At 47.4% G+C, this 487,587-nt stretch overlaps 6 protein-coding genes and 1 pseudogene across 16 annotated transcripts; 4 read left to right on the top strand and 3 right to left on the bottom strand.

The window, feature by feature from the left end:
* The first annotated feature begins 1,213 nt into the window (after positions 1-1,213).
* Yy1 (YY1 transcription factor) lies at positions 1,214-33,476 on the top strand. The gene is made up of 5 exons (XM_063241416.1): positions 1,214-3,496; positions 19,672-19,834; positions 26,647-26,707; positions 28,259-28,417; positions 29,112-33,476. Exons 1-5 carry the CDS (start codon positions 2,821-2,823, stop codon positions 29,292-29,294), a joined length of 1,242 nt encoding a protein of 413 aa, XP_063097486.1. The 5' UTR covers positions 1,214-2,820; the 3' UTR covers positions 29,295-33,476.
* A 4,447-nt stretch (positions 33,477-37,923) lies between these two features.
* On the bottom strand, positions 37,924-48,235 carry Slc25a29 (solute carrier family 25 member 29). 2 transcript variants are annotated; one of them, XM_063241420.1, is made up of 5 exons: positions 47,971-48,235; positions 47,620-47,768; positions 44,292-44,335; positions 39,952-40,035; positions 37,924-39,550 (listed from the first exon to the last, which is right to left on the bottom strand). In XM_063241420.1, the coding sequence occupies exon 5, from the start codon at positions 39,512-39,514 to the stop codon at positions 38,828-38,830; it is 687 nt and encodes a 228-aa protein (XP_063097490.1). In that variant the 5' UTR covers positions 39,515-39,550; positions 39,952-40,035; positions 44,292-44,335; positions 47,620-47,768; positions 47,971-48,235; the 3' UTR covers positions 37,924-38,827. The 2 variants fall into 2 exon arrangements, with proteins under 2 accessions (XP_063097490.1, XP_063097489.1); XM_063241419.1 differs by lacking the exon at positions 47,620-47,768.
* An 8,795-nt stretch (positions 48,236-57,030) lies between these two features.
* Positions 57,031-61,354, top strand: Slc25a47 (solute carrier family 25 member 47). Of its 2 annotated transcripts, none has more exons than XM_063241418.1 (6): positions 57,031-57,101; positions 58,617-58,660; positions 58,799-58,870; positions 59,544-59,684; positions 60,201-60,549; positions 60,693-61,354. In XM_063241418.1, exons 1-6 carry the CDS (start codon positions 57,074-57,076, stop codon positions 60,962-60,964), a joined length of 906 nt encoding a protein of 301 aa, XP_063097488.1. In that variant the 5' UTR covers positions 57,031-57,073; the 3' UTR covers positions 60,965-61,354. The 2 variants fall into 2 exon arrangements, with proteins under 2 accessions (XP_063097488.1, XP_063097487.1); XM_063241417.1 differs by having other exon boundaries at positions 59,544-59,726.
* A 2,064-nt stretch (positions 61,355-63,418) lies between these two features.
* Positions 63,419-91,330, bottom strand: Wars1 (tryptophanyl-tRNA synthetase 1). Of its 2 annotated transcripts, none has more exons than XM_003463090.5 (11): positions 91,192-91,330; positions 86,515-86,699; positions 81,009-81,213; positions 80,275-80,383; positions 73,897-74,016; positions 73,542-73,724; positions 71,309-71,409; positions 70,435-70,547; positions 70,177-70,350; positions 68,179-68,319; positions 63,419-64,552 (listed from the first exon to the last, which is right to left on the bottom strand). In XM_003463090.5, the coding sequence occupies exons 2-11, from the start codon at positions 86,623-86,625 to the stop codon at positions 64,391-64,393; spliced, it is 1,419 nt and encodes a 472-aa protein (XP_003463138.1). In that variant the 5' UTR covers positions 86,626-86,699; positions 91,192-91,330; the 3' UTR covers positions 63,419-64,390. The 2 variants fall into 2 exon arrangements, with proteins under 2 accessions (XP_003463138.1, XP_013000383.1); XM_013144929.3 differs by lacking the exon at positions 91,192-91,330 and adding an exon at positions 90,255-90,437.
* On the top strand, positions 91,306-219,810 carry Wdr25 (WD repeat domain 25). Of its 4 annotated transcripts, none has more exons than XM_063241411.1 (9): positions 91,306-91,437; positions 94,960-95,922; positions 120,614-120,719; positions 165,001-165,023; positions 166,933-167,080; positions 178,006-178,136; positions 216,631-216,801; positions 218,870-219,010; positions 219,436-219,810. In XM_063241411.1, the coding sequence occupies exons 2-9, from the start codon at positions 95,203-95,205 to the stop codon at positions 219,655-219,657; spliced, it is 1,662 nt and encodes a 553-aa protein (XP_063097481.1). In that variant the 5' UTR covers positions 91,306-91,437; positions 94,960-95,202; the 3' UTR covers positions 219,658-219,810. The 4 variants fall into 4 exon arrangements, with proteins under 4 accessions (XP_063097481.1, XP_063097484.1, XP_063097482.1 ...); XM_063241412.1 differs by lacking the exon at positions 91,306-91,437 and adding an exon at positions 91,495-94,856; XM_063241414.1 differs by lacking the exons at positions 120,614-120,719; positions 165,001-165,023.
* Positions 219,811-222,666: 2,856 nt separating this feature from the next.
* Begain (brain enriched guanylate kinase associated) lies at positions 222,667-260,916 on the bottom strand. 5 transcript variants are annotated; one of them, XM_063241407.1, is made up of 8 exons: positions 260,802-260,898; positions 247,297-247,325; positions 232,340-232,429; positions 229,798-229,959; positions 228,567-228,633; positions 228,307-228,414; positions 225,624-225,707; positions 222,667-224,714 (listed from the first exon to the last, which is right to left on the bottom strand). In XM_063241407.1, exons 1-8 carry the CDS (start codon positions 260,841-260,843, stop codon positions 223,371-223,373), a joined length of 1,926 nt encoding a protein of 641 aa, XP_063097477.1. In that variant the 5' UTR covers positions 260,844-260,898; the 3' UTR covers positions 222,667-223,370. The 5 variants fall into 5 exon arrangements, with proteins under 5 accessions (XP_063097477.1, XP_063097478.1, XP_063097479.1 ...); XM_063241408.1 differs by lacking the exon at positions 232,340-232,429 and having other exon boundaries at positions 260,802-260,916; XM_063241409.1 differs by lacking the exons at positions 232,340-232,429; positions 260,802-260,898 and adding an exon at positions 248,211-248,231.
* Positions 260,917-392,692: 131,776 nt separating this feature from the next.
* On the top strand, positions 392,693-393,858 carry LOC100718636 (26S proteasome regulatory subunit 8-like; annotated as a pseudogene).
* The last annotated feature ends 93,729 nt before the right edge of the window (positions 393,859-487,587 follow it).

Below are 487,587 nucleotides of genomic sequence, written 5' to 3'. Positions count from 1 at the left end.
GGAGCAGATGCCAAGGCCAGGATCAGAAGCAGCTCAATGCTCTCACCTCCTGCTGTCCTGACCACTGAAACACCTCCATCCTGCCCCTCCAGCTCAGCTTTCCCTCTCTGCAGGGGACATCACAGGTCAGCCACAGAAGAGGGGCCTATTACTTCATTTTATCAATGCCTGGCGTGGCGATGTGAAATTAAAAAGCAATAAGCTACAAGAAAAATTAGCTTTCATCAATGAAATATTTATGCAGTTTGCAAGCTATGAAGCTAGAGATGACTCCACTCAATGATTTGTCGAACTGTGTGGGTGCAGCACTCCCAGGGGAATTCCTAGCCTCTAAAGCTTGCATTCAAAGAGAAACTAATCTTATTTTTCACTTCTTATGTGATGATGTGATGATGTATTCACAGCACTCAGGCTGAGGCAGGAGGGTTTCTGGAGCTGGATGCCAGCCTGGGCTACAAAGCAAGTCGAACGCCACTTTAAACTGCACAGTGAGACCCTATCTTGAAAGAAACAAAGAAAGGATGGACGAAAGGAAGAGAAAGAGAAATCAGTCTGGATAGAGCTGAACTTGGTTCAGGGCTGTAATCCACTCTGGGTGGCTGTGGCAGGCGTGGTGTTGTGAGTTTGAACCCAGCCTAGAACCTTGTCTCTTTAAATAAAAAATTAAAAAAGGGTGTGAGTGGGTGGGGATTGGGATTGTAGCTGGATGCCAAAACGAGTTCAATCCCAATGACCCAAAAGGGAGCGGAAATCAAATTCAAAGCCTTTGAGAAATAAGTACAACTAGGCCTGCTGGCACATGCCTGTAATCTCAACATTTTGGTGGCTAAAGCAGAAAGATCACCTTGAGCTCAAGGTTGGACCAAACTAAACTGTCTCAAAAAACAAACCAAAGGGGCTGGGGATCTAGCTCAGCGGCATAAGCACCTGCCTTGCAAGCAGGCGGTCGTTGAGTTTGATCCCCGGTACTGATAAAAAAGAAAAAGACACACACACACACACACACCACCAAACCAAAAACAACCAGAAAAAAAGTAGAGACGTAATTAGATTTACAAGTCACATTTTTAATTAGAATATGTAAACACTTTGCTAATATGTTCCCAGTAAGACACCCTTCTGTCTCAACAAGCTGACTCTAAAGCTAGTGGTTTACAGTTCACAATAACGAGGGACCTCAACTACAGTAATGCTGTTCCGTTGGACAAGAGTAAACATCGAGAATACTAAGGTTCAACTGTACAGGAGCGCTAAATCCGCCAAAACATCACACGAAGACACACCTCCAAATTTTTAATTTTCACGATTTTTCTTAAAAGCCACTTCAGTCTTGATTTGTATTGCTTTAATCCAACTGTCAGATCGACCACAGGGATAGACAAGGGCAAGAACATTTCGCTGCAATACATCTCAGTAAAATTTAACTTGCTAGGAATTCGTGTCCCCCCACCCCCCAAATCTCAGACCTAATTCTGCAGGAGTTGTCAAGTAGAACACATAGGAAAAAAATACAGAATTTTCAATAAGGCGATGCAAATTTGAAGGGTGTGGAGAGCGCAAGTAAAGAGAGACACAGACAGGAACGCGGGGCAGGAAAGGAGGGCGCGGAAGGAAATTTAGTGAGCGATCAATCGCCGATCCGCGCCGCGAGCCGCCGAAACCCGCAGGTCCACGATCCCCGGGAAACAGGTACCCAAACGGCTCATCTCAGGTTTCCGCGGGTCACAAAAGAATAACGGACAAGGTCCGGGACCGCTTCCGCCGCCGCCCCGCCCCGCCCCGCCCCCGAGACCGGGGCCCGGAGGGGACAGCGCCCAAGGAGGGTGCGGCACGCGCTCCACACTGTTCTTTGCTGCCTCCCAGGCTCCGCCACTCCGGAGCCACGCGCGAAGAGCACGCGCCGCCCGACGTGAAAAACCAAACACAGGCGTTTCTCGTCAAACCACTTTATTGGGGCGACCGGGCCACCGGCCGCCCCGCGCAAGGTCTCCAGACCGTTCCCACCTCACCCCTGCGCCGGCCACCCACTTACCCCCAACTACCCAGTCTCCGGCCCTGTACTCCGGAGACGCGCGGACCGCTCACCAGCTCCTGAGGTGGCGGCTGCCGCGGCGACGCCCAACTCCCGAGTGTAACCCGGGAACAAGCGGCGGTTTTGTCGCTGTTGCACCGCGAAGGGCGGAGGCCGCGCGACGCAGAACAGCGCCGGCGCCGCGCTGACGTCACGCGCCGCAGGGCCAGCCTGCCCGCGTGGGGCTGCCCCGCCCCCTGTCCCAGCGGCCCCAATCCGGGAGGAACCCGAGTTAGAGGGCGGGGCCTCGGCGATGAGCAGGGCCACGGGATTGGCAGCGAGGGAGGAGCAAGAGCGCGGCTGAGCGAGTGGGAGCGAGGCGGGGCGGGGCGGGCCTAGAGCGGAAGTCTCGCGAGGCCGAGCCCGAGCAGAGTGTGGCGGCGGCAGCGGCGGCGAGATCTGGGCTCGGGTTGAGGAGTTGGTATTTGTGTGGAAGGAGGCGGAGGCGCAGGAGGAAGGGGGAAGCCAGGCGCCGGCCCGGAGGGCGGGAGGAGGCGCGGCCAGGGCGGGCGGCCAGGCGAGGTGCGGCCAGGCGGGCAGTGGGACGAGCAGCGGCCGACAAGCGCGGGGCACACCGAGCGCGGGAGGCGGGGAAGCCCCGCCGCGGCCGCCGCGCCCGCCCCTTCCCCCGCCGCCCGCCCCCTCTCCCCCCCGCCCGCCCGCCGCCTTCCTCCCTCTCCTTCCTTCCCCACGGCCGGCCGCCTCCTCGCCCGCCCGCCCGCAGCCCCCGCGCCGAGGCCGCCGCGGCAATGGCCTCGGGCGACACCCTCTACATCGCCACGGACGGCTCGGAGATGCCGGCCGAGATCGTGGAGCTGCACGAGATCGAGGTGGAGACCATCCCGGTGGAGACCATCGAGACCACGGTGGTGGGCGAGGAGGAAGAGGACGACGACGACGACGAGGACGGCGGCGGCGGCGACCACGGCGGCGGGGGCGGCCACGGGCACGCCGGCCACCACCATCACCACCACCACCACCACCACCCGCCCATGATCGCTCTGCAGCCGCTGGTCACCGACGACCCGAGCCAGGTGCACCACCACCAAGAGGTGATCCTGGTGCAGACGCGCGAGGAGGTGGTGGGCGGCGACGACTCGGACGGGCTGCGCGCCGAGGACGGCTTCGAGGACCAGATCCTCATCCCGGTGCCCGCGCCCGCCGGCGGCGACGATGACTACATCGAACAGACGCTGGTCACCGTGGCGGCGGCCGGCAAGAGCGGTGGCGGCGGCGGCTCGTCGTCGGGCGGCGGCCGCGGCAAGAAGGGCGGCGGCAAGAAGGGCGGCAAGAAGGGCTACCTGGGCGGCGGGGCCGGCGCGGCGGGCGGCGGCGGCGCCGACCCGGGCGGCAAGAAGTGGGAGCAGAAGCAGGTGCAGATCAAGACCCTGGAGGGCGAGTTCTCGGTCACCATGTGGTCGTCAGGTGAGCGCGGGCTGCGCGCCGTGGCTCGGGATGTTTTTGTTTTGAAGGGAAGCCATGTTTTATGTGTGTGCTGGGCGCCGCCATCTTCTCCGCCCGGGCCAGTATGGCGGCCCCAAGATGGCGGCGGCGGGGGCGGCGGGCCCAAGATGGCGGCCGCGGCGGGCGGGGGAGGGGCGCGCCAGGCCGCAATGGCGTAGTTGGCGCGGGTGCCGCGCGGCAGGGCGGGTCGGCAGCGTAAGAAGGCAGCGGCGGCGCGCGACCCCGCGAGCCCTTAACGGACGGGGCGGCCCTGAGCCCCAGACCCCGGGCCCCGCTTCCCGGACGGGCGGGACGCGGCGGGCGTTGGCGGGCCTCGCGCGGGGACGCGGCCTGGTCTCGCGTCTTTCCCCCGCTGGCCTCTGGGGGCGCCGTGCCGCGACGCGGGACGCACGGGAGCCCCGGGGCCTCCGGAGGGCGGCGGGCCGGGCGGGCCCTGCCGTGTCAGTGCGGCGGCCCCGCCCGTGCTCACGCTGCCTGCGGCCTCCAAGCGCTCCTGCCGCGCTTCCCCCGTGGCGGGGTGCGGTGCGGCCCCTGCCGGACGCCGGGCTGTGCCTGCGGCGGCATCTTTGTTGCCGCCCGGTGCGCGGGCCTCCCCGCTGGTTAGTCGGCGCCTGGGGCGGCTACTTTTGCTGCCGACGCTGGGATCCTTGCCCCTAGTTTCATTCTGTTGCCTAAACTTAGAGTTGGGTAGAGCCGCTCCGCCCCCGCCTCTCACCGCCCCAATAGCACACCATCTCGGAGCGGCGGGGCGTCGTTCCGCGGGGAGGCCGGGGCAGGTGAATTGCCAGGCCAGTCTGGACGCCTTATCTGCTCATGTTACCGTGTGCATTTAGATACTCAAGCAAAAGTGTGTTCACCTCTTGACGCCAAGTTTTATCTCATGGTTTGGTCGCGATGGCTTTCCAGTAAATTTCACGTGTTTTGCATGCCAAATTGATGGCCCACTTTTCTAGACCTAGCAACTAGGTGGTGTTTGACATTGCTGGACGAAGTGCGAGGTGGCCGGCCGGTCGGCCAGTAGAGGAGGGAAGGACGTCTGAGCTGGAGGGGCCTATAGCGGTGAAGTCGACATTCAGTCTGATTGCCTCTGCAGATGGCTGCTTACCGGAGGCACAGCTCACAGTTACTTATTTTCAGGGACTGGGTTTCCTTATTTATGTAGTTCAGGCTGGCCTTAAAACCATTTTGTCGCCTAGATTGATGTAGAATTCAGGCTGATTCTCCCGCCTCAGCCTCTCTATGCTGGGGATTACACTTAGCTGTCTGGAGTTACCTTTTTTTTTTTTTTTTGATCTTTTTCGTTTTTATCGGTACCAGGGATCGAACTCACGACTACCTGCTTGCAAGACAGGCACTTATGCCGCTGAGCTAAATCCCCAGGCCCTGTCTGGAGTTACTTTAATGTACATTTTTTGAAAGTGGTAAGCCTGGCTTGGTGGCACAAACCTGCAATCCTAGCACTCAGGAAGCGAGGCAGGAGGATCATTACAAGTTCTACAAGTTCGAGGTCACCCTGGACTACAAAGGGAGTTCAAGGCCAGCCTGAATTGCATAGTGAGACCTTGTCTCAAAAAAACAAAAAAAAAGTGTTAAAAATAGTTTAGTGTGTTAAGAGTACTCACATAGATGGGGTTTTAAATATTCGGTGGCAGTAACATAGGATGACCTATTTTCTTGGATGCGTTTTGTAAAGAATTAATCCCCTTCCGCATCTTTGTGTAGAATTACTGCAAAAGAAGCTAAGTGGGGTTTAGCTGTGAAAAGTCTCAATCTTCAGAGCTGAAATAGGATGATACAGTGTTCGGTTACGATTCGCTAGTGTGTGTGCGATTCGCTAGTGTGTGTGCGTTGATGTGTGGACACTGTTACCTACCTTCCTGTCCACCATCTAGGTAAAAGAAACGTTAATTGCACTATTTTTTCACTACGTCCCTTAGATACTGGAGAGAGCTATCACACCACTGGTTTGGTTTCGTTTTGTTTTGTTTTTTGTTTTTGAAATGGTCTCCCATGTATGTAGTTAAGTCTGGCTTCCAGCTCACAGTGATCCTCCTGCTTCAGCCTCCTCAGTGCTATAACTACAGGCAGGTGCCACAATTTTGCTTAAACTCCGTTAGTTACCTGACGTCCAGGATCGCTGAGAGTTTAAGGCCATCCTAGGCTCCCTATTTTAAGGCCAGCCTGAACTAAATAGTGAGACCCTTATTTTAAAAACCATTCCATTTTCTTTTTCTTTTCTTTTTTTTTTTTTTTCCGTTTTCTCTTTTAATTGTACAGACAGGGTTTTTCCTCTTTCTTTTTTTTGGGGGGGGGGGGAGAAGCCATGATTTTTTGGTTTGTTTTGTTTTTTTGAGACAGTCTTGCTATGTAGCCCAGGCTGACCTCAAACTAGACAATCTTGCCTCAACTTCCCAAGTGCTAGGATTACAGGCCTGTGCCACCACACCCAGATCATGGGACGTTTTCAAAATCCTAGTTAGGTGTTAACACATTTTGGTTTAAAAGATCACCAGCAGTTTTAGTGGCAGTCAGCATGTTGGTGGAAACCAAATATTTGGACTTTGGTGATTCTCTTTGCTCGTGTGTGCCCTCCTGACCTTAGCCGGGTGACAGTTCTCCATGGTGGGCCTCTAGGATGAGGCAGCAGGAAGGGAGCTTGGCAGCGCTGTGCAGAAGAGTTGCAGACCAGAAAGGATCCTGAGAAGACTGCTTTTTTTCTTTCTTGAAAAAAGTCAGGACTTTTTTTTTCCCACAGTGAAGTACTTTTTCTGTGTCACCAGATTGTGCAACAGTCTCTTATCAGCCTCCCAAAGCTTTTTCATCTCCCGGGAAAGAGGTTTGTTAGCAGTCACTTCCCAGCCCCTCCCCAGCCCTTTCCCAGTCTTATCTATCTCTTCATTTGGGGGTAGGGGTGGTACCAGGAATCAAACTCACAACTTCTGCTTGCCAGGCAGGCACTATTCCACTGATCTACATCCCTGCCCTCCCCCCCCCATGTCTCTTCATTTTGGGGCTGGGTCTTGCTACATTGCTCAGGTTGGCTTTGAACTTGTGAGCTTCCTGTTGCAACCTCCAGAATAGCTGAGATTGCTGGCTTGTGTCACAAGGCTGAGCTATTCCAGCCAATTTGTGTGCCTTTTGTGCCTGAGTTAATATGGTTTTAAAGTTCATTCAGATTGTAGCATGTACTTCATTTGTATGACTGAATAATATTTCGTTATGTAGATATTCTGGCAGGAAGTCTAGCAGGTGAGAAAGTTAGGGCTCCCTTAACCTAAACACATTTCTGCATTTGATCACAGTTGAAATGTGTTTCTGAATATTCTTAGCAAGTATTGTTTAGGTAGTAACCCCCAGTGCTTCCTTGGCTGTCTCTCCCGTATGTAATTAATAAACAGCTGTTGACAGAGTCAGGGCCCAGCATTCTGTGTGTTTTCCCCAGGTGTTCCTTACTATTCATCAGAGTAGCTGTCTTGTGCCAATTGTAAACCAAGCCACTTAACTAAATCTTGAGTTCCAGTGGGGAGTAATGACAAAAGCTGAGCTTTAAACAGTTAGCTTGAGGGAAACATCCAAAATCTTCACTTCACACTGGCAGAAATGGTCGATTTCTGCAAGGCTGTTGGTAATGGGCTCTGGTGACTCTCAACGTAGAAGTATGTGTTGTGTTAGCTTGAGCAAATCATCCAGGACCAGGAAACCACTGATTGTCAGTCAGTAAATTGGAAAGAAATCAAAATATATTTAAAATTTCTCTGTTGTTTACATTCAGAAAATTCAGGTTTGTCAAAAATTACAAGTTGTGACCATTTGTCACTTCTCTGGGGATAGTCTTCTCTCTTCCCTTGCTGCTTATCACTGGAGATAACCGTAATTGTGAATTTCCATGGAGCCATGCCCAAAAAGCCTCCCAAGGAATCCCAGCCACCAAGTGACCTGTGCTCCTGTGCCTTTAGACCTCAGGGCGTTGTCCTTCCCTTCCCCCTCTCCTGCTCTGTGTCACCGGCTCCTAAAGGGGCAAATCCCAGTCAGAGAAAGGTCAGGGCTTCTCGATTACTTAAACTAGCTAGCTGAGAAGGTGTTCAGAAGAGAGTAAATGTAAAAACAAAAAGACCTATGCCAGACTCCTGGTTATTTACCAGCGGGATTTCTGTTTATTTTTGAAGTCTGTTTTGCAGGTTTGGTGTTTTCTAAAGTTGGGAATTTAGAACTCATAACAGGTTATTTGCAAAACACCTTGTACAGTGAACCTTGCTTTTTTCTCTTTTCACGAGTGAGAATTGAGCCCACGGCTGTCACACTAAGCTTTTTTTTAAAGATTTTGAGACAGGGTCTCACTATCTTGCCCAGGCTGGGTGAGAACCTGGGCTCCTTCCTACCTCACTCAGCCTCCCAGAGTCCATAGTGGGATTGCAGGTGTGTACTACCACCTGGCTGCAGTAAACATTTCTGTTCGTTGTACTTTCTTTCCTTTTTTTTAATTTTTGAGATGGTTTTGCTGTCGCTCAGGCTGGCCTTGAACACACTGTGTGGCCCAGGCTTGTCTCTGAACTTGCAGTGGTCCTCATGCCGCAGCCTCTCCCCCAAATGCTAGGATTATGGGATTGCAGGCATGCAGCACCATGGCCTGGCCATTACACCTTGTATTTTTAAAAGTTTTTGGTGTCCAAAGTGTGATTTGAATGTTAAAAAAATAACAGCTGTTTGGTGTTTTCTGTTAGGAGAGTATTAGAACATTAGGGAGATGTAGGGAGATCTTGGATGTTAGTTGACTGTTTAGTTTATCTGTTCATGCCGCCTTTCATTACAGTGCTCAAGGAAAGCTTCCTAGCTGTAAGTATGTCAGATTTGGATTTGAATTTGGGTTCATGGGGCCTGTTAGGTTGAGCTTTTTCATTTACACCCTGTGTACCCCAGCCCTGATGTCGATGACAGAGCCCGGTGCTCTCAGGGACTCATGCTTCCTGCGGCATTATCTGTCCTCCCTAGAGGACACTGACCCGTGTGTGACCTTGGCCTGTCCTAGCTTCTGATCTTAGGATTTTCATGAAACAAGTTACTGAAGAGGGTCCCTGAAGTCCGTCAGTCCTTTCACAGTGGGGTTAAATGCGTGACCAGCATCACTGAGCTACGCACCCAGCTCCCAGGCCGTTACTACAGCAGAGGTTATACTTTACTAGTGACCCTGTGACAGGGCAGTCGAGTATCCCTTCCTCCTGCCTTCCTTCCTTGTCCCCTGCCCAAGCTCAGGATTGCACCCAGGGCAGGGTGCACAAGTACCCGCCCGAGCAAGGTCCCAGCCCTAATGGGGCTTCACACGATAGTTTCCAATACAGTTAGCGCTAACAGAACGGGTGCTTCTCCTGTGAGTGAATTCCCTCAGATGGAAGCAGGGCTGTGTCAGGGGCTGGCTGCCTCCCTCCAGCCTGTAGGACTTGGCATGGAGTGCTTGCTGGGTGATCCATTGCATGCGTGGAGGTCGTGCTGCAGGACAGAATCAAGACACACCAAGTGCCATCCTGTAGAGCCAGACACACGCGCTTAACTGTCGCATGGTTTCTGTCAGGGGAAACCCAAAGTAGAAATAAAGAGCAAAATAAAAGATAGTAGAGGGATCAAGAGATTGAGGGGTGGGGGTGCAAGCAGAAGACGTGTCCTGTCCCTATGCCAACTCCACACAAGGGATGCTGCACACGTGTGCTAAGAAAATTGTGAAGCACACTATCGTGTTCTGTTAACTAGAAGTAGAACAGGAGCATTAAGTGTGGGGGCAGGTGTAGAACGGAGCTGGATTGGAATGTCAGGTCCTGTGCCGCTTTAGACAGTGACTTGAAACACTGAGACTCCAGTTCTTCAGAGCCTTCAGGGTTGGTGCCTTGTAAGGGGTGGTACCCTTTCCTTAAAGTCATGTCTGATTTTATTTTTATTTTATGTATTTACTTTGTTTTTTTTGAGTCAGGGTCTCATTTTGTGGGCCTTAAACTCATGGTGATTCCCCTGCTTCAGTCTCCTGAGCGCTGGGAATCCTGGGTGTGTGTTACCATGCCTGAGTGGTGGTGTCTGGTGTTTGTCTCCTGCCTGCGAGCCTCAAGTGCTGAGCCCCACCTTGCCATTGTAGTGAAAGGTGGTAGCGGGGCGCACACAGTGTTGGTTTGCTAGGTCCTAGGATCGGGCCTGGAGCAGCTTAGAATCACTACTGCACAGTTCACTCCTGCCCGGTTTGAAAGTTGTGTCGTGAGGGAAGCACGTGCACAGGTCAGCGGACAAGAAAGGCAAAGTCATGTTGGTCCCGGGATTCAGAAAACACCTAAATTAGGAAGGGGACAGCCTCGAGCTGGAACAGGTGTGGCTTGGTGACCATCCTTTCTCAGTGACAAGAAGACAGCAGAAAGCTGCTGAGCAGGAGGTGAAGACCCCTGGGAGACAGAACTGCACAACATTGGTGTCAAAAAACTAGATTTTGTTTTTTTGCCAGTGTGGTGTCAGATTTCAGTGTTGTCTGAGAGCTGCCTGAGATGCTTGAAATGTGACATAACTGAAAATTTATTTTATTTAATTTTTTCGAACCAGAGATTGAACTCATGACCTTGCGCCTGCCAGGCAGGCGCTTGTGCTGCTGAGCTAAATTCCTGGCCAAACTGAAAACTTAAAATTTTCTAAGTTCTTTACATGCTTACCTTGGTTTTATTTTTTTAGAGCTTGATGCTGTTTAGAACATTAAAGCCTGGTAGAGAATAGTACAGTACTTACCCAATTGCTGAAGTCCTAGCTTCCGAGGTCTAAAGTACGCAGTGAGAGATTGCCAGGTTTAGAGAAGCACAGTCATAGGGTTAGCAAGGCTGTTACATGTGAGCTAAGGTTTGGCTTAGAAGTCTCACTCAGGGTTTTGGTTGTTGCTGTTCCTGGGGACTGGACCCCATGGACAGTCTCCCCCACCCGGTCCCATCACAGCCCCACGGGAGAGGCACAGGGCTCTGTGGGTGTGAGGAGCCTGTGGAAGTCTGGATGATGCTGTAGCTCGTGTGATCCTGGTTCTGGTTCCCGAGCTGGGAGTGTGACCTTATTTGCAGATGTGGTTAGACTTGCAGCTCTCGCTCTGATGAGGAGAGGACAGGGATATCAAGGCCACTTGTCAAGGAAGGGGGGTGCTGAGTGCAGTGTCTTGGGGGTTAGAGGGCGACTGACGAAATGGACCTCAGCAGTGGGTGGAGAGGGGAGACTGTGGTTGTGGGTGGCAGTCTGTAGTTTCTTGGGAAAGGGGCTACAAAGGATTGAGCCCAAGGGCTGTGCACTGAGCTACATACATTCCAGCGCCCCACCTTTTACATTTTTGGGGGTACATTTTAGTTACACATAATGATCACATTCATCATAGGATGCTTTTTCTGTTTTCCCACACCCCCCCCACCTTATTTTGAGATAGGGTCTTGCTAAGTGTGAGTTGCTTAGGCTGTTTGAGTTGCTTAGGCTGTTTAAATTGACCATCCTTCTGCCTCAGCCTCCCAGCATGCCTGACTGGTTGTTTGGAGCACCAAATTGGTTGTAGTTTGTTACAGTAGCCACAGGAAACTGCATGTAGAGGCAGAGAGAGGGCTCTGGAAACGGGTGGAGAGTAGGATTTATGGATTGCTTTTGGTTGAATAGCTACCCATACTGGGGAAACTGCCACGCTGGAGCTGGAGGGCGCTGCGGTCTCCTGGGGACTGGGTCTTCCGTCCTCAGTCCCATTCTCCTCCATATAGAGCTCGCCTCCTATCACACGCAGCATGGAAGAAAACTGACTTGGGGAGCTGGAGACAGGCTGAGTCGGTTCACATCCTGATCGTACCTTTTGGATACACGGCTGGCCAGCAGAGAAGAATAGCTGGGGCCCCATGCGTTTGTAGGTGGGGCCGGGCTGATAGATCTTGTTGCTTCACACTGCCAGTCTTGGGTCTCTGTCTGGGTCCAGGTCATTTGCCACCAGTGTAGCGCTAAGTGACAGCTCAGGCTTGAAGTTCCCAACAAGATGGTGCCTACCTTGTACACCCCAGGGTCCTGGTTCCCCTCTCAGGCTTTTGCGAGTAGGAGTCTTGAGGTCCTGAGCCGGCAAACACACAGTCAAGCAGGGTCCCTGGGGGCCTCATCCACACTGTTCCTGTGCTCCAGTCACTTGCTCCCCTTACTCGTCCCACTGTCCCACTGGCTACCGGGACTGTGGGAAGAGTTTGTTGTTGTTTGAGACAGGTCTCACCTGATTCACTCTGGCTTTGAACTCCTCCGGTGTAGCTGGGCTGGTGACCTTACTGTGTCACCGTGCACAGCTTTTTTTTTTTTTTTTTTTTTGTATTTTTACCAGTACCAGGGATCGAACTCATGACCACCCACTTGCAAGGCAGGTGCTTACGCCACTGAGCTAAATCCCCAGCCCCACTGTGTACAGCTTTTAAAGGACCCCCCCCCAAAAAAAGTTAGATGATAGCAAACATGAACATTATTTGATCTGCTTTAATATGTGTTGTTTTTGGTACAAGTGGAGCACACACTCATGTCTTTTATTGTGGTAGTAGAAACTTGTATCTTTTGTCATAAATTTTTTTTTGTCTTTTTTCCTTTTTATCGGTACCAGGGAAATGTTTTTTTCTTACATTTTATTTTCTGTTGAATAGCTAATGATTCTACTCAGAATTCGTATGTCTTTAAGGAATTTTCCAAATTAATTCCCATGTGTAATGCACTGTTTCTTAAGGAAAAAGACGTAACTGTGATAGTATGACGCTTAAGTGCAGAATCCGACAAAAAATGCGTGGGGGGGGGGGGCTTGTGTAAATATTTTGATATTGAATTTACCGAGAGGTGGTGAGATTGATACAGGTTACCTGTGGCCCCTGCAGAGAGGAGCTCAGGGTGGTGGCTATTGGCTAGTGACCTAAACGCCTGTAGGGTTCTTTTTGACAGCCTGTGTATAAGGAAAGTGTAACCACCAGAATGGTTTCAGACTTGGGTCAGTGAGCTGTTTGAAGGCAGGAGCAGCCTATCATCTAGAGTCCCAGGATGTAGGTGTGGGGTGGTGATCCACAGTGGTCCCTCTGTCCTGGCCAGCTTGGGAAACCTCACTCTGGGCGGAGCTAACCAGCTCCCTCCCTTGGGCAGGAGTCTGCTCTCCTTCAGTATTGGAATGGCCTGACTTTTCAGTTCCGAGGCTGCTCTGTGCTCCTGGGATTTTTTTGTTTGTTCGTTTTGTTTTGAGACCGTGGTTCCCTGCAGTTGAGGCTATGTAGCTCACTATGTAGCTCTGGTACCCACCCGCTGGTGTTTCCGCAATACTCCGCTGTGTTTTTCTTTGCTAACCGGTGCAGTCTCTGAGTTGGTGCATGTTTCCACCGCACACCTGTGTGTCCAATGCCTTCTAGAGGGGTGTCTGGAAACAGGGCCTCTAGATGTTCTGCACACCATCTCTGCAGATAATGCCTACCCTCCAAGAAACACCTGCCAGAAATGTTCCTCCCCACCTCCTCTTCCTTACCTAGCAGTGTGGATGCCTGTTCCCAGATAAATGTGACTTGTTTTAAAGACCTGCCAAAAATGAGTTACCAGGTAATAAGTCTTCTTAAGTAAACTCACCTTCAGAAGTTGTTTCCTATAGAAAAAATTAGCACTAGCGCTGAATCCCATCTTCCCTGAGTAAAACTCGGTGCTGTACATCAGGTGTCATCAGAGTTTCTGTAAAGGGCCAGATAGTGTTGTAGGTTGTTGGTTTTTCTCATAACTAATCAACTCTGTGTCCCTCGTGTAGAAAAGGAGCCATAGATCATGCATAAATGAGCAAGGTTGTATTCCAATAAAACTCCATCTACACAGGTAGATGGCATACTTTTGCATATCAAAGCTCTCAGTGGCGGCAGCAACAATGCCTAAAGGGTGAAAACAGCTCAAGTTTAGCGTGGCACATGCCTGTAATCCCAGCAGCCTAGATGGCTTTAGTGGGGTTGCAGGTTTGAGGCCAGCCAGTGTGAGTTAGCAAGACCTTATCTCAAAATAAAAATAAAACGTTGTGGTAATATAGATCAGTGGTAGAGTACTTGCCTAACGTGTGAGGTCCTGGGTTCAAGCCATAGTGCTGGGGGGAGAAAAAGCGAGAACCCGGGTGTCTGTTGGTGGATGAGTAGGTAAACAAAGTATGTTATGTACATACTATATATTTGGTTTTGTCTTGTTGTTTTGAAACAAGGTCTTGGTATGTAATCCTTGCTCACCTTTAATTTGTAATCCTCCTGCCTCAGCCTCCCAAGTGCTGGGATTAGTTTTGTGCTACCATGAGTAGCAACTGAGAAAACGATCTTAAAAGAGAAAAATGTGCTCAGCATCTCACCCTCAGATAAAAATGTCATTTTTCTTCTTTTCTTTTTTGGTACTGGGAATCGAACTCACAGCCTTATGCTTGTTAGGCAGGCATTTGTGCCACTGAGCTAAATTCCTAGTCCCAAAACCATTATGTTTCACACAGTAAGAAAAACATGTAGTACTTTGTTTATTTTTCTTTTCCTTTCTTCCTTCCTTCCTTCTTGGTAGTGGGGATGGAAGTCAAAACCTACCCCTTGCCAGCCAGGTCCTGTGCCCCCGAGCCTGGCTTATTTTGTGCAGTATCCCATTGTGTGTGTACACAGTATTAGCCCGTCAGTGGATACCTCTGCTGGTCCCATTATCTTGGCAGGAAACACAGGTGTGTAGGGAACCCTGTGCTGTACTCACTTCATTCCCTTGGAGTATGCAGAGTCCTGTCCCTGGGTCCTGTGGTGGTGGCCTTTTTAGTTTTTGAGAGTCTTCCATACTGGTTTCCCTAGGCCGTGCTAATTGACGTTTCCACCAGCAGCACAGAGGGTCTCCCCTTCACTCTTCAGCCTCCGCAGCATTGATGGTTCTGTTCTCACTGGGTGAGATGAAGTCTCAGTGCTGTTTTGCTGTGAGGGCGGTGGGCGGCCGGGCCGAGGCGGGAGGAGTTGAAGGCCACCCTGAACTACGCAGAGACTCTGTGGAGAAAAACAGAACCACAAAAGAGAATGGCTGTCACACATTTTCCCCCATTCTGCAGGCCGCCTCGTCGTCGTGTTGGTGGCTTCCCTGGCCCTGCGGAACCTTCTAGTTTGAGGTAGTCCCTCTTACAGACTCTTGCTGTGGCTTCAGGTGTGGCCCCTGTTCTCTTTTGTCAGGTTCAAAGTCTCTGGTCTTACTCTGCACTTGTGATCCGTTTTCAGTTGATTTTTACCCAGGATGAGAGGGGGGCCTAGTTTCAGCCTTCTCTGCATGGATGCCCGGTTTTCCCAGCACAGTTTGTACAGAGGCTGTCTCTGTCCTTCCTTCCGGGGCTCTGTGTGTCTCTTCTGTGCTGTTCCGCTCAGGCTTTGCTTGGTGGCTTTGCAGGGTCCTTGGAAACCTGGTATTCTAATGCCTCCCATCTTTCTTTCTCTTTAAGATTGCTTTGGCTCTCTGAGTCCTTTGTGTTTCCCTATGAACTTCATGGCAGGAGGTTGTCCTAGTTCTGTGGAGGATGTCATTGGGTTTTTGATGAGGATTGCGCTAGATTCCGGGTGGTAGTATGTCCATTTTAACAGTGCTAATTCTGCTGATCTGTGGTGATGGTAGAGCTTTTCTGTCTTGTAGTGTCTTGTTTCTTTCATTGTAGAGATCTTTCATCTCTTGGGTTGATTTTTGTATCCTATGGACAGCATAGTATTAGTCATGAAAATAAGTGAAATTTGATGTTTACTACAATGAAAGGAAAAGTGTGCTTAGTGAAGTAAAGGAGATGTGGTAGATGAATGCTGTACGAGTGTGTGTATAGGAGAAGGCTGGGATGGGCAGGGTCCTGCAGGTAGCGGGAAGTAGAGGTTAGAAGAGGCTGGAAAGCAGGCAAGGTTACAGTTTAATGAGCATAGGCTTTTGTTGGAGATGATGAAAACCTTTGTGTATAGGTAGTTGTTTTATTTATTTATTTATTTTGGTCTTTTTCCTTTTTATTGGTACTGGGGATCGAACTCACGACTGCCTGCTTGCAAGGCAGACGCTTATGCCGCTGAGCTAAATCCCCAGCCCCGTGTATAGTTAGTTGTAAAATTACACAACACTGTAAATGTGTATAATGCCACCGAATGGTATTCTTTAAAATACACAGTGATTAAAATTATGTCTGGGTATATTTTACCCTACTTTAAAAAAATAGAAAGGGAACCATGGAAAATGAGGAGAAGGTAGTAGGCTAGATTGGGGTATGTTCCTGGGTCCTTGATAACTGTTGCAGTCAGGGGTTGTGAGGAGAATGATTACAATCAGGGCACAGAATTTATGATATTATAATGGTCGCCCAGAGCTAAACACAAGGAAGTACAGAAAATCTGTCCACTACACTAAATACCCAGAATATTCAGCCTGGATCCCACAGCAATGTCCTGCATAAGTCCAGATGAAAACCTAGAGCCCATGACAAAGCCTCCCACCAATCCAACTGGATGGAGGTCTAGAGCTCATGAGAAGGACTCAGGCCAGTCTGTTTTATTTATCCATGCTGGGAAGGGCCAAAGGTCAGCGGTGGAAGCCAGAAAGTCCACACCAGCAGGGTGAAGGAGCTGTGCTGGTCGGTTGAGGGTTCTACGCTGGAGCCGAGAAGTCACGCTCACAACAAAGACCAGGGCTGTCCTGAAAGGTACCACAGCCATCTTCAGTGACATGCTCCTCTGATGATAAGAACGGTCAAGTACATGCCAGGAAGCCAGCATAGCAAGCTTCTCCTGGAGATTAAACAGCGCACATCTTCCCCTCCGGAGCCAGGAAGCGATGCTCGATGTATAGACCAGAGCTCCCCCAAAGTGAACCACAGCCACTCTTACCAACAAGGTCCTGAGCTCCTCCGATGACAGTTGTCAAATTCACACTGGGGAAGCTAGTCATGACAGGCTCCTCGAGGGGAACCAATGGCTCAAACAGCAACACTCAGAGAAACCCACAATGCCTCACTCATCTTCTCCACGTCTCTGTTTATGCTGGCAACTTTCCTCAGGTGGAACATCTACGCTCAGCACCATGCTGATTTAATTCAGCGGTGTCAAGTTGACTACCAGTTTTTAGTCCATAACAATAATGGTCAGAAAACTTCTACTTTAGACTCATTAATTTTGTGCTGTCTGTGTGTGGTGCTGGGACTTGAACCCTGGACCTTCACTCTTGCTGGGTGAGTCCTGGCCAGTGAGCTGTATCTCTAGCCCTGTGTCCTAGGTCCTGTGGGATCACCATGCTCCTGAGTGTTGTGAGCAGACCTGAGGTTTAGGAAGTGTTTCTCACTTCTCTCACTCTCCAGGACCTGAGCTCCTGGAGGTCAGAGGCTGTGTTGTCTCTGCTGTTGTTCATTCCATGATACACAGGCTCTTGATGTGTGACCTAACCCAGAATTAATCTCACCAGGGACCCTTCTGCTGTGTTTTGTGAGCACTCAGTAAGTGGGTCTTCAGCAAGACGGCACCCATGCTGGCACTGAGGTTGAAGTCACCTGTCTGTAGTGGGTTTTTGTAGTAGTTGATAGAACACTAAAACACCTTTATCAGCAACTTGTCCTAGGTAGTTCGCAGTCAACTTCATTGTCATCGACTGGGAGTGGTGGCACATTCCCATAACCCTGGGAGGCTGAGGCAAGAGGACTGCAGCTTAAATCTTGTCCTGGGACCAGGATGGTGGTGTCCATATGTGACTCTTAACATCTGGGAGTCTCAGCAGGAGGAGCACTTACAGTTTGAAGCCAGCCTGGCTTACTAAGTGAAATCCTGTCCCAAAAGAACAAAAAAATATGTAAAAATAAAAAGGCCTGGGGATGTAGCTTAAAGCAGTCGACCTGGTACCACCCAGGTTCAATCCCTGGTACCACCAATTAAGAAAAAAAAATCACTAGAAATACAAATCGTCAGTGAAGAAAAGTAGCTTACACAGCAGCGTGGCTCAGCATCTCCTGGAAGTGGCGGTGGCTGTGTCCAGGTCCAAGGGGCTGACGGCAGGAGGGCAGCTCGGCTGTAGGAGGGAGTGAAAGCTCTGGTGACAGTGGCGTGTGAGCCCAAGTGTTTGCCTGTCGCTCAGTCAGTACGAACTTCTGTGGATAGACAGGCTGCATCCTTGGACAGCGTTGGCCGTGTCTGTGACGCCCCGTGGTCTTCCTGGCCCCCGATAGGAGGCCCCTGCAGTCTCTGGGTTAGACCTCCTGAGCTCGTGTCCGCATTGCCGGCTTCCCCTTCCTTGCCTCTGCTTCCTCTGTAAGATAGAGCTGGACACTCACCTGCTTTGTACGGCGACAGGGGCAGAGATTAGGATGGTACTTCCTCTTAAACCTTCGGTAAAATGTCCTCTGCTCGCCGAGATTGCTTGTAATAACTGGTTTTCCATAAAGAATGGTGTGAGTAGAGAGGCCTTTAAATTTAAAGTAGTTATATTCTGTGCTTTTTGCTGCTGAGTGTCATGGACCTTGATAATGATCACTTACATCAAATGGACCTATCTTTCCATATCCTCACTTCCCAGTAGCAGAGAACTGTATATAGGCTCTGGTAGGGACGGTTTTTGGAGGATTTTTTTTTTCTTTCATTTTGGTTTTGGTTTAAAGTCTTAGTTGTTTTTGTTTTGGTTTGGTTCTTTTTTTCTTTTTTTTTAAACACTTGGTGGAACAGTAATAGGTAAAAACTGAACAAGCTAGTTAACAATTTTGGACGGTCTTACGTTCCTGCTCTTTGGAAAATACAACTTTGGGGCTGGGGATTTAGCTCAGTGGCATAAGTGCCTGCCTTGCAAGCAGGCAGTCATGAGTTCGATCCCTGGTACCAATAAAAAAGGAAAAAGAAAACACAACTTTGGTCCAGAGGCAGAAATTTCCAGCATTAAATTATGAAGCCCTGTATGGCCCTTGGACATTTCTACTTGAGCTTAAGAGGCAAAGCTAACAGTTTCAGAGCAGAGTAACTTGGAATCTGTTACTCTTCATTGGGAGACAGTCTCTGGGTTCACACACACACACACAAACCTATTAGGATCTGAGGCTTCAGTGGCAGATTGAACTGTGCTTTGGAGCGGAGGCTGGATTAAGAGGGGAAGCAGAGCAGCTGGGGAATGTCCTGCGTAGGGAATTCGTGCCACCAGGCACTGCAAAAAAGGCAGGCAGGTAGACAGTAGAGGACGTGTGTGAGAGAGTAGTGCAGAGCTGGGTTGGACAGGGTAAGACGGTAGGCCACTCTGGGCAACTCAAGGGTTTGCCTGCAGGTGAAGGAAAGTCACCAAAAAGCCTGGAAGCCCTGGGCATACTTCGGACCAAAGTGAACCAGGCTGCGTGTCCTGGAGCTTTTGCAATCTACCAGGAAAGGCAGAGACAGATAGCGCAGCCTGGGTCACAAAGGGATTGCACATGGTAGAGGTGGTAAGTTGGGCAGGCAGACTGCTGAGCATCAAAGGGAGGAGTGGGGAACAAGGTAGCTGGAGAGGCGCGAAGTTTGGGAACCAGATTTCACTTGGCATCACCACACTGGTAGTTAACAGGAAGTGTGTGTGCTGTAAAAAAGGCAGAACTCAGAAGTGGGGAAAATATGGAAGCTGAAAATACGCCAGTGAGATCGAGCAGCAGGGCAGACTCAGAAAGCACAGCAGGGAAGATGCTTGCAGGTGTCCAGATGGGGAACGGGGAACAGGACACCCACGGGATTTCACAGCGAGGACCCACGGGTGTGAACGGGAGGTCACAAGATTGAGAACAGAGAATTGATGGTTAAGAAATTGAGTGGTCGCTGGGCATGGTGGTGCACACCTGTGGTCCCAGCATTTGAGAGGCTGAGATAGAAGGATCACCTTAGGAATTGAAGCCAACCTGGGTACATAGTAAGTTGGGGGCCACCCTGAACACATGCAGAGACCCTGTGTCAAAACGAAAAAAAAAAAAAAAAAACCAAGTGATGGCTGTACATGAGCTTTTCAAAAGTGCTAATTAGGGGGTGCATACTTGAGGCAGGAGACCGGTTGAATTTGAGACCAGCCTAGACACATAGCGAGACCCTGTCTCAGAAAAATGGGGGAGAGCCGTTTTTATACTTGTAAAATCATGTTCACTCAGCTAAGACAATCTTGTGATAATCTTGCAGATGAAAAAAAAGATATTGACCATGAGACAGTGGTCGAAGAACAGATCATTGGAGAGAACTCACCTCCTGACTATTCAGAGTACATGACCGGAAAGAAACTCCCTCCCGGAGGAATCCCGGGCATCGACCTCTCAGATCCTAAACAGCTGGCGGAATTTGCTAGGTAAGTTTAAGGACTTTTCCTTTCGTTCCACTGTAGAAAGTGCTTGAGTCTTGACAGCTGTGTTTCCTGGTGCCCAAGTCACAGTGGTGTTTGGTGTTCTCTAGGGAAACTTGAAAACACAAGCTTTGTTTTTAGTAGGAACTGTGCCATTTGAGTGGCTGTGCTTTAGACCCTTGCAGACTGTCCAGTGAGGCAAACTCTCTTTAATTCCGTAACTAGCGGTGCTGGGGGGTTAAGAAATCACATCACTTGTTTCGAGGTGGTATCTGTGCCCTGCCTCTGGCCTCTCTTGGGCTGCCTTTTAAATGGGATGTGTTGCGTGGCATGGGATGGGCTGTAGGGGACAGGGCCCACCCTAGAGCTGTGTCTCAGTTGGGCTCCTGCTGCTCCGTTGATTAAAGCTGGCAAGACAGGAAGAGAGGGACTATGGCCAGGGCCCTCCAGCTGCTGTGTCAGGGAGATGGAAACCCTCCCGGTGTGTGTTTCACCTGGAGTAGGCTGGGTTCCTTACAAGAAGCCTTTGTTAGTTTTGGTCCTCTTTTACTTTACAGTACTGTTTGACGTTTATTACAAGAACAAAAAAAACCCACAAAGATTTTTTTTTTTTTGGTACCAGTGGTCAAACGCATGCCTGCCAGGCAGGCGCTTATGCCAGTGAGTCAAATCTCCAGCCCAAAGTTAAAGAATTTAAGTAAGATTTATAAGATAAATTCTGGAGCAGAACATCTAGTTCTTTTCCCTACCTGAGACCAACAGGCTGGAGGAGCCCTGGGAATGAGTGCTGGGCAGGAGGAAGAAACCTGGGGTCCTGTGCTTACATGAGGGGTACACCTTTCTCATTGCTGTAGAGAGAGAACTGTTAGTAGAAACTGGTCTACCCCATGCAAATACAGTGGGGAGCTGCAGCCTCGGGTTCCCAGTTGGTGGGGTTTGTTTGTTTTGGGAGGGTACTTGGGATTGAATTTACAATCACTCACATGCCGCTGAGCTGAATGTCTGGTCCCAGTTTGTGTTTCATAAAGAAGGGTGTCAACCCTTTCTCCCCCTTTCCAGTGAAACTGCAACTGTGGGGAAGAGATTTTTTTTATGTTTTGAGATAGGGTCTCACTATGTATGTCATGCTGGCCTTCAGCTGGCAGCAGCACTCCTGCCTCAGCCTCCAGGGTGCTGGGATTATAGGCCTGTGCCTCCATGCCCAGCTGCATTAATTAATGTATTTCTGATTTCTCATGGCCTAGTGATGACTGTAGGGTGCTGTGCTCTGGTTAACAATATTACCCATATATGCAGGTTTTTATTGGCACTTAGATTTCAAATATAGTTCCATGAATCAAATAGTAAGTGTTCTTCCCCCACAACACTCCAGATAGATGTGGATATCTGTAGGGTACAGAGTTAGCAGGGAGCTGTAGTTCCAAGGTACATGGAGCCAGCTATGGTGTAGGTGTGCAACAGTGTGTTCTTTGAGTTAGCTTGTACACACATGGAATTCAGTAAGCATATTGGGACAGGGAGTCAGGAAGATTTGGAGCTCTAACTTTTGGTGGGTAGAGGTGGGGACGGGTCCCGCAGCCGGGTGACACTTAGAACAGCCTGCCCTGTGGAGAAGCTGTACTTATTGCTTCGTCTTGCCTTGGAACCATTGTGCTTCAGGGAAATGATGGAGTTGAGAGAAAATGGAAGCCGGTCGGAGCTGTTCATCAACAGCAGCCCAAAGTCCATGGCCCTTTTTAGTAGGTCGTTGGCTCAGGCGAGGTGGTGCATGACTGGAAACCCAGCTACTTGGCAGGCTGAGGCAGGAGGATCACAGCCAGAGCAAGTTGGTGAGACCCTGTCTGTCTTAAAAGAGGGAAAGGGTCTGGTGCTGTAACTCAGTCCTGGAAGCATCTGCCTAGCATTGGTGAGGAGGAGGCCGCGGTGGCTGTGTGGTGAGATTTCCTGCCAGAGACTCACCTTGTAGCTGTGTCAGGCTGGATTGGTGTGGGCACAGCCAGGGCACGAGGTGGGTCAGCTGGGATTGTGTGTGGCAGTCAGACAGGGACAGTCAGGGCGTGAAAGTAGAAGCTACAGAAGACAGCCGTCAGGGAACATGTTGACGATGGTGTGTTGGAAGGGTGGGGGACGAAGAAAAAATGGGAAGAATTTAAATTGACACTGAATTTTCACTCCTTGAATGACCAGAAGAGTTAGAGGGTTCTAGTTGGAGTTCCAAGGCAGGCAGCATTTGGTTTTAGATCCTAATATGAAAGGGCAGAGAAATAGTGGGGAGGGGGTCAGCATAAAATCTTGGGGAAGCTTCTACCCAGAGTCTAAGGAAGCATCAAGAAAGGAGAGCCCTGAGGGGGGGACTCGGGTGCAAAGGCAGCTACGGGGGAGGAAGCTTTCTGCTGAGCTGTGCAGTGCTGGCATTGGCAGGGAGGGGGTGCTGAGGAGGGCCCTGAAGACAGGAGGCTCCCCTGCTCGCAGGCTCTTGGGTGCTGGTCACACTGGCTTTTCTTCCTCTCCAGGGATGGGACCTGGGGTGCTGTCTCCCCGCCAGTCCTCTGGACAGTCAGGCCAGGCACTTGGGACTGGGAAAGTGGCAGAAGAGTAACTCGGGTTTAGTCCGGGGCTTTGGGGATCCTAGGGTTCTGCCGTGGGCTGTGTCCCCCCCTCATAAACAGATGTCCATTCGTCCATTCATGCACGCATACACACGCGTGCGCACACACACACACATTTTTTCTTCTTTGGAGATAGAAGCTTCCTGTTCTGCCCAGGCTGGCCTCATCTGTTTTATCCTCCTGCCTCAGCCTCCCAGATAGCTGAGATTACAGGTGTGCACCCGTGCTCCCAGCTAGGTTGGCTTCCAGAGGAGAATGGGCGCTGGGAGGAAGACTTCCTTCTGTACAGCGGCCTGGGACAGCAGGGCAGTCAGTGGGCAGCAGGCCGCAGCTGGGAATGTGCGCTGGCCGTGGGAAGTTCCTTGGATGGGGGTGTGTGGCTCAGGGAGGGACTTCTCTCAGTAGGTAGTGGTAGGCCCGTGAGAAGCTTGGTTGTGCGGGAAGGAAGCTTCCAAAAGAGACAGAAGCCCTGCAAAGGGCGGTCGTGGCCTTTGCCTCTGGAGGCCTTTGTGGAGCCAGCATGCTGAGCATTGGCGTGATGGTGATGGGATGGAGATTGTATCACTTTCCTTTATAGTCACCCAGTTAGAGGCTTCTTGGGCCTGGGACACAGCCAGGTGATTGAGCACTTGATCCTCGGCACTGCCAGATTAAGAGGTTGAAAGGTTCCATGGCATATCTCAGCCAGGCTGCCATCTCGTCCCATCAGTCTGATGATGAGGGTAAGGGTTGGGGCCCCGGGTGTAGGGGAGGTCAGACCCCTCTGACTCCATCTGCATGGCATCTTTTGAAGGTTGTGTTATCCTGCTGGCGTCTGCAGTGGGACAGTGGTGGCCAGCGGAGCAGTGGAGCCTGGGTGCCTGTTGTGCTCAGTCTTCACACTTTGAGACTGCTGGCCGCTGAGTGGGGTTTTCTGAGTTCAGATGCCAGGCACCAGGCTGCATCTCAGTCCCCGGGACCCGCAGCTCCTGTTCTGCTGGCCCTGTCTCAGTGTCCTCTGCTCCAGCTCAGCTGCCTTCCTGCCTCATGTCAGGAGTTAGCCCATTGTGAAAGTGAAAGCTGCTCCTAGAGAGGTGAGCAGGGGCCCGGCTAACCCAGGCCCAGGTCACTGTCACTGTGTGCATTAGCACCCAGCCTGAGATTCCTGCAGTGATAACGTAAAGAGGAAATGTGAGCGTGGAAAGGAAAAGAGCTCAGAGATCTGCAGTGTCGCTTGAAGGTGTGCTGCTTTTAGTGCATAGGTTATTGAACAGACTTGATCGGCTGTCTTGAGGTGACGTTGTCTTTGCACAGGGAAGGGTGGCCGATGGTTTGTGCAGAGCGGCTGTGTGACCAGGAAGGTCCTGTCCGCAGGGTCCGTGGTGTGGTGCTGCCCAGGCTTCCTGAGCTGGCTTGGGGAGCAGGCCTGGTCCGCCTTTCCGCCCACACACTCGGCCGCGGCTGAGCAGGGGATTTCACTACAGCCAACTTGTCGATCTGACTGGGCTGGTGGAGCACACGGTCGGCAGTGGCTGTTGTTTCCCGAGTGCCCTCACATGCCATCCTGGCTGTCCTCACAGCCCTGTGGGTAGGGAGCACCACACCTGTTTACAGAGTAAGAAACCGAGGCTGAGGCGTTGCGTGGCTTGCTCAAGGTCGTGCAGCTAGCAGGAGTCAGCTCCATGTCACACATCCCATCCCGTCTCGCTCACTCGTGCTGCCTGTGCTGTTGTCCTCGTCGTTCTGGGTGCCCAGGGTGCCATGCCCTGCAGAGGCCGAGTCCCAAATCCTTTCCGAGTAGGCGCACAGAGAAGCCGATCCGAGCAGCAGTGTGGACTGGGCCAGTCTCTGCTGCTGAGCGACCCTCTTTTTAGGAAGGTGATCGCTCCGTAGGTGAAAGACCCAGGGGTCTACAGAGTGGCTGCACTGAGGTCCTCGCGACACCTGTGCTGCAGGGTGTTTGTTCAGAGACACACACTTTAAATTCTCCTTTTACAGTGATTTGGACCTCTAAATACTGAGTACATTTTTAAAAATACTTCAAGAAAAAATACCACTTAACAAATCCTCCAGAATTGGCTAAAGGGTGCATGAAACTATTCTTCTGTGCATATTTGAAAATGTTTTTAAGTCTCTAGGAATAAATGTAAGAAAACATGAAGAAGACCTCTCTTTTGCTTTATCTTTTGGTACCGGGGATTGAACTCGGGACCTCACACTTGCCAAGCAGGCACTTGTGCCACTGAGCTAAACTCCCAGACCGAGGAGGATCTTTCCTAAGTTACATTTATTGAGATAATTCACATACAGTAAAATTCTCCTCTTCCTAGATGTGTACCATTCTACAAATTGGGTTAAACAAAATTATTTGGGTCAGGGTGGCATTATCTAAGAATAAGCATTCTTAACCAGGGAGATTGGGACCTAATTAATGTTCAAACATTACTGCTAGTTATGGGGAAGCTTTCCTGAGCCACGGTTGTTTTGACGCCAGTCTTACTGCAGGTGGCGTGCTGACACTGTCAGTCTGCAGGCTAGGCCCTCAAGGACTCACCAAGGAGTTGAGACAAACAGGGCTGCCTCTGCCCTGCAAACCACAGGACCTTAGCAAGTACTTGCTCAGCATAAGAATGACTGTCTAAGGGGCTGGGGATTTAGCTCAGTGGCATAAGCACCTGCCTTGCAAGTGTGTGGTCATGAGTTCAATCCCCGGTACTGATAAAAAAGAAGATGACCAAAAAAAAAAAAGAATGAGTGTCTAGAGCTTGGGGTGGGAGAAGGTGCCACACTGAAACGTGCCCAGAAAATCTAAAGTAGAAATATGTGTGGTTGGGTTTTTTCCTGTTACTGAGGATTGAACCCAAAGCATTTACAGTGAGCTACATCTGCAGTCCTTTGAGTTTACAACTTGACACAGTAAAGTGCCACCGTTGGACTTGGCATGTGCTCCCAGCTTCCCAGATTGCTGGGGTTGCAGGCATGTGCTGTGCCTGGACTGTGTGCAATCTTGGACACACTTACGGTTGTATAGTGTAATAAGGATCCAGAGTGAGAAAGAACAATACCATTCAGGGTCTTTGTTAACAGAAAAGTAACAGATAATTGTTTAATTAGTGAAAGGGGAGTGGTAAATTAGCCCTAATGTTAAAAGACCAGTGGCTTAGAGTTTATTAAACATGAGCCCTGTGGATGGGAATGGGTGGGGGGAGCTAGGAACCAAAAGAGAGTCCATTGCAGAAATGTAAATGTTCTTTTTTAGCTTACCTAGGGACTTGTAATTTCTTACCTCTACTAAACACACACTGAAAGGGAGTATGTGCAGAGGAAGTGTTGGTGGAGGACCAGGCTTGGCCCTGCGGACCTGGTAGCCGGAGTGGGAGCAGGTCCTGGGCGTGCATAATTGTGACATCCCGGTCCCAGCAGCAGAGACAGGGGACAGAAATGAAAAGTGAGTCTGCCAAGCACCACCCGCTTGCCAGCCCTCTGCAGTAACCATGCTGACAGTTTGCTTGGCTTTCTTAGAGAGCTCTTTTTTGTTTCTGTTTTTGTTTTTATTTATAAATAGGATCTTGCTAAGTTGCCTGGACTGGCCTGAAACTTTGATCCTCCTTCAGCCTTCCAGCTATCCGGGATCCCAGGCCTGCCTGGCATGTTTGAGAGCTGTGTGGTACTTTCACGTGTGTAAGGGATTGTTTGGAAAGGACTGTGTGAAGCCCTTCTGGAAAACATGCATCTTAAAGGTCACTGCTATCAATGTGAAGCGGACCACGGTGTGCGTGTGCCTGTGTGTGTGCGCGTGTGCCTGTGTGTGCTGTACGGAGACGATGTTTTCAATACACTCCATGATCTTTGCCCCTTTTCTAAATTACCTTCGTCACTGCAGCAGCTCTTTTTTGGGTAACTTGCCCTGCCTCCCACTGGGAGCCTGGGCAGTTGCTCTGGTATTTTTGAAGAGGGATTAGAGGAAAGAACAGGTCTCGGAGCCCCACAGACCATTGTGCCGGTCTGAGCCGTGCCATGGTGTCCCACCTGCGAAGCCGGAAGAGCACCCCACAGCCCCGGGCCCTCTCCTTCCACAGCGGAGCGGAGCGCCCCAAGGAGCGCCCCGAGCCCGGTGCGGTGCCGGTGCTGAGCTCAGGAGGAGAGCGCTGCAGGGGCTGCATGACTTACGCCAGCTGAGTGTACCCACTCCTACAAACCTCTCTCTCTCCTCTCTTTTGTTTTGATAAGAATGAAGCCAAGAAAAATTAAAGAAGATGATGCTCCAAGAACAATAGCTTGCCCTCATAAAGTAAGTAATGCTAGGGGAGTGCTCATTAAGCTGCGTGAGGTTGTAGAGAGCCTGAGAAACTGCTTTTATTTCCGCTATTGAGATGAAGCGAGGAAGAGATCTTTGGTTTCTAATGCAAGGGACTTTTTAAGTTTTGTTGTTCAGTAAAAGACACTTTAAAATATTCTATAAAGTGGGATTATGGTAGGGAGCCAGTGTTTCTATTATATTTTAATTAATCTGTTTAGGACTGACTTTCCTTCCTTAGTGTTTTAAGACGTTAGGTGTGGGTCACCTGTGGACCTTTATAAGAATGTGTACCTAATAAATTGGAAAGTTTGGCTGAAACAAGCCTATAGTTACTTTACCCTGTTAATTACGTGTTACAAGAAGGGCACTTAATTGTTTTCAAATGTAGTTGGTTTTAAAGTAGGTACTTTAAGGTATTACTTGGGATCTGTTTCCCAACTCAATTGGATCTAAAACTACCAGAAAAAGTCTCAAAATGGTGCAAAGAAACAAAGGCAAAGAAATTTAGAATGAAATAAAGGATTTCTAGAACTCAGCAGTTGGAGGAGGCTGAATTCCCTTTCGAGGGCTTGGCCCGCCCTGTAAAGCCACCACCCTCAGGCTGGGGCTTCTTCCCTCCGCGTGCTCTCGTGTGGAGGTTTTGAAGAGTAACCCGATCTCCACCGGGGCGGAAGTGAGTAAGCATTTGAAAACAGTTATGCTGTAAGTGCCCGTCATCCGAGCTTCTCCGTGCACCTTTCCTGATTAAAGTTTAAAACCGGTCAGTGGGGACGAAGCTGGGGTGAAGGCAGAGCTGGCTCCCCTCCCTTGCCTGTGACGCTGTCTGGTGGTGCCCTGTGCTGTCCTTCTGTCGCTGTCTCACCATTTCCCATTCACTCCATCTGGGCAACAACTGCAGAAGAAATGGTTGAGGACATGCTTCTCTCGGGCGCCACATCATCTGCCTCCCCGCCTGGTATCGCTTTGCCTGCCTCTGCCTCTTCCCGGTGTCTCACAAAATAAATTTCTTCTGTAGTTGCCATTCCTTGGAGACCCTCTTGCTTCTTTCTCTGTCAAGAGGGGGAAAGAGGCAAAGAGAGAAGAGGGAACAGTAGGCGATGGAGAATGACAGCCCATTGTCGCAGCACAGAATATGGGGCCCACCGAAGGTAGTGGTGGACTGCCGTCATTTTAACTCGGTGTATTCTCACTGCTTCTGTTACGCATCTGGGGGTTGCAGCTGGGCGAGGCGGCTGTGGTGTAGCTGGAAGCCGGGGCGCTGGGTTCTACTCCCGGCTTGGCTACTGCTAGTAGTATGACCTTGGGCAAGTCTACCTCAGGACTTCTCTAAGCCTCAGTTTCCTCATCTGTAAGACATGGGTTTACATTAAATAAGGCCTTTCTCAGCTACCTTGGTTTTTGTCCTCGTAGTCTCATGTTCTGGAGTGCCAGGTCAGGGGGCGCGGGGCGGTATGTTGGCTCGAGTGTGGTGCTAGGCTGTGACGCGGGTGAGTCCTTCTCCTTTTGCAGTGTGCACCACTAAGCTGCTTTCTTTGTTTCAAGGGCTGCACAAAGATGTTCAGGGATAACTCTGCCATGAGAAAACATCTGCACACCCACGGCCCCCGAGTTCACGTCTGTGCAGAGTGTGGCAAAGCTTTCGTTGAGAGCTCAAAACTAAAGCGACACCAGCTGGTTCATACTGGAGAGAAGCCCTTTCAGGTAGGGCTGCTGCCCCACCCCGCTCTGTGCTGCTCCTGGGAGCCAGCCTTTTGCAGGGCACCTGCCCAGGGGGACCTCACTGTCACACGGAGCACAGCCCAGTGGCGGTGGACATGGATGTGGGGCACGGATGGTAGAGATTGGGGCAGGGTGGGTGGGGGTGGTTCTAGAGCAGGCCTGCGGCTCAGTTTCTGCTGCCTTCCTGGGGGAACAGAAGGACTTGATTTCGGTGGTTAACAGTCTACTGAATTACTAACTGACCAAGAACTACTGCTAGTTCATTGTACGAGAATATGTCAAGTAATACTTTGTCTTGTTTTTAGACTCTTACAAAGCAGTGAACACGCTAGCAGAGCACCTAGTAAAGTTAATGTCCTTTTCTACAATGGACCTCAGAGAACTTATGCATGGTTTCTTTTGGACAGTGGGGACTCTTTCCCACGGGCCTTAGCTGCCAGGATGATTCTGTTCTGCCAGGGGATACTCTCGGGGTGTCTGTGTGGATCGTGTGGGGTCCCTGGGTCTTCAGGGCTTTTCCAGCATTAGTTAGAGCTCCACCTGAGAAGGGACCCGGAAAGTCCCGGGCAGAGAGGGAGGTGTTTACTAAGATGAGCAGGCTGTACCACCAGCACATGAGCCTGCTGTGGGCGTGGGCAGCTGCGGGACGGGTTGACATCTGGTCTTTCCTCGACAGTGCACGTTCGAAGGCTGTGGGAAACGCTTTTCACTGGACTTCAATTTGCGCACGCACGTGCGAATCCATACCGGAGACAGGCCCTATGTGTGCCCCTTCGATGGCTGTAATAAGAAGTTTGCTCAGTCAACTAACCTGAAATCTCACATCTTAACACACGCTAAGGCCAAAAACAACCAGTGAAAAGGGAAGAGAGAAGACCCTGCTCAGCCACGGGAAGCATCTTCCAGGAGCGGGATTGGGAATAAATATGCCTCTCCTTTGTATATTATTTCTAGGAAGAATTTTAAAAATGAATCCTACACACCTAAGGGACTTGTTTTGATAAAGTAGTAAAAATTTAAAAAGAAACTTTAATAAGATGACATTGCTAAGATGCTCTATCTTGCTCTGTAATCTCGTTTCAAAAACACGGTGTTTTGTAAAGTGTGGTCCCAGCAGGAGGACAATTCATGAACTTCGCATCAAAAGACGATTCTTTATACAACAGTGCTAAAAATGGGACTTCTTTTCACATTCTTATAAATATGAAGCTCACCTGTTGCTTACAATTTTTTTAATTTTGTATTTTCCAAGTGTGCATATTGTACACTTTTTGGGGATATGCTTAGTAATGCAATGTGTGATTTTTCTGGAGGTTGATAACTTTGCTTGCAGTAGATTTTCTTTAAAAGAATGGGCAGTTACATGCATACTTCAAAAGTATTTTCCTGTACAAAAAAAAAGTTATATAGGTTTTGTTTGCTATCTTAATTTTGGTTGTATTCTTTGATGTTAACACATTTTGTATAATTGTATCGTATAGCTGTATTGAATCATGTAGTATCAAATATTAGATGTGATTTAATAGTGTTAATCAATTTAAACCCATTTTAGTCACTTTTTTTTTTCCAAAAAATACTGCCAGATGCTGATGTTCAGTGTAATTTCTTTGCCTGTTCAGTTACGGAGAGTGGTGCTCAGTTGTAGAATGTACTGTACCTTTTAACACCTGATGTGTACATCCGTGTAATAGAAAGGGCGGCAATAAAACAGCAATCCTAAAGAGAGAGTACGGCAGAAAAAGATCTGTAAGCACAGTCTTATTCCTTTTGTTGTCCAGAATACTTAAATTCTTGAGCCTCCCAGAAATTGGAAGCTAAATAAAGCAACTCAAGTTTCCTTTACTTTGCACTCAGTGACAGTGACTTGTGGTTACAGTGATGCATGAATATTCTAGTACTTGTGCACCTCCTGAGTTCTGAGAGTAGCAGCAGGCACCCCACGGTAAGGACCTACCTCAGTGCCCAAGCCGGGCCAAGCCCTTCCGAGGTCAGGGGCCAGCTGGCCTGGGCGTGAGAGGAAGGTGGCGCGGTGGGCCTTTGCTGCCCAGCCGGGAGGCCCGGCCGGCTCTTGGGATCTGGCTTGCGGGCCCTTGTTCCTCCACCTGTGGAGTTCGTGCTGGATGTGGCGCGTATGGCAGTGGAGTGCCCACTGTAAAGTTAACGCTTCTAAGCGCACACCGCGTGCCGATGGGCAAGGTGGTCAGGTTCCTGGGGAGCTGTACTCGGTGAGTACTTGTCCTCCTCTTGTGGCCTCTTCTATGTACAACTACCATTTGTGAGCTTCACTTAGGGTGAATACCAGGCTTGCTGAGGTATTTTATAAGCAGAATCCCGTTTCTCAGAACACCAACATGCCGTGCGGGCGTCTTCTGTGCCGAGCGAGTGTGGCTCTGCTCTGCGAGGCAGATGACACCTACCTAAGAACAGGTCGCTTTCCAAGAGGCCCAGGACCCCATTGGTCCAGCCTGATCCCTTCCAGCTGCTTCACCAGGATGAGTGACCTGGTGACACTGGTCCTGTGGTTCTCTGGAATTTTGAAGTGCCTTCCAAATCATGAAAACACCACCTTCAGATCTGTGTTCCATGTGTCCAGAATCTGGTATCCATTGGGTCGTTTGGAGCTGAGGTGATAGGAAGACCCCAGATGTCCCTGGCTGTCAGGAGAGAGGTAAGCCCGCCGCGTAGGGTCGGCCCCCACAGCTGGTGGCCCTTGGCCAGCCTGGCCAGGGTTCTGTCATTCTGTCACTTGTGGACCTGCCCGCACCTCTCTCCCCGCTGTCCGGGGCAGGAGTCCTGGTGGCTGCACAGGCCCATGTTCCCCACACCCAGTGTTTTCTGCACTGGAGCCTGGCCCTGGCTGTAGCCCTGGGAGACGCGCCCTGACCTGTGACCTGCGGGGTCCGGGCTCCTGCACAGAACCTGGTCCCTCTTGTGCCTTCGTCCTGTGGGGGGTGCGCGTGGCCGTCCCTTCCCCCCTTTGTCTCTGTGGAGCAGTCCTCGCCCTCCCCCTTACCTGTTCCTGTCTTCTCAGCCTGCAGAGCTCACTTGTACCAAGAGCTTAACTTGGGGTTCAATGATTGCTTCATGACGCGGCGCTCTGAATTGACAGCAGTGTGTAGAGACTAGTGAAGGAGCAAGTGGAAGAGTCGAGGCAGTTCTCCCTGGGTTTCCCCAAACCCACTTGGCTTGTTAGAATTTATAATTTTGTAAAGATATTTACTAAAATTTGAAATGTGTTCAGTGGTTCCATTGTCTTGAGAAGTAATGTAATTTATACATAATACTGATAGACATATTTTCTTACATCTGAGCAGAAATAAATGCATGTTTGTAGCATATGTAATATAAAAACTCCAGAGGATAAGTTTACACCTAACAAGACGTTTTCTATTTTTAAATTTCTTATTGCCCCCTTTGGTAGTGGGGCTTCTGGGGGACATAATATTTGTATAAAGAACTGTCACTCCCGAGTGACACTTACTTTACAAGGTGACCCTGAGCTCATGCTGCTGGTCTCACAGCATCTGCTTTGCCTGGCTCGAGGCCTGCGGAGTTGAGGGAACAGGGTGTTTTTCCTAGTTGGTGTTCTTGCGGAGACTTGCTACCGGCACTCAGTTGGCTAAGTCTGAGGCAGTAGGCCCTTTGGGGCACATGTGTGTTCCCTGGCTGCCTGAGCACCCAGCTCCAGGCCATCTTCACAGTGAAGAGGCTTGTGGTGGGCAGTGCAGGCCTGAGAGTCCTGACCTGGCTTCCGGTTGCCGCCCCTACCCTCAACTCCCCCCATCCGGGATCCTTTCCTAGCAGAGCTCGTGTCAGAACTCAGTGGAGATGTCCCCAGCTAGGGTTTGTGTCTGTGGCACAGGAGAGCCCGACCCCTAAAATAAGACTTTGGGTTGGAAATGTGCTAATCCCACTCCTAGGTGGAGCTGAGTTCATCCTGTCTGACCCCTCGGTGATCCAGAATCACCATGGCCCTGGGGACCCATGTTAATCTCATCCCATGCGGTCTTTGATATTTGACCAGTGGAAAGAGCAGAGATCACAAAGGTCAAAAACGCCAGGAGAGCTGCTGTGGTTCCTGGCAGCCCTTGGTGTCACACCTGTGCCGGGGTGGCTGCCTCCTCACCACCCTGTGGACCTGATGCAGCCAGCTCTACCCTGCCGAAGAGTCCTCTGGTTCAATCTGACTGTAGCTCTGTCCCGGCTCACTTGGCGCTCCGTGACTGCAGCATCTTTCCAGAGTGGAGGCCCGAGAGGTGGGGAGGAAGCCGGCCGCCCCAGCCGCACGCCTGGTCCCCTGTTGTTGCTTTGCACTGCACACCTGCATCAGTCTTGCCTCCCGGCACCAAGCAGGGACAAAAGAGCACTGGAGGCCCCTTAGCATCCTTCCCCGATGAATGGCTGCAGGTTTTAGCTGGCGTGGTAGGCAGACTTGCTGGGTGGGACAGGTGGCATGGGTGTGGACCACCAGCCCACCCTTTACAGATACCGGAAGGGGACATTGAAAAGGGCAGCATCAGTCAGCAAATGGGACCTCCCACAGGCTGGTACAGAAGGTGAGAGCTGCCTTGGCCCCTGCGTTCCGCGAGCATCCTGGGAGAGATGCAGATGCCTGGAAATGATGCTGAGCTTGTGGCGGGAGTTCCTGCTGGGCTGCCCAAAGTCCCGGCCGCTGGCTGGGCACTAGGCAGAGAGAAGGGCGATAGTCCCATCCAAGGTGACCTCGTTCTCCGCACCGTTGGCGTCTGGCTGGCTCTGCTGGTCATCGATGTTCACTTCTGGTAACTTGTGGGCCCTGGCTCAAGGACACAGCACTGTGTCTGGTGTTCATCTTTTTCTTAAGTGTTCTTTGCCATTTCTGAAATTGTCCTTGGTTTTTCCTTAGCTCATACATAGGTCATAGACACAAATATTATAGTATTTAAGGCATCCGCATCAAGCATCAGATGGCTTTGCATCCAGAAAAGCATTGATAACTCAGTTTGAAGCACCAAGCATGTATAACATGGCTCTATATAATAAATGCATAATGTTAAGCTTTTGATTGTCTGTGGACCTTGTTTGTTCTCCCTTCACTGCATCTCACTACCAGAGAACCTGGAATGAGCCCTGTGGAGGTCCCAGGCTGCCAGGAAAACTTTGTGAGCTGTATGGTGACCGCTACTGTCAGCCCTGGAAGCCCCGGAGGTTCCCCCAAAAGCTTGCGAAGTAGGATGGACTCACAGAAGCAAGCTGAGCTGCTCAGGTTTTGGCCAGAGACGGAGTGCGGGACAGCAGCAGCGCCTCCCAGGCAGTGCCTGTGGCCTGTAGGGCAGCAGAGCGAACTCATCACCCCCCTAATCCCTGGCACTTTCCCTTGTGCAGTGTTGCTGAGCTGGCAGGCCCCGCCCAGAACTGCTGAGCAAGCCTGCAAGAGGGTTAGGCGAGGACCAGCCTTCGAGGTCGGATGGGAAGGAGCCTCGGGCTCCCTGGCTAGAAAATGAACCAGCACCTCCCGGACACTTGCTCGCAGCCCCAAAAGGCATGCCCAGGGACATGCCGGCCTCCGGAGCATGTCACTTGGTCCGCTCCACGAGCAGGGGTCGGCCCGAGGTGGGTTTGCAAGGTCTAGGGAGCCCGTTTTCCCCACCCTGCGTGCACTCCGCCTAGCCCAGCCCGGTTCCCCAGCCTCTGGGGCAGATGCTGTGCCGCTTAACCTGCGCTTCCCGGTCGCTCAGTGCCCCTGATCCCTTCCGTGCACTCTGCCCCAAGCCCGCGTAGCAGCAGGCACTGCCAGAGGCCCAGAGCTTCCCACCGCTCGCTCCGAGGCATGGGTGCTAACCCTGCCCCCCTCCCACTTCCTGGCGGCCCGGCCTGCAGCCTCCACCTTTGGCCGCGCGAGGCGCTGTGTGCCATGTGGGGCGGTGCGCATGCGCCCCCCCCCCAAGCTGCCCTCAGCGGGCCTCGGTCGCCCCAGGGCCGCGGATCGCAGGGTCCCGAGTGGCAGGGTGGTGGGGTATCTGTGCCGGTGGCGACAGAGCACTCCAGGAGACCCCTAGAAAGGCCTGGCTTTAGGGGACCGCACCCTAGGCCAGCAGGTGCGACGACCCCCCGAGACGGAGCTGGGGGCCATGACCGCCACGTGGGGCGGCGCGTGGGGCCCGGGCAGCGGCTCTGGGCGACGTCGCCCTGGGAGGGGGCTGGCGCTTGGGAATGGAGGAGACCACGAGGCGCGTGCGGCTGCCTCCTTGCAGCGACGACCCCATCTCAAAAAACAAATCAAAAAATGTAAAATATAGGATTTGGGTAAAAATTCCAGCCACTGAGTTCTCTCACACAGGGGCCTGACCTCACGGAAACGGCTGTACTTCTTCCGACTTTTACATGCCCTGGACTCACTCTGCAGAGCCTGTTTCTTTTCCTCGCTTTAATAAAACTTTGCTACCCTTAAATAATAATAAATAATGAAAAAATGTTTTTCTTACAGTAAAGACACATTGCCATTGATCGCCCTGGCTTCTCTGGTGCATTGTTTCCCTCACTTTCCCAAGCAGCTCCGGAGGTCCTGTTTCCTGCGTCTTTCAGGGTGTGGTCAGAATCGCAGTGCGGGGGGGGGGGGGGGGGGGTTGGGGACTTAGCTCAGAGGCATAAGCACCTGCCTTGCAAGTGTGCTAGAGTAGTGAGTTCGATCCCCGTACCGATAAAAAAGAAAACGACCAAAAAAAAAAAAAAAAATCGAGTGCGCCCCAGTGCCAGCCAGTGGAAAGGCAGCTGGTAAAACCCTGCCCTCACCCGCTCTGTTGGCTGCACTGGCATCGCTGTGACCTCAGGCTCCTCCCTAAAGTCAAATGACACTGAAAGGATTCTGTACCTGGAGGTGACCACGACAGCACAGAATACTCCCCAAAGAGGACTCCAGAGCTTCTGCGGAAAGTAGCAGAGCGCGTTCCCGGCTAGGAGGATTCTGAGCAAGGTGAATGGAGTGTGCCTCCGCTAAATTTTTAAAATTTATCTATTTTATTTATTTGTCTTTCTGAGACAGGGTCTTGCTGTGCCACTCAGCCTCATCTTGGGCTCATTTTGTGGCTCAGGCTGGTCTTGAACTTGCAACCATCCTCCTGCTTCAGCCGTCCAAATGCCAGGATTACAAGGCATGCACCACACCTGGCTAATCTTGAAAATCTAAGCCTTCACCGTGTGTTTGATCACTTTGCATAGCTCTCACAGCACCCAAGAGCGAGCTGTGAGCACAGCTGCCCAGTGTGTGGGACTCTTGCAGGTGGCCCTGTTCCCCGCTTCTTACCCTGAGCTCATGAAGCCAGAAGGAGCCCCCTGGTCAACCTCCAAACCTCTGGGTTAAATAAATCCTTCTTCCCAATGTTCTCACGCTCAGGTGTTTGAACCCACAGAAAGCAGACTCAAACCTCTCCTGCCGTGCCCGGCCCCAACGGGCAGGCCCCACCCTGCTCTCCCTGTGCTTGGTCTGTCTGATCCCAGGCCCAGGTGCGGGCCACACTCCAGCTTCACCAGCCAAGGCTGTCGTCTCTAATGTCTGCCCCAGCAGCATCCTGATGGCACTGTTGCCCCCTCTGGATCTCCCTGGCCTCTACTGCTCCCAGTGGAGCAGTACGGCCTGGTCCTTATCCCCCCGAGGTCTACCTGCTCAGTCAGTGACACAGGGCACTCTGCAGCCCCACAGAGACCTAGCAGGCCAAAGAAACACAGCTGACCACAGGCCAGTGGGGTGCTTCCTGTCCTGTGTCCCCACTGCAGTGTCTTGTCCACTGTGGACATCCACTCACGCTGGGCTCCCCAGGGTGTTTGTTCATTCAGACTTGGGGCGTTGTGGCGCTGCTGGGGACAGCTGACAGGCAGCAACTTCATGGATCTGCTGGCCGCCAGGGCTCAGTGAGATGAGCAAGGGGCACCCTGGGCATCGGCCTGGTCCTCTCTGCTGTGCCTGGGTCTAGCAGGCTGTGCCGGCCAGGCCCTGACTTGTTGTGGGCACATGGGCACTGGCCCTCTCCCAGGTACTTGAAGAGCCACCCTCAGGAAGGCTGTCAGCTGCAGCCACAGACCTTGGTCACTTGGCCACTTTGGAAGCTGGGGCCTTTGCCAGCTCCTCCTCCTTAGTGTGGAGGGGTGAGAGACCCTCCATGGAGCTAGCCTTGAACTCAAGGTATGATCCTCCTGCCTCAGCCTCGGAGTGCTGGGATTACAGGAGTGCACCACCAGCCTTGGCTTGGGACTCTGTGTCTTGACACTTGGAGCTTTGCCTGTCCTCGGAGCACTCTGTACTGGGACTCTGTGTGTCCTGGGGTGCAGATCTCCCTAGGTGGCCTCTGCCCTACCCATTCTGCCCTCACCCCCACGTCACACCTGTCTCACTGCTTCCTGTGGGGTCTCAGCAGCATAACTCAGCAGGGTGATTCCAGCCATTCTGGAGGCCAGGGTAGGAGGATCCCAAGTACAAGCACAGGCAGCCTGGACAATTAGGGGGACCCTGACTCAAATTTGAAAAGGCTGAGAGGCTGACCATGGTGGTGCATACCTATAATCCCAGCACTTACAAGGCTGAGACAGGAGGATCTTGAGTTCAAAGCCAGCCTGGATTTCAGTGAAACGTGTCTCAAAAAAATAATTTTTTTTTCCATATAGTACTTGTTCCTAACAGAATTCCAAAACTGGGGAAAAAATGAAAAGTAAAAAAAAAAAAAAAAAAATAAGATAACACTGCTGTCCATACCATTTATATGCTTGGTGGTCAGTACTTGGTGATGGCAAGGGGCCCTGCTTTGTAGCATCTGCCCATTCCTGCTGCCCTCCCTGGGGGCCAGTTTTGAGCTGCCACACGAAGTCACTGAGTTGGGAAGCAGCAAAGGGCACCCCAAGTCATTCCTTGTCCCCTCCCCCACTTCCACGGGGCTGCCTGTGCACTGCTCCTAGGACGTGAGCCACAGGATGGCCAGGGGCAGGGTGGGGGCCAGCTCCTGGGAAGGAGTGATGGGGACCCCATGACCACAGGCTCTGCCCAGACCACCCTGCTGAGACAGCCAAGGAAGGGGTTTCCTCTATCCCCTTCCTTGCAGCCACCCCTTCTGGCCTCCTGGGCCTAGATACTGTGACCAGACCAATGTCACTGGCTGGCACTGGGGTGGTGCGGGCGGGGGCCTCAATGGCCCAGGATTGCTGGGGCCAGGGGTCTTGGTTCCCTGTGGGGCACGGCCTGCAGGACCTGCAGGGATTGGGGAGGCAGAGTCGCCCTCTCCCATGAAGCCCACTGGACTCCAGGATCCAGGGTTAGAACCTGCCCCTTCCCCACGGTCCTCGACATACCCTTCCTTTATGGCCGGTGACATCCCAGGGACACTCCTAGTCCCATGTCTGTGCCTCACTCTGGGGTGCCTTTGCCTCAGACCGAGGCAGCAACAGATTCAGAGTCAGGCAGGCAGCCCCGAGCCACCCCCGTACCCCTTGCAGTGCTTGAGGGACCAGGGACTGCCACGCACTTACAGAACATCAATGCTTTATTCTTGGGTGGCTTCCCTACGGCAGAGACACCCAGGAGTGTAGACTTGTCCTTGCCCAGCAGAAGTCACCTCCTGGGCCTGCCTGTCCCATGTCCCCAGGGGCCTGAACCGGCCACACCCGAGCTCCAGGTCTGGAGAGACTCCTGGGGGGACCCATGCTGCTGTGTAGGCCCCGGCAACCCAGACGTCAGCTAGCCACACTCCTGCTTTAGAGGTGAGCAGCTGAGGCCACCACAGTGTCACAGCTTAACTGCCAGGGCCTCAATCTCAGCCATTGCAGTCTAGCCCAGGCCCTGGCCACCAGCCCCAGAGCCAAGATAGCTGGGTTCCGCCAGGCAGCGCCACATGAAAAGCTTCTGGTTCTGCAGTGCCAGGCGTGGCCAAGAAGCCTTCCTGGTGCCACACGTGGCAGAGGCCGGGAGCTGGCGAGGCATGGGCAGCCTGCCAGGCAAGAGCAAAGGGGATGACCAGGGCCTGCAGGGGCGGGACAGGAGTGTCTGGCCTTGTCAGGAGGGGGGCTGCAGTGTCCAGATGCATGGTGGGGGCTGGAGTGTCCAGCAGGATGGGGGTGAGAGCTGTGGTATCCACCAGCTGGTTGGTGTGGGGGACTGCAGTATCTGGGTGGGACGGGTCCTTGAGGGGCTGGGCCTGGGCTGGAGGCACAGCTGATTTCGGAAGATCCTGAGGGAAACAGCTGCAAGCCCAGTGCTGGGCGCACACAGGGCGGCTCCGACCGTCAGGGCGAGCGGTCACCACTCACAGCTGAGCACTCAGAGGCCTCAGTCACCCGAGTGGTCACAGCGGCTCCCCACATCCAGGAGGGAGAAAGGGCTGTGGGGCCACGCCACGTCAGTGTCCAGCTGCTGCCAAGGGGATGGGGCCGTCACAAGCTGGACGGCTGGGCCAGCGCGGGGCCCTCGGGTCGGGCCTCTGGGCCACGTGCATAAGTGAGCACCACGGTGACGGTGGCGAAGGTGGCGGCGTTGACCGGGAAGGCGCGCAGCAGCGTGGACGCCAGGCCGCGGGTGAACACGCGCCAGCCCTCAGCCTCGAAGCTCTGCCGCGCACAGTCCACGATGCCGCGGTAGCGCTGGATGCCGCGCACACCGTCCGCTTGCAGCCGCGACTTGACCACGTCCATGGGGTAGATGGACAGCCAGGACAGCATGCCCGCCGCGCCGCCTGCCAGCAATAGCTTGGGCACCAGCAGGCGCGCACCCGGCTCACAGCCCAGGCCCCGCGTGAGCACGTCGTAGGCCAGGAAGTAGACGCCGAAGCTGGGCGTCTCGCGCAGCAGCGTGGACACCATGCCCCGGTTCACGCCGCGCAGGCCCTCAAGCCGGTAGATCTGCGCCAGGCAGTGCAGCGCGCCCCGGTACTCGCGCGCCGCTCCCGCGCCCTGCAGCTGCAGCCGTGTCTTGGCCAGCTCCATGGGGCAGCAGATCACGCACTGGATGGCGCCCGCTGCCGCGCCTGCCACAAACTGGTTCCACGGGGAGTCGCGGCCGAGCGCCCGCAGCGCATTGCCCTGCACCCCGAACACCAGCGCGTTGATGAAGGTGAGCCCCATGAGCGGCGGGCCCAGGCCCTTGTACAGGCCCAGCACCTGCGGAGACAGAGATGCAGTCAGCGCCCTGTCCCCACCACGCCCTGGCGCCCGCGATGACTGAATGTGCGTGCGTGCACATGCACACACACACACACACACACACACACACACACACACACACGCCTGTTCCTGGGGACTGAACTTGGGGCACGCTGCCTCTGAGCTACAGGCTCTGGCCTTGAGCCTGAACTTGTGATCCTCCTGCCTTGGCCTCCAGGAGTGCTGGGGTTATGAGCGTGGCCCTCTGTGGCCCTGCTCAAGCATAGTTTCGTTGGAGTCACGGTCCTGGATGTGACAGTCCCAGGTGCTCACTAGCACGCACGCCTAAGTCCCCAGCCCCTCTGGTCAGCCCCAGCCTGGTCTACCCCCCCCTGCCCCCCACCCCCGAAGCCACTCACGCTCTCCTGTCTGATGATAGACTGGAAGCAGTGCAGTGTCCCCCGGTACTGCGGCTTCTCCTCGCTCTGCACCTGCAGCCGCACCTGCAAGCACAGGTGGGTGAGGGTGGGGGCTGCCCGGGAACAGCTGCCAGGGCCCTGCGGACCCCAAAGTCTTAACCGGAGCTAGGTGTGATGGCACACGCCTGGGATCCCAGCACTCTGGAGAGGCTGAGGCAGGACAACTGCCATGAGTCTGAAGCCAGCCTGGCCTACACAGTGAGACTGTGTCAAAACAAAACAGAACTCTCTCAGATGGGTCGAGTCATCACTAACCCACAGCGTGCTGCAGTGGGCCACAGAAGATCCTGTCAGGGCCACCTGTCCCCCATTCGGTGGCTCATGTCCCAACCAATGGCCACAGGGCTCCCTCTGTGTCCCTCATTGATGGGAGTCCTGGGGGGGGGGCACCAGGGCAAAGGACTCCTGCCAGTCCTGCTGGAGTCCTGACGGCAGCCCCTGCTCATGAAGGTCTGGGTCATGAGCGGAGTGGTGACAGAGTGCCATGGTGGCCTCATGAGCCTGGGTCACAGGTTCTTTGTTGGTGCTGAGCTTATCTGCATTGGATGTCGGGCCCTGCATCTTGGGCAGACGGTTTCTGAACCTGGGTGTGGGCAGGGAAACTGGGTCACCTTGCCCCCTGGGAGCTGGTCCCCTGGTTCTGGCTCAGAAGTGACTGAGACTGCAGCCAGGCCTGGGGCTGAACTCCCTTGGGACCTGGGACCCAACAGCTTCATGGTGATCACGGCTTAGGGCCCTCTGCCCAGATGGGAAGACAGCGGGTCAGAGGGACTACGTTGTCCCCAGGGGCAGCTGAAGCCACACCCTGTTCCTTCCACCAGAACAGGCGGGCCTTCCATCAGCAAATGCACCCCTAAAAAAGCAAAATTTGGTTTTTGAGACAAGATCTCAGTATATAGTATATATTGACGCGGGGCCCACCCTGCGGAAAGCCAGGAATAGAGAGGGTCCAGCTTGTAGCCACTTCTCTCTGAGGCTTGGGAAAAAGAGGGACCAAGATGCTTTTCTCTTCTTAGTCTGTTATTGTTAAAAATTTTGATTTTGTGTTTTGGGACAGTGCCTCACCGTGCACTTCAAACTGGCCTTGGACTCACCACGGGGCCAGGCTGGGTTTTTTTTTTTTTTTTTGTCTTTTTGAGACAGGCCCTCCCTATGTGGTTCAGGCTGGCCTTGGGTCACTTTGTAGCCCAGGCTGGTCTCAAACTTTCCAACAATTCTCCTGCCTCAGCCTCCCACGTGCTAGGACTACAGGAATGCGCCACCATGCCCGGCTTTCCAGGCTGGTCTTGGACTCATGGTGATCCTTCTGCCTCAGTTATCTGAGTTCTGGGATTATAGGAATGCACCACTGTGCCTTCCTGCTAAAGGCCTTTTTTTTTTTTAAGTTTTTAAAAAATAATTTATACGGGGCTGGGGATTTAGCTCAGCGGCATAAGCACCTGACTTGCAAGCAGGCAGTCGTGAGTTCGATCCCCGGTACTGATAAAAAGGGAAAAGACAAAAAAATAATAATAATAATTTATACTACTTTTTTTAAATTTTGAGACAGGCTTTCACTAAATCACTAAGCTGCCTAGGCTGGGCTCAACCTTGGAATCCTCCTGCCTCCACCTCCCAGAGTGCTGGGATTAGAGGTGTGGGTATCCACACCTGGCTTCCAAGTTTTTTTCAAATGAGAATGATTAACTTTGCTATTGGACATGAGTAACAGCTGTACGGTCACAGGTGACAGCTGCATTAAACCAAGTGAAGAGACACCAAGACGGGCCCCTGTGACAGTGGGGGCAATTCCTGGGCAAGGGCTGCTCCCCTTAATAAAAATCTCAGCTTTGGGCTGGGGATGTGGCTCAGCTGCAAAGCACCTGGCTGGCAAGTTCGAGGTCCTGAGTTCCATTCTCAGTACAAAAAAATAAAGCTCAGCTTTAAGTCGGTGCTGCCTATGCGTAATGCCCATGACCCAGTGGCAAAACCAACCAGCAGGAAGAGGTATAGACTTCTCATGGTCCCCTCAGGGTGGGGCTCTCGGGCACAGGGCAGCGGCTCAGAATTGCTTGGGGCCAGGACAAGTGTCCCCAGTCTGTCAGGAGTGCAGGAGGGGGCCAGGTCCAGTAATGTCACAACTTGGCAAGGCCTGCCCTCTGCCAGCTGAGGGGGAGGGGGATGGGAAAGGAGGGGAGGAGGACAAATGGGGAAATGAGGAGAGAGCAGGAGGAGGGAAGGGGAGGGGAGGGGAGGGGGACAGGAGGAGAGGGGAAGGGGAGGGGAGGAGAGGGGAAGGGGAGGGGAGGAGAGGGGAAGGGGAGGGCAGGGGAGGAGAGGGAAGGGGGAGAGGAATGGAGGAGAGGAGAGGGAGGAGGGAGGGGAGGGGAGGGGAGGAGGAGGGGGACAGGAGGAGAGGGGAAGGGGAGGGGAGGAGAGGGGAAGGGGAGGGGTGGAGAGGGAAAGGGGAGGGCAGGGGAGGAGAGGGAAGGGGGAGAGGAATGGAGGAGAGGAGAGGGAGGAGGGAGGGGAGGGGAGGGGAGGAGGAGGGGGGGAAGGGGAGGGGAGGAGAGGGGAAGGGGAGGGCAGGGGAGGAGAGGGAAGGGGGAGAGGAATGGAGGAGAGGAGAGGGAGGAGGGAGGGGAGGGGAGGGGAGGAGGAGGGGGACAGGAGGAGAGGGGAAGGGGAGGGGAGGAGAGGGGAAGGGGAGGGTAGGAGAGGGGAAGGGGAGGGGAGGGGAAGGGGAGGGGAGGAGAGGGGAAGGGGAGGGGAGGGGAGGAGAGGGAAGGGGGAGAGGAATGGAGGAGAGGAGAGGGAGGAGGGAGGGGAGGGGAGGAGGAGGGGGGGGAAGGGGAGGGGAGGAGAGGGAAGGGGGAGAGGAATGGAGGAGAGGAGAGGGAGGAGGGAGGGGAGGGGAGGGGAGGAGGAGGGGGGGAAGGGGAAGGAAGTTCTGTCTGGAAGCAGCTGCTCAGCACTAGAAACTCAAGACCTCAACCTGCCATTCACTGCCGCTGCGCTGCCGCAGTCCAGGGCTGTTCCCAGGCGGCCGCCTAGGCACCATGTGGGCCTGGCCTGGCAGGCTCTTCTGGATCCACAAGGAAGCTGTGCTCTTGGAACTTGCGGCACAAATGCCCCTGGGTGTGCAGGACAGCACCAGGCCTGCACCGCCCACCTGATCCCTCCTGTCACGCATGAGGACCTCTTAGCCCAGAGGAAAGTGAGTGACCCACGGTCTGACACAGCCTGGACCAGGGACAGCACTTTTTAAGGTCAAAGCCAGCACATAAGGCCGGGCCCTCAGCCCGCACTGGAAGGGCTCCCAGGCCACACTCACAAGTTCAGTTCTGTGCCAGCACACACCAGTTTGCTGGAGAAAGGAGGCGACAGGAGGTTCTGCTCAGCCAGCTCCAAAGAGCACTGCGTGCCTCCCCCAGCTCTGGCCAGGCAGCAGGAAGAGGGGCCCAGTGCCATGGGCAGCGAGTCCAGAAGGTGTGGCCCGATTCCCAGGACTATGGCGCTGCCAGGTCCAGCTCGGCTGCCTGGAGCATGGAAGCCCAGATGCCTTGGGAACTGGTGTGGCACTTTCTGGCTGTTCTTCTGGGTGTGTGACAACCTGGAACTCTGGTTTATCAAGACTGGGCCACATGGGGAAGAAGTGGCTGCCTGAACACCTGCCCTCAGGCCGTCATTCCCCACGTCAGGCCTCATGTGGGAGGTGTCCCACATGTCATTAGCTGTGGGCACCTCGGAGGTGCCACAAGCCTTAGAAACACTGTTTCTCACTCAAGAAAATCAAGCCAGGTGTGGTGGTGCAACCTGTAATCCCAGGAACTCTGGGAAGCGAAGAATTCAAAGTTTGAGCTCAGCAAATTTAGCAACTAAGATCCTGCCTCAAAATTAAAAAAAAAAAAAAATTTTTTTTTTAAAGAGCTGGGCATGTGGCTCAGGGTTCAATCACTAGAACAAGAAGAAACAATAAACAAAGAAAATAATTGTGCTATGAAGATCACGTTAACAGAAAGCACCAAGGATTTTGGTTTCTCCGTGTCCATGGGTTGGGTTTCCTCTCCAAGCTTTCCCGTCTTTCAGGACAGGGGCCACGGCCGCTATGGACCAGGGCAGTGTGGGTGTCCGAGCTGGCCAGGAAGGAACCTGCCCTGCAGTGCCTCGAGTGCAGCAGGGAGGCCTCAGGATGAGCTGGGGGAAGTCCTACTCCATTCCGGTATGACCCCTCGGGGTGACCTCTCGCCTTGAGCCCCACAGGCCTCTCCAGCGTCTTTGTGTCCGTGGCAGTGACTCACCTTGACCGTGTCGAATGGGTGTCCCACGAGCACGCCCGCCACGCCTGCAGGAAGGAAGGGGCACTTGTGACCAAACACCCCAGAACCCGGCTAGACTACACGTGGAGTTCCGGCAAGGACTGCTGGGGGAGGGGACACTGACCACGGCCCTGCTGTGCTCCGGGCACCCCAAGTCCTTGCAGTCCTCATTCCAATGGGGTAGGTGTCCCAAGGACAAGCTGGCACCCACCCACCTCCCGCCTGCTGTCCACCCCTTCCAGCTCCACAGCTCACTGGGCTTGGGGTGGCTGACCCCAGAGGTCACCCTGGACAGGATGCCCACAGTGTTTCAGGGTGCCCACTGCTCTAACGCAGGATGGCCCGGAGATCTCCAGCCACTGGGCCCCAGGCGGCGCTCGGCCAGTGCCGAGGCTTAGCGTGCTAAGTGGTGGCCGGCACCTCCCCTGGATCAGGAGGGGGAGCTGCCTTGCGCCCAGGGAGGCATCTGGTGACTCCCCAGTCATGCCTGGTTACTTATCAGTCCGGAGCCTGCCAATACCCAGCCTCCTTGGAAGGACAGAGCTTCGACTGGGCTTCTGAGCAGCTCACGAATACTTCTTGGGGTCCTGCGTGTGGCAGAGGACGTGAACGTGGCTGTAAATACTTGTGCCACCACAGGCTTGCTATCCCACGTCACAGAAAGAGAAACTGAGGCTCAGAGAGGTCCATGACTGGTGGGGGCCCTGGGCTCCCCTCCCTACAACTTCCTGTGTGCATCTCCCCAAATTCTTCTCTGGGCTGGGCGTGCTGCTCCATGGTACAGCGCTTACCCAGAGTGCGAGAAGCCCCGTGGGGTGTGGGGGCTGCATCTCGGGCCTTTTGTTTTTTGAGACAGGCTCCTGCTCTGTGGTCCAGGATGGCCTTGGACACTGCCCCCCTCCCCTTGTCCATCTTCCTGCTTCAGCCTCCCCAGGGCTGCGATCACAGTCCTGTGCTACCACGCCCGTTGAGTTCTGTCCAACTCTCAGTTCTGAATCTTTCCTAGTTTTAGAGGTTTCCTGGAAACATCTACAGCTGGCTTTTGTCCCCAGCCTTTAGTCTGAAGCAGTTTCGGATTTCACGGAAACCAATGAGAGAGCTGGCTGACGCTGTCTCGTTTCTCGTGATTTATTTTACCCCTTTTGCTTCCCGCATGTGCGCAGGTTCAGGCAAATGACTGCTTATCCTCTTTCTGCTTTTCAAATTTGTGAGCTCACAAAGGGCTTTTCTTCTTGACCCTCTAATCCCGACTGGCCACCACCCAGACTACTCTCTGTCCCTTGGCCTGGCCTTCTTGGGACCACGTGAAGCTCCAAGGTCACGCTGTCCCTCTCCTCCCCTCTCGGTCTCTGCTCCGATCACCCACCGCTGGCTGGACCTTCCCTTCCTGCAGGACAGATTTCTTAATGGGACAGAGTGGCCTTTTGCTCCTCCAGGATTCCGGGTACTGTGTGCCAGGCAGCTCGTGTTTCTTTGGCAAGAACTCAGCCTTCGATCCCATCTGTGGGTTTCGGGAACGTCACCAGGGATGCTGCAGGTGTCTTTTCCTCTAACCCTGCCCTGACTCCACCTCCACCTGGCCCTGCAGTCTGGATCTCTCTGAGCTGGGAAATTTCCATTCACCAGATTCCCCAGCTCCAGTCCTGCTCTCTCCGGGCCCCTTTTCTTCTGCTTTCCGTCTGCTTCCTGTCTTCTGGGATGCACTTTGCTTCGCCCTTTGCAGCCCACCCTCCTCATCACTTCCTGTGTGGAGTTTTCTGTTTAGCCATTTCCAGTGTGTGTGTGGGGGGGATAGAATACAGGGCCTTGAGCTTGCTAAGCTAATTCTCTACTATTTAGCTGCGCCGTTGACTGTTTAGAATCTGCAAGTCCTGGTTCTAGAATGCCTTTTTTGTTTTGTTTTTGTTCTTTGAGACAAGCTGGCCTTGTACTCCCTGCGATCCTCCTGCCTCAGCCTCCTCGGTGCTGGTATACAGGCTCTTGTATATTCACTTTCTGCCCTCTGTTGGTATCCTCAGTGGGAGCTGAGCCCCCCATGCAGCACATCCCCTTCGCCAGCCAGTTAGAGGGCTCCCAAGGGAACAAGGCCACCTGGGAACATCTGCTCTGAACCAGAAGCCAGCAGGAGAGGCTCCCCCAACATCCGACCCTGATCCTTCAGGGAGCAGCCTGGACAAGAGGGTCCAGCTGCCCTGGTGGGTGACTGCCAGCCCTGTTCCAAGCAGCAGGTGTAGGCTAGGCCAGCAGGCAGGCCAGGTCACTGTGGGCTTTGCCATCCCCCAAGGTCCTGTCCTTCCCCCACCCAGGAGCATAGTATGACCTTGCACCAGTCCCCTGAGACCTAGCCACAGGGACTTTCACCCTCATCCCTGCAAAGCTCTGACCAGCACCCACCCAGCTGTGATGCAGGCAGGCACCACTCACCCAGGCCTGACACAGGATCAGGGCCTGCGGGGCTGGGTGGAGGACCTGGGTCACAGCCACAGTGTGTACCTTCCTCACCCCTAATGCTGGGGCAGGACCTGGTGGTGCTGGGGTACAGGGGGTGTGGACATTCCAGGCAGGACTTCCAGAGCATAGCTCCAGCCCTGGGAGGGGCAGAATAGCCTGGAGATGGGGGCCTCTAATCCAAAGGAGCCCTGCCTGGGGGTGGTGGGGAAACCATACTTCCCAAGGGGATGCAGAAGGGCCCACTGAGGCCTCACCATGGGGGTGATGGTGATGGACCCACAGAAAGCAGGCCCCTTCCTGGCTCTCCACACACCCAGCCCTGGGGAGAAATCCACCAAAGCTTGGCCTTAGCTCTGGGCTTTCACTCTCCCCGTCCCTTGGGTTCAGAAGCCGGAGCGGGTAGCAGCTTGGGAAATTCTTAAACCCCTCAGCACACATGGCTGCGCTGGCTGGCCAGCTGCCCAGCCTTCATCCCCTGCCTGGGAGGTGACAAGCCCAAAGGAGTGCTCTTGCTCTTCTCCCAAGGGCCCTGCCACCTGCAGCTGAGGGCCGGGTCACAGTCAAACACAGCCGATGAAAGGTGGAGAACAAACAGGGTGGGCAGAAGGAGAGAAGCCAACGGCCTCGGAGATGGACAGGCCTGGTCACGGTGACAGGTCACCATTCCTGCCACCTCTGCGGCCACTAGTCCTGCACACCCGACGGTCACATTCAGCTCTCTATTAATGCGTATTGAATAAGGTGGCTCTCCAGGGGAAAACAGAGAAAGTACGGTCCCACAGGTAAGTGCCACGCCCCACCCATGCCACTGTCCACGCCACTGCTGGGCCACATGCAGATTTGGCCGCCCTGCACTCACGTCCCTGGAGGCACAGCTGGGGGAGGCCCGGGAACAGAAGATGCTCACACCGCTAGCCCACGTGGCGTGTCCGCCCACTCGGGCAGCCGCCCTTGTCTTCTCCCAAGCTCAGGATGGGGACGCCTGAGGATCGCCAGGTGCCCAGACAGCTGCGGGACAGGACACGTCAGGTCAGCCCCCAGCTGTAAGGCATAGGAGGGACTTGGGGCATCGGGCCAGGTGTCCCAGTGTCATCCCAAGCTTCCCGTCCGGCCTGGACTGATGTCAGTGCGGACACCGGAGGCGGGGGCGTGCACCGTGCCCAGCCGGCAGTGATCGGACCCCGCGCCCGGCCCACACCGCGCTCCTTACCCCCGGCACAGCCCGCCAGGAAGTCGAGGGCCATGGCTCGGCCCAGCGAGCCGCCTCCTCAGCTCCGGCCCCGCGCCCGCTGCTCGCCGTCAGGGCCCCGCTGGCGGTGGTGAAGTTCGGCCTGACCGACGCCTTGTGGCGCGGCGCGGGACAGCTGGATCGGGGACTGTGCTCGGTGGTGACTCCACGTCCGCGGTGCCCGCTCCCAGGCCGGCCCGCGGGTCCTGCACCTCGGGCCGCGCGCCCCGCCCCGGCTCCGCCCTTAAGCGGGGCGCAGAGCACAGCCAATCGGACCCCGAGATTCAGACAACGCCCAGCGCTCCGCGTTCTGGAGCCGCGTCTCATTGGCTGGAAGCCTCTTGTGGGCGGGGCCGGGAACGTGGCGGGCGGGGACTCCGCGGCGCTGTAGACAAAGAGTGAGCTTGGTGCGCCCGCCCGTCCGCCGCTCGGAGCCAGAAGTGCGGCCGCAGAGCCCGGGCGGCCGGAGGCGCCATGCGGAGCGCAAGGCGCGGGGCGCGGGGTGCGGGCAGGGCGGGGACAGGAGCGAACTTGGACGCAGATGCTGCGAGGGGGCCGCCGGGACCTCGGGCCCGCGGGAGCCGCGGAAGATGGTGGAGAGAGGGAGCTCCCAGTCCGGCGCCAGCTGCGGCGTGGCCGGCCCGATGCGGGGCGCCCGAGGGGACAGACTTGGGGTCCTAAACCGGCGGGCTTCCGGGCAGGCGAGCGTGGGTCGCCGTGGGCATGTGGCTCCCACGCCGGTGGGTGGGCGAGGGCTGGTTCTGAGTCACAGTGGCCCCTGGGCCTCGCGACAGCTCTAGTTGATGACTGCCCCCTGCCCAGCCGTCTGGAGGTGGCCGTCGGCCTGGCCCAGGGCCCTTATTTTTTGGCACTGGGAATCGAACTCAGAACCTCGCACTTGCGGGGCAGGCGCCATGCTGCTGAGCTACATCCCTGCCTGGGCGAGTTTTATTGATGCGAGTTGGATGGTGGCCTTAGGCTGGAGTCCTCCTCCCCCTTCAGGGCCTGCCAGGTAGCCCGGGTCACAGAATTTGTATCTAGTTTCAAAAGTTGTGTGCGTTGGCGACCAGGTGACATAGGTCGCTGCTTGTCCATTTCGTCGCGGTGGTTGACTGCCCTAGAGTCTGAATGCAAGGCCAGAGACCCAACCCCAGGGCTGCTGACTCCCAGTCCAGTGCTCGTGATCCCAGCCGGGCCCTGAACTAGGGGTCTGGAGGCCTGGGTTTGAATGTCGCCGGCCAGGCCCAGCTGGGCACCTCTGCCTTGGCGAGGTTCCTCAGGCTGGACACTCTGGGGCCGTGGTGTGAAACTGGGCAGCCCGTGGCCTGTGGCTGTCATAGCAGTCCCTGCATCTGTGCCTGACCTTGGAGACTTATGAGGAGAAACAAGTGCATGATGAGGCTGCTGTTTTAACAACTGAGAAGACCCAGGGGATGGAGGACAGCCTGTTGGCACATCCCGCCCCTGGGGGTGGCTCCAGGGCTCTGATGTCCAGTCCTCCTGTCATCCTTCAGAATGCTGGAATTACAAGCCTCCCGAGCCCACTGCTGGGGACAAGTTAGCCACCAGTCCTTGCGTCTGGGGCAGTGGTTGGGAAGAGACCAGCAGGAAATGGAGTTGACACCACCTGCGTGTCCCCAGCCTCTGTTGTGACATCACTGGTCCACTGCATTTCCTGGGGATACCGTTACAGCACATGATATCCTCTCCTGGGCTCCCAGCCTTAGGGACGCTGCCTGCGGGATTTGGCCAGCGCTGAGGACCCGGCCTTTCAGGACCTGAGCCCCAGGACCAGAGCAGCAGGTGGGGAGGGTCTGTTGCCAAGGCCCGCCAGTCATGAGGAAGGAAGAATATGTTTATTCTGGAGTGTTTTTCATGATTTCTTAAGACAACAAACAGGAAAAGCAAGGTGCTGCTCTGTCTCCTGGAACCTGTGACGTGAGCAGGATTGGCTGTCAGCCCAGCCCCTGGCTGCTCCAGTCCCATGCTGCAGCCCTGCACCTACCCCCGGACCTTTGCACTGCTGCTTCCCCTCCCTGGGAACTTTCCCCAACATGCTTGGACAGCTCCACCTCCTGGGGTGTCCCTGACTGTTCCCTGTGCCAGTTCTTGGTGCCCTATCCACATCCTGATGGTGATGGCTTTAGGGTATGTCTCCCCGCCATATGGTTCCAGTTTTTCTGAAATGTATTTTTAGAAATAAAAACAGCAGAGGCTGGGGATTTAGCTCAGCGGCATAAGCGCCTGCCTTGCAAGCAGGCAGTCGTGAGTTCGATCCCCGGTACCGATAAAAAGGAAAAAGACAAAAAAAAAAAAAAAAGAAATAAAAACAGCAGAAATGGATCCTCTTGTTGGGCTGCATGAACCCTGAACTATACAGGGATGAGGCATGGCTGGGAGTGTGGGGCCCAGGGCTGGAGGGAGGGGAGGCCTGTTATTCCTGCCACCTTGGCCACAGATGTCACCTGCAGACATTGAGGATGGAGCCGGACAAGGGTCCCCGGGCAGCTGCATCATCTGAGGGGGAAACAGCCCAGATCAGAGGTGTTAGGGGCTGGGGACCGAAGTTCTCACCTCCAATTCGCAGTGGTCTTCCTGCCTCGGCCTCGGCCTCCCGAGTGCTGGGATTATAAGTGTGTGTCACTCAGCCTGCTTGCATTTTGTTTGTTTTAGTACTTTAAGATTTATTTTTTGCAAAATCATGTTGATAAATGTTTTATCGCTTCTTGAAAATTCAAACAAATATCAAACACAAAAATCCAACATTAATACTGACCTTTCATACCTAATTTAGGTTTAGAGATTATTTTATAGGAAGAAACTTTCAAAGTTTCTTTATTCTTAGTTCAGACTGGCCTTGAACTCACTGTGTAGCCCACACTGGCCTCAAAATTGACGGTGATCCTCATGCCTCAGCCTCCCCAGTGCTGGGGTCCCACGTGTGCAACACCACGCCCTGACAATTCCATCGATGTTTCCATTATGTGTACTCTTATTCCTTACCAAAGCCTTCAGTGACGTGTAAGAAGCTGGTGCTGAGTCGTTAAGGCGGGACATGGTGGTGCACATCTGTAATCCCAGGAGTCAGGAGGCTGAAGCAGGACGATCACTTAGATTTCAAAGTCAGCCTGTACTGCACAGTATAACCCTGTCTCTAAAGGACAGAAAGAAAGACCAAAGTTATTTCTTTTCTAAAATATTCTATAGCATGACATTTAAATAAGCCTTCAGAACTTCAGAGCAAGAAAGATACATGAACAGAGTACCCAAAAATATGTTTTAACACAGTTTAATTTGTTTAGAATTATGGCCAAAACACCTTTAAGATAGTTAAAAAAAAAAAAAAAAAAAAAAAACCTTGGCAAGTATAAAAGGTGTTTTGGGTCCAGTTACTTCTTAGTACAAATAGTATGTCCATCAGTTGCTTGATCAAATTCACAAACGCAGTAAAAACTTGCATATTAGGGCAGGGATATAGCTCAGGGCAAAGCACCTGCCTGGCAAGCAGGAGGTTGGGCGTTTGATCCCTGGTCAAAAAAAAAAAAAAAAAACGCAAGGCATCTATGTGGTGCAAGAAGGCAACTCTCAGCAACAAAGTGAAACTATTTAAACTCCTAAAATAAGAGATTTGCAAGTTAAGAAATTACTAATGTTGCTTGAAAAATATGTCCTACTGGTATTCTCAAATTCACTTTAATTGCTTGACATATACTTTAGCACTTCAGCTAAATTATTAGACAATATTTTTAGAATGTTGTCTCTCTTCCTTTTCAGTTAAGAAATCACTGCACCTGTGTGGTGGTGCACGCCCATCATCCCAGCACTTAGGCTGAGGCAGGAGGATCACTGCACCTTTGATGAGAGTCTGGGCTACAAAGTGAGTTCCAGGCCAGCCTGAACTGCATGGTTAAGCCCTGCCTCAAGAAGACAAAAAAATCTGGGTAGTTTTAGTCACTGATTAACTGATGAGTGGATTAACAAGTTATTCAACAATTTAGTTTGCAGGAAGCCAACAAAAGTAAAATATAAATTTTTTTTTTTTTTTTTTTTTTTTTTTTTGTCTTTTTGAGACAGGGTCTGTATGCAGTTCAGTCTGGCCTTGAGCTCACTTTGCACCTCTGGCTGGTCTTGAACCCACAACGATCTTCCTGCCTCAGCCTCCAAAGTGCTGGGATTACAGATGTGCACCACCATGTCTGGCGGAAATGTGATTCTTCACTGTTTGGTTCCGTCGCTAATAACGCCAAGCCAAGAATCTGTTAGTGCACTCCCAGCTTTCGTCCTTAACCCGGCCTCTCTCATGGACCTCGGGGCTGGGCGACCCGGGGGACACTGTGTCCAAGGTCCCCCAGGATCTCCATCTCACTCAGCTTGAAGACTTCCAGCCAAAAAAAAAAAAAAAAAAAAAAAAAAAAGACTTCCAGCCAGTGATACTTGGGCCTCTGCCTCCGCTGGGGATGCTTCCAGAGGCCTCTGTCCGGCTGTCAGCCTCAGGTCACAGTGCTCTGGCCCAGGAAAGCCAATCCGGACAGGGACAGGTTCCCTGGGATGAAGAAGCAGTGGGAGCCCAGGGCGTTGCTGTGAGTGGCTGGCTCTCCCCACATCTGCCCCATCTGGTCCCCAGGTGAGCTACGGTGTCAGAAGTCAGGTGCAGGGGCTGGGGATTTAGCTCAGCGGCATAAGTACCTGCCTTGCAAGCAGGCAGTCGTGAGTTCAATCTCTGGTACTGGTACAAAAATTAAAAAAAAAAAAAAAAGTATAGATTTAGTAAAACCTCAAATACTAGGGAAGAGCTGGGGGTGTTGCCAGTGCGGAAGTCCACTAAGGGGCTCTGGCCAGGTTAGGAGGTGATGCGACACCCAGGTGGGAGCCGGGTAGGTAGATGCCGCATTGCTTCTCCGCTAAGTGGCATACAGGTCAGCCCACTGGAACCGGCAGGCTGCAAAAACAGGAGGGTTCAGACCCCTGGCCTCAGTGCTTCGGCTGTCCCGGCCTCTGGTCAGTGCCTGCGGGCCCTGCGGGAGCCCTGGGCAGGGCGGGCTGGCCCAGGCTGCGCAGCACCCGTGAGCTAGAGTTGGCACGGGGCTGGGAGGAGGCTGCCTGGCACCGAGTTGAATCCGGGACAGCGGAGGACACGGTTGGGCAGCATCCGGGCCCCGGGCCCTGGACGGGGCGGCTGCTGCAGAGCTGCTGGGTCGGGCAGGTGCTGCTCCGCCTGCCTTGTGAATCGTCCTGGGGCAGTAGATGGGGCTGTGCCCCCTTCCTGTCCCTTTCCTAACTGTCCCCAGACTGTTGGACCTTGTGGGGCCAGTTCGTGACTCTTGGGGTTTTCTCTGGTGCCTGCCCCAAGGGCAGAATCTGACTTCCTGTCCCTTCCTGTCGGGGGACCTAGTGCCACCTCTAGGTAGCAGTGACCCTGGGCTGCTCTGGGACAAGCCTGGTGCCCTGTGAGGACCCCAGGAGTCCTGTGGAGGGGACTGTGGTGTGGCCTCCAGCCCCGGGCCATGTGAGGCTCCCAGGGCGATGTCACAGGAAGCTCCGGGCGCCAACTCACGGCACAGCGAAGCCAGTGATAGCCCTGTCGCCCTAGGTTGCCGCCCCTTTCGTCCTGTGCTGGAGCCATTAATGTCCCATGTGCCATGATCCCACTGGAGCGAGGTTTGGTTGGTCAGTTGGGTAGCTTTGGGGACGCCTCTTAGGCAAGCTGGCTACCCCTGACTGCAGCCCAGCCCTGGCTACCGTGAAACAGGGCCTCGCCAAGTGGCCCAGGCTGGCCTCAAACTTGCTGCTCTCCTGCCTCAGCCTCCTGAGTAGCCAGGATTACAGGGTCGTGCCACGGGACCCCTCTCTTTAGAGAGCACTTTTGTGCCCCATGGTCCTCGCAGTGGACTTGGGTCCCTAGGCCAGCTGAGGATGCCTGGCTCCGGGCTCTGGAGCAGGAATGCTGGGCCAGCAGGGGATGCTGTGAGAAGCAGCGGAAAGGGATAAGGAGCCAGCCGCAGGGCTCTGAGTCAAGGGTCTGAGGTCTGCTTCTGCGACCCAGTGCCAGGGACCTTCCCTTATCTCGCCGATGCTGCTGCAGGTAGCTGTTGCCAGACAGAGAAACTGAGGCACAAAGCATCATCCAGAGCAGAGCTGGGTCTTTGGTTCCAAGGCTCTGCTGAGTTCTTCCCTGGTGGCCAGGTTCTGGGCCTGGGAGGCCGGTTCCGGGCAATAGCCGGCCAGGCGACAGCCCTGGGGTCCCTGCTGCCGCTGGGAGGCTGAGCCCAAAGAGTCTCTGGTGGGAACCCTGGGCCTGGGGGCGGGGCTTGGGCTGGTGAGGGCCAGGCAGCCTGGGGGCCCAGAGGGGCTCCCCCTGCTCTGTCACTGAGCACATAACCCCTTCTGGATGATAGTGTGAACTTTGATGCGCCTGGGAATAATAGATTCACAGTGCCAGCTCCCTTCTCTTCCTGAGTTGGGCCCGCCCCAGTGGAGAAACTGCTTTTTTTTGTTTATTAGTAGCCCAGGCGGGGTTTGACCTGGTTGAGGTCCTCCTGCCTCAGCCGCCTGAGTACTGGGGTTACAAACAGGTGCCAACATGCCTGGTTTAGAGGAGAACTTCCTATTTTTCTTTTTAAATTCTTCATTTAAAAATTAAGCTTACTGGGCTGGAGATTTAGCTCAGTGGCATAAGTGCTTGCCTGGCAAGCATGAGGTCATGAGTTCAATCCCCAGTACCTCAAAAAAAAAAAAAAAAAAAATTGAAAAATTAAGCTTACTGGTACATTTTAGGTGTACATAGTGATAACATTCATTGTGAGGAATTTATACCTGTGCATGATAGAACTTGATTTTTTTTGTCTTTTTGAGACAAGGTCTCGCTGTGCAGTTAGGGCTGACCTTGAGAATCAGAGAGGTCAGGCCACTGGCCCAAGGACACACAGCCGAGAGCCAGAGCCCAGGCCAGGCCTAGGTGGAGAGTGTACCTGCACCACCTGCGGGGGCCGAAGTCTCTGCCTCTCTGCCCCCTCCTGGGTCATCGACCCCACGGGGTGGGAGGGGACCCATGGCTGATGGGCCTTTTGTGTCCACAGTGAATCCTGAAAGTGTACTTTTGCTTTCCTTCCCCACAGTACTGGAGACAGAACCCCCAGGCGAGGCAAGCGCTTCGCCCTCATGCACCCCAGCTCTTGTATTATTGTGAGGCTCGGTCTGGCTGGGCTGCCCGGGCTGGCCTTCTTGGTGATTGTCCTGCTTCAGCCTCCCCAGTAGCTGAGAGTGTGGCGTGTGCCATTATATTCGGCGCTGTGGTCCCTCATCCTGCCATCTGTCCCTCCCTCTGTCCGGCTCCTCGCCTTCTCCCCCACCGCAGCCTCCCTGCACTGCCTGCCCACGGGCCTGGCACTCAGCCCTTTGCCCTGCCAGCCGGAAGCTGCAGGAAGTGACCTGGGGCCGCTGACCCCTGGCGATGGGCGGCATGACTGCCCCATGCTGCTGGCCGCTGCCCGCCCTGCATGTGTCCCTGGCTGCTCTGGGCATCTTGGGTGAAGGGGGGTGCTGGTGGCAGGTGTGGGGTGCACGGGCAGGCGGGCCTGGTGCTGGGGGCAATGCTACTGTGGCTCTGATGTGGGTCCGGGGCCTGGGAGAGGCCGGGCCCTGCTGTCCCCAGGGAACAGCACTGGTGCGCAGCGTGGCAGGGATGAGAATGAGGACCGGCCGGAAGGGCAGCCCCGAGGCACCTGTGCCCGTCCAGCCCGGCTTCACTGCTCCGCAGGGCGTCTGGAGCGCACCTGGCCCCAGGCCTCGACCAGGGTGGTACAGGCAGGAGGATATTCTCCTTCCCTCTCTTCCCAGGGGCGCCGGGATTGAAGCCGGGTCTGGGGCTCTTGAAGTGGTGCTTACCGCTGAGTTATGACCTCAGCGTCTTATTGTGTTTTGGCATTTTTTTATTTTGGGACAGGGTCTCGCTAAGTCACTTAGTTGCTTGAGTTGGGCCTGAGCTTTCCATCTCCTGCCTCAGCCTCCCAGAGTGCTGGGAGCACAGGCGTGCACCAGGTGCTGGCACTCAAGGCCACCAGATGGGTAAACAGATGGCGCCTGACCTCCTGCCTGGCTGGGAGCCAGCCTGGAGCAGTGTTTGGGTCCAGCAGCCCCGTCCCTAACCTGATCCCCAGGAGCTCTTCACGCCCAGCCAGTCACGGTGCTGGCTGGCTTGGTGCCCCCTGCCCCTGCCCTCTGCCCTCTGACGTGGCAGCCATGCTGCCCACGGGGACCCAGGGCCCCTTCCCTGCCAGGCGCTCAGCTGCTCAAGGCCACTGCAGTCCCAGACTCGTAAACAGGAGGGTGCCTGGCCTGCTGCCTTGCCCCAAGGGCCAGTGGGTGGGCCTCTGTAGCCAGCAGCACCTGCAGGGCCCCTCCACCCAGCCACAAAGTGGCCTCTGTGTTCCCCAGGCCCCTGCCCATGGCCCATGACCCCCATTCTCCTCCCTTCCTGCGGCCCCTCAACCATAGGGCCAGATCTTCTGTGCCTGCATGTGGTGGCACATGCCTGTAATCCCTGCACTTGGAGGCTGAGGCAGGAGAATGTCTGTGAGCTCGAGGTCAGTCAGGGCTACACATGAGTTCCAGGCCAGCCTACCTGGCCTTATCTCAAAAAACAAAAACAAAACCAAATATCAAAACAAACCAATAGAAGAGAATGAATTCAAGGCCAGCCTGAACTCCAGTGAGACCCTGTCTCCAAAGCAAGTGTCTGCTGAATGAGGAAGCCAGGGAGCTCCCGGGGTTCCCCAGCAGGGAGTCAGGGAGGGCTTGGAGCTGTCATGCTCCCACCCCCAGGCCTCCCAGAGGCGTCTGGATGCGCTGGGGCTCACGCCTGAGGTGTGGGGACAGAGGTCCTGCCCCTCCAGTAACCTCTCGGACACTGTCCCAGCACCTGGGCCCCGAGGACAGTGGGACAAGGGTGGGGGTGGTGGCAAGAGCGAGGGTTCCGGCATTGATCGCTTGTCCCCCCCTGCCCTCCCCCCCTCCCCCCTACACAGGTATTTAAGGTCTGAGAGGCAGCCAGCCAGGGCAGTAAGCAGGCGCCGGCTCTGCCCTGTCCATGGATTTTGTGGCTGGAGCCATCGGAGGTAGCAGGGTGGGGGGTGGGGAGCACTCGGCCTGGGCAGCAGCTGGGATTGGGGCCCCCAGGAGGGGCTGGGACTGGGCATGGGCCCTGGGGGACAGAGGAGAGGGCAGGCTCTGGGCCCCTGGCAGGGGATCCGAGGGTTTGAGAAAAGCTGTGGGGCTGCCCTGTGTGGAACCCAGACAGAACACTGAGGGCCAGCTGGGGACAGAGGCAGGGCTCAGGGAGGCCGGGAGTCTCTGGTGGAGGCGGATGAGCCCTGGGGAGGGGTTGGAGACCCCAGGAGGCTTGGCCTGACCCTACCGGGGACCACGGGCTGAGCTACTCAGCCCCTGGGATGCAGGCTGACCCAAGTTGACTGTCTCAGGCCAAAGTCAGCCTCGCTCCTCCCTGCCATCGACCGGCCTCAGCTATTCTGAGCCTGTCCGGTCTTGTGAAACCGCTGTGGGCGGTCTTGCCCTGGCTTCTGAAAGTGCCCACCATATCCCGGTCCGGGAAGGAACCAGGAAGGACTCTGGCTGGACAGGAAGGCCAGGTCACCGAGCCCTGCTCTGTGCTTCACCGTGGGTAACGGGACGCAGACTTGGGCTTTGACTGTGAGGAAATCCAGTAGCTCTGGAGGGGGAGGTGACTGAGGTCACAGCAGCAAGGCCATGTGACAGGGCCAGCATGTCTCCCGGCATAGGGGCAGCCCGGAGTATGGAGTCAGGGAGGGCTTTAGAAGAGGCGATGTGTGGTGTTTGCAGGGCTTTGATGGATGAGTAGGAGCTTGGCGAGGTGCTTTTCAGGTTCAAGGAAAGTCATTCTACTCACAATGCTGAGTAGCCCTCTGCTTGACTTCACCTCCAGTTCTTTCATTCTGTCACGATCTATTTATTTATTTACTTTTTAATTTAGTTTTTTGTCCTGGGGATGGAACTCATGACCTGGTGCTTGCCAAGCTGGTGCCTGTGCCGTTTTACTAAATCCCTGGCCCTTCCATCACTGTGTACTAGGCCACGCCCTAGACACAGCACAGCCATCACGTGGCTTTGCCTCTGTGGAGCTGCTTCAGCCTGTGAGCAGAGGGACTGAGGTTTCCGCGCTCGCAGTGGGGAGTGGGGATCCCGTGGAATGTTGGTTTGGTGCTCTGGCCGGAAGTGGAAGGGAACAGGGCCACACAGCCCCCTTTGAGGGCCCTCTGGGGCTCCCCCTCAGCCTCAAGTGCCTGGCTGGGACCACAGCCTCGGGACACCCAGCAGCACCTGCTATTCCCTGTGCTCGTGAGGTCCCTGGCAGCCAGTGCCGGCCAGGTCCCCAATGGCACTTGGCATTGGCCCAGCTGGGGCCCTGGCCTAAGTAGGGGTCAGGTGGGTAGGGCTTGGGGGCTCTCAGTGTGGGTCAGGCCAGCTGTCCACAGTGGATGCTGATGCCACCCGGCGTGTCCAGGCATCAATGTGCAGGGCTCAGGACAGGGCTCACCTGTGAACTGGGCCGGGGTGTGCTCCCCATGAGGCTCACTAGGGCGCCCTCCTTGCAGGAATCTGCGGCGTGGCTGTGGGCTACCCCCTGGACACGGTAAAGGTGAGGCCCGGCACCTGCCCACTGCCCTTCCAGCTCCCGAAGACCCTCACCCTATGCCCTGGTCTGGCCTCTCCCCGGGCTCCCTGCCCCTGCCCGGGCCGCCTGGTGCCAGCACCCCCTGACGCTCTGTCTCCCCAGGTCAGGATCCAGACGGAGCCCAAGTACACAGGCCTCTGGCACTGCATCCGGGACACGTACCGCCACGAGCGGGTAGGCTGCGGGGCCGGGGTCTCCCGGCAAGGGCACCGCCTCAGCATTGGGTGGGTCAGGGACGGCACTGTGGCTCTGTCCCTCCCAGGCCTTCTCCGGAGGATGGGCTGGCGGCACCCTGAGGTCCCTGTGGGGCTCAGGTCTGATGTGGGGACCTGGGGCATTTACAGAGGGGCTCCATGCAGGCTGGGCTTCATTAACTCAAAAATGGCAATGATAGAGTCGAGTCGGGTGTGGTGGCGCACACCTGTCATCCCAGCACTGGGAGGCTGAGGCAGGATCACTGCAAGTTCAAGACCAGAGCTACACAGCCACACGGTGTCTCAAAAAAGTCCAAATGGGGGGGCTGGGGATTTAGCTCAGCGGCATAAGCACCTGCCTTGCAAGCAGGCAGTGGTGAGTTCAATCCCCAGGAAAGTCCAAATAGCACCAGAAATCTCCCCCACCAAAAACCCCAAACACCTCAGCAATCATGGGGCCTCGGGGTCACGGCCATCATCAGGTGCTGTCTTGGGTTAAGCCTGACCCCCGTCTCTCCAGCACCTCACCAGGCCCTGGCAGGCTGGGGACCATGACCTCAGTTTTCCAGTGGGGCAAACTGAGGCAGCAGCAGCAGGTGACCAGTGAAGGCCGCATGGCCGGGCCCCACTGACCCGGCCCGTTTGTCCCCCAGGTGTGGGGCTTCTACCGCGGCCTCTCGCTGCCCGTGTGCACCACATCGCTGGTGTCCTCCGTGTCCTTCGGCACCTATCGCCACTGCCTGGCACAGATCTGCCGCTTCCGGTATGGCAGCGCTGACGCCAAGCCCGCCAAGGTGGACATCACGCTGTCAGGATGTGCCTCGGGCCTTGTCCGGGTGAGGGGGTGTGGGGGAGGGAAGGCGGGTGCAAGGGGGCGCCCCGGGTCCTGCCAGGCCAGCCCGGCCCGGCCCCTCTGCAGCACGCGGCTAACCAAGGAGTCGCTGGTCAGCAAGCCAGGAAGTCGCCAGGAAGCCTGGTTACCATGGAGATGGAGCCTCCCTCAATCTCTAAGGGCCCAGGATGGGCAGGGAGGCCCAGGCTGTCCCCAGCCCAGCCCGTGGCCCCTCAGTGGCGGTTGGGAGCTGTGAGCTGCACAGAGGGTGATGGTGCCAGGCTCGGACAGGAGCATCTTGGGGGTCCTGTCCCAAGGCCCTGAGCCCCTGCACTTCCATCTCCTCATCTGCAGTGGCGGGGAGCTCCAGGGGGCTCGGGTGGACACCCCAGCACCCACGTCCCTGGAGGCCCGGGTTCCCCAACACCAGAGTCCAGGAGCCTCGTGCTCAGGAGCCGCTGACCCCCTCCCTACGCAGGTGTTCCTGACTTCGCCCACAGAGGTGGCCAAGGTGCGCCTGCAGACGCAGACGCACGCGCAGACCGGGACGCAGGCGCAGACGCCGAGCCGCACGCAGCGCCGCCCCTCCGCCTCGTGGCCTGCCGCCGCGCCGCCTCTGTGTCCTGCGCCCACGCGTCCCGATCCTGGGCCTAAGTACCGCGGGCCGCTGCACTGCCTGGCCACGGTGGCCCGAGAGGAGGGGCTTCGGGGCCTCTATAAGGGCAGCTCCGCCCTGCTCCTGCGGGACGGCCACTCCTTCGCCACCTACTTCCTCTCCTATGCCATCCTCTGCGAGTGGCTCACTCCCGCCGGCCACAGCCAGCCAGGTGAGGGGGACACAGGCGGACGTGGTCCCGTGGGCGGCGAGCTTGGCCGCGCGGATACCCCAGGGAGCCAGGACTGGTAACGCTCCCCTGGAGGCAGCCTCAGTTTCCCCGCCTGCAGAGCGAGCCCGCTGTCTCTCCTGCAGACGTGGCGGGCGTGCTGGTGGCTGGCGGCTGTGCGGGGGTCCTGGCCTGGGCGGTGGCCACCCCCATGGATGTGATCAAGTCGCGGCTGCAGGCGGACGGGCAGGGCCCGCAGCGCTACCGGGGCCTCCTGCACTGCCTGCTGAGCAGCGTGCGCCACGAGGGCCCCCGGGTGATGTTCAAGGGGCTGGCGCTGAACTGCTGCCGCGCCTTCCCGGTCAACATGGTGGTCTTCGTGGCCTACGAGGCCGTGCTGCGGCTCATGCGACCCTAGGGCGACCCTCGGCGGCCTCTGCGGGTCGCTGCAGGCACCGAGGAGACCAGGGGGTGCGGACCCCAGAGAGCCTGGCCCAGGACAGCTGGGTGCCTGGGAGTGGGCAGGCCAACTGGCTCCGACCTCCGTCCACAGGAGGACAAGGGTCAGCAGGATCGGAGTGGCTCGCGGATGAGGTGTTTTTGCCGGCTCCCCACAGACCCTACCCCTCCACCCATGCTCAGCCTCTGTACCCTCCAAGGCTGTGCCAGTCTGGGGACACCGTTGCATTTCAGCCCCAGGCCAGCTTGTCCTGTCTGCCTGCAGGGTCAGCAGAGCCCCTGGTCGGGGGTGACACCTTCCCACACATGCAGGGTCTCCCTGGACGGGTCAATAAAGAGTCTCCCGGGATGCTTGGCCGTGTCGTCTGGTCTGTGGGATAGGTGCCCCGTTCCCTCCCTGTGTGCTGGGCAACTGCTTTCACCTTGCTGTGGGCCAGTCCCCTACCCGTGCCACTGTGCCCACCTTGAAGATGGGCACACACAGGCCTGCTCACGGCCTGCCCCTCAAAGAGGCCCTGGCTGTGGGGCTGCAGGTGGAGGCCCGAGGGTGCCTCACACGGTATTCTGACCCACACAGCCACAGTACAGAGGGCAGGGCTCCGGGGGACCCTCTGCTGAGGCCTGCTGGTGACCGTGCCTGTGGACTGGGTGTCCTCCAGCGTTCTAGGGGAGACCCAGCATGGCCGCTCTTGGGTGTGCTGTTCCCACTGACCAGTATGCCCCTGTGCTAGGCCAGTTCATATGAGTAGCCAGTGTGAGCTGAGTAAGGTGATTAATGTCCCTAGAATAAGGAAAATAATACAGATTACAGTAATTTTAACAAGGTTAATTCGCACGGGAAGGGCAGGAACCAACATTGTGGGGGATGTGCCCACAGCTCATTCAGCTGACCTCACTGTAGAGTGCAAAGGTAGCACACAGAATTGGGAGTTCTTTGGAGCAGGGTAGAGGCCTAAGATTCTAGAACAAGGGGATTTAAACCGCTATAATTTACGCTAGGACGTGCAGCGAGACGAGGCACGTGCATGGGGCCAAAGAGAGGAGGGGTTATTTCCGTAAAAGGTGCATGTATCAGAGTCTGGGAGATGAGGCTGGGACCCAGAATAGAGGTGATTGTGGCGTGGCATTAAAGAGGGTAGTAGCTGTGGGAGCGTTTATCATGATGCTGTTTATCTGTGGGCCAGGGTCCACCCTGCAGTGACCCCAGCTCTCATTCACCTTCTGTTAGGTCAGTTGGTTCCTGCTCAAGTAGCGATGAGTCGTGTTATTGCCAGGGGTCACGTAGAGGAATGGCTGGTGTTCTTTTGAGTGTCTGGTAGGGTTCCTGATGAGGAGGACCGTTTAGGAGGGCTGAGGAAGAAAGCGAGGGTGACTTCGCAGGGCGTGGTTTGGGCTGCTGCTCCAGGTGCCCCATTGGATGCCCGTCCTGACCCTGGGCAGCAGCACGGAGAGGCCTGGTGTTGGCCAGGGTGAATCATGTTCCCGGTTTGTGCTGATGAAGAACGGGTATGGCATGGGGCTGGAATTCACATGGACAGTGAGCGAGGGCCAGTGCTGGGGCTGTGGGAAGAGGGACACTGAGCCGCCAGGGGTGGTGACTTCAGGGTGGGGATGCTAGGTGAAGGGGTAGCAGATGGGGGACATGGAAACACAGTGAGACCCTCGTGCTGGGACGGGGCTGTTAGTGAGGTGGGCAGGTCCCCTCTGAGGCCTGGAACCTCAGGTGGCCACTCTGGCTCCATGCTGAGCAGTGCACATCACAGTACCACAGCCTGTGGCAGCTTCAGCTGGGCTTCTCTGCAGACCAGCAAACTCGCCCCGAGATTCGGGGTTCCCAGCCCCGAGCGCCCGGCTCCCTTCCCTCCCAGAGCACTGGCTCCCAGCTGGCCACGCCTGGCTCTCAGGTGCCCAGTCCCATGGTACCAGGACAGTGCTGTTCCTGAGTTTGAGCTGCTGGACAAGACCGGCCCAGCCTGAAGCTGGGATGCTGGGCGAAGGGTGCCAGCTGACCAGAGGTGCCAGTGACTCAGCACCCTCCATGACTTCTGTCCTGGCTGCGGGGCATCGAGTTACTGGCGGCACCTGGCTCCTGCACTGTCCCGGGCAGTGGTGTTGCAGGAAAGGCTCCATGCCCTTCCTTTCTCAGAGCCTCAGTTTCCCCACTCCCAAAGCGAGTCTGGGCAGTGGAGTGAGGCCCCCGAGCGGCCGCTTCCTCAGGCCTGCAGGAAACAGCAGAGTGGGTGAACGGGGCCAGGGAGACCTCCCCACCCCAGCATGAGTGGACAGGGGCGTGGTTCCTGGGGCTGCCGCTCAGCACCACGGGTCCCCTAATATGCTGCTTCTTCCCCCCACACTGAACCTGCTGAACCCAGAGCCTCCAGGCCTGCAGTGCTCCAGGCAGAACACAGACATGGACAGGAGTAAAGTTCGTTTATTAGGCTGAGAGTGCGGGAGGGCAGAGCACCCAGTGTGGACCTGCAAGTCCAAGGACCGTCAGGTTTGGCACCCAGGACTTTCCCCCAAGGGGCGGCTCTGCCCCATGGAGCCTACACATGGAATCAGAGGTCACTGCGCACAGGAGGCTGAGCCCTGGGCACCCACGCGCGTTCGGTTAGGTCCACCAGCTGCACGCCCTGCCAAGGCTCTGTGCTGACTTCCGCTGAGGTTAAGAGTCAAAAGCATCTGCAAGGTAACAGTGTTTCAGCGTCTCCTGGGTAAAGGGCTCCCCGGATTGGGCAGAGGGAGTGCTGGCTTGTTTGCTGTAAAGCCTGCGCATTAGGGGTGAGGAGTATGATCCACAGAGTGGAGGACGCGCCTGGTCTGGAGCTGGCTAGCTCGGGAAACCCCGTTCCACCAGGGCCAGCGTGCAGGCAGCTGAGATGCTGGACAACTACTTTCTCGGGGCACCAGGTTGTCACCTGGGCCACGTAAGCTGGCAGCTGCTCTGCAGGGAGCCATACCCCAGCCCAATCTTGGTCAAGTGCTCCGCAGAGCTCTGAGTGGTCAATTTCTTTTTTGAGGGGCACGGGCTCCAATGTCCTGTGCCCATGACACTGTCACATCCATTTTCCATGGTACTTTTAGAAGGATGATGTTTGGATCATCCACACACACACAATGAAGTGGTTTCTCGTGGAGCATCTTGGGGGTGCACCTGAAATCCTGGTGGCTCTGGGCGGCACAGGCCATGGCTGGGATCCATGTGGGGAGCCTCCTGTGGGCTTCCTATCTGGCCACACGACGTGAGCCAGTACCCGATTACCCAGGTGACAGGAAGGACAGACGTCAGAGGAAGAACCGGAATCCGTAACACATGCAGGGCTGGCAGGCGCCGGGAATGACCTAGGATTACCGCGGACGGCAGCCTCGGGGGCGCTGAGGGGCGCTACTGGAAGTGGAAGGACAGGGGCCGGGGGGTCATGAACTCCTTCACCATCTCGTCGGTGACCTCCTTGCGCCGGGCCTGGTGCTCGGCGATCAGGGGCTGCAGGACGTCAATGAGGGTCTTCTTGAGCTCTCCGGTGAGCATGGCCCCGCTGGTGTAGTCCTGTGGAGGGAAGGGGAGCTGAGCGGGCGGCCCCGTCCCTGGCTCCGTCCCGCCTGGCTGCCCCTGCGGACCAGCATGACGGCCCCTGTAGCAGTCGGCTGTGCCTTTCTGGACACTTCTCTCCCTGGGCCAGTGACCTGCCCAGTGGTCAGAGGGACAGCAGGCTCCTGTGTCTGCCCCTGCTCTGTGGGGACATCACCCGGGGGGCGCTGACCCACGATCGCCCCGGCCCTCAGCCCCACTGGCCCTGCAAAACCCCTGCTGACGTCTTCCCCACCGCCAGACGGCCGCCGCCAGCTCGCCACCTACAGCACGGGTGCCTCTTTCTTTCCTCTCCTGCTGCGGAGGGAGTGGACGTCGGTGTCCCACATGCTGGGAAGGGCTCTACCCGGGAGCAATGTCCTCAGCCCATTCTACTTTGTATTTGCAACAAACTACAATGTCTGTGGCCTCAAACTCTCGATTCTCCTGCCTCAGCCTCCTGAGGAGCTGGGGTTTCAAGTGCGCGCCATCACATCTGGCTAAAAAACTCTATTATGTAGCTCCCACATGTGAGACAATCCCTAAATAACCCGCCATCAATCAGTGAAATCAACGATGTAACTGACAACCTATCAACAGAGAAAAGCCAGGCTCTGATGGAGTCACTGCTGAATTCTACAAGAAATTTAGAGAAGACCTAACACCACTACTTCTCAAACTCTTTAATGAAATGGAAAGGGAAGCAACACTCCAGAAGACACTGCTGGAAGCAAGCATCACCCTGATACCAAAACCAGAGAGGATGCAGCCAAGGAGGAGAATTACAGGCCAGTCTCCCTAATGAACACTGATGCAAAGATCTCCAAACGTGATACTGGCAAACAGACTGCAACAAACTGTCAAGAAGATTGTACACTGTGACCAAGTGGGATTCATGATTCAACATACATAAATCCATAAATGTAATGCACCATATTAGCAGAGCCAAGGGCAAAAATCATATGATCATCTCAACAGATGCAGAAAAAGCTTTTCTTTTTGTCTTTTTTGAGACGGGGTCTCGCTATGCAGTTCAGGCTGGCCTTGAGCTCACTTTGTAGCCCAAGCTGGTCTCGAACTTGCAATGATCCTCCCACCTCAGCCTCCCAAGTGCTGGGATTACAGGTGTGAGCCACTGCGCCTGGCTAGGAAAAGCTTTTTGACAAAGTCCAGAACCCATTCATGATTTAAAAAAAAAAAAAAACAAAAACAAAAACAGAAAAATAGATGTTTTTTACCTCAATCTGATAAAAAAGCCATCTATAACATACCAACAGCCAACATACTACTAAATGGACAAAAACTGAAAGCTTTTATTCTAAAATCAGGAACAAGACAAGATGTCACTGTCTCTACTCTTTATTCAACAGAGTCCTGGAAACTTTAGTTGGAGCAATTAGACAAGAGAGAGAAATAAAAGCAATAAAATAGGAAAGGAAGAAGTTAAACTCTATGTGCAGATGGCATAATATTCTACTTAGAAGACCCCAAAAACCCCACCAGACTCCTAGATTTAATAAGCTGTGTAGCTGGATACAATGTCAGCGTTCAAAATTCAATAGCCTGCCAGTACACAAATAACAAACTCACTCAGAGAAATCAGGGAAACAATACCTTTTACTATAGTGTCCAAAAAAATGAAACATCTAGGAATTAATCTAATGAAAGATGGAAAAGACCTCTACATTGAAAACTACAGTGCTCTGAAAAAGGAGATTGAAGAGGACATTAGAAGATGGAGAGAGATCCTGTGCCCCTGGGTGGGAAGAGCCACTGTAGTGAAAATGGCCATACTTCCCAAACTGTTCCACAGATTCAGTGCAATCCCAGTCAAAATTCCAATAGCATATCTCACAGAATTAGAGGAAACAATCCTAAAATTCATCAGGAACCAGAAGAGACCTAGAATAGCAAAGGCAGTCCTGGGCAACAAAGACAAGAGGGGGGGTGGAGAATCAGGATCCCTGACTGGAAATTATACTACAGAGCTACGGTGATAAAAACAAAACAGTACTGAGGAAAAAAACAAACAGATCAGAAGATGCACAAAACTGGACCCATATCTTCTACCACATACTAACTGAAATCGGAATGGATCAAAGATCTTTTTTTTTTGGCATCACGGATCAAACTCATGACCTCATGCTTGCCAGGAAAGTGCTTATGCTGCTGAGCTAAATCCCCATCCCCTCAAAGATCTTGATATTGTAACAGAAACATTAAGTCTGCTGGAAGATAGAATAGGTAAAACTCTTGAAGACATTGTGTAGGCAAAGACTCTATGAACAAAACCCAGATTGCATAGCTTTTGCACAGCAAGAGAAACCACCAACAGAGTGAAGAGACAACCCACCACGTGGGAGAAAATGTTTGTCAACTGCTCTTGAGACAAAGGATTACCGTTGAGAACATATAAAGAGCTCAAAAAAAAAAAAAAAAAAAAAAAAAAAATCAGTTCTCTGGGTTTAAAGTCTCAATTCAATATGGGCATCTGAGATGAATACACACTTCTCAGATGAAGAAATACAGAAAATAAATATGTGAAAAAATGTTCAACATCATGGGTCATTTGAGAGATGCAAATTAAAACAACACTAAGATTCCACTCACTCCAGAAAGGATTGATTTTATCAAGAAATCAAGCAATAACAAATTTTGGCGGGGCTGTGGGGAAAAGGGACCCTTCTCCACTGTGGGTGGGAGTGTAGGCTGCTGCAGCCACTGTGGAAATCAGGGTGGCGGATCCTCAAAAAACTGGACTAGAGGTCCTACTCCACCTAGCTATTCTCCTTTAGGTGTCTTCCTAAAACAATTAAGGACATCATACCACAGTGATGTTGTGCACCCATGTCTACAGCAGTACAGTTTGTAATAGCCAGATCTTGGAAACAATCAATCCAAATGCCCACTGACTGAGGAATGCATAAAGAAGATGCCCTATTTTTATACGATGGAGTACTACTCAGCCATCAAGGATAAGCGGGAGACTTTTATACTGAAATGGATGCCCCTGAGACCATACTCATTAGTGAAACAGATCAGACACACACGTGTGGACATCGTATTGTCTCACTAGTGTGAGAAGCTGAAAGAAACAACATGTGTATGTGTATGTAGATGGATACAGAAAATCCTTAAGCTAGTTGTACTACTGATTTCTCTGAGTTCACCCAGGAGGAAGATCTGTTTGGACAGCCGAATGCAGATGCCCTGGGTGATGATCTGGGGATGACCGTGCACAGTGTATGCACCACAGTTGCCCCGATTGACATGTTTTGAACCTTTTCCTTTAGTTTTTTTTTCTCTTTCTCCTTGAAATAACATGCACTTGGAAAAAAGAAAAAAAATGGATTTGGAAAACAAACCAAACACCGCCGTTGCGCTGTTTGCCGTCGCCAATGCTTCAGTCCCACGGTTCCCTTGGAGGACTCCACCACTTGGAGAATCCAAGGCCAAGGTTCTGAGCCCTTCCCAGCTGTGTCCACAGCCGAGCTGCTCAGCCAGCGGCCCCAGGGCTCTGCCCGCGTGGACGCCCGGGCCACGTGCAGGTGCTGGAGTCACAGCCCTGCCCCCTCCGCGCTCCGATGGCAGCCCGCCCAGCTCACCTTGCGGATCTGCTCCAGCCGGTCATCGTCCTCCAGGAAGAAGGTCAGGTACATGAAGGACACGTCCACGTCACAGTTGCCCCCGAACTGCCGGTGCTCCTCCACGGTGTCCCGGCCTCCGGAGAACGCGTGCTTATTGACCTGTGTGTGGGGAACAGGACTGTGTCACCACAGTTGGCATTCGGGGCAGCCGGGCTAGGCAGCAGATGGGTTATGGCCCTAGGAAAATCCACTGCTGGGAAATCCTGGGTGCAGCCGAATCAGGGCAGTGGCTCGCGCCCTGGGCAGAGCTGCTGAGGAGTAAGTGGCTGTCACCTTCGGGGGGTGCTCCCTGGCTGGTGCAGGGCTGACAGGTAGAGATGAGACGGGGAACACGACAGGGCTGCCAGGCCCACCAAATGGAGGAGGCCAAGGCCTGCGGGCGTGTCCACTCAAAAACAGGTGGCGTAACCCTAAAACTAACAACACAGACAGGGGCATGGTGGCTGCCCATCGCAGCAGGGAGGCCGAGGCAGGAGAACTGCTTGAATCTAGAACATCAGGAAAGATCAGTTTGGGCAAAATAGTGAGAGCCCCACCTTGAAACCAATGAAGCAAAATAAAACCAACAAATAATAAATGAAGACCAGCTGGGCCCAGGAGGCTAAGGAGCAGGGTCATCTGGAGTTTGAGGCCAGGCTGGGCTACACAGTAAGAACCTGCCTCAGACGCCAAAACACAAATGAAAACCCAAAGCCACCGGATGGGAGCCTGCCCGAGCCTGCATGGCTCTGTGCTCTGCCATTGCTGGCTGTTGGTCAGGAGACCGCAATGTGATGCTACCGGCCAGGGAAAGGCCAGCGAGGGCTGCGAGCCCTGAACGAAGACTTGGGTTGTGGCGCCACTGATGCGGCAGGAAGTGACAGGAGCCACAGGACCCACACGTGCTCGCCCTGGGGGGCAGGAGGGGTCCTGGGAGATGGGCACCAGGGCCGGCTCCCGAGCCTCGGGCTGGGCGCTCCTGTCTCAGCCTCCTCCACCTTGGGGCGGGAGTGTGCCGTGCACAGAGCCAGTGCCCTTAGACCTCACTTGCCTGCTCTTTGGGCCCTTTGGTGGTGACAGTTCATGCAGCAGTCGTGCTTGGGCAAAGGTGGGTGCCAGCTGTGATGGAGGAGACAGGATGCCCGCTTGGGGTCGCTATTGCCCTCACAGGACAGTGAGGCACTCAGAGTCATGAGTGGCCTATGTAGTTCAGGCTGTCCTTGAGCTTGCAATCCTCCTGCCTCAGCTTCCCTACTGCCAGGACTACAGTGCCACGATGCCCTGTGGCACGAGGACCTGAGGCCTGGCCCGGCCACCGCCAGCTGGCTGCTGGGGAGTCTGGCTCTGTCCAAGGGCCTGCGTGCGTCCTGGTTCCAGCTCACGCAGCCCTCCCAGCGCCGGAGGCTGCTCCTTGAGAAAGGTCCTTTGTGGTCACTGGGCTGCTTGGGACTTCCCAGTAGGGTCAGGGTCTCGGCCAGTACCAGTGACTGTATTCAGCTGTTCTGTGCCCCAGCAGCTCAGCATCCGGTGACAGATCAGGCTGAGAGGCGAGGGGGTCTCTATCTAGTGTCCCGGCACCTGAGGAGCCCTGCCTGAGTACCGTGGGCTCCATCAGATGGGCTGCTGCTGTCTTAGGAGAGCTCTCCAGGCTGCCCTGGGTGCTGTGCCTCGAGCCGCCTGCCACAGAGCACAGAGGGCAGAGCACATGAAAGGCAGGCCAGGTACCATCCCTGCACTTAACCGGGAAACTCGGAGATTTCCATGGATCATGATGCTGTTTTCAGACCATAGTGTGGGCAGGAAAACCAGAAAGAAAGAAAGGAAAAAGCCAGATTTACCTCAGCGAGAGGAAACACAGCGAGCTCCCCGCGGCCTGGGAACTGGCCCAGCTGCCTCTAGCTGTGCAGGAGCAGAGCAGGGGAGCGAGTGTGCGCTGGGTGTGAGCACACACGCCTGTGCCCCTGCCCCGCCGCTCACCTTGGTCTTGATCTGCTTGGCCGAGTCGGTGAGGAAGATGGAGGAGTTGGGGTCGCTGGCGCTCATCTTGGTCTGGGCGCCCTGCAGGGCGGGGAAGAAGGTGGAGTGCAGCAGGGCTGGCTTCGGGTAGCCGATCCTGGGGGCCACGTCCCGCGTCATCCTGAAGTAGGGATCCTGGGGACAGAAGAGGGCTGAGGTCGCTGCGGCCTGCGCAGAGCACTGGCCCCGACCCCGGCCCCGGCCCGTGCCGCCGCTGACCTGGTCAATGGCACACGGGATGAGGCACTGGATGTCCGTCCGGTCCCGGAAGATCTGCGGGAACGAGTTGCTGAAGGAGGGCGCGGCCTGCACGGCGGGGAAACTGATCTTCCCTGCAAGTGAGGGACACACGGTTCACACAGCCCAGACGGCCCGTGCTTCCCCGCCTGGGAACACGCTCGGAGAGGCACGGACCAGGAGTGTCCTGCCCGACACCCAGCCGTGGGGAGCCTGAGACACTAATGGCAACCGGAAACCCAAGGACGGAGGAGGAGAGACTCCAGGGCTCCAGGGCCCGGCACACCCAGACACTGATTCTGTTTAGGAACAGTGATGTGGTTTAACTGAACTGTTAGGATTTTTCTCTTTGACACCAGTTTTGCAGCCACTTGAGAACAGAGACGCCTGTGCCTGGGGCTGTCCCGGTGGGCTGCTGCAGTGGTCAGCAGCTCCTCCCCTCCCTAGGTGTGGGGAGAACCTGCAAGTGGCTGCGGTGTCACCAGAGGCTGCTTGTGGGGCTCCCATGCTGCCCAGGCTGGCCTTCCTATTGGGCTCTTCCTACCTTGGGCTCCGCCTCCTGCTCCGTTCTGCAGTGACTCTGAGGGTCACAGCCCTGCTCCAGGCTAGGCTCAGGTTTTCCTTCTGACCTAAGCCCCGCAGTGCCCGGCCCCAGAGAGGGGTACTTTGGTCAAATGTTGCTTTATGCCGCCAGCAGGGACAGAACCCATGTCTTGCACATTTACCCAAGAAGCCTGGCACCTCTGCCCCCCAGGCCCCAGAATGGAGGCTTTGGCACTGTCGTCCTCCCCTTCAGAGCTCTGCTCCTCCCCGGAAGGCAGCCACGGGCACCTTCCAAATCCCCAAATCCCCGTACCGATGCAGTCGCTGTCGGTGAAGCCGAAGATGCCCTTCACCTGGTTGAAGGTGACGTGCTTCTGAATCTTCACCACATTCTTGTAGAAGCCTGGGCTCATCCTGCAGAGATGAGGGGAGTCAGCCCCAGCCCGAGAGTCCTCCCTCTGGGGTAGGGGGGTAGCCTGCAAACTGATGTCCTGCTGGGTGGGTGTGGGGGCCCACACCTGGAACCCCAGATGCTGTACCTGGGAGGCTGAGGCAGAAAGGTCCCGAGTTATAGGCCAACCTGGGCCACAGGGCGCCTGGTCCGCCACAGTGAGTCAGCGGCTACTGTGCTGAGGTGCCAGCCTGGCTCTGGAGGGGACCAGAGGCCGCGGCAGGGGGATGTGGGGGAGCAAGCAGGTGGTTCAGGTCACATTAAGGCATGAGAAACAGAGCCACGACCATGACGACCCCCACAAGGCCACTAAATGGCAGGACCCTGATCCCCTTTCCTCCCTCCAAGGACGCCCCAGGGCCTCATGACTGAAAGAAAGTCTAATGGGTGAGAACGAAGGTTAATTACCTTCCTAAGGGTTGTCTCGGTTATGCATGTATTTTTCTGGTCTGTGATGGGCCAGCTCCCAGGCAGGGTGGCATGGCACAGGGGCACCACTGAGGAGCCTCCTCCTCAGTGTTCCTTATCTTCTGTCAGGTACAGGTTCAGGGCAGGCAGCACCCACACCCATAACTACGCCAAGCCAACCCTGGGCTAGTGCAGTCACCACACAGCCTGGGTCCCAGCGTCATGAGCGCAGAGCCAGCCACTTCTGATGGCATGAGGTGCTGGGGGACGCCAGACACAGCTGGCTTCTGTCTCGGACCCAGAGCCTTGGCAGGTGTAAAGGGAGCGCTTGGCCTCGAGCAGTCACGGGAGGGAGCCCTGGGGACTGGCACTGGTACGAGATGGCCTGGCCCACACAGGACGGTGCCCCCCGGGGGCAGGCAGGTGCTCTGCCGCTGCCCTGCGCTCCAACCCTTAGTTCTGAGCCTCAGGTTCGGCCTCTCTTGATGACGACTGATGAGCCTTTCTTTTTTGACTTTTTGAGACAGAGTGTCGCTATACAGTTCAGGCTGGCCTTGGGCTCACTTTGTAGTCCCGGCTGTTCTCAAACAGGTGTGCGTTTGAGAACACCATGCCTGGCTGATGACCTTTTTTTTTTTCTAGACTACTGCTTGGTAATCACTTGGGATGAAGCTGGTGCCTCAGAAATTTACCTTCCAGAATTTTTAGCCAGGCCTGTTGGTGCTGGCTAGATTATTATAGTGAGACCCTGTGTTACGGTTTGTCTGGATGTCCCCCCAGCCCTCCCAAGGCTCACGTGCTCATGGGGGCGGGAGTCTGGGAGGCGACTGAATCTAGCCTTTGTGACTGGTTCCTTGTCTAGTGCTGGGGGCGGCCTGCTTTCGGTATCAGGGAGCAAGAGAGGCTTGTTCCCCGCCTTGGGCTCTTGCTGCTTTTGCCATCTTCTGCCACCATGAACTGTTGCCCTCCGCCAAGCTGCCCTGCTTTGGAGCCAGCTGATTATGGACTGAAAACCTCCACAAACTGTACGCTAAATAAACCTTTCCTCCCTCAACTTTGGGCACCGGGTATTTTGTCTCAGCAATGAGAAAAGGAACTGAGACGCCCTATCTTGAACAGAATAAACAGAAACCTCCACACAATAAAAAATTTTCAGAATGAAGTATGTTGACCTGTTAAAACACTGAATTATGCTGGCATGGCAGTGCATGCCTGTAACCCCTGCCCTCAGGAGGCTGAGGCAGGAGGGTCCCCATGAGTTTGAGGCCACCTGGGACACACAAGTGAATTCTGGGGCAGCCTGAATTTCAGTGAGACCCTATCTCAAAAATACCAAAAACAAACAAACAAACAAACAAATAAAAAAAATCCCAATCAACCAGCCAACAAAAAATTCCACACAAAACAGTAAAAAACCTCTACAAAACTCCAAAAAAGGCTGATATAAAAACTGTACTATCCACTAGGTGTGGGGATACAGGCCTATTATCCCAGCATTTGGGAGGCTGAAACAGGAGGTTTGCTGCAAGTTTGGAATCAGCCTGAATTACACAGCAAGATGTCTCAAAAAACAAAGCAAAAGGAACAGAACTATTTTCCAAGGAAAACGTTCACCAGGCCGCAGGTCCCCATGGCCGTCCCGGCCCTGCGGTGGCCACGGTGCCCTGCGGTCCGCACTGCCCCTCACCCCATGTACTCCAGGTCGGAGAAGATGAAGGTCTTGTTGATGTCGAAGCCGCAGGCGATGATGTCCTTGGCGTTCTCCAGGGTGTAGCCGTAGGCCTGCTCCAGGGTCAGGTCCTTCCACAGGTACTTCTCGTCGTCGGACATCTGGACCACCAGGGGCACGTTGAACACGTCCTGCAGCCACCTGGGGTGGGGAGCTGGCTATGAAACCGCGATTTTACCCTGCTACACACCATCCTGCAAGATGGGCCTGGCCGGCTCTCAGCGAGAGCTGGACACGGGCACCTGAATGGTCTCAGGCACCTGGGCTGAGAACTGCCCGCGCCCCGCAGGAGAGTCCGTGCTGAGGTACTCACTTGGTAAAGATGAACGGGATGAGGTGGCCGACGTGCATGGCTTCGGAGGAGGGGCCCCGGCCCGTGTACAGGTAAAACGGCTTCCCGCTCTCATAGGCGTCCAGCACTTGGTTCATATCTCTAACGCGGAAGGAGACAGGAGAAGCGTGATTCCCGGGCGGGCGCGTTTGGAAGTGAAAAGGAAAGTCGCACAGAACCACAGCGATCACCGCTGAGCCCGTGGCTCTGGTGCACCCGCAGGGGTGACGGGTGACGGGGCCCTTCCCGGGCGCACCGCTGTTTGAGAGATGGCGGATGCGGGCCTTCACGTGGGGTGAAGGCAGCCGCAGGGACTCTTGTTATCAGTGTGGACAGCGGTGGTGCTTTCACACTTCCCTGGTGTTTTACACTAGTCATTTGTTTGTGACTACGGTTTGCTCAGCACCTGTCTGCAGCACCTGACGGCACTGTGCAGGTGCACACTTCCACACCTCGATTCTCTGCACTGCCCCTTCCCTGACTGGCTCCTCCTCCACCGCCTGGTGTTTCCGGACAGCTCCCAGAGGAATCCCGGCTCAGCAGGATGAAACCAACCCCCACTGCCGCAGATGAATGTCCTCTGTGGGGGCAGTGTCCCACAGCGGGACAGGAGCAGCCACCTTTCCCAGAGGTCTGGTAGGACACTGCAGACCACAGCCATCTGCAGTGGACGTCCTCGAGCCCCAAGCCACGGGCAGTGCTGGTTTGGTGCTCACGGGGTCATGGCCCTCGGGGCTTTCAGGTCGTTTTGGACGCTGCTTTTGCAGTAAGAAAAGAATCCAGGAACTGAAGTATGAGGTCTCGGACCTCAGGGGAATCAAATGGTCCTACGGGAATGCCGGGGACAAGGGTGTGACCCAGGTACTGATATGGGGACAGGCTGGACGTCTGCTACAGGAGTTCCTGCTCCTTGAAGCTGAAGAATGAATTCTAAACAACAACAGAGGTTAAGACTAGGAAAATGTGTTGGGAAAAGAAATGGGACACAGGACTGGGGAACAGGTAGCTCCTGAGGGACAGGAGGGTAACCTGATGGGCTGCCGGCGAATCCCGAGGCGGGTACAACGTGGGTCAAAATTACGATTACCAGTAAGACTTAAGTAGAGTGGCCTAGGTAATACTGACCCTGTGGTGCAAAGGTGTATGGGCAGTGACACTGTTAACCTCAGCCATCACTTATGTGTTTGGTCTTGTCTTCCCATCTTAGTCTTGGGGGTGGGAGCAGATGGCCTCTGCCTGTGAGACACCGGGCAGTCTCAAAAGGGTGACCCTAACAGTCTCCAGCTCTGTTTACCCCACGGGGAAGTATCTAATCTAGCCCCTCTGACTAGCTTGGATTCCTCCTCATCTTGGGTACTGACTCTTCTGAGAGGGCCCAGATTGGTCTGACCGCCCACAATAATTCTACCGAAATCAGCCGTCTGTAATAGTATTAGATCATCTTCTGACACAGAGAAATACAGTACTGGAACCCATTCAAGAAGAAATGAAACCCAAATGGATGTTTAATAGGCAAAAAGACTGAGCAATCAGAAAACTTCCCCGCTGAGAAGTCCAGGATGAAATGGCTTCATTGGGAACAGCATTTCCTTCTCTTTCCTCTGTGTGTGTGTGTGTGTGCTGCAGGCTGGACTCAGGGCACCCTGCCCGCGAGGCAAGTGGGGCAATACTCCTGCGCCACACCCCGGCCCCGCATCTCCGGATGTTTTCCTTCCAAGTCAAAAAGGAATTAGCACTTTGTGTGGTGATGTCATTAAAATATTTTAACTCAAAGGAAAAAAAAAAAGAGGAGTCACCACCACCCCTTCACAAACTCTTCCAAGAAGAATGAAGGGAAAGTATTATAGACAGCCAAGTGATTTAGGACTATGCCAGCCAGCCAGCCAGGGCTGCGCCCTCCACAGCACAGCGCAGAAACCACGGCGGCTGCAGGCACAGGCACAGTCCTCAGGACCCTTCCTCTGGGGTGAACGCCAGCGACTGATGCTGGGTTCTCCGAGGCGCTGGCTGGCCTGAGCTCACTGTGTAGCCCGGGCTGGCCTCCAACTCGCGTGATCTTCTTGCCTCAGCCTCCCACTGCTGCGACCACAGGCGTGAGCCACACACCCAGCCTCAGAAACTTTCTTCTTCTCAATAGCTATTTCCCACTCTTAACTCTTAATAATTAATTCTTTGATTTTAGAGAACACAAACCTGGTGTGCATCAGACACCTAGCAGGTCGGGATTTGTACTTCCCTCCCGTTACTTGGATTTTCATAGGTCCTACATCCAATCTACTTCCCAACTTAATCTTGGTGGTATGTACTATGCGCACATCAAAACCAGACAGACACCCAGTTACACACTACAGACAGAGTCCTCAACAGCTCACAAAGCAAACCCAGGAACATACAAAAAAGTGCACACAAGTTGGGATTTGTCCCAGGAATGCACGGCTGACTCTGCCTAATGAAGATCTGTCAAGGTATGGACAGACAGGGCTCCAGGTCTACATGATCATCTTAACAGGACGCAGAGAAGGATTTAAATCTAAATAAAATAAAAACACTGTCAACACAAAAACACTCAACAAATTAGCAATGGGAAAAACGAGATTAAGGCCCTGAAGGGCATTCACAGTAACACAATGACACAAATACCATCCCCCCGCCATCAGTGGGGACCAGGACCATGACAGTCACCCTGGCCATTACCGCTGTCACTGCCCGGAAGCTGTAGTCCGAGCAATTCAGCGAGAGAGAGAAAACCCAGCTGAAGGGTGCAGTTCACTGCTGGGGGAATTCTGCGTATAGAAAGTTTTATAGGAAACTCACCCACAGAGAAGGGGAGGAAAAAACACCCACTGGAGCTAATCCAGCGAAGCTTCAAGACATAAGAATCAACACACCAAGGCACAGCAGCGGTGAATACTCTCAAAATGAAATTAAGACAACGATATTTGTGATAGAATAAAATCAAATCCTCAGGAAATGTTGGGAGCCGCCGACACCGGTCGCCTTACTTGGCGGACGTAGGGCCTGTGGGTGGGAGCGGAGCCTGAGCTAGATTGCCCCTCCCATCGAGTGAGCCAAGTTGGCGCCTGCTTCCTGCCCCCTGATTGCCCTGGCGACGTAAGCAGCCCGCGCAATAGAATAGTCTGCCTAGCAACAACTGATGTTAGCCAATCAGCCCGCATCGCGCGCTTTGAACTGATTGGCCACTGTTACCCTATAAAAGTAAATGCCTCTCCCGCCACGAGGGAGAAGCACAGAGAGGAAGCACGAGAGAGATAGAGAAAGTCCACCAGCGAGAAAGGACTGGTGACAGAGAGGAGGCCTCGCGGGGCCCACGCGGAGACAAATAAAGGCAAGGTTGCACACCGCCAGACTTTGTCGTGCGTCTTTCCTGCCGGCCGGGAGCGACCCCGACAAGGAAAGATCTAACCCCAGAAGTGGGGAGCGCGCACACGGCGAGTGGAGAGGCGTCTGTGGACAGACGGTCTGTGGCCACAGCCTGCGGATGCAGCATCTCCAGACCGCCCTGGTCTCCAGACGGACGGTTCTACAGACCCGTGCCATCTCCACTGAAATCCCGGCTGCCTTATTTTCAGAAATAAAACAGGTGACCCCAAGTCATACGGAGATGCAGAGGACCTGGAGTGGGGAGGCGGAAGGACGGCGCACACTGTACGGGCTCCAACTCCCCACGGCAGAGGTCAGCCTCGTGGACTGCAAGTGTGGACACAGAAGAACATAGTTAAAATGTAAAAAATTTAAAAAATGCAAAGGACCCGGGACACGAAAACAACCTTGATAAAAAAGAAGGTTGGAAGCTTCTGGTTTTCTAGCTTTGGAATTTACCTCCTAGCTACGGTGGCGTGATCAGACCATAAAGACACAGATCAGTGGAACAGAGCTGAGAGTCTAGATTAAATGTCTAAGTACACGTTTGGTTTACTTTCAGATGTCAAGAAAACCCAACAGGGAAAGAATAATCTCAAACGTGCTGCTGGGACAGCCGGGCAGCCTCGGGCAGCCTCGGCCTGACCCCTTCCTAGACCCCGTTCCCCTGCACCGAGCCAGGATGCAGCTGCCCCTTTCCTGGGGTGCCGTCTCCTCTTGACTCCCTAAACAACTGAAGAGGGAGGAGTGCTCCCAGTGGCTATTGCTGTGGGCCCCCGCCGGACGCCTCCGGCAGCCCAGCAACTTCCTGCCTGTGGCACCTGCCCCTGCGTGTCCTATTTTGTGCCTAGGCCCAGGCCCAGCTGCTCTCCATCCTCCCCGTGAACCCCTCCCTCCAGTCACCTTTTCCTCCCTGTCTCAGCACTGCTCCCCAAATAACCACTGTCCTAAGGCCCCAGGACGCCACCCTGAGCTCTGAACCATCTGCTGCTTCCTCTGCCCCCATTTCTACCCATGTAGCTGGCACGCCGCCTGTCCAGGGAATTCCCCTCTCCCAGCCTTCTGTGCCCACCGGTGGCCCACGGGGTGAGCTCAGCTCATGGGTGCCTCGGGACCCCACTGAACTGAGGCAGTGGTGCTGGGTGCCGGGCCCACCTGAGGAGCGCAGGCGGCAGCGTAGGAGGGGCAGTGGAGGGGAAGGGGCGTGCTGTGGACGCTCCTGGGGAGGCGGGTCACACTGGCTGTCCTGAGCATCAGAAGAGCTCGGGTCCGCACTGTCACTGAAGATGGAGCTCTGGTCTTTACCCTGACCTTCCTCCCTCCAGCACAATCCCTCAGCCTGCTCGAGCAGACTTTCCAGCTTCCACCACTGACCTCTGCTTTTGGCCTTCCAGGGCAGATCTCGATACAGACTTGAATGAGACACTGCCACGGGCTCTCAGCCTCCAGCTGGACTCCCAGAGGACCCACCGGGGGCTCCAGGCCCTCAGCTGGACTCTCTGGACCTTAGTGTGTGGACAGACTTCCACACTCTTTTGCATTTGACTCTGGTTGAATATTATAAAATAGTCCTATAAATTACGTGTCCTCTACTTAATCTTTTTTCTAGTAAAATCCCGATTCCAGCATCAATCGTGGACAAGTGCGGTTCACGGCTCTGGTACACAGACGAAGCGACTGTTCCTGCCCAGAACTCTGCCCACCGACTGCCCTGCCATCCGCCTGGCCTGCCTCTACTTCCCTTCCCGTCACCATCTCTCTATGAACTCACTCACTGGCACTGAGTCACCCTGAGTTGTATCCCACATTTTCCTGTGCCCTATCATTAAAAAGCCCCTAGAATCTGTCCCCTGCACAGTACGTTCCTGATCAAGGGCTGCTCAGCCTCCAGAACAGGAAATCTTGAGCAAACCGCAGATGGACTGGTTGCAGAGATCTGACCTGAGAACGGCAGTCCGAGCTGCCTCGCTCTGTCCCACCTGCTGACCCCTCCTCTGGGAAAGGGGCTGCTCTGTCTTAGGGAAAGCCCGGCCTGGGTGCTCTGTGTTTATAATGGTGGCCATCTGTGGGCCATGGTATGTTCTGAGTGCACTCATGCATCTTCAGAAACTGGAAACTGCCGAGAGAAATAAAGTGGGCTCGTCGGGCAAACCCCCACAGCCTGAGAGGGCACCTGTGCCACTGTACGCTGTGGCATGGAGGAACAGGGCACAGGAGCAGGTGACACGGCGTCCCTCCTGGGACATCCCGGACAGGCAGGTCCCCAGCAGAGCGGCTGAGGCCGGGCAGGGGGAGGGAGAAATGGGGGCGACTGCTAATGGGGGAGGTGGTTCTTTTACTTAGAGGAAAGCGCTGTGTCAAGGTCGCCTGATCCTGTGAACGCACTGAAGGTCAGTGAGCTGGACACATTTAAAAAGTCGAGCTTTCCATGGATGAAATCTCCAGAAGAAAGCTGATTACGTGGGCTCACGGGGCCTGATCTCTCCTGGTTCAGGGCAGAACTCGGCTCCCACCTCAGCCCACGATCCCCCCAGGCAGCCGGGCGTGGGCCGCCCCAGCGGTCTCCTGGGGGTGGGAGGAGGAGGAGCCTGGTTCTCCCTGAGCTTTGCTGGCGGAGATTTATGGTCTGAGGAGGAACACTCTGTTCCATGAACCCAGCGCTGGTTTCTCTCAGCCACCCGCACAATGGGAGGAAGGCAGGAGGCAGGCTCAGGAAGCCTGCTGTTCACTGCAGGGAAACGTTCAGCCTGGGCGGCTCCGTCTCCTTTGTTCCGTGACCCTTTATAATTCATAAGGGGTGATATGGCACGAAGCTCGTGTGCTAGGACCTGACCTCTATCGCGTGAGGCGGGCAGCTCACAGATGGACACACAGGCCGAGGGCCTGCGGGAGCAGGGCTGAGTGTGACCGCAGCGGTGCACGGAGGGCAGTGTCCCCAGGTGAGCCCCACCACAAGGCTGAGAGGCGGGAGGTGCTGACCTGTGTGAGAAGAAGACGCCTCTGCGCAGGAAGCGGTGTGGCCGCTGCTTGGTGGCCCTCTCTATCCGGTTGATCAGCTCTTTGTCAATCTTACTGCTCCCGAACTGAACTGGAGAGAGAAGGTGGGAAGCATTGAGATGACCTTTTCAGAAGGCAGCAGCATCTGAGACCGACACCACTGCACAGAGGGCAAAGCTGGGGTCCCTGGACAACCTTTACTATTGTTGTTCTTTCTGAGATAAGGTCTCACTGTGTGGTCCAGGTTAGCTTTGAACTCACGGGGTAGCCCAGGCTGGCCTCTCACTGCCTCAGCCTCTGGGATCAGAGGTGTGAGCCACTAGCCCAGCTCTCCCTGGACAATCTTACTGACCCAGACCTCTTCAGGCATGGCAGGCAGGTGGACAGAAAGCCATGGCACGGGAGTGGGGACTACAGCAGCTCGAGCAGAAGCCGACAAGGGGGAGGGAGCGTGGGAAGCTTGGGTACAGCAGACAGGAGGACGCAGTGCTGGTGGCTCAGAGCACGGCAGACATGGTCATCAGCAGTCAGCACAGTACCGAGTACTTGCAACGGCTAGAAGACAGAACTCCAGTGTTGCTGTCACATAGAAATGACACTGTCGGAGGTGGCGAGCAGCTAATTACCCTGACTGGGTCATTCCCAAGGTGCAGCCGATGCAGGAAAGGCCACACTGTGCCCTTCCTAGGCTGCCCTGGAGCACGGGCAGTGCCTACCTATAAGCTTGTCATAGTCGATGCCTTTGGCGCTGCTCGTCCGCACTGTCCACGGGTCCACGAAGTCCTCGCAGTCCTCCTGGCCACCCTTGGTCCCAGGCGCCAGGGTTCCCGGGGGGCAGTCAGGGTTGTAATCCTCCCCCACGGTGGCTTTGTAGTTCATTTTTAATGACAAGAGCAACTTGACTGCAGAGTCGATGTCATCCTGAAGAAGGAAGGGCAGGGGAAGGTCAGGAGAGGAGCAGCGCCTCACGCCCTCCACTATGGCCCACCCTGCACGCCGCCAGCCTTGGGACAGCTCTGGGAGACGGGCACTGCCGGGACTGCGCTGCCAGCCTGGCTCGAAGCCCCACTGCCCTGTCAGACGCGTTCTAGCCATGGCTTCCTGCATGCGCAAGGGCGGCGGGGCTTGGACCCAGGCTGGAACGCATCTTACTTCGCTCCCTCCCTCCCTTCCTCCCGCACTATGAGTTCCCCCCACAGGACAGCGGGAGTGACGCGTGCCTGGTCACTGATGCCAAGGTCAGTATGTTGAAGGTTCCCCATACTTCGAGGACGTGGGGAACACGGTGACTGAGGGCTCCTTCCCCGGGGTCGCCGACCTCTATCTGGGATCTGTTTGCAGGCCCTTTGCAGGCTGGGATGAATATTTGTGAAAACTTCAATAGCGGAGTCACCCAGAACCTCACCAGTGACCCAGAATAAAGGTCAGGAAAACAGGTAACTGCAGGGAAGATGTGCAGGCTCTCCGAGGTCATGCCACGACATTTCTGGAGTCTTATCAAACAATGTCACATGTGTGTGCACAAATGTTATTGTACAATAAAAAGGTCTCCTGGGATCGTGCAAAGCTCTGAGATACTTTGCTTCCAGAAGGCCCCTGCCCCGCCCTGGCGTGCAGGCAGCAGGCCTGGTCCAGCCCACTGGCAGGTCACAAGCGAGGCATCTGCACTGCTCAGTCTGCTCGCCAAGGGAAACGCCAAGGTTTCTACTCGGGTTCACAAAGAGTGTGCCTTCCTGGTGGAAGATGCCACCCAGCGACCCCATCCCGAGGGAGCCAGGCCACGGGGGATTCTGATTTTGGGGGGTCAGTGCTTCGAACTACAGAAATGTCTGCAGTCTGTTACCACTGAGTTTGACTTGAGGAGGTCAATAGTTGATTTGTGGATAGGACACCTAGCAGAGACGAGACACCTGCCAGGTGAGACAGGTCTGACGTTCTCACCTGGGCTCCACTGCGCCAGGCCCCGAGTGTGCAGGAAAAGTGTTTGTGAGTGTACTTGAGTTATTTGGGGGAGGTACTCGAGGCTTTGAAGTGCACCTGGGTCAGTTCCTCTCCATTGGTGGCTGTGTGGACATTCTGTGCCCTGCCTGGCCTCCTCCTGCTTGCAGCTAGGAGGCTCTGGGAGGGCCAAGCGCTCAGCCACTATCCCTGTGTGGGGACGTGTGTGGTCTGCAGTGTGGCTGAAGTGGATGGTCACACTCACCCTGTCTGTTTTCTTGTTTTTAACCTAACGTGTCCAGGACACCGAGATGGAGTTTAAAGCCTAGTGGTATGAGAAAGACCCCAAGCTCATGTCCTGTGCTGTCACACAGGGACCGAACCACGCACAGCCTCAGGGGTGCCAGAGCCAGGGCAGGGGCTGAGGGTGACTCCGGAGCTGCTGTGCTGACTTGCAATGGGGTGCAGCTCACACAGCGCAGTGACCTGGTCAGGAGCTGCCTGCCCATGGTTGCTGCACTCCTCCATGTGAACAGGGTCCTGCCCAATACAGGCCAGTCCTTTTTTGTGTGTGTTCTGGGACTGGGAATTGAACCCAGAGCCTTTGTGCTGAACTACCCCAACCCCCTCCACTTTTTCGCAGTTCCAAATAGGGTCTTGCTAAAATGCCTGCACAGGGCTTGACTTACTGATCCTTCTGCCTCAGCCTCCCAGGGTGCTGAGATTACAGGCATGCACCTCCATGCCTGGCTAAGCCTGAGTCCTCTCTTTGGGCTCACTCAAACTGTACAGCCCCCCACCATGGTCTCCCTCAACACCCCCAGATTCTAGCCAACATGGCCTGTCAGCTGGGAAGGCACGGTGGTGCCTCATGTGTGGTCCGGCCCAGTGCACTTGCTGACCGCCAGGGTCTCCTGGGCAGAGGCGTCTGGAGGATCAGCAGCTTCCATGTACTACAAATGCACTTTGAGGTTGGACACAAACCTGTCTCTGCAGCTGTCACCCTCTCGCTCTGGTCTGACAGAAGCCTGTTATGAACCTGAAACTCACAGCAGTGACAGCAGGAGGCACTGTCCCCGTGTGGGTGCTCTCCTGGGACATCTGTGTAGGTCCCCTGTCCACCCCGGCCTGCAGGCACAAACCGGGCGGCTTGTAGGGAGCCCCCCCCCGCCCCGTTACATGCAGCACAGATCTGCTGATGACCACAAAGCCTTCCAATATCCCCTCAAAGAAAAAAAAGTACCTGCCAAGAAACTAACGATCCTGGAGTGGCCTTGGCTCACTTTGTAGCCCAGACACCTTGAACTCACAGCGATCCTCCTGCCTCCTGCCTCCGGCCTCTCGTAAAAATATTTGCTGTTATTCAAATTTAATGTTAAATGGACGGAAGGGAAAAAAGCCACCAGTGACGCCCCGAAATGGGCTTACAGATAGAGGGTCACAAGCTGGGCACAGTGGCACACCCCTGTACTTCTAGCTCTCTGGGAAGCCGAGGCAGGAGCTGCCACAGCGCGGGTCACACTGTGAGCTCTAGGGCCTTCTCATTAAGTTACACTTCTGGCCCTGTCATCGTTATTAGTGTCATTATTATTTTTGGGGGGCACCAAACATGGAACTCAGGACCTCACAGTTGGCTGGCAGGTGCTTGCAGCTGAGCTATGCCCCTGACCTGTCATCACTATTTCTGAGATGGGGTCTCACCAGCTGCCCTGTCTGCAGCCTTGAGTCTGCAACCTTCTTGCCTCAGCCTCTTGAGGAGGTTGCAGCACTGAGTTAACTCAAAATGTTTTAGCCAGGCATGGTGGCATTTACTTGCAATCAGCATTCAGGAGGCTGAGATAGGAGGATCATCGTGAGGTTGAGGCCAAACTAGGCTGCACAGGGAGCTCAAGGGCAGGCTGAACTACATAGTGAGACCCTGTCTCCAACAAAACAAAGCAAAACTTCCATTTTAAAACAGTTAGTCCAACACTGTCCAAGAAGACAGACTTTTTCTTTCTTGGTCTCCTTTTTTTCTTCTTTCTTTTTGGTACCGGGGATCAAACTCACAACCTTGCACCTGCCAGGTCAGTGCTTATGCTCTGAGCTAAGCCCCCAGCCTTCTTGGTCTTTTCAAGATGGAGTCTCACCATGCAGTTCAGGCTGACCTTGAACTCACAGTGGGGGTCCTGCCTCAGCCTCCCGAGTGCTGGGAGTATAGGTGTGTGCCACCACACCACTCAACACTGCTGAGACAGAGTGTTCTGTGGGGCGTTAATGGCACTGAGTCTGCTGCTGTAACACAGTTTTGATTGAAGCATTCACTGTATCTTTTGACCAACACTGACTGCTTAACCGTTCAAGGCAGTTCCTGTCAAATGGAAACGTTACTACCGTCTTCATCCTGCTTCCTCACCAGGTCCGGGCTGAGAGACTCCTGGCTCTTCCCCAAAGTCAAAGTCACCACGAAAGCTAAATAAAGGTTTGATGGACATCCAGGCCCCTGTGACAGCGCAGATAAGGACACTCACAAAAGCAGATTTCCCGAACTGCACCAGAAAGTGGCAAGAACCATGCTCCAACCAAAGGGGAGTAATGGCAGTGTGTCCATGATGATAATACATTTTTAAAAATTAAAAACTAAATACAAAAAACAAAAATCAACTTAGTCTAGGCCGGGCTTGGTGGTGCTCGTCTGTAATCTTGGCTCTCAGGAGGCCGAGGCAGGAGGATCGCTGGAGTTTGAGGCCAGCCTGGCCTACGTAGTGAGTTCAAGGTCAGCCTGAACTATGTAGTGAGATCCTGTCTCGAAAAACCTCCCACAAAACAAAGATCAGACTGACCACATTCATGCCACCTACTACAGCAATGCTAGAGAGATCCTTCAAAAGGATGCAAGCCACGAGGTCACAGGAAGCTGGAAGAGGATGATGGCAAGTGACTCAGACCCCGGTAGCCTGATGGGGGACTGAAATCCTCAGAGAGCAGGAAAAGGACCCCCTGGGCACTGCCGCAGGCACCCCGAGGTCGGGCAGCTGCGCCTAGGGGCTGAGGGACCGGGAGCAAGGGGCCTAAAATCCAGGTTCAAGGTCGGCTCCAAAAGGGCTGCCCTGACTCCTCCCTCCCTGGGGCTTCTGTGCTCCGAGGGGGCCACAGCACAGGAGGTCAGGGGCAGCAGAGGCTCAGGTAGCCCTCCCATCCCGCAGATGGGCGATGTGGACGCTGCACAGCGTGGACTCAGGGGAAGCCCCACTCTCCGGACGGTGGAGATTCCCCACCTGGAGCCAGCTGGCCACTGGCTCCCCAGAGATGGAGCACCCTGGCGGCTACCATGTAGGTGATGTGGTACCCCAAGAGGTGACCTACGAGGTGACCAAGGCTATGATGCCATCGGGTGACCGTCCTATGGGAGGGACCATAGCCGTCAGACTGGACCCTGTTACGTGACTGTGCACTACCACCAGGCAAGCAGGAATTAAGATGAATGTGAGCTCCGAGAAGACAGAGGTAGGCAGGGAGGAGAAGTGACCACTGTGCCAGGGGCTCGGCCACTCAGTACTGGTGACGAGGTGGCCGATATGGCCCTGCATTTCACAAGTGCCTGTATTTGACCCAGAAAAATGGAAAATCCCTCAGGGTACAAGTCTCATGAGAAAGGCAGAATGAGCTGTACCCACAGGAGAAAAATTAACCTGCTCAACAAAGAAGCAGGATACAGGCTCAGCCAAAAATTAATGTAAGAGTCTAGCTACATTGTTTCCCACAGGATGTCTTTTGTGATTCTCTCTTTTAATAACCCTGTAATTTTCTAGTTCAGGGACACTTGTTTGGACTCTGAAATGGTGGTGGCGGGGGTCTGTATACAAGCGGTCCTGAGCTCGGCTAATTAAATCCCAAAGCTGCTTGGATTCCTCTATTGTTCGTGAACCCACCTCAGTGACCTGCACTGTAATGGGAAGGTGGTCTGGGGGTGGGGAGTACTGGTGAACCACAAGCTCTTGATTTCTACACAGAAAGCCCCAACCTGAAAACCTCCCCAAGAGATCAGCTACAAGAATGGAACAGCTTGCACCCCCAGGAACAGGGGTGGGGTGGGGCGTGTGCAGACAGCGCTCCCCTCCCTCCCTGTGGTCACTCCTGCCTGGCCGGGGGCAGCCCTGAATGGGGCTCCTGGGCCTCCTGGGAACATGGGAGATCACATATCTCACACATCTTTAGACCAAAGGCCCCAGGCGGGTGGAAATGCTCCCATCACGGGACATCGCAGTTCCACAAGGGTGTCTCGGGGCAAGAGACAGAACCCACCTTTGGCGCCTTTGCGTCCTTGAGGGCCCGCACGCGCTCCCCCTGGGCCGCTATGCCGTTGAATAGCTGCAGCGGGGAGGCAAGCAGCTGGCTGTCGGGCTCGTCCGCCATCCTGAGGGCCGAGCTTCCGAGGTGGGGTCCGAGCACTGGCTGTGAGGTCAGGTCAGGACCAAGTCAGGACGACGCTGTGGGCGACAGTGAGGGGGACAGAGGTGAGTGGACCGGGGCAGTGAGGTACGGTACAGGAAATGCAGAAGGGGACACTGACACGAGACAAGCAGAAACTGGAGGCTGAGAGGAAGCCGGAACAGCTGCCCCAGAGCCCAGGCGGAGCAGGACGCTGGGGCAACTCGCGCTCTCCAGCAGCCGAGCTTCCCAGAGCCCGGGGCGCTTAGCAAAGGCCCCTGCTTGCCATCTTGTGGGGGGCCTCTCGGGCACAGCAAGCAAACCTGCCAGCAAGAAGCCAACGGCTCCTGGGGGCCTGCGGCTCTGCTCTGTGGCCCGGGGACCCCCCATAAACCTTGGAGGCTGGGAACTGAACCCAGGGCCTGCAAGGGGAGCTGCATCCCTTGCCTTTATTCTTTATTTTGAAGGTCTCACTAAATCGGTAAGTTGCCAGACTCGTGACTCCTGCCTCAGCTGCAGAGCGCCTCTCTCAGAAGGGGCTGCTGGGAGGAGGATGTGGGAACAGAAGCTGCGGAGCCCCACCAGCAGTCAGGCAAGGTGCAAGCCACTGTGGGTGCTGTCACCCTTGGTTCTGACTGCCAGGGTTCCAGAGGATGACGGACCTAGCTCTGCCTGACCCGCTGCACCCCTGGAACTAGGGCAAGGAGGGACAGCGGCAGAGGGGACGGCAGCTGACACCTGTTAACGCTGGGCAGCCCCGCTGTTCCTAGCATCACCTGAGCCATACCTGAGGAATCTGTGTGACAGGTCTGCCACCCCCGTGTTACAAATGAGCATGCAAGGGATAAAAGACTGGCTGGACATGGCAAGTACTAGGCGTCCCAGCTGGGAGATGAATCTATGTAGACCACCATCCTGCAAATGGCCAGACTCTGGGAACCAGGCGCACAGATCTGTGACTTGTTCCTGCTCATCCGTCGGGTACGTATTTGTTTAAAGGGTGTGTGAATTTTCTTTTTGAGATAGAGTCTTGCTATGCAGGTGGGGCAGGCCTTGGGCTCACTTTGTAGCCCAGGCTGGTCTCAAACTTGCAATGATCCACCTGCCTCAATCTCCTGAATGCTGGGATTGCAGGTGTGTGCCACCACGCCCAGCCGGATGCATGGGTTTAATGAGGCCAATCTTCACGTATATCAGGTCTCATATTGAAACCAGGTGGCCGGCAGCCAGTTTCTGAGTACTGCAATTCCCAGAAAGGAGAAGCTGGCCAGACGGGAGTGCCCACCGTCGGGGGTGCTGTGGGGTATGGAATGCAGAAGTAACTTCTGCTGGGGCCAGGGGGCAGACCTGACTCCACTCCTGGGGGAGGCGCTGAGCCATGAGTCACCCCAGAGAAAACAGAGCCCGAAGGTCACCTCTGCATGCGGCACTATCCCGAATCCCACCTCCCCCACGCTGGGTGTGATAATGTTGCCTCCACCAGCGCCTGGGTCACCCACCGTTCAGGGGAGTCACAGCCACATTTCTCAGGTTGGGGCCACCTCCTTCCTGGTCTCTGAGATCCGCAGCTGTCCTTCCTGCCTGGAAGCCTCACCGTGCTCCTCCACCATCCTCCCTGAGCTCTGCACCCTTGGGGTGACCATGCCCCATCCGTGTCTCTCTGGTACCCAACACACTGTTAGCCGATCAACACCCATGGAAAGATGAATCTCAGAAATCACTCAGTTCAACTCCTTTCACAAGGATTTTTACCAGTGCTGGCTCCAGTTCCCTGCCTGGACTTCTCGGGTAACATCGTGACACTGCACTGGGCCTTCCAGAATTCCCGGACAGCCGGGCAGGTCTCGATGTGTGCTCTCTAGGTCCGACTTCCCCAGCCCAGCTGCTCCAGCCCTGGCTAGGTCCCTGCCCATATACCGGTCAGGCCTTCTGGCCTTGCCTTTGGTTGACCCCACCTTCCAAAAAAGGAAGCAACAGATACTGGCCTTTGAGCAGAACCCAGAGAATGATCTTTAAAGATGTGTGTATGTGTGATGCAACTCCTTTAGCAAATGTTTGGGAGTGGTCAGAGCCAAGAACAGAACATTGTCCTCGCTTCCTGAACTCGGCTATTTACCAGGTGTCTTGACTCCCTCAGGCCACCGACGTCTAGATAACACCCTCCTCTCCTTGTTAGCTAACTTCTGACCTGTTATTATTTTGTGGTACTGGGCTACGTCCCTAGACAGGGTCTTGCAATGCTGCTGAGACTGGCATCTAAGTTAGGTTCCGCTTGCTTCAGCCTCCCAGAGTGCTCCAAGCACAGGTGTGCAGCCCGGGGCCCGGCTTGTTGGGCAGCGTTTAGAACTAGGCTTATTTTCAGCCCGGACTTCACAAACTGCAGCACTTAGGTCATAGTTTGCATGTATGTATATGGGCTGTGCATGGTTTTAGGTGCAGGACGATGTCCTTCATGGTTCAAAGGGGCCCGAGATGCCAGAAAGGTGAGGAGCATCACAGCAAGTGCTCACTGCCTGAACTCCAAACAGGGAGCCGACACCCCACGAAGGAAAGCGAAAGCGTGCTTTGTCTGTCTTCACTAACACTATGCTCTGGAAGAAGGAAGTGAAAGTCCTATCATGAAGTCATCTATGCTTCCCTGTAACTGAAAGGATGGGACTAAAAGGCAAAAAGCACCTCTGCACAGCACAGCACACAAAACTTTGAAGAAAAAGCTACGAGAGCTCTGGAATTCCCAATTTCCCTTCTCAGCAGCTCAAACCTTAAGCTGCCCATTGCTCTGGGCACGCACAGAAACTGGCTACAGTTCAGGGTTATGGAAGGGAAAGAAAGGCGACTCGGGCAGCAGTGACATCATCCCAAGTAAGACACTGCAGAGAGGGGCAGCTTTGAGAGTGCCTCCTCGGGAGCAGCTGCCCAGGAAAGTTCTGGGTGCCTGGAGAACCACCAGGAGGTTATGGTGTGGCCTCAGAGCTGTGGACTGGTCCCAGAGGACAAGAAAATGTCCTCTCCAGCACAGTCAGTTCTATTTTTTTTTTCCTTGAGTCAGGGTCTCCCTGTGTAGTTCAGGTTGACTTTGAACTCATTCCATAGCCCAAACTGGCCTCAAACTCTTAGCGATCCTCCTGCCTCGGCCTCCCAGATGCTGGGACTATGGGTGGTGCACTGCCTCAACCAGCTGCAGCCAGCTTTTCAATGCTCAGATTTTGGAACAGATTATGTTCTACCTTCCTTGTAACACCGAGAGGAAAGGTTACTGTCCCCTCCAAATGACAAATGAACATAATTTTGAAGGCAGAGGACAAATTTACATGAAGGCAGCCAGTTAGCGCACATCACAGTAACCACGCTAACAAGTTCAGACACTGACTATTCCAGGAGGCTGAATCAGTGAAAAATACAGTTGACCAGGGGCTGAAAGGGAAGCTGTGAATTCAAGCAGCCAATTGCCCCTCGCTTCCTCTGTTCCCTACAAAAGCTGAGCATGGAGGTGAAATAAGATGCACAATGTTCTAACCCCGAGAGACAATCTCCTGCACTTTGGGGTAAAGCCCACAAACACACTCAAACAGCTAAGAACACGCTGGCTGCCTGGCAGAGATGGCCGTACATACCCAGTAGGTGGGAGACGCTGCAGAGGCGCAGGGGTGGCGCTGGGCGCTCTTGGCAGTCGGGCAGCTCAGAAGCCCCTGTCCAGCCAACAGTAGGTCTTTTATACTCTTCCCTTTTTCTTTCGGTTTCCTTTTCAGGACAAGTTTTGTTTTTTCCGCTTACTCCACCCTTCCAGCTACGTGCTCTGGGGGGTTGGGGGGGGGGCTTCTCTGAAATCACCCAGATTCTCCTAAAAGGTCCGGCCTCCCGCCCCACCTCCCCTGCAGCCACGTGCACTGAGGCTTTCTGAGAAATCACGCAGATTCTGCTCAGCACCTCAGCCTCAGGACCAACCTTCTTTATGCTCCCGGCCAATCAGGGGCCAGTGGAGGCTGAGAACCCCTCAGGAGAACCGAGTGACCGCTCATTGCATCAGCCACGCTGGCCTCCAGCGCCGTCCCCACCCTCTTCCTCCCGTCCCCCACCCTTAGCATCGGTGACATTGTGTTAGGGTGCATTCCTGGGCGGGGCAGCAGAGGCACAAGGGAAACTCCCCGTGGCCGCTGTACCCCGATGTGCACAGAGGCGCCGCAGTGCAGCGACCAGGGCGCGAGGTCAGAGGTCACGGAGCCCTGGTTTCGACCCGACTCGGGCATCTTGCAGCCCCTCGCATCCGCATCAGTGCAGCGGGCGCCGAGAAATCTGCTAACAAGACCGTGGGGAGAAGCAAGCACCACACGACGGCAAAGCCCGGCCGGGGCCGAGGAGGGGCAGGCGGGAACCGGCCAAGCGGCCGGGGAGCTGGGCGAGATGGCCGGGCAGTCCCGCGCGGCGCAGGGACCCAGGGACACGAAAGGTGCTGGCGACGTGCGGGGTTCGAGGCCGGCACTGCGGGCCGCAGCGTGCCCAGGCCCCGGGTCCCCGGGCGCCGCCCCTGTGTCCCGCCCCGGCCTCACTTACCCGGCCCGGCCGGCCAGTCGGCACCGCCGGATTCACCACGGGGTCAGCCGCAGGGCGTCCGTGGAAACGCCGTCCGGCCGGAACAACTTCCGGCCGGGACGCCCCGTCATTGGCTGTTCGCTCAGGGGCGGGGCCAAGCCTGCCGCTGATTGGCTGGCAGTCCTGGCGTCGCGGCGGAACGCGACTAGGCGGTGAGAGCGGGACAGGCCGGCTCCGGGAGTTTACGGAGCGCTTCCGGCGCGTGTGGTGAGCGGCGGGCCCTGGGCGGGAGGGACCGGACCAGGCAGCGCTCGAGCCCTCCCCGCCCCTCAGCGGCGATCGCCGCCGATCGCCTCCTTCCCTTTTCCTCCTGTTCCTCCCAGAGCGCCTCGCTATGTATCACCCTTCTCTTCTGATCGCGCGCTAACTCCTATTCATCCTTCAAAACCCATCGCTGATGTATCTTGCTTGAACCTTTCATCAGCATGTAGCCTTTGGAGCAGGATGCGTGCTCTGTTTAATTTTCGATCAGACCCAGCATAGGACTTGACACAGCGTAGGTGATCAGGAAATGTTTGTCAAATGACATCCTTTTCCTTCCCCTGCACCTCCGTCCATCAGCTTTAAATTCCCAAATACTTATAGACTTTTTTCTTTTGGTTCCCCCCTGGGATTCTCCCTTTTGGTTTATTTTTTTTGTCTTGTTTTTCTGAGACACAGTCTCTTTGTAGCCCAGGCTGGCCATGAATGCCTGGCAATCCTCCTGCCTCAGCCTCCCAATCCCTGGGATCACGGGTGTGAGCCACCACACCTGGCTTTCTCGCTTGGTTCAGTCTTGTATTTTAGGAGTCAGAAGGCAGAAAGGCCGTCACCCTAAGTTGCTGTTGTCCTGGGCTTTTCCAGTTTGGTGCTTTCCTGATATCGCGGGACTCCCCTCCTCTCATCTTCGGGGTGGTTCACCCAGATGTCTTCTCTCAAATCTGACCGCCTCAGCCTCCCTATTGAAACTGCAAGCCCTGGCCCAGCTGCCCCAAACTCTCCCATATTTTTCTCCTTTCATTCTCCTATTGCCTGACATCCCCCAGCTCCCTGGATTTGGGGTCCAGGCTTCCCTAGAATTGTGGGCGCGGGGTACCGCTACTGTCTTGGTCTCTGTACGTTTCTGGTGCCGAGTGTGGGGCGTGGTGTGTAGTCAGTGCATCCCTAATGTTTGTTGATGAGTAACAAAATGTACACGGAGTGCAATGTATCAGGAACTGTGCTGTCCACTCTTTAAGGCCTGGACCTGGCCTTGTCAGGGAGCAGAGTTGAAAACGGTCCACATCACTCTCTGCTTGTGGTTTAGGCTGCCATGGGTGGCAGGGTGGTGGGAATCTACCTTCCTGCCTGTGAGTGGACGCCCGCCATGGTTCCTTTTGGCAGGAAGGGGCAGGACTCAGCAGAGTGGAGGTCAGGTGTGGCTCTGTCAGTCTGTAAGGAGCTCCCATGCTGCGGGGTTCCTTGTGAGGCAGGCTGGCTGGCTTTAGAAGTTTTTACTTTTTAATAATAATAATAATAATGTTTTCTTAAGAAAGGATCTTGCTAGGTAGCCCAGGCTGGCTTCGAACTTGCTGTGATCCTCCTGCCTCAACCTCCTGAGTGCTGGGATGACAGGTGTGAGCCACCGTGCTCCACCCTGACTTCAGCTGTGCACACTTTTCCTTGCATGGATTAGGCTGCGGGTGAGCGCAGCGCTCTTGCGGGAGGCCAAGCACTCAGTGCCCACCTGCGCACTCTGGGCCCCCTGGGGCTCAGGACCTGGTCCTGCCTGGGCTGGCTGTCAGCTCCACCATGCCCCCTGCTGGCCCTGCACCCTGAAGTCTTGCACTGTCCATTAAAACCCGGTTCACCTCCAGACCCAGCTCCTCCCCGGGAACGGGGAACGGGGACAGGGAACTGGCGGGTGATGACCCTGACCCATTGCAGTTTCCGGTGGCACCTGCTTCCTGTCGGGAGCCCAGTCCGGCTCCTTTGTGGCTAAGGAACAGCACTGCGGGCCCCGTGGACAGGGACTGCTGTGGGCAAGTGCACCTGGCTGGCCTCGAGGTCTGCAGTGGGGCTGTCTAGGGGGGATCTGAGCAGGGTTAAAGTGGTGGCCACATGGTCTGTGCTGGCCTTCCTGGGCATCACGCCTGCCCTGCCTTCCTCTCCCCCATCCTGCTCTCCTGCTTTGGTGCCAGAGGTTGAACCCAGGCCTCGGCCAGGCAGGCAGGTGCTTTAACGCTAGGCTACATCCTTGGCCCTTTACAATTTACTTGGATAAAACCGGTGAGCCAGGCCTGGTGGTGTACAGCTGTGATTCCAGCACTTGGGAGGCTGAGGCAGGAGGACTGCTGCAAGTTCAAGCCAGCCTGCGTAGTGAATTTATCCTGTCAAAAAAGAAAAAGAAAAAAAGAAAAAGTTTTATTTTGAGGCAGGGTTTGGCTGCCTTGTTTTGCGAATTTGAAGTCCTTTTGGATAGCTGGGATCACGTGGGATTACTGCTATGTTCAGCTAGCTAGGTCGTTTGTTAGATCCTTCGTTAAAAAACGTTTTATAAAAATTTTTATTTTTGGGCTGGGGATTTAGCTCAGCGTCATAAGCACACGTCTGGCAATGCTAGGTCATGAGTTCGATCCTCAGTACACACACACACACACAAAAATCAGAAAGTTTCTTCCTGTAGGCCTTGACAGCTTTTTCAAGGCTTGTTTTCAGGTGTTTTGTAGTCTTCATTTTTAAGAAGACATCACTATTAGCCTCGGCAGGGCAAGGGTGATCAGTAGACTCACGGCGGTCCCAAGGATAAGGGAGATGATCCTTTGTGTCTAAAATTCCCAGACTGACTTTTCCCTAGTCCCTTCCCAAATAAGGCACTAGGACAATGGACCTATCAAAAACTCAGTGACCTGGAGCCAGATTTAAACTGCCCTATCAAAAGACTTACTGCCAGTGAACTGAAAATAGAATTTTTCTGATTGGATCCATATGTCGAGCTCAGGAGCTGTGAAGTCTTTTTTGGGGAGGAGGTTTTGAAAAAAAATCATTTTAACTGATTTCTCTCTCTCTTTTTTTTTTTTTTTTTACTGGTACCAGGGATTGAACTCAGGACCATGCGCTTGCAAGGCAGGCTCTTATGCTGCTGAGCTAAATCCCCAGCCCCAACTGACTTCTTTTTTGAGATAGGGTCTCACTATGTATGTGGTCCCAGCAATACTCCTGGAAGCCCCATCTCTGAACATGACTGCCTTAGAGTCCAAGCCAACAACACATAAGCTCTGGGGGCCAGCTTTTTTTTTATGTTAAAATTGTTTAAAATTCTTTCTTTTAGCTCTTTGAAAAAAAGCCCCTCTCCCTGGCGGTACTGGGATTGATCCCCGGGCCTTTGCATTGAGCCCATTATATTTATTTTTTATTTATTTGTTTTTGAGCTGTGTAGTTCAGTCTGGCCTTGAACTCATGGGGATCCTCTTGCCTCAGCCTCTTGAGTGCTGGGATTATAGGCATGTGCTATTGTGTCTGGCTCTCAGCCTATTTTACTTTATTTTTTTGTTTTCTGAGGCAGGGACTTGCTGTGCCGTTCAGGCTGGCCTTGAGCTATGTAGTCCACCTAGCTTTAAATTTGCACTGATCCTCCTGCCTCAGCCTCCTGAATGCTGGGATTATAGGTATGTGTCCCCACGCCCAGCATCAGTCCATTAAACCTTTTTATTTAGCAGCTGGCTAAAGGCTGGATTTCTGATCTTTCTCTTTTTCTTTTCTTTCCCGCAGTACTGGTGATTGACTGAACACTCTACCGCTGGCCTAGTGTATCTAGAGGTGTCACGAAGTTGCCCAGGGAGGCCTTGAACTGTAATCCTCCTGCCTCGGCCTCCTGCACACTGCGTGCTGGGCTCACACCTGTGCAGGGCTGCTCGGCTCACACCTGCGCAGGCCGCTCCGCACTTTCCTGACTTGGACGTTCTTCGGTGCCAGGTGGTCTGCCCTGGAGGGCAGCGGGGCGCGGCCTGCCCCATGGCCTCGCTGGTGGCTTACGAAGACTCGGACTCGGAGGCCGAGGCCGAGCCCGGAGCAGGTGGGCAGGCAGCCGGCCTGGTGGAGGACCGAGCGGCGGCGGCGGGGACGCGGTGCGCGGAGCCCGGGCAGCCCCGGCTGCCGCCCCCGGCCGGGCTGCCGCTGTCGGGCAGCGACCCGGGCCGCGGCCCCAGCGCGCGGCTGCGGTGGCCCGGCACGGAGCGCGCGGCCGCCTGGGCGCCCCCCCGGGCCTCGGCGCTGTGGGCCGGCTGCGCCCCGGCCCGGCCCGCGCCCCCGCCCCCGCCCGCGGCCCCCCGGAAGCGGCCCCCCGCCCCCCGGGACGCCCCCTGCTGGACGCGGGCCCAGGCCGGCGCCCCCGGCGGCAGCGGCGGCGCGGGGTTCCCGCGCGGGGGCCGCCGGAGCGAGGACTGCGTGGTCCCCTACACCCCCAAGAGGCTGAGGCCGCAGCAGGGCGCCCCGCCCGGCCAGGAGGCGCCCGGGCCCCCCGAGGGCAGCGCCCCGGCCCCGCTCCGCCTGCCCCCCGGCGTGTCCGAGGCCATCCAGCCGCACCTGAACGGTCCGCGCAGGGAGACGCGGGTGCCCCGGACCGTGCTGCGCCACCTGCGGGGACACGAGGGCCCCGTCAACGGCATCCAGTGGTGTCCGGTGCCGGCCCGCAGCCAGCTGCTGCTCTCCACCTCCATGGACCGGACCTTCAAGGTAGGCACGGCCGCGGGGCTTGTGTGGGGGATTTGGGTGACTCGGTGACGGTCCGGCAGGGTGCCCTGGGCCTGGCCGGGACTCTGGGTCCCGAACGCCCCCTGCTTTCTGGCTGCTGGGGTGTCCAGGTTACCAGAGCATTCAAGTGATGGCAGCACCAAACGTCAAAAACCTGACCTTGTAATCACTGCATACTCATCGGGATTATTTTTGGTTTTTGAGACAGGGTCTTGCTGTGCAGCTCAGACTGGCCTTGAACTCATAGTGTAGCCCAGGCTGGCCTCCAGCTTGTAGGGACCCTCCTGCCTCAGCCTCCTGAGAGCAGGGTCACAGGTGTGTGCCGTGACATCCGGCAGTGACACCATGTTCTTTTATCACCTGATTGTTCATGATGGATTTAGCTGCTTCCCTCCTGCAGCGGCCGCCGTGGGCTCTGATTCCCTCCTCTGTACAGGGCCGCAGTGGACACGCCCCTGCGGAGGCCTACTCCCCTGTCTGCTCCTGGCGTTTCCTTAGGGTGGATCCCTGGGGAGGAATGCCTCCCCAGGGATCCACCCTAAGGATTAGTTTAGCACTGTGGGGGACCCTGTGGAATTGCTCTGCACGCCTGTGAGTCCCAGCTCCTTGGGAGGAGGATTGCAGGCTCAAGGCCAGCCTGGGCGACACCCCCAGACCTTGTTTCAAGGCCAGAAACAAAGGGCAGGGTTTGGAGCTTGTGCCCTGGTCTAGCAGGACGCTTCATTCCTCAGTACAAGCAAAAAAAAAAAAAAAAAAAAGTTAGGAAGGGGGAGGAAACAAATCTGGTCATGCCACTGGCTCACCAGCCTGAGGGTTCTCTCTCTGGTCAGGGCTTTTTTGAGTTGTCCCCACGGCGGGGACAGGGACCGAGCATGCAGGTTTTGAGAATCTGCCTTTGGCAACAGAGTAGCAGAACCGTTCTGTGGGGTTCTTCAGCAAGTTTTGAAGCAATGTAGGGTTAAGGCGGGAGGCAGGGTGTGGCGCACACCTGTGCTCCCAGCGAGCAGGAGGCTGAGGCAGGAGGATCAAAAGTTTGAGCCCAGCCTGGGTAACTTTGCAAGACCTTGTCTCAGCATAAAAACTTAATAAGAGAGGCAGCGTTGGTGTTGCGTCTACCTGTGCTGTGTATCGCTGGCTGGCCAAGGAGAGAACAGGGAGGTTCGAACAGCTCGGCTCTGTGGACAGGTGAGCCAGCTGGGAAGCGACTGCCAGTGGTGACGGAGGGGCTCTGGGCTTCGCCTGAGCCGTAGGGCAGCTGGCTGGTCTTCCCGGGTGGCTTCTCATCTGTCCACGCTTGTGGCCTGGGGCCTGTGCACACGGGATGGTCGGCAGCCGTGCTCCGGGCCCTGGAGCCGCCCAGGCCTTTGGTCTGCGGGCAGAGAGGAGCTATCGGCTTGCCAGGCGGGAGGCCAACGTACAGCGTGGCTTTGGAAATGACCTGAGGTGGCCGCAGTCCTCTCACCCCGGAGGTCCTCGTCTTGGCCGTCTCTGATGCTGGGGCTGTGGTGGCTGCCCGGGGGCACCTGGCGACCCTCAGGTGCGTCTGTGGGGTTTTTTTTTGTCGTTAGTCTTTTGTCTTTTGGTCTCGCTGTGCAGCTCAGGCCTTGAGCTCACTTTGTATAACTAGGCTGCTCTTAAACTTACAACAGTCCCCGGCCTCAGCCTCCCAAGTGCTGGAATTGCAGGTATGTGGCACCCCGGCTCGGGTAGTGCGTACCCACCCCACTCCTGTGGGGGAGCTGGTGCCCATGCGTGACGAGTCTTCAGTCTTTTACGTCCCTTTGTTTGCCCTGCTTTTCTCCTCCTTCCATCTCTTGATCCTCTTCCTTTTTGCAAAAATCTATCTCTGTTCCCTATTAGCTACGGTTTATTGATTTAGGGTACCGGGGGTGGAACTCATGACCTCACACTTGCCGGCAGGCACTTGTGCCTCTGGGTTAAATCCCCAGCCCCTGATTTATTTTTAGAGTGGGGAAATGTACTGGGGAATAGGAATAGCTCCTGTGAGAGAAGAGGGGTCCCGAAGGGGTTACCCCATCTTTCAGTACCTTTATGTTTTGGGTTTCTCACATAAGGAAAGGTGATAATTGGCTTGCCTGCCTGGTTAGGTCACTTAGCGTTAGGGTCTCAGGATGCACCCCTTTCCCTCCCCGTGACTCAAGATCACTTTCTTTATGGCAGAGTAGTACTCCAGGGCATGTAAATACGGAATTTGCTTTGTCCGTTCATCTGTTGATGGAGATACTGGCCACTTCCCAGACTTTGCTATTACGAACTGTGCTGCTATAAACATGCTGTGCGTGGTCACTGTAATACAGCATCTTTAACTCTCTTGGGGAGGCACCTAGAAGGGTGCTGGCCGGCAAGTGGAATGTCCAGTGCTCGTTTTGAGGTGTCTCCATGCTGCTGTTCACAGTGGCTGTAGGCCTCACACTCCTCACAGCCTCGCCAGTGTTTGTTACTTGGTTTTGTGAGGGCTGCCGTTCTTTCTGGAGTGAGATGGAGTCGCAGAGTTGTTCATTTATTCCGCCGTTGTTTAATCTGCGTCTCTAATGGCTGGTGATTTGGCCGTTTCTCCATGTGTTTGTTGGCCATTTGTACTTCTGAGGAGTGTCTCTTCATCTCGGGTACCTGCTTTTTCTTCTTTTTTTGTCTTTTTGAGACGGGGTCTCCCTGTGCAGTTCAGGCTGGCCTTGAGCTCACTTTGTAACCCAGGCTGGTCTCAAACTCACAACAGTCCTCCCGCTTCAGCCTCCCAAATGCTGAGATTACAGGCGGCGCCATCACGCCCGGCAGATGCTTGCTTTTGGGCTGGGTCTTTTAGTTTGGGGGCCTACTTGTGAGCTCTTTACTATTCTAGTATTCTAGTCTTCTGTTCAAGTGCAGTGCACACAGCTTTCCCGGGCCGCCTGCGGTCACCTCTCCACTCTGTGAGTGGTCTTTACTGTGCAGCCTTTTTCTGTGCTGTGACCCTCGTTGGGGATTCAGGCTGTGATTTCCTGCGCCCTTGGGGTTGTGCTGAGAAGGTCCTCACCTGTGCTCAAGGCTCCGGGGCCTTCACCTATGGCTTCTCCTGGCCGGGATCCTGAGTCCTGGCCTCTCAGTTCTTCCCGAGGGTCTGTGCTGGGGCAAAGCCATGGGGGGAGGGGGGCAGCTGGCAGCCCTCTCCCCAGCTCGCGTCATTGTGGGCGGTGTCTCCTCCCGGGGCTGCGGCTCTGACCCTGAGCAAGGGCGCGAGGGGCGTGGGGCAAGGCCGTTTCTCTGTCCTGTCTGCCTGGAAGTCGGGGTCCCAGATGGAAGGGCGCCAGCCCCTCAGTGTAGAGTGCGTCCAAGTGGGAACCTGTGACCAGCAGAGGGTGCCTCTGGGCCGGCCAGGGCGCTGGCGGCCCCTGGGAAGTTCGGAGACCCAGGCTTGTGGCCTGAGGTGGCCCCGCCTGCCCCTGCGGGCGCTCGAGGGCAGCCCTGGGAGTGACCCATCGGCAGAGCACATCTTCTCTGGATGTGGTGCAGATTGGAGCTCTCCTGAGCCACGGGGCAGAGTCCTGTGGGCTTCGAGGTCATCGAGTTCCCAGTTCCCAGGTCCTCTGGCAAACAGGTTTTGGGTAATGTGGACCCCAGGGTTCTATTTTGGAGCCTCCCGGTTCATGGATTTTTTTTTTGAGACCTGGTCATAACTCAAGGTGATCCATTTGCTTCAGGCAGGCCCGACGGTACTTGTGAAGCGGAGATAACCACACACGCCTTGCGGGATTTGGTGAACAAACAGACGTGGGTTCCCTGTGCGGTGCCAGGGGCGTGGTGGGCACCCCGCGTGCACCCCCCGGGCTACGCACTGGAGCATCCTCTCCGCGGGAGTAGCTGCTAGGCCCAGTGTCTCTCGAGTAGGGGAACCTTGCCAGGCCCACTTTGGTGATCACTTGGCACCAAAGTTGCTACAGGTTCAGGGATCAGCAAAGAACCTGAACGCGTTCTTTGGGCTTTGATGCCCGACCTGGGGAGGGGATTGCGCGCTGCCTGCGATGCTCCCGTGCACCGCTAGGGGGCACTGCAGGCCTTCGTATCCCTGGCGCCCCAAGCTTCTAGAACCTGGAAGAAGCCCTGCTGGAAGGTAACATTTACTGAGAGATGATTAGGAGAGAAACAACACAAACCTCCTGATTAATCCACAGAACCGAGAGTGCCAGTTCCCTCCTCTCCCGAAGGGTAGCCTTAGAATTCATAAATTTCAATTTGGACACATTAAGGCGGAAAGATATTTAGTTTCATATGTTCTAAATGTTCTGTGAGCTGTAAAATATGCTTAGATTAGTTTTGAAAATTTACAGCCAGAGCAATTAAATAAAATAAAACAATGAGTCATCATGCCGCCCCCTGGCTCTGCTTTCTCTCGGGGGAGCCCTGACTGCCCGGGCCTGGGGCCAGTGTGTCCCAGGTTGGCAGCCCCAGCCCAGACCCTTTGCACACTTTGCATCCCCCGTGCATGCGCCTGGCGTGTGTGTTTGCACACCCACCACTTGTGGAGGCTGAACTGAGACTCCGATGGCCCTCTGCAGGGCAAAAGCAGACCTGCTCTGCCCAAACACAGCCAGCCCCCCTTGCTTGCCCTGTGTGGTGCCTGCCCAGTACCAGGCCCTGGAGGAGACCACGGAGAGGACGCCCAGCAACCGAGGTGGGGCGCTTTCACCCCCGGGACCTGCACTCCTGCACCTCTAACCTGAGCAGAGTCCTTCTATCCAAAAGTGGTTTGCTTTGTGGAATGATTTCCTCTAGGTGCTGTTTTCGAGAACAGGTTTACTTTTCAGCGTTTTTTTTTTTTTTTGGTGTGTTTGAGACAGGGTCTCGCTATGCAGTTCAGGTGGCCGTGAGCTCACTCTGTAGCCCAGGCTGGTTTTGAACTTGCAAGGTTCCTCCTGTCTCAGCCTCCTGAGTGCTGGGATTACAGGGGGCATCATCATGTCTGCCTGCTATTTATTTTTTTGAGACAGGGTCTCACTATGTAGCCCAACCTGGCTTCGAATTCATGGTGGTCATCCTGCCTCAGCCTCCTGAGCCTCTGCAGTTTTGATCAGAAATGTAATAGAGGCTTATTGTAAGAAACACTGAGGGTGAGAAGTAATGGGTGAGAGAGGTGTGGTGCTGAGTCCCACCCAGTCCTCCCAAGGCCCCTCTGGGTCTGGGGGAATTTTTCTTACTGAGACGTTTCAGGGCTGGCGTGCAGCCCTGTGGCTAAACATTTGCCCGGCTTGTGCAGGGTCCTGAGCTCCATTCCCACCCTGGGAAAGCAAAACGAACACCAAAACAGCAAAACAAGTTCCCCAAACATATTTCTGTGACTCTCAGATTCCGAACTCTGTCCTTTCCGTGTTGATGCCGTAGTTTACTGTCTTCGTTTCTGAAGGAATCAGTGCTGCAGGGAACGTGGCAAGCACTCCCTCAGTGTGGTCACAGTGGGCTTCGCTCTCCTCCCTGTCGCTGGGGTGGGTGTCGAGTGGAGCCTGCAGGGATCTGCAGACTTTCCACTCTGCCTCTGGGTCGTGCTGTGTGCCTGTGAGGAGACCGCTTGGCCTGTCTGATCCGCTGGTCCCCCATGGGCAGAGTGGGACAGTGGCCACTATTAAAGGCTCTTGAGCCGGGCGTGGTGGCTCATGCCTGTAATACCAGCACTCGAGAGGCTGAGGCAGGAGGATCGTTGTGAGTTCGAGACCAGTTTAGCCTACAAAGTGAGCTGAAGGCCAGCCTGAACTGCACAGCGAGACCTTGTCTCAAAAAGACCAAAACAAAAAAAAAACAAAAAAAAAAAAAAAGAGGAGAGCCTCAGTGCAGGGAGAGACACAGAGATTTCCCCTTGAGATGGGTGGGCAGAGTCGATCTGAGCTGAAGAAACCTGTCCTGGCTTCCCTTGTGCCTGGGGAGGTGCTGCAGCTGGAGAGGCCAGGGCCATCCTCACGCCCATTTCACAGATGAGGCTGTTGAGGCGCACAGGGGAAGGGATGGCAGATGACAGGAAGCGGCCGACTGTGAGACCCCAGGGTCTGGGCAGGAGGAGGAGCCCAGCCCGCCCTGTGCCCCCCTGCCCCCCAATCAGGGAGGCAAAGCCTGTCCCCTGCGGCAGGTGGGGACCCAGGAAAGGCCATGGGTTCCGGTTTCCATGGTGGCTTGGATTTGTACTTTTATTTACACAGGCAGGATCCCGTGGATTTCTTATTGTTGGGGCCTCTAATCCTGTTAGGCATCGGGATGCGTTTGGGAGACGGTGATATGTTTCCCACGCACGTAGAGACAAGGGACTGATGGACCCGAGTGCCAGAGCGAGGGTTAGTTCAGCTTCGAGAGAGAGAATAATTCCTGATGGGTTTTACAGCGTGAGATGGGGCGATGCCTTGGTGTGTGGAGTCAGGCATGGCAGGCCTTATGCAAATGCCGAGTGATGTATTCTGAGCACGAGGCAAATTTGCTGGAAACGAGAGGCTGGGGAGGCTTGGGTCGAGGTTGGCGTTTGGTGTTTGGGAGCAGATGATGGGCCATGCTTTGAGGGTAGTTAGGTGAAGGGCAGGGGATGGGGATGGGGACTGGGTGGGCGTGTGAGCCTCAGTGCAGGGAGAGACACAGAGATTTCCCCTTCTCATCTTCCATTGACAAGCCCAGAGAGGGGAAGACACTTGTCCTGAGGCGCTCAGCTCTGGACACCTTACGTGACCCACCTGCCTTCCAGCCAAAGCAGAATCGGTCAGAATCGTCCCAGGAAGCCGCTGCAAGACGGCTGACCGCAGGGTTGGCAAAGCCTCCCTGGGGCCAGGAGTTCCGACCTGGCGCCTCCCTTCCAGGCGGGGAAGCCTTTTTGATGCTGCTCTTCCTTCGAGGGAAAGCTGAGCCTAGTCCCTGTCACCTTCCCGGGCCTTGGGGCTGGAGGGCAGGGAGGAGCTCTGCCCCCTCGGTGCCCCTGGCACTTCTCAGCCTCGAAAGCAGTGGGGAGCCCAGGGTGCGGCGCTGGGGCTCAGACTCTGTCCCGGGAGGAGCGGCTCCTCCAGTCTCATCCCGTGTCATTAAGGGAAGAATAGAGCAATTTGGAAAAATGCTTTTAATGTAATTGAAAAATGCAGATTGCGAAATTTGCACACTTAGAAGTTGAGACAGTCTAGTAAATTATTTCTTGCTGCTTTTTAAAACTTGGACATAGAAGACTCTTAAAGGGGCCTGCCGAGTGCTCAGCACCCGCAGCCTCCTTTAAAACCTGCTGGAAAAATGAGTTGTTTTAGATTTAATTTGCCATATCGGAAAAGTGAGAAAATGTTAGGGAAAAATGCAAGAAAATGGTCAAAAAGAAACAATTAAATGTAAGTCTTCCAAGCAAGCAGAACGTTCACACCCACTTCCTGCAAGCCCCTCCAGGTGAGGCACCGAGCTCTGGCCCACGCCCGCACTTGGCTTTTGTAACCACTCGGTTGCTGGTACTTTTTCCCTGAATAGGAGAGCGGTGAGGCAGCCCTTTGCCCTCCTGTGGGCTCTGATGTCCTTTGTCCCATGTCCCATGTCCCATGCAGACTCGTGACCAGGCAGCTCCCCGTAACCCCATCTCACCTCACCCAGAGCGCCACCTGCAGCTGGACCTGCGGGGAGGACCTGGCGGACTATCAGCCCACCTCTGCGGTGTGTGCAGTATCCCACTTCATGGGGAGCTGGTGGGTGTACTGCATCTTAATTCTTCACATATCCCCCCCCCGTTGGTCCCTTCCCATTTGCAAAATATTTACCTCCCTGTTTCCTATTATCTATCTTGAATTTGGTTTTTATTTATATATTGGGTTTCTCATATAAGGGAAACCATGCCGCATTTAAGCCTGTGTGTCTGGTTTATTTAAATTAACAGGGTCCATCTGTTTGCCTACAAATGAGTCTAGCTTATCCTGCTTTCTGGCAAAGCAATATTCCCCCCCCCCTTTTTTTTTGGTATGGGGGGTTGAAAGCACCAACCTCATGCTTGCCGGGCAGGTGCTGTGCCACCGAGCTGTGTCCTCGGTCCTCCACTGTGTTAATCCATTCATGCGCTGATGGACATAGCTTTAGAACCCAGAACCAAAGGGGCCCTCCAGCCTGGCTTCCTCTGGCCATGCCTCCCCAGGGAAAGGTCCACACCCGACATCTGGATCCTGGAAGCTCTGAAAAGCTCTGCATTGAGTTGTACGTTTCTTACCTTTTCTCTTATTTTCTGTCTCTCTCTGCCTCTCTGTTTTATTTTTCTGGGTGATTTTTCACCCACCGTGTATCTCAGTCCTTTTTCTGTTATTCTGATTTTGCACTTTTGATGCCATGCTTAGGTTTTTTCGTAGAAGCACAGCTCCGCTTCGTGAGGTCACCCTGGTGCATTCCGATGCACCTCCTGGTGGCAGGCTTCCTGGACGCTCCTTCTGGAAGTGTGGCCGGCAGCCTTCAGTTGTTCCCGGAGAGGCCCTGGTCCCCTGCTCACCATCCTGTGTTCACTGAGTGTGTCTGTCCCCTCTGGCATCTGTGCCATTGGAGAGCTCTACGCTGTGCCCATGCTGACTCAGGAGGGAGGCCCTGGAGAGCTGACTCGTGCACGTGCGTGTGTGTGTGTGTGTGTGTGTGTGTGTGTGCGATCGCGTGCACACTCGGGGCCTCCTCTGCAGTGTCGTGCTTTGGGGTCTGCAGCTGGCAGGCTGTGCTCACTGCAGTCCCCCAGAAGTGACCGTCTCAGCCCGGTCACCTTCCGGAGGGGACCCTCCTGGGTCCCCAGTGGCTCATGGCCATAGCTGCCCTCCCGGTGTGGGCTGGGGAGGAGGCCAAGGAGGGCTTGGGTGCCCGGCTCCCCTCCCTCCTCCCGTCCCGCAGTGCAGGTTTCTCTGATGCCTCAGCCTTGTGCTTCCCTCCCCACCATGTCGTGGTGGCCACGCAGCACTACGTCTGTGGCACATCCCTGCGCTGTGTTGTTTAAAACACCCCCGGTTGAGTGGCACCTTGCTGGGGGCCGATGTGTTCACTGGTAGCAGACTCTGTGCCCCGAGTGGCAGCTCCGGAATGCTCCGGGAGCGGTTGTCATGTTGGTTCCTGTCCAGTGATCGCCCTGGTCTTGGCCTTGCTGTGCTCGGGCGCTTTGCATGCTAACAGTAGCGTCCTGTGTCATTCTCTGCCTTGTCCCTCGTGTGCTGACTTTGCATATTTCGTTACTAATTTTTTTAGCAGTGAAACCTAACCGCTTTTGCAGTCAAGTGTGCTGTGCCCCTCGTGGTGGTGCTGGGGCTTTGAGCGTGGTGTGTCCGTCTCCACGCCGGGATCTGATAAATGGTCGTCTATATTTGACCTTCATCTAGCGGCGATTAGCTTGAGCCAGTTTCAGTGCTCGTCGCTGGGTCCCAGGCAGGCCGGTGCCGCCGTGATGAATGTGTGTGGGTGCCCGGGATCGATGGGCGTATTAAGGAGGGCGCCGAGTCCCTCACCCCCGCCTCCCAGCGCTGCCCCGCCAGTGCTGGCTACAGAGGATTAGAATGACCTTCTTCCCACCCGGTGTTCTGCAGGGCAGGGCAGCCGAACCCTTCCTGGAGAAAGAAATGTTGCTTTGGACCATAAAAGAAATGCACGTAATTCTGTGGGGAACACAGAAAGGTATAAAGAAGAAAAATGCCTGGCGTCTTTCCACCCAGAGCGATGGCTGCCGGTGTGGGGTGTATTTTCCTCCAGTCTTAAAAACAAAACCAATTCAGCACAGCTCGCGGCCACCATCTGTCTGACTTCCCATCCCCCGCCCCGAGGCCGCGATCTTAATGCTGTAATTTATTTCAGTGGTTTCCACGTGGTCTGCCAACCCCCAGGGGGCCTCCAGACCCTTTCAGAGGGTCAAAACTATTTTCATAATGGCACCTAGAAGTTATTTGCCTTTTTCTCGCCCATTCTCTCCCGAGCTGGATGGAGTTTTCCAGAGGCCGTGGAGCGCGCTTCTCAGTGATGAAGCACAGGAGCAGAGTGGAGGGTGAGCCCAAGGCAGGGGGCTGCAGACCGTCGGCAGTGTCTTCTGTTGTTTTTTATCTTTGAAAATCCAGTCGTTTTGATAAGAAGTACGTTGTTGTTCACCTTAAAGCGTATGGCCCGGTCATGTGCAGGAGTGAAATATTTTTAGATGTGCTCAACGTCCACAGCTGAAACGCACGGCCAGCAGCGCCCGGGGCCCTCAGACTGCGCTGAGGGGACCAGGAGGTTTGAGCACCCCTGGTTTATGTCTGGAACCCCATTTTGGGGAACATGACTAGCAGATCGGTGGAACCGGCATTGGGTCCCGGCTCTGGGGCGCGGGGGAATATTCCCTCCCAGGTGGGTCTGCACCTCCTCCTGCCTGGTCAGCTTTCCAAACTACCTGACAGCAACACCTCGCAGAGGGCTTGTGTCTTTCCCTGCCTTTCCTGCAGGTGACAGCAGAGTTGCAGACGGCGGAGCACCCCCCATCCGAGTCAGCCCGCACCCCCTCCCAGCCCTTTCAGGGCACCCGGGCTGGTGCCTTTGTCTAAGCCCCCTTCCCACTTAACATTCACCCCCAGCCCTGCCCGCCCGCGCCCCCGGCCGCCTCTGCCTGGTGGAGGGCTGGCAATTTTCGCTGGTTCCACGACGCTCTAGCGAGTTGATTAACTGTAATTTCCTTAGCCGCCCTTGGACACTTAGGTGGTTTCTAATTTTTGCTATTATAGATAATGCTGAAGTGGTTATCTTCATACATGAAACCCTTTTCTGTTGGATTATGTCTTTCAGATTGATTCCCAGAAGTGGGGCCCAGGGTCACGGGGTTGTACATTTTCACGGGTCCCGATATGTCTCCCGTCAGATTGCTTTCCAAAAAGATTATACCAATCTGCGCTGCCACGGTAAAGCCCCCGTAATAACCAACTATTTTGCTTAACTATCATGCCTAGAATTTTCTCTTGGAGCCCCGAGGGGGCAAAGGCCCTTATCTAAGTGAGCTCGAGCTATAATTATTTAGACTAACACCAAAATTGCTTTCAGAACATTTTTAACCTGCTGGGTTTAGAATTCTAATTCGCATACATGCTAGTATTAAAAGTTTCCCGAGCAGCAATCTCTCCCTCCCGCCTGGCAGTGTGTTTACAGAGCCCCGAGGACTGTGGGGAGACAGGAGAGCTTTTATGAACAGAAGTGGTCTCTCTCCCAACTGGTTGAAGTGTTATTTTGAAAGGTACAAAAACACAAATTAAAACACATTTTCATTGTAACCCTCGGTTAGGAAGTTGTTTGTTTTCCTTGCCGCTCTTTCTCTGCCTTCCGAGTGTGTTCCCCGTCGTGCAGCTTCCTTGGAGCCCTGCCTTGGGCGGGGAGCCCGACGCTTGGCTCCGGGGGCAGAAGCAGCACTTGGGGTGGCAGGCTGGTGAGGAGGGACCCTGGGCTGGGTCCGGAGAGGAGCTGGCAGCATCCAGCCCTGAGCTCGGGCTCTGTGTGCCTGGCCAAGGCCACTGTGGTGGCCAGGTGCTGCCCTGGGGAACACCTCCACTGGCGTCCCCGCGTGGCGCCAGGCCCCCTGCGCACCTGCGCCCCAGGCTTCCTGGGGCTGCGGATCAGGTGGGTCAGACGTGTGAAGCCACTCTGTGAACTGTAAAGCTCTAACAAACGGGAGGAATTATCAGGGGCTCTGAGCCCAGGCACGCTCTGTAATTGCCTCCTAAGCCCGGCTCCAGAGCGCTCACGGCCCACATCCAATTTGCCCCAGTTGCCTGGGCCCGAGGAAGGCGTAATCCGTGCGCCCTCAGGCTACAGCTGCCGCCTGGCCGGGCCCAGCTTCTGATTTTCCAGCTCAGTAGCTCGGTGGTGGCAGCTGGTGCCGCAGAGCTGCTGCCCTCGGGGGATGGCTCAGCGGGTGAGCTTCCGGAAGTGCCTGCCAGCCCTGCTTCGAATGCCCTGCGTGGGGCCCAGGAGCTCCTCAGGCCTTGCTTTATTTTCCCACCAGTAAAGCGGCAGCAGTGCAAGCCTCCATCTCGGTCTCCCGAGTATTAGGCAGAGGAGTCTGGGGGAGACACCGAGGTGAGTCTGGGCCTGTTGTAGACACCTCTGAGTGCTAGCTGGTTGGCTGACCCACAGGAACACCCTTATGCCCATTTCACAGATGTGGAAACTGAGGATCAAAGAAGGGCAGAGACAGCTGGCATTTGAGCTGAGCCCTTCCTGCCTTTGCCGGCTGGGGCTGTTTGAGATACTTCGAGGCTTGTGGCACCAAAGGGCCAGAGGGTGACAGTGGCAGGATCTTTATCTTCTGGAGTCTTGAGCTTAGCTGTCTGATGGGTGCCTTGGTAGCAAGGATTGGCTCATTTTGCCCCTAATCAGGACTCCAGGTTCCCAGAGGAGAAGTGGCACAGAGTAGGAGCTTAAACAACACTTGGGGGTGAACGAATGAACATGTTCTCCCTGTCCTCCTGCTGTCCTCCTGCTGTGGGCCCCGTGGAGCCTCAGGACAGTTGGCTGATCTTGGGGTAGCTCAGCCTCACTTCCAGTCCCCCGGGGGAGCAGCCCCGGGGAAGAGTCACTCTGCCCAGTGTGGCCTCAGATAGATGACGCGCCTTGGTGGCCTACCTGTGGAAATATTTTGCTTTCGTTCCCAGGTAATGATCCTGGGCTGGTGTTGCAGTTCCTGCGTGTTTATTTATTACTTATTTATAAATCATAAATCCAGAAAGGATTTGAGGAAGCTTACTGTAAAAGATTCGAACACAGCAACATGGTTGGAACAAAACGGGCTGCGAGGAGCGGCCCCAACAGAAATCAAGCCCAGAGCCGACAGGCGGAGCAGCCAGGCTGCCCCCTTCCCTCTGCGAGCTCTGCGGGCCTCCCCGGGGCTGGGGGCTGGTGGAGCAGTGGCCGTCCATCCTGGGCGCCTTGTGCCGTGTGAGGCTGGGCCCCTGAGGGGAGGGCAGTGCTTTCTGGGACTCGGCTCTGGAGGGGACTCCGGCTGTCTGGAGGGTGGAGTGCAGCCAGCGTGCAGCCCCTGGCCCGCCTGTTTGGGCTGCCCTTCTCGATTCTGTGCCTCAGTTTCTTTCCTGCCAAATGGCGATAATCATACTCCTCTCCAGGAGCTGCCCTGGGGGTCCGTGCGGTGTTATACCAGGGACCCAGCCCTTGGATAGGGCCTTTGCTGTTAATCTGGCCTGGTGGGCTGTGATCCCTAGCGTGAGTGTTGTATTGGCCAAGGGCTCAAACCCTTCAACCCAGGACCAGCTTCAGGGTGCTACAGACAGGGGAGGCCACAGGAAGCAGGGGCTCCCTGCACCCCTCAGCTCCGTCTGCACCCATGGCACTGGATGTGGCCTGTTCATTATTGCTTAAAAACACTTGCGGAGTTCCAAGCAAAGGGAACATACTTTTTAATTATTTCCCTGCTTGTCTCCTGCAATGCAGTTGTCAAGGAAACGAAACCTTTGAAAAGCTTTTCAGCTTCCCGGTCGGAGAGGAAGAGGATACTTGTAGAGCGTTTATATTGTCTGTGGGAATGGACCTGTCGTCCTGTGACAGGACCTGTTTCTTTAGAAGGGCTTACTTTCTTCATGTCTCACAAATAGACTTTTTCTGACCTTTTCCCAGAAGCTGGGTGATTGTAGTTATATGTATGTATTTTTACTTACTTATTTATTTTTCACTGGTGTTTTCTCTTCTCAAAGAACAGCCTGCCTGCCTGACTCATAGTAGTCCATTCATTCGGTGCCTGTTATGGAACTTGCGCCCAGGGCCGGAGCGGGATATCGAGCTGATAGCAGAGTGCGGCCTTGATAGGAGGTGGCAGCGGCAGGTGACTGGGTCACACGTGGCTGCAGGGCTGCCTGGGGACTGTTCCGAGGGGTGGGCCATAAAGGGCAGCCCTGGGACAAGAGAGGGCAGGGAGAGCCACTGAGGCACGGACGACCTCTGTGCCAACCGTGGGCCCCTGGGGCAGGCGCCTGGCCAGCTGGGTGCACAGGCACAGGAGTGAGGGGCACAGGGGGAATCCCTGATCTTCAGGAGGTCCGGCCTGTTACCAGGAACGTAGCGCTCGCGCCCTGAGGCCCGCGGGCCGGCCACCCCCTGTTCCAGTAGTGGGTCGGCTCGCCTCAGCTTACAGCGTAATAATTCACGTTGGCTGCAGGAGTGTGGCTCCAGCGTGACATCCCAGGCAGCGAGCGGGGCTGCAAAACTTGATGGTAGTTAAGGCCTGTCCAGGGCATTGGTTTTTATATAAGAAAGATAAAATCATGGTGAGAAAAACGAGAGAGTTATGTTTTGCTCTAAAACTTAAGAAGACAAAGTTTCAGGTTTATAGAAATGCTGTGAAAATGATAGAGTCCTTCACAGCCCCCCTTCTCCCTGTTGACATCTTACATAGTCCTGGTGCATCTGCAAACCTGAGAGAGAAGTCCAGCTCAGTGCGGCTCTGCTGACTGGACCGCGTGTTTGACTTGGGGGTCACCAGTTCCTCCACTAACGTTCTTCTTCCGTTTCCTGGGTCCCACGCAGCATACCTGGGTACCGGCGGGTGCTGCCAGGGCTCTCGGGTTACTGCAGTGGCTGGTGCGTTTGTGGGGTGCTCTGGCCCCTTACCCTAAGTTCTCTGTGCACACCAACCCCCTCCACGTGGCCCCTAGCTGAGTCCCATTGAAGGGACAGGAGCCCCATGTGACAGCGGCCCTCGGGCTGGACGTCTTTTGAGAGCCCTTTCCCGTTAAGTCCTGGCCGGGGCCTGAGAGGGAGCGGGCTCCCTGCCCGTCAGGTGGCCGATGGCGGCGTGTACCGAGACCCCCTTCTCCCTCCTTGTCCTCCACGTGGTCCTCCAGGGTTGAGCCCGGCCAGCCTTTGGGCTGCCTTGGACTCAGGTGCTCGCCACAGGGAGGTTTTCACGCAGCTTTGCCGCGGTTCCTCAGTAATCAAGTCAAGTGTGTCCGAGGCGGTCACGGAGGTGAAACGCTGTGCCGGAGGAGTGGCACTGGGGTGTTCTCGTGCGCAGAGTGCTGCACACTCGGTGTCCTCCGCCCGTCCCCTGCCGCCCTCCCGCCCCAGCTTCCCTCCAGCGTCGCCTTCCTCTTGCCTCCTTGGCCCCTGCCCGCACCTCCACCTCCCCGTGCCCCTTCTTCCTGGCTGGCTGTCCCCTCTCCATTTCCAATTCCCTTTTCCCACTCCTTCCCCTGCCACAGGCCAGTGAAGCTGTTGCCAGGGAAACAGAAGCTAGCAGGCTCTGCGTTCCTTCGTTCCTTCGCGATGCTTCTGAGGACGATGACTCAGATCACGCTGACTTCTGGGACCAGCGGAGCCCTGGCCTGGGGCCTCCAGGAGGCCCCTCGTCTTCCAAAGGCCAAGCCCACGCTGCGCCCCAAAACTCTGTCCAGTGGGTGGTTGTTTTTCATTTGGAAACTTTGGAATTTAAGAAAGTCACTTTCCTGTCTGTCTTTCTAGAAGACCGTTTACCACCGGTGGGGGGAGGGAGAGAAAAAGAAAAAGACAAAAACAAAACCTCACCCAAGTTTACCTCTAGCAAGCTAGAGGGGAAGCACTGGGCCAGGGGCGGTGGGCTGCGGCCCCGCGGAGGGTTGGTGCAGTTGCCGGGGAGAAGAAAGGGGATGCTGGGCAAAGAGAAGTCTAGTTGGCGCCTTAAAAATTCAGATTCTCCTCTAACATGTTGGAGGATGGCTGCAGGGAAGGCGAGGCCAGGGGGCCCAGTCCCTCCAGTGACAGGCCGGCGTGTGGGCACTGGGCCGCCGTGACATTTCTTGGTTGCTTGTCACCGTGGTCCAGAGAGTCCAGCTGTTGCCAGTCAGCTGAAGACCAAGGGCCTGCACACTAACGAGGCCCTGCGGTCTCCTCGGAGGGCCATTGGCTCAGGTCCTCCGCCGGGCTGGCTCAGGACCGATGGCAGCTGTCCCATGCCAGGTCTGACTGAGACCCAGCTTGTTGGCATTAGCTGGGATTTGGAGTTTTGCCATTCGGGCAGCACCGGCTAATAGCCCTGCAGGGAAGAGTTAGCTCGCGGATTACATTTAAGTGGGTCCTTATTCCCAAAGGTAACTGTTTAATGAAAACCTTAAGCTTTATTCTATGTGTCGTGGCTCCGGGGTGTGAAAATAAGACTTATAAAATTCAAACATTATTTGTGGAAATGCAAAAACATTTTCATTAATAGAGGATGTGATGAAAAGCCAGCACTTCCCATCTGTGCCTAAATGCTCTTTCTGCACGTGGGTCTTTTCATTTTCATAATCACTCGGAGCGTATTTAAACATGGGCCTTGCAGGAGGAAGCTGCGGTGCGTGAATAACTTCACAGCTACCCACCGTCTCCCGCCACGTGGCTGGGACTTCAGTTGATAATGGACCCCACATACACCGACCGATGGGTGCTAATCGGGGAGTGTTTGCTTATTGTTTTTATTTCAGAGGAAAGGTAAATTAGCATAGTAAATCTCTGTGGGATCTTTACGAATAAAAGAATATTCACGTTAAAAACAACTTTCAGGAAAGATGTATGGTAATGAATAAAACATCAGTGAGTGAAAATAAGCGTGTTTAATTATTCAAGTAGAAGTAGTAATTTAAACTAATTATTGCTTGCGGATTTCATAATTCAGTTTTTGTCTTGCAATAATATCTCCTCCAAGCCTCCGGGGCACGTCTGTGGCTGCTTGCCCATTCCCGGGGTGCTGGGGGCTCCCTCCTGTCTCGGGGAGAGGGGAGCCAGCCTGCGTGGGGCGTGCGCTCTGCACCTGCCCGCTGCCCTGGGTCTAGGGCCCACCCCGCCCGCCTCACCCACCGCCTGATGATTTTGGTGGCCTCTCTCCTCCCTGCCTGGTGACTCGGGTGACCTGGCAGTCCTGCCCACTGTGCCACCCCCTCGTCCCCTGAGCCCAGGGCCCCCTGCTCAGGTGACCCCGAGTACCCTGCCCTCCGGGCTGCTGCCAGGTGGGTCTCCTGCTGGATCCATCCCTCGCCCCGCTGCAGCCTGTCCCGCAGGGCTGTGTACCCACATGTCCTGTGGTCTTTTAAAAAAATTTTGTTTAAATCTGGGGGGATGTGCGTCTTACTGTGTTTCTGCTGCTAGAGGAACGGGAATGTGCTAGCGGGCAGGGGCAGCAGGGGCGGCTGTCACTGGGGGATGTACCCCCCGAAGCCTGCTCTGTGCCCCTGGAACACGATCTGTGCCCTGCTGCGCTTCTCGGCTTGGTGTCTTTCCTCCTGCCGCTCTCATCATCGGCTCCCTGGAGCTCGAGGGCTTGGTGTCACTCATGGAGGGGACGCCTGGGAGGGGGCGGTCTCGTCCGGCTCTCACCGGTGGCCCTCCTGGGGTACTGCTGGCTTTGGTAGGTGCTGATGAAAGAGGGGTAAGTGCCGAAAGTACTTTGGCTCAATCATTGGAGGCTTTTAAAACCCGGTTATTACTGCTCCTCCGTCAGTGCCCGTAATGGCACGGGAGGGTTTCTGAACCTCGCTTTATTGCACGAATGCCGCCCGGAACAGATCTTGACAATTTAGGTGAGTTATTATTCTGCTCCTCACAAGGCAGAGGGAAAGCTTTCTATTTGTAACTTCTTCCCGAGTGCCCTCTGTCACAAGGTGGTGACGTGTGACAGCTGTTATTACCTTGGTGTAATCGCGCCCTGTTGCATCTCCTCCCCAAAGCTTTCCATCCATCACGTCGGAAGGACAGCCTGAGCTCAGACACTTCGCCTCTTCCCTTTGTTATTGCTCTCCTAAAAAAGCGGCCTCCTGACTTTCCAGGCTGAGCTGGGGAGAGAGACTCATTTCTTTCCTGTGGCTTTTGCCATGGACAGGTGGGACATGGGGCAGGACAGAGCGACCAGCTGGCCGCCGGTGGCCAGGGGCCTGCACCTGCTTCAGCGGAGGCTCTGGCAGGTCAGGCAGTGAGTCTCTGGGCCTGGGGCCCCTCCTTTGCTGACTGCAGAGGTTTGCCTGTGGTCTCCGAGGCCCTTTAAAGCTGAGCAGTTTGGCAATCTCTGCACCAGCTGTGGTGCCACCAGGTAATGAGAGGGTTACAGGTGGCCGGGACCCTTCCCGTGGAGAGAGGCAATGAGCCTTCACCATTCTGCATCGATTTTCTCCCCATGTGACCGCCAGAGGAAGTCGTTAAGCAAGCAGAGAAAAAGTTCCTAACAGTGTGCAGCCGCTGTGAAACAGCCAAGGCCCGACAGCAAGTGCCCGTGATAGACACGGCACTGGGGACCTGGCGTGAGGGCTGGAGAGGTGGTCGGGATGTCTCGGCCCTTGCGGGTTTCGGGGTGTGTGTTAATCCACATTAATCCACCCGCACCAGCTCAGGTCTTCCTTCATGAGTATTTTTACCTTAGATCCCATTCTGTTCTTTATTTTGTCTGTTTGTGACAGGATCTCGCTGTGCAATTCAGGCTGGCCTTGAGCTCTTTTTGTAGCTCAGGCTGGTCTCAAGCTTGCAACGATCCTCCTGCCTCAGCCTCCTGAGTGCAGGATGACAGGAGTGCACCACTATGCCCAGCCCCATTCTGTTCATTAAACATCAGCCCTACCATTGATGCTATGACTAATTTTCAAACTAAAGTTTTATATGAATCTGAGCGCTTTGTTTTGCTGGATGGTTAGTTTGTGATAAAGCCTGGTCTGCTTCTTCTCTTAATGTAGTCATGCCATTGAAAAAAAAATGCCACAAGGCTGACACCTCTCCTGCCGAGCAGCAGACCTAAACAGGGACACCTTCAGGTCAGGAGGGTCTCTCTCTCTCTCTCTCTCTCTCTCTCTCTCTCTCTCTCTGAGAAACTGACAGGGGAGCTTCCTTATGCGTGGTGACCTGTCTCTCCTCTCTGGGCTTCCATAGCTGAAGTGTCCCAAAAATGGTTGCCAGGGAGAATTACAATTTTTTAAGTACAATATTCAAAAGAGACAAAAGGATGCACAAAGAAAAATCACTTCTGGTCTGGGATTTAGCTCGGCAGCACAAGCACCTGCCTGGCAAGTTTGAGGTTGCAAGTTTGATCTCCGGCACCCCCCCCCCAAAAAAAAAAAAAAAGGAAAAATCCCTTCCTTGCCCTGGTTCTGGGGAGGCCCCTGTGGCATCTGCCTCCTCCCTCAGGGCATCCAGGGGGTGCCCTGCTGTGCTGGAGGGGGCAGAGCTGGCCTGGGCCACCTTGAATAGGAGAGCTTACTGCTAAAACATGTGGCCAAGAGCAGGACAATGCCTGGGGAATTATGGGATCTCTGGGGCTCTCGGGGAGGAGCTGGTAGGCCAGTTCGAGCTGTGGCTCTCTCTGGCCTCTGCCCTGCTGACTCCTGTGGCGCTCGGCCAGTAGGGCCCTGTGTGCTGCCCGAGCCAGGCACGGGCTCAGCCCCCGCTGGCTCCTTCCCTCAGCTTAGCACTGAAGACAGGAAGTGGATAGGTATCATTTGAAACCACAGTGTAAATCAGTGTGGAGGCGTGAGTCCATTAATAGGTTGCTGATTAATTGCACTTTTAGGAGCCCACTCCCTCGTTGCCCAGGGTGGAGCTGGCTGGGATGAGGTGGAATTAGCATGGTGAGCCTCTCTTCTAATTGAAACGCACAGAAGGTGCTTGGCCCAGGTGATTGCAGCCATCAGTATTCCAGTTTGCTCGTCTGGCAGCCTCCAGGGAGTGCGTGTGAACGGCCCATTGGCCCAGGGAAGTACTGCCAAGCAGAGCATTACGTTAATTCCCGTTTGCAGGTTTCTGGCTGCCCGGCGGTGTGGCGTGCGTGGAGCGAGGTCACATTGGTGCAGACTCTGTGGGTAGGACGAGAACTGCTGCCTGGAGGCAATGGCAGACTTTGGCTCCGGATGCTTGCTTTGCTGGAGGGTCAGAGGGAGGGGCGGGGCTGGCCCTGAGAGCTGAGTTTGCCTCCCACGGGTCGTTTCTCTGTTTCCCCCTTGACCCAGTCCCAGGAGGCGAAGCACGCCCCTCTCTGCGGTTCCTGGCTCCTCCTGGCAGCACTGAACTGGGTGCCCTGTGCTTGGGTGTGCCTCTCGCCCTCCCAACTTGTGTCCTCTTGCTCTCCTGGCTTTCCCCGGCCGGCAGAATCTGGGTGGCTTCCTGGCCCCACTCATCCTGTTAAGCTGTTGAGCCAGGGACTTAAGTTGGTCTTGGGTGGAGCTGACTGCTCCCGGGGCTGTCTTTGAGGGCCTGGGCCAGGCTGTCTGCTTCACGGGTGGGTGTGGCAGCCCCTCCTGGGGCAGGGGCTCCTCTGCTTTTGGTACCTTGCAGTGCAGGGACAATGGGAAGGCTTCAGGGACGCTGCTGCCACAGAAATCCACCTGGATGTCACTGTGCACAGGCTGCTCAGGGGACAGGGGACAGCCTAGTGGGAGGCAGTGGGTGGGTACGGTGGTGGCCAGGGCTCAGGCTCCAGGACATGCAAGTTCAAAGCCGTGGTACTCCCTGCCTGCTGAGGACAGGGCAAGGGAGATGTGTGGGAAGGACAAGCCGAGAGGACGTGGGGAGGGCAGGGGCACTCGAGCCCCCCCCCCCGTGGGAAATCCCGGACGGACTCCCCTTCCTTCTGCGATGGTGCGTGCTGGGGGGAGGAGAGGGTGTCGGGAGGAGCTGTGCAGGGCCAGTGTTACCTGAGGACACAGTTTGCTGATGCCGTCGGGAGGAAGCTCAGTGAACAGCCGGGCCTGCAGCGAGCATCTTAGTGACGGAGAGCTTCTGAGGGATTAGGCAATTACAAGTTCTCATCCTGAAGTTGCTCTCAGATTCTTCCTGATGTGCCGGCCTTTGGGGGATAAATAACTGTCCTCCTTTGACATTAGTAACCCTGTTTCCTCTCAGGCATGCACCTCTGGGTGTCCAGGTGTGGAGAGGCTTTTACCTCAAAGTCCCATCCATCCTCTCAGCTTTGGGGAGGCGGGCACAGGGAGGTCGCCTGGTCCAGACCAGCCGTGTGGGCCTTTTTCACAGTGGTGACCAGGTTCTTGGCAGGGTTGGCACCAGGACGGGGCAAGTGGAGGGTGCTGGGCCTTCCACTGCCTTCCTGGGGGGTGTCTTTGATGCACCTGCCTTGGGGAGTGGCACCCTGGGCGGGAGGATGGGTGTGAGCTGGCATTTTCTACTTCAGGACCTGGGAGCCCTGGGAAGTTCATGGACCTCTCAGACCTGGCTAGAGCCCCAAGACAGGCAGGGAGCAACAGGAGGGCGGGGTCACATTGTCCCCAGCCTGGGAGAGCAGTGCCACCACTCCGAGCCCTCCCATCTTGTCTCCAGATTTGAGCATAGAGGTAGGGAAGGAGACCCTCTTAGGGCTTAGACCTTTGTCTGCAATGGAAAACTCTCTCGCTTTGCATACTGATTGTTGGATTTCAGTGCCACTCACGCCTGGTGGGTGTCACTGTGGGGGTCCCGCAGAGGGGCCCTGGGGATCAGATCCGAGCCCCCAGCCCCCAGGCGCCCCTTTCCCTTGGCCCTGAGCGCCCCCCCTCTGTCTCCACGGCCGGAGTTGAGTGGGGAGATTATGAATATTTACGCAGGCAGCGCGGAGCCCGGTGACGCATCGGAGATGCACAGCGCTGGCTGACTCATCAGACCTTTTCCAAACACTTGTGATATTTTGCTCCTCTGAAGGGACAAAAGTAATTACCAGCGAACATCAGCCGATGACGCCAGGAGGCGACGCAGGCCTTTCCGGCTCGTCTTTTCTGTGCCTGAGGTGTTTGTTATTTTTTAAAAAGAAATCTATGTGAACGATTTTCCCTTTTAATAATTTTGTTTTCTTCTGATTATTAAAACAACCTATGCTATAGGCTCATCCTAGAGAAACACCTCGTGTGTTACAGGAGATAAAATGTGTGTATCATTTTTCTATTATGGTATTATTAAAAGTATGTTTTGCAAAAGGAAGTTTGGAGCCCTGATTCATTCTATGCATGGAATACTGAGATGAACGCACTGCAGCATGTGCTTAGGGATGGGGGGGGGGCCATGAAGGTCTCAGGGGTGGCTTCTGGGGAAGGGGAGCTGGGAAATTGAAGCCACCCCAGGGAGTCCCCCAGAAGAGCAGTCCTGTCACCTATCTCATGGCCGCTTCAGGCAGCAGCTCTGCAGGTCAAGTTGGGGGCCCGGAGCTGCATTGGGGGCTCTAGGCCACCATGGAGGCTTAACTGGCCCAAAGTGTTGGGGTGTCTGGGGGGCTGGCCCCCGTGCTTGTAGACTCCTTTAGAGTATGAAGCGATCAGAGATACTGACAGCTCGAGTGTCACATTCCAGCTGTGTCATGGTGTGTGGAGACCACCGAATCTCCCCAGGCTGGTCCAGGGTCTCCTTAAAGGGCCTGCATTCGAGGGCAGGGGAGACCTCGGAGCAACTGACGCTTGAAAAGATGAAAAGTAAAAGCCCCATCATTGTGGTTAGGCCCAGAAAAGAGGAGAAATTGCCCTGGGTGATCCCTGGTTGTATGAATAATGAGAAGAAATTAAGTAAAGGCTGTGTTTCCTGACACTGATGTATTAGAACACAGAGTAACTTTCTGCAGGAAATTGGAACAGGGATCCCTCGAAATTGAATCTGAGGCCGTGAGTAGCAAACCTACGCTGGCCCTGGTGTCCTAATGCAAGTTAAATAAGCGGTTTGCCGGCTAGGAGTTAAGTGCGTCGGGGAGACAGGTTAATGCTGGGGCCAACGTGGCGCGGGTTAATAAGTTTCCTCTCCTGCGTATTGTCTGTGAAGATGCCGAGGAGTAATTTGCTTCCCGCGGAGCTGCTCCAGAATCCGCACACTTATTTTATTAGGTTTTGGGCCCAATACATTTGTTCCCTCTCATTGGTTTTGTTGATAATAATTACCTTCCCCCTTCCATCGCTCCGTGAGTCTCTCTTGATATTAATTGTTTGCAGTGGCCGCACGAAGCTTTACCACTGGAGAAAACAAGTGTTTAAAAATAAGAACATTCCGGGCCGGAGCCCTCCCGAGTTTCCAGCGGGGACCGGACGGCAGAGGGGCCTTGGGGCTGCAGGCACCGAGCTCAGGAGCGGCAGGACGAGCCCCTTCCCACACCTGTGCGGGCAGGTGCCTGGCCTCGGGTGGGCTGGGGTGGGGTGGAGGGTCCCCAGGAGCCTCCTTCGGCCTCTGGAGTGAGGCGGAGAAGGCCCAGGAAGGGAGCGTCATTGGTCACTGCAGCCACCAGCCAGGCCTTGATATCCGGCCTCTCTTCGCTTTGCAGGACTGGGCATCTTACCCGGGCTGTGGGCAGCTACGTAAGCCCTCTGCCACGGCCGGCACCTCAGCCCAGTGTTCTTGCGCACTCTTGATTTTGTTCCGCGGCCTGTGGCGGATCTGCCCCGACCCTGGTTGGTTTCCGGAGTTTACCCGTGTCTCTCGGGAACCACGCAGCGCTAAATGAGTTTCCGAGTGGCCTGTGCCGTTCCTTGTGATGCTGGTACCTCCCTGCCTTGTTCTGTGGTGCTGGGTGAAGAATCCTTTGGTGCCTCGGTTTCCCCATCTGTAAGCTACTGAAGACAATGACAGTCTCAAGTGCTCCTGGTGCCCAGGCCTTTGGGCCACAGTCACTTTAGCATCCTGTGGTCCTGAGAAACTTACTCTCAGGCACCTCTGGGAGTCCAGGAGATGGCGAGGAAAAGCTCTTTAACTCAGAGCCGCAGCCACATGCCTGGCTTATTGTCAGGGTAACCAAACAACTTAGCAAACACTGATGTGCTGACCCCGCCCCACTGGTTGGTTCTCAAATTCAGGAAGCAGGTTGAGCACAGCCTCTTCTTCTTCCTCTTCCTCCTCCTTTTTCTCTTCCTCCTCTTCTTTCTTATTATGGGTTAAAACTGGTGGTCAACTTGACACCAGCTGAATTAAATCAGCATGGTGCTGAGCGTAGATGTTCCACCTGAGGAAAGTTGCCAGCATAAACAGAGACGTGGAGAAGATGAGTGAGGCGTTGTGGGTTTCTCTGAGTGTTGCTGTTTGAGCCATTGGTTCCCCTCGAGGAGCCTGTCATGACTAGCTTCCCCAGTGTGAATTTGACAATTGTCATCGGAGGAGCTCAGGACCTTGTTGGTGAGAGTGGCTGTGGTTCACTTTGGGGGAGCTCTGGTCTATACATCGAGCATCGCTTCCTGGCTCCGGAGGGGAAGATGTGCGCTGTTTAATCTCCAGGAGAAGCTTGCTATGCTGGCTTCCTGGCATGTACTCGACCGTTCTTATCATCGGAGGAGCATGTCACTGAAGATGGCTGTGGTACCTTTCAGGACAGCCCTGGTCTTTGTTGTGAGCGTGACTTCTCGGCTCCAGCGTAGAACCCTCAACCGACCAGCACAGCTCCTTCACCCTGCTGGTGTGGACTTTCTGGCTTCCACCGCTGACCTTTGGCCCTTCCCAGCATGGATCAATAAGACAGACTGGCCTGAGACCTTCTCGTGGGCTCTAGACCTCTGGTTGGACTGGTGGGAGGCTTTGTCATGGGCTCTAGGTTTCCATCTGGACTCATGCAGGACATTGCTGTGGGATCCAGGCTGAATACTCTGGGTCTTTGGTGTTATGGACAGATTTCCTGCACTTCCTTGTGTTAACTCTGGGTGACCATCATAAAACAATAATATAAATTCTACATCCTGATTCTAATTGTTCTCACAACTCCTGACTGTAATGTTTCTCTCCTTCCCCTCCTCCTCCCTCCCTTCTCTTCCTCCTCCTCCTTGTCTTTTTGAGACAGGGCCTTGCTCTGCAGTTGAGGCTGATCTCAAGCTCCTTTGTAGCCCAGGATGGTCTCAAGCGTGCTACAGTCCTCCTGCCTCAGCCTCCTAGTGCTGGGATCACAGGTGAGCACCCCCGCCCCTGGCTGACACTGCCCCTTCTTTTTCCTGTTCCACGCTGATTTTCCCTTGATACTTTACGTCACAGCAGCCACTGGAAACAGCTTTGCAAGGCTGTGACATCACTGAAAGAAACTCGGAGGCAGCTGGTGGGCCACCTCTGCCGGAGGTCCAGCAGCCTGCGCCTCCCTGTGAAGCTAAATATCCTCGGTGCCCCATGCATTTCCTGTAGAGCTTTAGGGAGATGAAAGGAAATAGCCCTTAGGAAGTGCTTGGGCTCAGGGGTCCCTAGTTTGGGGTGTGCCGAAGATGTTGTTCTTAGGACGTCTAGGGTGGGTGCATACAGTTGCTTGCAATGTGCAAGAAAAATACAGAATTTCTGCATTTGTTATATTGAGGGGTTTTTGGTGGGGGCGGTGCTGGGAATTGAAGCCAGGACCTCAGGTAAGCTAGGCCAGGGCTGTATCATGCGCTGCATCCTCAGTCTACAAGATGAATCGAAACAGGCTCGCAGGCCAAGCTTACTAAATTAAACGTAAACACAGGCTTTCAACTGCGTCTTCAGCATCGCGGCAGGCAGCTGTGAGATCACCAGAGGCTCCAAAGCCTTACAGGCCACCAAAGCCTTAGAGGTTGTTCGGAACGAAGTGGAGAGCCACGGGCCTCGTAACTTCAGCAAACTAAATGAGCCTCATAGTGGTCTGATCTACCAGTCAGGCGACTGAGATGGTTGTTTTGTTTTGTTTTGGTGCTGAGGATCAAACTCATGACCTTGTGCTTTGCTGCTGAGCTATATCCCCGGCCCCTGTTTTTTTTTTTTAATGTCTTTTTTTGGTGCTGGGAATGGAACACTAGATCTCCCGCTTACCAGGCAAGTGCTTGAACTGCTGAGCTAAACCCCTGACCCCTTGATGTCTTTTTGAGACAGAGTGTCACTATGTGGTTCAGGCTGGCCTTGAACTCACTATGGAGGCCAGATTGGTCCTGAACTCACAATCCTCCTGCCTCGGCCTCCCAAGTGCTGGGATTACAGGTATGTGTCCCCACGCCCACCTCTGAGAAGGGTTTTGAGGAATCTTCACACTCATGTGACCATCGGCCCAGTCAGGAGGTGACCCATTCCTGGAACGGTCCTGGTGCTGTTTACCAGTCAATCACTCCACCTCCCACCTGTCCCAGGCAGCACAGATCTGCTTCCTGTCACCGCGGACCGTTTTCCCGTTTTAGCATTTCATGTGAACAGAATTACACCACATAGGGTCTCGCACGCCTGGCTTCTTCCCGGTGGCAAATGTTTTTGTGATCTGTCCACTGTGCCCATTTTGAGTGCTGAGTGGTGGTCTGCCGTTTGGGAACATGGTGTTCATTCATTTTCCTGGTGTGATGCTTGGTCTGTTTCTAGTTTGGGGCTATCAGAGATTGTGCTGCGGTGAAGATTGCTGTTTACAGATGACATTTCTCTTAGGTAAACATCCAGGAGCGGATGCTGGGCAGTTGTAGGGTAGTTGTGCCTTCACTTCTATAAGAAACTACCTGTCTTTGGTTTTTTGAGACAAAGTCTCCCAAGCTGCTCAGGCTGCCCCTGACCTCACAATGTAGTGCTGGCTGACAGTAATGCACAGTATCCTCCTGCCTCAGCCTCCTGAGAGCTGGGATTATACTGAATTTTCCTGGAAATAAGACTGGGTCTTACATTAATCCAAAAGACACAAGAGAGCTTGTTTTCTGGGGATGTCTTGTTTTTATTCATGTACCGAAATCCACGTTTACTCAAATACAGTCACGTCATCTCTGTTTAGACCACCCCCAACTCTCTGAGCCTGAGTTCCAGCCTGAGGTTCCCGGGCCCCCTTTCCCGCAGAGCCCCGCCACAGCCTGTCCTTCCGTGGACCCTGGTTCTCCGCGCTGTGCGTGATTCCATCCCACGGTTCTTCCCTCCACGGCCTCTCGCTGCCTGGGCTTCACACAGTCTCCACTAAATCCAGGGTTCACTGAAGGCTTCTGGCCAAGTGTGGTGGTGCACACCTGTAATCCTGGCACTTGGGAGGCTGAGGCAGGAGGATCACTGAGTTCAAGGCCAGCCTGGACAGTGCTGTCCAGTGCACGCGTCGTCTGTGTGTTGGGTCTGCCCTGATTGGCCATTTGCTGTGAGTCTCTAGTCCACCTGCTTACGTTGGGCTGCAGGCACCCACTGGGGTATTTACACAGACTTGGTTGTATGCTGCCATTTACTCTAAGTATTAGTATTTATATTGAATTGTGTTTTTTTAAAATTTCAAAGCATATCAGTCAGGGGGCAGCAATGGTATGCACACTGTGAATTGTCATCCCAAATCATTCACCTGGGGCTCAAGACACCTGCAGTTGTCTGAGCAGTACCAGCACAAATCTTCCTCTTCAGTGAACTCAGGGAAATCAGTAGTGTAACTATCTTAACAATATATGTGTGTGTGTGTGTGTGTGTGTGTGTGTATATACATATAAAATGTTCAGCTTCTCATACTAGCGAGACAAAACGATGTTTACTCATGTGAGTCTGATTTAGTTCACTTATGAGTATGGTCTCAAGTTGCATCCAATTACCTACAAAAGTCTCCAGTTTATCCTTCTTGATGGCTGAGTAGTATTCCATCATATAAAAATACCACAACTTTTTTATCCACTCCTCAGTTGATGGACACTTAGGTGGTTTCCCAGATCTGGCTATTACCAACGGTGCTGCTATTAACATGGGTGCACATTACTGTGGTATGATGTTTTTAATTCTTTTGGGAAGATACCCAGAAGGGGAACTGGGTCACATGAGACCTGCAGTCCTAGTTTTTTGAGGAATCTGCACACTGATTTCCGCATGGCTGCACCAGTCTGCACCCCCACCCACAGTGGAGCAGGGCTCCTTTTCCCCACAGACCCTCCAGCATGTGTTGCAGTGGACATGCTACATGCATCCATCTGGCTGACATTCTTTTTGTCTTTATGAGACAGGGTCTCACTGCGCAGTTCAGGCTGGCCTTAAATTCACATTGTAGCCCAGGCTGGTCTTGAACTCACAACAATCCTTTTGCCTCGGCCTCCTGAGTGCTGGGATCACAGGCCCACCACACCCAGCTTGGCTGACATTCTTAACTGGGGCTTAGTTTTGGAGGGTAGCGCTTATATTTCTTTTCTTTTCTTTCTTTTTTTGGGGGGGATCAAACTCATGACCTTGCATTTGCAAAGCAGGCACTTACACCACTGCGCTAAAACCCGGCCCCTGTAGGGCTTATGTTTCAAGCATCCTGAGAAATCGTGCTAGGACTTATTTTCCAGTTAGGTCTGATTTTCAGGGAAACACAGAAGGAATGTGCCACTACACCCGCCAGACACTGTCTGTTCTGAGTAGGAAGTGGCACTGCCTACTCACAGCCACTGCTGTACGACACCAGTGTTTCCTGGTGGCAGAGCGGGCCTGGGCAGGGAGACCACCTGCAGGTGTCCAGCTGACAGCGACAGAGGGGCGGTTGGGGAACAGGACGACTGACACTTGGTGATGGGTGGCACCAGTGGATGACACTGGCAGTCAGGGCGGTGCCAGGTTTGGGTGAAGTTCCCGGGATAGCACGGCACTCGCTGCGGTGCGATGGGATTCATTCCTGAGGGTTCTTGGGCTGGAAGCGGCTGCTGGTTGGTGATGTCGAGGTGGCATGGCTTGGTGGGGCAGTGGAAGGGGGCTAGGTCGCCGAGCGCAGCCCTGGTCTGTCAGTGGGGAGCGTGTTCCGGTAAAGAGGGTGAGGCGGCCCCTCCCGGCCCCTGGCTGCCTTCGGTCTCACTGCCCCGTGATCTCTCCGCCGTGCACCTGCACGATGGTGGGGTCCAGCAGAGCCTGGTGAACGCTGGCACCATCCTGTTTTACTAGAGCGACAGAAAGCAGATTGAGACAGTGCCACGTATGGAGCAGCTCGGATAGTGCAGATCCTCTCTCTCCACAATGGGTTTGTTTACACTGCAGGGCCATAAAGACAGCGTCTCCCTTGGTACAGGGGTGGAGCCGCCTCTTGGAGAAGATTGGGGCTCCTCTCTGCGTGCCCACAGTATCCAGGGCACACAGCTGACCCTCATTGCCCGGCTTGTTGTGCAGCATTGACTGTCACCCTGCTCCATAAACCCTCTCTGTGTCTGGCCCCGGGGTCTGTGTCTTCTGGGGGGGGGGGTGTGTGACACTCCAGCAGCTGGGCTTGCGTGCTGGCTCTTGGGCTGACCGCCGGCTTCACTCCTTTCCCTGCCCTGCCGCTGTCTGCTTCCTTCTGCCTCTGGCTGCAGAGGCACAGGAGGCAGCCGTGGTTCCAGCCCTTGCATGGGGAGCCCTTTTGATCTACGGGTTCACCAGGGTGTGACCACCTGTCACTGTTTTTTCCCTGTGCAGGAAGTGCCTTGTTTGGTTGTTGCTGGAGCCCATGATGGCTGTGGTTGTGACTCCTGTTGTTGGTTCCTGTGAACTGATTTTACTCCTTGGTTCCTAGATGACAGTATAGGACGCAGCCCTGTAAACAGTGTAGGTGGGAGCTGGCCCCACACCACCTGGCCCGGTCCTCCGCCCGCCTGGCTCCCCACTGTGTGCCTTGAGTTTTTCCAGTTGTTCCCAAGCACGACACGCCCTTTCCTGCCTTTGCCTTCTCAGCGCGGTCCTCTTTGCTGCCTAGGGCTGGGCTCCAGGGTCCCCTGGCTGTCTTCCCTCCAGGGAGCTCAGCTCCGGTGCATTTCCTTCTCTGGCGGATGGGGGCGCTGGAGACCGCGAGTTTTCCTGCCGTCACTGCGGCCTGGCGGGGGAGCTGCTGACTGCGGGAGCAGCCTGCAGAGGTGCCACCTGGATGCTGCAGGGTCGACTGCTACCGGCAGAGAGTGCGTTTGCTTCCCGCCCCTGCACCCCAGCAGTGACCCCAACTGTTCCTGCCCACTGCCCACCTGCGGTCACCTTCGCATGTGGGCTTCTTGGTGACCTGGCCCGACGCTGGCTGCGGGTGTGACTTGCATGTCCTGGTCTTCCTTTCACACGGCTGTGGTCTGGTACAGCGCTCAGGGAGTGATGTCCCCACCATGTCCCAGCTCTGGCCTTTCTTTAAAAAAATGATCTTGCTAGTCCATGTTGGCTATGCCTAATGATCACATCCACCACAGGGAATTTGTGCCTGTCCCTGATGCATCTTACCTCTGGCCCTTTTTCCCACTGCCCCTACCTTAAGCCTGCTTCCCCTCCCCATTTACAGAAGCGTCCTTCCCACCGTTTCCTTCCCTCCCCTCCTCTCTTTGCCCCCCCATCCCATTTGAACACGTTCTTCCTGCTTCCCACTGTCTGCCCTCCATGCTCCGCCTTATTTACCTTTGGGCTTCTCACAAGAGAAACAGAGCAGTATTTAAACCCGTGGGTCTGATTTATTTTACTTACAAATATAGTTCCTAGATGCAGCCTTTACCTTAGAATGTCTCGAGTTTATCCTTTATGGCAGGGTAGTCCTCCATTGAGTGTAAACACTCATTTTCTCGAGCCATTCATCTCTTGGTAGGCACGTGGGTTTCCAAGATCTAGCTATTAAAACTGTGCGGCTGGGGCTGGGGATTTAGCTCAGCGGCATAAGCGCCTGCCTTGCAAGCAGGCAGTCGTGAGTTTGATCCCTGGTACCGATAAAAAGGAAAAAGACAAAAAAAAAAAAAAAGAATGGGAAGTCTGACTGGTGGCAGAGTAGCGTGGTCTGCCTGCCTTAGCCACAGGCAGGGACACTGGGCAGGGCAGCCTGGGTGCCGTGGTTTGGCTTTTCCGTGTCCCCAAAGGCTTGTGGATCAATCCATTGAGAAGCCACACGGTGATGGTGATATTGGAAGACAGAAACTGAGGCACTGGGCCTGGAGAAGGAGGGCCCGTGGGCGTCTCTGGGGACACGTCTCACCTCTGCCCAGCGTGTGGGCAGCCAGCCATGCCCTCTGCCTTCAGCACATGGATCCACTGTGAAGGTCTGGTCGCCTGCAGCACTGTCCCACGGGGGACCTGGAGCCACCGACCGTGGAAGGAGACCCCTGGACCCATGAGCCAGGGCAGCCCCTTCCGTTAAGCTGGGTGTGGTGCACATGCTTGTGATCCCAGACACTGAAGAGGCTTAGATAGAAGGATTACAAGTTTGATTCTCGCTTGGGCAAGTTAGCAAGACCCTCCCTCACCAAAAAAAAAAAAAAAAAAGAAAGCAAAGGAGCGGAGGGCTGTGGGTGTAACCGAGTGGTGGAGTTTTCTTCCCAGCACTTGTGGGGCTCTGAGGTCAGTTCCCAGCACTGAAAATCAAAACACCCTTTCCTTTGAGTTCTTTTTCTCTAGGCGTTTGTTATAACCACAGAAAACTGACTGACACACCTAGGAGGGAAGGGCGGAGTTGCGGTTGGAGGAACCTGGCGTGGGTCCCGGGGTCACAGGGCGGGGCCCCCCAGTTCCCAGGAGCCCCACCGCCCCTCTGGGTCCTCCCTGGGACCCAGGCCCCCGGAAGGTTCTGTCGCTCTCTGCTCAGGGCCCCTCTGCCTCTGCCACCGTCCCGGTCCTTGCTCGCTGCGCCTGCTGCCTGCCCTCATCAATCGCCTTCTTGGGGAGCCGAAAATGAAGTTTGGAGAATTGTCGAGAGCTCTGTTGGAAAACAGAAAGGCTATTTCGTGGGAAGATGATGACCTTATTAACTATAATTAGGCAATTTACAGAGGTTTCCAATATAGTCCGGTGTCTCTCCTTGCTGTGGTGGGGGAATTTCTCCGTAATGTCTTTGCAGATGTAATAGCGTTCAGCACATTAACAGTTTAATTTCTTCTGCAAGGTTTGGCAGCCTAGTGTTTTCATTTAGAAGCCGAGAGATAGTTTTACAGTCATCTCCATTAATATAATAATTATAATTTTGAGCAAGTAATTTCAAGCACCGGTATCAGAGGTTGTTTCTGGAGCTGGAGGATCACAGGTAAGGAGACGGAACCTCAAGCTTGATCCCCCGGCCCTTAGCACCTCCGGCCTGGACCCGGTATCGAAGGCCGGGGATAGAAAAGCTCAGAACCTTCTCCTTACGAAGGTCTCTCAGAACATACACCCCTTTTGATTTTATTTTTGGTCTTTTTCCTTTTTATCGGTACTGGGAATTGAACTCACGACTGCCTGCTTGCAAGGCAGGCACTTATGCCGCTGAGCTAAATCCCCAGCCCCACCTCTTTTGATTAATGGGATGTGTTCGTTTTGGAAGAACTCTGCGTTTGCAAGGCCGGGCTGTGACACTTCTTCTGTGTTCTGGGTATGGATGCCCCGGGGTGGGGGTTGGAGAGTAGATGGGAGTGACCCTGGCTCGCCTGGTGGTCAGTCTGTGACCGAGGCTGCAGCGCCCCAGGAGCAGCCCTCCCCTCAGCCCCCTCGGTGGCCCGACCTTTCGAGGGCATCTGGAGGCCTGGAGCCCCCAGGCACACAGCCTTGGCCCGGGTGCCCCATTCCTCACCTCTGATGGGTGCAGGCGACCACGTCCAGGGTGAGTAGCGTTTGCCCTGTGCGTCTCCTTGTTTCGTGGCCATCACCGTGGTCCTCTCCTTTCGTGTGGCTGTACTGGGGCTCACCAAGTTGCGTTCTTGTTGCCTGACTGAGGGGGTTTCTGGGTGAGCAGGTTTTTGAGGGGTCCTAGGCAGAGCCGCTGTCCGTGGTCATCCTGTTTGTCTCTGGTGTGGTTATCTTTCCCAGGCTGGGTTCCTAGAGCTGGAGAAAACTAGCCAAGAGTAAGAACACTTTTTTTAGATTTTCTTAAATGAAAAATGTTAACATAATAGTATTTGGAAGACAGCAAGAGGCAGGAAAAGGTGAATAAAGATGCCCTCCCAGGCCCTGCTCACCGCCGTGTCGCCAAGGGCACCTCCTGGCCGGGAACCTCAGGAACCCAATCCGAGGGGCTTCACTCCGCCAGTGGAGGCTTACTTGTTGTAGAGAACAGGAGATCTGGGGGAGCCCGCGTCTGGTCCTCGGTGAAGCTGAGCAGCTGGAGCCTGGCTATGCACACTCCTGTCCTTACCGCTGCTGCCTCTGTCCCCCCACGCCTCCTTTGGTCTCAGTCCTGGTCTGTTGGTGGCAGCTTTCCCTTCTCTCTCACCTTGAGCAGGGCAGGTCTTGTCTTCCGCCTGTGTCTGTTCCTCAAACAGAGCGACCCCTGCATTTGGGCCTCATCATGAGATGATAAGTGTGTTTGCTGCCAGCCCTGGGGACGGGATGTCCTGTGTGGGCAGAGGAGGGCTTGCCTCAGGGCTGGGAAGAGTGTCTCCCTCTCTGGTGCCGCTGTGCTTCACCCTTGGGCTTTAAGTCTGCGCTGTCCCTCGGTCTAGAAGAAGTCCTTTGCTCTCTGCCCGATTCCTAAGAGCCAGTGAAGGGGGAGGAATCTTGCTGTGCCCGTTGGTCCCTTTGGCCACTTTGGCTCATTGAGTTTATTGAGCACCTACTGTGTGAGCTGCAGGAGTGGCCTCCATGAGCTCACCGCACGGGGAGCAGGCCCCCTCCAGGCTGTCGCACTGCTCTCCTTATGCAAACCAGCTGGGCTTGGCTGAGGAGAAGAGTGCGACTTGTGACCTGCTTTAATCCTGGGAAACCGGTGAAAGACAAAATAATCCTGCCAGGCGTTTTACCATAGTTATAGCGGGGCCTCCTTTTGCTTTTTAAAGGCATGAAATAGAGGGGACACAGCGACAGCCACACCCTCCTGCAGCAGTGGCCATGGTCCTGCTATTGGAGGATGTGGCTTTTAGGGTTTCCTGCAGTTATTTATCCATAAGCAGTATGTACTATTTTTTTTTTTTTGAGACAGGTGGTGCAGCTGGGCTCCCGCTCACTGTGTAGCCCAGACTGGCCTCCAACTTGCAATGATCCTCCTGCCTCAGTCTCCTGAGTGCTGGGATTACAGGCGTGCACCACCACACCTGGCTATTCTTGTACTTCAAAGATTTATATAAATGTCACCACACTGGATGGCCTTTTCCAGTTTGTATAGCGTCCCACATCATGTTTCCTGCTATCTGTCCATCTGGTTCTGTTTTGTTTGTTTGTTTGGGGGCTCAGGGGATGGACCCCAGGCCCTTGTGCTACCGCGGAGCTACCACTGTTAATCGCTGTGTAGCGTTCCGATGGATGAATAGACCGAGCAGCTTCCATTGTTACTTCTTGTCTTTGCAGAGTGTTGTAGTGACTGTGTTTCCAGTTATCTGTCCTCTAAACTTAGTAGCATAAAACGGTGCATTTCTTTATGCTTGGAAGTCTGTGGTTGGGAGGGGCCCCCAGCTGGTGGCGTGGGGTGGGGGGACAGCCCTGCAGCCGTGGCTTTGCTCACCTGGGGCCCGGTGACGGATGCTGGGTGTCAGCAGGGACCTTGGCCACACTCTCCTTGGCCGGAACACCACAGTGGCCTCTCCCCATGACCTGGTCTTCCTCACCAATGGCTCTGGGATCCCCTGTCCAGAGACAGGGAGCCAGACTGACACATAGGACCTGGCTCGGAGACAGACAGTGTCTTGTCTTTTTTCTTGGTACTGTGGATTGAACTCACGACCTCGTACTTGCCAGACAGGCATTTGTGCCGCTGAGCTGTACGCCAAGCTCTATTTTCTGGTCTTCAGAAGCAGGCCTTGAAGGGACCCTCCCACCCCATAAGGGGAGCTGGGCGTCATGGATTGGGCAGACCTGCTTTGACACGCTGCCTGGTGTCCCCCGAGACCTGAGCTGCATGGCCAGGGCGCTCTTGGCTCCCAGCAGTGTGCTGAGACTTCCCATCCCTTCGAGCCCTCTCCTGCTCTCCTAGTCTAGTCGGGATCTTGATTTTTGACCGCCTGGTGGGCGTGAAATAAATCTCGATGTTTTAATTTGCCCGCCCACGGGTGAGGCCGAGTCTCCTGGGAAGGCATTGTGCTCGCCTTCCCGGCTGCTGGCTGTGAAGGAGACGGAGACATCGGCTATTTTTTTTGGTTTACGAGGTCGATTTTTCAAGGGAGAAGTGGTGAGTATCCCACAGAGTTTATTGCAAACTATTATGAAGACCTCGGAGTTACTATTGTGTGACTCCTTTATGAAAAAAAAATAGGATTCCAGTAATTGCAGGCTGTATTTGTAATGTGATAGATTTTCATTTAATCTCTCACCTCCCTGTAATTTGCCCACTTTAAAACTGTCCCGAAGCTGGCTTTGCCCGTGCCTGGGAGCCCTGGTCTTAGTATGCGCTGTTGCAGTAGTGGGAAGGAGAAATGGTGCTGCCACTGTGTCTTTTCCAGTTCCTGCTCTCTCTGCGGCCTCTTAATCACTTCTGCCACAGGTTTCCTGCACTCTGGCTCCTCGGCTGTCGGGTGTGTGTGTGTGTGAGGCCCTGCGGGGAACAACGCCCCATCCCTCTGCTGGTGCCGCTGGGGGTCAGCAGGCCCTGTGTGGCTGCGCCTGGACCGGGGCTGGGTTGGGGGTGCACAAACACCTCGTTCAGGTTAATCCAGAGGGGTCATGGGAGAGTCTGTAGCTTTAGATCCTGGCACAGAACCTGGTACCGTGGGGTGCTTTATTCAGGACATACACCTGACCCAGATAATTCAGAATGCCAGATTACGGAACCGATCGGTATGACCTGGCTTTTCTCAAAAAATATCTCAAGCCCAGAAGAGTGACGTACGACTGTTACCCCGGCACGATTGGAGTCTCAGGCAGGAAGATCGGAAATCTGAGCCCACCATGGGCAACTTAGTGAGGTAGAGTGACCCTGTCTCAAAAAAAAAAAAAAAAATATATATATATATATATATATAAAATGAACTGAGGCTGTAGCTCAGTATGAAGGCCTTGAGTTCAGTCCCCAGTACTACTACCAGAAAGAAAAAGAAAAAAAACCCCTCTGGATAATAGCCAAGTCTGATCAAGAGTTCTTTGATGAATTCCTAAGCTTTCCTTAGAAAGTGAACTTCTGGCTACTTTTTAATTTAACCCGGTTCCGGCTGAACACTCCGAACACTGCCGGCGGCTTGCTGGGGAACATTATCTGTTCCGCCTCCCTTCCAAGGAGCATCACTGTTCATCTTTGTAGGACTTGGAGCCGGGGCTGCACACCGAGTCACCCTGCACCCTGGCTCTGAACCAGCCCCCGCCCTCGTCCTCAGCGCTGGGCAGCAGAGTGGCGAGGGGCCGCTGTTGGCGCAGCTGGCGTCCTGGGACGGTGTCTGGCACCACTCGCTGGTCAGGGCTTGGGCTGGGCGCACAACCCCTCCAGAAGCCCAGGTGGGTCAGGTGCCTGGCTGGGTGCTGGACCTGGGGAGGCTAAGGACCCGTGTGGCCTTGCAGAGGACAAGCTGGTCAGGTGTACCCCGTGGGATGGGTATAAACAAGGGGCCCGTTCCCTGCCGTGTGAAGGTTGGAGGGGCTTGGGGGGCTGTTTATTGTCTGTGGGACGTCAGGTTGGCCAGGATATGTGTGTGTCAGGTATGGCCCCTGAGGGGGAAGGATGAGGGCTCCTGGTGCTTCCAGGTGGCAGTCTGGTAGCCAGAGAGGTGAGCGTGCAGGGTGTGTGGCTGCGCGTCTGAGCCGTCTCTTCCAGGCCTAACCTGCTGACCTGGTTGGGTCCTAGGTCCTGTTTGCATATTGAGAGATAGCAGGGCGCTTCCTCAGAAAAGCCAGCACTCTCCCTGTCCTCCTGCCTGCCTCCCCAGCCTGGGGCTCCCTACCCTATGAAGGAGCAGCAGGCCTCAGCTGGCTTTGTGCAGGCCCTGTGTTGATCATGACCTGCAGGTGCTCAGTCAAGGGGCCCCAGGTTCTCGAGTGCCCTGAGGGCTGGGACCTGCCACCTGCTTGTATTTGACTGGCGGGGCTGAGGTCCAGAACCTTCCTGGCCCTATGTCTTGGTTTCCTCCTTGGTGGAGCCGAGGGCCAAGTCACTGCCAGGGATCTTACAGCCGCAGCAGCTGTAACCTCCTAGTGAGACCCAGGCTGGCTGACCCAGAGGGGAGCTAGGGCATCCCACTACAGCCCTCGCAGCGTGGCCTGGGGGTGAACATATGCAGCGGAAACCGGGAGGCCAAGATTTGCTCTAGTCTTTTAGTTTCCAAAGCCTCTGTCCTCCCCACCTTTTCCCATTGATTACTAAAGAAGATTGATACTCAGGCCAAGCCTGCTCGTGCGTCACCGCAGACGTCTCCGGCGGCCCTGCTCTCCTACGCACAGACCCATTAGGTGGCGCTGGGGACCGGAGGCAGGCCCCGCGGTGACGCAGAAGGCAGGCTGTTTTTGAAGGCCCTGTCACGATTTTGTGTTGAAGGAGTCTTGCAAATGACAGGCTTCATTTCAAGGGGCTTTGTTCATCTAAGAGTATTCCCAAGATGAAATTTGTGGACTTATCATCAGAGCTTTTGCGTGTGATGAGATAAAGACAGAATTAAAATTATTCCATCTTAGTGTCAGCCACAGAGACATAGCCAGAGAAAACGCTCTGGGCAAAGCTGACCTTGGGCAGAACTGCGGGGTCTGGTGGACCCCCAGCCTGCCCAGGGCTCCTTCGTGATGTTCCCACCCCAGATCAGATTTGCACGAGCACAGGATGAGTGGCGGGTTATTCTCAGCATGGCAGCATGGTACATATGCTCTGATGGCTTCACGTGGGGCAGCTGCAAAAATTAATAGATATGTCCTTTATTTCTCACTCTATGATTCAGATCTTGGAATTAATTTTTTTCTGGCCCACTAACTCTTGTGGTTAAAAGTACCAAGGAAGCTTTCTGGGAGAATCCATCATGCAATTATTGAAAAGTCAGTGTGGGGAAGATCATGGGCTGTGTGTTGGCGGAGGCCCACAGGGTTGCTATGTTTCTGCAATTACAATTTTCTCTGCTTTTCTTTTTTTGTGCTTTGGGAAATAAAACGGAGACCAGGCTTCTAACTCAGAAGACTTATTGGTTATTTTTCCCAAATGGGATTGGCCTCCCGGGGAGCAGTGGGGCATCTACAGGACAACAGGTTACAAATGTGTGCTCCAGGTCCTCTGAAGACGGCGTTAGCCGCAGACCATGGCGCTGTATTCCAGGCAGGCGCGTGGGGAGCTGTCAGGAGCCAGTGAAGACCTCAGACACCCGCTTGTGCCTGGCCAGTGCTGGCCAGGTATTCTCCGTGTACCCTGTGTAGCTTACCCGAGCCCCATGGTTGTCCCGGAGGGTAGGCTGCTGAGTCCTCCAGGTGCCCAGGCCCGCCTGTCCCACTGGCGAGTGGTCAGTGGGCAGCATCCAGAGGGTGCTTTGCGAACACTGCAAGGGACGTGCTTTCCTGTGGTTGCCCTTCCTGTGCCCAGCAGGGGACTGTTTACATCAGCAGTGGTGGGAACTGGGGGTGTCATGTGGGGTCCCCAGCATCACTTTCCCGATGAAGATGTTGCAGCCGGGTGACACCCTTTATTGCTAACCCTGTGGGAGTGGGGGGTGGGGAGACAGCTTCAAGGGTGCTGGGCTGGGGGCTTCCACGCTGGTGGGGACACTGAGGCCGGGAGGAGTGGGGCTGGGCCCTGGCTGCTGACTCCTGTGTGGGCTTCCTCTGCGCTCTTCTTTCTCTGGTTTGGGAGAAGGGCAGGCGCAGGGCGCTGGGCTGGGCTCTCTGCAGCTGGCAGTGACTTTGCTCTTCTGTCTCTGCCTCCCGTGCTCCTTAGCTGGGCTGGAGGCCGCTTTCTCAGAAAGCCCAGCACTCTCCCTGTCCTGTTTACTCTTCTTCCCGCAGGTTTGCTGTCCATGGTGATTCCCCGCGTCTCGGGCAGTTGGAGCAGGTGTAGAACACATCTTCCTTCTCTTTACTCTCCCCCCAGGTTGGTTTCCTTGCCAGGAAACAGCTACCCTGCACTCTGACCAGGTTAGGGCCCTTGCTGTGTGGCTTTGCAGAGGTCCTCTCACTGAGGCCACCTTGCCTCTGGAGTGTGCCTCCGGTGCCCTGCCAAGCGCCACCCTGGTGAGGAGCCCTTGGGCTTCTGTCCCCAGTGCGTGCCTTTTTCAAACTCCGATACTGTCTTTCCGAAGTCCTGTAGCTTTGCTTTTATTCTTCGCATATAACTTTAATTGAACCGCGCTGCGCATTTGTATTTAGACTCCCTTAAGAATTAATTGCGTGATCCGGTTTGCTGCCTCGTCATCTCTCACGAAGCAGTGTCCCCTGGGCCTTCTGCGTCTGCACGTGGGTGTCACCACCGTCCCCATCTGATTCATCTGAGACGCTTTTCTTGAGTGTGTCAGTCAGCTCTGCTTTGTGTCAGCCGCTTCGGATCCTGCACTTAGGAAATCGGTGCACGCCGCTGTCACGGGAGCTTTCCACTCTGCCTTAGGTGGGGCTTTGGGAAACTTCGGGGCCATCTGTTGCTCAGATCTTGGCCTGGGGCTGCTGAACAGGCCCTGGTTGGACTCCGCTTAGTGGGAGGCTTAGTGGGCACGTCCCTGTCCATGCGGGGGACCCGTCTGCCTGTCGCGGGTCCCTCTGAAGCTTGTCACCGGCCCCTCCTTTTCTAGGATGCCTGAGTGGTGCTGCAGCTGCTGGCTTAGTACAGCCTGTCTGGCTGATTACCACCGTGGGGCTGCCAGGAGACTTGCCCATGGGCAAGCGTGAGGACCAGAGTAAAGGACCGAGAGCCACCTCTTCTGTCTCAGGAGTTCGAGAGGCTTAGCTGTATGTCTGTGCCTTTGCACATGGGTCTGCTGTTTGTCCAAAGCCTTTTCTAAGCAGGTCCTTAGCATCCTGTCCATGCAACTCCCGAGTGTCGCAGAAAACCAAGCACTTAGCCCACTCCTGTGTCCAAACCCCTTGGATGGTGCACAGAGCGGAGTCCAGGATCAAGGGGCTAGAGGGGCTGGTGTCTGCTGAGTGTTCTCCGTGGGGCTGTGGACACCCTCTTGCTCTCCGTCAGCAGGGCGCTTCCCCCGAGTGTGTGTGCAGGACAGGGAGAGGCACTCATGTTCTCCGTGTGATGCTTTTCTGCTGAGGACACTAATCTTAGTGGATCAGGGGCCCACCCTTATGCCCTCATTAAACCTTGTCTATTGCCTTAGAAGCCCATCTTCTAAATGCAGGACTTCGCAGCTCACGCCAGGCTGCACCTGCCTCGTTGGCAGATCAGGGCGAAGGGTCACAGGGGGGCCTGGGCGCTGGACCCTGGGGACTGAGGAAGGGGACTGCATCCCTCTGGGCTCAGGACACCAGAAAGGAACCATCCAGACAGGCATGTTCCTTGTGCCCCAACCTGGCTACTGTCAACTCCTGCCTCTCGAGGGGCCTTGCAGCCTCACCAGCAGGGCTGGGCCAGCTCTTCTCTACAGGGGTCCTGGCATTTCCCGAGGGCATCAGGGAAAGGGCGAGTTAACCATGCTTACAACTGCCCTCGGTGCCGGGCGCCCAGCTTGTGACCCTGTCTGTCACTCCGGGCTTCATTATTCAGGACATTCAGATTTCATTAGCGCGGCTGATCGATGCATGGCTTTACAGTATCGACGTGGATTGATTTGGGTATCCATGTCCTCAGAGCTTCAGTTAATAAAATAACTTTTGATAAGACTAGTGGTTTTAGAACGTTTAGACTTAATTATATTTCCTAAAGGATTTTTCTAGAATTGTATAACTGTCTGGCAAGATACTTCAATTCCCTAGTTATCTGAAAGAAATTGGTTTTTCGTTTGGTTTTGCTTAATATGAATTAAAAGTAATATACATTGGATAAAGGCAGTTAAAGGATTATTTATTAAAGTCTCCCTCTTTATACATTGGGAAAAATCCATACAGCTGAGTTAATTTAGAAGTCGAGCGAGGGGAGTACGCCAGTCGGAGAGCCATTTGGCTGAGGAACGGGGAGTCTGCCTCTGCGGCTGACGTCCTCGCTGCCCCCTGGAAGATGAGGGCCCCCCCTTCGCGTGCCTTCCCCGCGTGGATGTGCTGTGCCCATGCATCGCAGTTTCAGTATCAGCAAGTGAATTACAGCAGTGGCTGGAGCGGGAGCACCCCGGGTTCAGGTGCTTTATTCTCATCGTGCTCAGGTTAGGAAGGCTGCCAAAGCTGGGCGTTTGAAGGGCAGTCAGTCAGCGGGTTTTACCCCACTGGGCCGGGTCCACCCCATCCGTATTTTTAGAAAGGTTACTGTGTCAGGGCCCAAATCATTCAAAAGCGTAGCCTTCTGCCAAGGGAGATGTTTTACAAATAGCCACCAAATAAACAAGTCTACAGAAGCCAATCTCTTCTCCTTCCTTCATTTTTTAAAAAATAGTGACCTATTTCAGGTGTATCAAAAAGTTGGAACAGCAGTACAGAGAATTCCCAGACTTCATCTCCTGGCCACGTGTGGTCAACGGTGAAGTCGTGTTAGACCCCATATATTTTTTCCAAGACCCCTTAAGACTGATAGTGCTTTACGGTACTTCCTTGTGCATCTTCTAAAGAAATTCTCTCCCTCAATGGCAGTGCGACTATAAAAATGGAAAACTTATGTGATCTCTGCACATCTCATGAGATCTTTCAGCCACCCCAAGAATGCCTTACGGCAGAGAACTGAAGACCATGTTACCGTCATGGTCGAACTTCTTTAGTTTGGACAGTTCTTAGAGCTTTTGCCGTGCACACACTTAAAAGCACAAGCCAGTTGTTTTCTGAACTTGTCTTCACTTTGGGTCTGCATGGCGTTGCCTTGAGATTCGATTCTGAGTCTGTGTTTCTTGGGGGGACGTCACGGGTGACGCTGGGTCCCCTCCACATGCCCTGTTGGGAGGGCCGTGCTGTGGGCTCGGCTCATTCTGGCAGTGTCCGCTTTGATGGCTTGGTTGAGGTGGCATCTGTGAGGTTTCTGCAGTGTGGTTGTTGTTTTCCCTTCTGCAATGAAAAGTGTCGTGTGAGGAGGTTCTGGGAGACGCTGGCACATCCTGTCACTTCTGCCAGCTTCGCCCACTGGTTCTGGCATCTGTTGATGTTCTTCCCTGCATTAACCCTTTGGATGGTGGTGTGAACTGATGGTAATCCTGTAATTTCTTCCTAACTCTGATGAGTTATTTGTTTTCCTCCATGAATCTCTTTATTTATTGTGTACACTCAGCGAAATAATCCATTTTGTCCATCTGCATTGCTTGGCTAACAGGAGCCCCTTGGCTTGTGCATCTGCCCGAGATGCCTGCGTCACCTCCTGTCTGCTTCTTTCCCTTGTGCTGTGGTGACAAGATGGCCCGAGCACCCTTGTTCTGTCCCCGGTCCACTTCTGCCAGGAGCGTTGGACCCTTTCCATGGAGACCGAAGTTTGAGTGTTAGCTGTGCATGTGCCGCTAGGGCATCAGCAGAGAGACCCAGGCAGTGTTACACAGCTGCTGTCACGCACAGTGCACACGTGTGTGCACGGCCCCACACACCTGTGTCTGAGAAAGCCCGAGTGTTGACGTAGCTGTCTGCAATTCCAGTGCAGTCCTGCAGGGTCTACCCCTTTCCATTCTGTAACTTCCTTCTCCAACAGGTTGAGCGCTGGCTCCTGTTTTCACAGTATATTTACATATGTGCCCAACGCCTCAGTATCAAAGCGCTGCGTTTGGGTTGCACCCTCTGCATGAGAGGCGTCTGCTAATTAGAACCCGGCACTGGCTGGCATCCTTTGGGCTTTAGCCCGAATGAGGGCAGGGAGTCCAAATTTTAGGTGTTTGTTGAGTGAGTTCTGTTTTCTTTTTCTTTGCCTTTACCCCTTCATTGTGGTCGTGTTATTTCCTGAGATGTTTTTCTGTGTGTTCTGTTTTCGGATTTCCCCTGGCATTGCGTGGGCTCGGTCCTGGAGTTTGGTGTCAGGCTGTTTGGTGCTCAGCCCTGTGCCCTCCTGTTGGGGTTCGTTACATGCTCCAGAGGCCCAGAGCAGGGTCACACTAGCCTGGGTCTGGGCAGAGGGACATCAGGGATAAATGCTGTGTTCTTCATGTTTCTTCGGGGTGCGTGCTTGTTGCTAAGGTATCAGCAGCATGGTACGTATGCACTTGAATTGTGCGCTCACAACACACGTTTCAGACAGCAGTGGTTTGTGATCGTGATATTTGGAGACCAGGAAAGAACGCGTATCCAGCTGTCGTGGGATGGAAGAGCCCTGGCTTGGCCATAGGTTCACAGATGAGGGCTGCCGATGCCAGCTGGCCCTGTGCTGTGGGTGACAGGCATTCATCGATTCATCGATTGATTGATTGGCTCATTTGATTGACTGGTTGACCGTCCTTCAGGAGGGTGCTGGCTGCACAGTGAGCCTTGTGGCATAGGTGCAGGAGGCCCCTCGGGGGAGAATGGGTGCTGTGGGCCCCCTGGCAATGCGTGGGGACGTGACGTGGGGTTTGGACAGACATCCCGGGAGAGATGAGGGGCACCTGTGTGGGCTTGGAGGAGCTGCAGACCATGGGGGAGCAGGCTGGGGGAGCAATCAGAATCTTACCAGTTCTCAGCTATTCCCCTGCTAGGAGAGAGCTGCCTGCAGGAGTGCGTGGCATCGACTAGCGGCCAGAAGGAGGCGCCAAACCCTCCATTCTGCGTGGGCTGCTCATCCTGTCCTTCCTCCCTCTGACCTCTCTCTGTCTCTTGTTGTCCACTGTAGATGGAAACCAGGTCTCGTGCACATAGGAAATGTGTTCTACCCCGAGTTGCACCCCCAGCCCGTGCCTTAACCCTGCCGCATCCCCGAGGCACTCACCTCTAGCGGACGTCCGGGTGTTGGTGGAGTCCGAGGTGCTGCTGGCACACCAGACCACCACCGAGTCCGGGCTCAGCTCTCCTCTGTGTGCCCCTGAAGAGTCCCGGACACCTGAGAAAGGGGCTTGGATTGCTTTCATGTTACGTTAACACTTTTTGGAATTCATTTCCTTTGTTTGCTTTACAGCTGTATAATTTGCAATGAAACAGTTTTATATCAAGCTCCCATGTTTTAATGGCACCTTAATGGTGTCTCTGCAGATTTGCAGCCAGGGACTTTGTCACCTAACCCTTCTGCGTGGTGCTACTACGTGGGGGTGGGGCTGTGGCTGTGGCGAGAGGCCTGGGCTTCTCTTGCGCTGGCCCGGTCACTTCTGAGTCAGGTGTTTGGCGTCTCCTGGGTGCTGGAGCACTGAGTGTGAGCAAAAGTTAGTCCCTCATGTGGCTTGGCATCATGGCGCCGTGTCACGGGGTTGTCTGCCACCTACCGACATCTGGCTAGGCATCGGGGTGCAGAAGAGGAAGCCCGAGCCTCTTCCTCCAAGCCTCTGCAGTGAGGAGCAACCCCGCCCCCAGGAAGCAGGAGGAGCGCTGCTCCCCAGGGTCTGGGTGTGCCAGGACAGCCCTGCCTTCAGCTGCAGTCCCCGTGCCACGCCATATGCCGAGCCATCTGTCCCGCCTTTTTGTGTTGGGAGATGTGGCACAACACTTAGAGTCTCGCCTGGTGGAGCACTGAAGGCCTTTTAGCTCCGGGCTGTGTCCTGGCCCTCGAGAGTCCCTGCAGGGCTTGGCAGTGGGCTGAGGCCATGGCAGGGGCAGGGAACAGGTGTCTGCCGTGTGCGGTGGGGACGAGAGACGGTGGGGCAGGAGAGGAGGGGAGGCCCTGAGCAGCGGCTCATTTGGGGTCACTCCTGTCCCTTGCTCCTGCAAGAACAGGTCCTGGCTGCTTCCTGAGAGACCTGCCAAAGGCCAGGCCTCGTGGCTGCTGTGTTCAGTACCAGAAAAGGATGCCAGCGCAGGGCTGGGACCTGGTGTGGCCCTTGCCGGCCGTGTGGCCTGGGAAAGGTGGCCCCCCAACTTGTCAGTTTCCTCACTGTCCAATCCCCCAAAGTGCTTTAGGGGTTTGGGGTGACTCGCATCCAGCACCTTCCGAAGACTCAGCGTGGCTGTGGTGCTGCCGCTGCCCTCCCACACTGTCCCTGGCTGTGGCCCCGCCCCGGGATGCCTTGCCCCCCCGCCACTGTCTCATCCTGGCCCCTCCTGCCACCTCCCTGGTTTCTCAAAAAAAAGAGTTCGAGTCGAGGAAAGAAATCCTCTGGGGTCTGTTTCCCATGATTGTCCTATTTCTAAACTTGAGTTAATAAGAATAAACAAAGTAGTAGGTCAATTTGCACAGGAGACGAATATTATCCTGACGATTATGTAAATATTTGTGTGTCCTGGCGTTCTCATTTTGTTACTGGTGTCTAATTTCCGAGTCTCGTAATGAAGTGTAATTTGGAGGAGCTTTGCAAAGACAGGCACAGCAGTGAAATAATGTGATTTGTTCGGTAAACTTGGTTTCAGTTACTCCTTTTCATCAGTTGTTTTTAGAGCCCCTTCAAGTTCTTTGTGATTTGACAACAGCTTTCAGCCTGATGAAGATATGACTCTTAAACACTGCCAGGAACTCTGAAGAGGTTTATAATATTGTCGCTTAATAAGAAAATGCATTCATAGGCAGGATATAGAATTTATAGGCTTCAAATGGATTTCAGCTTGGAGTTTTAGACCTCTGTGCTCCTGCTGCTCTTGAGGCTATGAGTAAGGTTTTTTAATTAAGTCAAATTGAATTGAATGAGCTTTTATTGAACGCCCACTCCATGCCAGATACTGGCTCCTTAACCCTTGCGCTGCCCTGTGCGTTGACTGTGGTGCCAGCCAGGGAGGCCCTGCCAGGTTCTGCCCGGCCTGGGTCATCCAGCTGGAGAAGCCGGGAGGCGGGGTGTGGAGCGAGGCCTGCTTCCTAGCGCTTTCCTCGGAGCTGATTGTCAGCAGCGTTGATGAAGAGGGGCAGGGTCGAGTGGCTTTGCCTGTGCTTTTGTTTAATCTTGTTTAATCTTTTCAAGCAGCCTGGGATGGTTCACTGCATTTCATGTCTAGCCGAGCGGGCTTCCTAGAGGGGCGGTGGTGTGCTCAGGGTCGCACAGTGGTAAGCGGCAGAGCTGGGGTTTGAACTCAGAACAGTCAGGCACTAAAGCTGGGGTCCTGGGGTACCTGCTCAGGAGCCCCTCTGGGCCTGCACCTCCTCCAGCACTGGCTGACCAAGTGCCTGTGTGAACACTACCCGTCTTGTAGGCAGAGGGTAGTGGCAGTGGGAGCTGGGCCTGGCCTTGCCCGTCTTGGGTACTTCCTGAATCTTCCCAGGCCTGGAGCCTCTCTCCTCCCTCGCCCTCAGGTTACCCTTGGTGGTAAACAGCAGGGCATGGTGCCGCCAGGGGGTGTGTGTCCTGTTAGGATGGCAGATGATACATGGTGGGCACCTGTGGGGCGCTGGCTTGTAGAGTACACTTGGGGTGGGGTGGTACACGGCTCTGCCTTTGCTCTCCCTGGCTGGTTGCGGTGCGGCTGCAGCGCCCACTTGGACCCCCTGAACCCCCATGCATCACAGAGCTGATTGTCAGTGGGGTGGTGACTCACCCGCTGGCATTTCGTGTGAGGTTCAGCCCGGCACTGAGCCCCCTCCAACAGCAGGTGTTCAGGAGCCACACGTGTTTACAAAGGGGGCGAGCTTGGCGAGATGGAGGGGAGCTGTCACCTAAGAGCCTGTGCTGTCTCATGAAGATGAACTTGCAAACCTAATGACTGTTGGGCTGTCGGAAAATGTCATCCGGATTTCTTACCAGAGACAGAACTCTCTGGAAGGACAGTCGGCAGCTTGAGAGGGAGGGAGAGAGAGAGAGAGAGAGAGAGAGAGCTGACAGGAGTGAGTGAGCGAGCTGTGCGGGGGCGGACACTTTCACTGTGACAATGAGCTGGAGGAATTAACAGTGGTCCGAGCTGCGCGCCTTAACCCTTTGAATTGCCGGGGCTCCAAACCCCATCGTGCAAATGATTGCACATTAAAAACGCTTGTTTTCTTAGAAAATAAAAGTGGCTCTGGATCCTCTCAGGTGCTCGTAGCGTAGAAATCTCCCCATTTGTGAAGTGTGTTGGGATAACGGGGATGCAGGGGTATGGGCAAAGGGAGAGATTTGTTGGGTGTCCAAATCCCGAGCCAGAGAAGGGGCTTGCCGTGGGAAAGTTCCAGACAGGAGCGCAGTTACTTTGCTGTCTTTCTCTGATGAAGAAGGGAAAGCGTGACGATGCTTTTGGAGCATTGAGAGGAGCTCTGGGGTGCAGGGTGTGGAACCCGGCTGCACTGCCCTTTGTATGTTGTGAGTTTTGTGGGGCTATTTTCCTCTGGGCTGCCTGTACACCTGTTGATTTGAATGCACAGGAATTCCTTGATTGCAAAATTCCTCCTCCCCAAATGCAACCAGCCGGCAGTGCAGGGAGCCCTTTGGCCACGGGCAGCAGGGTGGCGCCAGACACCGGGCTTTGAGTCCCGGGAGGCTCTCAAGTCTTGTGTTTTGCTCTTGCTCACTTGCAGGACAACGCTGTAGGAGGGGACCCTGGGGCCTGGGGGGCCCTGGGGGACAGGGAGGGGCTGCCAGCATGGTACAGTGTCCCTGTGGGGGTGTGCAGAGCCCCAGAGAGGCTAGGCTCTTGTCCTGTGTGGTGAAGGAGCCCGCCCAGCCTGGGCCCTCCACACCCACCCTTCAGGGCTGTCCTCACCTTCCAGTGGGTTAGGGTTAGGGTTAGGGTTAGGGCCATCATCACCTTCTGGTGGGTTTTGTAGTCTATTTCTGCCTCTTCCTGTTTTGTATCTAGGGAACGCCAGGACGGCCGTTCTCTGGTCAGAATCATTTGAGAGATCCATATTACTTCTGATTATTTACGAAGGGACAGGCCAGGAGGAGGCAACCAACTCGATTAATTCCTCAGCGAGGCAGCTGGAGGGATGCGTGGCAAACAGACCAGGCTGTCATTTGGCCAGAGATTGTCTGTGCTGGGATTGCTCCCCCAGGATAGTCATGATGACAAATGTAATTGACATTTTTTATTAACCCTGAAATGATTAGAGATGCTGCAGCTGAATTTGTGGCAGAGAACCGGGTCCCTGGCATTTTGAGCAAGCATTGGGTTTGGCGCCAATAAACAGCCCTGTGTTTACTTCCTGTTCATCACTTTAATCAAGCGAGGCAGACAGAGCCCTGCCTGATTGGGTCTTGAAACCAAGCCAGGGAGATAAGACTGCTTCCTGGTGGAGGTTTCCAGAACACTGTGGCACTCATTGCAGTGGACGCGGGAGAGATGCCCAGTCCTTTACCCCTTAGGCATGGGGTCAGGGACTCGGTCCTGCAGAGGGGGAAGATCAGGCAGCACTTTGGAGGCAGGGCTGGGGCCGCCCTTCCTGCCAGGGGAGGGGTGGGCAGCATGGGAGGGGACTTAGGTCTCACCAAGGTAGATCCCGAGGCCAGGAGTGGTATTCAGCAGGGAACTGGCCCAGCCCTGTGAGTGGGCCATGATTTGGCAGAGGGGGGTGCCCATCACTGCTCCTGGGCTGTGGCCTGAGGTCCTGAGGCAGTGAGTCCCCACCTCTGGGGTATGGGGCAATCTAAGGCCACCTGTGCTCCCCAGCTGTTGTGGGATGACCTGGTAATAGCAGGAGGGCTCCAGATGTTTGGCGCATGTGTCTGCCCGTTGTGACAGTGTGTGTGTGGGGTGTGCCTGGGCATCTTTTCTGTGGCCAGTGTCCTGCCCGGGGTACAAACATTCGTTGGTTGCTAAGCCAGTGTTTAGTAAGCACCTGCTGTAGGCCAGGCTGCCCACCAGTGCTAGGTGAATGGGTGTGAGCCAGAGGCAGGGGACTTTACCCCAGGGGGGCGCCCTAGCCGCAGAGAAAGGAAAGGATTGTCACCCATTCAGCTTGGGAATAAACAAGCTTTCAGCACCGGGACAGTGGATCTGTGTTAGGAAAACTTGCTGTGCTGGACCCTTGAGCCAAACCTCTCTGCCACTGTTGTCCCGGACTTCGTGGGTTTGTGGTTAGCAGAACGCCTGGTCTTAGACCTGTTGCTCTGAGTCTTTCCCATCAGTTTAATTTCTCTTCCTTTTCAATCCCAAGGCTGGCAGGATGTTGCAGGGGCCGTAATTTAATAAAAGGATGCAGTTTGTAAAGCAGCTGCTCTTCTGTGTACAAAGCACACTGCCAACCTTTTCAGGGAAATCTCCAAGCTGTTCTTGGAACTTAGTGATATTGCAAGGGGGAAGAAAAGCTATATTTAATAATATTTCATCTTTGGGTTCCATGGCTAATAGAGGCATAAACGCAGGCTATGTCTGAAAGCCATTTCTTCATGTGATTCAGAGAATTAGGACACAGCAATTACACCACGTATGAGATTCATGAAAACATAAATGCCTGACGAGAAGAAAACATCTCTCTCACAGTTATTTAATTTGGAGTAGGAGCTGAATGCCGGCTTCTAGTTCAGGCTGCTCTGTCACTGCATGCTCGTGGCTGCCTGTCCCCCGGAGCCCTGGCGCGGCCCAGCTCTGGCCCGGATGGCCGCGTGGGCCTCTTTCCCCCCAGGGAGGGATGTCGGAGCTGGATTTGAGTCCGGCCAGCCAGCAGCACCATCCTCTGTGCACTGCACGTGACCACCTCGCTGTGTGGCGGCCCTGTGGTCTGCCGTAGAGGGGATACACATTTAACCACAACCAATGTGTCGCGTGCTTTTTCCTCTCTGTGCTGCTCGCCTCTCCCCTCTCCCCACGCCGACATGAAAAGGAGAGTTACACCAAGCAGATGTCACAGGCACTGCCGTGCTTGCCTCCTCAACTGGAAAAGGCACATCGAATCGCTCCAGACTGGCTTCTGTTATGGCAGATGCGGGAGGGGGCGGGGCCGTGTCTCCTGATAGCTGAAGCCTTAATTCAAATCCAAATTGAGTCCTTCAGCTGTCACTTGGTTGTTCCCTCCGATCTTTGGGGATAAATATCATTGACCCCAGCTCTTTTTTTTCTCTCCGTTTCTTTTCCAAAGCTCTTACCTCTCTCCCCTCCCTCCCCGCTTTATTTTTCTCCCCCTCTGCCTGGAATTCAACATTTCTCTGACAAAAGCATGCATTATTTAGAGCCTGTCGCCTCTTGAAGTTCTTTAATTACAGAATTAAACCGAAGTAATGACAGTTTAATTTGTTCTCTCATTAATCGGAATGCTCCCGGCTGATGCGGAACCAGTGCGTTTGGGAGGCGCAAGGAATATCTGCTGGCTGTGCGGAGCATGCGTGGCGGTGCCTCGCGTGCGTGGCGGTGCCTCCGCTGGCGTTTGGCTCAGGCGCTGGGTTGGGTGGTGTCCTCGGTTTACCCCCAGCAGCCTGGATACCCAGAGTGTTTTTTGTTCCTTGCCAGTTAGGGTCTCAGGGCTCTGCCAGCTGAACCCACAGAGCAAGGGCTGCCCAGTCAGCCCGAGGGCAAGCTGGCTTGGCACCGAGGGTCACCTGCAGTGGCCTCAGAACTCTCCAGAGCAGCTGCAGGAAGGTGGATGCGCCTGGCAGGAGTATGCCCGGCAGTGTGTAGCTGGGATTGGCTGTATTTCCAGTCCATTACAGCAAGAGGAAAGTGGGCCTGGGAGGGCCCAGTGCTTCCCAGTGCCCAGTGGCAGATTTTTGCTCCTCTAAAGTGGTGGCTTGGAGAAGCTGAGGGTGCCCTGGAGCATGTGGTGCCAGGCAGAACCACCCCTGCCCTGAAGACCTGTGTGGGGCAACTGTCTTCCCAGGGCATCTGTGTCCAGGTGCCATCCTTGTACGGCCCCACCATGCTTGGCAGGTGCAGTGCTGTGGTGTCTCGGGCATGGGCTGTGTTGGCCAGGGCTGTAGCTTTGGTGCCAGGACTGAACCCTGGGACTGGAAAGTGTGATAATAGCTCTGTTTTCTAGCTTGGTGTGCGTGCAGACCATCTCTCCTGGCCACCTGGGGCCTCCACCTCCTCCTGGCTGTCACTGTATTCCCCCCAGGGACCCTTGGTTCATGCTATTATTGGCCCCCAGCAATCTCAGGCTTCTGCCCTCTGAGTTCTGAAGAACCCCAGGAGGCACTGTGAATGCATTTCTCACTGGCAAAGTCTGATGCATTTAACATTAGAGGATTCTGTTACACCTTATTATTGTCTGTCATTAAAAGTCATGCAAATAAGCCACAGAATAGAGCAACTTGTATTGCTTTCGATGCTAGATTTACATATTTGCTGGAAGAGAAATGATGTGGAACCCCTTCGAGGTGCTGATGAAATCTTGTCTCAGAGGCCGGGCTCTGTGGGTCTCTACGGCGTGTCACTGTGACACCCTTAAGAGATTGGAAGCTGGTTGACCACAGGAGCTCACGCACAATGGGCTGCTTGAAAACTCATGTGCCTGAAGCCAAGAGGAGGACCCGAGGGGAGTGGACTTCTCATTTTTGGATACATAAGAAGCTGCAGGGCACTGCTGCTGGCCTCAGGGGGTGACACTGCCCAGAGCCCTGCTGAGCGTTTTCCTGCTGTGGGTTGGGGCGCCTAGCAGCTATCAGAAGCCTGGGATTTTGATTCTCTTGTTGTCTGCGCTGCTGACACAGGTGGCCCACAGGAGACCATAGGGACTTCAGGTGGGCTGGCCAGGCTTGCTGTTTGACCCAGATGTCGTGAGGTCACGGACAGTGGAGCACTGTGCTTGCCTGCACCCATGGAGTGGGAAGGGACAGCTTCGAGGCCACCAGAGTACAGGACAGGCCGTGCGCTTGGTGCGCACCGTATCCCGAGGTCCCGCCAGCTGCTTCTAAATGACAGCGCCGTGGCAAGTGCATGGTGAGCGCTGATGATCAGAGCCAGTCCCGGTGAATAAATGACAGCTGATAAAAACAGCACAGGTCCAGGGACAGGCAATTCATTTCAAAAGCCAGCAGCTTAGAAATTAACCAGCCCTCACACAGTTTGTTCTTTTCTTTTTTTAATGGAAGCTGCAGGTCATCTCTGAAAGCTGTGAGCGGGAGAGGCGCTGGGAACACGCAGCGCTCGGGCCCTGCTGGGCAGGGAGTAGTGGTGAGAGCAGCTGGCTCTCGGCCGGGAGCTGGTGGCCGTGATGTGATGGTGGCCTGCCACCCGCAGCCTGGACATGGGTGGAGGGGCTCCTGCCTGCGAGGCTCCCGGCCAAGTCGCCACTGTCAGCCGCAGAAGTCAGTGACGTGGGTGGCAGGTGGTTATTATCCCATTACATAATCCTCCTTCATCCTTTGGAATCACTCGTTAAACTTTTATAAGAAGAATAACTTCATGCCCGTTGGGGGTCAGTAATTATACTAATTCAACACACTTAGAAATTTGGGGGTCTCCATTTCTAACACTCTCTAATGTATTCAAAGTACAGTTTGTTAGGGAACAAGTTCACATTTCACCTCAAGGAATCAAAGTTGAGCTTGGGCCTCGGGGAATGTCAGACTCGGGTTGTGGCTCGAAATGAATGAGAGACCCGTAGACGTATTCTGATTTTAGTTTCAGGCAGCAGGCAAGAGCCAAGAAAGGTGATTTTTGGCACGTTGGCAGCAGCCCTGGGCACCAAAGGAGATGTCGTCTTGGTGGTGGCATGGTGTGCTGCCCCAGAGGGACAGGCTTGCTCTTTGCTGTCTGTAGCTCGTTTGGAGCCAAGCAGGTGAGGAGGGTGGGGAATACTTCCTGTCTGTCTTTCAGGAGAGGTTTTGGGGTGTACAGTCAGATCCAACGGGCCCAGCCCGCTCCCACCCCAGGCTTGAGCATTCTGAGTTTGGTGCCACCCTGGTGCAGCAACGCAGGTGGCATGGAGCCAGGCGGGGAAGCGGCAGAAGCTGGGCCTGCAGAATGGCATTTCGTGGCCTAATGATTTTCAGAAACCATTTGCGAGATTGAGGTAATGTGTTTCCTAGACTCAGGCAATTTCCTCTTCCTACCGTGCCGAATCAGGCTGTTAAATCCCCTTGCTGTGTGTGCGTCGCTGTTGGCACCGGGGAAAATGGCCAAGTTCAAGTCCCCTGCCACCTCTGTGCTCTCTTCTTCCAGAATTGAAGTGTGACTGTACTTTCGAAAAATGAAGTTTTTAAGGACAGGAGGAAATGTTAAGTGAAGAAAATAGGGTGCCAAATTGTATGTTCAGTAGACTCTGTGGAGAATACTGTGTGGGAACTGCCAGCCCGTGCACGTACTGTCCCCTGTGCACGAGTGTGGAGGTCGGACCCAGTGTCCCACTCTGTCCCGTTTCGTTACCTTCCTGGCTGCCCAGGGTGGTGACTGCTGGCCCCAGGTGAGAAGTGCATGGGTTCTGACCCTGAGTCCCGGGCTGCCCTGCTCGCTGAGTAGCCTTGGTGCCTGTGCCTCTTTATCTGTGAAGTCCCCCACCCTGCCATGACACATGCCTCTGAGTGGGCACAAGGGCTCCATCACCAGCATGAAGGTCTTGCAGTGGCAGGCAGCTGGAGTCTAAGTAAGGAGAGCCCTTGAGGGGACAGCGGGGGTTATTCTGAAAACACAGGTTTCTTCCTAGTGAGAGCCCGTCATAGATGGCGTAACAGGGTGCGAGTAATGGCAGGGGCTGGGAAACAGTGCTCCTGCCCAGTAAGGGTCCACTGAGTACCTGTGCTGACCGTGCAGGCTCAGGAAGGGGTCTGCAGGCCTTGGGACACCAGGCCCTTGCCAGAGGGTGCCTTGGCCCTCTTGGAGGGCACGTGAGGGACATTGTGGGGATGTTCATTAGGCCTTAACCCATCCTGGGCAAGTCAAGGGGGCTTCTAGGAGGCGGGGGCATTTCATCTGAGACTGGAGAGGGAGGCTTTGAGCAGGGAGAAGGCCTTGTGTAAGGCTGGGGCCTCAAACAGCAGCAGAGTGGTGGGCAGGAAGATGGAGACCAAAGCAGAGGTCGAACTGGGTGGGTGCCCCTTTCAGGAAAGGCTCCCCCTACCTGGGCTCCTTTCACAGCCCCATGGAGCCCAGATGTGCCCGGCAGAAGCCCACAGCTGGAGGAGGCTGCGTGGTTGCATCACCCCTGTGCTGGGCTCCGGGGTGAGCTCCGGGCTGGAGCTCCGGGCTGATGATGGAGTGGTGCCCACTTTTATGCACAGGAGTCTTGGTGACAGTGGTTGCTGTCAGGACCAGCCAGTGGGGAGTGATCAGTGTCTGTGGGAGCTGCCCAGGGGTTCCATGGGAGGCCTCCTTGGGGAACCCGGAAGACCGCCAAACCCGGCCCATGGCGGTTGCCATAGCAATGGGGCCTGAGCCACCCAACTTTCTGGGCGTGTTCTCCTCTGCCTGGAGCCTGGTCTGGCTGGGTGTCACATGGCCCAGGTTGGGGTCTCCACAGGTTCTCTGCAAAAGCCAAAACCAGGAGTCCTGTCCCCTAGGGCGGGGCGGTTTGTGATACCAGGACCCAGCCTGGGCCTTCTGTGGGAGTTGGCTGGAGACCCTCATGGCTGAGGCAGACCCCATGGCCAGGGGGTCTTGCAGTGGTGAGAAGGTGTTTCAACGCGTGAGTACTCTCCACATCAGATTGTGCTCCATAATCCCTTACCCTAGAGCATCCTGGTCCCTGCGTGTGGAGGACACCTTTGTGGGCATCTGCCATCTCTGGCTAAGTGGAGCTCTGATGTCATAGACTGAGACCCTTTTCGCTAGTCTGCCTGCATTTTCCTGGCCTCTCTATGGCAGCCTGAGAGCCCTGTAAAAGTGACAATGATGGTTGCTTTGCCCTCTCCTCAGAAGCCTCCGGTGGGTGCCCATCGTATGTGGAGGGACAGAGTTCCACCTTCATGCCAGCTGCTGCCAGCCTGCATGGCCTGTCTCACCCACTCCTGTTCCTCTGCAGCTTCATCCAGGGCTTTGGGCACCAGCTCCCCTGACCTGGCCTGCCATCCTCCTGCAGCCCGAGGTTCCCCATCTGCCCTCAGAAGGACCCTGCCCACCTCCAGCCAGGAGCAAGGTGAATCTGCTTCACCTGCTGTGTCACCGCCACCCTGTTGTGTTCTTCGTGGTGCATGTCGGCACCTTTGTCTCCTGGTGGCACCCAGGTGAGCGGCTGAAGTGTTTTCACGGACCAGGCTGAAAGTCCCCTTTGTTCATGGGCTATGGGCCTTCGCTCTGCTACAAATACAGATGAGGAAAAGGTTCAGGACTGCCCAGCCTCCTCTACCCGCAGCTCGTGGCGGTCAAGTAAACCTCTGTGAGATGAACCCCGGGGGCGAAGGCGAGTCGCCCGTCCTCCCGAATCTGTGTGTGAGACGGAGACGGTAACTTCGCTGGCCTCGGTCACACCTCCTTCTCTAAGTTTACGCAGCAGAGCGCCTCGCCCTAGTTAACAAGCAGTTATTTCAGTGACTAGAACTAATTAGGAGATTTCCCGTGTTTCTCTACAAAGCAATGATAAATATTAGAAATCATCACATAATGTTTACAGGTTTTGAAATAACACATTGTACCCTATAAATTTGTACAGTGATGAGTCAGTTTAAACATAAAATGAAAAATGGAAAGAGAGTGAATAACTTTGCTGGCCACCGCACGATGCCATGTGAGGACTGCATTATATGAGGACTTTGCAAAGATGTGGTGGCGCGTACTGCTCAGAAATAAAGGCGGAATGTTTTTATGACTCCTCTGACCAGGCGGCACCCTTTCTCCCCCCTACAGTTGGGGGGGGAGGACTTAGGATAAGGAGGACGGGCAGTCCAGAACCCGTGTCCTTAGGCCTGTGGTCAACTGTGACTTTCAGGAGGGTGTGGCCCATGAAAATACTTCAGCCATTCACTTATTTATCCTCCTCCCACCCACTTATCGTGCATTTCTTTTTGTTTTGTTTTTGAGACAGCGTCTCACTATGTGGTTCAGGCTGGTGGGGCAGTACAGCCCAGGCTGGCCTCGGGCTTGCAGCCATCCTCCTGCCTCAGCCTCCTGAGTGCTGGAATTGAAAGCGTGCACCACCGTGCCTGGCTCTTTGCCCCTTCTCGTTCTCCCTTGCATCCGCCATCCTCCCTTCCGTCTCTGTACCCCCCACCCGTGCATCTTCCATTTATGCCATCTGTGCCTTCATCTACACTCAGACACGCACTAGGCTTCCTGGATGCCACCCACCGTCCACCTGGGGATGTGAAGAGACCCAGCCCCAGCAATAGTATCCTGGCCTCTTGGAGGTCACATTTTAGTGGGAGAAATAGACACTGGGACCCGGTGGCTGCTCCAGAGGGGATTATTGCTGCTTGGAGTGGGTTTTGAACGGTGCAGTCTGCACCTCCGGGCAGGCTGCCCTCCAGTGGGGAGCTCCGGGCTCCCAGCCTTCCTCCCGCCCTCCGTTCTCCGGAGGGCTCACCTGATGACCCGTCCCTCCTCCGGCTCCCTGCCCACTCCTACTTCTCTGTGATGTCTTGCTCTTAATCCTTTGTAAAAACCTCTTCTCTGCCCTTTTACATCTTCTGTTGACATTTAAGACTCCTTCTCTTTGTTCTGACCTTATTGAATAGAGAGAATAATTTCTTGGAATTCTCCATGTAATGAATGTTCATGTACTTACAGATTCTAATCGAGTTTCTCCTCAACCTTTACTCAGAGAGGCTTTGCATCTCCTGGCCTAGAAAACACTTTAGGGAGGGCTTAGGAGGGCGGCGGAAAATGCAGGCACTGCTTTTGTTCTTGCTCTTTCTGCCAGCGTGAGCCCCCCACTCCATTCCAGATCTCATCTGGGGTACCTTGCCCTTTGCAATTAAATGAGTTAAAACCCTTGCACCGTGGATGTTAGAAACCCACAGTTTTTGCAAGGTCCTCTTCGGGTTTTGGGAAGCTGGTGGGATTTGGGGAGTAGTGTGGGGTGGGGGGTCGTCTCCTCCATGCATTCCAAGTTCCGAATTCACACCTGCAGCGAATTGGATCACCTATAGCTCATACTGGCCCTGTGTGTTATCTGTGACCCAGCAACCCCCGTGCAGAACAAACCCGTCTCCTCCTTCTTAACTGCTCCTGCTGGGAGGCGGGATGCGGGGAAGATATTTACTGAAGTAATGAGGTCACGGATTGTGCGTATGGCAGGTGTGAGGGAGGAGGTGAGGAAGTGGGGTGCCGTGTTACTCCATTACTGCAAAACAGGCGCTGAATGCTGGCAACTGGGGCCGGCTTCCCGGATGTGTCACGCTAATCCTCCTACAGCCAGTACCTGCGCGCTGCACACTGCACAGCCACAGCAGCCGGGGGTGTGGGAGAGCTGCAGCTCGATAGAAGTTTGTTCTTGCAGGACGGAAACTGCGCTCAGCAAGCTTCCTGCTTTCCTGTGTCTTCTGTCCGGGGAGGTGTGCTCCGTCCTGCCAAGCCGGGCTATAAAAGAAATAGAGAAATAGCAGTAGAACTGGCTTGGACTAGCGGCAGAGTATAGGGTAACCAGAGCTGCTGGAAAAGTAAGGAGGGACATCTTAGAAAAGGGGGAAGAAAGAGAAGTGGAGCCCCAGATTCTGTAAATAACTTTGACCCAGATAGAAACTCTGGGTGTCGTGAACACACCTGCGGGGAGGACTCGTTGGAGCCCAGCGAAAGCTGAGATCTAAATAGATATGCACGCCCTGCTGCGCCCAGCACGGGCACAGAGCTTGAAAGCTGAGGAGAGCCTGGTTAGCTAGCTGCATGGTTTGTGTTCTTTAAAGGAACATAACAGAATCCAGAGTTAACCCAGCACACACTTTGTGTGTCCAGAATTCTACCCCACATTAGTAGATAAAGCAAGAAACAGGAAAGGGGGGCCCGTATCCAAGAGAAAGACTGCCCTGTCCCTGTGATGATCTAGATGTTGAAATTAGCAGGCAGGTGTCTTAAAAACAGCCATCACGGGATGTGCTCAAGGGCACAAAGGAAGATATCAACACAATGAATAAAAGCATGGAAAATCTCAGCAGCAAAGGAAAAACGAAGAACAACGTGGAAATTCTAGAATTGAAAACACAGTATATGAAATTAAGAACTCACCACTTACACTGCAAACAGAATGGAGATGACAGACAAGAGAGTCAGCAGCCGGGCATGGTGGCTCACGCCTGTAATCCCAGCACTCAGGAGGCTGAGGCAGGAGGATCGTTGGAAGTTCAAGGCCAGCCTGAACTGCATAGTGAGGCCCTGTCTCAAAAAGACCAAAAAACAACAACAAAAAAGTCAGAAAACTTAGAAACAGACTACTAGAAACCATTCAACCTGAAGGCAGAGAAAGAGGAAAAATCCTCACATCCTGTGAGTGGTAAGGGAAGATCTGCTATCTAAGCAACTGGAATTCCAGGGAAGAGGACAAGAGACAAAAAATATGCTGAGTACATAACACCAGGAAATTCCTCGATACAGTGGTACCTGGGTTCATGAATTTAATTTGTCTCATGATTCTGGACAAGATGGCTGCATCTGTGTTCCTGCTGGAAGGGTGGCTGTGGTCGTGTTTGTTGCCAAGTGCTTCTGTGTGTGAACCAGATTGTTGCACACAAAAGTGTTCATGAACCAAGGCATTTGCAGATTCAAAAGCAAAACAGACTAAACTCTCTCAGGACAAACACAGAGAAAGTCACACCTAGGCATGTCGTGGTTAAACTTTTGGAAATCAAAGCTAAAGAGAAAATCTTGAATTCCGTCAGAGAAAAATGAGCATTACATGGAAGAGACCAGTGCTGCTCAAACAACTAACTTCTCACCCAAAATAATGCGTCCAGAGACGGTGGAACAGTATCTTTAGAGTAGTGATGGAGAGCTGAAACTGATTGTGTGCCTGTTGTAGTTGGGGTTTGCAAAGAGGACAAGACAGTGCAGGACACATTTTATAGTATTGTTTATAATGGCCACTCAAGGAGTCAAATACAAACCAAGTGCAAGAAATCTAAATGCCCAGAGAGTCCAGCCGAGGCCTGGATCCCATGGCAATAACCTTCATGAGTTTAGCTGAAAAGCTAGAGCCCGTGACAGTGCCTCTCATGAGTCCAACTGGAGCCCGAGCCAATGCCTCAGGCAAGTCTGCTTCACGGATCTGCGCTGGGAAAGCCTGGAGGTCAGTGGCGGAAGCCAGAAAGTCTGTGGCAATGGGGTGAAGGAGCCGTGCCGGTAGGTTGAAGGCCTGTACTGGAGCCAGGAAGCAATGCTCAGAGTAAGGACCACGGGCTCCCTGAAAACTGTAACAGCCATCCTCAGTGACAGCGAGGTCTCGAGCTCCTCCCACATGGAACAGCTGAGGTCATATCAGGAAGCGAGCGTGACAATCCTCCCCTCCGGAGCCAGGAAGCGATGCTCAAAGTAAGGACCAGAGCTCCCCAAAGTGAATGAACCACAGCCATTGTCAGCCTCAACAGAGGTCCTGAGCTCCTCTGACTATGAAAACAGCCGAGTTCATGTCAGGAAAGCAGCTCCATAGCTCCTCCAGGAGAACCACAGCAACAGGAGAACCAACAGCACCAAACAGCAACGCTAAGGAGAACCCACACCGCTGACCTTTTTATGCTGGCACAGCCCTCAGGTGGGCTGTCCACGCTCAACACCATGCTGATTCAGTTTGGTGCACCACCAGTTACCAGTCCACCGCAGCACCCAAGAAGGGGGGTGAAGTCAGGACATTCTGGATAAATGAAAACTGAGTGTTACTTTGTTGGCAGCGCGGCGCACTGTGGAGACTTTAAAGCAGACTCATCGGGCTGGAGGAAAAGATCTGCAGAGAAGCCCGATCTTCCACAGCACGCGCAGAAAGACTCCAGACTCCTTTCATCTTAAATTGCAAAGTATAGATGGTATTACAAAAAAAAAGCTGCATGGTAGGTGTTAGGAGGGTGTATACAAATGTGACGTGTGTGTCAAGTACGAGTAATGGGTGGGTCAGTGAAACGGTGCAGACAGCTGCAGACTTTTTAATCCAAATTGGCATAGTGTTACCTGCAATAAGACCATAAAACAGTAAAGATGTGCATTGAAGTCTTGGGAACATCCACCAAAGAATAAGGTCAGGAGATAGAGTTAAGACATACTCAGTTATCCAAAAGAAGGCAGTGAAGGAGGAAGAGAAGAATAAAGAGGCAAAATCAGGAAAAAAAAGGCAAATAAATATAAATCTGATCATGTCAGCAACTACATTTAAAGTAAATAGACCAAATAGTGCAATGAAAAGAGACTGTCAGAGCGGATTCAAAAGCAAGACTAAATTATGTGCTGCTGAAAAGTAGTGCCATTAAGAAAAAAGGAAACAGGCAGAAAGTAAATAGAATAAAGAGGTAGCAGCATCTAAATAGTAATTATAAGAAGCTCTGCAATAGGGAGCAGTAAATACACTGCAGGATGAAGGGCGGTAACTGATTATAGACGTTTTGTAATGATGAAAGGATCAATTGATTAGGAAAACAAGCCCCCTCCCTCCCTCCCTGCCCCTCCCCTCCTCCTCTCCCTCTCCTCCTGCCTCTGCCTCTGTCTCTGATGACGAAGTATCCAAATACTTGAAAATGTCTTCATAGAATTAAGGGAGAAAAAAATCCATACTCAGGGTTGAAGACTTTAATAACTTTTTCTAAGTAGTTGATAGAATAAGTGAGTCACGGAAGATAGAGGATCAGACTGATACTGTTCATCACTATCTTAGTGACTTTCTCATTGCTGAGACTAAATGCCCGACACCCAAAGTTAAGAGAGGAAAGGTTTGCTTAGCTCACAGTTTGTGGAGGTTTCCGTCTGTAATCGACTGACTCCAAGGCAGGGTAGCATGGCAGGGGGGGATCACAGAGGTGAAACAGCTTGTGGTGGCACAAGGTGGCAGCGTGACAAGGTACAGCCACAGCTCTTTCTGTGCCTTATATTTTACCCAGGATATCTGGGGTGGGCAGCACTCACACCCTTATCTTCACATTGCACCAGGAATCAATTCCAGGTCACACCCGAGATCCAGCCCACGTTTGAAAAAGCGCCACCTATGACCACATGAGGCCTGGCGGACTTCTAGACACAGCCATAACAACCTCCATAATTGGCATTTGTAGATCCCCATGTAGAAAAAGTACAGGACACATCTACTTTTCAATTTCAAGTAGTACTTCACTAAGACAGGCCATAAAGTAAACCTCAATATACTTAAAAGGAGTTAGACAGTAGTCTAGTTTCTGATGATAACACAGTTAAAGTTGTAATAAACAGTGATATTAAACAAAAAGAAAAACTCTTAAATCTTTGGTAATTCAACCAGTGCTCCTAAATAACTTACTGGGACTTATGCCCCTGGGTAAGATGGGTGCGTGTGCCCAGGTTTATGCTTCAGTGTTAGACCAAACATAAGGAAGAGCGCTTTTCAGATACCCAGCACCAGGCGGGCCGGTACAGATCCCTGAGCCAAAGGAAACAAAATGAAGTGAGCCTTGCACTTGCCCTGCCACGAGCTCAGGGAGGAGAAATCCAGATCTCACAGATGGAGGAGGAGATACAGCTGGGAGGAGAGAGGGAGAGAGGAGAGAAAGAGGAGGAGGCGGAAGAGAGAGGTAGGGGAGGAGAGAGAGGCAGAGTATGTTCCAGGTAGAAATAAAGAACAGAAAAACCACTCAAAATAAAGTAATAAAAGTTCCAAAAGCTAGTAGCGTCACGGAGAGTTCATGTTTCCAAACCCCATAATTCCATAATTTGTGAGGACTTTGTCTCTGTAGTGGGGTAGAATTAGCCCTAACCCGAATGCAGCTCTGGTCCCCTGAAATTGAGCTCAGGAGCACCCTGTTTCCAGGTAATTGGAAAACTGTCCCAGAACAAATGGCATGAGTAGCTACGGGATTCAAAAATATAAAACATCCAGTGAAATTCACCGCATCTGGCATCCAGATAGGGACTACACGGCATTCAAAGGGGTCGGAAACCGTGAGCCACGAGGAGGAGGAGGATCAGTCAAGTGCAGATGCAGAGATGGCACAGCGCTGTAATAACCAGCAAGGGCATTAAAGCCGCAGTTGGGAAAACACTCCCTGGATGAGAAAAGGAGCGGACAGCGGGGCCGTTAGGGAGGAGAGACGCTCGCTCATGGTGTAAAGAGATCCGACTGCTGGCACTGAAGGAGTGCTCTGCGTGGGATGAATGGCAGATTGGAAAGGAGAGCAGAACACGCTCTTGAGCTCCAAGGCTAGAAACTGCACAAAATAAACGGAGCAGGAGCTCGATCAGAGCTCGGAGCACGGGGGCAGCCTCAGGGTTCTCTCAGTACACCCGAATGGAGCCCTTGGAGCTCGAAAACCTCGGTTCTCAAGCTGAGAATGTTTTCTTCTTTTCTTTTTTTCAATTTTGTTTTTTTGTCTTTTTGAGACAAGGTCTCACCGTGCAATTCAGGCCCGCCTTGAGCTCACTTTGTAGCCAGGCTGGTCTCGAACTTGCAACGATCCTCCTGCCTCAGTGCTGGGGTTACAGGTGTGAGCCACCACAGTGCACTCTTTGAATTTTAAAAGTGCTGGGATTGCACAGGTGTGCGCCACCAACACCCACCTTGGCCAAAATCTTAAACCTGCCAATTCTGGAATCTCCGTGAACTCTGGACACAAGAAACACACGATCCAGGAAGTTCACAAAAGTGGATCGCAATGGTGATACAGGGGAAGCTTAAAAGTAGCCGGAGGAGGAGAAGAGGTGCATCACACCCGGAGGAGTGAAGCGGGGCTTGGCCCCCATCTGCTCATGGGATGTGACGGCAGAAGGCGGAGAAGTTACTTTTAAAATACCGAAAGGAGAAACTAAAACCAAATCACTGCCAGTGTGACATTTAGTACCTAACAGTGTATCCTCCAAGATGGAAAGGCAGAATATTTTTCAGGCATTTAAAAGCTGGAGTGATTCATCAGCAGCGAATTTACATTATAAGAGATGTTAATAAAAGGCGTCCTTGAAGCAGGAGGAAGATGAGAGCAGGTAGGAACCTGGGGCACACCGAGGAGGAAGCGCCTGAGTGGTAATGTGTGGGGAAGTGGAAAGTACTTCTTGTTCTCATTTAAAAATCACTTTCAATGATGATTGACTGTGTAAAGTAAAAACAAAAATATATTGTGCGGCTTATAACATGCAGAGACGTAAAAATATGAGAAAAGCACAAGGGCGGCGAAGAGGGAAATGACATTTATTGTTTTATGGTTCTTGCATTGGAAGGGAAGAGGCAGGATTACCTGCTCGTAGACTGGCATAAGATAAAGATGTGTATGCTGTAAACCTTGAAGCAGCTAGTAATAAGACAAACAGAAAAGATTTATGGTTATAGATCTAACCGTGGGAAGTAAAGTAAAATAACAAAAGATCCAGGAGAAGCCCCCTCAAAAGAAAACAGAAAGAACAAAGAGATGGGACAGAGGGAAGACAAACAATAACATTTAAAGCCCAGTTGAACAATGGATGGCACAGTGTAAATCCCGTAGAAGGCAGGGATTGTGTTGGCTAAAAGGTACACAGTTACACAAAGCCTGGGAGAAGCGCACTTCAGTATAAAGATGCAAAAAGGTTAAATGTACCAGGATGGAAGCGAGAAACGGAACTGTACTAACAGTGAGCAAAGAAAGCGGGGGACTGTGTGATCAGACAGCCGATTTCTGAGCGGGGATAAAGGAATTATCGCAGCAAAGGGGTCCACTCATCGAGCGCCCCCTGGTAGGTGGGTCCCATCAGGTGTGTGAACGTTAGGGATATAAATATTTATATGCGCGTGCGATGAAACAGCTTTCAAGTTTGTACTTGAAGCAAAACCAACAGAGCAGACTGAAGTGTGGCTGGAGGTTTTACCTCCACTTTCCAGGAATCGACAGATCAGGCAGACAGAAAATCAGCTAAGATGGAGAGGACCCTCATGACATTGTCACCCGCTGGCCTCGGTGGCATCTGTGGTCCCCTCCACGTGACGGCAGCAGGATGCACCTTCTTTTCCAGGGCCCATGAGGCTGTGTTCAGGCTGCCACGAAATGTCTGTGAGTGAATTCACAAGGGTGGAAGTCGTTCAAGCTGCAGTGGGACTGAGTTGAAAATAAACAGTAAAATTCCCCAGAAAAGTCCCAGATATTTGAACACTGAACGGTACTCCCCTCAATAGTCCCTGGGTCAGAGATGCTCTGGGTAGGGGTCTCCGAAGGTGTTCTGAGTAGAGGGCGCTACGCAGAATTACTTTAGGAAGCGCACAGTTAGAATGGTCCCAGGGACCGGTTATCCTCACCCAGTGCTTGTATTAGTAGGGAGGACATTTTCTAGACCGTGAAATCCCAGGTTCTATCTTTTTTTTTTTTTTTTTTTTTTTTTGCTTTTTCGGTTTTTTATCGGTACCAGGGATCGAACTCACGACCGCCTGCTTGCAAGGCAGGAGCTTATGCCGCTGAGCTAAATCCCCAGCCCCCCCAGGTTCTATCTTGACGCACCAGAAAAAGGAGAGCAAATTAACTCAAGCAAAAGAAAGGAAATAGAAAGTAAAAATAATTGAAATAGAAAAACAGTACAGAAATATATCAAAAAACTTTTTTCTTTTTTTTTTTTTTTTTGTCTTTTTGAGACAGGGTCTCGCTATGCAGTTCAGGCTGGCCTTGAGCTCACTTTGTAGCCCAGGCTGGTCTCGAACTCTCAAGGATCCTCCCGCTTCAGCCTCCCGAGCGCTGGGCTTACAGGCATGAGCCACCACGCCCAGCAAAAAACTGGTTTTATGAGGCCAGTGACAGTGAAAAACCTTTAGCCTGCCTCTGGAATGAAAGAGAAAAGATTCAAATTATCAGCATCGGGAATGATGGAAGTGAATTACGCATCCTACTTGTGTTAAAGGGATGCTCAACTTTGTCAGTGAACTCTGTAATTTAGGTGATATGAGGAACTCTGAAAGACCTACTTAGTAAAGGTGATGTGAGCTGGGGGAGGTGCTGTGTTGCTGTAACCGCAGCCCTTGGGAAGCAGAGGCAGGAGGACTGCAAGTCTGAGTTCCATCTGAGCCCCTTGTTGAGACCCTCTGAAAGTTAGAAAAGCCGGGGGGGGGGGTAGTTCAGTGCAAAGGCCCTGGGTTCTGTCCCGTATGGGGTGTGTGTGTGTGTGTATCCTCACATCTATTAAAGAAACTGAATTTGTAGTTTGAAGTCTAAACAAAGGAAACTCCTGGTCCAAAGGGCTTCACTGGTAAATTATACCACACATGTAAGAAGAAGCAATGCCACTTGGTTAGGGCCGGGAATTTAGCTCAATGGCATAAGCACCTGCCTGGCAAGTGCGAGGTCATGAGTTCGATCACTGCTACCAGTGAAGCTGTGAAAAACTTCTAAAACTAAGCCTAGAGGTCAGTAAGGTTGCGGGATTCAAGGTCAATATATGAAAAAATTACTCATATTTCAATGTGTGATCCAATTCCAAAACCCATTTACAGCAGCATCCTCCACACCTGAATTGTGAAGGATGCCTTTGCTGACAGGGGCGCGAGGTCTTTTCGTTTAAAAGCAGTGAGCTGTGGTTTGGAGGGGTTGAAGACGTAAGCAGAGACCTGTACCCTGTCCGCGGATCAGAAGGGGTCACAGGAAGATGACGTGGTGTTGTCAAAGCATCTCCCCGAATTGGTCCGCAGCTGGGAGGCCAAAGTCCGGCCCTTGGACACACACACCACGGGGGGTTCCTGAGCTTTTGAGGGCAAATGGGTGAACTGTCCCCGCGGAGGAGGGCAGGCCCCTATGGGCGGTGCAGCCTTTGCTGATCAGGGAGTTGGGGAGTAGTCCCTAGAATCGTTTTCGGGAAGTGGGATGGAGCTGGGAGCCAGGGCTGAGGAGGACAGGGGTCCCTGAGGCGGGCGGGCTGGGTGGGCCCATGTGGGAGGCAGAGGGCCCCCCAGAAGTTTGCTAGCTGTTATCTCCAAGGCAGCGGGGTGAGGGATGACTCTTACTGCCTTCTTTCTGTTTTCCTGTTTTTGGCAAATATGTTTTTTTGCAGAGCACTTATTTCCAGTGTGCTCAGAGAAACGACAGTTCCCTGGTGGATCCCCATGGGAGTTTTGGTTTTGCATTTCTGTAGAGTTCGAATATTTTGCAGAAAGCTTGTGCTTCTTTTATACTCAAAAACAAAAAGCAGGCGGGCGGGAAGATGTCACCTGTGGCTAACGCAGGGGCCCTGCTCCCCATCTCAGGAGAACGCCTGGTGGGACCATTTGTCAACAACCCAGACCCTGGTGCTGGGGACAGGCGAGCAAACCCACACACCTGACGTGTCACGCTCTCCTCAGACCTGCGCCTTCGGTGGACACGGACATGTGTACCGCCTCCAGTCGTCTTGGGACATCTGGCAGGAGACTTAACTCCTTAATTCTGTGAAGACGGTTTGGGACCTCTAATTACTTCATTGAAAAAAGGCAGACACTTCAGGCCGCCGTGGTGTTTGGGAATTAATCTCTAAAGCCTGACAGTGAACATTAAATTCAATTAGGGAGAACAACTGGCAGAGATTCATTGCTCCTTTGCCCCGGGTAGCTTGGCGCAAGGCCGCGTGGCCGCATTGATTCCCACGCTGCTGTCACCATCAGGCCAGAGCTGTGTGTGCGCCTCTCTTCTGAGGGGACTTAGCCTGCGGTTCAGGTTCCCTTGCTCTGAGTCTGGGGCTCCTGTCCTGGAGCCCAGCAGGCCCCCGTGCTGCGCTTGGCCTTGAGATCATGGTCCTTTCGGGACCGCCATGCACCCCTGGACTTCTGTCCCCTTGCTGTCTTCTCCCCCTGCTCCTCCTCTTCTCCTCCTCCTCCTCCTCCTCCTCCTCCTCCTCCTCCTCCTCCTCCTCGCTGCCTCCTTTTTCCTCCTCTGGAGATTCATCTCTCACCTCCTCCTCTCTCCCTGCTCCTCCCCTCCTGGTCCTTCCATTCCCTCCTTCTGCCTACCCTGGACCCAGGCACTTTGGACCACGGTGGCGCCTTCCCCAGCTCGGCCTCCGTGGGCCTTTCACCGCTGAACATCGTCCAGCGACCCTTTGTGTCCTTGGAGGGGAGCCGCTGGGCTCCTGCCTGCCTGTCCAGTTGGCTGCCACAAGGCCGGGTCCTCCCAGAGGCTGAGGGCTCTGTGTCGTCTGCCCTCTCCTCCTGCCCTTGCTTCTGGAAGCTGCTTTGGCAGCTGCCTGTGTGTCCCCCAGCCCCGGCCTCCCCCTGCTCCCCATTACTCGGGAGCCGGCCCTTCCCCGCCGGCCGGTGGGGTGCTCTGCACCCATGGCTCACGGCTGCGCACCCGCTCGAGCCACGCTGGCCTGTAGTCACCTCTCCCTGCCTACAGCCTCCACCCCGGCCCAGTTCCCTCTCGTCCCCCTCCAGTCTTTCTCCTCCCTTCCATCTTCCTGGCTTCCTTTCCAGCCCCTTCCGCTGGCCTTGGGAACCCCTCTGTGTTACCTTTTAACACGAGGCCTCTTCCCTGCCTGGCCTCTGGGCCTGTCTCCCCAGGGAGGCGGCAGTGTGCAGGCTCTTTGAAGCCATGGCTTCGGGCTTCTCCTTTGCTGCCCAGTGGCACTGGGCTGTTAGCAGGCTCTGGGAAGTGCTTGCTGGGTGAGCGGGGAGGTGAGAGAACATCACAAAGCATTCGGGCATCTTTTCTCCCTTTCTCCTCTCCTCTCCTCTCCTCTCCTCTCCTCTCCTCTCCTCTCCTCTCCTCTCCTCTCCTCTCCTCTCCTCTCCTCTCCTCTCCCCTCCCCTCCCCTCCCCTCCCCTCGCCTCCTTTCTTTCTCCTTGTACAAGAAATACCACTCAGTGTCACAGTTCCGGCTCTTCCGGTCCCAGAAATGACAACTGTCCCATGCATGTTTTTATAGTCTCACTAAAAATGCCTGGATACACAACACAGGACTTTTGTTTTGTATGAGTATTTTTAAAAATTGTGGTGAAGCCGCATGGCTGGGTATGCCTGTGATCTCAGCTCTCGGGGAGGCTGAAGCAGGAGGATTGCAGGTTCTAGCCCAGCATGGATAACTTAGCCAGCCCTTATGTCAAAATGAAAAAATAAAACAGGGCTAGAGATGTAGTTCAGTGAGAAGGTCTGAGTTCAGTTTCCAGTACCCCTCCCAAAGTAATGAAACGCAAGGTAACTTTTACTGTCCCAACCGCTGCTAAGCATGTAGCTTGGTGGCAGTAAGTACGTTCCTGTTGGGGCGCCACCATCACCGCCACCTTCCTGCACAATACTTTTTATCTTGCAGAGCTGAGACTCTGTCCCATACGCAGTTCCCACCCTCATCCCTCTGGCAACAATCGTCCTGCTTCCTGTCTGTGCGATTTGGCCATTCAAGGGCTTCTGTGAGTGGTGCCCTAGAGTGTGTGGTAGGCCACAGGGTTGGATGAGGAAGTCTGCAGAGGTGTCTGCATGCCCGAGAGTGAAGGATTCAGCCCAAGGTCTGGAGCTCACTGCAGTGTGCCATGTAAGTCTGCACCAGCAGGCCGATGGGTCTGCGACAGGAGGCTGAAGAATCTGTGCTGAAAGTCTGAGGATCAGGCAGAAGCCGAGGAGTCTGGCCTGGAAGCCGGGGATGATGTCCAGCCAACGGTGAAGGCCGGAGCTCCTCCAGAGAGCAGAACCTCCTCTGTCCTCCTTCCCTGATACACTGTCCAGCTGCTGAGCCTCCCTGGGGCCTCAGATAGACACAGTCCATCAACCACAACAATGTGTAACATCTTTTTGAGATCCTGCTTTCCATTTTGGGGCTCCATAGCTACAGCTGGAACTGCTGGATCTTGCACACTTGTACGTCTAGTTGTCTGAGGACCCGCCTTGCTGTTTTTCTACGATGCTGCTCTGTTTCCCACCCCCTCCAGCGCCCCCCGAGGGCTCCAGACTCCATCCTTGCCCGCTCTTTTTTTTTTAATTTGAAATTTTTTTTTTTATTTAAGAGAGTAAAACACAGAAAAGGAACACAGCAAAAGAGACAAACGACAATCCCAAAACAATAACAATGTAGGCTTTCAAAGCAAGATGATAGGAATTTAACCATGGTTGCTACATCGCACATTGTTACCTTCAAAAGAGTTGCTTAGATTACCATATTTAGGCATGTAAAATTGATCTAATCATATGAGTATCAACTGTTCTTTTCTCCTTTTTTTTTTGGTACTGGGGATCGAACTCATGACCTCGCACTTGCCAGGCAGGTGCTTATGCCACTGAGCTGAACCCCCAGCCCTAACTGTTCCTTTCTAAGAACTAATAGACTTAGTAGTAGAGTCATCTTAGCTGCCTCATGCATATATATATATATATATATATATGCATAAGTATATATAGTATATAAATATATATGTATATACTTATAAGTACTTATATATACTATATGCTTATAAGCAAGTACTTATACTTACTGCTATATATACTATATACTTATAAGTATATAATACATAAGCATCTATATTATATATATACTAATGTATTGTTTTTCCTTTTCCCTTCCTTCTTTCCTTCTTTCCCCTATCCCAGTTACTTTCCCCCTTTGAGCAGTTTCTTATCCTTATGCAATATTTGTTGTAAATTTTGGATCATATTTGCTCTTTCACTTTCTTACCCTGAGGAGACAATATGGTATTTACACACGTGAGTTTGATTTATTTCGCTTATGAGTGTGGTCTCAAGTCGCATCCATTTATTTATAAATACCTCAGTGTGATCGTTCCTCGTGGCTGAGCAGCACTCCGCTGTATAAAATGCCACTTCTTTTTCATCCATCCCGCATCGGCCTTGTCCGCCCTCGCTGTTTTGTGCTCTTTTGATAGTGGCTGTACTAGCACAGTGGCACCGTGGTTTACAAACTTAACTCTTCCCACGGTTCTGGTCGCATGCTGAACCAAATCAAACTCAGTGGTTAGGTTCCGTGTTGACTTTGATTGGAGGGAATTTGATTCGGTTCTCTTCCCATTGGGTTTGTGACCAGAACTGTGGAAAGAATTACGTTTGTGAACTGAGGCCCATGGAGGTGTGAAGTGGTGTTTTGTGTGTGTTTTAAATAAAATGGCATCACAGTTTATATGCAGCTTGGTCTGTGTACTCAAAATTTTGTTACTGCTTAAGCATGCTAACCTTAGAGATGCAGTTAATTCATTTGACTTTATTTCTTCTGTTTACGTCATATGTATGCATAGTTTTGCAGAAAAAACCCCCCAGCAACCCAAGCTCAGCTTGACTTCTGTGAATTTGCCCTCCACTTAGAAGTCTCCTGGTCGTTTCTTCTGTTATCTTTGTCCATGTTTTTAAGTGTGATTACTGCTCCTTCTTGGCTTTCCGGCATGAGCCCTTGCAGCTGAGCCTGCGGTGTGAGAGAAACGAACAGAGCTCTCTTAGCACGCCTCCCCGCTCCTCCCGACCTTAGGAGACATTTGCATATTCCCAGGAAACCTGCGCCCAGATCTCTGATCTTTTGCATTTTGAGAACCTCAGGACTTGGCAGCTTGGGTTTTTTCTCATCTTTAGTGGGAAGCTTTCCCCTAGGACTTGGTTTGTTGAAGTGTGAGCCTGGGTTTCATCTGAGTTGCTCCCTGATTAAATGAGATGGAGCTTAGACTTCCTGACATCCCGGGAAGCGGCTCCGGGAAGCTCCCTGGCTGGACCCTGTCTCCAGGAAGCCCTGGCTACAGGCTGTGCACCTCTTACCTCCTCTGTCCCCACCCCTGCCCTGGGTGGGGCTTTTATTAATCAGCTGCACTTTATGGAGGGGGACACTGAGGCCCAGATCGTAGCGCTGCCATGCCAGGTCCCTGGACGGGCAGGTAGCATTGTCAAGGGGCGGTGTTTGGCCCCTTGTCTCAAAGTGACAGTGAGGAAGGGGACCGGCACAGACAGCTCCCCTGCCTGCCAGGCCTGGCCAGCTGTTCGATTCCTACCAGCTCTGTGTAGGGGTGGGGTGGGGTGGGGCTGCTGCAGGCGGGGGACACTGAGCCAGGGTATGCTGTGCCAGTCTGCACACACCCATGGCCCTGCCCCTCGGAGTGCCAGGTTCTGTACTTGGGCTCCTAAGTCACTTTCAGAACCTGTTCTGTGTACACAGCCTCTCCCCGCCAGCCTCGTTCCCCCACGGGAAGCTGGAGTGGGAGCCAGGGCAGGAACTCAGCTGCCTAAGGCAGGGGTTTGCTCTTTGCCAGCTGCTCAGCAGGTGTGGCAGGCTTCTCTGTGAATATCACCTGGCTGAGTGCCATGTCCCCTACTGGACAGATGACAGGGATGCAGGCCAGAATGGGACTGGACTGCGCATGCCGAGGGAGCAAGACTGCCACGGCCAGCAGGTAGGAAGCAGGTGCAGGCAGCTGGGTCCTCAGCCAGAGACAGGAAACGCCTTTTGTGACTCCAGGAAAGTCAGCCTTTCCATTTCTGCAGGGTGAAGTTTCCCATGGAGATAGGGTAAAATAACGGGGATCCACCTGCACTGTGAGCCCCCTTCCCCTGCAGAGGGGTGGCACTGGGCCAGCAGGTCAGCGCGAGCCCTTGCTGCCTGTCTGCCTTTGCCTTGCAGGTGTGGGACGCCGTGGACTCAGGGCGCTGCCTGCAGACCTACTCCGTGCACAGTGAGGCGGTGCGGGCGGCCCAGTGGTCTCCCTGTGGCCAGCGAATCCTCAGCGGAGGCTTTGACTTCGGCCTACACCTGACGGACCTTGAAACAGGTGCGTTGCTCTGCCGTCCCCAAGGGCAGCTGGACCAGTCCCTGGGGAGTCCTAGGCCACAAGGGGTCCTGCTGTTGGCAGGAGCTGTGGGACTGCCTGCCGTGTGAGGGGTTTCTAGGTGTCTGCTTTTGGAAGCGTGGCTCCTGGAGGACCGCAGTGGCCCTCTGCCAGCCGGCACTGAGGACAGAGCCCAAGGTTGTCTCAGTCCAAGCTGTGAGGCTGGATAAAGAGGTGGCTGTTTAATCAACTTCTGACATGCAATTTGTATGGGAATAGATTTAACTTGATCGTGGTGTCTTTGGTTGGCATCAGTTAGGAATTCCTGTCAATTCATTACCTATGAAAGCTGGAAGAATGATTCCAGCCCATCAGGAAAGTCCTCAGACGAGTTCTGCTTTAATGGCCCTGCTGAAAAGGTGTCTGGGCAAGATGGATTTGCCCTGGGTGACTCCTAAGCAACCCCTTGGCAAGCAGGCGGGAAGGGAGAAGTCCATAGAAGGAGCTCTCCTGTGCACGGGCGCAGCTCGTGAGCCTGCAGCCTTGGCCCTGAGCGGACCAAACAGGACAGGTGTGGGACTGGGAAGGGGTGCTGTCTGCCTCCCAGTCCTGCCTGCTCTCTGTGCCCGCATGGCTTTCTGCTCCTGGGCTTTCCTTGGTGGCTTTGCTGCCGGGTACATCCAAGGGGAGGAGGAAGGACTGGGGTTCACACCAGTGTCCTCAGGCTGCCTCCTGCCTGCTGGCGGTGCGGTGGCAGCCCTGGGGTTCCCCAGGATCTGGGGAGACAGAAGTGCTCACTGCCAGATCCAAGTAGGCACAGACAGGAAATGCAGAGGGCAGACTGGTCACTTCCGGCTGTGAGACCACCTCCTGTGCTGTCTTCCCCTCCTGGACCCTCCTGGACCACCGGGGTGGCCTTGCAGCTCCTTTGTGCCCATGTACACTCAGGAGCAGGCTGACCAGGCGGATGGTCGTGGGGACCCTGGGGTGCCAGCGACTGTGCTTAGGCTCTGCCCGTGGTGCGGCCAGTTCTCATCAGTGCTGGCAGCGACTGTTTCCATTTTATGGAGAGGAGGAGAAGGGACCTGCTCAAGGCTGCCCCGTGGTGCGCTGCTGGCTGGCAAAGCCGGAGCTGTGTGTGCAGCTGTGGGTGCCCTCCCTGCAGTAGACAGGGCTTCCTTCCCCTGGGTACATCGCTGGCCGAGTGGCCTCGTGGGCCTCCTCCACCCTGTGAGGTCTCCAGGGCCCAGGATTTGGTGTCATGTGTGATGGTAAAGATTAGGCTGCTGATGGCAGGAGTGGCCTCTGACTTCAGAGTGCGTGTCTGCAGCCATCCCTCCGGTCTCCTCAGAGACAACCTCAGGCTGCAGTGGTAGGGCTGGAGGCAGAGCACTGAGCTTAGAAAATCAAGGAAGACTTCCGGAGGTCTGAGCCAGGAAGTAAGTGGCCAGAGAACCAGGGAAGGAGAGGTTCATTTGAGGGGAAGTCAGGCGGGTTCTCAGCAGTCAAAAGCAGGGCCACAGTTGCATCCACATGGTATGTATGGAGACCCAGGCATCCTGTCCTGTTGGGGTGCAGGAGGCTGGGGGACCCAAGAGGGCATCTCTACCCCGTGCTCACATGACCACATGTGGGTGCCACTGTGCAGGGGGAGTGGCAGGTGAGGCCCTGGCACCTGCACCATAGCTTCTCAGACGTGGGTGACATCAGTCATCTGATGGCATGAATAGGCTCCTCATGGCTCTTTGCCATTGTCTGTTTTCTCCGTGAGCAGATGTTACACACAGGCCTCTGTGTGTGTGTGTGTGTGTGTGTGTGTGTGTTGGGAAGGGTGTGTTCTGAAACCCCTGGGTGTTCCCACAGTGCGGTCACAGCAGGTGGTAGGGACTCGCTGATCTGTGGATGGGGGGAGCTGTGGCTTGTTTGTTTGTTTTTGAGACAGGAAACAATGCTGTGTATCCCCAGCTGGCCTCAAACTTGGGGCGATCCTCCTGTCCCAGCCCCCGAGTGCTGGGATCACAGGTGTGCACACCAGCCCATGGCTTGGTTTGTGCTTGGGGCAGGTGTCCCATGTGACTGGCCTCCCCTGTCCAGCTGTGTGGGGCTGCGCTGGAAGACAGTGCTGACCTGAGCTGTGTGATCCTCCAGCGCTGGCCTGCGGGATGGGGACAGGCAGAAGACATGCCTCTGCCCTGGGGTATTGCTGTCCAGGTAGGGGTGACTGAGGATACCCCACTCCACACCTCAGCTGGGAATGGCCACTGCACTGGGTTCAGCTGTTGAAGGAGGATTTTGTTCATGATGTGGCCACCGGCTGTGTACCTGCTCTGCGCAAGGCCTGGTGCTGGCACCGTGTGAGTGTCAGGTGTCCTCGGTCCCCAGGGAAGCCTGGCTGGGCACCTGGCTGGGCCTCTCCTGCTGAGTGGTACTTGGCTCCCTCCCGCCTCCTGGTGCTGCAGGAGTTAGGTGAGGACAGCCTTGCCTTGGTGGCCCTTGAACCTTCTTCAGTCGTCCAGAGCCGGGCCATCAGGGTCCCTGGGCGAGAGGATCGCCGCCTTGCCTGCCCTGCTCGCACACTGTGCTGCACCCCCTTTTGTGCACGGAGGCCGGGGTGGGACTTCTGCAGCCTCCGGCCAGCCTGGTCCCCATGTGCGAGGTGGGCTTCTCGGCCCTCGGGGCTGCAGCTTTGTCACTTCATTCTAATTAGGGCTCCCTGCCTGGATCAGGCCGCACAAGCACCCTTGCTGCGGGTGCTGGGAATCCGTCACTTGGCCCCCATTGTCCTTAATGGGCATCTGCCTCCAAGGCCATTCATCCTGGTGTCCTCAGTCAATACGCTTGGAAATCTGTGGATTCGGAAACGTCAGTGCCTGGCCTGGAAGATGAGGGCCGGCCATGGTTTTTCTCGTTAATTTATAGCTCAGCAGCCGTTGGCTTGTGGGGGAGCCGTGAATCAACACTTAATAAAGCCGATCTCCGATTAATTACCTTTGGGGCTATGTTTCCACCCCAGTCTTCCTAACAGCGTTTCCGGGGCCTTAGGTTGAGGTGGCCTTGGGGAACGTGCGCCATGGCTGTCAGGGTCCCCGGGGCCCCCAGCCCCGTGAGTCCCCTGATCCTGAATCAGCCTGTCTCCTCAGCACTGGCTGGGGGCTTCTAAGGTTTCACAGCCGTCGGTCTGTCCCATCCTATGTGGCCATCCTGTCTTCCTGTCTGTTGCATAGGTGTGGTGGGCACCCCCAGCAGGCGAGTGACATGTGCCTTCCCCTGCCCGTGCTCTGTGCCTGGCGCTGGACCACCTAGGGCATGACTGATGCCAACCGCCGAGCCAGGGTGCTGCCAGGAGCCCGGCTGCCGGTTGTTTCCCCGTGGAGGACCCTAAGTGTCCCCCGGAGTGTGTGACTGGCCAAAGGATGCTTCTCCAGGTTCCGGCAGCTGTGCCCAGCAGGGAGGAGGAGCCTCAATAGCCTCAGGACGTTTGGCACAAGAAGGTGAGAAGCGGCAACATGCAGACCACAGTGAAGAGTGCCCAGGCTGTGGGAGGAACCCGCACCTGCTGGTGCTCACTGCGTGCTGAGCCAATGCTGTGCCTCCCGCTCCTCGTGCAGCTCAGTGGGCCTCGCTGGCCTCCATCCGTCTGTCAGGAGCCCACGCTGTCTGAGGCCTGGGTGCTGGGGACTGCTGCAAAGCATCCCGAGTTTTTCTGTTTGCTCCTTAAGCCCTGTGGGGCCTTTGCTCCCGGAGGGAGGCTCAGCGGGCTCCGTGACCCAGGAAGCCTGAGCTGGCCATGTCCTCAGCTGGTGCCCTACAGGGGCCCCTCCGTCTCCTGCCTCCTGTGCAAGGGGCCTTCCCTCTTCTGCATGCCCAGGCCTCCTTCTTGGGGTCTGTAGTCAGGCTCCCCTGTGGGTAGGGTCTGCGTTCCTCCCTCCACAGTGCCCCATACCCACCTGGCCTCACTCGGCTCTTCCACCCAGCAGTAGAGGGAAGAGCCGGCCTGCCTGGTGGGTGGCAGAGGTTTTCCTGCCTCTTTACCGACTGGATCATGGCGTCCTCCCCTGGACGGCAGGAGTGGCTCCCAGCACGATTGTATTGTCGCCTTTGGGCAGCCTAGTGGAGTGGCCTCTGGCCGTGTGCGCGCTGGTGTTGTGGTTCAGTAATGCTCGGCACTCTTTGGAGGCCAGGCCACTCTGTGGGCTGGTTCTGGAGCCCAAGCCCAGTCACAGAAACAAGCCGCCAGCACCATATCAGCCCTGGGGCACCTCAGGCTTGCAAGTCAAGAGCTCCTTTTTTTAATTTTAAATTTATGTTTGCAGTTTAATAATGTTTATGTTCATTTTTAGGGGGTAGGTACATGTACTTAACATATCTTCTTTTCATTTTTAGTTTTTAAAATTTTTATTTAAACAAAATAAAACAGCATAAAGCCAACCAAAACAAAACAGTGAAAGTGATACAGGACTTCAAAACAGGATACTAGGAAATCCACGGTGGCTACCGTAATGCCTCTTGTTATCTTCAAAATTGCTGCTTATACCATCAGATGTAGTAAAATCAAAACAGAACAGAATAAAACCAGTCAAAACATTAGAGAAAACAAAACAAAACAAAACAGTGAGAATCATATTGGATTTCAAAAACAAGACGTAAGGAAACCCCCCATAGTTGCTATATTGCATATTTTTATCCTCTAAATGGATGCTCAGACTGCTGACTTTAGGCCTGCAAAGCCAATAAGACAATTCAAGCATTAAGCTGTTTTGTACCTCAGTTGCTGTCAACTCAGCCTGTGATCCTCCGAAGCAGCTGGTTGCTTACAGGGTGGAGGAGGCGCTTCTTGTCTCCCAGCCCGTGCCCTGGCAGGCTCAGGGGAAGGGTGAATTGGCATCTTATTTCTCTTCCCAGTCCTACGTGGCTACTAATAGCTCACAGATACTTAACATACGTTAAGTGTTTTCTGTCTTTTTTTTCCCTTTATTTGGAGACAGGGTCTTCTATGTTGTTCCTACACTCAATGTGTAGCCCAGGCTTGCCTCTAGCTCACAGGATTCCTCTTGCCTCAGCCTCCTGAGTGTTGGGATTACAGGTGTGTGCCAGTTCCCCTGGTCATACCTTAAATCCTTTTATTCTCTTTTCTCTCTTATCCCTCACTCCCTCCTCTGTCTCTGGTGACCCTTTCCATTTGCAAAAGAGCTATCCCTGTTTGCCTATTTTATTTTTTTATTAACTATTTATACTTTGGGCTTCTCCTATAAGAGAAGTTGTACGATATTTAAGCTCGTTTGTCTGATTTATTTTACTTAACATTACAGTCTCAAAGTGCATCCATTTCCCCACAAATGACTCAGTCTATCCTTCTTCGTGGCTGAGTAGTACTCCAGTGTATAAATACCAGATTTTCTTTATCCATTCATCTGTTGATGGACAGACAGGCCATGTCCAAGATTTAGCTGTTATGAGTTGTACTGCTGTAAACCTGGGGATGTGTGTATAACTGTGTGTGACGTCTTTTACTGTGTTGGGAAGATACCTAGGAGGGGAATAGCTGGGTCAAAGGAATTTCTAATTTTAGTGTTTTGAGGACTCTCCATAGTGGTTGTACCTGTTGACTTTCCCACCAACAGTGCTCTTTCCCCTGCAGCCTCGCCAGCACTTGTTAGTATTAGATTTCTTGATGATGCCCGTTCTTGTTGGAGGGAGGTGGCATCCCAGCGTGGTTTTCACTTGCATTCCTCTGGTGGCCAGAGAGGCTGAGCTTTTCTTCCTGAATGTATTGGATATTGGTGCTGCTTCTGAGTCCTTTTTTCCTTCTTTCTTCTCCTTCACTTTTGGAGAATTCAGTCTTGTCCAGATAATTAAAGGCAGTGGCTGAACTTGTTATGAAAGACATTATCAATGGGAAATGGGAGACAGGGCACGACCAGGAGACGGGGGGAGAGAGAAGGGACGGGAGGGGAAGCAGGTGATGTCTGCCTGCACTGACCCTCCGGATGGATGTCGTGGTGCACACAGCTGCTCTCCCCATCGTGGGCCCTGACTGTTGCCACAGCCTCTGGTCACCGCGCCCTGCCGGCTGATGGATTTCCATGTTCCTGCACTGCCCGTCCTCCTCCCAGCCACTCTGAGGGTGGCATCCTGACCCGGACTGTCCGCTGTGGACCCTGGGCTCTGGAAGGGCCAGCCCCCCACCCTCCCTGGCCCTGGCACACCTGCGCAGATGGCCTTGGTTTCTGATACGCTGAGTTTGATTTGAAAGTTAGGAAGCTTTTTTTTTCCTCGTTAACTTTGAGTCAGGGTGGTTAAATTTACAGCTGGCTGAATACTTCCCAGAGGATGAGTGTACGATATTGATTTTAGCGGAATGAGTCATACGCCTGCTGCCTGGGAACACGGGCTCGATTACCTCGAGCCGGCCCCAGAAGCTTTCCCTTGTCAACATTTCCCTGCATGTTTGTGAGGCTCTGGACGCGCTCGGGAGTTGAGAGGGAAAGATCACGCCTGCCCGGCGGGGGGGGGGGTGCAGAGGGGGTCTCAATGGGGGCAGGAGGGTCCGTCCCAGCACTGCCCTACCTCGCAGGCTTCCGGTTCCCCAGCTGTGAGAGTCGGGCTCATGTCCCCCACCCTGGGGCTGTGAGGTGACACATGCAAGCGGCAGCCAGGAACTGTGAGTCATTAGCCAGGGGGAGTGCGACAGGAGCAGGACATGTGCACCCCCTGTTTCCTGGGACCTGCGCCTGGGTTTTGATTGACCTGAGACGGCAGTTCTGGATCAGGGACCGGGCTGGGGCCAGATGTCCTGAGCGGAAGAAGAGGGTGTCAGGGTCCTGGAGTCCTCGGGACCATGAGGTCCCCCGAGGCAGATGTTAGGATGCACAGTGGTGCTGACCTGGGGGCCCTACCTGAGAGAGGGACCTGGAGACGGGCAGTATTGGCAGGGATGGGGGTGTCAAGGGAATACTCTGAATTTCTGCAGTGTATTTTAAGCACATTTTTTGTGGTACTTTATTTACTGTGGGGCTGGGGATTGAACTCAGGGCCTCACGCATGCAATGCAAGTGCTCCACGGAGGAGTTCCACCTCTCGGTCTGATAGTTTATTTTTTACTTGTATCATTATTGATTCAAGGAGGAAAAGATGTAATCTTTCTTAAGTCCAAGAAGATCCAAATGGTTTTTATATTGGCTGAGCTCATTATAATCCGATCAATAAAGCCAGTTCCCGAGGATGAAATGTTTTAAAGCTCCATTTCCTATAATAAGCATACAGTGAATAAGCAGAACGTTCTGCAGCTCGCAGACAAACACGAGAGACTGTAGCAAGGTGAAAGGTTCCGTGCCAGCTCCCCACTGCTCAGAGAAGCCTCGCTAGGATGGGGAGAGGATACGGAGGAGGGTGGGCTGCCAGGACGGTTCTCAGCCGTTCTCCGGGTTCCTGCCACCACTGCTGAGGCCAGCCCGGGCAGGCTGTCCCCAGAGCCTCCCCGGCAGCCCAGCTGCCATTCATGTCTGAAGGTTCCTGCTGTTCAAGCCTGCTACCCCTGGGGTTTAGCTTTTAATTTAACCAAGGATGCACTCAGTAAAGTTGGGTTTAATTTTCCAAGCTCTGCCCGCTCCTCTTTGTTGCTCTCTGCAGAGAGGTTTGGTGCCAGTAGGCTGCCAGTTTTGTGGATTGTGAGATGCAGCCCAGAAGGGCTTGGCCCAGGGCCCTCCAGGGAAGTGACCGGCTGGGCGGGCACCCGGGTCTGCGTGGCCGTCACTGCTCAGCTGTCCCTCCCTGCCTTAAACACGATGCCCAGTGACCTCTACTCTTGCCAGTGACCCCTGAACTGAGTCTTGTTCGAGACCTCTTTACTTACCCCAAATTTGCCCTGATGGTTCTTGGGAGCTACCCAGCAGCTTATTAAAACCTATTAAAAATCTTTTGCTTTTGTGCCCTGTTAGCACAGAAAAATAGTAAAGGCCTAATTATTAAAATAGGAAGAAAAAAAAAATACTACAGCTTGTCTTCTAAATGGAAAATTTTCACACTTAAAAGACAGACTCTCAGTCTCTTTGGGAGTTGAGGAAACATAACATTCAGGAATGCAATTTTCTTTTAAACAGAAGAATCTCAATCATGCTCTTTTAGTAACTCAACTTTTCCTCTTGTCTTCTTCCCCTTGCTGGCAAGGTGATATCATTGCACTTTTTGAAAAAAAATGTATATGTATGTAAGACTCCACGGCTGTGTGTGATGTTGAACATATGGTTATATGCTCCAGGCCAAGGAGCCAAGGGAAACATGTTTTCCAGGCACCAAGTTTGTATTTCCTTTTGGGTCTGAGGATTGGCAGTGAATTCCGAATGAGCAGAGAGCTGGTGGCTGGGGGTCAGCGACTTCTGGCTCTCCAGAGTCCCCTGAATTCTATGGGGTGCAGCGTTATGGTGCTCTCTTTCCCCATGTGGAGATGTCCCGGTCACCACCCACAGCGTCCCAATGGCCCACAGCCACCTGGCTCTGGTGTGCATCCCAAAATCTGCTGGGTCCGATGGGCGTGTGGGCTCAGTGTCTGCCTGGCTAGAGTCCTGAGTAATACCTCTCAACTCAAGCCCGGTGTCGCTGCAGACCCTGCCTGTGACTCCAGTTTGAAACGCCTTTGCCCAGCAGGCAGAGAGCACAACTGCTGTGCCTGCCCCTCGGAGTGGACAGCTGGCCCACTGGGCAGTCCCTTTGTTACGTGGACCGTGTGACTCTGCAGCCGCCCTTTGTGCCACCTACATCTTGAAGCAAAGTAGTTGAGAGCCTCATGCAATTTAAAGAGATAGAGATTTTTCATTTACAAAAAGTCAACTATTTCCAAAGTTTTCTCTGATGACAAGTGATTGCCAATTGTAAGTCCCTAGATGATATTACAGGAAAAAAAACCCAACACACTTAATCACCCATCAAGGTAAAAGTGACGCCTTAACAAAGGGTGAGAGTCACTGCTTTCCAAAAAGCATGTGCTTGGAAGGAGAGAACATCTTGAAAGCAGATTTATTTGGTGCTAATGATGAGACCCAGGACCTCAGGCCTGCTGAGGCATTCTTCTCCCCCAGCGCCACACCCAGCCCACAGAAAGCAGATCATTTTAATCACTTCTATTGTTTGTGATTTTTTTTTCTCTTGCCAAAAAAGTGATGTTAAGAGCGTCACTTGTTAAAAACCTATCCAAATACCTACACCCTTAATTCAAGATTGGTGTTTTTCAAAGCTTTTAAAAATGCTTTTATGAAAATTGCTGCAGATTTGGAGGTGGGCTGTTAAAAACAGGAGATGTAACAATGATCCCTTCTGATTGATGTCAGAAGCCAAAATGTCACATTACGAGGAAAGGAGCTTTACTAGTAAAATGTTCTCGAAACTCTTCACCCTGGGTGGGTGGAAGTGGAAATGAACTCTTGGGGTCTAGGGGGAGCATCCTGCTTTCTGGTCCACGTGTCCCCGGGAGGAATGCTTGTCAGTGTGGACATAGCTCGGTTGTGGAAACTGAGGTAGCGCTAGGCTGCTTTCAGATCCCTGAGTTACAGAACGTTTCCATCAATGGAAGTGTATTCAGTTCTGTCGTTCTAAGAACGCCGTAACTCTTCATCTTAATGATTTCAAAGAGGGTGGTCGATACTCTTTTTTTTTTTTTTCAGGTTGATATTCTTACTACCATGCTTGTAAACAGCACATTAAAATATAATTTGAAATATTCATTATTTCATTCTTGCCTTAAGTTGTTCTATTGTGGCACTTTAGAAATGGTCACACTCTGTGATCTTTGCACAGGTGGCCCTGTGTTGGTGATCTGTGTGGAAGGGCTTGGCAGGGAGGGTGTGCAGAATGTGAGAGTCCGGCTGCAGGAAGCCTGGATCTGTGTTGTGCCCTGCTGTGACTCTGGTGGGCACTGATGGATGACTTTCAGTTCCTCTCCCGGGAAGCTGGCCCGGGCCCATCCTCGGTGCGCGGAGGTCATACACACAGAGTGGGGTATGCTTCAGGATATCCATGGTGCGGACACTGCTTCCTGGGGTCCATGGGGAGGGGAGAGGAGGGGGTGTGATCTGGAGATCTTAGCATCTCACCCAAGCTGTCCCTCCCCGGCCCATGGAGGAGTCCCGGGGGCCAGAGGCAGTCCAGGCTTTCCCTGCTGGGCTGTGGCAGCCCTGGTGCCATCTCGGAGGGAAGCCTCCCCTGTGTTGCTGGGCTGGCACGGTGGGGACAGCCCTTGGGGACACGTAGGACACGTACAGAGGTGGCACAATGACTCTGTCTGAGAATCCCCTGGGCACTTAGGTGCGAGAGGTGAGAAGCGACATCAGCACTCTTGGGGTCCAGGGAGAGCCCTGCTGGTGGACGTTTCTGAAGCCGATCCCGCTCACCTCTGGGAGATGGCAGTGAGAGAGCTGTGTGCCACTCGGTTTGTGTGTGTCCATGTGCACACATACCTCAGTGCCTCAGTGCTGCAGGCGCTTGACAGCAGCCGAGGTGGACACGCAGAGGACTGGGGCTGTCTTGTCTCTAGGGAGCCCAGTGAGACCCTGCACCCGATGTCCTTCTGTGGCTGTAAGATTAGTGACCCTGACCTTACAGCAAATCTGCCTTTACAGTAGACGCCAAAGTCTGCAACCTCCGTGTGGACCGCAGCCTGCGAGATGTTACCAAGCTCACCGGGACACCTTGCTGTGGCTGGAAAGTGGGCTCAGAGCCACTGCGTGGCTCATTACCCCCAATTCTCCTGGAAATGTGATCTGGGCTGTCAGCATGGCCCTGGGGCAGCAGGGAGTGAGGAGCGTCTTGTCACCTTCTCCAAAGTCTTGTCCATCTGGGGAGTGTCCTTGGCTCGGGGCTTCGAGTTAGGTGGCATCCGTGTTGCACCATGCAGGACCTGCGTGTTTTCTAATGTCTCCTCTCTGTTTGCGTTGCAGGAACCCAGCTATTTAGTGGTCGTAGTGACTTTAGAATCACTACCTTGAAATTTTACCCGAAAGACCACAACATCTTTTTGTGTGGAGGCTTCAGCTCTGAAATCAAGGCCTGGGACGTGAGGACTGGCAAGGTAATCAGTTGCCTTCTCCTTGGGCTGGCTTCCCCGTGGGAGAGCAGGGGCCTGAGCTGCCCTGGTCTCTGGATGCAAGGGTTGCAGCAGTTTCCTCTCTGGTATTGCGCCTCCCAGCAGCCAGAGTGTTTCCCTGTCGTCCAAGGGAGATTTTTAGGAGTCCGGTTCCCATCTCAATCACAGTAAGAGCCAGTGGCATGCAAGGCCTAAATGATCTTCTGTACTCGCCTCACCCCTTCTCCAGTCCTGCCTGCCTTTCCTAGATCACCTCTGCACTCCTGCCACAGGACCTTTGCACTTCCCACTCCTGTGCTGCAGTGCCCTTCCCCCAATTTCCTCTACAGTTAGCTTCCTCCCTCCTGTAGGACGCTACTCAGAGTCCACTTCTTGGTGAGGCCTCCCTTGCCCCCACTCCTTGCTGTTCATTATGCTGTATTACACCTCTCTGTGCCTGTTATTAACAGCTGGTGTGCTGTGATTTTTTTTCTATATAAGGTGGATATCTCACGTTTTTTATTTCCATATGGGGTCTCACTGAGGCTCTGAATTGCCCAGTCTGGGCTTGCACTTGTGATCCTCCTGCTTCAGCCTCCCAGAGTTCTAGGATTACAGAGCCACTGTGTCTGTTTCCTGTGGGCTTTTTGCGCTGACTGATTTGCCGGGATCCCTCCACTCGAGTGTAAGCTCTCAGGGCGGAAAGCTTTGCGTCTGCTGCAGACACCTCATTGTTAGAACTCTGAGAACAGCCCATTGCCCCAGTCAGCAGACCTAGAGGATGGCAGCCATGAAGCGTGCACCTTGGGAAGGGGAGACGGATGCCAGATGTGTGCAGGGCTGGTGACCAGCTTGACCCAGCACAGCGCACAGAGCCCTGCTGCAGGTTCACAGTGAGGTGCCCGGGAGTCTTCAAGCAGAGCCTCAGGGGCTCCGTGACTTCCTGAGGCAGCACTGCGTGGGCCAGCGCAGGTGCAGCCCAGTGCCCCAGAGAGCTCGAGACTCCCTGTGCTGCCGGCACCCAGGCTGACCACGGGAGGAGCGGGCAGAAGCCAGCGTGTCCTCCATTTGGGGTCCCGGGGCCCAGGGCCTCACCCTGCTATGTCTGCAGTGCAAGAGCGGCCAGCGGCCTCCTGAGCCATCCTAGCCAGGCTGTGCGATTGGGGAAGGGGGACAGGTGTCCTGGTGGCCCTTCCTGGAAGGCTGCCGACGGGTTGCCTGCTCGCCTTGTAAGACAGCTAGAACGCAGGCCCTTGTCTTTAGAGAGAATGGGACGTTCTGTCCGCAGAGGAGATCCGACTCCAGGTGCTTCAGCAGGGAGATGGGTGCTTGTCAGGAGCGAGGTGGGTGCTTCAAAAGCAGCAGCAGAGCTGCATTTACCCATTAAAAGCTCACCCACAAGGGCCCTCCTTGGCAAAGGTATTTGGAGAAGAGAGGAAAATTACCCAGGAAGAAGTGGACACAGTGGAATTAAAAAAAAAAAAAAAACACCAAAAAACCCCCCAAATCACCACACAACAGAACGCTTTATATTTAGGGCGTAAATGCACCATAAACACAAGGAAACGTTTGAGTGCATCGTGCAAGTTGGAGAACAGTCATGGCATTTGAAGTGGGACCGCCTGGTCATCGGGCCCCTCTTGATGGCCACATCTCCTGGTGCACCCTGATTTTAGCCACAAACCCCTAAGAAATTACTCACCACGGATGCCATCTGACTTACAGAGTTTGTTAAAAATATCGGGTTTCCTCCCAGGGCAGACGCCAGCTGACAGGCTCCGAAAATGCCAGGGCAGAGGCAATTAGAAGCAGATGTTGCTGTGACTGGTATTGGCATGTTTGCGAGTCTCTCACAAGCTAATAATGTGGGTAAAGGGATCTGTGCTGCTATTTGTTTCTATTCCCTTTTAACCAACACTCCTCCCCCGCCGGGTCACACGCGGAGGGGGTGCTGGTTCCATTTGCATCCGCGGGGCCCTGGGGTGGGGGCAACACTCACTTCTGCTCTGACAAGTGCTACCTGTGCCTTAGAAGGGACTTAGCAAGCTGCCTGCTCTCGGGGCTCCCATCTGGGGCTCCCGCCCAGCCTGGCTCCTGCCTCTGTCCCTGGTGCTGATTGCTGTGCCAGCCGCAAACAGCCTGGCCTTTCCTGAGTGCCAGCCTGGGCGACAGAGGGCCCCGCAGGGGGAGCAGGAGGCGCGTGGGCCTTCGCTGACTTACAAAGGAAGCCAGCTTCTCCCTCCGGCTCCGCTGGGAGGAGCGTGTGTTATACAAGTGACACGGAATCAAACAGTGAAGTTGGGAAATTCAGGGAGAGACAGAGGAGTAATCCAGCCAGCCAAAGGGAAACAACTTGTGACATTTTGATGTGTTTCTTTTATTGTGACTTCCCCCTGTGGTTTCTCTTGTAGTACAAAAATGGTTTGGTCTCGCTTTTATGCACACTTCTGGATTTTGCATTGCAGGCGGATTATAAGGGGTTTTCGTGTTACTACAGAGTTGTACAGTGTTAGTGGTATCTCTTTAACTCAGTGTGTTTTCTCGATCACTCTTCCCTTGGGTTCAGTTCCCAGAACAGTGTGTGACACGTGCTGCTGTGGATGGAGTGAATCAGATTTCCTTAACTTCTTAAATTATTTTCCTACATGCTGTGATCAAAATATACAGTGAATGTTCAAACTTTAAAAAAAATGCATTGCCTTGACGCCTCTCAAAATCTTCCACTCACTTTGAACACACTCAGCCCATCATCCTTGCCTCTTTCTTTCTCTCTTTCTTTCTGTACTGGGAATCGAACTCACGACCTCACACTTACCAGGCAGTGCCATGCAGCTGAGCTCTGCCCCGGCCCCGTTCTTGATTCTCTGTGAAGCAGCCCTGGAATCCTCTTTCCTGAGTGTCTTTAGTTGTACTATTGTGGCTTCAGTGTCCTGCACTGACCCTTCCGTGGTTATTCTGGCCTGGGAAGAGCCAGAAGCCTCACGGTGCTGTGCTTCGGAGATAAAGCGGGTGAGGGCCCCCGACTGTGTCTGCAGCCCGGCTTCCCACGGGCGGCCCTTGGCCACAGCGTTCACAGCGTGTCCGCTCTCACTTTGAAAAGACACTCGTGAAAGAGGACTTCGGAGCTGCTCACAGCAACAGTGACCACAGTGACGGGATCAGTGTGTGTTTGTGGGGGCTCGGGGAGGGTAGTTTAAGGAGGACTGATGGGATTGTGCCCCCTACAGTAATAAACTTAAAGAAATGTAGACAGTCACGGTGTTTTTCTATTATAGCTCAAGCGTTGGACATGCAGGAGATTCCAAAAGCTTTTTTTTTTGCATTTAAAACTAATAGATGTGAATGAAGGTATCAGGGGTCAGCAAACTGCAGCCTAAAGCAAAACTCAGCTTACCACCTGTTTTTTTTTTTTTTTTTTTTCCCCATAAAGTCTTACTGGAACTTATTTATGTACTGTGTGTAGCTGCAGGCTTGACAGCACCTGGCCTGGTGGCTATGATGTGGAGCCCCTCCGTTGCCGTGGCTGACATGGGCGCCTGGACCGTATTCTGTTCTCTATTTAGGTGCCCTCGCAGAAACTGTGCTCCTGGACTGTCTTTTCTAGGTGGCTCGGTGCCTAGGGGCTGCATGCTCCTGGGGATGTGTAAGTCTTTACTCTCTTACCGTAATCTCTTAGCAAACCACCGAGTTTACTGTGCTCTTTCACACTATAAGAAACACTGTGCAGCTTGCTCTTTCGGTTTTGGGGATTTACTTCCTTACCCTTGAGTCCGAGGACTCAATTAAGATTGGTAAGTGAAATCGAGCTTCCACTTTGACGGCAAGGAGTGGGTTTCTGCCCACAGGATGGAGGCTGCCGAGCCCTGCCCCCCTGGTGGATGACTGCAGCCCCTTACCCATCTTGGGGTCTGGGGTCTGACTAATTGGTGAGGCAAGTGACTTCTAGGCCACATCCCAGGCATGGGGTTTTATGATTCCTCCGACTTAGCCTGGCAACTGATGTCAGCGTCTGGCCTTCTCCAGCCTCACTGCCTGGCTCCCCTGCCTTCTTCCTGTGGCCGATCCCTGCCCGGGCCTGATGACCAGGCACATCTCCTCACTGCAGAGTGCCTGAGTCCCCTTCCAGCGGGTCGGCAGGACTTGTCCATGGGGGCCTGGTGCTCCTGTCCTGCGCTTTCCGCCCAGCCACAGGATGTCCGTGTCTGTGGTGCAGCTGTTCCGGTACTGTGGGGTCCCTCTCTCCAGACTCCCCCAGCCTCCACCCAGCTCAGTGTTGGGAGCTGCAGGAGAGCAGGCTCATGACCTTCTTCTCCTACTGGTGCTGCTGGGAGTTCTGTGGCAAAAGTCACAGCGAACCTGTGTGACTTCCTCACTGCATTGCAAAGTGCATGACAAGGTCATCTCTGAAGCCAGGTCCTCTCACTCACACAAGTGCAGGAGAGCACCTGGGCTCCCGTTAGCATGCAGATTCTGCCTCAGCAGTTCTGGGTGGTGAGCAGACCCTGCCTTTCTAGCAGGCTTTAAGAGTCAGAGAAGTCTGTTCATGGGCTGCACTTGGAGACGCCACTGTCCAGGGGGCCTCTGCACGGAGGAGCCCTTCGCTTCCCTGCTGTGGGCTCCCTCAGCCTTCATCCTTGGGGGGCTGCCCTGGCTGTGACCCCCCCAGTGATGCGATAGCTGCTGACCATCTTCCCCACCTGCTTGGCCCTCCATTCACAACTAGTCCTCACCTTTGTGCCCTACAACTCCCACGGGGCCTGGACCAGAGCAGGTGCTCAGGAGCTTGAGTGCCCATATGGGCAATGGTGGTGGAGTCCACAGAGCACCCCCCGCCCCATGTCTGGGCCAGAGGCCACCCCCCCGACCCCAGCATCTCCAGTGGCTGGGACAAGAGGCCAGCTGCCCTTCACAAGTGCAGCAGAGGCAGGAGGGCCTGGGCGGTCCTGCCTAAGTGAGGTGAGCTGTGGTGAGCTGGGCTCGAGGTCCTCCAGCAGCAGTGCTGGGCTCTCAGTTCCCAGGTGTGTGACAGTTTCCATCTGGTGGTACCCTGGCTGTGTGCCTGGTTTGACCTGGGGCTGCAGAGTTAATGGGAAGGTTGGGTCATAGAGCCACCCCTCGGGCCAGCCAGCACCCTGGAGCATGTCCCACAGAAGCCATCTTCAACTTCTCTTTCTGTATTTTGGGCTAAAAGTTAGGGTAGCTAATAAAAGCAGCCCTCCCCTCCTTAGGTGGTGAATCAGGTTTGTTAAGCTCAGACAGAGGCTTGGAAATCGCATCCAACGTTCAGAGACTCACGCTGTCTGCAAGAGTAAGAGCCCCAGCCTCAGCAAGTTGCTTCTGGCCTTGCAAACTGGAGCAGCCCTGGGAATCTAGGACGCTGGCTCCCGGAGCTGGGGAGCCTGGACTGTGCCCCAGTTCCTCTCCTGGGTCTCGGCTGCAGGGCTGACACCCGGTGGCAGGGCGCCCAGTGGTCTTTTGATGTCCGCCTCCTACTCTACCCTGCCGCGCACTCAAGCTCCACCTGTGCTCTCCGCACCGCTGCACCCGCCTGGGATCCTCCGGATGAGGCTGCTCTGACAGGCAGCCGGCTCGCTCCCACACACCCCGGTGTAGCTCGACAGGAATCATCAATATTACATGCTTGTTCTACATCTTTCTTTCTATAAGTGTTGAAAGGGACGTCTTGACGTCCGGCTCTCCAGTGGGGTTCTTGGCCTCTTTGTGGAGCTTCACCCAGACCCTCCGAGGGACACTCATCCTCCCTCCCCGGAGGTGATACACGCGATAGACCCGCAGCTGACCTGTCCAGGTGGACTGTGCAGAGATTCTGCCTGCTTCCCTGCTGTCCTTCCACTACCTAATGCAGGGGACCTGGGGGAGAAACCTTTGTAAGAATGACCGATAGCTCTCATCAAGGCAGACCCCAAATAATTAACCTACCCAGCTGAAGTAGAGGGAGCCACAATTCATTAACCTGCTAGTCTGGGCCCCTGACCTTGGGTGTCCCCTCCTGCATAGGGAGCTGGCTGGCCTGGGGCTGGGGTCAGATCCTCCTGGGCAGGGCCTTGCGATCCAGGGTGAATGGGGGCTGGGCATGGAGAGCTTTCAAAACTCTGGTGAAGCTGGCATTTTGCATGTTGGGTGGCACAGCCTGGGGGGTGAGGGTGAGGGAAGGGGAGGGTGAAGGTGAGGGGAAGCCAGGTGAGGCTTCTAGTGTTTTTCCACGTCTCTCCCCCAGGGACAGGCGCTCTCTTGCGGTCTGCATCCCCGACAGCTGTCTGGAAGGCTCGGCTTCGCCGGCTCTGCTTCGCCCCCTCGGCTCCTCTGAGCGCCATCCGTTTCCGTGGCGTTGTAGGCAGGTTGCTTGTTTGCCCTAATGAGGTTTTGATTACTCTCCATTTGTCTCTTTCATCCATTTTATATTAAAATGCCTTTTTATTTGGACTTCGTGTACTTTGTACGGTTCCGATTAAGCTCTGCTGCAGAGTGATCTTGTAGGTAGCGGAGCCCCGGAGACCAGGGGAGCCAGGAGTGCGGGAGGGGAGGCGGAGGAGGCGCGCCCCGCGGCCCGGCTGGGCCTTGGCTTCCAGGGACCCCAGCCTGCTGGTGCTCCGGGGCTCTGCGCACGTCCTGCGCTGATGCGTGCTGCCCTGTGGGGGCGCTGCGAGCTGCTGCGGAGAGCTCTCTGCAGCAGGCTTAGGCGCCGCAGCCCCCACTCCGAGTCCCTTGGCAGAGAGGGCGCCCGGGCTCAGAGGGGCTGAGTCGCACACAGCAGGCCCACAGCTGGTTGGCAGTGGCGCAGGACCTTAGGCCGGTGGTTTGATATCCAGACCCTTGCAGGTCCTCTTGGAAGGTGGACTCGGCGTGGTGGACAGCTGGCCCGGGGGCACAGATTCTGGGAGGCAGCGACTCTGCTCTGCACCGGGTCTAGGTCACTGGAGAGGACGTTGATGTGTATCAGCCCCGCTGGACTGCAGGCTTTGCCGCAGGGCCTGGGAAGGGAGACAGGCCGGTCCTCCACTGCGGGGTCCCCGGGGAGTGCTCTTTCCGGGGTGATCAGAGGATCCCTCGGCCGGCTTGGCCGCCTGTGGCCGGGGGCCCCTGGGTGCCTTCTGGGTTGTCCCAAGTCTTGGAAGAGGTGGACACCTGGCTCCCAGGATCCTGATGGCCTCCTCTCAGCCTCTCTGCGGCCCCTCCCGGGGCCGGGTCAGAAGGTTCTGCCTGCAAGCAGTGGGCGAGCTGTCTGGAGCGGGTGCGCGGGCACTGGGGCCCATGATGGAGCCCGTGACACGCGCAGGGCACACAGGGCCACTGACAGGGCCACCGCCTCCCCTTGGGGTGCCGTTTCCCTTCCCTATGCTTGGAAACGTGGAATGAGTTCTCTGGACGTGCACTGACGCTGCAGAGAGCACTTACATGACTCTAACAGGCGACTCCTTCATACTAGATTTGCCACTGACGGTAAGATCGGTGCTACACTTCTTTCCTTGAGGTTTTTTTTTTTTTTTTTTTTTTAATTTAAGTTAAAAAATGGATTTCGAGACAGGGTGTTGATGTGTTGTTCTGGCTTTGAACTCGCTTATGGAACCCAGACTGGCCTGAAACTGACAGTGACCCTCCTGCCTCAGCCTTCTGAGTGCTGGGGTTATGGGGGTAAACCATCACACCCAGCTAATTTTTTAAAAAACTATTGATTCACAGTTCTTTTTACTTGAAAACTGATTTGAGCGCTGCTGTAACTAATAGTCTCCCCCCCCCATGGACTCAGTTCTCAAGTCATTTTTGTCTTAATATAAATTAAATACTTATATTTTATCTTAACGTAGGTTGAATACCGAGTGTGTATTTTTTGATAGCAGGTTTATGCACATACATTTGGAATATATGGTTCATTGGTTTTTAGTTTGTTCTCAGAGCACCACAGTTAATTTAGAACATTTTTTTCACTTCAAAAAGAAACATGTGTCTTTAGCAGACCCTTGCTGGATTAGCAACTTCTAATCTCTAATCCACTTTCCATCTTTATAGATTTGTTTATTATGGTCACTTTATTTAGATGAAATCATTTCTTTTCCTTTTGTGTGTGTGGGGGTCAGGTCTTGCTGTGTAGATCAGGCTGGCCTTAAACTCACAGCAATCCTCCTGCCTCAGCTTCCTGAGTGCTGTGATAACAGGCCTGTATCATCGCACCTTGACTTTGGACTTGTGTTATCTAAGCTTTCAAATCTGTAGGCAGAATGTCTATTTTATCGCAGTATTCTTCTCATGACATACTGTCCATGTCATGTCCATGAGAGAGGTGCCCTGTCTCATGTTAGTGATTGGTGTCCTACCTTTGTTTCTTAGTTAGCATGGCTATGGACTTCTTAATTTTCTTAAAGAATGAGCTTTTATTTTTTCATTGATTTTTTTTCTCTATTAGTTTCCTATTTTCAATTACATTGATTTTTGCTCTAATGTTGTATTATTTCTTTTCCTCCTTCCTCTCCTTTCTTCTTCCTTCTCCTCTGCATTTAATTTGCTTTTCTATTTTAAGTTTCGTAAGGTGAGAAGCTTAGATTAGTTACCTCAGGTCTTTCATCTTTCCTTACAAAAGCGCTCTATAGTTTAAATGTCCCTCTAAGCCCTGTTTTTACTGCATCCCACGAATATTGGTAAGTTGTATTTCCATTTTTATTTAACTCAACCTATTTAAAGTTTTCTCCTGAGATTTCCTCCCCGGCTCAGGTGTTATTTGGGAGTGTGTTATTTAGTCTCTTGTGTATTTTGGGATTTTCCAGCTGTCATTCTGTTACTGATTTATAGTTGGGTTTTACTGTGATCGGAGAGCAGCCTTGTAAGATGTCTGCTCTTTTGCCCTTGCTGGGGTGTGTGACAGGGGCTGCATGTGTCTGTCTTCAACTTGGCGTGTAAAATTGGCAAGAAAGCGTGTTGCTGGCGGTGGCCGGGTGAAGAGGCCTGTGGGTGGCAGCCCCATGCAGTTACGTCCAGGTGATGGACGCCCTCATTGGGTTTAGCTGTGTCCTTACAGATTTTCTGCCTGCTGACTCCCTTCATTTCTGATAGAAAAGTATTAAAGTCTCCAAACACCGTAACAGATTACCCATTTCTCTTGCGGTTCTATCGCTGTTTTGGCCTGCTGTGTTTTGCTGTTTGCTTGTTAGGCGCACGCTCTCCCAAGCTTAATGTGATGAGTTCCTGCGGAATTGACCCCTTCATCATCAGGTAATGTCTCTCTCAAAATTGTTAACGTGGTTTGCGCCTGCTGGCGGCTCCTGTAGCGGGCGCACAGTGCCCTGCGGTGGGGGTTCCCTGTTCCCCACCCCGCGGCTCCTTTCCCTGCCTCCCTCTCCTCCAGCTCGTCTTAGCTGGAGTTTCGGCCCACAGTGTTTACATCCACCAGAGCTATTAGGTCCCTGCACACGGCCCATCTTTATTTTTCCTGTCTCCCCTTCCCCTCCTCCTCCCACCTCGCCCTCGTTCCCTTGGACCACCCGAGAGATCCGCTCCCCTGTCCCTTTCTGTTCATCTTTTATCATTTCCTTTGTTTCTGCTTTGCCTCACTCAAATGAGCAGCCACGTACGGCACTTCAGCTTGTGTGTCTGGTGTATTTCATGCCACAGTACATTTTCCAGGTGTACCCATTTTTCCTACCAATGTCTCAAGTCTGCCGTTCTTTACAGCCGAGTAGTATGCCGTGGTACAGATGCCACATCCTCTCTATCCAGACGTCTGGCCACGGGTATGCAGGCTGCTGAGGATTTAGCTGGGTAACAGCCTTCTTAGTTCCTGGTGCCTTCGCTTGCCCTGAAGCTGGTTTTGTCTTACATTAAGGTAGCTACTTCCGCTTTCTTTCAGGTGATGGAACACCTGTCTCCGTCCATTTACTTTTCTGCTGTTCATAAGTTTTTATTTATTTATCACTCTGTGTGTCATACCTCATGTTCCATTCCCTGTGGGGACCTGGTGCCCGCACATGCTTTTCATCCCTCTTCCCATCTTGCATTTGTCATAGTTCTCAGAGATGCAGTACATAGTTAAATGTTAGTTTCCATTTATTCTGACAATCTCTATGTTTTAATTGGTGCATTTAAGCCATTGATACTTGAAAGTAATTATCAATATAGTTGGATTAATAGTTACCGTATTTGCTACTGCTTTGTGACACTTGTTCTTTGTTTCTGCTTTGTTTTCTTTTTTGTTGTTGTTGTTCTTTTTTATCTGTTCCTGTTTTTTCTTTTCTTTTCTTTTCTTTTTTTGTCTTTTTGAGACAGAGTGTTGCTATGCAGTTCAGGCTGGCCTTGAGCTCACTTTGTAGCCCAGGCTGGTCTTGAACTTGCAACGATCCTCCTGCCTCAGCCTCCCGAGTGCTGGGATTATATGCCTATGCCAGCATATCTGGCTTGGTTCCAGGTTATTCAGTGCAAAGTCCCAGAAGTAAGTGATTCCTGAGCTTTCAGTTGTCCCCGTTCTGACACTGTCCCCTCCATCCCAGTGGGCTGTGCACTATCCCTTTGCTCAGTGTATCCACAGTGTATGCACAACCCTCCTGTTAGTCACTTGGTAGCTGACGTGGATGTTAGATTAACCATGTTTTGTAATTTTATTTTATTTTATTTTATTTTATTCATTGTTGTTGTTTTGAGTCAGTATCTTGCCATGTAGCTCAGGCTGGCCTCAAACTCACTACATAGTCCAAGCTGGCCTTGAACTTGTGACAGTCCTCCTGCCTCAGCCCCCTGAGTGCCAGAATTACAGGTGTGCACCACCACACCTGGCCTCCTTTTGTAATTTTCACCGCACATTTATATGACTCAATTTTCTCTCCCCTTGTAGCCCATGGATTATATTACTTTAAGAAACTTTCTGCTGGTTGCCCTGTTCTTCTTGTCTTTCTTCTGCCTTCTGAAAGGATTTTCCTAGTCTTCACTGTGCTGAACGGACTCTGGAGGTGAATGTCACTGATATTTTGAGGTCCCCAAAGCTGAGTCCCAGGCTTTCTCTCAGACTTTCTCCCACTGAGTTTGGCGTCCTCTAACTCCTTGGCACCCCTTCCAGTGGGGTTCCCCTCCTGCAGATGACGACCTTATCCTCTGAACCCCCAATTCTGGGGCAGAGGTTTGCCCATGGCCTTCTTTCTCTCCTGGGCCTAGGATTGTTTGTCCAGCATCAGGGCAAGAGCAGAGCTGATGGATCGGTGCCCCACACACCTTGAAGGCACTGGCTCAGCTAGGACACTGCGTCCTACTGGTCCGTCCACCTCCAATGGACAGTTCGCGTTGACTCTGTTTTTTAGCTGCTTTGAACAATACTGTTACGAATTTTCAATTATAAAGTGTTTGTTTGGATGTGGTTTTATTTTTCTTAGGCTGTGCCTAGCAGTGTTTTCTAATTTCTGAAGAAGCCAAGTTCAGATATTGACTTGCGATCTTTTTTAATATAAACCTTTCACATTCTGTGTTTTCCTCCAAGGACTGCTTCGTCTGTATCCTGCAAATATTGATAGGCTGTTTTAATTTTAATTTCGTTTTCCCCCGTAGTTTTATTTCGACTTCCTCTTTGACTCCTGGGTTTGTCTCACACGTTGTGTCAATTTCTTTTTGACCGACATAAGGGTTGAGAAGTGTGCTGTTTAATTTCCAATATGCAGAGATTTTTCCAGGTGCCTTTTGGTTATTAATATTTCATTCGGTTGCCATCCTGAACGTACATTGTCTGGTTGTAGTTTTAGGGTTTGAGGTTGGTTTTATTGTCCAGAGCATGGTGTGTGTGGCAGGGCAGTGCATGCTCTCTTGGGAAGAAGGGGGACAGTGCTGCTGGGCCGCTGTCCCCTGGGTGACCGTGTGTCCAGGCTGGTGGCCGGCGGTGTCTGCTGCTCTGTCTCGCGGGTTTGCCCGTGCGTGCTCTTTGCGGTTGTTGAAGGCTGCGTGTAGATGGCTCCAACGTGTAGTTCTGGGTGTGCGTTGGTCTTTGTTGCTTGGCACACTTAGCGGCTGCCCCTGCAGGTGCAGGTCTGTCCGGGTCTATCCGGGTCCTGGTCTGAGAGTAAAGCTGTCAGAGAAAATAAGCAAAAAGAAAAGGATGGCAGAGGAAACAAGCGCTCACCACCGCGTGGGCCTCTAGTCCAGGCTGTCGGCCGTCTCCCAGCTGGAGCTCTGTTGGCTCTGAGTCCTCGGAGGCTGCTTTGTATGTTTCGTGCAGTTTCCATGGGGTTCATGGGGAGCTGGCCTGTGGCACAGCCAGTCTTGAATGAGTGATGGCACCAACCCCAGGAGTCCACACTGGAACTCTGTGGAGACCCCAGAGCCGGCGCAGGGCAGGTCTGTGCTCCGCCCAGCAGCGCGGCGTGGCCCAAGCATGTGGTGCTCCGTAGACCTTGTCACTATGCACCCTTTCTGGCAGCCACAGCCTTTGTCACACTGCAGAGACACTGCATGGGGCTCCTTGGCGTATCCACACGTGGCCGGAGGAGTCAGGTGGCCTCTGCTGTCCTTAGCCGTGCCAGGCGGTTCCAGCACGACGCTACATTCAGAGTGGAGATAGGGCGGATGCCTTTGCTTACCCTCCTTCCCCGCGCCCTGACACCAAGCAGATTTCTCCACTTTCAATTATAGCTTTGGCTTAATACTTTTATAAAAAGTCCTGGTCGTCTGCTTCGCCCCATTTATGCCTTAAACATTTGCCAAGCACCTGCGTGTGGGGACCTTACTGGGGGGTCACAGGGCTTAAAGAGGCCACAGGAGATGCCTCCTGCTGGGGAGTGGCAGCGGGCTGGTCACTGTGCACAGACAGCTGGCTGAGGGGGTCACCGGGGCTGGAATTCCCCCTCTGCCCTGATGCACGGTGGCCACCGCCTTGTGGGGTGCCAGCTGGGCTGACAGCAGCCAGGTGTCTTCTTCTCTTGCCTCTGCATGGCGTGAAGGGCCAAAAACTGATGAGAAGCCTGAGGTGGGGTCCCCTTGGGACTTCGGGTACAAAGAAGGTACAGGGTAGAAGCACGAGAGAGCATGGGAAACCTCAGTGTCCCCCATGACTTCGGAACGCATGTGGGGTCAGTCTGACTATGGAAGCTGTGAACACTTGTTCAGCTGCAGACTGCAGCAGACGCTCAGGAGGAAATGACCTGCTGAATTCCAGACCCGCCATCACCAGCTCACAGTCGGTCCCCTTCCTTCCAGCCTTTTAATGCACACATATTTACATTTTTATATAATTTCCCCCAGCTTAATATAATATCATTAGCATTTCCTATATTGTTAGAAAGGTTTTGGATGCTATAATTTTTAATAATTACCCAATATGCCACAATGTATTTAACCTGTCCTTTATTGTTGGCTATTTATAATGTTTCTAGTGCTTACTTTATTACAGCATCAAGGCAAACAGCTGATTTCTGAGACATGGAATTGATCAAAGGGCTCGTGTGAGCTTGAGGCTCTCCATACTACTCCCCGCTGGCTCCCGGGAGGGACGCGGTTCCTGGGGGGCCTTTGTGTGCAGGCCGGGAGGCACGGCACGTGGAGGGGGCTGGGCCGGGGCAGCCGAGCTCCAGGGGGCAGGGAAGCGGGTCCTGTGGGCTGCTGGCCCTGTCCTTCTTGGGGCATACCAGGACCCTGCTTCTGGGCTCTGGGTGGGCCCCACACATGTGTGTGTGCATGCGCACGTGCACGTGCACGTGCACTTCAGCCTCTGTTCCCCAACACCCATGTGAGTGCTTGTGGCTCTGCAGCCGCAGGTGGCCATGGCGAGTGGGGTGGTAGCTCATAGCCAGGCTGGGCACTGGGCGTCCCTTGTGGGTCAGCCCAGGAGCACCCTCAAGGGACTTTTTTTGGTTCATCACAGAAACAGACCCCCTGGCCCCCTTAGAGCCAAAGAGCCTCTGAGGCCTGGCAGGGCCTCGTGTTTTGGGGTGATGGCTACTGAGCCTGCCTCTTTCATCTCCCTCTGTCGAGCGTCTCCCCATTTTGCCTCTTTGGGGTGTTGGGGAGAGGCTGGCATGCACTCAGGGGCTCCTCAGAGCTGGGCTGCGGGGTTGGGGGTGGGGTGGAGATAGGGACGGCCTGCATTGTTAGAACCCGGTTTTAATGCACAGCTCCGGTGTAAAGTGAGGAAAACCAATTTTTCACTTGAGCGGATCAGCAACATAGATACATGTGTAATTGTCTATTTCTGCCTTTCTTGCTTCCCTCGAGTTCTGTATCTGTCATTTAGAATTTCACAGTCTCCAACCTGACGATTTCCGTGGGCTCAGCAAGCCTAACCGAGCAGCTACACTGCGCCTAGCACTGGGTGACCTGACCTAGGGTCAGAGGGGCTCATGTTGGGGCTCATGTCGCGCTGCAGACCTGTGTGAGGGTGCCGCTGCCTCCAGCTGGCCGCAGGGCCCTGGCAGGACACTGCACTGTCTGAACTCTGATGGCCTCCTCTGCAGTGGCCCTGGCACCTTGACTTCCCGGGGCAGCCATCAGGACTCAGGGACGTCACATGTGGCACACAGTGGGTGCCCCTGAGTGCCCTCGCCCTAGGGGTTTCTTCCGATGGCCCTGGCAGCAGAGGCTGCCCTCCACAAGCTTGTGATGGTTGGCAGCTGGGAGCCGGCTCTGGGCAGGGGTGCACTTTCTCCCTCCTAGGGCTGCACCCCTGACCACGAGGTCCAGTCCCCAGGCTCTTGGCAGAAGATGTTCTGACCCAGTGCAGTGATACAGGCGTGGCGGACTGATCAGAAGCCCGGAGAGACATGCTCCCGTGTCTTTGATTAATTTTTAAAAGGGAAAAATGAATTAATTATTGCCAGATAAGTGTGGGTGCGTGGAATGGAGGGAAGGAACCAGACTCGGAGCTTAGTGTCACAGTGGAAAGCACAGCCCAGATGCCCCAGGAGCAGCGGGAGGGCCCGTGCACCTTGCATAGGACACCAGCCGGTACCTGCTTTCCCGGCAACAGGCCAGGGAGTGACTCGGGCCACCCCCACCCTCAAGGCTGGATATGATGTTGATGGCTTATCTCTGTCTTCTCCAGCTCTGTAGCCCCCAGACCTTGCCTGCAGAAAACACTTGGGCTGTGTGTGGGTCACTCCCAGCAGGCTGTCATGAGGACCCTCTGCCTCTGCTGGGAGGTGCTAGATGAGGCACTGCCCCCTCTAGGGAAAGCTGAGTCCAGTTCTCACCGGGAAGCGCCACCCATGAGCCGGTTGGAGTGCCACAGAGCCCTGGACTCCATGCTAGGGGCTCTCTGTGCCCCCCCTGAGGTCGTGGTGCTGGGGGGATCACATGGCTTCTCTCTGTGGCTAACTCCAGTCCCTCCCATGTCCTGAGTTGTCCCTTGGGCTTCCCTCTGCAGGGACCCTGAGTATGCCTTCTCCCACCACGGTGGAGGTGGAGGAGGCCTGTGCTCTGGGGCCTGCCTAACCTCACCATCAAGGGGCCGGCAGTGTGGACAGCGGGAGTGCGGTGCTGGGTGCAACGGTGGAGAGGAGCCTGGCGATCCTGGGTGGCACAGTTGGGAGGCCTGGTTTGTAGAAGGCTTTAAGGGCTGCAGAAGCGTCTTCTGGATAGTGAGTCAAGCCGGGGTATGTTAGGCATGAGCAAAATAAGAGATGTGCTGATTGGCACAGCAGGGCATGACACAGAGGGAGTGGTGGATGGGCCGCGGAGGGCCCATTCGGGGAGGGAGGGCCAGAAACAAGGTCAACCTGGCCAGGCCTCACCCCGGTCACTTTAGGTTGTGACCCAGGCTGAGCACCCCAAGGGAGGCTCTGGGGACAGGGAGACTGCCCAGGAGACCCCAGGCCCCTGGTGCCATTGCCTTCCAGCTGGTCCTCCGGGAGCCGGGAGGGCTCATCCGTCACTCCACACTGTCAGAGGGGAAGGTGTCCTGCCCCAGCATATGGTTATTAAGCCGCGCCATCTTTAAGCCTCATTAAGGAGTGTTAAATGCTAATGAATTTAGAGAGGGGTGTCTTGGGGCCTCTGTTTCCTTGGAAACGTTTGAGAGCAGGTGCCTTCTAATGAGCTGTACCTATTTTAAAAGTGAGCCGCCAGGGCCACTTTGATAGGCTGGATCCCAGATGCTGACGGGCAAGTGTGAACAAAGCTGGTGGAGGCCGGAGAGACGCTTTGTGCGCTCTGAAATATCATTTCTCTAGTGGTTTCTATAGAAACCGCTGGCACCTAGGTAGGAGAATTGCTGAGCACCGGGGTTTCACTTACACAACAGGACGCCGGCCTGGCCCGGCCCGGCCGCCTCAGCCCAGCCTCCGAAGAGGGTTCTGGGCGAGCGGCAGAGATGAATGTGCCACAGCCGCGCGCTGCTTTCATCAGGTCCACTCTGTTCCTCCTGCTTGATTTCAGCGGGTCCCCGCTAGGCCCATCGGATAAGAGGAAGAATGTACATTTGTGGTGCTAATTTCTCCCCATGGAGCACTTTACAGAAACTTTTTGTTATTGAAAAATTTAAATATACACCAAAGGGGGGGGGAGGGAGAGAGGGAGAGAGAGAGAGTTAGTTTAATGAACTTCCGTGCAACCAGCATCTGTTTCAGCTGTTGGAAGCCGATGGCCAACTTCATTTTACGTAAAATCCACCCTTCTGACAACTGCCAACCCTGCCACTGGGTTATTTTGAAGCAAATCCTGGCCGTCCTATCATTTCATGGGTTAATTTGTTTCTTTACGAGGCACAGGTTTGGGAAGGATTATAATACCATTATTCCTCCTAACACTGTAGTAGCAGTTCCTTAATGCTATCAACATCCGATCTGTGTTCACGTTTCCCTGGTTGCCTCGTAATTTGCTTTAAACAGTTGCAGTGTTCACAGTCCAAACATTTGACTGATAAACCTCTGAGGTCTTGTTTGATTTAGGTAGGTTTCTCGCCTGTGTCGTTTTCTTTGGAATTTATTTATTGGACAGTAAACCAGTTGCTCGTCCTTAACGTTCCTGGTTGCATCGCCTTGGTGTCATTTAACCTGTGTGTCTCCTCAGTGGCTTCGTCCCAAGCAGCTCCCAACACTGCAGCTGCTGCTGAGCTGCCTGAGCCTTGTGTTGCATTCCTGTGTCTGTTTTTGATGCTCACTGGAGTTATTACACGTACCCTGGGTCCCCTGAGCCATCCGTTCACTTTCCAAGGTCCCAGTAACCCACTGTCAGTTGTGATTCCAGAGTTTTTTTTTTTTTTTTTTTTTTTTTTTGAGATAGGGTCTCACTATGCAGTTCAGGATGGCCCTGAACTCACATTGTAGCCCAACCTAGCCTCAAACTGGCAAGGATCCTCCTGCCTCAGTCTCCTGAATGCTGAGACTAAAGGCATACGGCTTGGTTCCAGAGTATTAAGTGCAGAATCCCAGAAGTAAATGATTCCTGAGCTTTCAGCTGCTCCCTTTCTGACACTGACCCTCCATCTCAGTGGGCTGTGCACTGTGCTTCGCTCAGTGTATCCACAGTGTATACACAACCCTCTTGTTCGTCACTTGGTCATTCCCTTCCCTGTTAGATTAACGTTTTTGTTACCACACTGCTTGCTTACAGGGAATGATTACTTTACTTTATGACCTTGGGTGTAAGAATAGTTCAAGTATGCCAAAGAGAAGCTGTCAAGTTCTTCCACTATGGGAAAAGGTAAAGTTCTTCATAACCAAAGGGGGAAAATCACGTGCTGAGGTTATGACACTCATAGTGCAGTAAGATGTTTTAAGAGAGCAACATAGCCACCATGTGTGACGACCTGTTGTTAAATGTCCTATTTTACCGTTGGTTATTGCCGTTGGTTATTGATTTCATGCGGTGCCTGGCTTGTGAGTGGCCCTGCATCATAGGTGTGTGCTGAGATGTGGTTGGGTGTGTTTTGTCCCACAAGGGTTCATGCACACTGTAAATGTGGTTCGTGGTGTGTGAGAAGTGGGGCCTTGGAGGAGCCGGTTAGGTATTCGGGGCACGGCCCTTGGAAGGGATTTATGCTGGGCCTGAGAGTGAACTGTTGCAAGGGAGCCAGGGTGGCCCCAAAGGACTCACTGGCTTCCTGCCTGACCGTGTGATTGCCCTCGTACCGTTCCTGCCATGATGCCACCACCATGGTATAATTTAGCCAAAGGGGCTTCTGCCAGAGCTGAACCTGTGATGGTGTCACACTCTTGAACTTGCAAGCCGTGAGCCAAATAAATCTCTTTTCTCTATCCATCTTTTAACCTCAGACATTCTGTTATAGCAACAGAAAATGGACCAGGACAGAGTATGCGAATAGGAGCAGCCAGTACATAGAGGGCTCAGTCCTGTTCTCTGCGCCAGACCACGTGAGGAATGCATTCTGTGGCTCATGGAGGCCACGTAGCAACATTCCTTGTTGCCACCGAGGCGGTCTGCTGTGTCATCAGTTCCATTTCTGTACCCGTTTACCTCTGATGGACATTTGGGGTGGCGACCCCAGTTTAGGGCTGCTATGAATAACAGGGCTCCTGTGACCAAGTCTCTGTTCATTTTATTTCTTTGGATAAGTGGGAGAATTGCTAAGTAGTGTGTTGGGTACGTGTTTAAATTTGTGACAAGTTGCTGAGTGATTTCCCAAGTGGGTGAATCATTTCGCCTTCCCAGTAGGAGGGTGGCAGAGTTTCAGTTGCCTCGAGTTCTGGTGCGTGCTGGGCACTGCCAATCTGTTTTTCATTTCAGCTCTTTTAGTGGGCATAGGGTAGTGTCAGTTTGTGGCTTATTATCTTTCCATGCTGACCAGTGATGGTGAGCTTCTGTTTGCGAGTTTGAACACTGAACCATTGTAGAGCATCGAACCATTCGAACATTGACCTTTGTGGAACATCTGTGTAAGCCCATCGGCTATTCAAATGTGCTATAATTATTGCTGAATCCTGAGGGTCTTTATGAAGTCTAGAATCGTTTTCTCCTAATCTTGCAGCCTTTTGTGTCCTAAGAAATGTTAATCCAAAAGCTGAAATGATTTTCTCCTGTTTTCTTCTAGATGTGTCACAGCTTTTGCGTATGCAGTTAGGTTTATGGTTTGGCTTAATTTTTCTACACAGTGTAAGGTGAGACTGGTTTCTTTGTAAGTGGACTTTCCAGTCATTTTAAGTGTCATTTGTGGAAGAGTCTTTCTCTAGTGGTTGTTTTAGGAGCTTTTGTGAAAAAGAAAACTTGCCGTGGAAGTGTGTCTGTCCTCCTGTCTGTCCTCTCTGTTCTGTCCTGGTGAGTGACCTGTCATGCTCTCTTGGTCACTGGAGCTTTATAATGACTTTAAAAATCTTTTTATTAGTACACTACGTGTTTTCATGTTTGCTTTTCTCAACTTTATAATTCTTAAATTCTTTATAATTCTTCAAGCTGAGAAAAGCAAGCCCTCCCTTTGAGATTATTTTGGCTGCTTTCAGTTGGTTACTTCCCCACCCAGCTTCAGCAGTCCGCTGTCTTCTGCTGAAAAAGCCAGCCAGCAGTTTAATTAGGGTAATTTCCAATCTGCAGTCCACGTGGGAGAACAGCGTTCACGATCTGTCTCCCGTGACCCGTGGCTGCAGTGGGTCTGTCGCGAAGATCGTCTTTGGCTCTGCTCACCAGCACTTTGCAGGTCCCCTGCTTCAGCTGTTGTGTAGACTGTCACATTTATTATTTAGAATTTAATGTTTCTGGACACTAATGTGAATGGAATTTTATTTTTGTTTCATTTTCCAATTTTTTGTTGTTAGTGTATGGAAATAATATTAACTTGCTTGTACTCTGTATCATATGACTTTTATTAAATTTACTTCTGTGCTTTCATAACTTTTTCATAACTGCCTAGGAATTTCGCTTTATGTAATCATATTGTCTGTGGCTAATAACGGTTTTATAACTTCTTTTTGTTTATTTATTTTTGTCTTTTTGAGGCAGGGTCTCACTATGCAGTTCAGGCTGGCCTTGAGCTCACTTTGTAGCCCAGGCTCGTCTTGCATTTGCAGTGATCCTCCAGCCTCAGCCTCCTGACTGCTGGGATTATAGGTGTGTACCGACATGTCTGGCTCTTCTTTTAATATTTTTGGTGCTGAGGACTGAGCCAAGGGCATCCTGCTTGCTAGACAAGTGTTCTACCTTTGACCCAACTCCTCTGCCCCTAATTCCTCTCTGATGTGTGCGTGGCTATTTTTTTTTTCTTGTTGTATCACAATGGCTAGAGCGCCCAGCTCACAGAGGTGGTGAGAGTGGATATTCTTGTCTTGTTTTTCTCTTATCGATAAAACAGCCAGACTTCTGCCGTTAAGTATGACATTTTTATATTCCTAGCACTCAGAAGGCTGAGGCAGGAGGATTGTTGCAAGTTTGAGATCAGCCTGGGCTACAAAGTGAGCTCAAGGCCAGGCTGAAGTGCACAGCGAGACCCTGTCTCAAAAAGAAAAACAAACAGAAAGAAAGAAAGAATGTTTTTTTCCAGTTGTGCTAAGCAGGTTAGGAGTCTTATCTCATACCTTAGTTCTCTGAACATATTTATAGTGCTTTCCTGTATTCTTTTAGTATGTTGAATTACACCATTAAAATGCGTTCAGTCATGCAAACCTGACTCAGTCATGGTGTTTATCGATTTTACGTATGATTTAGTTCAAATGGCTAATAATGTGTTAAGGGTTTTCCATCTCTAAGGATTATTAGTCTTTATTCCTTGCATTGTGTGGTTTTGATGAGAAATGAAGATTGTCCTCAAAAATGTGAATTCCGAGTGTCCTCTGCTCACATTTTCTAACTGTCTAGGATTGGTACTATTTCTTCCTTAAACGCCTGATAAAATACACCAGTGGTGATATCTAGCTGCAAGCTTTCTTTAGAGGAGGTATTTAATCACCAAACATTTACAGGTATATTTAGGGCGAGTCCGGTGCTCTGTCTCTTTGTCGTGGTTTTGTACCCTTTAAGGGATTTTTCTGGATGACCTGGGTTATCGGACGTTGCTCTGTGGTGGTTCTGGCTGTTTTTATCTGGGGTGGCTGTGGGACCCTTCCCCGAGGCAGTCAGGCTGGATGTCCCCACGGCGTGTGCTCCCCAGGTTCCTGCCCCGGCGTCTCAGGTAGCACAGGGCTGAGGAGGGTGAATCCTCTCTCTGGCCTCCATCGCCGCCATGTCCTCCCTCTCCCCTCCCTGTGTTCAGGTGTAACTGGGACACAGCACACCGCACGTTTGCGGGTGGTGTTTGCTGAGACGGGTTGCATCCCGAGCCCAGCCCTGCCGTCAGGTGAGCCGGGCACCCATCACCTGCAGCTTTTGTGCCCCTCTCCGTGCTTCTGGAATTTGCGTAGTTTGGGCTACACATTGCAGTCTGTCACCCAGGTAGTAGTCTTCGCTCTGTGGTGTGAGCTGGGGTACAGCTCAGGACTTCTGACTGGCTCTGGGGTACTGTCTTCCACCTCTGTGGGAGAGTCAGTTGGATAAACATGTGCGGGTCTATTTTTGTATTTTCTCCTCTCTTCTGTTGGTTTTTTTTTGTCTATATCCCATTGTGTTTGTTACTGCAATCTTATAATGAGCCTTGAAATCACCGAGTGTCTTTCAATTCTGTTCTTGTTTTAAAGTTGTTTCGGGTAATCTAGTCTGTTTTTTGTATTCACATTTCAATTTTGCAATCACTTTATCAATTTCTAAAACAAAACAAAACAAAAGCCCACTTGAACTTTGGATGATACTGTATCTAGTCTGTAATTTGAGAGAGAATTGCTCTCTTAACAATTTTGAGTCTTCCAATCTACAAGCATAATAAACTTCTCCACTGGTTTAAATCTTTAATTTCTTTCAGTAAAGTGATGTAGTCTTCACAGTACACGTTCCCCAGACTGAGTGATGCCAGTGTATTCATGCTGTTGATACTGTGGTAAGTAGCAGTTAAAATGTCAACTGCTTAGTGTCATTGTTTGTGTGTAGAAATCTGAAGAGTGGGAAAAGAAAAAAGAAATCTGAAGAGCGAATGTTTGAATATTCATCTTGAGTGCTGTAACTCCACTAAACTCATTATTTCTGGTTGCTTCTTTGTGAATTCGGTTGGATTTTCTACAGGCACGATCATGTTATCTGTGGATAAAAGTGGTTGTAATTTTTTTCCAGTGTGGATACCATTTCTGCCTGCCTGTCTGTCTGTCTGTCTGTCTGTCTGTCTCTCTTTTTGACAAGGTCTTGCTGTGTATTTCAGGCTGGCCGTGAATTCACAGTGATCCTCCTGCCTCAGCCTCCCACTGTTGGGATGACAGGGCTGTACCACCATGCCTGGCTGTGTCTTGTTTTTCTCACTGCACTGGCTGAAACGACTTCCTTTCTGACCGTAGAGGAGAGGCATTCATTCTCCCTCACAGTGCTGTGACCTGAGCTGTAGTTGTTTTGTGGATGTCCATATTAGCATGAGGATACTCTTTTATTCTGAGTTTGCTAAGAGAATTGATTGATGATCGACGGATTGGATCTGAGGATTCACTCAGGGAGTGGTCAGCTACATCCTGAGCATTCTTAATTTGCTAGGCTGGCCTCAAATTCAAGATCTTCCTGCCTCAGCCTCTCAGGGAGCTTGGGTTAGGGGAAGGGGCCACAGAGCGACTTGGGTTGCTGAGAACTTTATTTATTTATTATATCTTGAATGAATGTTGGATTTTGTCATATGCCTTTCCTGCTTCTACTGAACTGGTCACATGGTTTCTGCTGAAGTAGTCATAATGGTTATTCTGTTGATATGGTAAAATTTGTCAATTATTTCAAATATTAGATTTTCAAATATTGGAACTATCTTGAATTCCTGTGATAAATTCCTCTTGATGATACCACATTTTTATAATTTGTGAATTGTGTCAGCTAAAATTGTCTTAGCAGTTTTTGCATCTGTGTCCATGAGGATTGTTGATCACAACTTTCCTGTAAAGTTCTTGTCTGGGTTTGGGAGCAAGGACATTCTGGCTTCCTGGAGTGCACGGGACGAGCTTCTCGCTCCTCGGTTCTCTGCAAGAGTTTGCCGGACAGTGATGCTGCTTCTCCCTTCTGTATTTGCTAGAACTGACTAGGGAGTGTCCTCAGCCCAAATTTTTTGTGTGCGGGGGAAGGTTTTAGGTTGTAAATAAGGTTTATTTAGTAAATATAGCCCATTTCAGTTTTGTGCTCATCTCCGTGTGACGTTGGGTAGCTTTCGTCTTTCCAGAAGTTCTTGCAGGGCTTGTGGTGAAATGCTTGCCTAGCTTGGGAGGCCCTGGGTTCCACCCACGTTCCTGGGGAGAGGTGGGGGGAAGCAAGAGGAAGACAAGAAAGCAGAAGGGAGGAAAGGAAAGGAATGCGACGGGATTTCTCCATCTCGCTGAAGCTGGCTGTTGGGTGTCAAGTGTTTTATAGTGTCATTTTGTCATCTTGTGGGTATGCACAATTATACCTCATTCTGTGCATTTCTGATACTGGTGGATGTTTCTTCTCTTCTCTCTCTCTCTTTTTTTTTTTTTTCCCCAAATCCATTTTATTTCAAGGAGAAAGGAAGGAAGAAACGCAAACGAAAACAATGTTTCAAAACACATCAATCAGGGGACAACAGTGGTCCACACATTGTGCATTGTCACCCCAAATCACCACAGCACAAGGCATCTGCATTCAGTTGTCTCAACAGTACCAGCACAAATCTTCCTCAGTGAACTCGAGAAATCAATAGAATAACTATCTTAACTATTTTTATATACATACACACATATGTTGTTTCTTTCAGCTTCTCACACTAATGAGACAATACGATGTTTACACGTGTGTCTGATTTATTTCACTAATGAATATGGTCTCAAGTTGCATCCATTTACCCATAAAAATCTCCAGTTTATCCTTCTTTATGGCTGAGTAATACTCCATTGTATAAATATATCACATCTTTTTTATCCATTCCTCAGTTGATGGGCATTTAGGTTGTTTCCAAGATCTGGCTATTACAAACATGCTGCTGTAGACATGGGTGCACATATATCACTGTCATATGATGTTTTTAATCCTATTGGGAAGATACCCAGAAGGCGAATGGCTGGGTTGAATGGGACTTCTGGACCTAGTTTTCTGAGGAATCTCCACACTGATTTCCACAGTGGTTGCGCCAGTCTGCATACACCCCCACCACAGTGGAGAAGGATTCTTTTCCCCCACAGTCCCTCCAGCATTTGTTAGTGCTTGATTTCTTGATAATAGCTATTCTTTCTGGGGTGAGGTGGAACTCAGTGTTGTTTTAATTTGCATGTCTTGAATGACCAGTGATGTTAAACATTTTTCCACATATTTATTTCCTATTCATATTTCTTCATCTGAGAATTATATATTCATCTCACATGCCCATTTTTGGATTGGGTCTTTAAATCTGGGAGGACTGATTTTTTTTTTTTTTGAGTTCTTTATATGTTCTTGATAGTAATCCTTTGTCTGGGGAACAGCTGGCAAACATTTTCTCCCATGTGGTGGGTTGTCTCTTCACTCAGTTAGTGGTTTCTCTTGCTGTGCAAAAGATTTTCATTTGGGTGAGATCCCAGTTGTTGATTCTTTGTGATGTGCAGTTGGGGTTTTGTTAACAAAGTCTTTTCCTCCACCAATGTCTTCAAGAGTTTTACCTACTCTATCTACCAGCAGATTTAATGTTTCAGTTTTACTATTATGATCTTTGATCTGTTCTGATTTTAGCTTAGTAAAAGATAAGGATTCAGTTTTATTCTTTGGCATGTGTAGACCCCGTTTTTCCAGCACCATTTATTAAAGAGGCGATCTTCTAGTAGATGTATTTGGCACCTTTGTCAAAGATAAGGTGGCTTAATGTCTTCAGTTGTTTCTACATCTTTTAATCTGTTCCATTGATTTTGGGTCTGTTTTTTTTCCCAGTGCCACACTGTTTTTTATCACAGTAGCTTTATAGTACAGTTTCAAGTCAGGGATTGTGATGCTCTGTCTTGTCTTTGTTGCCCAGGACTGCCTTTGCTATTCTAGGTCTCTTCTGGTTCCAGATGAATTTTAGGACTCTTTTCTTTATTCTGTGAGACATGCTATTGGAATTTTGATTGGGAACCCACTGAATCTATATAAAAGTTTTGGGAATAAAGCCATTTTCATTATATTGGATTTCTCTACCCAAGAGCGTGGGATATTTTTCCATTTTCTGGTATTCTTTTTTTTATTTAAAAAAAGATTAAAATAAAAGAGGACATAACAAAACAGGTCAAAACAGAACGATTTAAGCAACATAGTGTTTTACCACAAGACAACCTGACATAACAGTAGCTACCACAGTGGCTGATTTTCTGATATTCTGTTAATCTCCTTTTCCAGAGTTCTGTAGTAGTTTTCAATGTAGAAGTCTTTTACCTCCTTTGTTAGATTGAGTCCTACGTATTTCATTTTTTGAATGCTATTACAAAAGATATTTTTTCCTTGATTTCTCTCTGTGAGTTTGTTATTCAAGTACAGGAAGCCTATTGATTTGAGTGTTGACTTTTAACCAACTATGTTACTGAATTTGTTTATTAAATCTAGAGGTCCGTTGGTGGAGTTTTTGAGGTCTTCTAAGTAGAGTATCATGTCTTCTGCAAATAATGATAGTGAACTTCTTCCTTCCCTATCTTTATTCCTTTTATTTCTTTACATTTTCTAATTGCTCCAGTTAAAGTTTCTAGGAGTACGTTGAGTAAGAGTGGAGGGGGGGGGGCATTGTTGTCTTGTTCCTGATTTTAGAGGGAAAGCTTTCAGTTTTTGTCTATTAAATGTAATGTTGACTGTTTTTTGTTGTGGATGGCTTTTATCAGATTGAGATAAAGACCATCTATTCCAATTTTCTGTGGGGTTTTTATCATGAATGGGTTCTGGACTTTGTCAAAAGCTTTTTCTGCATCTATTGAGATGATCGTATGATTTTTGTCCTTGGCTCTGCTAATATGATGTGTTACATTTATGGATTTACATATGTTGAACCGTCCCTGCATCCCTGGGATGAATCCCACTTGATCATGGTGTACAATCTGCTTGATGATTTGCTGCAGTCTGTTTGCCAGTATCTTATTAAGGATTCTTGCATCAGTGTTCGTTAGGGAGATTAGCCTGTAATTCTCTTTCTTGGTTGGTTCCTTCTCTGGCTTTGGCATCAGGGTGATGCTTGCTTCCAGGAATTAAATTGGAAGCAATGCTTCCCTTTCCATTTCATTAAAGAGTTTGAGAAGTAGTGGTGTTAGGTCTTCACTGAATTTCTTGTAGAATTCAGCAGTGAATCCATCAGGGCCTGGGCTTTTCTTTGTTGATAGGTTATAAATTACATCTTTGATTTCATTGATTGATAGGAGGTTGTTTAGGATTTTTATATCTTCTGGATTCGGCTTTGATAATTCATATGTATCTAGGAATCTGTGCATTTCTTCTGTGTTTTCCATCTCAGTAGAATACAAGTTTTCCAAGTAAGTATAGTTGATTTTCTGCATTTCTGCAGGGTGTGTTGTGATTTCACCCTTTTCATTCCTAATTGCCTGGATTTGAGTTCTTTCTTTCCTTTTTTTTTTTTTTTTTTTTTTTTTTGATAAGATTGGCTTAAGGTTTGTCAGTTTGATTTAATCTTTCAATAAACCAACTCTTTGATTCATTGCTTCTTTGTATTGTTTTTTAATCCTCCGATGTGTTAATTTCTGGTCTGATAATTATAACTTCGTCCCTTGTACAAGCTTTTGGTTTAGCCTGCTCTTCTTTTTCTAGAAGCTTGAGGTTTAACATTAAATTGTTTATATGTGTTTGCTCTGTCTTCCTGATATGGTATTTACTGCTATAGATTTCCCTCGTAGGACTGCTTTCATTGGGTCTCACAAATTCCAGTGTGTTGTATTGTCATAATCATTCAACTGCAAAGTCTGTCTAATTTCTTGTTTACTTTCCTGTGTTACCCATTGGTTGTTCAGAGGGTGCTATTTAATGTCCATGTGTTTATGAGGTTCTTGTGGTTTCCTTTGGTGTGGATTTCCAATTTCATTGCCCTGTGGTCTGAGAGCATGCATGGGATAATTTGTATTCTTTTGCATTTACTTAAGCCTGTTCTAGAGCCAGTATATGGTCTGTTTTGGAGAATGTCCCATGTGTAGCTAAGAAGAATGTGTATTCTGATGTTGTGGAGTGGAATACTCTATACACATCTACTAAGTTCATTTGTTTAAAAGTTTGATTTAGTTCTAATATTTCATTATTGATTTTTCTTGGTCTACTTGTTCTGTTTTTTGTGACAGTGGGACATTGAGGTCTCACAATAAAATTGTATTAGGTCTTATTTGACTTTTTATGTCCAGGAGTAATTGTTTTATATAGTTGGGTGCACTGGTATTTGTTGCATGTATTTATGATTGTTATCTCTTCCTCTTGGGCTAGTCTCTTTATGAGGATATAATGACCTTCTTTATTTGTCTTAATTAGTCATGGCTTGAAATTCACTTTGTCTGAAGACAGAATAGCTACCCCTGCTTTTCTCTCAGTTCCTGTCACATGGAGTATTGTTTTGCATTCTTTGGTTTTCAGTCTATGAATTTCCTTTCAAATTAAATGTGTTTCTTGTATGCAGCATATTGTTGGATCTTGCTTCTTGATCCATTCTGCTGGTCTGTGTCTTTTGCTTGGTGAACTGAGACCACTGACATTGATGGTTATAGCTGATTTGTGTTGACTTATCCTTGTGTTATTTTCCTGTTGTTGGCTTCCCACTTTTTTCGTCCCCCTCTATTGTTTGCCTTCCCTGGTGGATTCCTTCTACTGGGGTTCATGGAACTGTAATACTTATTATCTCTTCCTAGAATGTGCTTCAGAATATTTTGCAGTGTTGGTTTGGTGGTCGTAAGTTTCTTCAGATGTTCTTTTTCATGCAAATATCTTATTTCTCCTTCAGTTTTGTGGGGTACATTGATTTAGGTTGAAAGTTGTTTTCTTTTAGAACTTGGAGTACTTCACTCCGAGCTCTCCTTGACTTGAGAGTTTGTGCTGAGAAGTCAGCTGTGATTCTGATGGGCTTTCCTTTATAGATGGTTTGTTTCTTTTCTCTAACAGCTTTTAGGATTCTATTGTTGTGTTGAATTTCTAGAATCTTGATTATGAATGGCTGTATGTAGATTTTTTGATCATTGTTAATTGGAGTTCTGTGTGCCTTGTTTATGTGTATGTCAAATTCTCTTTCTCTACCAGTAAACTTTTCTGTCATGATGTCTGTGAACAGTTTTTTAATGTCATTTGTGGTATCTCCTGCTTGTTCATGGACTCCAATAAATCTTAGGTTGCTCTTCTTTGTCTCATCTGGCAGCTGCTGGTTTGATTTCTCATGGTCCCTTGCGGGTTTTGAGAAATCTCTCTTTTCCTGTTGTTAACTGCAAGCCTGTCTTCAGTATCGGAGATTCTGTCCTCCCACTGGCCTGCTCTGCTGTGCATACTTTCAGTGGAGTTTTTATTCTTCTGGTATCTGCTGGAATCTGCTTTATTCATTGCATTTGTTTCCTATGATAATATTCCATTTTTTTCAAGTTCATCTGTTTTTTTTGTCTGTGTCTAACATTACCAAGCATGGTGTTTATTTTTGTAATCTCTGTTGCAATCTGAGAGATTATTTCTGATTTGATTTTTTCCAGCACTTCATTAATTGGTTTGTTTTTACCACTTCATATAGGCTTGAGAGGGGGACTTTTGAATTGTCCCACCTCACTGACTCCCGGATTTGTCTTTGGTGAACTGGACGCCTGGGGTTGCATTTTGCTTAAATATTTTCTCTCGTTCTCTCTCTCTCTTTTTTTTTTAGTTTAATTCCTGGGATAATGCTTGTAAGTGGGTTACTTTATTGGTAGTATTAAGGGCCCTTAGTGATTATTACTGCTCTGAGGTATCTTTCAGGTGTAGCTGGTTTTTTGGTTTGAGTCTGTTGGAAGATCCTACCTCTTCAGTTTGTTGGAGATGAGATGCTGTTGCTTGTTTGGCCTGGTCCCTGGTTCTTTGGCACTGAGTCAACATATTTTCTGTTAATCTGAGTCCTAGAATACCAGGACCAATAGCTGCTTATAACAGTTACATCATTTTGGTTGTAGTGGTACCAATATCATCAAGCATAGTCTAGAATAGCAAATAGAAAATAGCAAACTGAGGTAACTCTTAATTTGCAACTTTTAACAGTATGAACTAGATTTTTGATTGTGTAACAAAACTTAAAGCAAATTAAATAATTATATACAATATATGAAGTCTGTAATATATCAATTTTGCCCTTGGGGTTAAAAGTTAAAATGGATAAAGGAGAAAATAGAGAAGTGGAAGAAGAGAAAGAGATTAGCAGTAAGGTTGGAGATCAAAGGCGAGTCATGCCAGCTTGGGGAAACTGGTGCAGAAGACTGAAGGAAAAGAGAGATGGAAGATGAAAGGAAGAACAGACAGAAGCACACCCACAAAGAGGCTAGGGACCACTGTTATACTCATATATAAACCATAAAGGAGGAGGCAAAGAAAAGAGAAACAAATGGTCCGCCTCCAGGCTTCTCTCTGGGTTCCCTAGCAGACAGCCTGTGGAGACAGAGCCCTGACTCGAGCTGCTCTGTCCCAGCAAGGCAGCCGCTGCCGTGTGGTGGAGCGGTGGAGAATCCCAGCAGCGCTGCCCCGAGAGCAGGCTCATTGGGCTGCCCTAATCCAAGCAATTTCCAGGGTCTGTGCCCCGCTGGGAGCTGCTGGAGGAGGCTGGAAGCAGTCCTGGGTTCTGGGCTCGTCTGATACACCTCCAAGAGAGCTCATCGCTCTCTTTCTGCAGGAGGACTGAGTGCTCTGCACTCACCACCAGCCAGTGCCATCCTCCATGTCCACTGCTCCCCTCCACTGCTGCGTCTCTCTACAGAGGCCCCTGGGCCGCCACTGTGGCCATAACTGTGGCCGCGCATCCCCACGTTTGAACAGCTCCTCTCACACAGTGAGTCCCAGCTCAGGATGAAGGTGCTGCTGGCTGCCGCCTTCTTCCTTGAAGTTTTCTTTCTTTCTTTCTTTTTTTTTTTGTCTTTTTGGGGATCGAACTCACGACTGCCTGCAAGCGCTTATGCCGCTGAGCTGAATCCCCAGCCTTGAAGTTTTCTTTTCACTCCGGGGCTTCAGTTCACACTTCAGATTCTTCCTGGGCCGGGGGACCCCCTTCCCTGCTGCTTGTCTTCTCCATGGTGCTGTGTTCAGTGTCCAGCCGCAGTCTCAGAGAGCTCTTTTGTCTGCTGCCCACCGCTCCCCTGTCTTCTTGGAAGTGGAGGTGCCTTTTAATCTTTTCCAAGTATCAGTGTTGGTTTCATTAGTATTATTATTATTCTGTTTCTTTGCTGGCATTCCCCTTCCCCTGCCGCCCCGTTGTAATTATTTCCTTTCTTCCCCTTAAATGTGAAGCTTACTTTCACCTTGTCTTTCTGTCTTGTTTCAGTCAAGGTTGAGGTTATTGTCTGGAGACTTTCCTTTCTTTGCTGGGTGTTTATGCTGTTCGTTTTCCTTTTGATATCGCAGCTGTAGCCACGATGGTTGGTGTTTTGTGTTTTTGTTTTCATTGAGGTCTAATTTTCTTTTTGATTTATTCTTTGATCCAGGAATTATTTATTTTTCTATTTTAAAGAGAATAAAACCAAGGAAAACAAACGGAACAAAGCCAATCAAAACAAAACAGCGTAAGTGACTCAAGACTTCAAAACAATAGGAAATCAACAGTGGTTACCATCACGCTTCCTGCTGTCTTAAAATAGCCCGATAACTTCAGATGGAGTAAAAGTCAAAGAAAACAGAAGAGATCCAATAAAAAGAAAAAAATGAATGCAGTAAAAGACTTCACACAAGATAATAGTAAATCCAAAATGCCTACCGTAATATGTCTTGTTATTTTTGAAATAGCTGCCCATGCCATCGGGTATAATAAAATCAAACAAAACAAAATGGAACAAAGCCAACCCAACAAAACAGTGAAAATGACACAGGACTTCAAAACAAGACAATATAGGGAGTCAACAATGGCCACCACCCTCGAAAGCAGACCCCCATAGACGCTACACTGCGAACTGCTGTCCTCTGAATAGGGTGTCAGACCGCTGGCCCTAAACCTGCAGTCAGTGAAACACCAAACACTGCAGCATTAAACCGTGTTCCACCTCTTGCTCAGCCTGTTTCGCTGAGTCAGCTGGTCACTCATGGCTGTAGGGGATGGACTGGCTATTATTGTTTCTCAGCCCTCGTGCTGGAGGGGCCTGGCATCTGGCTGTACCCCCTGGTGGCCTGTGCATGGTGCCAATTTGCAGGGAGGGCCTGCTTCTTACTGACTTCTTGTTCTCTTCCCCAGCAGTCCATGAACGGCGCTGACTCACAGGCAAAGACTGGCATCTGGCTCTCCCTGCAGTGGCCGGCCGATTTGCAGAGTGGGCTTGCTAAGCCCTGAATTATTTAAAAGTGTGCTATATAGATTCCAAGCACTTGACATCTTCCAAATATTGTTACTTTTCTTTTAATCCATTGTGGCCACTAGAATACACACACACACACCACACATTTTTTTTTTTCTTTTTGAGCCAAGGTCTCACTGTGCAGTTCAGGCTGGCCTTGAACTGACTGTGAGGCCCAAGCTGGCCTCAAACTCATGGTGATCTTCATCCTCAGCCTCCTGAGTGCTGGGATTACAGGCATGCACCACCATGCCTGGCTCCTTGTATAGCTGAACCTTTCCAAACTCCCTGGGATGTATGCTCTAAGGAATGGCCTGTTACATACATGCGTTATGTTCATTGTGTTGCTGGGGCGGTGGTTTGTGAACATTGCTTTTCTCATGTCTGTCAGGCTGGTTGCTAGTGTGGCTGAAGTTGCCTGGGCCCTTTCTGAATTTTTGGTTTGCCATAGAAGAGCAGCTGCCCTATGGCCTGAGTGTCTGTGCCCTTCCGAAATCCAGACATTGGAGTTTGAACCGCAGGCTTAGCCGTGGGAGGTGACTGGGTCCCAAGGTTGGGCCCTTTGCGTGGACTGGCGTCTTTACTGAGGCTGGAGGGAATTGAGAGAGCCTTGTCTTTCCGTCTCTTCTGCCACTTGAGGACAGCAAGCAGGTGCAAGCCTTTTCCGGGTGCTGCCGCCTCGATTTTAGCTTTCCCAGCCTCCAGATCCGCGAGAGCCGCATTTCTGTTATTTATCGTTCATCCTGCCTGCAGCGCGGTGCTGTGGCTGGGGCTCCTAAAACAAGGCTGGCTGAAGCTTGCGGGTGTGAGCTTGTTTGTGTCCTCTTTCGGTTTTATTCATCTTCCTGCACTTAGTTGTGAAGTCATCGTTGGCTGCGTGAATGCTTTGGGTTGGGACGTGCTGGTGATGAGCCCGCTGGACGCTTCCATCATGGACGAGGGCCCCTGTCCTGTAATGGTAGTTCTCTGAGACCTCCTTGGTCCGTTCCTCACAAGGGCATCCTCTGTTGTTAGAACCGAGTGCTGCCTTTGCAGCATCTTTCTGTTTCAAGTAGCGGCCTCCCAGGCGGCCTGGGCTCGCTCGGCTTCCGCATCCTCATCCCCATCCTGCTGAGTGGTGTCTCCTTAGGACTCGAGGGCCTTGATCCTGTGTTAACTTAGTGTGGTTATTGATGGGCTTCCTTTTAGATCTGTCATCTTGCTGCTGTTTATTATTTGTTCCATCGATTCTCCTCCGTTTCTCTCCTAGATTAATTTAGTATTTTAATGATTTCCTCTTATCTTTTTTGTGATTTCATGATCTGTGGCTTTGCATTGCAGGTTTTTAACGGTTTTTAGCTTCTTGTCATATTCTGTCTCTTCTCCTATAAGAAGCTTACAGCAATCTACAGATCTCCACTTGTGTCCCTGGGGCCCCTGTGCCATGGGTGCTACAGTTCCATTAGTCTATTATTATTATTGCTGGAAATAGCTATTGGAAACTGTTTTGATAATAAAAAGCATTGCATGTTTTCTGGCGTATGTACTATTTGATCGCTTCTCATTTTGGGTGTGTGCAGACTCAGGTCTGCCATAATTTGCTTTGTGCTATAAGGACTTTCTTTAAATATGCCATATATATTTGGTCTGCTGACTATAAATTATCTTAGCTTTTATCTGTTTGGAAGAAAATCTTGTGTTTATCTAAAAGATCTTTACAGTGAATGCGTGGAGAATTTAGGGCAGGAATTGCTGTTGCCTTCAGTACCTTAAATGTGCTGTTCACTTGCCCTGTGTGGGGGAGAATTTGACTCTGTCTCGTCTCGGTTCCTGTGTCTGATTTTCTTATCTTGTAGGGGTTTTGTCACGGGTCCCAAGCAGCCTAAATAATGTACCTTGGTGTGGTTTTCTCTGTGGTTTAGGTTTAAAACATCGGTGGGCTTATTGCTTTAATCAACTTGGAAATTTAAAAAGCAGTCAGTATTCCTTCGGTTCTGTTTCTCACTCTCCACCTGTCGCCCGCTTTTCCTAATACTTCGTTCCTGTTGGGTTTTAGATTTGTTCCCTCGCTCGGCGTTCCTGTCTTCCTCCTCGTGTCTGCTAGCCACTTCCGCAGTGCTCCTTCTCTGTGATTAGCAGGTGCTCTTTTCTCTTCCCGCGGCATGTTGGCCTGGGTCTCTCCGAAATGCCTCCCCGTGTGTCTTCCCCGTGCCCCCGCTCTGCTCTGGCTTCCGGGTCACGCTGTGCACTGTCGAGACTGCTCTGTGGAACTGATGTATCATCCCATGGCCTGGTTCATTCGGGGTCTGTGTCTTCGTCTTGGGGGGGATTTTCCTATTTCTTGCCACACTTCGTAATTCTGTTTTTTAATTGTGGTGCTGGGAATACACCTGAGGGCCTTGGACACATGCAGGTTGAATGTGGCTGCTGCCGAGCTGCATTCCCAGCTCGTACATTTTATTTTGAGACAGTCTTGGTGAGGTGTCCAGGCTGGCCTTGACTTGCCGTCCTCCTGCCTCAGTCTCCTAAATAGCAGGGATTTACAGATGGGAGTCACCACATCCGGGTCAGTTCTGATAATTTTTGATCAGATGATGAACATTGTGAGTTTTACCTGTAGGGTGCTCCATAAAGTGTGTTTGTGATTGCTTTACATATTCTTGAGTTTTGTGTTCTTTGTATTGCTTGGAGGCTTGCTCTTTGAGGTTTGATTTCAGGCTTTGTTGGTGGAACAAAAACAGCCTGATTGTAGAGCTAAGTTCACATTGTCAGTCTCAGTGGACTCCCTAGTGGCTCCCGCTCTGATTAACGGAACATGAGTGGCTCCGGGCCCCATGGGGAAGCTGGGCATTGTTTCCGGATTCTTTTCCAGACTCTGCGGTTTCCCCACAAGAGGAACACTCAGCTCTCAAGTTGTGCGGTGGACGGCGTCGAGAGGCACCTGCAGGTCTCAGAGGCGGTGGGGCCGGGCCTCTGTCTCCTTTCGGTTCTTTCCGTTTTTACATGGTGTATTTGCGTGGTGTTTGGGACTGTTATATCTTCTAGATAAGCTGACACTTCTGCGTTTCCCTAAAGTCCTTCTTGCTCTTGGCAGTGTGCCCCGTTCTGAAGCCTCCTCGGCCTGATGTCAACGCGATCAGTCTTTATGTGGGTGTTTTGCATGCTTTCACTTAGGCCCATCTATTTCATTATACTTAAAGTGATGCTCTTGTAGATGAGACTGCAGGATCTTCTTACTTTCATATATTTATTTGTGAGGCTGGCCAGCCTGCCTCAGACTCCTGTCCTCAAGCAATCCTGCCTCAGCTTCCCAGTCATTGGGGGTGCGGGTGCAGGCTGGCTGTGCTGGATCTCTTTCTCCGAAGATCTTCAATCCCATGTACCTTAGTGCAGTGTGGGGCCGTAGTGGCATTAGCAGTGAATGACTGAAGACAATTTAAGCTTGCTTGTCATTATCTTGCCCACAATGTACATCTAATTAGCTTCTGTTATCAAGTTACTTGTTTTCTATTAATAATGTGTGTCCAACTACAGACCCTCCATTAAATTAGGGCTGTAAATTCTCTTTAAAAGAAATCCTATTTGTGTGTCAACCTACCAGATCCATACTAGGCTAATTTCATTTGCTCAATTTTGCTTCACGTTTTAGAGATTTCTTTTTAAGTTAGTTGTGTTGTATAACTAAACTTAATGAAAGATGTACATGAATCTAGAAAAGGATTGGCAGAGTACAGTGTCTTTGTATGGCCTGCGAGCTCAGAGGAGTTTTTACCTTTTTTTGTTGCTGTTGTTGTATTTTTGAGACAGTCTCACTATGTGGTGTAGGCTGACCTTGAACTCAGTCAGCCTGAACCCCACATTGCACTCGGCCCTGGCTGGCTTCCAATCTGCAGCAATCCTCCTGCCTCAGCCTCCCGAGTGCTGGGATTGCAGGCACGTGCTATCATGCCTGGCCAAGTTTTACATTTTAACCAGCTCCGGTCCCCGCTCCTTTCCTCAACAGAGACTGTGTGTGGCTCACAGAACTTAGACGATGGCACTTACACTCCGGTTGTTTTCAGGAGACAAATCTGCACTCCCTGTTTTTTTTTTCACTCAAATCCGGGCACCCCAGAAGGCTAGAAGAATCACGGGAGTCCCGCCCTGTACTGCCGCCCCGACTGCAGCCTGGTCCTTTTCCCAGCCTCTCTCTGGAGTCAGGCTTCCATTCAACTTACTTTTGTTTCAGATGAAACTTTCTGCTGTCTTTGATGTGTCCTTCAGCCTTCTTCGCCCCCTCCCCCCTCCCATGCGCTGTCCCCTGCTCCACGTCCTGGAGAGAGCTCCCCAGGGACAGGACAGGGGCCGCCTCCTCCCTGGGCTCCTGAGCATGGGTGTCTGACCCCAGCCTCGAGGCTCTGGTCTCCACGACTCGGATTCAGCTCTGCCTTTTATTACAGGGGTGTGGTGCTTGGTGGGGCTGTGCCCCTGAGATTTGGGACTCTTGCTGGTGGAACTTGGGACCCAGTTCTTAGAAGTGAGGTGCTGGGTCGCGTGAGTCACAGCATATGTATGGCTCTGCTTGGAGTCTCCCTTGGGAACTGAGCTTTTGTCTTTCTGGCAAAGGGGTGCAGATGCCCAGCTTCCCTGCAGCTGCCTCATGGAGCGCGTGGCCTGACATGGGGTTTTGCTGGTTTGCTAGGGGAGAAGTGGTGTCTCTGGGCTAAGGTTTATGATTAGATTTCCGCCGGGAGCCTCATGGACTCATGAGTGGGCTTTTAGAAGGTGGTTGGATTATGGGGTGCTGCGGCTGATTTGCTATCAGGAAGTGGGGTCTGATCAGAAGAGGCAGGGCTGGGGGAGGATTGCGAGGCTGCCTCTGTCCTCTAAGCTCCTCCTTCACGCTCTGCTTTGTGATCTCCATGAGGTGAGCAGCTGCCCTTCCGCCAGACCCTCCTGCCTCGCGGCTGCTGCCTGGAGCTGCCCGGCCATCCGAGGACTGACGCTCCTGAAATGTGAGCCAAAGTGATCCTCACTTCCTTTAAGTTGTGATGATTGGGTATTTCGTCCCAGTGATGATAAAAGTGACTGAGACACTCGGTGTAATTTCAGATTGAATTGTCCTCATTCTGAGCTGGGCAGGGGCCATTTCCTGTCTTACAAGTTCTGTGTCTCCTTGTAATGTTTCTATACAGCTGTTCCTTCCCCTTCCATCTCTTTCTAGAAACTGAGTTACAGGGAGTAAGTAGCCTTGGCCTCTACTACTGGTTGCAAATATTTCTAACGTTTGTCTTTTTTACTTTACCTATTTGTTATTTATTTACTTATTTTCTTTCAAGCAAGCACTCTTCTGAATTACTGTTTTCATGTATTTTTCTTTTCTTTTATCGCGTCTGCCCCTGGAGTCCTAGTTGGGGAAATTTCTGCGAGTCTCAGGATGTAGAGAAGTTGAATCATGGCTTCTTTGCATGTGTCACGGTTTCCTGTCCTTTTCAGTGTTTATTGTTGGCCTTCGTTGTCACTTCTCAGGGTGCTCGGCTCCTTCCTGTGTGCGTGGACGCAGCGTGGACACAGCCACGGCCGCGACCTCCCTCTGCCGGCTCCTGCTGTCTGTGCTGCTCACGTTCCCCCATTGGAAGCCCCCAGTGCGCTTCTCCGGGAGGAGGAATTGAAACTGGCAGGGACCTGCTGAGATGGTGCAGCTCTGACCTGCGGGCAGGACCGAGGAGGGGGCTGTGTGTGTCGTGGTCCCTGACGGAGCACGGTGCCTCCTTATACCCTCGGCTGGGGTCTCTTGCACTCTCTGACTCGGGTGCGGCCCAAAGGGCAGGGAAGTGTGCCTTCTCCCAGGGACTGTCAGGCTGTAGCACCATGCCCTTGTGCATCCAGGACCTGCCCTGGCGATGCGGTGTTAAGCACCATGAGGAGCAGAGGGAGGGGCAGGGCAGACCTAAGAAGTGGAGGTGCTGGGTGGCAGTGAGTAGCACAGTGAAGGAGACGAGACTGGACTCTCTCAGGGGACGGGTGGGCGGAGCCAGAGCCGGGGATGGATTGTTCAGAACCATGCTCCTTTGCCTCCTACTAAAGCACCTCCTTGGGGAAGCGAGATTCCCAGAGTGCAGTGTTGTGCTCTGCAGGCTTCAGGCCCGGAAAGCCCTTTCCTCAGCCTGCCCTATGCGGCTTGGCGATGTGCTGCTCAGGGGCCCTGGCAGTGGCCACTGGCTTCTGTCCTGGGTCTGGGCACCTGCAGGCTGGCTCACTTCTCTCTCCTGGCTGTTTGTAGGCGCAGGCACAGGGAGCCGCTGTGAAGAGGCTCAGAGAGGCGTCTCGTTAGTTGTCTGCCCTTGCACAGGGGTTTGCCCCGAGCATTGGCAGAGGCAGGAAGTGGCCAGCAGCAGGGTGACTCTGGGCCGAGGGAGGGAGTGGGTGGCAGGGGTTTTGCGGAGTCCAGGCTGCGTCTACAGGCTTAGGAATGGGTCCGGAAGGGATCTGGAGAGCTGTGCTTCCTGCAAACCTGGCGCCACATTGGAAACCAGATAGTAGGAAATATTAGTCTGGGAATTTGAGGATATAAATTCCTTTTCTTTCTTTTTTTTAATTGGTCAGAGACCTTATGTCTTAGCTGGTAGGCCATGGGACCTGCTGCAGCCACCCCGGGAGCTAGGTTCCTCGCCGGAAGGGTCCCAGCAGGCACTTGAGCCCTGGCCACACCTGTGTCATTGTGGCAGTGGACACAGCAATGCCACAGGATCCTGGGTCATCCATGTGTTTCTTAAACGAAGCCGCTAGTTTGTCACCACTCTCTGCCCAAACCATGTGTTTCAGAGCAGAAGTTGTTGGTGACCAGTGGCTCTGAAGAAGACGAGCCGTGATTTGCCACTCCTGCTAGTGGCTTAGTGGACAGGAAGCTATGAAACACTGGTCCTGAAGCTTAGAAATAAAAAGTGTCTGTGACATCAAGATATGTGCTGTGATTCCGGCTGAGTGGCTTATGCCCAAGCCTTGATCCCTCCCACTCCTCCAGGGATGACAGTCTGGGACTCTGAGCTGTGAATTGCTGTTGGCACCGGGTCCCTTTCACACCCCTGTGATGCCTGTGACAATAGATCTCTGCCCCTTAGGCTCCCGCTTAGCACCTCTCCCTGTGTCCCCTCCTGCAGGTGGTGAGAGGCTACAAGGCCACCATCCAGCAGACCCTGGACATCCTCTTCCTGCAGGAGGGCTCCGAGTTCCTGAGCAGCACGGACGCTTCCACCCGGGACTCTGCAGACCGCACTATCATCGCCTGGGACTTTCGGACCTCAGCCAAGATCTCCAACCAGATTTTCCACGTGAGAAGCCCGATTTGTTACTGACCTCAGCTTCAGCCTCAGGCCGTATCCCTGTTACCTGTTCTGTCTGGGGCCCTGGCCCCTTCTTGTGCATGGAGGTTCAGGTGCCTGAGGTCCCTAGGGTAGTGGTAGGTGCTACACACATGGGGGGGCCTTCTACAGCTCCTGGTGTACCCCGCCTCCTGATTCCCACCCCACAGCAGGTGGAGCTGACAGAGCATGTCAGGTGGATGGGGAAGAGGGCTGTGGAGTCTGATTTGTGGCCATGCCCAGCATCCAGGCCTTCTTGCGCAGTGTCTTTGATGGGCAATATGTCATAGGGGCCATGAAGTTAGAGGGCCTGTGTTCGAGTCCTGGCTTCACCACTTGCAAGGTGGGGACCCTTGCTGGGACCCGGGGACCACTAGACTCTTTGATTCCTGTTAGAAAATTGAAAATGAAAGCCAGGTGTGGTGGTACATACCTGTAGTCCCGGCTTCTTGGAAGGCTGAGACAAGATGAATGCTTGAGTCCAGGAGCTCAAGACCAGCTTGGATAACCTGAAAAAGCCCCCATCTTAAAACAGCAACCATAGCCAAAACAAAATAAAACAAAACAAAGCAAAACACCAAGAAAGGAGAAAGAAAGTTGAGGACGATATTACCTCCTAGAATGATTTTGAGAAGCAGGAGAAAGAAGATGGTCATAAAGGTTATAGCACAGTACCAGGCACAGAGTTCCTTTGAGCCTCGCCTATCATTGCTACCACCACCACCATCACCACCATCGCCATCGTCGCTGTCATCACCAACACCACGGTCATAACTACCACCACCATCACCACCATCGCCATCGCCATCATTACCATCACCATCACCATGTTTATCAGCTGGATGATCACCCTCGTCACCACCCTGATCATCTTCTGAGATTTCAGATCTGCCACCACTCGCGGCTGGTGCCCCACCCTGAGCTGAAAGCCGCAGGTGTACACACAGTTCCCCCTCTTGGGCTCTGCTGTCCTCTGAGCCCGGCAGACCCGCTTCCAGACTTCAGGCTGGGTGTCTGCTGCTTCCCAGTGGGAAGGATGGTTCCAGGGGTTGTGGGCATGTCTGGTCACCATGGGTATCCTGGCTGTGAGGTCGGCAGAGCTGGGCACTAGGCAGATGGGTGCACGTTGCCCGAATCTCCGTGGATCGAGTGGTGCTGTGCCTCACGCCATGGTCCCATCACATGGCCTGTGACGTGTATGTGGTCCAGCTGCTCCCCACTGCCCTGAGACGGGGCGGGGCCGACAGTGGTTGAAGCAGTGTTACCACGTCGCTTGCTGGACCTTCCTTCCACCCTGTGGGCTGGGCCCCGTGGAGGTGGTGTGCATGTGCATCAGCCTTTTGTCCCTGGGTGGCAAATGACCACACGACTTCTCCTGTGGCCCGGAGGCCAGCACTGCATGACACATCCTGAGCGACCCCGGGAGAGGTCCAGGTGTGGGCAGCTTGAGCTCCGGGGAAGAGCCTTCCTTGCCTCCTACAGTGTCCGATGGCCACTGCTCCAGCTGTTAGGGCCAGCGTCTTCCATCATACTTCCTGTGCACGTGGCCGTGGCTGTGTGTGCCGGACTCTGCTCTCCTCTCAAGGGGAGCCTGTGACTGCACTGGGGCCATAACCTAGGATTACCCCACCCCATCCTTAAGTTAATTATATTCAGGGCGACCCTTTTGTTGGCTTTGTTAGGTCACATTCATGGGCCTCAGGGTTAGGACAAAGGTTATTTTGGGGACCATTTTTCAGCCTCTGATAAGGGTTGCAGGTAGAGGCTGAAAAAGAGTGTGGAATCCAGACCCCCGCCCTGACCCCTGAGCCCTGCTGGCACCCAGTTTTGGCACAGGGAGACCCATGTCAGCATCTGACCTCCAGCGCCTCGTGGCAATGAGTGCGTGGCTTTGAGCTTCAGAGAGTGGTGATTCCTTACAGCGGCTGTGGGAACCCGAGAAACCCCTAAGGCGAGGGCAGAGTGTGGGTGGGTGCCTGTGGAGGGAGCTGTCCCCGGCAGAGCCTTCTCTGAACCCCTGCGCCCTGCCGTCCCCCAGGAGAGGTACACCTGCCCCAGCCTCGCCCTGCACCCACGGGAGCCTGTGTTCCTGGCGCAGACCAATGGCAACTACCTGGCCCTCTTCTCCGCGGTGTGGCCCTACCGGATGAGCAGACGGCGGCGCTACGAGGGCCACAAGGTACCCATCCAGTGCCCCAGGGTGGACACTGAGCCCTGGCTTCGGAGCCGCCCTAGGCAGGGTCGGGAGTGGGTGTGGGGCCCTCTGTCTGAGTGGCTTCCAGTTTCTCTCCTGGGGACTGCAGGCCATGTCAGCTGCTGTGTGCTCAGGGCCACCTGTGTGCAGCTGCTGGGCAGGAGAACATTAGGCTGCTCACACCGTAGGGCCATGGGTGGGGCAGGAGCAGGCCAGAGTGCGCAGGGACATTTCCACCCTTTCCTGCCCAAGGCCAGCTCAGCTGGAACAGGGACGGGGGACTGGGGATGCTGCCGGCTCCTGCTGGACCTGCGTCAGGGCCTGTGCCTCTGCAGAGCACCCCGTGGCCTGTGTCCCGGAGCCTTGAGGACCAGGTGAACCCCACTTACCCCCTCCGTGTCTCCTGGCAGGTGGAAGGCTACGCCGTGGGCTGTGAGTGCTCCCCCTGTGGTGACCTGCTGGTGACAGGCAGCTCGGACGGCCGGGTCCTGATGTTCAGTTTCCGTACTGCCAGCCGGGCGTGTACGCTGCAGGGACACACGCAGGCCTGCGTGGGCGTCACCTACCACCCCATCCTGCCCTCTGTGCTTGGCACCTGCTCCTGGGCGGGCGACATCAAGATCTGGCACTGACCCCAGCCCAGCCTGGCCCGGGAGGGCGCGTGTGGGAGCTGCCTGGAGAGAACTTTGGCTCGGCCCTCGGCCCTGGCTGCATCAGCTTCTGCTTGGTCTCAGGGTGCTGAGGGTCACGTGAATGAAAGCACCGGCCCGGTGCAGCCCTGTGAAGGTGTGTCGTGCTGTTTCTTCCGCTGTCTCAGCCCTGGATGTGAGGTGGCAGCTTCCTCTGCCTCTCTGGTCAGAAACCCAGCAGGCAGGGGCTCAAGCTGGGGCAGGCGCCTTGTCCATCCAAGGGCCCTAATCCCCTTCTTCCCAATGCAGTGTAACTGGTGGAGAGCCAGGGTGCCTGGACCGCAGTGGGGAGGGGTGGGCTCCCTCTGGGTGGCTTCTGCCCACTGCCAGGCGCCGTCCCTGCTACCCATGCACCGTGTCTGAGCCCATGGAGGGACAAGATGGGTGGGAGCCGGCGCAGCACCCAAAACCCAGGACTGAAGTCCGGGGTCTTCCCGAAGCCCGGGCAGACTTTGGAGGAGGGGCTTCCTGCCTGTTCCCAGCAGGCCCAGGACTTACGTCTGTTGAGTGGATACACCCAGGCTCCCTGTCGGCCAACCTGGGGTCCGGGGTCCGGGGGCCCTGCTTCCCCGGTGCCAGCTTAATACCCACCCCACTCACCAGCAAGCGCTGTGCTGACCCTGCCCTGCCTGGTGTGCAGCAGCTTGTGCTGTCAGGGGAGGACAAGGGGGGTGACTGCCCATCCCCCAGGCCGTGCAGCGGGATTTGGGCCAGCAGCCAGCTCAAGTCCCAAGCCCAGCACCCAGTTGCCTAGGGCATTGCTTCTCCCAGTCTCAGTTTTCTCATCCATAAAATGGACCTGTGGGGCCAAGCATGGAGATAATGCAAAGGTCATTGTAGGTTGTTACCCTGTCACTTTTATTTAGGATACCTGTCACCCAGATCCATGTCTCTGAGGTCTATTTTTTTCTAGCTGACCTGTAGCCCTGACCACCCCCCAACCCCGGACTCCCCAGGGCTCCTTGTGGTTGCTCTCTAGTGCTGCATGTGGTTTCTCAGCCTAGGATGCTGGCTGCCACCGCCCTTTGTGGGGTGCTGGCCTCCCTGGGTCTTGTCTGCCTCTCTTGTAGAGACCGACTTTGATCCTTGGCGAGGTGTGGGGGAGTTTGCCATTTGCAATGTTAAAAGAAGGCTAAACTTGAAAACATGGGGCAGGAGGTAAGAAGCAGGGCTCCCCCTCCACCCACCTTCCCGGGCCTCTGTCCTACCTTTAAAATCTGAAATGCCACGGCCTAGGCTGTCGTGGGGAGAGACAGCTGCAGCTCGACCTGCTAGGCGTGGCTTGACTTGTATTGTGAGTGGCACTTGTGTTCCCCGTGCATGTTCCCGTAGTGCCCACCCAGAAGGGAAAACTGACCCATGGGCGTCCTAGCACTTCCCAGAGAGCACACGGCCACTGCAGGCCAAGGTGAGATGGCTGTGGGTGACGGGGGTGGGCAGTGCCCAGGTGGGGTTCACCCAGGCAGATGGGGACTGTGGGTAACAGGTCCATTGCATCTGAGGGCAGATTCAGGGGGAAGCTGAGAGCTGAACCCCCGAGGTACCTGGGAGCCCTGAGCAGTGTCCAGAACTCCTCTGTGTTTCCTTTGTCTGGATTACTTGATACACTCCTACTAACCCTTAAACACCCAGCACAAGCCTCTGCCTCCGACCCCTTTCTCTCCCAGTGGGACAGTGAGGACCCCCTCTTTGTAGGTGCCACAGGCTGCACTAAGATGTGAGGCTAATGTGATGGGGTCTGCCTCCCTCTTCTACCCTGAAGCTCTTTGGGACACCGCCAGGTCTCTTGGCCAGCCTGGCTGGACAACTGGCTGTAGGAGGGGAGTGCCGAGCCCAGCCCAGGGGGTTCTAGAGAGAAGTGCTGCCGCCCAGAGCTGCAAGCTCTTCAGCCCCTGGGTCCCTGGAGCCAGCTTTGAGCCAGGGCCACTTGGGAGCAAATGAAGTGCTCTGCCTCTAGTGCAGGGGCCCGGCAGGCTCAAGTGCTTGGGGACGTGGCACCTGCAGCTGGGGTAAGCTTCAGGGCATGACCTGCGTCAAGGTAGTCCCCAGGGAGCCTGGTGGGGCAGGTGCAAAACCCCCTGGAGAAGGCGGCTCCATCCTTGGCCTTGCAGGACCCACGAATGCATTTCTGGGGCACTTGTGGCAAGGAGGCCCTCGCATGCGGAGAAGGTGGAGACACTGGCAGGAGCTGAAGGAGCAGGACTCCACGTGAGGGCAGGACAGGACAGGACTGGCCCCAGGCTGTGCCTCTGTCTTCCCAGAAGTCAGACAGGACTGGGAAAGCACTCCAGCACGTGGAAGCTACAGAAATGTTAAGAGCGGGAGTCACGAGACCTCTGTGGCTGTTTCGCTGTGGCATGAACACAGCAGAGGGAAATCTGTGAGCCGGACCCAATGACAGGCCATGGCATTGTACTGGGGGAAGGGAGGGTTAAGGAGGTACAGGAGGGGAAGCAGGAGGTGGATGGACACAGCTCGAGGGGCCACCAGGGGTCCAACGGGCAGAGGTGTTTTTAAAAAGTAATAGTTACATGTTCCAGATGATGGAATCCACCAACCCCAGATAGAGATCCCTGTGACCTCTAAAAAGGGACCCTACACCCGGACAGTTGGGGGACACTGCAGAAAACAAAGTCCAAGCTAAGCTTGGAGCAGCCAGAGGAAAGGAGAGAGATGACTACGGAGGAAGAGACAGCACCCAGAGAACTGTGTCCCCAAAACAAGAACAGCAGGGTAGACATTTTCAGCAGGGTAGAAACAGCTTGCAAGCAGCAGGCTCACACTAAGGAAGTGTGAAGAAGGCATTTGGGGTAGAAAGGAAGACGGGGTACAGGAATCGCGTGTGGGACACATCCTGGGCAGTGGGCTGGGGGGACTCCAGTGCCAATCAGGGGTGGCCCTAAGTGCCCTGGGACCCTGGAAGTTGGGGAGAAGAAACAACCCAAAGGCAGATTCTCTCCACGGGTGTCTTTTATTAATGAGTGCAAAACACAACACTGACCAGACAGGCATGCTTCACAGAGAGGAGGGCGGGGACGGGGCCTCATACGTCTGAGGTAGAGCACAGTGGGGTCGGGGGGGTGGGGGGGTGAGCACCGGCCGTGTGGGGCATCGTCCCGGCCCACTCGGGATTCGGGCCTCGGTGGAGCTCGGGGTGTGCTGGCCGCACGGGGAGAAATGGGTTTTAAAACATCTCCTATCCCCTCTTGTGGACAGAGCTTCGGGGTCCCCTTGCCGCTGGCTTGCCGGGTGTCTCCCCGCCACTGTGGAGTCTGGTTGGTCCCCTGCTGGGGACGGGCCCCACGCACCCTCACCGGAAAAAGAAAGGAGCTTTGTGTTGAAAACGCCAAGGCTGCCGTCCAGGGAGCTGGAGGCCAAGTGCGTTAAGAAAGACCCTTTGTCTCTATAAAAATAGTTTCACCTTAGAAAAGGGGGGCTGCTCACCGCGGGCGGGGACGCTGGGCGTGGAAAGGGTCTACGTGGGCCCGCCATGGCGGGGCTGGGACGGACGATCACAAGGGCAAGGGGCCTCCTCTCGGGCTACACGGGTGGGGCGCAGAGGGGACCTGGCGGGACGGGCCCCTGTTGGCAGGGGCGGGGCGTGGGCAGGGCGGCGCCCCTCGGGCGCACTGGGCCTGTGCGGCTGGCACAGGCGCTCAGTTGAGCAGCGTTCCGTAGAGCTGGGCCTTGGTCAGGCTGTCCTTGCGGCTCAGCCCCGAGCTGCCAGTCCGCGGGAAGGCCTGCGGGGGCCCCGGGCGGGCGGCGGGGTGCATCTCCGGCGAGGCCTCCATGGAGCTGGGCTCCAAGGAGTCCCTGGAGCCAGGCTCCGGCTCAGGGCTGCTGCCAGCCCCGCAGAGCTGCGCCCCGAGCCGGTCCCCGTCCCCGTCCCCGTCACTGGCTGCGTAGCCGGGGAGCGGGTCAGCGGAGCGGCTGGGGCTGAGGCTCAGGCCCCTGCCCGCCCGGAGGAAGCAGGGCTCTGCCAGGTGGCCCTGGGACAGGTCGTCGCCCTCCGAGAAGCTGTCGGCCTTGTAGGTGGCGTAGAGGGGGCTGGCGCGGCCCTCGGCCTTCCGGCCCGGGCTGCCCACGCTGCCACCGTAGTAGCGTTCGGAGAAGCTGCGGGGCGAGGCGCGGCCCGCCGTGGCGGCTGGGTAGGAGTAGGCACCGATGTCCTCGACGCTCAGGGGCCGCCAGTGGCCTCGCATGTCGTCCCTGGCCATCCGGGCGGACCCTGGCTTGGCCCGCAGGCTCCACAGGTTTGGGGGCATCAGGGCCTGCTGGGGGCCCGGGGAGGCCGGGAAGCGGAAGGACTCGGCCGGGTACGGGGACATGGTCCGCGCGAACCCCGGGGCCACCTCGGCCTCCAGCGGGGAGGCCACCGCGGCCGCGGCCTTGGCGAAGCGAGGGCTGCCCTCGTAGGCGGGCGGCTTGCGGCTGAAGAGCTCGTCGCGGCTGCTCAGGTAGATCGCCCGCTGCGAGGCGGTCAGCGTGCTGGCCTGCGCGTGCTCCTTCTCCTCCGACGTGGCGCTGAAGCTGGAGTAGGAGCTGGACGTGGGCAGCGAGCCCGCGTAGCCTGGGAAGGCATCGTGGCGGAAGCTGGCGGGGAAGGCCGCCGCCTCGGCCTCCTCCTCCTCCTCGGCCGCACTGTCGGTGGAGTTCTGGGCCTGCAGGAAGCCCACGTCGTCCACGGGCGCGTCCACGCTGGGCCGCCGGTCGAGCTGCGGCTCCTCGGGGTGGTAGAGGGCCGAGTCACTGCAGCAGATGTCCTCCTTATACGGGGACCGCGGGCCGGACTTGTCCACGCCGTCGCGGAAGGCCAGGTCTCGGGCCGAGGCGTCGGACAGGTGGGAGGACAGGCTGGCGGGGTCGGGCTTCTCCAGCACCTTGGCGATGACGCAGGTGGGGACGCTGTCGGCGTAGGCCGGACGGCAGATCGGGGAGGGCAGGCTGCGGCCGTGCTTCTCCAGGTGCAGGCTCACGCGCTCCTGGAAGTCCGAGGGCAGCTGGAAGGGGCGCAGGGAAGTGGGGTGGTTACAGGTGGCAGGTGGCTCAGCTCTGGCCCTCCGGCTGAGGACGGTCGCCAGTGTGATGGACAGGCAGACAGACAGACAGACTGACAAAGGGGCCTCCCAGGTTGGTCTTGACACATCTAGGGGTGCTGTTGGCTCCTGGGGACCTCCAAACCTTGACCCACACCACCCCATACTGACGGGGGCCTGCTGAGCCACCTGTCCCAGCTGCTGCCCTGCAGAGGGCTGACCTGTTCTCCCAGCCCTGGGTTCCCCACCTCGGTGTCCCGCTGCTGAACAAGACAGACTTAGAAACAGATGCAACAAAGATTGAGGGTGAGGGCCAGATGCCTCGTGGCCCCCATGAGGGCATCTGGTGCCACAGGGGATATTGAGCTACTGTTTGATCTATTTTGTGAGTGTGTCAGCATGGCCCACGCCCAAGGAAAGGGACCAGGGACAGGGCTGGAGTCTGTGACTAGGTGGGGTGGGCAGGGAGGCGGGGCCTGGCTGGAAGGCCTTTCTGGGCCAGCTCCCGAGGTGACAGCAGTTGGGCCATGGCTTCTGCCTGCCCCTCCTCCTGAGACCCACTTCTCATCTTAGAGACAAGGACCTCTGCAATTGGGTCCAGACCTCAGGGCTGCTGTGAGGTAGGGGACAGGGGTATGGGCAGCATGGGTGGGGGTCGGGGGCTCCAGGGACACCAGCAGCTGTCCAGCCTGATGGAGGCCGTCGACGTCACAAAGGCCAGGACCCGTGGGCGAGGAGGGACAAGGGGCTCAGGCTCACCCGGCGTCTTCCTCCTCAAGGGTGGGGGGTGGCCTCGGGATGGGGCCGGCCCGAAAGGAGCCCAGAGTGGTCCTGGGGCGGGGTGGGCCTGGCTGCGGGGTGGGGTCACATTACCTCGGACACCTTATGGACCCTGCCGTAGGTCTGGCTGCACTGCAGCAGCTGGGCCGCTAGATTGCAGTCCTTCCTATAGAGCTCCTAGAAAAAAGAGAAGGTGTTGGCACCGCTCACCGGCCAAGTCCCGAGCCTGGCCAGAGCCCAGGGCCTGGCGGGCAACGGGAGGGGGCGGAGCCGGCTGCGTGGCTGGCACCAGGGTGACAAGTGGCCTGTTCCTTTCTGGCTTCACGATGCCTGATCCAACTGGAGCTGCTGGTGGGGGAGGGCCCTGCCGGCCACTGGTCCTGTGGCTGCTCAGATGGCTCCCGGGCTGGCCGCTGGGTGGGGGCTGCGGCAGAAGAAAGGCCCCAGCTGGCCTGCCTGGTCTAGGTTCCCGCTCCCTGGGCTTGCAGGGGTCCTTCCAAAGATGGGGGGTACACAGCACTAAAGAGGGACCAAGATGAGTCCCAGCCCTGCCACCCAGGTCCCATTCCTACTTGCACTGGGTGGCCTGGTGCTAGGGCTGGGCAGGGGCGGACAGGTGTGTGACCTGAGTGCAGGCGAGAACGGCTCAGCCTCTGAGCCAAAAACAGATGCAAACAGTAGAGGCTATCAAGGGGTCTGGTTTGGTCTTTGAAAATCTCTGTTGCATGTGCCTGTGGGCGTACGGGAGTTTGCACCCCTCCAGGGAGCCCCCACTGCATCACCCTGCAGGGGCCCCTGGGCTGGGGCTACTGCTGCGGTCCTGCTCAGCGGGATTGTCCTGCACTGCCCTGGTCGCCACCCCTTGCATGAGGCCTCCCAGGAAAAGCACAGCTGGCTGACAGCGAGCTGGCCATGGGCACCAGGCAGCTATGGGAACTGCCCAATCAGCCTCATTGCCATAGCTGGCCAGGGAGGCCACTAGGAGGAGTGGGTGGCCCTGGACAGATTGCCATGCTGCTCATCACTCCAGGGGAAGATGCAGCAGTGACCAAGGCCCTGGGCTGGTGCCAGAGCCCCTGGGCTGTCCATGTCTAAGGCCGTCAGGTTTGGGATTTGCAGGGACCTTCCTGAGGGGCCCGAGGAGGAGGTGTTTGTGGGGCTGTTGCAGGTAGGGGACAGGCAGAGTCTTATCAGGCAGTCTTGAATTCAAATTCTGCCTCAGCCTGTGAGTGACCACAGGGTGACCTGGGAGACCGTCGAACTGGCTGTGCCCAGTTTCCTCATGTGCACCAGCCCAGCAAAGTCAGCCAAGAGTGGTGGCAGTGGTCTTGCATCTCGGGAGGGCCATGAGTCTCCTGCCACAGCCACACTCCTTGCAGGAGTCCTTGGTGCCGGAACCTCATCACCTTGGTCAGTGGGGCCCGTTCCAGTCAGCCACCAACCTCCATGTCCCCAAGCCCCAAGGCCACCTCTCGGCCCTCCCCTTACCTGGTGCCTGAGTGCCGGCTGGCTGCAGGCCACTGCACTGCCTGGTATCCCCCACCCCACGCCCTGCCCCAGCCGCTCCCTCTCAATCTTACAGGCTGGCTGTAAGACCCCTTCGCTGAGTCTGAGGGCCCTGCATGCTGGCCTCCTCTCTCCTTGTGGCAATCTCAGCACCCCTGGGCAGCCCTGTGTCCCCGATGGATCCCCACTGCACCTTTGCCTGCCCCTCCCAGCAGCCCCGGCTGGGGAAGGGTACCCTGTGCTTCCCCTTCGGCTGACTCTACACCCCTGGACTCGTCGCTTGCCCTTCCTCCATATCCCAGATCGTGGTCAGTCCCCTTGGCTCCGCTTTGGAACACAGCCAGAACCCTCGGGCTTGTCCTGGCCTTCACAGCCACCAGCCTGCCGTCACCTTGCTGTGGCCCTGCAGCCAGTCTGCACACCACATGACAGTCAGTAAAACAACGCATGCGGGCGCTCTCATCCTCTACTCAGGACCCTGCCGGGGCCCTGATCCCCTCCGAATCCAGCTTCCTGGTAGGACCTGCACCAAGGCATGGCTGGGGGCTACCTGTGGCGTCTTTGCCACTCTCGGAGGTCCCCAGGCAGTCCTTGGCCCCTGGGGTTCTCCAGTCTGGAAGAAATGCTCCATCCCAGACGCCTGTGTGACCTGGTCCCCTTGGCCCCCGGCCTCTTCTGGAAACAGCCTGATAGCACGGTCCGCCTCTTGTCCTACTGCTGCCCACCACACCCGGCCCTTCCAAAGCCCTGCACTCTGTGTGGTCACCTCCTTACTGTCTTCCCCGCTCCGATGTAAACTCCTCTTGTTTGGGCCGGTGTTGTTCACCGTCCTCTTTGGAGCCATGTAGGTCTGGCCAGACTAGATGCTTCTTTGCAAAGCATCTTCAGCTGCCAGGGTCCCTACAGCATGGCTAGGCCTCCTCAGGGGTCCCTGAAATCAGGCCCACGGGTGGCACAGTTCCCATGCGACCCTGAGGGTGGCCCAGGGCAGCAGGCCTGAGTGGCCATGTCCCACCTTGGGCTCAGACAGCTTCACCTGACACTGGACAACACAGCCTGGAATTCTAGGCTTAAGTCCTTGCAGCAGGAGGTCTGCCGGGAGCCTGAGGTCCCTGTCTGCCTTGAAGTCCCAAGTGCCCTGTCCATTCTCGTCCCCTGTGCCACATGGGGCCCGAAGCACCCAGGTCACAGTCACCTTGCCTGTCCCTGATTCCTGGGGAGCCCTGGCATCTGTCTGGTGCCCTCTGTGGGTAAATGCCCCAGCACTCACGTTGTCCTCCGACAGCTTGTCAATGGTCACCTTGGCCTCCAGCAGGTGGCTGTTGAGGGCGACAATCTCATGGCTCAATGCACGCTTTTCTTCCTCATAGTGCTGCCCCTGGAGGGCAGGGGCGGGCGAAGGAGGTGGTCAGAGGTCAGTGCACAGCAGCTGGCCGAGGCCCCTGGGTTCCCCTGGCACCTAGCAGTAATGAGGTGCTTGGAGGACTAAGGGTGGGGTGCAGGGTGGACTGTGGCTGCAGGTGGCCTCACCATGCGGTACAGCTTGTCCTCCAGCTCCTGGTTGATCCTCTGCAGTGCCATGTAGTTGGTCTGGATCCTGCAGCGAGATGCAGCAGAGGTCACTGCCGAGCAAGGCCCCACCTTCCCACAGCCCTGGGGGTCACACAACCCCTGAGTGGGTTGGGTGAGACCCCAGCACCAAGTGCCCCAAGCAGCCATAGCCTGGGCCCGAAGGTGCTCCGGATGCAAGATAAATCTCCTCCAGGCTTCCCCAGGTGAGGTACAGGGCTGCACTGCTCTCTGCCCCCCACAGGACTTCTATGGGCAAGAGACTGTGGGCCTTCCCACGGCTCCCTTGCACCCCACCCGCGCCTCTTACAAGCAAAGCTTATGCGATACAGTTTGGTGGCACATTAGCAGGAGGTGCCAGAGACCTAACAGATACCAAGATGTAACTCTCCTGGCTGGAGGAGGCCCTGTAGGGTGGGAATCATTGCTTCTACAGCTGGTGGCAGGGACCGGGGCCCACGTCCGTCCATCCATCCCTCCATCCGCTAGACAATCTGGGTGTAGTGTTACTGCCCTATCTTGCTAGCCCGGACATAGACACAAAAAGGTGCTTAAAGCAGCAGGTGGCGGAGCGGACCTGACCACTTGGCTTCCACCCAACTGGGTGGTGACACGCAGAAAGCCCAGCAGGCTTGGGCTGCTTGGGGACGGACAGACAGCCCTCCTGCGAGTCATTGGAACAGCACCAGCTGGTACTCTATAAATATTTGAAATGAACTAAAGCAACAGCAGAATTTGCATCCTCTTTGCATATTCTGTTTAAGAAGACAGGAAAGCATGTAATATCTTTTTTAACCCATCTTAAATGTGAAGAAAAAAATTTTTTAAAGAAAAATTTGTTTTTTAAGGGAGTCTGGTACTTCAATGTTTCATTAGCTTCCTGCCCTGCAGGGGACGGCTGCTAAACTCTAGCTAGTCTCACCAGCATCGCTCTCCAACCCAGCCCCCGAATGCAGTCTGGGACACCAGTGGTCACCTGGGTGACCGGCTGCTGCCACACTGAAAGTGGGAGCAGGGCGCAGAGCCGGGTGTGGAGAGTGCCCGGTAAGAGCCCGTTCCAAGCAGCAGCCAATCCTAGGTTCACATCTGAGAGGCACTAAATCTGACTGGGGTCCGTCTGAAAATGGGGTCACCGGCCCCGCCCACCACCCGGTCCCGCCCACCTCCCTGCCCATCGCGCCCCGCCCCTCACCGGCGCAGCTTCTCGGTGACCTTCTCCAGCTCCTCCTGCGCGCGCCGCAGCTCGATCTCCAGGTAGTGGCGCGTGGAGTCGAACTCGGTCTCCAGCTTCTCCAGCTTGTGCGTGGTGTAGGACAGCCGCTTGCGCAGCTCGCCCTTCTGCTCCTGCAGCGCGCTGCAACGACACGCGGGGATGGCCCGGACCCGGGCGCTGAGCGCGGGGAACCCGAGGCCCACATGGGCCACCTGGGACGCGCTGTGGGTGCGCACCCTGCAAACCACCGGGTGGATTCGCGCGCGTGCGCACTCGCGCGCACACACATACACTCCCCTTAAGGCGGCGGCACTCAGGACAGATGCCCCCCTCAGGAGTCAGGAGTCAGGGCCTCTGACGCTAAGCCAGGTTGCCCAGGTCTACCTTTCATCAGTGTCCTTCCTGCGAGGCCCCTTTAGGGGGCACTGGCCTCAGAACCTTGCTACCACGTGGTATAAGGCGCGCCTGGAGTCCAGGGGTCCCTGACTTTGTCCCTTTTCAGCACCAGTCCCTGTCCAAGCCTGGCGCCCTGCCCCTGACCACAACCACAGCATTCTGGCACCTCTGGTGAAGCCAGGGTCCCCACCTCGGAGGGTCAGGAGGTCCACAATGCCACCTGCTCCTCTTTCTTCTGGAATCCCCCTCCCCGCAGGAGGAGGACTCCCTCAGCCCGAGTGTCTTGGGCTGGAACTGGGCACTGGGCCACCCGTCCCGAGCCTGGGTCAGCGTGGGAACCTGCTGGGTGTCTCTGGTGGGTTTGCTATGGAGGAGGGACGTGGGGGTGTACAGTGCCCATTCGGACTGGGCTGGCAGGAGGCCTGCGGAGGGCCACACGGGAAACCCCTGCCATGTGCTGTGGAACACTGGACCTGCATCTGGGGTCCCCGGCACCACACCGAGTGAGAGGGCCCTTCCCCCGTCACAGGTGTCCCCAGGTTGGGTCCCTGTGAGCACATGACACGTGCTACTGCAGGTACCATCCCAGCAAACCTCAATTAAGGTTCTTGGATTCTTGCCCAGGTCTATATTTTAAAAATAAATAAAAATAAGGAGTTGCTTATGTTTTTTGAGAATCTCGGCGAAGGGCGGGGTGGGTTAGTCCCCGAAAGAGATGCAGAATACCTGGGGAAGCCCCAGACAGGCGCAGCAGCTGCCCACGCGAACTCACTGGAAGGTGCTCTGCCGACCCCTCAAGGTGACCTCCCACCGCAGCCCGACCCCATGCCTTCCACCTGACGCGCCTCGGTTTCCCTGAGACCTCTGCCTGCAGCCCCTCCACACCCCTGTCTCTTCTGGGCCCCCTTTCCACACCCCGTGCCCTCCCAGCCCCGACCCCGCCTTCACTGGCATAACCCCCACACACCCCGTCCTCTATATTGCGCCCATCGTGGCCCCTCCGCTTCCCCACCTGCTCACTCTGTTCCTGGGTCCTCACAGCAGAGATTGGGACCCCAGCCCCTGGGGAGCCAACAGTCCGGAAGGAGGTGCTTGCTCGCTAAGGCCGGCCAGCAAGGACTCATTCAAGGAACACCAGCTCCAGCCCTGTGTACCCTTTCAGACACACCAGCTTCCAATACAGCTCCCAGCCTGCTCCGGCTCTCACTGCTGATGGCCCTGGCTTGCCCACAAGGTGTCTAGGCTTTGTCCTCCCCATATTCTGGTTCTGTCACTGCCACAGATCACATCTGGTTCGCCCCAGCAACTTTCCTGTCACCTTGAAGGTCAACCCTCCCCCACATCTGGCCACACTGGGACCCCTTGCCCAGGCTTCCCACCAGCTGCGGCTTTGCTTAGGCCAACTGCCACTTGATAGACCTTTCTGACACTCATCTTCCCCTGGCCACGCCCTCAGACCTCAGTGCCACGCCCACCCCGCATCCATGGCCACACCCATCAGGTCCCCATGGCCACGCCCACTCTAGTCCCGCCCATCAGATCCCACGGCCACGCTCCACAGACCTCAAGGCCACGCCCCCAGTCCTAGGGCTACGCCTTAGCAGACTGTCTGCCCCCTCCAAATTAGTCACAAAGTCCTGCTGGCTCAGCTTGTCAGAAGCTCTGGCCAGGGAGGGCTTTGGGAGGTTACTTGGGTCCGGCGTGCTTCCCTCCCGGTGCACTGATTGGGCCCCACCTGCCTGTGGCCTGTTTCCACCCGGCACACCTAGACACCGGGAGGGAGGCCATCGCTGGTCCCTGCTCCATTTGGCACTAGACCTGCCCCGCATGAAGGTGTGATGTTGGGGTGGCGCTGTGTGGAGATGGGTGGGGCCTGGTCCCACTCAGGCGGTGTGTGTCCTGGTCCCTTCCCCACCATCAGGGAGCCCCTGATGCAGTAGGGACTGAAGGGTCTCCTCCTCCCCCAAGGTCAGAGCTGGACGGGGAGACAATGCCCTGCCAGCTGGCCAGAGACCCCTCCCCTCTTGGAGCCCCCTGCCTGTCTCAAGGAGGTGCACACACACATGGGATGGATGTCTGGGGACACACAGACACTGAAGAATGGAGGGAGATGCAGGTGTGTTACCTGTCCCAGAGCGAGGGTGAGGACCTGGCCAGGCGGCCCTGCAGGACTCGGGGCTGCCCGAGGCACGAGGGCACCCAGGGGCTGCGTAGCCTGTGGGCGAAGAGGACAGAGCTGCTCAGAGCAGGTCGGGGACAGGGTGGGGAGGGCAGGGCCCACCGCTGGGTGACCAGCCGCTGCCCTCGGTGTAGACCAAGAGATTTGGGGAACCTGTGTCCCCTGCAGGACAAGAGCTGTCTGTGTTGTGGCAGAGACAGGGCCGCCAAAAGCAGGAGGGGTCCCACCTGGGCACCTGCCAGTCCACGCGGGGCACTGAGTGGCAGAGTGCCCGGTCACCTGCTGGGGCTTATTTTTGGTGTCCTGTCCCTACCCACAGGCCTACACCCACTGCCTTAGCCTGGAGTGTCACCTTACTTGGCCCAACTGGGGTCTGCAAGAGCCAGGCATGTCCTGGGCACTGTGGATCCTGGGAACATCTGGACTGGCCAGCAGACGGGTGAGAGAAAGGATGGTGGCCTGGAGAACTACAGGACCTTCTCAAGCCCCCGGTGTGTGTGCTGTGTAGCTGTCCCTTCCTGAGTCTGAACTCTTGGGGACCCCTGAGTGGTGGGGATGCCCCTGCAGCCTTGCTGGCCATGGGGCTGGGCGTGGGATTCGGGCTGTAGCTGAGAAGAGTTGGTTCTGTTTACAAAGCCTCCGGCGCAGGCCCCAAAGCCAGGCTTCCAAAGGCCTCAAAGATGGGCAGATGTACGATCACACGGGGAGCGCAAGCAATGTAATCCCATTTAGAAGAACTGCGAGGACCGTCATGGGAGGAGGAAAAAAATGTTAATTTGTTATGCCTGGGTGGTAGGACGCTGGGTAATTGAAAAATTTTTATAGGTTTCGGGATTTGTCATATTTGCTACGGATGAAAAAGCAGGGGGGAAAATTACTGCACCAAGACAAAAAGGAAGTCAGTACACGCATTGGTCTGAGGGCCCAAGGGGCGAGGTCAAGGGAAGCCCCCACCCTCCAGGGAGAGGTCTCAGTTTCCTCATCTATAGGACGGAGTCTTTGCCCCAGGTTCCACGGCTGACTGGCAGAACTGTGGCTTGGGGTCCGGCACACTGGGGGTCGGGGACAGGGTTGGGCATGCCTTGGACTCTGCCGGATGGGCTTCCGCATCATCCGGTCCCAGGGTCCCCTTGACAAATGGCCCAGTGCTGTTGAAGACCCAGGGGGTGCACAGGGGTGCCCCCTCCAGAGCCTCCAGAAACACCTGGTGGCTTCAGATCCCCGAAAGAGGCTAACCGAGGCCATGGGTGGTACCCCCCTTGTCCCCAGCCCTACCTGCAAGTCCCTCTGTAGTGGGGTCTCTCAAAGTCAAGCTCCCAGGAGGGTGGCAGAGCTCAGAGCTGATAGACGCTGGGTGGGAAACTGAGGCCTGGGGAAGGGGTGAGCCACGAGAGAAACCGGGACCTGAGTGTGGTCACTTGCAGGGTACTTGTCACGCACCTCGGACCACTCTTTGGGCTGTGGTCTCCTCAGCCCATCAAATCACCCTAAGAGAGTGACAGGTGATACCCAGCTGGGCTGGGCCACAGTCCCTTGGGGGCAAAGCAAGTGTCAGGGTAATGGGCTGACACTCAGGCCTGCCCCCCAGTGTCCTGGAGAGGAGGGGACCTTGGGTAACCATGCGGGCAGAAGAGAGACCTCCTGCCTCTTGCCCTGTCAGTATCCTCAGCATGGCAGCAGCTGGAGACAACCAGCCGGGCGTCATCCCAGCTGGGTGCACGGGCTCCAGGCAGAAGGAAGCAGAAGGTTCCATGTGTGGCCACCCAGGGGGACACAGTGTCCTCAGGTAGGCTCTGGGAACGCTCAGGGCCTTGCGGTCAGGGCGTGCCAGGCCTGGACCAGGGGCTGTTGCTGCTAGTGGTCCTTCCATTTCATGGTACTGCTGGGGGGGGGGGGCGCTGAGCCCATGCTCCATCCTGCTCCAAAGGGGCAAGGCGACCAAGGTCCCAGCAGGGTCCTGCACCTGGCCTCTCACCTCTGTCTATGCTGTCCCTCCCTTGGGAATATCTTGGCATCCCTGTCCTGCATCCTTAGATGTCCTGCTGCCTTTTGGGGGACTCTGACTGATGCTGTCTCCTTTGGGACACCCCTTTGGTCCCCACGCCCTGTCCGTCTCTCCCATGGGCTGTCCTACTGGGGGGCCATACCCATCTTGGCTCCACGGCTCCCCACTGGATGGCATGGCGACAGGGCTGAGCTGAGCTTCAGTGCCACTGTCTCGCGGTCGGGTGGGAGCCCGAGAACCGCTCCTACTCCTGCCCGCATCCAGGCGCTCGTTCCCCCGGGCCCCACCTCGAGCCCTGCATGCACTGACTGCTGCTGCCTCTCATCTCTGGCTCAGCCTGGCCCGGCAGTCATGCTCCAGCAACACCAAATTGCTTGTCATTCTGCACAGGCGACAGCCGGTCTCTCATCTTGGTGACTTTGTCCCTGTGTCCCCTCAGCCAGGATCTCGCTCGTTCCCTCCTGCCCAGGCTGACTCCTTCCCACCTGGCACTTGGGGGCTGCGAACCCACCCCACTTCCCCAGGGTCTATGGCTGTACCCCCTCCTCGCACTGACAGGTGTTACTGGGGTTCAGTCACCATCCTGTTTATGGTGGAGTGCCGGGGTTCCCACACTCAGAACCCACATCCTGCCCTGGTCATGGTCCCCAAGGCCCTTCTGTTTCCAGACAAAGTCCATTGCCCCGACCCCGATCACCACCCTAGGCTTGGCTCTGGACTCCAGGCACACGGGCTTTTGGGGCTCCCTGGACTTCCTCAGAGCCACAGCTCTTGGAGTCCCCTGGTCTTGGGACATTCTGTCCTGGCTACTCCATGCCTGCCCTACCTGTCCTCCTGAAAACCCCTGACTGGGTCACCTCCCTGGGCAGCCCACCGTGACTCTTGGAGGGACACTTACAGTGACCAGGCCACCTGCCTGCCAACCTGGGTCGGTTGCACTTGCTGGGCCCGGGTGCCAGCACGGTGTCTGGTGCACAGCCAGGGCCTGGGCAGCTGTGCTGGAGATGGGGAGGGACTTCCTGGCTGCCAGGTCAGTTGCACTTTCCCTCCTGGGGACCTCCTTGGAGGGTCTGGCACAGATCAGCAGGACTGCCCTCCTCCACTGCAGGGTTGGCAAGCAACAGCCACCCACCCTGGCCCGGGACGTGCCACTAGGCCCACGTGCTCATTCACACTTCCAGCTGGCTACCACTGCCCAGCACCTCGAGCAGGCGACAGAGCTGGGGAGTGAGCACTGTCCCCTCAAGCACCCCCAGGACCCTTCCTGCACACCCAGGAAGAGCTCGCTCTGCTTCCCCTTGACCTTGCTGATGCATCTGCCTGCTGAGGGCTTTTCCCAAGGGCAGATGGGGCACAAGCAGCCAGCCAACACCCTCGCTCCCACCCAGGTGTCCGTACAATCATCTTGTCCTCAGTCCCTCTGCAAGATGAGGAGACGGACGCACAGAAGTCTCAGGCCACAGGACCCGGCTGGGGTGCAGCTCCAGACAAGCATCCCCCAGGTAATGCCAGCTTCTAATCCTGGTGCTGTATACTCCCAAGGTGGGGTCACTGCTCCGTGAGGGTGTGGCTGACCATGCCAGCTTGACATGTGACAGACTAGTGCCCAAGAGGTGCAGGGCCAGCCAAGCAGAGCCGATGGGGCCCAGTGGACAGCAGGACAGCCTGTCATGGCCAGTGCTACTCTGGAGCTGTGACATGTCACCCAGTCCCTGGACACCCTGGAGCTGACCAGTGCCACTCTGCACTAGAAGGGGACTTCCAGTGTCACTACTGTGGCTGCCTCTGGGGAAGTACATTTGCTGTGTGTGTGCATGTGGGCCTCTGGCGCACAGGCAGGTGTGTGTGTATTGCTCTGCACAGTGGACGGTGGTCACAGCAATGCCCCAGCATCCACAACTGGGAGGGCTCTGAGCTATCCTCACTGGGATGGCAGGAAGCCTCGATCTTGATGCCTGCTGTGGCTCCTGCCCCTCCAAACTAGCGGGCGCACAGCCCCAGGGTGACTGTCAGGTCTGCTGTGCCACTCCCCCTGCCACAGACAGGAGCCAGGAGATACCGCAGGAAGTGTGTCATCCACCCCGTCTTATCAGGAAGCTGCAGCTCTGCCCAGCTTCCCACTGTGCCGAGAGAGAACCACGTGCTAGTAGCTGGCATCCTGTGTCCTGATGAGCCCTTGGGGAGGGGGCAGACCTGTGTGTCTGGATTCGGGCAAAGCTGATCAACAATGGCAGATGGACATTGGCACAGGTCCCCCTCCTGCTTAAGATGACCTTGCTATGTTCTGTGGGGGGCTCCATCCACCTCCTCCAGGAAGGCCTCCTGACTTCCATAGGTTAGGGTGGAGGGGCTGTCTGTTGCTCCTCCTCAGGGTCCCAGTGCAGGGCCAGGTACAAGGCAGTGACAGCTACATATGGGGTTCTTGGGAGAGCATTACCAGCCCCAAGAACCCAGCAGCACTGGTGGGGGGATGGCGGCAGTTAATGGTTGGGACTCCAGCCCGTAGGCAAGAAGTCAGACAGTGGTGGCAGACCAGCACCACAGTGCCCACTCCATGCCCTCTCTGTGTAGGTCATGCAGTCTGCTATCCTCACCCTGTCTTCACTAGAACTGGGTTGTAGACAAAAACCCAGGCCCCATGGAGCCATGAGACTCAAAAACATTTATTTGTGTGTGTCTTTTTGAGACAGGGTCTTACTATGCAGTTCAGGCTGGCCTTGACCTCACTTTGTAGCCCAGGTTGGTCTCGAACTCACAATGATCCTCCCACCTCAGCCTCCTGAGTTCTGGGATTATAGGCATGAGCCACCCTGCCTGGCCCGAGACTCAAAATTTTAAACATGAGTCAAGGACATAGCCAAGGACTCCCCAAGTTCAACACAGGGCTCAGCAGACATCTGCTGGCCCAGGGCCTGCAGAGAGAAGAGGTCAGGCGTGCATGGGGCTCTGGAGCTAGGGTGCTGGGAGATAGGGCTCAGGGCCAGGGGCAGAGTTGCTGCAGTGAACCTGTTCCACAGAGGTCCACTCTGGCCTTCACTGGAACAACGGTGAAGGGGTGACAACCATGACGGGTACCATAGGAGGGAAGGTGGCCCACTGCGATGCCTGGTGCCTTCACTGGTGTGGAAGTCTGCAAAATTCCACTCTCAACATTCCCTCCCCTTAGACCAGTGTGGATCCCACCAGTGATCCCATTTCTGGCACCCATTTGCCACAAAACTGATGTGGAATCCAGAGTATTCCCACTTCTGAAACAGAGACAAACCCTGCAGTAGTCCCATTCTAATCTTCCTCAAACCAACTAGACCCCTGTAGGTACCCCAGTTCCAATACCTGATCACCTCCAGGCCAATATGTACCCTTACAGTCATCTCAGTTCTGACACCCATTTTCCCCCAAACCAACATGGACCCCTACAGTAATCCAGCTTGACACCTGATCTCCCCCAAAGCAATGAAGAATCTGCAGTGACCCTAATTTTAACTCCCAATCTCCCCATAACCAATGTGGACCCCTGTGGTAATCCTACTTCGGACATCTGATCTCCCCCAAACCAACACAGACACTATAGTAATCCCACTTTGGACCCTCAACTCTCTCTCAAACCAATATTGACCCTGTGGTAATCTCACTTTGGCCCCCCACTCTCTCCCTAAATCAGTATAGATGCTGCAGTAATGTATTTTGGACACCCATTTTCTACCAAACGAATATGGACCCCTATGGTAATCCCACTTCGGACACCTGGTCTCCCCCAAACCAACACAGACACTGCAGTGATCCCACTTCGGACACCCACTCTCCCCCAAAACTAATATGTACCCTGAGATAATGCTGCTTTGGACACCCATTTACCCCCAAACCAATATGGACCCTCATGGTAATCCCACTTCAGATACCCTGTCTCCCCCAAACCAATATGGACCCTGCAGCAATTCCACTGTGGACACATGGTATCCTCCAACCATTGTGGACTCTGAGGTAGTCCCACTTCAGACCCCTACTCTCCCCCTAACCAATAGGATCCCAGCAGTAATCCCACTTTGGACACCTAATATCCCCAATCAATATGGACCCTCTAGTTAACGCCACTTTGGACACCTGATTTTCACTAAATCAATACGGACCCTGTGCTAATCCCACTTTGGGCACTTGCTATCCCCCAACCAATATGGACCACTGTGGTAATTTAACTTCTAAAACATTCTACCCAAACCTATATGGGCCTCTACAGTAATACTACTTCCAACACCCACTCTCCCCAGCACCAACATGGACCCCTGAAATAATCTCACTTCTGACAACCACCGCCACCAAAACCAATATAAATCCTTAGAGTAATCCTATTTGCAACACCCAATCTTCCCCAACCAATATGAGCTCCTTCAATAATCCCAAATGAGTGCAGAAACCTGACCTTACAGTAACCCCACTTCTGACACCCACTCCCCCCCAAACAATGTGGGCCCCTGAAGTAACCCCACTTCTGACACCCACTCTCCCTCAAATGTGGACCCCTGAAGTAACCCCACTTCTGACACCCACTCTCCCTCAAATGTGGACCCCTGAAGTAACCCCACTTCTGATACCCACTCTCCTTCAAACAAATGTGGACCCCTACAGTTACTCAACTTCTGACATCCAGTCTCCTCTGTCACCAGCGAAGAGCTCTTAAATGACCAAATTCCAGAATCCTCTATCTCTCAAACCTATGTGGACTCCTTAAATAACCCCAATTAAGACAAACCAGTTAATGGCTGGGACTCCAGCCCCTCTCCCCCAAAGTAATATGGACCCCCAACAATGACTACTTTTTACACCTACTATCTCAGAATCAATGCAGACCCCGCAGTAATTCTGCTGCTGACACCTATCTATCCCAACCAATGTGGATCTCTACAGCAACCCCACTTTTGACCCTATTCTCCCATTGCCAATGCAAAACCCTGCACTAATCCAATTTTAGACACTCACTCTCCCCAAACCAGTATGGACCATGGCAGGAATTCCACTTTTGATATCCACTCTACCACACAGAAACATATACCCCTAGAGTAACCCCACTTGGCACATATGGTAACCCCCCAAAAACACAGATCCCTGCAGTTATCCCGTTTTGAACAGCTGGTACCCATAACACAACACAGAGCTCTGAAGTAATCTTGTTTGGAAAACTGGTAACTCAGAAGCAATTCAGGCCCCTGCAGTAATCCCACCTTGGACTGGTAAATCAGAAGCAACATAGATCATTGTAGTAATCCAATCTCGGATACCTGGTGACCCAAAACCAACACAGACCACTGCAGTAATCCCACCCCGAACATCTGGCAACCCAAAACCAATACAGATCCCTGCAGTAACCCCACTTCGGACACAGGATAACCCAAAACCAATTTAGACCCCTGAAGTAATCCTACTTCGGACACCTGGTAACCCAAAAACAATATAGACACCTGTAGTGATCCTGGTTCAGACACTTGGTGACCCAAAACCAACCTAGACCCCTGCAGTAATTCCGATTAGGACACCTGATAACCCCAAACCAACAGAGACCCCCTGCAGTAATCCAAATTAGGACACCTGGTAACCCAAAACCAATAAAGACCCCTGCAGTAATCCTGATTAGGACACCTGGTAACCCAAAGCCAACACAGATCCCTGCAGTGATCCTGCCTCAGATACTTGGTAACCCCACATCAACACAGGTCCCGGCAGTAATTGTATTTATGACATTTACACTAAACTAAAGGGGACCCTGTGGTATCCCCACTCCTATACCCACTCTCCCCATCACCAGCATGAACCCTGCAGTAACCTCACAGGTAGTGATCTCAACCTCCATCCCTCCTCCCCCGACTCCCCTTGGTGTTTCAACAAGTGGCTCATACAGCCCCTCAGCTGTCCTGTCCTCAGGCAGCCCCGCCCACACACCCCCTCAGTGCCACCCTCTCTTCAGTGCCACAGCACAAGCTCTCTGATGGGGGCATCGGGCACCTTCTCACCCCTTGGTCTTGCTGTCGAGATGATGACCTCCATGTTACAGTTTGTGTTTGGATGGACCCCCAAGCCTGATGCCATCACGGAGGCGGCCAAGTCTAGCATTTGTGATTGGTTTGTTGTCTGGTGCTGGGATTGGTGGGGTGAGTGCTGCACCCGCCCAGGGGCAGAGCCGGCGTAATACATAAGGGAGAGAAGGAGGCGGGTTTTCCCTTTTGCCCTTTTGCTCTTGCTGCTTGCATCTGCCATGAACGACCGTCCCTTAGCCACACCACGCTGCCCTGGAGCCAGCTGAGTACAGACTGAAATCTCCACAAACTGTCAGCTAAATAAACCTTTCCTTCCCTAACTTTGAGCATCAGGCGTTTTGTCTCAGCGATGTGAGAGAACAAACCAAGCCTCTCACTTTCCAGCCATCTGATTGACTGACCGAGAACCCTGCCACTGTGCCCTGTGGGGCTTGAGGGGGGCGTCATACCTTTTCCCCTCTGCTCCCAGCACCTCCTTCCTCTTTACCCAACAGGGTCTTCCACAGATGCCCCCGCCATGTGTCTACCGACAGTGACAGATAACCTGTGAGGCTGCCTTCTGCAAAAGCAGGGTGGCCACGGTTGGTCTGTCCTGGTTCCAGAACACCCTCTCCCCACCTTGAGGAGCGGCTTCCCCTCACCTCTGCCTCATCAGGCGCTGTCTGTCCCTGCTTTTTCCACCTGCTTGTTCCGTGCTGCCAGGCTACAGCTCCTTGGTCTGTCTCCACCCTGTCACCAAATGGCTCTTGCTGCTCCCTCCTCCGTCCCCATTTGGCTTCTCGCTGGCCACCCCTTCTCGGCTTCCTCTGTGGCTCCTGCATCTCAACTCCTGACCCCAGGACGGCCCAGGGCTAGGACGCCCCAGGGCTAGGACGCCCCAGGGCTAGGCCCTTTCCTCGTGGGTGGCCACCTGTGGCAACCCAGCTGGGGCAAGATGGGAGATGGGTGGCTACAGGGGCCTCACAGCCAGTGACAGCTCCCCAATTAATGTCCTTGTGCCCCTTCTCCCACAGCCCAGGGCAGGAGACGCTGCCATTGAACACCTTGATGATCAGGTTCATTACTGCCCACCAAGGTGCCCGTGCTGGCTTCGCTAATTTGACCATGACACCCGCCTGCTCACCACCACATGCAGACACGGCAAACTTATTAACTGGATCGGCAGGAGGCCTGTTGTCACTGGTCCTGGGGATCAGAGAGCTTGTCAGGGCTGTGGGACATTCACCGTGACCTGGTACACCCCAGATCCATCCCTCCCACACCCAGGGACTCCCTGGAGTGCCAGGTGCTGAGTGGTCGGCTCTCCTCCCCCACACCTAAGCGCACGTGTGCACACACCAAATGCTCAGGGGGTCCAAACCCCTCCAGGTTTTTAATTTCTTCAGTAATGGAGACTGAATCCAGGACCTTAACCCTGAGTTTATCTGTGGCCCTTTTTTAATTTTTTATTTTGTGACAGGGTCTCACTAAGTGGTCCAGGTTGCGATGTAACTTGTGATCCTACTGCCTCAGCCTCCCAGAGTGCTGGGATGACAGGCATGTGCCACCATACCTGGTTGAAAACTGGTCACAAAGACTGCAGCTATGGTGGCCGACTTCAACATCAGTTAGCTGAAAGGATCAGAGGTCCTTCGCTCAGGAAGGAGGCTGCCTCTCTGGATCACAGTTTCCCCAGATGTCACCAAAGCCCAAGGGACACTTGTGACCACTATGGGCTCCTCCTGCCTGGAAGTTAGGTTGGGGGCTTTGGGAATGCCAGGAGGGTGAGGTGCGTCCTGGCCAGCCAGTCCCAGGCTCCCGAGCCACAGTTTCCCAGTGTATAAATGGGATAGTAGCATTGTCCTGAGTCCAACCCTCAACCTTACCCACCATGAAGGCCCCTGCAGGCTCCACGTCAGGAGTGACCCCAGACTCTGGCCTGGCTCTCCAGGGCTGGGGTTCTCATTCCTGCAGCCCATGGTCCCCTCCTTCACCACAGAACGATGTCCCCAGGCAATGCTGACTCTAAGGGCACACTCCGTCAGGGAGGTTTCCTGGAGGAGTGGGACCTGGCTGGGCACAGGTGGTGGAAGGGAGGAGGGCACAGTTCCTGCAGCAGGCCCCTCCACAGTCCTGGCTCCCACACGGGAGGGGATGGGGAAGTAGTCAATGATAGTTTAGTGAGAATTAGCTGCTAGGCCGCCCCTAGTAGGCTTAGGGAGCCCAGAGGGACTTCACTTAGGGAGGGGCTTGGCCTGCTGCACGGAGGGCAGGGTGTGAGGGGGAGAGGTGGAGGAGGGGAGCTGGCAGGGAGAAAGGTGGGGTCACCTCCCACCTCCTGTGGAGTCGGCTGGCTCAGACTGCACCCCATGTGCCAGAGCAGTGTGCAGCAGGGGCCTGCCAGACAAAGGGCGTGCCCCAAGCCTGTGCACCCCAAACCCTTGCTTTCTGCAGTGGTGCCCATCTCGGGATAGAGCCCCATTCCTCCTTCACCGAGTGTGGCCACACCTGGAGCCCCCCCTTGAGCCCCATACCTCACTCCCTGTCTCCCTTGTCTCTGAGACCGTGCTGCCTCTGCCCCTGCACAGAACTCCCCTGGAGCTGTGCATGCCACCCCCCAATGCCCACTGGCCTCATCAATTTCTGTCCCTTCAGCACTAGTCACCATGACACCCATCTACGTGATGTTTCCATCCTCCAGCCCTCAGAGTTCTGCCCGTTTTTATCCTGAGCCTACAACACCCTGGGGTAAACCGCGGCCCTAATACATGTGTTAAATATGCACTCGATGAGCAAATTAAAGCAGCAGTGCCGACTGGGAGACGGAGGGGGAAGGGGCAGGCCCAGCGGGGACTTGGGGGCCCCGGTGGCAGGAGGCTTGGGAGCTGCTTCTCAGCTCTGGGCTTCAGCAATGGCACTGGGCGGGGCCCTGGGGAGGGGGTGCCGGGACACTTCTGAGGCTGCCTGTGTCCCTCGGTGTCCCCGGGAGGACAGCACTAAACCTGGGCAGGACCACGATGATGGCGGTCACACGAGACAATCAGAGCATGGCCCAAATGCGTGGGCGTCCATGTGCCAGAGCCTAAAAATAAACAGCCTCGATCCTCACACAACCAAGTTCAAGCGGCTCAGGGCCACCAGCTGCACATCAGAGTCCTTAAACAGGACACCGGAGGCCTGAACCAGAAAGAACTTAAAAGCCTGGGCCAGGTGCCAGATGAAATCAAGGAGGCTGAGGCAGGAGGACTGAAAGTTCAAACCCAGCTTGGCAACGCAGCTTGGCGAGTCCTCGTCTCTAAGTAAGAAAATAAAAAGGGCAGGGGATTGTAGCTCAGTGGTAAGGCCCCGCGCTCACCCTCAGTCCCCACTAGCTAAAACCAAGAACAACCATCAAAACGCTTGTGCTCTGAAGGCGCACTGCAGACAGTCAGCAATGGCCTGAGGGAGGGGTGGGCAGGACAGGAGGGGCGGGGCGCCGGCCTATCCTTCCACAGCTGGTCACACACCAGCACGGTCCCCAAAGGGGCAGCACGCACCCTGCACACCTGCATGGAGTCTACAGCTGCCTACCACCCACCGGTGGATAAACGGGATGTGACAGTCTGCTGCTTGATGGACCAGACAGACCGGCCGCTCCCAGGGAGCCGGTGCTTTGGTTAAGAAAGGCCACACAGCCCAAAGCTCAGGAGGGAGGGGGGAGGGGCGGGGGGGGGAGGACCCACACAGCTCCTGCTAGGCAAAGTGAACTATTGCCTGGGCCGCTCTCAGGTGACAAGAGCCCAGGGAAGGTGATGCTTGGTCGGGGAGGCAGGGTCCCCCGGCTGGAAAAACTCCTGGGGGGTCTTGGGGGGGGTCTCTGGCAGTGCTGAGGCACCTTCCTCTGTGTGGTGGCCACCAGGTGGCCCTAACTTAATGGTTGAACTGCAAGATGCCAGCTTCACTGCGACTGGCACAGCCTGTAACTGGAGGAACTGCACTTGGGGAGGTGCTGACCCTGCAGGGACAGCTCTGGGCCTCTGCACACCCTCCTGCTCATGGGTGCAGGAGGAGGCTGGGTCCTGCAGGGGGAGGGGCAGAGCCCGGGAAAAGACTGATTCAAGAGACGCTGGCACTGTCCCCAAATGCTTGACTGTGACAAGGGGTTTTCAAAGCAGTTGGAGGGAGGCAGGAGGGCTGGGGGGGGGGAAGTGGGGGACAGTCAGCAGATGTGGTGGCCAGACTATCACTGGAAAGTGGTACTACTGCCACCTGGGCCCAGGGAGCCCCACTGTGCAGCTGTCCTGGGCTGGCAGAAGCTGAGGCTTTGGCTCTGTTCTTGGGGTGCCTATGTGGGGTGCTGAGGAGGGTGGACAAGGCTAGGAAGTCACATGAACACCCCCACCCCATGTCTCTCGGATACTCTTGTTTCCTAGTGTCCTAGGGCCTCTGCACCTTTTAGGAGGCACTGGGTCTGCTCCTTCTCCTCCAGCAAACTCCTATTCATCCTCGATGCCTCAGGTCCTGTGTCCCTGCTAACTGTGCCCTAGGCAAAAGTCTCAGTCCACCCTGGGACTGCAAAGCATTCTGGGCAGACTCTGCTGGACCATCCCGCTGGGCTGGGAGAGTCTGCTGCAGACCTGTGTCCTCTGCTCTGCAGAGCCAGCCCTGCCTCAGGGCCCCACCCAGGGCCCGGGGATGGAGGGAGTTTGAGTCCACCTGGGAGGAGGGCAGGAGGGTCACAATGGCCTCAGAGAACTTGTCACGTGGACAGGAAGGTGGGGAAGGGTGTCCTGGGCAGAGGGGACATCACAGCAAAGGCAAGGAGATAGAAAGGGGACAGCTGCCCTGGGCTCCAGCTCCCAGGGGCCAATGGGAGGGGGCAGGGGTGAGGCAGAGAGCACAGCATGGGGAGACCCCCAGCTGTGAACTGGCCCACTAAAGGAAGCCCCGGAGGACCACAGGCCATCAGGTGGCACAGTCCTGCAGCTCACTGGCCCTAGCACACTGCACTCTCCTGAGGGCCAGCCCCCACCCCCACCCCCCATGGGACAAAGGGCAGATGCAGACACTTGCTCTTGGGGTAGCAGGCAACACAGGCACAGGTTGACCCCCAAGACACTCAGACCCCCCTTGCCCCTTTGGGTGCCTCCTCTCTTGGCTGGGAGCTGGGGGGCTGGGCCCCCAGGGATGCTCTGCCTGGACCCCTGCTCATTGCCAGGCTTGGGGCGGGAAGCCTCCTGTCACTTCCAGACTCATCCTTGGGGTGGGGAGGGGGCCCATTTTACAGCTGGGGAAACTGAGGCCACTGAGGGCCAGGACTCTGCCAGACTCTGGGTCCAAGGGACTGCAAACCTTGCGACCCTTCTGGTGGGAGACTGTGCGGCTGATGTCCCTCAAGCCTGCTAGGGTCCTGGTCTCCTAAATGCAGGGCAGAGATGGTGCTGGGGTAGCCCTGTGGCGGCCAGGAAGGAAAGGCAGGGCAGGCACAGCTGGAAGCAGAAGTCAGAGCACAGAGGAAGGCAGGACCCCTCCCCAAGCCTGGGGGCCCTCTCAGTCCTGGCTCCCGGGACCCCAATATGCCCCGCCCATGCTCACCAGCCTGCCATTCAGCCAGCGAGCCTCGGAGGCTGCCCATTGCCATACAGGCTCAGGTCTCCGTCCTCAGAGTCTGGCACCCAGGGGTGGGCGCATAGAACCCCAGGTGGGCATGAGGAGGGGAAGGAGGAAGGGCGGAGGGATGGCCTCGGCGTCTGGTGAGCGCCACCATCTTCCTCAAGACCTCTCTGAGAAGCGGGAAGCCCTGCCCACATGGGGTCCTGGGTGCCCCGCCTGAACCCCCAGGTTTGTGACAGCCTACCTGAAGCTCCCAGGCCCCTCCCCAGGCCCCTGGATCTCGCCCATAACAGGGTGGGGCTGGCGGACTGCCAGCAGGTTTGGGGTCTGAGATCCTATTACCCAGGAGCCCGATCCCTCCTCCCAACCCCGACATACATACTGTTCCTGAGCCTTAGGACCACGGGCTTAAGGGCGCAGGAGACCGCCAACCTGGGCCCCGGGAGCTCCCCGCTGGGCATTCCCAAGCCACTCCCCCAGGGCACTAGATCGGCGCCAAAGGCCCCAGCCAGGACCTTCCTTGGGCTCAGTTTGGGCTTCCGAGGGGGCAAGGGCCACCTGCCGCCCGCAGCCTCACTATTCTGGCATCTTGAGAGAGTGGGGCATCGGGACCGTCGGGCAGGGCAGATGGGGCCGAGGCCCAGCGGGAAGGGTGACCGCGCTGTCCGAAGACCCCTAAGCCCAGGCTTCAGCAGGAAAACGCGGAGGGTGTGCCCTAAGTGGGGGTCCTGCGGCCCGGGGAAGTCGCGGTGGAAGTCGCTGGAATCGCGATCTGCGATCCCCGGCCTGCCGCGGAGACAGCCCGGCGGATCCACCGAATCTGAAAGTTTAGCGCCCGCGGGAGGCCTCGGGGTGCGCTCCCCAGGCGTGGCCGCGGGATTCCCCAAAATGGCTCCAAACGCCACGGCCTCGGCGGGCCGCGAGGGCGCCGTCCCCGCCCCCACCGGGCGGAAACTTGAAAGCTCGGAAGCAGGAACTGTGCGCAGGGGGTGGGGGCCGGTGCGCAGCGCCGCGGGGTCCCCGGGGACGCACCGGCGGGAGTCCGGCGCGGGGCACCGGGGGCCGCGGCCAGGCAGGGGCAGCGGCGCTCGGTGGCGCACTCCACCCCACCGCAGCGGCCAGCGGGCCGAGGGGCCCCGCGTTGGCCCCTCATTGTCTGGCCGCGGGCACACACGCACCACCCCCTGCGGACGGCGGATGGCCCCGCCGAGGCGGCCGGGGCCCAGGCTGCGCCCCGGGGAGCCCCGCGCCCTCCCAGGACCCCGGCCCGGGAGCCGTGGCGCGGCGGGCGCTGCACTCACCTGAGTTTCTCCATGTCTGCGGCAGAGGCCTGCGAGAAACCAAAGGAGAGGGTCAGAGCGGGTGGCGGCGCCGGACACCCCCGCGAGCCTCGGCCCGCGGGCAGCTGGCCGCGCGCACCCCCGACTCCCGCCCGCCGCGGCTCCCCTGCCTCAGTGGGTGCGCCGGGCCGCGGCCGAGTAACAGGTGAGCCCGCCGGGCCGCCGCGCTCTGGGCACCGAGTTACGCCCCCCGGGGCGAGAGGGGGCCGGGCCGGGGACTGTGGTGTGGTGCGGCCCGGAGCGCCCCAGGGGGAGGGGACAGCTTGTCCCCGTGAACTCCGGGTGTCCGGGGCCCCGCCGCCCCCCTACGGCCGCCCCACCCGTTAACCCTCACGGCCCCGCTCTCCCTCCCGGAGGAAGCCAAGCTGGGCATCGCAGCCTCTCTGAGTCCAAAATGTTTGAATCGGGGACCTGGGGCCGTGCGGGGTTGCAGAAGCGGACGCTTGCACTGCGCGAGGTGCTGCGCCTGGAGCCCTCCACTCCGCAATCAGGACCCGCTGCCCTCGGATTGGGGGTTGCGGGCCTGCGCGCCCCTCCCGGGCCCAAGGGATTAACCCCTGCGCGCCCTGCTTGCCGGCGGGGCGCCCTGCCGGGCTTGCGCAGACCCGCCCGCGCCCGGCTCGCAGACCCTCCCCGCCCGGCCCGCGTTTCCCGCCCGAGCCCCTCCGCGCAGGGCGGGGGACCCACCCGCGCCTTAACCCCGCGGGCGCCGGCGAGCACCGGGACGGCGAGCGGCCCGCGCAGGATCGCACTTCCTGCGCGGAGCGGGGGGCGCGGGGCGGGCGCTCCGCACCCGGGAGAGGCCGCTCCCGGGGGCTCTCCCAGCTCCTGGCGGCAGGGGGACAGGGACTCAGCCCGAGGAAGCGGCGACAGACCTGGGAAGACTGGTGACTGCCCATCCCGGCCCCTCGCGCCGGGCGCCGGGCGCCGGGCGCCGCCGCCGCGTCCGCCGGGAGCGCGCTCCGCTCGGTCCGGGCCCCACGCAGCCTCCCCCACCACCCTGCCGGGCGAGGGCGCAGCCCGGCCGGGAGCCTCGGCCAGGCTCGGCCACCAACTTCTCGGCCCCTGGAGCAGGCCTCCCCGACCTCAGTTTCCTCACCTGAAGGCTGGGGGGAGGGGAGACGGGAGGAAGCTGGACCCGTTTCGGCCGCCCTGCAGCACCTCGCGCTGCGGAGGGGTTGGGTGGGGCGGGAATTTCGGGGGCCACAAAGGCTCCCGAGGCTCTTGGGTGGCTGTTTTTGCTGCCGACGCTCTAAAAGTTGTGCGAGACCACAAGCCGAAACCCCTCCTATCAATCTTGCTCCTAATAAAGAGCGCGCCAGATGGAGTTTACCGCCAAGCAGCGCAATCCCCAAGCCCCTCTGCCCCGAGCCACCTTTCTGGGTCCCCATCGCAGCGCACCTCATGTCACGCCGAGTCCTAGCATACAGCGGGTGCTCAATAAACACAGGCAGCACATGTCTGGAGCCACGACCCGCGGGCTGGGAGCCTCCAACCTTTTTCCCATGGCGGGCTCCGGTTGCTGGGTAGGAGCCCCACGCTCTCAGCAGGACACCCCAGTGCCCAGCAGGCTTGGCCCCCACCTACAGGCGCAGGGTGGGAGGAGCTGGCCTCTTAAGGGTCAGACTTGGCCTGGGATCAACCAGGGCCCAAGTCCAAGTGCTCCTTCGCGTAGCGTGCCCCCCTCCAGCCCACAGCTCCAGGAGGATGCTCAGAGGCGGCGAGGGATGCAGGAACCCTGCTCTCCAGGGGCGCAGGGTGGAAAATCGTCTGACCCAGCCAGGGAGTCCACCCCGGGGAGGAGACAACACCCCCACCCTGCACGGACCGTGAGCTCAGCTCCGGACAGAAGGACCGGCTGCAGGCTGCACAGCTGCAGAGCCACTGGGCCTGGGCCCCATCCGGAGGCCTTTTCTACGGGGTGGCTGGGGGACACCTCTCATGACTCTGGTGGCCTCAATCACTCACAGCCAACGACCTGCCCCGGAGTTTGTCTAAAATTAATAAGAATGTATTAAAATTTAATTTTTTAAAATCTAGCATTAATTATTTACATGGAATGCTTCAGCTCTTCTGGAAGGCGGTCCGGGATCCCGCCACCCCCCAGGAAGGGACTTGGGGGAGGCTCGGGTGGGGGCTGGGCAGGGCAGGAGACAGCCTGTCTTCCATGCTGGCTCCTGAATTCTCCTCTGCACTAGGGGGCTGCCGGGCTGTGGAGGTGCATCGCCTCCTACCCTCCCCCTCACTCTCAAGGCTGCTCCCCAGGCCCCACCCCTGAGACAGGCCTAGGACTTTCCCAGCCTGGGGTCTGAGGACCTCGGCCCCTGGTGATAGGCAAGCAGAGAGTTGCACAAGGCGCCCCTGGCCCTGGGAAGCACTGGGCTTCAGCAGCCCTCTTGGCATTGCTGCCAGGGTCTTGGGTTCAAGCTTTGGCTCTGCCACTCACCTCCTGTAGATCTTGGGGTACCCCCTTAACACAGAGCAAAATGAGATTGCCTAGTCCTAGGGCCCAGGGTGGCTGAGACTTAGGGAAGGGCCTGTGGGGACCTGGGGTGAGAGGAGAGGATCCTGGCCATGGGCAGAACCTCCGTGCAAGCAAAGGATGAGGTGGGCACACAGGTGGGCAGGCCAGGTGCACTCAGAGGCTCCACCCAGCCCTGCATCTGGCAGCCTCCCTGCAGCCCATCCCCCATCCCCACCGCTGCCTCTGCCTGCAAGGCCTCTCTGCTCTCCTCACTGCCCGACCCCCACTGCCACTCTCCACACTGGGTGACCCAGCCTGCGGCTACTTCTCTCCTAACATCAGCACAGGAGCCCACCGGTCAGTCACACTGCCCCTCAGGCCCCCGCTACCCAAATCCTTCCCTTACCCTCTGCAGTTCCAGTTCCAGCAGAGACGCATCTTTTTTTTTTTTTTTTTTTTTTTTGTCTTTTTCCTTTTTACCGGTACCGGGGATAGAACTCACGACTGCCTGCTTCCAAGGCAGGTGCTTATGCCGCTGAGCTAAATCCCCAGCCCCCAAAGACGCATCTTCTAATAACCCCTTTCACAGATGCAAAGACAGAGACCCTAACAGCAAAGCCTGGCTGCCCACACGCAGGAGCAGGAAGTTTGGGGCTGGGGTTATGGTCTGTGTCCCCCAGCCACCATCCTCCCAGGGCACCTGGGCGCTCAGACTTCCTCACAGGTGACGGAGAAGGGTGTGTGTGCCACCCTCCCTTGCTTAGTGACAGGCCCCACTCCACTGCACCCCCCAGCACATGCCAGTGAGGCCACCCTACTGGTCCCACAGCCACCCCGCTCCTTGCTGCCCCAGGGCCTTCGCACATCTTCCTTCCATCTGGACTGCTGTGCTGTGCAGCCTGGCAGAGCTGTCCCTCCCTCCTCTGAGTATGGGGCACCCTGACAGACAGTGGGCAGCTGTGCCTCCACGCACCTGGGGCAGGTAGGGACCCCATGAATGAGTTGCTCCCAGGTGACACTGTACTGTCTTGCTCTTGGGGCCCTGATTGTTCCCTGTCTTCTTGGGATCCTGGCTCAGGCCCTCAGGGGCCCAGTGCAGCCTCTAAGCAGATCTCTGCCTGGTCACTGTGGCCCCTGCTGATGTGGGTCAGCCTCGCCAATTGTGCCATCACCTAACCGGAGGGTCTGCTTGGCTCTGGTCCCCGCATGCTGCAGGACCCTAGGCCAGTCCTTGCATTCCTTAGGGTGTAGGGGTGGCCTCTCGGCCCCCAGGACCCTCATGCTTGGTGCCCTTGCTACCTCAAGCACAGGAGACAGTCTCAGACTCAACTTGACTGAAATTCCACACCAGGAGTGGGATGCAGAGGGGCAAACCCCACCTCTCACTGACGGCTGCTTGGTCTTCCTGGGCAGCTGTGTGACCAGAGAGACAAGGTGCTCAGCCTCTTTGAGTCTCTATCTGGCCCCCAAGAGAGCAGGACAGAAAACCCTCAAGGAACGTTGGAAGCAACAGGTGGCCACGTAAGGGATTTCCCGGGGGGGGGGGGGCAGGCTGGCAAAGGCTGCAGCTCTGGAGAGCCAGGCCGGAGGGCTTCTTTCTTAAATGTTTCCCACTGCTCCTCCTTGCCTTTTCTTTTTTTTGTACCAGGAATCAAACTCACGACCTGACTCTTGCCAGGCAGGTGCCGTGTCACTGAGCTACGGCCCCAGCTCTCTTCCCCTCCTTACGGTTCATTCAACAAACATGTGTTGTGGGGCAATGGACCATGAAGAGACTCCATGCCCCCTCCCCCAGGCTGAGGCTCAGGCGTGGTGCTGTCATGCAGGGAGACAGAGCTACCAGAGGAATCTGCAAACTGCTCCTCCCATGAGGCGGTCCCCTGGGAGAGTGTCCTGGCAGGGCTGGGGAGGGGGAGGCTGGGGTGAGGGCGGAGCTGGGACAGGTGCCTTTGATGGCACTTGGGCTTCTATCCTGGGGGGCTGGGCGGAGGAGCACCCCTGGGTGCTGTGGGTGGCAGCCTGTGGGCTCAGCCAGTGGGGGAGGGGTGTGGGAGAAAGCAGGCTCATGACCGGAGGGAAGGGAGGCTGGGGAGAAGATGGGCCATTGGGGTGCGGGCGAGGGTCCGGATGTCAGAGGGAACCTGGGAGGGGCTGGCCTGAGGCAGTGTTTCAGCCACACACTGAGGGACCACCAGTGTCATGCCTGGCGGCCCACAGGTCTGCTGGCCTCGTGTCCTCCAGGCGTCCTGACTGGGCCCCTCTTGTACTCCTACCGTGACTGTGGTTGGGACTCTAAGTGACTCATGGGGAAGGCACGGCACCTGCCCAAGGTCACCCTACAGTAAGATGGGGATCTGAGTCCAGGCCCTGGCCTACGGCTGTCTCCAGGAGGAGACTCCCCCAGTTCCAGCCAAGCCTTGGGGACCCCAGAGGGACCTCCCTCTGCCTGTGGTGCAGATCACAGGCCCTGCAGTGACTGCAAACTGGCCTCCCTGGGCTAAATCTGGCTGCCGGCGTGTTGTATTTGGCCCGTTTGAGGTTTCTTTCTTTCTTTTTCAACACTTGAGCCAACAGTTAAAAATTGGGAGAATTTACATTTTAAAATCCATATTTTTGGCTTCCACTGAAAATTGTGGAAGATATGGCAACTCCATCCCACATTCCTCCACGGCAAGAGACAGGGGGGCTGGGAAGCGGTGGCACCTCCCTAGGGACCTTGGGGTCCCCACTCTGGGGCTACACCCAAGTGCCCAAGCTCGCCTTGCCTGCAGGGAGGCTGAGGCCAGAGGGCAGCCAGTGCGCTGAGGCTGCTCTCGGGCTGGATGGTGACAGGGACCCACCCATGGCCGCCCAGCCCGACAGAAGAGGCAGGACTGGAATCCAGGGCCCTCCCCAACTCGGTGGCCAGTGGAAGTGGCCAGGGCTGGCTCCTGGCCAGGACTGCAGGTAGGTCCTGGAGCCAGGGGTCTGCCCTTCTTCTGGGAGCCCTCCATCCTGCCAGGGGACACACCTGGTCAGGCCCAGAGGCATCCAGGTGGTGCTTATGTCCGAGTGCGAGCTGTCATTGTCCATGTCACCTCCATCAGTGCCACTGCCCCGCTGGCTGAGCTCCTTTTTCCTGCTCCTGCCTGCCCCACGAGGGTCCCAGCCAGGGCCCTGTGCCAGCAACCCTCAGAGCCTCAGATGGCGGCAGTCTGGAGGCTCAGAGTGGGTGTTCCCGGGGGTGGGGTGGGAGGGGTTGGGGGTTACAGCCTGGGAACCCCCAAGGCCAGCCCTGCTCCTAGGCCAATGCCAGCCCCTTAGCCAGGTGCATGACACAGTCCCCAGCCAGCACTCACGCAGCCCAACAAGACAGGTCGTCCCCAAGGTCAGAAGCCACCAGGGGGTCACCCTAGGGAGACTAGCCACTCCAGTCTCCCTAGGGACTTGCTGGTCCACCAAAAGAAATCTGCATGGTACCCAGAACCCACACACACACAGGCAGGGTCCCAGACTACTGGCGCATTATGGAGGGGGCTGGGGACCCAACCATGCATCGTCACTGCTGCCTGTCTCCAGCTGGGGAAACTGAGGCCCACCAGGGAGCGAGGGGTGCCTATGTGGTCACTTGGCAGGCAGCTGGCCTCGAGCTGAGGGGCTCCCTGGGGCTGCAATAGACCCGGGAATGGGCTGTGGGGCTGCAAAGAACCAGAACTTGATGGGACCGGTTATCCACCAAGAGAGCAGGTCACAGGATGTGGGGGGCACAAGGTGGCCAGGGAAGGGGTGAGGTCCGGGGCGGGCTCCTCTATACTCTGGGGGTGCCATTACTAATGGCCACATCCCGATCATAGCCTCCCCTAGCTCCTCTCCCAAGAGAAGCTGGGACCCAGGCATGGCGCCAGGGCAATGCCTTCAGCTGCACCCCCTGTCCCTGGAACCAAAGCACCGAGGGAGGGGGCACACAGCGTCCTGGGTGGCATCCTGCCCCTACAGAGCTCTGACTGAGGGCACCTGACCCGCCACCTGCCTGCCCGAGGTTGGGGGATTCACAGGGGTGCAGAGAAGAGAGACCCACAACCCGCGCCTGGCTCCCCATCCCCCAAGCAAGCAGCAGCCCCTCAAAACCTCTGTCAAACAGGCCCACTGGCCCTCGGCCCTGCTGCAAGGCCTGTGTCAGATCCTTCCCCTCATGGAGCTGTCTGAGCCTCAAAAATGAAGGCAGAACCCCATAAAAGCCCACAGCACACCCCAAAGGCCTCCACCAGGGCACAAGGGGTGGGCGAGGTCTGGAGTTGGCCTCCCAAAGCCAAGTACGCCCCCTTAGGGACCTTTCCCTGTGCGGCTGAGATCTCACCTGCTGAGGGGGGATGGGGGCCAGGGGCCTTGTGGAGGACAGGCCGAGGCCGTGACTCACCTGGCCTGAAGGCCTCCAGGGAGAGGTGGCCTGGCCTCTGTGCTTCCCGCTGCCCACACAAGGGCTCCCAGTGTCCGGCTGGCCCAGGACCCTGGGGTCTGCAGCCCCCGCGGCCACCTCTGGGGAAAGCTGGGGGCTGCTGGCTGGGTCCTTCTGCTTCGGGGACACAGCCACTGCCAGGGGCTGCCCAGCATGGGCTGGACCCTGCTCCTCCGGGGACAGACCCGGGCTTCGGGCTCTGAGCCCCCTGAAGGCCTCCAGGGTTCTGGGGTCCAGCACTCGCACGGTGACCTCATCCAGGAACCTGGAGAAGGGCAGCCTGGCCTCCCGCTGGCGGCCCAGGCATGCGAGGGGGCCTGCAGCAGCTCCACTGCCTGTGTCCTGGGGCTCCGGGGCGGCCAGTGGTGAGCTGGCCTGCTGGCCGGGGTTCAGCCCTGCACTGGGGCCAGGTGGCTGGTGGCTCCGGCTGTGCAGGTCCTTGCGATGCACCTCCTTGATGGGGGCTGTGGGCCTGGGCTCCCGTGGGGTGCTGGGGGTGTCAGGGCCCTGTGCCCTGGAGCCAGCCCCTGTCAGCATCCCGCTCAGCTGGCCCAAGGTCACACGGACCCCCACGCCTCGCCTTGCACGGGGCTGGGACCACGCCTGCTCAGGGCCAGCCTGCCTGCCCTCCCTGGCCAGAACAGCCAGCGCAAGGCCTGCCCATCACCGTCACTGGAGTGCGGGGGAGGTCCTGGTACCTCCCACCCTGAATCGATTCTCACTAAATGGAAGCACAGCTTCGGGGCTCAGAAAGTGCCGGGGCGGAGAAGGTCACATCCTGGGTCCCGGGAGGCTGTACCTCCCTGCTCATGCGCTCTGTCTCCTTGGCAAGGGACAGGACTGGGCACAGGGGCACAGAGAGGCGGGGGGTGGGGGGGATGGACAGCTTGATACATGCTTGGGCTGTGGGAGCAGAGAACTGGAAGGAGGGGAAGCCAGAAACAGGGGCCACCCATCCTCCTCCCTTTGATTGCAAGATACTGAACCACAAGGCCCATTTCCCAGGCGCCTCTGCATCCAGGGGTGGTCAAGGAGATGGAGAGGGAAGTTGTTGGCGCTCCTGCTGGGGAGCTGGGGTGTGTGGTGCTCTTGTACCAACTCCCCATGGGGAATGTAAGCCTTAGGCACTGCAAACAAACACTAGTACGTAAAGGGATCTACTGTTCACCCGTGTCTTCTGCCCCCACTCCCCATCTTGCTGTGGGGCGGTGGTGGCCATATTGTGCCATCTGCTAGCTTGTGGCAGAAGCCGTGTACAAGGGCTGGAGGAGCGGGGAGACAGGGAGAGCGGGTCCTCAGTGACCGCCTGCCTGTGCCACTTCTCTAACCGAGACAGAAACGGCCCATCTTATTCAAGCATTCGTTACTCCAGCCTCTGCCGCTAGCAGCCACGCATTCAATGACCCACAGGGGAAAGGGAGGAACACCAGCTGCTCATGCTGCAGAGCCAGAGCCCTGGGCACTTGGGGGCCCAGGGCATAGATAGATGGGGAGCTGGTGATGGAGACTGTGCCCACTCCCAGAAAGCTGCAGGACGTGGGGGCTGTAGGTAGAGGGTGCTTGCTAGGGGGTGGCAGCTCCGGGCCCTCAGCCAGCGGGTGGCCACCAGTTGGCACCAGCCTCTGGTGTGGCTTATGGAGTGGCCTGGGCCCCCACAGCACTGCCTGTGCTTACAGCCCTGCCCACCTGCCTCCCACTCCGTGCCTGGGCCCAGGTGACCCGTGTGCAGGACCCCATGGGCCCCTGAGCACCGGCTCCAGAGCCTTCTCCTCCCCGGCCCACTGCTGACTACTGGGCCCTGGTGACTGAGTCTGTCTGAGACCTGACCACCACCCTCCACCCTCAAACTCCGCTTGCTGGACCCCGATGCCATCATGCACCTGTGATGCACTTGGACACCTGTGATCTCTCTAGGGTCCCAGGCTGCATCCACTCCAGATGTGGCCAGCATAACCTTTGACAATCACACACCGGATGACTGGGCAATAGCACACTGTCCTGCAGCCTGAGGGGCTTGCTGAGGGCCAGCTTTGGGCCTCTGCTGCCTGCCATTCTCTTCTCCTCTTACCCCAAAGGAAGTGCCATTCACTGCCTGAGTGTGATGAGCTCTATGTGGCCTCGGGGCCTTTGTACTTGCTGTTCTCTCTCTTCCCCTCCTCACCCAACCCTCACAGCCAGGCTGGCAGCCTCTCCCTCTCTGTCCCGGAGATTAGATCAGGAACTCCTGTGAAAGTCTTAGGACCCCTGCCTTTCATATAACCTGGCCCCTGGTGGCTGTGCACTGCAAGGAAGTTCCTCTGCTTCCTGCTTCTCCTGAGAGCCAGCAGCAGCTGAATGAACAGGTACAGGGATGAAAGGAGAGACACATAGACTGGGCTGTCAGCTCCCGAGTGTCCAGCTCAACGTAGGCTGGGAGGGCACGGGGAGGGGCTGCAGGCTCCTGGGAGGTCATGTGGTCCCTCCTGTTGCTGCAGTCCCAGGCAGCCGCTCCTGTGCACCTGGACAACTCCTCCCCGGCTGCAGGCCCACCCAGTCCCTGGACCAGGAGGAAGGCAGACCCGAGTTCAAGGGCCCTCTCCAACTCTTCAACGGGATGGGGCAAGCCAGGCGCCTGCATCTGCTGAGTGGGGACAGACACTGAGCCTCGGACCCACCAGGACCTTAGGGCCCATTGCCACGGGGTTCTGACTTGTTGACCGCATGAGTCTGTGGTTATGGGAGTATTTGGGGGGCGCTGGCCAGTTAGTCCTCCCAGCCTCCCCCAGAGGACTGGGCAGCATCTGACAAGTTTGCATTGTCCTAGCAACCTGATGGCAGGCCAGGTTCCCTCTCCCTAAAGGGCTTCCGGACCTGGCACAGCAGCCTGCGGACCTGCGCATCTGCTCAGCCTCATTTCTGGTGCCCTCCTGGTGCCTTGAGAGCTGAGCGGGGCAGCTGCAGGCTCGGGTTAAGGCTGCGAAGAGCAGCATCCCAGAGAGATGAAGTGACTTGTCAGCGGCCACTGCTGCCAGGCCTGGGGTGGGCACCCAAAGCACTGGGAAAGAGAGGTGAGGGGAAGGTTCAGGGAGGAGCCAGAGGCACTCCAGGGCCTGGGGCGGTGGTGAGACCCTGAGGGTGGGCCCCTGGTATCACATTAGGGCACTGCCCTGTCTGCTGGTCCAGGGCAGAGGTTACCGAGAAACCCTGGGCCCACGTGGCAAGCCCTGCCGTGATCCTCCGCACAGGAGCTTCTGCCACGCTCCCCTTTCACCTGCTGCTGCCTGACAACGCCATGCTGGCCTGAGGACCCTGGATGGTGGCTACGGCACACACTTGGTGCCTTTGGTATGGGAGCCCCAAATTTGCCTCAGTGCTCCTAATCCTGAGGAGATGCCCGCTCCAGCTGCCAGACACTTCCCGGAGCGGGGCCCTCAGCAAGGAAGGTCCTGAGACCTCCTAGCTGGCTGTGGCTCTGCAGAGAGCCCTGTCGCTGCCTCACGTCCCTAAGCTCAGCTTGCCAAGCACAACAGGACTGGAGAGGCCTAATGACCACCGGAGTGGGTTGGTTTTCCTCTCCGATACCCTGCACGTAGGATTAGCGTTTCAGTCTGAGTCAGCAAGGCTGGTCCCAGTCCTGCAACCTCTCCAGGGACCTTGGGACACGTGAGCAAAACATGATGGTGCCCCTGGGCAATCAAGGGATGCAGGGCCTGGAAGCACCACCCAGCATTCAACGAGCACCTGTGCCACCCGGCGTCCTATAACACATGTGTAGGCCAGGACACGCCCCGGGCTGCACCTGCCGTGTGCCAGCCCACACTCACCCATCCACCCAGCTGCCTGCTCGCCTGAGTGGCCCTTTCCTGCCTGGTACCTATCTGTTGCCATGTGTTACCCATGCACACATCTGTGCCCCGTGTGGCTGTGTCTATGCATCTACCAAGGCACTCACCAGCCATCCACCCGTTTTTCCTGCATCAGCTCTCCTGTGCCCAGTCCTATACCCAGCGTGTCACTGACACACATTCAAGCCCACTGCAACACTCGATCCTTGAGGGCACCCCTGGACACGGTCATTCACTTTCCCGCCCTTACCCACCCCCTTCCTCCATCCGTCCACATATTTTTAGCTTTTTCCCCCTGTTCATCTTCCCATCTTGCCACACGCATCCCCCAGATGTCTACCACAGATGTTTCCTTCTGTCCACGCAGTCCTGCACCTACACCAGCTCTTCCGTCCATCTACCCATCCACCTGTTTTGGCACCAAAATCCACGATCGTCTCCTGCCACCTGTGCTCCTCTGTGTTCCTCCCAACCCCTGCAGGCACCACCAGCGGCAGGATTGGAGGCCACCAAGTCTGTCCTCCCCAGGCAGGTCTGACCCCTCTGTATTGCCACATGAGTCCAGGGCCCACTGACCAAACAAGCAACTGCAGAGCACTGGCCTCACTCAAGCGCTGGGCACTGGCTAATGGCAGAGCCTGTGGTGCTGCCCTCCAGGCTCACAGCCCATCGGGGCTGAGCCACTTCTGTATCTCCCAGCTACTGCCCTGGCCAGGGTCCTTGTTGCCCATCAGACTGTGACCTCCATGTCAGAGTCCCCAAGTGACTCCAGTGGGCAGCACAGAGCGCAGGGGGAACCTGTGGGGCAAAGGCAGACGCTGCATACGGAGTCACACTCAACCCTCCACTCAACCCTTCACGCCTGTAACGATGGCATCCACAGAAGCTTCTGGCCGATCTCCCACACCGGCCACCCTCGGTGGCCTTCCAGTCACTCTCCTGACTGTGACAATCCCAGGAGCGCTCAGGGCCTTGTGAACGGGTGCCTCCATGGCATGCCCTGATCCTCATATGTCAGCAAGACGAACTCTTCTGGTTACAGGGCCCACGCAGGCCTCGGCTGCCATCTACCATACCCCTACCTGCGTGACTGCTCCTCTACCCCAACGGCCTCACCTCCAACAAGCCGTGGGCTCGTGGACTGCTGTCACTCCTGGTCCCTCATTCATTCATTGGCCCACTCAACCTTCCGCGAGCGTAAGTGCCTGCAGGAGTAGGGATGCTGCCTCAAAGTGTTGCCATGGAGACGGTGCAGGTGCATGAGGATGCTGTCCTGTGCACAGTAGGTGTTGGATAAGGCCACCACTGTGGGCCAGACTGCTGGGTAAATGGGAGTACTGGGAAGGTCACCCTGCAGGCTGCCTGGGCCTTGTTTCTGCTCCAGGGCCAGGCACGGTGCCCCACTCTGGTCTCCTGGCCTATACAAAGTTCCAGCCTTCCCGCACAGCGTCCCAGGGGTCAACACCTCCAGGTCTTGATGCCACAGCAACCCACAAGCATGAGACACTAACTTGGGACTGTCCTCCGAGATAGCACAGCTCCCTTTGCCTGCTGCCTGCCCAGTGCCCGGCGCTGGCCCCTGCATCTGCCACTGCGCTTGCTCTTCTGCGCCACCCTGATTATAGTGAGTGTTGTGCAAATGAAGGGTTTGCAGGAGACTGCCAGGGCCTCTGCTGTCACCTTCCCACCCCGTGCATCACAGATGCCAGGCACAGCCGCCCTCGGCAGCCACTTGGCCCAGCAGGGCAGGGTCACACTTGGCCCGCTGGCCAGCACACCAGGGGCTGAGTGCCTTTCCACAAGTCCTCTGTGGAGTCCAGCCTGGGCAGGGGGTGGCAGGGGCTTCTTGGAAACTGAGGCCCAAAGAGGGTAAGGGGGTTTCCTCAGAGGCCCAGGGGTTGGGACTGCAGTACCAGCCAGGCCATGGAGACCTGCCTGACCTGTGCGCCCAGGTCTCACCTTCAGGCGGCATAGGGGCTTCCCAGCCAGCCTGCTGCTCTGCTTCCACCCTGAAACTCTGGGGACTGCAGAATGTCGCCCGCCCGTGCCACTCTTGCCCCTCAGGCACTTCACTGGAATAGGATGGGGTAGGAGGGCAGCAAGCAAACGGCTCTGCATCAGGCAGGAAGCGGAAATGCTGGAGCAGAAATTCCCTCTGTCCGGGCTGGCAGGTGACAGTGCCAGCTGAGTGGCCCGGGGAGAGCCCCTCGCCTCCCAGGCCTCAGTTTCCTCCCCTGTAAGCGGCCAGAACCACAGTATCGGCCTTGCAGGCGCAGGAGAAGATGCAGGCACTGCGCGCCCACGCGCGGCGAACCCTCGCGGAACCGGCTCCGGGCCAGCCTCCTTCCGGCTCCCAGGCCTGGCTCCGGCGCCTCCCGCCCGCTCGGCCCGGCCCCCTGACGCAGGGCGGGGAGAGGGGGACACCCAACACCGGCCCCGGACAGCGCGCGGCGGCTCCCGGGCCGCAGGCCTCGCCGCGTCCCCGCGCCACCCCTCCTCCGCCGCAAGCGCGCGCGCACTGGGGACGGGGACCCCGCGGGGGATCCGGGCGCCCCGGCCGGCGCGCGGGGGGCGGGGAGCGGAGGAGGCCGGCGTCCCCGCCCCGCACCGGAGTGCCGGGTCCCCGGGCGCCGGGAGGGGGAAGGGACGGGGGCGCGCGCGGGGACACCCCGGCGCGAGCGCCCGCCCCGCCCCGCCTCGCCCCGCCCGCCCGGCTCGGCTCGGCTCGGCTCGCAGTACTCACCGCCCGGCGGAGCCGGCCCGGCCGGCGGCCTCCCGTCCACATGGCCCCGGGGCGGCCGCGCTGCTCGCCGCCGCCGCAGCGCCCGGGCCCGCCGCCCCCTCCCTCCCCTCCCCTCCGCTCCGAGCGCCGGGAGGCGGCGCGGCCGGGGCTCCCACCCGCCCGACTTCCCGCAGGGAGCGCCCGCCCCCCGCCCCCGGCCCGGCTCCCCGCCAGCCCGGCCCGCGCAGCCGCGGCTGCTCCGGCGGGGCCCGCGCAGCGGCCGGCGGGCGCACGTGGTGGGCGCGGGGCGGACCGGGCCCGGAGTCGGCGGCGCGGCGCGGGGACAGAGCGGCGGCGCGCAAGGAATGAATGAAGCCCGCGTGTGAATGACGGAGGGCATGAATGAAGGGGTGCGGGGCGCGAACGGGGAGCCGGGGGGATGGAGTGGATGCGTCCCCTAAGCCCGGAAGCGCCTGGTGCTGACCCGGCGGCCACCTCTGCCTCTGGCCATTCAGTGCATCCCTTGACGTTTATTGAGCACCTACTGTATACCACCCTGTCCAGCTGTCTTTTGGGAACACAGCAGAGCATGAATCAGGTTCCTCCCCTCAGGGAGCTCACGCTTTCCAGGTGTGCTGCACCCCAGCAGAGCACACGGCTGGCCAGTCCGCACCTAGGCAAGGGTGCAGTGTGAACCCTACTTTCCCCAGGCCTTGGGGCAGGCTGTTCTATGGCAAGTGCGAATGCCCAGGGACCTGGGGACAAGGTCTTCCATCCTGACCAGCCCAGCAAGTCGGCGATGAGCCCTGGGAAAAACACATGGAGCGAGAAGGACCCTGGGCCATGCGGGGGGTGGGGGTGTCACAGAGCACACACGCTGACTCTGGTCCTTCCTCACGACCTGGGACTCTGGTTCGCTAGTGCTCGCATCAGGCCAAGCATGCGGCGGGTTAGGAGGAGGAGTCGCCTGCACGTGGAACGTGGTAAAATATGCACAACACAACATGGAGCTGTGGCAGCCACTGTTAGGGGTGCAGCCTCGTGGCACCGCGGACGTCCGCGCCGCACACCCAGCTCCTGTTCTGAGTGTAGAGTGTTGCTCGCCTTCTCTCTCTTCCTTAATGAGGGGAGTAGGCCGAGGCAGCCAGGCACAGTACAGTGCTGGGAAAAGCGCTGATAGCCAGGGAGGGAGGGAAGCGACGGAGGAGGCACAGGAAGAGGAGCCAGCAGCCAAGTGGAGCCCATTAGTACCGGGCAAGGTCCTCTCCCTGTCCTGGCAGGGCCCGAGGGAGGGTGGTACTGGGTAGCCAGAGGAGGGGGAGGGGAAGAGAGACAGGGGGAGGAGGCTGCGGAGCGGAGCTGCAGGGAGCCGAGTCTCAGCCCTGCCTGGGGTCCCTGCTCTCCCCAGAGATAGACAGGAAAGGGGGCTGCCTGCCCTGTCCTGGTGGGGTCTGATGGGCGATCATCCTTCCCCAGAGGCTCGTCCTGCTTAGTCGTGCTGAGTGTGTTTCGTGTTCATGCTGCGCGGGCTCCTCGGGCTCCTCGGCTGCCCACACGCAGATGGCTGGGGGGGCGGGGGTGGGGTGGAGGTGGGGGCGGCGCTGCCTCAGCTCAGCAGTCTGCAGCCTTCTGGGCCTGCCTGCAGAGTCCTTTAGTTCTTCTGGGGCCCAGCCCCCTGCCCCAGCCCCCTGCCCCAGCCCCCAGCCCCAGCCCACCCGAGGTGAGAAGGAGAGAGGAAAGAGCAGAGGTCCAGGCATGAGTTTTGGGGGTAGGTGGCACAGGTCCTCTTTTGCAGATGGTGAAATTGAAACTCAGAGAGGCCGAGTCCCTTCCTGAAGGCCACTGGGCAAGAAGGGAGTCAGCCTCCCCCCGCCCCCAGTCTCACCTACAGGACCAAGAAAGGGAACAGTGGGTTGGGGGGTGTCACTGGAAGGGCTTGGCTTTCTCTGTGTATTATTGGCCTCCTGGTGCAGCCTCCCAGATCCACAGGGCTCTGACCTGCAGCTCTGGCCACCAGGCTGGTCAGGAGTGAGTGGCCAAGGGCCATGCCAGGTGAGTGACTGAGCCCCCAAGTGCCAAAGGGCTGGGCAGGCAGTATGGGTGGTGCCCACTGGCAGCAGGGCCAGGCCTCTGTGGTTGGTACTTGGGCCCGTTCTGAGTTTCCTCCCAGCACCTCTGGGCAGAGCTCCAGGCCCAGAGTGCTGAGCCAAGTTGGTCACAGATGAGGATCTTGGGTACTGGAGTAGGCAGCTGGAGCCCAGTCCCCTAGAGGTCCAGGCATTGGGGAGCACCGTAGGAGGTCTCCCGTGCCTGCCTGGCCCTGCCTTGCATGGCCAGGGGCGATGGAGGAGGCCAAGCTGAGTGGTGTGGGGCTGAGGGAGCTTGGAGCTCCTCGGGCCTCATACCTACCATTCTCAGTCTAGAAGCTTCCATTTAGGTATCCCCCACCCCATAGCCTCCTGCCCACACCGAGCTCTGAAATCTATTTCATGTCTGTCACTTGCAGCATCCTGGTCCTTTTCTCACCCTGTGTCTCCAGCTCAGGAACCTGCGCTGGCTCCTTACTGCCCGAAGCCTCCTGTCCAGGATGCGAAGCTTTCCGTAGGTTTGTCGGGGTCTCTGGTGTGACACTCCTCACAGACCCTGAGGCTCTTCTGCCCTCACGCCCTTCCATGGGTGTCCACCTGTAGCTGTGTACACTCTCCCTGCTCTGAACAGGGCAATAGTCAGATAGAAAAGCTTGTGTGATCCTGGGCCCCTGGTGCAGCCACGCCTCCATCCAGTCCCTGTTTTCTGGCCCTGCAGAGATGCCTGATCTCAGGTACCATCTTTTCAGGGGTCCAGGGCTCTTCTGGTGTGGCTGTGTCCTGCCTCTCTTCTGGTTCCCACCCAGGACAGCAGTGTAGGAACAGGAGAGCTGTGAACTCCTCTGCATGTCCTTGGGGCCACTGGCCAGCCTTGCCTGTGTCCCAGGAGACCTCAGCCCTAATTCTGTGTGTCCTCAGTGGCCCTGGACATGGCTGTGTCCTCCCGTGGAGGGGACACTCCCTCCTGCTCACAGGACTGTCCAGGAATCATCTACTGGGACCCGCATGAGCAAGGTAGTCTGTAGTCTTGTAGCAAGGTAGTCTGGATTCATGGCAGGGAGCCCCCAGTGCTGGCTGCACCCCAGTGCAGGGGGACAGAGCTCCTCCTGGTGGGAAGGCACCAGGGGGCAGCAGGGCCGCAGCCTCTGGAACGTGAGCAGCTGCCCTTGTTGAAAACTGGGCCGCAGAGGCAGCCACCAATTTTCCTCACTCCACTGGGCAGGAAAATTGTTTCTACCGATCTCTCCATGTGCCTGCCAGTCCTCCTGCCTGCTGGCCAGCTCATGGAATGGTGGCCACAGCCAGCCTCGAAGTCACACTGGTGGCAGGGACATTCTGCTCTGGCCCAGGCTGTGGACCGAGTGATCATGCCCCAATCTCCTCCCGTGCCCAGCGGTGACTGCTCTGCCTGCCTTCACCTCTCTGTCTCCAGGCTCTGTACTGTGGTCGCTCCAAACCAGGGCTGTGGATTCATTCTGGGCTCCATACATCAAAAGCAAGGTGCTGTGCCAGGCGTGGTGGCGCACGTCTCTGATTCAAGCTACTTGGGAGGCTGAGGAAGGAGGATTGAAGTTTAAGCCCAGCCTGGGCAATGTAGTGAGTGCCTGTCTCCAGGGGAGGGAGAAAAAAAAAAAAAACAAAAGAAGAAAAATAAAAAGATCACAATGCAGCTGAAAGGGCCCAGCATGTGTGAGGTCCTGGGTTTCTTCCCCCAAAACCCTCTTGGCTGATGCAGCAGCCCTGGGGACTCAGCCTGAACTTAGAGGCAGATGTGCTCCAGGGAAATAATTGGAATTGGCATCTGTCTGCCACCCACCCAGGTTCCTTCCCCACAGCCAGGGGCCTCCCATGTCCGTAATCAGGACAGGGAAGAGAGGCAGGGAGGGCCTCAGAAGGGTCCAGGATGACGTATCTCTTAGGAGACACACCCAGGGCTGAGGAGTGTGGGAGGGACCACAATAGAGGCCCAGGAACCTAGCAAGCTGCTCTAGGGCCCTTGGGCCAGAGGCTTGGGTGGGGGGTGGTGACCACTGCCTCAATTTGCCCAGCCTCCTGGAAACTGACACTTGTGGGGGTAAATTTGGCTCAGGCTCAGAATTTGGATAGTTCTAGGCAAAAAATTAGACCAAAGGGAGTGAGGGATCCGGCCTTAGAGGAAATCAAGTGTGGGGCTGTGGCTGGGAGGGAGATCAGGATGGGATTTCCTAAGACCATTCTGCCAGGACCTGGAAATGCTCCCAAGAAGCTGCCTGGCTTGAAAGTCCCTGTCTTTCCCAGGCCACATCCTGGACTCGGCTTCCGCTGAGGCCTCTGGGCCATCTGATGCCGACCCCACCGTGGCTATGGCCTCTCGGCCTCTCGCTGGCTCCAGGTGTTTGTTCTGAGCTCGGCTGGCTGCATCTTGCCCAAGCACAGTGTCTGCTATGGCTCAGAGCTGCAGGTTTCCTGTCTGTAAGACCACATTGTGAAAGTTGTCACAATTGAAATGGCCTTGCTCGTGTCAACCTTAATTAAAACTGTGAAGGAAGCTGGGCGGTTGTGAAGAAAGCATTCACACGCACGATTGCCCGAGGGTAGCTCTCATCAAAGGTCCTGCGAACCCTCAGCTTGCACAAGGGCCCCTGAACTCTCGCACAAAACACCTCCATGAGGTTGTCTGCCCAGCAGCTGCCGGGCAGCCTTGGTTGGATGCCACTGTTATCCAGGCCTGGGGGGAAGGATTATTGTTTCAAACTCCCCCTGCCTAGGGTAAATGCCCAGGTCGATGCCATTATTCTCTGGAGAATCCCTCTGAGCGTTCGTCATTGGATTGCATCTTCACCTCCTCTCTGCGGGGTGTGGTGAAAATGCACCAATGTCAGAGGGGGACCTCTGTCCACAGCATCAGGACAAGGACTCCCCTAAGGAGTCAGCAGCTGGGGAGTGCGCTGAGCCCAGCTGAGTGCCAGCCCTGGAGCAGGAGGGCAGGGGCTGGGCAGGCTCCCCAGACACCAGCCAGCTCACCCTGCTCCTTGGAACTCAGGAAGCGTCTGCTAGGAGGCTGCCCTGGTAGGGGAGTTCAAGGTCTCCTTCTTTACACTGACTCCTCCCTTGCCCCCAGCCCTTTGTGCTGTGGGCAGGGCCCCCGTGCAGAGCCCGGGCAGCAGCGTCTCCCAGGCGTGCTTGCAGCCAGGCGTGACCAGGTGATGGAGTTCTGGCCACCGATATGGAGGAAGGTGCTAAAAGGGACTCTTTCTGCTGTGTATGTGTGTGTGTGTGTGTGTGTGTGTGTGTGTTTCTTACAGCTTTATTGAGGCATCACTGATTCGAAGTAAACCGCTCATGTTGATAGTGCGTAATTTGATGAGTTTTGACATAGGCAGACACCGTGAAACCATCACCGGAATCACATAGCGAACATTCCCATCAACTGGGAACGTGCTTGGTACTCTCGGTAAACATCCCTCCCTCCACCCCCAGCGCTAGGTAGTCTCGGATCTGCTGCTACCACTGCAGCTCAGTGGGTCCCTTTGGGGTTTGTGGGAGTGGAGTTATAGGCCAGCCGTCTGGCTTCTGCGTGGAGTGTAATGATCTTGCGACTCACCCATGTGGTCGTGTGTCTGAATAACTCATCATTTACTGCATGAGAATGCTGTAATTGGTTCATCCATTCACCTGCCAGTGGGCATTTGGATTTTTCCAGCTTAGCGCCACTGTAAGCAGAGCTGCTAGCAACCTTTGTGTGTGGACCTGGTGCATTACTTTCCTGTGGGTAAAGCCTTAGAGTGGATTCACCACCCCACAGTGGGTGATGGTCTCACCAGACTTTGTGATTGCACTGCTTTAGATTCCCACCTGAAAAGTGGGGAGACCTACACCCTTCCCCACACTTAGGAGAGTCAAATTTGAATTCCAGCCAAATGGTTTTAATTCTTATTTTCCTCATGACTAACAACGTAAAGAATCTACTCTAGTGTTCAAATTCTTTTTTGCCCATTTTGTTGTTTGTGTTATTTTTTGTTCAGTTGTAAGATTTTTTATGTACTCTGGACACAATTTCTTTGTCAGGTAACTATTTTACAAGTTTTGATTATTTACAAATAAGTTTTTGCTTGCTTTTTGGTTTTCTTAAGAGTGCTTTGAAGGAGAAAAATATTTTAATTTTGATAAAGCCCATTTGGTCAAGCTTCCTTTTGTAGTTTGTGTTCGTTGTGTAAAGACTTCTTTCCTAACCATTCCTGGTGGCAAGCAGTTCAGAAGCCAGTTTACTTTGTGTATCTTAATCTTGCGTGGGTACTTTGTAAATTCTTCAAAAAAATTTTTTTATGGAGATAACTGAATTCATCTGTTCTCTGTTGCTATCACAAAATACTTGCACAAGGAAAAAAAAACACCACGATTTGAACTCGTGGTTCTGGAGTTTGGGAAACCCCAGAGGATGGCGCTAGTGAGCACCTGTGTAGCTTTGACTTGCGCTAGCAGGTGCTAGGGTGGTCTGGCTTTGTGACAACCCCCTTTTTTATTTTAAAGGTGATAAAACCCAACAAAATGAAACAGAACAAAGCCAATCAAAACAGCAGGGGAAGTGGTACAGAACTTCGAAGCAGTAAACTAGGAAATCAACAATGGCTACCATAGTATATCTTCACAATAGTTGTCCATTCCATCAGGTATAGCAAGCTCAAACCAAAACAAAACAGAATAAAGCCAATAACAATGGAACATTGCATAAACAAAACCATAAATCGGAACAAAACAAAACAGTGAGAACAATATTGGATTTCAAAAACAAGACAAGGAAATCCTCCATATTTGCTATATTGCATATTGGTATCCTCCCTATACATGATCAGACCTCCAGCCCCAGGCTTGCAAAGTCAATCAAATAATATAAGCATTCCATTGCTTTTTGTATCTCAGTTGCTATTAACTCAGCCTGTGATCCTCCGAGCCAGCAGGTTGCTTACGGGGCGTGGGGCAGGGAATTCTCAGCCCTAGCACCGTAGCCTTACAGGACATGCTATCTGGCTTCTGTCTTCCTGGGCCCTGCATGGCTTGCCTGTGACAACCCACTTAGGTAACTAATTCATTCTTTGAGCACAAGCTCCCACACCTGTGAAAGTTAACCCGGTCCCTTCCACAAGGACCTAATCACTTCTTGAAGGTCCAGCTTCCCAGTGTGGCCACGGTGGTAGGTGACAGCCATCACTTCTCTGGGGACAAACCCTGTATTCAAGCCATTATGATGAGCAGCCATCTGCTGTGTGAGGGTGATTTTGCTCCTTGGTTTACCATCAGGTCGACTTCTGAGTTCCCATGACTTTCGTGTCCCCACTTTGTGCGCTGTCACAGTGTCATGGTTTATGTCTGTGGCCCCAGGCCTCACGCGTTTGCTCTGTGCATTTGTGTTGGTTCATTGTCTAGTGCTTGGATTGATGGTGTCAGTGCTCCACCCACAAAGGGGTGGAGCCAGGGTGTGATGTAATGGCAGGAAGAAGGTGTGTCTTGCTCTTTGTTGGTTCCTGCTTGCTGTTTGCAGCCACCATAAACTGCGGCCCCACCTGCCACCCTGCCTTGGACCCAACTGAGTATGGACTGAAACCTCCAAAAACTACTGTAAGAAATAAACCTTTCCTTTCCCAACTTGGTGCATCAGGTATTTTGTCTCAGCAGCTAGTAAAAAGTAACTAAGACACACAGTGACGAAAAGTGACATGGCTGGACATTCTTATCTTGTTCTTCCTCCAGGGCACAAGCACTTAACTAGTAAGCCTTTACGTTTTTCTAGAACACCCTTTGTCTGGTCTAAGAGATTCTTTTCTGTTCCCGATTTACTAACTCTTTATAAAGAGTGGAAGGAAGTATAGGCTGATAGAAAGAATTCACTTGCACTGGGTGTGCTGGTGCACACCTGCAATCCCAGCTATTTGGGAGGCTGAGGGAAGAGGATTGTAAGTTCAAGGCCAGCCTGGGCAACTCAGCGAGACCCTGTAACAAAATAAAAATTTAAAAAGGCTAGGGATGTAGCTCAGTGGTAGGGTGCTTGCCTAGCATGTGGGAGGTACTGAGTTTCATCCCTGGTTCCGAAAAAAAGTTGTTTGTATCCTTGAAGATGAAGGCGATCATAAGTGCCTGTTTTCAGTTTGTTAACGTATTCAATTACATGGGCTGATTTTCAAATGTTCACTCAACCTTGTATTGCTGGGAGAAACCCTACTTTGACGTGATAACATTCTTTTTACGCTTTGCTGATTTCAATTTGTAATTTTATTTGCTAAAATTTCATGTGTATCTTGTGTTTCCCTTCTCAGTCTTTTGGCTAAAAGCAAGTGTAAAATTGTGTGAGCATTCATGAAAAATGTCGTCTGTAGCCTTCTTCTGTCACGTTGCTATCCGACTCTGGCATTAGAGTACTGCTAGCCTCAAAAATGAGTTATGACATTCCTTTCTCTCATAATTTTTTGTAAGAGTGCTTGTAGAATGGCTTCAATTTCACCAGTAAGCCTGTGGTGGAATTTACCAGAAAAGCCATCTACGTCTGCAGTTTTCTTTGTGGAAGTTTTTAAGCTATAGATGTCATTTCTTCAGTAAACATGGGGCTGGTTCTGCGGAGATCTGTTTGTGTTTAGGACGGATTTGGTGATTTGTGTCCGTCAAAGAATTTTGCCAGTTCACCTAAGGTGTCAAATTCGTTGGCATAAGGTTGTTATAAATACTCATTTCTTCCTTTAATTCATTTGTTAGCCATGATGGACCCTGTGACCACGAGTCATGATGGTCAGCTTGGCTAGAGTGAGAAAGCCCAGCAGGGTAGGGAAGCGTGATCTGGGTGGATCTGTGGGTGACTGACACATAGGCCAGCACACCGAGGGAGGGTCCACCCCACAGGTGGCTGGCACCAACCAGTAGGTCTGTAGACTGGAGGGAATGAAAAGAAGAAGAAGAAGGGAGCTCACACCCTGTGCTTTTGCAGAGCCGCAGACTTCTTGAGCAAGGGCGTTGTGCGCTGTTACTGACTTTGGACATCAGGGCATTCTTCAGCCTGTGTCTTAGTTCCCTCTCTTGGCACCGAGACTTAGTACCCAACATCCACAGCTGTACGGAGGAAGGATGCATCGCGGTTCACAGTCTGTACAGGCTTCAGTCCACAGTCAGCTGGCTCCAAGGCGGGGAGGCATGGCAGAGGGGAAACAGTTCCTGACCTGGTGCTGGGAAGCAGGGAGAGAAGGGTCCAGGGAGGAGGAGGAGGAGGAGACAGACCTGCCCCAGCCATGCCCAGGTGACCCACGGCCTTTCACCAGGCTATTCCTCCCGATGTCACAGTTAGCTGTGAGCTCATCAGTGGACTAACCACTAGTATCACACCCCGGGATCCAGCCACCGCCCAGAAATCCCCATGAAAGCATGAGGCTTTGGGGGACACTGAACAGAATCCCTAACAGCTTCCCAAGGCAGCCTCATGCCGCCGCCTCTCCAGTGGGCGTCAGGCCCTCGACCTTGGCAGGTGCTGCACCTTGTTCTGTTGCTTTCATCTTTTTGGGGTCAAGAGCTTCTGGGCTCTCTCTCCCCAGCGTGCGGGAGGCCTCTGGATGCTCCGCCTCTGATCTGTAAGCCTAATACATCCCCTTGCACAGTTGCACGTATGTTGTATTGGTTCTGTTTCTCTAGAGAACCCTAACTGATAATTCATGTCTTCTCCTCCTCAATATTGGTAATACATATTTTCTTTTACATTTTTATTTCCTGATAAGTCTGGCTAGAGGCTTACTGATGGTACTGGTTCCTTCAAGAAAAAGCTTTTGCTTTCATTGATTTTTGGTTGTTTTAAGTTTTCCATTTAATCCGCTTCTGCTTTTAACTTTATAATTCCCTTTTTTTCCTGTTTGCCTTGGTTTTTTTTTAGTTTTTTAAAAGGTCGAGACAGAGGTTCTTGATTTGAAAACTTTTTTTATAGTAAAAGCATTTACTGCTATAAATTTCCTTCAAATCATTGCTTTAGTTGCCTTTTATATTGCTGTATTTCCATTGTATTCATTCAAAAACATTTTATAATTCCCTTTGTGAGTTTTCGGACCTATGGATTAGCAAGGAGTGTATTGTTTACTGTCCAAATGTTTTGTGATTTTTCTAAGCACCTTTGTGTTATTGAGTTCTAATTTAATTCCATTGTATCAGTGATTATATTTTTGTAGGATTTCAATACTTTAAAATTTACTGCCATTGCTGATTTCCTAATATCTTGATCTGAAGCCCTGTAACGCTTTCATTGTTTTGTTTTGATTGATTTTATTCTTTTTTTGTTTGATGTTATCATGTCTCATGGTACAGGTGGCTACTTTGAAGATAACAAGAGGCATTGTGGCAGCCATTGTTGATTTCCTAGTAATTGTTTCGAAGTCTTGCATCTTGTCCTCCGTTTTGTTTTGATCGGCTCTATTCTATTTTGTTTTATTATTTTAAAAATAAAAATAAAAAATTACTGTCTTGATTACCCAAATATATTTCGTCTTGGCAAATGTTTTCGTGTTCACTTATGAAAAATGTGTATTCTGCTGTTGTTGGGTGGAGAGTTGTATAAATGTTAATTGACCGATAGACTTGTTGAGGTCCCTGTGTTTCACTGATTTTCAGTTTGTTTTTATGAGTTATTGAGAGCATAGTGTTGACACTGCCAATTAAAACTTTTTAAGTTTCTCTTTGAAGTTCTTTTAGTTTTTGTATCATGTATTTTGAAATTCTCCTATTAGGTGCCTAACCATTCAGGATCGTTATGAACTCTTGAAAAATTGATCTCTTTATCACAACGGAATTTCCCTGTTTCTTCCTAGTGATCTTCGTTTCTTTTAAATCCACTTTGTTTGATACTAGGGTAGCCTCTTCAGCTTTCTTTTGATTGCTGTTAATATAGACTTCCCCTGTATCCTTCACTGTTCATCTATCTGTACTTTTAAAATCTGCCCCACCAATCTTTGCTTTATAATTGATAAATTTAGACAGTTTATATTTGTTATGATTATTGAAATGATTGAGTTAAAATTTGTTATCTTTTTTTAACATTTCTTTTTTAAAATTTTATTTAAAGAAAGATTAAACGAAACAGAAAATAGAAATAATACATAAATTCAGAGAAAAAAATGAGCAGTAAGAAATCACTAGCTGATGTTTACATATTGTCATTTTACAAATAGTTGTTCAAGATACAAAAATAGAACATGTAAAGTGGGAATTCAAACAGCGAGACTGCAAACAGTTCTGTTCAACTATCCAACAAAACTTAGCAACATGGTTGTCAATCCTATACACATAAACATACATGCAGTTACCCATATCTTCAAAATTGTTATCTTAATTTTTAGTTTCTATTTGGCCCATTTCTTGTTTGCTTCTTTGCCTTTCTTATTTTTGAGTTGAGTAATCTGATAATTCCTTTTTACCCTCCTCTTGTTGGCTTCCCAGTGGAATGTGAGTGTGTGTTGTATGTGTTTTATGTGTGCTGTGACTGTTGCTTAGTGGCCGCCAAGGTTTTCAGCATCTTTAACTTACCTGCCTTCAGATCATATCATATTACTTCATGAATAATGTAAAAACCTTTCAACCATGACTGTCATTTCCCCCACTCCATGCATATTATTACCACGTATGTTACGAGTCCTACAATACATTTTTATTATTTTTTTGCTCAGAGCGTTCAGTATCCTGTAAAGAGATTTTTAGCAGCAAGGGGGAGGAAAAGCTGGTTATACTTCCCAGGGCAATAGCCACTTCTGAGGTCTGAATTTCTGCGCGCAGATTCCGATCCCGTCTGTGATCATTCTTGTGCGGCTCCAAGAATTCCCTTTCACATTTCAAGCAGGTCTGTTAGTAATGACTTCCTTTCAGATTTGAAGATCTGAAAAAGGTCTTATTCACCTCTGTGTCTGAAAGGTGTTTTCTCTGTGTATTAAATTTCAGGTAGACAATCTTTTCTCTTTTAATAGAGATGTCACTCTATTTTCTTTCAGCTTGGATTGTTTCTGTTGTAGCCTATTTTCTGCTGCTGGTAGCACAATCCCACGGACAAAGCGTATTTCAAAGAAAAGAGATTTATTTAGGCTCATGGTTCTGCAGGGCTACATTGACGGGCCATTGGTGGCCTTGCTGACGGAGTCTGGAGGTGGTGCAGGGCATCCCATGGCGAGAGACAGTAAGCATGCATCTGTTCTGGTCTGTTCCCCTCTGCTCATGAAGTCACCAGAATTTAATCATGGGAGCTTCACAATGAAAGCTGACCCTGAACCTCGTGATCCAGGTAAGTTTCCACCCTCTGACCTCACAGTGGGGACCAGATTCAACACAGGAACCCTGGGCATACCCTTCTCTCAGGCACCAGTAAGAAGTTACCATTCTTACCTTTGTTTCCCTGCACATAACCTGTCTCCAGACTCTGGTTTTCTGGTTTCAGCAGTTTGATTACAATGTATCGTGGTATGATTGTCTTCATATTATTTCTTTTTACTTTTCTCTGCTTAAAGTCATTGGGATCTCTAGTCTGTAGATATATCATTTGTGTTAAATGTGGAAAAAACTTATTGTTTTTTAAATACATTTTCTGTTGTATCCCTTTCATCTCTCACTCTGTTGGAATCAGTTACACATGTACCAGGCCACTTTTGTGGTCTCACAGTGTTCTTTATTTTTCATTTTGGATAGTTTCAGTTGCCACCCCTTCACAATGTGTAACTGGCCATTGTTCCCATCTACTGTATTTTTCATCTCGTACAGTTTATTTTTTAACTCTGATAAGCAGTTAAGTGAGTTGGAGACAGAGAGTTTGACCCTTGGAAGGCTTTCTTGTGAGCTCTGTAAGCAGCCCAGTCAGCTGTTGGCAGAGTACCTTCTGTCCTCATGAGGTCTCTGCATGGAGGCTGTTAGGAAGATGAAGGGTCTCCCTGCTCTGTGAGCAGACTTTGTCCTGCCTCTTCCCTTCCTGGCTCTTTCTTTGGGAGTGGCACCTATTCACACTTGGCACTGATGGTCACATGGCTGAAGCCTGGAGTCAAGCCCTCCGTAGACCTCTATTGCGTTCTTGTCATATGGCTGTCTCCTGCTTGATCTCCTTGAAGGCATGCTAACTCAAGCTCCAGGAAGCTCCCTGTACCAGGAGGTGGTGTGCATGGTGAGGATACAGAGAAAGGCAGAGAGATGGAAGGAGCCCATCCTTGCTGATGCTGGAGCAGCTCTGCAGCTCTCTGTGGCTGGCCTCCCAAACTCTTTTCTTGAAAAAAAAATTAAAAAAAAAACAAAACTCTTGTGCATTTAATCCTTGGTTATTTTAGGTTTCTTGCCTTGCAGCCAAAACTAATTTTAATGGGTGCAGCCTCCCCTCCCAGCAAGCCTACCTGTCCCCAGAGGATTTGGGTCGTGGTGGGAGAGATGCCCGGGCTTGGTTCCCACATGGCTCCTCCCCTGCATTCTCCAGCTGGGTGCAGTGAAGGCAGTGGGCCTTGTCCCTGGGGACGCTGCATCTGCTCTGCCTTTGCCTTCTGCCCGCCTCTTTTCTAGCTCCCCTCTGCAAACATGGCTCCCTACCTCTCGGTCCTTCTGAGTCTTGTCTGGGCTTGCCAGTGTCATGACACTGGCCCATGGTGGGCTCTGTTCCCAGCTCTGCTCCTGACTTTGTTTCACTTCTCCGATGCCACTCATCTGGCCCAGGAGATGCAGTGGTGGGGACGGCGTGGTTGTGCTGTCTGTGGAGTTGCTGTGGAGGGGACAGGGAAGCGTGGGAGTTCCGGATGTGGCCGTGGGGCAGTGGGCAGATTGTGCTGCAGTTGTGCAGGGCCGTGCTGGGGTTCTGGTGGTGGTAGGGGCCGTGCAGGGGGTGCCTCTGTGCACCTGACCCAATCTCACCCCACTTAGGCTCCCACTGCTCGTGTTCACTGGTGAGGGAGCCAGCACTTCTGGGTTTGCCAGTCTGGCACCTTCCCAGATCCGTCCACTTGCCCTGCCTTCCCACTATGGGGGACAGTGTGATCCTTAGCTTTGTCCACGTGGCCATGTGGCCACCAAGCCATCACAGCAGTGCCACTGCTACTGCAGTGGTGAGCAGCTCAGGATAGGGTATTGGGCGGTGTCCCAGGAGACTGACAGGGAGAGGTGTCCTCACACCTATGAGTGAGCCCATATCTTTACCCCGGGTGGGGCTGACATATGTGAGTTACATCTGGAACCATGGGCCACCACAGGCCATGTGGGAGGGAGGCTGCTACAGTCATGAAGGGAGGACCTTGAGAAGCCACTGGTGTCCCCTTCCAAGGGTTGCACGCCTCCCCCATGTCTACAGACAGGGACACCTGTGTGACAGCAGGTCAGTACCCCGTGCTTGCTGCAGGGTCAAGTGTCACCCTTGCTGTGCCGTCCTGACGTGTGCAGGGCTGAGGGAGGTGAGTCCCTCACTCTGGGCACACTGCGAACTCCAGAAGGCCTGTTTTCCTTCTCCGGTGTTGGGTGGTGATGGCCACGTGCATCCCGGATGGTCTCCATCCCACTCCAGGGCACACAGAGAACTTCAATATTATTTGTCATGTTTCTATATTTTGCATTAAAAAGGGAGAGAGTCGGCACAATTGGGACAGAATGCCGGTGATTGGCCTTTCTGTGCGGCGGTGCACAGCTGTGCCTGCTTTGTGCTGCGGACTCTGAAAGGAGATGAATCGGCTGTCGAGCTGCCCTCCCCCTCTGGGCCTGGTCTGTGGGTCACTGGCGGGGCGCACAGTGGCCCTTGCTCTGATTTCAGGACGTGTCCCTGGCAGGCTGGGGACACTGCCAGCCCAGCAGCCCTCTTGTCTGCGTCCTTGTGGCGCTGCCAGCTCTCAGTCCTGCTCGTGCCGCTGGGCTCAGGCAGGGGAGCAGATGGCCGCTGTGCGGGCGCCAGCTCCCTCCAGGATGCGGGTCCCACTGCTGCCATGCCCAAGCCCTGTTGCCTTCCAGGGGCTCCATGGGGCTGAGAGCTCAGGTCAGGCGAGAGCTGGCTGGCTGGCTGGACTAAGGGGCAGAGAGGCTGTTCTCTCTCCCTTGAGCCTTTTGCAGCCCACTGGGCTCTGTGTGTGGAAGGAGGACGTGGGCGGGAAGCCCAAGGCCACCTTGGGGTTGAGCTTCAAGGGATGTTCCAGCAGGGCCCCCTGGGTACCCGGGGCAGGAGCCATGGTGTCCTCTGTCCAGTGGCCCTAATCTGCAGTCAGTGTCCTTGTTGTGATCTCTTTCCTGGGGCTCCCCCGCTTCACGTGGAGATTCCGCAGTGGGTACTGACGGCGGTGGAGGATGGGTAAGGCAGGCCGGCATGGGCAATAAACATTCAAGGAGAAGCCTGGGGCTGGGTTTGTGCCCCTCTGAGGCCACAGGAAGCTGAGTGACCAGGACAAGCTTAGCTTTGGGCTTGGCCTTTTGTCAACTAGGTCTAATACCAAGGATGGCTCAGGGGTCGTTTAGCAGGGGTGCGGGGCAGAGCCTGTGCACCCGGGTGGCTAATACCTTGGGAGCTGCTATCTTTGTCCCGAGCCACGTGTTCCAACCTGCCGGGTGTGTGGCTGTATGTGGGCACAGTACTAAGCACGGGACGGTGGTGGCATTATCACTGTGACAAACAGGGAGCGCTACAAGTCCTCCACCTGCCCTTCTGGCCATCGGGTCAACAAAGGCCCAAACACATCTGTAGAGTTAAATATAATTAGATATTTCTGAGCTCAGGAGCTGGTGGTGCTCACAGGCTGCCCCGGCCCATGTTCACCCAGGCTCTGCCTCTGGGATTTATTTGCCTCTGTGAGCATCCAGAGGGAAGGCAGGGGCCCTGGAGTCCTCGGTGGGCCATGTCTGCAGAAGTCACTCTTCCCACCTCCAGGTGCATGACTTGTCTCTGGCACTGGTCACAACTGGCAGCTGCTGTGGGCCCCTCAGTGTGCCCTGTGATGTCCTCAGGCTTGACAGCAGCTAAGCTGGGTGACTTGTATGTACAAAGACCAGGAATGCAGCTGGGCTTCCAGCTTCCTGTCTGCCCACCAGCCCTGGCCTGCTCAGGCCTTGCTGCCTGTGTCTTCCTCCCACTGAGTCCTGTATTTTGTGACTCTGTCCTCGGTCCTCAAACAACCATGAGAGATGCTCTATTTCTCAGAACTCTTTTTTTTTTTTTTTTGGACCAGGGATTGAACTCATGACCTCGCACTTGCCAGGCAGGTGTTAATGCGGCTGAGCTAAATCCCCAGCTTCTCAGAATTCTTTAGGTTTCAAAGAACAAAAGCTCAACTCTCTGCTTCAATGTCAAGGAACTCTGTTGGCTCAAGTAACCAAAATATTTAGAAGCTTCAAGCAAAGCTTGATCCAGCAACTCAAAAGTCCATGAACACAGCCTGGTTTTCCTCTGTCTCCTTCACCCTCGGGCTGTATGTAGGGAGACTCTTGGGTCCCTACAGCCCGAGCTGCTGTCTTCTCGATAGTGAACACGCACACCCTTCATTCTGCTCTGAACGAAGGGCCTCCTTCAGCCCTGTCCTCCAGGGCTGAGTGGCCCGAGCCAGTTGTCCTGTGGGGGTTTCTGTGTTGCCTCTGAGCAGTGCAGAGGCTCACTGATGTGAGTTTTGCACAACAGAGGAATTGAGGTTCCTTCCCCAAGCAGCTGGTGACGCTTTGGAAAGCAGGTCAGGCCCCGGGAGGGGCTGTGCAGTTTTAGCTTTTTATTAGGGCCTCATCCATTAATTCCTTCATTTAATATTTATTGAGCAACTATTCTCCACCAGCTCCTCCAGAGGCTGTGAATGCAGGGCTGGGAAAGATGGGGCAGGGGACAGTGCCCATGGTCCAGAGGCAGGTGTGCAGTGGAGCTGTGATCTAAGGGAGGGGCCACCCACAGGTGCTGATGTTCAGGGGTGGGGGTGTGGTGCTCTCTCTGGGCATCCACGCCGGGCATGGGAGGAAGGGTTGGCAAGGTGGAGAGGGAGGCTTGCCAGGAAGAGGGAATGGCATGTACAGCAATGCAGAGGGGGCACCTGGTGCTACAGGGGGTGGGGCTTGGCCACTATGGCCATGGAGGCAGGTTTGGGGCCATGCTTAATGGTGAGACTGAGGGGTGAGTGGGGACAGGAAGGGATGAAGGAATGGAAGGCAAACGTGGTCTGTGTGCTCCTAGGGAGGGTCCCAGGGGCAGCTTTGGGATGGGGCTTAGGGTTCAGTTGATCTGCAGTTTGGAAAGTTCCCTCAGAGCTGCAGTGTGGAGAGGGTATGGCAGCTGAGAATCATGGGAGGCCAGGACCAGGCAGCAGGGGCAAAGGGATGGAAAAGGTGAGGCCAAGAGGCTCCTAGAGGAGACAGAGTCACAGCCACCTGGAGCTTGATGGTGGCTGTGAGGTCCTGAGGAGGGGAGAGGGTCTTTTAGCCACTTTCTGATACCCACAACGTAAGGGCTTATGTTTCAGACCACATTCAGCTGGTTCCAAGGCAGGAGGAGCACGGCACAAAGGCACAGTGGAGGCAAAGGTGCTCAACTCATGGCAGTCAGGAAGTAGAGGGTGAAGGGAGGAGCCAGGAACAAGAGCACACCCTTCCGGGCCACATCCCAGTGACCGCCTCCCACCAGGCCCCATCTCCTTCCATGCCGCTTCTGAACTCGTCAGTGCATTCATGAATTACTATCACATCTTCATGATCCAACCACCTTCCAAACACATGAGACTCTTGGGCCGTTTTGGATCTAAGCCATAATATTCCACCCTGGCTTTCAAAAGACTCATGCCTGCCTCATTATGTTAAATGCCTGAAGTCCATCACTAAAAGGTACCAAAATCTTAGCAGACCCAGAATTGCTGAAAAGTCCAAAACCAAAGTCTCATCTGAGACTGAGACAAACCCTTAGGTGTGAGGCCTTATAAAAATAAAAAAGTAAACAATAAATAAAAAAGAAAGTTAAATGCTTCCAGCAAATAATGGCATAAGGTTAATATTCCTATTCCAAAAAGGAAGCACAGAGGGAGAGAGAGCAAAGGGAAAAAAGAAGGCCAACAGCAACAGGGCAAATGCTAAATCCTGCAGCTCCACATTAGTACTTGGGGAAAGTTATGGGGATAAAAACTCCAAAGAGTGTGGGTGGCTCCACCCTAAGGCACTGCCAGTTGCAGCCTACATGGCCTCTCTCTTGGGGTGGTTCTGCTCACTGCTTGTAGTTTTCCTTAGCAGAAAACCACATGCTCCTGGCATCTCCAACTTCCTAGAGGATCCACTGTCCTGTTTCCCTCACTCTAACAGTTTCATACACTGTCCTTTCAAGGGCAGACTGCTTGGCTTTCCAGGCCTTTTAAAATGTGATAGAAGCCTCCCTGACCCCACAACTTTTGCATTCTGTATTCCCATAAAATTAGTACCATGTGGCTGCTGCCACCTCAAGCAGTAGCCAGGACCTTTTGGATCATGGCTGCAGAGGCCTCTGAGTGATGGGTTGGCTGAGCGTTGTGAAATGAACCTTGGGAAATCAGTTTTGTAGGCAGCACTTCTTTTCTTTGTTTGTTTCTTTTCTTTCTCTTTTTTTGGTGCTGGGGATCTAACTTAGTACTTTGTACTTACCAGGCAGATGCTATACTGCTGAGCTATATTCCTGGCCCCAAGGTAGCTTTTCTTATGTGAGGGGGCTGCTTAGGGGCTCTTGTCTCAAATGGAAGCTTTAGTTTTGCACCCTTGAGCCTGTGAAAGGCAAATGCTGATTCTTGAGATGCCATTAAGCTATTGTTCTGATGCAAAGTACTTGGCTTATTTTTAATGCTAGTCTTTTCAGGATCTATGCATTCATTTGGCTTAACTTTACAAGTGCTTCCTCTCATATGAAATTGCAAACTTTTCACCTGGGCATTTTGATACTGATTTTCACTATAGATCTGGCTAAAAATGTCCTCTAGTATCTATATCACACCCTGAACATTGGGCTGCTTTGAAATTTCCTCCGCTAGACTAATTAATGTATCACCCTTAATCTTAGGCTCCTGCAAATTCTTATGATGTAGTAAAAAATGGAGACAAGTTTGCTGCTAGAAGATAACAAACAAGGCCTATAGTGCTATTGCTAATGGCGTTCTGGTTGCCAGCTAAAACCTGAGGTTGGTTTTTACTATCTGCGTTCCTGTTTTGGTCTTCTGAGTTCTGACCAGAATCTCCCATCAAACTCACTTTCAGCATTTCTCGACTTCTCTAGCTGGCATCTGCAGACCTTTGAAAACTCCTCCCACAAGTGAGTTCCCAAGGGTTTTCAACCGCACAGTTACAGTCACAGTCATAGTGACGACCCCACTCTTGGTACCAATGTCTATGTTGTTATTTTTTTGTTGCTGGGACAAAATATGCAACACGCACAAGTTTAAGGAGATTTTGGTTCACAGTTGCAGCACTTGGTCATTTGGCTTCTAGGTAGTAACAAGATGACAGCGGGGCTTGGCAGGGGGAAGAATGCTGAACCCACGAGTGTCAGGAATCAGAGAGAGAAAGGGGGAACCAAGGACAAGAATACACCTTCCGGGTCAATCCCTTCAGTGACCCACATCTGACTGGCCTCCACCTTCTAACTGTTCATTTGGCAGTGAACTCACCAGTGAATGAGTTTACTAATGAGTACAGTTTGGGAAAAACAAAGTGTTCAGGAGATCGAGAGAGACAGGGATTGCATGTTTTGAATGCAACTAATGCTGCTGAAGGATACATTTGAAATGGTCAAAATGCATCCTTTTGTTAAGTATGTTAATCAGAATTTTAAAAAAATACAACAGAACAAAAATACAACAGAACAAAAAGTACTTGCTGTCTCTGTATTGAAAGAGCTGGTGTGGCTTCAGGCCTAAAGGTCCTCGAGCCCATGAGCGTCTGTCCCTGTGCAGCCCTGTGTGAGGTTGACCCAGGCTCTGTGACAGGTGAAGGTCCTGGCTGCAGAAGGTAGCAGCTCTCTCTTTATGGTGGCCTTTCCGGGGAGTCAGGTGGTTGACGATGGCTGTATGTGGTGATTGTTTGGCCCAAGATTTCCCCCTGAAAGCATATCTGAGCCAAGACTGGTATAGGCTAGTGCCTGCCTAGCACTGAATGACAGGCAAATCCCCTGCAATTCTGCTGGCCTGAACCTTGCACACTGACAAACGGGACACCTAGAGGCTGGGCAGATACATGGTGAGGACAGCAGCATGGGCTCCAAGTTGGTGATGTAGCCTGGACTGCAAGAAAACAACAGATCGGACTCCCCGTGTCAGGGATGTACTCCATACCCCACCTCTGGTTGTGGCTTCTGCTTTGACAAGCTCTGGAAACTTCTGCAGGTCCATGGAATGATGGGTGGCAGACACAGATGGAATGGCCCCAATCTGAGTGCTTAGCAAGGTGCAGGAACAAATTTACCTTGTTCCAAAGGAGAACTGACCTTTGACTTCAGCGCTGGGAGGTGATCTCCAGGCCATTATAGGAGTATCTTTGTCTTCCTGGGGGCTTTAGGCTATGCCTGGGTTTAGAGTGGTGGCTTTGAGCTTGATATCTGGAGGGCCTGGGGACTGAGGTGGTGAAGTGCATGGCTGATCCTGGAGGCCTTCTAAGGCCTTGAACCTAATTCCAAGGTGCAGATTATGTGCCCTTGGTGACACGGTGACCACCCTGTGTTTCACCTTGATGTGGGAAAGGGATATTGTCTACATTCCACTGACAGGTGCACTTGGTGTTATGGTTTAGACCTAAACGTCCCCTCAAGACCTCATGTGTGTGGGAGGTTATGGCATTGTGAGGTTACTGTGCTCATTGGCGGATTCCTCCATTGATGTGTTCATAGCCGAATGTGAGCTGGTGGGGCTGGAGGATGTGGTCACTGGGTGAGCCAGAAGGGTGCATCCTTGTTCCCAGCTCTCCCCTTCTCTCTCTGCTTCCCGGCTGCCATGAGGTGAGCAGCTTCCTTCTGCCACACTTTTCTGCTATAATGTTTCTGCCCAGGAGTTAGCTGGCCATGGACTGAACCCTCTGAACCACGAGGCAAAATAAGTCTTTCTTCTTGTAAATGATGGATGTTGGAAAAGTAACTTCGTCCCTGTGATGGGAAAGGAAGGAACATACCTGGTTTTGGGGACTCTGCCTCCCATACCTCTTCCTTTGGCTGATTTTCCTGAGTGGCTCCCTGAGCCCTTCCTGAGAGTGACGGGAACTGGGGGGTCTGGGGTTGCCACACCTGCAGCTCATGTTGGAAGCGAGGGTGGGCTGTGGACTGCCTCTCCATCTCACAGTGATGCTGCTGGCTGGCAGGAGCCCAAGCAGAACAGGTTGCTAAATATGTTAGATTTCACTGATGTGGGCAGGATTTTGAAAAGGAGCAGTTGATGGTGAGTGGAAGGTTTCTTCCATTTATAACTTATCTTTGTGTAGTTAGAGGGAAGAAGGAGAGAGAGATATATATGTGTATGATGATGTGGGAGAGAGATGATATACATGCTATATATACACATATGTACGCACATGAACATACACATATATGCATGCCTTTACACACATATACAGTCATCTACACGTTCACATGTATACCTACATACATGGAGGGGCCCATCTGCCTACTGATGAGGGGTACTGAGGCACCTAGAGTCTTGCTGAGGACTTGCAGGAGGCAGAGCTGGTAGACTTGCTCCCCGACTCACCTAAGTTCCCATACTATTCACAAAAGCTGGAGCAAGCGAGAAGGGAAGTGTGTGTGTGTGTGTGTGTGTGTGTGTGTGTGTGTGTGTGTGTCTGGTGCAGAGGGCTTAGGGAGAAGCGCAGTGCTTGCTATCTCTGGGGATGACTTCAGAGAAGCTGCCTGAAAATACCGCATCAACATATGTCTGGGTGGTGGGAGGGTCCGAGCAGCTGCGACCGCCCTGTCCCCTGGGAGTCTTGGGATGAGGGGCACTGACTCTTGCAGAGGCCCTGTGAGGGGCAGGCTGGCCCATAGAACCTCTGGGTGGGAGGGGTTAGGGGCAGAGGGGACACGTGGGGGCCCTCACGCTGCTCTGCCTCCTGGACCACCATCCCGTGTAGCCCTTTGATTTGCAAGAGGCAGCCTTTTGGTCCAGAATTGGTGGTGTCTAAATCTAAAACAAAGGCCCTCTAGGGAGGATGGGCTTTTAGGAGGTCTCATTGATTTGAGAGATTTCCTAAAAATAACACTGTTCATTGGAAAGGAGAGCAATGTGCAGACTGAGGGGCGTTATAATATGTGTGCCAGCCTCACCCTGCCAGCTTGGCATGTGCAGGCTGGGATGCCGGTCTCCCCAGGGCCTGCTGCCAGGGTGGCATCAGTGAGGCCCATTCAGAGTTGAAGGGGCCCTTGCAGGCCAAGAGGGCCTCTGGTCCATGAATGGGGCATTGATAAGTGCATGTGCTCTGCTCTTGATCTGCTGGCAGGAGCGGTTCCTCTCCAGGAGGTTCTGTTTGGTTGGAGTCTGTCCCCCACCGCCAGGGCCGTGGCTGGGAAGGGTTTGGGACTCCAGAGCCAAGGCCATCAGAGGCTCCAAACTGTGGTTCTGAGAGGTACTTTTTTGCCCCAGGCACCAGGGAGAAAATGAGACCAGGACTCCTATATCCTCTTCAGACTGGGGGCCGGGGAGCCCCATGGAATTTGGCTCAAACAGACAGGGACATCAACTCACCTCCCACAAGGACTGGGCTTTGAGTGCCCAGAAAGCTACCCAAGTGCCATCTACCTGTGTCCTCTGTCCCAGGGAAGCGACAGGGGTTCATGCTCCCTACCCCACACTATCAGTCGATCGCTGTACCCAGAAAAACCAGCAGTGAGGCCAGACTGCTGTTCAGTAATGTGGTCGCCTTGAGTAGCTCTCGTGCTCAATTTCAAAAGCTAAGCTGGGAATGTAGCCTGATGGGGTCTGGCAGGAGGCTGTGGGGTGCACAAACTCCTCATGCGGTAGACATACTAGCACGTGTGCGGAGGTCCTGAGGCTGCTGAGGTGGAGGAGCCGCGGTCCTGCATGGGGCTGGGTAATAGCTGGAACAGGGCTGCGTGGGCTTTGGGGAAGCCAAAGTGGCTGGAAATTCTAGCAGACATTTCCCTCTGAGGAGTTCACATAAGGAATTCGGGGCAGTGTTCTCCTTATGCTGTGGAGGGGACACTTCATGCCCAGAGCCCGAGTGGGATGCTGGGATTTTCTCCAGTTCTAAGAGGCTCAAAACCAGGGCACTCTGTGGATCCAATACACCTGATTTGATCAAGACAAAGGGTTCTCCAGTGCCTTCTGCATCTGCACGCCCTGGGAAGATGCCACAGTGATGTTCTGTTCATTCAGTGCCACTAAGAAGGAGTCAGGGAACACCCTAGTCATGCCACCCTGATGACCTTGTCAGAGCCCCGCATCGGGGCTGTGGGAACAGTGACCCCCAGGAGTGGGGGTCTGGGTCTGTGTTGATCCTGCTGACAGGGCAGTCAGAGCTGAAAACCCTGCCCATGGTTTGCAGCAATTTCCATTGCATCTGAGAGGCAGGAGGCTTAGTAAACAAGACTATTTTGGAGATGAGACTCAGGACTGAGTTGGCCCCGGCCTCCAGGGATCTGCAGACCGGCTCAGGGCAGAAGCTGCAGTGGGAGAAGCACAGACAGCCGGAGGCGGTGCTCCGGGGACCCGTCAGGGCCCGAGGCACCTGGCTGGATGCTGAGGACCTGGGGGCCTCACAGCGTACCCTCTTTTCTGCCCAAGCCCTGAGGGAAGGCTGATGACGGGAAGGGCGGAGAGGAAGCAGCTCGCTACTTCTAACCCCATTGCTGCATGGGCCAGGAGCTGTCAGCGCCTCTGGCCTCCAGCTCCCTGCAATTTAGGGGAACAGCCGGGACTGTCTTTCTGTAAGTGCTAATTTTCAGCTCCCGCGTTCATGTGGAACCTGGAAATTAATTAGCTCAGACATAAATTCCAGCCTGAGCAAATAAAAAGGATCCTTGTTAGTAAAACCTTGCCCTTTGGCTGGCGGGAGGTTGGCAGCTGAAAGTCGGATCCGTGGAGCAGTGACCCAGGCTGTGGCAGGTCCCACCTGCCCCTGCCCTCCAGGCCACTCCCACCTCCCCAAGAGGACCATGGGCTTCCATCAGCGGCCTGCTGGTGTCCCTGAGCGTGGCTCATGGGGACTTGGGAGCCTCAAAGTAGGCTCGGAAGGGCCATGGGTCTCTGGGCCAGGGAGTAGGGAGGCCGTCATCTGGGCCTGAGTTGAGGGCCTGTTTTGGAGAACTCAGGCAGTGACATTTAAGCAGGAGCCCGGTGTCAAAATCAGAGTTTCCAGACAAGGGACAGCGGGAACAGCATTCTGGGCAGGGAACAGTCCATGCAAACACCTTGAGCACCTGGCTGGAAAGCGGAAATGCAGGGAGCATGCTGATTGGTCCGCTCTGAGGCCTGGTTGTGGCAGGAGTCCCTGGCATGACCTGGGAGGCCTGCTGGGCATGGGGGATCCGAAAGGCTAGGTGTCTTCCAAAAAGTCACTGTCTCTCCAGGCTCTGGGGTGGGGGTGAGCTCCCCACCCCCACGGCAGAGTGGCTGGCTCCTCGCCATCCTCACGGCTCTTAATTGCTAGGTGGGCTGCTGAGTGCGTTTTCTTCTGCCGAGCCTGCGAGTGTGTGACAGAGCAAGCGATAATCACAGCTTGTTACTATCCTTCCCCCTCCGGGACTCCGTCACCCCCACCCTTTCTATCTGGCAGAGCCTGGAGATGCTGTGTGAAAGGATTCAGGATACTGACGAGGAGGGTCCTCGGAGGCCAGCTCTTTCAGTCAGAATAATAATAATAATTAGCCAGCTTTCCCTGAGCCTTTGCATGCTCAGGCAAAATGATGTCAATTCCCTCACTCAGTCTTTGCTTCAACCCTAGGATAGAGGAGATCATGACCCCATTTTACAGAGAAGAAAACGAAGGCACAGGCATGTCAAATAATTTTGCCAAGGTCATGCAGCCTGGGGCATCTTAACCCTCAGTCCACAGGAGTTCTTGGCACTTACTCAGACCTGGTTGGCACGGAGCCCTCATTTTGGAGGTCTCTTCCCCAACCCCCATTAGAGGTGTGGCTCCAACTCTCTCAAAACCTCAGGCTATTGGCTCAGGGTTTACAGGTGGTAGCCAATCTTCCTGACTGGGTGTGGCAGGCAAACACGAGTGGACCAATCAGAATCCTTCTTTCAGGCCTGTGGTAGGGAGACCCCGGAAGAGGGAGGTTAGCTGGTAGTCCCAGGCCTGGTGGAGCCCGAGGCGCGAAACTGAAGGCAGATCCCGAGGAAGAATGGAGGAGAGGAAGAGCCTGGAGCTCAAGATGGGTCCCTCACTTCGGGTCCCACCCTGGCTGGGGTGTCCAGATTACTGAGAGGGGTGCGCACAGCCGGGGCCTTCCTAGGGGACCATCCCAGGGACCGACCTCCTGCTCCGGGTCTGACATTGTTCAGACGCGGTGCAGCTGCCCCCCTGCCCCGGCATCCTGGCGTTCAGGTCTCCCCCACTGCGTGAGAGACCCCGCCCGACTGCTGTCTCTGCATTGGTCGCGCCTCTGAGTGCAGCCCCAGGCAAACGCTGTGCCCATGTACTCGTTCTGACCTGGTGTGGGACGCCAGCGAGCTGGAGGTCATGGACGGGCAAGTCCTGGGAACCCAAGGGCATCCATCCTGTCCCCTGACCACCCTGCCTCCAGCCCTGCCAACCTGGCCCCCAGGTCTAAGTGCACTGACATGGATTTGTAACTTTGCCTTCGCTTTGACCAAGCAAAGTCAAACAGTGGACTGAGTGGACTGAGAATGACGCTCAGTCCACTGAATAAATGATCATCTGCCTTCCAGAGCCGGGCAGAAGGAGTGGGGATCGATTGTCCACTGCCAGGGGCTCCTCTGAGCCACTGTGGCTGTGTATTGATGGTGGGTTGGCTGTGCAGCCTGGGGGCCGAGTGTCTGACGCCAGCCGCCTGCCCATGTGAGGAATGTTCGATTGTGGGCTGCTTGTTTTGGTTTTGGCCAGAGGCCTTCTTGAATGCAAGAGCCCAGAGACCACAGCTGAGGCAACAGTTGAGGTCAGGGAAGATTTTCCGTCTGTCGGGGTCTCTTGGTGGGAGCGCATGCGGTTGATTCTCCCCGGGTTGGTTTAGAATGGTTATGACGGAGCTGGGGTCAGGGCAGGAGCGGGCTGGTGACATGGGTCCTGGGCCTGGTGCATGGGTCTTGGTGCCTGGGGAGGCTTGAGCCAGTGACCCTGGAGCTGTGTCTGTGGGCTGCCTCCTTCTCTGACCCTCCCATCAGGGATCAGTGGACCCACGCCTTACCGGAGGCCATAAACTGAGATGCTGCAAATTAAAGAAAAATAAATGCACCTGCTTTTCCTTTTGTACCAAGCCCATAGCTGCCTCTTCTGTGTCCTGAGGATGGAACTGTGGAGGGCACGGTCCCTCTTAACTCAGCTGTCATCTCTGCCCCCAAGCACCCCTCCCGGATGTGCTTCCCCATCCCAGCTTCACTGCTGTGGCTTCAGGTGGCCCTGGGTTCCAGCTTGCAGGACTTTGCTCCAGCTGCAGCCCCGCTGGGGCCCCGGCACAGTGAATCTGTTCCTGGATGTCTAGACCGAGTTGCAGGTCTTCGCTGTGTCCGTGTTGTGCTGTGATGTGTGGCTCTTGGTTCCTCCTCAAGAAGAGGCCTACGGAAAGAAGTGGTAATTCAGTCAGTGCCTCACTGGGTGACAAACAAGGTACACTCATAAGCAGGGCAGACTTTTACTGAGGATAGTGCTCGCTCCAGACAGGGGAGCGGGAAACTTGGACAGAGGCTGAGAGCCACAAGGATCAGGTTGATTTCTTTTTTGCTTTCCTGGAATCTGGAGAGTGTCAGGGTCTGTGACTATCAGGGTTTCCTCCAAGCACCTGTAAGCTTCCATCTTCTCATTGGGAGGGGGAGTTTTTGAACTTACGTGGTCTTGGCCAGAATGGACATGGTTGGCCAAAGCCCACGTGTGTGTGTGTGTGTGCACACGCGTGCGTGTGCATATCAAAACTGCAGTGGAAACATACAAAAACGAGGCCTTACGGGGTCAGATAGAGTCAGCAAGAGCCCAAGTCCCTACCTGTGCATGCATGGACTCCCAAGCGCATTGTATTAGTCAGCTGAGCCGAAATCCCTTTGAATGCAATTTAAAGGAGGAAAGGTTTGTTTTGGCCCAAGGTTTCGGGGAATTCAGTCCACGCTCACTGGCTCCGAGGAAGCAGCAGTGTGCTGGAAGGGCCTGGTGGAGGAAAGCCGCCCGACCTCTGGCAGCCGGAAAGAAAGGGGTAGGAAGAGCTGGAGATGGGAACGCACTCTCCTAAGTCAGGCTTCCGAAGACCCATTGCTGTGCGTTCTCCACCGCAGACACTGTGAGACTGAAGGTTCAATTTATCCCGAAGTGAAAATCCTTCCTGGCTGGCACCCTGACAAACCAGACAAGTTGTCTGGCTCCAGACTACAGCGGCATAGGGTACAGGCCAGACAGTCCCACCCCAGAATGCAGAAGTAAGCAAGAAAGAAGGAGCCGCTCCCCAGGGCAGTGGACCCTCCCCATCTATGAGTTTACTTCTCAGTTTCAGTTACCTGTGACCTGAAAATATGAATGCAAAATTTTGGAAACAAATAATTCTACATTTTAAATAACTTTATTAGAGTATATGTCATCCTTGTTGTATTTTATTATTAATTATTGTTGTTAATCTCTTACACTGCCTGGTTTAGAAATTAAACTTTGCCATAGGTATGTATATATAAGAAGAAACATAGTCTATATAAGATTTGTTTGTCCACTTGGAACCTGGCCTTTGCTTTTTTCTCTTTGTTGGTTTGTTTTGTATTAGTACATGTTTGCAGTACATGATGTCTGCATTTCTGCTGTGGAGGTGGTGCATGCACACAGACCGTCTATCTGCAGTCATGTGTGTGGGTAGACAGAGTCACGTTCCCTGCCCACATCCGCACACTAACCCTGGGCCCTGTGAATGTGTGAGTTTACATGGCAGGTGTGATTCTCCCGAGTTGGGGAGATTACCTGAATTATCTAGTGGGCCCAACATAAAAATCAAAAAGTGCTTCTTACCGGAGGGACGTAAAGAAGAGGAGAACCGTGTCTGAGTTAAGCAGGGATCACTCTCACCTGCCCTGGCAAACTCCTCTAGCCTTTGAGCCTGGAGAATCATACACTGGCTGATGTTCTGTCCCCCAAGCCCACGATGGTGGCAATGCCACCTGCATGGCAACACCACAGCGTCACTTGAGGCTCGGGCCTGAAATCGAAAGTGAGGCATCGGCTTTGATACCTGTAAAGCCCTTTCAGCGAAATTCTTGCCTTTGCTTCAGGAATGACACAAGTGTGCAGCGCAGTGGATTTATTGTCCAGTCCTTGTGAGGTCCAGGGAACCCGACAGCTGACCTCCACTCCGTGCAACCTCTGTTCACTTCAGCTAAGCCCAGCAGGGAATCTTTTGGCGGGGGAGGTTGTGTGTGTGTGTGTGTGTGTGTGTGTGTGCAGGGGCTGCGGGTCACACCAGCCCTGATCCCCTTATCAAATCTCAGCACCCTGAACAGTTGCCTCCCAGCGTGCTTCGTCATTTTCTGCAATATGAATAGGATGAGAGTTTTCCAACTATTTAACTTCCAGGTCTTTTTTGATAATCAGTTTATTTTTCAATGTATTTCTCTTCTTATATTTTGCTAGAAGCAGGCTGGAGGAAGCAAGTCACTCCTTCAATGCTTTGCTTAGAAATTTTCTCGGTTAAATGTCCAGTGCACTGCTCAAAGCAATTTTGTCTCATACAAGTCTTGTCTTTCACAAACACTAGGATGCAAGCACACTCGGCCAAGTTATTTTCCACTTTAAACAAGGGGGATCTTTCCTCCATTGTTCAGTAACTTGCTCTTCACTTCTGCCCAGGACATCTTCAGAAAATCCCTTCACAGCCTATGTCTGCCAGCGCTCTGGACGTGACTGTGTGTAAGATGGAAGTCTTCTCTCCACCTCATTGCTATTCCCTTGAGCTTTCCCTAGAATCAGCTTCTTCAGTGCTGTCGTGGCAATACCAACTTTTTCTAACATGTGCCTCAAAACTCTTCCGGGTTTACTTTAATTCAATGCCCAGGTCTAAAATCATTTGCATATTTTTAGGTCTTTATCCTAATCCTTGTTATCAGTTTCTGTCTGAGCTCAGGCAGCTGAGGTGAAATACCACAGATTGGATATCTTAAACCACTGAAATACTTTTCTTATTGTCCTGAAATGCCAAGATCAAGGTGCCAGTTAATTTGGTTCCTTATCGCTGGATTCTCCCAAGAGGGAGAGAGGAGGAGGAAGGGATCCACTTCTAAGACATCATCTAAACCTAACGGCTGAGTGAAGACCCCAGATACCATCACACTGAGGGCAGGGTTTGAACGTGTGAATTGGAGTGGGAAGAAATGAAACATCCAGTCAGCAGCATTCCTAGAACTTTGGACTTCGGCTTGCAATGGACTCTGGATCTTCCCCAAGAAGACACGGTGGGTGAGGGTGAAGACATCCGCCACTTCCTTATATGGGCGATGATCGTGGGCTCAGGGACTCTCCCGGCATCTGGCTCGGTCACACCACACAGCAGGTGTGCGGAGACAGAGATGTGAAGCCCCAGGCGTGCTGCCTCCTGTCTCCTGACGTGCAGTTGGCTTTCCAGGTGGCTGCTCACTGTGCTCCTGTTGGGGAAGGTGTCAGAGAGAAGAGGCGGCTGCAAGCTGTCAGTGTCCGCCGGCCTCAGCAGATGGACTAAACAACTCCCCAGATCCCCCGGGGCTGCCGTGGAGGGATGCTCACATTCTCCGCCTGGAAGGAAGAGAAAGGAAGAAGTTCCTGCTGAGTCTGGTGACACTGGGCAGATCACACAATCAAGGACAATTTAAGCCCGCTACCCCATTTCCCCAACCTGATGTTTGTGCCCCAATCCTCAGAGGCCCCTGCCCTTGGTTCTCTCTTCTCGGGCCCCTCTACTACATTCTGGGTCCTTTTGAGAGGAAAAATAATGCAAACTAAAGCTAAAGATGCTCATGAGAGAGGACTTCCGGAGCTGCATCAAAAAGTGATAAGAATGAGGAGCTAAGTGTGCTGGAGATGAGGGGGCTGCTGCGAGGGAGTCTAGGAACGAGGCACATTTACTGTAATACATTAAAACAAATTAAACAATCGCTGTGTGTTTTGACCACACCCAGTAGGACCAATGCAAATAGAACCAAAGGGATGAAAAAGCAGACAAGGGCGATGATAAACAGAAATGCATCGGCAAACAGAAAGTGGAGCAAGGTGGGCCTGGAGGTGCTGATGGCTCCCTCCAGAGCAAAGGGCCCAGGCAGGAAAGTAATGCAGCTGTTTCTCTAAAGTGTTTGGGACAGAGTGCCAGAATGCGGTTGGCATGTGGCAGAGACATCACAGAGAATGAAGACACGGTGGCCTTACGAAGAAGGGAAGCACGCAGACGACATGGATTGCTCCTTTTCTTAAGATGGACACTGAACCCAGGAAAACGCGGCCATCCCACCCTAGCACAGACACTGGAGGTACTTCCCGCTGCAGCACCCCAAGGCCTTTCCATGCCCTGGCCCCTCTTTCAGGGGCTGTTGATGGAGAAAGAACACAGTTCACATGTGCCCTCCCCAAAGCAGGTTCTTTCTACAGGCCACCTTCCTGAGGACTTGCTCGCCTAGTGTCCTGTGGGGCCGTCAGGCAGTCATCCCTAATTGCTCAAACAACCTACATTTGTGAATCAGCCAGGAAACCTCGTTTGCTCTCCTGGAGTTCCTGGGAAGCGAATTGGGAGCAGTGTAGCCTGCAGGGGTGGCTCCAATCACCCGCTTGCTGGCCCTAGGAGTAGCTGGGAAGCAGCCCCCAGTGTTTTGGCTGGGAAATAGCCAGGTGGTCCCACCACCCTCAGTGCTGAAACACAGCCAGGGAGCCTTTCCTGAGTAACTCACTGAGGCCCAGGGAGCCAAACACGCCAACCCTGTTCTCTCACCTACATGCTGGGAGGCCCCTCCAGAGCCCTGTCTGAGCATCTTAGTCTGCTGCAGCTCCTGGAAAGCAATGGTGTGGTGTCCTCCATTCTCCTGTAGCCTCCTAAAGTAGGTGACAAACCTCTCCTCAGATCAGCCAGCTGAGGCCCTGAAAGGCAAATGCTTGGGTTTCATCCACAAACCATCAACCTCGGAAAGCAACTGGGCAGGCGGTTGCACCACGGGGCCTTGTGAAGTCACTGTTGCTTCATTTTCAGACTGACAGATGCCGTCATTCAGGTGGTTGGTGTGGCCTGGCCCCTCTGTGTCCCTCAGACAGACACAATACACCATTGCTGGACCCACTGCACCACACTTACCTGAGACTGTTGGTGTGGGCCTGCACTCACAAAACCCACAGACACTACAAATCCACAGCTGTGTGACCAGGGACCACAGCTCCCAGGACATCCATCCCATTGCTAGCATTGATTACAGCTAAAGGAGTTGTGCAGAGACCGCACTAAAGCCCTGGAACGGAACATGGCTCACCTAATCAACGTGCTCAGACACATAGTGAGTAGAAAATCTGTTGGTATGAAAGCCACTCTGTAAACTTGGTAGAGGAAATTGATGCACAAATACCAGCATAAGGATGCAAGAAGCAAGATGAAACAAGGTAACATGGCACCTTCAAAGGAATGCAGTAACTCCTCTGTGACCCCAAATGAAATGAGTCAATCAATATCTTGACAAAAATTCAAAATACCGATTTTAAGGAAATTTGATAATATATAGACAGTTCAGTGAGACCAGGAAGGCAATTCATGATGTGAATGGGAAACTCAGCCAAGAAATAGAGATCATAAAAAGAGTCAAACAAATCTTGGAGCTAAATAATTCATTAAATGGAGTAAAAAATACAGTTGATAGCCCCAAAGACAGAGTAGTTCAGATAGAAGAAACAACTTGTTAGTTTGAAGAAGGTCATTTGAAATAACCCAGTCAGAATTTTTTTAAAAAGCCAAACACAGTGGTATACACCTGTAATTCTATTTACTTGGGAGATGAGGTGGGAGGATTGCATTTGGAGGGGAATTAATAGCAATATGTCTTTTACTATAATTCATTTTAAAATTTTTTATTTAAATATTCACTGTGATTTTTAACACTCTTTGAATACAAATAGCAAAACTATTGAAGTAGAATTAAAAATTAATCCTATTTATAATAGGTACAACTCCTCCCTGAAGAAATAAATTTAACTAAATGAATACTCTCTCCAATGGGGTTTATAAAACAGTGATGAAAGAAACTCAAGGTAACACAAAATAATGAAAATGCATCCCACATGGATGGGCTGAAATAATCAATTTGGTCAAAATATTCATACAATTCAAAGCAACAAGCAGATTCTGTGCCATTCCTATTAAAACACCAATGACATTTTTCTTTTCTTTTCTTTTCTTTTTTTTTGTGATGCCGGGAATTGAACTCACGACGTTGTACTTGCCAGGCAAGCACTTATGCTGCTAAGCTACATCCCTGGCCCACCAATGACATTTTTCATAGAAATAGAAAGAACACTTCTATTAGTCTTTGAAACCATTAAAGACCCTGAATAACCAGAGAAATTCTAACAAAAAGATAGAAAGCTTGAGGTATTGTAGTACTTGACCTCAAACAAATTACAAAGTTATAATGATAAAATTGCATGGTCCTGACATCATAGAACACAATAGAGATCTCAGAAATACATTGATGTATTTACAGTCAACTGTTTTTTGACAGAAGCAGCAAGAACATATATTGGAGAGAAAGAATAGTCTCATCAATATATAGTGCTGGAAAAGACATCTCTGCAGAAGAAAGAAACTAGTTTTTATCTCCTGTCATACAGTAAAATCAACCCAAAAGTGATCAAAGACTTGAATATAAAACCACAAACTATGAAACTACCAGAGGAAAATATAAGGATAAATACTCTAAGACTCACCTGGGCAAAGATTTTTTAAATGGGGCCCAAGAAGCACAAATAACAAAAGCAAAAATTGACAAATGGGACTACACTACTTTAAAATCCACAATTGTTGCAAAGCAGCAATCAATAAAGAGACAATTTGCAGAATGAGAGAAAATCTCTCCAAATCACTCACTCGAGGAGGAATTAACTTTCAGAATATAAAAGGACTTCAAACAACTCAACAGCAATCAATAAATCAACCATCAATATGATTTAAAAATGAGCAAGTGATCTGAACAGACATTTTTCAGAAATGGGTATACAAATGGCCAACAAGTGTGTGATAAAATGTTCAATGTCTATGATCATCAAGGAGATCAAAATCAAAATGAGACATCACTTCATTCCAACGAGAATGTTTATTATAAAAAAGACAAAAAATACTGGTAAGGACATAGAGAAGCAAACTCTCTTGTACTGTGGGTGAGATTATATTCTGTTTTTTTGTCTATTTTTCTTATTCTTTACAGGTGAGAATGATTAAATACTGCTAATATAAATTTTTAAAATTAATGACACATTTTAAAAATAGTCCATGAAAAATTTCATCTAAGTATTTTGTTTTCTTTTTATATGTGATATATAAATTGAGATTCTTCATTCTGGATGTGGGTGAGATTATAAACTATGGCTATTATGGAAAACAGGGCTGAAGTTCCTCAAAAGAACTAGAGCTAGAGCTAGAACCGTTTGTGTTCCAGCAGTCGCACCCTGAGCACGTACCTGAGGAACATGAAATCGGTGTGTTTAGAGATCTGTACTCATACATTCACTGCAGTGCTGTTGACAGCAGCTGAGATGTGGAACCAACCTAGGTGTTCATCAATGAGGGGACAGATAAAGGAGACACGCAAAGGAATATTATTCAGCCATTAAAAGAATTAAATCCTCAGGCGGGCATGATGACACATGAATGCATTTCCAGCTCTCCGGGAGGATATTACAAATTGAAACCCCACCTGGAAAGTGGATCAACTTAGCAAGACGCTCTCTCAAAATAAAGATAAATAAATGGATGGCTAGGTAGGTACCTCAGTGCAAGGGTCCTGGTTTCAATACCTGGTGCCACAAACAGACAAACCAGAATGAAGTTCTCGCCTCGATCGCAGCATAGCAAAATAAGTCAGGCACAGAAAATGCACGCTGTGAGTCTTCACTTATATGTGGGAGCTAAAATGTTACTCTCGTGACCAACGCTGTGTGGAATGGGGAAAAACTGGAAACATGTTCTCTAAAAGCAGAAAAGAACAAAGATGTTCACTGTCATCATTTTTACAAAATATAGTGCTTGAAGTTTTATTCAGAGCCACTAGGTAAGAGAATGTAAAGGGATATAAATAAGAAAAAAAATCAAACTGTTCATACTTGTATGATATAATGTGAGGTGATATGACCCCATACTTGGAAGACCTCGAAGACTCCATGAGAAAACTCTTAGATTGGATAAACGGGCTCAGCAGGGGAGCAGGTACCTAACCAACTTTAACTAACTGGCATTTTTTTTCCCTGACACCAATAATGAAATAGAAATAAAAAAAAACAAGCATAGTCATCCTCCCCGTTGATAAACAATTCAGATACATAGTCTTGGTAATAACAGCCAAGCAAATAACTCAGGAATGAACCTAACCGCTACAGGTATAAAGCTCCTACGGTGAAAATTGTAGATCATTTAGAGAAAAAAGACTGAAGAAGAATCTAGAGGATAGACCCCATGTTAATGAATCATCAGGTCATTAGTATTGTTTGTTAAAATGGCCATATTACTGAAAGAGATCTCCAGATTGAATGCAATCCCCATCAAAATACCACTGTCATTCTCCACTGAACTAGAAAATGTCACCCTTAAATTCCTATGAAAACACAAAAGACCGCAGCTGGCCAAGAAATCCTGAGCAAAAAGAGCAACGCTAGAGCTACCACAATGCTTAACTTCAAAATGCACCATACAGCCATTGCAACAAAAACAGCATGGTATCAGTGACATTTGGACCAATGGAATAAAATAGAAGACCCAGAAATAAACCCATACAGCTAAAGCTGTCTGATTCTCAACAAAGCTACCCAAAACATACACTGAAGAATAGACAGCCTCTTTATAAACTGGTTCTGGGAAGCTGGGTGTGGTGGCACACGTCTGTGATCCCAGTACTCTGGAATACTGAGGCAGGAAGACCATAAATTTGAGCCCAGCCTGGGCAACACAAGACCCAGTTCACACAAGATAGACAGACAGACAGGCAGGCAGGCAGACAAGCAAACAAGGCTGAGAAGGTAGCTCAGGGCAAAGGCACTGGGCTCAGTCCCCAGCTTTCCAGTACTTAAAAAAAAGTGCTAGGAAAACAGAATGTCCATATCGAGGAGAATGAAACTTTGATCCATATTTTTCATCCTGTAAAAATATCAACTCAAAATGTATGATAGACCTAAAAGAAAAGAAAACAAAAAGATGACCTAAAACTTTGAAGTCACGAGAGGAAAACTTAGAGGATACATTCAAGTTGTAGGCATAAGCAACAACTTCCCGAATGAGTCCAAGCTCAGCAAATAATAGCAAGAAGCAACAAATGGAGCTGAATCAAATTAAAAAGCTTCTGCAGGGCAAAGAAAACACTATTACAGAGACAGCCCACAGAAGGAGAGTAAGCCTTTGCCAGCCAGTCTTCCGACAGAGAACTGATAGCCTGGAAATACAAAGAACTGGAAAAACCTAATATCAAAAACCCTCCACATAATTCAATTGATAAATAGGCAAATGAATTGCACCAACACTTTTCAAAAGGAGATGTACAAATGATCAATAATTATATGAAAAAATATTCATCCGTAGCCATCTGGGAAATGCAAATCAAAACTGCATTAAAATTCTATGTCACCTCAGTCAGAATGGCTATTATTAAGAACATAAAAAAGTGCTGGCAGGGATATAGAGCCAAAAGATGCTCCTACACAGTTGGTAGAAATGTAAATTAGTGAGCCATCATGGAAATCAGGATGGAGGTTCCTTCAAAAGCAAGAAATAGTCATTGTACGGCCCCTCTACCCTTCCTTGGTTTACACCTGAAGGAATCAAAGTCGCGTGTTATATGTCTACCCACCCACCTCAATGCACCATCAATCCCAACAGGCAAGATGTGGAAACAGCCTAGGTGCCCCTCCGTGGATGAAAAGATAAAGAAAACAGGCAATATGTACACTTTTAGTTAATCTCGATTGCAAATTTAACTGGCTTGAGGGACAAATAAGCATTAAATAGAACACACTCCTGGGTGTGTGTCTGGCTGGGCCAGCGGGGTTGACCTTGGGGACACTTGGCCCTGCGTTAAGGCTGCTCCTTGCTAGCTTTGCTTCCTGTTAGGAGGTGAGCAACTTTCCTCTTCCGGTCCTCTCTGCCAGGATGCTTTTGCTTCTGAGCTAGCTAACCACGGACTGAGACCCCCAAAACTGAGCCAGACTAAGTACTGTCTCCTTGAAGTTGCATTTATCAGGCATTTTTGTCACAGCGACAAAAAGCTGACTCCGATGGGAAAGTGCTGTCAGAAATGGGTTTATTGCTGTGCCTCTCTGACCACTGATAGAAGAAACCTTTGGAATAAATGCTTTGTGCAAGCACTTTGGAAAAGTTTGAGGAGTCAGGCTGCAGGAAGCCTACAGCTGCATGCTGAGTTTGTTGGGCAGTTCTGGTGTGAGTGCAGAATGTTCGCAGACCGTGCGTGGTAAAGACTGTGCTCGTGAGATTTCAGACGGGAAACAGGAGATGCTGGGAACTGGGCTAGAGGTCAGGTGTGTCACATTCTGGCAAAGAATCTGTCCACACTTTGTCCATGGTCTCAGACCATGTGGGGCTACATTTAAAGGCGGTGGGCCACTTAATCTGGTGGAGGACATTTCAGCACAGCCCAGCTTCTAGGCTATGGCACGGATGCTGCTGGCTACTAAAGATCCAAAACACTTTCAAACCACTCAGCAAAGTGTGGCCATAGATGGTATGTGTGCTGAAGAGATCAACACCATTCAAAAGAAGCCAGGTACTTTGCACCAGGACAGGAAGAAAGATGCCTCCAGAACATCTAGGAATCGGTGAGACACCACTGATCACAGGTGCAGTGGTGTTAGGTGTGAACTCCTCCAAAGCACCCTGCTTGCTTAGGAGCACCTCGGGAAGTTTCCCACGTACTCAGCCTTTCTGGTACTCAGAGGCAGTCATGGCTAAGGTCCCAGCTACTGTGTGTGCTGGTGGGAGACCTGGCACCACTCACATGATGCTGATTTTATAGGCGTCCTGAATGCAAGAGTTGTGACATCATGGATGCCGTCACTCAGATCTCAAAGGGAGGCGTGGGAGGCCAGGTGAGAGGACTGAAGCCTCTGCAGGAAGCTCCTGAATGAGGTTATGGGGGTGAAGCCAAGCATACAAGGGAGAACCCGGAAGCTGGAGATGGAGGGACGAGGAGCCTCCGCTGAGGAAAGCTGCAGTCGGCAAACCGGGGCCGCAGAGGCCACAGAGGCGGGGCTGCCCAAGCTCTGTGGGGCTCCCGCCAGGCCATCTTACACCCGAGGGCTGGACACGATGCTGGTGGGTTTAACGGTGGCCCTGGGAGTTCTGATCTTGTGTTGGTCCAGTTCCTTTCTCCACCTCATTCCTTCCTTTGAAATGGGAATGTCTGCTTTAGGGCAACGTTGCTTGGGATCATGTAACTTGCGTTTAGAATTTCTACAGGGATTCATCACTAAGAGTTTGCCTTTAGGCTCAGAGGAGATTTTGGGTTTGAACTTTTGAGCAATGCTAGAAATGGTAAGACTTTTGAGAAGAAGTAAGTGCATTTTCAGCCGTGTGCAAGGTAGCTATACCGTCCTTGTTATTGTCTCTATCTGATGATTAAGTATAGCTTAAGGAGATGTATTTGGGTGTGAAGTTGATAAGTAGTGGACTTTTGATGGTTAACTCTGATTTATTTTCTTTGTCTCTCTCTCTTTCTTTTCTTCTTCCTTCTTTCTTTTGTACCAAGGATTGAACTCATGACTTTGCACTTAGCAGGCAAGCATTTGAGCCACTGAGCTAAATCCCCAGCCCTCTTAACCCTGATTTTCAACTTGATGGGCTGGCAAATCAGTAAAGCACACTCCGGGCGTGTCAGGGTGGGTCGTGGCTGTGTGACCTGGAAAACTGACTCTGCTCTCCGGCCCCTTCTCTCTGGCTCTTGGCTTGCCCTCTGCTTTGTGGCTGCCACGAGATGAGCAGTTTTTATCCACCATGCCCTTCCCCAGGACATTTCTGCCTCTAGGCCAGCTGACCATGAACTGAAGTCTCTAAAACTACGGGCCAAAATAAGCCCTTCTTCCTCGAAATTGTGTTTTGTCTTAGAAATGGAAAATTAACTATTACACACACAACAGAGTATTCTTACTCAGCCATAAGGAAAAAAAAATCACACCATTTACAGGAAAATAGACCTTAAGAAAAATAAGCCAGGGTCAGCCAGTAAGTATGACAGTAGAATCTATGTAAAAAAATAAGATGATCTGAGAGCTGAAGGGAGACTATTAGTGAACAAGGAAGGGATTGTGGTGAGGAGAAGAGGAGGTGGAGTCACGGGGAGATGGCTATGATCAAAAATGCAAGAGTGAAAATGTCACACGGAAATCTTTTATTCTGTATGATTAGTATCAACTTATTAAACGGAGAAGTTGATCTCAAAGAAGTAGAGGATAGAATAGGAGTCACATAGCTAGGAGGGGTGTAGGGGAGACGGTGAGGGAGAGGAGGCGGCCCCCAGGGACAGGGATGACCTGCTGGAGAGAAGAAATAGCCCCTAACATTCTGTAGTGTGTTGAGAGTTGTGGCTGATGACAACAGAATGAATATTTCAACGTAAGTAGCAGAGAAGATTTTGAACGTTCTCAAATCAAGGCAGTTATATACAGTGACCAGGCATGGGGTGCCCACCTGTAATTCAAGCTCTGGCAGCTGAGCCAGGTGGACCACAATTTCAGCCCATCCTGGGAAATTTAGCAACTTAGCAATACCCTGCCTCAAAATAAAAAATCAAAGGCCTGGAGATGTAGGTCAGTACAAAGGCTTTGGATGCATTGCAGTACCTCAAGGAGGAGAAGGAGGAGGAGGAGGAAAAAAGGACGAGGAGGAGAGAGGAAGAAAGGAAACAATATGATCCAAAGCGATAGATTTGTCAGTTATCCTGCTTGCATTATTAGGCTTCATATATGTGTATTAGCTGTATTGAAATGTCACACTGCATCTCATAAATCTGTGCAATTATTATGTCAAGTAAAAATTAAAAATGTATCAGAAAGTTATAGAAAGAAAAAAGTAAGCTAGAAAACAGGAAGAAAATTAGAGTTAATACACCCAAGAGCTAACTCTTCAAAAAATAAAAATAAAAACCAACATTGAATCACTCATCTTCCATTTGGTGGCTTTCATTGGCCCTGTGCTCAGATGAGTCACCCTGCAGTCACGTAAGGGCAGCTGTGGTCATGGTGAGGAGCCCGCAGGAGCCAGGGCAGAGTCTGGGGTCTCTGCTCTTTCTACCTCAGCTCTCAGCCTGATCTTGCTTTCCGGGACTGTGTAAATAACTTTCACAAACGGGGAGCCCCAGTGCAGTGTGGCTTTATTCTCTTACTGTTCAGAAGCTGGGAATCACCACACTGGCCCCAGGCTCTTGTTCTGCGCTCTGGCTGGAGCCTTCTGGTGCCACCTCTGTTCAGCTCCTGGTGGCCCATGATCCTTGGCTGTGTTTACACTTTTTCTCCTCATCACGTGGCCGTCTTCCCAGCAGGGTCTCTGTGTGTCCTCTTGCCTACAAGGACACCAGCCACTGGATTTAAGGCCTCCTTCAGGAGGCGTGGCTTCACCTAATGACATCAGCTAGGACTATTTCCCAATCAGGACATGATCTCCGTGTGCACACGAGTGTTGAGGGTGATACTGTCTTTTTAAGAAAATCTCTGTGGCAGGGTTTCACCAAGTCGCCTAGGCCAGCCTCACCCTGTCCCCCCACCAGCCTTCCCAGCAGCTGGGCTGCCTGAGGGGCTGGGACACAGGCGTGTGCCGCCCGCCCCGCTGGCCTGTGGCTGGTCTGGTGACCCTCTGTACAGCTGTTTCGGGCCCAGTCCAGCAGCGGGACCAACCCTCTCTCTGTTTCACGGCCCAAGCCAGCATCTGGACAGAATTAGCATGTGGGTGCTCATGTGTCTCCCCACCGCTGTCCACCCCACACTTAGGAGGACTCCTCCAGTGTCCACCCTGATGGGGGAACCACTCCAGCCAGCGCCCCTCTGACACATCTGCACACCGGCCAGCACTTCAGGGAGGCTGCAGTCCCAGCTTCCTGCCAGGTGTCACCCTCCACTCTGCTCCTGCTGAGCCTCCCTGGCTGGGGCTGGTGTCGAAGCAGAAGGTGAGGTTTTAAATCAAACAGACCAAAAGTTTTGGTGACTTAAAGACACACTCTAACTGTGTCTGTTGTCGTTTTCGATGTGCAATGCTGTATCCAAATGCTTTCTCGGGTATTTTCTGAGCACCTGCTTGGTGTCAGGATCTTTCCTGACATTTACCCCCAGCAGCCTCCTGAGGTGTGCTTCACGGTGCTCCTTTCGTGAGGGGAAAAGCCCCGAAGGCCAGTGAGCTGTCATTCACCTCCCCTCTTCCAGGCAGGCAGAGCATGACAGGTAGCTCACTGTCAGACAAGGAGAGTGTGGGGACAGAGGGGTTTAGACCAGAAGCTCCCGGGGTGAGCAGGGTATCTGCTGAAAGGTGCTATTCCCTGGGGCAGTGCTCTGACCCGGGTCCCTGCTGAAGGTGGCTTCTCACCAGCCAGGTTCGGCAGTGGGCACAGCCGGGAGCTGGAGGCGGGTGGAAGAGCCCACCTTGCAGGCAGCTCTTGCCCAGGGCTTGGTGTCTCCACAGTGGGGCAGCCACTCAAAGGCTCTGGGAGGAGAGCTGGGCGGCGAGAGGAATCAAGCCAATGACTAATGACAGCCTTCCCTCCATCCAGCCATCCACAGTGTCGGTCAGTGAGCAAGAGGGTCGAGAGCAAAGCTGCAGTCCCTCCGCTCAGCCAGGGCATGAGAACCCACTAACAGGTGTGGACAGGACTGGCCTGTGCTGCTCTGAGAGAGGTCTGAAGTCCCCTATGGCAGCAGCAGTTGGAGGCCGAAGAACAACCCACGCGTGTTTGTGTGTGTGCGCGTGTGCGTGCGTGTGTGTGCATGCATGTGTGTGCACATGTGTATGTGTGTGTAGAGGGGAGTACTCCCTTGGGGAAGGGATGATTTTTCACAGTGCCGAGGATGGAAGCAGGGCCAGAGATGCCTAAGAACCCCACATGTGGTTGGCTTATAAAATGTTGCACTAATATCTGAATTTTTGATAGGCCAGGTTGGTGACTGCCCATGTCCCTGCCCAGAAGCAGCCAAGGGCAAAATAAAGCTGGTGACCTTGGCCTTCCTCTGTGGTCATGCAAACAGAGATGTCCTCAGTCCCAGCCACAGTGTGGGGTGTCCATGCCCCGTGCAGCCTGCTGGTTGCTGTCTACACAGCTAAGCGAAGATGCCCACACCGCCAGGTGTGGCCAGACTAAGTGGCCCCTATGTGTCACACTGCCATTTATCATGAGCTGGGCACTGGTGCTTCCCATTTCAGACACTGGGGTCTGGCCAAAGGAGGACTCTGCCCTGACCTGTGTGGAGGCTCAGGAGAGCTGGTTCTTCCAGGGCTCTGCCGCCCGTTCGGCACCTGAGTGGCAGGGGCTGTACTTTGCAGATCACCGAGATGAAAGGCTGCAATTGGCCTCTTGGCTTCTGAAGGCACGGATGACTCAGCAGAGTGGTGAGCATTCTCCAGTTCATTGTCCCCGCATCCCCTCTGCCCTGTACTCCACAGCCGGATCTACTAGGCTGGGGCTTTGTCCTCAGTGCCTTCCAGACAGAGACAATGGATGGGGTACAGGATGAGGGGAGCCCGTCAGTCTGTGGCAGGGACACAGGGCTTGGAGAGGAGACAGATCATACTAAGGCTACCTGGCACTCGGTATCATCTCTCTGCTCAGGAGGTAGGTGTCTCCAGGGTGCCCCACTTCCCTCCCAGCAGGCTGTGTGGCTTAGGGTCTGGCAGTGTTCACACTCTGCTTCCATATCTAAGCCCTTGGGAGAAGGAGAGAAGGTTATACCAAGGGCCCCAAGCCTCGCCACCTCCTGGTCACACACACTGGCCTAACTGTTGTTCTGAGCATTGGGCAGGAAAAAATGGATGGAAATTATACTCGTGGCAAGAGCAGCCAGCATTAAACGCGTGCCAGCAAGTGGCCCGAGCCTGCCCCTGCCTCACAACCTGCACCTGGCTGTCTGCTGTGTGGGACGTTCTCTCCTTTGGGGCTCTGCTCGCTCCCCTTTCCTGACAGCGCAGGAAGACACGGTTAGCCAGCCACCAGCACATTTCCCCTCAAAGCCTTTCCACTGCACAACAGCCTGTTGCTTTTAATTGATGTTTGTTTTCTGCCTTCATGGACTGGAATGTAAATTCCAGGAGGAAAGGGCTTTTTGTTTGTTTGTTTGTTCACTGATGTAACCGGAGAGGACAGCACCTGGTGTGCAGGAGGAGCTGGAGAAATGCTGATTGCATGGAGTAATTTCTGTGCCTGATGTTGCCCCAAAGAAAGGCATCCTGACCCCCAGGTCCTGTCTGACAAAGGAGACTAGGACTGAGCTGCAGACCCAGATGTGTCTAGCCTGGAACCTGAGAGTGACCACTGTGCCCGGGCCACCCACCCTCAGTTTCTGTATCTGTAAGGTGAGGTAAGTGACCATCTCCCCGTGGGCTTGTTCTGAGCACCCAATGCCAAGTGCTGGGCAGTTGGTGAAGTTGACCTTTACTCAGGTTCCTCTGGCTGACTCCTGGCTGTCATGGGGTCTGAGTGTGACACATCAGGGTCCCCATGGGCTCTGGGTCTGAAGAGGGCCTGCTACAGTGTGGGGCTGGGAGGAAGACAGCCACACAGTGGACAGTCTCAGGGCTGGATAGTGGCTCCCCGGAGTCCTTATTGAGCACAGCATCCCTGCTGTGGCCCTCAGTTTCCTCTTCTGCACCCCAACCTTCTCTTCATCTCCCAGCCCTGGGGATGCCCATGTTTCAGGGGTGCCTGCCTTCTTCTTCTCCTACAAGAATCAAGGCAAAGCAATGGGGCAGAAGTGACCCAGCAAGAGAGGAAGGAGGGGAGACCATCGGAATGCACTTCCAGCCTGTGTGCCCTTGTACCTCTGCTCTCTGAAGGCAGGATGGGGGTTGTGTACATATCCTCTAGCTTAGGACAGAGCCTGGCTCAGTGTCACACCTGGGAAACAGCTGCTAAAAGGTAGAGTGCCTACCCCAGATGTGCAGAGGGGAAAGAACACCTTGCTCACCTTGCCTGCTGTGGAGGCTGGCCCTGCTGAGGCTGGCATCTCCTCCTGTCCTTGGTCACTCATCCTGGGGGTGTCTGCCTCTGGGTGGCTTCCTGGTGCCCTGCTGTGAGCTTCCCAAACCCTCAGCCTCCTCCCTGGCTCTTACTGCGTGTAAGTAACTGAAGCATAGGGTGGTGATTTGTGTGCTTCCATCTCATCGCCAGACCTCTCTTGTCTTGTTCATTTTCAGTCCTCGGAGTCTGGAGAGCCAACTCCCTCACCCAGGCATCAGTGGATGATGCTGAGTGTGGGAATGAACGCTGAGCGAACAAGTCAAAACCACAGGTGACGGTGCAGGCCAGCACCTGTGTGGGCCTGGCCCCCCCAGCTGAGCCCTGGAGTCAGGTGGGTTTGGTTGGCAGGAAGTTACAGGAGGCCTCCCTGGCCACTTCCCGGGGATTGGGGATTAAGGAAAAGCAGATCCCTAATGGTGGTGCTCAGCCAGTCCGGGTTTTCTAGGGGAACGCATTCTTCCTGTGTGGGCTTGAAGAATGTGCTGTCCCTGCAATATGGTATCTGAAACATGAATCATGATGGAAAACAAACACCTAAAGGAGGAGGGAGGGTTCCAGCATCAGGGCGTGCCATCGACCAGATGGTGAGGAGTCTGTAAATTGAGCTCTGGGATTGAGGATTTGATCGGGTGATGCTGGGCCATGTGGATAGGAAATCTAGCCCTGCCCTGCACCCTGGTTCATTCCCTCATTGGTAAAATGGGGGTCATGATGGTGGTTCTCACAGGCTAATGGGCAGACTCACTGAGATCATGAATAGCAGAGATAACAGTGGAAGCTGGTAACTCTTGTCCAGGGATCATCCAAACTTCTTCACAATCTCCATTTTACAGAGAGGAAAATTGAGGCAGGAGGCAGTGAGTGATTTGCCTAGGATCCTAGGGCTGCGAACTTAGGGCTGCTGGTCACACTTCCATCTTCTGGCCAAACTCACTAATGCCTCACTCTCCTCAGCCTCCATGTAGCTTCCTAAGAATGTGGCTTTGTTCTCCTCAAGCTCACGCTCACTTCTGGCCTCAGGTCTCCTTTCTGCCTTCTCAGGATGCTGGATCTAGCCTTGAACAGAGGTCAGGGCCTGCAACTCTGTTAGGAGAATTAAGAACAGGACTTGAGTCTCATCTTATTTTAATGGCTCCAGATTCATCTCTGTGTCCAGGAGGCTGAGTGATCGTCCCAGATCATGCTCAGAGTGGGGCTGAGGGTGTGAAGGATCTGACTATTCAGAAGCCAGGGATCACTGAGGCAGAAACTGCCACGTGTATAGGCTCAGCACATGATGGAGGCCCAGTGCCTGAAGACTGAGGGGATGGAAGCTCCAGGAGGGGACACCAGCCCAGTGTGGGAAAACTGAGGGTCAAGGAGAAAGGGCTTGGAGATGAAACTGAGCCTGGCAGCAGCTCACAATGTTAGATTTCACCATGCCAGGCTCTGGGTTGGGTTGCCAGGGTGGATGACTGGGTTCCCATGACAAGAGACAGGCAAACAAGTGGGTAATTCCATTCCAGAGGACAGTTCTGGGGTAAGTCTTGGGGTCTGGGTAAACTCAATGGAGGAACCAAGGGTCTGCTGGGCCCTCATAATCCTGGCACAGAATTGGTATGTGGCAAAACTCAGGGGCTGCAGGAAGAAGAGAGTCCTTCAGTGTTTGCTTACTGCATCCAGACTTGGCTTTCTTTGTTTTCGAATACCCAGTGAGGCCAACGGCATACTTGGCAGAATAGTGAGGACACAGAGGTGGGTCAGGGGACACACAGTGGGGACAGTACTAGTGAAAAGAACTGAGAAGGGATGCAGGGGCCAGTCTTGAGCAATACATGGGACATTTGAGGAAGAGAGAAGAGAAAGCAAGAAGGTGGTGAAACAGTGTGATGGTTAAATGGTCGATCTTGATTGCCAACTTGATTGATTGGCTGGAGAGATGCCTAGGGAATTAGTAAATCCATTTCTATGTGGGTAATAGGGAAGTGATTTTGTGAGGTAGATCTGGTCCCTGGCCTTTTCTTTATTTCCTTGTGATGAACTAAACTTTTTCCATCATGATGCTTCTGTTCTTGGAGCCAGTCAACCATGGATTAAAACCTCTTAAACTGTGAGCCATAATAAACATTTCTTCCATTAACATGTGGGTGTCAGGATTTTTGGTCACAGCAACAAAAAGTTGACTAATGCAGAAACCTGGTACCAGGAGTGGGGTTGTCACTATTTCTATACCCTGTCATATGGCTCAGAAGTGTTTGAACTGGTTTGTGTAAGAGGTTTGGAAAAGTTTGGACAGTTGAGCAGTAGAAAGCCTAGAATTCTATAAGCAGAGCTTGATGAGTAATCCTGGTATGAATTTAGAAGGCCAGAATGGTTATAGGAACACAGTAAAGACTGTGTTCTTGGGGCTCAGATGGAAACAAGAACTTTATTGAAAATTGGGTTACAAACCACTTGTTACATTATAGCGAAAAACTTGCCTACATTTTGTGGATGTTGTAAGCCTTTGTGTGAGGCTGAATTTAAAGGTGATGAGCTAATTAACCTGTTGGAGGAAATTTTAAGGTAGCATAACTTTAGACTATGGTCACTGTAAATCTGACTAAAAGCTAGCTGCTTTTGTTAGATTTACAGTGAGAATCAGGAGCAAAAAAAGAGAGATTTTTGAAAAACTTACAATTTGATCAGCAAAGAAGTTCATGTAAACTTGGTGTCTTAATTACTTTTCTCACTGTTGAGATGAAATATCCAGCACATAAAATTAAAGGAGAAAATGTTTATTTGGCTCACAGGTTGTAGAGGTTTTTCAGTCCATGGTTGTCTGAACCCAAGGCAAGGTTATATAGTAGAGGGCCATCACCACTGAGAAACCATCCATGGCAAAGAAGGACAGGCATTCGCCAGCCAAGCAGCAGAACAGCAAGCGACCAGCAGCAAGTGACAAGTGACCACAGCAGCCCTCTTTCTGTTCCTGTATTCTACAGGGAGAGTAGCGTTCACTCCAAGGGAGGACCTCCACATTATCCATGCACAGAACTATGCCACACCAGCTGGTGGGCTAATTTAGTAATCATACTCCCTTGATCCTAGCATCATGGACTTAATCCCAGTGTCACCTGGGATTCAGATTCAGCCACCTCTGGAAAGTCCTACTCAGGACCGCAAGAGACTTTGGGGGAACATCTAGACACAAACCATAACATTCTGCCCCTGCTCCCCTTCAAAAAACTCATGCACATTCCTTTATGCAAAAGGCTTTAGTCCATTTCTAAGAGTTGCCAAAATCCTAACAGTTTCACCATTGCCAAAAAGTCCAAGTCCAAAATCTCCTCTGTGATTTAAAGCAAACTCTGAGCTATGAGCCCCTGTACAAACAAAAAGTTAAACACTTCCAATATAGAGTGGCACAAGACAGACATTTGCATTCCAAAAGTTACTAACAGGGATATAAAGGAATGAGACCAAAGCAAGGGCAAAATCCTGCAGGACAAACATTAATCCTGCAGTTTCATTTCCAGCATCCCTAGCAACCTATGGTAAGTTGTGAGCTCCAAAGGGTTTGGGTGGCTTCACCTCTGCAGCACTTCTGGTGATTTTAGCTTCTCTCTTTGGCTGGCTTTGCCCACTCCTTCCAGCTTTCCTTGGACCATCCACACTCCTTGCTTTTTTGGGGTCTCCACTGCACTTTGGCTTCACACAGCTTCACAGACTTCCTTCTCATGAGCATGGCCTCACAGGTCTTCTTCTGAAACCTTAGTGGAAAAACCTTCCTGACCCACAACTCTTGGATTCTATCTGCACCTAAAACCAGCACCACACGGATGATGCCAAGTTCTGCTGTGAACTGGAGCAGTAGCCAGGTTTTCTCTTGTGGTTGTAGGGGTTGAATGCCTAGATTACTGAGCAATTTAAATCCAATCCAGAGAAAAAAATTCTGTAGGTCGCTGCCATTCTCGAACATGGTGCTTTGGGGCTTTCTTCTCAAAGTTAAGTCTTTCAACATCGGAACCTTGAGTCTGCAAAAGCTGGAGTCCTGCAGTTTCTTGTGATGTCCTCAGGCCACATTTTTCATTGTTCTGTTCCTTTTTAGCAACCAAGTTCTCCTCTACTCTATCTTTGAAGTCCGCAACTTTACTGGAGCTTCATTTCTAGCCAAACTGACAATGTTTTAAAACATCAGTTCTGGATTTTGGGCTCTTGATTTGCAACATAGATCTACAGTAGCCGTGCTGTAGTCTCAACATTAGACTGCCTTGAAACTTCTCCAAAATTAATTAGTCAACCACACTTTATTTCAGTCTCAGGCAAAGTCTCTGTACACAAGCAAAATGCAGACAAACTTTGTGCCAAGGCATGATACACATTGTCTGGAGTCCAGCAACCAATGCAGTCCTTCCCAGCAGAAACCTCTGGAACCTGGTCTTTACAGCAGGATTTCTGTCAGCCTAGGTTCAGTGAGATTTTCATAAATGATTTTTAAAATTTTAAGATCCTTCTACATATATTTTATTTCTTTAATTTAAAGAAAACAAAAGGATAGAAATGATACATAATTTTAAAAAGTAGTAGGAAATTAATGCTAGTTAATATATTCCATATTGTTATTATAGAAGTAGTTGCTCAGGTTAAAAGATCTATGCTTAAAAAAGATCAAACTAACAATGAAAGCACAAACTATTCTTTTTGGTGAATTAACAGATTAGTAGTATAGTTAACGATCTTGTATACACACACACACACACACACACACACACACACACATACATTTACATGTATACCTGTTTACCTATAATCCTCTCCCTTCCTCTTCTCCTTTCTCCTATCCCAGGTGTTCTTTTCTTTTGAGCACTCTCTTTCCCTTTCATTAACAGTATTTATTTTGCATTTTGGATCTTATAACCCTTTCAGTTTTTTTTAAACTAAGGAGACTATACGATGTTTCCACATGTGAGTTTGATTTATTTCACTTATGAGTACAGTCTCAAGTTGCCTCAATTTACCTACAAAAACATCAAGTTTATCTTTCTTTATAGTTGAATAATACTCCATTGTATAAAAACACCACATCTTTTAAAAAAAATCAATTTCATGATTCATGGGCATTTCGGTTGTTTCCAAGATTTAGTTATTACAAATTGTGCTGCTATTAACATGGATACACATGTATCACTGTAGTATGACATTTTCAGTTTTTCTGGGAAAACACACAGAAGGAGAATAGCTGGATGGAATGGAACTTCCAATCCTAAATTTTTAAGGTATTTCCACAGTGGTTGGACTAGTCTACATTCCCACCAACAGTGGAGAAGTGTTCCTTTCTCCCCAAAGCCCTGCCAACATTTGTTATTGGTTGATTTCCTGATGAAGTGAGACGGAATCTTAATGTTTCAATTTGCATTTCTCAAATAACCAATGATGAATATTTCCCCATGAATTTATCTGCCATTTCTATTTCTTCACCTGAGAAGTGCATGTTCATCTCAGATGCCCATTTTTGGGTCAGGTCTTTTAATTTTGGAGGGCCTGATGTTTTTCAGTTCTTTATATGTTCTAGATATAAGTCCTTTGTCTGAGGGACAGCTGGTTAAAATTATTTCCCATTCTGTGGGCTTTCTTTTCACTCTGTGGGTGATATCTTTTGAAGTGAGAAACATTTTAATAAGATGATATCCCAATAGTTGAGCCTTTAAAGTACTTCCCATAAGGTTTGTGTTTTGTTTATGAACCCCTTGCCTACCCCTATGTCTCCAAGATTTCTACCTACCTGGGCTTCCAGTAGATTTAGTGTTTCTATTTTAATATTTAGATCTTTTACCCAGTTTTACTTTAGTTTAGTGCATGGTGATAAACATGGGTCTAGTTTTAGTCTTCTGCATGTGGAAAGCTAATTTTTCTACCACCATTTATTAGAGAGGCTATCTCTCTTCCAGTAAATATTTTTAGCCTCTTTGTCAAAGATATGGTGGTCAGTGTCTTTGTAGTTGTGTCTGCATCTTCTAATCTGTCCCATTAATCCTCAGGTCTGGTTTTTTTTTTTCCAGTACCATGCTGATTTTATCACAGTAGCTTTGTAGTATAATTTCAAGACAGGGCTTGTAAGGTCTCCTGCTTTACCTTTGTTGCCAAGGATTGTCTTTTCTGTTCCATGTCTCTTCTGCTTCTAGATAAATTTTAGGAATTTTTTCTAGCTCTGTGAAGTATGTTAATGGTATTTCGATTGGAATTGCATTAAATCTGTATAACATTTTTTTGAGAGTATGGCCATTTTTGTAATGTTGGTTCTTCCTATTCAAGAGCGAGGGATATCTCTCCATTTTCTAATATACTGTTTTTTTTTCTTTTTTAGATTACTACTATGATTTTCAATGGATAGGTCTTTTACATCCTTTCTCAGATTGATTCCTAAGTGTCTCATTTTTTTGATATTATTGTGAAAGAGGTTTTTTCCATAATGTCCCTCTCAGTAAGTTTGTTGTTTGTGTACAGGAATGCTATTGTTTTTTGAGTGTTGAGTTTGTATCCAGCTATGCTGCCAAATTTGCTTTTTGACTCTAGTAGTCTTTTGATGGTCTTCTATGCAGAGTATCATGATTCACAAATAGTGGTGATTTAACTTCTTCCTTTCCTATCTTTATTTCTTTCTCTTGTTTAATTTCTTTGGCACAAACTGTAGTTTCAGGAACTCTGTTGAATAAGAGTGGAGTCAGTGGACATCCTTGTCTTGTTCTTGATTTAGAGGAAAGTTTTCAGCTTTAATTCATTTATTATGATACTGACTGTTGGTTTGTCATAGATGGCTCTTATCAGATTGAGGTAGAGCCATTCTATTCCAATTTTCTGTAGGGTTTTTGTGGTGAATGAGTGTCAGATTTATCAAAAGTTTTTTCTGCATCTATTGAGATGCTCATGTGATTATTGTCTTTGGTTCTGTTAATGTAGTATGTTTATTGATTCGTGTATGTTGAACCATCCTTGCATTCCTAGGATAAATTTACCTTGGTCATGATATATTATATTCTTGATGATTTGCTGCATTCTATTAGCTAGCATTTTATTGAGGATATTTGCAGCAATGCTCACTAGGAAGATTGGCCTATAGCTCTCTCTTTTGGTTGGGTCTTTTTCTGGTTTTAGTATCAGAGTAATACTTGCCTCCAGGAATGAGTTAGGGATAATTGCTTCCCTTTCAATTTCTTTTATTTTTTTAGTTTTTAATTTTAAAGAGAATAAAACAAAGCAAAACAGAATAAAGAACAAAGCAAATCAGAACACAATATTGCAAGCAACACAGGACTTCACAGCAAGACAACAGGACATCAACAGCGGCTACAATAATGTCTCTTATTTTCTTTGAAATAGTTGACCACACCTTCACACACAATAATATCAAACATAACAAAACAGTATGAAACCAATCAAAAGAATGAAAGTGTTGTAAGACTTCAAAACCAGATAACAGGAAATGAACAATGATACTATAATGTCTCATTTTCCTCAAAAAATTTGTCTGTACAACACATAATAAAATCAAATAAAACCACAACAAAATAGTACCAATCAAAGCAGAAGAACAAAAGCATGATACAGCTTCAAAACGAGTTGATAGGAAATCAGCAATGGCTATTATAATGCCTCATTTTCTTCAAAACAGCTGTTCATACCATCACACATAATAAAATCAAACAAAACAAAATGGAATAAAATCAGTTAAACAAATGAATGAAAGCACTATAACTTCAAAACAGTATAATAGGAAACCAACCAGGACTACCATAAATATATCTCATTATGTTCAGAATAGCTGCCCATACCATCAGAGTAAAGTCTAAAATAAAACAAGATAGAATAAAGCCAAACCTAAAAAAATTGTGAAAACAATACAAAAGTTAAGGACAATAAGAAATTAACAGTAGTTACCACCTTTCCCTCCCAGGTGTTTCCTCCCCTCACATAATCACTCTTACATAACTATTTTGATTTTGGATCCCACTAACTCTTTCTGTTTCTTTTTTTTTCTTTTGAAGATAGTAAAGTACAACAAAACAAGATAGAACAAAGCCAATCAAAATAATGCAGAGAAACTGGCACAGAACCTCAGGGCAGGATCCCAGGATAGCAGTAATAAGTTCCGTTGTATATCTTGTTATCTTCACAATAGTTGTCCTTTCAATCAGATATAGCAAAATCAAACCAACAACAACACACAATAAAACCAATCAAAACAGAATAGTGAATAGAGCAAGATAATTGATCACAATACAGCAAAACAGTGAAAACAATATTTGCCTTCAAAGAGAAGATAGAAGGAATCCCCCATGTTTGCTGTATTGCATACCGTAGTCCTCCCAAGAGATGCTCAGACCTCTGGCCCAGGTCAGCATAATCAACATTACAACAATACAAGCGCTTAGTTGCTTTATGTGCCTTGGCTGCTATCAACTCCGGCTGCCCTCACACCTTCCAGTTGCTAAACTGGAAGGGACTTTGCTGGGACTTTGATTCTCAGCATGCCGGTAGGCTCAGGGGAGACACTGACTTGTTCTCTTCCTGGCCCGCCAGCTGCTGGCTCGCACCACCATGCCTACCAGGAGGAAGGACTTGTTGCTTTCTTGTTCAGCTCCCCAAGTTCCAGCATGGCTGGATCCTGGGAGATGCTGACTTGTTCTTGTCGTTGTGTGGCGGCTGCTCCTTTTCTGTTTCTTATGCTGGGGTTTATACATATGAGTTCAAACTGTTTCACCCATGAACATGATCTCTGGTTGCATCTATTTACCTACAAGAGCATATTCTGTTTTACAGCTGGGTAGCTTTCCAGTGCATGAAAATATAACTTTCTTATCCATTCTGCGGTTCATGGGCAAGTTACTGTTGCTTTTTTTTTTTTTTCTCTGGTCTCCTGTAACATGGAACAATTGTTTTCTCTCCTTTGATTTTCAGTCTATATGAATTTCCTTTTCAGTTAAATATGTTTCTTATATACAGTATACGATGGATATGCCTCACTTATCTGCATGCCAGATCCATTTCCCATGTTTGGGAAGTTTTCTGCTGTTACTTTTGTAAATAAAACTTTTAATTTCATTTGTGTTGATGCTTGCTTCTTCACCAACACTTGTCACTCGTAAACTATGCTTCACTGTGTCATCTTGTAGCCATTGAATTATTATTTCCTGATTGTTATTTTTAAGCGATCTTTCCTTTCATGATCACTAGCTTCAATCCTATCTTCAAGGTTTGAAAGTGTATCTTCCGTTTCTTTCAAGCTGTTCTGCCAGCTTTTGATTGACTTTTTAATTTCCTGGATCTCTTTGAATCTATTTCATGCATTGTAACTCTGTTCTATATTCATTCAAGGTTTTCATCATTTTCCTATGCTCCTCTTTTTTTAAAAAGTCTATGTCTTCTTTAGACCTGCTGAGCAATTCTTTCAGTATGTTTGTGATTTCTTCCTTTACCTGAGACATTATTTCTGATTTGACTGCTTTTACAATCTCATGAAGCTGTTTCCTTACTTCAGTTGCTGTCCTCTCAGAGATTTCAGGTGTGTGACTCCCATTTTCTTCCAAGACTATGTCTCCCAGACTTATTCTGTATGGACTGGAGGTCTGAGATTGCCTTTTGCTCCTTTGTTTTGACATTCTCCTGGAATCTTCCCCAAAAGCTGGTTGTGGGGCCCCAGGCACTTCCCATATTGACTGCCTCTCCACGGCATAGGGGCATTGGACAGGCACCTGGGTTCCTCTGACTCCAGATTTACAGGGAGGTAGTAGGGGATAGAGCAGGCTTCTCCAGACCTGTGCAGCTGCACTGAAGCTTCCCTAGTGATCAAGGTTGCATGGAGGTGGGGCTGCTTCTCTCAGCCTGTGTGTTTGCATCTGGATGCCTGCCATGGTAGCAGGCACAAGGCTATGTTTGTCTGATTCTTCTTGTGGGTGATGGCTGCCCAAAGGAACCAAGGGCCTCCAATGGTGGCCTACAGCTGCATGGGCTTACCTGGCTATTGTTCTTGCTTCTGCTGATTGCCTACATGAAGAGGCTTTCCATTGGCAGCACCCAGCAGGCCAAGGCAGATCTGTTTGGCTCCCTCTACTTGCACAGGCTGCCCCACAAGAAGGAGCCTTCTGGTGGTGGTGCCCAGCAGGTGGAGGTGGATGTTTCCCTTTCAATTTCATTAAAGAGTTTGAGGATTGTTGACATTAAATCTTCTCTAAATTTCTTGTGGAATTTAACCATGAATCCTTCAGGACCTGGACTTTTCTTTGTTGTTAAGTTTTAAATTATGTTTTCAATTTCAGTAACTGGTATTAGGTTATTCAAAAACTTTTATATCTTCTTGATTCAGCTTTCATAATTCATATGTTTCTTGGAATCTGTCCATTTCCTCTGTGTTTTCCAGCACATGTGAGTAAAGATGTTCAAAAAAGGTCTTGATGATCTTCTGAGTTTCCACAAGATCTGTAGTGATTTCATCCTTCTCATTCCTTATTGTATGAATTTGAGTTTTTTCTTTTGTTTTCTGATAAGGCTGGCTAGGGGTTTATCAAATTTGTTTCAAAGAACCAACTCTTGCTTGCTTCTTTCTTTTGTACTCTTTCAAAGAACCAACTCTTCATTAATTCTTTGTATTGTTTTCCAAGTCTCAATTACATTAATTTTTCCTCCAATCTTTGTAATTTCCTCCTTTCTATGAGCTTTGGGCTTGACTTGCTCTTATTTTTCTGGAAGCTTGAGGTGCAGCGTTAGACTTTGTATTTGTGATTGTTCTGTTTTCCTGATGTGACAATTCTTTGCTATATATTTCCCTGTTAGGATCACTTTCATTACATCTCACAATGAAAATTGTATGGTATGTTGTATCGGCATTTTCATTGATTTGTAGATATTGTTTAATTTCTCCTGTACCCTATTGTTTGTGTTTTTAATTTCCACATGTTGATGTGGGTTTTGTAGTCTCTCGTGCCATTAATTTCCAATTTCAGTGTGTTATAGTCAAATAATATGCATGGATAATTTGAATCCTTTAGCATATACTTAAGCATATTCTATAGGCTAATGTATGGTCTATTTTATTTTATTGTATTTTTCCAAATCCATTTTATTTCAAGGATAAAAGAGACGAAGAAGAAGAAGGAGGAGGAGGAGGAGGAAGAGGAGGAAAAGGAGAAGGATAAATAGAAGAAGAAAAACTAGAACCAAATTTCAAATTATCTCAATCAGGAGGTAACAATGTTACCTACATTGCTATATATATTGTTACATACGTTGCACATTGTCATCTCGAAATCATTCACCCAGAGCACAAGATGGCTGCATTCAGTTGTCCAAATCATACTTCCAAAAATCTTTCTCTTCAGTGAACTCAGAGAAATCAGTAGAATAACTATCTTAACTATTTTTGTATACATATATATACACATTGTATGTTTTTCTTTTGTTTTTTCACACTAATGAAACAATATGATGTTTACATATGTGTGACTTGTTTAGTTCACTAATTAGTATGTTCTCAAGTTGCATCCATTTACCTATAAAAGTCTCTACTTTATCCTTCTTTCTGGCTGAGTAGTACTCCATTGCACAAAAATACATTCCTCAGTTGATGGACATTTAGGTTGTTTCTAAGATCTGGATATTGCAAATTGTGCTGCTACAAATGTGGGTGCACATGTTGCTGTGGTATGATGTTTTTAATTCTTTTGGGAAGATAACCAGCAGAGGAATGGGTTGAATGGGACCACTAGTCCTACTTTTTCCACACTGATTTCCACAGTGGTTGCACCAGTCTGCATTCCCATTAACAATGGAGAACGATCCCTTTTCCCCCACAGCTCCTCCAGCACTTGTTACTGGTTGATTTCTTGATGGTAGCCATTCTTTCTAGGGTGAAGTAGAATCTCAGTGTTGTTTTAATGTGAATCTCTCAAATGACCAATGATGTTGGACATTTTTGCACATATTTATTTGCTGTTCATCGAGAAATGTGTATTTATCTTAGATGCCTGTTTCTGGATTGGATCTTTAAATCTGGGAGCACTTTTTTTTTTTTGAGTTCTTTATATTCCTCTATAGTAATCCTTTGTCTGAGGTACAGCTGGCAAACATTTTCTCCCACATTGTTGGTTGTCTCCTCACTCTGTTGGTGGTTTCTCTTGCTGTGCAAAAGCTTTTAAATAGGGTGAGATTCCAGTTGGTGATTCTTTGTGATAGTTCCTGTGCAGTTGGGGCTTTGTTTACCATCATTATCTATACCGATGTCTTCAAGAGTTTTACCTACTCTCTCTTCCAGCAGATTTAATGTTTCTATTTTAATATTAAGATCTTTGATCCATTCCAATTTTAGCTTGGTTCATGGTGAAAGATATGCGTCCAGTTCTAATCTTTGGCATGTGTAGAGCCAGTTTTTCCAGCACCGTTTATGAAAGAGGCTATCATTCTTCCAGTGAATGTGTTTGGCACCTTTATCAAAGATAGGGTGATTTAAGTGTGTCTGGAGTTGTTTCTGCATCTTCTAATCTGTTCTATTGATCTTTGGGTCTTTTTCTTCTTGCCAGTACAACACTGTTTTTACCCAGTAACTTTATAGTATAATTTCAAGTCAGGGATTGTGGTGCCCTCTGTCTTGTCTTTGTTGTAGATTATTGTCTTTGCTATTTTGGTCTCTTTTAGTCCCAGATGAATTTTAGGATTGTCTTTTCTAATTGTTTTCTCATTTTTTGTCAATTTAGTATGATGTTTGCTGTTGGTTTTTTGTAGATGGCTTTTTATCAGATTGAGATAGGCACTATCTATTCCAATTTTTAAAAGGGTTTTTACCATACATTGGTGCTGGATTTTGTCAAAAGCTTTTTCTGCATCTACTGAGATGAATGTATGATTTTAATCCTTGGTTTTGTTAATATGGTGCATTATGTTGATGGATTTATGTATGTAGACCCGTCCCTGAATGCTTAAGATGAATCTCACTTGATCATGGTGTACAATCTTCATGATAATTTGCTGGTCTGTTTGCCAGTATCTTATTGAGGATTTTTGCATCAATGTTCATTAGGGAGATAGGCCTTTAATTTTCTTTCTTAGCTGGGTCCATCTCTTGTTTTGGAACCAGAGTAATGTTTGCTTCCAGGAATGAATTTGGAAGTATTGCTTCCCTCTCAATTTCATTAAACAGCTTGAGAAGTAGTGGTATTGGGTCTTCTCCAAATTTCTTGTAGAATTCAGAAGTGAATCTGTAGGGCCAGGGCCTTTGTTTGTTGGTAGATTTTAAACCACATCTTGATTTCATTGATTGACAGTAGGTTATTTAGGATTTTTATATGTTCTTGATTCAGTTTTGGTAATTCATATGTATTCAGGAATCTGTCCATTTCTTCTGTATTTTCTATCTTATTAGAATACAAGTTTTCCAACTAGTATAGATGATTTTCTGGATTTCTGCAGGGTCTGTTGTGATTTCATTCTTTTCATTTCTAATTGTGTGGATTTGAGTCCTTTTTTCCAAAAGCTTGGTAAGGATTTGTCAATTTTATTTAACCTTTCAAGGAACAAACTCTTCAATTCACTGATTCTTTGTATTGATTTTCTAGTATCCAGTGTGTTAGTTTCTGGTATGATTGTTATACTTTTCTCTCTTATATGAGCTTTTGGTTTAGCCTAATCTTCTTTTTCTAGAAGTTTGAGGTTCAACATTAAATTCTTTATATGTGTTTGCTCTGTTTTCCTGATGTATTTACTGCTATAAATTTCTCTCTTAAGACTGCTCTCGTTGTGTTCCAGTATGTTGCATTGTCATTATCATTCAACTGTAAAAACTGCCTAATTTCCTATTTAGTTTCATCTGTTACCCTCTGGTTGTTCAGTAGGGTGCTATTTAATTTCCATGTGTTTATGAGGTTCTTGTGGTTTTCTTTGGCATGGGTTTCCAATTTCATTGCACTGTGGACTGATAGTGTGCATGGAATAATTTTGATTCCTTTGTATTTATCTAAGCCTGTTCTATGATTCAGTATATGGTCTATTTTAGAGAACATCCCATGTGCAGCTGAAAAGTGCATATTCTGATACTGTTTGGTGGAACACTCTGTAAACATCTACTAAGTCCACTTGTTCACAGGCTTGATTCAGTTCTGTTATTTCTTTGCTGACTTTGTGTCTAGTTGATCTATCTCTTTGTGACAATGAAGAACTAAGACCCCCATTACAACTGTGTTATTGCATAACTTGATTTTTCTTATCTATTAGTATATTTCTTTTTTAAAATTTTATTTAAAGAAAGACTAAACAAAACAGAAAATAGGTAGAAATAATACATACATTCAGAGAAAAAACAGTAAGAAATCACTAGTTGATGTTTACATATTGTCATTTTACAAATAGTTGTTCGAGATATAAAAATGGAACATGTAAGTTGAGAATTTAAACAGTGAAACCACAAACAGTTCTGTTCAACTGTCCAACAAAAACTTAGTAACATGGTTGTCAATCCTATACACTTAAACATATATGCAGTTATCCATATCTTCATTTATGTTTAGATTAAACAAACTAAAGCAGGTTAAAATCATTCTGAACAAAGAATAATACTATTGCTGGGTTTCACATTATGACACTCCAGGATCAGCACTGGGTATTTTAGTGTCTTTTTTTCTTCAAAGTATCTGTTTTTTTCATCATGTGTCATAAGATCAGTTCTCATAAACTTTTTTTTTTTTTTTAATTTTATTTAAGGAGAAAAGAAAAAAAAAGCAGGGAAAGGGTACAAGTTATACAGATTTACAGAAAAAAATGAACAGTAGGAAATCACTAGTTAATGGATTACATATTGTCATCTTAGAAATAATTGTTCAAGTCACAAAATTAAAGCTTGTAAAGTGGACATTCCATCAATGATACTGCAAACAGTTCTGTTCATTGATCCAATAAAACTCTGTGATATCATTTTCTATCTTATACACTTAAATATACATGCAGTTATATAGTTTGGAGCACTTTCTTTTCCTCTCTTTTGTACCATGACTATTACACATTTTGGGTTTCATTGCTCCCACTGTTCTTATTACTTTTTTGGAAGAGAGTAAAACCAAATGTGACATAACAGAACAGAATTGGTCAAGTCAAAAGGGTGGACATAATAGATAATGTAAAAACATAATACAAGGTGATCAACAATGGTTACTATAATGCCTCCCGCTATCTCTAATAGAATTGCCTATATCGTTAGTTATAATACAATTGAACAAAACAGTAAAGAATAAAACCGACAAAACCAAAACATTGGAGACATTGTAGGTCTTCAAAAGTAGATAAAAGTCAACAAGAATGGGCGTCATAATGAATCTCATTATCTTCACAGCTGATGCCTAAACTTTCGAACCTGATACTATCCAGAAAAACAGAATAGGAGAACATCAGTTAAAAACCAGATGGTGAGAGTAATACAGGGCTTTAAATCAAGGTAATGAAAAGTCAAAGTGGGTTACTATAATATATCCTGCTATTTTTTTCCTTTAATTAAAAGGATAAAGATAAAAAAGTAAATAATGGAGTAGAGATTGAGATAAAAGAGGGCATAACAACGAAACAGTGCAGATCAAAACATAACCATTTAAGCAGAATAGTGTTTCACCATCAGATAATCCTAACCTAAAAGTAGTTACCATATTGTCTCTTTCTTTGAAATCCTTGAGTACAACTTCATATACTGTAGCATTAAGTATATCAAAACAATGTAGAACCATTCAAGAGAATGACAGCATTACAGAGTATTTAGAATCGACTAACAGAAAATGAATAATGGTTTCTGTATAATCTCCTTGTCTTTACAAGGTTTTTGCTTATACTATCGTACATAATAAAATCCAGTAAGATACAACCTATTTAGACCATTAGAGACAGAAGGACGAAAGCTAGATGAGACTTCAAAACAAGATGATACTAAATCAGTATTACCTATTAAGATGTCATTTTCTCCAAAATAGCTGTTCCTATCATCCAATCTTCTCTGCCTCATTTCTGTTGAGCTCTTTTTCTGTCAGTAGCTGTCAGTTTGTCTTCTTCATTTTGTTCTCTGCTCCATTCGTTGTGGCCTCTCTGCCATTATTTCTGGATTCTTTGTATTTTTCTTTTTTTAGAATATCCTGCAATACTCTCTGTAGAGTTGAATTGGTGGTTGCAAATTCCCCCAGTTCCTCTTTATCCTGGAAGCACCTTGTTTTTCCATCAATTTCCAGGGACAGTTGTGCAGGATATCTCAATCTTGGCTGGAGATTATTATCTTTCAAAGCTTGAATTATTTCCCCCCACGCTCTTCGTGATTTGATGGTTTGTGCCGAGAAATCTGCTGTAATTCTGATGGGTGTTCCCTTGTAAGTGGTCTGTTTCTTGTCTCTTACAGCTTTTAATATTCTGTTCTTGTATTGAATTTCTGGAATTTTTATTATTATATGCCTGGGTGTTGCTCTGTTTGGGTTGTAGGTAGCTGGGGTCCTGTATGCCTCATACATCTGAGTATCTTTACCTTTTGCTAAATTAGGAAAATTCTCCTGGATTATTTCTGTGAGTAGCTTTTGTAGTTCACTCGTTTGTGTCCCTACTTCTTCTTTTATGTTCTTAATCCTTAAGTTATGGATCCTCTTATCATCTTCTTGTCTTTGTATTATTGCTGTTTGTTTTTTTGTTATTTTTAAGAAGTTTTTCATTTCATTCTCCCATATTACAAGTCTGCCCTCCAGTTCAGATAGTCTGTCCTTAGTTTCTTTCAAGCTGTTATGCCAGTCTTCTATAGACTTCTTAGTATCTTGGTAGTCCCTTTGAACCTGTTTCACGTATTCTATGCTTTCTCTGTTTTCTCCATCAAACAATTCTCCCCTTTTTTTCTGTTCTTCCATTCCACCCCCTGTTTTTTCTTGGGTGGTACTTAGCATTTCTCTAACTATTCTGCATACTTCTAGCTTCAGGTCGTTGATAACTTCATTCCTGAATTGGTCTATGAGGCTCTCTATATGGTGCCTTATGTATATTGGTGCGGTGTCTGCTATTGCCTGTTTCTCAGAATTGGGGGCCGAGGAGCCTTTCTTGTTGCTGCCTCTTCCCATGCTGCCTCTTCTTCTCTGTTCCTTATATATGCAAGCTTATATAAGAGGCCCAGCTTCTCTCCCAGTCAGCCACAGCCTGATCGAATTGCGCCAGTTAGGTGTTCCCGCTCACCGCTGCGCACCAGGGAGTTACGGACCAGGCAGCCTACGCGTCTCCCCTCCCGGCCACCGTCAGGCTCTGGGATCTGGGTTGGGACAGTCTACCAGGTCCGCCGGCAGCGTCACGCAGGCCAGGCACTTTTCACCAATCCCGCCCGAGAGGGGGATGTGTGGCTGGAGTCGCCACCGCGCCCCGCTCCCGCAGGACTGCTCGGACCCAGAAAGTCCTCCGCTGGAGTCAAACTGTGGTAGAGTGTCAGCTTCTCTCACTCACCTCACCACAAGTCAGTGCACGCCTCCCTGCCGTTCGCAGATTTCTGTTCTCAGAGCTTCTGCGCGTCTCTCTCCTTGCCGAGCCACTGTAGAGGCAGCCAGCCGCCGTGCGGCGGGAAACCCAAATCGCGGCTTACAATGGCGCGGGGTCTGGCCTCCACACCGAGGCTTTTCTGTTCCTGTTTTAGCACCAGGAATGCATTCCAAGTTGGTTTCTCTCAGCCCAGTTAGTTCCTGAGTCAGCGGAGCATATCTCCACCTGCTTATGTCTCCTTAGTCCGCACCATTCCTGGCTTCTGAGCCGAGTCTTTCAGAGAGCCTCCGGTAGTTGCTGTTATCTGTCCGCCATGTTTTCCCGGAAGTCACCTCACTCATAAACTTTTTATAGATTCTACACATGCATGAGTCTTGACATGTATTTCTACCCTTTCTATATTAGAGGGAGAAACAAAACAAAGCAAAACAAAACAAAACATATTCTTATAAACAGATGAAATGAAATAAACATATAAGTCCATTGTACAAAGAGTTCTACGATGGTTCCTGTGTTGTCTCTTGTTATCTTCAATAGAATTGGCTATATCCTCAGACATAGTATAATATATCAGTACATAACAGTATTAATAAAAACACAACTTTGTATATAGTATACAACTTCAAAAACTGGCAGTTATCAAACCAGAATGTGTATTGTAGTGTCTTGTCATCTTCAGTGTAGTTGCCTATAATCTCAGACTTGATACTATCAGTCATATCAGTTTTGAATAAAATCTTCTCTGCCTCATTTCTGTTATGCTCTTTTTTTGTAATCAGTTGTCTGCTTATCTTTTTCATTCTGTTTTCTGCTCCATGCATTGAGGTCTCTCTGCCACTGTTCCTGGAATCCTAGTACTTTTCACTCTCTTTAGAATGCCCTGCAGTATTCTCTGTAGAGCTGGGTTGGTGGTTGCAAATTTCCCAAGTTCCTCTTTGTCTTGGAAGCATCTTGTTTCTCCACTAATTTCTAGAGACAGTTTATCAGGGTATATCAATCTGGGATGGTGGTTATTTTCTTTCAGGGCTTGGAATATTTCTCTCCAGGCTCTTTTTGACTTGATGGTTTGTGTCGAGTAGTCTGCCGTTATTCTGATGAGCCTTTCTCTGTAGGTTATCTGTTTCTTTTCTCTAACAGCTTTTAATATTCTGTTTTTATATTGAATTTCTGGGATCTTGATTATTATATGCCTTGGTGTAGCTCTGTTTTGGTTGTAGGTGGCTGGAGTTCTGTATGCCTCATACATCAGAATATCATTTCGTTTTCCTATGTTTGGGAAGTTTTCCTTAATTATTTCTGTGAATAACCTTTGTAGTTCCTTTGTTTGTGTCCCAGCTTCTTCATTTACATTCATTTTCAAGTTATGGATCTTTTTGTCATCTTATGGCCTTTGTATTGTTACTGCCTGTTTCCTTGTTATTTTTAAAAGTTTTCCCTTTCATACTTCCACATTGCAAAACTGTCCTCCAGTTTGGATAATCTACATCCTTAGTTTCTTTCAAGCTGATTTTCCATCTTTCCATAGAGTTTTTAATTTCCTGGTGATCTCTTTGAATCTGCTTCATGTATTCTATATATTTTTTTATATTCTTCACCAAATGGTTTTCTCTTTTGTTTGAGTTCCTCCCTTCTTCCGTCTGTGTCTGCTTGAGGGGTGCTTACTATCTCTTTTTAAATCTTCTTATATCTTGCTTTATTTGGCTAAATATTTCACTTTTGAACTCATCTATGAGGTCCCAAATATATCTCTTTATGTCCACTGGTGCCGTGTCTGATATTGCATGTTTGCTGTTCTCATTCTCCTTTGTATTTACCTGTCCTGGGTCAATGTTCTCAGGATTGGGGCCTGGGGACTTTTTGTTGTTGCTTACTCTTTCCATCTTTTTTGCTTCTTCCAGGAGGCCCCAGTTTCTTTCTTTGTTGGTTACAATTCTTCTGAAGTGTGCTGGCTAGGTGACCCTTCCCACTGCAGTGTGCTAGTGAGTTGCAGACAGGGACAGCATATGCTGGCCCCTCCCCTCCAGATCAGTCAAGCTGCTGTGGCCTGCAGTACTGTATTACTTTGTGCCACCTCCCCTCTGGACCAGCCAAACCTCTGAGGCCCCACTGGGCTGGTGTGGTTAGTGTATGCTACCGCTGCAGGGGCTTGACCTTGGATAACCTATTGGGCCTAAGCCAGGTCACATGACCCAGGTCTAACTCACTCCACCAATCCCGTTTGGAAGGGAGCAATTGACTGAAGTCACTGCTGCCCCTTGTACTTGCCAGTCCTGCCTGGTCCCAGAATGTCTTTCGCTGGAGCCCCCCTATTTATGGGAATGTCTCCAGTCCCATCACTCACCACAGGCAGATGTAGACACTTTGCCAACTCAGCCTTCCATTCTGCTTGCTGACCCCCAAACTCAATGTAACTGCACCTTCAGTGAGTCGAAGCGGTGGGACCTTGGACGGCTCAGCAAGTCACGGCGGGACCCCAGCAAGTCAAGGTGGGACCCTATTAGTATATTTCTTATATTGTTTTGTGCTCCTGTATTTGCTGCATACATATTTATGATGGTTATCTATACCTCTTGAATTTTTCCCCTGAGAAGTTTGTAGTGACCTTCTTTAACTCTTTTGATCATTTTTGCTTTGAAGCTCACATTCTTTTTTTTCTGTGATCCTGTCACATGAATATTGTTTTTCATACTTTGATTTTAGTCTCTGAGTTCCTTTCAAGTTAAATATCATGTTGGTTGCTTTTTGTTTACTATTGAGACAAAATACCTGATGCTCAAAATTGGAAAGGGAGAGGTTTACTTAGTGGATAGTTTTTGGAATTCTCAGTCTGTACTCAGCTGGTTCTAAGGTGGGATGGCGTGGCTGAGAGGCAGCTATTCTAAGGCCACTGCAAACAGCAAGAGTGAACAAGGCAAAAGTGGAAAACCCTGCCTCCTCCCCACCCTTACATTGGGTATCAGCTCCACCTCTGGGCGGGCACAGCACTCAGACCACCAATCCCAGTGCTAGACAACAAACTACTCAGAAACACTGGATTCGGCTTCATCCGTGATAGCATGAGCCTTTGGGTGGCCACCTGAACACAAACCATAACAGATGTCTTAGTCATATACAGAATATTGTTGGATCCTGTTTCTTGACCCCTTCTGCCAATCTATTTCTTTTAATTGGTGAATTGATGTTTATAGCTGATAATGTGTTGGAATGATTTTGCCATGCTTTTTTCTTATTGATTGTTCCCTGTTTTTGCCACTCATCTAATTGCTTACCTATTCTAGTGGTTTCTTTCTGTTATTGTTCTGGGATTTGTGGTCATTTTTATCTCTCTAGTGTGTCTTTCAGTACTCTTTCTAGGGTTCAGTTGGTGCTCATGACTTTCTTCAGGTGTTCTTTGTCATAGAAGTATCTTATTTTTCCATTAATTTTCAAACAAATTTTTCAGGGTATATCAATCTGAGTTGAAAGTTGTTTTCTTTCAGGGCTTGAAATACTTCACTCCAAGCTTGTGTTGACTTGAGGGTTTGTGTTGAGAAGTCTACTGTGATTCTAATGGGATTTCCTTGATAGGTGAGTTATGTCTTTTCTCTAATAGCTGTTATTATTTTTTTATTTAGAGAAAAAAGCAAAACAGAAAAAAGTGTAGAAATAATACAGAATTTAAAAAAATAACAAGAAATCACTAGTTGATGAATTACATATTGTCATCTTAGAAATAGTTGTTCAAGTTACAAAATCAAAGCATAAAAAGTGGACAATCAAACAATGACACTGCAAAGAATTCTGCACAATGATTCAACAAAACTTAGAAATATGGTTATCTATCTTACACACTTAAACATACAGACAGTTATATCACTGAGAGAACTTTCCTTTTTACAATCTTTGTTATACATTTTGGATATTATTAATCTTTCAGTTATTATTATTGTATACACTAGAGAGACTATGTGATGTTTACAAATATGAGTCTTATTTACTTCAGTTATGAGGATCATTTCAAGTTGCCTCCATTTACCTATAAAAGCCTCAAGACTATCCTTTTTATGGCTGAGTAATATTGTATTATATAAAAATATCACATCTTTTTCCTCCAGTCTGTGATTGATGGGCATTTTAGTTGTTCCCAAGATTTAGCTACTACAAATTGTGTTGCTATGAACATGGGTGCACACATATCACTGTGACATGACCTTTTCAATTTTTCTGGGAAAATACACAGAAGGGGAAAAGCTGGATAGAATGGAACTTCCAATCCTAGTTTTTGAGGAATCTCACACTGATTTCCATACTGACTGCACCAGTCTACACTTCTACCAACAGAGAGAAGTGTTCTTTCCCCCCAACAGTCTTGCCAACATTTGTTATCAGTTGATCTTTTTTCTTTCTTTCTTTCTTTCTTTCTTTCTTTCTTTCTTTCTTTCTTTCTTCCTTCCTTCCTTCCTTCCTTCCTTCCTTCCTTCCTTCCTTCCTTCCTTCCTTTCTGTCTGTCTATCATTTTGAAGCAGGGTCTCTTTATGCAGTTTGGGCAGGCCTTGAGTTTACTTTGTGGCCCAGGCTGGTTTTGAACTCACAGTGATCCTCCGGCCTCAGCCTCCTGAGAGCTGGAATTACAGGTGTGAACTACCATGCCTGGCTCAGTGGGTTTCTTGATGGCAGCCATTCTTTATGGAGTGAGATGAAATCTCAGTGCTGATTTAATTTGCATTTCTCAAATGACCAGTAATGGTGAACATTTCTTCATGTATTTATTTGCCATTTGTATATCTTCATCTGAGAAATGTGTGTTCATCTCAGATCCCCATTTTTGGAGAGGGTCTTTAAATTTGGGGGCCTGATATTTTTCAATTCTGGATATAAGTCCTTTGTCTGAAGGGTTGCTGGCTAAAATTCTTTTCACTTTGTTGGTGATTTCTTTTGAAGTGCAAAAACTTTTTAGTAATATGAGATCCTAGTTGTTGATTCTTTGAAGTATTTCCTGTGCAGTTTGCATTTTGTTCATGAATTCTCTGCCTACCCCTAGATCTTTTTTCCAGTGAACATGTTTAGCCCCTTTAGTCAAATATAAGGTAGCTGAGTGTCTTTGTAGTAGTATTTGCATCTTCTAGTCTATTCCACTAATCCTCAGGTCTGTTTCTTTGTCAGTACCATGCTGATATTATTACTGTGGCTTTGTAGTATAGTTTCAAGTCAGGAATTGAGATAGCTCCTACCTTGCCTCTATTGCCCAGAATCATCTTTGGTATTCTAGGTTTCTTCTGTTTCCAAATGAATTTTAGGAATGTTTTCTCTAGACCTGTAAGGTATGTTAATAATACTTTTGATTCAGATTGCATTAAATCTGTATAACAGTTTTGTGAGTATGACCATTTTCAAGATGTTGATTCTTCCTAACCAATAGCAAGGACTATCCTTCCATTTCCTAATACCCTCTTCAATCTCCTTTTTAGCATAGCCTAATATTCAGCATATAGGTCTTTTACATTCTTGGTTAGGTTGATTCCTAAGTACTTCATTTTTTTAGATGTTTGTGAAGGTGATATTTCCATAATTCTCAGTGAGATTTTTGTTTGTGTACAGGAATGCTATTTATTTGTGAGTATTGACTTTGTATCCAGCTACACTGCTGAATTTTTTTTTTTCTTTAGCGGTCTTTTAATGGAGTTTTTTTTTTTTTTTTTTGGTTTCTATAAAGAGTATCATGTCATCTGAAAATAGTGATAATTTAACTTCTTTCTTTCTTATCTTTATTCCTTTTATTTCCCTTTCTTGTTTGATTGCTCTGGCTAATATTTCCAGAACCATATTGAATAGGATGGTGATAGTGGCCATCCTTGTTCCTGATTTTAGAGTAAAAGCTTTCAGTTTTTGTCCATTTAGTATCATGTTGGCTGTTGATTTGTCATGGATGGCCTTTTTTTTTCATTTTTAAAAAAATTTTATTTAAGGAGAAAAAGAAAAAAAGCAGAGAAAGGGTACAAGTTATACAGATTTACAGAAAAAAATAAACAGTAGGAAATGACTAGTTAATGGATTACATATTGTCATCTTAGAAATAGTTGTTCAAGTTACAAAATTAAAGCTTATAAAGTGGACATTCCAACAGTGAGACTGCAAACCGTTCTGTTCAATGATCCAACAAAACTCAGTAATATCATTATCTATCTTATACACTTAAATATACATGCAGTTATATCATTTAGAGCACTTTCTTTTCCTCTCTTTTGTACAATGACAATTATACATTTTGGGTTTTGTCACTCCTACAGTTCTTATTACTTTTTTGGAAGAGAGTAGAACCAAATGTGACTTAACAGAACAGAGTCAGTCAAATCAAAAGGGTGGACATAATAGATAATGCAAAAACATAATACAAGGTGATCAACAATGGTTACCATAATGCCTCCCACTATCTCAAATAGAGTTGTGTATATCATCAGTTATAATAAAATTGAACAAAACAGTAAAGAACGAAACCAACAAAACCAAAACATTGGAGACATTACAGGTCTTCAAAAGTAGATAATAGTCAACCAGAATGGGCGTCATAATGAATCCCACTATCTTCACAGCTGTTGCCTAAACTTTCAAACCTGGTACTATCAAGCAAAACAGAATAGAGGAACATCAGTCAAAACAAGATGGTGAGAGCAATACAGGGCTTTAAGTCAAGATAATGGAAAGTCAAAGTGGGTTACTATAATATATCCTTCTATTTTTAAATTTATTTTTCCCTTAATTAAAAGGATAAAAATAAAAAAGTAAATAATAAAATGGAGATTGAGATAAAAGAGGGCAAACAGCAAAACAGCACAGATCAAAACATAACCATTTAAGCAAAATAGTGTTTCACCACAAGATAATCCCAACATAAAAGTAGTTACCATATTGTCTCTTTCCTTGAAATCTTTGAGTATAGCTTTGTATACTGTAGCATCAAATATATCAAAACAATGTAAAACCATTTAAGAGAATGACAGTAGTACAGGGTATTTAGAATCAACTAACAGAAAATGAACAATGGTTTCTGTATGATCTCCTTGTCTATAAAAGTTTTTGTTTATACTATCACATATAATAAAATCCAATAAGATACAACTTGTTTAGACCAATGGAGACAGAAGAACAAAAGCTTGATGAGACTTCAAAACAAGTTGATACTAAATCAGTATTACCTATTATGACATCATTTTCTCCAAAATAGCTGTTCCTATCATCCAATCTTCTCTGCCTCATTTCTGTTGAGCTCTTTTTCTGTCATTAGTTGTCAGTTTGTCTTCTTCATTTTATTTTCTGCTCCATTCATTGTGGCCTCTCTGCCACTATTTCTGGATTCTTTGTATTTTTCTCTTTTTAGAATATCCTGCAGTATTCTCTGTAGAGTTGAATTGGTGGTTGCATATTCCCCTAGTTTCTCTTTATCCTGGAAGCACCTTGTTTTTCCATTAATTTCCAGGGATAGTTGTGCAGGATATATCAATCTTGGCTGGAGATTATTATCTTTCAAAGCTTGAATTATTTCCCTCCACACTCTTTGTGATTTGATGGTTTGTGCCAAGAAGTCTGCTGTAATTCTGATGGGTGTTCCCTTGTAAGCGATCTGTTTCTTGTCTCTGATGGCTTTTAATATTCTGTTCTTGTATTGGATTTCTGGAATTTTGATTATTATATGCCTGGGTGTAGCTCTGTTTGGGTTGTAAGTGGCTGGAGTCCTGTATGCTTCATACAACTGAGTATCTTTACCTTTTGCTAAATTAGGAAAATTCTCCTGGATTATTTCTGTGAGCAGCTTTTGTAGTTTATTTGTGTCCCTACTTCTTCTTTTATGTTCTTAATTCTTAAGTTATAGACCCTCTTATCATCTTCTAGTCTTTGTATTATTGCTGTTTGTTTCTTTGTTATTTTAATAAGTTTTTCATTTCATGCTCCCGTATTACAAATCTGCCCTCCGGTTCAGATAATCTGTCCTTAGTTTCTTTCAAGCTGTTATGCCAGTTTTCGATAGAATTTTAATTTCCTGGTAATCTCTTTGAACTTGCTTCATGTATTCTATGCTTTCCCTATTTTCTCCATCAAACAATTCTCCCCTCTTTTTCTGTTCTTCCATTCCACCATCTGTTTTTTCTTGGGTGGTGCTTAGCATTTCTCTAACTATTCTGCTTATGTCTAGCTTCAGGTCATTAATAACTTCATTCCTGAACTTGTCTATGAGGCTCTGGAGATAGCGCTTTATATCTATTGGTGCTGTGTCTGCTATTGCCTCTTTCTCAGGATTGGAAGCCGAGGAGCCTTTCTTGTTACTCCCTCTTCCCATATTCTTTGTTCCTTATATATGCAAGCATAGATAGGAGGCCCAGCTTCCTTCCCTGTAGGCCGCAGTCTGATTGAATTGCGCAGGCTAGGTGTTCCCACCCACCACATTGCACCAGGAAGTTGCAGACTGGGCAGCCTATGTGGGGGCCCACCCCTCCAGGTCACCGTCAGGCACTGGGACCTGGGTTGTGCTAGCCTACTGAGTCTCAGCCAGCAGTGTCACGTAAGCTAGGCACTGCTCACCAATCCCGCTTGAGGGGGGATACGTGACTGAAGTCACTACAGCGCCCTGTCCCCGCAAGTCTGCCTGGTCCCAGAATGTCCTCTGTTGAGGTCTCCTAGACCGTCGAAGAGTCCCAGTTTCTCTCACTCATTGCAGGTCGATGCAAACCCCTCCCTGTCCTGCTTTCAACTCCATTCACCGATTACTGTTCTCAGAGCTTTCGTGCGTCTCTCTCCCTGCCGAGCCGATGTAGATGCAGCAGCAGCAGCGGGAAACCCAAATCATGGCTTCCAATGCCGCGGGCTCTAGCTTCCATACTGAGGCTTTTCTGTTCCTGTTATAGCACCAGGATTGCATTCCCAGTTGGTTTCTCTCAGCCCAGTTCATTCTTGTGTCAGCAGGGCATATCTCCTCTTGCTTATGATCCCTTACTCTGCACCATTCCTGAATTCTAAGCTGGGTCTTTCAGAGAGCCTCCGTAGTTGCTGCTATCTGTCCGCCATGGTCTCCGAAGTCCCATAGATGGCCTTTATGAGATTGAGGTAGACATCTTGTATTCTGAGTTTCTGTAGGGTTTTTATCATGAACTAGTTTTGGACTTTATCAAAAGCTTTTTCTGCATCTATTGAGAGGATCATGTGGGTTTTTTTTTTTTTTGGCTCTATTGATGTAGTGTATTACATTTCTTGATGTGTGTATGTTAAACCATTCCTGCATTCCTGGAATAAACTCACTTGGTTGTGGTGTATAATCTTGATGATTTGCTGCATTCCATTTGCAATATTTTATTGAGAATCTTTGCATCAGTGTTCTTTAGTGAGATTGGCTTTTGGTTCTCCTTTTTTGGTTGGGTCTTTCTCTGGTTTTGGTATCCGAGTAATAGTTACCTCCAGCAATGAATTTCAATTATATTGAAGAGTTTAAGGAGCATTCAATTTCAATGAAGAGTTTAAGGAGCATCACTAAATTTCTTGTAGGATTCAGCTGTGAGTCCACCAGGACCTGGGGTTTTCTTTGTTGGTAAGTTTTAAATCATATTTTCAATTTCAGTAGCTGTTATTGGGTTATTCAAAATTTGTATACCTTCTTGATTGAGCTTTGTTAGTTCACATGTTTTTAGAAATCTGTCCATTTCCTTTGTGTTTTCCACCATGTGTGAATAGAGATTTTTCAAAGTGGGTATTCATGATCTTTTTAATTTTCATGGGATCTGTAGTAATTTCTTTCTTCTCCATCCTTATTGTGTGAATTTTGTTTTTTTTTTTGATAAGGTTGGCTAGAGTTTATCAATTTTTTTCTCTCAAAAATAATCTCTTTGATTCATTGATTTTTTGTATTTTTTTAGTTTCAATTGCAGTAATTTCTACTCTGATCTTTACAATTTATTCCTTTCTCCTATTACAATTTATTCCTAAGGGTCTTACTTTTCCTTTTCTAGAAATTTGAGGTGCAGCATTAGGTTGTTTGTTTGTACTGATTCTGTTTTCTTGATGTGACAATTTGTTGCTACATATTTCCCTCTTAATACCACTTTCATTGCATCTCACAGGTTATGGTATGTTTTATCTGCATTTTCATTGAATTGTAAGTATTGCTTTATTTCTTCTTTAATTTCACCTGTAACCCATTGGTTGTTCAGAAGGTTGTTACTTAATTTCCATGTATTTATGCAGGTTTTGTAATTGATTTCCAATTTTAGTGCATTACGATCAGATATTATGCACGGGATGATTTTATTTCCTTTGCATTTAGCTAAGAATGCTTTGTGGGTTAATGTATGGTCCATAAACCATCCACTAAGTCCATTTGTAACATCCACTAAGCCCATTTGCTCACAGGTATGATTCAGTTCTGTTATTTCTTTGCTGACTTTTTGTCTAGTTGATCTATCTCTGTGATAATGGAGTGTTAAGGTCTCCTATTACAATTGTGTTTTCCTATATTTGGCTTTTCATGTCCATTAGTATTTGTCCTATATAGTTGGGTGCTCCTGTATTTGGTGCATATATATTTATAATTGTTAGTTCTTCCTGTTGTAGTTTTTCACTTACAAGTATGTAGCGGCCTTCTTCTTCTTTTTTTTTTTTTTTTTTTTTTTGTCTTTTTCTTTTTTATTGGTACTGGGGATTGAACTCACTACTGCCTGCTTGCAAGGCAGGTGCTTATGCTGCTGAGCTAAATCCCCAGTCCCCATAGTGGCCTTCTTTATCTCTTTTAATCCTTTTAGGTTTGAAGTTCACTTTGTATTCAAACAGAATAGCTATTCCTGCTTTTTTCTGGGTTCCTGTTGCATGGAATACTGTTTTCCATCTTTTGACTTTTAATCTATGGTTTTCCTTTTGAGTCAGATGTTTTTCTTGTATACAGCATATTTTGGGATCCTGTTTCTGTGCTTCTTTTGATAGGTGAACTGAGGTCATTCACACTGGTGGATGTAACTGGTATGTACTGGCTAACTTTGTCATGTTATACTCCTGTTGTTTTTCTGCTTTTCCCCCTTGTTTAATTGCTTGCCCTTCCTGGTGGTTTCCTTCTGTTGTTGTTCTGGAAATTGTGGTCATCTTTATCTCTATCTAGTATGACTTTCAGTACTCTTTCTAGGGTTGGTTTGTTGGACATGAATTTCTTCAGTTGTTCTTTGAGATGGAAGTATCTTGTTTCTCCATTAAATTTGAAAGCAATTTTTCTGGTTGCATCAACCTGGGTTGAAAGTTTTCTTTCAGGGCTTGAAAATACTTTACTCTGTGCTAGTCTTAACTTGAAGATTTGTGCTGATAAGTCTGCTGTGATTCTAATGGGCTTTCCTTGATAGGTGAGTTGTGTCTCTAACAGCTTTAAGTAATTTTTTTAAAGCTATATGTTCGGGATCTTAATTATTATATGTCTGGGTGTAGATTTATGTTGGTTGTGACTTTTTGATATTCTATATGCCTCACTTATCTGCATGTCAGATTTATTGCCCATGTTTGGGAATTTTGCTTCTATTACTTCTGTGAATAGTTTACTGATGTTATTTGCATTGACTCCTGCATCTTCACTGATGCCTATTAGTCTTATATTGTTTCTTGGCATCATCTTGAAGCTGATGAATTTTCATTTTATGCTGCTTTGTTAGTTTTGAAAGTTCTGTCCTTTTATGATTTCTAACTGCAATCCTGTATTCAAGGTCTGAAATTCTATCCTCAGCTTCATTTAAATAGTTTTGCCAGCTTTCAATAAATTTTTTTGTTTCTTGGATATCTTTTTGAATTTGTTTCATGGATTGTGCTTGATTTCTATATTGTTAATTCAAGATTTCAATCAGTTTCCCATGCTCCTATACTTTTTAAAAAATGTATTTGTTCTCTAGCTACACTGACCAACTCCTTTACTAACATTGTTATGTCTATTTTTATGCAAGGAACTATTTCTAATTTGATTTCCTCTATAACCTCTTTATTTCACTTGCTGTCTTTTCAGAGATTTCTGGTGTATGACTTTTAACATCCTCTATTTCAGTATCTCATGTACTTGCTCCTGATGGACTAGATGTTTGAGGTTTCATTCTGCTTTTTTGGTTTTTCCTTTAGGACCAATATTTGATCATTCAGTCCCACTAGTCTCAATTATTGGTCCTGTGTACCTTAGGCTCCCACTGTGTGGTTGATGTTTGCCTGACTGTTGGGTACCACAATGAAGAGGAGAGGCAGTCATCTGAATTCCTCCTACTGGCCTGTTGGGTAAGTCCTGTATTCTTCCTAGGCTGACTTGCCTAGGAGTATTGATGTAAGTCAACCCTTATTTCTTGCTGTGTCTTTGGCTTGTTCCAGGTCACTAGATCTCCCTGTCTCTAGTGTTTTTCTTAGCTGGGACCCTATACTGTCACGGGATGTCTCATAAGACCTTTTAATTTTCTCCAGGTTGGTGGAGGCTTTACTGGGACACTCCTCAACCTACCTGCTGTTCTCTGTGTGGAGGAAGGACTCCCCCACATTCTTGCCAAGCTCACCAAGGTCCTACAGCTGGAGTGAGCCTCACTACTGCTCCTATTTACCCACTGAAGACCTCTAATTTAGGCTGCTATGATTGTCAGGGTGCTGGGGCAGGGCTCACATCTATTTTCATCAGTTTTAAAAATTGTGGATGGGTATTAGATATTATTGGAGACTTTTTCTGCATCTATCGAGATGAACATGTAATTTTTATTTTTACTTCTGCTTATATTTATTACTGTTGTTGATTTATGTATATCAAACCACTCTTGCAGACCTGACGTGAAGTGAACTTGGGATTTATTGCATCACATTTGCAAGTACTTAGTTGAAGAATTTTACATCTATCTTCATTAAGAAAATTGGTTTGTAGTTTCTTTTTTATTATTGAATCCTTATCTAGTTTTGATATAAGGGCAATGCTAACTTAAAGGAATGAGTTTAGCAGTGTTCCTTCTTTTATGAACTCACAGAAGAATTTGAGGAATATTGAAATTAATTTTTCCTTGAAATTCTGGATAAATTTAGTGCTTAACATGTTGTGTCCTAGATTACTCTAAGTTTGTATGGGTTTTATTACTTTTTCTATTTAATTGACTGCTATTGGTCTCTTTAGGGTATTTTTTCTTCTTCATTGATTTTTCTAATTAATAAATGTTTATATACTATTTATTCTAGAGTGTTTAATTTATTGGAATATAAGCTCTCAAAGTAGTTTCTTATGATACAATGATTTTGGCATTATCTGTTTTGATTGCAATGTTTGCATTTCTAACTGCATTAATACGAGTCTTTTGTTTCCTTTTTTGTGTTTAATTGAAAATTTATCAATCTTATTTATGCTTTCAAAGACCCAACTCTCTGATTCACTTATCATAAAACTGGCATTTTAGTCTTGATTTCATTAATTTCTACTCTCATCTTCATAATTTCTTTCCTTCTACAAGTTTTGGGTTTATATTGCTTTTGTTTTTCTAGGAACTTGAGATGCATTATTAAGCTATTTATTTGGCATCAATGTGTTTTTCTAACATTGTCTTTCTCAGATATAAACCTCCATTTTAGAACTGCTTTCTCTGTGTCCCATAAGTTTTGGTATACTTTCTTACCATTGTCATTTGATTCTAGCAAAAAAATGTTTTTGGAGACAGGGTGTTGTTATGTAGTCCAGGCTGATCTTGAACTCAGAGTAATCTTCCTGCCTCAGATTCCTGAGTGCTGAGATTACAAGGATGTGCCACTAGGCCTGGCTATTCTGGAAAATTAACATTTTTTCCTTGATTTCTTCTGTAATCCACCGTTTATTCAAAAGTATACATTGAGTGTCTAAGTCTTGCAGAGTTTCTGTGGTTTATTTTGTGTTGTTTTCCAATTCCATTCTGTTGTGATCCAGTAGTGTGCAGGTTATTTCATTTTTTGGTTTTTATTTAAGCATGCCTTGTGGTCTAAGACATAATGTATTTTAAAGAAAGTTCTGTGTACTGCTGAGAAAATTATGTAGCATGTTGTTGGATGAAACAATCTGTAAATATCCATTAAGTCCATTTGTTGTGTGGTGTGGCTTAACTCTGATGTTTTGATGACTTTTTTGTGGGGCACTGAAATCCCTAAATATGATTTGCATTGATGTCTATCTGACCCAGTCGTATTTGTTTTATGGAACTGGTTAGTGGTATTCAGTGCATGTATACTTACATTTGTCATCTCTTCCTGTTGAATTGTTCCCTTTGCCAGTGTTTGTGACCTTCTTTGCCTTTTCTGATAAGCTTTGGCTTGAAGTCCATATTGTCTGAAAGAACAGGCATTTCTGCTTGTTTTTAGGCGCGTGTGGCACGGAGTATTGTTTTCCATAATTTCACTTTTCGTGTATGTACTTTTGTAGATAAGGTGCGCTTCTCACAGACAATAGTTTTTTGGATACATTTTGCAAGTCTATGTCTCCTGGGGGCAGTTAAAACAATTACATTGAGAGCTATTACTGAATCGTGTTTGCTAAATCTTATCATAGGACTATTTTTCCACTGCTTAGTAAGATGCTCCAGCTACTGCCTTCCCACAGAAAAATAGTACATAATTTTCAGTAATACCTCTAATGTCAGTAGTCTGCATTTTCCATGTAAAATGCACAGGCTGTCAGATTGAATTCAAAAGAAGACCCAATTTTTTGTTGCTTATAAGAAACATGCTTCACTAGCAAATGCATACCTTGGCTGAGTATGAAAGGAAAAAATATTTTATGTCTAGGAAACTGAAAGCAAGGAAGAGTATCTATACTTATGTCTGACAAAGTGAACTTCAAAATTGTATTATTTTTCTGTTGCTGATTCATTTATTTTTCTTCTGTGCTTAACTGTTCTCTCTCCTATTCTGTTCATTCCAGTGGGCCCTCTGCATTGATGTCTTTATTAACTCTGCCTAGAACAACTTTAAATATTTTTGTATTGCTAAATTTATCGTCCTAAAATTTTAATGTGCTCCCCATCATGAGAGGTCATAATTTCTTCATAAGTTTTTAAAGGCAGTCTTGGAGTATATATTCATATATTTTGAAAGTTGTTTTCTTTTAGGACTTGAAGAATCTCCCTCTGAGTTCCTCTAGCCTTTAAGGTTTGTGTTGAGAAACCTGTAATTATTCTCACAGGTTTACTATTAGTTTACTTAAATTTTCATTTTTTCAGGTTTACTTGCATAGTTGATTTTTTATTCCCTCTAAAAGTTTTTAAACTTCTGTTCTCATGTTGGAGTTCTGGGATTTTGACTATGATGCGTCATGTAGAAACTTTCTGATTGCCATTATCTGGGGCTCGATATGCTTCACTTATCTATATGTTGATTTTGTTTTTTACCCATCCTTGGAAAGTTTTCTGCTGTGGTTTCAGTAAAGAAATTCTTAAATGCTATTTGTGTCATCTTGTAATTTTTCTCTGATTCCAATTATTCTTATGTTATTGTGTGCCATCTAGAAGTTACTGGATCCATTTTCCATGATCTCTTCTGATTTTTAGGTAGCTCTGAGTATATGGTCACCTGCATTGGAATCCAAAGAACATTAAATTCTGGAAAGGATGTGGAGAAGAAGGAAGTTTTCTACCCTGGTATTGGACATATAAATTAGGATGGCCACTATGGGAATCCATATGGAAGTGCCTCAACGATATTAAAATACGGCTACTATTTGATTCAGACATATCACACTGTAGTACATATTTAAAGGAATTTAAATCAGTATGCTAGAGGCTGGGAATTTAGCTCAGTGGCACAAGTGCCTGCTTGGCAAGTGTGAGGCCATAAATTCAATTCCCAGCACTAAAAAATATTAGCATGCTACTGAGATACCTGCAATTTCATGTTTGCTGTTGCAGAATTCACAATAGCCAAGACATGGAATCAGTGAAATTTATCATCAACACATGTAGGATAAAGAAAAGGAGGGGCCTCTGCACAATGGAGTACTCTGGCCTAAAGAAAGATGAAATTATATTTTTTGCTGGAAAATAGATGGATTTGGAAACCATGTTGAGCAACGTAAATGACATCAGACAGACAATTGTCATATGTTCTAAGATGAGGAATCTAAGGAAAGATGACATGAGGCACAAAGGAGGTTACTATCAGACACTAGGACGAGGACAAGAGGGAAGGAGGGCACATACAGGAAGGGAACAGGAAGGGGAAAATCTGTCCACAGTATCTTACACTTATTGATACCAAAAAATTCTGAAACTTGGGGCAGTGAGGGTGGTGAACGTGAGAAAAATATGTCATATGCATGCATGAGCCTGCTGAAATAAAACACATTACTTTGTATAACCAATATGCACTAATAAAAAGGATGTGAAAAGAAAAGATACTTCATTTTAGTGATTAAGCCTCAAGTCTAACAACAATAAAAACAAAAATGCAATATTGGACTCATATAATATTTTAAAAATTTTCTTATTTTAAAAAGGATAGAACAGAATAAAACTAATCAAAACAAGCCAGTGTAAGAAATACAGGACTTCAAGCCATTGCAAAATCAAGAATAGTTACCATAATACTTTTAGGTGTCTTCAAAATAGCTGCAGATAACGTTGGACATAGTAAAAATCAAACAGAACAGAACAGAATGGAAACAATAAAAACAAAACAATGACTGCAATAAAGGATTTCAGAACAAGCCAATAGTAAATCCAAAATTGCTTCCATAATACATCTTGCTATCTTTGAAATAGCTGCTCATACCATCAGATTTAACATAATCAAACAAAACATTAGAGAATAAAACCTAACCCACCAAAACAATGGAAATGATATAGGACCTCAGAACAAGACCAGAGGGAATCAACAGTGGTTTACAACCTAGAAGATCCCCCAGATGCCACACTGTGTACCACTGTCCTCCACGCCTATGCAGACCACTGGCCCCACATCTGCAGTGTTAGTGAAACACCAAAACACCAAAACACCACAGGCATCCAATTGCATTTCACCCAATAGCTATCATCACAGCCTGCGTTCCTCTGGATAAGCCAGTTGCTTGTGGAGGGAATAGCTCTTGTATTGGCAGCCTGCATGCTGGAAAGCGCTGGGGTCTGGATTTTCCCAGTCCAGTAGAGGCCCATACAAGGCACTGGGTCCCAGGATGTTTCTTCTTTTTCTTTTTCTTTCTGTTTTTTTTTTATTTTTTTTTTATTTTGCTGGTGTGCCTTTGTTCTTTCTCATCCCAGACTGAGAATGACACTGCTTCACGGAGACAAGCTTGGATCTAGCTGTTCCCAATCCAGCAGCAGCCTGCTCATGGTGCTGGTTCCCAGACTGCGTTTGTTTGCTGGAGTGCCTTTGTTCTCTCTCCCTGAAACCCAAAATGATTCTGACTCATGGGGAGAGGCTTGGGTCTGGCTGTTCCCAGTCTGGTGGCAGCCTGCACATCATCATATAGTATTTTAAAAACATATTATGGAGAATTATGGTACTTCAATTTTTTTGAGTGAAACTTAGAAGTAAAAATTCAGACTACTATGAGGCACTGATGTATGCCTACCCAAGATGAAAATGCCTGGTGTCTACTGAGGGCCTTTAGACCTACCCTCTGGAGAGTGTCTCTGACTGCCAGTCAACAACTAACACCCCCTTCAGCCGGAAGAAGCCAGTCATCACCTTCATGGCAGTTCAGGGTACTTCAGAGGGAGGAATGTTATAGGCAGCTAAGTTAGATAAAAATATTATAGGAAGTCAGCTAAGGCTAGGTTCTCACAGGAGCCAGAGCAGAAGACCTTGCAACTGTGGGGGACACAGACTCTTCCACTGAAAGCCATATCTCAAGAGGAAAGATGGAAGAAATGCACTCACGTACTTTCTAAGGATAAACAACAGGATTGATATTCTAAGTGGGTACTAATCACCTTGAGGAAGATGGGCAGAACCACTAACCCAGTCTCCTACGGGAAGAGCCCCTATTCTGTATTCATGCCGCTTTGCTACATAACTTGCTTCACCATTTGATCCTGATTTAATTAATTTTACCTGAGCAGTTATACTTGTAATCTTATTGGTTGACCATGATTTTGTCTCATTCATGCCCACCTGTTGATTTCCCACCTTACATCATGGATTTGTTCTATAAAAATCCCTAGAAAAGGCAGGGTCCTTGGCAACCCACTCAGGACCCCTTCTGTCTCCCAAACAGAAGTTTTCTTTCCCCAGATAAATATATTATGCTCTTAAAAAAGAACGAGGCACTGATAAACACAATATATTTATAACTTTTGGGATATTTCCTTCAGATCATGTAATTTTGGGGCATCCTTCATAAATTACTTTTCATGTGATTTTATGTTTACAGGATTCTACTACATGAGAAATGTCCATATAACTTTGAGACCATTATGTGTAATTGACAACTTATACTATTACAGGGTTTTGATTCAGTGTGTATCCACACATGTGTGTCAAATTAAGACATTTCACATGTGTCATAAAAATTCTCACTGTACAACATTTCATTTTATCTATGAAATTAACTGAGATGAATACAGTTGTTCCTGTATCCTGTACACTGACACACATTCTCTTCACGGTGTATTACAATGTATTCTAGAAAGGTTAGGTGATCATGAAGGCTTCCTGCAGTCAATATTTACACGTTGTCTTCAGTGTGAGTCCTTTCATGTTTTTGAAAGGAGCCAGAGCAAGCAAAGGTTCTTTTGCTTGCTTGCATTCATTGGGTTTCTCTCCAGGGTGAGTTTATCCATGTCTTCAAAAGGAATTGGAATAAATGAAAACTCTTCTATACCACCTGCAAAGATAGTTTCTCTTTAGCACTCAAATGGAACTCAAAACAGGTGAAGACTTCCCCACAACACTCAACACAAGATCTCTACTTTTTTTTTTATGCTATTGGGGCTTGAACTCATGACCTTGCACTTGCCAAGCAGACTCTTACTTCTGGAGCTAAACCCCCAGCCCTCTACTCTGGGTCTTTACTTGATATCAAAGGGTAAACTATCACTGAAGACTTTCCCACACTGCTTACATCCATAGCCTTTCTCACCAGTGTGACTGCTTTTATATGTGTGAAGGGATTGGTAATGAAGAAGGCTTTCTCACATTGCTTATCCAGGGTGAACCATTTGGTGATATTAAATGAAACTGGAGTAAGTGGCAGCATTGTTTACCACATTGCTAACACACATAGGATTTGTCTGTGATATCAATCCTTTCATGTATGAAAAATAAACTGGAACACACAAAAGCATTACTACAATTCTTACATTCATGAGGTTCATCTCCATCGTTTGCTATTGTGTCTTTGAATCCCTACAAGAGTTAGGAAGCCCATCTCACACTACATACACATTCAGGTTGCTCTCCAGCATGGTTTCTTTACGTATTTGATCTTTTCACTTAGTACATCAATGTAAACTTCAGTAATGTTAGAGCATATAGAGATGCACATCTAAATTAGGAAAAATTACAAAACTTTTTGTACTCATATAAAAATATTATCTCTTTTGTTGGATTAATTCCTTAACTAGTATGTAGTGACCTTTTTCTCTCTTATGATCAATTTTAGCTTGAAATTTACTTTGAGAGAAAAATTTCTAGCCCTGCTTGTTTTTGTTGTCCTGCTAAATGAAATACTGTTTTCTATACTTTGACTGTTAGTGTTGTTCTTAAACTAATGAACTATGAGCCAAGATTTGACAAATTATCAACATGCATACAACAGCAAAAATCATGTGAATTGTGCAAAAGCGCACCAAATGCAAAGTTTTACCTTTAAATAGAAAGCAGTTTGTACCATTGAAAGCTTTTTTATTATGTTTCTTTTTAAGGCAAAAGATGTTAAAACATGTACTGTTTTTTCTAAACTAAAACTTTATCATTCAGGCTTCATCGCAGTGTTGGGACTTTGCAATAAATAAATGGGTTTTGGTTTCAGTTTGGGCATTGAGTCCCTAAAAGCTTCAACATCACCGATACTGAGGAAACTTGAAGACACACAAACAGGCAAAGATTTCCTTTAGGACTCTAATATCATAAGACATGATAGCAAGAATCCCCAAATGGGAGTACACAAAACTTAAAATATTTGCCACATCCAGGGAAATCACTAACAGAGTGAAAAGATGACCTATAGAAAGCATGAAAATGGGGTCAATATTCTAGCTACTCCTCAGAGTATTAATATAGGGAATATATAACAAAAGCATTTAATACAAAAAAATCAAGGAGCCCAATTAGTAAGTGGGCAAATGAATTGAACACATCTCAGATGAAGAAATATAAATGATCAAAAATTATATGAAAAAATTCAACATTTTTAGTCATTAAAATTGCAAATAAAAATTACATTGAGATTTCATGTTGCCTTAGGAAGAATGGTTATCATTAGGAATCCAGAGAGCAATAAGTTTTGTCAAGGATGTGGGGAGATGGAATCCTTCTACACAACTTATGGGAATACAAATTACTAAGTCACCATGGAAGTCAATAAGGAGGTATCTCAAACACCTAAAAATAATGTTACCATTTAATTCAATAAAGCTATCATTTAATTCACTGATTCCACCCCTTAGTATACCCTCTACAGCCCACTATAGAGATGACTACACATACCAATGTGTTTATTGTGGCACAGTTTGCAATAACCAAAGTACAAAACCAATGTAGCATACAAATGAATAAAGCAAGTGTGGTGTACATACTAAAATAAAATTTGCAGGAAAGAAAGCCACATGACTACAGTCATTGCAAAAAAAATGAATGAATATGGAGGTTCATCATGCTCAACAAAATAGGCCAGGCACAGAAAGACAAATGTCACATGTTCTCCCTAATATATGGAATTAAAAAATGATGACAGTAAGTAGAAGTTAGAATATTATCAGATAAAAATAAGGGAAGGGTGAAGGGGTAAAGAAGAGTATTAAGAGGTGCATGCTATTAAAATGTGTTTCATCCACTGAATCTCAGAACTGTGAGATGCAGGGAACAGACCGGGCAAGGGGGTAAACAAGAGTGAAATGATTAAAGTCTTACGTACACTTATGAGCCTGCCAAATGAAACACGCTTGTCTCTATAGCAAATACTCATTACTAAATGAAAGGTATGAAAAAAGGAAATTTCATCTCTGAGGCTCATCTTCACCCTAATAACAAATACAGCAACAAACAAGGCAGTATTAAATTTATACAGTATTATTGAAGCAACATAAAGGATCATGGTGTCTCAGTAATTTTGTAGGCTTGAAAATCCGGACATCTGTAAGAAGAACGAGCCATTGATAAGTGTAATGCACGTATAAACTTTGGAACATCTCCACCAGGTTATGCAACTTCTGGGGCATTCTTTACAAATTATTTTTCACCAAGCTCTTCACAAGACTGATGTTTCCAGGGTTCCACTGATGAGAAATCTTCACAGACTTTGAAACTGTTAGTTACAACTGATAACTTTCCTGTATTTTCATAAGAAGAAGGTTTTGATCTACTATGCATCACGTGAGTAACAAATGAAGACTTTTGCACATATATTCTATTCAACAGGTATCTTACCATGGTACATTCTTTGTTTTTAATCTGTGAATTGAACCAAAATGAAAATAGGTGTTCCCAAATGTTCTACACTGATACAGTATGTATTTTAATGTATGCTAGAAAAACTGGCTAATCAAGAGGTCTTCCCGTATCCTGTGTTTAGGTTTTCTTCAATGTGTGTACTTTCATGTTGGTAGGGAATTGGAGAAAGTGAAATCATTCACATATGGTCTACATTTGTAGTGTTCCTCTCCAGGGCTGGTTCAAAAAGAACTGGAATAAATGAAAGGTTGCCCACATTGCCTGCACAGTTTTATTTTAGTACGAGTATATTCATGCATGCAAATGGAACTGGAACAAATGAAGGCTTTCCCACAATGCTTAAATACACAGAGTTTTCTCTGCTGTGGTTTATTTTTTGGTGTTAAGGGGAATTATGTCATGGAAGTTTTCCCAACGTTGTCTAAAGTCATATAATTTCTGCTCAGTGTGAGTTATTTTATGCCCATGACAGAAAAAGTAATGAATGAAGACTTTCCCACATTGCTTATATCTGCAAGTTTTCTCTCCAGAATGGGTTTTTCTGTGTTAATGAAAGGAAATGGAGAAATGATAGATTTACTGCATTGCTAACATGTATAGAGTTTCTTTGTGGTGTGATTTATCTCGTATATGAAAACTGTATTGATACAGAATGCTTCACTACATTTCTCACACTTATAAAGTCCATCTCCATTGTTTGTTATCATCAGACTTTGAATGCCTGCAAAATTCATGAAGCCAGTAGCATACTGATTATTTGCACAGGGTGAGACTTTAGCATGATTTCTTGCATGTATTTAATTTTTCACTAATTATGTTGATTTGATATTGAGTATCTTTGGGGCATCTACAGTAAGACTACTAGACTAGAACAAATTACAAAATTACATGTAATTTTAAATATGTACATTTAAATATTGTGCATATTTTAAAACACACCTTTAAAAAATGGAACTAGAAAAAATAATTGTTTTTAGAAATTTAAATTAGTGCATGTTTGCAGTATGTAATGATTATACTCATTGTGCAGATATATATTCTTTTTACTTTTTAGAAAATTCTAAAATTTGTACATATGGAACCAAACTAGCCAAGGCAATCCTGGGCAACAAGAGCCAGGGAGGAGACACTACAATCCCACACTTCAAGTTAAACTGCAAAACACCAATAGTAAAACTTGTACAGAGACAAAATCAAGATATCAACAAATGGCATAGTATAAAGAGGCAGAAAGAATCCCAATTACCATCAGCTGTCTAATTTTTTAAATTAAAAAACCAATTATATATGCCAGAGAAAAGATGAAGTCTTTAACAAATAGTACTGAGAAACTGGTAATGTTTGTGCTGAAGAATATGCTTAATCTGTATTTCTCATCAGTTACTAAAATAATATTGAAATGTATCAAAGATTTAGATATTAAAGCACACACACAGAGAGAGAGAGAGAGAGAGAGAGAGAGAGAGAGAGAGAGAGAGACAGAGAGAGAGAGAGAGACAGAGAGAGGGGCAGCATGGGCAGAGAGAGCTAGACAGATCTGCCTCTGCCTTCCAGGTGCCACCACAGGAAGGTCCTTTCCTGGGGTGGCCAGCACAGGCAGAGAGAACCAGCAGATCCACCTCTCCCTGCAGGGAGCTGCCACGAGAAGGCTTCCTCTTGCAGTAAGAGCAGGCACACACAACCAGGTAAGCCCTGTGCCCCTGTAGGTCACCACTGAAGGCTCTTGGTTCCTTTGGGCAGCCGTCATCAATAGTGGGATCAGACAAATACACCCCTGTGTGCCTGCCACCATCGTGGGAGTCCTAGTGTAGATACATAGGATGAGAGAAGCAGGCCCCACTTCCACATAGCCCCGATCATAAGGGAAGCCTCAAAATAGCTGCACAGGTCTGGAGAAGCCTGCTCCATGCCTTACTACCTCACTGTAAATCTGGGATCAGAGGAACCCAGGTGTCTGTCTCATTCCCCTGCACTGTGGAGGGGTAATCAATATGGGAAGTCCAGGGGCTTTACAGGAGGAACTCAAGAGAATGTCAAGACAAAAGGAGCAAAAGGCAATCTCAGACCTCTCGTCTGGGACATACAGTCATGGCAGAAAATGGAAGTCACACACCTGAAGTCTCTGAGAGGATAGCAACTAAAATAAGGAAATAATTCATGAGATTATAAAAACAGTCAAATGAGAAATAATGTCTCAGGTAAAAGAAGAAATCACAAACATATTGAAAGAATTGCTCAGCATGTCTAAAGAAGACGCAGATAAAAAGAGGAGCATAGGAAAATGATGGAATCCTTGAGTGAATATAAAAAGGAATTACAATGTGTGAAACAGATTCAAAGAGAGATCCAGGAAGTTAAAAAGGCAATCAAAAGCTGGAACCACAACTTGAAAGAGATTGAAGATAGACTTTCAAACCTTGAAGATAGAATTGCAGCTAGTGATCATGAAAGGAAAGATCTCTTAAATACAATATAGAATCAGGAAATAACATCTCAGTGGCTGCAAGATGATACAAAGAAGCATAATTTAAGAATGATAGATGTTTCTGAAAAGCAGGGATCAACACAAATGAAATTAAAAGGCTATTTACAGAAACAATAACAGAAAACTCCCAAAACATGAAAAATGTATCTGGCATGCAGATAAATGAGGCATACAGAACCCCAAATACCCATAACCAAATTAAAACTACACCCAGACATATAATAATCAAAATCCCAGAAAGTCAGCACAAGAACAGAATATTAAAAGCTGTTAGAAGCCCCACTTTCACATACCCCTGCTCCACGCCTTATAAAGATCACATATAAAGGAAAACCAGTCAGAATCACAGCAGATTTATCAACACAAACCATCAAGTCAAGAAGAGTTTGAAGTGAAGTGTTTCAAATCCTGAAAGCAAACAACTTCCAACCCAGATTGATGTACCCTGCAAAACTATCTTTCAAAATTGATGGAAAAATAAGATACTTCCCTGATAAAGAACAACTAAAGGGATTCCTGACCACCAAATTAACCTTATAGAGAGTGTTAAAGGATATTCTAGAGAGAGATAAAGATGATCATGGTTCCAGGAACAGCATCAGAGGAGGATTGCCAAACAAGACAGGCGATTGAATGAATGGGAAGAGTTGGAGGAACAGCAGGAGGGTAGCATGGCAGAGACAAACCAATGTATGCTGGTTGTAGCCAATAATGTAGATGGCATAAGTTAAGCAATATAAAGAAACACAGGGAGAGTGGGTCAAGAGACAAGATCTATTAATATACTGTATACAAGAGAAATGAGAAATATTTAACTGGAAAGGAAATTCATAGACTGAAAATCAAAGGAGAGAAAACAATTGTTTCATGCAACAGGAGACCAGGATAAAAGCAAGAGTAACTTGCCCATCAATCACAGAATGGATAAGAAAGATATATTTTCATAGAATGGAAAGCTATCCAGCTGTAAAATAGAATATTCTCAAGGCTCTTGTAGGTAAATGGATGCAACTGGAGATCACATTCATAGGCGATACAGAAGGAGTCAACGGGATCCAAAATCAAAATAGCTATTGTAAAAGTGATGGGGAGGAATCGCCTGAGAGATACAGTGGTAACTACTGTTAATTTCTTATTGCCTTGTCTTGAACTCTTGTACTGTTTTTACAGTTGTGTTAGGTTTGGCTTTGTTCTATTTTGTTTTGTTATATTTTACTTTTGCTGATGGTATGGGCAGCTATTTTAAACATAATGGGATGTATTATGATAAGCATGGTTTGTTGCCTATTATCTTGTTTTGAAGTCTTATAATGCTTTCATTCATTTGTTTAATTGGTTTTATTCTGTTTTGTTTGATTTTATTATGTGTGATGGTATGAACAGCTATTTTGAAGAAATGAGACATTATGGCAGCCATTGCTGATTACCTGTCATTTTGTTTTGGAGTCCTATCCTGCTTTTATTATTTTGTTTTGTTTGGTTCTATTCTGTTGTGCTTTATTAAATTTTATTATGTGTGACAGTATGGACAACTTTTTGAAGAAAATGAGATATTACAGTACATTGTTAATTTTCTGTTATCTGATTTTGAGGTCTTGTAATGCTATTATTCTCTTGATTGGTTTTACACTATTTTGTTATGTCTGATATTGTGTGTGTAGGTATGATCAACTGTATTGGAGAAACAAAGAGACATTACAGTAGCCACTGCTGATATTTTGTTGCCCTGAATGTGAAGGGCTGTTGCTTGCATTGTTTTGCACTGATTTACTTTCTTCTGTTCTGTTCTGTTTTGTTTTATTTTCTTTAAAATAAGAAAATGAAAAATGAAACAAAAGAAATTGTACTGCTATAAACATGGGTGCACATATATCACTGTGGTATGATGTTTTCAGTTCTTCTGGGAATATGCCCAGAAGTGGAATAGCTGGGTCAAATGGGACTTACAATCCCAGGTTTTTGCACAGTGGTTGCACCATTCTACAATCCCACCAAAAATGCAGAAGGGTTCCTTTTCACCCACAGCTTCTCCAGCACTTGTTATTGATGGTTATCTTGCTCCTGGCCATGCTTTCTGGAGTGAAACGGATTCTCAATGTTTTAATTTGCATTTCTCTAGTGACCAATAATGCTGAACATATTTTCATGTATTTATTTGCCATTTGTATTTCTTCAGCTGAAAACTGTGTGTCCATCCCAGATGCCCATTTTTGGATTGGGCCTGAATTTTTAAAAATTCTTCATATGTTCTAGACAGAAGTCCTTTGTCTGAGGGACAGTTGACTAAGAGATTTTCCCAATTTGTGAGCTTTCTTTTCACTCTGTTGGAGATTTCTTTTGACATGCAAAAGCTTTCTAATGAGATGAGATCCCAGTTGCTGATTCTTTGAAGTATTTCCCTTGCAGTTTGATTTTTGTTTAACAACTCTCTGCCTCCCCCTATGTCTTCAAGATTTCCACCTACCTTGTCTTCCAACATAGTGTTTCTGTTTCAATATTTAGATCTTTAAACCATTTTGACTTTAGTACAGTGCATAGATCTGTGAGGTATGCTAATAGTATCTTGGTTGGAATTGCATTAAATATGTACAACAATTCTAGGAGAATGGCCATCTTCACAATGTTTGTTTTTCCCATTCATGAACAAGCAATGTCTTTCCATTTTCTGAGATCCTCCTTGGTTTCTTTTTTCAGAGTAATTAATCTTTACTGAATAGATCTTTTGCTTCTTTTGTTAGATTGATTCTTAAGTACTTCATTTTTTGGATGCTATTATGAAGGGTGTGGTTTCTCTTATTTCTCTCTCAGTGAGTTTGTTGTTTGTGTACAGGAATGTTACTGATTTTTGAGTGTTGACTTTGTATCCATTACTGAATTTAGTTATTAAACCTAAAAGTCTTTCAATGGAATTTTGGGGGTCTTCTATGTCGAGTATCATGTCATCTGCAAATTATGGTAATTTAACTTCTTTCTTCCTTATCCTATGCTTTTAGTTCTATCTCTTGTCTAATTGCTCTGAATAAAGTTTCCAGCACCACCTTGAATAGGAATGGCAACATGGACACCCTTGTCTTATTTCTGATTTTAGAGTGAAAAGCTCCAGGTTTTTACCATTTAATATGATGCTGGCTGCTGGTTTTTCCTAGATGGCTATTATCCAATTGAGATAAAGACCATCTATTCCTATTTTCTGTAGGGTTCTTATCACGAATAGGTGTTAGACTTTTTCAAAAGCTTTTTCTTCATCTATTGAAATGATCATGTGATTCTTATTTTTGGCCCTAGTAGATATGGTGGATTATATTTATTGATTTGAATATGTTGGACCATTCCTACATTCCTGAGATAAATCCTACTTGGTCATGGTGTGTAATCTTCATGACTGGCTGCATTCTGTTTGCCAGTATTTGACTGAGGATTTTTGTATCTATGTTCATTAGGGAGATTGGCTTGTAGTTCTCTTTCTTGGCTGGGTCTTTCTCTAGTTTTGATATTAGCGTAATACTTGCTTCTAGGAATGAGTTAGGAAGAATTGCTTTCTTTTCAATATCATTGAAGCATTTGAGGAACATTGGCATTGTCTTCCTTGAATATCTTGTAGAATTCAGCTGTGAATCTATCAGGACTTGGGTTTTTCTTTATTGGTAAGATTCTAATTACACTTTCAATTTCATTAACTGACATTGAGTTGTTCAGCAATTTTATGTCTTCTTGATCTAGCTTTGATAATTCATATATTTGTAGGAATCTGTCCATTTCTTCTGTGTTATCCAACCTGTGAGAGTAAAGGTTTTCAAAGTAGGTATTAATGATCTTCTTTATTTTAAAAAGTTTTTATTTAAAGAAATAAAGAAAATAAGTTTAAAAAATAAAGTAGAAAAAATGAGAAAAATGTAGAATACAGAATTCCAAAAAATTAACATCATAAAATTGCTAGTTCACACATTACATATTGTCATCTTAACAATGGTTGTTAAAGTTACAAAATCAGCATAAAAAGTGGCAAGACACTCAAACATTGACAGTGCAATCTCTTCTGTTCAATGATCTAACAGAAATTTAGAAAATGGTCATCTATCTTACACACTATGTATACTGTCCTGTAGAGCACTTTCCTTCCCTTTCATTTTACAATATCTATTATTGTTTTTGGATCCCATTATTCTGTCAGATATTATTTTTTACACTAGAGAGACAATGTGATATTTACTAATGTGAGTCTTGTTTATTTCACTAATGAGGAAATTCTCAAATTGCCTCCTTTTACCTATAAAGGCCTCAAGATCATCCTTTTTATAGGTGAATAGTATTCCATTGTATAAAAATATTTTTTTTTCATCCACTGTTCAGTTGATGGGCATTTTGGTTGTTTCCAAGATTTAGCTATCACAAATTGTGCTGCTATGAACATGGGTGCACATATATCTCTACGACATGGCCTTTTCAATTTTTCTGGAAAATACCCAGAAGGGAAATAGCTGGATTGAATGGAACTTTCAATCCTAGTTTTTGGAGGAATCTCCATGCATATTTCCACAGTGGTTTCACCAGTCTCCACTCCCACCAATAATGGAGGTGTTCCTTTTCCCCCATATCCTTGCCAACATTTGTTATCATTTGTTTTCTTGATGGCAGCTATTCTTTCCAGGGTGAGATGAATTTTAGGAATATTTTCTCTAGATCTGTAAGGTATGTTAATGGTATTTTGATTGGGATTGCATTGAATCTAACAGTTTTCTGAGTAGGGCCATTTTCACAGTGTTGGTTTCTCAATGCTGTTTTAATTTGTATTTCTCAAATGACTAGTGATGGTGAACATTTCTTCATATATTTATTTGTCTTTCGTATATCTTCATCTGAGAACTTTGTGTTCATCTTTGATGCCCATTTTTGGAGAGGGTCTTTGAATTTGAGGGGCTTGATGTTTTTCAGTTCTTTATATGTTCTGGTTATAAGTCCTTTGAGGGATTCTTAGCTAAAATTCTTTTCCATTCTGTGGGTTTTCTTTTCACTTTGTTGGTGATTTCTTTTGAAGTGCAAAACTTTTTAGTAATATGAGATTCCAGTTGTTGATTCTTTGAAGTATTTCCTGTGTGGTTTGCATTTTATTCATGAATTTTTTGCCTACCCCTATGTCTCCAAGAGTTTTATCTAACTTGCCCTCCAGTAGATTTAGTGTTTCTGTTTTAATATTTATATCCTTGATCCATTTTGACTTTAGTTTAGAGTATGGTGATAGACATGGGTCTATTTTCAGTCTTTGGCATGTGGAAAGCCAATTTTTCCAACACCATTTATTAAAGAGGCTATCTTTTTCCCAGTGAACATGTTTAGCCTCTTTGTCAAATATAGGTGGCTGAGTGTCTTTTTAGTAGTGTTTGCATCTTCTAGTCTGTTCCTTTGATCTTCAGGTCTATTTCTTTGCCAGTACCATGCTGATTTTATTACTGTGGCTTTGCAGTATAGTTTCAAGTCAGGAATTGAGATGCCTCCTGTCTTGTCTTTGTTGCCCAGAATTGCCTTTGCTATTGTAGGTTTCTTCTGTTTCTAGATGAATTTTAGGAATTTTTTCTCTAGATCTGTTAGGTATATTAGTGGTATTTTGATTGAGATTGCATTGAATCTGTATAACAGTTTTGGGAGTATGACCATTTTCACAATGTTGGTTCTTCCTAACCAAGAGCAAGGAATATCCTTCCATTTTCTAATATCCTCTTCAATCTCCATTTTTAGAGTACTATAATTTTCAACATTCAGGTCTTTTATATTCTTGGTCAGGCTGATTCCTAGGTATTTCAGTTTTTTAGATGCTATTGTGAAAGGCTATATTTCTGTAATTTCTCTCTCAGTGAGGTTTTTGTTTGTGTACAGGAATGCTATTGACTTTTTTTTCTAGATTTGTTTTTATTAATGCATGCTTGCAATACAGAATAATGTTGTTCATCTGGGTGTTGACTTTGGAACTAGATATACTGCTCAAATTGTCTATTAACTTTTAATGGAGTTTTTGGGGTCTTCTATGTAGAGTATCATATCATCTGCAAATAATGATAATTTAACTTCTTCTTTTCCTATTTTTATTCCTTTCATTTCTCTCTCTTGTCTGATTATTCTGGCTAATATTTCTAGAACTATATTGAATAGGAGTGGTGATAGTGAACATCCTCTTCTTGTTCCTAAATTAGAGTGAAAGCTTTCAGTTTTTGTCCATTTAGTATCAGGTTGGCTGTTATTTTGTCATAGATGACCTTTATGAGATATCTATTCTAAGTTTCTGTAGAGTTTTTATCATGAAAAGGTGGATTTTATTGAAAGCTTTTTCTGCATCTATTGAGATGATCATGTGAATTTTATTTTTGGCTCTGTTGATGTGGTGTATTGTATTTATTGATTTGCATATGTTGAACCATTCCTGCATTCCTGGAATAAATCCATCTTGGTCATGGTGTATAATCTTCTTGGTGATTTGCTGCATTCTATTTGCCAATATTTTATTGAGAATCTTTGCACCAATGTTCATTAATGAGATTGGTCTATATTTTCCCTTTTTTTGGGTCCTTCTCTGGTTTTGGTATCAGAATGATACTTGCTTCCAAGAATGTTAGGAGGACTGCTTCTCTTTCAATTTCATTGAACAGTTTAAGGAGTATTGACATTAAATCTTCTCTAAATTTCTTATAGAATTCAGCTGTGAACTCATCAGGATCTGGCTTTTCTTTGTTGGTAAGTTTTTATTTACATTTCCAATTTCAATAGCTGATATTGGGTTTTTCAAAGTTGCTATATGTTCTTGGTTGAGGTTTGGTAGTTCGTGTGTTACTAGAAATCTGTACATTTCCTCGGTGTTTTCACCCTATGTGAGTAGAGATGTTCAAAGTGGATGTTCATGATCTTTTGAATTTCCATGAGCTCTGTAGTAATTTCCTTCTTTTCAGTCCTTATTGTGTGGATTTGAGTTTTTTCTTTCTTTTTCTTGATAAGGTTAGCCAGGAGTTTATCAATTTTGTTTATTCTCTCACAAAACCAGATCTTTGACTCATTAATTCTTTGTATTGTTTTTTTTTAGTTTCAATTGCATTGATTTATGCTCTAATCTGTACAATTTCTTCTCTTCTGTGAGCTCTGGGTTTGACTTCCTCTTCCTTTTCTAGAAGCTTGAGATGTAGATTAGGTTCTTTATTTGTGTTCATTCCATTTTCTTGATGTGACTATTTATTGGTATATATTTTGCTCTTAGGACTGCTTTCATTGTGTTCCATAGGTTATAGTATATTGTACTGCATTTTCACTGTATTGTAGGTATTGTTTTATTTCTTCTTTAATTTCATCTGTAACCCACTGGTTAATCAGAAGGTTGTTATTTAATTTTCATGTATTTATGCGGGTTTTGCAGTTTTCTTGCTATTGATTTCCAATTTTAGTGCATCATGATCAGATATTATGCATTGGATAATTCCACTCCCTTTGCAATTATTTAAGAATCCTTTATGAGGAGTCCATTAAAGACAGTGGATAGATAACAGCAGGCTACAGATGCTCTCTGAAGTAGTCAATTTAGAATTCAACATAATACAGTGTGGGAAGTCCTGAACAGAGGGAGATGGATCCTCATGACCCAAGGTAAGAAGAACCAATCAAACATACAGTCCTGGTGTTACACTGGAACAGCTAAAGGCTCGGTGCTTCTGCTGCAGCACCTGAACTCGTGAGGCACTGACTTACCGAGCCATCTGAAATCCCGCTGTTTTGACTCACTAGAAACGCACTTGCAGTGAGGGATTGAGTCAGCAAACTAAACATAGAACTGAGCTGGTGGGGAACCTGCATTGACCTATGGTGAGTGACGGGAATAAAATCTTTCCATAGAAAAAAGGGGCTCCAACAACGTTCTGGGACCAGGCATACTGGCAAGAACAAGGACCTGCAGTGACTTCAGTCAGCTGCTCCCTTCTCAAGAGGGATTGGGATTCTCAAGGAGCACTTGACCTTGGTCACACTCTGGACTGAGACCCAATAGGCTAGCCCAAACCAAGTTCCTATGCCTGGTGGTGCACCCTAATGCAGTGAAGCCCCCAGCAGGTTAACTGACCTGGAGGGGAGGGCCCAGCATAGGTTGCCCCATTAGGTACCTCCATAGTACACTGCAGTGGGTGGGAGCACCTAGCCAGTGCATTTCAGACTAACTGTAACCAACAAAGAAAGAAACTGGGGCCTCCTATATACACCTGTATGGAAGGAACAAAAAATATGAGATGAGGAAGCAACAAGAACATTGTTCCAGGAAAGGTAAATGCAAAGGAGAATGAGGACAGCAAACATACAATATCAGACATGGCATCAGTAGACATAAAGCGATATCTTCAGGACCTCATAGATGAGTTCAAAAGTGAAGTTTTAACCAAGTAAAGCAATATATAAATAGAATAATAAAAGAAATGCTAAGCACTTCGCAAGAAAAAACAGATGGAAGAATGGAGGAACACACACAAAAAGGAAAGAATCATTGGATGAAGAAAATAGAGAAAACATAGAATACATGAATCAGGTTCAAAGTGATTTCCAGGAAATTAAAAACTCCATTGAAAACTGGCAAAACTGCTTGAAAGAAACTAAGGATAGATTGTCTGAACTGGAGGACAGGTTTGCAATGTGGGATCATGAAAGGAAACATTTCTTAAAAATAACAAGGAAACAAGCAGAAACAATACAAAGGCTAAGAAGATGACAAGAGAATCTATAACTTGAGAATAAAGAATGTGAAGAAGCAGGGGCACAAAACAAAGGAACTACAAAGGCTATTCACAGAAATAATCAAGGAAAACTTCTCAAACATAGGAAAATTAAAAGATATTCAGATGTATGAGGCATACAAAACTCCAGCCACCGACAACCAAAACAGAACTACACCCAGGCATATAATAATCAAGAGCCCAGAAATCCAATATAAGAACAGAATATTAAAAGCTGTCAGAGACAAGAAATAGATTACTTACAAGGGAAAGCCCATGAGAACCATGGCAGACTTATTGGCACAAACCATCAAATTGAGAAGAGTGTGGATTAAAGTATCCCAAGCCCTGAAAGAAAATAACCTCCAGCCCAGATTGATATACCCTGCAAATTTTTCCCGAGAAATTAATGGAGAAACAAGATGTTTCCAAGATAAAGAGGAACTGGGGGAAGTTTGCAGCCATCAATCCAATTCTGCAGAGAATACTGCAGGACATTCTAAAGAGAGAGAAAAGCACCAGGATTCCAGGAACTGTGGCTGAGAGGCCCCAATGAATTGTGCAAAAAGCAAAATGAAGTAAACAGACAACTAATGATGGAAAAAGAGCACAACAGAAATGAGGCAGAAAAGGTTGAATATAATTTCTAATATAGATTACCTAGATACACTAATTTTAGGAAAAAAAGAGAAAATCACAAGCAGAGTGGATCAAGAGGTATGGTCCACCAAGATGCTCTTAATAGGAAATATAATTAACCTAAAAAAGGGTATATGAACCGAAAATCAAATATGAGAAAACAGAACTCTATGTGATAGGGAACCAGAGAGTAATATAGGCAACTGAACCAGTATTCATGGATAGGTTGGAAAGACAGGCTTTAATAGGTAAAGAAATACAACTAGAGATCAAATGCAGGAGTGAGAAAGTTCAGAAACACTTAGGTAAATAGCAGGTTGTCCTCCTAATATAAAACCGATAGTGTTGGGGAGACCCAGAAATGCACAGTATACTGTGGGGGAGTGAAAGGGGAAGAACAGTCTTTAAAAAGGACAGCAGAAGATATTGCTAACAGTGTATCAGGAATTAAAACCCATATTACTTGCACCACTCTGCTTAGATAGAACTTATTCCGTCCCAGTTTGTATACAAGCCCTAGATCTGAGGGCACAGACAGCTATCCCAAAAACATCAGGCCATAGCACACAATCATCTTTAATTTCCTATTAACTTATTCTGGATCCCTGTGTAACTTATACTGTTATATCATGACTGATCTTAGTTAAATCTGATTTGCTTGATTGCTGTTTGTTATTGGCAGATTTTATTCAAAATTGTTAAGGTTGATAATATCAAGTCAGAGAGTATAGACAACTATACTGAAAATGACAATGATTTACTATGATACCTATTCTGGTTTGATTACTACCTGTTTTTGTAGTTCTACACTACCTACAAAGTTGTATGTCTATTAATACTGTTATGTACTGACATATGCAGTTATACTTTATCTGATGATATAGCCAATTCTATTGATAACAAGAGACTACTCAGTAACCATAGTAGAACTCCTTGTACAGCAGTCTTATATGTCTTTTTAGTTTTATGTGTCTATAGGAATATGTTTTTTCTGTCCTGCTTTGTTCTGTTTCTCCCTCTAATATAGAAAGCATAGAAATACATGTTAAGACTCATACTTGTGTAAAACCTACAAACAGTTTATGAGAACTGATCTTATGACACATGACAAAATGAACAAATACTTGGAAGGAAAAAAAGGCACTACAGGACCCAAAGCTGATTCCGGAGTGTCATGGTGTGAAATCCAGTTGTATTGTTTCTCTGGCATCATCTTGAAGCTGCTGGACTGTCATTTCACGCTGCTTTGTTATGTTTATAAGTTCTACTCTTTCATGATTGTGATCTGCAATCCTGTCTTCCAGGTCTGAAATTCTATCCTCAACTTCATTTAAATGGTTTTGCCAGCTTTCAATAGAATTTTTTGTTTATTGGGTATCTTTTTGTATTTGTTTCATGGATTCTGCTTGTTTTCTGCATTGTTCATTCAACATTTCAATCAACTTCCCATGCTCTTGATTCTTTTATCTGTTTCTTCTCAATGTTGAACAGCTAATTTACTAAGGTTGTTATTTCTGTCTTTGCATAAGAGACCATTTCTATTCCTCTATATCTTCATGGATTTGTTTCTTACTGCATTTGCTATCTTTTCAGAGATGTCTGGTGTATGACTTAAAAAATTTTTTTTATTTTAAAGAGATTAAGACTAAAGAGGACATAAAAAGCAGATCAGAAAAGAACAATGTAAGCAACACAGTATTTCTTATTTTAAAGAGATTAAAACAAAAGAGGACATAACAAAGCAGATCAGAACAGAACAATGTAAGCACCACACAAGACAACCCATAATTAACAGTAACTACCATAATGTCTCTTGTTTTGAAATAGTTGAGCATAACTTCACATATAATAGTATCAAACATAACAAAATAGTATAAAACCATTCAAGAGAATCAAAGTATTACAGGGCATTCAGAACCAGAGAACAAATAATGACTACTGTATTATCTCATTTTCCATAGAAAATTTATTTATACACACATAATGAAATGCAATAAGATACAATATGATAGAACCAATGGGAACAGAAGAACAAAAGAATGGTAGTACTTAGAGTGAGATGATATTAATCAGCACTGGCAATTCTACTGTCTTTTTTTCTGCAAAATAGTTGTTCATACTATCACAGATAATAAAATCAAACAAACCAGGATAAGACCATTCCAACTAATGAATGCAAACATTATAAGGCTCAAAGCAATGTAATGGTTACCAGAAACTCTTATGTACTCATACCATTTCTTACACTAGGGAGACAATACAATATTTATACATGTGAGTTTGATTTATTTCCCTTATGAGTATGGTCTCAAGTTGTGTCCATTTATTTATAAATATCTCAATGTGATTATTCTTTATAGCTGAGTAGAACTCTATTGTATAAAAATGTCACAACATTTTTATCCATTCCTTAGTTGATGAACACTTAGATTGCTTCCAAGATCTGGAAATTACAAATTGTGTTGCTATAAACATGGGTGCACATATATCACTGTGGTATGATTTCAGTTCTTCTGGGAATATGCCTAGAAGTGGGATAGCTGGGTCAAATGGGACTGCCAATCCCAGCTTTTTGAGGAGTCTCCAGACTGATATCCACAGTGGTTGCACCAGTCTACACTCCCACCAACAGTGCAAGAGAGTTCCTTTTCTCCCACATCCTCTCCAGCATTTGTTGTTGGTAGTTTTCTTGATTCTGGCCATTCTTTTTGGAGTGAGATGGAATCTCATTGTGGTTTTAATTTGCATTTCCCCAATGACCAGTGATGTTGAACATTTTTTCATGTATTTATTTGCCATTTGTATTACTTCATCTGAGAAGTGTGTATTCATCTCAGATGCCCATTTTTTGATTGGGTCTTTGAATTTCAGAGTCTGAATTTTTAAAATTATTTATATGTGTTAGACAAAAGTCCTCTGTGTGAGGAACAGTTCACTAAGATTTTTTTCCAGTTTGTGTGTTTTCTTTTCAGTATGCTGGAGATTTCTTTTGGCATGCAGAAACTTTTCAATAAGACATGATCCCAGTTATTGATTCTGGGAAGTATTTACCATGCAGTTTGATTTCTGTTCATGAATTCTCTACCTATCCCTATGTCTTCAAGATTTTTACCTAATTTGTTATCCAACAGAGTTAGTGTTTCTGTTTTAATATTCAGATCTTTGATCCATTTAGGTTTTAGTTTAGTACATGGTGATAGTCTAGCATGAGTCTAGTTTTAGTTTTCGGCATATGGAGAGGCAGTTTCCCCAGCACCATTTATTAAACAGACTGTCGTTCTTCCAGTGCACATGTTTGGCCCCTTTATCAAAGATAAGGTGGTTGAGTGTGTTGGTAGTTGTGGTTGTATCTTCTAATCTAGGCCGTTGATCTTTAGATCTGTTTTCATTCCAATACCATGTTGATTTTTATCACAGTTGCTTTGTAGTATAACTTCAAGTCAGGAATTGTGATGTCTCCTGCCTTGCATTTGCTATTTAGAATTGCCTTTGCTATTCTAGGTCTCTTCTGGTTCCAGATGAATTTCAGGAGTGATTTCTCTAGGTTTACGAGGTATGTTGATGGTATTTTCATTGGGATTGCATTGAATATGTATAACAGTTTCGGGAGAATGGCCATTTTCACAATATTTATTCTTCCTATCCATGAACAAGGTATGCCTTTCCATTTTCTGAGATCCTCTTCAATTTCTTTTTTCAGGGTATTATCATTTTCCCTGTATAGATCTTTTCCTTATTTTGTGATATTAATGCCTAAGTATTTCATTTTTTCAGATGGTAATGTGAAGGGTGTGGCTTCTCTTATTTCTCTCTTTTGTCAGTTTGTTGTTAGTGTATAGGAATGCTATTTTTTTGAGTATTGATTTTTTGTCCAGTTACATTGCTAAATTTATTTATTGTATCTAGGAATATTTCAATGGAATTTTGGGGTCTTCTATGTAGAGTATCATGTCATATGCAAATAATGATAATTTAACTTCCTGTTTTCCTATCTGTACCCCTTTTCGTTCTCTCTCCTGTTTAAGTGTTCTGTCTAGCATGTCCAGTACTGTATTGAATAGGAGCAGTGATAAGGGACATCCTTGTCTTGTGTATGATTTTTAAGGTAAACGCCTTCAGTGTTAGGCCATTTAATATGATGCTGGCTGTTGGTTTGTCATAGATGGCCTTTATCATATTGAGGTAAAGACCATCTATTCCAATTTTCTGTAAGGTTCTTATCATGAATGAGTGTTGGACCTTATCAAAAGCTTTTTCTGCATCTACAGAAATGATTATATGATTCTTACTTTTGGCTTTATTGATATGGTGGATTGCATTTATTGATTTACATATGTTGAACCATCCCTGCATGCCTGGGATGAATCCCACCTGGTCATGGTGTATAATCTTCTTGATGATTTGCTGTATCATATTTGCCAATATTTTATTGAGGATTTTTACATCTGTGTTCATTAGGGAGATTGGTCTGTAGTTCTCTTTTTTTAGTTGAGCCTTTCTCTGGTTTTGGTACTGGAGTAATATTTACTTCCAAGAATGACTTAGGAAGAATTGTTTCCCTTTTGATTTCATTGAAGAGTTTGAGGAGTGTCAGCATTAAGTCTTCTTTGTGTTTCTTGTAGAATTACATTGTGAATCTGTCTGAGCCTGGGATCTTCTTGATAGGTAAAGACTTAATTACATTTTCAATTTCATTAATAGAAATTGGGTTACTCAGCAGTTTTACATCTTCTTGACCTAGCTTTGGTACTTCATACGTTTCTAGGAATCTATTTCTTCTGTGTAACCAAACCTATAAGATTTGTGGTTTTTGAAATAGGTGTTGATAATCTTCTGTATTTCTACAGAGTCTGTAGTGATTTTGCGTTTTTCATTCCTTATTGCATGAATTTGAGCTTTTTCCTCCCTTTTTAAAATAAGGTTGGCTAGGGGCTTATCACTTCTATGTATTTTTTCAAAGAACCAACTCTTTGATTCATTGATTCTTTGGATTGTTTTCTTAGTCTCTATTGCATTAATTTCTGCTCTGATTTTTATAATTTCCTCCCTTCCATTGGCTTTAGGCTTGACTTGCTCTTCTTTTGCTAGATGTTTGTGGTGTAGCATCAGGGTATTTATTTGTATTTGTTCTGTTTTCCTGATGTGAGAACTCAGTGCAATAAATTTTCCTCTGATGACCACTTTCATTGCATCCCACAGATTGTGGTAAGTTGTATTTGTATTTTCTTTTGGTTGTAGGTATTGTTTAATTTCTCCTTTAATTTCCCCTGTAACACACTGATAGCTTGATTGTGTTATTCAATTTCCATGTGTTTGTGGGATTTTTTAAAGTTTTTTTTATTATTAGTTTCTAGTTTCATTGCGCTATGTTCTGATAACATGGATGGGATAATTTCAACTCTTTTGCATTTATTTAAGTTTCTTCTGTGAGATAGTATATATTCTGTTTTAGAGAATGTCCCATGTACTGCTGAGAAGAATGTGTATTATGATTTTGTTGGATGGAACACTCTGTATATGTCTATCAAGTCCATTTGTTCACAGGTGTGATTCAGTTCTGTTGTTTGCTGATATTCTGTCTGGATTATCTGTCCCTTGGTGTCAATGGTGTTAAGGTCTCCTGTTATAATTGTGTTGTTGCTATTTTGAGTTTTCATTTCTATTAATACTTGCTGTGTTTAACTGCATGCTCTGGAATTTAGTGCATATATATTTAAGGTTGTTATCTCTTCCTCTTGAAGTTTTCCCCTAACCAGTATTTAATGACCTTTGTTTTTTCTTCTGATCATTCTTGGTTTGAAGTTCCAATTGTCTGAAAACAGAATAGCTGCTCCTGCTTTTTGGGGGTTCCTGTTGCATGAAGTATTGTTTTCCATCCTTTGACTTTTAGTCTGTGAGTATCCTTTTGAGTTAGATGGGTTTCTTGTAGAAAGCATATGGTTTCTTGATCCATTCTGCCAATCTGTTTCTTTTAATTGTTGAATTGAGACTATTTACATTAATGCTTATAACTCTTATATATTGGTTTATTTTTGACGTTATCTTTCTGCTATTCCATCTTTATCTTTTCGTTTTGTTTAATCATCTACTTTGCATAGTGGTTTCTTCCTAAGTGTATCTAAACTGTCTTTCACTATTCTTTGCAGGGTTGGCTTGGTGATCATGTCATGGAAGTATCCTCTTCAGTTGTTCTTTGTCATGGAAATATCTTATTTCTGAATGAATTTTGAAGGCCAATTTTGCAGGGTACATCAGTCTAGGTTGGATATCATTTTTCTTTAGGATCTGTAATATGTAACTTCATGCTCTTTTTTACTTTATTGTTTGTGCTGAGAAGTCTGCTGTGATTCTGATAGGTTTTCCTTTATAGGTGACCCGTTTTTTATCTCTGACATCTTTTAATACTCTATTATGTTGGATTTCTGGGATGGTGATTATTTTATGTCTAGGTGTGGTTTTATTTTGATTATCGCTATTTGGAGTTCTATATATTTCCCTGATCCTGATTTCAGTTTCCATTTTCATGTTTGGGAAATTTTCAGCTATTAATTTTCTAAATGTCCTCTTGATATCCTTTGTATTGTCCCCCTTCTTTTTCATTTATCCCTACCATTCTTATGTTGTTTTTGTTTGCATCATGTTGCAGTCTACATTGTTATTATTTTGGGCTCTTAGTTATGGTTATTTATTTGTAGTTTTGTTTTTCCCTCTAATAAGAAAGGATAGATAGGCTACACTCAGCAATCTCTGGGGCAGCCAGCAGCAGCCTGCATTCCACTTGGGTAGTTGAAATTTTTTTTTTATTTAAGAGGAAAAAAAGAAAAACACAAAACAAACCAAAGCGGTGTAAGGGTACATGCAATACAGAACTACAAACAAAACAAAACAAAACAAAAAAACATAACAGTAAGAAATCACCTGCTAGTAGATTACACACTATCTTCTTGAATATAGTTCCTCAAATCACAGTATCAAAGAACACAAGGTGGACATTCAAACAGGGAGTCTGCAAACAGCTGTGTTCAATGTTCCAAAAACATTGATATAGTCAGCTATTTAACACCCCCAAACACACTTGCTGTTATATCCGTTAGAGCTCTTTTTCTTTCTTTTTTTTTTCCCCCTCTCTTTTTTACAACAAAACCCACACATCCTGGATTTTACTACTCCTTAGTGCTCATTACTTTCTTTGGTGGTGGGGGGGGGGAAAGAATACAGTCAAATATGGCAAAACAAAGCTGTCAGTCAATACCAAGGATAGACATAGCACATGGTGCAGAACAGAGTACAAGTTTATCAACAATGGTTATCAACGTTGTCCCCTGTTTCCTTAAAAAGAATTGTCTATCTCACCAGATATCATAAAGTTGGACAAAACAGTAGAGAACAAGACCAATACAACTTAGGCATTGTAAACATTACAGGACTTCCAAAGAAGACAATAGTCAAACCAGAATGGGTATCTTAGTGAATCTTATTGTCTTCAAAGTAGTTGCCTATGTCTTCAAACTTGATACTATCATATAGAATGGAACAGAGTCTAATCAGTCAAAACAAGATCGTGGGAGTACTACAGGACTTCAAAACAAGTTAATAGGAAATCAAAAAGAGTTACTATTTATATATCCTATTTTTTTGAATTTTTTCTTTAATTAAGACAAACATAAGAAATGACTAAATAATTTTTTTTGAAACAATAAGGGGGAGATAGAGATAAAACAGGACATAACAATATAACAATAGAGGTCACAGCATGACTGTTTCAACAACCTAGTACTTCACCACCTTATAACCTGACTTAATAGTAGTTACCATAGTGTCTTTTTCCTTGAAATATTTGGATAAAACTTCATACACTCTAGCTTCAAATATTTTCATATCAAGAAGCCCAGAACAAAGCCTTTCTAATTAATGAGTGAAAACTTTATAAGGCTTCAAGGCCACCTAATGGGGAATCATGATTACCACATATTTTTATATATTTGAATCATTATTTACATTAGGGAAACTATTCGGTATTCACACATGCGAGATTGATTTATTTCACTAATGAGTATGGTCTCAAGCTGCGCCCATTTATTGATAAATATCTCAATGTGATCCTTCTTTATAGCTGAATAATACTCCATTGTATAGAAATACCACAACTTTTTTTATCCATTCCTCAGTTGATGGACAGTTGGGTTGTTTCCAAGATCTGGCAATTACAAATTGTGCTGCTATAAACATAGGTGCACATATATCACTGTGGTATGATGCTTTCAGTTCTTCTGGGAATATGCCTAGAAGTGGAATAGCTGGAATAAATGGGATTTCCAGTCCCAACTTTTTGAGAAATCTCCAGACAGATCTCCACAAAGGCTGTACCAGTCTACACTCCCACCAGCAGTGCAGGAGAGTTCCTTTTTCCCCACAGCCTCTCCAGCATTTGTTGTTGGTTTTCTTGATCCTGGCCATTCTTTCAGGAGTGAGATGGTATCTCAGTGTGGTTTTAATTTGCATTTCTCTAATGACCAATGATGATGAGCATTTTTTCATGTATTTATTTTCCATTTGCATTTCTTCATCTGAGAATTGCGTATTCATCTCAGATGCCCATTTTTGGATTGTATCTTTGAATTTTGGAGGTCTGAGTTTCTTTAATTCTTTATATGTTTTAGACAAGAGGCCCTTGTCTGAGAGAGAGTTCACTAAAATCTTTTCCCAGTTTGTGGGTTTTCTTTTCACTATGCTGGAGATTTCTTTTGACATGCAGAAACTTTTTAATAAGAAGTGGTCCAAGTTATTGATTCTGGGAAGTATTTCCCGTGCGGTTTGAGTCCTGTTCATGAATTCTTTACCTACTCCTATGTCTCCAAGGTTTCTACCTAATTTGTCTTCCAATAGATTTAGTGTTTCTGCTTTAATATTCAGATCTTTGACCCATTTAGATTTTAATTTAGTACATGGTGATAGACATGGGTCTAGCTTTAGTTTTCGGCAAATGGAGAGCCAGTTTTTCCAGCACCATTTATTAAAGAGACTGTCGTTCTTCCAGTGAACCTGCTTGGCTCCTTTATCAAAAATAAGGTGGTTGAGTGTGTTCGTAGTTGTGGTTGTATCTTCTAATCTATTCCACTGATCTTCGGCTCTGTTTTGATTCCAATACCATGTTGATTTTACTACTGTTGCTTTGTAGTATAACTTCAAGTCAGGGATTGTGATGCCTCCTGCTTTGTCTTTGCTGCTTAGAATTGCCTTTGCGATTCTAGGTCTCTTCTGGTTCCAGATGAAATTTAGGAGTGATTTCTCTAGATTTATAAGGTATGTTGATGGTATTTCTATTGGGATTGAATTGAATCTGTATAACAGTTTTGGGAGAATGGCCATTTTCACAATGTTTGTTCTTCCTATCCATGAGCAAGGGATGTCTTTCCATTTTCTGAGATCATCTTCAATTTCCTTTTTCAGTGTATTATAATTTTCACTGTATAAGTCTTTCACTTCTTTCATAAGAGTAATTCCTAAATATTTCATTTTTTTGCTTGCTAATGTGAATAGTCCAGTTTCTCTTATTTCCCTCTCTGTAATTTTGTTGTTCGTGTATAGGAATGCTATTGATTTCTGAGTATTGATTTTGTATCCAGCCACATTACTGAATTTATTTATTGTATCTAAGAGTATTTCAATGGAGTTTAGGGGGTCTTCTATGTAGAGTATCATGTCATCTGCAAACAATGATAATTTAACTTCTTCTTTTCCTATCTTTACCCCTTTTATTTCTCTTTCTTGCCTAATTGCTCTGGCTAGTACTTCCAGTACTATATTAAATAGGAGTGGTGATAAAGGACATCCTTGTCTTGTACCCGATTTTAAAGTAAAGGCTTTCAATTTTTGGCCATTTAGTATGATGCTGGCTGTTGGTTTGTCATAAATGGCCTTTATTATATTGAGGTAAAGACCATCTATTCCAATTTTCTGTAAAGTTCTTATCATGAATAAATGTTGGACCTTATCGAAGGCTTTTTCTGCATCTATAGAAATGATCATGTGATTCTTATTTTTGGCTTTATTGATATGGTGGATTACATTTATTGATTTGCGTATGTTGAACCATCCTTGCATTCCTGGGATGAATCCCACTTGGTCATGGTGTATAATCTTCTTGATGATTTGCTGGATCCTATTTGCCAATATTTTATTGAGGATTTTTGCATCTGTGTTCATTAGGGAGATCGGTCTATAGTTCACTTTTATAGTTGGGTCTTTCTCAGGTTTTGGTACTAGAGTAATATTTGCTTCCAGGAATGACTTAGGAAGGATTGCTTCCCTTTCAATTTCATTGAATAGTTTGAGGAGTGTTGGCATTAGGTCTTCTTTATATTTCTTGTAGAATTCTGCAGTGAATCCATCTGGGCCTGGGCTCTTCTTTGTGGGCAAGGACCCAATTACATTTTCAATTTCATTAGCAGAGATTGGGTTATTCAACAGTTTTATATCCTCTTGATCTAGCCTTGGTACTTCATATGCTTCTAAGAATCTGTCTATTTCTTCTGTGTTATCAAACTTTTGGGAGTAGAGGTTTTCGAAATAGGTGTTGATGATCCTCTGTATTTCTATTTGGTCTGTAGTGATTTCTCCTTTTTCATTTCTTATTGCATGAATTTGAGCTTTTTCTTCCTTTTTTAAAATAAGGTTGGCTAGGGGCTTATCGATTTGTCATGGAAGTATCATATTGCACCATCTATTTTGAATGATAGTTTTGCAGGATATATCAGTCTCGGTTGGAAATCATTTTGCTTTAGGATCTGGAATACTTCACTCCATGCTCTTCTTGACTTTATCGTTTGTGCTGAGAAGTCTGCTGTGATTCTGATAGGTTTTCCTTTATAAGTGATCTGTCTTTTCTCTCTGACAGCTTTTAATAATCTATTCTTGTGTTGGATTTCTGGGATGGTGATTATTATATGTCTGGGTGTAGTTTTATTTTGGTTATGACTGTTTGGAGTTCTATATGCTTCACTGATCCTGATGTCAGTTTCTGATCTCATGCTTGGGAAATTTTCAGCTATTACTTCTCTAAATATTCTCCTGACATCCTTCATGTTGTCTCCCTCTCTTGCATTAATCCCTATCATTCTTATGTTATTCTTCTTTGCATCGTCTTGCAGTTGTTGAATTGTTGTTTCCTGATTCCTTGTTATTTTCAAAAGATCTTTCCTTTCCTGTTCACTAGCTGCAATCCTGTCTTCAAGGTCTGAAATTCTATCTTCACTTTCATTAAGGCACTATTTACAACTTTCAGTGGAGTTTTTTATTTCCTGTAAATCTCTGTGCATCTGCATTATGTATTCTGTTTGTTTCTTATATTGCTCGTCTAGGGATTCTATCTTTTTGTTTAGTTCCTCCAATTTTTTATCTGTGTTTTCTTTAGATATATTTAGAATCTCTTTCACTTCTTTTATCATTTCTTCTTTTATCTGGGAGATTATTTCGAGTTTGAATTTCTTTAAAGCTTCCTGGAGTTGCTTGTCAATTTCAGTGGCTATTGTGTCCGATATATGAGGTGGATGGGATATATTTTCTTCTATATACATCGCTCCTAGGGTTTCTTGAGATGGGCTGGAGGTTTGAGGTTGTAATTTGGTCTTTCGTTTTGTCATTTTCCTATATTTCTGTGTTTCAAGTGTTATTTGAAAGCTTCCTCAGGATCTGTTGAAAATCCCCTTCTATGTTTGGAGCTACTGAGACTCTGGCGCCGTGCTACCCCAAGCCATTGGGCCTACAGAACCAGTGGCCCTCCTCTGCCTGCTCAGAACTCTGCAGTTCCAGACAAGCTGGGCCTCAGGGACACTGTGCGCCCACCTGCTCCTTGGAAGCTCCACAGTTCTTCAATCGCAGCTGGGTTAGGGTACTCACCACAGGCCGCAGTGCTTCAGGAACCTGTGGACCCTCCCTGGTTGCAGAGATATCCACAGTCCTCCAGATACATGGAGAGGCTGATGCAGGCACCCCAAATCTCCCCAGCTCCTCCTCTGCAGTCCAATGGCCAGGCGCGGCAGCTAAACAGGCTGGGCTAGGCTGATAGTGTGGGCCCGCCCACCCGTCGGTAGCTCAGCAGGTCTCCAAGTGAAGCCGGAATGGGGAGGCTGATGTGGAAGCCTCAAACCCACCTCTCCCCTTCACTGCACCTGGAAGCCTGGGGGAACTCCAGCAGTCTGGGCGCAGATATCCAGAGTCCTCCAGACACGCAGAGAGGCCAGTGAGGGCACCCCAGATCTGCCCAGCTCCTCCTCTGCAGACCTATGGCCAGGCGCGGCAGCTAAACAGGCTGGGCTAGGCTGGTAGTGTGGGCCAGCCCACCTATCGGGAGCTCAGCAGGTCTCCAAGTGAAGCCGGAATGGGGAGGCTGATGTGGAAGCCTCAAACCCACCTCTCCCCTTCACTGCACCTGGAAGCCTGAGGGAACTCCAGCACTCTGGGCGCAGATATCCAGAGTCCTCCAGACACGCAGAGAGGCCGGTGAGGGCTCCCCTGTTAGGTTTATTTTACTGCACTAAAGAGGCAAAAAAAGACAAAGAGGCCTTTACTGAGAAAGTGGAGAGGAGGAGTGCACAGCTTCCTGGGGATGTTCAGCTCACTGGCTCCTCTGCGGGTAGTTGAAATTACTCCAGATGATTTCTAGCACTTGTGGAAGCATTGGAACACATTGCTGCAAGACAGTAAGGACTTGTACAATGTTATAAATACTGGAGGAAGCACTGGAGGTCCTTGTGGGCCAATGTGGGTCATATCCAGTGACCCCTGGGGCCACCTGCAATTGCCTGCATTCCAATTTGCCTCATAAGCCAAAAGTGTGCCATGTGACTTTCAGCACATGGGGAAGATTTGGAGCATAGTTTGGAGCCTGCCCCACCCAGTGTCTACAGGATGTACAGAAAGTCCCTATGGGCCTATCTGGGCCATGCCCAGCAATCCCCAGGCAGCCTGAAGCTGCCTGAATTCCACATCACAGGCTGATGCACGAGGTGATTTCCAGCCCACCAGTAAGCTTTGGTGCACAACTCCGAGCCCAGAAATATAGTAAAATGACAGAATGCCTGAGCAAAATGCAATCTTAAACCTCAGCCCATCCCAAGCAAACTTAGGAGACAAGGACATCGAAGAAAATGTAAGGCATATACCTGAAACTTCTGAAATTATAGCAACTAAAATAAAGAAACAACTCTGGGGAGCTATAAAAGATCTCCAATCAGAAATAATCTCCCAGATAAAAGAAGAAGTGATAAATGTAATGAAAGAAATGCTGAACACATCTAAAGAAGACATAGTTTAAAAATTAGAGGAACAATGCAAAAAAGATGGAAAACTTGAATGAACAATATAAGAAACAAACAGAATGCATGAAGCAAATTCAAAGAGATACACAAGAAATAGAAACATCATTGGAAGTTGGCAAAACTGCCTCAACGAAAGTGAAGATAGACTTACTGACCTCAATGGCAGGATTGCAGCTAGTGAACAGGAAAGGAAAGATCTTTTAAAAATAACAAAGAATCAGGAAATAACAATTCAATGGGTGCAAGATGATGCAAAGAAAAACAACATAAGATTAACAAGTATAAGGTAGCTGGTGGCACTTTCACCAGAGCTGGTCCCACTGAGCTAGAAGCACTGTTGGAATCCGGAGATGCATAGGCACAGTGAAGCTGGTGACTGGCAAGCCTGAAGGCCTTGATGGGAGATGTGATGGCAAATGGGAGCAGCATACCAGAGAACTGCACTGGCTGGTTGCCAAACTTGCGTGGCTGCGTCTCAACAGGCTAACCAGGTTCCTGTTTCTTTGAATCATCAGAATCCCAGTCATGCTGAAGTGCAGGCACACTGAAGCTGGATATTGGTGAGATTGATGGAGAGCAGAGCCAGCAAGGGACCTGCATTGGCCTGCAGTGAGTACTGAGAACAAAACCCTTCCATGGGAAAGGGGATGACATTTTGGAACCAGGTAGGACTGGCAGAAACAAGGTACTGTGGAGACTTCAGTCAGTTGTTCCCTTCCCAGACAGGATTGGTGGGATGTGCTTGGCCTGTGTCATGTCTCTGGCTAAGACCCAATAAGCTGTCCTAAACCAATTCCCTTGGTGTGGAGCACACTAACACTGTGAAGGCCTCAGCATGTTGACTGACCTGGAGGGGAGGGGTCAGTATACACTGCTCCTGTTTTCACTTCAATAACACACTGGAGTGGGCAGGATCACCTATCCAGCATGCTTCAGAAGAACCATAACCAACAAAGAAAGGGACTGGGACCTCCTCTACACACCTGTATGGAAGAAACCAAAAACATGAGAAGAGGAAGCAACAAGAAAAAGCCCCCAGCCCCCATCCCTGAGAACAATGATCCAGGAAAGGTAAGTACAAAAGACATGGAGCACAGCAAACATACAATATCAGACATGGCATCAGTGGACATAAAGAGATGTGTTTGGGACCTCATAGACAAGTTCAAAAGTGAAATATTTAACCAAGTAAAGCAAGATATAAATAGATTAATAAAAGAAATGCTAAGCATCTCTCAAGTAGACACAGACAGAAGAATGGAGGAAACAAAAAAAGGAAAGAATCATTTGATGAATAATATAAAGAAAAAATAGAACACATGAAGCAAGTTCAAAGAGATTACCAGGAAATAAAAAACTCCATTGAAAGCTGGCAAAACTGCTTGAAAGAAACTAAGGATAGATTATCCAAACTGGAAGACAGGTTTGCAATGTGGGATCATGAAAGGAAAAATTTCTTAAAAATAACAAGGAAACAGGCAGTAAAAATACAAAGGCTAGAAGATGACAAGAGGATCTATAACTTAAGAATAAAGAATGCGAATTAAGAAGCAAGGGTACCATCAAAGGAACTACAAAGGCTATTCACAGAAATAATTAAGGAAGGGCTGGAGATTTAGCTTAGTGGCATAAGCACCTGCCTTGCAAGCAGGCAGTCATGAATTCGATCTCTGGTACTGATAAAAAGGAAAAAGACAAAAAAAAAAAAAAAAAAAAAAAAAAGAAAAGAAATAATTAAGGAAAACTTCCCAAACATAGGAAAAGGAAATGATATTCAGATGTATGAGGCATACAGAACTCCAGCCACCTACAACCAAAACAGAGCTACACCCAGACATATAATAATCAAGATCCCAGAAATTCAACATAAGCACAGAATATTAAAAGCTGTTAGAGACAAGAAACGGATCACCTATAAAGTAATACCCATCAGATTTACAGCAGACTTCTTGACCATCAAGTCAAGATGAGCATGAAGTGAAATATTCCAGGCCCTGAACGAAAATAACCTCTAGCCCAAATTGATGTACCCTGAAAAACTGTCTCTAGAATTAATGGAGAAACAAGATGCTTCCAAGACAAAGAGGAATAGGGGAAATTCATGACCACCAATCCAACTCTACTGAGCAACATTCTAGAGAGAGAGAAAAGTACCAGGATTCCAGGAACAATGGCAGAGAGGCCTCAATGAATGGAGCAAAAAGCAGAATGAAGAAGACAAGCAGACAACTAATGGCATAAAAAGAGCACAACAGAAATGAGGCAGAGAAGGTTGGCTATAATCTCTAATATAGATGGCCTAGATACATTTAATTAAAAAGAAGAGAATCACAAGTAAAGTAGGTCAGGAGGTAGAGTCCACTGAGATGCTCTTTATAGGAAATATAATTAACCTGAAAAAGAGTATATGGACTGAAAATCAAATATGAAGAAACAATGCTGCATGTGACAGGGAACCAGAAAGTAATAAGGGCAACTAGACCAATATTTGTGGATAGGTTGGAAAGACAGTCTTTAATGGGTAAGGGAATACAACTAGTGATCCAGTCCAGGTGGGAGAAGATTCGGAACCACTTAGGTAAAAATAGTAGCTTGCCCCCCGCAATTTAAAACTGAGGGTGTTGTTGAGACCCAAAAATGCACAATGCACCCTGGGGAAGTGAAAGGGGAGGAATAGTCTTTAAAAAGATGGCAGAAGATATTGCTAATAGTATATCAAGAATTAAAACCCATATTACTTGCACCGCACTTCTTAGATAGATTTTATTCTGTCCCAGTTGGTCTACTTGCATTAGATTTGAGGGCACAGAGAGCTATCCTAAAACATTAGGATATAGCACAGTAATCATCTTTAATTTCCTATTAACTTAATCTGGAGCCCTGTGTGACTTATATTGTTTTATCATGACTGATCTCAGTTAAATATGGTTTGTTTGATTGCTGATTGGTATTGACAGATTTTATACAAAACTGTTATGATTGGAAGTATCAAGTCTGAGAGTATAGGCAACTACACTAAAGATGACAAGACTCACTATGATACCCATTCTGGTTTGATTACTACCTGTTTTTGACATTATTTACAAAGTTGTGCTTTTATTAATACTGTTATGTAGTGATATATTCAATTATACTATGTCTGATGATATAGACAATTCTATTGAAGATAACAAGAGACAACACAGTAACCATGGTAGAACTCCTTGTGAGTGATTTTATATGTCTTTTTCATTTTGTGTGTTTATAGGAATATGTTTTGTTTTACTTTGTTTTGTTTCTCCTTCTAATATAGGAAAGATAGAAATACATGTTAAGATTCATACATGTGTAGAACATATAAACAGTTTATGAGAACTGATATTATGACACAGGATGAAATGAACAAATACTTTGAAGAAAAAGAGACACTACAGTACCCAGTGCTGATCCCAGAGTGTCATGATGTGAAACCCAGCAAATACTACTATTTTTTGTTCAGAGTGATTTTAGCTTGATTGGGTTTGTTTAATCTCAACATAAATGAAGATATAGATAACTTCATGTATAATTAAGTTGTATAGGATTGGTAACCACATTACTAAGCTTTGTTGAATAGTTGAACAGAACTGTTTGTAGTCTCCCTGCTTGAATTCTCATCTGTATGTTCCACTTTTGTATCTTGAATAACTATTTGTAAGCGGACAATATCTAGTCATCAACTAGTGATTTATTTTTTTCTTTGAAAGTATGTATTATTTCTACCCATTTTCTGTTTTGTTTAGTCTTTAAATAAAATTAAAACAAACAAAAATCAAAAATAGATTGATAAGTACCAAAAAAGGTGATAATATAAAGCATATCAAGAGGCTTCTTACAGAAGTAATACCACAAAATTTCCCAACCATGAGAATGGAAACTGAGATACAGATCAATGAAGCATGTAGAACTCCAAATAGCCATAACCAAAATAAAACTACACACAGACATATAATAATTAATATCCCAGAAATTCAACATAAGAACAGAATATTAAAAGGTGCTAGATAGAAGAAACAGATCACCTATTGGCATCACAGCAGACTTTTCAACACAATCAAGTCAAGAAGAACATAGAGTGAAGTGTTTCATATCCTAAAGGAAAACAACTTCAAACCTAGATACATGTACCCTGAAAAACTGTCCTTCAAAATTGATGGAGAAATAAGATACTTCTATGACAAAGAACAGCTGAAGAACTTCATGACCACCAAACCAATGTTGCAAAGAATACTGAAAGACAGTCTACATATACATAGGAAAAAACCACTAAGCAAGGCAAACAATTCGACTGGAAAGATAAAGAATCAACAGTAGAAAGACAACATGTCAAAAATAAAGATATCTATTCTATCTATCTATCTATATCAGTTATAACCATTAATGTAAATGGCCTCAATTTATCAATTAAAAGAAACAAATTGGAAAAATGGGTCAAGAAACAACATCCATCCATATACTGTCTACAAGAAATGCATCTAACCCAAAAGGAAACTCAAAGTCAAAGGATGGAAAATAATACTTCATGTAATAGGAACCTGCATAAACCCAGGGATAGCTATTCTGTTTGCAGACAATGTGGAATTCAAATCAAGAATTATCCAAAGAGATAAAGAAGGTCACTACATACTAGATAGGGGAAAATTTCAAAAGGAAGTGATAGCAATCTTAAATATCTATGCACCAAATTTGGGAGCACCCAGCTATAAAAAACAAATATTAACATAAATGAAATATCCAGTAAACAATAACACAATTATAACAGAACCTCTTAACACACCATTGGCACAAAGAGACAGATGAACTAGACAGAAAATCAGCAAAGAAATAACAGAATACAGTCACACCTGTGAACAAATGGACTTGACAGATGTATACAGAGTGTTCCACTCAACAACATCAGAATATACATCCTTTTCAGAAGCACATGGGACATTCTCTAAAATAGACCATATACTAGCCCACAGAACATAATTAAGTAAATGCAAAAGAATTGCAGTTATCCCATGCATGTTATCAGATCATAGCATGATGAAACTAGAAATTAGTGATGAAAGAAACTGCAAAAAGCCCCACAAACACATGGAAATTGAGTAATACACTCTTTAGCAATCAGTGGGTCACAAAGAAAATTAAAGAAGAAATTAAACAATATCTACAAGCAAACAAAAATACAAATACAATTTACCAGAATCTGTGGGATGCAATCAAAGTAGTCCTCAGAGCAAAATTTATTGCAGTGAACTCCCACATCAGGAAAAGAGAACAATCTCAAATAAACAACCCGATGCTACACCTCAAACATCTAGAAAAAGGGCGAGTCAAGCCCAAAGCCAAAAGAAGGGAGAAAAACAGTGCAATAGAGGCTAAGAAAACAATACAAAGAACCAATGAATCAAATAGCTAGTTCTTTGAAACAATAATTAAAATGTATAAGCCCCTAGTCAACTTTATTATAAAAAGGAAAGAAAAACTCAAATTCATGCAATAGGAATGAAAAGGGTGAAATCACTACACACCCAGTGGAAATACAGAAGATCATCAATACCTTTTTGAAAACCTCTACTCTCATAGGCTTCATAACACAGAAGAAATAGGTTCCTAAAAAAATATGAATTACCACAGTTGGATCAAGAAGATGCAAAACTACTGAGTAACCCAATTTCAATTAGTGAAATTGAAAATGTAATTAAAACCTTATCTACAAAGAAAAGTCCAGGTCATAACAGACTCACTGTGGAATTCTACAACAAATTCAAAGAAGACTTAATGCTGACACTCCTGAAGCTTTTTGATGAAATTGAAAGGGAAGCAGTCCTTCCTAACTAATTCCTGAAGGCAAGTATCACTCTGGTACCCAAACCAGGGAAAGACCCAACCAAAATAGAGAACTACAGGCCAATTTCCCTAATGAATGTAGACTCAAAGATTCTCAATAAAATATTGGCAAACAGAACGCTGCAAATCATCAAGATTATACCCATTCCCATGTGGGATTAATCCCAGGAATGCAGGGATGGTTCAACATATGAAAATCAATAAATGTAATGCACCATATCAATAGAGCCAAAAATAAGAATCAAAGGATCATTTCTATAGATGCAGAAAAAGCTTTTGATAAGGTCCAACACTCATTCATGATAAGAACCTTACAGAAAATTGGAATAGATGGTCTTTAGCTCAATGGAATAAAAGCCACCTATGAGAAACCAACAGCCAGCATCATATTAAATGGCCAAAAACTCAAAGCCTTTAATCTAAAATCAGGAAAAAGACAAGGATGTCTATTGTCACCATTCCTATTCACTATAGTGCTGGAAGTACTAGGCAGTGCAAGTAGACAAGAGAGGAAATAAAAGGAGTAAGGATAGGAAAAGTAGTTAAATTATCATTATTTGCAGATGACATGATACTCTACATTGGAGACCCTCAAAACTCCATTGAAGGACTCTTAGGTATAATAACTAAATTCAGTAATGTAGCTGGATACAAAGTCAACACTCAAAAGCATTCCTATACTCAAACAATGAAATTACTAGAGAGAAATAAGAGAAGCCACACCCTTCACAATAGCATCCAAAAAAGTGAAATACTTAGGAATCAATCTAGTAAAAGATACAAAGTATCTATTCTGTGAAAAATATAATACTCTGAAAAAAGAAATCAAAGAGGACCTTGGAAAATAGAAAGACATCCCTTGTTCATGGATAGGAAGAACCAATATTGTGAAAAGGGCCTTCTCGCAAAATTGGTATACAGATTTAAGGCAATCCCAATCAAACTACCACTAGCACACCTCACAGATCTAGAAAAATCATTCCTAAAATTCATCTGGAACCAGAAGAGATTTAGAGTAGCAATGACAATTATGAGCAACAAAGGCAAGGCAGGAGGCAACACAATCCCTGACTTGAAGACATACTACAAAGCTACTATGATAAAATCAGCAGGGTAGGGGTGGGGATTTAGCTTAGCAGCATAAGCTCCTGCCTTGCAAGCATGTGGCCATGAGTTTGATTCCGAGTAACAATAAAAACCCCAGCTTAATACTGAAATAAAAATAGACATAAATATCAATATAATAGATTAGAAGATATAACTACAAGCACACTCACTCAACTTATTTTTTAAAATTTTATTTAAGGAGAAAAAGAAAAAAAAAAACCCAGAAAAATGGTACAAGTAATACAGAATTTGAAAAAAATAAACAGTAGGAAATCACTAGCTAATAGATTACATATTGTCATCTTAGAAATGGTTGTTCAAGTTACAAAATTAAAGCATATAAAGTGGACATTCAAACAGTGAGACTGCAAACAGTTCTGTTCAATGATCCAACAAAAACTCAGTGATATGGTTATCTATCTTATACACGTAAATATACATGCAGTTATACCCTTTAGAGCACTTTCTTTTCCTCTCTTTTTCACAATTACATTTACACAATTTGGGTTTTACTACTCTCACAATTCTTATTACTTTTTTTGAAGAGAATAAAACCAAATGTGACATAACAAAACAGTCAAATCAAAATGATGGACATGGTACATAATGTAAAAACAGAATACAAGGTGATCAACAATGGTTATCATAATGCTTCTTGCTACCTTAAAAAGAATTGCCTATATCATCAGGTATAATAAAATTGAACAAAACAGCACAGAACAAAACCAATAAAACCAAAACATTGGATACATTACAGGACTTCAAAAGAAGATAATACTCAAACCAGAATGGGTATCATAGTGAATCTTATTGTCTTCAGAGTTGTTGCCTATATTTTTGAAGTTGGTACTATCAAGCAAACCAGAATAGAGTAAAATCAGTGAAAACAAGATGGTGAGAGCAATACAGGGTTTCAAATCAAGTTAATCAAATCAAGGAAATCAAAGTGGGTTATTATAATATATCCTGCTATTTTTTATTTTTTCCTTAATTAAAAATATAAAAATAAAAAATAATAAAAAGGAGATTGAGATAAAAGAGGACATAACAACAAAACAGGGCAGGTCAGAACATAACCATATAAGCAAAATAGTGTTTCACCACAAAATATCCCGACATAAAAGTAGTTACCATATTGTCTCTTTCCTTGAAATCTTTGAATATAACTTCATATACTGTAGCATCAAATATATCAAAACAATGTAAAACCATTTAAGAGAATGACAGCATTACAGGGTATTCAGAATCAACTAACAGAAAATGAACAATGGTTTCTGTATAATCTCTTTGTCTTTAAAAGTTTTTGCTTATACTATCATACATAATAAAATCCAATAAGATACAACCTGTTTAGACCAATGGAGACAGAAGAACAAAAGCTTGATGAGACTTCAAAACAAGATGATACTAAATCAGTATTACCTATTAAGAGGTCATTTTCTCCAAAATAGCTGTTCCTATCATCCAATCTTCTCTGCCTCATTTCTCTTGAGCTCTTTTTCTGTCATTAGTTGTCAGTTTGTCTTCTTCATTTTGTTTTCTGCTCCATTCATTGTGGCCTCTCTGCCACTATTTCTGGATTCTTTGAATTTTTCTTTTTTAGAATATCCTGCAGTATTCTCTGTAGAGTTGAATTGGTGGTTGCATATTCCCCTAGTTCCTCTTTATCCTGGAAGCACCTTGCTTTTCCATCAATTTCCAGGGACAGTTGTGCAGTATATATCAATCTTGGCTGGAGATTATTCTCTTTCAAAGCTTGAATTATTTCCCCCCACACTCTTCATGATTTGATGGTTTGTGCAGAGAAATCTGCTGTAATTCTGATGGGTGTTCCCTTGTAAGTGGTCTGTTTCTTGTCTCTGACAGCTTTTAATATTCTGTTCTTGTATTGAATTTCTGGAATTTTGATTATTAAAAGCCTGGGTGTTGCTCTGTTTGGGTTGTAGGTGGCTGGGGTCCTGTATGCCTCATACATCTGAGTATCTTTACCTTTTTCCATATTAGGGAAGTTCTCCTTGATTATTTCTGTGAATAGCCTTTGCAGTTCATTTGTTTGTACTCCCGCTTCTTCATTCATGTTCTTTATTATTAAGTTATAGATCCTCTTGTCATCTTCTAGCCTTTGTATTGTTTCTTTTTGTTTCCTTGTTATTTTTAAGAAGTTTTTATTTTCATGCTCCCACATTATAAATCTGTCCTCTAGTTAAGATAATCTATCCTTAGTTTCTTTCAAGCTGTTATGCCCACTTTCAATGGAGTTTTTAGTTTCCTGGTAATCTGTTTGAACCTGCTTCATGTATTCTACATTTTCTCTATTTTCTCCATCAAACAATTCTCCCCCTTTTTTTCTGTTCTTCCATTCCACCATCAGTTTTTTTCTTGGGAGGTGCTTAGCATTTCTTTACCTATTCTACTCTTATCTTGCTTTACGTGGTTAAATATTTTACTTTTGAACTTGTCTATAGGTCCTGGAGATATTGCTTTATGTCTATTGGTGCCATGCCTGATACTGGATGTTTTCTGTTCTCATTCTCCTTTGCATTTATCTTTCCTGGATCAGTGTTATCAGGATTGGGGGCTGAGGACCCTTTCCTGTTGCTCCCTCTTCCCATACTTTTTGTTCCTTCCATACAAGTGTATATAGGAGGCCCAGTTTCTTTCTTTGTTGAATTGTGCTGTCTAGGTGTTCCCGCCCACTGCAGTGTACTAGGGAGACCCAGACCTGGGAAACCTATGCTGGCCCGCCCCACCAGGTCAGTCAACCTGCTGAAGGCTTCACCACATTAGGAAACACTGCCAGGTGCAGGGAACTGGATTGGGCTAGCCTACTGGGTCTTAGTCCATTGCATCACCCAGGTCAAGTGCTTCCAACCATCCTGCTTGAGAGGGGAATATGTGACTGAAGTCACTGCAGCATCTTGCTCTGGCTAGTCTTCCCAGTCCCAGAATGTCCTCTGTTGGAGCCTCCTAGTCTATGGGAGGGTCCCCGTTCCTCTCACTCACTGCAGGTCAATGCAGGGCTCCCTGTCAACTCTGCTCTCAATTTGGTTCACTGATTTCCGCTCTCAGAGCTTTCACATCTCTATCCCTGCTATGCCGATTCAGATGCAGCAATGGCAGCAGGAAATTCATGCTGTGATTTCCAGAGGCATGGGTTCTAGCTTTGGCACTGGGACTTAATCTGTTCCAGTCATAGCACCAGGATTGCATTTCCAGTTGGTTTCTCTAGGCTTAGTTTGTTCCTGGGTCGGCAGGGTATGTCTCCCCCTGCTTAGGACTCTCCACACCACACCATTCCTGGAATCTAAGCTGGCTATCTCAGAGAGCCTCCGTAGCTGCTGTTATCTGTCCGCCATGTTCTCCCAGAAGTTCCACTCAACTCATTTTTAATAAAAGGGCCAAATATATTCACAGGAAGAAAGACAGTCTCTTCAATGAATGGTGCTGGAAAAAATGGCTCTCCAAATGCTGAAATATAAAACTAGATTGATGCCTATCACCATGTGACTGAAATAAAAATGGATCAAAACAAAAACATTAAATCTATGGGAGACAATGTAGGTAGAAATATTGAAGACATAGGGGTATGTAAAGAATTCATCAACAAAAATCAAACTGTACAACAAATACTTCCCAGAAACAATAACAGAGATCATGTCTTATTATAAATTTTTTGCATGTAGAAAGAAATCCCCAACAGAGTAAAATGGAAATCCATGAATTTAAAATAAAATTTTAATCAGGACTCTTGAGTTCTGGGCCTGCATTTGCCATCCATTCCAGAACCTGGGCAACCACAGGTGAGTGTCCCCACACCATCCCCCAAGCCCAGGTAGTTTGGTACCCTCACTCAGCTCTGGGCAGGGAATTTCACAGCTTCCTATTGCACTGAAACAGATCTGCTGGTCTTGAGATGGCCCATCCCCAGCGATCCTCTCTCAATCCAGGGAACTAACTGGGTGGCCGGAGTCCCAGGAGCTGAGGGCATAGAATGGAATTTCCAACAGGCCTGGGTAAGCCTTGGAATAACACTTGAAACACAGAAATATAGAAAAATGACAAAACGAAAGACCTAATTACAATCTCAAACTTCTAGCCCATCCCAAGAAACCTTAAGAGGTATGTACATAGAAGAAAATATATGCCATACACCTGAAATATCGGACATAATAGCAACTGAAATAAAGAAGCAACTCTGGGAAGCTTTAAAGGAATTCAAACTAGAAATAATCTCTCAGATAAAAGCAGAAATAATAAAAGAAATGAAGGAGACACTGAACATATCTAAAGAAAACACAGTTTAAAATTGGAGGAACTAAACAAAAAGGTAGAATCCCTGGATAAACAATATAAGAAACAAACAAAATGTATAAAGCAGATGCAAAGAGATATACAGGAAATAAAAAATTCCATTGAAAGCTGTAAAAACTACCTCAATGAAAGTGAAGATAAAATTTCAGACCATGAAGAAAAGATTGCAGCTACTGAACAGGAAAGGAAAGATCTTTCAAAAATAACAAGAAATCAGGAAGTAACAATTCAACAGCTGCAAGATGATGCAAAGAAAAACAACATAAGTTTGATAGGGATAACTGAAAAAGAAGGGGACAACATAAAGTATATCAAGAGGATATTTAGAGAGGTAATGGCTGAAAGTTTCCCAAACATGAGATTAGAAACTGATATCAGGATCAGTGAAGCATATAGAACTCCAAATAGCCATAATCAAAATAAAACTACACTAAGACATATAATAATCACCATCCCACAAATCCAACATATTGAAAGCTGTCAGAGAAAAAGACAGATCACCTTTGAAGGAAAACCTATCAGAATCACAGCAGACTTCTCAGCACAAATAATAAAGTCAAGAAGAGCATGGAATGAAGTATTTCAGATCCTAAAGGAAAATGATTTTCAATCTAGACTGATGTACCCTGAAAAACTGGCCTTCAAAATTCATTGAGAAATAAGATACTTCCATGACAAAGAACAGCTGAAGAACTTCATGATCACCAAACAACCTTGCAAAGAATACTGAAAGACACTTCAGATACACTTAGGAAAAACCACTAAGCAAAGAAGATAATTAAACAGAACAGAAAGATTAAAATGCAACAGCAGAAATATAACATGTCAACAATAAACCAACATATAACAGTTATAACCATTCATGTAAAAGGTCTCAATGCACCAATTAAAAGATACAGACTGGCAGAATGGATCAAGAAACAACATCCAACCACATGCTGTCTACAAGAAACCCATCTAACCCAAAAGGATGCTCACAGACTGAAAGTCAAAGGATGGAAAACCATACTTCATGCAACAGGAACCTAAAAAAATTGGGATAGCGATTCTGTTTCCAGACAATGTGTACTTCAAATCAATAATGATCAGAAGAGATAAAGAAGGTCATTACATACTGGTTAGGGGAAAACTTCAAGAGGAAGAGATAACTATCTTAAATATATATGCACCAAATTTCAGAGCACACAGTTATATAAAACAAGTATTAACAGAAATGAAAAACCAAATTATCAGTAACACAATTATAACCAGAGACCTTATACACATTGATCCCAAGGGATAGATCAACCAGACAGAAAATCAGCAAAGAAATAACAGAACTGAATCACACCTGTGAAAAAATGAACATAATAGACATATACAGAGTGTTCTATCCAACAACATCAGAATACACATTCTTCTCAGCAGTACATGTTTCTCTAAAACAGACCATCTATTAGCTCACAGAATATATTTAAATAAATGCAAAAGAGTTGAAATTATCCTTTGCATGTTATCGGATCATAATGCCATGAAATTAAAAATCAATGATAAAAGATACTGCAAAAATCCCATAGAAACATATGGAAACTGAATAACACACTGTTGAGTAATAAGTGAGTTACAGGGGAAATTAAAGAAGAAATTAAACAATATCTACAAGCAAAGGAAAATACAAATACAACTTACCAGAATCTGTGGGATGCAATGAAATCTGTCCTCAGAGGGAAATTTATTGCACTGAGTTCCCATATCAGGAAAATAGAATGAATACAAATAAACAACCTGATGTTACACCTCAAACAGCTAGAAAAAGAAGATCAAGTTAAACCCAAAGCCAAAAGAAGGGAGGAAATTATAAAAATTAGACAGAAATTAATGCAATAGAGACTAAGAAAACTGTCCAAACAATCAATGAATCAAAGAGTTGGTTCTTTGAAAGAATAAATAAAATTGATAAGCTCCTAGCTAACCTTACCAAAAAAAGGGAAGAAAAGCTCAAATTCATTCAATAAGGAGTAAAAAAGGCAAAATCACTACAGACTCTGTAGAAATACAGAAGATCATCAACACCTATTTCAAAAACCTCTTCTCTCATAGGTTTGATAACACAAAAGAAATAGATAGGTTTCTAGAAACATATGAAATACCAAATCTAGGACAAGAAGATGTTAAACTGGTGAATAACCCAATATCTATTAATGAAATTGAAAATGTAATTCCTTACCTACAAAGAAGAACCCAGGCCCAGACGGATTCACTGCAGAATTCTATAAGAAATACAAAGAAGACCTAATGCCGACACTCCTCAAACCCTTCAATGAAATTGAAAGGGAAGCAATCCTTCCTATGTCATTCCTGGAAGCAAATATTACTCTAGTACCAAAACCTGTGAAAGACCCAACTAAAAAAGTTAACTACAGACCAATCTCCCTAATGAACACAGATGCAAAAAATCTCAATAAAATATTGGCAAATAGGATGCAGCAAATCATCAAGAGGATTATATACCATGACCAAGTGGGATTCATCCCAGGCATGGAGGGATAATTCAACATATGTAAATCAATAAATGTAACCCACCATATCAATAAAACAAAAAGTAAGAATCACATGATCATTTCTATAGATGCAGGAAAAGCTTTTGATAAGGTCCAACACTCATTCATGATAAGAACCTTACAGAAAATAGAAATAAATGGTCTTTACCTCAATATAATAAAGGCTGTCTATGACAAACCCACAGCCAGTATGATATTAAATGGCCAAAAATTGAAGGCCTTTACTTTAAAATCAGTCACAAGAAAAGAATATCCCTTATCACCACTCTTATTTAATATAGTCCAGGAAATACTAGCCAGAGCAATTAGACAAGAGAGATAAATAAAAAGGGTAAAGATAGGAAAAGAACTTAAATTAGCATTGTTTGCAGATGACATGATACTATACATAGAAGACCCCCCAAACTCCATTGAAAGACACTTAGATATAATAAATTCAGCAATGTACCTGGATACAAAATCAATAGCATTCCTATATGGTAACAACAAAATGACTGAGAGAGAAATAAGAGAAACCACACCCTTCACACTAGCATCCAATAAAATGAAATACTTAGGAATTACTCTCATGAAACAAGTAAAGGACCTATACAGGGAAAATTATAATACACTGAAAAAGAAATTGGAGAGGATCTCAGAAAGTGAAAAGACCTCATTGATAGGAAAAATAAATATTGTGAAAATGGCCATTCCCCCAAAACTGTTGTATAGATTCAATGCAATCCCAATAAAAATACCCTCAACATATTTCATAGACCTAGAGAAATCACTCCTAAAATTCATCTGGTGCGAGAAGAGACCTAGAATAGCAAAGACCATTCTAAGCAGCGAAGGCAAGGCAGGAGGCATCAGTATCCCTGACTTGAAGTTATACTACAAAGCAACAGTAGTAAAATCAACATGGTACTGAAATAAAAAGATAGCCACAGATCAATGGAATAGATTAGAAAATACAACCACAGCTACAAACACAATCAACCACCTTATCTTTGATAAAGCAGCCAAACATGTTCCCTGGAAGAAGGAAAGTCTCTTTAATAAATGGTTTTGGAAAAACTGTCTCTCCATATGCCAAAAACTGAACTAGACCCATGCTTATCACCATGTACTAAACTAAAATCTAAATGGATCAAAGATCTGAATATTAAAACAGAAAGACTAAATCTATTGGAAGACAAGTTTTGTAAAAACCTTGAAGATATAGGGGTAGCTAGAGACTTCATGAACAGGACTCAAAGCATACGGGAAATACTTTCCGTAATCAATAACTGGGGTCACTTGTTATTAAAAAGTTTCTGCATGTCAAAAGAAATCTCTAGCATAGTGAAAAGAAAACCCACAAACTGGGAAAAAATTTTAGTGATCTCTCCATCAGACAAAGGACTTCTGTCTAAAACATACAAAGAATTAAAAAATAAATCAGAACCTCATAATTCAAAGATCCAATCCAAAAATGGGCATCTGAGATGAATACACACTTCTCAGATGAAGAAGTACAAATGGCAAATAAATATATGAAAAAATGTTCATCATCATTACTCATTAGAGAAATGTAAAGTAAAACCACACTGAGATTCCATCTCACTCCTGAAAGAGTAGCCAGGATGAAGAAAACCACCACCAACAAATGCTGGAGAGGCTGTGGGGAAAAAGGAACTCTCCTGCACTGTTGGTGGGAGTGTAGACTGGTGCAGCCATTGTGGAGGTCAGTCTGGAGATTTTTCAAAAAGTTGGGACCAGGGGCTGGGGATTTAGCTCAGCGGCATAAGCACCTGCCTTGCAAGCAGGCGGTCGTGAGTTCGATCCCTGGTACTGATAAAAATGAAAAAGACAAAAAAAAAAAAAAAAAAAAACAAAAAGTTGGGACTGGAGGTCTCATTCAACCCAGCTATTCCACTTCTCGGCATATTCCCAGATCTAAAAATATCATACCACAGTGATATATGTACAACCATGTTTATAGCAGCACAATTTGTAATAGCCAGACCTTGGATACAACCTAAGTGTCTATCAACTGAGGAATGGATAAAAAAAGTTGTGGTTACTGAGTCCATTAATGGATAAAAAAAAATGTTGTGGTATTTTTATACAACGGAATACTACTCAGCTATAAAGAAGAATCACTTTGAGATATTTATAAATACATGGGCACAGCTTGAGACCATACTAAGAAGCGAAATAAATCAAACTCATGTATAAATACTGAATAATTTCCCTACTGTAAGAAATGATTACAATATATGAAAGTATGTGGTAATCATGATTCCCTTTATATTGCTTTGAAGCCTTATAATGTTTTCATTGATTAATTGGAATGGTTTTATTCTGGGTTGTTTGATTTTATTGTCTGTGATGGTATGAACAGCTATTTTGGAGAAAACAAGACATCATAATAGCTAGTGCTGATTTATTATCATCTTGTTTTGAAGTCCCATTGAGCTTTTGTTCTTCTGTCTCCATTGGTCTCATCATGTTGTATCTTATTGTATGTGATAGTACAAAGAAAAACTTTTATAGACAAGGAGATAACATAGAAACAATTGTTCATTTTCTATTATTTGGTTCTAAATACCCTGTAATACTTTCATTCTCTTGAATGGTTTTACATTGTCTCGATATGTTTGATGCTATAGTATAAGAAGTTATATATTTCAAGGAATGCGACACTATGGTAACTACTGTTATGTCGAGTTATCTTGTGGTGAAACACTATTTTGCTTAAATTGTTCTGTTCTGACCCGTGCTGTCATGTTATGTCCCCTTTTATCTCAATCTCCTTTATTTATTTATTTTTTAATTTTTTTAATTAGGGAAAAATAAATAAAAATAGCAGGATATATTATGTAACCATTTTGATTTCCTCTTAACTTGATTTGAAACCCTGTATTGCTCTCACCATCTTGTTTTAATGATTTTACTCTATTCTATTTTGCTTGATAGTATCAAGTTTGAGGGTATAGGCAACTACTTTAAGAACAATAAAATTCACTATGATGCCCATTCTCGTTTGACTATTATCTTCGTTGGAAGTCCTGTAATGTCTCCAATGTTTAAGTTTTATTGGTTTTTTACTGCACTGTTTTGTTCAATTCTATTATACCTGATGATATAGGCAATTCTTTTTAAGCTAGCAAGAGGCATTATGGTACCATTGTTGATCACCTTGTATTCTGTTTTTACATCATGTACTATGTCCATCCTTTTGATTTGACTGACTCTGTTTTCTTTTGTCACATTTGGTTTTATTCTCTTCCAGAAAGGAGTAATAAGAACTATGGCATAATAAAACCCAAAATATGTAATTATAATTGTAAAAAAGAGAGGAAAAGAAAATGCTCTAAAGGATATAACTGCATGTATATTTAAGTGTATAAGATAGATAACCGTATTACTGAGTTTTTGTTGAATCATTGAACAACTGTTTGCAATCTCACTGCTTGAATGTCCACTTTGTATGATTTAATTTTGTAACTTTAACAACTATTTCTTTTTTAAAATTTTATCTAAGGAGAAAAAGAAAAAAAAACAGAAAAAGGGTACAAGTTATACAGAATTTCAGAGAGAATAAACAGTAGGGAATCACTAGTTAATAGATTACATATTGTTATCTTAGAAATAGTTGTTCAAGTTACAAAGTTAAAGCATATCAAGTGGACTTTCAAACAGTAGACTGTAAACAGTTCTGTCCAATGATCCAACAAAACTCAGTAATATGGTCGTCCATCTTATACACTTAAAAATATATGCAATTATATCCTTTAGAGCACTTTCTTTTCCTCTCTTTTGTACAATGACAATTACATATTTTGGGTTTTATTACTCCCACAGTTCTTATTACTTTTTTTTGAAGAGAGTAAAACCAAATGTGACATAACAGAACAGAGTCAGTCAAATCAAAAGGATGGACATAATAGATAATGTAAAAATGAAATACCAGGTGATCAACAATGGTTACCATAATGCCTCTTGCTATCTTAAAAAGAATTGCCTATATCATCAGTTATAATAAAATTGAACAAAGCAGTAAAGAATAAAACCAAAACATTGGAGACATTACAGGACTTTAAAAGAAGATAATAGTCAATCAGAATGGGTATCATAATGAATCTTATTGTCTTCACAGTTGTTGCCTATACTCTTGAACTTGGTATTATCAAGAAAACCAGAATAGAGGAAAATCAGTCAAAACAAGATGGTGAGAGCAATAAAGATTTTCTAATCAAGTTAATATAAAATCAAAGTGGGTTACTATAATGTATCATGCTATTTTTTCTTTTTCCCTTAATTAAAAAGATAAAAATAAAAAAGTAAATAATTAAAGAAAGGAGATTGAGATAAAAGAGGGCATAACAATGAAACAGCACAGATCAAAGCATAACCGTTTAAGTAAAATAGTGTTTCACCACAGGATATCCTGACATAAAAGTAGTTACCATAGTGTCTCTTTCCTTGAAATTTTTTAGTACAACTTCGTATACTGTAGCACCAAACATATCAAGACAATGAAAAACCATTCAAGAGAATGACAGTATTACAGGGTATTTAGAACCAACTATTGGAAAATGAACAATGGTTTTTATATAATCTCCTTGTCTATAAAAGTTTTTGCTTATATTATCACATATAATAAATTCCAATAAGATACATGTTAAGACTGATGGAGACAGAAGAATAAATACTTGATGGGACTTCAAAACCGGATGGTATTAAATCAGAACTAGCTATTATGATGTCTTGTTTTCTCCAAAATAGCTGTTCCTACCATCCAATCTTCTCTGCCTCATTTCTGTTGAGATCTTTTTCCGTCGTTTGTTGTCAGTTTGTCTTCTTCATTTTGCTTTCTGCTCCATTCATTGTGGCCTCTCTGCCACTGTTTCTGGGATCTTGGTATTTTTCTTTTTTAGAATATCCCAAAGTATTCTCTGTAGATTTGAATTGGTGGTTGCAAATTCCCCTAGTTCCTTTTTATTCTGGAAGCACCTTGTTTTTCCATCAATATCTAGGGACAGTTGTGCAGGATATATCAATCTTGGCTGGAGGTTATTATCTTTCAAAGCTTGAATTATTTCCCCCCACGCTCTTTGTGATTTGATAGTTTGTGCTGAGAAGTTTGCTGTAATTCTGATGGTTGTTCCCTTGTAAGTGATCTGTTTCTTGTCTCTGCTGGCTTTTAATATTCTGTTCTTATATTGGATTTATGGAATTTTGATTATTATATGCCTGGGTGTTGCTCTGTTTGGGTTGTAGGTGGCTGGGGTCCTGTATGCTTCATACATCTGAGTATCTTTACCTTTTGCTAAATTAGGGAAATTCTCTTGGATTATTTCTGTGAATAGCTTTTGTAGTCCATTTGTTTGTGTCCCTACTTCTTCTTTTATGTTGTTAATTCTTAAGTTATGATCCTCTTATCATCTTCTAGCCTTTGTATTATTGCTGTTTGTTTTCTTGTTATTTTTAAGAAGTTTTTCCTTTCATGCTCCCACATTACAAATCTGCCCTCCAGTTCAGATAATGTTTCCTTAGTTTCTTTCAAGCGGTTATGCCCACTTTCAATAGAGTTTTTAGTTTCCTGGTAATCTGTTTGAACCTGCTTCATGTATTCTACGTTTTCTCTATTTTTTCCATCAAACAATTGTCCCCTTTTTTTCTGTTCTTGCATTCCACCATCAGTTTTTCTTGTGAGGTGCTTAGCATTTCTTTAACTATTCTACTTATATCTTGCTTTACTTGGTTAAGTATTTCACTTTTGAACTTGTCTATGAGGCTCTGGAGATATTGCTTTATTTCTATTGGTGTCATGTCCGATATTGCATGTTTTCTGTCTTCATTCTCCTTTGCATTTTCCTTTCCTGGATCAGTGTTCTCAGAATTGGGGACTGAGGACACTTTCTTGTTGCTCCCTCTTCCCATACTTTTTGTTCCTTCCATACAAGTGAGTATAGGAGGCCCAGTTTTTTTTCTCTTTGTCTGTTACAGTTTGTTTGAATTGTGCCAGGTAGGTTTTCCCACCCACTACAGTGCACTAGAGAGACACAGACCTAAGCAGCCTATGCTGGGCCCGCCCCTCTAGGTCAACCTACCGAAGGCTTCACTGCTAGGTTGTGCCTCCAGGTGCTGGGACCTGGTTTGGGCTAGCCTACTGGGTCTTATTCCATGGTGTCACCCAGGTCAAGTGCTTCCCACCAGTCTCACTTGAGAGGGGAATATGTGACTGAAGTCACTGCAACGTCCTGTTCCAGCTATTCTACCTAGTTCCAGTATGTCCTTTGCTGAAGCCTCCTACTCTATGAAAGGGTCCCCGTTCCACTCACTCACCACAGGTTGATGCAGGGCTCCCTGCCAGTCCCACTTCCAACCCCTTTCGCCAGTTCCCACTCTCAGAGTTTGCACACGTCTCTTTCCCTGCTGTGCTGATTTAGGTGCAGCAGCGGCAGCTGGAAATTCAAATCACGGCTTCCAGAGTCACAGGCTCCAGCTTCTGCACTGAGATCTTATCTGTTCCTGTTATAGCACCATAATTGCATTTCCAGTTGGTTTCTCTTAGCTTAGTTCGTTCTTCGCTCAGCAGGGTACATGTCCCCCTTCTTAGGACTCCTCACACCGCACCATTCCTGGACTCTAATTGGGGTATCTCAGATAGCCTCCGTAGCTGCTGCTATCTGTCTGCCATGTTCTCCTAGACCCCCCTAACAACTATTTCTAAGATAACAATAATAGATGACAATCTATTAACTAGTGATTTCTTACTGTTTATTTTTTGAAATTCTGTATTACTTGTAAATTTTTTGTGTTTTTTCTTTTTCTCTTTAAATAAAATTAAAAATATCTTAATCAACTGTCCCTCAGACAAAGGACTTCTATCTAGAGCATATGAAGAATTAAAAAATTTCGGACCACTGAAATTGAAAGACCCAATCCAAAAATGGGCATCTGAGAGGAATATACACTTCTCAGATGAAGAAATACAATGGCAAATAAAAACATGAAAATATGTTCAGCGTTATTGGTCATTAGAAAAATACAAATTAGAACCACACTAACATTTCTTCTCACTCCAGAAAGAATGGTCAAGATCAAGAAAACTACCAACAACAAATTCTGGACAGGATGCAGGATAAAGAATCTCTTCTGCACTGTTTGTGGGAGTGTACACTGGTGCAACCACTGTGGAGGTCAGTCCAGAGGGTCCTCAAAAGGCTGGTATTGGAAGTCCCATTCAACCCAGCTAATCTACTTCTGGGCATATTTCCAGAAGAACTGCAAACATCATACCACAGTGGTATATGTGCACCCATGTTTATAGCAGCATAATTCATAATAGGCAGATCTTGGAAACAACATAAATGCCCATCAACTGGTGAATGGATAAAAAAGATGTGGTATTTTTATAAAGTGGGGTACTACTCTGCTTTAAGGAATGATCACATTGAGATATTTATAATTAAATGGACACAGCTTGAGACCATACTCATAAGTGAAATAAATCAAACTCACATATGTAAATTCCATTTTGTCTCTCTAGTGTAAGAATTGGTAAGAGTACACAGGATTCAAAATCTTCAATAAACACAGTGAAAGATAAGAATCTGCTCCAAGGGAGTAAAAATAATATTACATGGAAAAGGAGGAAAACGAAGAAGAAAGGGAAATGAAAAAATACTTAAAAATTGTATAAACACACAGGATATCTAAGATGACTGTGCTACAAGTTGTATAAGTTCTTGGAACAAAACAGTTAACATTGATAGGATTGGAACAATTTTGCGTGTTCATGTCTGATGATCTGAGGAACTCTTGAAGATCATTATGTAAGATTATAATCCTAGTTATGCTCCTACCACCTTATTTTGAAGGCCTATATCATCATTGTTTTGGGCTCTTTGCTATTGTTTTTTGTTTTGTGTTTTTCTCATAATTTGTTTTGTTTTATTTTATCTTGTTTTTCCCTCTAATACAGAAAGGATAGGTATGCATGTTTAGGCTTATACATGAGTAGAACTTTTCCTGAACAGTTTACAGTTGCCCACCCACTGAGGGATGGATAAAAACATGGTGGCTTTATACAATGAAGTACTACTCAATGAGAAAGAATGATAACATTGAGATTTTTACAGATAAATGGATGCAACTTGGGACCATACTCATAAATGAAATATATCAAACTCACATGTGTAAGTACCATATTGTCTTCATAGTGTAAGAAATCATTAAGAGTACATAATATACAAAATCCTCAATAAATACTGTGAAAGGGTAAGAATCTGCTCAGAGGGGAAAAATAGTATTTTAGGGAAAATGAAGGGAAAAAATAAAGAGAAACAAATCTAAATTTGTATAAACACAGAGAATAGCTAAGATGATTGTGCTAGTTCTAATAAACTCTAAAACTAATAATTGTATTAGTTCTTAGAACAAAATAGTTAACATTCACAGGATTGGATCAATTTTGCATGTTGCATCTCATAATCTGAGAAATTCTTTTGAAAATCACTATGTAAAATAGCAACCGTAGTTACGGTCCTATCACCTTGTTTTGAAGGTATGTATAGTTATTGTTTTAGGCTTCTTTTTATTGTTATTTATTTGTATTTTTTATTTCTCATCTTTCTAGTAATCTGTTTTCCTTTGTTTTTCCTTCTAATACAGAAAAGATAGGCATACATGTATAAGGTTATGCATGCCTAGAACCTCTCCAAAACAGCTTATGAGAATCGATTATATTATATGTGATGAAATGAACAGCTACTTTGAAAAAAAAATCAGACATTGCTGATTCCATAGCATCATGCTGTGAAATCCAGTAATGCTTCTATTCTTTGTTCAGAGTGGTTTTAGTCTGTTTTGTGTTGTTTAATTCAACATATTTGAAGATATGGCCAGATAATTTGAATGAGAACAAGAGACATTATATTAGCCATTGTTGACTTTCCTATTTTCTGGTTTTGAAGCCTGTAATACCTTCATCACTCTATTCTGATCAGTTTAATACTATTTTGTTTTGTATGAATTCATTATGTGTGAAGATATGACAACTTTTTAAAGAAAACAAGAGACATTATGGTGGCCACTGTAGATCTCCTGTTGTCTTGTTTTGAAATCTGTGTCACATTGTTTTCTTTTGATCTGCTTTGTTCTGTTTTGTTCTGTTTAGTGTTACCCTCTGTAAAATAAGATAAAAAACTTTGAAACATTTGACAGATACAAAAAGTAAAAAAAAGAAAGGATAGATGTACATGTATAGACTTATATATGCCTAGGACTTCACCTAATGGGTTTACAAGAATTAATTTTATTATGTGTGATAGTATGAACAACTACAGTGAAGAAAATGAGACATCATAGTAGCCATAGATGATTTCCTAGCATTTTGATTCAAAAGCCAATAATGGTTTTACTTTGGTTTTGATTGGTTTTAGTCTGTTTTCAATTATTTGATTTCCATATGTATGAAGATGTGGACAGCTATTTTGAAGGAAACAAGAGACATTCTGGTAGCCATTACTGATTTCCTAGTGTCTGGTCTTGAAAGCCCTTACGGCTCTCATTCTTGTGTTTTGATTGCTTTTATACTATTTTGATTTGTATTAACTTATTGTGCGTGAAGGTATGGACAACTATTTCAAAGAAAGCAAGAGATATTATGGCAGCCGTTGTTGATTTCCTGCTGTCTTTTTCTGAAATCCTATGTTATTTGTGTTGTTTTACTCTGTTCTGCTTTGTTCTGTTTTGTTTTGCTTTATTCTCTTTAAAAGAAAATTTTAAAATTTTTCAAGAGAAATTTGTTTTGTTTTATTTGTTTTATTCTCTTTAAAAAAACAAAAATGCACATCTTAGATGAACATGGCTCCTCAGGTGAAGAAATACAAATGGCAAGTAGATACATGAAGAAATGTTCGGCATCATTGATCATTAGAAAAATGAAAATTAGAACCACACTGACATTTCATCTCACTTCAGAAAGAATGGCTGCTATCAAGAAATCAACCAAAAACAATTGTTGGCAGGGCTGTGGGGAAAAAGGCACTTTTCTCTGTTGGCGGGGGGTAGACTGGTGCAACCACTGTGGAAATCAGTGTGGAAATTCCTCAAAAAACTATGATTGGAAGTCTCATTCAGTCTAGCTATTGCACTTCAGGGTATTTTCCCATAAAGATTGAAAACGTCATGCCACAGAGATATGTGTGCACCCATGTTTACAGCAGGGCAATATAGCTATTACACTTGTAATAGCTAAATTCTGGAAACAACCCAAGTGCCCATCGACTGTGGAGTGAATAAAAAAGATGTGGTTCTGATGCTGGCAGTCTCTCTTGAAGAGGGAATATAACACTTAACGAGCCAGAACAGATGGAGCTGGAAGAGGGAAAGGCAGGCAGTGGACTCTGTCCAAGACTGAAAAACTGCTGATCATGAATGATAAGAGCCAAAACCTTCAGTGACTGCAGGCACGGAGGAATGAAATAAACGCAAAAGTTTGCCTCTTGTGGGAAGAGCTATAGCTGCTGTAGGTACAAGGCTCCTCTGAGGATGAAGTATTCTGGGCCATGGACAAGGAGAAAGTGTCGGTCAAGGTACATCCTGAGGGTAAGTTTGTCATGGATGTGGACAAGAACATCAACATCAATTATGTGACACCCAATTGCAGGCTGGGCCTAAGAAATGACAGCTATACTCTTCACAAGATCCCAACAAGTTAGATGCCTTGGTGTCACTTGTGATGCTGGAAAAGTTTCTAGACTCATCCTATGAGATCATTTGTGTATTGAGCAAACACATCAAGGTTATTAATGAAGTGAATGAGCTGCCCATAAAGCACTCTAAGGCCTTTGAAGCCCTGAACATTGTGCAGCAGAAGGGAGTGCTGGTAAATGGACCTCCAGGGACCAGAAAGACACTGTTGGTTCTTGCCATAGCTCACCATGCAGGCTGTGTCTGTGTCTTGGAATTGGTACAGAAATTCATTAGAGAATGGGTAAGAATGGTGAGAGAGATGTTTGTCATGGCAGGAGAACACACCCCATCAATCATCTTCATGGATGAAATCAACTCCATGGGCCCCTCTCAGCCCATCAAGGGGGGCTCTAGAGGAGACAGCAGTGGAGCACACAATGCTGAAGCTGCTCAAGGAGCTAGATAGCCACCAAGAGTATCAGGTTATCATGGCTACTAATAGAATTGATATCCTGGATTCTGCACTGCTTTGCCCAAGGCACATTGACAGAAAGATTGAATTCACACCCTGGAATGAGGAGGCCCAGCTAGACACTTTGAAAATCCATTCTGGAAAATGAACCTGACCTGGGGGATCAACTTGAGAAAAATTGCTGGGCTAATGGCAGGAGCATCAGGACTTAGGTTAAGGGTGTGTGCACAGAGGCTGGCACGTATGCACTGTGAGAATATCAAGTCCATGACACCAGGAAGATTTTGAGATGGCAGCAATCACAGTCATGTAGAAGGATAATGAGAAAAACACGTTCATCAAAAAATTATAGAAGGGGATGTCTTTTTTGTGTATTCTTCAAGTAAAGATCTGTGCAAAAGCAACAAAAAGATTGATATTTTCATACAGTGAGGTATTACTCAGCTACAAAGAAAGATAAACTTGAGGCTTTCATAGGTAAATGGAAGCAACTTGAGACCATACTCATAAGTGAAATAAATCAATCTCACATTTTAAAATATCATATTGTCGTCCTGGTGTAAAAAACCTGAGAGGATAATAAGACGCAAAATGTACGATAGATACTGTGAAAATGAAAGGGAAAGAAGGTGCTCAAAAGGAAAGAACAACTGGGATAGGGGAGAGGAGGAAAGGAGGAAGGGAAAAGATTGTATGTGTGTGAGTACCAGATAGACAGCACGCGGCTGATCTCTGTTAGTTCATCAGAAAGGGCAGCCTGTGCTTTCACTGTTTGAATGCTTTACCAGGTTTTTCATGCCTGAATCTTGCAACCTAAACAACTGCTTCTGAGGTAACAATGTGTAACGTATTATTATTATTATTATTATTTTTAATTTTATTTAAGAGGAAAAAGAGAAAAACACAAAACAAAACAAAGCAGTGTAAGGTTACACATAATACAGAACTACAAAAAAAAAAAAAAAACCATAACAGTAAGAAATCACCTGTTAGTAGATTACATATTATCATCTTGGAAATAGTTGCTCAAATCACAGTATCAAAGAATACAAAGTAGACATTCAAACAGAGAGACTGCAAACAGCTGTGTTCAATGATCCAAAAACATTAATATAGTCAGCTATTTAACACCCCTAAACACACTTGCTGTTGTATCCATTAGAGCTCTTTGTTTTTCCTCCCACTCTTTTTTACAACAAAATTTACACATTTTGGATTTTATTACTCCTTAGTTCTTATTACTTTTTTTTGGGGGGGGGAGAGAATAAAGTCAAATATGGCAAAACAAAGCTGTTAGTCAAAACCAAGGATAGACATAGCACATGATGTAGAACAGAGTACAAGGTTATCAACAATGATTATCAACGTTGTCTCTTGTTTCCTTAAAAAGAATTGTCTATCTCATTAGATATTATAAAGTTGGACAAAACAGTAGAGAACAAGACCAATAAAACTTAGGCATTATAAACATTACAGGACTTCCAAAGGAGACAATAGTCAAACCAGAATGGGCATCTTTGTGAATCTTATTGCCTTCAAAGTAGTTGCCTATACCCTCAAACTTGATACTATCGCACAGAATGGAACAGAGTCTAATCAGTCAAAACGAGATCGTGGGAGTATTACAGGACTTCAAAACAAGTTAATAGGAAATCAAAAAGAGTTACTATTATATATCCTAATTTTTAAAATTTTTCCCTTAATTAAAATAAACATAAGAAATAACTAAATAATATTTTTAAAGAATAGTAGTTACCATAGTGTCTGTCTTTTTCCTTGAAATATTTGGATGAAACTTCATATACTATAGCTTCAAATATTTCCATATCAAGAAGCCCAGAATAAAGCCTTTCTAATTAATAAGTGAAAATTTTATAAGGCTTCAAGGCCACATAATGGGGAATCATGATTACCACATATTTTTATATATTTGAATCATTACTTACATTAGGGAAACTATTTGGTATTCACACATGCGAGATTGATTTATTTCACTTATGAGTATGGTCTCAAGCTGCGCCCATTATTGATAAATATCTCAATGTGATCCTTCTTTATAGCTGAATAATACTCCATTGTATAGAAATACCACAACTTTTTTATCCATTCCTCAGTTGATGGACAGTTGGGTTGTTTCCAAGATCTGGCAATTACAAATTGTGCTGCTATAAACATAGGTGCACATATATCACTGTGGTATGATGCTTTCAGTTCTTCTGGGAATATGCCTAGAAGTGGAATAGCTGGAATAAATGGGATTTCCAATCCCACCTTTTTGAGAAATCTCCAGACAGACTTCCACAAAGGCTGTACCAGTCCACACTCCCACCAACAGTGCAGGAGAGTTCCTTTTTCCCCACAGCCTCTCCAGCATTTGTTGTTGGTTTTCTTGATCCTGGCCATTCTTTCAGGAGTGAGATGGTATCTCAGTGTGGTTTTAATTTGCATTTCTCTAATGACCAATGATGATGAGCATTTTTTCATGTATTTATTTTCCATTTGCATTTCTTCATCTGAGAATTGCGTATTCATCTCAGATGCCCATTTTTGGACTGGATCTTTGAATTTTGGAGGTCTGAGTTTTTTTAATTCTTTATATGTTTTAGACAAGAGTCCCTTGTCTGAGAGAGAGTTCACTAAAATCTTTTCCCAGTTTGTGGGTTTTCTTTTCACTATGCTGGAGATTTCTTTTGACATGCAGAAACTTTTTAATAAGAAGTGGTCCAAGTTATTGATTCTGGGAAGTATTTCCCATGCGGTTTGAGTCCTGTTCATGAATTCTCTACCTACTCCTATGTCTCCAAGGTTTCTACCCAATTTGTCTTCCAATAGATTTAGTGTTTCTGTTTTAATATTCAGATCTTTGACCCATTTAGATTTTAATTTAGTACATGGTGATAGACATGGGTCTAGCTTTAGTTTTCGGCAAATGGAGAGCCAGTTTTTCCAGCACCATTTATTAAAGAGACTGTCGTTCTTCCAGTGAACCTGCTTGGCTCCTTTATCAAAGATAAGGTGGTTGAGTGTGTTTGTAGTTGTGGTTGTATCTTCTAATCTATTCCATTGATCTTCAGCTCTGTTTTGATTCCAATACCATGTTGATTTTAGTACTGTTGCTTAGTAGTATAACTTCAAGTCAGGGATTGTGATGCCTCCTGCTTTGTCTTTGCTGCTTAGAATTGCCTTTGTGATTCTAGGTCTCTTCTGGTTCCAGATGAAATTTAGGAGTGATTTCTCTAGATCTATAAGGTATGTTGATGGTATTTCTATTGGGATTGCATTGAATCTGTATAACAGTTTTGGGAGAATGGCCATCTTCACAATGTTTGTTCTTCCTATCTATGAGCAAGGGATGTTTTTCCATTTTCTGAGATCATCTTCAATTTCCTTTTTCAGTGTATTATAGTTTTCACTGTATAAGTGTTTCACTTCTTTCGTAAGAGTAATTCCTAAATACTTCATTTTTTTGCTTGCTAATGTGAATAGTCCAGTTTCTCTTATTTCCCTCTCTGTGATTTTGTTGTTTGTGTATAGGAATGCTATTGATTTCTGAGTATTGATTTTGTATCCAGCCACATTACTGAATTTATTTATTGTATCTAAGAGTCTTTCAATGGAGTTTAGGGGGTCTTCTATGTAGAGTATCATGTCATCTGCAAACAATGATAATTTAACTTCTTCTTTTCCTATCTTTACCCCTTTTATTTCTCTTTCTTGCCTAATTGCTCTGGCTAGTACTTCTAGTACTATATTAAATAGGAGTGGTGATAAAGGACATCCTTGTCTTGTGCCCGATTTTAAAGTAAAGGCTTTCAATTTTTGGCCATTTAGTATGATACTGGCTGTTGGTTTGTCATAAATGGCCTTTATTATATTGAGGTAAAGACCATATATTCCAATTTTCTGTAAAGTTTTTATCATGAATAAATGTTGGACCTTATCAAAGGCTTTTTCTGCATCTATAGAAATGATCATGTGATTCTTATTTTTGGCTTTATTGATATGGTGGATTACATTTGTTGATTTGCATATGTTGAACCATCCTTGCATTCCTGGGATGAATCCCACTTGGTCATGGTGTATAATCTTCTTGATGATTTGCTGGATCCTATTTGCCAATATTTTATTGAGGATTTTTGCATCTGTGTTCATTAGGGAGATTGATCTATAGTTCTCTTTTTTAGTTGGGTCTTTCTCAGGTTTTGGTACTAGAGTAATATTTGCTTCCAGGAATGACTTAGGAAGGATTGCTTCCCTTTCAATTTCATTAAATAGTTTGAGGAGTGTCGGCATTAGGTCTTCTTTGTATTTCTTATAGAATTCTGCAGTGAATCCATCTGGGCCTGGGCTCTTCTTGGTGGGTAAGGACTTAATTACATTTTCAATTTCAGTAACAGAGATTGGGTTATTCAACAGATTTACATCCTCTTGATCTAGCTTTGGCACTTCATATGCTTCTAAGAATCTGTCTATTTCTTCTGTGTTATCAAACTCTTGAGAGTAGAGGTTTTTGAAATAGGTGTTGATGATCCTCTGTATTTCTATTGGGTCTGTAGTGATTTCTCCTTTTTCATTTCTTATTGCATGAATTTGAGCTTTTTCTTCCCTTTTAAAAATAAGGTTGGCTAGGGGCTTATCGATTTTATTTATTCTTTCAAAGAACCAACTCTTTGATTCGTTGATTCTTTGGATTGTTTTCTTAGTCTCTATTGCATTGATTTCTGCTCTGATTTTTATAATTTCCTCTCTTCTTTTGGCTTTGGGCTTGACTTGCTCTTCTTTTTCTAGCTGTTTGAGGTGTAGCATCAAGTTATTTATTTGTATTCGTTCTGTTTTCCTGATGTGGGAACTCAGTGCAATAAATTTTCCTCTCAGAACGGCTTTCATTGCATCCCACAGATTCCGGTAAGTTGTATCTGCATTTTCATTTTCTTTTAGGTATTGTTTAATTTCTTCTTTAATTTCTTCTGTGACCCACTGATTACTCAAGAGTGTGTTATTTAGTTTCCATGTGTTTGCGGAATTTTTGCAGTATCCTTTGTCATTAATTTCTAATTTCAGAGCGCTATGATCCGATAATATGCAAGGGATGATTTAAACTCTTTTGCATTTGCTTAAATATGTTCTGTGAGCTAATATATGGTCTATTTTAGAAAATTATCCATGTACTGCTGAGAAGAATGTGTATTCTGATGTTGTTGGGTGGAACATTCTGTATATGTCTATCAAACCCATTTGTTCACAGGTATGATTCAGTTCTGTTATTTCTTTGCTCATTTTCTGTCTGGTTGATCTGTCCCTTGGTGTCAATGGCCTATTAAGGTCTCCTGTTACAATTGTGTTACTGATAATTTGAGTTTTCATTTCTGTTAATAATTGTTTTATATAACTGGGTGCTCTGGAGTTTGGTGCGTATATATTTAAGATAGTTATCTCTTCCTCTTGGAGTTTTCCCCTTACGAGTATGTAGTGACCTTCTTTGTCCTTTATGGTCATTGTTGGTTTAAAGTTCACGCTGTCTGAAAACAGAATGGCTACTCCTGGCTTTTTTTGGATTCCTGCTGCATGAAGAATTGTTTTCCATCCTTTGACTTTCAGTCTGTGAGTATCTTTCTGGGTTAGATGGGTTTCCTGTAAACAGCATATGGTTGGATTTTGTTTCTTGATCCATTCTGCTAGTCTGTTTCTTTTGATTGGTGCATTGAGACCATTTACATTAATGGTTATTACTGTTAAATGCTGGTTAATTGTAGGAATGTTATCTCTCTGCTGTTGCATCTTTATCTTTCTGTTCTGTTTAATTATTTGCTTTGCTTAGTGGTTTTTTCCTTTGTGTATCTAAATTGTCTTTCAATATTTTTTTTCAGGGTTGGTTTGGTGTTCATGAAGTTCTTCAGCTGTTCTTTGTCATGGAAGTATCGTATTGCACCATCTATTTTGAATGATAGTTTTCCAGGATATATCAGTCTTGGTTGGAAATCGTTTTGCTTTAGGATCTGGAATACTTCACTCCATGCTCTTCTTGACGTTATTGTTTGTGCTGAGAAGTCTGCTGTGATTCTGATAGGTTTTCCTTTATAAGTGATCTGTCTTTTCTCTCTGCCAGCTTTTAATAATCTATTCTTGTGTTGGATTTCTGGGATGGTGATTATTATATGTCTGGGTGTAATTTTATTTTGGTTATGACTATTTGGAGTTCTATATGCTTCACTGATCCTGATGTCAGTTTCTGATCTCATGCTTGGGAAATTTTCAGCTATTACTTCTCTAAATATCCTCCTGACATCCTTCATGTTGTCTCCCTCTCTTTCATTAATCCCTATCATTCTTATGTTATTCTTCTTTGCATCATCTTGCAGTTGTTGAATTTTTGTTTCCTGATTCCTTGTTATTTTTAAAAGATGTTTCCTTTCCTGTTCACTAGCTGCAATCCTGTCTTCAAGGTCTGAAATTCTATCTTCACTTTCATTAAGGCGGTTTTTACAACTTTCAGTGGAGTTTTTTATTTCCTGTATATCTCTGTGCATCTGCATTATGTATTCTGTTTGTTTCTTATATTGCTCGTCTAGGGATTCTATCTTTTTGTTTAGTTCCTCCAATTTTTTATCTGTGTTTTCTTTAGATATATTTAGAATCTCTTTCATTTCTTTTATCAGTTCTTCTTTTATCTGGGAAATTATTTCGAGTTTGAATTTCTTTAAAGCTTCCTGGAGTTGCTTGTCAACTTCAGTAGCTATTGTGTCTGATATATGAGGTGGATGGGATATATTTTCTTCTAAATACATTCCTCCTAGGGTTTCCTGTGATGGGCTGGAGGTTTGAGGTTGTAATTTGGTCTTTCATTTTGTCATTTTCCTATATTTCTGTGTTTCAAGTGTTATTTGAAAGCTTCCTCAGGATCTGTTGAAAATCCCCTTCTATGTTTGGAGCTACTGAGACTCTGGCACCATGCTACCCCAAGCCATTGGGCCTGCAGAACCAATGGCCCTCCTCTGCTTGTTCAGAACTCCGCAGTTCCAGACAAGCTGGGCCTTAGGGATACTGTGCACCCACCTGCCCCTTGGAAGCTCCACAGCTCTTCAATCGCAGCCATGTTAGGGTCTTCACTACAGGCCACAGTGTCTCAGGAGCCTGTGATCCCTCCCTGCTTGCAGAGATATCCACAGTCCTCCAGACAAAGGAAGGGGCTTCTGCAGGCACTCCAGATCCGCCCAGCTCCTCCCCTGCATACCGATGGGTAGGCGCGGCTGGGCTCGGGGGATAGTGTAGGCCCGCCCACCCGTCGGGAGCTCAGCAGACCTCCAAGTGTAGCCAGGATGGGGAGGCGGATGTAGTGGCCTCTAATCCACTGCTCCACTTCACTGCACCCAGAAGCCTGGGGGGTCCGGAACAGTCTGAGATTTGGGCAGAGTGTCAATGTGTAATGTATTAACTAGTGTTAATTTTCTACTAGTTTTAAAAATTCTGGTTTTAAAAATTGTGTATTCTGTAATTTCCATCTTTTTTTGATTTAAAAATCTCACAAAACACCTTGGAACTGATTTTAATCAAATAAGAATGTGAAAATTCCCAAATATGAAAGAGAAAACTTAAGAGGACACTGCAAGCCAGAAGATTGTATCAGGTTCATGGATTCTCAAATTAATATTTTTAATATTTTAATTTTAAAGAGGGTAAAACTAAACATAACAAGACAGAACAAAAAAGACCAGAAGAAAACAATGTAAGTGACACAGATTTCAAAGCAAAATAATAGGACATCTACCTTGGCTACCGTAATGTCTTTTGTTTTCTTCCAACTAGTTGTCCATATCTTCACACACACAATGCATTCATACAAAGCAAAATAGTATTAAACTGATCAGAACAGAGTGATGTAGGCATTATAGACCTTCAAAACCAGACAATAGGAAAATCAACAATGGCTAATATAATATCTATTGTTCTTGTTCAAATTATCTGTCCATACCTTCATATATGTTGAAATTGAACACTACAAAACAGACTAAAACCACTCTGAAAAAGAATAATAGCATTACTTGATTTCATAGCATGATCACACTATCAGCGATGGATACCATAATGTCTCTTTTTCTTCAAAGTAGGTATTCATTTCATCATGCATAATATAATCGATTCTCATAAACTGTTTCCGAGAAGTTCTAGGCATGTATAAGCCTTACATGTATACCTATCCATTCCGTATTAGAGGGGAAAACAATCCAAAACAAAACAAATTACTGGAAATACATGAAACAAAAAATACAAGTGAATAACCATAGCAAAGAGCCCAAAACAATGACGATATGGGCCTTCAAAACAAGGTGATATGAGCATAACTAGGGTTGTAATTTTACATAATGATTTTCAAGAGTTCCTCAGATCACCAGACATGAACATGTGAAATTGATCCAATTCTATGAATGTTAGGGGTTTTGTTTCAAGAACTTATGGAATTTGTGGCACAATCATCTTAGCTATCCTAAATGTGATTATACAGTTTTAGATATTTTTTCTTTTCCCTTCCTTTTTCTTTTTCCTCCTTTTTCCTGCAATATTATCTTTTTTCCTTTTGAGCAGATTCTCATCCTTTCACTGTATTTATTGAGGATTTGTATCTTATGTACTTCTATCATTTCTTACACTAGGCATACAATATGATATTTATACATCTGAGTTTGATTTATTTTGCTTATTAGTATGCACTCAAGTTGAATCCATTTATTTATAAATATCTCAATGTGATCATTCTTTATAGCTGAGTAGTACTCCATTATATAAAAATACCACGTATTTTTTATCCATTCTTCAGTTGATGGGAATTTAGGTTGTTTCCAAGATCTGGCTATTACAAATTGTGCTGCTATAAACATGGGTGCACATATATCACTGTGATATAATGTTTTCAATTCTGAGAATGTAGACAGAAGTGGAATAGTTGGGTCAAATTGGACTTCCAATGCCAGCTTTTTGAGGAACCTCCAGACTGACCTCCACAGTGGTTGCACCAATGTATACTCCCACCAACAGTGCAGGAGAGTTCCTTTTTCCCCACAGCCTCTCCTACGTCTTGTTGTTGGTAGTTTTCTTGATCCCGGCCATTCTTTCTGCAGTGAGATGAAATGTTAGTGTGGTTCTAATTTTCATTTCTTTAATAACCAATGATGCTGAACACTTTTTCATGTATTTATCTGCCTTTTATATGTCTTCATCTGAGAAGTGTGTATTCATCTCAGATAACCATTTTTGGATTGGATCATTGAATTTTGAGGGGCTATTTTCTAATTCTTTTCATGTTCTAGACAGAAGACTTTGTCCAAGGGATAGTTTACTAAGATTTCCCCACAATTTGTGGGTTTTCTTTTCACTCTGATGGAGATTTCTTTCAACATGCAAAAATTCTTTAATAAGACGTAATCCCAGTTACTGATTCTGGGAAGTATTTATGGTACTGTTTGATATTTGTTCAGAAATTCTCTACCTACCCCTATGTCTTCAAAATTCCTACCTACATTGTCTTCCAACAGATTCAGTGTTTCTGTTTTAATATTTAGATCTTTGATCCATTTTGATTTAATTTAGTACAAGGTGATAGGCATGGGTCTAGTTTTAGCTTTTGGCATGTGGAGAGCAAGCTTTTCCAGCACCATTTATTGAAGAGACTATCTTTCTTCCAGTGGACAGGTTGGCCCCTTTATCAAAGATAAGTTGGCTGGGTGTGTTGGTAGTTGTAGTTGTATGTTCTAATTTATTCCATTGATCTTCAGATCTGTTTTTATTCTAGTACCATGCTGATTTTATTACAGTAGCTTTGTTGCATAATTTCCAGTCAGGGATTGTGATACCTCCTGCCTCGCTTTTATTGCTCAGAATTGCTATTGCTATTCTAGGTCTCTTCTCATCCCAGATGAATTTTAAGAATGATTTCTCTAGATCTATGAGGTGTATTAGTGGTATTTTGATTGGAATTTCATTGAATCTGTGTAACAATTTTGGGAGAATGGCCATTTTTACAATATTTGTTTTTCCTATCCATGAACAGGGAAGTCTTTCCATTTTCTGCAGTCTTCTTCAATTTCTTTTTTCAGAGTACTGTAATTTTCCCTGAATAGATCTTTTAGTTCTTTTGCTAGATTGATCCCTAAGCATTTCATTTATGGATGCTATTGTGATGGGTGTCACTCCTCTAATTTCTCTTTTAGTGATTTTGTTGTTTCTGTATAGGAATGCTGTTGATTTTTGAGTGTTGACTTTGTGTCCAAATAACTTGCTGAGTGTATTTATTATACCCTACGAGTCTTTCAATGGAATTTTGGGGATCTTCTATGTAGAGTCTAATGTCATCTGCAAGTAATGATAGTTTAACTTCTTCTTTTCCTATCCTTATTCCTTATATTCCTCTTTCTTGTCTAATTGCTCTGGCTAGTATTTCCAGCAATATATTGTATAGGAGTAGTGATAATGGACATCCTCATCTTGTTCCTGATTTTAGTGTGAAAACTTTTGGTTTTTGGCCATTTAATACGTTGCTGGATGTTGGTTTGTCATAGATGGCTTTTATCATATTGAGATAAAGACCATGCATTCAATTTTATGTAAGGTTCTTATCACAAATAAGTATTGGACTTTAATAAAAGCTTTTTCTGCATCTATGAAAATGATAATGTGATTCTTATTTTTGGCTTATTGATGTGGTGGATTACATTTATTGATTTGCATATGTTGAATCACCCTTGCATTCCTGGGATGAATCCCACTTGGTCATGGTGTAAATATTCTTGATGATTTGTTTCTGTTTGCCTATATTTTATCAAGAGTTTTTGCATTGATGTGCATTAAGGAAACTGGCCTGTAGTTCTCTATTTTGGGTGGGTCTTTCTCAGGTTTAGGGAAAACTGCTTCCCTCTCAATATCATTGAAGAGTTTGAGGAGCATCAACATTAAGTCTTCAAATTTCTTGTAAAATTCTGCAGTTAATGCATCTGGAGCCGGGCTTTTCTTCTTTGGTAAGGATTTAATTACATTTTCAATTTCATTAATTGAAATTGGGTTACTGAGCAGTTTTACGTCTTCTTGATCCAGCTTTGCTAGCTCATCTATTTCTAGGAATCTGTCTATATCTTCTGTGTTATGAAGCCTATGAGAGTAGAGGATTTCAAAATAGGTATTGATGATCTTCTGTATTTCCATAGGGTCTGTAGTGATGCGTTTTCATTCTATATTGCATGAATTTGAGTTTTTCTTTTCTTTTTAAAATAAGGTTTGCTAGGGGCTTTTCCATGTTATTTAGTCTTTCAAAGAACCAACTCTTTGATTCATTTATTCTTTATATTGTTTTCTTGGTCTATTGCACTGATTTCTGCTCTAATCTTTATAATTTCCTGCCTCCCTTTGCCTTTGGGCTTGACTTGTTCTTCCTTTTCTAGATATTTGAACATCCGGTTGTTTATTTGTGTCTGTTCTGTTTTCTTGATGTGGGAATTCACTGCAATAAAGTTTCCTTTGAGGACTGCTTTCATTGCATCCCATAGGTTGTATTTGTATTTTTGTTTGCTTGCAGATATTAATTTCTTCTGTGAAGCACTGATTGCTCAAAAGTGTATTATTCAATTTCCATGTGTTTGTGGGGTTTTTGCAGTTTCTTTTATCATTAATTTCTGGTTTCATGGCACTATGATCTATAATTTCAATTCTTTTGCATTTACTTAATCATGTTCTGTGGGCTAGTATGTGGTCTATTTTAAAGAATGTCCGATGTGCTGCTGAGAAGAATGTATATTGTGATGTTGTTGGGTGCAACACTGTATACGTCAACCAGTCCATTTGTTCACATGTATGATTTAGTTCTGTTATTTCTTTACTGATTTTATGTCTAGTTGATCTGTCCTTTTGTGACAATGGGGTGTTAAGCTCTCCCATTATAATTGTGTTATTGCTTATTTGGTTTTTCATTTCTGTTAATATTTGTTTTTCATAGCTGAGTTGTCATGAATTTGGTGGACAGACATTTAAGATTGTTATCGCTTCCTCTTGGAGTTTCTCCCTAACTAATATGTAGTGACCTTCTTTATCTCTTTGGATCATTCTTGGTTTTAAGTTCACATTGTCTGAAAACTTAATAGCTACCCCTTCTTTTTTTTTTTTTGGCTTCCCATTACATGAAGTATTGTTTTCCATCCTTCGAGTTTGAGTCTATGAGTTTCCTTTTGGGCTAGATGGGTTTCTTGTATACAGTATGTGGTTGAATGTTGTTTCTTGATCCATTCTGCCAGTCTGTTTCTTTTAATTGGTGAATTGAAGCCATTTGCATTAATGGTTACAACTGATATGTATTGGTTTATTTTTGACATATTATTTTTCTGTTGTTGATTATTTATCTTTCCAGTCTGTTTAATTGTTTGCCTTGCTTAGTGATTTTTTTCCTATGTCTGTCTAGAATGTCTTTCAGTACTCTTTGTAGGGTTGGTCTGATGTTCATGAAGTTAAGTCTGCAGGGACCTCTGATATGGCTTCCAATCATTTGGAAGGCTGGGATGGGTCTTACCAGCTGGCAACAATGTCCCAAAACTTCCCTGTGTGCTGGAAATCACCTTGTGCAGGAGACTGAATGCAGGCATCTGTCTGTGCCCAGGTGTTTCTGGGTGTGGCCCTGTTAGGCCCGCAGGGACTTCTGGTGTGGCCTTCCATGATTTGAGAGATTGGGTGGAGTCTTTCTGGCTCACAGCCATGTTCCAAATCTTCCCTGAGTGCTGGAAATCCTCCAATTAACATTTTAAAATGAGCTTATTCTCAAAGCTGCCTACAGATTTCATGCAATCCCCATCAGCATATCAAATGATATTGTTTACATAATTAGAGAAAAATCTAATATTTATAGGGAATCAGAAATTACCAAGATTAGTCAATGCCTTCCTACACAAGAAGAATGAGGGTGAAGTTACCACTATATCAAGTTTCAAATTATAGCACCAAAATATACTAACAAAAACTGGCAAAAATAGACATACAGTTAAATTAAGAGAATAGAGGACACAGAAAGAAACACAGGCAGTTACAGCTGCCTTATTTTGTACAAGGTACCAAAAATATATGTTGGAAAAATACAAGCTTTTTAACAAATTGTGCTGGGATTTTAGGTACCCATGTATGGAATATTGAAAGTAGATCCCCATCTCTTACTTTGTACAAAAATTAATTCAAAATGTATCAAATATCTCTGTGTAAGATAAGAATTTTTAAGTGCCTAAAAGCACACATTTGACACCATATGAGCAGGCAAAGATTTTCTAAATAGGATGCAAATAGCACAAATAATAATGGCAAAATTCAACAATGGGACTACATCAAATTTACAATGTTTTGCACAACTAAGTAAATAACTAATAGACAGCCTTCCTAATGGGACAAAATTATTGCCAGCTGCTCTCACAGAGGATTAATAACTAGAATATCTAAAGTTCTCAAAAATCTTGAAATCAAAAGAGTCAAAGAGCCTCATCTACAAATAGATGGTTCAGTTCATTTGAACTGAACAGACTCCCTACAAAAGAAAAGTATTGATTGCCAATAGTTACCTGAAAAAAGTTCAAAAATTTAGTTATCTAAAAATTGCAAATGAAGACCTCCAGAAAGATGAAGGAGTGGTAAGCAGCAACAGATCAATGTGTACAAGATTCAGAATCCAGACACTAGAAGACAACTTGGAGAAGCAAAGAAGGATGTAGGTGGGTCCCTGAGGGCCAGGAAGGAGCTGAAGGAAAACTGGAGCCTGCAGAGAAAGTGACAAGACAGAACTGAACTCAAAATAAAGAGGGGTCAATCTGTAACTTCTAACCTGATGTCTGTCTCACGGTGTGAGAGCGGAGGATTAAGTCTATAGAGACATTGAGGACAGGTGAATCCAGAGGCCTCTAGGGAGAAGCACACAAGTGGAACAGAGCAGTGACTGCTGGGTGTTAGAACAGCTGGTGAGTGACTGACTGCCATATTGCCTCGAGAGGGAGCTTGGCCAGATGGCACTTTAGGGAGGGGTCAACTGAACCTGGGACTCAGAGAAGCCGTGTGTTGGATTCCTCTTAGCACTTCCAGTGTTGAAATCCCACAGTTCCTGGATGAGAGTGAACCATGGGAGACAGCTGAGGCCAGGGAGCCATGGTTGGGCCAGCAAGAGAACCCTAGAGTGGTCTAGGCTCAACAATTTAGGCCTCAACCCCACAATCAGAGGTCAGGAGCAGCCTGAATGTCTGGATAGCGGAAAGTACCAGAACTAGCGTCCCTCCCTAATCCTACTGCAGGGTTGCTGGTAGTATCTAGCATCCGCCCTAATTCTATGACAGGCTTTCTGGGATCATTCGACATATATCTTGGGGGTGGGGTTTGTCTGACTCCTTTGTCCACCAGTGAATTTTTTTTTATTTTAAAGAGATTAAGACAAAAGAGGACATAACAAAGCAGATCAGAACAGAGCAATGTAAGCAACACAGTATTTCACTACAAGACAACCCGTAATTAATAGTAGCTACCATAATGTCTCTTTCTTTGAAATAGTTGAGCATAACTTCATATACAATAATATCAAACATAATAAAATAGTATAAAACCATTCAAGAGAATGAAAGTATTACAGGGCATTCAGAACTAAATAACTAAAAATGAACAAGGGCTACTATATTTTTCATTTTCCTTCTACAGTGAATTGAACACTGTAGGCTTTGGAAGACAACCACAGGCTTGAAATTGCAGAAAAATTCTCTCTCTCTCTCTCTCTCTCTCTCTCTCTGTCTGTCTGTCTGTCTCTGTTTTCTGTCTCTCTCTCCCCTCTCTTTGTATCTGGGTTTTTTTTGTCCCTCCCTCCCTGCTATTTTCTTGAATTTTTTCATGACTGTGACCACTATTTTTAATTTTTTGTTTTCTTTTCTTTTTATTTTCATGTTTTCCTTTCTCCTTTTCCTCCGGTCTTCTCCATCAGTTTCCCAAAGCTAATCTTCCTTTATCCTGCAGCCTTGCTCCTTATCACTTTCTCTTTTGATTATTTCTCTATTTCCCCCTCTTATCCCTTTTAAATATTCTCCCTTGAGGGTAAAATCAGTCTGTTTACTGGATATTTATTGTATATAATTTTCTGATTTGTTTTAGATTTTGTTATATGAGTATAAATTCTGTAAATATGATTAAAGGTAGCAAATTGAGTTATCAATCATTTGTCATTTTCAGAACTGTGCTCAATGATAATATTATTATTGATTGTACCACTGTATCCAAAGTGACATGGTTGTGGTCAGTTTTGCTTCCTTGTATGCCAATACTGAGATTATCTAGAGTCACAAACAATACTCTAGTCCAGGGCTAAAGAACTTAATGCTAAGCCAGACAGGTAGCAACCTCTCATCCCTAATAAATTGTAGAGGCAGGATCTTGGGATAGATTCAAAAGGCAAAAGACAGCTATGCCTAAGAACAAAATCTCTGAAAAGTAGTCACTTCCTAAAGAGGATTCAATACTAGTAATAAATCTACGTATCATAAGCGATTTACAAGGTTCAATGCAGAAAAAATTTTAAACATAGAAAATGAGAAAGCATGGAAGTAAGTTGCAACCTTAGACTTCCATCTTGACCAAGTCCAATCCAGGCGCGCTGAGATGGAAGAAATAAAAAACAAGCAGTTAGACTTTCTCAAATGGTATCAGCAGAAGCAGAAGAATGAGTCTATTGAAAAACATTCACAAATCAGGAATAATTATACAGATAAGTAAAGAGATGACAATCATAACGAAGAACATGTTTAGTGAATCTAGAGAAGATACAGATAAATAATAGAGGAGCTTAGGAAATTGGTAGGAGCCATGAATGCCCAACATAGGGAAGAACTGGATTTTGTAAGACAGATTCAAACAGACATACACGAGGTGGAAAATTCTATTGAAACTCTACACAGCAAAAGCAACTAGTGTGAATGTAGAATATCAGATTCAGAAGACAGGTTTGTGATTAGCATTGATCAAATGAAAGACTATGTAAAAATGCCAATAGATCATGAAAAATCAACTCAAAGGCTGCCAGGTGACATAAAGAAGAATAATGTAAGATTAATCAGAATCAATAAAAAATTAGTAGGTAGGACATTAAAAACCCTGTTCATGGAAATACTAGCAGAACACTTCCAAGGCATGGAGAAAGAATTTTATTTTATTGGGACATTTTAGTTATCCTAATGATAGCATTCATTATAGGGAGTTTGTACCTGTATGTAATAGATCTTACTTCTTTTTTTCCTGTTCTCCTTCCCTCCCTTAAATCCCCCTTTCCATTTTTATTTACAAAAGCTTTGTTTCCATTTTCTTCTACTGTTACATTTTCCTTGTCTCTTCTTTTCTTTTCCCCACACCCTTCCCTGTAACCCTTCTCATTTGAGAAGGGTTATTCCCAACATCTCATTTCCCAACATCTATTACGCACTTTGGTCCTTATTTACAGTTTTGGTTTCTTATGCCAGAGAAACTATGTGGGATATTTGAACATGTGGGTCTATTTATTTCACGTAAGAATATGATCTCAAGGTGTGTCCATTTAGCGAGAAATGTCTCTAGCTTACCTTTCTTATGGCACAGAAGTAGTCCTTTGTATAAAAAATACCCCACAACTTCTTTATTCACTTATCAGTTGATGAGCATTGGGGGGTTTGCAATATTTGGCTATTAAAAACTGTGCTGCTTAAACATGGATATGCATATGTTGTTTTGATATGATGCTTTTAATTCTTTCAAGAAGATACCAAGAAGCAAAATAGCTGAATCAAATGGAATCTCAAGCCCTAGTTTTCTGAGGAATCTCCAGAATTGATTGCACCAGTCTACACTCCTATGAACTGTGAAGTTCCTTTTCCCCCCACAGTCATCCAAGAATTGTTATTGGTTTATTTCTTTATAACAGCCATCCTTTCTGGAGTGACATGGAATCTAAGATCACACCTTTCTAAAACCAGTGATGCTGCATAATTTTTCACATATTTACTTGCCATTTCTACTTCATCTGAAACAGAATCTATCCATTTCAGATGCTCATTTTTGGGTTTTAAATTTGGGGAGGGTGTGGTTTTTAATTTTTTTTTTTATTCTTGATATGTCATTTTCTGAGGTACAGATGTGAAACTTATTCGCCCACACTGGGGTTTGTCTCTTTATTCTGCTGCTGGTTCTTTTGCTGGGCAAAAGCTTTTTAACAAGATAAGGTCCCAGTTGATTATTTGTGATAGTTCCTGTCAGAGTTTTGTTCATAAAGTCTTGCCTAAAGCAATGCCATTAAGAGTTCTACCTGTTCTTCCTTCCAGCAGATTTAGTGTTTCTGCTTTAATATTTAGCTCTTTGATCCATTTTGATTTTAGTTTAGTTCATGGTGAAAGATATGTGTTTCATTTTAATCTTTGGCATGTTCAAAGCCAGTTTTTCTAGCATCATTTATTAAAGAGACTATCTTTCCTCCAGTGAAAGCACCTTTGTCAAAGATAAGATGACTGAGTACATTTGCAGTGGTTTCCACACCTAATATATTTCAATGATACTCAGGTCTGCTTTTTTTTTTTGATAGTTCCATGCTATTTTAATCACTGTAGCTTTGTAGTATAATTTGAACTCAGGGATTGTGATGCTCAAGCCTTGCATTTGCTGTTAAAATTGCTTTTGCTATTTTAGGGCTCTTCTGGTTTCAAGTGAATTTTAGCAATGTTTTTTCTAACTCCATGAGAGATGCTATTGGAGTAATCTGGAAACACCCACTGAGTCCTGTGGGGTTTGGGAGTCTGTGCCCAGGAACTGCCCAAACCTGGGAACTATCTATGAGGCCACAGGGACCAGAAGTTCACACCCAGTGGCCCATAGTAATCTGGTAGCAGTGAGACCCGTGGGGACTGGGAGGCTGTGCCCAGTGACTTGCCCACACCAGGAACCATAGATGAGACTTGTGGAGGCTGGAAGGTGCACCAAGAAACCCACCCACACCTGGGAATCATCCCACAAGGAACAGGAGTCTGGACCCAGAGACCTGAAACTATGGGCAACACTCAGTGAGGCCCACTGCTGGACGGGCTGCCAGCACAGGAAACAACTCGGACTCTACTTCCAGCAGATACAGAGGAACACAGCAAAATGCCAAAATGAAAGAACAATATGCAATCTCAAACTTCCAGTCCATCCAGATCAAGTACAGGAGACAAAGACATGGATGAATTTGAAAAACACACACATGAAATTTCTGAAATAATAGCATAGAAGTTAAGAAACAACTTCAGGAAGCTGAAAAAGAAATTAGATCAGAAATAATCTCTCAGATGAAAACAGAAATGATAAACACAATTAAAGAACTGGTGAGTATATCCAAAGAAGACTTAGATAAAAATAGGAGCACAGCGTCAGAGATTTAACTCAGTGGTGTAAGTGCCTGCCTGGCAAGCACAAGGTTGTAAGTTTGATGCCCAGTACAAAAAAAAAAAAAAAAAAAAAAGAAAAGAGAGCACAGAGAAATCACGCAAACCTTGAATAAATGCTACAGGAAACAATTAGAATACATAAAACAGATTCAAGGAGATATCCAGGAAATCAAAAATTCCACTGAAAGCTGGCAAAACTACATAAATGAAATTGAAGCCTAACTTTCAGACTTGAAGACAGGATTGGAGCTAGTGAGCATGAAAAGAAAGATTTCTTCAAAATAACAAGGAATCAGTAAATAACAATTCAACAGCTGCAGATTGATGCAAAGAGCAAAATATAAACCTGATAGGTGTCAACAAAAAAGGAAACAACACAAATTACATAAGAGATAATTTGCAGAAAAATAGCACAAAACTTTCCAAACAGGAAAAGAACCTGACATACAGATAAGCATGACATATAGTGATCCATTTAGCTATAACCAAAATAAACTTACAATTCTACATATAATAATGAAGATCCCAGAAATTCAGCATAAGAACAGACTATTAAAAGCTGCTAGAGAAAAGAATCACATAACCTATAAAACAAAACCTATCGGAATCATGGCAGACTTCTCAACACAAATCACCAAGTCAAGAAGAGCAGGGAATGAAGTGTTTCTTTTTTTTTACAGTTGAATTTTTTTCTCCAAATCCATTTTATTTCAAGCACGGAAAGAAAAAAAAAAAGAAGAAAAAAACCTAAAAAAAAAAAAAATCAAAGCTTGTGCCAGAGCACAAGACATCTGCATTCAACTGTCTAAACAATACCTCCATGAATCTTTCTCTTCAGTGAACTCAGAGAAATTAGTTGTATGTCTTAACTCTTTTTATATATATCTACAACATCTATATCTTTCAGCTTCTCACACTGAGACAATATGATGTTTACACATGTGTCTTATTTATTTTACTAGTATGTATAGTTTCAGGTTTTATCCATTTACCTAGAAAAGACTCCAGTTTATCCTTCTTTATGGCTGATTAGTACCCTGCTATATAAAAAATAGCACATCTTTTATAGTTATTCCCCAATTGATGGGCATTTAAATCTTTATTTCAAAGATTTGGTTATTATAAATTGTGCTGCTATAAATGTGAGTGTACATACATCACTGTGGCATGATGTTGGGGAAGATACCTACAAGGGGGAATAGCTAGGTCAAATGGTACGTCTATTTCTAGCTTTTTGAGGAATCTCTCCACTGACTTCCACAGTGGTTGCATTCCCACCAACAGTGGAGAAGTGTCTGTTTTTAACCATAGTCCCTCTGGCATTTGTTATTGCTTGTTTTATTGATAATAGTCTTACTTTCTGAGAGGAGGTGGGATATCAGTGTTGTTTTAATTTTATTGTCTCAAATGACCAGTGATATTGAACATTTTTGACATATTTATTTGTTGTTCACATTTCTTCATCTGAGAAGTTTGTATTCATCCCAGATGTCCATTTTTGGATTGGATTTTTAAATCTGGGAGGACTGACTTTTTTGAGTTCTTCATATGTTCTTGTCTGAGGTTCAGCTGGCAAACATTTTCTGCCACGTTGTGGGTTTTCTCTTCACTCTGTTGGTGGTTTCTCTTCCTGTGCAAAAGATTTTCATTTGGGTGAGATCCCAGTTGTTGATTCTTTGTGATATTTTCTGTGCAACTGGGGATTTTGTTTATAATCTTTGCCTACACCAATATCTTCAATAGTTTTACCGACTCTATCTTCCAGCAGATTTCATATTTCTGTTTTAGTATTAAGATATTTGATTCATTCTGATTCTATCTTGGTACACAGTGAAAGGCATTAGTCCAATTTTAATCTTTGGCATGTGCAGAGCCAATTTTTCCTGAACCATTTATGAAGAGGCTATCTTTTGGCTCTTTTGCTGGTCTCCGCCTTCCTGTTTGCAGCTTCCATGAACTGTGGCCCTGCCATGCCACCCTGCCTTGAAGCCAAATGAGTATAGACTGAAACCTCCAAAATCTGACTGCGATATAGACCACAGGTTGGGTTCTGGAGCCCTGTCCCCCTCAGCACACTCTTATTTGACAGATGTGAGACAGAGGATTTCTGTGTAATCCCACTGCAGGGAAATTTGCTACTTGAGTTCTTGCACACCACCCTGAGCCCCAGGAGAGTTTAAGACCATCGCTCCCAGTGGTCAAGGATGCATCCAACTTCCAGCCACACTAGACTGGGCTCTGCAGGTTTCAGGCCTGCCTGGGCCATGCCCAGTGACCTTCTTTCAATCTGGGGAACTGTGCTGCCAGAGGAGGGAACTGGGCTGCTGGTGGGGATGAGTTCCTGCTCACCATCCTAAGCCCCAGGAGAATGTAAGATCATTGCTCTCAGTGGTCAAGGACCTGCACAGCCTCCAGCCACACTAGACTAAGCTTGGGAGATTTTGAGGCCTGACTAGATTACACCCAGTGACCTTCTTCAATCAGGTGGATTGAGAGCACGTCAAGTGAATTCCAGCATATTCGTCTCTGCCCAGGGAGAGCTTTGGATCATCATCCACAGTGGTTAGGTGCCTGCCCAGATGCCTGGAACACTGGAGGTGGCACAGGAGGTCCTATGGGCCTGACTGTACCACGCCCAGCAATCTCCATCCTGTCCCAGGAGCTGAGGGCATAGCAGGTGATTTCCAACATGCCCAGAGAAGCCTTAGAACAACACTTGAAACACAAAAATATAGGAAAATATAGGAAGTTGACAAAACAAAAGACCAAAATGCAATCTCAAACCTCTAGCCTATCACAAGAACGCCTAGGAGCCATGTACATAGAAGAAAATATATGCCATACACCTGAAATACCTGAAATCACTGCAACTGAAGTAAAGAAGCAACTCTGGGAAGCTTTAAAGGAATTCAAACTAGAAATAACATCCCAGGTAAAAGAAGAAATGATAGAAGAAATGAAAGAGATGCTGAACACATCTAAAGAAGACACAGTAAAAAATTAGAGGAACAAAACAAAAAGATAGAATCCCTGGATGAACACTATAAGAAACAAATAGAATACGTGAAACAGATTCAAAGAGATACACAGGAAATCAAAAATTCCATTGAAAGGTGTCAAAACCACCTCAATGAAAGTGAAGATAGAATTTCAGACCTCGAAGACAAGATTGCAGCTAGTGAACAGGAAAGGAAAGATCTTTTAAAAATAACAAGGAATCAGGAAATAACAAATCAACAGCTGCAAGATAATGCAAAGAAAAACAACATAAGGTTGATAGCGATAAATGAAAAAGAAGAGGACAACACAAATGATATCAAGAGACTATTTACAGAAGTAATAGCTGAAAATTTCCCAAACATGAGAATGGAAACTGACATATGAATTAGTGAAGCATATAGAACCCCAAATAGCTATAACCAAAATAAAACTACACCCAAACATATAATAATCACCATCCCAGAAATCCAACATAAGAACAGAATATTAACAGCTGTTAGAAAAGACAAATCACCTATAAAGGAAAACCTATCAGAATCACAGCAGACTTCTCAACACAAAAAATGAAGTCAAGAAGAACATAGAGTGAAGTATTTCAGATTCTAAAGAAAAATGATTTCCAAACTAGACTGATGTATCCTGCAAAATGGATGGAGAAATAAGATACTTCCATGACAAAGGACAGCTGAAGAACTTTATGATCACTAAGCCAACCCTGCAAAGAATACTGAAATACAGCCTAGATACATTTAGGAAAAAATCACTAAGCAAAGCAGACAAACACAACAGAGAGATGAAGATGCAACAGCAGAAAGATAACATATCAACAATAAACTAATGTAATGTAAATGGTCTCAATTCACCAATTAAAAGAAACAGACTGGCAGAATGGATCAAGAAACAACATTCAACCATATGCTGTCTACAAGAAACCCATCTAACCCAAAAGGAAACTCACAGATTGAAAGTCAAAGGATGGAAAACAATACTTAATGCAACAGGAACCGAAAAAAAAAGTGGGGGTAGCTATCTTGTTTTCAGACAATGTGAACTTGAAACCAATAATGATCCTAAGAGATAAAGAAGGTCACTACATACTAGTTAGGGGAAAACTTCAAGAGGAAGAGATAACAATCTTAAATATATATGCACCACATTCCAGAGCACCCAGTTATACAAAGCAAGTATTAATAGAAATTAAAAATTAAATTAGCAATAACATAATTATACAGGAAACCTTAACACCCCATTGACACCAAGGGACAGATCAATCAGACAGAAAATCAGCAAAGAAGTAACAGAACTGATTCACACCTTTGAAAAAAGGAACTTGATAGACATATACAGAGTGTTCCATCCAACAACATCAGAATATACATTCTCCCCAACAGTACATGAGACATTCTCTAAAATAGACCATATATCAGGCCACAGAGCATATTTAAATAAATGCAAAAGAATTGAAACTATCCCATGTATGTTATCAGATCATAGTGCCATGAAACTAGAAATTAATGATAAAAGAAACTGCAAAAATCCCACAAACACCTGGAAATTGAATAATACACTCTTGAGCAATCAGTGGGTCACTGGGGAAATTAAACAAGAAATTAAAAAATACTTACAAGCAAATGAAAATACAAATACAACTTACCGGAATCTGTGGGATGCAATGAAAGCAGTCCTCAGAGGAAAATGTATTGCAATGAGTTCCCACATCAGAAAAACAGAACGAATAAAAATAAACAACCTGATGCTACACCTGAAAAACCTAGAAAAAGAGCAAGTCAAACTCAAAGTCAAAAGAAGGGAGGAAATTATAAAAATCACAGCAGAAATTAATGCAATAAAGACTAAGAAAACAATCCAAAGAATCAATGAATCAAAGAGTTGGTTCTTTGAAAGAATAGATAAAATTGATAAGCCCCTAGCCAATCTTATTTTAAAAAGGAAAGAAAAGGCTCAAATTCATGCAACAAGGAATGAAAAAGGTGAAATCACTACAGACTCTGTGGAAATACAGAAGATCATCAACACCTATTTCAAAAACCTCTAATCTCATAGATTCGATAACACAGAAGAAATGGGCAGATTCCTAGAAACATATGAAGCAACAAAGCTGGGTCAAGAAGATGTAAAACTGCTCAATAACCCAATTTCTATTAATGAAATTGAAAATGTAATTAAATCCTTACCTATAGAAGAGCCCAGGCCCAGACAGGTTCACTGCCGAATTATACAAGAGATACAAAAAAGACAGTGCCAACACTCCTCAGACTCTTCAATTAAACTGAAAAGGAAGCAATCCTTCCTAAGTCATTCCTGGCAGCAAATATTACCCTAGTACCAAAACCTGAGAAAGAGCCACTAAAAAAGAGAATGACTGGCTAATCTCTCTAATGAACACAGATGCAAAAATCCTCAATAACATATTGGCAAACACGATGTAACAAATCATTAAGAAGATTATACACCATGACCAAGTGGGATTCATCCCAGGCATGCAGCAAAGGTTCAACATACAAAAATCAATAAGTGTAATCCACTATATCAATAAAGCCAAAAGTAAGATTCACATGATCATTTCTATAGGTGCAGAAAAAGCTTTTTTATTAAAATTTTTTTTATTTAAAGAAAAGGAAACAAAAAAAAATACATGGAGATAAAAAAGGGTAGAAATAATACAAAATTACAGAAAAACAAACGGCAAGTTACACATCATCATCCCAGAAATAGCCATTCAGGTTACAGAACCAAAGCATTCAGAATGACATTCAAAAAGTGACACTACAAACAGCTCTGCTCAATGATTGAACAAAAGCTCAGTAATATGGTTATCAATCCCACACATCTGTTTTACATCTTAAAGAGGGCAAGATTAGACATATCAAAACAGAACAAAACAGTTAAAAAAACAATTTAAAGAAATACAGATTTCAAAGCAAGTCCACTGGAGATCCTCACCGTCTATCCAACTGTCTCTAGTTTCTTACAAATAGTTGTCCCCATCTTCACCCACTTTATATACTTATTGCATATTATAGAACTAATCAAATCATTACAGGATGATGAAGGCTTTTTAGGTCCTCAAGTTCCAAATTAGGGAAGACAATAATAACTACCATCACATCTCTCATTCTCCCTGTGATAGCCGTCCCCATCTCTACATATGCTGAAATTGAACTCAAGAAACCAGTCCAATGTCATTCTAATCAGCGAACAATAGTATTGCTATAATTTATATCATAATGCTACAAAATTAGCCTCAGGTTTCTTAGCGTCTCTTCCTCAGCGTATCTGTTCATTACATCTTGCATTATATAATCTGTTCCTGAGAAAAAGCTTTTGATAAGGTCCAACACTCCTTCATAATAAGAACTTTACGGAAAGTTGGAATAGATGGTCTTTACCTCAATATGGTAAAGGCCATGTATGACAAACCAATAGCCAGTATCATAAATCAGGCACAAGACAAGGATGTCCCTTATCACTGCTCCTATTCAACTTAGTACTGGAAATACTAGCCAGAGCAATTCGACTAGAGAGAGAAATAAAAGGGGTAAAGACATGGAAAACAGGAAGTTAAATTATCGTCATTTGCAGATGACACGATCCTCTACATAGAAGACTCCCAAAACTCTATTGAAAGTCTTCTAGATATAATAAATAAATCAGCAATTTATCTGGATACAAAATCAATACTCAAAAATCAATAGCATTCCTATATTCCAACAAAAAAAATCCCTGAGAGAAAAATAAGAGAAGCCACATCCTTCACACTAGCAAACAAAAAATGAAATATTTAGGAATTATTCCCGTGAAAGAAGTGAAAGGTCTGAAAAAAAATTGGAGAATATTTCAAAAAATGGAAAGACATCCCTTGTTCATGGATAGGAAGAATAAATATTGTGAAAGTGGCCATTCTCCCAAAATGTTATACATATGCAATGCAATCCCAGTGAAAATAACATCAACATACATTATAAATCTAGAAAAACCACTCGTGAAATTCATCTGTAACCAGAAGAGACCTAGAATAGCAAAGGCAATTCTAAGCAGCAAAGGCAAGGCAAGAGGCATCACAATCCCTGACCTGAAGTTATACTACATAGCTACTGTGATAAAATCAACATGGTACTGGAACAAAAACAGATCTGAAGATGAATGGAATAGATTAAAAGGTACAACCATAACTACAAACACACTCAACCACCTTATCTTTGATAAAGGGGCCAAACATGTTCACTGGAAGAACGACAGTCTCTTTAATAAACAGTACTGAAAAAACTGGCTCTCCATAAGCCGAAAACTAGAACTAGGCCCATGCCTATCACCATGTACTAAACTAAAATCTAAATGGATAAAAGATCTGAATATTAAAACAGAGACACTAAATCTTTTTTTTTTTTATTTAAGAGGAAAAAGAGAAAAACACAAAACAAACCAAAGCGGCGTAAGGGTACACGCAATACAGAACTACAAAACAAAACAAAAAAACATAACAGTAAGAAATCACCTGCTAGTAGATTACACACTATCTTCTTGAAAATAGTTCCTCAAATCACAGTATCAAAGAACACAAGGTGGACATTCAAACAGGGAGACTGCAAACAGCTGTGTTCAATGTTCCAAAAACATTAATAAAGTCAGCTATTTAACACCCCCAAACACACTTGCTGTTATATCCGTTAGAGCTCTTTTTCTTTTTTTTTCCCTATCTTTTTTACAACAAAATTTACACATCTTGGATTTTATTACTCCTTAGTGCTTATTACTTTCTTTGGGGGGGGGGAGGAAGAATACAGTCGAATATGGCAAAACAAAGCTGTCAGTCAATACCAAGGATAGACATAGCACATGGTGTAGAACAGAGTACAAGTTTATCAACAATGGTTATCAACGTTGTCCCTTGTTTCCTTAAAAAGAATTGTCTATCTTATTAGATATTATAAAGTTGAACAAAACAGTAGAGAACAAGACCAATAAAACTTAGGCATTGTAAACATTACAGGACTTCCAAAGAAGACAATAGTCAAACCAGAATGGGTATCTTAGTGAATCTTATGAGACACTAAATCTGTTGGATGACAAATTAGGTAAAAACCTTGAAGACATAGGAGTAGGTAGAGAATTCATGAACAGGAATCAAACTGCATGAGAAATACTTCCCAGAATCAATAACTGGGATCACGTCTTATTGAAAAGTTTCTGCATGTCTAAAGAAATCTCCAGCATAGTGAAAAGAAAATCCACAAACTGGCAAAAAATCTTAATGAGCTGTCCCTCAGACATGAGGACTTCTGATTAGAACATATAAAGAATTTTTAAAAACCAGACCCCTCAGATTCAAAGATCCGATCCAAAAATTGGCATCTGAGATGAATAAACAATTTTCAGATGAAGAAATACAAATGGCAAATAAATACATGAAAAAATCTTCATCATCACTAGTCCTTAGAGAAATACAAATTAAAACAATGTTGAGATTCCATCTCACTCCAGAAAGAATGGTTAGGATCAAGAGAACTACCAACAACAAATGCTGGAGAGGCTGTGGGTAAAACGGAACTCTCCTGTACTGTTGGTGGGAGTGTAGACTGGTGCAGCCATTGTGGAGGTCAGTCTGGAGATTTCTCAGAAAGCTGGGATTGGAAGTGCCATGTGTTCCAGCTATTCCACTTCTAGGCATATTCCCAGAAGAACTGAAAGCATCATACCACAGTGATATATGTGCACACATGTTTATAGCAGCACAATTTGTAATCACCAGATCTTGGAAACAACCTAAGTGTTCATCAACTGAGGAATGGATAAAAAAATGTGGTATTTTTATACAATGGAGCACTACTCAGTTATAAAGAATGATCACATTGAGATATTTATAAATAAATGGACACAACTTGAGACCATACTCATAAGTGAAATAAATCAAACTCACATGTATAAATATTGTATTGTCTCCCTAGTGTAAAAATGGTGTGAGTACATAAGAGTTTCTGGTAATCATGATTCCTCATTACATTGCTTTGAAGCCTTATAATGTTTGCATTCATTAGTTGGAATGGTTTTATCCTGGTTTGTTTGATTTTATTATCTGTGATAGTATGAACATCTATTTTAAGAAAACAAGACATTATAATAGCCAGTGCTGATTTAATCATCTTACTCAAGTCCTACCATGCTTTTGTTCTTCTGTTTCCACTGGTTCTGTCATATTGTGTCTTATTGGATTTTTATTATGTGTGACAGTATAAACAAATTTTCTATGGAAATGAGATAATATAGTAGACAATGTTAGTTCTCTGTTATTCTGAGTTCTGAATGCCCTATAATACTTTCATTCTCTTGAATGGTTTTATACTATTTTGTTATGTTTGATACTCTTATATGTGAAGTTATGCTCAACTATTTCAAAGAAAGAGACATTATGGTTGTAACTGTTAATTACGGGTTGTCTTATGGTGAAATACTGTGTAGCTTACATTGTTCTGTTCTGATCTGCTTTGTTATGTCCTCTTTTGTCTTAATATCTTTAAAATAAAAAAAAATTTAAAAAGAGGCTATCTTTCTTCTAGTGAATGTGTTTGACACCTTTGTCAAAGATAAGGTGGCTGAGTGTGTCTGCAGTTGTTTGTGCATCGTCTAGTCTGGTCCATTGATCTTCTGACTGGTTTTTTTTTTCAGTACCACACTGTTTTTTTTTAAAAATCATAGTAGATTTATGGTATAATTTCAAGTCAGGGATTGTGATGCCCCCTCTGTCTTGTCTTTGTTGCCCGGGACTGCCTTTGCCATTGTAGGTCTCTTCTGGTTCCAGAAGAATCTTAGATTGTTTTCTCTATTTCTGTGAAGTATGCTATTGGAACTTTGATTGGAATTGCACTAAATCTGTATAACAGTTTTGGGTCTATCATCATTTTCACTATATTTGTTCTTATCCAACAGCATGAGACAGCTCTCCATTTTCTAATATCCTCTTCAATCTCCTTTTCCAGAGTAGTTTTCATTGTAGAGGTCTTTTATTTCCTTTGTTAATTGATTCTTAGGTATTTCATTTTTGAATACTATTCCAAAATGTATTGTTTCTCTGATTTCTCTCTCTCTGAGTTTGTTATTCATGTAAAGGGATGCTATCAGTTTTTGAGTGTTGATTTGTTACCAGCTAAGTTACTGAACTTTCTTATTAAATCTAGAAGTATTTTGATGGCATTTTTGAGGTCTTCTAAGTACAGTATTAGGTCATCTGCAAATAATTATAGTTTAACATCCTTCTTCCCTATGTTTGTTCCTTTTATGTCTTACTCTTTTCTAATTATTCCAGCTAAAGTTTCCAGGAGTACATTGAATAATACTGGAGACAATAGATCTTGTTGTCTTGTTCCTGATTTTAGAGTGACAGCTCTCAGTTTTTGTCTATTTAATATAATGATAGCTGTTGGTTTCTTGTAGATGTCTTTTATCAGACTGATATAAAAAAAATCTCTCCCATTTTTCTGTAGGGTTTTTAAAAAGCAATGAATGGCTTCTGGGCTTTGTCAAAAGCTTTTTCTGCATCTATTAAGATATTCATATGGTTTTTGTGTTTGGCTCTGTTAATATGGTGTATCACATTTATGGATTTATGTATGTTGAACCATCCATACATCTCTGGAATGAATCTCACTTGATCATAGTGTACAATCTTCTTGATGGTTTGTGCAGGGTGTTTGCCAGTATCTTAGTGAGGATTTTTGCATCAATGTCGGTTAGGGAAATTGACCTGAAATTTTCATTCTCAGTTGGTCCTTCTCTGGTTTTCATACCAGAGTAATGCTTGCTTCCAAGAATTAATTTGGAAGCGATGCTTCCCTTTCATTTCATTAAAGAGTTTGAGAAGCTGTGGTGCTAGGTCTTCACTGAATTTCTTATAGAATTCAGCAGTGAATGCATCAGGGCCTGGGCTTTTCTTTGTTGATAGGTTTCTAATTACATCTTTGATTTCACTGATCAGCAGTGGGTTTTAAGGATTTTTATATCTTCTTGATTCAGCTTTGGCAATTCATATATATCTAGGAATCTGTCTATTTCTTCTATATTTTCCATCTTAGTAGAATACAAGTTTTCAAAGTGGGTATAGATGATTTTGTGGATTTCTGCAATGTCTGTTGTGATTTCACCTTTACATTTCTAATTGCATGGATTCAAATCCTTTCTTTCCTTTTTTAATAAGGTTGCATAAAGGTTGTCAATTTTATTAAAATTTTCAAAGAACAAACTCTTGAACTCACTGATTCTATTGATTTTTTAGTCTCCAATGTGTTATTTTCTGCTTTATAATTTCCTTTATAATTCCTTCTTAGTATGATCTTTTGGCTTAGCCTGGTCTTCATTTTGTAGAAGTTTGAGATTCCATATCAAGTTGTTTATATGTGTTTGCTCTGTTTTCCTGAGGTGGGTATTTACTTCTATAAATTGCCCTCTTAAGACTCGTTTGATTGTGTCCCCTGAGTTTCAGGATGTTGTATTGTTTTTATCATTCAGCTGTAAAAACTGTGTAATATTTTCTTCAATTTCATCTGTGTCCTATTGGTTGTTCAGTAGGGTGCTATTTAATTTCTACGTGTTTATGAAGTTCTTGTGGTTTTCTTTGGCATGGATTTCCAATTTCATTGCACTGTGGTCTGATAGTATGCATGGGATAATTTCAATTCCTTTGTATTTATTTAAACCTGTTCTATGATTCAGTATATGGTCTATTTTGCAGAATGTCTCATGTGCTGCTGAGAAGCCTGTGTATTCTAGTATTGTAGGATAGAATACTCTATAGACATCTAGTGGGTGTGTGTGCTCAAAAGTTTGACTTAGTTCTAATATTTCATTATTTATTTTTTGTCCAGTTGATCTGTCTTTTTATGACAATGGGGTATTGAGGTCTCCCAATACAATTGTAGTAGGGCTTATTTGACTATTCATGTGTATTATTAATTGTTTTAGGTAGTTGGGTGCCCTGGAATTTGTTGCTTATATATTTATGATTGTTATCTCTTCCTCTTGGATTGTTCTCTTTATGAGGATGTAGTGACCTTCTTTGTCTCTCTTAATCAGTCTTGGCTTGAAATTCCTTTTGCAAATAGAATAGCTATCCTTGCTTCTTTTGCATTTCTGTCACATGAAGTATTGGTTTCCATCCCTTGACCTTCAGTTTATGAGTTTCTTTTTGAATTAAATATGTTTTTTATATGCAGCATATTGTTGGATCTTGCATAATGGATCATGGTCCATTCTTCCAGTCTGTGTCTCTTGACTTCTGAATTAAGATCATTAACGTTGATGGTTATAACTGAAATGTTATGACTTATCCTTGTCATGTTATTTTCCTGTTGTTGCCACTTGCTTTTCCCCCCTCCTAACTGTTTGCCTTCCATGGTGGATTCCTTCTGTTCAGATTCATGGAACTGTGTTCCTCATTATCTCTTTCTAGAATATTTTGCAGTGCTGGCTTGGTGGTCATAAATTTTCTCAGATGCTCTTTGTCATGGAAGTATCTTATTTCTTTGTCAATTTTGAAAGATAGTTTTGTGGGTTACATCAATCTGGTTAAAAGTTATTTTCCTTTAGAACTTCCAGTATTTCATACCAATCTCTCTTGGACTTAAGAGTGTGCTGAGAGGTTAGCTGTGATTCTGAAGGTCTTTCCTTTATAGGTGATTTGTTTCTTTTCTCTAACAGCCTTTAGGCTTCTATTCTTGTGTTGAGTTTCAGAAATCTTGACTATAATATGCTTTGCTGTATATTTTTTAAATCATTGTTAATTGGACTCCTTTATGCCTTGTTTATGTGTATGTCAAATTACTTTTGTCTATTAAGAAAGTTTTCTGTCATGATGTCTGTGAATAGTTTTCAAATGTTATTTGTGATATCTCCTGCTTGTTCATTTACTCCAATTAATATTAAGGTATTCTTGTTTGTCTCATATAGCAGCTGCTGGATTGACTTCTCATGGTCCTTTGTTATTTTTGAGAAATTTTCTTTTCCTGGTTGCTAACTGCAAATCCATTTTCAATATCTGAGATCCTATCCTCACACTGGCCCTATGTACTTAAAAGACTTTCAGTGAAATTTTTATTCTCCTGGATATCTCCTTGCATCTGCTCTACAGATTCTATTTCTCTCCTAATCTAATCTATGATTTTCTTAAGCTCATCTATGTTTTTGTCTGTGTCCACTCTAACATTGTTAGGCATGGTGTGTATTTTGATAATCTCTGTAGTTATCTGAGAGACTGTTTCTGATTTCACTTTTTCCAGAGCATCATTCTTTTTCAAAAAATGTTTTTGTTATAAAAAATTTAAAAAAGGAGATTAAGATAAAAGAGGACATAACAACACAGGTCAGAACAGAACAATTAAGCAACATAGTGTTTCACCACAAGATAACCTGACATAACAGTAGTTACCATAGTGTCTCTTTCCTTGAAATATGAGTGTAACGTTGTATACTATAACATCAAACATAACATGACAGTGTAAAACCATTCAAGAGAATGAAAGTATTACAGGGCATTTAGAACCAACTAACAGAAAATGAACAATGGCTTCTATATTATGTCCTTGTCTATAAAAAATTTTATTTATACTATCATATAATAAAATCCAATAAGATACAACATGATAAACCGATGGAGACAGAAGAACAAAAATTTGATGGGACTTCAAAACAAGATGATATTAATTCAGAAGTAGCTATTATATTGTCCTGTTTTCTTTCAAAATAACTGTTCATACCATCACAGACAATAAAATTGAACAATCCAGAATAAAACCATTCAATTTAATGAATGGAAGCATTATAAAGCTTCAAACAATATAATGGGGAATTATGATTCCCACATACTTTTATGTATTCTTACCATTCCTTACACTAGAGAAACTATTCGGTATTTATACATGTGAGTTTGATTTATTTTGCTTATGAGTCATGGTCTTAACCTGTGCCTATTTATTTATAAATATCTCAATGCGACCATTCTTTATATCTGAGTCATACTCCATTGTATAAAAATACTACATCTTTTTTATCCATTCCTCAGTTGGTGGACATTTAGGTTGTTTCCAAGATCTGGCTATTAAAAATTTGTGTTGCTATAAACATGGGTGCATATCACTGTGGTATGATGTTTTCAGTTCAATAAATGTAATCCACCATATCAATAAAGCCAAAAGAATCACATGATCATTTCTATAGATGCAGAAAAAGCTTTTTATAAGATCCAACATGCATTTATGATAAGAACCTTATAGAAAATTTGAATAGATGGTCTTTACCTCAATATAATAAAAGCCATCTATGACAAACCAACAGACAGTATCATACTAAATGGCCAAAAACTGAAGGCCTTTACTTTAAAATCAGGCACAAGACAAGGACGTCCCTTATCACCACTCCTATTCAACTCAGTACTGGAAATACTAGCCAGAGCAACTAGACAAGAGAGAGAAATAAAAGGGGTAAAGATAGGAAGAGAAGTTAAATTATCATTATTTGCGGATGACTTGATACTCTACACAGAAGACCCCCAAAACTCCATTGAAAGACTCCTATATATAATAAATAAATTCAGAAATGTAGCTGGATACAAAATCCATACTCAAAAATCAATAACATTCCTATACACTAAACAACAAAATCCTTGACAGAGAAATAAGAGAAGCCACACCCTTCACACTAGCATCCAAAAGAATGAAATATTTAGGAATTATTCTCGTGAAGGAAGTGAAAGATCTATATAGGGAAAATTATAATACACTGAAAAAAGAAATTGAAGAGGCTCTCAGAAAGTGGAAAAATATCCCTTGCTCATGGATAGGAAGAATAAATATTGTGAAAATGGTCGTTGTCACAAAACTTTTATACAGATTCAATGCAATCCAAGAGCCTCATTCAATTGCTTTATTTTTACCATTCAGAGAGATCTGGTGGGGGCTTTCAGAGTGCCACCCCCACATTGCCCCCTGGATTTGCCTTTGACAAACTGGATATTTGCTTAAGTGTCTTCTCATATTATTTTCTTTTAGTTTAATTCCCAGCGTGATGCTTGTAAGTTGGCTGTGGTGGGTTGATTTATTGGTAGTATTTAGGACACTTAGGTGATGATTATATCTCTGAGGTGTCTTCCAGATGTAGTAGGTTTTTGGGTTTGAGTCTGTTGGAAGTATCTCTTCCGTTTGTTGCAGATGAGAAGTTGTTACTTGTTTGACCTAGTCCCTTTGGCACTGTGCCACTGTATTTTCTGTGACCCTTAGTTAATCTCAGTCATGGTATACCAGAACCAACACCTGTTTAGAGCAATTATGTCAATTTTGGCTCTTGTGGTACAAATAGCATCAAACATAGCCTAGAAAACAACAAATTAAGTTAACTTTTAATTTGTAACTTTTAACTGTATGAACTGAACTTGTGATTTTATAACAAAATGTGTAATAAATCAGATTATTATATATAATATATGTCAGTAATGCATCAATTTTGTCCACAAAGGTTAAATTTTAAAATAGGTAAAGGAGAAAATAGAGAAGTGGAAGAAGAGAAAGAGATTAGCAGTAAGGCTGGAGACCAAAGGCGAGTCACGCCAGCTTGGGGAAACTGGTGCAGAAGACTGAAGGAAAAGAGAGATGGAAGATGAAAGGAAGAACAGACGGAAGCACACCCACAATGAGGCTAGGGACCACTTTAACACTCATAAAAACAATGAAGGAGAAAGAGAAAAAGAGAAAAAAGAAAAACAATCAGTCCACTTACAGTATTCTCTCTGGGTTCACAGTCTTTGAAGACAGAGTCCCGAATTGTGCCAATCTACATAGCAAGCAAGCAGCTGCCCTGTGAAACAACAGTGGATAATCTCAGCAGGCTGGTCCTGAGAGCAGAATCACTGGGCTTTCTGCAGTCCAAGAAATTTCCATTGGTCTGTGTCCAGCTGGGAGCTGCTAGAAGAAGCCAGCACAGTTCTGGGTTCTGAGCTTCTCTGACCTATCTCCAAAATAGCTCCAGGCTAATTGCTCTTTTGCCACAGGAGAACTATATCCTCTGCACTCACTGCCAGCCAGTGCAGTCCTCCATGTCTGCTGCTCCCCATCCACTGCCATTCTCTTTGCAAACAGCTCCTGTCATATCATGAGTCCAATCACAGGGTGAAGGCACCACCAGATATTGCCTTGTTTTTCCTTGAAGTTTTCTTTTTACATCCTTTTTTACATTCCCTGTACGGTTGAATTTATACTTCAGAGTCTTCCTAGGTCCAGGGAAGCCACTTACTTCTTGTCTTCCTCTTGATGCTATATTCCAGCAACTGGATGGTGATTCTGAAAAAGGCTGTCTTGTCTGCTGCTTAGCACTCCACCATTTCCCAAAAAGTCTCTGAAGTATTTCAAGTACTGAAAGAAAACAGCTTCCAACACAGATTTATGCACTCTGAAAAGCTTTCAAGGGCAGTGGACATATAAGATACTTGCAAGACAAAGAACAAGTGAAGAAGTTCATGACTACCCAACCAGCCCTTCAAAGAGTACTGAAAGATATTTTAGAAAGAGGAAAAATGATCCCAATTCCAAAAACAACAATTCTAGTCTGTTTACAGCCATTGGGAACTAAGAAACCAAATGATTAAAGGAGATAAAGAGGGTCACTACATACTTGTTAGGAGAAAATTTCAAGAGAATAATATAACAGTCATAAATATATATGCACCAAATACAGGAGCACCAATCTATGTAAGACAAATATTAATAGATATGAAAAATCAAATAAGTAACACAATTATAATGAGGGACTTTAACACTCCATTGACACAAACTGATGGATCAAGTAGACAAAAAATCAGCAAAGGAATAGCAGAACTACATCAAACTTGTGAACAAATGGAGTTAGTAGATGTGTACAGAGTGCTCCAATCCACATCAGAATACACATTTTTCTTAGCTGCACATTGGATGTTCTTTAAAATAGATCATATACTAACTCATAGAATAGGCTTAAAGAAGTGCAAAGGAATTGAAAGTATCCCATGTATATTATCTGACCATAGTGCCATGAAATTGGAAGTTAATGACAAAAGAAACCACAAAAACTCCATGAACATATGGAAATTAAATAGCACCCTATTGAACAACCAATGGATCACAGAAAAAATTAAAAAAATTTATACAATCAAATGAAAATGCAAATACAATTTACAGAACATGTGTAATGCAACGAAAGTAATTCAGTTAATTCTCATCAGGAAAACAGAATGAGTACAGATAAACAACCTAACACTGCATCTCAAATTTCTAGAAAAAGAAGAACAAGTCAAGCCCAAAACCCAAAGAAGAGAGGAAATGATAAAGATCAGAGCAGAAATTAACACAATTGAAACTAAGAAAACAATACAAAGAATTAATGAATTGAACAGATTCTTTGAATGAATAAATGAAATTGATAAAACTTTAGTTAACCTTATCAAAAAAGTAAAGAAAAACTCAAATTCATGCAATAAGTGAGGTTTTTTTTTTCTTTTTTTTAAATTTTATTTAAGGAGAAAAGAAAAAAAAAGCAGGGAAAGGGTACAAGTTATACAGATTTACAGAAAAAAAAATGAACATTAGGAAATCACTAGTTAATGGATTACATATTGTCATCTTAGAAATAATTGTTCAAGTCACAAAATTAAAGCTTGTAAAGTGGACATTCCATCAATGATACTGCAAACAGTTCTGTTCAATGATCCAATAAAACTCTGTGGTATCATTTTCTATCTTATACACTTAAATATACATGCAGTTATATAGTTTGGAGCACTTTCTTTTCCTCTCTTTTGTACCATGACTATTACACATTTTGGGTTTCATTGCTCCCACGGTTCTTATTACTTTTTTGGAAGAGAGTAAAACCAAATGTGACATAACAGAACAGAATCGGTCAAGTCAAAAGGGTGGACATAATAAATAATGTAAAAACATAATACAAGGTGATCAACAATGGTTACCATAATGCCTCCCGCTATCTCTAATAGAATTGCCTATATCGTTAGTTATAATACAATTGAACAAAACAGTAAGTCGGTTTTATTCTTTGCAATAAGTGAGGTTAAAGGTGAAATCACTAGATGCTGTGGAAATACAGACCATCAACAGCTACTTTGAACATCTTTACTGTTATAGGATCAAAAAACACAAAAGAAATGGACAGAGTCTTAGAAATATATGAATTACCAAAGCAGGACCAAGAGGGTATTAAAACATCTGAGTAACCCAACATTAGTCAATGAAACAGAAAATGTAATTAAAAGCTTACTAACAAAGAAAAACGCAGGTCCTGATGGATTCACAGATGAGTTCTACAGGAAATTTAGAGATGATTTAATATCAATACTCCTTAAACTCTTTAATGAAATTGAAAGGTGAGCAATTATCCCTAATTCATTATGGGAGGCAAATATTACCCTGATACCCAAACCAGAGAAAGACCCACCCAAAAAAGAAAATTAAAGGTCAGTCTCTCTAATGAACATAGATGCGAAAATCCTCAGTAGAATACTAGCAAACAGAATGCAGACAGTCATGATGAAAATTATACACTACTACCAAGTATGATGTATTCCAGGAATGCAGGGATGGTTCAACATATGAAAATCAATAAATATTAATATTTATTATTATATTATTAATATTATTATTAATTATATAATATATTATTATATATTAATTATATTATTTTATTATTATACTATATTAATAGAGTAAAAGACAAAAACCACATGATCATCTCAACAGGTGCAGAAAAAGTCCAACACTCATTCATGGTAAAAACCCTAATGAAAATAAGAATAGATGGTCTTTACTTCAGTTTGATAGAAGCCATCTAAGAAAAACAATTGTCAAAAACTGAAAGCTTTCACTCTAAAATCAGTAACAAGACAAGGTTGTTCACTATCATCACTCCTATTCAATATAGTCCTGGAAACATTAGCCAGAGTAATTAGATGTGAGAGAGAGAGAAAAAAGTATAAAGATAGGAAAGAAGAAGTTAAATTATCACTATCCACAGATGACACAATACTCTACATAGAAGACCCCACAAACTCCACCAAAAGTCTTCTAGTCTCAAGTAAATTCAGCAGCATAGCTGAGTATAAATTCAATAGCATTCTTGTGCGTAAACAACAAACTCAGCGAAAAAGAAACCATACCCTTCACAATAACATAAAAAAATGAAGTAAAGACTCAATCTAACAAATGAAGTAAAAGATACATAAAATGAAAATGATAATACTCTGAAAAAATGAAGAAAAGTTCAGAAAATGAAAAAAAAAAAAAAAAAAACCCTGGCTCATGGATAGAAAGATCCAAAATTGTGAAATGGCCATACTCCCAAAAGTGTTATACAGATATAATGCAATCCTAATGTCATGGTTTATGTCTGTGGCCCCCGGGCCTTATGAGTTTGCATTGTGCATTTGTGATAGTTCATTGTCTAGTGCTTGGATTGATGGTGTCAGTTCTCCACCCACAAAGGGGGGGAGCCAGGATGTGATGTAATGACATGAAGGAGGTCTGTCTTGCTCTTTGCTGGTTCCTGCTTGCTGTTTAAATCCGCCATGAACTGCGGCCCAGCCATGCCCACCTGCCTTGGAGCCAACTGAGTGTGGATGAAACCTCCAAAAACTGTAAGAAATAAACCTTTCCTTTCCCAACTTTGGGCTTCAGGTATTTTGTCTCAGCAATGAGTAAAAAGTAACTAAGACACCTGATCAAAACCCCATTAGCATACATCACAGGTCTAGAGAAAGTATTGCTAAAATTCATGTGAAACATTAGGGGACTTAAAATAGCAAAGGCAATTCTGGGCAACAAAGGCAATGCAGGAGGTATCACAATTCCAGATTTCAAATTATACTACAAAGATAGTATAGTAAAATCAGCATGCTACTGGCAAAAAACAGGCCTACGGATCACCAGAACAGAATGGAAGATGCAGATACAACTACAAACACACTCAGCCAACTTATCTTTGACAAAGTGACCAAACATGTTTGCTGGAAGAAAGAAGGCCTCTTTAATAAGTGGTATTGGAAAGACTGGCTTTGTACATGCCAAAAACTTGAACTAGATCCATGCTTATGACTATTAAAAACTTTATTAAATTAAAGTCAAAATAGGTCAAAGATCTAAATTTTAAGACAAAAACACTAAAGCTACTGGATGCAAAGTAGGTAGAAATCTCAAGGACATAGGGGTAGGCCAAGAGTTCATGAACAAAAACCAAATTGCATGGAAAGTATTTCAAAGAGTCAACCACTGGAATCTCATTTTATTAAAAAGTTTTTGAATATCAAAAGAAATCACCAAAGAATTAAAAGGAAACCCACAGATTGGGAATGGAAAAAAATCAAGCCACCCCAATTTAAAGACTCAATCCAAAAATAAATATCTGAGATGAATACACACTTCTCAGATGAAGAAATAAAAGTGGCAAGTTAAATATGAGAAAAAATGTTCAATGTCATTGGTCATTTGAGAAATGCAAATTAAAATAACACTGAGATATCATCTCACTCCTTTGAGCTAGCTATTCCCCTTCTGAATATTTTCCTAGAAGAACTGAAAATATCATATGACAGTGATATACAGGTGCTCATGTTTATAGCAGCATAGTTTATAATAGCTAAATCTTGAAAACAACCCAAATGCCCATCAACTGAGGAATATCAAAAAGATGTGGTATTTTTATATAATAGAAAACCACTCAGCCATAAAAAACAATAAACTTGAGACTTTTATAGGTAAATAGATACAACTAGAGACCATACTCATAAGAAATAAATCAGACTTGTATGTACAAACGACTTTTTGTGTCTCTAGCATAAGAAACTGAAAGAGTAACTAAGATCCAAAAGTTACAACAGATATAGTAAAATGGAAGGAAATCACTCAGAGGAAAGTCTATTATTTGATTAATGTAGCATGCCTATGTCTGGTAGCCTGAGCAATTACTTTGAGGATAATAGTATGCGATATAGGAACTATTGCTGTATTTCTATCATCTTGTTTTTAAATCACATATTGCCATTGTTTCATTGTTGTTGTCATCATCTTGCTTTTGTTATTTTTTAATTGTTTGCATCTTTATTTTTCTGTTTTTTTCCCTTTAAAATAAAAAATAAACATATGAAAAAACATTTAACATCACTGGTCACTTGAGAGATGCAAATTGAAACAATGCTGAGGTTCTATCTCACTACAGAAAGAATGGCTCATGAGAACGCAACAGAACATCATCAACAACAAAAACACTAGAAACCATACTTACACTCATATAAAAGAACTAACAATGCAGAAACAATAAAAATCAAGGCAAGAAAGAAAAACAAAGAAAAATATTCACTTCAAGGCATATCTCTGCTGTCTCTGGTAGACAATGTGAGCAGACAGAGTGCGTACCTGAGGTGAGTAAACCCAGAAAGCCTGATTTAAAGCAGGGCAGTATGTATTTCCAGTAAATCTTTATGCTGAGTTCCACTGAAGTTTAGGGTGGTTTCTGGCTGAAAGGCTGCAGCTCAATTTGTTCAGCATGTAACAGACTAGTGCCTCCTGTCGACTTTTTAAAAATATTTTCTTTTTATTTTTCTTTTAAAGAGGGCAAAATAAGCCATAACAAAGCAGAACAAAGCAGATCAGAGGAACACAATGTAAGTGACACAGGTTTCAACACAAGACAACAGGGGATCGACACTGGCTACTATAATGTCTCTTGTTTTCTTCTAAATAGTTGTCTACATCTTCACACACAATGCATTCATACAACACAAATAGCATAAAACTAATCAAAACAAATTAATTCATGAAGGCATTACAGTCCTTGAAAACCAGGCAATAGGAAAATCAACAATGGCTACTGTAATGTCTCTTGTTCTCTTCAAAGTAGTTGTCCATACCTGTATGTATGTTGAAATTAAACAATGCAAAACAAACTAAACACTTCAAACAAAGAATAAAAACATTACTGGATTTCACAGCATGAGGACAGGAAATCAACAATGGATACCATTATGTCTACTTTTCTTCAGAGTAGCTGTTCATATCATCATGCATAATACAATCAATTCTTGTTAATTGTTTAGGAGTTCTAGGCATGTCTAAGCCTCTACATGTAGACCTATCTTTTCTGTATTAGAGGGAAAAACAAAACAAAGGAAATCAAGTTACTAGAAAAACAAGGAAAAAAGAAACAAATAACATTAGCAAGGAACCCAAAATGATGATATAGGCCTTCAAATAACTAAGGTTGTTATTTTACATAGTGATCTTCAAAGGAGTACCTCAGATCACCAGATACAATATGAAAAATTGATCCCCCCAAGAATGTTACCTATTTTGTTCCAAGAACTAATATAATTTGTAGCACAATCATCTTAGCTATCTTAAGTGTGTTGATACAAATTTAGATATTTTTTTCCCTTCCTTTTTTCCCCTCCTTTTCTCTGAGATATTATTTTTTCCCCTTTGGACAGACTCATCTTTCACATTATTTATTGAGGATTTTGGATGTAATGTACTCAAACCCATCTTTTATACTAGGGAGGCAACACAGTATTTACACATGTGAGTTTGACTTACTTCACTTAAGAATATGGTCTCAAGTTGCATCCATTTACTTATAAATAAATATCTCAATGTGATCATTCTTTATACCTGAGTAGTACTCCACTGAATGAAAGTACCACATCTTTTTTATCCATTCCTTGGTTAACGGGCATTTAGGTTTTTTCCAAGATCTGGCTATCACAAATTGTGCTGCTATAAACATGAGTGCACATATATCACTGGGGTTTCAGTTCTTCTGGGAATATAATCAGAAGTGGAATAGCTGGGTCAATGGAACTTCCAATCCCAGTTTTTTGAGGAAAGTATGTCCCATGCAGTTTGATTTTTGTTCATGAATTCTTCCTACCCCTATGTCTTCAAGATTTCTACCTACTTTGTCTTCCAGCAGATTTAGTATTTCTGTTTCAATATTTAGATCTTTGATGCATTTTGACTTTAGTTTAGTACATGGTGATAGGTATGGGTCTAGTTTTAGTTTTTAGCAAGTGGAGAGCCAGTTTTTCCAGCATCATTTATTACAGAGTCTATGTTTTTTCCAGTGAACATGTTTGGCACCTTTGTCAAAGATAAGGTGGCTGAGTGTGTTTGTACTCTGGTTGTATCTGCTAACCTACTCCATTGGTCTTCAGGTCTGTTTTTTGTTCCAGTACCATGCTGATTTTATCACAGTAGCTTTGTAGTATAACTACCAGTCAGTGATTGTGATGTCTCCTGCGTTGCCTTTGTTGCCTAGAATTGCCTTTGTTATTCTAGGTCTATTCTGGCTCCAGATGAATTTTAGGAATGATTTGTCTGGGAATATGCCCAGAAGTGTGAGGTATGATAGTGGTATTTTGATAGTAATTGCATTAAATATGTATAACAACTTTGGAAGAATGGCCATTTTCAGAATATTTGTTCTTCCTATCCATGAACAAGGGATGTCTTTCCATTTTCTGAGATCCTCTTTGGTTTCTTTTTTCAGAGTAATGTAATCTTTATTGAACAGATCTTTTGCTTCTTCTTTTTTTTAGATTGATTCCTAAGTATTTCATTTTTTTGGATGCTAGTGTGAGGGGTGTGATTTTTCTCCTTTTTCTCTCAGGGAGTTTGTTGTTTGTGTACAGAAATGCTATTGATCTGTGAGTGCTGACTTCATATCCAGCCACATTCCTGAATTTAGTTACCATACCTAGGAGTCTTTCCATGAAGTTTTGGGGGTCTGCTATGTAGAGAATCATGTCATATGCAAATAATGATAATTTAACTTCTTCTTTTCCTATTCTTGTGTCTCCCTCTTGTCTAATTACTCTGGCTAGTATTTCCAGCACTACAATGAATAGGAGTGGTAATAAAGGACATTTTTGTCTTGTTCTTGATTTTAGAGTAAAACATTTCAGATTTTGACCTTTTAATATGATGCTGGTTATTGGTTTTTCATGGATGGCTTTTATCATATTGTGATAAAGGCTATCATCTTTTAAAAAAACATTAAAATAAAGAGGACATAGCAAAATGGGTCAGAACAGAACAATTTAAGCAACATAGTGTTTCACTTCAAGACAACCTGACATAACAGTAGCTACCATAGTGTCTCTTTCCTTGAAAAACTTGAGTATACCTTCATACACTATAGTATAAAACATAATAAGACAGTGTAAAAACATTCAAGAGAATGAAAGTACTACAGGATATTCAGAACCAACTAACAGAAAATGAACAATGGTTACTATATTATATCCTTGTCCATAAAAAATTTTGTTTATACTATCACATATAATAAAATCCAATAAGATACAACATGATAAAACCAATGGAGACAGAAGAACAAAAGCTTTGTGGGACTTCAAAACAAGATGATATTAAATAAGCACTAGCTATTATAATGTCTTGTTTCTTCAAAATAGCTGTTCATACCAACACAGACAATAAAATCAAACAATTCATAATAAAATAGTTTCAACTCATGAATGAAAACATTATAAGGTTTCAAAGCAATATAATGGGGAATAATGATTACAACATACCTTTATGTGTTCTTACCATTTCTTATACTAGGTGTTATGGTTTGATAACTGGTGGTCAACTTAACACCAGCTGGATTACATCAGTATGCATTGAGAGAAGATGCTCCACCTGAGAAGGGTTGCCAGGATAAACAGGTGGAGAAGAAGAGAGGTGTGAGAGGGATTGAGGCATTATGGAGGCATTGTTAGTTCTCCTACAAGTTGCTGTCTGAGCTGTTGGTTCTCCTGGAGAAGCTTTGGTCTTCACATCGAGCATTGCTTCCTGGCTCCGGAGGGGAAGACATGTGCTGCCTGGTCTCCAGGGTGAACTCGTCACGCTGCTTCCTGGCATGTTCCTGCGTGTGCTTGTCATTGGAGGAGCTCGGGGCCTCCGTGTCACTGAGGACAGCTGTGGTTCCTTTCAGGACAGCCCCGCTCTTTGTTGTGAGTGTGACTTCTCCGCTCCAGTGTAGAACCCTCATCCCACTAGCACAGCTCCTTCATCCTGCTCGCATGGACTTTCTGGCTTCCATCGCTGACCCTTGGGTCTTCCCAGCACGAATCCATAAAAGAGACTGGTGTGAGTCCTTGTGGGCCCTGGACTTCCAGTTGGACTCGTGGAGGCATTGTCCTGAGCTCTGGGATTTTATCTGGACTCATGTGGGACATTGCCATGGGGTTTAGACTCTTGACTTAAATAATCTATGTCGTTGGTGTTGCGGATAGATTTCCTGCATTTTCCTGTGTTAACTTTCAGTGACCATTATAAAAAATATTATAAACTCCATGTCCTGACCTGAATTGTTCTCTGTGTACAACTCCTGACTACAACACTAGGGAAACTATTCGGTACTTATACCTGTGAGTTTGATTTATTTCACTTATAAATATGGTCTCGGAGAATTCTGGAAGAACATGGCAGACAAATAGCAGTAGCCACAGAGGCTCTCTGAGATTACCAGATTAGAATCCAGGAGCGGTGCTGTGTGAGGAGTCCCACGTGAGGGGAGATGTACCCTGCCAACCCAGGAACAAACTAAGCTGAGAGAAACCAACTGGAAATGCAATCCTGATGCTATAATAGGAACAGATAAAATCTCAGTGTGGAAGCTAGATCCCATGCCATTGGAAGCCGTGATTTGAATTTCCTGCTGCTGATACTGCGTCCCAATCTGCACAGCAGGGAGAGAGATCTGCAAAAGCTCGGAAAGCTGGAATCAGTGAACCAAACGGCATTGAGGGCAGGATTGGCAGGGAGCTGTGCATCGACCTGCAGTGAGTGAGAGAAATGGGGACCCTTTCATAGACTAGGAGGCTCCAACAGAGGACTTTTGGGAATGAGCAGACTAGCCGGAACACAGCCCTACAGTGACTTTAGTCGCATATTCCCCTCTCAAGCAGGAGTGGTGGGGAGCACTTGGCCTGGTGATGCTGTGGACTAAGATCCAGTGGGCTAGCCCAAATCAGGTCCCTGCACCTGGTGGTGCACCCTAGCAGTGAAGCATTCAGTAGGTTGACCTGGAGGGGCGGGCCCAGCAGAGGCTGCCCAGGTCTGTGTCTTCCTAGTACACTGCAGTGGGTGGGAACACCTAACCGGGGGATTCAAACAAGCTAACAGACAAAGAGAAAAAAAAAAAAAAAAAAAACTGGGCCTCCTACATATGCTTGTATGGAAGGAACAAAAGTATGGGAAAAGCAAGCAACAAGAAAGGGTCCTCAGTCCCCAATCCTGAGAACACTGATGCAGGAAAGGTAAATGCAAAAGAGAATGAAGACAGAAAACATGCAATATCAAACATGGCACCTATAGACATAAAGCGGTATCTCCTGAGCCTCATAGACGAGTTCAAAAATGAAGTATTTAATGAAATAAAGGAAGAAATAAGTAGAATAGTTAGAGAAATGCTAAGCACCACCCAAGAAAAAACAGATGGTGGAATGGAAGAACAGAAAAAAAGGGGAGAATTGTTTGATGGAGAAAACAGAGAAAACATAGAATACGTGAAGCAGGTTCAAAGACATTACCAGGAAACTAAAAACTCTATTGAAAGCTGGCATAACAGCTTGAAAGAAACTAAGGATAGATTATCAGAACTGGAGGACAGATTTGTAAGGTGGGAGCATGAAATGAAAAACTTCGTAAAAATAACAAGAAAACAAACAGCAATAATACAAAGACTAGAAGATGATAAGAGGTTCTATAACTTAAGAATTAAGAACATAAGAGAAGAAGTTGGGACTCAAACAAATGAACTACAAAAGCTATTCACAGAAGTAATCCAGGAGAATTTCCCTAATTTAGCAAAAGGTAAAGATACTCATATGTATGAGGCATACAGGACCCCAGCCACCTACAACCCAAACAGAGCTACACCCAGGCATATAATAATCAAAATACCAGAAATCCAATATAAGAACACAATATTAAAAGCTGTCAGAGACAAGAAACAGATCACTTATGAGGGAACACCCATCAGAATTACAGCAGACTTCTCGGCACAAAACATCAAATCACGAAGAGTGTGGGGGGAAATAATTCAAGCTTTGAAAGATAATAACCTCCAGCCAAGATTGATATATCCTGCACAACTGTCCCTAGAAATTGATGGAAAAGCATGGTGCTTCCAGGATAAAGAGGAACTAGGGGAATTTGCAACCACCAATTCAACTCTACAGAGATTACTTCAGGATATTCTAAAAATAAAAAATACCAAGACTCCAGAAACAGTGGCAGAGAGGCCACAATGAATGGAGCAGAAAACAAAATTAAGAAGACAAACTGAAAACTAATGACAGAAAAAGAGCTCAACAGAAATGAGGTAGAGAAGGTTGGATGGTAGGAACAGCTATTTTGGAGAAAACAAGACATCATAACAGGTAGTGCTGATTTAATATCCTCTTGTTTTGAAGTCCCTTTTGTTCTTCTGTCTCCATCGGTTTTAATGTGTTGTATCTTATTGGATTTTATTATATGTGATAATATAAACAAAAGCTGTTATAGACAAGGAAATTATACAGAAACCATTGTTCATTTTCTGTTAGTTCATTCTAAATACCCTGGAATACTGTCATTCTCTTGAACAGTTTTACATTGTCTTCATACATTTGATGCTACAGTATATGAAGTTATACCCAAAGATTTTAAAGGAAGAGACACTATGGTAACTACTGTTATGTTGAGATTATCTTGTGGTGAAACTCTACTTTGCTTAAATGGTTATGTTTTGACCTGTGCTGCTTTTTGGTGATGCCCTCTTTTTTATCTCAATCTCCTTTTTATTATCTACTTTTTCATTTTTATCCTTTTAATTAAGGGAAAATAAATAAAAAATAGCAGGATATATTATAGTAACCCCCTTTGATTTCCTATTAACTTGATTTGAAACTCTGTATTGCTCTCACCATCTTGTTTTGACTGATTTTCCTCTATTCTGTTATTCTTGATAGTACCAAGTTTGAAAGTACAGGCAACAACTATGAAAATAAGATTCAATATGCCGCCCATTCTGGTTGACTATTATCTTCTTTTGAAGTCCTCTAATGTCTCCAATGTTTTGGTTTTATTGGTGTTATTCTTTACTGTTTTGTTCAATTTTATTATAACTGATGATTTAGGCAATTCTTCTTAAGATAGCAAGAGACAGTAGCCATTGTTGATCACCTTGTATTTTGTTTTTACATTATGTATTATGTCCATCCTTTTGATTTGACTGCCTCTGTCCTGGTACATCACATTTGGTTTTACTTTCTTCAAAAAAAAAGTAATAAGAACTGTGGGAGTAATAAAACCCAAAATGTGTAATTGTCATTGTACAAAAGAAAGGAAAAGAAAGTTCTCTAAAAGATATAACTGCATATATATTTGTGTATAAGACAGATAACCATATTACTGAGTTTTGTTGGATCATTGAACAAAACTGTTTACATTCTCACTGTTTGAAATTCCCCTCTATATGCTTTAATTTTGTAACTTCAACAACTATTTCTAAGATGACAATATGTAATTAACTAGTGATTTCCTACTGTTTATTTTTCTGAAAGTATGTATAACTTGTACCCTTTTTCTGTTTTTTTCTTTTTTCTCCTTAAATAAAATTTAAAAAAATGGTCTCAAGCTGTGTCCATTTATTTATAAATATCTCAATGTGATCATTATTTACTGCTGAGTAGTACTCCATTGTATAAAAATACCACAAGTTTTTATCCATTTCTCAGTTGATGAACACTTAGGTAGTATCCAAGATCTGGCTATTACAAATTGTGCTGCTATTAACATGGGTGCACATATAGCATTGTGGTATGATGTTTTCAGTTCTTCTGGGAATATGCCTAGACGTGGAATAGCTGGAACACATGGGATCTCCAATCCCAGCTTTTTGAGAATTCTCCAGACTCACCTCCACAATGGCTGCACCACTCTACACTCTCACCAACCGTGTAGGAGAGTTCCTTTTTCCCCACAGCCTCTCCAGCATTTGTTGTTGGTGGTTTTCATGATCCTAGCCATTCTTTCAGGAATGACATGGAATCTCACACTGGTTTTAATTTACATTTCTCTAATGAGTAATGATGATGAACATTTTTTCATGTATTTATTTGCCACTTGTATTTCTTCATCTGAGAAGTGTGTATTCATCCAATGCCCATTTTTGGATTGGATCTTTAAATTTTTGGGGTCTGATTTTTTTTATTTAAGGAGAAAAAGGAAAAAAAGCAGAAAAAGGGTACAAGTTATACAGAATTTCAAAAAAAATAAACAGTAGGAAATGACTAGTTAATGGATTGCACATTGTCATCTTAGAAATATTTGTTCAGTTTACAAGATTAAAGCATATAAAGCGGATATTCAAACAGCGAGACTGCAAACAGTTCTGTTCAATGATCCAACAAAACTCAGTAATATCATTGTCTATCTTATACACTTAAATTTACATGCAGTTATACCATTTAGAGCACTTTCTTTTCCTCTCTTTTGTACAATGACTATTACACATTTTGGGTTTTATTGCTCCCACAGTTCTTATTGCTTTTTTTGGAAGAGAGTAAAACCAAATATAACTTAACAGAACAGAATTGGTTAAATCAAAGGGGTGGACATAATAGATAATGTAAAAACATAATACAAGGTGATCAACAATGGTTAGCATAATGCCTCTTGCTATCTCAAATAGAATTGCCTATATCATCAATTATAATAAAATTGAACAAAACAGTAAAGAATGAAACCAACAAAACCAAAACATTGGAGACATTACAGGTCTTCAAAAGTAGATAATACTCAACCACTATGGGCATCATAATGAATCCCACTATCTTCACAGATATTGCCTAAACTTTCGAACCTGGTACTATCAAGCAAAACAGAATAGAGGAACATCAGTCAAAACAAGATGGTGAGAGCAATTACAGGGCTTCAAATTAAGTTAATAGAATGTCAAAGTTGGCTACTATAATATATCCTGCTTTTTAAAAATTTATTTTTCCTTTAAAAGGATAAAAATAAAAAAGTAAATAATAAAATGGAGATTGAGATAAAAGAGGGCATAACAACTAAACAGTACAGATCAATACATAACCATTTAAGCAAATTAGTGTTTTGCCACAAGATAATCCTGACATAAAACTAGTTACCATATTGTCTCTTTCCTTGATATCTTTGAGTATAACTATGTATACTCTAGCATCAAATATATCAACACAATGTATAACCATTCAAGAGAATGAATGACAGTATTACAGGGTATTTAGAATCAACTAACAGATAATGAACTATGGTTTCTCTATAATCTCCTTGTCTATAAATTTTTTTGTTTATACTATCACATATAATAAAATCCAATAAGATACAACATGTTATGACCTATGGAGACAGAAGAGCCAAAGCTTGATGGGGCTTCAAAATAAGATGATACCACATCAGCACTACCTATTATGACGTCGTTTTCTGTAGGATAACTGTTCCTATCATCCAATCTTCTCTGCCTCATTTCTCTTGAGATCTTTTTCTGTCATTAGTTGTCAGCTTGTCTTCTTCATTTTGTTTTCTGCTCCATTCATAGTGGCCTCTCTGCCACTATTTCTGGATTCTTTGTATTTTTCTTTTTTAGAATGTCATGCATTATTCTCTGTAGAGTTGAATTGGTGGTTGCATATTCCCCTAGTTCCTCTTTATCCTGGAAGCACCTTGTTTTTCCATCAATTTCCAGGGATAGTTGTGCAGGATATTTCAGTCTTGGCTGGAGGTTGTTATCTTTCAAAGCTTGAATTATTTCCCCCCATGCTCTTCGTGATTTGATGTTTTGTGCCGAGAAGTCTGCTGTAATTCTGATGGGTGTTCCCTTGTAAGTGATCTGTTTCTTGTCTCGGACAGCTTTTAATATTGTGTTCTTATATTGGATTTCTGGAATTTTGATTATTATATGCCTGGGTGTAGCTCTATTTGGGTTGTAGGTAGCTGGAATCCTGTATGCCTCATATATCTGAGTATCTTTACCATTTGCTAAATTATGGAAATTCTCCTGGATTATTTCTGTGAATAGCTTTTGTAGTCCATTTGTTTGTGCCCCCACTTCTTCTCTTATGTTCTTAATTCTTAAGTTATAGATCCTCTTATCATCTTCTAGTTTTTGTATTGTTGCTGTTTGGGTGTTTTTTTTTTGTTATTTTTAAGAAGTTTTTCAATTCATGCTCCCATATTACAAATCTGCCCTCCAGTTCAGATAATCTGTCCTTAGTTTTCTTCAAGTTGTTATGCCAGTTTTTGATAGAGTTTTTAGTTTCCTGGTAGTCTCTTTGAACCTGCTTCACGTATTCTGAATGTTCTCTATTTTCTCCGTCAAATAATTCTCCCCTCTTTTTCTGTTCTTCCATTCCACCATCTGTTTTTTCTTGGGTAGTGCTTAGCATTTCTCTAACTATTCTGCTTATGTCTTACTTCAGGTCATTAATAACTTCATTCCTGAACTTGTCTATGAGGCTCTGGAGATAGCCTTTTATGTCTATTGGTAGCGTGTCTGCTGTTGCCTGTTTCTCAGGATTGGGGGCTGAGGAGCTTTTCTTGTTGCTCCCTCTTCCCATATTCTTTGTTCTTTATATATGCAAGCGTATATAGGAGGCCCAGCTTCCTTCCCTGTCGGCCACAGTCTGACTGAATTGTGCCAGCTAGGTGTTCCTGCCCACTGCAGTGCACCAGGGAGTTACGGACCAGGCAGTCTATGTGGGGCGCGCCCCTCCATGTCAACCTACTGAAAGGCCTCACCACTAGGCTGCACCTTCAGGTGCTGGGATCTGGGTTGTGCTAGCCTACTGGGTCTGAGCCAGCAGCATCACGTAGGCTAGGCACTGCTCACCAATCCCGCTTGAGAGGGGGATATGTGAGTGAAGTCACTACAGCTCCCTGTTCCAGCAAGTCTGCCCGGTCCCAGAATGTCCTCTACTGGTGCCTCCTAGATGGTGGGAGAGTCCCAGTTTGTCTCACTCACTGGAGGTCGATGCACGGCTTCCCACCCACCAAGCTCTTAACTCCATTCACCAATTCCTGTTTTCAGTGCTTTTGCGCATCTCTCTCCCTGCCAAGTAGATTCAGATGCAGCCGCAGTTCAGGAAACCCAAATCATGGCTTTCAATGGCGCAGGCTCCAGCTTCCACACTCAGGCTTTATCTGTTCCTGTTATAGCACCAGGATTGCATTCCCAGTTGGTATCTCTCAGCCCAATTTGTTCTTGGGTCATCAGGGTATATCTCCTCTTGGTTAGGATTCCTCCCTCTGCACCATTCCTGGATTCTAAGCTGGGTCTCAGAGAGAGCCTGCATAGCTGCTGCTATCTGTCCGCCATGTTCTCTCAGCTCCTTGGGGGTGTCTGATTTTTAAAAATTCTTTACATGTTTTAGAAAGAAGTTCTTTGTATGAAGGACAGCCAGGTCACTAAAATTTTTTCCCAGTTTGTGAATTTTCTTTTCACTATGCTGGAGATTTCTTTAGACATGCAGAAACTTTTTAATCAGATATGATCCTAGTTATTGATTCTGGGAAGTATTTCCTGGGCAGTTTGATTCCTGTTCATGAATTCTCTACCTAGCCCTATGTCTTCAAGGTTTTTACCCAATTTGTCTTCCAATAGATTTAGTGTTTCTGTTTTAATATGCAGATCTTTGATCCATTTAGATTTTAATTTAGTACATGACGATAGGCATGGGTCTAGTTTTAGTTTTCAGCATATGGAGAGCCGAAACCATTTATTAAAGAGACTGTCGTTCTTCCAGTGAACATGTTTGGCCCCTTTATCAAGCATAAGATGGTTGAGTGTGTTTGTAGTTGTGATTGTATCTTCTAATCTATTCCATTGATCTTCAGATCTTTTTTTCTCCCAGTGCCATGTTGATTGTATTACAGTAGTTTTGTAGTATAACTTCAAGTCAGGGATTGTGATGCCTCCTGCCTTACCTTTGCTGCTTAGAACTGTCTTTGCTATGCTAGGTCTCTTCTGCTTCCAGAAGAATTTCAGGAGTGATTTCTCTAGACCTATGAGGTATGTTGATGGTATTTTTATGGGGATTGCTTTGAGTCTGTATAACAGTTTTGGGAAAATGGCCATTTTCACAGTATTTATTCTTCCTATCCATGAGCAAGGGACGTCTTTTGATTTTTTGAGATCCTCTTCAATTTCTTTTTTCAGTGAATTATAATTTTCCCTGTATAGTTTTTTCACTTCTTTCATGAGAATAACTTCTATATATTTCATTTTTTTGGATGCTAGTGTGAAGGGTGTGGCTTCTCTTATTTCTCTGTCAGTTATTTTGTTGTTAGTGTATAGGAATGCTATTGATTTTGGATTATTGATTTTGTATCCAGCTACATTGCTGAACTTATTTATTATATCTAGGAGTCTTTAAATGGAGTTTTGGGGGTCTTCTAGGTAGAGTATCATGTCATTCTCAAATAATGAAAAGATAACTTCCTCTTTTCCTATCTTTACCCCTTTTATTTCTCTGTCTTGTTTTATTGCTCTGGCTAGTATTTCAGTACTATATTGCTAATATTTGCTTCCAGGAATGACTTAGAAAGGATTTCTTCCCTTTCAATTTCATTGAAGATTTTGAGGAGTATTGGCATTAAGTCTTCTTTGTGTTTCTTGTAGAATTCTGCAGTGAATCCATCTGGGCCTTGGCTCTTCTTTGTAGGTAAGGACTTAATTACATTATAAATTTCATTAATAGAAATTGGGGTATTCAGCAGTTTACATATTCTGGACCTAGCTTTGGTACCTCATAATTTGCTAGGAATCTCTCTATTCTGTGTTATCTAACCTGTGAGAGTAGAGGTTTTCAAAATAGGTGTTGATGATCTTCTGTATTTCTATAGAGTCTGTAGTGATTTCACCTTTTTCATTCTTATTGCATGAATTTGAGCTTTTTCTTCCCTTTTTAAAGTAAGGTTGGCTAGGTGTTTATGAATTTTATTCTTTCAAATTTATTGTTTCAAAGAATCAACTCTTTAATTCATTGATTCTTTGGATTCTTTTCTTAGTCTCTATTGCATTAATTTCTGCTGTGATTTTTATAATTTCCTCCCTTCTTTGGTCTTTGGGCTTGACTTGCTCTTCTTTTTCTAGATGTTTGAGTTGTAGCATTAGGTTATTTGTATTCATTCTGTTTTCTGGATGTGGGGACTCAGTGCAATAAATTTTCGTCAGAGGATAGCTTTCACAGAATCCCTAAGAATCTGGAAGTTGTAATTGAATTTTTATTTGCTTGTAGGTATTGTTTAATTTCTTTAATTTCTCCTATGACCCACTGATTGCTCAAGAGTGTGTTATTCAATTTCTATGTGTTTGTGGGACTTTTGAAGTTCCTTTTATCATTAATTTTTAGTTTCATGGCACTATGATCCGATAACATGCATGGGATAATTTCAATTCTTTTGCATTTATTGAAATATGTTCTGCGTACTAGTATATGGTCTGTTTTAGAGAATGTCTCATGTACTCTTGAGAAGAATGTGCATTCTGTTGTTGTTGGATGGAACACTCTGTATATGGTCTATCAAGTCCATTTGTTCACAGGTGTGATTCAGTTGTTATTTCTTTGTTGATTTTCTGTCTCGTTGATCTGTCCCTTGGTGTCAATGGTGTGTTGAATTCTTCTGTTATAATTGTGTTATTGCTAATTTGGTTTTCCATTTCTATTAATACTTGCTTTATATAACTGGGTGCTCTGGAATTTGGTGCCTAGATATTTAAGATTTCTGATTCTTTCTCTTGAAGTTTTCCCCTAACAATATGTAATGACCTTCTTTATCTCTTCTGATCATTCTTTGTTTGAAGTTTACATTGTCTGCAAACATAATAGCTATCCCCGCTATTTTTTGAGGGGGGTTCCTAGTGTCTGACATATTGTTTTCCATCATTTGACTTTCAATCTGAGTATCCTTTTGGGTTAGATGGGTTTCCTGTAGACAGCATATTGTTGGATGTTGTTTCTTGATCCATTGTACCAGTCTGTTTCTTTTAATTGGTGAATTGAGACTGTTTACATTAGTGGTTATAACTGTTGTATGTTGGTTTATTGTTGACATGTTATCTTTCTGCTTTTTCATCTTTCTCTTTCCATTCTTTTTAACTGTCTGCTTTGCTTAGTGGTTTTTTTCCTGAATGTATCTAAACTGTCTTTCATTATTCTTTGCAGGGTTGGCTTGGTGATCATGAAATTTTTCAGCTGTTCTTTGTCATAGAAGTATCTTATTTCTTCATTGATTTTGAAGGACAGTTTTTCAGGGTACATCAGTCTAGGTTAGAAATCATTTTCCTTTAGGATCTGAAATACTTCGCTCCATGCTCTTCTAGACTTTATTGTTTGTGCTGAAAAGTCTGCTGTGGTTCTGATAGGTTTTCCTATATAAGTGATCTATCTTTTCTCTCTAATAACTTTTAAGATTCTATTCTTATGTTAGATATCTGGGGTGGTGATTATTATATGTGTGAGTGTAGTTTTATTTTGGTTATTGCTATCGGGAGTTATATATGCTTCACTGATCCTGACGCCAGTTTCCATTCTCATTTTGGGAAATTTTCAGCTATTACTTATCTAAATATCCTCTTGACATCCTTTAGATGTTGTCTCCTTCTTTTTCATTTATCCCTATCAATCTTATGCTGTTTTTCTTTGCATCATCTTGCAGTTGTTGAATTGTTATTTCCGGATTTGTTGTTATTTTTAAAAGATCTTTCCTTTCCTGTTCAGTATCTCCAATCTTGTCTTTGAGGTCTGACATTCTATCTTCACTTTTGTTGAGGCGGTTTTGACAACTTTTAATGGAATTTTTGATTTCCTGTATATCTCTGTGAATCTTCTTTATGTATTCTGTTTGTTTCTCATATTGTTCATGAAGGGATTCTATCTTTTTGTTTTTTTCTCTAATTTTTGAACTGTGTCTTCTTTAGATATATTCAGTTATCTCTTTAATTTCTTTTATCATTTCTTCTTTCACCTGGGAGATTATTTCTCCTTTAAAGCTTTCCAGAGTTGTGTCTTTATTTCAGTTGGTATTATTTCATGTATGTTATGTGTATGGCCTACATTTTTTTCTATGTACATAGCTCCTAAGTTTTCTTGGGATTGGCTAGAGGTTTGAGATTGCATTTTGGTCTTTTGTTTTGTCATTTTCCTATATTTCCATGTTTCAAGTGTTATTCTAATGCTTGCCCTGGGCCTGTTGGAAATCCTCTTCTATGCCCTCAGCCCCTTGGACTCTGGCTGCCCAGTTCCCAGGCTGAGATATGGTTGCTGGAGGTGGGGAAGGCAGACCCAAGTCCTGCAGAGCCAGTCTAGTATGGCAGGAATCTGTGAAGTTCCTTGGCTGGTGGGAGCAACGATGTTAAACTTCTGGGGCTTGGGATGGTGCACTTCCAGCTGCCCAGTTTCCAGAATTGAGGGCATGGAAGGCCCAAGAACCCTGGAACTGGATGAGCATGGCAGGAAGCTGGGAAGTTGTTGCAGGCAGACCCAAGACCCACAGAGTGGGCCAAGTGCAGCAGGATGCCGGCAAGTTCCCTGACAGGAGGGGGTGATGATCCCAAAATCCCAGGGCTCCGGATAGTGTGGGGACACTCACCTCCAGCCACCCAGTCTCCAGAACCAAGGACACCGGCAGGCCCAAGATCCCCAGAGCTGCTAGAGATAAAGGCCATCTATTCCAACCATGAACAATTGTTAGAATTTATCAAAATCTTTTTCTGTATCTATAGAAATGTTCATGTGATTCTTATTTTTGGCTCTATTGATATGGTGGATTACATTTATTGATTTGCCTATGTGAACCATCCCTGCATGCCTGAGATGAATCCCACTTGGTCATGGTGTATAATCTTCTTGATGATTTTCTGCATCCTGTTTGCCAATATTTTATTCAGAATTTTTGCACCTATATTCATTAGGGAGATTGGCCTGTAGGTCTCTTTTTTGGTTGGGTCTTTCTCTGGTTTTGATATTAGATTAATACTTGGTTCCAGAAATGAGTTAGGATGCATTGCTTCCTTTTTAACTTCATTGAAGAGTTTGAGGCGTGTCAGCATTATGTCTTCCTTGAATTTCTTGTAGAATTCCACGGTGAATCCACCTGGACCTGGGCTTTTCTTTGTTGATAAAGTTTTAATTTCATTTTCAAATTCAATAATTGAAATTGGGTTATTCAGCAGTTTTATGTCTTCTTGATCCATTTTTGGTAATTCATATGCTTTTCAGAATCTGTCTATTTCTTTTGTGTTATCAAACCTATGAAAGTAGAGATTTTTGAAATAGGTATTGATGATATTTTGTATTTCCAAAGAGTCTGTAGTGATGTCACACTTTTTCTTCCTTATTGCATGAATTTGAGTTTTTTCTTTCCTTTTTAAAGTTAGGTCAGCTAGGAGCTTATCTATTTTATTAATTGTTTCAAAGAACCAACTCTTTGATTCATTAATTCTTTGTATTATTTTCTTAGTCTCTATTGCTTTGATTTCTGCTCTGACTGTTTAATTTCCTACCTTTTTTGGCTTTGAAATTGACTTGTTCTTCTTTTTCTAGATGTGTGAGATATAGCATCAGGTTGTTTATTTGTGTTTGTTTTGTCTTCCTGATGTGGGAATTCACTGCAACAAATTTTTCTCTGAGGTCTGCTTTCATTGTACCTCACAGTTTCCAATAAGTTTTATTTGTATTTTCATTTGCTTGTAGATATTGTTTAATTTCTTCTTTAATCTCCCCTATGACCCACTGATTGCTCAGGAGTGTATTATTCAATTTTCATGTGTTTTCTGATTCTTTTGTCACTATTTCCTAGCTTCTTGGTACTATAATCCAACAACATGCATGGGATAATTTCAATTCTTTTCCATTTATTTACGCATGTTCTGTGGGCTAGTATGTGGCTATTTTAGAGAATGTCCCATATGCTGCTGAGAAGAATGCATATTCCAATGTTGTTGAATGAAACACTGTACATGTCCACTAAAGCCATTTGTCCACAGGTCTGATTCAGTTTTGTTATTTCTTTGCTGATTTTCTGTCTAGTTCATCTGTGTTACTGTGTCATGGTGTTTTAAAGTCTCTTGTTATAATTGTGTTATTTTTTATTTGAGTTTTCATTTCTGTTAATATTTGTGTAGTGTAGCTGGGTGCTCCCAAATTTGATGCATAGATATTTTAAGATTTATGACTTCCTTTTGAAGTTTCCCCCTAACAAGTATGTAGTGACCTTCTTTATCTCTTTGGATCATTCTTGGTTTGAATTTTACATTGTCTACAAACAGAATAGCTATCTCTCATTTTTTTTATGTTCCTGTTGCATGAAGTATTGTTTTCTGTCCTTTGACTTTCAGTATATGAGTTTCTTTTAAAATTAGATGCATTCCTTGTATACAGCATATGGCTGGATGTTGCTTCCTTTTTCTTTCTTTTTTATTTAAAGAAAAAAACAAAATGGAAAACAGTATAGAAATAATACAGAATTTTAAAAAAATTAACACTAAGTAATTACTAGTTGATAAATTATAAATTATCATCTTAGAAATAATTGTCAAAATTACAAAATTAAAGCATAATAAATGAACAATCAAATGAGAGTGCAAATCATTCTATTCAATGATCCAACAAAAACTTAGTAATATGGTTATCTATCTTACACACTTAAACATACATAGTTATATCCCTGAGAGCACTTTCCTCCCCTTTCTTTTTTACAATAGCTATTACACATTTTGGATCTTATTACTCCTAAAGGTTTTATTACTTTTTACAGTATAGAGACAATGTGATATTTACAAGTATGATTCTTATTTATTTCACTTATGAGGATAATCTCAAGTTGCCTCTATTTATGTATAAAAGCCTCAAGAACATCTTTTTTACAGCTAAGTAATATTCCAATGCATAAAAACACAACATTTTTTTAATCCACTCTGTATTCAATGTGCATTTGGTTGTTTCCAAGATTTAGCTATTACAAATTGTGTTGCTATAAACACAGTTGCACATATATCAATATGACAGGACATTTTCAGTTTTTCAGGGACAATATCCAGGAGAACCGCTGGATTGATTGGAACCTCCAATCTTAGTTTTTTGAGGAATCTCCATACTGATTACCATAGTAGTTGCACCTTAGGGTTAGGGTTAGGGTTAGGGTTAGGGTTAGGGTTAGTCTACACTCCCACAAACAGTGGAGAAGTGTTCCCTTTTCGCCTGCAGCCTTGCCAACATTTGTTATCAACTGATTTCTTGATTGCAGTCATTGTTTCTAGAGAGAGATAAAACCTCAATGCTGTTTTATGTTACATTTTTTTGAATGACCAGAGATGGTGATCATTTCTTCATATATTTATTTGCCATTTGTATATCTTTATCTGAGAACTTTGTGTTCATCTCCAATGTCCTTTTTTTTTTTGCTTTTTCGTTTTTACCGGTACCAGGGATCGAACTCATGACTGCCTGCTTTCAAGGCAGGCGCTTGTGCTGCTGAGCTAAATCCCCAGCCCCTCCAATGCCCATTTTTGGAGAGGGTCTTTGAATTTGGGAGGTTTGATGTTTTTCAATTCTTTATATGCTCTGTATATAAGCCCTTTGTCTGAGGGGTTTGTGGCTAAAATTCTTTCCCATTCTGTGAGTATTCTTCTCACCTTTTTGGTGATTTCTTTTGAGGTGTAAAAAATTTTAATAATATGAGATCCCAGTTGTTGATACTTTGAAGTGTTTCCTGTGCATTTTGCATTTTGTTCATGAATACTCTCCTATGCCTATGTCTCCAAGACTTCTATTTACCTTGTCTTCTAGTAGATTTAGTATCTTTTTAACATTTAGATCTTTGATCCTTTTTTAAAAGATCTTTTTAAAAAATTTTAAGGAGAAAAAAGAAAAAAAAGAAAAAGGGTACAAGTTATACAAAATTTCAGAAAAAATAATAGGAAATCACTAGTTAATAGATTACATATTGTCATCTTAGAAATAGTTGTTCAAGTTACAAAATTAAATCATATAGAGTGGACATTCAAACAGACTGTAAACAGTTCTGTTCAATCATCCAATATAACTCAGTAATATGCTTATCTATCTTATGCTCTTAAATATACATGCAGTTATATCCTTTAGAGCATTTTCTTTTCCTCTCTTTTGTATAATGACAATTACACATTTTGGGTTTTATTACTCCCACAATTCTTATTACTTTTTTTGAAGAGAGTAAAATCAAATATGACATAACAGAACAGAGTCAGTCAAATCAAAAGGATGGACATAATACATAATGTAAAAACAAAATACAAGGTGATCAACAATGGTTACCATGATGCCTCTTGCTTGCTATCTTAAAAAGAATTGCCTATATCATCAGGTATAATAATATTGAACAAAATAGTAAAGAACAAAACCAATAAAACCAAAACACTGGAGACATTACAGGACTTCAAAAGAAGATAATAGTCAACCAGAAAGGGCGTCATACTGAATCTTATTGTCTTCATAGTTGTTGCCTATACTTTCGAACTTGGAACTATCAAGCAAAACAGAATAGAGTAAAATCAGTGAAAACAAGATGGTGAGAGCAATACAGGGTCTCAAATCAAGTTAATAGCAAATCAAAGGGGGTTACTATAATATATCCTGCTATTTTTTTATTTATTTTTCCCTTAATTAGAAGGATAAAAATGAAAAAGTAAGTAATAAAGAAAGGAGATTGAGAGAAAAGAGGGCATAACAACAAAACTGTGCAGGTCAAAACATAACCATTTAAGCAAAGTAGTGTTTCACCACAAGATATCCTGACATAAAAGTAGTTACCATACAGTCCCTTTCCTTGAAATCTTTGAGTATAGCTTCATATACTGTAGCATCAAACATATCAAGGCAATGTAAAACTGTTCAAGAGAATGACAGTATTACAGGGTATTTAGAATCAACTAACAGAAAATGAACAATGGTTTCTGTATAATCTCCTTGTCTATAAATTTTTTGTTTATATTGTCACCTATAAAATCCAATAAGATACAACATGTTAAGACTGATGGAGACAGAAGAACAAAAGCTTGATGGGACTTCAAAACAAGATGATATTAAATCAGCACTAGCTATTATGATGTCTTGTTTTCTCCAAAATAGCTGTTTCTACCATCCAACCTTCTCTGCCTCATTTCTGTTGAGCCCTTTCTGTCATTAGTTGTCAGTTTGTCCTCTTCATTTCACTTTCTACTCCATTCATTGTGGCCTCTCTGCCACTGTTTCTGGAATCTTGGTATTTTTCTTTTTTAGAATATCCTGCAGTATTCTCTGTAAAGTTGAATTGGTGGTTGCCAATTCCCCTAGTTCTTCTTTATCCTGGAAGCACCTTGTTTTTCCATCAATTTCCAGGGATAGTTGTGCAGGATATATCAATGTTGGCTGGAGGTTATTATCTTTCAAAGCTTGAATTATTTCTCCCCACACTCTTTGTGATTTGACAGTTTGTGCCAAGAAGTCTGCTGTAACTCTGATGGGTGTTCCCTTGTAAGTGATCTGTTTCTTGTCTCTGATGGCATTTGATATTCTGCTCTTATATTGTATTTCTGGAATTTTGATTATTATATGCCTGGGTGTAGCTCTGTTTTGAGTTGTAGGTGGCTGGGGTCCTGTATGCCTCATACATCTGAGTATCTTTACCTTTTGCTAAATTAGGGAAATTCCTCTGGATTATTTCTCTGAATAGCTTTTGTAATTCATTTGTTTGTGTCCCTACTTCTTTTATGTTCTTAATTCTTAAGTTATTGATTCTCTTATCATCTTCTAGCCTTGTATTATTGCTGTTTGTTTTCTTGTTATTTTTAAGAAGTTTTTCATTTCATGCTCCCATCTTACAAATCTGTCCTCCAGTTCAGATAATCTATCCTTAGTTTCTTTCAAGCTGTTATGCCAGCTTTCAACAGAGTTTTTAGTTTCCTGGTAATCTGTTTGAACCTGCTTCACATGTTTTATGTTTTCTTCATTTTCTCCATCAAACAATTCTCCCCTTTTTTTCTGTTCTTCCATTCCACCATCTGTTTTTTCTTGGGTGGTGCTTAGCATTTCTTTAACTATTCTACTTATTTCCTGCTTTATTTCATTAAATACTTCATTTTTTAATGCATCTATGAGGCTCCAAGAGATAACGCTTTATGTCTATTGGTACCGTGCCTGATATTGCATGTTTTCTGTCCTCATTCTCCTTTGCATTTACCTTTCTTGGATCAGTGTTCTCAGGATTGGGGATGAGGACCCTTTCTTGTTGCTCCCTCTTCCCATACTTTTTGTTCCTTCCATACAAGCATATATAGGAGGCCCAGTTTTTTTTTCTCTTTGTCTGTTACAGTTTGTTTGAATCCATCTGCTAAGTGTTCCCACCCACTGCAGTGTACTAGGGAGACACATACCTGGGCAGCCTCTGCTGGGCCCACCCCTCCAAGTCAACCTACTTAAGGCTTCACTGCTAGGGTGCACTGCCAGGCACTGGGACCTGGTTTGTGCTAGCATCCTGGGTCTTAGTCAGTGGTGTCACCCAGGCCAAGTGCTCCTCACCAATCCCGCTTGAGAGGGGAATATGTGACTAAATTCACTGCAGTGTCCTGTTCCAATTAGTCTGCCCAGTCCCAGAATGTCCTCTGTTGGAGCCTCCTAGTCTGTGGAAGGGTCCCCGTTCCTCTCACTCACCGCAGGTTGATGCAGGGCTCCTGCCAGTCCTGCTCTCAACTCCATTTGGTTCACTGATTCCTGCTCTCAGAGCTTTCGTGTCTCCTTCCCTGCTGTGCCAATTTAGATGGAGCAGAAGCTGCAGGAAATTCAAATTGCGCCTTCCAGAGGCATGGGTTCCAGCTTCCACACTGAGATTTTATCTGTTCCTGTTATCGCACCGAGATTGCATTTCCAGTTGGTTTCTTTCAGCTTAGTTCATTCTTGGATCGGCAAGGTGTATCTCCCCTTGATTAGGACTCCTCACACCATATCGGAATAATGTGGATTCTAAGTTGGCAATCTCAGAGAGCCTCCGTGGCTGCTGTTATCTGTCCACCATGTTCTCCTGGAAGTCCTAGATCTTTGATCCTTTTTGATTTTAGTTTTGTGCATAGTGATAGGCATGGGTATAGTTTCAGCCTTTAGCATGTGGAAAGCCAATTTTCCCAACACCATTTATTAAAGAGACTATCCTTCTTCCAGTAAGCATGTTTAGACCCTTTGTCAACTATCAGGTGGCTGAGTGTCTTTGTAGTTGTGTTTGCATCTTTTTATCTGTTCTATTTATCCTCAGGTCTATTTCTTTGCCAGTACCATGCTAATTTTATCACTATAACTTTGTAGTATAATTTTAAGTCAGGAATTGAGATGCCTCCTGCCTTGCCTGTGTTGTTCAGAATTGCCTTTGTTATTCTAGGTTTCTTCCATTTCCAAATGAATTTTAGGAGTGTTTTTTCTAGATCTATAAGATATGCTTATGATATTTTGATTGGAATTGCCTTAAATCTGTGTAACAGTTTTGGGAGTATGGCCATTTTCACAATGTTGGTTTTTCCTAGCCCAGAGCAAGGACTATCCTTCCATTTTTTAATATCCTCTTCAATCTCCTTTTTTACACTACTATCATTTTCAGCATGTAGGTCTTTCACATTCTTGGTTAGGTTGATTCCTACCTATTTCACTTTTTTAGATGTTATGATGAAAGACAATATTTCCATAATTTCCCTCTCAGTGAATTTTTGTTTGTATATAGAAATGTAGTGATTTTTGAGTGTTTGTTTTGTATCCAGCTACTTTGCTAAATTTGTTTATTACCTCTGGTAGTCTTTTAATGGAATTTTTTGGGTCTTCTGTATAGAGTATCCTGTCATCTTCAAATAGTGACAGTTTAACTTCTTGCTTTCCTATTTTTATTCCTTGTATTCCTCTCTCTTGTCTGATTGCCTTGGCTAATATTTCCAGAACTATGTTGAATAGGAGTTGTGATAGGGGATATCCTTGTCTTGTTCCTGATTTTAGAGTAAAGGTTTTCAGTTTGTGTCATTTAGTATAATGTTGGCTGTTGGTTTGTCATAGATGGCCTTTATGAGATCGAGCTAGACACCATGTATTCCAAGTTTCTGTAAGGTTTTTGTCATGAACAAGTGTTGGACTTTATCAAAAGTTTGTTCTGCATGTACTGAGATGACCACATGTTTTTCATTTTTGGCTCTGTTGATGTGGTATATTACATTTATTGATTTATGTATGTTAAATCATTCTTGCATTCCTGGAATATATCCCACTTGGTCTTGATGTATAATTTTCTTGATTATTTGATTCATTCTGTTTGCCAATATTTTATTGAGAATTTTTGCATCTATGTTCATTAGGGAGATTGGCCTATAGTTCTCTTTTCTGGTTGGATCTTTCTCTGGTTTTGGTGTCAGAGTAGTACTTGCCCTGAGGAATGCTTTAGAAAGGATTTCTTCCCTTTCAATTTCATTGAAGAATTTAAGGAGTATTGGCATCAAATCTTCCTAAATTTCTTGTACAATTCAGCTGTGAATCCATCAGGACCTGGGCTTTTTTTTGTTGGTAGGTTTTTAATCACATTTTATATTTCAATAGCTGATTTTGGGCTATTCAAAATTGCTATATCTTCTTAGTTGAGCTTTGGTAGTTCTTATACTTTTAGAAATCTGTCAATTTCCTCTGTGTTTTCCACTCTATGTAGGTAGAGATTTTCCAAGTAGGTATTCAGCATCTTTTGAATTTCCAAGGGATGTGCAGTAATTTCTTCTTTTCAGTCCTTATTGTGTGAATTTGGTTTTTTTCTTTCTTTTTCTTGATACGGTTAGCTAGAGGTTTATTAATTTTGTTCATTCTCTGAAAACATCAGTTTTTTGATTCATTAATTTTTGTATTTTTTGAAGTTTCAATTGCATTAATTTATGCTCTGATCTTTACAATTTCCTCTCTTTTATGAGCATTGGGTTTAACTTGCTCTTCTTTTTCTAGATACCTGAGATGTAGCATTAGGTTGTTTGTGTTCATTCTGCTTTCTTGATATGACAATTTGTTGCTATATATTTCCCTCTTAAGACCACCTTTTTTGTATCCAAAGATTATGGTATGTTGTTTCCACATTTTCATTGAATTGTAAATATTGCTTTATTTCTTCCTTAATTTCATCTTTAAACCACTGGTTGTTATTTAATTTCCATGTATTCATGCAAGTTTTGCAATTTCTTTTGTCATTAATTCCCAGTTTCAATGCACTATGATCAGATAATATGCACGGGATAATTTAAATCCCTTTGCATTTACTTAAGATTGTTTTATGGATCTATTTTGGAGAATATCCCATATGAGGCTAATAAGAATGTATATTCTGATGTGGTTGGGTGGAACACTCTGCAAACATCTAATAAGTCCATTTGCTGACAGGGATGATTCAGTTCTATTATTTCTTTGCTGACTTTTTGTCTAGTTGATCTATCTCTTTGTGACAATGAGGCATTGAGGTCCCCTGTTATACTTGTGTTCTTACGTATTTGGTTTTGCAGGTTCATTAGCATTTGTCTTATATGGTTCAGTGTTCATGTATTTACTGCATATGTATTTATAATTGCTACTTCTTCCTCTTGAGTTTTTCCACTAACAAGTATGTAGTGGCCTTCTTTATCTTTTTTAATCATTTTAAATTTGAAGTTCACATTATCTGCAAGCAGAATAGCTATTCCTTCTTGTTCCTGGGTTCCTGTTGCATGAGTACTATTTTCCATCTTTTGACTTTTAATCTATGTGTTTCCTTGCATCAGATGTGTTTCTTGTATACAGCACATTGTGAGATCCTGTTTCTTGATCTATTCTGTGAATCTGCTTCTTTTGATAGGTAAACTCAGGTCATTCACACTGGTGGATGTAACTGGTATGTACTGGCTAATTTTGTCATGTTATATTCCTGTTGTTGTTTTTCTGCTTTTCCCCCTTGTTTAATTGCTTGCCCTTGCTGGTGGTTTCCTTCTGTTGTTGTTCTGGAAATTGTGGTCATTTTTATCTCTATCTAGTATGCCTTTCAGTATTCTTCCTAGAGTTGGTTTGTTGGACATGAATTTCTTCAGTTGTTCTTTGTCATGGAAGTATCTTGTTTCTCCATTAAATTTGAAAGAAAGTTTTACTGGGTATATCAATCTGAGTTGAAAGTTGTTTTCTTTCAGGTTTTGAAACATCTCACTCCAAGCTCATCTTGACTTGAGGGTTTGTGGTGAAAAGTCTGCCATGATTGTAATGAGCTTTCCTTGATAAGTGAGGTTTGTCTTTTCTGTAACAGCTGTTAGTATTCTGTTTCTATGATGTATGTCTGGTATCTTAAAAATATATCTGGGTGTAGATTTATGTTGCCTGTGACTCTTTGGCATTCTATATGTCTTTCTTATTTGCATATCATATACTCCCCCATGTTTGGGAAATTTTCTTCTATTACTTCTGTGAATAGTTTACTGATGTTATTTGCATTGACTCTTGCATCTTCACTGATGCCTATTAGTCTTTTTTAAAAAATTTTATTTAAGAACAAAAAGAAAAAAAGCAGAGAAAGGGTACAAGTTATACAGATTTACAGAAAAAAATAAACAGTAGGAAATAACTAGTTAATGGATTACATTTTGTCATCTTAGAAATAATTGTTCAAGTTACAAAATTAAAGCTTATAAAGTGGACATTCCAACAGTCAGACTGCAAACAGATCTGTTCAATGATCCAACAAAACTCAGTAATATCATTATCTATCTTACACACTTAAATATACATGCAGTTATATCGCTTAGAGCACTTTCTTTTCCTTTCTTTTGTACAATGACAATTACATATTTTGGGTTTTGTTGCTCCCACAGTTCTTATTACTTTTTTGGAAGAGAGTAAAACCAAAAGTGACATAACAGAACAGTCAGTCAAATCAAAAGGGTGGACGTAATAGATAATGTAAAAACATAATACTAGGTGATCAACAATGGTTGCCATAATGCCTCCCGCTATCTCTAATAGAATTGCCTATATCATTAGTTATAATAAAATTTGAACAAAACAGTAAAGAACAAAACCAACAAAACCAAAACATTGGAGACATTATAGGTCTTCAAAAGTAGATAATAGTCAACCAGAATAGGCGTCATAATGAATCCCACTATCTTCACAGCTGTTGCCTAAACTTTCAAACCTGATACTATCAAGCAAAACAGAATAGAGGGACATCAGTCAAAACAAGATGGTGAGAACAATACAGGGCTTTACATCAAGATAATGCAAAGTCAAAGTGGGTTACTATAATATATCCTGCTATTTTTAATTTATTTTTCCCTTAAAAGGATAAAAAGAGTAAATAATAAAGTGGAGATTGAGATAAAAGAGGGCATAACAGCAAATCAGCATAGATCAAAACATAACCATTTTAGCAAAATAGTGTTTCACTGCAAGATAATCCTGACATAAAAGTAGTTACCATATTGTCTCTTTCCTTGAAATCTTTGAGTATAACTTTGTATACAGTAGCATCAAATATATCAAAACAATGTAAAACAATTTAAGAGAATGACAGTATTACAGCGTATTTAGAATCAACTAACAGAAAATGAACAATGGTTTCTGTATAATCTCCTTATCTATAAAAGGTTTTGCTTATACTATTATATATAATAACATCCAATAAGATACAACATGTTAAGACCTATGGAGACAAAAGAACAAAAGCTTGATGAGACTTCAAAACAAGATGATACTAAATCAGTATTACTTCTTAAGACGTCATTTTCTCCAAAATAGCTGTTCCTATCATCCAATCTTCTCTGCCTCATTTCTGTTGAGCTCTTTTTCTGTCATTATTTGTCAGTTTGTCTTCTTCATTTTATTTTCTGCTCCATTCATTGCGGCCTCTCTGCCGCTACTTCTGGATTTTTCGTATTTTTCTTTTTTAGAATATCTTGCGGTATTCTCTGTAGAGTTGAATTGGTGGTTGCATATTTCACTAGTTCCTCTTTATCCTGGAAGCACCTTGTTTTTCCATCAATTTCCAGGGATAGTTGTGCAGGATATCTCAATCTTGGCTGGAGATTATTATCTTTCAAAGCTTGAATTATTTCCCCCCACGCTCTTCATGATTTGATGGTTTGTGCTGAGAAGTCTGCTGTAATTCTGATGGCTGTTCCCTTGTAAGTGATCTGTTTCTTGTCTCTGATGGCTTTTAGTATTCTGTTCTTGTATTGGATTTCTGGAATTTTAATTATTATATGCCTGGGTGTTGCTCTGTTTGGGTTGTAGGTAGCTGGGGTCCTGTATGCTTCGTACAACTGAGTATCTTTACCTTTTGCTAAATTAGGAAAATTCTCCTGGATTATTTCTGTGAGTAGCTTTTGTAGTTCATTTTTATGTGTCCCTAATTCTTCTTTTATGTTCTTAGTTCTTAAGTTATCATCTTCTAGTCTTTTTATTATTGCTGTTTGTTTCTTTGTTATTTTTAAGAAGTTTTTCATTTCATGCTCCCATATTACAAATGTGCCCTCCAGTTCAGATAATCTGTCCTTAGTTTCTTTCAAGCTGTTATGCCAGTTTTTGATAGACTTTTTATTTCCCTGGTATTCTCTTTGAACCTGCTTCACGTATTCTAGGCTTTCTCTATTTTCTCCGTTAAACAATTCTCCCTCTTTTTCTGTTCTTCCATTCCACCATCTGTTTTTTCTTGGGTGGTGCTTAGCATTTCTCTGACTATTCTGCTTATGTCTAGCTTCAGGTCATTAATAACTTCATTCCTGAACTTGTCTATGAGGCTCTCGAGATAGCGCTTTATGTCTATTGGTGCTGTGTCTGCTCTTGTCTCTTTCTCAGGATTGGGGGCCGACGACCCTTTCTTGTTGCTGCCTCTTCCCATATTCTTTGTTCCTTATATATGCAAGCATATATAGGAGGCCCAGCTTCCTTCCCTGCAGCCACAGTCTGATTGAATTGCGCCGGCTAGGTGTTCCCACCCACTGCAGCACACCAGGAAGTTGCAGACCAGGCAGCCTATGCAGGGCCTGCCACTCCAGGTCAATCTACCTTCAGGAATGGGACCTGGGCTGTGCTAGCCTACTGGGTCTCAGCCAGCAATGTCACATGGGCTAGGCACTGCTCACCAATCCTGCTTGAGAGGGGGATACATGACTGAAGTCACTGCAGTGTCCTGTTCCCACAAGTCTCCCGGTCCCAGAATGTCCTCTGTTGGAGTCTCCTGGACTGTGGAAGAGTCCCAGTTTTCCCTCACTCACCAGAGGTGGATGCACGGCTCACCGCCCGTCCCACTCTCAACTCCATTCACCAATTCCCATTCTCAGAGCTTCCGCATGTCTCTCTCCCTGCTCAGCCGATACAGACGCAGCGACGGCGGGAGACCCAAATCGCGGCTTCCAATGGTGCGGGCTCCAGCTTCCACGCTGAGGCTTTATCTGTTCCTGTTATAGCACCAGGATTGCATTCCCAGTTGGTTTCTCTCAGCCCAGTTCGTTCTTGGGTCATCGGGGCATATCTCCACTTGCTTATGATTCCTTACTCAGCTCCATTCCTGAATTCTAAGCTGGGTGTTTCAGAGAGCCTCCGTAGTGCTGCTACCTGTCCGCCATGTTCTCCTGGAAGTCCATGCCTATTAGTCTTATATTGTTTCTTGGCATCCTCTTGAAGCTGCTGAATTTTCATTTCATGCTGCTTTGTTATTTTTAAAAGTTCTATCCTTTCATGATCACTAACTATGATCCTGCTCTTAAAGGTGAAATTCTATTCTCAGCTTCATTTAAAAGTTTTGCCAGCTTTCAGTAGAAAGTTTTGTTTCTTGGGTGTCTGTTTGAGTTTGTTTCATGGATTCTGCTTGTTTTCTATATTGTTTATTCAAGGTTTCCATCAGTTTTCTGTGCTGTGTATTTTTTAAATCTATTTTTTCTCTAGTTGTACTGAACCACTTCCTTATTATGGTTATTTTTGTCTTTACATGAGAAATTACTTCTAATTTGATTTCCTCTATAGCCTTATGGATTTGGGTTTTTTTTTATTTCACTTGCTATCTTTTCAGAGATTTCTGGTGTGTGACTTTTAAAGTCTTATATTTCAGTGTCTCCTGTTCTTGCTCCTGATGGACTATATGTTTGAGATTGCATTTTGATTTTTTGTTTTGTCATTTTCACCTTTTTGGCTAATATTTGGTCTTTCAATCCCACTAGTCTCAACTATTGGTAGTGAATATCTTAGGGTCCTGCTGTGTGAGACCCTAAGGTGGGCCACTCATCTGAATTCCTCCTGTAGGGCTTGTTGACTGCCTATATTCTTCCTAGGCAGACGTACCTAGGAGTATTGATGTAAATCAACGTTTAGTTTCTGATGGTATTATGTCTTCAAGTTTTTCTGAGTCATCTGATCTCCCTGCTTATAGTGTTTGTCTCACCTGGGACCCTGCTGTGTCACTGGGTGTCTCATAGGCGCTTTTAATTTTCTACAGTTTGGGGGAGGTCTCAATTTACCTGATGTTCTCTGTGTGGAGGAAGGACTCACCCACACACTTGCCAACCTCACCAAGGACCTACTTCTGGATGAGGCTTCACTATTGCTCCTGTTTACCCACTGAGGGTGCCAAACTCTACTCCTGTTTTAGGGACAGACTCACCACACTGATGGTGGACTTCTGAGGCCTTCTGTTTGGATAAGGGGTTACTGAGTGCCCCTTCTACACAGCATAGTTAATATACTGCAGTCCAAGGTAGTGGGAAGAGGAATGGGAGCCAAAGATTAACAACAATACTAGGTTCAGGAGATGGGAGGTACCCAAGGGCAGTGGGACAGCAGGGGCACAGAAGTGGCCAGCTCAGCCCAGCCCTGAATGCCACTGGTGGTCCTGTGTTCTGAAAAGGCTGGTGGGGTGTGGAAGTGGCTAGATTAGCTTGTTCCTGTGCACCTCTGGAGGTTCTGTGTTATGAGGAGGGCCACAGGATGGTGGGCATGCAGAAAACACCTGCTCTGCCCAACCCTGTGTGCTGCTGGAGGTCCTGTGTTCTGAGGAGTGGACGTTGTTTCTTGATCCATTCTGCCAGTCTGTTTTAATTGGTGAATTGAGGCCACTTACATTAATGGTTATAACTGATATACATTGGCAATTTTTGTCATGTTATCTTTCTGCTGTTGGTTCCTCACCTTTTGCCTCTGTTTAATTATTTGCCTTGCTTAATGGTTTTTTCCTATGTCTGTCTAGAATGCCTTTCAGTATTCCTTGTAGGATTGGTTTGGTAGTCATACAGTTCTTCAAATGTTCTTTGTCATAGAAGTATTTTATTTCTCCATCCATTTTGAAGGACAGTTTTGTAAGGGTTGGAAGTTCCTTTAGCATCTAAAATACTTCACTCCATGCTCTTCTTGACTTCATTGTTTGTGTTGAGAAGTCTGCTGTGATTCTGATAGTTTTTCTTTTATAGGTGATCTGTTTCTTTTCTCTAGCAGCTTTTAATATTCTGTTCTTATGTTGAATTTCTGGGATGTTGATTATTATATGTCTGGGTGTGGTTTTATTTTCATTGTGACTATTTGGAGTTCTATATGTGTCACTGATCTGTATCCCAGTTTCCATTCTCATGTTTGGGACATTTTCAGCTATTACTTCTGTAAATGGTGTTTTGATATCATTTATGTTGTCACCTTCTTTTTCATTTATACCTATCAATCTCATGTTGTTTTTTTGTATCATCTTGCAGCTATTGAATAGTTATTTCCTGATTCCTTATTATTTTTAAAAGATCTTTTCTTTCCTGTTCATGAGGTCTGAAAGTCTTTCTTCACTTTCATTGAGGTGGTTTTGCCAATTTTTAAAGGAATTTTGATTTCCTGAATATCTCTTTGAATCTGCTCCATGCATTCTGTTTGTTTCTTAAGTTGTTCATGCAAGGGTTCCATCTTTTTTCAGTGCTCCTCTAATTTTTAAGCTTGTCTTCTTTAGACGTGTTCAGCATTTCTTTTATTATATTTATCATTTCTTCTTTTACCTGGGAGATTATTTCTGATCTGAGTTGTTTTATAGCATCCTAGAGTTGTTTCTTTACTTCAGTTGCTATCATTTCAGGTATTTCAGGTGTATCACTTACATTTTCTATGTCCATGTCTTCTTGGCTTGCTTGGGATGGGATGGATGTTTGAAATTGCATTTTGTCTTGACCTCCTGCTGACTTGACCTCAGCATCCTCTTCTTGACACTTGGAGCCAATAGATATAGCTGGCCCATAGTTGTTGTGGGTTCTGAGCTTAGCTAGCCCCTTTCCAGGATGTCTATCAATCAATTGTCCATTCTGAACTCAAATAAATAAAACTGCAACAATGAAATTCTCAGGTTCTGATGGATTTACTGTTGAAATATACAAGAAATTTAGAGAAGAGCTAATGGAAATATTGATGAATTCTAATGAACTTGAAAGAAAGAAAAGCAATACTCCCAAACTCATTCCTAGAAGAAAGCATTACCCTGATAACAAAATCAGAGAATGTTACAACCAAAGAAATACTATTACAGGTCAACTAATGAACATAGAACACAAAAAGCCTCAATAAAATACTGGAAATAATGCAACAAATTATCAAGAAGATTACACACCATGAGCAAAGATTTATTCATGGAATACAAGGATGGTTCAAAGTATGCAAATCAATAATTGTAATACACCACATTAACAGAGACAAGCACAAAAACCTTATAGTTATCCCAAGAGTTGCAGAAAAGGCATTTATCAAAGTCAAGCACAATTTCATGAGAAAAACCTTGTGGAAAATTGGAATGGAATGTCTTTGCCTCAATATGGTAAAAACCATCTATGACAAAGCAACGGCCAACACCAAGTAAGTGGTCAAAACCTACAACTTTCCCAGAGTCCCAGTCAAGATGGCAGATAGATAACGGCAGGCTACAGAGACTCCCTGAGATAAGTCAACTTAGAATTCAACATAATACAGTGTGGGGAGTCCCGAACAGAGGGAGATGAATCCTCTCGACCCAAGGTGAGAAGAACTAATCAAACATACATTCCCAGTGCTACAATTGGAATAGCTAAAAGCTTGGGGCTTCCACTACAGTGCCTGAACTTGCACAGCAATGACTTATGGAGCCACCTGAAATCCTGCCATTTTGACTCACTGGAAACGCAATTACACTGAGGATGGGAGTTGGCAAACCAAACAGAGAACTGAGCTGGCAGGGAACCTGCAGTGACCTGCGGTGAGTGATGGGAATAAAACTTTTCCATAGTAGGAAAAAAGGTGCTCCAACAGATGACGTTCTGGGACTGGGCAGACTGGAGAGAACAAGGAGTTGCAGTGACTTCAGTCAGTTGCTCCCTTCTCAAGTGGGATTGGTGGGGAGTGCTTGACCTGGGTAATGCCTGGACTGAGACCCAATAGGCTAGCCCAAACCAAGTCCCTATGCTTGGCGGTGGGCCCTAATGCAGTGAAGCCCTCAGCAGGTTGACTGACCTGGAGGGGGAGGGCCCAACATAGGCTGCCCCATTCAGTACCTCTGTAGTACACTGCCGTGGGTGGGAGCACCTAATCAGCACATTTCAGATGAACTGTAACCAACAAGGAAAGAAACTGGGGCCTCCTCTATACTCCTGTATGGAAGAAAAAAAGTATGAGAAGAGGAAGCAATAAGAAAGGGTCTCTAGCCCCCAACCTGGAGAACATTGATCAAGGAAAGGTAAATGCAAAGGAGATTAAGGACAGCAAACATTCAATATCAGACATGGCACCATTAGACATAAAGCAATATCTTTGGGACCTCATAGATGAGTTCAAAAGTGAAGTAGCCCCACTACCTTGGACTGCAGTATATTAACTATGCTGTGTAGAAGGGGCACTGTGTAGAAAGTACAGCAAGATATAAATAGAATAATAAAAGAAATGCTAAGCACCTCTCAAGAAAAAAAAACAGATGCAAGAATGTAGGAACTCAAAAAAGGGGAGAATTGTTTGATGAAGAAAATAGATAAAACATAGAATACATGAAGCAGGTTCAAAGAGATTACCAGGAAATTAAAAACTCCATTGAAAGATGGCAAAACTGATTGAAAAAAACTAAGGATAGATTATCTGAACTGGAGGACAGGTTTGCAATGTGGGATCATGAAATGAAAAATTTCTTAAAAATTACAAGGAAATAAGCAGTAACAATACAAAGGCTAGAAGATGACAAGAGGATCTATGACTTAAGAATAAAGAATGCGAATGAAGAAGCAGGGGTACAAACAAAGGAACTACAAAGGCTATTCACAGAAATAATTAAGGAAAACTTATCACACATAGGAAAAGAAAAAGATATTCAGATGTATGAGGCATACAGAACTCCAGCCACCTACAACCAAAACAGAACTATACCCAGGCATATAATAATCAAAATTCCAGAAATCCAGTATAAGAACAAAATATCAAAAGCTGTCAGGGACAAGAAACATATTACTTATAAGGGAAAGCCCATCAGAATTATGGCAGACTTCTCGGCACAAACCAACAAATTGAGAAGAGTATGGAGTGAAGTACTTCAAGCCCTGAAAGAAAATAACCTCCAGCCCAGATTGATGTACCCTGAAAAAATGTCCCTGGAAATTAATGGAGAAACAAGATGCTTCCAAGATAAAGAAGAACTGGGAGAATTCGTAGCCACCAATCCAACTCTATAGACAATACTGCAGGACATTCTAAAGAGAGAGAAAAGTACCAGGATTCCAGGAACAGTGGCTGAGAGGCCCCAATGAATGGTGCAAAAAGCGAAATGAAGAAGACAAACAGACAATTAATGACAGAAAAAGAGCACAACAGAAATGAGGCAGAGAAGGTTGGATATAATTTCTGATATAAATTCTGATATTTCTGATATCTAGGCCATTCCTATAGATGGCCTAGATACACTAAATTAAGGAAAAAAAAAAGAATCGCAGGCAGAGTGGATTAAGAGGTACTGTCCACCGAGATGTTCTTAATAAGAAATATAATTAATCTGAAGAAGGCTATGTGGACCAAAAATCAAATATGAGAAACCAGAATTCTGTGTGATAGGGAACCAGAGAGTAATAGGGGCAACTGGAACAGTATTTATGGATAGGTTGGAGAGACAGGCTTTAATAGATAAAGAAATACAACCAGAGATCAAGTCCAGGAGTGAGAAAGTTGGGAACCATTTAGGTAAATAGCAGGTTGCTCCCCAATATAAAACTGAGGGTGTTTGGGGGGGGGACCCAAAAAATCACTGTATGACCTGGGGGAGTAAAAGGGGAAGAATAGTCTTTAAAAAAGACAGCAGAAGATATTGCTAACAGTGTATCAGGAATTAAAACCCATATTACTTGCACCACTCTGCTTAGATAGAACTTATTCCATCCAGTTTGTATATAAGCACTAGATCTAAGGGCACAGACAATTATGTCAAAAATATCAGGATAGGTGGATTTCTCAGCTAGTAGGCGAGCATCACCAGTTCCAGAGGCCCATGACCTGCGGTAAGTGCCTAGTGCACTCTGCCCCAGGCCCAGACTGTTTGGGACCTTCCAAGCTTCCAGGTGCAGTGAAGTGCTTAGGTGGGTCTGAGGCACCTACATCCGCCTCCCCATTCCGGCTACGCTCGGAGAACTGTGGAGTTTCCAGCAAGCAGGTGGACACACACTATCCCCAGAGCCAAGCCTATTTGGGACTCTCACGCCTTCTGGGTGCAGAGTAAGGGCTGGGCAGATCTGGGGCACCTGCCTCCACCTCCCCATGTGTCTGGAGGACTGTGGATTTCTCAGCAAGCAGGCGAGCATCACCAGTTCCAGAGGTCCCATGGCCTGCAGTAAGTGCCCAGTGCACTCTGCCCCAGTCCTAGACTGTTCAGGACCCTCGAACCTTCTGGGTGCAGTGAAGTGGCTAAGTGGGTCTGAGGCGCCTACATCTGCCTCCCCATTGTGGCTGTGCTCGGAGAACTGTGGAGTTTAGAGCAAGCAGGCAGGTGCACAGTGTCCTTGGAACCCAGCTTAACTGGAACTATGGAATTCTAAACAGACAGAGAATGGCCACTGGTTCCAGAGGCCCAGCAGCCTGGGGGAACTGGGTGCCAGAGTCCCAGGAGCTGCAAACATAGAAGTGGATTTCCAACAGACCCTGAGGAAGCTTTTGAATAACACTTGAAACACAGAAATATAGGAAAATGACAAAACGAAAGACCAAATTACAACCTCAAACCTCCAGCCCATCTCAAGAAACCCTAGGAGCAATGTATATAGAGAAAATATATGCCATACACCTCAAATATTGTACATAATAGGTACTGAAATAAACAAGCAACTCCAGGAAGCTTTAAAGGAATTCAAACTCAAAATAATCTCCCAGGTAAAAAAAGAAATGATAAAAGAAATGAAAGAGATTCTGAATATATCTAAAGAAAACACAGTTAAAAAATTGGAGGAACTAAACAAAAAGATAGAATCCCTAGATGAGCAATGTAAGAAACAAACAGAATACATAAAGCAGATGCAAAGAGATATATAGGAAATCAAAAACTCCACTGAAAGCTGTAAAAAGTACCTCAATGAAAGTGAAGATAGAAGTTCAGACCTTGAAGACAGGATTGCAGCTAGTGAACAGGAAAGGAAAGATCTTTTAAAAATAACAAGAAATCAGGAAGTAACAATTCAACAACTGCAAGATGATGCAAAGAAAAACAACATAAGATTGAGAGGGATTAATGAAAAAGAAGGGGACAACATAAAGGGTGTCAAGAGGATATTTAGAGAAGTAATAGCTGAAGATTTCCTAAGCATGAGATTAGAAACTGACATCAGGTTCAGCGAAGCCTGTAGAACTCCAAATAGTCATAACCAAAATAAAACTACACCCACACATATAACAATCACCATGCCAGAAGTCCAACACAAGAATAGATTATTAAAAGCTGTCAGAGAGAAAAGACAGATCACTTATAAAGGAAAACCTATCAGAATCACAGCAGACTTCTCATCACAAACAATATAGTCAAGAAGAGCATGGAGTGAATTATTCCACATCTTAAAGCAAAATGATTTCCAACCTAGACTGATGTACCCTGCAAAACTATCATTCAAAATCGATGGTGACATACGATACTTCCATGACAAAGAACAGCTGAAGAACTTCATGAACACCAAGCCAACCCTGCAAAAAGTATTGAAAGACAGTTTAGATACACAAAGGAAAAAACCACTAAGCAAAGCAGATAATTAAACAGAACAGAAAGATAAAGACGCAACAGCAGAGAGATAACATGTCAACAATAAACCAGCATATAACAGTTATAACCATTAATGTAAATGGTCTCAATGCACCAATCAAAAGAAACAGACTAGCAGAATGGATCAAGAAACAAAATCCAACCATATGTTATTTACAGGAAACCCATCTAACCCAGAAGGACACTCACAAACTGAAAGTCAAAGGATGGAAAACAATACTTCATGCAACAAAAATAAAAAAAAAAAAAAAACAAAGAAAAGAAAAAGGCAGGAGAGCCATTCTGTTTGCAGACAATGTGAACTTTAAACCAATAATGATCATAAAGGACAAAGAAGGTCACTACATACTCGTAAGGGGAAAACTCCAAGAGGAAGAGATAACTATCTTAAATATATACGCACCAAACTCCAGAGCACCCAGTTATATAAAACAATTATTAACAGAAATGAAAACTCAAATTATCAGTAACACAATTGTAACAGGAGACCTTAAAAGCCATTGACACCAAGGGACAGATCAACCAGACAGAAAATGAGCAAAGAAATAACAGAACTGAATCACACTTGTAAACAAATGCACTTGATAGACATACACAGAATGTTCCACCTAACAACATTAGAATATACATTCTTCTCACCAGTAAATGGGTCATTCTCTAAAAGAGACCATATATTATCTCATAGAACATATTTAAACAAATGCAAAAGAATTCAAATCATCCTTTGCATGTTATCAGATCATAGCACTTTGAAATTAGAAATTAATGATAAAAGATACTGCAAAAATCCTACAAACACATGGAAACTGAATAGCACCCTATCGAGTAATCAGTGGGTCACAGGGGAAATTAAAGAAAAAGTTAAACAATACCTATAAGAAAATGAAAATACAGATACAACTTGCCGGAATCTGTGGGATGCAATGAAAGCTGTCCTCAGAGGAAAATTTATTGCACTGAGTTCCCACATCAGGAAAACAGAACGAATACAAATAAATAACCTGATGTTACACCTCAAACAGCTAGAAAAAGAAGAGCAAGTGAAGTCCAAAGCCAAAAGAAGGGAGGAAATTATAAAAATCAGAGCAGAAATCAATGCAATAGAGACTAAGAAAATAATCCAAAGAATCAACGAATCAAAGAGTTGGTTCTTTGAAAGAATAAATAAAATCGATAATCCCCTAGCCAACTTTATTTAAAAAAGGGAAGAAAAATCTCAAATTCATGCAATAAGAAATGAAAAAAGTGAAATCACTACAGACTCTACAGAAATAGAGAACATCATCAACACCTATTTCGAAAACTTCTGCTCTCAAAGGTTTGATAACACCGAAGTAACAGACAGATTCTTAGAAGCATATGAAGTACCAAAGCTAGATCAAGAGGATGTAAAACTGCTGAATAACCCAAATTCTATTAATGAAATTAAAAATGTAATTAAGTCCTTACCTAGAAAGAAGAGCCCAGGCCCAGATGGATTTACTGCAGAATTCTACAAGAAATACAAAAAATGCCTATACTCCTCAAACTATTCAATGAAATTGAAAGGGAAGCAATATTTCCTAAGTCATTCCTGGAAGCAAATATTGCTCTAGTACCAAAACCTGAGAAAGACCCAACTAAAAAAGAGAACTATAGACCAATCTCCCTAATGAACACAGACGCAAAAATCCTCAATAAAATATTGGCAAATAGGATGCAACAAATCATCAAGAAGATTATACACCATGACCAAGTGGGATTCATCCCAGGAATGCAGGGTTTGGTTCAACATACATAAATCAATAAATGTAAACCATCATATCAATAAAGCCAAAAGAAAGAATCATATGATCATTTCTATAGATGCAGAGAAAGCCTTCGATAAGGTCCAACATTTATTCATGATAAGAACTTTACAGAAAATTGGAATAGATGGTCTTTACCTCAATATAATAAAGGCCATTTATGACAAACCAACAGCCAGCATCATACTAAAATGGTCAAAAATTGAAAGCATTTACTTTAAAATCAGGCACAAGACAAGGATGTCCTTTATCACCACTCCTATTTAATATAGTACTAGAAGTACTACACAGAGCAATTAGACAAGAGAGAGAAATAAAAGGGGTAAAGATAGGAAAAGAAGAAGTTAAATTATCATTGTTTGCAGATGACATAATACTCTACATAGAAGAACCCCTAAAGTCCATTTAAAGACTCTTAGATATAATAAACAAATTCAGTAATGTAGCTGGATACAAAATCAATACTCAAAAATGAATAGCATTCCTATACACGAACAACAAAATCACAGAAACCACACTCTTCACACTAATAAGCGAAAAAAACCAATGAAATACTTAGGGATTACTCTTACGAAAGAAGTGAAAGACCTATACAGGGAAAATTATAATACACTGAAAAAAGAAATTGAAGATGATCTCAGAAAATGGAAAGACATCCCTTGCTCATGGATAGGAAGAATAAACATTGTGAAAATTGCCGTTCTCCCAAAACTGTTATACAGATTCAATTCAATCCCAATAAAAATACCATCGACATACCATATAAATCTAGAGAAATCACTCCTAAAATTCATCTGGAACCAGAAGAGACCTAAGAAAGCAATTCTAAACAGCAAAGGTAAGGCAAGGCAGGACGCATCACAATCCTTGACTTGAAGTTATACTACAAAGCAACAGTAGTAAAATCAACATGGTACTTGAATCAAAACAGAGCCGAAAATCAATGGAATAGATTAGAAGATACAACCACAACTAGAAACACACTCAACCACCTTATCTTTGAAAAGGGAGCCAAACAGGTTCACTGGAAGAACGACAGTCTCATAAATAAATGGTGTTGGAAAAACTGGCTCTCCATTTGCCAAAAACTAAAGCTAGACCCATGCCTATCACCATGTACTAAATTAAAATCTAAATGGATCAAAGATCTGAATATTAAAACAGAAACACTAAATCTATTGGAAGTCCAATTGGGTAGAAACCTTGAAGACATAGGGGTAGGTAGAGAATTCATGAACAGGACTCAAACCGCACGGGAAATACTTCCCAGAATCAATAACTGGGACCACCTCTTATTAAAAAGTTTCTGCATGTCAAAGGAAATCTCCAGAATAGTGAAAAGAAAACGCACAAACTGGGAAAAGATCTTAGTGAACTCCCCTCAGACAAAGGACTTTTGTCTAAATCACAAAGAATTAAAAAAAAAACTCAGACCCCCAAAATTCAAAAATCCAATCCAAAAATGGGCATCTTAGATGAATATGCACTTCTCAGATGAAGAAATACAAATGGCAAGTAAATAAACAAATAAATGTTCATCATCATTGGTCATTAGAGAATTGCAAATTAAAACCACACTGACATTCCATCTCTCTCCTGAAAGAATGGCCAGGATCAAGAAAACCAACAACAGCAAATGCTGGATAGGCTGTGGGGAAAAAGGAACTCTCCTACACTGTTGGTGGGAGTGTGGACTGGTGCAACCTTTGTGGAGGTCAGTCTGCAGATTTCTCAAAAAGCTGGGATTGGAAGTCCCATTTGTTCCAGCTATTTCACTTCTAGGCATATTTCCAGAAGAACTGAAAGCATCATACCACAGTGATATATGTGCACCTATGTTTATAGCAGCACAATTTGTAATCACCAGATCTTGGAAACAACTCAAGTGTCCATCAACTGAGGAATGGATAAAAAAGTTGTGGTATTTCTATACAATGGAGTATTACTCAGCTATAAAGAAGGATCACATTGAGATATTTATCAATAAATGGGCACAGCTTGAGACCTTACCCATAAGTGAAATAAATCAATCTCGCATGTGTGAATACCGAATAGTTTCCCTAATGCAAGTAACGATTCAAATATATAAAAGTATGTGGTAATCGTGATTCTCCATTATGTGGCCTTGAAGCCTTATAAAGTTTTCACTTACTATTTGGAATGGCTTTATTCTGGGCTGCTTGATATTATTGCCTGTGATGAAGTGAACAGTATTTTGAAGAAAATAAGTCATCATAATAGCTAGTGCTGATTTACTATCATCCTATTTTGAAGCCCCACCAAACTATGGCTCTTCTGTCTCCATTGGTTTTATCATGGTGTATCTTGCTGGATTTTATTAAATGTGATAGTATAAATAAAAATTGTTATAGGCAAAGAGATAATATAGAAACCATTGTTCGTTTTCTGTTAGCTGGTTCTAAATACCCTACAATGCTTTCATCCACTTGAATGGTTTTATACGGACTTGATAAGTTTGAAGCTATAGTATATGAAGTTATTTTCAAATATTTAAAGGAAAAAGACACTATGGTAACTACTATTAAATCGGGTTATTTGGTGGTGAAGCACTAGGTTGCTGAAACTGTCATGCTTTGACCTGTATTGTTATGTTGTTATGTCCTCTTTTATCTCAATCTCTCCCTTATTCATTAAAAAAATTATTTAGTTATTTTTTATGATTTTTTTAATTAAGGGGAAAAATAAAACAAATTAGCAGGATATATTATAGTAACTTTTTTGATTTCCTATTACCTTGATTTGAAGTCCTGTAATACTCCCACTATCTTGTTTTGACTGATTAGACTCTGTTCTGTTCTGTATGATAGTATCAAATTTGAGGGTATAGGCAACTGCTTTGAAGGCACTAAGATTCACTATGATGCCTATTCTGGTTTGACTATTATCTTCTTTGGAATTCCTGTAATGTTTACAAGGTTTAGGTTTTATTGGTCTTGTTCTCTACTGTTTTGCTCAACTTTATAATACCTAATGAGATAGACAATTCTTTTTAAGGAAGCAAGAAGCATTATGGTAACCATTGTTGATAACCTTGTACTCTGTTTTTACATCATGTGCTATGTCTATCCTTGGTTTTGACTGACAGCTTTGTTTTGCCATATTTGACTTTATTCTCTTCCAAAAAAAAAAAGTAATAAGAACTAAGGAGTAATAAAACCCAAAATGTGTAAATTTTGTTGCAAAAAAGAGAGGGGAAAAAAGTGCTCTAAAGGATACAACTGCAACTGTTTTTAAGGGTGTTAAATAAATGACCACATTAATGTTTTTGTTGGATCATTGAATACAACTGTTTGCAGTCTCACTGTTTGAATGTCCACTTTGTATGCTTTGATACTGTGACTTGAGCAACTATCTCTAAGATGATAATGTGTAATCTATTAACTGGTGATTTCTTACTGCTTTTTTTTTTGTAGTTCTCTATTACTTGTACCCTTACACTGTTTTGTTTTTTCTCTTTTTCCTATTAAATAAAATTTTAAAAAAAATCAGGATATAGCATAGTAACCATCTTTAATTTCCTATTAACTTAATCTGGGTCCCTGCATAACTTATACTGTTATATCATGACTGATCTTAGTTAAATCTGATTTGCTTGATTTTTGTTTGTTATTGACAGATTTTATTCAAAACTGTTAAGGTGGATAGTATCAAGTCCAAGAATATAGACAACTATACTGAAAATGACAATGATTCACTACAATACCTGTTTTGATTACTACCTGTTTTTTTTGTAGTTCTACACTATCTACAAAGTTGTATTTCTATTCATACTGTTATGTACCGATATATTCCATTATACTTTATCTGATGATATAGCCAATTCTATTGATGATAACAAGAGACAACTCAGTAACCATGGTAGAACTCCTTGTATAGCAGTTTTATATGTCTTTTTAGTTTTATGTGTCTATAAGAATATGTTTTGTTCTGTCCTGCTTTGTTCTGTTTCTTCCTCTAATATGGAAAGGATAGAAATACATGTTAAGACACAGGCTTGCATAAAACCTCTAAACAGTTTACAAGAACTGATCTTATGAAACATGATGAAATAAACTAATACATTGAAGGAAAAAAAGGCACTACAGTACCCAGTGCTGACTCTGGAGTGTCATGATGTGAAATCCAGCAATACTATTATTCTTTGTTCAGAGTGATTTTAGTTTGCTTTGGTTTGTTTAATATCAACATTAATGAAGATATGGATAAATGTGTGTATGTTTAAGTGTATAGGATTGATGACCATACTACTAAGATTTTATTAGATAGTTGAAAAAACTATTTGCAGTCTCCCTGATTGAATTCCCATCTATATGTTCCACTTTTGTATCTTGAACAATTATTTGTAAGAAGACAATATGTAAACATCAACTAGTGATTTATTACTGTTTTTTTTCTTTCAAATTATGTACTAATTTTATCATATTTATGTTTTGTATTGTCTTTCTTTAAATAAAATTTTTAAAAACTATAACTTTTCACTCTAAAATCAACAACAAGACAAGAATACCAACTATCATCAATTCTATTCGATACTGTTCTGGTAACAATGCCCAGAACAATTATAAAACAGAAAGAGAGAAAGAAAGAAAGAAAGAAAGAAAGAAAGAAAGAAAGAAAGAAAGAAAGAAAGAAAGAAAGAAAAAAAAAAGAAAGAAAATATGAATGGGAAAGGCAAAAGTTAAATTGTCATTATTTGCTGATGACAAGATACTTTACATAGAGGACCCTAAAACATCACCAAAAGACTCCTAGAATTAATAACCAAATTTGGCAGTGTAATAGGGTTCAAAGCAACACTCAAATCTGAAGAGCATTTCCATGCTTGAATAATAAACTTATTGAGAGAGAAATTAGTAAAACAACACATTTCACAATACTATCATGAAAAATGAAATACTTAGGAATCAGTCTAACAGAGGAATTGAAGGGCCTATACTGTGAGAATTACAGTACTCAAACCAGGAGATCAAAGAGGATATTAGAAAATAGAAAACTTTCCTCTCTTCTAATATAGAAAGGTTCAATATAATGGAAATAGTCACATTTCCAAAACTGTTACATAGGTCTAATGCAGGACAACTGTTATATAGGTCAATCAATATACCAACAGTGTACTTCACAGAACTAGAGAAAATGATCCTGAAATTCATATGGAATCAGGAGACTTAGAATAGCAAAATGACTTCTGGGTGACAGGGGCAAGGCAAGAGGTATCACATTTTCTGATCTGAAGTTCTACTATAAAGCTACCATGAGAAAAACCAGCATGGCACTGGTAAACAAAGAGAGAGAAAGAAAAAACCTCAGACTTGAATATCAATGGATAGAATAGAAGATGTATAAACAACTTAAACACCCCAACTTCCTCATCTTTTTAAAATACAATGTATTTATTGAGGTAGAGAAAGCTTCTATCTGAGAGATAGAAGGGTTTCTGAGTGGGGTGCCAAGGACCCTGTATTTTCTGGGGATTTTTACAGAGCAAAACTTCAAGGTGGAGCAGGTCCAAGTTAGAGAAAAATGGGAACTCCAAAGGTGAGCATGAGGTGGGACAGAATTATGGTCAACCAATAAGATTATGAGAATAATTGCTCATGTAAAATTGATTAAATCAGGGACATATGGAGGAAGTGAGTCACACAACAAGTGGGCATGTCTATAGAGCAGGGGCTCTTCCTGTATGGAGACACAACAAGTGGGCATGTCTATAGAGCAGGGGCTCTTCCTGTATGGAGGCAGGTTAGTGGCTCCTTCTGGCTTCCTCAAGGTGATGGATACCTATTTATAATATCAATGTTGTTTATCCTTCAGAAGTATGTGGGTGCATTTGGTTTGTCTTTTGTCTTGAGGCCAGGACCATAGTGGAGGTGTCTGTCTCTCACACAGCTACAAGGTATCTGATCTTCTCCACTGGCTCTTTCAAGAGTCTAGCCCTGTCCAATTGCCTACATTTCTATCTAATACAGTTGCCTGTAACAACCCCCACCCACTGAAGAAGTAACCTGAACTGTCATCAGGGATAATGGGTGATAACTGATCTGACTTTTTCTGGCTGAAGAGGGTCATAGTTGTTGATCAGCAGTCAGAAATACTGTATAAAGTGTCTATCAAAGCAATCAGAAGTACTCCACAAAGTGTCTATCAAAAGGCTATCAAAAGATTGCCCCTCTTGTGAATCAGTGGAGGCTATCCTGGATCTAGGAAGAGGACATCAAAATCAAGAAGCCAATTTGTCTGTTCAGTAAGCCGTGCAAGCTACATGGGGCCAAGGAAGAGAAGCCAGATTGCTGCTCCAGTGAGCTGAGAATCAAGAAGCCCCCTCTTCTCTGTAAGCAACTTTTTGGAGGACAGGCTGAGTTAATAGCAGTTGAGATAAAAAAAAAAAACTGAATGCTTATAATGTTTGATTGGCTTTACAAGCCGGGATTTGGTTGTCTGAGCATCTATTAGGAGGATAACAGTATATGATATAGCAATATGGGGGATTTCTTTCTGTCTTGTTTTGAAATCTAGTTTTATTTTCACTGTTTTGTTTTGTTCCAATTTACTGTTTCTCCTTATTCAATGCTCTGTTTTGATGGTCTTTTTTTCTGTTTTATTTGGTCTGATTTTGTTATGTCTGATGGAATGGACAACTATTGTGAAGATAACAAGGTATACTATGGTAGCCATTGTTGATTTCCTATTATTCTGCTTTGAGGTTGCATACCACCTTAATTGTTTTGTTTTGAGTGGTTTTATTCTGTTTTGTTTCTTTCAGTTTTATTACCTTTAAAATAAAATTAAAAAGATTAAAGGCCCTTAATAGATACCAGACATTTTGTCTTGGGTAAGCATACAGTTTAAAGTCTGGAGGAGACAAAGGCAAGGAAACGATTAAGGATGTGTGGGCCAAATAACAGCACCAGTGGGGTAATTATGAATACAGTCAACAAAGATCCCCACCAAGAGGAGCTAGTAATGGCTTTTCATAAAGAGGATATGGATACGTCTCAGGGAAGTTTAGAGTCTGATTAGTCATCTCATATCTTGAACAGCTATTGAGAGATTAATAGAAGGATCAGGAATGCACACACAAAATTCAGTTTTATAATTGTATGAGTACCTCCCTCGCCGTGCTGCTGTTAGAATGTCTAATGCCTCTGATTTTCCTTTATTTAGGAGATACCAGCTGTGTCTCAGTAAGGCCCACTGAGTATAGTTAGTTAAGGCCTCCATATACATCATATAACCATTCTCTGGGTAAGATCTGGTAGATCCCCACAAAAGGAATCTGGCATATTTTTTATTGTTTTATCTGTATGATTACTTGAGGTTTAGGATCCTTCAGGGAAGAACAAATTTTAATCAAAATATGTATAATCAAAGTATGTGCACAAAGGCCTGTATAATCAAAGCATGAGCAGTAGGGCTGACAGGTAAGTTTAGAAACTATTTTTGAAGGATAGCACTTGTAACTCACTGACTCATAGGTCCCTTTATTGATGGAGCCTGATTTTGTCATAAATCTTTCTAGCTTTAATAATTATCTCTAAGTTTTGATAATGTAAGATAGCTAGATTAATACATTATTTTGACCAATGAAAAACTCTCTTTAAGTTTTTGTAAATGATTAACAATATGTACTGAATTTTTAAAAAACAGTCTCAGCATCATTTTGATTAGTTGGCAACTTGGATATATATTACTGTATTTAGACAGGATAAAATTTCTCTAGGAGCTGGGCTTTTAGGCATAACTAAAAGGAATGGATGAAGAGAAAGTTATCCCAGTTAAAGCTCAAGTAAGAGTTGTTTTTGAGTGACTTTTTATTGAGGTAGATGCCTGGAAGAAAGGCCAGAGTTTAAGAGAGACAGAGAGACACGCCAACGTCCAGCAACAGACTGGTTTTTATCTCCCATCTTGATTACTTGGAGCTCCTCTGTGGAGATGACAGGAAGAGATGACAATGTGGCCAGAAGCAGGAGGTGGAGTGCCCCGGGCCCTTAAACCTTGCTGACCACCTGGGAAGATGAACCTGGGCTCTGGGTCTCTGCCTGAGAGTGCAGCTTCACTTCCAGCAGCAGCCTTTACAGGCAGGGCATGGTTTGGGTGCCTCTTAAGGCAGTCTCTTAAGGTGGCCTGGCTTTCCACAGTAGCAGCAGCAAAGTATAGTCCTTGAGTTCTTGGGTCCTTGAGAATCAGACTTAAGGTCTGTTTCTTTTAAGGCCACAACAAGGGCAGCTACTGTTTGCTCACTTTATTTTTTTTCCTTTGGGTTTCTCCAAGTCCTGATTATAAAGTATCAAAGGAACTATCTGGAGCAAAGGCTATCCTTTGTAGCTTTTTTCTAATATCTAGAGCTGACGGGATAATAAACATGTCTTTAAGCAAAATCTGTTTCTATTGAATCAGGATCTAGGGAAGTGCCTCTGATAAACAATCTAAGAAGTCAGAGGGGTTTCTAGTTTTCTTCCGAAAAACATCTGACAATATAAAATAATTAGTAATCTTGATTTTTTTTCCCTTATTAGACCTTCAAGAATACATACTTGAAAATATCTCTTGCTCCAATCTTTTGCCTGGTTGCTGGGCCAGTTGGGGTCTTGGGTGGGAACTGCTTGTGTCCCAGTGGGAACTGGTGGTTTCCCTGGCTGTCAGTCTAATGGCTGTCTAAAATTCACAGTATGATATTCATCTCCAAATGTAATCACAACTTGTAATGCTGCTTGTCTCTCATTAGAAGTCAATGTTTCATTTAAGATTAACATTACATCTTTCCAGCCTAGTGTATAGGTCTGGTTAAATTCTCTAAAGATATCTATGTACTTCTCAGGGTCATCTGAAAATTTTTCTAGTTCTAGCTTGATTTGTTTTAAGTTACTGAGCAAAAGAGACCTATGAATGAGGATAGTCTCATAAGGATTATAATTACACCTTGAACATAGATAACAATTATCTCTTAATGTAAAGAAAGATTGGACATAAGGCAATTCTGACCATTTTTCTCTTTCTTGCAGTATGATTTTAGTTATAAGAGAATATAATTGATACTTTCCTTTGTATTCCATTTTGGATCTTGGGGGTAGGTAGGCCACACACAAGTGCAAAAAAAAAATCAAACAGCTCTTTTTCAACATGTAAGGATCAAATATCTTCCAGTGCCTAAGAATGCATTCCAGAGGAGTAAGAGACTTTGGCATTGAGTTAAACATGTCTGAAATCTGAGTAGCAATGTGTAAGTGTTGAGCATCATAAGGATATACTTCAAAAGAGTATGAGATTTTGACATTGAGGTACCTATCTATGCAAGAAGAAATAATTGGGCATCCCTTTTTTATTTCTATTTGATAATGTTCTCAAGGCATCCTTTGGGTTGATTCCACTCCAGGGCAGGTAAAGGCCATCTGGAGAGAGTGGAAGACAAAATCTGGCCGGCCTACCCACCCTCAAACTGGTGTGCAGTTTTGTTTTTCCAGTTAGATCTTGAATTTTGCTTCTCTAAGCCTAATTGTGACAGGAGACAGATACAGGCAACAAATAACTTGAAGAATTCTGTCCTTGGCCCCAGGGCAAAGAAGCATCCAAGACACGTGTGTTACTCATTTAATCACCTAGGTAATCTTTCCTAGCAGTGAGACATGGCTATGATTTATTTAAATTTTTATATCTTTGAAGCTCACAGGTTAAACATCTGGCAACCACATTTTATATGTTAGTGAAGGCACACCAGTGCTTTATGCGCACAGAAAAGAACAGGGTGGCTATTTACACTCAATTAACATATGTAAGGCACAAGTCATTCCCCAAATAACTTCTGTGGAATGTAAACAGTTGTTATAAATTGCCTCAACCTAATTTCTGAAAGGAGAGGTAATCTAATTGCCTGAAAGGTTTAGGGAACATTTTAGTTTACTGGGTGGGGGAGAAAGAGAGGGGTAGGGGAGAGGTATAATAGATAAGTGGAGATTTTTCTGTGGTTGGGAGCCAATTTCTACTGAGGATCATTTGAATATCTGCCACAAAGTATCCCTGGCCATGAACCCTCTGTTATTCTCACTTTCTATTGGTCCAAAGAACCAGAGATCAGTCTTCTGAAGGGAATCTAGCTGTCTGTGTGGTCCACATTACATTGGCCATTGGCTTCCATGGGGATTCACCAAGGAGATGCTGGGGAAACCTGTCCGTGCCTTAAGAGTGGCAGCTGCTCTAAGAGTATTTAACTAGCTGGCAGAGTGACCACTGTTTGTCAAGTTTCTTTCTTTCTTAACTTTTTAAAAAGCAAAACAGAAAAAAGGGTAGAAATAATTTTAAAAATAACATTAAGAAATCAATAGTAGTTAATATATTACATATTGTTATCTTAGAAGTAGTTTTCCAAGTTATAAAACCTAAGCATAAAAAATGAGCAGATAACAGCAATACAGAATTAAAAAAAAACCAATAAGAAATCACTAGTTGATAAATTACTTACTGTCATCTTAGAAATAGTAGTTCAAGTTACAAAATTAAAGCATACTGGCTGGGGATTTAGCTCAGCAGCTTAAGTGCCTTCGTGACAAGTGTGAAGTCCTGAGTTTGATCCCCAGTACAAAAAAAACTGAGCAGATAATCAAACAATGACAGCACAAACTATTCTTTTTGATGAACTAACAGAGATGTTTGTCAAATTTCTATAATGGATAGTTAAAAGCCTGAGCAAGATCATTAACTAGCACTTTATAATTTTACATTAAAGGTTTTAAAACCCACAACTTTTTATGAAAGTACTTTTTTTACACATATAAATGAAAATTCAGAGAGCATTCTTAGTCTAAATGTGTTTTTGTCCCATAAGTGTGGTCCTTTTGGAAATAGCTCCTTCTGGTTTCACCCAGAAGTCAGTTCTTTGCACTGTGTCTCTGGTTCAGTCACCCAGAACACTAAGCAGGGTATGGCTTTTATGTTTGTTCTCCTGGATGGGCAAAATTCCAGTGTGTCTGACCCACAGACAAGGTGTGTTTCCTTCATCTAAGATGACTTCCCTGTCTTTGGCATTAGCAAATGCTCATTTTCTTTGGTCTTGGTAAGAGGAAAAGGTTGGAACAGTCTAGAGTTCTTTCCAAATTTAAATGTCTGTAAATAGGAAAGTACAAATTGGTGGAAAATGATTAGAAATAAGGCCAAAGAAAAGAAACTAAAGCAGAACAGGTTTGACATTTTTCCTAGAGTGTAGAGAAGGATCAGAACTAGTCTGTCCAAGTGAAACCTGTCCTATAAGTCTTAAGGATGGTCACCAGCATAGTATCTCTTAATTGGTGGACAGAGTCCTGTGTTTCACAGGCATGCATATTTTTCTAAGTCTGAAGTAGATTTTATTTAAGAAGACCTATTTTATAGAAGTTTATACTAAAGTTTACTAGGGACATTCTAATGTTACTCTCTAGCACCATTGTGTAAAGTCATGAAAGGATTACTAGTAAATTTAGTAATTCAAATGCAACATATACAAGAACAAAACAGGAATAAAAAGATCTTGTTAAAAATTATCATAACCTTATAAGGTTATGCTTATAATCTTCATATGTTTTAACTTAGATATATTATCATTTTAACAAAACTACAGCAAAGCACAAACAATTATAAGCCATGGGCAAAGATGGAACAATTTGAATCATAAAAATTTGTTACCTAAACAAGTCTCAGTCCAGAGCCTATGAAACAAAGGCAAACTTTTACCTCTGTCCAATGATCAGTGAAAGACCTCCAAATGATATAACAGAAAGAAACTCCCAACTCACTAGATGCCCAATATGAATTCATGCTCTCTTAAATTGAGGAATTTTAGGAACAATGGAGGTTAAGAGCAGAATATATTTATTGAGAGAAAGAAAGTTTCTGTCTGAGAGAGAGACAGAAGGGGTCCCAAGTGGGTTAATCTTGGTCTTGTCTTTGACAAGGGGGCCAAATACCTTCATTAGAAGAAAGCCTCTCAAATGATGTGATTAATCTAGCTTTCCACAAGCCAAAAGTTGAACCTAGACCCATATTTTTCTCCATGCACTAAATTATAGCTGAAATGGGTCAAAGAATCTAAATATAAAAGCAGAATCATTTAATCTACCGGAATATAGAATAGGTAAAACTCTAGAACATATAGGAGTACGTAAAGACTATGAACAAAATTGAGATTGTACAGGAAATATTATGAAGAATCAACTACTGGGACAACATCAAATTTAAACACTTCTGCACAGCAAAAGAAGCCATCAATAGAATGAAGAGATCATTCGCAGAATGGGAAGAAAAACTTGTGCAATATTCCTCAAATAAAGTACTAACACTTAGACTATATGAAGAAATGTAACAAAACAAAACAAAAACAAAAACCCCAGATGACCCCTCAGATTTAAAGATCTGATAAAAAAGAGCATCTAAAATGAATGACATTTCTCAGATGAAGTAAAAACAGTAAATAATGAATGAAAAATGCTAAACATAACTGTCATTCAAAGAAGTGCAAACTAAAACAATACTGAGATTCTATCCTACTCCAAAAAGAATGGCTATTATCAAGAAATCAACCAACAAGTGCTGGTGACACTCTGGGGGAAAGGAGTCCATCTCCATTGCTGGTGGGAGTGTAAATGGGACAGCCACCATGGAGGTCAGTATGGGGCTCCTCACAAAACTATAACCAGAGGTTTCATGTGATTCTATCTCACTTCTACATATCTTCCTGAAAGAAAGTTAACAATTGCAAGTCAAAACTATTCTGAGATTTCTTCTCAACCCAGTTAGAATGGCTATCATTAAAAAAATTCAAACAACATTAAATACTAAAATACTGTCAGGAAATGGGACCTTTCTACACTGCTGGTGGGCATCTAAATTAGTACAACCACTGTAGAAATTAGTATAGAGGTACCTCAAAAACCTAAAAAACACAATTAGCACTTGATCCAGCTATATCCTTCCTTGATATACATGCAAAGGAATTAAGGTGAACATGCTACAGGGATGAACTGACATTCACATGTTTATTGTGATAGAATTCACACAACAAGATATGGGAGCAGTGCTACTGCTTATCTACAGATAAATAGATTAAGAAAATGTGGTGCATATCTACACAAAGTGAAGAGGAATGAAATTTGCATGAAAATGAGTTGATTGAAGATCATCATTTTGAACAACACAAGCCAGACTCAGAAAGACAAGTATCACACAATACCTCTACTATGTGGAATTTAATAAAGATGAGAAGAAAGCAGAAGGGAGACTATTTGCACAAAAGAAGTACACAGTTAGAGGAATGCAAGGAGATATAATAGAAGAAAATGAGGGGTATGACCAAATGATATTACACACACTGAATCCTGAAATACAAAGGACTAGAAAAGGAGTATACATTAAACTGTAGCCAATACAGACTAACAAAGTCTGTATGCAGAAATTAAAAGGACCTTCTTAACAGAGATTAATTCTTGCACCTAACAAAAACAGCAACAATAAAAATACCACCACCAGCACCACAGCCACCATCACCAACAGGAAAAAGTAGAGAGTATTAAGCTCACGGTGTCATTTAAACAAAACTTGCAGCATTAAGCCACTTTGGTGTTTTTCTAAGTGTGAAAAATATTTTATTTTGGAAAATAAATTTTATTTCAAGGAGAAAAAGTAAAAGAAAGAAGAAGAAGAAAAAGACAAAATCTAAAAACACATGAATCAGGAGGTAACAATGGTACATACGTTGCACATTGTTATACCAAAATCATTTTCCCAGAGCACAAGACATCCACATTCAATTGATCAAACAATATCAGCACAAAGTCTTTTACTTCACTGAACTCAGAGAAATCAGTAGTATAACAATCTTAAATATATATCTATTTATATATGATGTTTTTTCCAACTTCTCACATTAATAATTCAAGGTTTACAAATATGTCTTATTTATTTTACTAATGGGTATGTTCTCAAGTTGCATTCCTTTACCTGTAAGTCTCCATTTTATCCTTCTTTATGTTTGAGTACTGCTTCATTGTATAAAAATACCACATCACTTTTATACATTCCTCAGTCAATGGACAGGTTGCTTCCAAGATCTGAGTACTACAAATTGTGCTGCTATAAACATGGGTGCACATATATTGCTGTGGTATAATGTTTTCAATTCTTTTGGGAAGACACCCAGAAGGGGAACATCTGAGTCAAGTGGAACCTGTAGTCCTAGTTTTTTGAGGAATCTCCACAGTGATTTCTACAGTGGTTGCATCAGTCTGCATTCCTACCAAAAAAAAAACAGTGGAGATGAGTTCCTTTTTCTCTACAGGCCCTCCAGCATTTATAATTGTTTGATTTCTTGATACTAGCCATCCTTTCTGGGATAAAATGGAATCTCAGTGTTCTTTTAATTTACATCTCTCAGACAACCAGTGATGTTGAACATTTTTTCACATATTTATTTGCTATTTGTATTTCTTCATCTAATAATATGCATTCATTTCATCTTAGATGCTCATTTTTGGATTGGGTCTCTAAACCTGGAGGAGCTCTTCATATGTTATCCATAGTAATCATTTGTCTGAGGAACAATTGGTAAACATTTTCTCCCACGTTGTGGGTTGTCTCTTTACTCTATTGGTGGTTTCTCTTGCTGTGCAGAAGATTTTAAATAAAGTGAGATCCCATTTGTTGATTCTTTTTGATATTTCCTGTGTGGTTTGGGTTTTTCTTATAAAGCCTTTCCCTACACCAATGTCTTCAAGAATTTTATCTCCTCTATCTTCCATCAGATTTAATGTTTCTATTTTAATATTGAGATCTTTGATCCAGTCTGCTTTTAGCTTAGTACATAGTAAAATCTATGGGCCCAGTTCTAATCTTTAGCATGTGTAGAGCCAGTTTCTCCAACAAGATGTATGAAAGAGGGTTATCTGTATTTTTAAAAAAATTTATTTAGGAGGAGTGCACCACAGGGGCCAGCGGGAAGGAGAGAGCTGAGCTGAGTGGCTGGAACCTGGTTCGCATCCTATGCAACCTTCTTTTGACCTGGAGAGCACCAGCACTACTGTCACTGCCTGGAGGAGGGATCAGCCCTGCTAAGGAGGTTTGAGGCCTACCTAGGCCATAAGGGGACCCTCTATCAGCCTGGGGAGCTTTACCATCCAAGGAGTTGGATGACTACACAACATCCAATCCCTGGGAGAGTATGACATCCTAGCTTTGATAGGTTGGGGGTCTGCTGGGCTTGCAATCACACTAGATTGGGCTTAGCAGGATTTGGGATTGCCTGGACCACACCACGTGGCCATCTTTCCCTCAGGGGAGCTTTGCTACCAGAGGGGGAAACTATCCAGCTTGAGGAGGCTTTAGGTCTACCTGAGAGGAGACTGGCAACTCTCTTTTAATCCAGGGGCTCCACTGCCCAAGAAGGGAGCTAAATTACCAGAGGAGTCCCAAGAGCCCAGGTCATAAGAGACAATTTCCAACACACCAAGGGGGAAACACTGGAACAACACTTGAAACATGGAAATATAGGAAAATGATAAAACAAAAGACCAAAATGCAATCTCAAACATCCAGCCCATCCCAAGAAAGCCTAGGAGCCATGTACATAGAAGAAAATACATGCCACATACCTGAAATACCTGAAATAATAGTAACTGAAATAAAGAAGCAGGGAAGCTTTAAAGGAATTCAAACTAGAAATAATCTCCCAGGTAAAAGAAGAGATGATAAAAGAAATGAAGGAGATGCTGAACATATCTAAAGAAGACACAGTTAAAAAATTGGAGGAACAAAACAAAAAGATAGGATCCCTGGATGAACAATATAAGAAACAAACAGAATACATAAAACAGATGCAAAGAGATATACAGGAAATCAAAAATTCCATTGAAACTTTAAAAAACCGCCTCAATGAATGTGAAGATAGAATTTCAGACCTTGAAGACAAGATTGCAGCCAGTGAACAGGAAAGGAAAGATTTTTTAAAAATAACAAGAAATCAAGAAATAACAATTCAACACATGCAAAATGATGCAAAGAAAAACAACATAAGGTTGATAGGGATAAATGAAAAAGAAGGAGACAACATAAAGGATGTCAAGAGGATATTTAGAGAAGTAATAGCTGAAAATTTCCCAAACATGGAATTGGAAACTGATATCAGGATCAATGAAGCATACAGAACTCCAAATAGCCACAGCCAAAATAAAACTACACCCAGACATATAATAATCACCATCCCAGAAATCAAACAAAAGAATAGAATATTAAAAGATGTCAGAGAGAAAAGATAGATCACCTATAAAGAAAAACCTTTGAAAGTTTAGGCAACAGCTGTGAAGATAGTGGGACTCATTATGATGCCCATTCTGGTTGACTATTATCTACTTTTGGAGACCTGTAATGTCTCCAACGTTTTGGTTTTGTTCTTTAATGTTTTGTTCAATTTTATTATAACTGATGACATAAGCAACTCTATTAGAGATAGTGGGAGGCATTATGGTAACCATTGTTGATCACCTTGCAT

The sequence above is a fragment of the Cavia porcellus genome, unplaced genomic scaffold (assembly GCF_034190915.1).
Source record: "Cavia porcellus strain 051 isolate PalLab524CR breed Dunkin Hartley unplaced genomic scaffold, mCavPor4.1 scaffold_31, whole genome shotgun sequence".
NCBI lineage: Eukaryota > Metazoa > Chordata > Mammalia > Rodentia > Caviidae > Cavia > Cavia porcellus.
The sequence above is the reverse complement of the archived record's forward strand: the minus strand, read 5'-3'. Positions and strand labels throughout refer to the sequence as shown.

Excerpts from the sequence above, each read along its gene's own strand:
- Yy1 (XM_063241416.1), top strand. The coding sequence starts at position 2,821 with ATGGCCTCGGGCGACACCCTCTACATCGCCACGGACGGCTCGGAGATG. Across the intron at positions 19,835-26,646 it reads CAGCTGGCGGAATTTGCTAG|AATGAAGCCAAGAAAAATTA; the intron begins GTAAGTTTAAGG and ends TGTTTTGATAAG. Across the intron at positions 28,418-29,111 it reads CTGGAGAGAAGCCCTTTCAG|TGCACGTTCGAAGGCTGTGG; the intron begins GTAGGGCTGCTG and ends TTTCCTCGACAG.
- Slc25a29 (XM_063241419.1), bottom strand. The coding sequence starts at position 48,004 with ATGGCCCTCGACTTCCTGGCGGGCTGTGCCGGGG. Across the intron at positions 40,036-44,291 it reads ACCCATTCGACACGGTCAAG|GTGCGGCTGCAGGTGCAGAG; the intron begins GTGAGTCACTGC and ends CTGTGCTTGCAG. Across the intron at positions 39,551-39,951 it reads CTATCATCAGACAGGAGAGC|GTGCTGGGCCTGTACAAGGG; the intron begins GTGAGTGGCTTC and ends CTGTCTCCGCAG.
- Slc25a47 (XM_063241417.1), top strand. The coding sequence starts at position 57,074 with ATGGATTTTGTGGCTGGAGCCATCGGAG. Across the intron at positions 58,661-58,798 it reads ACCCCCTGGACACGGTAAAG|GTCAGGATCCAGACGGAGCC; the intron begins GTGAGGCCCGGC and ends CTGTCTCCCCAG. Across the intron at positions 58,871-59,543 it reads ACACGTACCGCCACGAGCGG|GTGTGGGGCTTCTACCGCGG; the intron begins GTAGGCTGCGGG and ends TTTGTCCCCCAG.
- Wars1 (XM_003463090.5), bottom strand. The coding sequence starts at position 86,625 with ATGGCGGACGAGCCCGACAGCCAGCTGCTTGCCTCCCCGCTGCAGCTA. Across the intron at positions 71,410-73,541 it reads TCCGACCTGGAGTACATGGG|GATGAGCCCAGGCTTCTACA; the intron begins GTGAGGGGCAGT and ends TCATCTCTGCAG. Across the intron at positions 64,553-68,178 it reads GGCTGGAGCAGATCCGCAAG|GACTACACCAGCGGGGCCAT; the intron begins GTGAGCTGGGCG and ends TTCCCTCCACAG.
- Wdr25 (XM_063241411.1), top strand. The coding sequence starts at position 95,203 with ATGGCCTCGCTGGTGGCTTACGAAGACTCGGACTCGGAGGCCGAGGCC. Across the intron at positions 165,024-166,932 it reads ACAATATGGTATTTACACAC|GTGTGGGACGCCGTGGACTC; the intron begins GTGAGTTTGATT and ends TTTGCCTTGCAG. Across the intron at positions 178,137-216,630 it reads GGGACGTGAGGACTGGCAAG|GTGGTGAGAGGCTACAAGGC; the intron begins GTAATCAGTTGC and ends CCCCTCCTGCAG.
- Begain (XM_063241407.1), bottom strand. The coding sequence starts at position 260,843 with ATGTGGACGGGAGGCCGCCGGCCGGGCCGGCTCCGCCGGGCG. Across the intron at positions 229,960-232,339 it reads TCACCCTCGCTCTGGGACAG|CGCGCTGCAGGAGCAGAAGG; the intron begins GTAACACACCTG and ends GTGTCGTTGCAG. Across the intron at positions 225,708-228,306 it reads ACAAGCTGTCGGAGGACAAC|GAGCTCTATAGGAAGGACTG; the intron begins GTGAGTGCTGGG and ends TCTTTTTTCTAG.